The sequence below is a fragment of the Canis lupus genome, chromosome 29 (genome assembly GCF_048164855.1).
Source record: "Canis lupus baileyi chromosome 29, mCanLup2.hap1, whole genome shotgun sequence".
Taxonomy (NCBI): domain Eukaryota; kingdom Metazoa; phylum Chordata; class Mammalia; order Carnivora; family Canidae; genus Canis; species Canis lupus.
The window spans coordinates 40313814-40800204 of record NC_132866.1 but is presented as its reverse complement, the minus strand read 5'-3'; the positions used below and the strand labels follow the sequence as shown (position 1 = coordinate 40800204).

Here is a 486391-nt window from a genome sequence, read left to right as displayed (position 1 = left end):
CTTCCCCAGGGCTCTTGGCTGTGTCTTATAGGCGGCCCAGCACCCCTCTTCACTCCCAGTCCTGAGCCTCAGGCTGGACTCAGGCCACCAGCCATGTGAGGACTATTGGCTTGAGGGACAGATGCAAACACACCCCTGAATGATCGAATTGCCCTCCTTTTCCTTTCAGGCCAGGTAGAGGCCGGGTCAGGCTTGGATGGAGGCTAGTCGGGAGGAGTGGGGAGGATACAGATCTGGAAAATCTCATGTTGACATCAGGGTCATAGGGTGAGGTCTCGTGGCCACTGATGATGTCTTGAGCAATCCTGAAGCCCTGTGAGTAATGCAGCCTGGACTGCGTGCTCCAAGCCTGAGGCAGGGAAATGCCCTAAAGACTTAGTTTGGGTCCACTCACACTTGTTTTGGTTAAGAAACCACCCCCAGGGGCTCTTCCTGTGCAGCTGTTTCCTCCCATGACATGAAGTCGCTGTGCTCACCTTCCTGCTTTTCTTGGGATCAGTGTTAGAATTGGACAAAACCACAGAGGCTCTGGCCTCAAACCCAGAAGTAAAGCTGGTGAACAGGGTAAGAGCTAGTCTAGATTCTGCATCTGAGAATGATGGAGGATGAGGATGAGTAGGGAGACAACATAGCCCTTCCCTTCCCCTGCGCTCAGACTGTGTTCCCAGGACATTTCTGGATGAGGGGATCCATAGGGTCCAGCTGGAAGGGACATTAGTGCCCCTGCCTTCCTGAAGTTTACAAAGAGAAGATATAGGCTTTGAGTTGAAGTAGAGACCGAGAAGCAGCCCTCTCTCCACAGCCCTGCACTTGCCCTCATGGCACTGCCCTTCCTAGCAGCGATCCTGGGTCTCCCCTGGTTCCCTGCCTGGCATCCTTTCAGCATTTTCTGAGTCTGCTGTGGGCCAGATTTGGCTAGGCACTGAAGGGTGAGTAGAGAGGGTTGGGGGTGCAGAACTCTCCAAAGGCGGCCACTGGAATGAGCACCTCTCTCTGTCAGGTGGTCACATCACTGGCCAGCGCCAGGATGGCTTCAGGTCAGTGGTTCTCAACTTTGGCTGCATGTTGGGGAGCTTTGAAAACTAATTTCTTGTGTCCCCTCCACCACTGGGTCCTGTTTAGTCTGGTACTGTGCAGTGGTCATCGGGAGTTATAAAAACTCCTCCAGCAGTCCAGCATGTGGCCAGGGTTGAGAACCACTACCTTGGAAGATAATCACATATCCTAGAGCCTGGGGACACCAGAGGCATCTCTGCCTGCTGTCATCCCAAGGGAGTCTTTTCCTCTGAGAGGGACACGTTTTGCCAATCAATCTCCTAGTCAGAAAGCAGGAAAGGGCCTCTCTCCCAAGTCTCAATGGGAGACTGCTCCGTTCCACACAGAGCCACAGGTACTGGTGTATAGCCCGTTCACTGTACAAAGGTGTCCAGTAGAGGGGGGAGTGGGGCTGGGTTTGGGCGCTGCTGGCAAAGCTGTGTGTTCCAGCACTGCTAGAGGGATCTGCTGCCAGGAAGGCAAGCCTTTCTGTTTTTTTCCAAGATGTCATCTAGATAGCAGAACCCCGTTTTCCTGTTCTAGAAGCTGCAGGGAGGACAGAGTGTGCTGCTCCAGAGGCAGAGGGGAGAGAACACTGCTACCCTGCATCTGACATGCCTGCGCAGCGGTCACCCGACTTCCTGCTTCGAGTTGCTCTCTGTCTGTCCCTGCTGCCAGGAGGCTGAGGCTCCTGCTCTCTAGCGGGTCACTTCTGTCCATCCCAGCGGTGTGCTGAAACGGCTGGCCAGAACAAAAGCCAATGAGAGCTGATTGCTAAGTTTTCAGGAATTTTACAATTTTAACGCAGGCAACATTGGAGATGAGATTTTATAAACTTATGGTGAAATAAATCAGATTAAAAACAGAGGAAATGGGGATCCCTGGGTGGCTCAGCGGTTTAGCTCCTGCCTTTGGCCGAGGGCATAATCCTGGAGTCCAGGGATCGAGTCCCACATCGGGCTCCCTGCATGGAGCCTGCTTCTCCCTTTGCCTGTGTCTCTGCCCTCCCCCCCTCTACATTTTTGCTATCATCTACATTCTTAAGGTTATTTGTACCTGTTATCTGCCTGGTGAAAATACTATTGAGAGGGTTGATTTTGTATGTTATCCAGACTGGGCCATGGAGTGCCTAGACGGACATTTGGTCAAGCATGATTCTCGGGGTGTGTGTGAAGGTGTTTCTGGATGAAGTTGGCATCTGAGTCAGTAGACTGAATAAAGCATGTTGTCCTTCCTGATGCAAGTGGGCCTCGTCCAATCAGTTGAGGGCCTGAATAGAACAAAAAGGCTGACTTTCATGCGCATGGAAGGGAATTCCTCCTGCCTGACTGCCTTGAGCTGAGACATAGGGTTTTTTTCCCTGTCTTTGGCCTAAAGCTGAAAATAAGTTCTTCCTGGGTCTTGAGACTGCTGGTCTTCAAACTAGAACTTACACTGACCCTCTGTAGTGCCCAGATGCCAACTGTTGATCTTGGGACTTTCCAGCCTCGAGGATATACAGTACCTAAGTTTGCATAAATATGTAGATATTCTTATTATACTCTTGAGAGATACCTGGGTCTCTCCTGTTGGTTCTGTTCTCTGGAGAACCCTAATTTGTCTGTATATTGGGCTGCTATAGCACCTCTTGGCAGCTCCTTGTTTGGTGATCATGCTGGTAGTTTGAAACTGATGGTGGTGGGAGTACTTACATCAAGAAAATTAGCAAATGCTATCAATCCAGACTTAAAATGTTTTTCCTTCCAGAAAGCCAGCTGTTAGGTGTTTGCCAGCATGCACCTGGGCATTCCCTAGCCCTTCGAATCTGGTGTGCCTCACCACTGTTGACTCTTTGCTGTGGGCAGAGGCTGCTAGCTCTCCACCAGATCTGTTCTCCTCTGCTCCTCGGCATGCCCACCTGCCCTACATCTCCCAGCCCCTCTGCAGTTCCCTGTGATGGTGTCCTGGCCATTGCTTATGAGCAGATGTGATGTGGCGCCCTCTAGGCCTGGCCCACAGGAGCCCTCCCTTCAACACTCCTCCATGCTGGTCTCCCTTTCCTGGGGCCATCTGGAAGGCCCATGCAAGAGAAGGCAGAGGCGGGAAGTCTGAGCCCCTGAATGAGTGAGTGAGGCCAAGCCCCACTGTCAACCTGGAAACATCTTGGTTAGCGGGGAGAGGAGAGCCATTACCTAGTTGGTTCTCTTCGTGACTCCAGCTGACCTTTCCACCAGATACACCTTCACTTGCCCTTCTTTGCCTACCATACTTTAATGCCTCCTTCTGGATCCTGTTTCAGTGTCCCCTCTCTGCTCAGTGCCCATAGCGAGAGTCCAGCACCTTTACTATCTCCCTCATCATCCATGCCTGAGGCCACAGAAACCTTCTGAAAGCCCTCTTGCCAGTGCTGATGAGGACCTTACTCATAATTTAAATATGTAACATTTAAATTACATATAATTATTACCCATAATCAACCCATAATTTAAAAATTAACCCATAATTTAAATATTATAACCCATAATTTAAATATAAACTATAAACAGAACTTAATAGTATGCTGAATTTAAAACGTTCTTTCTAGATTTTTTAATTGCACGATTGTGTGGGATTCATCAAAGGTGAACTTCTCTGCCACTTTGGTGGCCTTGCCCTGCTGGTACTCCAAGCATATCCTTGGTTTTGCCTGTGGGCAGTTGGGTGCTGCAAGCTGCTCTGTCCCAGAGAGTAGGGCCTCTCTCCATGCCCATTGTCCCACAGTCCTGTTGCCTTATGCTAATGTCTATCTCTGCCGATGGCCCTCCTTCAGATGCCCAGCTTGGTGTCTAATTTCAGTTTTGTCCACACACTGTGGTGTACGATACACCCTTTCATACATCTCCCAGGTTCCCAGAATGGGCCTAGAGCCCTGGACTCCTACTTTTCTGGGTCTTTGGTGTCCTATACTCCTGGCCAGAGGGTCAGAAGGAAAAAGATGCAGAATCTAGGATTGGGCATTGCAAAACCACCCAGACACAGTGGGCCAGAGCAAGGGGGCTGAGACCAGAACATGGAGACTTTGCATGGAAAGCGTCTCAGTTGTGACTTGCAGCCTTGGGCATGGTTTCTAGAGTCCTGCAGCCCTGATGTCAGGGCAGAGGTGGCCTAGGGTACCGAGTGGGCTCAGGCACCACAGCCGTCTGTTCCAATTTCCATTGTTGAGCTTGTCACATATTGCCTTCGACTTTGGACCACCTAATGTCCAGGCAGCTGATGTCCAGGGAGGGGGCTTGCTCTGTGTGATGGATGAGTGAGTGGTGTACCAGTTGGGTTCTCTACGGCAGATGCTGAGATGAGAGTTTTATTGGAAATTAACACTTGTTCAGGAGTGGGGTAGGAGCGGAGAGTCAGAGCACCATGCAAATTAGACAGTGTCTTTGCCAGCACTCTGGGAGCTCCAAAGTAGGGGGCTCACTAGGGGGTCTGACTTTGGGTAGAGGTGGTTAGGCCTGAGTACAGCTGCCTTCCATAGTCATTGGCTGGGAGGCTTCTCAAAGAAGAGCATGAACTTGGCCATTGTTGCCCTGCATAGTCGCTGGCTCGGGGCCTCCCAAGAACAGCATGGAGTTGGCTTGAAAGAAGCTGAGGTTGACCCTAAAAGAGTTAACAGCCTGTGGCTGTCAGCTGATCCCACCCCCTGCAGTTGGGCAGTGAGTCCTTTCTCAAAGGGTGGTCTTCCATTCCATACAGGGGTTCTATGGCACTCAAGGCCTCATTTTTAAGTTTCTATAAATGTTGGGTTCAGACAAATACTACTCACCTAAAAATCTTTACTTGGTCAACTGTCTGAGCTCGCCATTTAATTGTGCAGCTTTCAGATAAAGATTTTATTGAGCTGCAAATTCTCACTGTGGGTTTCTTAGAAGGGAAAGCTTCAATTAGAGAGTGTGTGGAACTGACAGTGGGACAGCCTTGCTGTGAGTATGTGGGGGTCCCTCAGGGCACTGTGGGAGGGGCAGGAAGGACCCCAGCCCAGAGGTTTGGCATGCTGGCCAGGCAGGATCTCCTGCTGAGCTCCTGCTTTTGGAAGGGGCTGAGAGGAAAGAAGGGAATGTGACCTCACATGTGGGTTTCTGAGTCCTGGAAATATGATGTATTGAGGTTCCAAGGAGCTGTCACCCTTCCCCTGAAGTAGGGGTGGGGGACCCAGTGGTGGGACTACTACCCTGCCCAACCTCTAATGGCAAAACCTGTTTTCATTTGAGTCCAGCAAGGAAGCAGGTCTGAAATATTTTCCACTTCCCAAAAGAGTCAGATATTAGAAAGTGATGACTCATCACTTTGGTCAGTTTTGCATTATTGAAAAACAAGTCTTCTCCCTTGTGAAAACACCTGCTTGTTGTGGAAAGGCAGGGTTTGGGACAGATGGAAATTTCCCAGATGCCTTCTCTCTCAATTCATACCTCTGCCCAAGGTCAGGATTCCTCAGCACAGCCAGCCCTGCCCCTTGCTCTGCTCTTTCGGGCAGACTGATCCCTCCCCATGGCACATAACCTCCATCTGCTCTTCTAGACATTTCCCCTCCTTTGGCATCTATAATCCCTCCCTCCCTCACTGGCTGTTTTTTTCCAAGTTGAGAAAATCACTCAAGAATCCCTTGCTTTCGGGATCCCTGGGTGGCTCAGCATTTGGTGCCTGCCTTTGACTCAGGGCGCAATCCTGGAGTCCCGGGATTGAGTCCCTCATTAGGCTCCCTGCAAGGAGCCTGCTTCTTCCTCTGCCTGTGTCTCTGCCTCTCTCTCTATATATATATGTCTATCATAAATAAATAAATAAATCTTTAAGAAAAAAGAAGAGTCCCTTGCTCTCAAAATTATACCTTTCCTTTCCTTCATTTGTTATGGTGGAATGGAACTTATCTGGGGGCTGCACAACATCTAGCCCCTTCTTATTACCATAAGGAACAGATCTGCTATGTCCCTGCAGGCTGTCAGATGTGGCCAAGTGACAGAGTCTCAGCACACCAGATGCTCCTGCCTGGCTTTGAATCTAATCTTGAGTATCAAAAAAAAGGTCTGAGAGATGGTTAGAATGGACTTCCCAGCACTGGCAGCAGTGACAGTGTCCTGCTGTGACAGTGGTGCCTTCCACTATGGGGAAGGTATCTGGTAGGGGTATCTGGACCACGCTGTCCCATGAGAAAATAATCCTTGTGCTTCTTGCTTTTAGGCCCTCTGGAGTCACCATCATTCTTATCCATTTTACAAGCCTCGTTCTTCAGCTCCCAAAAGATTCTATGAATCTCCAATATAGATAAATTGTGATAAATTCCCCTTTCTGGCTTGAGCTAGTTTGGGTTGCCTTCCAGTGACTTCCAGATCACAGATTTCTAGCTGGTTCCTGTATCATGCCTCTCACCCCATGCTTCCATATTCCATTTCTTTCTCACTTCCTGATCCTTCTGACTCAGCACAGATGGTATATCTCCCATGTGTCTGTTCTCTCACAGATGCTATTTCCTTCTTTATTTCCCCAATTATGCCACCGAGCTAATCATTGCACATCTCAGACTGGAAACCTCAGATTCTCCTTCCCAACCATGGCTGCAGTCTTCCTCAGTCTATTGTCATGTTTCCCGGGTGAGGCTCCTGTGGGTTATCACTGGCAGTAATCTCAGCTCACCCAGAGGGTGCAGCTGGATGGGGTCTTCCTAATCTGACAGATACCTCTTTCCTTCCAGACTTTTTTCATCCTCATCTGTTTAAAATCCAGCTATGGTCTGGGTGGGCACCTCTGCCCTTTGTTGAGTATCTGGTACACACACACACACACACTACCCCACTGGCAGTGGGGTGACGAATTTAGCCTTCGGTACTGAAAAAAAAATAGTGTCAACCACGAGTTCAATATCTGATGAAATTATTTTTCCAAAATGAAAAAGTGATTAATACATTCCCAAATAAACAAAACCTGAGACAGCTAATTGCTAGCAGACCTGCCCTACAAGAAATGCTAAAGGGAGTCCTATAGGCTGAAATGAAAGGACACTAGACAGTACCTCAAATCCACATGAAGAAATAAAGAACAGCAGTAAACTATATAGGTAAATATTTAAGACAGGATTAATGCATTTTTCTTTGTAACTTCTCTTTTTTTCTTATCTGATTTAAAAGATAACTGCACAAAACAATCGTGATAAATTTACATTGATGAGTACCTAAAGTATGCACACAGTGTATGAAGGTGTAACACACACCTGAGTATGTGTATGGGGAAAGAGATATCTCAGAAAAGTTTTTGTATAATTGCCACTAATCAATCCAAAATAGATAGTCATAAATGAAGATGTAATCCCCAAGGCAACTGCTAAGAAAATAACCCAAAAAATATATAGTAAAAGAAATAAGAGAATTAAAGGAGCATGTCAGAGAATATCTATTTAACACAGAAGTCAGTAATTAAAGATTTAAGCAACAAAAAAGATATGTAGCACAGAAAGAAGTAGCAAAGTAGCAAAAGCAAATTCTTCCTTGCCAGTATTTACATTGCCATAAATGGGTCAAGATCTACAATTAAAAGGCTGAAGTGGAAGAATGGATTAAAAAGATACCAACAATATGCCATCTAAAGAGACTTATAGTAGCCCCCTTAATCCATGGGGGGATATGCTCCAAGACCCCCAGTGGATGCCTGCAACCACAGATAGTACCAAACCCTATAAATATGATGTTTTTTTCCTATACATGCATGCCTATGATAAAGTTTAACTTATTAATCTTTTTTCAAAGATTTTATTTATTCACACCCAGAGAGACAGAGAAACACACAGAGAAGCAGGGACCCAGGCAGAGGGAAAAGCAGGCTCCCTGCAGGGAGCCTGATGCAGGACACGATCCTGGAACTCCAGGATCACAACTGAGCTGAAGGCAGATGCCCAACCTCTGAGGCAACCAGGCGTCCCAAGGACAATATATATTAATAAAATAGCCAATATATCAAGAAGAAGTAACAGTTATAAACATATATTCACCTAACAATAGAGCACCAAAGTCCATGAAACAAAAACAGACTCAAGAGAGAAATAGAGCAACAGTTAGTAATTGGAAACTTTAATATCCCACTTGCAGTAATGGACAGAACATCAATGGGAAAATGAAGGACTTGAACAACACTGCAAACCACCTCACCCTAACAGACATTTATAGAATACTTTGCCCAAGAACAGCAGCATACGTGTTCTTCTTGAGTGCACATGGTAAACATTCCAGAACAGACCAAATTCTAGACCATATAACAAGTCTCAACAGATTTAAAGGGATACCTGCTTTCACCACTTCTAGTCCACATTGTACTGGAGGTTCTAGCCAAGACAGTTAGGGAAGAAAAGAAATAAAAGTATCCAGATTAGGAAAGAAGTAAAACTATCTCTGTTCACAGATATGATCTTGAACATAGAAAAATTTTAAGGAATCTACTAAAAAACTATTAGAAGTAATAGATGAGATCAGCAAGATTGAAGGATAATAAGGTCAATATGCAAAAATCAATTGTATTTTTACACACTTGCTGTGAACAATCTGAAAATGAACTCAGAAAAGAAAATGATTCCATTTACAACAGCATCAAATAGAAAAAAATATACGGGGATAAATTTAGTAAGACAAGAAAAAACCTATTCTCAGAAAACTAGAAAACACCATTGAAAGGCCTTTAGCTGCAAAGATCTTTTTTTTTTTAAGATTTATTTATTTATTTATTTATTTATTTATTTATTTATTTATTTATTTATTTATGATAGACAGAGAGAGAGAGAGAAGCAGAGACAGAAGAGGAGGGAGAAGCAGGCTCCATGCCGGGAGCCTGACATGGGACTCGATCCCGGGACTCCGGGAGGCGCTAAACTAATCAAAGGCAGGCGCTAAACCGCTGAGCCACCCAGGGATCCCCTAGCTGCAAAGATCTAAATAAATGGAAAAACATTCTATGTTCACTGATGGGAAGATTTAACATTAAGATGTCAATACTCCCCAAAATGATCTACAGATTTAACACAATCCCAGATGACTTCTTTGTAGAGATTGACAAGCTGATTCTAAGATTTATATGGAACTGCAAGCAGTCAGAATAGCCCAAACATATGGCTTGCGCATGCTGCTCTAGTGCAGGGCTGATTTTTGGCCACAGCAACCTTGTCACGGTTGCTGACTTCAATGTGAAAGATGGTCCTAAATGTCTTTGTCTATGGATAAAGGGTGGCTCTCTACTCTGTACCATACCCACTTTGTTCTTTACCTCTGTCAGGGAAGCGACACTCCTTCTCTCCACCCACAGCCTCTGGGCTCATCCATCTTCTCACCCAAGAGGCGGGCCTCATCCTACAGGATGGCTCCCAAGTGGTGCAAGGTGGCTCTTTGGGAGTATTGGAGCCTGAGAATTGAGCAGAAAGATTGGAACGATCTAGGCAAGAGATGATTAAGGTTTAACTAAAGTAAAATGGCGATGATTGCCGTGTCCAGCTGTAAAGAGCTGCCACAGTGGGAAGCCAAGAGGATGAAGGGCAAGAGACCAGAGTCTGACTCTTGGCTCCACCAGACTTGATCTGAGTTACTTTGAGCAAGTCCCTTAATTTTTCTGTGCCTGTTCCTTCACTCATCAAATGGAGATAATAATTTCTGCCCATCTCAAATGGGTAATATTAAGGTAGGCAGGCTGTGTGTGTGGAAGCTCTTTGCAAACTGTTAAACACCATATAAGGACATGTACAAGAGTGTGTATAAGCATACAACTGTGTGGCTTATGATGAGCAAGAACCAGCTGTGCACTGACAACCCAATAAACTCTGCTAAGAACCACTACTGTTCATTCTTTCCCAAGATTTTGGCCCAGAGAGCTGTATTCTCATACCAGTAGGTGATATTCCTGCAATATCCTCAGGAATAGCCACAATGAAATCTAGCTCTTACTAATGAAGATAACACACTTATTTGCACTGCACATTAAAAGAGTTTCCTCACTAACTTGCAGTTTGTTTTGACCTCTTTGGCATGAGAGTTTTATGTTTTGGTCAATAATTTCAAGCTTTTCCAAATGTTGCTTCTCTGTTTATAGCTCTGCGTAACTCAGCAGGCAGTCTCTTGATGTAAATACAACTGGGAGTGGATGGGGGTGGTGACTTCAGAGGAAGTGGGCTGGAGGGTACAATCGCTGTGCCTGCTGCTTACTGTGTGCAACCACTACAGTTTGGCACACACCAAATACCAATGCTGAGGGCTCATAGCCCCTGTCAACACTCTGCAGACCCAATGTTCTGATGAGCTTCTTTCAGATGATTAGCTTTCTTCTTTCTTGGTTTCTATTTGCTGGGTTATGGGAGGCAGTGTGATATCACGGACAGAGGCTGGGCTTTGGAATCAAAATCTGGCCCCACTATACACTGGCTGAGTGAATCGAACAAGCCACTTCTTCTCTCACTAGCTTAGTCACCTCACCTGCAAAATGAGAGCAGCAATTGCCACTTCCCAGGGTGGTGATGGAGATGAAATGAGAGCAGGATTTAAAGCAGGGAGCATATGCTTGGTATATATTTGACCTTCCACAAATTGTAAGTATGTGACTTCCTTTGTGTCAGTTATGAAATAGGTAACTAGAAAGGCAGGGTTGCTGCTTTTAAGAGCCTATAATCTCGTGAGAGGGGAAGGCAGACATATGAAACTACTAACCCTCACACATGGACTCACATGTGCACACACTTGCATGCACACATGTGCATAACTCATATATGTGCATGCACACTCATGTACACCCACCCACCCACGCACTCTCACAGTCTTACATACACACCCTTACACTCACACTCATACATACACATTCTGTCTCAGGCACATGACCATGCTCAGGTTCAGATACAGTCATACACATCCCCTCGAACCACCCACACATGCATGTGTATGTATAGACTGACATATACCCACAGGCTGCTCCTCATATATGTGTGCTCACCATCATGAAGTCACATGTTGTGACAGCTCTGGAAAACACTCTAGCCCTGCTGTCCATGATCTCCACTCCTCTGCCACCATCTGCTGCTGCCCAGCGTGGGGATCTGTGCTGACTTGGGGGTGGGCTCCTCCTCATTAGAATGTGGCACATCTCTCTGCCCTTCCCCATGCTCAATGTTTATTCTCAGAAAATACTGACTGTGGTCAATACCGATCAGCCCCCTTTCTAAGAGCAAAAGCCTCTGGTCCAGAGGTAGCTACTTGTAAAATGTGCTTCTGTGGGCTCCATCAGGGACCACTAGACTGCTGACCCAGCCTGGCCACCTCTGGGGACTTCCTGGTTCTATCTGGTCCTCCTACTATGAGCTCTGCTTTTCCCTCTTGCCTTCAACCAGCCTTTTTTATTTTTAATTTTAAGATTTTTATTTATTTATTCATGGGAGACACAGAGAGAGAGAGAGAGAGACAGACAGACAGACAGACAGAGACACAGGCAAAGGGAGAAGCAGGCTCCATGCAAGAAGCCTGATGTGGGACTCGATCCCAGGTCCCCAGGATCACGCCCTGGGCTGAAGCCTGTGCTAAACTGCTGAGCCACCGGGGCTGCCCTCAACCAGCTTTCAATCAGCCTTCCATGGACCATTCCAGCAGACTCTGTGCTCGGTGGCCTTAGGAGTGCCTGCTGCTCTCTATTGCCCCTAACTGGTCACCCAGTGCTGGCAAAGCAGCCTAGTATACACGTCTGTGTAGCAACATGAAGGAAGGCTGTGTGATAGCAGTTTTGATCTAGCTCTATATGTCTTAATTTTCCTAGGGGCTCTTCCAGAAATCACATCATCCCTTGTACAGCTTTGTGTCTCCAGGGACCTTAATAACTATTCACTGAATGACTGAGCCATCTAGGGCAAATTTGCCACAGTGCCTTGTTTGAAGGTTGTTTGGGATTGGTTGTGGAGAGAAGGTGTATCACTTCTGCCCCTAACACACTAAAATGGCCTGAATGACAGAGAGCCCAGCAGGCCCCTTATTGTCCAGGTCAGGCACACCTCTATCCTTTCAGAACCCTTTGGAGCAAAGAGTGACCTTGTTGCTAAAGAAATTTGGATTCATCACCAAGTTCCTGGTTCAGAGAAGACCAGGTCCAATCTCCAGGGAGCCCCTCCGGGTTGACACAGAAACTACCATAGCAAGAATGTTTTGGGACACATCCCAAAAAGAGGAACCTGGCAAGGAGGATCACTGTGACTCATTTGCTCTTGTATTTCTCAAGAGGAAGTCAAATCTATCACAAAATACCACTTCCTGAAATGATAAGTGGTTAGAGTGTTTTCTTCTCTCTGTGAAATATGATTCCCTAATATTGGGGTAGGCGTGTGTATTTCTCAGTTGCTGTTCTTGAATTAGCCTCTGTAGTCACACTTGACTCCCAATGCCAGGTTGGCTACTGATGAGACGTTGGACCCTGGACAGGTCAGTTAATCTTTCTGTGCCTTTGTTTCTTCTTCTTTAAAATAGGGACAGGGATACCATCTGGCCAACACTGCTGAGAGGATTAAATGAGGACCTATGCACATCTATTTGGACAACTCAGGAAAATAGAGATGTTAAGCACCTGGTCTCCAGACTTTAGAACCTATTCCAAAGTTCTGAGCCTCATCCAGTCAAATCTTTTCCCTCTTGGAAAACACAGGAATTGGACTGGCTGTCTTTTAAAATAAACCAGTAACAGTAAGGGAAGTGTTTCCATGAGTTCTGTGAGCCACCCGAGCAGTTATCAAAACTGAGGAGGGAGTCACATGAATCCTTGAATTTGTAGTCAAGTTGGACAGAAGTGCCTGGGCAACCCATTTGCAACTAGTGTCTGAGGTAGGGGCAGTTTTGTGGGACTGGGCCCTTTAACCTGCAGAGTCTGTGCTAATTCTGTACAGCTAGTGCCAGAATTGAATTGAATTGAATTGTTGGATACCTAGTTGGTGTCAGAGAATCAGAGAGGACAAGACAAATACCCAGGGCTGTCATCTTCCCTTGAGATGTGAACCAAGGCCACATTCCCACCTGGGCAGGGTTTGAGAGATAGCACAGAATGAGGGACTAGCAGGGATTGTGGTCTATCCCAGGGCAGGGCCATGAGGAGCAGCTTGAGCCTGTGTCCATGGCATCTTTCTCTGCTCTCCAAATTTGCAATTTTGAATATCAGTTTCTGCCAATATCCCAAGGGATTCACAAAGTCCCCAAACCTATGATTCTGGGCACACACTGTAGGACCCCTGGGTATTTGTGCCCTGCTGTCTGTGTGCCTAGCTGAAGAGGTGCAGGGGGCTTCATTCAGGCCATGCTCTGCCATCTGAGCCTCAAGCTGGCTCAGCTTGAAAAAAGGGCACCTCTATCATTTGCAGAAAGATACTGCCTAGCATTAGGGCCCTGGCCCTATACTGTGAGTTTCCTGGACAATCAGTCCCAAGGCAACTTGAATACATTATTACTCTGGGATTCAAAGAAAGGGGCAATAGGCAGAAGGGACAGCAGGGAACTGACATCAGGCCTATTTTTCCTGCTTACGGTGGGTTGAATCCAGCCTGACGTCTCCGTTCAGGACAGTGCTGCTTTCCCAGTTGTGCGCTCATGCAGTCTCAGAGCCAGCGGCAACAATAAGGAGCATATTTTGCCCTGGTGGCAGTGCCTCCCCTTAGCTCAGATTATTGTAATCATATGTTAGCAGTTACCATTTGCTGAGCACATACCACGCGCCAAGCCCCGATATCATGATTCACACACACCACCCTCCAAAGATGTCTTGTTAATTCCCATTCTAAGAAGAAAATAAGGCTCAGAGGTGGTAAGTGATGCATGTCACCAGCTAGCAGGGGCTAAGCTGGCATCTCAACTCCAGCCTGCCAGGGTGCCTAACACCAGGTGCCTCTGTCTACTTCTATAGCGATGACTGGGCACAGATGTCTGCCAGATGGTACATGTGTGAGGGAGCTGACTGCTTGTTCTGTTGGCTCCACCCTCTAACCTCTGAGGCCCCCAAACCATGGATAGGCCCAGAAATCTGCTTTCAAGGCATTTGATTCTCCCTGGTGATCCTTGTTAGCAAATTTAAAGGATAAAGACTTTTGAAAGTCATCAAGTGACAGACTCAGTAATATTTGTCAAAGCATATTCATAACAAACCAACAGGATTTCATCATAAAATGGGCCTAAACCCCTCTTCATTCTCCATGCGGCCCTCTGAAATTCCTTTCTTTGGTACAGGTATGATGTGGGGGTAAACAGTCACATGTCTTGCTGGGGAGGGTCAGAGCTTGCCTTTGCCACACATCAACCCAGGGAGTCTGAGTGGAGAGAGGAATGCCACCCTTCACAGGCAGCCACAACCCAGTGACAGGACTTGGGGAGGAACACAGTGTACATTCCTGACCCAGCAGGTTGGCCCCCGGGGGGTGTCTCCTGCAGATACATTATCTTGCAGACAAAAGTGCATTCCCAGCCTTATTTGTAACAGTGAAAATCTAGAGATGACCTGTAGTGGGCTCTGCTGTGTAACCCAGATGCCCTGAGGACTGACATGTCCCCCTCTGCCTCTGCTACCCCTAGGTACACTCCTTTCCCGGGGGGCAGCCACCACCGATGGCTGGTCATTGTGGGGGTATGAAGGCCTGGTCTTCTCACTCCAACTATGATGCAGAGCCCTGAGGGCTCGCCCTAGCTAGCCTCAGCTGAGTGTGCAGTTGACTGAAGCTCTGTTGTGCCCATATCATAGTCCAGCTTCTCCCTCTGCTCAGTCCTGCTTGCTAACTCCCTACAGGTGCTGCTCTTGATTCACCTCCAGCTATTGTGAAACAACTCACAGTATAGTCACAAAGTCCTGAACACTCCTCATACTTATTTTAAATTCTCCACCCTACAATTCCAAACTCTCTGCCATGTCTGAGTCTGGTTCTGATGCTTGGCTAGAGCTGCCTGGAGTTGGGTATTTACTTTCTTTAGGTCATTTAGGCTCTGATTATATCTGTCAGGTTGGGCTCCAATGAGCTAGTTTCCCCTGACGTCAGGCCTTGGTAAGAACAGAGCACTCTCTGGGGCACCAGATGGCTCAATTGGTTAAGTGTCCAACTCTTGATTTCGGCTCAGGTCACGATCTCAGTGTCCTGGGATTGAGCCCCACGTCGGGCTCTGCACTGAGCATGGAGTCTGCTTGAGAGTCTCTCTCTCTCTCTCTCTCCGCCTCGGCCTCCACTCGTGCTCTCTCTCTCTCTCTGTTTCTCAAAATAAATTAATAGAGTCTTTTTTTTTTTTTTAAAGGTTCCTTTTTCTCTCCTCCTGCTGCTGTTTACTGGGGGAACCTGGTCAGGCTCCTGGAGGCAAATCTCACAATACTGTGGGGCTCCCCTATGACTGGGTCCCCCTGGAGTTCTTAATGCTAGGAGTTGTCCACATGGAGCTTCCAGCAATTAATTTATCAGTCTCATTGCAGGTTTGAGTCTCTGCTGTAGTTAAGTTATGACTCCTTGTGTCTCCAACATTGGAGGCAGTGGTTTGCCTTGTGTCCTCCCTTCTCCTATGGATCCTAGAAAAGTGGTTGATTTTTCAATCTGTTCAGCTTGTACCTGTTCGTAGGACAGAGCGGTGACTTCCAAGCTCCTTACGTGGGCTTAATTTCTCTTTATAGTCTGTAGTTCTTTTTTTTTCTTGCTGTTTAGCATGTTTTGTAATATTTGGTTAGAAGCTATACATAATGTATTGGGTAACAGAGACTGAAGTGATAGGTCTTGGTTTGAGGTTTTATGTTAATCTGGCTTGGAGCTGTGCTGATTAATGTTTCTCATATCTGAAAGTGTCAGAAACTTCAGTTTTTGTGGCTTCCTTGTCCCCCCTCCCTGCCTTTTCTATTGTCTTTGGGTTTCCCTAAGAACTTCTCCCTAAAGAGAGCCTGTGCTTGCAGTTCTTTCCATTGCGATTCACTGTTACACTTGAGCCCTGCTGATGCATTGGTAAGGTATGGGGAGGGGAAGCATTTTATTATCTTGTGGTTAATTCTCAGTCTTTTTTTTTTTTTTTTAAGATTTTATTTATTTGTTCATGAGAGACACACAGAGAGAAACAGAAACATAGGCTGAGAGAGAGAAGCAGGCTCCCTGTGGGGAGTCCTATGTGGGACTTGATCCTGACACTCCAAGATCACCACCTGAGCTGAAGGGAGACGCTCAACCCCTGAGCCACCCAGGTGCCCCAATTCTCAGTCTTTCTGTGGGCCTGAGTCCCTGGCCTATGACCTTCAGAAGTATTAAATGGGCCGCCCTTTTTTTTTCCACTTCCCTGAGATTAGAAGGAAGCCTAGATGAAGCCAGAGTTGGCTAACTACCCTTCCACCAGGTCACTACAGCTATGGTAAGTTGTTTTACTTGGAGGGCAGGCCTTTGTGATATAGAACATTTTGGTCATATTTTCAGCAGTTACTTTTTCCTTTCCCCTGCCCAAAATACACAGGGATTTTTGATTCTTCATCTTGAGAATCTGGTAGAGTTCCTGGAGGTAAAACCCACAAAAATGTGCCTCTCCTACTGGCTCATTCTGGGCCCACAGGAGTTTCTCACTCTTAAACTAATCCGCATCCCAACTTCCAGCAGGTAGTCAAATTTAGCATGTCAATGTTCCTACCAGATTATGATCCTGGTGGCTTCTGCTTCAGGTAAACTGATGTTGGCTGTTATTTTCTGAATTTCCCTATGTCTCCAGATTTGAGGTGCTGGTTTGCTCTGTGACCTCAGTTTTCTGATGAGTTAAAGGAAAGTCATGGATTTTAAGTTCATTTACGTTTCTTTGTTGTATAGGTGGCAGTGACAATTTCTACGCCTTTCCATGTCAAATTTTATAGCTGCTGCAAAATGACTATTCTTTTCCCAACAACTCCTACTGCACCTCCCACCTTTCTATCCCTAGAAGATCCTGATTCACCTCCCAGAAGCCCAGGATTTATATGGAAGAATTTGAAGAAAGGCTTCCTTTAGATCCCGCCATTAGGAGCAGGCATTTTTATCACTTTTGTCCCCTGCTGCATCTCATGTGGCTAGAACAGTGCCTGGCATAACAGCTGCATGTGGAATGAATTATCAGCCCTTCATTAGAGAATTCGAGTGAACTTCCCAGGCATGGCCACCTTTGACGGTCCCAGCTAGCTTCCATCTCTATGACACTCTGACTTTCTCTGAGACCCTCCGTTGACTGGCATTGGGTTTGTATTCTCTGAACACTGGAGAGATAAGACAGGGTGCCTGGCTCCAAGTATAGCCCTTGGGCCCCTACACAGAGTCTTCATCAGGCACAAACTGATCATTCTACTTTCTCTTCAAAAAATTGCCAAAGGCAACAGCTCGGGGCCAGAGATTAACAGTAGAATCCAAGGTTTATCTGGACAGGAATTCTTTTTTAAAAATTTTGTAAAGATTTTATTTAAATTCAATTAATTAGGGACGCCTGGGTGGCTCAGTGGTTGAGCATCTGCCTTCAGCTCAGGCTGTGATCCTGGGATCCGGGATCGAGTCCCACATTGGGCTCCTTGCAGGGAGCCTACTTCTCCCTCTGCCTATGTCTCTGCCTCTCTCTCTGTGTCTCTGTGTATTTATGAATAAAGAAAATAAAATCTTAAAAAATAAATAAATTCAATTAATTAACATACACCCTATTATTAGCTTCAGAGGTAGAGTTTAGTGACTCATCAGTTGCATACAACTGCCAGTGCTCATCACATCACATGCCCTCCTTAATGCCCATCACCCAGTTACCCCATCATTTTATCCACCTCCCCTCTAGCAACTCTCAGTTTGTTTCCTAGAGTTAAGTCTCTTATAGTTTGTCTCTTTCTCTGATTTCATCTGATTTTATTTTTATCTCTCTTCCTCTATGATCTTCTATTTCATTTCTTAAATTCCACATAAGTGTGAAATCATGTGATAATTGTCTTTCTCTGACTGATTTATTTCACTTAACGTAATATCCTCTAGTTCCATCCATGTCATTGCAAATGGCAAGATTTCATTTTTTTGATGGGCTGAATAATATTCCATTGTGTGTGTGTGTGTGTGCATCTGTATGCTACATCTTTATCCATTCATCTGGACAGGAATTCTTATTCATTCGGGAATTACCCTGTGCCCTTCCTTGAACTCTCTCTTAATTGGCTATGGAATCCTTAAAAGGTTCTGTGATATGATCCTCTCATGATCTCCCTTTTATAGTGAGGAACCTACATGGAGGGATTATAAAACTTGAAAAAGCTCACAGAGTATATGGTGGACCTAGGATCTATATCCAGGCCTGGCTTTCTCTAAAGTCTAGTCTTATCTTTTCAGAATTGGGAAGGTGATGTCGGCAGCAAGGTGGGAGGGTTGACATTCCCTGTGCACTGGTAAGTTAACAGCAACTGGATAACGACCTGGGACTAAGAGGAGAAGGGAACAGAGGTCTGGGTAGAGGAGGGAGGGCCACTGCTTAACTGAACACTGGGCAGAGCTGGTCTTCAGGACTCCCTGACTCTTAGATGGCATTTAGGGCAGCTATCTGAAGGTCAAGGCCATGGGCATCTATGGTCCCATGTTCATCTTCACTTTCCTCCCGGGTCACTAGGAGGCTGCTTCCTTCTATTCTTGTTTCTGGGGCCACTGGCTGGCACAGCCAGCCATCTAACATATTGAGAGAAGCTGGTTTGTACCACTAACCCCATCATACTGCAAGATCCAGATGGGCACATGAATCTGAATCTGGAAGGGGGATTTAATGGTTGTGGTCAAGGGTGTGGTCTATGTCCCTAAAGGCAGAGGTGCAGTTATGAATGAGGACTAGAAATGGGTTAGGCTCTGCCTCTGCTACTCACTGGCTGGGTGCCCTCAGGAGTCAAAGTACTTCCTGCGTCTCAGCTTCCTTATCTGGCCAACAGGGGGAGAGCTTTGCTTCCCCCCCCCCCCCCCACCTGAAGCTGGGGCAGCATAAAGTGAGACTGCAGGGGACAGGGGACGGGGAGCTGTGGAGTGCAGAAGAGCCGTGAGCCTTCTCTGCGGTTTGCTATTTTGCAATCATCCTCAAGGTCAAATCACTTTTCCCAGATGTGTAGGAACAGAAATCATTGTAAGAAAATGGCTCCCTAAGGAAAGCCTCTGACTCAGCCCCTACTTCATGCAGTAGCTGGAGGTGGGTAAATGTGAGCTTCCGTTTGGCTCCCCCGTGGGCAGTGTGTCTGGCACAATGTCTGTCTAGACATTCGCTAGGGGCTCTGCCCAGCCTCTCCCAGCCTCCTTGTCCCTGGGGCACAGACGCCTTGGGCTGCCAGCTTGGAGCCCAGGCAAACAAGAAGGCTCTTTCCCCTGTAATGAGCTGAACTGTATCCCCCACTAAAATTCATATATTGAAGTCCTAACCCCCAGAACCTCAGAATGTGACTGTTTTTGGAGGTAGGACCTTTAAAGAGGTAATTAAGTTAAAATGAAGCTGTTTGGTCCTAATCCAACATAACTGGTTGGAAGAAGAAATTAGAATACAGACACTCCCAGAGGGAAGACATGTGGAGACATAGAAGAAGATGGCCATCTGCAAGCTAAGGAGAGACGCCTCAGAAAAAACTAACCTTACTGATACTGTGTTCTCAGACTTCTGGCCTACAAGATTATGAGAAAATGAATTTCATTGTTTAAGCCACTCAGCCTGTGGTATTTTGTTATGGCAGCTAGAGCAAACTAACATACCTGCTTTCCTCCTCAATGTGAGTGAGGGTGAGGGGCCACTAGAGACAGGTGCAGGGATGGATTGGTTGCCCAATCAAGGAAATGAGGCAGCTGTCACAGTTATAAATATACACATGCTTGAGAGAGCCTCAAAATACAGGAGGCAAAATCTGATGCCAGACAATTGAATAGTAAGAGTTGGAGATTTCATACCCATCTCAATTACTGATACAACAACTAGACAGAGCATCAGCCGTGACAAAGAAAGCTGGAGCAACATGATCAGCCAATCTGACCTAATTGCTATGTATAGGACATTCCTTATAATGGGTGCAGAATACACATTATTTTCATGTACATATGGAATGTTCTTCAGGATAGGCCTTATGCTAGGCCATAAATCAATAAATCAACTGGTGAGTGCATTAACAAAATACGCATCCATACAGTTGGAGTATCATTCAGCTAAAAAGGAATAAACTCCTGATACACACAAGAACATGAATGAAATTCAAAAACTTTATGCTAAGTGAAGGGATTCTGATGCAAAAGACTACATAATATATGATTCCACTTCCATAAAATGTCTAGAAAAGGCAAATTTATAAAGACAAAAGGCAAATCAATGGTTTATTTGGGCAGGGGTGGGAGTAGGGATTAATTGCTAATGTGCACAAGGGAACTTTTTTGGGTGATAGAAATCCTAAAATTGGATTATGGAAATGGTTGTTCAAATCTACTAAAAATCATGGAATTGTACACTTAGAATGGGTGAATTTTATCATATATTACCTACACCTCAATAAAGCTGTTAGATGCATACACACATGATACACACATGATGCATACACACATGATGCATACACACATGCGCCTGGGTGGCACAGTCAGCTAAGTATCCATCTCTTGGTTTCTGCTCAGGTTGTGATCTCAGGGTTGTGAGATCGAGTTCCATGTCTGGCTCCATGCTCAGCACAGAGTCTGCTTAAGTTTCCTTCTCCCTTTCCCTCTGCCCCTCCCCCCTGTACACACAAGCTCGTTCTCTCTCTAAAAAATAAACAAATATTTTAAGAATAAATAAATCCATACATATATGGGATAATAACAAATGATGTAAAGAAAAATAAAGCAGGGAAGAAAGATAGGAATGTTAGAGTGGAATGCAAATACTGCAGTCATTAGTGGCATTTGCCAAATACTTCCAATCCCCGCTTCTAGGCACATGGTAGGACGACACTTCCTGGACTACTTAGGGGTAGCTGGACAATGAGTTGACAATGAGTGTTATATGTGAGACTTCCAGACTGAGGATTTCATTGCTGACCTGAGACATTTCTAGAGCTCAGTCTTTCCCTTTACCTCCCTGTCCCTCTGGTCTGGCCACCAGCACCACATGACATGATTGTTTCATCAACCTGGGTGTTTGAGTCACTGATGGACTCAGTTACCATGCCTGACCTGTCCTATTGGGACACAGACAGGTAGTCAGTGAAAGCCTCAAGAAAGATGGCATTTGGGTAAAAGTCCTGAGGAGGTCAATTTGCAAGCCATGTGAATGTTGGGGCAGGGAAAGGTACTCTTGGAGAGAGGACAGAGCACATGCAAAGACCTGGCACATCTGCGGAAGAGCAAGGAAGCCAGTGTTGCTGGTGCTCAGCAAGTGGGGGACATGGGGATGATGTGATGGATAATGGTGCGTCTGACGGAGGACTGACACAGGAACCCACGGGGATGTGTTGAGCGAGTTCCACTTCTCACCAGATTTAGGCTTTCAGAGCCTATTCCAGCTGCAATTTTTAAAAAGGATTTTATTTATTTATTCATGAGAGACACAGAGAGAGGCAGAGACATAGGCAGAAGGAGAAGCAGGCTCCATGCAGGGAGCCCGATATGGGTCTCAATCCCAGGACCCCGGGATCACGCCCTGAGCTGAAGGCAGATGCTCAACTGCTGAGCCATGCAGGCATCCCTCCAGCTGCAATATTAAGAGGAAATGGGTGGACTATAGGTAGAATCAGAAAGACCAGTAAGGCGGTCTTTGTAAGAATCTAGGTGAGAGATGACAACACATCCTACTGTCATATCATTCTTCTTATAAACAATTCTTTTTTCCCCTCAGCTTTATTAGGATATAATTGACATGCAGCACTCTACAAACTTAAGGTGTACAGCAAAATAATTTGATTTACATCTATTGTGAAATGATGATCACAATCAATTTAGTTAATATCTCCTATCTCATATAGGTACCAAAAAAAAAAAAAAAAGAGAGAGAGAGAGAAAGAAAAAAAAAAGTTCTCTTCCTTTGTGTGATCTTCACTCTTAGGATCTACTCTCTTCACTGCTAAATATATCATACAAATGTTAAGTACAGTCATCATGTTGTTCATTCCACCCCTCGACTATAATTATTTATCTTATAGCTGGACACTTGTATGTTTTGACCACTTCCCTCCAAATCTCCCTCTCCCCTGCCAGCACCTCAGGTAACCAGAAATCTGATCTAGTTTTCTTTCTTTTTCTTTTTTTTTTTAATTGGAAGTGTAGTTGACATACGATGTTGTAAATTTTAGGTCTCCTATAAATCTGATCCAATCAGTCCTACAGTTACAACTTTCAATAACTCCCTACTTTCTGTGAGAAAGAGTCCTAGTTTCTCAACATGGCATCAAGCTACCTCTCCTGCACTATCCACCACTTCCCTTCCTATGATTTCAGTTCCCCTGTCTCTGAGTCTCCTCTTCTCCCAGTATACACTCTTGCCTCCCCACCTGGGTCTGTGTGGTTTCTTCATGTCCTTGCCATCCACAGCAGGGAGGGGAGGGGAGATGCTCCAGAGAAAGACCAAGTGAGCAAAGCCAGAGTTCGGAGGGCCCTGGGGTGGGATGTGATGGAGGATGTCCAGTCCAAGTTGCCACCTGGCCTTGGTCCTGATGGTTAGCTTGTGGCCAAGGTACTGGGATCCTGAAATGATCACTGGACTCAGAACTGCCTTCTCCTTCTGGACTCTCTGGCTCCATATGGGGTGAAGTTACCATCTTCTGCCCACCATGATTCAGACCTGCAGCAGCTACTCATGGTGGGGAGTACCCAGGACGGGTAGCTAACTGGGAGAAGCCACCAGTCGTTGGGAAAGAACCAGACAGGCCAGTAGGCAGCAGCGTCGGAAGCTGGTGAGCAAAAGGGCTGCAACTGGTCTGAATGGACAGGAGTGTGCCACAGAATAGCTTACAAATGGTGGTGTCCATGGCTGGGTTTAGCCAGGGCTCCCCAAATGAGAGACCAAAGTGATGGCTGGCCTTTGGCTTCCTGCTATGTGGCAGGTGGTTTTTTTTTTTTAATTTTTTTTTAAAGATTTTATTCATTCATTCATGAGAGACACACAGAGAGAGGCAGAGACATAGGTAGAGGGAGAAGCAGGCTCCCTCTGGGGAGCCTGATGTGGGACTCGAGTCCACAACACGGGGACCACACCCTGAGCCAAAGGTAGATATTCAACCGCTGAGCCATCCAGGTGGCCGTACATGCAGGTCCTTGACTCAACAAAACTCTGGGAAAAGTGAAGCATTGAAGTACAGCACCACAATTCAACCCCAAAGAATCTTCCATTTGCCCCAGTTCCCTGGAAATATCAATTAAAAGCAAGCTCAAGTTCCCTAATGACCTTCTCCAGAATTTGTGGTGAGAGAAGGAAGAGAAGAGGGAGAGAGAGAGAGAGACAGAGAGAGACAGAGAGAAGGAGACAGACAGATGGACAGAGCAACAGAGAGACAGAAAGAAAGAAATCAGGAGAGGAAGAGAGACAAAATGGCCAACCCAGAGAGACCACGGATGAGGAGGACAAACTTCTTCCTCTGTGCTGGCCGTCTCCTATTTTCAGAAGTCTTCTGTAGAACAGCATGGCTGGTCCATTTTTATAATGCTGCCAAGCTGTTTGTGGGCAGGCAATGATTTTAAAATTAATTAAGTCTAAAGGAATGAAGTACCGATGCATGCTACCATGTGATCAATCTCAAAAACGTCACTCCAAATCAAAGACGCTAGACACAAAAGGACACATGCTCTGTGATTGCATTTATATGAAATATCCAGAGTAGGTAAGTTCTAGAGACAGGAAGCAGATCAGGGGGTGCCAGGGCTGGGGGAGGTGGGGAGCCACTGCTCAAGGGCATGGGTTTTCTTTCAGGGTGGTGAAAATGCTTTGGGACTGGAGGGAGATGGCAGTTGTGCAACATCATGACTACAAATCACCACTGAATTAATTGCTCACCTTAAAATGGCTAATTGTGTTATGTCAATTTCACTGCCCTTAAAATTTCAATTCAACCAACTTCTTTGAATTCAGGTATCTTGTGCAATATCTCATTTGTCTTTTCCTTCAAGAATTAGCCTCTTTACACTGAAGCTGGGGGGTGGTGGTGGTGGTGGTGGTATCTGCTCTACTGTGAAAATCTGGTGGCCAGAAGCTTCCACAAAAGCAAGTGACTTTTCCTTTCAAATCAGATGATACTATAAACCCAGCTGAGGGGTAAATACCTAGAGATTTTACAGACCCCTAATGCATTAGAACTGAACAGAATTAAAGGCTAATTTCAGCTGCTCCCCACCCCTACTGTAGAAAGTAAGACCCAGGAGATTATACATCATGAGAAGTGTCCTGTAGCATGTGCCCAGCCCAGTGTCAGATCCAGGTGACTTGGCTTTGTGAACACAGAGCTCGACTCCTCATCCCTACAAATACGCACTCAGGCCACAGTGAGGGCTGCTATGTGCCGTCTGAGCCTCCGTCTAGTGGTTCCTGGCCCTGGCTGCATGTGAGGTTCACCTGGGAATTGAAAAATATGCTGATGTCTAGAACCTGATCCTGACCAATCTCCAAGTATTTAAAAATACTTGAGGATTTTTAAAAGCTCCTTCTTGATTCTATTGGAGAGCTAGGTTAAAGAGCTAGGTTAAATGCAGAGCTAGGTCTGCATTTTTTCCTCTGGTATCTGGGATTTCCATCATCCTCTGAAAGTGTCCTGGTCCAGAGAACATGAAACACCATACTGCACAGCACCCAGCCAGCATCTGTGCGGTCCCCCCAACAAGCAGCTGCATGATCACCCCCACAGCACCTGTGTGCGACCCACCCCGAGGGGTGTTCTCCTGTGCCTAAGTTACCTCCTGGCACTTTGTTGGGGGCTACTGAACCATTCTCATTTTTTTCTGAGTTAACTGCCTGGCTGAATTGCTTCCAAGCCAGTTCCAGGACCACTGTTGGATGCACCACCTTCCCTCTGAAGGACCAGCCTCATGCCCCCACAGTCTCTGGGCATGGTGGTCCTTCCAGACTCCGAATGTCATCAGAGCTCTGAGTCACTGGAGTCAAATCCCTCCAACGGTCATGGTCATGTTGAAGGCTCTGTGTTTCAGGCAGACACAGAACAGCTCCTAAGTTCAGGGGTGAGGCCGGCGCCCAGGCCTTGACCACCGAGGCCCCTTGATGCTTCCAGCACACAGGACCAAGACAGCTCCTCGAGTGACCCCATCTCTTGGCCTCAAGTGACCCCCACCCCCCGCCATCTCTCAAGCAAGAGGCCAAGAGCAAAGGTAATCATACTCCACATAGAATAAAGTAAAATTCTTACCGAAATATCTGGCTGCAAATGTTCTTCTTTTGCTGGAAGCTGTCGGCAGCATAATGAAGCTGGCAGACTATGTGCAAATTTCTTGTATATCCTTTTTATAAAGAACCAACCACATCCTCAAGCAGACAAGCTAATTCCTGTTTTCCAGTAATAGGAGATCAGCATCTATAGAAAGGAAATATATTTAGAATGCCCTTTATCTGGTGTTTTCTTGGATTTCAAACAAGAGCCTTGCTGTGACAGATTAGTCCCTTAAATACTATTGTGCCCAGGGATCCTGGGATGGCCTTGGGCAAGTCACGGGACTTCTTGGTATTAGTTCCTCAAGTCTGTAAAATGGGAACAATAATGACAATTGCCCCTCAGGGTGAGCAGAGGATCAACAAGAGGTGGGCTCTAAAAGAGCAAAGCACTACATGGTCAGACGCTCTGCTTTATCTTTTCCATCAGCTGACCTGGATTGAAAAGGAGCTGTGTTTCCCACACTGCTTGGAAAGTGGCTACAAACAGTGACCTCTAAGCATGCAGTGACTGCCAGGGTGCTCTCTGCCAGCGCATGCCACAGTCCTGCCAGTGGGGAGACTGAGGACAGGGTCCCCACACGCAGTTGGAGACAGAGCCCCCAAAGCACCCAGTGGCAGATCCTCAGCCTTGTACTCTGGCTGCAACTAGTGCAGCTTTGTGTTCCATTTCTGGAAATACAGCATCATCGCTGCATCATTTACAAGTGTGGAAAATGGAAAAGAAAATCCCAATTATGAAACAGCCAAGTGACACTGAGGCAGCCATCAGTGCCACTGACATAGTGGTCTTGGCAATCTCAGGGAAAGGCCATTCCCTGGGGCTGGTGCTATCCATTTGAATACACACGGAGTTTACAGAGGTGAGGAGCAACCCCTGGGAGGACAGCTACCAGAATGTTCTTCGGATTTCCCTCCTAGTCTCCTCTGCTCCCCTGTGTCTGCAGTATTGCACTGGTACTGTGTTCGTGATCACAGAACCAATCTCTGCCATACAGATAGAACAAGCATGGCCAGCACTGGTGGGCAGATCCCTTCCACCCGTAGGCTGCGGGAAAGCAGGGATTCAGGCTGTCACACCTATGGGAGGTGGAAGTAGGGCTGTGGGCTGCTGGGCCAGACAGCACTGCCCTAGGCTACGGTGGGGCATGTTCCAGCCTTGACCACCTGTGGACCGTTGCAGCTGCTGGCATCTCTGAGGGGAGCATAGGAACCGTTCAGAGGAATTGCCAAGTGGTGCCTCTGGGGAGTGACCTGGGGCAGCTGCCAGCCAAAGAAGCCACGCTGCTTGAACAGAGCAGCAAGGCCCCAAACCAGAAGCTGGGGTGAGCTCAGCCAAGGGGCTAGAAAAGCAGGGTGGCAAGCAGAGAACTCTGGAGCTGGGGCAGACTCGGAGACCCTTAGGGACCCAGAATGACAGTTGTCTGTATTCTCTAAGCACACAAGACTTAGTAGGGTGCCTGAGGGGAATGAAGAGTGATAGGAAGTAGCCCTTCCTATGACCTGGCATAATAGGGGCTTTAGAAGTGAAAACTCTGTGTCCAGTTTTTTCCTTTTTGTAGTAGTGTGAGTCTGGACATGCTATTGAAATAGGGATACCAGATTTAGCAAATAAAAATACAGAGTGCCCAGTTATGTTTTTAGTATGTGCTCCAAATATTGCATGGCACTTAGTATCTACTAGAAAGGTATTCATTTTCGGTCTGAAGTTCAGAGTTAACAGACTATTCTGTATTTTATCTGGCAACCTTATGTTTATACCTTCTGAGTATCCATTTTATCTTTGGCAAAAAGAAGATAATCAGGTAAGAATCATTCAATTGCTGGAAACAAAGGGACAACTAAAATTGGCTTAAAACATAAGGGGGATTATTGGCTCCTTTAGTGGGAAAGGCCTCATAATATGGACTTCAGGCATGGCTGGATCCAGAACCAAGTCTGGTTCTGTCCCACCCTCAAGTTCCCCTATTTGCTTCCTGGGTGTCTGTTTCATCTACACGTAGATTTCCTAATCATTCAATAATGCTGGGTGCCACCTTTGGGAGCTAATATTTTCTCCTTCATGCCTAACAGGAAAAGAGAACATATCTTTTGGTGTTTCTCTCAGAAATGCTGGGAAGCTTCCCTTCCCTACCTTCCCAAACATTTCTTGCCTATGGCTTTGATTGGGCAACCAAATCCATCCTTGAGTCAGTCCTGATGGCTGGGGAATGAGATGTACGTATTGGCTAAACCAACCTGGTCTCATCCGAGGAGCTGGGTGGACTGGGCTGGTATAGGATAGGTAGATGCTAGAATAGATGCCAGAGCACTGTGACCAATGTGGGGAGCCGGCTCCAAGTACTGAGCCCACTATAGATTGCTGTAAGGATAAGATAGAGGGGACTGACCCCAGGGGTGTGTGTGTGTGTGTGTGTGTGTGTGTGTGTGAAATGTTAGTTCTTCCCCTTGAACAAGCTCACCCTACTTTCTTTCTCAGCTGGCTAGAGGTGTGACCCAATCTCAGCTCTGCTATCACAGAGCTAAGGTTCCCCCTGGGAACCAGTGTGCTGGGCCTCTGTTCTGGCTGCACCATGTGCCCTGGGCAGGTCTCTGTCCCTCATTGGCCTCCATTTACATAATGGGGGAGTGCACATGCGTGTAGGTATGTGAGGAACATGATTGTACCAGGAGGGCTCTGGTTAGAGGAGTGACTTTTGCACACCTCAGCCTGCAATGAGGATGACAAGGTTCTAGGGCATAGAATTTTGCTTTGGGGAAAACATGGGTGAAGGGCAGTTATGGGGCCTTGCTTGATAGCCTCAGGGAGAGGGGAAGAACTCTAGGGGCAGAAGAGACAAGAAGAGTGCTCTCCAAGCACCCCGTCTAGCCCTCACTTTACCTCACCTATCTTTCTGGGCAGCAGTGTTCAAGGGCAAGCCACATCCCAGGTAAGCTCAGCACAGTTGGGGTACATCTGCCTGCCTGCCTAGCAGCAGCCTGCAAGGGGCGCTGGGCCAGGAGCAGCTTGACCAGGGCCACACAACCAGCCCATGGGTCATTGTGGGAGAGGGTGCGGGGAGCACCAGGTCGTCCTGGACTCTGGCCAGTGTGCCCTGCCCCCGGCGTGCGCCCACCATAGGCGTCCGTACTAACGACAAGCAGCACTCGGTAGGCCCCACGATGGGGCAGATGCAGCATCTCCTCTGAACCGGCGGCGCAGAGGTGAATATTCCAATGGACTTGCGAGTCACCCGGTCACAGTGCAGCGCGCCCAGGCCACCCTCTGGGTAGAGAGAGCAAGCCCTCCCCGGTGCATGCGCACCCGCCCCTCTAGGCGGCCCGATGCCCCGCCGCGCTGCACGCGCAGCCCGAGCTCACCCCGCGGCCTCCCGCTCGCCTGCCCCGGCCGGGCCAGTGAGCACCCACCGCCCGCGGGCATCCGGGCACCGCGGGCGGCGTCCAGGAGAGGGGCCGGCGCCTCCGTCCCCGCCGCCCAGGGCCCGCCCGGGACCTGCCTCGGGCACCGGCCGGACGGAGCACTCGGGTCCCTGAGTGGAGGTGGCCCCGGCCCTGACCCCGGTGACGAGTGGGCGGGTGGGAGGCGGCGGCCCGGGAAGAAGCCGCCTGGCGGGACATCGCAGGCGAGGTAGGCTCCCGGCCCTCGCGGGCTGTGGCTCCTCGGGGCCTCTGGGACGGCGCGTGGACGGCCGTGGTGGCCCGTGAGGAGCCCCGTGGAGGAAGCCCGCCTGCAGCGCGCCCCGCGCCCCGCGCCCGCGCCCACGGCCCCGCGCCCACGGCCCCGAGCCCCGCGCCCCGCGCCCCACGGCCCCGCGCCCCGCGCCCACGGCCCCGCGCCCCGCGCCCCACGGCCCCGCGCCCCGCGCCCGCGCCCACGGCCCCGCGGCTCCCGCCTCCGGACGCACCGGTTCTCGCGCTCCCCGCGCGCCGGGCCTCTCTCAGCCTGGGGCCGCGCGTGGCGGATCCCGGGGCATTTCCACGCCGGGCCGCCCTGGACTCTGCACAGCTGGCCAGCCGTGTGCCTGCAGTCTGGGCGGGAAGGCGGCGAGGCCACTAGCGGGGCGGGAGCCTCCGGTTGGGGGTGAGGAGCGGGGATCTGACCCACTTCTCAAGGAACCGGCATCGCTTTAATTTTCCCACTTGGGAAACCGAGGTCAGAAAGTTTCAGTGAATTTCCCAAGGGGATGGATTACAAGTGCTTGTCGCTGAGATTTGAATCCAGGGCCAGTGGATTAAAAATCGTTTGAAAGCCAAGGCCAACGAGAGAAACAGGAAGGTAGCCTTTATTGACTTGGCCTCCTAGTGGCTCTGATGGACCTTCTCTGAGGGTGCTCTGGCCTCCCCCCCCCCCGGACTCAGTTTGGCCCTTTGCTCTTGGCCTCCCTCACCAAACAGGGTGGTTGGCCGTGGACTGGTAACCTTAGAAAGTCCGATTACGCCTCTGGGCAGAGCTGGGGCTGGGATGGAGTCTTGGTAGGTCCAGTGTCAGGGAGATGATGGTGGCAGACGCAGGCCTATCCCCTACCCTAAGCACTACCCTTGGAGGACCCTAGGAGTGGGGGCAGTGGAGAGTAGTTGCTGGCAGAGGCAAGGAGGTACACGTCCTGTTGCAGGGCCAGAGCTCAGGAATTGTGAGAAGCAACTGTCCATATTGTCCTTGGACGCTGCCAGTCCCCACTGCTACCATGGGTGGGTGGGCGTGACTGGAGAGCAGCATGCTAGGTCACCTGTGTGCATGCACTGTGGAGTGCAGTTATCTCTATCCCAGTTTGGGTGCTTGGCAGGAGGGTGCGTGGGAGCTGTAATGGAGGGACTCCTGCCTGGACACCTTTTAGTGGGTAACTGGTAAGTCACACTGCCTCTCCCATCCCCTATCACAGCAGTGTGAATCCAGTGAGGTAAGTCACTCAAAGAACGTGGCTAAGTGCTCTGGACCTGTCCTAGTGGCCACGATGCAGGCATACTTAACAGAGGCCCAAAGAGAGCTTGTTTCCTCCATTCTCAGCCGTGGCATTAGCAAGGACAGGGCTTGGTTCTCAAACTGGGTCTCCTGCATGTTTTTATAAGTCCTGCACTTTGGCTTAAATTATACATTTAAGACTAAGCCATTTTTATAAGGTGGGATGACTACCTTATAAGGAAACATTCCTAGGTGATGTCAGGACCTGAGTTTCCATTTGCGCTTGAAATGGAATTGACAGCAAGTGGCAGAGAATGTGTCTTTTTTTTTTTCTTTCAAGATTTTATTTATTTATTCATGAGACACACCGAGAGAGGCAGAGACAAAGGCAGAGGGAGAAGTAGGCTTCCTGTGGGGAGCCTGATGTGGGACTGGATCCTAGGACCCTGGGATCACGCCCTGGGCCAAAGGCAGATGCTCAACCACCTAGGTGCCCCAAGAATGTGCCTGTTTTTAATATTTATGTTGAGTCCTGGTGCACTGGGTCTCTGGGGGGCATTTTTCTTGGGCCTCTCAGGGACCTGAGTGGGAACCATCAGTTGTAGCCAGGAACCTGTCACCATAACTGGGCTGACTGGCTTCTGTGAAGCTAGGGTCCATAGTAAGGGAAGCCCCCAGAAATCATGGTGGTCATAATGATCCTCTGGAGGCCTCTTATCAGTGAGCTACTGAACACCAGCAGCCATAGATTCAGCCAGAATCACATGAGAGATCACATTGCATTAAGAAATCATAGGAGACTTTTTGTTTGTTTTTACATAGCAAAGTTTTGCTTTTCCTAGTTGTTGTGAGCTATAAACACTGGAAGAATATGTATCATCTTTTGGATATAAATATTTAATTTGATGCTGAAATCAAGGGATTGTCTCCCCCTTGTTCTGAAGAGGGCTTCCTATTATTGAATGGAGGAAGCACTGAACTAATTACGTAGAGCAAGGGGCACCTGGGTGGCTCAGTCAGTAACGCATACAGCTTTTCATTTCAGCTCAGGTCATGATCTCAGGATCATGGAATCCAGCTCCACCTCACTGGACAGGGAGCCTGCTTAAGATTCTCTCTCTCCCTCTCCCCCCATCCTCGTACCCCTGCCTGCCTGTGCACACTTTCTCACGCTGGAAAAAAAAAAAAAAAAAAAAAAGTAGTCACAATTCTGACTGTGATTGGCAACTGTGGCCACACGATGGTGCTCTCAGCACACAATTTATGGTGTGTGTGTGTTTTCCAGCAGCACACTGTCATTTCTGAGGAAGCTTTTCTGAGGAGGGGCTCTGTAGGCCCAAGGGGGCTAAAAGGAGTGACTTGTGCAGCACCTATGGGAAACACATACTTTAGGGGAATTCATGGCTGGGACAAGGATGAGGCAAATGAGGCAAGCCTGGTGTAAATTTGAAGGAGGCAACAAATGCCTCACTTGTCTGCGGGCAGTCCAGGACCTGGCCTACCGGGCTGAGATGAATGGCACAGGCCCTGGAGAGTGGCCCCTAAGGCCTCAGGAGAGAGGAAGATGCTTTGACCATGACCCTGGTCAGGTACAGCCCAGACAGTGTGGCCAAGATAATCAGCTGTACATTCTGGAGAGGATTAAGAGGCATGGGCAAGGTGCTGCTCAGAGGAAGCCCTGCTCTGAGTCAGAGGTGACTGTGAGCATGGTGGCCAGCCACAGAGAGGCCAGTGGGATATGGAAGCTGAAGAAAACATCACCCTGGAGGCTGCTTGTCTGTCTGCAGCACAGACTTCCCTTGCCTTCTGTGTCACCTCCCCATGACAGCTCCCCCTGAGGTAGAAGAGGTCACCATGGAGCAGCCGTACTCCAACAGAGTCCTGGAAGTCCTGGCACCTGCGGCAGGTGGGTCTCTGCCCACGCCTGGGTCCTTGCTATCACTGGTGACACTGAGAGAGTCAATACGGTGTGCAACGTGGCCTCTGGATGCCAATGGAAGAGCTGCCCTGCAAAGAAGGTCTGGGGTGCTGGGTGTGCAGGTGGACGAGGAAGTCAGGAGATGTTGTGGTCAATCCAAGTAATCATTGTCTATAAAAGAAACGAGAGTAATGAATTAAGGCAGGAGTGTGAAGAACAAGGAGGAGCGGATATTGCACATGACAATGACTAATCCTGAATACAGTAACATAGAAGAGAAGAATGTGGGAGAATTGAATTTCTAGACTCCTGGGTCCCTCCTTGGGGCCTGAACTCTAGTTGGACATGTCCTATAGAAATATAATGTGAGCCACACAAGCAATTAAAATTGTTCTAGTAGTCACATTGAAAAAGGGCAGAGAAAATAGTTTAATATTTTTTATTTAATACAACATAGACAAAATATTATATGGTTGACCTTGAACAATGTGGGGGCTTAGGGTGCTGACCCCCACCGCATTCAAAAATCCACTTTTGACTGTGGTGGGGGTCAACTCCCACACAATTTAACTACTAACAGCCTATTGTTGATCAAAAGCCTTACTGATAATAATAGTGAAAGGGAATAGAAGGGAAGGGAGAAGAAATGGGTAGGAAATATCAGAAAGGGAGACAGAACATGAAGAACTCTGGGAAACGAACTAGGGGTGGTGGAAGGGGAGGAGGGCGGGGGGGTGGGGGTGAATGGGTGACGGGCACTGAGGGGAGCACTTGATGGGATGAGCACTGGGTGTTATTCTGTATGTTGGCAAATTGAACACCAATAAAAAATAAATTATTATTTAAAAAAAAGCCTTACTGATAACTGTCAATTAGTACATATTTTCTATGCCATATGTATTATATACTATATTGTCACAATAAAGGAAGCCAGAGAAAGGAAAATTTTATGAAGAAAATCTTAAGGAAGAGAAAATACATTTACAATATTGTACTGTATTTATCAAGAAACCCGTGTCATTCAAAGGTCAGCTGTCATTTCAATGTGAAATCAATATAAATATTAATATTGAAAAGTTTTGTATTCTAAAAAAGAGAAAAGTTTTATATTCTTTTTATGCTAAGCTTTCCCAATCTGGTGTGTATTTTAACATTTATACCATATTTCATTTGGATTCTAAACTTCCATCAGAAATATTTCATCTATATTTAGATTTCACAAAATTTAGAGTTAAAGAAGACAATTCATATATCCAAATTGTTCCAAGCATATGTAAAATCTTTCCAACAACTGGATTGTGTATCGATTTTAAAATTAAATGAAAATTAATTAAAATGAAATATTTAATTGTCTATTGATCCCATTCAAATGTTCAATAGCCGGAGGTGGCTAGTAGCTGGGGTAATGCACAGTGCAGCCCTAGACTTTTAAAAAATTAATTGATTAAATTTAAATTTTGTTAGTTACATATAATACAATATTGGTTTCAGGAATAGAATTCAGTGATTCATCACTTTCATACAACACCTAGTGCTCATCCAAACAAGTGCCCCCCTCTTTTTAAAATTTTTTTATTTATTCATGATAGACAGAGAGAGAGAGAGAGAGGCAGAGACACAGGCAGAGGGAGAAGCAGGCAGAGGGAGAAGCAGGCTCCATGCCAGGAGCCCGACGTGGGACTCGATCCCGGGACTCCAGGATCACATCTTGGGCCAAAGGCAGGCACCAAACCGCTAAGCCACCCAGGGATCCCCAAGTGCCCCCTTTAAATATGCATCACCCACCTAGCCCATCCCCTGCGCACCTCCCTCCAACAACTAGCTCTAGACTTTTTAATTAATTAATTAATTTTTTTAGCTCTAGACTTTTTAAAGTCAAGTATGTGTGTTAAAATTTTAAGAATAACAAGAATAGAAATAGGATGTATAACTTCCAAACCAGTAGAGGGAGATAAATACCAAAACAAAAACCAAACCAAAAACAAACCAAGAAATACTTAATCAATTCAACAGAAAGAAGAAAGGGAAGAAAAATCATGGTAAATAGAAACACAAAAGAAGATAAAAGATCAGCATAAATAAATCAGTAATCATAGTAAATGTGAACATATTAAGCTCATATTAAAAAGTAGAGGTTACTTGGGTTTTAAGAAATCAAATTATAGCTGTTTGCCAAGAGATATACCTAAAACATAAGAACACAGAAATATTGAAAATAAATTAATTGAAATTGGTAAATCCCCAAATAGTAGCTAAAAGAAAAGTGCTGTAGTGCTATTAATAAGCCAAAAGATGTAATGAGAAGTACAGTACAGATTAATTAAAGATTATTGTCATTATAAGACAATAAAAAGAGCAATTCATGGAGATACAAAAGTCTTGAACCTCTAAACACTTAAAAAAGCTTGAAAGGAAGAATACAAGCAAATACAAACCTGTGACCGAATGAGAATCTGACAAGTTTACAACCTAAATAGACATGTTATGACAACACTCTAAGAAACCAATAGAATAAACAGAATAAAGAAAAACTGGTAGAGAAGTAAAGATTTTGGGCAACACAAAAGGCAAGCTCAAAGTAATGGCTATTCACAGAAACCTTTCCCATAGAATGTGAATAGAATGTTAACTACTAACAGCCTCTTCCCTCATTACAAGGGAAGGTGCAACAGATCAGCACTGAAGAATCTGTATTATTCAGTTCTCCAACCTCAACGCAATAAAATCAGGTATCAGTAACAAAAAGGAACTGAGGATTAAGGATGTGCATCGAAACAATAACAAACTTGCTGTTTATGTCTCAAAGCAGATATTGGAATGGAAAGTATTTAGAACTGAGTGCTACACAGACAACTTATTTTAAGACATTGTAGGTAGCTAGTTAACATGATACCCCCAAAGGAAATGTATGGTGTTAAGTGTGTAGGATTAAAAATTCAAAAAAGTTAAAAATTGGGCACAAATTACAAAACACACGAAGCAAAGATAGCATGTAATGATAGGTGTTTTTTTCTTTCTTTCCTTTCTTTCTTCCTTCCTTCCTTCCTTCCTTCCTTCCTTCCTTCCTTCCTTCCTTCCTTTCTTTCTTTCTTTCTTTCTTTCTTTCTTTCTTTCTTTCTTTCTTTCTTTCTTTTTCTTTTTCTTTTTTTTTTTTGGTCTACCCAAGTTTAGCTCTGAAGGAAGTTGGAGAAATGGGTTGTCCATGTGGTATACAATGTTTCTCACTCCAGGGCTTAAGCCTCGGCCCTTTCTCTCCTGCATGCTCTCCCAAGTCATCTTACCCACTTCTACTAAGTTTTAAGATATCATGTGATGAGCCCCTAATTGATATTGACAGATAGTACCCCTAACTTACAGGCTCCCTTTTCTGACTCCCTGGTTGGCATCTCAAACTTATCATGTCCTAACAAACTGGTGCCCCAACCTGTCTGAAGCTTGCTCCCCTTCTCCATGTCAGTAAACGATACTGCCCACACTAACTTTATGCAAAATCCCAGGAGGTCATTCTTGATTTTACCTTCTGACACATTTCATGAGGAAGCCTTACAATTACTTCGATTTCCAATATATATCCCAAATCCATCCCTTTCTCTCTGTCTCCACTATTATCACCCTAGACAGACCACCACCACATATTGTCTGGCCTTATACAGAAACTTCCTCACTGGCTTCCACACATGCCCCATTATCCCCAGGCCATTCTCCACAAGGCAGTAAACAGTAAATTGGAGGATGTCACTTCTCTGCTTAAAACATCTCAATGGCTTCTCATCATGAAAATCTCAAGTCCAAAATCCTCTCCAGATCTTAGAAGGTCCTCCCTGACAGATCCTTGCCTCACCCCTGTCCCGCCCCAATCCTACCCCTTACCAGCATTATGGTCTGGGCAAACTGGTCACTTAACTCCTTTGCTGTCCCAAAGCCTTTGCATCTGCTTCTCTCTCTTGAAATCCTCCTCACCTACTCTGTCAATAAACATTTTAATTTTTTTGAATAAACAAATACATACTTATCTGTTAACACAGGGATTTAAAAAAAATCCTTATTACATAGCCAGGGACCATGAAGCCCAGAGAGATTGAGTGTATTTTTAAAAATATTTTATTTATTTATTCATGCGAGATAGATAGATAGAGAGAGAGAGAGAGAGGGAAAAGCAGGCTCCATGCAGGGAGCCTTACGTGGGACTCGATCCCAGGTCCCCAGGATCATGCCATGGGCTGAAAACGGCGCTAAACTGCTGAGCCACCCGGGCTGCCCAGATTGAGTGTATTTTTTAAGCCATTATTGGTTGTAAGAACATAAACCTAATGGTTCCAGCAAAATGCTTGAGGTGATCTCTGGCTGGACCATTACAGTCCACGTGCATTGTTCCGCATGCATCACTGTGGTCAGAGCAGAGAATATCTCATCTGTGGACTCTGGTCATGGGTCCATCTCACTGCTAAGGGGTGGGATCAACTCCAACCAATCCTCATGGATAGGATAGGTGAAGGGAGGTTCCCTAAAGCAGATGTATTTGTAACAGCCCCAAAGAGAAAGCATTCAAACTGGTTAAACAGGTGAGTAATTAAACTGTGGTACATCCATGCCATGGACTCCTTCAGCAATAAAAAAGGATGAGCTTTTCATACACAAGGCATGGTAGATGATCACAAGGGTATTATGCTGAGAGAAAAAAGCCAGTCTCAAATGGTCATATACTGTATGCTTCTGTTTATATAACATTCTCAAAATGGGTGCCTCGAGATTTATGCAAAGAGCCAGCATGATCTGTGGCCTTGACCTTAAACATCTGTTTATTAGGGACGCCTGAGTGGCTTAGCAGCTGAGCATGTCTTCAGCTCAGGGCGTGATCCCGGGGTCCTGGGATCAAATCCCACATCAGGGTCCCTGCAGGGAGCCTGCTTGTCCCTCTGCCTGTGTCTCTGCCTCTCTCTCTCTCTGTCTCTCATGACTAAATAAATAAAATCTTAAAAAAAAAAATCTGTTAGACTATCTCTGTCCAGAAGCCACATCTTTTGCTTAGATTAGTGGTTGCTAGGGTTAGGAATTGAGGGGGCAGGAGGTGGATGTGATCACAAAGGGGGGAACACCAGGGAGATCTTTGTGGTGATGAAATAATTCTGTGTCTTGACAGTTATAGAAATCTACCCATGTGATAAAATATCATCACATGATACACATTGTACCAATGTCAGTTTCCTGGTTTTGAGATGTAGTAGCCATTGGAGAAAATAGGGTAAAGGGTATGTGAGACCTCTTGTAACATTTTTGCAACTTCCTGTGAATCTATAATCATTTCAAAATACAAAGTTTAAAATCTAAAATATTCACTAACAGCAACTATATACATTCCTAATCTATCACATATATACATAGGTCTTCCTAGGAACTTAAAATTTTGCTGATGTAATCACTTTAAAAGATTTCTCTAAAAGATCAAAAGGCAAAATGTAATGAATATAAATAAGGAATACAAAATTAAAATAAAAATTATTTGAAAAAAACTAAATTTTTATTGTGATTTTAAAAATGCAAGTATAAAAATTAAACTATTAGCGACTCTGGTGTTTGTTGTCCATCCAGTGGCCATTGGGAAGGGTCAGTGTCATACTTTGTGTATGTTATGTCTAGAACCTCATATATATTTAGGAGTAAGTGATTGTTTAATATTATAGAACATTTCCTAAACTGCTATGTAGAACCACAGTGAATATTGCACAGATGTGCTGTGTCTATGGAATATGAATTTGAACTCTAAGAGAACGAGAAAATGGATGCTTGGTACTTTGGGAAATGAGATTTTCTTGTGAAGAATCTACCACTTTCAAGCGCTCTGAGATGAAGGGTTTGGAAAAGTTAATTAGATTTTTTTCTATCATTTGCATATTCAGTAAATCACCATGCACTGAAACAGTGTCCATGCTGGCAATGGCATAAGCTATAAACTTGAACCTACAAACCAAATTCATGACATTAGCTTTTTCTCTTGAGGATGTAGGGCAAGAGATGTGGCTTCTGGACAGGGCTAGTCTAATGAACAGATTTTTTTTTTTTAAGATTTTATTTATTTAGTCATGAGAGACACACAGAGAGAGAGAGAGAGGCAGAGACACAGGCAGAAGGAGAAGTAGGCTCCCTGTGGGGACCCCAATGTGGGATTTGATCCCAGGACCCTGGGATCATGCCCTGAGCCAAAGGCAGATGCTCAGCCACTGAGCCACTCAGGCATGATCCGATGAACAGATGTTTAAGGTCAAGGCCACGGATCATGCTGCGCCCGCAATTTGTATGAATCTTGAGGTGCCCATGTTTTCTTTAACAGATGTATGTTGTGTGAATTTGTTCTGTGTGTTGTGTATGTTTGGGTTACTGTGGTGCCCAAGGCAGGTACTCCTCTCCTGGACCACGTGACACTTTCTGTTAGGGCTCATGTAGGCACATGAGTGCCTGTGTCTCCATGGCAATGTGCTGCCAGGGTCATACCTTCCCCTCCAGCATAGACTGGCTGTCAGAGGACATGGAGGCTGCCCTACTCCCCTTGGTATCCCCCACTGGAGACAGCACACCGGTGCAGGGGGAGCAGGGAATATGGGGATACCAGGCTGGGCAGGCTTCTCTGGGGGCCCAGAGGGTGCTGAGGGCTGTGGTCACTCACGGCCAAGTAGAACATGGACTTCCTGTGGGGAGACCCCCTGGCTGGCTGCTCCTGGGGAGGGGACTGCTGTGGCACTTCTGTCCTAGACTCAATGCTACTCTGAAGAGAAATGGTGAGACTTCATCTAACACTGCTCCAGACCAGCTGTGTTTTCCTCCTTTTTTCTATTCATCAAGTATCAGATGTCCCAAAGAGGTCCTTCTAAATTCCCCCTCCTGATATACACACCCCTTCCCCCATTGAGAGGTGGCTATGATGCTGTGATCCATGGGCACATGGCCCCTAAGAAGCCTGCCAGCATCACTTTCTCTCTCACACAGGGTCAGCTGCCATGTTGTTTGTGGCTGGTGCATCTAGTGAGTGATGAGAGGCCATGTGGGAAAGAGAAGGTACCAGGAGCACCAAGTCACCAGTCATGTGAGTCAGACCCCTTGGATCTTCCAGCCCCTCTAGACCTCAAGTGAATGCAGCTGGTAGCCCTCAGCCTGCATTGCATGGAGCAGAAGAACCACCCAGCTGAGCCCTGTCTGCTTCCAGTCCCACAGAATCATGAGAAGGAACAACTAGCTGTTATTTTAAGCCATTCTGTTTTGTTTTACAGCAGTAGCTATTTAAAACACTCTCCAACAAAACTTGGAAAAATCTGGTGGTTGAATGGGTTGAGCACCTACTATTTGCCAGGTTCTGTGTTTGGGGCTGGGGCCACACAAAGGAACAAGAGAATCCCTGACTCAAGAGCTCACAGACCAGAAAAGCAAGGATACACCTATAACAGTGATGTGGAGAATGGATGAGCAGTAGGGAAAGTGTAGGATGCTCAAGGGGCAAGGGAGGACAGAGAATCCTATTGCAGAAAGGCAGGAGCAAGAACAAGGCATCTTGCCTGGTTGCCCCATGCAGCAGTGACTACCAGGGGGAGTTGGTGATAATCCCTGACTGTATTTTATATGGATAGATTTTGCCATAGATGCAGTAACATTGCTACTTCCACATGATGTCATTGTGCCAGGTGCTATGGATCCTGTCACTGATTTCTTCACAACTGCCTACAAAAAAGGGTATTACTGTGGTCTCATTGTACTGAGGAGAAAGCTGAGGCCTAAGGAGTTGCAGTCAGGCAGCTAATGAGGGACAGGGGCAGGCCCCAACTGAGGCTCTAGGATCCAGAGCAGAGGCTCACAGCCATGATGCTGTTTATTGGCTTTTAACATTTTTAATCAGGCATTTCCTCAAGGCATTAAAAATAATAATTGAAATGGCATAGCAATGACCATATAATGTTATTTTAAAGTCCCCTAAAACAGAACACTTCAGATTATTTCCAACAAGCAGAGAGCACTTTTCTGCATAAAGGTTTACTTTGCCCTTACATTTATTTATGTTCACACATCATTACATTATTTAAAAAAGAATTTGAGGCAGATATATGAAAAGCCTTTTCTGTACATCGGGTTATTTCCTTAGGATAGATTCACAGACAGTAAATAAGATGCTTTAAGTTTAGGGTTTCCTACAAGAAACCTCTGGAAGGAAAAGACAGTTGATCTCCATGAATGATTGTCATATCTACTCGTATTTAGAGTGATCGATCATTCCTATATTTCATAGTTCCCAGGAAACACAGAGTGGTACTTCTGCAGAGGACTTAGCCATTTGACTTATAATGAAACTGCCCGTAAAGTTTCCCTCAAAACTTGAAGTGAATCTGTGGCTGAGGTTTAAGAATTCAAATGTGCTCCCAGGGCAGATACATCGGTGGGTGTGAATAGAAAGCAGAAGTGGCCTCGCCTCCCTGCTTCTCCTTGCATCAGAACCAGGTCAGCTCCTGCAACAGCTCCAGTGCTGGCAACTTCCCAGGGTCTCAAGGCAAGCCCAGCAGCCAGTGGCCAGGTTTGAGCCACAGATCCTGCTGGTACCTGGTGGTAGGGAGGGGGCATCTCTCTTAAGGGGCAAGTATTGCCTCTGGGCCTGTATATTGGCACAACCATGGTATTCATGGAGTCTCCCAGCCTGGGGGGAGGGATTAGCAGCCGCTTTTTAGAAGTGTGGGTGCAGGCACACAGGAGTGAGCTGCCTTATTAGCCCTGCTACTTTTCCAGCACTTCCTTCCCCATCCTTAGTACCAAGTCCTGGTTATACTTGTGGTGGGACCACACTGGCCTTGGAACATGGGAGGAGGAGACCTTTCCATAGTCTCCTAATTTCTTATGTGATATGATGGTTAGATCAGCAATCCTGTGAAACAGCAGTGTGCTGGTAAATCCTTAACAACCAGCTCTCAAAAATATGTCTGTCTGTCTGTCTATCTATCTATCTATCTATCTATCTATCCATCCATGTATTTATCTACCTATTTCAGTGTTTTTAATAAATTTTACTGATATGAAGTATGTGTAGCAGCACACAACTTACAATTAATAATAAAGCACGTAATTCTCGATTGCAAATTCCGTTTAGCCAATTAATTCTTACAGAAGGCTGTTATGAAAAAAAAAAACAAAAAACGCTGTTATGACTTTTCACCAAATTTTTGAATCTGTAGCCAAACCAGAGTGTCAGTTTCACCATGATGTGACAAATGGAGTTGCGCCCTGATCCACAGTGTTTTACCCAGTAATGTATGGTCGTTAAGTCTGATATGTAATTTACTGCTAAACTCTTTCTCGGATGATATTTATTAATTGAAACCATTTTCACCTTTAGCACTGCATATGTCAGAACTTTCCTCAGTTATCAACGGCTTGAGTGACTTTGTCAAAATGGATAATTGTTTTTGAACCCTATAAAACTATTTCCTCAATTTTGTATGCTCTTCACAATGTAATGGCTATAGACATGGACCAATTTAAATTTAACCTGCATTATTAACAATTTTCCCACCCTTTCTTTTTTTTAAAAAAAGATTTATCTATTTATTCATGAGAGACACAGAGAGAGGCAGAAACACAGGCAGGGGGAGAAGCAGGTTCCCCTCAGGGAGCCTGATGTGGACTCAATCCCAGGACCTTGGGATCATGCCCTGAGCGGAAGGCAGCCGCCCAACCGCTGAGCCACCCAGGCATCCCTCCCCACCCCTTTCTTAAGTCTAATCCACAAAACAACAAATCAAGGCCTTGTCTGCAGTATTTTCCAGTTTCTATGGTGTAAATTCCTCTACCATCGTCCATTTTAAGATACCAACATGAGTTGGCAAGTGTGTGGTAGCACATCACTGTGCGGTGTCTTCCCGTCAGCAGACATAATAACCTCAGCAGCAAAAAAGCAAAGTTTAATGAAATGAGTAGATTTTGAGTATATATTATCTTTGCTTTAATATATTTAAGGATGAGTTTTATATATTTTGACTTTAAGGTTTTAATGACTCAAGAGAAAATTACTCTTTTAAGGTTTTAATGACTCAAAAGAAAATTACTCTCTCTGGGTCAGTCATGTTTCTTGATTCTCCAGTGAATATTGTGTGAAACTGCACTACTGTCAATGCTTTTTATTAGTTTTCGAGTTTTTAGGGCCATCCTATTGACAAAGCACGTAAGTAACTGGTAGTTAGCTAACAGAAAGATTTTAAGCCACAATAACATGAAAACAATAATATAAGAAACATAAATAAGGGACTGAGAGAGGAAGAATAACCAGATTAGTATCTTTTCTTTTACAGTATCTTTATCTTTCATTGTATCTATCTTAATTTAGTAATCAAAAAGTGAATGTACTTTTTTTGTATGTATTTTTTTATTGGAGTTCGATTTGCCAACATATAGTATAACACCCAGTGCTCATCCCCTCAAGTGTGCCCTCAGTGCCCTTCACCCAGTCACCCCATCCCCCTGCCCACCTCCCCTTCCACTACCCCTTGTTCCTTTCCCAGAGTTAGGAGTCTCTCATGGGGGCAGCCAGGTGGCTCAGTGGTTTAGCGCACCTTCAGCCCAGGTGTGATCCTGGAGACCCAGGATCGAGTCCCACGTCGGGCCCCCTGCACGGATCCTGCTTCTCCCTCTACCTGTGTCTCTGCATCTCTCTCTCTCTCTCTCTCTGTGTCTCTCATGAAGAAATAAATAAAATCTTAAAAAAAAAAAGGAGTCTCTCATGTTCTGTCACCCTCTCTGATATTTCCCACTCATTTTCTCTCCTTTCCCCTTTAATCCCTTTCACTATTTCTTATATTCCCTGAATGAATGAAACCATATGTTTGTCCTTCTCTGATTGCCTTACTTCACTCAGCATAATACCCTCCAGTTCTATCCATGTTGAAGCAAATGGTGGGTATTTGTCGTTTCTAATGGCTGAGGAATGTATTTTGAGTCATAAAAGCAACTGCCAGGAAGCAATAGGAGAATATGATGAACAAGGTTGGAAAGACAACATGTAGAAGAATAAAATAAAAGTATGAGTACAAGTCAAGAAGGAGTATGAGAGAGGAGGATGAATATAAAGGAAGGTGGCTAATTTTCTTGTTTTTCATTTCTGAAGATCTAAAGGTACTGTATAAAATTAACCCTGAAATAGAAGCATTAAAGTTCTAATGGCAACCATGAGAAGATCTACTAGAAATCACTCTTAATGATTATTTGGGCAAAGGTAAAAATGACCACAGGCAAAAGAGAAGCTAATCTTTATGTTTTTATAAGCTGAATTTTCCTTCCCTGGGCAGGTATAATTTTATAAGTGAACAAAAAACCACATCAGTATTAAAAAAGCAACTTCTGCTTCCTCATTCTGAACGCCGTATATTTTGCAGTAATCTTTTTCATAATATATTTTGCTTTCGACCACATATGCAAATACCCTGAAAGGGCTGCATTTACGTTTCATCCCTATTTCCACTTTCCTTAGCTTCCTCTGTCAGCCAGGGGAATTCTCCTTACATTGGGGAGTGGTCCCATCTTGTGCTTGTCTACACTACAAATATTCACAACTTGTTAAACATCGTACTTTGTCACAGGTACATTCTTATTAATGAAATCCCATTACCCTAAATTTTTGTGTCTGGAAAGGGAGTCTCAGGGGACTTAGACACCCCACTCAGGGTCCTACAGGTTAATGGCTTACGTTGGCACGGTCCTGTTCTTTGCAGCAAAGGATTAAGATAGTTAAACCATTATCAGTGTGGGCCTCCCCCACAAAATGCTCCCAGGCAGGACTTTTGAGAAGATGGGAGTGCCCTGACCTGCTGGTTTACACATTTACTCTATTTAATTCTCATTCAAGCAAAATCGATAAGGAACTGTGCTTTCTTCATTTTCAGATGAGGGAACAGTCTCAGTGCAGTTAAACGAAGTGCCCTAGATCACCTTTCCCTGCCTGCCCCCCACCCCCACCCCCACCCGCCTCAAGCAACACGTGGCCAGGCCCTTCCTCTGAGAGGTCCCCTGGCTGCTGAGAATGGGGCTGTCGAGAAGGAGGGTGTCAGGGTCCTGCAGCCTCCTTCCTCAGCACAGGGGCCCAGGGCCTCGGATGGGACCTGTGGCAGCCCCGCTCCTGGCTGACGCTCAGTGCTCAGAGCTCACGCAGATCTGCTCTGCCTTCTTCCGCGGGGCGTGTCCGCCGTGCCTGAGTGGAGCCCACAGGGGCCGCAGGCCAGCTGGCAAGTGGCTGCTGAAGCGCGGCCAGCACCTGCAGTGCCTCCGCTGCTCCCCTGTCACCAAAGGCCGCTGTCCAGGAGAGCTTGTGCCATAGCACAGGGGCCCCTGGGGTGGCTGTGCAGTCCATGAGCTCTGTACCCTGTAACCAAGGAAGCGGGACCCAAAGAACAGCCTGGGGACATAAAGGTGCTTCCTTCCTTTACTTCACCTCAGTGCATCTTGACAGGAGTTGGGAGGGAGGCCCCTTCAGGGAGGCATCTAACCTGGACGGAGCTCACACCTCCAAGAACGGAAGTGAGGCCACTCTGCTCTCTCTGCTCCACTCTGCCTCTCTGCAGGTCCCAGGGAGTGCTTCTAACTTCATGGTTTTGGACCCCAAAACCCCAGCCTCGCAGGCCTTTGGTTCCCCTCCTCCAGGGTCAAACATGGCAGCACCTCATTCAAAGTGCCTGTGTTCCTTTCTCTCTCCTCCTGTTCAAGTGACCTTTGTCTCCTGCCGCCTTGTGGCAACCTTTGTGGGGCATGGGCATCTGGCCTGAGGCTGTAAGGATGCACGAGGAGACAGCCTTCCCCACACCTCTCCCACCCCCAGCGCCTCATGTGGCTGCAGACAGGTTTGCTCAGGGTGAGCCTCCAGTGATTGTTCTAATTGGGAGACTTGACCCATGGTGGCCCAAAATGACCTGATGACAGTCACTTCCCAGGTCCCACCCAGGCCACATTTGGCTGGTCCCAGTGTTCACTGATCCAAATGAAGATGTGAGGGTTGGGAACATCTCTCTCTGGGAGGCTGACCTCCCATGAGAGAGGATGCTTAGGAGCCACAGATGGCGGTGTCCCATGGTGGATGCTGTGGACCAGGGAAGCAGGTGGAATGATACAGACAGCGAGAAGCAGGTACAAAAGGAACAGCCCCTCCTGGTCACTTCGGCCACTTGCTTTCTGTACCTCCAACCAAAAGCTTACCCAGTGAGGCTTGTGGAAGAGGTACCCAGGCTTCTGCTTGTGGATGCTGAGGACACACCTCCCATCCAGACCCTATTCTAGGCTTCACTAAGGACAATGGAGACACATCTTGCCTCCAGAAACTGTGTCTCCATTCTCTGCCCCAGCCTCCCTCCATGACATCAAAGGCGTTGTGTCCTGACACCACTACCAGGGTATACTTGTCCTCATTCTGTGTTTGTCCAGGGTATTAGCTTTACTTCACAGTCAGGTCCAGCAGGTGCATATCAGGCCCTTCAGTGCCACTTCCGCTCCTTCATCTTCCTCGTGACAGCCTGGGAAAGCTGAGCATAGCTCTGTCCAGACTTCCTGGCCCGGCCTGCCCCGCCTGGCCTAGAACCTGGACTCTGAATGTCTCTGCCTTCCTACCCTCTGCTTCCTTGCCCTCTGCTAGCTGACTCCCACACTTCCATCCTCTCTGTGGTGCAGGCTGTCTTCAAGGAGCCTGAAGCTCCAGGGTAAATTCTTCTCAGGCCCTCCCCTCAGGTGAGTCCTCTGTAGCCAGTAAGGGTTGAATGGGGCCTTTGGAAATGGAAAAGCAGCCCCTCCTGGATTAGGTAGAATTTTGAAAGAACCATCATCTAGAAGTCTAGACCCCTCTGTCTTGTGGCCTTGCCACACCGTCCTTTTGCTGCCAGCTCTGAATCCAAGATTCAGTTGGGGCTTGCCATAGTTGTTCTAGATGCACACCAATGCAGGATGCTCCCCTCCTCCTCTACCGCCTTCCCTTCCTTCCTCCCTACCCCCAATACAGCTGCTACAGCTGTGGTCAACCTGCTGCAATGACCGGAAGGCAGTTCATCCCTTCCATGGCATAACCCCGGGCACTGTTGAAATGAACTGCATGTTTTACTTTGGTTTCTCTTGGTTTCCCCAGGCCTGCAAGCAGCCTCTGTGACCCCTCACCCCACTGCTCAGGGTGTCTGCTCCTGGAACCTTAGATCTTCACGTTGGCCCCTCCTTGGGCTCTCTCTCGAGGTTTGGGTCCCTGGCTTTGAGCCTGCCATCTCCTGGGGCTGCTTCCTGACCTGCTTCCTGGTCACCTCTCCAGAACGATGTCCCCCCAGCACCTACCACATTCTTCTTGAATCCTTTTCATTTTTTCCTTTGGCATTTAATTTTTTTTTTCATGTAAACAATGGATTCATTTGGCTTTTAATGAGTTGCAAGAAATGATCTAATTTTATTTTTTCTTATATTTCTATCTAGTTGTCTTATACCACTTACTAATTGTTTTTACTAATCTTTTCCCACTAATGTGCGAAGTAAATTGACACATGTGGGGGCACCTGGGTGGCTCAGTTGATTAAGCATCTGCCTTCAGCTTGGGTCATGATCTCAGGGTCCTGGGATCAAGCCCCATATCAGGATCCTTGCTCAGTAGGGAGTCTGCTTCTCCCTCTCCCTCTGTCTGCCGTTTCCCCCACTCATGCCTCCTCCTTCCCAAATAAGTAAATGAAATCTTTTTAAAAATTTGCATGTGTGTTTGAGCTCATTTCTGATCTTTGGTTCTATTTTTCCCTCTATTTACCCCTGAGAACACTGTTTCCATGATGGGAGATTTAGAGCATGTTTTGATTTGTGGCATACTTAGAATTCCCTTCTTCCTGTCTTTCTTTCTCTTCTAAAAAATGTTTCATTACAGAAAATACTTTAATATACATAAAGTAAATGTAACTATATATAATGAACCCATGTACCCATGGTTCAACTTCAACCTTGATTAGCATTTTGCCATCTTTGGTTTATTTATATCTTTTCCCCTACTTATTTAATTGTTTTTTAATCTAAAGTTTTATGTATATTGAAAGGCATGATTAAAAAAATCACTCCATTTGTGTATGTAACCCATACCTCTATCAAAACATAAAATATTTCCATCATTTCAGGAAATCCTCTGTGCCTCCTATTCCATACTTCCTTCCAGAGGCAACCACTATTCTGATATATATATATATATATATATATATATATATATATATATTTTTTTTTTTTTTTTTTTACCATAGGTTATTTTTCATATAAATAGAATCACAGAATGCACTTTTTGTGTGTAGCTTCATTCAGTCACTAATGTCTGTGAGATTCATTCATGTTGAAGGGTCTATTGATAGTAGGGTCTTTTTATTGCTAAGTAGTATTCTATTATGTAAAATGTATCATGATTTGCTTATTCATTACCCAGTTAGTGGACATTTGGGTTGTTTCTGGTTTTTAGCTATTATAAATAAAGTTGTTATGAATATTCATTCACAAGTCATCTTTGTGTGGACATGTGTTTTTATTTATTTTGGGTAAATAGGTAGGAATGTATTCCTGAGTCACATAAGTATATGTGTAACTTTATAAAAAACTGCTAAACTATTTAGGAAAGTAGTGGTATCATTATACATTCCTACCAGCAATGCAGGAGCATTCCAGTTGCTCCAAATCCTCACTACTTGATGTTAATAGTCTTTTTTAGTCTTTGTAATGGGTGCACACCCACTACAGCCATCTCACTGTGAGTTTAGTTTCTGTTGCGAATGTGAGAAACCACTGAGGAGCCGACACCGATGCAAGTACTTGAGGGTTTATTTACAAGCTCGAGCTTGGGTCCAAGTATACTCCACACAGCAGAGCAGGGGCTTGGACTCCGAAGTGGATTACAGCTGGGCATTTTATGGGCTGGTCTAGGGGATTTTCAGAAGGGGTGGAGGAATTTTTTTCCCATTCCAATATGGGGGAAAGGGTGGGGGAGTTTCTTTAGATTTCATATGGCATTCTCTGAGCTCTGTTGTCTTTCTGATATGGGATTCCCTGCCGAGGACATTCTGCAGTTTTTCCTGTAAAGTTCAGCTCTTATTCACAGGGGCCTACGATGGCTGTACTTGTGCTAATGCTAAACTTGAGGTGAAATGGCCTTAATTTTCTTGGCCTCAGGTAAGTTTCTACTTACCTGATAAGTAATCATTTCAAGAACTTTTCCATGTACCTTTTGGCGATTTGTGTATATTTGGGTGTGTATATATACTCATGTTCATATATGCATATAGGTATATATCTTATATTTTATTTTTTTTGTATCTAAGTCTTTTGTACATTTTTCTTGGGTTGTAAATCTTTTAATTATTGATTTGAAGGAGTTCTTTATGTGTTCTGGTTACTTCCTTGATCAGATACATGCTTTGCGATTATAATCCCAGCCCGTTTCTTGCCTTTTCATTGTCTAACAATGCCTATCCAAAAGCCTTTTCCTCCTCTCAGGTTCCATAGATATTTTTTAATGCTTTCTCTTAGGAGCATTTATAATGCTCCTTTAACTCTTTCATTTATTTTTTATTTATTTATGATAGTCAGAGAGAGAGAGAGAGAGAGAGAGAGGCAGAGACACAGGCAGAGGGAGAAGCAGGCCCCATGCACCGGGAGCCTGACGTGGGATTCGATCCCAGGTCTCCAGGATCGCGCCCCGGGCCAAAGGCAGGCGCCAAACCGCTGCGCCACCCAGGGATCCCTCCTTTAACTCTTTCAGTCTAAGAAACACCTTATGTTTTATTTGTTTGTTTTGTTTTGGGCTTTTTTTTTCCTTTTTATCTTTCTTTGTTTTTTCTTTTTTGCATATGGTGTGAGATAAGAGTCAAGATTAATTTATTTTTGTCATGGATACCCATGTTGTTCCAGTAGCATTTCTTTATTTTTTAATTTTTATTTTATTTAAATGCAATTAATTAACATATAGTGTATTATTAGTTTCAGGGGCAGGGGTCAGTAGTTCATCAGTTTTATATAACACCCCGTGCTCACTATATTACATACCTTCTTTAGTCACCCAGTAACCCCATCTTTTCACCCTCCTCCCCTCCAGCAACCCTCACTTTGTTTCCTAGAGTTAAGAGTCTGTTATGGTTTGTCTCCTTCTCTGATTTTGTCTTGTTTTATTTTTCTCTCCCTTCCTCTATGCTCCTCTGTTTTATTTCTTAAATTCCACATATGAGTGAGATCATATGGTAATTTTTTTTCTATGATTGATTTATTCACTTAAGATAATACCCTCTAGTTCCATCCACATCATTGGAAATGGCAAGATTTCATTTTTTGATGGCTGAGTAATATTCCATTATATATATCACACCTTCTTTATCCATTCATCTGTCTATGGACATCCGGGCTCTTTACATATTTTGGGTTTTTTTGTTTTGTTTTGTTTTCTTAACATATTTTGGCTATTGTGGACATGGTTGCTATAAACATTAGAGTGCAGGTGCTCCTTTAGATCACTACATTTGTGTCTTTGGGGTAAATACCTAGTACTGCAAGTGCTGAGTCATAGGGTGTGGAAGTTCCTCAAAAAGTTAAAAATAGAGCTACCCTATGACTATCTCCCCTAAAAGTGGAGCCTCTTTAGAGAGGACCTCATTTCCACCAGTGCCACATCAGTGGTGGGAAGGCATAAAGACACTCAGAGTTACACTGAAGCTTTGGCTGTTTATTCCTACTTCCCTAAAATGAAGCCGTTTTGGTATGACAAGTGTGTAGCTGTGCATGGGATGTGTGATTGTCCATGAATTTCCCAAAGACAGACTGGATCTTATCACCCTAGGTGTCAAGCATAGTGGCATGCTTCGACGTGGCATGCTTCGACGGTGGTGTCGAAGAGATGGCGAGGGATAAATGAAATCAAGAGAGGTTTTGTAAATCATCAATGTAATGTAAATCAAGAATTTACAATGAATGTAAATCAAGAGAGGCTTTGTCCGGTGCCTCACTGAAGCTCACATGCTTAGTTATGCCTGTACCTTCTCAATCACCAAAGAGAAATGAGCTTAGCCTAAAGGACCTGTTCTTGGGTTTAACACTTCTCAAGGAAGGCATTCTTCTATCATTTGTGCCTGCAGAACTCAGTTTAAGACCTGGTCCTGGAAAATCATTATGCTGTTTGAAGTAGGTTGAATGGCTTAAGTTTGACTGAATAATAGCTTCTGATTCTTCTTTATCTTCTCAATGAGCTTCTCTTGAGTGTGATGTCAATACAACCAACGTGGCATGGTAAATTCTACCCTCCAGCTATTTTGAAAACTAAAAGAAGTATCTGATCATTTGTAGTCTTATGATGCCCTATCATTCTCCAAGTCTCCTCCTGTCACCATCAGCATCTACCACAACTCCTGCAGGCTCCAGGTGTCTTGCAGAATTATTTCTTACTTGCACCAATATTCTCATCCTCCATCTCCAAGAAGTACAATCTGCTGGTTGGATTCCCTTTCTTTTTCTGGAGTTTATCATAATCCTCACAGGGAACGTGAAAATTCAAGGAAATTGCTTTCTCTTCAGGTTTAAAAAAAAAGTCCCACTGCTATGTAAACAGTCTTCCTTCTCTTGATTTCAAGTTGGTATAAGAAATACATTGTAATAATGAAATGGGAAAGTGTTATAAAGCAGAATTTATGGCATGTTTTTACATTTGTTAAGAAAAAAATGAAGACCAAAGAAATATATTTTGGTAAACACAGAAAAAGATGAGATGTTATTCTCACATGGCTTATTGCTTAGTTGTTTAGGGTATTTAGGATATTAATGATTTTAATTTCATTCTGTATTCTTTATACTTTTTTGCATCATGTGTAAAATTAATATGATTTATTTTAAACATCAGGAAAATATTATCAACTTTTTTGCTTATTTTCCTAAGTGTAGATCTAAGCTCTCTGAAGAGAGTATGATCGAGACTACCAAAATGCATTCAATCCTAATAATAGGATTAAGGCTGGCACATGGCTGAACTGCACTTTCCAGCCTTCCTTGCTTTAGGTATGGCCATGCTATCACAATGGAATGTGAGACAAAGTGATGCGTGCTACTCACAGGCTGGGCTTTTGTGAGCAAAGATGTGTTTTGTCCATTTGCTTTCCTGGTTTGCTGATAGGATGCAGATGACAGCAAGACTTTAAAGGATAAAGTAGCTTGTGGTCCTTAATCAGCATCTGAGGGAGAACTACCTTCCCACTTGAGTAAGTATTGTAGGAAATAACCTTAACAAAGCTTTGTTTCTCCAGAGTCCAGCTCTAATCTGGCACAGAATAGATGCTCAGTGTGTTTACTGATTGGAACTGAATGTAGACTTTCTTGGTATCTTTGTTCACAAAGCTCTAAATAAAATATGATCCTTAATTTATCTTAATTTTATTATGAAGAGTTAATAAAATGCTATTTCCTGTAAAATGTGAGAAGCTTGCAACAGTGTGTTTCCATTTACTCCCTCATCTTCCCTGGGATTGTTGTCATAAATTCCAAAGTACAATGTTGCTTTTTTGTTTGTTTGTTTGTTTTAAACAGTTCTAGTCTTAAAAAAAAAATAAAACAAGAAACAGTAACTAGTTTGATTATATTTGCCATTACAGTGCTCTTCCCTTCTTTCTGTAGATTCACATTTCCATCTGGTATCTTTTCCTTTCAGTTTCAAAATTTAGAATTTCTTGTAGTACAAGTCTTCACGTGATGAATGATTTCAGCTGTCATTAATCTGAAAACAATTCTCATTTTCAAGGATTTCATTGACTAAAGAGTTATACATTAACACTTTATGTTTCTTTCTTTTAACATGCTAGAGAGATTTTTCCATTGTCTTAGGACTTCCATTTTTTTCTGAAAAAACATCTGCTAAAGTTGTGTTTTTGTTCCCCTGTATATAATATTGCCTTTCTCTGTTTTCAAGGTAACATTTGTTTTTCAACATTAGGAGTTTGATGACCTAAGTGTGTTTTTCTTTTGGTTTTGTTGTGCTTGGGGCTTACTAAGCTTATTGTCTCTGCAATTTGCTACTTTTGAACAAACTTTGGAAATTTGAAACATTTTTTTAACTCTCTTCTTTCCTTCTGAGACTTCAATTACACATATATTATGCCATTTAATATTGTCCCAAAGGCAACTGAGTGCATGTTTATTTTTCTTCAATCTTTTCTTCTCAGTCTTTCAGACTGAAAAATTTCTGTTGATTGGTCTTCAGTTTCATTATTATTTTTTCTTTTGTAGTCATCATTCTGCTGTTGGCCATCAGTAAAATTTTCATTTCAAATATACTTTCTGGTTCTAAATTTACATTTTTTATCCTTCTCTTATCTAATTTCATTATTTAACACATACAATGTTATATTAGTTTCGGGTATACAATATAGTGATTCAACACTTCCATACATCTCCCAGTGCTCATCACAAGTGCACTCCTTAATTCCCATTACCTATTCGGTCCAGTGCCCCACCCCTCTCCCCTCTGGTAACTATTGGTTTGTTCTCTATAGTGAAGTCTGTTTCTTGGTTTGCCTCTCTCTCTCCCTTTCTTTTTTCTTTGCTTGTTTGTTTTGTTTCTTAAATTCCACATATGAGTGAAATCATATGGTGAGTTTCTCTGACTGCTTATTTCACTTAGCATTATACTCTCTAGTGCCATCCATGTCATTGCAAATGGCAAGATTTCATTCTTTGTTATGGCTGAGTAACATTCCATTGTGTACATATACCACATCTTCCTTATCTATTCATCTATTGATGAACACTTGGGCTGCTTCCAAAATTTGGTTATTGAAAATAAAGTTGCTATAAACATAAGGGTGCATGTATCCCTTTACATTAGTGTTTTTTGTATTTTGGGGGTAAATACTTAGTAGCATGATTACTGGATCCAGGGTCTGTTTTTAACTTTTTGAGGAACCTCCATACTGTTTTCCACAGTGGCTATACGAGTTTGCATTCCCACCTACAGTGCAAGAGGTTTCCCCTTTTTCCACATCTTCACCAACATCTGTTGTTTCTTGTGTTTTTGACTATTCTGACAGGTGTGAGGTGAGATCTCATTGGAGTTTTGTTATGCATTTCCCTGATGATGAAAGATATTGAGCATCTTTTCATGTGTCTGTTAGCGATCAGGATATCTTCTTTGGAGAAATGTCTGTTTATTTCTTCTGCCCATTTTTAAATTGGATTATTTATTAGGGCATCTGGTGGGCTCAGTAGTTGAGCATCTGCCTTTGGTTCAGGTCATAATCCTGGAGTCTTAGGATTGAGTCCCACATTGGACTCCCTGCAGGGAGCCTGCCTTCCCCTGGCCCATGTCTCTGCCTCTCTCTGTGTCTTTCATGAATAAATAAATAAAATCTTTCAAAAAAATAAATAAATTGGATTGTTTGGTTTTGGGGTGTTGATTTGTATAAGTTCTTAATCTATTTTGAGTAGTAACTCTTTATTGGATATGACATTTGCAAATATCTCCTTTTTTATTTTTTTCCTTATTTTTTTAAAAGTTTTATTTAATTATTCATGAGAGACACAGATTGGGAAAGAGACAGAGGCATAGGCAGAGGGAGAAGCAGACTCCATGCAGGGAGCCTGATGCAGGACTTGATCCCGGGACCCCAGGATCATGCCCTGGGCCGAAGGCAGGCGCCAAACTGCTGAGCCACCCAGGGATCCCCTACAAATATCTCCTTACATTCAGTAGGCTGCCTTCTAGCTTTGTTGATTATTTCTTTGCTGTGTAGAACCTTTTAATTTTTAAGCAGTCCCAATAGTTTATTTATTTCCCTTGCCTCAAGAGACATATCTAGAAAAATGTTGCTATGGCTGGTGTCAGAGACTTTACTGCTTGTGCTCTCTTTGAGGATTTTTATGATTTTAGGTCTCACATTAGGTCTTTAATCTACGTTGAATTTAATTTTGTGTATGGTGTAAGAAAGTGGTTCAGTTTCATTCTTTTACATGTAGCTGGCCAGATTTCCCCAGCACCACTTGTGGAAGAGACTGTCTTTTTCCCATTGGATATTCTACATTCCAATCCTCTTATATATTCCATTTACTTGCTGAAATTTCCTACCTTGCAGTTATTATGACTATCCTTTCTTTTAAGTCCTTGAAGATATTCCTAATAGTTGCTTTAAAGTCCTTGGGTGATACTTCCAACATGAGGTTCATCTTGGGATCTGTTTCTATTGACAGTTATCTTTCTTGTTATAGGTCAACTTTTTCTTTTTCTCCAGATTTCCACTAATTTTAGTTGTATACTGGAGAGTGTAGATGTTACATTGAAGGGATGCTGTGTTATGTTTTCTTTCATGAAGGGATGATGAGTTTTGTTGTGGTTGGCAGTTTAACTACTGGCATCTCCTTTGTTTTCTGCCAGGTTTGCTTTTATTATTTGTTAGGGCTTTTCTTTTTTCTTTTCGTTTATATGTATATATTTTTATTAGAGTTCAATTTGCCAACACCCAGTGCTCATCCTGTCAAGTCCCCTCCTCAGTGCCTGTCACCCAATCACCCCATCCCCCTGCCCACCTCCCCTTCCACTACCCCCTGTTCCTTTCCTAGAGTTAGGAGCTTTTCTATTTCCATTTTGAACTTATTCCTAGTTCATGGGTGCTATTCTAGGGTGCAATTCTTAATCCTCTGTGTGGGCTTTCTGGAGTGTAAGATGAATTCTCAACATGCTTGGTGAGGTCTTTCCAATCTGAATGGGTTGTAACTCTAGGCTTCCTCACACTGCCCAGTGTCTGTTACTTCCATTCAGTTCTCAGCCGTGGGACAGGTGCTCTAGGTCTGTCGGAGTCTTACCCTGTGCATGCACAGGTAACCCCTGGCCAAGGACAGACAGGATGAGTTCCTACAAAACACATTCTTCCCAGGACTCTGCCCTGAACATTCCAGCCCATTCCATCTTACATATTTTTAGTTCCGGGAGGTTATTGCCCCTGGGCCTCCACTTGCCTGCACCTTGTCAGGAAGTAGTCATGAGAAGAAAGCCAGGGCACCACCCATTCATTGTGTTATTCTTATCTCAAGGACTGTAGTCTTCTGCTGCATGCTATTCATTGCAGGGGAACAGTTGTCTTATTTACTTAGAGTTACTTTCAGTGGGAGGATATGTTCTGTAACAGTTACATTGTCATAAATGGAAGCAGAAGTATAATTGCTATTTTTGGACATTAAAAAAAATCACAGAATCTCAGATTTCTCTTCAACAAAAATACATACCTACGTGAGCAGTTCATAGTTCTCTGGCTGCTTCAGTGTCTGAGTACAGGCAAGTTTCTGAATAATAACAGCCAGTACTTGTATAGCTCTTTCTAGTGTTTAAAAATCCACTTGCAAGTATTACTTGATTTGTTCCTTATGGCAAAATGATAGTTCTGGCCCACAAATAAGAAATGATGTAAAGATGTAACTTTCTTAGTACAGGAGTGAAAATATCAACTGAGATTTTCAACCCAGGAGCCCAGCCTCTAATTACCTATCCTCCTCAGTCAAGAAAAGCAGGTCTCCCTGGGAGAAGAGTCTTGTCCCAGCTGCCAAGAAAATTAACATTTCTTTTCCCACAGTGGTGCACACTATATGGTATCCTGGATCTTGGAAATAGTATAACCAGAGATTTTGTTTCTTTAAAAAAATTGGAACTCATTCCGGCCTGACAAGGTGATTCTTGTGCTGTTATATACACTCTTGCATGTCTTAGGGTGACCCTAGGTGCTCTCCTGTGCTTCCAGGCTTCCAGCTTCCAGGGTAGCTTCCTTTGTATCCATGGACAGTGGACGAGAAATGAAAGCTTAAGTAAGAATGCTGGTACTTCTGCCTCCTACTGAGGAATGGGCCTGGGGTCAGGAGCATGTGGCCTAGCTCCTAAGCTGGAGAGTCTCCCATTTTGGCTGCTGTCTACTGGAAAGTTTGCCCTGGCAAGAGTTGAGTTTCATTACAACTGTGTTTTCATTTTTGTACCCATCTCAGAGCCTTTTTGCCTCCCATAATGAAGGATGTTTCTCCTCATTTATAGTTACTTATAAATGATCAGTTGATTGTGAACTAGGAACAGGTGATTAGCTAGCTTTTAAGGATCAGGCATTCACACTAACCACTGCTCTTGCTCGTGTGGCACAGGGAGATATTGTGTTTGCATGGACATGCTGGCTGATGCTACATGGATGACATTATGGATAGGTATAGGAAATTATTCAGCCCAATATACCTGAAGGAAAGAGGATTATGATGTTTCTTCAGAGAACTTTATCTTATTATTTAATCATGACTTCAATGTTACCCACAGCTGGCCATCTAACCTTGGAGGACTCTCTTGGAATAACTTAGGTCTGAGGATGGAGGAGGAAGGAATCCAAGAGAAGCTCTCTTTGGGCCTGAGAGAGAGAGGAGGCTCGTGAACCCATGCAGTGTCCACGGATGGACTTTCAACACATCTCTAACTAAATTCACCTAAACACTGCTGTTATCTGTATTTTACCAGAGGCTCAGAGAAGATAGGTAGGACCTAGGAAAAAGCAGAAGTCCAACTGGATAGCACAGGGCTAAATTCTGTGTCCACTATTCACTAGCTTTTCCTCTTTGTCCTTGGCCCCAGCTAGCACTGCTTGACCACTGAGCATACTGCCCTAAGTGGCCTTTCTTCAGGGCCCAAGTCAATCACCAGAACTCAGGCAGTTCTGTTGATGTCTGGGTAAAAGGCAGAAGCAAGCTGACTCTCCACTTCTGCTTTCTCCAGGAAATGCGCAGAAACACAGCTCAAGTGATTCATAGTGAAACGTTGCTGGAGACTAACAATGCTGGCTGAGTCCTCTTCCCCCAGGCCTGAGGGGCAATGGCTGGGTATGGCGGCACCCATGCCACCTGACGTCTGCAGGCCCTGAACACCACACCACTGGGTATGTCACCTTGTTCTTGGCCAGGCCACACCAGGCCATAGGTGGGCATGGAGGTCCTGTCTGTCAGAGTGGGGCCTACTGGCCACCTCCTGGAAAGCTGAGCATGGGAGCACATGGGACCACCAGTGCCTGATCTGGGTTTGTGGATGTGGGAGAGGAGGTGGGCTGATGAGCAGGAAGTGTGTGCCTGGTGGGAGGTGTAGGTGTTCAAGGCCACTCGAATGCCTGGATCTGCTGAGGTGTCTGTCACCATCGGAGTTTGCCGAGTTGGGCTGGGCTCCAGCTCAATTCCTCATCTCCCTACCTCAGGTCAAGCCCTTTCTCACAGTTCTGCAAAGGAAGGTGACCTGCTTGCTACACCTGGGAGAGGCTAGACGTGAGCCTGTGTGGGCTAATACCCAGGGATGGAGGTGGAGGCCGACTGTGAGCCTCTTTTGCCCAGCCCCACACAGGCCTCTGAAAGGTGCTGAGCAGTGTGTGGACTGCTTCAGCCCGGTCACCAAGAGAGCTAGCTTTGTCCTGGTCTGGGGGTCCCTCCCTGGGGGTCTGAGAAGTAGATACCTCTGGGCCTCCTTTTCCTCATATGAATGACCACATCCCATGTTAGAAATGCCAACATTTTCTGAATAAGCAGGACCACATGGATCACAGAGAATTTGCTTTTCTCTCCTGAAATCCTACCTTAAAGAACACCAAATCAATCCTTAGTCCCAGCTTCTCTGAAGTGGTGAGGAGCTAGTCCAATGATTCGGGATTTTAGGTATTACTCTTTTCAAGGACATTTCGTTGTTGACCTGATTTTCTGCAAAATCGTCCATTTAATTCTTCAAGAAATACATACGGAGAGCCACTTCCTGCCAGGCATCAGGGCCAGTGAAGAGGGCCAGTGGTACCTGGTGCAGTAGGCTGAAGTGGGGTGAAGAACAGGGGGTTAGGAGTAGGGGCTCGGGAGTCTGGGAATGTGTTCGCCTTCTGGGTGAAGAGCTGAAGGAAGGGAGAGTCTGAGCCCCGTGGTTTGTGAGAAGCATTCTCGAGGAGGGAATGGAGAATGTCAAGGCAAAGCGCATGAGGGCTGGTGGAGGCCGAGGGTAGGGGGGCAGAGAGCAGTAAGGGGCAGGCCGGGTGTCCCCTCCAGAGAAGGATGCCACGCCATCAACTGAGAGAGGGCTATCCTGTTCAGTGTGAGGGCCTGGGCTGTACTCCCCCAGACTTAGGGAGTAGGTAGAAAAGAAAATTCAGAAACAGTGTATAAGGTATAAGAAATATCACCTAAGAGTTTTTTTTTCAAATCATCAGCATCTTTGAGGTCCTTCATAGGCTTGGCCTCTCCCTCTCTTGTCAGAGAACATGGCTGTCCAGAATTTGGGACTTATTGTTCCGTGGCTTTTCTTCTAGTTTTACCTCATATCTTTAGATCTCTACCTCATATTTTATCTTTACCTCATATCATATCTAGATTCGAGTTATTAAGTTTTGCATGTTCTTGGACTTTGTAAATAAGAATTAAATATTCTTTAAAGATTTGCTTCATTTGCTCCAAATGATGTTTCTGGAATTCCTTCATACTGTTTGTTTCACATACCTCTCATTCATCCATGTTTACTGCTTGCTGTATAGTATTCTGTGATATATGAATATATCTCAATATAGTTCCCCAAGTTAATACTGATGGGCACTTGGGATTTTTTTGGGGGGTGTTTGTTTTTCTATTATAAACTGTTAGGTGCTCCGGTGCTTGTAAGTACTGCTAGGACTCCCTTTGTGCATGTATCCCGAGGTATGTGTGCAAGAAGTCCCTAAGGTATAAACCTGGACAGTGGAATTGATAGATCAGAGAGTTCACAAATCTTCACCCTTACTGGATGATATCTAATTGCTTTCTCAACCAATTGCAAAATGTTGCCCAGCCATCAGCAATACGTATAAATTTCTGTTGCTCCACGTCTTTCACCATCATTGGACAGTCCTGGGGTTTTAAATTTTTCCAATCTAGTGAAAGTGAAAATCTACCTAGGTTTTTAATTTGCATTTCCTGAATGACTAAGGTTGGGCATTTCTTTATATGCTTATTGGCCATTCTGGATTTCTTTTCTTATTCAAATATTTTGTCCATTTCTCGTTGGGGTCGTCTGTCTTTTTTACCCTGCTAATTTTCTATAATTTAATACATATTTGGATATTAATCCTTTGTCATATATGTATCTTATACTTTTCTCTTGTTTGTTCCTGGTCTCCTTACATTATTTGCAAATTCTGTTAATGATCAAAGTTCTTAATCTCAAATGAGCTCCATTTAACTTTATGTTCTTTTAGGATATATGTGTGTTATCTAAGAAATTCTCCTCCATTATGAAGTCATAAAATTATTCTTTTGCATTATTATTTTCTTTTGCAATTTTGCCTTTCACATTTAAGTATTTTGGTGCATCTAAAAATGATTTCTCTCTGTGGTGTGAGATAAAGGGTAACATTTCATTTAATTTTGTCTTTCCATATGGATCGCCAAGAATCTTAAGTCTATTAATTAAAAAGGCCATTCTTCAGCCACTGATCTACACCAGCTCTGTTTAAGACAAGTTGTCATGTTTCTGGGCTCTTTATTCTGTTCATTTGTTTATCCCTTTGCCAGTACTCTATTATATGATTAATTCTAGGCTTATAACAAATTTTGATCTCTGAAAAGAGTCTCTATTTTTTTTCTTCTTCCATTCTATCTCGACATTCTTGGTACACTCTTCTTTCGTATGGATTTTAGGAACAGTTTTATTAGATTCTACAAAAAAGCTATATTCAAGTTTGATTGAAAATACAATTTGGAGAGATATAATAATATGTTTATGAAAATGACTCCTCTAATTCATGAACATGGTTTGTATCCTCATTTATTTAGATGTTGTTTAAAATATTTACACAAAATTTTATAATTTTCTTTATAAAATAGTTAACATTTTGTCTAGAGTCATTCCTAAGTGGTGTTTATTTTTACATCTTTTTAATTGTCACTGAAAATACCTGTTTTTGACTTGCTGATATATGCCTGCATTTTTTTATTAAAGATTTTATTTATTTACTCATGAGAGACACATAGAGAGAGGCAGGGACACAGGCAGAGGGAGAAGCAGGGTCCCTGCAGGAAGCCCTGATGTGGGACTGGATCCCAGGACTCCAGGATCACACCCTGGGCATGAAAGCAAATGCCCAACCAGTGTGCCACCCAGGCCTCCCTATGTTGCATTTTAAAGAAGAATAATTTCAGCGGTTCTATGGGTAGCAAAGGAAGAAGCAAGACTATCAGTTAAAAGGCTGTTGTACTAATTTAGGTATTAGTGGTTCACCCCAAAGTGATAGCAGAGATAATGAGAAGTGCTTAGGGTGGTTAGATTCTAGGTACTTTCTGAGTGTGAGATTTGATGATGTTTTATGTGTCATGTGTGGGAGATGAAAATTGAAGATGACTCCAGAGCAACAGGGAGAATAGAACTGTCATACTTTGAGCTAGGTCAAGGGCAGAAGGAACATATTGCAAAGTGGTGGTTACTCCAGAATATAGGTTTGAACAGAGAAAGATGGAGATGTATATCAGACAACAAGTGTAGAAATGAAGTCTCTGTACCTCCTGTCCCCACGTGACCTTCATAGTAGAAAAGTAAGGCAGCTTGGTCACCTGGGGGTTTGGGGGTAGATATCTTGTGTGGGAGGGAAAGAAAGAAGATGAGCCACTCAAAGTTCCTGAGCCACACTCTAGAGCTTTTTAAAATGCATTTATTTACATTTATTTATGTATTTACAAGTGGGGATTTGCATTTGTTATTTCCATTTGTTATGCAAACCATCAAAATTCACGTGTGCTTTGCACCTGAAATGATGTTTCCAAGCAACACTCCTAAGCCCTTGGCTGATGGCCCCATTTGAAGCGTCTGCACACCTCTTAGAAGCTTAAGTCTCAAAGTCTAGACCTTTGTTATCCAACAGAGAAGCCTTGAACCACACCTGAAATGTGGCCAGTGTAAATTGAGAGGTGCTATACATGTAAAAATGCGCATCAGGTATCAAAGATGTTACAAACAACAAGAAAAAGAAATATGAAATATCTAATTAATACCTAAAAATATTGATTGTGTATTGAAATGATAATATTTTGGATATACTGGGTTAAATAAAATAGACTTTAAAAATATATTTGAATAAATGGCTTGATTAATTTCGGCTCTTTATATTTACTTTTCAAATGTGGCTACCAAAACAATTTTAAGTTGTGCATGTGGCTTAAATTTGTGGCTGACTTTGTGTTTCTTCTGGGCAGTAACCTTCAGAGGTACTTCCTGTTCCAGGACCAGAGACTTTTGCGAGAAACACAGTTCAAGAAAGATGGGAAGTCAGAAAAGTGAAAAGCCACTTGTCCCAAATAATTCCAGGGAGAAAGAAAGTAGAGAGGGTAAGAAGAATGAATTTAATACGTAAAATAAACCAGACACTGGGCAGGGCCCTGGTATTTGCAATCTTATATAATCCCCACAATGAGATCACTTTCATTATTCCCATTTTATAGATAAGGAAATGGAGGCTGGGAAAAGTAAGGTCCTTCATCCTCATACAGCAAGTGATTCAACCAAGATTTGAACTTAAAATCCATGCACTTTGAATTAGGTGCCACCATCACTGTGAGTTGAGGAAATACTTCTGGAGAGGAATAGTCAACATTTGGAAGAAGTGTGAAAACTGCTCTTCCCCTTTAGCAAATGAGTAATCCTTTTTATGAGAATTTAGTAAGCAAAAAGATTGTGTGGGGATCCTTTTTATCCTAGCATTGTCCGTAACAGCAACAGAGACACCCTAAACATCCCGTAATTAGGGAGTGAGCGAGTCAGTTATAGGCAATAGACCAAGAGCATGCTTCTTGGTCATTAAATCTGATCATTTAAGGGAAAAGGCAATATAGACTATGTTTATGATATGATGATGGATGATTGATAATGAAACTGTTTATACATCAGGTGTAAGTCAAATATGCTTCCACATGGAAAGTAGTAAGTATGCAGGAAAAAAGGAACTATCTGTTAATTTTTATTTTAACAAGATAGTAACAATAAAATCGCCCAAGTAGCACTCCAATACTGTTTTTTAAAGGACAGGCACAAAATAAAAAGAGATATACAGGCACAGGTGAATACAGATGTACGCAGGAAGAAACTGTGTCAGGGAGGTTGGTCTGAGCATATCAGGAGTTAATGAGGGTGAAGAATGCTATGATGAACCCACAGCCTTCCTCCTCCCCCTGTTTGGCTGTGGACCAGATCCATGAGCAAGGGGTGGCTGGTTGGGTGATGGATGATACTAAAGCAGGGTCCAATGATCCTGGAGCTCCTCTGTGTGTCTGCCCAGAGAATGCAGAGCACCCCTTTACCGGAGTGGGGTTGGGGAGGTTGTCCACTTCCTCCACAGGTGCGTGAGGCTCTCACCTTCTGCGGTGTATCCAGCTCATGTGAACAGCTGCAGGGGGTGGGGGTGGGGGGTGCAGTTGTGGAGGTGGGGAGGGACTGCCATGGTCTTAGTACAAAGGGAAGGGTGACTAAAGAACCAGGAGAATCAGGGTGGGCAAAAGTCCAGATATTCAAAAGAGAACAAAAACCAAACAAAGCAGGGGTAATACTCTGCGATCAGAACGCAGTCTTGTAAATTTTAGTTCTTGCTTTCATATACCTGCCTCCAGGAAACATTGAATTATGTAAATTAATGGGAGGGGGGCGGCAGGTACCCCCCATCCCCCCCCCAGGGATTCCACTGCTTCCCGTACTGGAAGGGATCTCTCTCAGAATCTCCCACCTAAAACACCACCTTGATTCCAAGAATTTCTTCTTCCCTCACACAATTTGAAGTGTCTGAATAATATCAATATTGACATGTGCATTTAATGTGATGATCCCCTTCCCCCATATAATTAAATAATTGTGTCATTTTATAATTGATAGAAACTTAGGATTGAGGAAATACAGAAAGAGAAAGATAAGGTGTATTCATGAATAACGATCACACAAGGAAGAAAGTGACAGGTACCACAGTTACTACAGGCAGCAGGTGTGGATAGATTTGGGAATTCCAAAGTGCTCACTTTTATTCTGCTTGACTTCTCACACTGCATCCGGACACAAGGGGCTTTCACAACCAGGCTCCCCCTTTCACTTGCACCTAGAGGTGATCATAACCCTGAACACGTGAGTGTAATTACTCAGTGGGAGCTGATAGTATGCATGGAGGATTGAAGACTGGAAGGTGCTATCATTGAGTAAGGGACAGGTGGGGCTGGGTAGGGAGGGATAGCTAGGGGACTGTGTGACAGGGCTTGCTTAGGGGGCTATGTGATCAGGTTCACCAAAAATCCCAGAAATGCTGAGTCCTAATGAAACCAGAGATAAGAGAACAAACCAGAGCACTCTGCCCTGGACGTCAGAAGTGGGGTCCTTTCTGGCAGTCACGTTGTGCCCACAAAGAATGACCAGACCCAAAAGAAGAAGTAAGTCATTCAAGATGTTATCACCAGTCCTTACTTAATGGTGTTATCAGGGGGTAGAGATGTTAAAAAGATTTAAGTTCCCTGGTCAGTTTTCAACAAAAGACCAACCATAAAAGCCCTTGGTTGGGTCCCCTGTCATTCCTAAGAGCTTCTTCTGTGTCCTTGCTTAATAAAATCTCTTTGCTTTGCTCACTCCCCTTTGTCTGTGAATTCATTCTTTGACTCTGTGAGGTAAGAACCTTGCTCTCCTGCTTCATCAAGTGCTGGTGCTGACTTTCTCATCACGGAATGGCTCAGTGGTGGCTGGAGTTTGGAAGTTTGACTTTCTTGGTTGGAACATGAAGGATCTGTGGCCAAGGAGGCAGCTAGGAGCTGTGTTTGGAAGGTGGCTGGGTTGTGTTATGTGGGGCTGTAGGAGGGGCATCCCAGGGAGAGCATTCTAAATGAAGGCAAAGGATCAGATTATGAGTGAACAGTTCATTGGGCCAGACCCCATTGGGGGTACAGTGGGAAGTTAGGTAAAGAAGAAGGCTGGGCCATATCACTGAGGGCCAAGAGCTTGGGAGTGCTCTTTGAGAACATGGGGAGCCACCAAAGACATTTGAGCAAGGGAATGACATGATGGAGCTATGTTCCATAGCCTGCCACTGTGGGGTCTGTGGGGGCCAGGGGGGAGACTGGAGGAGGAAAGGCCTGCTGGGCAAGGCTGGGGAACAGATGAGGCAGCAGTGGGCTCACCTTGACTCCTTTTGATCCTTCTCAGTGCCATTCTCCCATTTCCTGTAGAAGGATTAGGTCTGGGTAAGAAAATATCTCTGACACATCCAGAAATTCACTAGCCTGTAGGAGACTCATTCCCGTAAAACGCACAACTGGGTGTCAGAAGAGAAATGTGAAGGCTCTGCACATGAAGCTAATTTGAAAAGTAAACCGTCATTGGTAGACATACCCTTAAGGCATCTGGTGTTATAGGTGGGAAGTGAGTCACCTGCACCCCTGAGGGTCAGCTTCCAAGTCCCAGGTGTGGACCAGTGGCAATTTTGCTACTTAAATGTTTGATAATCAGGTGGCCCACCACACAGAGAAAGCTGTACAGAGCCATGGTTCTGGTGGCTTAGCCTGGTGGCCAAGTGTTCCATGCTGGGTGTGCTACTGGTGGCAGCCCAGAAGCGGCTGCCCGGCTAGTACCCACCTCATGCCCGGGCTCATGAATCCTTGGCCTCTGTGGTTCCCAGAGATCAGTGCTTGCCTGTGGGGATGGTGAGATCACAGTGCTCTGTTCTGGGCCAGCTTGCTTGCAGGGTGAGCTGGGGCGACATGGCAGACCCGGCCAGCACAGGACCACCCTTGGCCAGGGATCAGCGCCGCCTTTGCAAGTCCAGCCAGGGAAAGTCCCTGTGGTGCCACTGGCAACAAGTTTCCAGGGGTCCTCAAGAGATATTCTTACTGTTGAGGACTGTGTCAGGCCAACTTGGACTGCTGGAAAGGGGTGAAGGGCTTTGAGGTCAGAAAAGTCTGGCTTTGTCCTTGATTCTGATGCTTGCTAGCACTTTGATTTCAGATAAGTCACCTATGCTCCCTGAATGTCAGTGTCTCTGAGTCTTGCTTTCCCTATCCGTGTCATGGGAATAGTAATATCCACCTCACAAGTTTCCTGAGATGAGAGAACACTGATGACTGCCCATAGCTGCTCATCCAGTACTGGCCCTGAGGCAGCACTTCTGTTCCAGGGGAGTGCAGGCCACAGCTCAGCTCCTACCCTGGAATGGCTGCCAGTGATGGGCGCTGGGCCTCTTGTTACTCGTGCTGCTATCACCAGTCCACGTCTTTGTGCAGTCAGTGACAGCTCAGTTGCGGCTAAGCTTTGAGGGTCTGACCAGGGGGACTACTCCCTGGCTATTTTCAGCAATGTGGAAGCCAGTGCGCATACTGAGGTATAAAACTAGGCACCCTCCTGCAGGAGGACACTGCGAGTTCCTATACTCTTGCTGTTGCAAAAACTGCAGAGGTGTGTGCTAACCAGGGCTGCTTGGACTGGAATCAGAAAAGGAAGTTACGGGGGTCGTGGCAGGTTCAAGCTGCCCAGTTCCTGTTAGAGTCCCCGTCTTAGTCTTTGGGAGGGGGATTCCTCAACTTCTGGAAATAACCGAGTCATCTGGGGCAGGGCGTAGGGCCCCAGTGCTGCTGTTCTCTGCCTGTGGGCACTCTCAGTCCTTGGCTGATGGAGGAGGTGGGGAGGTGGCTGGCTGTTGGTCCTTGCACTGGACCTGGGTGTCAAGGCTCTCAGGGAATCTCCAGCACACTTGTTCCTCTATCCCCTCAGCCATTGTCTGCAGGAATGCTCGCCACAGGAGGGGTCCCCCTGTGCATCCTCTGTACTTGCCCTGGAGCCGGCTCTTGGGGACTCTTGGGAATAGCACTCCTGCTCCTGGTTCCCTCTTTTATCTTCGAGATGGCCAACTCCCACCTCTAGCTTTGTCTCTGTGGCCTCCAGGACATAGGTACAAAGCCTTAATTGAATCCCTTTAGTAATCCTGCTGTCCATTCAAACTAGTGCCTCCTTGTGAGAAAATCTGAGATCAGACACACTTGGCAGACAGGCCAGGAGGGGGCTGCTACAGAAGAGAAGCCAGGTCTAGGGTGAGGGCAGCTTGCCCTGGCAGCAGGGCTGGACCCTAAAAAGTCCGAGGCCCCAAAGCACACCCACGGAGGTTTATCTGGGCTTAGGCTCCTCTGGGAAGTGCAGGCAGATTTTAGGAGCCTCGAGGGAGCAACATACACTATGGGAGCCGAGTATGGTAGGGCACGTGTGGTGGCTGATGTGGTGCCTGTGAGCCACAGGGCAAGAGGGACAGGCCCTCCGTGGACATCTAGATTCTACTGGAAGTACTCTCACATATATTTACTTGCTTAATTCTTTGCACAGCCTTGTGAGAAGATACCGTTCCCATTTTATAGGTGTGGGCTTTGAGGCTCAGAGACCGTAAGTCGCTAAGGCAGAAAGTTAGGGAGAGGTAGAGCTAGGACTTGAATCTGATCTGTCTGATGCTGCTCTGGGTCTGCCCTTGGGGCTGGGTAGGGATCCAGTGAGACAGGTCCCACCCAAAAGTCCAGGTTTAGGGTGGTATGAGTCATCGTACTAGGGAATCAAGCGTGCCATATAGCCCGACTCAGAGGTACCGTTCCCAGACTGAGGCATGGTCCTGTTCCTGTACTTGAGCTGGTCCTGGTTGGTGCAGATCAGGTCAGGATGCTAGTGAAACCTCTTTTGAGCCGCAGCCTCCGTGGAACAGGAAGAGGCAGGGCCTTCCATTTCCCCATGTTACCGACAACCTCTTTCTCTTGGGGTCATTTGTCCATAGGGGCATGTCTGGTCCTTGTCCAGTTGGTTCTAAGCTGCAGAGACAGGTAGAGGGGGTGTATCTTTTACCCACAACCCCAAATCTGGCTCCTCCTTGTTCCTAAGAAGGTACAGCCCCATGCTGTGGGTGCCACGTGGTACCTGCTGATAAATTCAAGGTACATAAGAAGGGTTGTCTGGCAGGGGGTTCTTTTTTTTTTTTTTTAAAGATTTTATTTATTCATGAGAGACACAGAGAGAGAGAGAGAGAGAGAGAGAGAGAGAGAGGCACAGACACAGGCAGAGGGAGAAGCAGGCTCCATGCAGGGAGCCCGATGTGGGACTCGACCCTGGGCTCTCAGGATCAGTACCCTGGGCTGAAGGCGGCACCAAACCGCTGAGCCACCCAGGCTGCCCCTGGCAGGGGGTTCTGTGGGGTGTTATCTAGCACAGCCACGCTTTTGAGCTCTGGGGGAGACCAGAGTTCTCTCTTGAACATCGGCTATTCGGGAGCTTGAAGCAGACCCAGCAGGGAATCTTGGGCCCCAGGGAGCACCTGCTGCTGTTGTAACAAAGCTCTGTCGCTTCTTCCTTTGCTCCTTCATGGACAACTGGTAATCACCCTGATGGTCAGGTGAGGTGTGAGAGGTGGCGATATGAGAAGATGGAAGTGGGAGGTGGAGGGAGCGTCTGTGGATAGGGCTTTCTGAGGGATAGAGGGAAGCCAGTGTAGGTTGGGGTTGTGGCCATCGTGAATGCATAGGCTGTATGGCCCCGGGGCAGGGCAGACAAGGAAGGAGGTCATGTGTTCCATGTTCAGAGGCCTGTGGTTGGTTTGGGGGCCTGCAGCATGGAGCCCCTGGAAACCAGCAGAGGCAGAAGCAAAGGAATGGTAATATCTCTGTCTCCTGCCCATGTCGCACCACACAGGTGCACGTGCCACTGATGTAGTTTCTGTTCCTATAATTTTGCCTTTTCCAGAATGTCATGGGAATGGGATAACATAGTATGTAGCCTTTTGAGACTGGCTACTGTCACTCAGTATAAGACCTTTGGGGTCCATCAGGTTGTTTTGTGGATCAGTAGTGTGTTCTTTTTTACCATGGGGAACATCCCATTGTACGGATATACCTACCTGAGTTGGTTTATCGCTTCACCCTTTGAGGGACATTTAGGTTTTTCCAGGTTTGGACAGCTATGATTAGATCTACTATAAACATTTGCATATAGGTTTTTGTATGAATTTAAGTTTTTAGTACTCTAGGGTAAACTCCCAGGAGCATAATTGCTGGGTAAGTATATGTTTAACTTTCTCAAAAAATCACCATGCTGCTTTCCAAAATGGCTATACTACTTGCATTCCCATCAGTTGGGGTGAGAGCTGTGGTGTCCATGCATCCTTGCCAACACTTAACGGTTTGTGTTTGTTTGTTTGTTTTAAAGACATTCTAATAGATATATCCCGGTACTCTCATTGTGGTCTGAATCTACAGCCCATTAATTATCTGCCTCAGGGCTTCTGATTCACTACAGTAGGCTGTGAGGTGAACAGAGAATCCATATTGCTATAACTTTTCCTACAACAGCTCAACTGACTTTTAAGTTGTAAGCTCTCCTGTTAGCAGGAAATGGTGGAGAAGAGGAAGCGAGGCCCCACCTTGCCCATGTGTTTGGGATAAGAATGGCTTTGTTATTTTTTTTCTGAGAGCTCTAGGTTGAGGCCAGGTCCTTGCTGACACAGAACCATGAGAGTTTGGATCTGCTGATATGTGGCGAGGAACTGATTTTTTTAATGGAAAGGAAAACAGATCACTTATAGCCATGCATGGGAAGTTGCTGTTTTGTTCTGTATTATCTGGTTGAGAGTCTTCCTCAGCTCTAGGGCGTGGGGCCAAATGCCTGTGACATAGATGGTAAACGGGTATGCCTCTGTACAACCCAGATGTGGGAAGAGTCACATATGCTGATGAGAAACAGGGGGAGGACTTCTATCTTGAATCATACTAGAGCAGCTCTTTGTCACCAGGTCTGAGCTTCTCTACAGAAGGCACTGAGTCCCAGGCTCCCCTTAGACCTGCCCTGTTGGACACGACTCCATAAACCTTCCTGCTCCATTTCCCCCAGAGTAGCTTCTTGGCACATTAGCTCCAGGGGCTGCTAAGTCACATCTTATATCCCGAGATTTTACTTGGTAAATCACTCCACAGAGTCAAGGATGAAACAGTCAATAGACGGTTGGTTTAGCAATCCACCGATCAGCAACGCAGCTGATTCTCCAGGCTCCAGATGTAATCCTCCAGTGCACAGCTGCAAGCTGGATGTCTTGGGTGCTCTGCTTCTGACACATCACAAAACAGAGTTCTAGTGATGCTAAGGATTTATGCAGGGTTGGTGGGGTAGGAGTAAGGATAGACAATGATACCCATCTCTGGAGACCCACATAGCCACTCCTGGGGATCCCTCCCTGTACTGTCACTGCAGACTCATTATCTAGTTCCCTGCACATATACACAGACAGGGAACATCTCCTCTGCACCCACCCACCACACACAACCAAAGCTCTTGACCCACTCTGGTACCTTTCTAGCCATTCTGCACTGACTCACTGTCCCACATCTCTTCTGTGGTCAGTGCATAAAGGCTGGAGGGTAGAGCTGAGATCACCAAGGCCATTTCAATGAGGAGAAATTTAGTGTCAGAGGGCAAGTAACTTGATTAAGGCATCAGAGCAGCCCAGCTGGAACTGGGCCCCTGTCCTGTGACTCCTATCCTAGGCCTGATGCTCCTTTCTACTTGGTGGCTGCATGAGTGGGCAGGTTCCTGGATAAGAACGATTGCTTCTTGCCATTTGTCATGTAGCCCTGAGATGTTAGTTACTCCTTGTTACCTTCCTCTTATAAATAAAACTGACGTAAGTCTAGGGTAATGGGCAGGACCAGGAGGGAGGATGGCCACAGCCCGACAATTGAGTTAGACAACTTCTTCATGGGATTTCATGGATCCTCATTTGTTAGAAATTCTTGTTTTGAAAACATCTCTGTTCAGGAGAACATATATATATGCTGCCAAAGTGAGCACTGTGTTCAGGAGAACGTGATTCAAACGTTTCACTTCAGTAAATACGGCTTCTTAATTTCAGAGGAAATCTAAGGTGATTTCTGATGTTCCCCGTAGATCTCCAGCCACTTTCCCCAGGCACTTTTTAATCTCACCTACTTAGTCTGAAAATGTGGCGTGACTTCAGGCCCACAGAAGCATGTTATTGAATATCACATGTTATTTTAAGTGTGGCTACAAAATGACTTTTATGTGCTGGAGGCAACACTTAGCTTGGCTCTAACAGCCATCCTGTACATTGGGATGTCCATGCTGGACCTGGCGCTGGTTCTACTGGTGATGGAGATAGTGGTTTGGTTGGGACATAGGAATTGGCAGAGTCTGGGGGAAACCCAAGTAGAGATCTTGAAGTGAGAGAAAAGAATTTGTTTACAAGAAGAATCTGGACTACAGAGAGAGAGGTTTGAGTGCCATCAGTATATAGGTTCATTCATTCACTCATTCATCCATTTACACAGTAACATTTCATTAAGCATCTATGCAGTACCAACTACTAAAATAGGTACACTGTCTTCCTTCATGGAGCTAACATTCATTCAGCAGATATGTAGCTCTCAGGGGAGTAGCTGAGGTCTCCTACAGGGAGCTCATGAAACGAGAACGCTTGCTGTCTGACCCCAGAAAATCACTGCAGGGATCCCTGAAGGAGACTGAGCAGCAGACAGACACACAGTACAGCAAGGTATGTGGTGATATGCAACAGAAATACCATTGCTTTTTAACCTACCAAGTAAGCAAGAATTAAAAAATGATAAGGAAGTGTGAAGTGTTGTGCATTCTTGGTCAGAAGGCTATACATTGATGCAATATTTAAGGAGAAGAGATTTGGAAATTGTGTTAAGATCCAGCTATTTCCATTGTAGGAATTTAAGAATGTATTACAATCTATTATTTAATAGTAGATATATGCAAAGACTTAGACACAAGACCTATCATTATAGTATTATTTATAGTAGTGAATAATTTGAAACTACTTACATACCTATGTGTGGGGGATTAATTAAATGAACAATCAACATGGCTCTACAGTCACCAGAAGCCATTCAAATTGAAGATGTGACATGAAAAATATTCATGATACTTTTTTGTACAAAAAAGTCATGAATTAATGAGAAAAATGGGTTGAGAGAAGATATTTGTGATTTTTTAGAACCAATGAGGGACAAGTTTCTAGAATATACTCCTTCAAAGCAAAAAGAGAAAGACGGGCAAGGAAAAATAAGCGAAGGTTATGAATAGTGAGTTCGCAGAAAAGGAACAGCAAATAGTTAAGAGTCATCTGTGATGCTCAGTCTCATTAGAGAAATGCAAATTAAAATGACAATGAAAGATCACTTTACTTACATCAGATTGGCAGACGTTAGAGGGTTGGGTAATTGGTGAGCTGGTGGAAGAGCCTGTGGGCAAAATGTCATCTGGTGCCAGCTTTCTGGACACATCTTAGTTGGTGGTACTCAGTCTAAGTAAGCAGGTTTATATATACACTTGACTCATCACTCTTGCTCCCAAGTCCATTGCCAGAGCCAGTCACGTGCAGCCTTGTGAAGGGACCTGCATGGGAATGTCCAGAACAAAACTGAGTGCAGTACAGGAAGTCATGCACAATCTGTCTGTGACTGCAAAGTCAACAAGTCAAATAGGCATGTGTCCACTTTTTTTTTTAAAGATTTTTATTTTTTATTTATTCATAAGAGAGAGAGAGAGGCAGAGACACAGGCAGAGGGAGAAGCAGGCTCCATGCAGGGAGCCCAACATGGGACTCGATCCTGGGTCTCCAGGATTAGGCCCTGGGCTGAAGGCAGCGCTAAACCACTGAGCCACCCGAGCTGCCCATGTGTCCAACTGTTTAACATGGGGCAGAGGTTAGAAGAAATGAAGCTGACAAACACAGAGCCACACTGGTAGATCTGAAGGCCTAAGGCTGAGTGACAAAGTGAGCTGTGGAAAAGATGCAGAAGGTCATTTGGGGAACTCAAAATACCTGTATTCAGAAATCGTGTTACCTGTGCCCCATGTTGTTAGGCAGGTGGTATGGGCAGATCCAGCCCATGGGTCTGGTGGGGAAGAAGGGAAAGAGAGGGGAATGGAGGGTCAAAAGAATAACTGAATAAACCAATAAAGCCAGACAGAAGCCTGGTCCAGGTCAGGGAAGACTGTGCTGGGATGTGAGGCATCCCACTGCCTACCCCTGAGGATCAACCCAATTAAGGAAACAAAAATCCTACCAAGCCCCAGCCAACCAACCATCAAAAACAAAAGTATAAACAAAAAGTTTGCTTTTGGGATCCCTGGGTGGCGCAGCGGTTTGGCGCCTGTCTTTGGCCCAGGGCGCGATCCTGGAGACCCGGGATCGAATCCCACATCGGGCTCCCGGTGCATGGAGCCTGCTTCTCCCTTGCCTGTGTCTCTGCCTCTCTCTCTCTCTCCCTGTGTGACTATCATAAAATAAATTAAAAAAAAAAAGTTTGCTTTAACAATATAAGGAGTATGTTTTTTATTAAATAACATATTCATAGATAAAAGCTGGAATACCAACAGTCATTTTCCTGGGTTTAGGCAAGCTAGTGTCAAAGGCTCAGAAATAGCCAAAGTAAAACCAATGTGTATCACTGAAATAGTAATTAGTGAAAATTGATTGTGCATACACTAAGAAAGACAGTTTGTGAAGTGGGAGCACTCAACCCGAAACATGGAATGAGACTCTGGGGTGTATTGTTATGAAGGAGCTTACAGAGTAAGAAAGCAGTGACTTTATTCTTCACAGTGATTGGTTATAATGTTAGAATTTCCTAAATCACAGGCAGTTGGTCAGCAGTTGCCTTATATCAATCTTGGAAAACAATTTAAGTTTTGCTTCTGATTTTCAGATGTGTAAGCAAGAAACCACTAAGGTCAAGTTAGTTTTGCAAAACTAAGTTAAATTAAGCTTTGCTTATATGGCTAAACTGGCTCTGTCTACTCAGGGAATTTTCAAGGCTGTTTGGTTTTTTTGTTTTAATACTTGATACTTGATACCTAATACTCTGCTCTTTCCTATTTTGACCCTGAACTAACATGGCTTTTGTAATAAGAAAATGAAGTTTGAGTGTAATAAACACGTGTGTTCAAAGAAGTGTTAGGGACTCATGGAGTTGTGTATGTAAAGGGTGAGAATGTTTCAAAGAGGGATGGTCGCTCTGGCCACATGACCCTTAGTTCACTTCCATTCTAGCCTGCAGGGGGTGTGTGCTGGGCTAAAAATAAAGTCTGACATATTCCCTCTGCTGCTGTAGCCCAGAGCAGAACACTGGTGGACACATCTTTGTGGGCCCATCCCACTGTTGCTACCCCATGATTAGTAGTTGTTGGTCACTGGATGGACTCTAGGATGACACTGTGTTTGGAGAGGGCTTCTTGCAGGAAGCCTGGGTATTCTGGCCCGCATGTGGAGTTTCCTGTACTCCTGGCATGCAACAAACAAATCTTTGTTGTGCTGTGAGTTAGTTGCGACTCCACTGAAGACTAGGACAATTGAAAAGTCAAGGACACAAATAAAGGCATCTTCTTGAGGTTACCTATCTGGCAAATTGGTCTTTGGCTGTTTTTATCATATAAGTTCTTGTCTTCATACCTACTGACACAAGATCTGCCCCTTGCACAAATCACACCTGTATATGCTAATAAATGAACTCTTTAAGTTAGCATGGGGTTTAAAGAGTCCTTTTGAAGACAAAGTTCCCTAAAAATATGGAATGTGAACAAAATAATGCTGAGAGTGAAGAACCTTTATCCTTTTAGACTCATGTGGCACAAGGAAGGAAGTTACTGTTGAAGATATAGAATTACATGCCTGTATAAATATTGGTGACAGTTGCCCTGTACAAATATTGGTGACATTTGCACATATCCCTTCTACTTAGTCAGCCTTTTATTTTTTATTTTTTAAAGATTTTATTTATTTATTCATGGGAGACACAGAGAGAGAGAGGCAGAGACACAGGCAGAGGGAGAAGCAGGCTCCTTGCAGGGAACCCAATGCAGAACTCGATCCCAGGACCCCAGGATCATGCTCTGAGCCGAAGGCAGACGCTCAACCACTGAGCCACCCGGGCATCCCTTAGTTGGCCTTTAAAAGGAGGAACAGCAGCAGGTAATAAACAAAACAAAACAAAACAAAACAACAACAAAAAACAAGTTTTGGTGTTAAAGTTTCACACTTTAGCTGGTGCCTAGCTGCCTGTATGCCTTGGCCTCCCCAGTTTCCCTTTCTCATATTTCCCACTCATTTTTTCTCCCCAGTTTCCTTCCTTATATGGAAAGAAAAGAAAAATACCCATTTCTCTCTGTGTCTGTGTAAAGAGCCCAGAAGAGTGCCCAGCACATGTTAGATTGTCACTCTAAGTCACATCTAAGTCAGAATCTCTTTTTAAAAAAAAGTCTTTCGGGGATCCCTGGGTGGCGCAGGGGTTTGGCGCCTGCCTTTGGCCCAGGGCGTGATCCTGGAGACCCGGGATCAAGTCCCACGTCGGGCTCCCGGTGCATGGAGCCTGCTTCTCCCTCTGCCTGTGTCTCTGCCTCTCTCTCTCTCTCTGTGTGACTATCATAAATAAATAAAAATTAAAAAAAAAGAAGTCTTTCTATTTTAGTCAGTTCAGTTTCAGATTCTTAGTGGAACTATCTTCAATAGGAACTGAAATGAGTGAGTATAGTACCTTGTCCCACAACTGGGTTCATCAGGAAGTGCTGTGACAGGACTTTACATTTTTGTCTTTTTGTTCTAAATTCAGATCTGCTTTGCTGAGGCATGGAGGCGGAAGGCGTTTCCAGGGCTGAAGACAGAGCTGAGTATCCAGGTTCCAAAAATGAAGGCCAGCCTGATGTTGCTCAGCCTGACTTCCCACATGGAGAGCAATCTCCTGGTCCCACTGCTCTCTGGGAGATGCTAGAAAGGAAATTTCTGGAATACCAACAGTTGGCTCATGGGAGCCCAGCTGAACATCAGCAGAGCCTGTTGAATCTTCTCCCACTCTTCCTAAAGGTCAGTATTCTTATTTTTGAAACAAACAAACAAAAATGATACAGTGCTCTGGGGACACTTCTGGGATGATTGGACATGGAGTCGGTGGTTTTAATATCATCACAAGTGGTCTCTGGTGGATTTCTTAGCGGGGAATATTGTGCTATTTAATAAGGATGACAAGCAAGCCTCATCTCCAGGATGAGGAAGAGTTGGAAAGGACAGTTGGCTCTTGAGTAATATTGTCTCTTTAGTTAAAAAAATTATATTGTTCAACCGCAATCCCAGTGTGGGAGCCAGAGAAAGACCAGATATTCTGGTGCTAGGGAGAGAATATGTGTCCTGGGTTGCAGGGATGGCAGGTAACCTCAAACAATAACAACAGTGGGGCCTGGGAGAATCCGGCCACAGGCATTAAGAGAAGCCCAGCCTGTTCACTGAGCTATCATTCTGGCCAGGGGCAGCTGATGACAGTTTGGGTACAATAGATTCCCCTTGTTGTCTCAGAACAAAGGTCCTGCTGGTGAGGTTTGCTTTATAGCTGAATATATCAAAGTTTAGTTGGAGAGTTGGAAACACATCTTTTTATGAGGACTTCATTTTTGCTTGATTATTAGTTTGGGATTATTATTTTATTTTATTTATTTATTTTATCAATTGATTTTTTATTGGTGTTCAATTTGCCAACATATAGAATAACACCCAGTGCTCATCCCGTCAAATGCCCACCTCAGTGCCCGTCACCCAGTCACCCCAACCCCCCACCCACCTCCCCTTCCACCACCCCTAGTTCGTTTCCCAGAGTTAGGAGTCTTTCATATTCTGTCTCCCTTTCTCATATTTCCCACTCATTTTTTATCCTTTCCCCTTTATTCCCTTTCACTATTTTTTATATTCTAGTTTGGGGTTATTATTTTAAAAAACTCATTATAGCTACATTAAAAGCACAGAGAATAGGAGATACTTTCCACATTTGAAACTAGACTGAGACAGATGGAGACTTTGGCAAGTTTTCATTGGGAAACTCTCTTGTTGATTTGTTTCACCTAACTTATTAATCATAAATATTTAAGTATTTCCAAAGAAGAATTGGGATCTTTTTGGGATCGTATTTCTAGGATGCATTGAATAATGAAGGCATGTCCTTCTGTAAAAAAATTTGCCAAGTAACTTATTGTCCATTAATTCATTATTTTCTTCCATCTTTTATACTTGTATACCCCATCTATTCCATTTCACAGATTGAATAACTAGGAAATAGGGAATGTACTGAAAGAGAAGAACCAGGTTAGGAGAGACAGCTCAGGTTTCTTATTCCTAGCCCTCCCTGCCTTGACAACCCTAGTATTCTGGAGGGCAGTTTAGTCTCCCCCAGTTCTCAGGTCAATTTTGTATTACAGAAGGAAAAATGTGAGAAACCTCCTGTTCCTCACCAAAATTTGCTTTCCCCTGCATGTGTGGGTCTGGCCATTTTATTGTCTCATTGCCACCCATCTGCACAGCCCTGGTTTTGTGGAAAGGACTCTCATTCAAGAATCGGGGCTTGGTCCTTCTTCATCCCTTTCTAGATTGTTGATTTGAGAATTCATTGAACAAATATTTATTAAGCTCTTATACCCTGTGCTGGGGCCTCGGGCTATGAGAGTTAAGAAGAGAGATAGAGGTTTTGCCATCATGGAGAGTTTAGTTCAGAGTGGAGGATACTAAATAGCACTCAGAATGTGTTTTGTTTGGCTTGTAGGTATTAACCATGACCTTGTGGCCATTTTTTCAAAATGAAACATTTTCACATGGAAAATCAGATTTCTGATTTCTCTTGAAAATTTTGGGAGTTGTAATACTGACAATTAGATAGAGATGGTTAGGGGCACCCCTTTTAGACAGAAGATAGTCTCTGTTTCTCAGTTTACCCCGGACCTCCATTCCCTAATATCTTTCACCCAACACACACTACTCATTTATGTTACCTGGCCTGAAGGCATTTGAGCTTGTGACTCCACATGTAGCCAGCAAGCAGTTCCTATGACTGAACTTCAATATTGGTCCATGTTTCCCAAGCCCTGCTCTTGTAACTAGAGGCTTAATGGCCCTATTGTTGAACACATGGGCTTTTGGGTCAAACAGAGCCAGTGTAAAGTCCCAGCTCCATTGCAAATTAGCTGTGCATCCTTGAAAAAATTATTAAATATTGCTGAACCTCGATTTCTTAATCTGTAGAATGTAATCAATAACACTTTGCTGGGAGTCTGTGAGGGTGAGAGAAGATGATGATTGTAAAGTTTACAGCACATGGAGAGCAGATATGGTCCCCATTACCTTTGCACCAGCCTCCAAGATACTAACTGCATGTGTGTGGTTTGAGATCCCATTTCCACAAGTCCCCAAACTGCTGACACAATCTGATATGGTTTGAATCCCCAGAGTTCACCTCTGATGAGCCCTATAGAAGCAGAATATTATAGGCTTTTTATCATTGCTTAAAATCCGTATTCTTTTATTCAGCTCTACATGTCTATAAACCTATTGCTTCTGTTAAATTCCAGCTAATAAAACCCCACCAGAGTCAGAGCCTTCAGGCTTCTTAACTAAGAGTTGGTAGTGGAAAGGAACATGGGAAGGTCAGAGTTTTTTTGTTTTGTTTTGTTTTGTTTTGCTTTGTTTTGTTTTGTTTTGTTTTGTTTTCTGAGTATAGTGCAGACAAAATCTGAAGTGTAGATGAAGACTGAGAACATCCATTGGAATTCAGGTCCTTGTGTAAGAACTGAAGCTTGAAACCACTCTGTTCTGAATTTTATAATCACAAAACAGTGTCCTTCAGGGTTGTCTATAAAGAGCCCCCTTGGAAATATGAGGATTTAAAAAGTCATGCCAAAGGGGCGCCTGGGTGGCTTAGTTGATTAAGCATCTGACTTGATTTCCGCTCAGGTCATAATCTTAGGGTCATGAGATTGAGCCCTGCATCAGGTTCTATACTCAGCACGGAATCTGCTTGAGAATCTCTCTCTCTCTGCCCCTCCTGTTTGTGCTCTCTCTTTCTCTAAATAAATAATCTTAAAAGAATAAAAAGTTATGCTGAAGCTTTAGTCATGTACTGGTTGTCATGGCAACTGTGCCCCCATTGGGCTCTGAGACAACTGAGTGCTTTAATGGAGTCTTAGATTACTTTGGTGGAGCTCAACTCTCTATACTTGACTCTTTTCACTTTGGGCCCAAGGAATATTAAGATGATCTAGAATATTCTTTGTTGTAAGACAATGCACACAAGGGATTTTGAATTGCCTCTCCTGCTTGGAAAGGGCTGTGTCCCTGGGTTGTGGGATCTTGCCTTTCTGGCCCAGGCCCTGCGTCAGTCAGAGGCACTCTGGAAGGAGCAGCTTATGTATAATCAGGGCTCAGGTGTAGGTTGACAGCAGTGAGTGTCCTGCCTCAAGTGGCTGCCACCTGCCTCGACCTAGTGAGTCCCGAGATTTGACAACAGACACTGTGTTGTGTGGCAGACTGCCTCAGAGCTGCTTCTTTAACATCTTCTTCCCAGAGAACTTTTATTCTCTTTGGATTTCTCTCATATTTGATTTTTCCAAATTCACAGCCGAGGACAATGTTTTTCCTAACTCTACATTAACTGTGAGGCAAGTAGGGATAGGCTTGGTTGGTTCTGTAGCAAATCCCAGCCCCATTGCCTCCTGAATTGAGGAACAACTGCAGGGCTATGAAAAAGTGAACCCATGCATGCAAAATTTTGGTAACTATCTTGGTAGTAAGGAAGAGCCTGATGGAATTTCAGGGCATTGGAACCGCAGTGAGGGACTGCTCTGGAGGAATGAGTCAGAAAAGAAGTTCTCATCTAGAATTACAGGCTCTCCATCCCCACTAGGCTCCATTGATCTTGTCCATAGGTCAAGTAGGGTTCTTAGCCAGGGCAGGTGGACACTTTCACTGATAATATAGCTAATAAATTCACCAAGCTCTAACAACCAAAATCACATGTTTTGTTTAGCATTTCTAAGCCCTCATAATAATCCCATGAAATGGGTGTCACTTTTATCACAGCCTTGCAAATGAGGAAAGAGAGGTTTAGAGATGTTGCATAACTTGGCCAAGGTCACCTAGTAGTCAGTGAAGAGCAGAACTTAACTGGCACATTCTGCCCAGGCCTGTGTCATTAGCCATGGGGCTTCCTCACTTGGGTAGGTCTGGGGTTCATAGAACAGAGCACCTTTGGTTTATTTCCCTATCCTATGACCCATTGGACAGATGGCTTTGCCTGGTTGGTACCAATGTTCCCCTTGGGTACAAAAATAATGCCCTCTACATGTGATATTTGGATAGCTTCATGATGTTGTAGACAAGAACAAGGTTTTATTGGTTTTATTACCTCACACAGGAAGCAGCACAGAACTAATGATTTCTTGTGTGCAGAAAGTTTTTTTAGGATCAGTTGACTTTCATGAACCTTGGGTTTTGGTCCTTCTAGAACCCTTCTTATCATAGGCTGTCATACCAAGAGAAGAAGACCTTCCCCCAGCAAGCATGGGGAGGTCCTGCTGGCCTTTGATTGAGTTTGCTCTGGGGGACAAGGCACTACTCTAGGTCCTTACATTGCACAGAAATATTTGATAATAATGGGCACAGGGAAAGCTAGAGTTATAGATATAGTTGTTGAAGATTGTTCTCAGAATATGTACTTCAAGGAAAAAACAGGCAGTGAGATAGGCAGTGAGTGTAAAACTCCTCACTGTCTGGGACAGACAACCTTGGGTAGGGGGTGGGAGGACCTCTGTGGATGTGTAGATGCAAGATGCTGAGATGCCCACACTGCTCTCTTCGAGACATGGCATCATGTCCGCTCCCCTGGGATCTGAATGGATTTGTGATGACTTATGAGTAGAATAGGGCAGAAGTGATGTTTGCAGGTCCAGGGTTCCAGAGACTGGCAGCTTTTTCTTCTTGTCACTTGCCATTTCCTGCCATGCCGTGAGGAAGCCTAAGCAGCCCTGAGTAAAAGCCTATGTGTAAAAGAACCGAGGGCCCTGACCTCGCTACTGACAGCCAGCACCACCTTGCCAGCCATGTGGACGTGCCACCTTGCAAGTGGATCCCTAGCCCTGTTAGCTGGCCCAGCTGAGTAAAGCAGAGACACGCTGTCCCTGCTGAGCCCTGCTCAGATTGCAGATCTATGAGAAAAATAAGCCACTCAGTTTTGGGGTGGTTTGTTATAGAGTAATCTGTAGCCAGAACAGTGGGTAACATGGGGAAGAGTAATTCATTTCCTAGTGCGAAGGGATTGGAATTAACACTAACTTGATTGTACTTGGCAGTGAGTGTGATTGTGCACGTGTGTGCATGCATATGTGCAGGTACACAGGTAAGTACGGGTATTCTTACACTAACAGCCCGGCCTGTGGTGCAGAGTTTATGCCACTGACTGTGTGTGGCTGGTCATTCTCATATAAACCACATGTGGACTCATGAGAAAGAAGTAACATTAAATATAAGAATATGGATGAGCAATCATTGTTTCCAATCGTAGTGCTCAGAAGGGACAGTGAAGGTAAATACCCTTCTGTTCTTATCCCTGACCTACCCAACCTCAGGGTGGGGCCTGCAACATGGTTTATTCCTATCTCAGAGAAACAACATTTTTGTTGTGTTAGCAAACTCTTGATACATCACTTTTTTAAAAAAAATTTACAACAGAGAGGGTCAGCTGTGCCACTCTAGCAGGGAGAATTCACATAGAGTCTCTGAAATGTTTTGAGCTCACTTAAAGATCAAACCACCAAACTCTGTGGAAATGAAGAAATAGTTAACATTGCAGCCATCCTTGAAAACCAGCAGGGTTCTGTTATTCAAACACTGGGGTTTCCTCCCATACCCTCAAGAGTTTTTGCTATTCTTCATTTTCCTTTGGAGGCCACAGCATCGTTTTCTTCTGCTTTCATGTGAGAGACAGCCACCAGGCACGATGGTGCTGCTTAGATAATGTGAGTAAATAAAATTTAAAAAAAATATTGAGCAATATTCTCCCAGCATGCAAGCCCCAGTTTGGGAAAAAATTAGGTCCTTTTGGAAGCTGCCTTAACTCTTTGGGGGTCTCTATGGTCCCATTCAGTAAATGATTGCCTCTGTGCGTCAGACAGTACCCCAGTGGCCTGAAAGAGTTAACGTGGCCTCTAGAAGTGCCCATTGCGGTCCCAGGAAGGAGTGTGAGCCTTGGGAGAATCTGGCTGAGTGTACAATTACTGTTCAGCACACAGTGGCCCAATTTACTTTATTGTAGAGGGCCTGTAGGAGTCCCACTGCTTTAAGACGATCTAGATGCTTCTGAGTCAACTGCCTGCAAATTGGTCTTTGAGGGGTTTGCCAGCGCAGGGAGGAGGCACAGGAATTTGTTAGGAAAACATCATAACAGAGTTCTTGGTCCTGGGGAGGAAATAATCTTATCAGAAATTCCCAGCTAAAATGACTGATCTTTTCTTTCCCGGGATTCAAGATTCCAGGTGATAGCTTGTTTCCAGTTGGCAGCAGTAAATTTCTTAGATGAGCACATGCTACTTGGGTATGAGTGAGGTAGCTCAGCTCTTCACTCTGTTGCTTACCAGATTCTCCAGGTTTATTCTACTGCCTCAGGCTTAGTTTCTAGAATGTGAGAATAGTCATAACAATACTGGTCTCAAAGGATTGTTGTAAGGATCAATGGAAACAATGCATGTAAATGCTTGGTCCAGCAATTGGCACAAGTCCAGCATGCAATACATGTGGCCATCAGTCTCCGTGTTGTAGATTTCATAATCTGTGTTCACTTATCGAATATTTGTAGAAGGTCTACTATGTGCAATAGCATTTAACATTGACCTAGCATGTCTATAGTTTTTTTTTTTTGTAATATTTTATTTATCTATTTGAGAGAGAGAGTGAGAGAGAGCTCAAGTGAGTAGGGTTCAGGGGAGAGGCAGGCTCTCCATAGAGCAGGGAGAGCGGAGCTCGATCCCGGGACCCCAGGATCATGACCTGAGCTGAAGGCAGACACCCAACTGACTGAGTCACCCAGGTGCCCCTAGATGTCTGTAGTTTAAGCAAAGTTCTGATGAACTGCTTTTTTATTTACAAAGGAAAGTGGCAACTCTGTCCATTCATAGGGCAGATAATAAAAAAAGTATTTCAGGTACAAAGTTTTGTTCAAAACAACATAGATATCCATGTACTCACCACCCATATAGAAGAGATAAAACATTTCAAATAAACTGAAGCCACCTCTGCATGCAAGGTAGCACTCATTCCCCTTTTGCTGTCCTCCTGTACAAATAGATATATATTTGTGTATATATATGTCCTCCTATACATATGTGCATATACATATATACACATATATATAGTTGAGCTATATTTATAGTTGAATATATTACATGGATACAATATGTATTATGCATATCCAAATACATATGTCCAATATACTTCCAAGTTATACAATAATATCAATACATTTTAATAATCTAAGTGATATTATTGTGACATATGTAGGTTTTTCTAGACCAGACTGCAGTATACTTTTGCAACTTACTTTTTGCACTCAACATTCTATTTCTTGGTTTATCCATATTGATACATGTAGCTTTATTTCTTTAGTTCTATATAGTATCTTTACATAAATATGCCACAAATTGGGATCCCTGGGTGGCGCAGTGGTTTAGCGCCTGCCTTTGGCCCAGGGCGCGATCCTGGAGACCCGGGATCGAATCCCACGTCAGGCTCCCGGTGCATGGAGCCTGCTTCTCCCTCTGCCTGTGTCTCTGCCTCTCTCTCTCTCTCTGTGACTATCATAAATAAATAAAAATTAAAAAAAAATATGCCACAAATTATAATTCATTCATTGTACTATTGATGAACATTCAGTTTTTCCAGTGTTACATGATCACAGATAAGATGCATAATATTTCCTGTTCATGTCTCCTTGTGCACACGTGCCAGCATTCCCCTAGGGAATATGCCTAGAAGGAAGTTGCTGGGTCATAGGGTGTCCCCCTATAACTTTAGTGGATTGGGTTAAATACCCTTTGAAGGGATTTTTGCAAGTCCTGCTCCATCACAAGGGTTTCCTGGTCCTTTTCCCACATTTGGTATTGTCAGGCTTTACATTTTTACCAATCTGATAAGTATGACTATCTCATTGTGGGTTTAATTTGCATTTTCCTGATTATAGTCATTTGCATTGCAAATATTTTTTCCCAATCTGTGGCTTGTTTCTTTTGTATGTAGCATCTTTTAATGCAGAGAAAATTTCTTTTTTTTTCTTTTTTTAAAATTCTTCATGCCTGTCCCAATACTTCTTCTTCTTCTTTTTTTTTTTTTTTTTTTTTTTTTTAAGATTTTATTTATTCATGAGAGACACGGAGAGAGAGAGAGGCAGAGACACAGGCAGAGGGAGAAGCAGGCTCCATGCAAGGAGCCTGATGTGGGACTCCACCCCGGGACTCCAGGATCACGCCCTGGGCTGAAGGCAGGTGCTAAACCGCTGAGCCACCCAGGGATCCCTGCAGAGAAAATTTCTAAAAGAATTGTACTCTTTAATGAATATGGTGTCTACAGCAAGGAAACACATTTCCCTCTGGAATTTTGATGAATTTCTCACCTTTTCTAGCTGAAGACCTCAGCTTTAAAAAAAATCAGTCATGTCTTTGGGCAAGAATATATTTAATATGGCTGGTGATTAGGAGCAGTGGATGGCAGTCCAGCAAAAGTACATTTTGTTGAGGCCACTAATTGCTAGGAATGTGATCAGAAGCTTACCTTCCTGGGAAGGTTAGAGACTGACAAGGGGGAGTTGCCAGGAACTCAAGTCCTGTGTCAAGAATAGTCACTCCACTCTGATGCTTGGTCTGGAGAGAGCTCTCCTCATCCTGGGGCTAGTAAACTCTGCCCATGACCACACAGGAGAACAAAGGGGAAGATTCTAATGACAAGCAGACTGGAAGGGGGGTGGATTCTGAAAAGGGCCGAGCATACCATGTGGAATTTTAAAATTAGTGACTATTATGAAATAGCATCCTAAACAATAAAAGAAAAAGTCCAAGGCAAAAAGATGACCAGATAGGATAGAATTAGACAAAGAACAGAGAAGAGAGAATTTTAAAGAATTAAAAAAAAGAGAAGTAGATTAAAAGTGACAGCAACTACTTGGACTCAAAAGAATTTCCTGTGCCTGGAATTAAAGCTAGAAAACAAAGGAAAAGATTGAGAAGTTTCATTTCATGTGAATTTCAGATTTCTGTACAGTAAAACCAAATAATACTAAATTAAAAGAGAAGATGACAGATTTGAAAAAATCAAAATAGTGTTATGGACCAAATATTAACTTTTTTTAATATGTAAAAGAGCTTTTTAAAATAAATAAGAAAATAGTGAAAACCCTAATAGAAATAGGGTAAAGGTAAAAACAGGCAATTCAAGAAGCATGAAAAATGTTCATATATTTTAGTAATCAAAAGACTGCAATGAGATGAGATCTTTTGTCTTCTGTATAAGTTTCCTCATTTAAGGTGAAAAAGCATGACAATGCTCAATGGGTATCGAAAAACTAGTTCTCTCCCAAGGAGCCCTTGCTGAGGCTATTCAGGTAAACTTTTTCTGGGGAATGAGTTAGTACTATGCACCAAAGTACTAAAAAAATAAATAAATAAGAAGCATGCCCTTGTAACTTGCAGTCCCACCCTTTAGAATTTATCAAAGGAAATAATTGTATGACTAAAACTAAGATACCTATGCAAGGTTTGAGAAGCATGAAGCATATAGCAGAGAATCAGTGAGATGTAGCAGTTGATGTGGTAAGGAAGGTGATGGAGAGTGGGACCTAGAGAAATGTCCTTGGGATTTCCACTAGGGCAACTGAGTGCTTGAAAGAGCCATTTTCAGAGGCAGGCTACCACAGATTTGGGAAGAAGGTAGAGGATTGGAGAATGTGTATTTGACATTTCAGGAGTGTGAGTTTTTGGGCAGATGGTCAGGGCCCAGTTGAATGTGGGTTTGGAGCTCAGCAGAAGTTGAACAATTCACAGGCACTAGGATAGGGATACTGCTATTAGGGTAGGTGTTTCGTTGGCCTTTGGGACACACCTGGACAGTGAGGTGGCCCATACATTTGGGCTGGCAGAGAGAATGGCAAGGCAATTCTCATGCCTTGCTTTGTAGCTTTGACATCTTTGATGGTATCCTGTTTATTGCACTTCAGGCCTGGGAAAACTCCGTGGGGATCATCAGCTTTCCCAGTCTCCAAAGGCTGGCACAAGACACTTCTAACCAGCTGGCCCAAGAGATACAGAAGGCACTTGTGGGAAAGCCTGCAGGTAAGAGAACACTCTATGGAGAGGAAACAGCCCTGCATGCTCCTCCCGGGACTCCTGTGAAGCCCCTCTGCTTTCTAGTGGAGCAACAGTGATGCCTTCCAGAGAGCACCACAGGCTCGCTTCCACCACTGAAGCTGTTAGAAATGAAGGGAAAGGTTGGCAGAGGAGGAAAGAGGAACTTGCAGAATTCTGCTGCTCCTGGGAGGGACACACACATGGGCTTAGCACACACACACGCATACACACTGGACCAGCGGCTCTTGGAGGAGGTACACCTGAGTGTCCACTGAATAGCTTGATCCAGAAAAGATACAGAAGCCAAAGCCAAGTATGTTTTCTGCTTTGGGGTCTCGTGATTTGCATTCTTCTGCTCATAGAGCTGGACCTGGAGGTTGGGCAGTTTCACGGTAACTGCGGGGCTGAGGCGTGGGAGGGAATGTTAGGGGGAAGGAATATCTTGAGCATGGTGTAGATGGCAGGAATCTCTGAAATATAAGAGGCTGGAGGATATAGGAAGTGAGGTGAAGGCTCTAGATTGTGAGAAGTCCAATAGCTGAGAGCTTGTTATTATTGGGTAACAGAGAGCCATTGATGGTGGTTGAACAGAGATGGTGACATGATAAAGACTATCCTCCAAGGACATTAATCTGGCAGAGTGTGAAGTGTTTGGTATGGATTCAGACTGCATTGTAGAGAGGAAAGGAGACATAAGTGCCCTCAAGATGCTAAGGCACATGTCATGGGGAAGGGGGCCAAGTGGAGGGAAGGTGGGTAGGCAAGTCATTGCACCACCCTGCTGGTGACACTTTCTTCCCTTCATGTGCTGTCCTCAGAGCAAGCCAGGGAGGCGGCTTGGCAGTTGCTGCGGTGGAAGGGGAATGTGGATCAGGATGGCTACCTGCTCCTGAAGTCAGTATTTGTGCTCACAGGGACAAACTCGGTAAGTTGTAGGCCCCATGGACCCCAGCCTGGGAGCTCCATATCCATGTGCAGCAAAGGGCAGTGGCCACTGCAAGAGTGTCTTTTTCCTTATGATACCTATTTATCATTTGTCCTGCTCTATCTCCCTTCTGACATAGAATATGGACTTGAGCATCTGTTTTTTTATTTTTTTTATTTATGATAGTCACACACACACACACACACACACACACACGCAGAGGCAGAGACACAGGCAGAGGGAGAAGCAGGCTCCATGCACCGGGAGCCCGACGTGGGATCCGATCCCGGGTCTCCAGGATCGCGCCCTGGGCCAAAGGCAGGCGCTAAACCGCTGCGCCACCCAGGGATCCCCTGGACTTGAGCATCTGAAATTCATTTTCAAATCCTGCGTTTTTAGTTGACAAGCTGTGTGTAAACTTGGGCAAATTGTCACTTCTCTGTGCCTCAGTCATGTAGCTAATTTTAGAATTGGGGCTAATGCCTCAATTCTAGGGTTAGTGCAGGCATTAACAATGGCTGATGTGTACAGACAGTTTCCTGTGTCGGGGCAAGGCTGGTGTGTCCCATGTGAATCAATGAAAACCCCCGAGCCCTCTGAGTCAGACAGTGGAGCCCCATTAGTCACCACTCTGTGTACCTGCTGCCTGTCTGACTCCAGAGCCTGTGCTCTGAGCCACTGCTCTGTACTGCCTCCTGCTGAACTCGAGCTGAAAGAGCCCACCTTAGGCACCTGACCCATGGCTGCCCAGAGACACTGCCTCAGGGAAGCCAGCTTCTCTTTCTTCCATTCCCACTGGCTCCCCATCCTGGTTGTAGACACATCCTCCACAATGAAGCTGGGGTCCTGGTGCTTCCCTGCGAGTGGATCGCTGATGGCTGGTGTCCTCTTAGGCAAAAGCAGTCCCTGACAGCTGTGGCTATCAGCAGAAATGGCCACAGGGCCTGGGCAAGGCAGGCCCAGAGACTCATTTGTCTGGTGAGAGTGCCCACTGCCTGCCAGTCTGGTGCTCAGCAATGAGAAGAGCAGGGAACCAAGTGGGGGGTGTGGCCACCCTGAGGCTAAAGGTGGATGCTGCCGTCAGCCGGGCATCTGAAACCGTGTGTGTAGGTATGAGAGCAGCTTGGGAGGCAGTTGTTACCTGCAAGGAGGATCACCTGGACAAACAGCAGCACAGCAGCCTGAAGCAGAGTGCAGGGCCTTTCCTTCCCCCCACCCCTGCCTTATATTCTGGTTCTAGGCCAGATTGTACATTCTTCCTTTCTCTTTTTCTTGTTTTGCCGCCATATCTGTCACATTAGTCAACTGGCTGGGGAGCTAGGTGGACAGTGTACTTTAGATTAATGCCATACGTGCTCACATGTGCACATGGGCACACACACACAGAGGCCGCTGCTGCTGTCACGCCGGGAAGCTGTGGGCAGAGCATGTGGAAGAAGGGCTCCAGGAAGTTCCACACTCAGGCTGGACCCCTCTGGGCCCACTTCTGGTCTTCTCCCCTCTGTCTGGCCTCCCTGGTTATCAGTCCTCATCTATAGGACTGTTGTGGTCTTCGTGAAGTCTCAGGCCTGAGCAAGGGGATGGGAAGGACCTTGATCAGGTCCTTAATTAGATGTTTGCACGTGTTGTGAGCCATGCCCTCCTGAGTGCCCAGTTCCCTAAACGGGAGGCAACCTACCCAAATCAGTAGTGTGATCACTTAGGAAAGCCCTTGTTTTCTGCTCTGCACCTGTGCCTCTCTCCCTCCCTCCCTTCTTTCCTTCCACCCTATTATCTGGCCTATAAAAGATGAAATGTTTATTGAGCACAGAGTGTACACTCTAGATAAGTTTAATCTTCACAGCCACCCTAAATGAGTCCTATGACGTCTCCACTCTTACTTGAGAATGTGCTCCCCAGAGAGAGGATGGGATTCAGCCACGTTCCTGGTGGTTGGGGTTGGAGGGATGCTCTGCTGACTCTGTGGCCATGGGTCACACCTGTTCTTGCCTTGCAGGAGACGCTGGGCAAAGTTGCTGAGTCTGGGCTCCCAGCCCTGCTCCTGCAGTGCCTTTATCTCTTCTTTGTCTTTCCCCTGGAAAAGGATGAGCTCTTTGAGAGTGATGTTCAAATTCAGAGGATGTTTGTGCAGGTGAGTGAGAAGAGGGCTCTACATCCCTGGCCCAGACCTTGCTGTGCTTCTTGGAGATGTATTTATCTTCCTCAGTTGCTTCCTCCAGAAGCAACTCTGTCCTCCTGGAGGGCCAGCTCCCCATCTGTTCCTATGCTCTGCAGAAGCCAGCAATCCTGTGCATTTGGAGGATGCATTTTCTTCTCTCTCCATCTCATTGTCTCCCTGTATCAATAATCCCCTCCTTCTCCCCCAGAAAAGTGTGCTGCTCCTCTTCTTCCTCCCCTTGGCCCCAGCAGCTCTTCTCCCTCCATGCTGTGTTTCCGAGCCCTGCCTGCCTTCCTCAGCATGTGCAGCCTCCTGTCTCTGGCCTCTGCCTCTCTGAGGACAAGCCCGCTAACTGTACTTGTATAAGGGTAGCCAGCATTTTCCAAGTGCTTCCCTGTACCCATCTGTGCCACAGCCTCATCTCTGTCACCTCCTCAAGCCCTTTCTTCCATTCCAGAACATGTGTAGTATTACAATTTCACAGTTGTAATTCCACATCAACTACAACATGATGAGTAAAAGTGGGTCCAGTGTCACTGAAGTTCAGGAGGTTGGGATTGGGACCCTAGCTCCCAAGACCACTTTGTGATGGCTCCGCCTTTCAGAAACTATCTCAGGCTACTAAACATCAAATGCAATTTCTTGGTGTCCTTCCCCATCTTTCCTATCCTCTCTGAATACCAGCAGCCACTTTTAGCATAACTTCTCTCCTCTTTCTCTGTGCCCTTACTGACCATTTCTGTTTTCTCAGTTTCCTGGATGCTGCATTCTCCAGAAAATTTCTCCTGTCTCTCTGGAGGAGACCTTGGTCGGGGGAGGGTCGGGAGGGTCTTGTGCCCAACTCATCTTTCTGCAGCCAGGGCCTGCGGGCACCGTCTTACAGAGCAGGTGCTTAAGAGCTTTTAGGAATTTCCAAATGCATTTGTGCACTGCACATGAGCATTCACATAGCACCCATTTTATTTTATTTATTTATTTTTAAAGATTTTATTTATTTATTCATGAGAGACACACACACACAGAGGCAGAGACACAGGCAGAGGGAGAAGCAGGCTCCACGCAGGGAACCTGATGTGGGACTCGATCCCGGGACTCCAGGATCACGCTCTGGGCCGAAGGCAGGCGTTAAACCGCTGAACCACCCAGGGATCCCCTAGCAACCATTCTAGATTCATTCTCCAGCCAGATTCATCATTATCAGAGGTTATCCCACAAGGTCACGTATGGTAGGTTATCCCTTAAGCTGCATTTGTTGGAACCTTAATCATCATTTATAAATCATATTCTAAGTGGTGGCCGGGATGCAGTCCTGGGCACTTTGGCCAATTTTTTCCATGTGACTTTTATGTGTACTGCAGAGAACAAGTGCAGCGCTGCTTTCACAGTTCTATTCACGAATGGGTAGAATGTGAGCTGCAGTAATAGGCCATGGCTGCGTTCCTCAGGGTTTTCCTTATTTCATTCTGCAAAAATATATGGAGATCCTTCTATGTGGTGCCAGACCGATGGTTCTAGCAGCAAGCATAGTACTCTCTATCTCTCAAAGTGACAGGAAGATGGGGAAGCCAAACGGGGGGAAAAAAATCACATAATTAAAGAGCAGTGTCCCAATTTTTAAAGTGCTCTGGAGGGGAAGTGAAAGGTGCTGCAAAAATAGGACAAGGGACCTGATTTCTAGTCGAGCATAAAGGAAGGCAGTCCAGAAGAAGTGGCATTGAACCAGAGCTGCAAGTTGTGGTGGAGGTGTGAAGGGGGAGGGGAGGAGAAGCAGAAATGGTGTCTAAGCCAAGGGTCAATATCCACCTGTGGGACAGGCCAGCAAGCTGATGGGGTTTGGAGCCCAGCTCTGTGGCTGTCCAGCTTGGACTCTGACACTGTGCTCAGAAGGGGCTAATGGATTCAGATGGAAGGAGCTCTTCATATTTACCGGATTAGGAGATCCAGTTAGACCACCAAGTGCCAAAGGGAGGGCCGCACAAAATCACAGGACAGAGAGAAGAGGTGGGGCTAGTCTGCCCAGAACTCTGTGAGCCAGGATTTACCCCAAGTGGTGGGATGGTATCAGAAGTTTCTCTGGCTGCCACAGGGAGACTGGTTGGGAGGAGGCATGGGGCCCAGAGAGGAGGTTATAGGATAAGGCTCATGATCTTATGAGAAGTAGAGCTTGAGTGCCAACCAGGGATCTGAGAACACATGTCTTTTTTTTTTTTTTTTTTTTTTTAAGATTTTATTTACTTATTTGAGAGAGAGAAAGAGAGAGAGTGCACGAGTGAGGGGAGGGACAGAGGGAGAGGGAGAAGCAGACTCCCTGTTAAGCACAGAGCCCAGTGCTGGTTTGATCCTAGGACCTCGAGATCATGACCTGAGCTGAAGACAGATACATAACCAACTGAGCCACCCAGGCGCCCCAGAACACATCTCTTTTTAAATAGCATTGGGTCCTTTTAATTCAATACTTTAACTTTTGATGGCATTTTTTCTGTGCTTCTCTGTAAAAGGACAAATCTCTAAGTCAAACCCTTCTTTGTTATTCTGAATTGGGAAGGGTAACAACTGCTTACAGAAGAGTAGGAGTGCAGACTTTAACCCAAGTCCTGTCACCCTTTTCTAGGTGGCACTGCTGATTATGCTGTTCTGGGGGCAGAGGGTGACCCATACAACCCATCCTTTGTACTGAGACATATACCTCAGAGCTCTGGAAAAGTAGGAAAGAAATCTGCTACAGGAAGGAGGCTTCCTAACTAGGCATCTTTTTTTGTTTTCTTTCTTTCTTTCTTTCTTTCTTTCTTTCTTTCTTTCTTTCTTTCTTTCCTTTCTTTCTTTCTTTCTTTCTTTCTTCTTCTTCTTTTTTTTTTTTCCAGATGTTGCTGAACATTTGCAATGAGTCTCAGGGTCTGGAGAGACTTCTATCAGGAAATGAACTCCAATCTCTAGTGATTGCCACTACCTGTCTTCGGGAACACAGCTGCTGCTCTTGGAAGGAGCCCACCTTCTGTGTGTTGAGGGCAATCTCCAAAGCCCAGAACCTTGGCATCATCCAGTATCTGCAGGGTATGACCCCAGGAGACCAGAACTGGGATGTGGGCCCACTTTCTAGAATGAGACCCTGGAACCAAAAAAAAAGATGAAAAAATAGCGTCTTCGTGGATGCCCATCTATGCCCAGTAGATGACGCTTTTCTTGGGTTCCTTCACAACAGTGCGTTTATTATTTATTTTGGTGCTCCACTGGAGGAGGAATGGAAAGGGGAACTCATTTACTGCACACATGCTACCACACAGACCCCCGCGCTGGGCCTGTTTGTATATTATCTCATCTATCTCTTTGAGATGGATATTAATGCCATTTTGTAATGGGGAAAACGGTCTGAGGGCAGAGGAACTTGCCAGCTCTCCAGCTCACAAACAGGAGAATCACATTCTAAACCTGGAGATAATGGATCCAGTGCTTTTGGCTCTGCTCTAGGCCGCCTACGTAGGGGTTAAGGCCATAGATTGTGGAACCAGACAGCCGGGCTATGAACTCCAACCCTGTCCTCCTGTTGTCATAGCTGAGTGACCTTGGGTGCTTAAGTGCCTGTGTGCCTCAGTTCTTTTACATGTAAATTTGGGATAGTGAACCCTTGCCCTGGGACCTGTCTTCTTTCTGGGGCCTCCTATAACAGGGGGTGTCAACTGGTGGTAGCTGAGAGAGTTCAACAAGCCCATTGCCCTATTGTAATTGAGCCCAGGACCAAATGTCAGCTCTAGTTTAGGGACTCAAGGCTCCTGGTGAGGCTGGGGCCCAGGGGTAATGGCTCAAAGCTGAGCTGGGCCTGAGATATTCAGCAGCCCAGGTAACCCCTAGAGGCTGGAGTCAGAGACCCCTGAGAAAAAGCTGAGTGCATTGGTGGCAAGGGTCTCTCACTGTGTCCTTATTGTTAGCTTCCAAGATAATAACCAGAAATGAAAATTCATACCTTGGTGGGGAGACTGCCACCTGGAGCACTTGAGCCCAGGACTCCCTTAGGTTTGAAATGGGTAGTTTCTGATGGGCGTATAGGCTGAAGAGAAGGTTTGGAAGAAATGGCTGGCCTGGTGGTTACTCACCACGCCTGCAGCTCTTGGGACTGACCTGCCCGGCATGCAGACTTTGGAGGGCATCTGAAGCCTTGCAGCTGAGGAATAAAGCATGTGCTACTTTGTCGCACTTTTCCTGATCCACTGGCATGGCTTTTCTGGCACTTAGGAGAGACTTCTCCCTAAAAACAGTGATCCATCAAAATGCAAATCCAGTGACACCTCTCTTCTGACTCAGATCTTCCCTTGGCTACTCACAGCTCTGGGTAACCAAGTTTCATGGCCAAAGCCCACATATGAGCTGGCCCTGCCTTCCCCTCCTCCCTTGTGGCCCACACTTCTGGGTGCCAAATCCCTGGGTACTTTAGTGGTAGAAACACACCATCTTCTAGTCTCTCACCTTCCTATATGCTCACATGTCCTTCCCTGAACTTTTTATCAGGCTTATCTCTGTGCATGTCCAGTGTTGCTCTTTTGAGAAGGTTTTTCTTGGTGCTCACCTCGGGCATCGTGTAGCTCACTACGTGATGGACCTGCTCCTCGTGCCCCTGTGCATGCTGGGAATTAGGAGCACCTGGCTAAGACACTTCCTTCCTCCTCCTGTTTCACCTACTCTCCATCTGAGCCTGAGGAATGTGGCTCTTTGGAGGGCACTTCCTGTGGAGAAGTCTTCTTGATTCAAGACCCAGCAGAGAAGTATTTCAAATGAATTCTTATTTTACATCTTGATATACACAGTTTAAAGGAGGGCGGGAGGGGATGACCGTGACAGAAAAGCTACAGTGTCCAAACTCAACAGGGTTTTTTTCCTCCTGCAGTCATGGATTGTATCAAGCTCTCCATTCAGAACCTCTCCAAGCTTGCAGAGAGCCTCCCCACTCCCGAGGTGAGCGAGGCAGTGAACCTCATCTTGGGCTTTGTGAAGGACTCCTACCCTGTCTCCTCGGCTCTGTTCCTAGAGTTTGAAAATGGGGAGGGCTACCCTCTGATCCTCAAAGTGTTACTTAGGTAAGTGGTTGCCCTTGGTGGAGGAGAAACTGCCAAAGTATCATCTGGGGTCCTCAGTATCATCTAGGGGGCTCTGGAGAAAGATATTGAGGCTTCTTTGGATGTCTTCTGAAACACAAATTTCCATAAAGGATGGCCAGAGAGACTTTTATTGCAAAAATAATTCAAGGTGCATCAGAGTTTGGGAGCCACTTCCTTTAGGAATTACCAAGTTCATCTGGTGGTGTATACTGCATGCATGCTCACTGGCTTGCCAGCCACCTATCAGAACCCACATCTCTGTGTTGGAGGGGTCTCTGGGACTGTCGTAATGAGCTCTGTCTATACAGTTAGGGGCTGGAAGTGCTGAGGAGTCAATAACCCCCAGAAGCAGATCTCAAACATAGACTGGCAGGAGTTGACTGATAAATACCCAGCAAAGTTGCCCTTTGAGTGGGATACCTCTACCCTGCCTTCCAGAGTCCCCAGAAACATTGCACTCCAGTTGCCCACAAGGTGCCTACCTGATAATAATAATCAGGTTCTTTCCCCTAGCAGTACTTTCTGGTTTAACTCCCGAATAAACTACCTTCTCTCTCTCAAATCCTTGACTATGAGTAACCCAAATGAAGATACCATTGACCTGGGTCAGGACTAATCTCCACTGTGACTTGCCAAATCATTTTCAGGTCGGGTCCAGGACTAGATAAGAGAAGAGATGGAAGTCAAAGACATTTCTTGATTGTTCTAACTTCTGTATTGCTCTTGGGAAGCTGCTTAAGGGCAGGGTCACATGCACTCCCTTGCTCTCTGCTCTGTGATTATAAAAAGCCATTCTTATCCATGGGTATGGCTTTCTACTGTGCTTCACAGATGTCAATGCAGAGTCAGGTTTCCAGTCTAAAGGGGTCATTTGGATGAGGGGGCTGAAGCCCCAAAAGGATGTGATTAGATGACAATATCTTGAGGGTCTTCCTCCAAGGGGACACTAAGAATGAACGTTCCTGTGGGGTGACTAAGTTTTTCACTGTTGTGGATCATGGCCAACTGGCTACTGCTCCCACAGAGGTCTGCATCATAGCAGTTCCTAAACATTTCTTTGTTAAATGGGTGGTTTGTTTTCTCCAGACATCCTGTGGAAGCCAGGATGGGAAAATGAGCCTGTTTCAGGGAGTGCCCAGGAAGGACTCATCTCAGCACAGTGTTTTTTTGTTTTTTTGTTTTTGTTTTTGTTTTTTCTGCCTTACCTGAAGTCATGCTGCAAGCACTTTTGCTCTTGACAAGGCAGAACTAGGATGATACTTGAGAGAGAGAGAGAGAGACCATCCTCCATAATAAGAGAAAGGTAGTCCACCTACACATAAGCAGCTAACAATGAAAATAATACTCAACCTTGACATAAGCATAAGGAAGTCTCATAAAGCTTGATTACCTCCCTAGATGTTTTGTTTGCCCATTTGAAATATTAAACCTCTCATTTTGGGGCTGCCTCTGCTCTGTTGGTGTATATGTCTTTTGGGAGTGGGTTCAGACATAGAAAGCAGCCTTCCCATGAGCAAAATGCTATAGGTGTTCACAGGTTTCTCCCTATTCTGATTGCATGTCCTTATACCTAAGGCTGACATTTGCAGAGTGACCTTTATCCAGGACATTCCCTTTGTCTTTTGGTGCTGAATTGGTGGAGACCTTTGAGGGCCTGGCTTTGCCTCTGCATCCCTGGGAGGAGCGGCATAGGCAAACATGGCTGCCCCATCCAAGAAGTCCATGGGGCTGACCTGGTCTGTCCCCACAGGTATGATGGGCTGACGCAGAGTGAAGTGGACCCCCACCTGGAGGAGCTCCTCGAGCTGCTGATGTGGCTGACGACCTGTGGCAGGTCAGAGCTGAAGGTGTTTGACAGTGTCATGTACCCTCAGCTGGAAGGCTTCAAGTTCCACCACGAGGCTTCTGGTGGGTCATCTTACGTCTCTACGGGCCGGCACGGCTGGCACTGTGCTCTGACAAATGCTGCACAGGTCTTTCCCTGACTCTTTGTGAAGAAACAAACACTTGGCAACTGTCAGTGATTCTGTCATATCTTTGTGGAGATTACCTATCGCTTTAAACTCTCTCCTTTTAAGGCCTTTTTAGATGCCTTGGTGGGACTTAGAGGCAGAGGTGTTTGCTTAATGAGGGTAAGGGCCCTCTCAGGTAATGGAGGGAGACTCTGACCTCCACCCCTACTTCTGTTGTGATTTACTCTGCAATATGTCCTCATATATTATATGAGGACTAATGGCCCCCAAACACCCCCTGCCCCCAGGCTCAGCCTCGGGGCCTCCTCAGTTCTTTGAGATTGGTTGGTTATTGGATTGATGAACTCTGTGCAGCAGTCATTCTTCCCCCTGGGAGGTACCAGTGTGACCAGGCAGGTATCTGCTCCCTAAAATTTCTCTGTGGAGACTGTCACACTTACACCAAACCATAATCTCATCCAAAACTGGCTGATACATGCATCAGGGACAATGGTGACACCAGGCAGGTGGGGTTGGCTCTGTCTGGGTTATAGTCAGGAAACCCTGCCCAGAAGGCCCCATTCAAGGGGGGTCTTCAAGGCTCAGAGTGAGTGGCCCAGGTAGAAAGGAAGAGGATAAAGTTCAAAGGCAGAAAGGACAGTCTGGGGAAAGAAGTGCTGACCGCAAACATCCAGGTGAGTCTGGGGAAATGGGCACAGAGACGGGAGTGGGCCAGAGTGTGGAGGCTTCAAGGTTGCCAGGTCAGTTTAGAAAGGGTCTTGGCACAGAACTCCAGCAGGTGCACAGGGACATGACTGGATCGGAGGAGAATTTCAGGAACATCTCTGGGAGCTGAGGCAGAGAGGGCTGGAGACAGGGAGTTCTCTGATGGAGTGTCTCCCGGGCAAGAGACAATGAGGCTTCACCTTTGAGGTGGAGAGAAAGGACGGGATGGCTTCGGAAGGTGCCCTGTTTAATTGCTTGGGTAAAAATGAAACTGACTTTGCTTAGTCATCTTTCCCATCATTTGATTTTAATTGATTGAAACCAACTCTCCAACCCAACACTGCCCAAAGGAAATATAATGCGAGACATATCACATAATTTTAAATGGTTTAGTAGCCATATTTTACAAAAATGAGAAGAAACAGGTTATTTTTCATAATATGTTTTATTTAACTGAATATATCCAAAATATTACCATTTCAACATGTGGTCAATAAAAATCATTGTTAATGGCATTTTCGGGCCTTTTTTTCTTTTCACTATGTCTTAGAAATCCCACATCCATTCTTACGCTCAGGGAACTTCCCAGTTCCCAGGGTGGCCACATTTCCAGTGCTCAGTGAGCCACCGCATCTTGGACAATGCACTCACACTCTGGGCAGCTGGCTTTTCTGGACTTCTGATAGACATTTACCCATGGGAGCTAGAAATAGACACTATGAGTGATATTTCCTAATGGTGATGCAAGCATGGGTTTCCAGGCATAGGCTGGAGAAATGACCTGCAGGATTATTCCTTCTTCCATCTTCAGGAGTGACTGTTAAGAATCTCCAGGCCTTCCAAGTCCTACAGAACGTTTTCCACAAAGCCAGCAGCCCTGCCCTCTGCACCAAAGTCCTGTCAGCCATCAGGACCATGTGGTCCTGGAACGCCCGCAACTTCTTCCTGCTGGAGTGGACGCTGCAGCCCATCTCACAGTTCGTGGAGATTGTGCCCCGGAAGCCAGCCCCAGTGCAGAAGTACTTCTTCCAGCTGCTGGAGGCTCTGGTATTCGAGCTGCATTATGTGCCCCACGAGATCCTGCGGAAGGTGCAGTGCCTGATCAAGGAGAGCCCTGAATCACCCTGCACCCTTGTGGCCCTGCAGAGTGTCCTCAGGATAGCCAGCAGGGACCTGCTCTTCACCGACATCTTTCGGGACTCGGGTCTCCTGGGCCTGCTGCTGGCCCAACTGCGGAAGCGGGCCAAGATCCTGAGGAAGTCAGGTGCCTCCCAGGAGCGTCGGGTGGGGTAGGGGGAGCAGACTGAGGTGGGGGGGGGCTCTGCGTGCCACTGTGCTACCCATTAAGGTAACAGAAAGAGCGAGCATGCTCTTGTCACCTGGCACCATGAGGGTTGGAGAAGGTATCTCAGGGAGTGTGGCTTCACAGAGCCAGCAGCCAGCCTCTCTAGTTCTTGTAACTGGACTGACCTTCCCCATGAAGAGGCCAGAGGGATGGGTATGACTTTGAAGGGACTCATGTGGCTACTCAGGCCTGATGAATTCTTAGCTTACAGATATCTCCTGCACTAGGTAGTGTCTGAGTGTGGAGATGGAGATGTCAGGGGAGCCAGGGAGCTCAGAGTCCTGGGGCTCTGGCAGGGCAGAGGGCGAGGGACAAGCGCACATGTGTCTATGTGTGTTTGGGGTTTGGTGGGTAGTGTCAGCTGGTATAGGGCCTCCTGGTGCTCTCAGGCCCCAGGGTCTTCCTCTTGGAGCAGCGACCCCTGCCATCCACTCTGCCCTCCAAATCTTGTCCCACTTTTGTGTGCCCTGCTGGGCTCTGCGCCTGTGGCTCTTTGGCAATGTCCCCTCACTCCCACCTGGGTCCTGAGCTCTCTACCTCAGCGGCCTCTGTTCCCCACCGCAGGGCTTCAGGCTCTCTTCTGTCCAGGGCTCTTTCACTGCCTCACCACACCCTAAACGCATATCCTGCTGGGGCCAGGCTGTGTGGTTTGTCCACAACCCCCACCTCCACCAACCTGCAAATAGGAGCCAGGAACTGTGAAATCTTTCCCAGTTCTTCCTGGCTTTCCTTCCATCTGTCCACACCTGCCTGTCTGGGATTTCAGCCTGGAGAAGACACAGTAGGGCCATGAATTTAGCCACTTATATCTCCCCACCTTTTTGGCCTTTACTTCTGCTGCTGCACTGGCTGGAAGGGGCTAAGGGCTCCCTAGCCATTGGCTGCTTTTGGAATTGAACTTCAGACTCAAGCCAAAGTCAGCAGTCTGTCTGTTCCCTGGGCCTATTTCAGGGGAAGAAGCTGTGGGGAGAGACTGTGGGCCTGGGGGCCAGGCAGCCCTGGATGGGTATCCTGGTTATGTTAGTTATGAGCTGAATGATCCTGAGCAAGTTACTTAACCTCTCTGAGCTGGTTTCCTCCTCTGTTAAATGGGTGCAAGAATGTCTACCACATAAGGATGTGGTCAGCACTAAGTGAGGAAGTACTGAGAGGGTCTCTCTGCTGTGCCTGGAGCATCATAGGTGCTCAAGAAACATTAGCTGTCTCCTCCCCTGTAGCTTCTGTGGTAGCGCGTGGGGAACTGAGACAGACAGACACTTTCGGGAGGCCAGGAAGGACTCACATCTCCTGGGAGTGTTTGCAAACAGAGTCAAGACTGAGGACTCTTTACATATCTGGGCCTGTGAGCTGGGCCTTGGAGAGTAGTTTATCATGTGCTCTTTTCTGATGCCCTTTTCACAGTCTTTTTGTTTAAAGTTTCTGTGTTACCTTTCTGTGTATTGCTTCTCAGCATCCTGATATTGAATTTGCTTTTAAATCCAATCCCCAAACCTATGACCATTCCCAGAAGAACTTGAACTTTCTTGTGAGCTGACGCATCCTGTCCTACTTTGTGATATTGTTATAGTGTGATAATACTATTTGTGTTTCTGTTGTTACAGTGTCTAGTGTCTAGAGTTTCTATTGTTTCTTATTCTTCTTAGATACTTTGTCTCCTGGTTAATAAAGTCTTCATTCATTCATTCATTCCCCAAATGGGTATTGAGCTTCCCTCGTGTCAGGCACTTTTCTGGCACTTGAGATTCAATAGTGAACACATAGGCCTGGCTTGCCCTCATGAATCTAATGGAAACACCCATCCACTCCAGAATCTGTCAGGCCTCTCCACACCTCAGGTGTGAGCTGGCAGTCCTCCCTCCCAGGAATGAATGGCAAAATATAAAACTGTTCAAAGGAAAGTCAAAGACATGGGTTTTGGACATTATTTAGAGTAGTGGTTCTCAAAGAGTGGTCCTCACACCAGGTCCATAAGCATCATCTGAGAACTTTAAAAAATTGCAATTATAGAGTCCCACTTAAGATCTCCTAAGCTAGAAACTCTGAGGGGGAATTCCAGCTGGATTTTAGCAAGACCTCCAGGGGGTTTTGATGTGCTTAAGTTGGAGATCCATGACTATGAGGAGTTGTTGGGTAACTTCTCATGAACTGCGATGAACGTTCCCTTATAATAGAAGCATTATGTTTTCATTCCCTTAAGAGTATAAAAAGCTAATGGAATCAGAGATTTGGGGTCATATCATATGTACTTAAGATTTTATTTGTTGCTTCTTAAACACAGCAGGAAACAAAGAGTCCATGCTTGGTGTTCAGGATACAGAGAGAGAACTGACATGTGTGATGCTGAGAACTGTGGTCATGCTTCTGAGAGGCTCAGTACGGAATGCAGGTAAGGATGGTACCAAACTCATCTTGTCACTGCTTGGCAAAACATTAGCTATCTTCGGTGATTTTTGTCACTGTTCTGAGGTTATACCCAAGGAATAACCTACACTAAAGCTGTGGCTAATATCAATTTGCTGGTTGATGTCCATTGATCATCATTAGATTTGTAGACATCTTGGTTGACAGCTTTTACTTTTAAGGTTACTAAGTGAGGTTTGGATAGAGGTATCCTAAGGAGATATTCTAAATTTATAAGACCACAGAGTACTCCCGCCACCCTAAGTAAAAATCTATTAACATCCTCAGCACTGATGAAAGTGCTTTTAAAAAAATCTGAATTGTAAAGTATAGGTAAAAAAACTAACCATTTTTAAAAAAAGGATTTTATTTATTTGACATACAGAGAGAGAGCGCACAAGCAGGGGGAGCAACAGGCAGAGGGAGAGGGAGAAGCAGGCTTTCTGCTGAGCAGGGAGCCTGATGCAGGGCTTGATCCAGGACCCTGGGATCATGACCTGAGCCAAAGGCAGACGCTTAACTGACTGAGCCATCCAGACACCCCCAAAATGAATTATTTTTCAAAGGCTTCCATTTCAGCCCATGATGAACTTGGGAGCTCCATCCATCCAAAACATCTTTAGCTTCCAAAGATCATGTGATTTCCATGCTTTAAAAAAAATAGGTGCATTAACTATGCATGTGTATATATTTTGTTATGAAGCAGATATATCAACAAAATGATATCAGTGGGTTTGGTGATTTGGAGTGTCTTTATCTGAGCCCCTCATAGATCAATGAAACCTAGTGTGAATGATTATTTCAGATGCAGAGAGTCTCTGATGTTAAACTATAAAAGATTCCCTGGAGGTACTGGTTAAAATGCATATTCCTAGGCTCACTCTCAGAGATTTACTCTCAGAGTAGCAGGTCAAAGTAGACCTCAGGAATCTACTTTTTTCTTTTTTTCTTTTTTTTTTTTAAGTGGACTCCACACCCAGCATTGAGCTCAGTGCAGGGCTTGAACTCAAGTTTATGAGATCAAGAGTTGGATGCTTAACTGGGCCACCCAAGTACCCCAGGAATGTGCTTTACAACAGGCTTCCAAGGTGTAGGGGTGCCTGACCCATAATTGTAGAAGTCCTGTCTCAATTAACCAGCTCACATCCACATTATGCCACTCGAAAGATTCAGCTACTTCCTAGTTCTTATTCTACACATGATCACACCAAATATCAATCCTGAAGAAGACATTCTTAGGATTACTTTTAAACAAAAGCATACCAGTGGTCAAAGTTCTTTAATCCCCCCACTCGAGGAAACTAGCTCAGAATTAAATGTTCGTAACTTCAATTCTGGTTCGTTTTCAGTAAAAATTTTGACAGAGAAGAGAGATAACTGCTATTGACCCTGGATTAGAGTATTAAGTAGCAATAAAAGACAGAGGTATTGTCTAGTTAAAGTTTGTAGTAACTAGGTTTCTAAAAAAAAATTCACTGGAAAAGTTTTTGAAAAAAACTTTCAAAACCAGAATTTTCATTGAATTAAAAAAAAAAGGTTTTTTTCCTTGCTTTTTTTTTTTTTTAATTGCTTCAGCTTCTCTTTTCCCCTTCTCATTTTAGCAGTGGGTATGGATTTTGGGGGAAAAAAGAGTTTCTAATGGGCAGAGGACACATATAAAGGGAGCAAAACAAACCTGGATGTTGTAAGAGAAAGTTTTCTTGTCAATAAAGCTAAGGTGCTGAAGCCCCATTGCTCTAGCCCCACACTGTCTGTCTGGTCCACAGTTGTCCTGAAAGACCATGGCATGGTGCCCTTCATCAAGATCTTCCTGGATGATGGGTGGTACCGGGAAGCCTCACTCAGCATCTTAGAGCAACTCTCACTCATCAATGCGGAGGAGTACATGAGCATCATTGTGGGCGCTCTGTGCTCGTCCACTCAAGGGGAGCTGCAGTTGAAACTGGACCTTCTACAGGTGATATCAGGTCTTCCTTTATGATGGGCTTTCCCATGGACAGGTAATAGATGATCGACATTTGCACAAGTGTTCACTCAGCCACTGCATTGTCCAGAGGGTAGTGCTAGCTGCTGTCACATAGAAATCCCACACCCTTAGTAGCCTGATACATTGGGAGTTTCTTTCCTATGTATTGTCCAATCAGTGATATAGGGAGGGGGTTGCTCTTCAGGGACAGCTGTTACCTGGGCATCTCATCCAGCTAGCAGACAAAGAAAGGAGCATGGAGAATTGCACTAGGTGGTTTGCAGGCCTGGAACTAGCACACGTTAGCTTCTGTCCAGCTTTCTTCGGGCACAACTCATTTGGATACAAAGAGTGCTGGCAAATGTAATTTGGCTGGGCAGCTACTTCACAGCAACACTATAAAGTGTGGACATGGAGTATGAATCAGCAGTGGCAAAGCAGCTGCCTTGTTTACTTGACCAACATTTAGTGAGTGTGTACCCACTAGCATCCTGATGCCGAGTGCCTGGGACACATAGCCATCTGGGAGCTCATAGACTAGAGCTCATAAGAAGTGAGCAATAATCGCAATACAGTGTGGTAATGCCCTGGAAGGTCCTGAGTGCAGGCTGCCTTGGGAGCAGAAGAGTAGGAGAGACCAGTCCTGCTGTGCTTGTTGAGGAAGGCTCTCAGAGGAGGGTGTTTGAGCTAGGAAGAGGATGTAAGGGGCAGGCAGAGACATGGCCACAGAGGACATAGTGGGAGGAGTAAAATCAGGGTGTTACCTTCGGGAAACAAAGATGAGTATAGGTTTTTGTTTTTGTAATATTGTTAATGTAATAATGTTAATGTAATATTGTTAACTGTGTCAAATAATCTTAACATGGTTAAAATGATAACAAATGTCATCACCACCGTCCCTTCTGCCTTACAATTTTGTTGTTCTTGCTTTTCCATTCCTTTTGTCTTTGTGGCCTTACACATTTTTAAAAATTTCCTTTTTTGGGGTCATATTCTGTTTAAGAGAAGAGCATATGTAAATACAAGTATCTCCCAGGGAGCTGACTTGGGGACCTCTCATCTATATGTGCAACACAACCCCACGCAAAGCACACGCTCATGTTTCAGTCATGGTCGTTGGTGAATTTTAAAAAATAGAGTTTGTCTGACTTCCAAAATTAAACCATCAGGCTTACTCAGCCATAACTATTTCTATACAACATCATTTTAACATTTAGAGAATTGTTCTTAGTTTCTTTTACCTACTTATTCTCTGCAAAGCCAGTCACTGTCATGTGATTCTCAGACACTTATGTTCCCATCATCACATGGCCTGAGCTTACATGCTTGGCATGGTTGAGTCATCATGAGAAGCCTATCCAAAAGTGACATGATGACCATAATTACTATGCATTTCACAGATGACAAGACTCAAAACAGTGATTCAGTTATAGAGCCAAAGAAATCAGTTTTACACGAAATAAAACTAGACTTATATGAAACAAAAAGTTAACTGTCTTTTGAAAGATACTAGAGTCTCTTGATTATGTGAGGTAAAGGGACTGAGGGACCATATGGGAGAGAGTAAGGGAGAGAGATATTAAGAATTAAAGGCAATTTACAGCCCAGAAAGACTTTAGCTTCATGTGGTCCTGTCTCAATGTTCCAGCATGGATATGTCCAGAAAGTATCTAATATATCAATTGTGAGTTGAACTTGAATTTAAGAATAATGACTTAAATCTAGGGATCTTCCTCTTTAGCCTGCTTTTTATTACATTTTTTCTCACATGTCTATCTTCAGCCTGATTCACATGAGCCTCATTCTGATAAGCAATAGAGAAGGCATAACCAAAGTAGTCAGGACTTTGGTTTCCTAGTGGATGAGTAATTGGAGTCCCCAGATATTTCTGATATTTTCATATCGAAAGTCAAACAGATCCACAGAGAGGAAAGTTTTGGCTTTACTTTGCTTGGAGAGAACAAGTGTTTCTGTGTCTGCTATAGAGTACTCTGCTTTGCTCATGAAAAGTTCATCTTATTTCCTCTGAAGCCCAGAGGCACCTTATTGGAGTGTCTGCCCTGGGTAATAAGACTGAATTTCTAGAATTAGCAATGTAAAGTCTTCATGGTGTTTTACAGATTCAATATCATTTCAGAACCACACTATCAAGGGATTAACACTGTGTAAACTTATTTAACAAAGTCATACCTTATGTTCAATGTACCATCTTCTCCCTGTGCCAAGTCACTGTTGAGTGGTTAGGGGGTGGCTCCTGGAGCTGCTAGGGCTCTCCTGGGACCAGGTCTATTGACACATTGTTCTTCCAGTGGGTGATGGGGAGACATGGGGTTGTTCTTGACCTGTCCACCACTGAGTCATGGGAGTGACTCTCCAGTGTTTGCTGGAGTCTGATATCTATATCTGCATTTGTTCTAAGTATCTTGGGAATCTGTAGGAACTTTAGAAACAAAGTTGTTAAATTAGCTCTTTCTGGCTGGATCTCCATTATTAGAAGTTGACTGTGGACTCTGCCCAAAGCACTGTGCCTGCAAAGTCAGATATAGGATGAGGGGGAAATGATGGAATGGGGTGACCTCAAAGGTATCCCCCGCCCACCAAAGGTTTGCCATCTCTGACATGCATTTATATCCAGGTGTGACCCTTACTCCCCTTCCCTGAGGCAGTTAGCCAAATGCTTTGGAGGAGAGAATTCCTCCAGAAACACCCAACTTCAGGCAGTTGTTTCTAAAATCCAGTGCTGCTTCCATATCAATGCGCAAACACATGTGACTTCACCACCTAATCCTGGCAAATGATAATTGAGTTAAAGAATAATGTAAGCAAATGAATTTCCTCTCCACTGCCAGTGGGACTGTGATTGGGTTATGCACAAATTCAGATTGATTTGCTAATATACATTTAGCTGTTCACTCTGTGCTTAATCGCATTACCTCACGAGTCTTCCAGCATGACACATGGAAAATTATGAGGAATAACACATAATAGAATGTGAAATAAATCCTGTTAGCCCTAACATAGTTAGCGCTTTGCAGCAGACATCCATTTTATAGATTCAAGCTGGAGGAATACTAACTCAGAGACTATGACATGGTAACTGAGTTAAGGAGGAGAAAATGTGCTTAAAGTTGACCTTTCTTGAAATGTGTCAACCCTAGCCTGATTACTTTGACTTCAGCTGATTAAATTTACTCCCTTCCACAGACTTACAAGCCTTGGTGATGCATTATCATGCAAAGTTGAATGACAGTAATGGAGACCCTCCTCCTCGCCCCCCAGTTCCTGACAAACCATTTCCCGAAGTCGCACAGTATTTATTTTCCTTTATGATAGAAATGTTTCTCGTTAGTTGCTATGAAATTAAGCCTTTGTAATTGGATTTTGGACTCTTTACTTTATGACTCTGCAAATATGAAATTAACCCCATCCCAAGAAATAATAGAGCAGTCTAAGTTCTAATGAGATTACCCCCATTTTAGATAATGATTCTGAATTTAATAAATCAAACAAAGCAACAATTAAGGATAGCCATTTCTTTCTCCTCCCCCCCTCCCAATAGGAGGAAAAAGGAGCCACCTAGGAATTACAGGGGACAGACCCTCTGTGTGACACAGATCTTAAGAAAGACTTTCATTGGTTTGCTCTCTTTTAAAAATATCTGCTTTCAACACTCTTTGAATGACAGTCTTTTGAACCATTTCTGGTGTCAAATTGGATAATTGGAAGGTAGCTTCTTGAATATGAGGGGGGTTTGGTGGTCACCTAGTGTTCAGACAAGTGCCTGTAATTTGATTTGTTTTTTGATCATTCTCCCTTTTTCATATTTGTTTTGTCATATGTCCTTGTGATAAACAGCAGAGCTTCATTCAATCCATTTACCTCAAACAACCACCTAGTGGTTTTAGGAGCTACTTAAAGTACTTATGTAAATTTAAAGGGCTTAACACTAGAGCTTAAGATTTCCTGATGTCTTGGTGATTGATTTATTTTTCATGGCACAAGTCACAAGGTCAGATGCAAACAATGCAATGCATGCTGTACCATATATCAGCGTTCGTCCTTTCACATGGATTATCAGTTGGTGGAAAGAGCCCAGCACCACCACACATACTTCAAGGTTAGAATATGTTTCTAACTTGGAAGAAAATATTCTGTTGGGAGTTGAGTTGCTCACACAAGGCAGGCACAGTTGTAGCAGATCTACGTGTGGCTTGTCTTAGCCCTGGAGTCCCATGGGTGGGGTATAGGGGGAGGCTGCTGCAATGATGCTGTCTACACAGAGAAAGGCCCTGCTTGTCTAGAAGGCTTAGTGTTGCTATACCATGAGACTCACACTCACTGAGCATCACTCTTCTGGAGAACCTGCTTTAACAGTCTACAGCTTCTTTTAAGGACCTGCCTATAAAGTCAACTCGACCTTGCCCAGTTTTTGAGCCAAATTCAGAAGTAGTTGGGCCATATCTTTTCCCTTCCTCCTTCCCTCCCTCCCTCCCTCCCTCCCTCCCTTCCTTCCTTCCTTCCTTCCTTCCTTCCCCCTCCCTCCAAAACATTTGTCAAATACCTAGTGTATGCCACATGCTGTACTCAATGAATGACTCGTTGTAAGTGCTCAATAAATGTTTGAGTTTAGAAGGAAATAAAAGTTTGTCTAGTAATATCACAGTGATCTGGAGAAGGTAAATTCTACTATGTATGCTATGAATAGCTTCAACTCCACACACAGTCTATTCTATATGCTATAGTTATGTTTCCTTCCATTAAATGTTTCCCTTCCCTACTTTAATTCCTTATACCAGCTATTAAGTAGATTCATTTTATTATCTTTCTTCATTTAACAGAGGTACTCATGTTTGCACAGAGAGGGAGATAATGACAAGCTACTTTATCTAGATTTCATTGTGAGTCTTCTTTACAATATAAGAGATGGTTCATCTCACTCATTCAGCAAATATTTATTAAGTGTGTGCTACATTCCATGGCAGTGAGTTGCCTGATTTCACAGAGCTTCCGTCCAGTGGAAGGCTGAGGCATCTCTCAAGTAACTTTATGACAGTGTGAAGAGAGTATGGTTCAACAAATGAGAGGGGTCTGTGTGAGCACTCAGCCTGGGGTGAGTATAAGCCAGTGGTCAAAGAAAGCTTTTTGGAGGGAGAGGCATGGAAGTTAAGATCCAAAGGAGGCAACCAACCCCATAACTTAGCATAGGCTTTGACAGCAGTCATTTGAAAGGAGGCACCGAGGGGCAACCTGAAATTAAAAGGAAGAGGACAACATGGACATCCCAGTGTTTCAGAATTACCCTCAGGTAGCTCACTGTTCCCACAACTTGAATAGGAAAGAGCATGTGCAATCCTTTGACAGGGGTGTGCTGGAGCTTGGTGTTAACAAGCTGCCTCCTGGGTTTTCCTCATTTTTATCCTGTTGGTGTTTCAGTCTCTGCTCAGGATCCTGGAGACCCCCAAAGGCCGCGCTGCTTTCAGAGTGTCCAGTGGTTTCAATGGACTCCTGTCTCTGCTCTCTGACCTGGAGGGGTCTCTTCAGGAGCCCCCGCTGCAGACGTGGGGGATGGTGGCCCCCAGCCAAACCCTGGATCTGGTCCTGCACACCCTCTGTGCCTTGTCTGCGGCCTTGTACCTAGACCCTGTCAACAGTGACTTCTTCAAGAAGAATGGGCTTTTTGAGAAGCTGGCTGAGGACCTCTGTTTGCTGGGCTGTTTTGGAGCCCAGGAGGAAGAAGAAGCCCCTCTACCCTCCAGGGTGGACACAAAGGCCAGGCCATTTGCTGATTTGCTGAGTATGGCCTTTACTTCTGCCAGCCCACTCCCACGCAAGATACAGAGCTGCCTCCAGATCCTCAGCTTCCTGGACAGCATGGTCGATGGCACCCTCCACCTGCGCAGAGACCTGAAGGGGTCCCCAAGGGCTGGGAAGGACCCAGTTGTGAATGCCCAGAAGGAAGATGCTGGCAGTGACCCTCAAGGCAACGTTAAGCGGTGGCCAGACCTGGAGGAGAGGTAGAGCTTTGGGGCCTGTTTTGTAATCGGGTCATCAGTGTATTCCTGTCTCCTGTTTTCTCCCAAATAGTGCATGTGTAGTGGGTAGGAAGCCTAGATCTATAGACTAGATGTCCCATGACTTTCTTTCCTCTTAAATTGAGTTAACTTCGACTCCAATCTTCCCTGCCTTGGGAGCTGGCTGAGAACCAGTCTGAGTCAATATGTGGTTGGAGGATGCTGTTGAGTTACATAAGAACCAGGGGGGTTCCCAGATCTTGGAAACCAAGGGCACAACTGTGCCGATAAGCTTACTTTCTCCTTTGGCATCTTTGCTACGGCTCCTGGGAGACTTGCTGCCTGTGCCCAGCCTCCTTGGTGTGCTGGCAGCCTTTCTTTGCCTTTGGGAGTCTTTTCTTACCCACTGCCCCCACCCTTATTCCTGCACTGCCAGGCGGTGGGATGAGGTCCTTTGACTCACAGTGTCCTTCACCATCCCTGGTTCTTCCTCTTTCTTCTTGCTGCTTCCACTTTTTGTAGCAAAGACAATCATCTCCTCTTACCCATCTCCTCCAAAAGCCCAGACTTTTGTAAACAATGCTTTACCTTCATTCCTGTGAGGCAGACTTTCACTAAAGCAAGAGAGCACAAAGAATACTCCTCCTCCTTTGGAGTGGCAGGGGAAGAAAATAAAAGAACAGAACAGGAATAGTGGGTGATCTTTTTTATTTCCCTAAGGTAGCAGTGAAAAAATACAAGTTAATATTACAATAACCTATCCTGCCTACCATCTCTCCACACCATCTGATATTTTCCACCACAGGACACCCTTCTGAAAGACATTGAACATTTTTATCCAAAGACATTGGATTGGCCAGACTTCAGTGTTGGGGTTGGTGGTGGAGGGGGACAGATGCCAAATCTCCAACTACTAGATAATCGTATCATTGTTCTTGTTTCTCCAGCTAATTCACTAAATTAATTGGTTTTCTAATCTTGCATTTGTGCAGATTAGAAACTTGCTCACAACGTATTTATTGCTGGCTTTGATTTGCTAGTTTTTTAAAAGGACTTTTGCTCGTGAGAAAGTTTGGCCTTTCACTCTCCTTGACTTTTTTTTTTTTTTTTTGAATGTTGCAAAACAAGAATTTGTTCTTGTTCCAAAAGCTATACTTTTCCAAATATATCATGTGGCTCTTGGCTATTTTTACTATCAAGTTTATAGTAGCCGTATAATGCGAGTTGGGCAGTGTTGTCTCTTCTATTCTTTGCTATTTTTTATTTTCTAGTAGTCCCACTTCTTATTTTGATTTTTCTCTTGTCTTCTTACACCAGTTTATGTAAATAAAGGTTACTATTTATATTCCTTAGCTTTCTGATAGAATGTGCCAGTAAAAAAAAACCAAAAAAACAAAAAAAAAAACCTCATAAGATCAATGTTTTCTTGTAAGAAGATTTATTTTTGGGAGAATAAATTTGTATTTCTTCTTGAATCACTCTTAGTAATTTTCCTAGTTCATTTTCCCACTCCAAGTTTCAATTTACTGGCATACAGCTGTTCACAATATCCTTTTAACATTTTGCTCCTATATGATCGTTGTGTCTTTTCTCTCCCCTTGCTCCTTAGCACCCCACCATTCTTGACGGAGTTTTGCTTATCAATATGTCCCATGAGCCAACTTTCAGCTTGCCCTATCTCTCATACAGACATTTCTATTTCTGTTTCCATTCATTTCTTCTTATTATATCCTCTACTTTGGGTTTGTTCTGGTCTTCTTTCAATTTAATTGATTAGGAGACTCGTTTTCACTTTTCTTTTTAAATGCAAATTTCCCTGTCACTTTACTTTAGCTATATCACACAAGTTTCATAGAAAATACAAAATAGCACATTCAATATTATTTTTTTTTGTTTTTTTCATTCAATATTATTTAGTCCTAAATATTTTCATTTCCTTTGTGATTATAGTTTGATTCTTGAATCTTATTTGAATTGTGAATTTCCAAAATTACAGAGTATTTTTGGTGATTTTTTTGTTGCTTTGAGTTCTAATTTTATCACCATGAGAGAAGGTGGGCTGTATGATGGTCATCCTTTGAAATTAGTTAAGCTTGATTCTGTGGCCTCCAATGTGATAAATCTTCATAAGTGTTCTGTGTGTGCTTGAAAAGAATGCATTTCTTCTGATTGTTATACTCAATGTTCTATTTATATCTTTTAGGTTAAGTTTGTCTATTGTCTTCTTTAAATTTTCAGATTATTTAATCTGCTCTTGACACATCAGTTACTAAGATATGTTAGATATTTTTCATTATAAAGATAGATTTGTCAATTTCTGTTCATTTTTCCTTACCTCTATCTGAGGCTATTAGAATCACACATACTTACAATTTTTATATTATCTCATGAAATCAAAATTTGTCATCTTATGTGGTGATCTTCTTTATCTTCAATAATATGTTTTGCCATAAAAATAATTTTATCTAATCAGAAAAAGCTACACCACTTTCTTTGGTTAGTACATGCCTGGAATTTTTTTAAAAATTCTTTTGTTTCCAGCTTTTAATGTCCTAATGTTTTAATTTTTTTTTTTTTTTTTTGTAAACAGTAAAGAGATAGTTTGTTTTGCTTTATTTTGTCATTTAACCCAGTGTGGTATTTGTTGGTTACTGAAGCATGTACTTTGTTTACATTTTTATAATTTTTAATATGTTTGGGATGGTTTCTACTTTACTGTTTTGTATTTTCTACTTGTCCTACTTTTTCTTTTGATTTTTTCCTTGTCTTCTTTTGAATTATTAGAATTTTAATTTTTTAATTTAATTTTTCCTATCGACTAATTTGGATCTTATACTCTCTATTAGTCTTTCAGTGGTTACCCTAAAGTAGTTTAAAGTCATCTTCATAATGTTTACCTGTTTACTGTTTACTATCACTGTTTATCCTCTTTTCAATAGATATATATATGTATACAATATAACTCCTAAATGTATACTTATATTTCTAATGTATATATTACTGTTGTCCAATATTAATTTTGGGCATTCAGCAATCTGATCTAAATCTAATTTTAGTTAATCTTTCCCCTAAGGTATTTATTCACGTATTTTTTCATTGAGGTATAACATTGTATTGCTTTCAGGTATAAAACTTAGTGATTCAATATTTGTATATATTGTAAAATGGTGACCGCTAAAAGCCTAGTTAATAAAACCCATCACCATACTAGTTCCAATTTCTTTTCTTGTAGTAAGAGCTTTTAAGATTTATTCTCTTTGCAACTTTCAGATATGCAGTATAGTATTATTAACTATAGTCACCATGTTGTATCTTATGTTTTCATGGCTTATTTATTTTAAAATTGGAAATTTATACTTCTTTGACTCCCTTCACTTTTTTGGCCAACTACCCTATCCCCTGCTTCTGGCAACCACCAATCTATTCTCTGTATCTATGAGTTCTTTTTTTAGATTCCACATGTAAGTCAGATCATATGGTATTTGTCTTTCTCTGAATTATTTCACTTAGCATAATGCCCTTCAGGTCCATCCATGTTGTCACAAATGGCAAGATTTCCTTCTTTTTATGGCTGAATAATATTCCATTGTGTGTATATACCACATCTTTATCCATCCATTCATTGACGGTCACTTAGGTTTTCTTTTGTATCTTGGCTATTGTAAATAATGCTGCAATAAACATAGGGGTACATGTATCTTTTCAAGTTGGTGTTTTCATTTTCCTCAGATAAATACCCAGAAGTAGAATTACTGGATCATATGGTAGCTCTATTTTTAATTTTTTGGGGGAACCTGCATATTGTTTTCCATAATGGCTGCACCAATTTACATTTCCACCAATAGTGTTCCTCAACAACATTTGTTATTTCTTGTCTTTTTAATGATAGCCATTCTACCAGGTGTTGAGGTGGTATCTCATTGTGGTTTTGGTTTGCATTTTCTTAATGATTAGTGCTATAAAGCACCTGTTCATCACCTACTTTGGAAAGATGTCTCTTCAGATGTTCTGCCCATTTTTGATTGTATTTTTTTGGTTTTGAGTTGTATGAGCTCTTTATTTATTTTGAGTATTATCATAAATGCAATTTACAAATATTTTCTCCCATTCCATAGGTTGCCTTTTCATTTCACTGATGGTTTCCTTTGCTGTAGAAGCTTTTTAATTTGATGTAGTTCTACTGGTTCATTTTTGCTTTTGTTGCTTTTGCTTTTTGCATCAAATCTGTAAAATCATTGCCCAGACCTATGTCAAGGAATTCACCTCCTGTGTTTTCTTCTGGGAGCTTTGTGATTTCAGGTTTTATTTTCACATCAAGTCTTTAATGCATTTTTGGTTAATTTTTGTGTACAGTGTAAGACAGCGGTCCAGTTTCATCTTTTTGCAGGTGATTGTCTAGGTTTTTCTCAGCACCACTAAATAAAAAGACTGTCCTTTCCTTACTGTGTAGTCTTAATTCTTTGTTGTAAATTAATTGATCATATATATGTGGGTTGATCTGATCTCTCTATTCTGTTCCATTGTATCTTTTGCCAATGCCATACTATTTTGATTACTTTCTGCAATATCATCGAAAATCAGGGAGCATGATGCCTCCTACTTTGTTCTTCCTTCTCAAGGTTGTGACATTTCTCACTGCAGTGATTCCACAGTTGCACTTTGCAAGCCAGGCCATGACCAGATTTCAGGCACCTCTCTTCTTGCTTTGTCTTGGGGAGAATTCCTTTTCTGAGGCTCCCTGATCACTCTATTCTGGGGAAAGGTGTCCTTGAGGAGGCCTGTACCCTGGCCACCTGGATAGCATGCAGAACACCTTGGAATCTCAGCATTGATCTTATTTTACCAGCTTGTGGAGGGCAGGGAATATACTTGTCAGTAGCAAAAGATATCAGAAAGTGGTATTGAGTGATGAGAAACAATTGTCATTTTTTTTGGAATGTCTCTGGGAGCTAAGCACTAAATACTTATATTCATTTAATGCTTTCCCAGTCCTAGAACTTTACTACTAAAGAAACCAAGGCTAAGAAAAGATAAGTAACATGGTCAAAGTCACACATTTAGTAAGTAAGCAATAGAACCAGATTCTGATTCCAGGTCTTTTTCCAAAACCTGTGTGTGTGTATGTGTATGTGTGTGTGTGCATGTTGTTCCTGCTTCTCCTGGAAACTCTCACAATAATGGTGATGATTTTCCAAATGTTCTGACACAATAGCTTACAGTTTAAAATTGTTCTTTAACCTATAGACAGCATTAGCCTGAATTCTTTACAGATGAATCCTGTGTCAGATGTCATCTTGGTTTCATGATGAGTAATTTTTAAATGTGTAAGAATCAGATTTCGTAAATAGAGCAATTTTTTCCTCATTAAAAGAAAACATCACCCCTGGCCTTTCCTAATGGTTAGAGAAGTGAAATCCTAGCCTCTCATGGGAGAATCTGAGGGGTAAAGGCAGGATGGTGGCCTGGGCATGGGGGACACAGTGTTCATCCTTGCTCACCAAGAACACCTGGCCTCTTCTTGGACAAGTGACTTGGCTCAGTCCTATTTGTGCAAAGTAGGCTTTGCTCTCCAGGGAGGAGGAGCAGAGGCTGTGGGCCTTGGACTCAGGCTGAATGCTCTATGTCTTAGTGACCATGTTCCTTGGGCTTTATCTCTCTGAGCTTCGATTTCCTGATTTGAAGGCAGTGGTAATGAAAGTATCCACTTTGAGGGCTGTTGTGAGGTGAGGGCTGAGATGATAATGGTGCTAGTCGACATGATCACAGCTGCTGTCCACCAAGTACTAGGATGCCAGTTGGTATGCTCAGCTCTCCACAAGCATGAGTTGGTTTAATTCATGTAACAACTATGTTATTACTTAAAAGTAACATTGTAAAAAAAATAAAAAATAAAAAAATAAAAGTAAAAAAATAAAAGTAACATTGTTCACAGAAGCTATATATATATATATTTGGTCTATTGGCTTCTTTCACTTAGCATAACGTTTTCAAAGTTCATTCCCAATGTATCATATATATGAGTACTTAATTTCTTTGTTATGTGTGAGCAATCATCTCATTGTATGTATACTCCATGATTTGTTTATACATTCATCTGCTGATGGACATTTGGCTTGTTTCCACCTTTCGGCTATTGTAAATAGTGCTTCTGTGAACATGTGTGTAGTATATTTATTTGAATATTTGCAGGTTTTTTTCTGTAAATATGTAGGAGTAGAATTGCTGTATCAGATGATAGTTCTATGTTTAATTTTTTGAGGAACCACCAAACAATCTTCCATGGTAGCTGAACAAATTTTATTTTTACCGGAAATATATGAGAGTTCCAATTTCTCCAGATGCTTACTAATACTTATTTTCCCTTTAAAAAGTTATAGCCATCATAATGAGTGGGAAGTGGAATCTCACTGTGGTTTTGATTTACCTTTCTCTAATGGCTAATGATGTTGAGTATCTTCATGTACTTGTTGGCCATTTAGATATCTTCTTTGAAGAAATATCTATTCAAGTCCTTTGCTCATTTTTAAATTGGATTGTTTCTCTTTTTGTTGCTTAGCTGTATAATTTCTTTGTATGTTATGGATAAAAGACACTTACCAGATATATGATTTGCAAATATTCTCTCCTATTCTGTTAGTTGTTCTTTCACAGTCTTAGTAATTATGCATAAAAGCTTTTCATTTTGATGAAATCTATTTTATCTATTTTTTCTTTTGTTGCTCATGCTTTTGGTGTCATATGTAGAAATCATTGCCAAATCCTAAGTCATGAAGGTTTACCTCTATAAGTTTTATGGTTTTGGCTCTTATGTTTAGGTCATTGATTTATTACATGGTGTGGGGCCAGGTTCAACTTCATTCTTTTGCATGTGGCTATGTACTTCTCTCAGCACCATGTATTGGTGAGTCTATTCTTTCCCTGCTGAGTGGTCTTAGCATCCTCGTTGAGGACTCTCATTCTATTTCATTGGACTATTACCCCTTGATGTGTCTGTCCTCAAGCCAGTACCATACTGTTTTGATTACTGTAGTGTTGTAGTAAGCTTTGAACTCAGGAAGTATAAGTATGAGTAGTCCAATTTTGTTCTTCTTTTTAAATATTATTTTGGTTACTTAGAATGCCTTGCAATTCTGTATGAATTTGAGGACCATATTTTATCACTGAGTATGTTAGCTATGGTCTTTTCGTAAATGTCCTTTGTCATGTTGAGGAAGTTCCTATCAATTCCTAGTTTTCTGAGTATTTCTATCATGAGAGAATATTTCTTTCTGAGTATTGGATATTGTCAGATACTTTTTTCTGCATCAGTTTAGGCAATCCTTTGTTTTTTTTTTCCTTTGTCTGCTAACATGGTGTATTACATTGACTGATTTTCTTATGTTGAATCACTCATACTCTTGTATTCCTGGGATAAACCCCACTTGATCATAATGTAAGATTCTTTAAATATGCTGGATTTGGCTTACTAGTATGTTGTTGAGGACTTTTGTATGTATATTCATTAGGAATATTGTCTGTAGTCTTATTTTTTTCCCTCTTTGTGTAGCTTCAGTATCTAGGCAGTAATATAGGCTTCCTTACTGTTCCCTGAATATGCTGGACATACTCCCACCATAGGGCCTTTTGCACTGACTGTTCCCTTTGCTTGAAATGCTTTTCCCTTGGACATCTACCTCCCTCTTTTAAGTCTACCCAAATGTCACCTTATCAAGGAGGTCAACTGCCATCCAAATTAAAATTGCAAATTCTTTCCTCCTCCACCCTAGCATTCTTTATTCTTTCTCTGCTTTAATTTTTTCTTGCAATGGCACTTACATAATATATAATTTACTTATTCAGGGTAATATTATATTGATATATTATACTATATTATAATAATGTAGTATGTATTATATACAAGTAATGTACATATTTATTATGTTTGTCTTTATTGTCTATACTCCTCTCACATCCTAGATATGGGTTTCAGTTCATTTAAATTGTAGATGTATCAAAAATGCCTGGTAAATAGGTCAGTAAATATTTGTTCAGTTAAGTTGAATAAATCAACATCAATGCTTTTACTCCTGGCATCTTAGCCATCCTTTTAAGGCTGGTGATGCTAAGCACAATCTGACCATGGGTTGTAGGAATAGCACTATGGGCATGATGTTTGAAAATCAGGTGTTTGTAACTTGGGATTAGATTTGTGGGATTTTTGTGTGTTTGTTTTTATTTTTATTATTAATTTTTGAATTTATATGCAGTAAAAGTCCCCCCCCCTTCTTTTTGCTGTAAGGTTCTATGCGTTGTCATTCATTTAATTTAGAGCCATGTGACCACCACCACAATCAAGATACAGAATAGTCCCATCACTTCGTAGTTCCTGAATGTTGCCCCTTGATAGTGAAATCCTTTCTTTACCCCTAAGCTTTGGCAACCACAGATGTACGTTTATAGTTTTGTCTTTTCCAGAATAACACATAAATTCAGGTATACAATATGTAATCTTTTGAGGCTAGTTTTTTCCATTCAGCATAGGCCTTTGAGAGCTAACCAATTTGTTGTATGAGCTGTTCATGCATTTTATTGCTGAGCTGAGTAGTACTCCACTGTCTGGATACAGGGATTTTTTTCCATCTGTAGCTTGTCTTTTCACCTTTAAAGTGATTTTCACAGAATGAAAATCTTTAATTTTGATGCAGTACAATTTATTAATGTTTTCTTTTATTGGGCTTCTGGTATCATGTCTAAGGACTTTGCCTAGCCTAGCTCAGGGTTACAAAGATTTTCTTCTGTGTTTTCTTTAAAAAGTTTTATAGGTCTGTGATTCATTTTGAATTTCTTTTACTGTGGGGTGTGAAGTTTAAGTCAAGATTTATTTATTTATTTTTGCATTTGGATATCTAATTCCTCCTATGCCATTTGTCTTTTGACATAATCCTTTTCCATTGAATTATCTTTTACCTTTGTGAAAAATCAATTGGCTATGTTTGTGTAGGTCTTTTTCTGGACTCTATTCTGTTCCATTGATCTGTGTGTCTAGCCCTTCACTAATTCTGTATGATCCTGTAGCTTTGTAGTAAATCATAAGACGAGCTAATATGAGTCCTCCAAATGTATTCTCCCTTTTCAAAATTGCTTTGATTATTTTAATTCCTTTGTCTCTGGTTGGTCTAGTATATATATATATATATATATATATATATATATATATAGTAAATATAACAATGAGCTTGCCTACATCTACAAAAACTGCTGGGATCTTGATTGGAATTGCATTAAATCTATAGGTGAATTTGGGAGAATTGAGACTATTAGATCTTCTAACCTACAAATATCATATATTTTTTCTTTTATATTAAGTCTTTCCTTTTTTAAAAAAAATCAAATTTTGTGGTCATTAGTGTACAGAACTTGCACATTTAAAAAAATATACCTAAGTGCTTGTTTTTCAAGCATTATTTTAAATGGCATTTTAAAAGTTGTTTTCCAATTTTTTACTTCTAGTATATAAAGATATGATTAATTTTTACATGTAATTGTACATCCTGAGACCTTGCTAAATTCACTTATTAGTTCTAGGAATTTTTTTTTAATGGATTGTTTGGAATTTTCAATGTAGACCTCATGTTGTCTTCGAATAGTGAGGTTTTAGTTTTCCTTTCCAATCTGTTGTTCCAACGTGGTACTGAATAGGAGAGGTAAGAGTAGACATTCTTGCTCTGTTCTTAGTTGTGGGGAGAAAGTCTTCAGTCTTTTGCCATCAAATATTACATCAGCTATGGGGTTTCTTTCCTTTTTTTTTTTTTTTTAGGTTCCTATTATCAGGTTATGGATGATTCCTTCTATTTCTAGTTTACTGATAATTTTTATCAAGAACAAATGTTGAATTTTTCAAATGTTTTTTACTATGTATGATCGATAATGTTTTTTTTTAGTTTATTAGTATGTTGGATTACATTGATGAATTTCTTCTTTTTTTATTTAGATTCAAGTTAGTTAACATATAGTGTATTGTTAGTTTCAGAGGTAGAATTTATTGATCATCAGTTGCATATAACTTCCAGTGCTCATTACATCACATGCCCTCAATGCACATCACCCAGTTACCCCATCCCCCCAACTCTCCCCCTTCCAGCAACTCTCAGTTTGTTTCCTATGGTTAAGTGTCCCTTATGGTTTGTGTCTCTGTTTTCATCTTATTTTATTTTCCTTCCCTTCCCCCATATTCATCTGTTTTGTTTCTTAAATTCCACATAGGAGTGAAATCATATGGTATTTGTCACAATGACTGATTTTTTAAAAATTTTTATTTATTTATGATAGTCACACACAGAGAGAGAGAGAGAGAGAGAGAGAGGCAGACACACAGGCAGAGGGAGAAACAGGCTCCATGCACTGGGAGCCCGACGTGGGATTCGATCCCGGGTGTCCAGGATCGCGCCCCCGGCCAAAGGCAGGCGCTAAACCGCTCTGCCACCCAGGGATCCCCCAATGACTGATTTTTGATAGTGAAATAGCCTTGCATTTATAGGAGAAGTCCAATTGGTCATAGTGCCTTATTTATTTTATATATAGTTAAGTTTGATTTTAAATAGTTCTTTAGGATTTTTGTGCCTACATTTGGAAGAGATGTTGGCAGGTAGTTTTCTGTAGCGGCTTTGTCTTCGTTTGGTACTAGGACAATTTTGGCCTCATGAAATACATTGTGAAGTGTTCTTTTTAATGTTTTTGAAAGAAGTTGTATAGAATTGGTGTTATTTATCTTTTAAATGTAGAATTCACCAATGTAGGGATCCCTGGGTGGCGCAGCGGTTTAACGCCTGTCTTTGGCCCAGGGCGCGATCCTGGAGACCCGGGATCGAATCCCACATCGGGCTCCCGGTGCATGGAGCCTGCTTCTCCCTCTGCCTGTGTCTCTGCCTCTCTCTCTCTCTCTGTGACTATCATAAATTAATTAATTAATTAATTAATTTAAAAAAAAAAGAATTCACCAATGTAAAAGTCAGGGCCTAGAGTTTCTTTGTGGGAAGGCTTTTAATGGCATAATTAGTTTTTTAAATAGCCATAAACTACTCTGATTACTTATTTCTTCTTGCTTGACTTTTGGTAATTTGTGGCTTCAAATGAATTGGTCCATTTCATTTAAGTTGTCAAATTTGTGTGCACAGAGTTATTTGTAGCATTTTCTTATTATTTCTTTAATGTTTGTGGGGTGTGTAAGGATATTCTCTCTTTCATTATTGATATTGATAATTTGTGTCTTTCCCTTTTTTTGTTAGTGTAGCTAGTGGTTTTTAAATTTTTAAAGTATTTTCAAGGAACTACATTTTTACTTTATTTTCTCTGTTGTTTTTCAGTTTTTAATTTCACCATTTTTTTTAATCTTTATTATTTTTTCCTGCTGCTTATTTTGGCCTTATTTATTTGTTTATTTTTAAATAGTTCCATCTCTTCTCAGCCTTTTGGCTAAGATCAAGTGTATAAAATAGTGTCTTACGGTGAAAGCTTACATTTTTAATTGGAGAGCTTTCTTCTTTTGAAATGTAAGCATTTAATCCTACACATTTTCCTCTATGTCCTGCTTTAGGAGCATCACAAATTTTTCTGATATATGTCCCTTTTATTTGAGTTCAAAATACCTTAAAATTTTTCTTTAAACTTTCTCTTTGACCCACAGACTATTTAGAAATGCGTTATTTACAATATGAATGTACTGAATACTACTGATCTAGAAAATGATTAAAATAGTAACTTTTATGTTATTTGTATTTTACCACAATTAATAAGAAATATGATGTTTAATTCCCATATACATAGAGATTTTTCAGTTATCTTTCTATTATTCATTTTTCATTTAATTCTGTTATGATCAGAGAACATACTTTGTGTGATTTTACTTATTTGCTATGTTTTAAGGTTTATTTTATGACCTAGACAGACTATTTTTGACAATGTTTCCAAAGAATGTGAAAAGTGTGTATTCTAAAGTTGTTGAATAGAATGTTCAATCACATCAGCTGGTTGATGGTGTTGTTCAGTTCTATACCTTTGATTATTTTCTTTCTATTTTCCTATCAATTACTGAGAGAAGAGTGTTGAATTCTCCAGCTATAATTATGGGTTTGTCCATTTTTCATTTTACTTCTACTAGTTTTTCTTTATGAATTTTGGTGCTCTCTTGTGAAGCGCCTACACATTTTGGATGCTGTGCCTCCTTTAATGATTTTGCAACATAACTTTTTTTTTTTTTTTTTCATTCCTGGTATTTTCCTTGCTCTGAAGTCTGCTTTCTTTAAGATTAGTAGAGCCATATCAGCTTTCTTTTGATTAGTGTTAGCATGGCTTAAATTCTATCTTTATACTTTTAACTTAGCTATAATATTATATTTAGGTTTTTATTTTTGTCCATTCTGTCAATATGTGTCTATTAATTGGTATATGTAGGCAGTTTTACTTAATGTAATTTTTTATGTGTTTGGGGCTTAGGTATATAATTTCATTATTTGTTTTCTTTTTGTTCCCCCTTTTTTATTCCGTTTCTCTTTCTCTACTTTTTTGTGGATTATTTGAATATATTTTAGTGTTCAGTTTGAATTTATCTACCAAATTTTTTACTATTTCTTTTTGACTAATTTCTTTAGTGCTTGTTCTAAGGATTACAGTATACATACCTAGAATTCTACTTAGAATTAATATTTCTACTTAGAATTAATATTTTGCTGCCTCAAATGGAATACAGAAAGTTTGATTCTTTGCAGATCCCTTTAATCTCTGCTACATTTGTTGTAATTATCATGCATATTACATCTAATAACATTTTGTTTTCTTTTTTTATTATTATTATTTTTTATTGGAGTTCAATTTGCCAACATATAGCATAACACCCAGTGATCATCCCTTCAAGTGCCCCCCTCAGTGCCCATCACCCAGTTATATTTTGTTTTCAATTGTCATACATATTTTAAGAACTTAAGAAAAAATAATTTTCCATTATGTTTGTCCAATTATGTACCATTTCTCTTATTTTTTTTTCATTCCTGAAATACCAGGTTTCTTTCTGCTATTGTTTCCCTCCCAGCAGAAAAACTCCTTTCAGTATTATTTTTAGAGAAAATTATATGATAAGAAATTCTCTTTGTTTTCCTTCATCTGGGAATATATTTATTTTGTCCTTATTTCTGAAAAAATATTTTTGCTGGACATGGAATTGTGTGCATTTCTTTTCAACACTTCAAAATGACTGTTCCTATACCTTCTGATTTCTCATAAGAAAATCCATAGTCATTCAAATTGTTTTTCTCCTGTATGTAACATGTTGTTTTTCTCTGGCTGCTTTCAAGATTTTTTTCATTGTCTTTAGAGTTCAGTAGTTTGACTATGATGTGCCCGGGCTCATATTACTTTGTTGATTTTGTGTGGGTTTTGCTAAGCTTCATGAATCTTTAAGGTTATGTAGTCACCAAATTTAAAGAAATAATGGCTAAAACCTTCCTGGACATTTTTTTTTTACACTATACTCTTTCTCCTTTTCTTCTGGAACTTCTACATTGGGATGTTAGATCTTTTAGTACATGACTTTGAGGATTTCTTACGTTAATTTTGTTGTTGTTGTTGTTTAGATTGAGCAATTTCTATTGATCTATCCTTAAATTCATGAATTCTCTCTCATCTCATTCTTTTATGGTTCTCATTTAGTAAGATTTTAAAATTTATTATTGTGTTTTCAGTTCTTAAATTTCCATTTGGTTCTTTTTCATTGCTTCCACTTTTTTTACTGAGATTTTCTAGTTTTTCATTCATTTCAATAGTGTTCACTCTTCTTGGAGTGTGGTTAATAAGAGCTTATTTAAAGCTTTTGTCTGATTGAAAAAAATAAAGTTTTTGTCTGATACTTCCAATATCTGAGTCATCTCAGGCTTGGCATCTGTTGACTATCTTTTTCTGTGTGAGATATTGAGATTTCCTTGATATGTTCTATGCTAAGTAATATCAGATAGTGTCCTGGCCATTTTGAATGTTATGAACTTTAGCTCTTGTTGACATCTTCTGGAGAGTGTTGATTATTTTGTTTTAGCAGGCAATCGACCAGGTTAGGTTCAACCTGCAAGTTCTTACCCACCTTCTGTGAGTCGTGTTTCCGGTATTAGTTTGGTTTCACAGACTTGGCAGTGATATTTGGTATATTCTATATTTTCCCCATGAAGTAGCCAGTCTTGGGGGATGCTTTACCTTTAAGATCATTTCTTTTTTTTTTTTTTTTAAGATCATTTCTTAAAGCCTTTGAAATGTGGTTTAAGATCAGATTCACACATGCAGCTCAGAACTGAGCCCAGAGATTGATACATGGTCTGACTTTCTTCAGCCTCCTCTCTTCATCATCTTCCCAACACTTCATGGCTTCCAGAGGCTCCCTCCTTCTCTGTCTAGGAAGCTGAGGCTTTAGTTTCCCTGCTTTGACATGTACTTCCTGCCACTGCATCTGTTTCTGGTGCCAAGCAGGGAAAGGAAAAAGGGAAACAAAAGCAATGGAGGTTTCCCCTACACTCTTGGAACCATAGTTCTTCTGGTTAGAGAGAATGATTGTCTTCCCCCAGATATTCAGACATCTGCCTGGCTGCTGCTACTGCTGTGAGGTTGCCCAGAGGCTGGTTTAGAAATAATAAAGGAACCAAACAAAGAAAATCTCAGAGCTTCTCCTCCATGCTCTGTTACATTTAGGAGTCTCATTTCCTGTTCGTTAGACCAGGAACAGAGACCTTTCCTTGGTGCTCTGTCTTTGTCTGCACATGGTGCATACTTGTTTTCAGATTTCCTGTGAGCTCATACCAAGGAATTCTGGAGAGGGACACTCCAGAAAATTCAACGCCAGTTGCATGGTGCTTTGGGTTTGGTTTCCTTCTCTGCTATAATTTACTTTTCAGAGTCATCAGAGAGCTGCTTATGTGTTCTGCATGAGTTTCGAGTTGTATTCAGTGGATAGGACAGAGTAGAGTGTGTGTACACCATCTTGAAGAGATCAAAAAGCCCTTGTGAGTATGTGATTAACATAAAATAAGAGCCTCTCCAACTCCTATGTGTCTGGAGGAAGGGGAGAGGACCAGGCAACTAACTTGCATTGAATACCAACTATGAGCCAGCCCCTGTGTCCCAGGGCACAAAGGTATTATTCTATGTCTCTATGAAAGAAGTATGGCATTGTGAATTCCATCGTGCAGTTGGGGGAAATTAGGCTCAGATTAATTAGTTCAAAGTTACATAGGTAATAATTGGTAGACTGAGGATTATGACTTGTCTTAGAAAGACTCAGAAAGGTTTGTGAAAAGCAGAAGATACTAGAAAACTCAAATCTGATATCTTGCTTCCCCTCTCTCTACAGGGTGGATGAAGGGGATGCTGTGATCATGCATCCTGGAATCCTGTGCATCATGGTGAGACTGCTGCCGTGGTTGTACCATGCAGACCACCCCCAGGTACTTATTGATGGACTCACATATTTGTCTTTTTCACATGACTGATCATTTAAGCTCCTTCTGGTCAGACTTTTTCTTTTTTGTCTTTGCCTTCAGTACCCTGCATTAGCAGAGCCACCCTTGTGAAATACCTTCTGTAAGGGAGAGTCAGTATGTCTGTGACCCATGATTGAGTTTTGCCCACCCTTCCTTCCCAGGCCATTTGAAACAGGTCATTTTTGCTAGTGAAGTGACCTCTTGCAAACAACACCCAAACAAAAACTAGCTAAAATAGTTCAACCTTCACGAGGCAAACCCTGGGTGCTAAGGACAGCACTGGGCATCGGTGGGGCTGGAAGTCCTTTGCCCCCCACCTAGTCATCCATCCTGTGGGTGCTGGCTGTGATCTTGGCTTAGTGCTCTGCATAGGACATGCCAGGCTAGCAAGACGGACATTGTCCATGGATCCTGCATCCATCATGGGGACCAAGGGATAGTGCCTGGGCAGGCAGACTAAATAAATAATCTCACAGATGAATATACAATTACAAATTGTGACAAGTGATAATAAAGGGGGAAAACAGGATTCTGAGAAAGTATAATGGGAATGGAAGTGGGGAAGACCTAATTAAATCTAATTTAGAGGAAGGGATGGAGGTCAGGGCAGCCATCTCCTAGATGGTGACATTTAAGCAGAGCCCTGAAAGATGAGTAGCAATTAACCAGGCAAGAAGGAGTGGCTGGGGTAGGAGCAAAGGGGGAGAGTGGGAAATGTGCCAGATAGGGCAGGCACAGGAAGGCTGGAGCCCTGTTTAAGTATGGAGTTTTATCACAAGGGCAGCAAGAAACCTTTCAAGAGAGTAGGAGATGACTCTATAAGATTTTTGTACCAAAAATATCTCTTTGGTTGTTGCATGGGAACATGGGAAATGGGAATGGCAGTTAGGAAGCCATGTCTTCATTACCACATCAATGGTAGCTCAGATAGGGTGGTATCTGGGCAGATGTGAAGAGAGAGGAGGGACAGAATCACAGGACCCCAAGATGAACAGGTCCAGGGAGTGGGAAGTGGGAGAGTCAAAGGCAACCCTCAAGTTCCTGTCTTGGTAGAACAAAGGGCTCCATTGCAGGGTGAAAGGATTGAGTAACACAGTAAGGCAATTCTTGTTGAGGAAAACCTGGAGAATGCACATGCTGATGAGTGTAGATGAAAGGAAATGAATTGAACTGAGCAACCAGGCCTGGTGCTAGACCCTTTCACAATTTGTCCCTCATAGCAGTTTTCTTGGGAGTATTACTTGTCTCCATTTTAACCAGTGGGGAAACAGAAACTCAGATAATTTAAATGACTTTGAAGAATTTCCAGTTGGTGGACCTGGTATTAAATGTGGTCCTACCTGGTGGCAGATCTCCTGGTCTTTCCTTTGCACAGCAGTGGTTTCTATTGGAAAAGGAGGGCAGGGGTTGCAGGTCCAGATTTGCTTTTTCCAATTTTTCAAAAGGAAGTAATATGTTCTAAGAAAAAATGAAGACCAGTGGTGTTATTAATCACAGCCTGAAAATGACAATGACCTAGTAAAATATTGCAAGCCCTCCAAAATCAGTGAGAGAGGTGAAGTGGGGGAGCAAAGTCCTTGATGTATAGGGAAGGGAACTGTTTTCACTGAGGAAATTCTGTAGTATTTCATACAGGATTGAAGAAATAGACTGACCTGGTTCCACATCTCTTTGTGCCATTGTAACTAGAATCTTTTTTTTTTTTTTTTCTGGTTCCTGTCCCTTTGCTGGAAAGTGACGATGAAGTGATTATCAAGCCAATGAATAGAGACACATCTCATAGTGAAATGGAATACATTTACATTTTTCAACATTTACAGAAAAGCAGGAGGCTGGAATAAAATGGGCTTGATTGTTTCTTTAGTTACCTGTTACTGTGTCAAGTTAACAAACTATATCATTTTTTCTCATGGTTCCTGTGGGTAAAAATTTGGATAGGCACAGCAGGGACAGCTCATCTCTGTACCACACGGTGTTGCATGGGCTGGACCATTTTAGATGTCTTCTTTACTCATACAGCTGGTACCTCATAAGGCTGGCTCCAATGACAGGGGCTCCTCAGCTGGGCAGATGTCTGGGGCCTTGGTTTGAGCGGTTAATAGGATCCTGGGTTCTCTTCCATGTAGCCCTCTCCATCTGGCCTCTACCTGTGTCCCTCCAAGTGAATTCTCCAACAGGTCAAGCTCAGGGATCCCAAAGACACAAAAGTGGAAGCTGCCAGGCTTTCCAAAGGCTTAGGCCTTGAACAACCTGGTTTTGCTTCCATAGCGTTGGTATGTTGGTCAAAGTGAGTCACAAGTTCAGCCTAGACTCAGAGAGAAGGGCCATATGCCACCCCTACTGATGTAAGGGGTATTGCCTGTGAATATAGAACAGAGGGAATTGTTGAGGGTCATCTTTGAAGACCAGCACCTACTTGCCTTAAGCATCAACTGGTATATAAAAATATTTGACCTCTAGATAAAGTGTCCTCTAGTTCTTTATATGTCTTCTAGTCATTTAGTTACCTCAAGTCTGGGACTTTACTTTCTTTACCTTGGTATTCAAGGCAGGACCTTCCTGGAGCATTTTGGAAACTAATCCACATTTCGGGATTATGCCAGGCATGTTGTTTCATCAATATTCATAATAGCTCATCCCAGTACACTAGAATCCTCCCACAAGGCAGGTGTTTGTGGCTCAAGAAAGCTATGTGACTTCCTACAGTCATGGAGCTGGTGAGGGGAGGCCTGGAACTCATTCCCAGGCCCCAGATCAAGGTGTGCTTGACAAATGGTTCTCTCACCTCTGCGGCTTTTGCAGAATGTAAGTAAGGTCATGCATTCTTGGCATTGTACATTTTTCCAGGTGCAATAGCCTTATTGTAAGGATGCCTGACTTCCTTAGCTGTATTTCCAGCCATGTAGTGTACTTGGAATGAGAACAACCAAGCCAGGGGTGTAATAGCCAAACAGTTGGTGATGACTGTGTTGTGCAAAACTTCACTGCAGTGATACAGAGCAGAGTGTGGCCTCTCTCTCCACTGCTAGTGCATGTAAATTGTGCAGCTGAACCTGAGCTTCAGATAAACTCTGTGAGTTGTCACATTAGAGTATGTAGTGGAACTTGACTCCTTTGTGATAATAATCGGACACATTAAGTATGCAAATGAGAATTCCATTTGGTAAGATTCTTTTTCTCTATTCAGGTCACAATAAGTAATTTAGGAAAAGTCTAATTCTCCCTCACTGTCTCTCAAAATGCAAATGAAACGTAGTGATGCATTTTGTCAAATATTTCCTGCAGATGCCAAATCAGCAACTATTAAAAGTTGAACAATTACAGTAATTAATTTCTGAAAGGGAAGGTGGGAAACCTCATAACAATCAATAGAATACTAAATCAAATGAGAAATGAGACCACACAGGAAAATGCTGGAATGAAAAGGACTGTAGGATCGTTCTTTGGAGCAAGAAGTTTCAGTAGATGGCAGTGTTACTAAGAAGATGGAATGTGAGTTCCCCTCATCTCCCTGTAGGTTGGCTTGAGGTTCCCAGCACTATACTCTTAGCCACCTTCCTGCCTGATGGATGCTCTTCCTTCCTCATAGATGGGAACTTGATGACTTTCCAAGGTATAGATGTCATTTCAGGAGTGACAACTTAAATAACTACATACATGGGTTGTCTGATCTATTTCTAATTATGTCCACGTGAAATTTGTTTTGTTCACAACCAAAAAGTGTCTTTTTCCCTCTCCAAAATGTTACACCATGTGCTACTCTTGGAAAGATGATCCAGCTGTATCATCACCAGTATTAAAATTGGACAGTAGGAGTTGAATTGTGAATGTTGCTGTCCTAAGCATGAGGCAAAAACAGAGTCCAACCCAGTTCTCTGGGAGCTGAGTTGGCCTCGAAAAGAAACAACTCATTGGGAAGAAGACATTTTCCCTTTCTAGCATGCTTAGCAGCCACGATCGTCTTACTGTAGGGATGTGACTGTTAGCAGGAATTTTGACCAGTCCTATGAGGGCTAGCTGGTTCCCAGCATCACTCTGCTTTCATTAAGATTGTGGTCTTTATTCAGTTCGTAGCAGAGGAGTATTTGCTTGTGCTCATGACAACTGTAACTCAGAGGGTGGGAAGCTGGATCTAGTTTAGCAAACAAAGGTAGAACTCACTGCAGTGGAGCAACCAATGTGATACATGTGCACCTGTGAATAATTTTACTCAAGCACCTTCTAGATGCCACTGGGGATTCAGAGGCAAATTTCACAGGAAATCACAGTCTGAGTTGAGAGTAGTAGAGAGAGGAGTGTAGAAGACAGTAAAACCATATTTGATGGCAACAAAAGTTTGCCCACAGAGCCTTGTGACAGAGGGGAGGGAAACCCTTAGAGAGTTGGGGACCCTGGAGCCAGACTTTAAAGAAAAGACATGCCCATACCAGATCAGGTAGAGGAGGGAGGAAAGACAAGAAGCTCATCCTCAGAAAGAGGCACACATGAGGATTTTGAGTAGTTTAGCTGGGCTAGGATAGACCATGTGGATAGAAAGGCAATGTGTGGGGCTGCAAAGTCTGGTCAAAGCCACATAATGAAGGGCCTTGAATACCATGCTAAGAGAATTGAACTTTATTGAGATACCATCCATCATCATCATCATCATCATCATCATCATCATGAGCAGTATAATCTTTAGTGAACACTGCTATATGTAGGCAGAGGCCAGGCTCTGATGACAGCAGAATTTCATCATATTTCAGCTCTGCCACAACAGGCACGCAGCCATGGGAAATAGTTTAACCTCTGTGATCCTTTACCTTCCTTGCTGTAGTAGGGGGATAATAATATCTTCCTTGTGGCATTATTGTTAGGATTCAATGAAGCAATGCAGTGAGTGCTCAGCACAGAGAGCAGAAAGTACACTGCAGCATGGGAAACACTTGCTAAATGGTGGAACCACTGCTATTAGTTACCAGAAGCTCTACAAGCATTTTATCATTTAATCCTTATAATAACCTTGCAAGGTGGGTATCAGTATTCCCACTTCGATGATGAAGACTTGAAACTTGTAGAAGTTGAGCTACAGAGTTAACACAGTTGCTAGGTGGTAGATGTCGGTGATGCCAGGCTCCTGGACCTCCTACTTCTGTGCCAAGTGGCTTTTCCTGTATGGACATGGTAGTCATGGGAAGCTACTGGAAAGCAACAACATGATCAGACCTGGGCACTAGAGAGACCATGGTCTACAGTCAGTTGGCACTGTGAGTCACTGTTGGGTGTGTTCCAGATTGTACTACCACAGAACTGTTCTGGATGGTCTGATGGAACAGAGAAAAGATCAGGCTCAGGGCTATGTTTGTTTATCAGCTCATTCATGCCTTAATTTGGAAAAGCGTGCCATTTTCTGGAATTAGCCTGCATTTCAAACACATTGAACTAATCATATGGGTTTCAAATAACTAAAATATTGACAGCATTAATAGCCCTGGGTAGCATTGTATAAGGGCAGGCTATTTGAAAGAGCCATTTCCCCCAACAAGGAAATAGGTTAAGTAGGAGTCTCATTTTGTTAAATTATGACACATTAGAAATTCCAAATATTTGGAATACTTAAATGTTGAATTTTAAAAGGTTTAATTTTAAGTATCCTAGGCTCTTTCATACTGAAACCCCCTCCCCACCCCCATTTCTATTGTTCCTAAGTGGGAAAATCTCAATCCTGGTCAAAATCCAGTTTACTTTTTAGGGTAACCTCTTAAATAGACCAAATAAACATAATCTTACATGATGACTAAGATGATCAAAAACAAAACACAATGGATGTAGAATGATGGAGTAGAAGTTAAAGTTGGATGGGAAGACCTCTGGCTCAGTTATCAGGTGAGCTTGCTTCTAGTCCCTTTTCCTATCATTCTGTGGCTGATGTAGGCTAACTTCTGGTCTCCACACCTCAGTTTCAGCTACTCAGATTTGGCCTAGATCAGAGAGGTTGCAAGCTCAATGTCTTGGGGCCAAGAATATAAAGGAAATGTGTTGGTGGAAATAATAGAGAGTGGCGAGGCCTGTCCTATAGGGAAGAGTACTTGCCCTGTCCAAAGGCACTTTCACTTAAATAAGGGGCAGTAAAATAGAAGGGAAGCCAAACTATGCCCACCAAGTAAAACACTTTTATACATCATCAATTTAGAACCCTTAGGAGATCAGTTCCCTTCTTTATAATGAGTGCATGACACTGTGTTAAAATCATGGGATTTGGAGTAAGACCTGGGTTGAGTACCAGTTTCTGATGCTCATTAGCTATGTGACCTTAGGAAATTGATATATCATCCAGTCTCAGTATCCCCTTATAATATTTTTCCCATTGGGAAAAATAGTGGAGAGTATAATTGAAAAGGACAGCACAGTATTTGGCACACAGTATCTGCTCATCAGACACTGGCTCCATTATACACACTCCCCCCTCCTCTTCTAGCTTTGGCAGTCTGTATTCCTAGGACTCTAGGTCATACTGTATAGAAATTTGGAAACAATTAGTGGAAGATGATACATTTTAGGTATATTTCTGACTGGTGTTTTACTATTATTAAATTAATAACAGAATTGATGTTGAGCTACATGTTACAGTCTACTTGGAATCAAAGGACTATGTCCTCTCTTTTTCCTGTTTTGGATTTGATCCATTACCTCAATGAACTCAAATGGCAGATGGCATAAAGCTGGAAGGAGGAGTTACCCACTGGCTGACAAAATGGGGATGTGAAGCATTCCTGGCAGTCTGAAGAATGGACCAGAATCTTGTTGGGTCAAAATTCAGCAGAGATAATCAGGCCTGTGCTCATGTCTTAATGCACGTATACACAGGGTGGGGAAGACAGAATAGAATATGTGAAAGAGTCCTAGGGGGTTTAGTGCATGGTCAGTAATTGTCTGAAGTTGCGTGAGGACACTGCTATGGGTAATTCTACTTCCTACTATATTTATAGAAGTATAGTGTCCAGCTAAAGGGAGGTGGTAGTTCCATGACCCTCTAGCATGCCACATCTGTGTTTGTCCAGAGGTGAGAAGCCAGGATGGTGAGGGATCTGAAAAATCCTCCTTAGTCATGGAAAGAATAGTGAACAGACCTCAGGGTAAGTAGCTTAGAGAGAAATGATATTGGGGAAATAAGAGCTGGGCAAATACTTGTTAGTTGACTGGTGGTAGAAGAGTACACACAAAGGCCAGTTAGTTAAGCAGCAATGATTTGGGCTCAGTATAAGGACGAACTTGCCCGACTAGATGGGCAGCTGTGGAGGTAGTGAGCTAGTCTGCATTGCGGAGTTACATATATGAGACTCCCACCTGGCCTCTCAAGATTACAGAAATGGTCAAACCCATTTAGGTCTTGTGCATGGCAAATACTGTGTACCAGTTACTAAATTCAGATGATCCCAGTGTGAGCCAAAGTCATGAACACTTAGTTTTTCCTATAAGTTTTGAGATACTGACCTAGGACAGGATGGGTTAGGTATCCACTGCTCAACCCATAGAGTTGCCAGTTTCAATTAGCTTTACCTTAAAAACCCAGGCTGGCCAGTGCTTTGCAAGCTTCAGCACTTGGAGTCCTGGGAGGCAGCGATCTCAGTGATAAAATGCAGCTGACCTTCTGGCTTGAATTCCTGTCCCTCCACTCACTGTGTAACTCAGCAAGCCATAATCTCTCTGGGCCTCAGTTCCCTCATCTATAAAATGAGGTAATAATAGCATCTAGCTCATGGTGTTTGAAGATTAAATGAGCCAGTACACGAAAGTACTTAGAAGAGAGAGCCTTCAAACAGTGAGTGGGCAGTGATGTAGCTCCCATCGCTAGCCATGGGGCACGCGAGCATGGTAGGTGTGTGCTCCTGCTCTTATACTGAGCTTGTCTGATGCACAATGGCCATGCAAACCACACACTCAGTTGGAAGGAATCTTATTGCTATGAGAAGAGAACATCATAACTAAGAAGGGCTAATATCCTGAAAAAAACTTGTATCCAGTAAGAAAAAGCACTTTCATAGAAACTTCCTATGGACTCCCACAAACAACATACCAGGGAGGTTGATATTTTCATTATCCCCATTTTTTTTTTTAAATCATGACAGTCACACACACACAGAGAAAGAGAGAGAGAGAGAGAGAGAGGCAGAGACACAGGCAGAGGGAGAAGCAGGCTCCATGCACCGGGAGCCCGACGCGGGACTCGATCCCGGGTCTCCAGGATCGCGCCCTGGGCCAAAGGCAGGCGCCAAACCGCTGCGCCACCCAGGGATCCCCCATTATCCCCATTTTAAAGCAAAGAACTGAGGCCTTGAGAAAATAAGTAACTAGCCCAAGTTCGTTCATCAGTTAATGTCAAAGCAGCATGAGAACCTAGCTGTGGGTAGATTTTGTTGTCCTCTGCCTGCAAGGAGAAAGAAGGGTGAATATCTACCTGGAAGCTCAGACACAATATGCCAGGGCCTGAGCCACAGTTTGCTTGTGAGTAGATCCCTCATCTCTACAAGAGACTGTGTACTCTATAGTCTTGTTCCAGGAATCTTCTCCAGACAGTTGTGGATATCTATCTGTTAGCAACAACAAAAGATCTGCTTTAAAAATATCTCTTAACGAAAGTTGTATCAACAGTATACTTTGGCTATAGCACCAGAGACACTCAGGGTAAGTTCATACCTCCTTTTCCTGGGGGAAGGAAGACCTCAAGGAAGCCCTGGCCACATGTGGGAAGGGTTCCCGCTGGGGAGTTGTGTTGGGCCTCATGCAACTCTCCACCCAGCTCCACTGCTCACCTGTCTCATGCAGTGAAGGTGTGTGTGTCCAAGGTGATGGAAACTCTCCACAGATATTACAGGTTCCCGGTTGAGCAGGCAGCTTCCTAGATGGATATTTACAGGCTAGCTTCCCCGGTGGTGTTCTCAGGGCTGACTACAGACTCATTGCAGACGAGGGCATTGGGTACTGGGGGGGCTGACAACCACCCATGATCCCCTTTCCTTGAAAGGCTATGCTCACTTTCACCAATTCATCTTTGCATGTGCTGTGCCGACTCCCAGAAAGACCATTTTTCCCTGTTGGCCTGGTTCTCTCTTCATTATCCTCCCACATTTAGTTGATACATCACCTTTTCTGAGTGCCCACAGCCCTCTGAGTTAGGTGTGCCTCCTATGTTCTAGAATCCCTTCTACCCCTGTGCTTGCTCTTAGGAGGCAGCTATTGCATTTGAGGCAGAGAGAGGTGCTAGGGCAACAAGGGTAAAGAGTCATTGTCTCAGGCAGCAGTTCACAGTGTAGTGGGGACAGGGGATGGTGGGAAGAGATCTATCTATCTATCTATCTATCTATTTATCTATCTATCATCTATCTACTTATCTATCTAACAAGAGAGCTGTCAGAGTGTAGTATTTATGATTCAAGTATGGACAGTGGTGTTTGGGAAAATCAGAAAATAGTTCTTAGATGAGAGAACATTTGAATTGTCCTTTGAATAATAGGTAGGAGCTCAACAAAGGGATATAGGGCTGGAAAGGACATTCCCAGCTTCAGGAATCAGTCAAAAAAGGTGTGACACATTTGGCAAAGGGAGAGAATGTTACTAGGTCTGGAGCATGGGTGGACCAAAAGGGAGGATGAAGTAAAGTTGGAAAGAGGCAAATACTTCATAAATACAAGGTCCTAGGCTTCCATTACCAGGTAGCATTAGCCATCATATGCATGTAATTTGTGAAGGAAGCAGGTTTGGAGCGGGCACTCACATGCATCTCGATCTTAGTTGCAAATCTATTCAAGGGCATCAAGGAAGCCATGCCTTCAGGTATGGGTTCTGCTGATTTGATGGGGCTCAGACCTCTTACATAGAAACCAAGATCACAAACTCCTATACCTACAAGGCATGTGGACACCACAAATGAGTCTATCAGGCTGATGGGGACTGTGGCAAAAGAGAAAGTTTACACCCATATATAGAAAGAACTAATTCTAAGTAAGCAAAGATAGGGTAATCCTGGGTGGCTTAGTGGTTGAGCATCTGCCTTCAGCTCTGGTCATGATCCCTGGGCCCTGAGATCGAATCCCACTTCGGGCTCCCTGCACTTCTCCCTCTGCCTTTGTCTCTGCCTCTCTCTGTGTCTCTCATGAATAAATAAACAAAATCTTTAAACGATAAGTAGGCAAAGATAATCATAACAACTTATCAAATGAAACCCATCTGTGGGCCCTATTTAGCTGTGATATTTCTGAAGAGCTGAGATCGTTTGAGTTGTACCATCTCTTTTCCAAAATCATCAAAGAATATTTCAACCAAATTGGAATAAGCAACTAATCCAAATTTGAGTAGCTCAGTAGAACTCCCTGGTTCTTTCTAAGTGTCTGGGGGAAATAGACAGGGTCATCTGATGGTTTTTACATCTATGTCAGGACACATCATAGACTTATGTGTTCAAAGCCCATGCCTCCTTGGAGGGACCCACTCCACCAGGACCCAGCCCTCACTGGACTCTGGGACTATATTAATCTGGACTAGAAAAGAAATTGAGGGAGAGGGAGGGAGCGAGAGAGAGAGAGAGAGAGAGAGAGAGAACACGCGCTAAAGAACAACAAACATCTACATCTACAGCTGGACAAAGATAGACTTGAAGGTTAGACTGTTAAGTGGAGAAAGTAAAAAAAAATTCCTGACGGCTGCCCCGCAAGTCGCTCTGTGCTAATTTGCCTTGTGGGTCCAGCCTGCCGGCCAGCCTGATGACCCCACGTGCTCACCATGGAGTCCTAATTGAACCACCATCCCCTAGCCTGCGCTGGAAGTAATATGCGTTAGGAAAATCAATCCATTTGTAGGGGGAGAAACCAGACTGGTTTCCTGCTACTGCTCATATTTTCACTAAAACCCCATTTTACTGGAACCAACATTGAAAAAACCAGCACATTTTATTCAAAACAAGGCAATATTGGTATTGACAGAGCTGCAGTGATAATGAGGACGATCAATTTTCCCTCCTCCATTATGGGGGTATTGAGCAATTTTGGAGTAAACTTGTGGCATCATTAGACAAGATCAGCATTTCTCCCTTTTGAAAACTTTTGCTTTTTTTTCTTTCTTTCTTTCTTTTTTTTTTTTTTCATATTTAGATTTTAAGTAACTTTTCTCTGGTGGATAAAAAAGAGAAAAAAAAAAAAAGGAAACAACAAAAAAAGAAAGCCAAAAGTCCTCAAAGCAATAAGTGAAGTGCTGATAATAAAACTGGAGATTCTAGACATTTCTTTTTATTTTTTATTTTTTATTTTTTAAGATTGTATTTATTTATTCATGAGAGACACAGAGAGAGGCAGAGACACAGGCAGAGAGAGCAGCAGGCTCCATGCAGGGAGCCTGACGTGGGACTCGATCCAGGGTCTCCAGGATCACACCCTGGACTGAAGGTGGCACTAAACCTCTGAGCCACCGGGGCTGCCCTAGACATTTGTTTTTAATTCTTATTAATAATACATTGTGATGTTATTTTTGCATCTTGCATCATACAGACTGTCTCCCCAACTTTCACCCCAAATTAAAAGACTGCAGTTACCAAAGAATACAGGTTCTGGAAGAGGGAAAATTCAAGGCAAGTGAGCAGAGGCTCTTTTTTTGTTCTGAGAGGAGTAGGTGAGAGGAAAGGCAGAGGTGCAGGCTCTGGGATGCAGGGAGGGATGCTAAGAGCAGCAGAAGAAAGATCTGGGGAAGGGAGTCAAGTAGGTTGGGTAGATTTTCATGTGGAAGAACTCCTCAAAGTAAAAGCGATGGAATTGTTGCAAATGAGTTTTGGCATTTCTGCCTTTTGTCTCTGGTCCCCATTGGGCTCTACATTGCCTTTACCAATTTATACTAGCTGTGCCAATACCGCAGTGACAGGGAAGGGACTGTCTCAGGCCATTCAGGCTGCTATAACAAAATACCATAGACTGGGTTATAAACAATGGAAACTTATTTCTCATAGTTCTGGAGGCTAGAAGTCCAAGAGTATGGTACTGGCAGATTCAGTGTCGGGTCAGGGCCCACTTCTCCACTGACGGCCCTCTTCTTACTGTGTCCTTGTATGGCACAAGGCACGAGAAAGTTAGAAGTGTTACTGAAGATATTGTAAAGATGGAAATTTCACTAAATACTGTAATTTGAGACAGGAGCTCTAGGAGGTGTGCTCCTGGAAGGAGGAAGGGAGGGCGAAAGGTAAGATGTGTAACTCATTCAGTTTTTTTTTTTTAAATCTAAAAACTGATGATAAACAGTGTAAATATATATCCCACTACCTTTTAATCCTTGAAACACATATAGTACTAAGTGGTATTTGCGGCCTGTGGATGAATGCCATCTTATTAATTTCTGTCCCGTAGTGATACAAACATGCCCTTGACCACTGTGTTGGGGTGTTTTCCCAAGTCACAGCACATGTGAGGAGGAGATGGGAAGTGAAGTGATCCTGACCATGGAATCTGGGGTCAAAGCCAGGCTCTGCCTTTGCCATGCCCATTTCTCACTGTGCTGGGATTGTCCCTTCACCTGTAGCCTGTGATTCCCTTGAGAGCAGGGACACTGTCTTGTTATTCTTGAAATGCCTAGAAATTTACCCAGAGCCTGACATTGAAGAGGTGGTTAATAACTCTTTTGAAGGGGAAAGGGAAGAAGGGGAAGCAGTGAAGGACCCCAAGAAAACTTTCATGGGGGTGTGTATATATCATCAGATGGTCTGCAATTAGATGGGACTAGAAGCCAGTCATCATTAGAAAGAGATTATTCAAATTAGTGCTTTTGTGGTTACTCATGGCTTTACACTGGTGGACTAACCAAGATATGGTTTACATTGTCAGAGATCTCTTTCCTTGAACCCAAAAACAAGGGCAAAGATGTGCAACATGAAAAGTATGCTAGGCCTCAGCTCGGGTTCCTGGGAAGTAGAGCCGAAGACAGGGGTACAGGTACATCAGCTCCATCAAGGCTGGGACTCAGGGGAAGGGGAGTGAAGGAAGCAGATGGTGCAGGGGAAGAAGCTGAGTGAGGACGTGCAGTCAGCTGAAGTCCAACCTTAACCTGGGCCCACAGGGCAGGGCTCTCAGGCATGAATTGCACCACAAAGACTGAAGGATGTGATCTCGTTGACTACTGTCTGGTGTGTATGTGTGCATGCGTGTGCATGTGTGCACATGGTACATGGATGTGTGTATGTTTGCATGCATGTGTATATGCACACAAGTATATGTATAGCTGTGTGGGCATGTATATATGCGTGCGTGCCTATGTGTGCACACGTACATGTATGCATGCACATGTGTATATATGTATACACGGGTGCATGTGTGTGCATGCATGGACAGATGGGGGGACATAGCTCCTGGACAGGGCAGCTCCCACTTAGGGGAGGGCAGTTCTCCAGAGAAAGGGGAGCGCTGATGGGTACACCCATATGGAGAAGGATGCTGCATTCATAGCATCCACTGCAGGAAAATTCCATTAAGTTCTAACTGGTATCCCTCTCACTTTTTTAGACAATATCATATACAACAGTAAAAGAGAATATGAGCAGTCCTAAGAGTTTTCATAGAGGAACTTCAACTCCCACCCCGAACACCCTGACTTCTACTCCAAACTGTATTATTTGGAGAGGCCTGGGAGTTCCAGGGGTTTATACTTTTACAAAGAAAAGGAGATTGCAAAAACAATGTATTTGGCTCACATACGAACTGAGCTTACTCTGTGCTCTCTTCTGTGGATTTCAAGGACATAAAGATGCTGAACTGACTGGAAAACTAATAAGGGCAAGATAAGACCACAGTTGTTTCTGTCTGAGAGGTGGACGGAGGGCAGTTGGAAAGTGTGTGTGGGGGGTTGACAGCAGGAGGCTGAAGGCCCTCCGCACAGGAACTGCGTCTGGCATTAGCCTGGGGGATGAGTGCGGTTTGGTGGGGCCACAGCCAGTCTACGTGAACACCGCCTCCAGGCCTGCCTCCTGGGCCACTGTACCTCTTATGTCAGGGGTACGGACTGAAACACAGGACTGCGAGATGCCCAAGAGAGGTGCAGCTAAGGGCCAGCCCAGCTGCCTCTCAGAGACACAGACTGCCATCTGTCTGGCCCAGCCTTCCTACCTTTCGAGAGAGGCCACATGTCTGGACTTTTACATAAAATCTCCAGATCTTTCAATGTTAGCAGTTCATTCAGAAACCACTTAAACATTGCCTGGGGCAGACACCATGTCTCTAGAACAGATGTAGCTTCTCACAGGCCAGTTTGCACCTGTTTTAAGCCTGTACCTCTTTGGCAGCTGACCCCAGTGGCCCCCGTTCCCCTGCACTGGGCAAGAGTACATCTGAGAACCCCTGAATCAGATGGGGTACACTGAGAACAGGCTATGTAGGTAGGTGCAGTCGCCTGACCCCCACAACCTTTTTGAGGCCTGGTTAGGGGTCTTTCCAAGTTGCCCACAAAATATGCTGACCTCAAGGGTTCACTGCTTGCTTTTGCTACCTTTTAGCTTTCGCAGGAGATCCAGTGCTCCATGGCCAGTCACATCCAGTCCCTGGTGAAATCGGAGAAGAACCGTCAGGTCATGTGTGAGGCGGGGATGCTCAGGACCCTTGTAGCCTCCTGCCGCAGAGCCCTGACAGCCAGCCCCAGCCCCTTGAACTTGGGCCTTATCAGGATCTTTGAAAAGCTTGCCTCCCAAGCCATTGAACCAGATGTATTAAGGTACTGTGTGCTGTGTATTAAATGGTGCTGAGCTACTGATAGCTGGGCTCAGGTACAGTGGGCAGGTCACAGGGACAGGGCATGCACAGGGACAGGTCTCCCTGTGCCCTGTCTTGCCTCTCCCTTCTGCTGGGGGTGGCCCTTCCTGGCACGGGACATCCTTGGGTCCACATAGACAGTGGGCAGGCCCACAAAGCAGACTTAAGCCCTCCCATGGAGCTGATGACCTTGAGAAGAAAGGACAGTAGTCAGAGGTTCTGCAGACAACACAGATAGCATCATGGAGGATGGTGAGTGGGCAGCACCAGAGCTACTGGAAAGCCACCGTCAGAAGAGTGCGTGTAAAGGGTCAGGGCTGCAGGGCAGTGAGGGGCTCAGGCCTGAGGCCTGTGCAGGTGTTCATGGGACCAGGAGAGGAGGGAAGAGGGCAGGTGAGGATGCTCTACTGAGAGGGATGGGGGTTGTGAGGACTTGATACCCCGAGAGGCTAGCCTGCAGGGAGCTGGGCCAGTGTGAGTAGGGCCAGGCCTCCTGGCAAGGAGAGGGTCACAGGCAGTGTATCTTCTGGGGGCCTTCCTGTTGGCAGCCCCTTCATGGAGCCACCTGTTGCCTGGAAAGCTGAGTAGGAGGGAGATGCACAGAGCAGAGCTGATGGATCAGACACAGAACAGTGTAGTATAAATTCCTTATCTCTTCAAGGTCTGATTTGAGGCTCCCAGCTAATCACTGGTTAAGTCAAAGGCACCTAAACATGCTAGCTCTGTGGTCTCGGTGCCAGGCCAGGGACACCCTGCTTCTGGATGGTTTGAGGAAAGGTTTCCGGGCAGAGAGACAAAAGCATGGAGGAGGGGCTAGGGAGCACCTGGATTTAGGAAGGTATTCCAGTGAACCGGAGAATGCTTCCACCCATGAAAGGTCTTCACTTCTTTCTCTCGTGTGTTATGATACCTAGACAGTTTCTCGGTCTTGGGATGCCTCCACTTCCGTCGGCTGCAGTGAACATCCTCCATTTATCTTTTGTGAACAGAGGAGACTCTGGAGGCTCAGGTGAGGAAAGAAGAGAGAATACGCATTCTGTTTAAGGGAGCCTTTACAACAGGTGGGAAGCAGATAGACTCAAAAAGTGGTACTGCCTGCTGCTCAATGGAGTAAATGAGGAAAAGCAGGATTGGTGGTCCCAGAGAAAGCCCAGATCTAGAAAGAAAAGGATGACCCCCACCCTCCTATAAGATAGGGGACGGTGAGCGTGTACTTGACCCCTTTGGGTGCAGATCAAAGAAACAGCAATAGGGTTTCCTTCATGACACACTGTGTGTCAAGTACCCAGTGTTGCCCCTGGACAGACATGCCAGTGATGGCTTTTTGCACAGTTCACAGCTCATGGGATGGGTCGGGGATCAAGAGGCCAAAGCATTGGGTGGCTCCCTAGTATCAGGCATGGTCCTCAGGAGGCTGCTGGCTCCAGGAACCAGCTTAAAGAAAAGACAGCTGTGAAGGTACTGAATGTGAGATCACATAAGGACACAAAGGCAAGGAGGCCCAATTGAAGAGCATGGATGGAGAGTCAGCCTGTGCCGGCAGCCAGGTGCAGGGAGCAGAACTTTCACAGAAGTAGGCTGTCATGAGTGGGAACGTCATGGAGCGACCACCAGTGGGGCAAGCCAATGACAGCAGCAGCAGACGGTGTGCTAGAAAGTAGGGTGGGGTGGGTGTGGGGAATGGTGGGCTGAAGGGGGAAGAAGTTTCTAGGAGGAGCATGTTCTCACTGCAGTTTAGTGTGAGTGAGTCAGTAGGGAGCCACCGCACGGTGGTGGTGAGGTTAGCCTTCCTTCTGGGCTGTTGCAGACCCCCTGGGGCTGTTGTCAGAAGAGCTGTGGATATGCTTAAATGGGGATGCCCCTCTACTTTTGCTTGTTGCCTCAGGGTCCCAGGCTATAGCAGCAGGGACTGCTGAGGGTCCCACGGGCACTGTTCTGGATGCCGGCCCATGCTCAGCAGTCACCCAGACCATCAGGCCCTCAGGGACGTCCCAGGGCTCGGCCACTGCCCTGCAGACCTCGATGAGCCTCATCTCCATGACCTCCCCACGCAACCTGCAGCCTCAGAGGGCGGCCCTGGCTCCATCGTTCGTGGAATTTGACATGTCCGTGGAAGGTTATGGGTACGACAGGCTTTCTTATATTTGGAATGCACTTTATTCATTTCCCAGTGCCTCTGATGAATTATAATATTGATCAAAAAACTGTAGTCCTCACCAGCTCTCACCAGCCAGGAGCATAAAATGTCTGGGTCAGGGACACCTTGTCTCCTCTGACTTCTCAGGGCCAGTGTCCTCCGCCATGTAGTGCTATGACCTTCTACTTGCCCTGGAGGGCCTGCTTTCTGGAATTCCCTCCCCTTCAGGATCCAGCATAAATTCCATCTCTTAAGGCCCCCGTATGGGCATCAGCCGCTTTCTGTCCTCGGTGTAAGAGGGAGTGAGGCCCCTGAAGAGGGAGATAGGGGTGATGTCATGGCCAGAAGTTGGTGTGCGGTTCAATAATCTGAGATACTTTTCTGTTTCTAGCTGTTTGTTTATTCCAACTCTGTCTACAGTTATGGGAAGCAGCACAGAGTATCTGGTCTCTGGAGGGATTGGGACAGGTAGGTGATTCTCAGCAGCTTCAGTTTGCTGAGCTATCTTCACCCTGTCTCCAGAATAAGTGCTGAGGGAGCCTTGATTTCAGATTTCCACTTGGCATTAAGGAAAGTGGGAGTCTTCCTTGTTTCTGTGTACCTTTCATCCTTACAGTTTGTCATGCTTGTTTTAGGGCAGGAGGATCCTGTTTATCATGTGTCCCAAGGGCCCAGCCATGACTCTGCATCCAGTGGGGACTCAGTGAACACTTGTGGTCTCAGTTGGTGATTTGATGACTGAGTCTGGGATGGATTCATTTAGTCAGTGATTGACAAATGTCGAAACCAACACCTCACTCCACCCTGGGCTCTTTCTGAAGAAGACTATAAGTTCTATGTGGATGGCCATCTGATCAACCTGGGCCCTGGCAGGCTTTGCGCAGCACTGAGCTCAGCTAAAAACTGGCTAGGCAGGGCAGGGCAAGCACCCAGCGCTGTCTGAGCTAGGCGCCCTAGCTTAGGAGAACCAGGGTCTCACTGGGATGGTGGGTGCTGAGGAGCCATTGCATTCACAGCCTCCACGTGGGGTACCACGTCTGATTCTGCTAATTCATGGAAGATGGTGGGCCTGCTTTGTGTTGCCAACCCTGTTATGGGTCAGGAGGACAAGAGTTTCCCTATGAAAGGTTCAGCTGAGCTAGGCTGATGTCCTCTGCCTCACATTGCACACTCTGCAGCTTTAGGTCAGCCAATGGTGACCAATTACAGAGTTGTGCCCCTCCTCCTCTCCTTTAGCAAAGTGGCATAGAATAATAGATGAGATAGAATTGGAGAGAGGCTTCAGGGATCTATGGGAGTATGGGAATACGACTTACTCCTGTGAGTATATGAGTGTATGTGAGTACATGAGTAAAGGGACAAGCTTCTGTGGCATGGGGTAGACATAAAGTGGAAATGAGTTAGATGAGGCCACAGAGCTGGCACACAGTAGGGCCACACATGGGCTGAATCAGAGCCACGATGAGTCTAGACAAGATTGCAAGGCAGGTGAAAGTCTAAGGGTATGCTTGTGTTCTGACTCCAGGTGCTGCCAGGTCATTCCCTCCACCCCGGGGCCTGACCTTCTCCTGCTGGTTCCTGATTGGCAGGCACAGCACAGTCACTGAGGGCCACCCACTGCGCTTCTTAAGCCTGGTGCGTCACCTGGCCAGGACCGAGCAGCCCTTTGTCTGCTTCTCTGTCAGCCTGTGCCTGGATGACTTCTCCTTGGTTGTGTCTACAGAAGAGAAAGAGTTTCAGCCCCTGGGTAAGGTGTTGGGAGCTGGAGCTGTTTTTGCCCACACTTGGGGGAAACGGAGCTAAGTTAGCAGCTCTCGGCATAAGAACCCGGGAGCCCAATCCTTTAGTAGTTGGTGGCTGGTCCAGGCTCTGTTATTTAGAGCTCCACCTGGGTTTCTAAGTTCATCCCTCTATGTTGGCCAGAAATGGCCTGTTCTTCCTGTGTGCCCTGGGAGTGTCACTGTTTCATAGGGAAATACCCAAAAGGCCCCAGAGGTAACACGACATCATTGTCACAGAGCACAACTGCCTATTTCCTCCTCCTTCTTAGGCCTCCAGGGCAAATGTATGTCACTGCAGAGGAAGTCTCCTGGGGTAGACCCCAAAGCCTGACTCCTGGGTTTGACTCCTGCTGCATGACCCTGGGCAAGTTACATAACCTGTTTGTGCCTCAGGGGGGTAGGTAAATGGGGATTGTTATAGCACTTACCTCACCAGGGGCTGTGAAAAAAGAAATGAAGTGACATTTGTTACCATCCTTAATCCAGTGTTTGGCACAAAGCAAGATCTCAAGCAATGATAGTTGCTGTTGTGGTTATTTTATGAGGAGGTCTAGGGCATGGCTCCTCTGCATGAGGCCCTGTTCTCCTTGGTTGCTGCAGTGTGATGCTGCATACAAGATGTGGTGACTATGTTCTCTTGCAGATGTCATGGAACCCGAGGATGATCCTGAGCCTTCTGCTGGACGCCAGCTTCGGGTCCGATGTGGCCAGCTGCTGGCTTGTGGTCAGTGGCACCACCTGGCTGTGGTTGTCACCAAGGAAATGAAAAGGAATTGCACTGTTTCCACCTATCTGGATGGACAGATCACCGGCTCAGCCAAGGTGAGCTAGTCACCCTGAGTTCCGCTTGTCCCACTGCTGTGCCTTCCAGCTGCAATACCTGGAGTGGTCTCTGTTCTGTTCTTTGCTCTCATTTGGCAGCAGGGCTGGTGTCTAATGAAACTCTCCCTTGCTGTCAGAATACTTGGCTCGACTCAAACATGAGAAAAGCCCCAAAAGCAATAAAATGAAAATCCTTCAGAAAATGGAATGAAAGCCACACAACCAGAGCAGAATGTGAAACATGGAAATAGGAATAGTCGTGAGAGAATATGAAGTCCTAGAGTGAACAAGTCTTTTCACATTTTAAGTTGTGGATTCCCCAGGAAGGTCTGTGCAGGGTCTAAGGTTCTACTTTTCCAAGAAGCTTCCTGATGAATCTAATACAACTGCCTGCACACTACACTGAGGAGTCAGGCACCAGAGCTTGCAAGGATGCCAGCAGCATTTACCAGATTTACAGCAAGAATGAGGAGAGAAAAGTGGTTTCCTGCTTAGAGAAGGCAATGGAATGTGAACACATAGCCGGAGGAGGTGTCTCTTTACTGCCATTTAGAGTCACCTGAAGTCCTGAGGCATGAGAGAGAGGAAGCTGGGAGATGAGGGACATAGCAGGTGTGCTCCAGCATCCACTGTTAGAGATCCTCAGAGAAGCCAGAGAGAGAAGGGCCCAGAAGACACCAGAGAGCAAGTGCAGCCAGAATTTCACCCAGGTTCCATAGAGAACATCTCAATCTAGGCTGCATTCTAGAATCACCTGGAAATTATTTTTAAAGTTCTCTTGTGCAAGCTGCTCCTAAGATCAATCATAACAGAATCTCTGTGTGCAGGGTAATTTGGTAATACTTTCAGAATTTCTCAGGTGATTCTAATATTTAGCCAGAATGGAGAATCTTTGATTAATAGGGTTTCTCATTTCCATAGTTTGACATTTTAGGCTTGATAATTCTTTGTTGTCGGGGGCTATTCTATGTACAGTAGGATAGATACTTAGCAGCATCTGTGGCCTCCCTAGATGCCACAGCATCTCTCTCTCTCTCCAGTTGTGATCGCCAAAAATGTCTCCAGACATTTCCAAATGCCCTCTATGGGGCAAAATTACCCCATTTTGAGAACTATTAGGTTAGAACAACCTAAATTCAATATAACACCTAAAGATGAATTCAATGCTATCTTCTAGTATAGTCATCTTACTAAAAAAGGGCAGTGGTAACTAGAAAGATTCAGCAGGAGCATTACAAAAATAGGTCTTCCAAGACATGAAGTTAACTCTTTTCTCAAGTTATTGACAATACTAGCCTTTCTTTCCTTCTTCCCTCCCTCTTTTCTTCCCTCCCTCCCTCCTTCCTCCCTTCCATCTTTCCTTCCTTCCTTCCTTCCTTCCTTCCTTCCTTCCTTCCTTCCCACATTAAATATTTTGGAGCACACATTCTCTGTTAGGTACTGTTTTAGGTGCTAGGTGTTCATGCTCACCACCCAAATACCTCCAGGAATGTGCATATAGTATAAAACAAAAGTTAGATTTATTAAGCTTCCTGTAGCAAGATGCTCTACTCCATGGGATTACAAGGACTTGGAAGGAGCTTAGATAGGATTAGGGCTTATTTTAGGTGATTTGAGGGAGGATTCAGGAAGTGGAGGTTGGTCTATTCTCAACTGGGTGCTGCCAGAAAGAGAGGGGATTTGATGCCTGTGTATGTTCAGAATTTTTATATAGGAAGTAGGAAGAATGGAGCAGGTTAGAGTTGTCATTGGAGAAAAAGCAGTAGTCACTCACGTTAGCCAGGATGGGAAGGGTGGTTACTTTTGTGGTTGCATCAGTGTCTTTGTTTTTGTCCAGGCGTGATTACAGTGTGGGCTTGTTTTTTTTTTTTTTTTCTTCTTTTGCAAAACATGTTGGCAATCTGTCTTGTTTTATGGAATAGGTGGGTATTCTGTGAAATAGTTCATGTACTTTGAGGCTAAGAAAGAAGTCCTATTGATGTTGGGACCTTGCTTGCACCTAGCACAAGGGATGGTACACAGGAAGCATGCAATAAATATTTGATGAACTGCATTGAATTTACAGCCACAAGGAGGAACATGGACTAGATGATAGTGTAATTGAGTGAATTGGTACATGGATGAACAACTGACCTCATGGCAGCTAAGCCAGAGTCAATTAGCAGGAAGGATGGCAATGGTGTGATGCCATAGGGATATGCCCAAATACGCCATGGGGAATGACCAAGGCTTGAGTCAGACAGAGTGGACTTTCCAAGATGATCTCAACAAGGTGGTTCAGGATCAGCAAGTGAAATTTAATTGGGATAAATGTGAAGGCCTGTGTTTAGATGCAGATATCTGCTAAGCAAAAACAAGATAGGAGACATTAGGTTGGGGATGACCTAGCTTAACGATGGTTCTCTAGTTTAGAGAGAAGGTAAGTTCAATTTAAAAAGTGAGGAGTATTTCAAGAGTCTAAATTGAGCAAAATGATGGGAGAATTTGAGACATCTTATGTTTGTAAGTCAGTGCAGATGGTGCAGTGAGTATATGCTGTAGGAATTTGGGGGAAAAGGCAAGCCAGACTGCAGGGGTGGGGCAGAGCTTCAGTGAGGGAGAGCAAGAAGTCCTTGCCTGTCAGGAGTGGAGAAGGAGAGAGAGCACAGTGGACCCCACTCTAGGCATGCCTGGTGACTGAAACTTGGTTTGTTCTTGTTTGAAAATTTCATTTAATTTGTAGAAAGACTACCTCTGAAATTGTATGACTTCTCATTTGAAAAATATGCACTTCTATACATATTTATGGATATGGTGATTTTATAGTTATTATAAAAATTATATAAATACATTTTGAAATAACTGAAAAATATTGGAAAGAAGAAAGAATGCCTGTGTTCCTTCTATCTTACCATAGTTTGTAGTGTCTTAGTTTTTTTCCCTTTAAAGAAATAGTTACAAATTTACTGCATAGAAAATATTGTATATTGGGTAGCCTGAGTGGCTCAGCCCCAGGGCGTGGATTGAGTCCCGCATCGGGCTCTTGTGAGGAGCCTGCTCACTCCCTCTGATTGTGTCTCTGACTCTCTCTCATTCTGTGTACACACTTTCATGAATAAATAAATAAAATCTTGAAAAGAAGAAAATATTGTATATTACTTAATTTTTAATATTAGTTAATATTTTTATTCACAAAGCTTTGAAATTATCATTTTAAAATTTGTGATACTCGTTAACTAGTTTTGTTTTATTCAAATTTTTATTGAAATAATTGTAGGCTAAAATGTAGTTGTAAGAAATAATAGCAAGAAACCCCATGTACCTTTTACCTAGTTTCCCCTCAGTGGTGCATCTTATAAAACTGCAGAACAATTTCATAACCAAAATATTGATGTTGATACAATCTGCTAATTTATTCAATTTCCAGTTTTATTTGTACTTGTGTGTATGTGTATGTGTTCTACACAATTTTGTCACATGTGTAGGTTCCTGTGTCCACGACTCCTGCCAAGATTCAGAGCGTTTACATCACCACAAAGCTCCTTAGTATTGCCCTTTTATAAAAACTAAAACTACAACCGCTCCCACTCACCCACACCTCCCTCCCTTATTCCTGTCCCTAACCTTGGCAACCAATAATCTATGATGTTGTAATTTCAAGGATATTATATATATTAAACTGTAGAGTATGTGATCTTTTAGGATTGGCTTTTTCAATCAGCATAATTCTCTGGAAATTCATCCAAATAATTGCAGTGTGAAACGGTTAATTCCTTTTTATTGTTGTGTAGTATTCTGTGATACAGATGTGTATGTAACTGTGTATTCACTGACTGAAGATGTGTATTCACTGACTGAAGGACATTTGGGCTGTTTCCAGTTTTTGGATATTACAAATAAAGCTATATGGATATTTTTTCTTGTTTTTTTTTGTCTTCTTTATTTTGCTATGAACATTTGTGTACAGGCTTTTGTGTGAACTTCAGTCCATATTTCTCTAGGATAAATGCCTACGAGTTCAATTGCTGGGTCATATGGTGATTGTGTGTTTAGTTTTATAAGAAATAGCCAAATCATTTTCTCAGAGTGACTGTACCATTTTACATTTCCCAGCAGCAATGGAAGAGTGATCCAGTTTGTCTGCATTCACTGTGGTCGCTACTTTTCATATTAGCTATTCTGAGAGATGTATAATGATCTCATAATGTTTTTAATTTACATTTCTTTAATTGCTAATGAAATTAAAAATCTTCCCAAGTGCTTATTTGCCATCTGTGTATCCTCTTAAGTGATGTCTGTTTATGTCTTGTGGCCTTCTTCTAATTGGATTGTTTGGTTTTTCCTCTTACATTTTAAGGGATTTTCTATATATTCTAGATACTAGTCCTTTGATGTGTTATTTGCCAAAGAATTTCTTCTAGTCAGTAGCTTAAGTTCCATCTTCTTTCTCATAGGAGTTTGTAGAACAAAAGTTTTTATTTTGTTGAAGTATAATTCACCAAATTTTCCTCTTATGACTCCTGCTTTTGGTGTCAAGTCTAAGAACTCTTTGCCTAGCTCTAGATCCTGAAGATTTTCTTCTGTGTTTTTTCCAAAAGTTTTCTAGATTTACATTTAAATTTGTGATCTCTTAGGAGTTAACTTTGGTAGGAGGTGTGAAGTTGAAGTTGAAGTTCATTTCTTTCCTATGATGTCCAGTTGTTCCAGCAACACTGGTTGAAGAGGCTATCCTTCCTTCATTGAATTGATTTTGAGCCTTCATCAAAAATCAGTTTGGCACATTTGTATGGGTTTATTCCCAGATTCTATATTCTAGTTTACTGATCCATGTGCCAATACCACATATCTTAATTATTGTTGGTATGTAATAAGCTATGTAACAATATTGGTTAGATGGTGCCTCACTTAATTCTTCTCTTTCTAAAAAGATAATCAAAATCACTCTCCTTTTTTAAAAAAGGAGACGTAAGCTATTTATTTAGGGCTTGTGTCTTCAAATATAAATTTTAGAATTAGCTTATCTGTATCTACAAAAACCTGACATTTTGATGGGAACTGCATTAAACCTATAGATCATTTTAGGGAGAAATGATATCTTTACTGTGTTGAGTTTTCCTATCCAGGAACATGGTATGTCTCTTGCACTTATATAGGTTTTCTTTGATTTCTTTCATCATCTTTTTTGAACTGTTAGTATATAGATTTCATATATGTTTTATTAAATATTTCATTTTCTTTTGAGCAATTGTAAATGTTGTGTTTTTAATTTGGGTTTCTGCAGGTTCATTGTTAGCCTATAGAATGCAATTGATTTTTGTATGTTGATCATGTATCCTCTGACCTTGCCAAACTCACTCATTAGTGAGTTACACATTTTTTCTTTTTTGTAGATTCCTTGGAATTTTCCACATGGACATGTCATTTGCAAATAGATAATTTTATTTCCCTTTCTAATTGGATACGTTTGTAATTATTTTAGTACATAAAACTTAATGGATGTGCAAATAGTGGACATTTCGGTTCTTAGTTGAATGACTGGAACAAAAAAGATAAATATTTTAGTGGTTCTTAATATTCCTTGTCAAATTTATTTCCAAAGGCATAGTGTCAGTTTTTTACTCCCACTAGCATTTTGCAAACGGTTTTTTTTTTGCATTGTTTCTCAGCTTCAAGAGTATGCTTTTTAATGTTTATAGCTAAAATAAGCTTTTACTTTGAGACAATAAAGTATATCATTTTATACCCATGGTATATTTGTTTAATTCTGAGGTTAAATTTCTCCCTTTCCCTTCCACCCCCATCCTTTTAATTTTAACAGATGTTGTATATTCAGGCCTTACCGGGGCCTTTCCTTTCAATGGATCCATCTTCATTTGTGGATGTTTATGGATATATTGCCACCCCTCGAATTTGGAAACAAAAGTCATCATTAATATGGCGTCTTGGCCCTACATACCTCTTTGAAGAAGCCATCTCAATGGACACTCTGGAAGTTATTAACAAACTTGGCCCAAGATACTGTGGTAACTTCCAAGCTGTGCATGCCCAAGGTAAGGAGTGTTTTGATTTATAATGATCTCACTGATATTATTTTTTAAATGGACATCCAGTTATTTATAGCATATTTACAAAGAATAAACTCAGCATAGGTCAGTCATTAGGGAAGACCTCTGTAATCGGATCATTATAAATTTACAGCCCAACAGAAAATGTCACAGAAAAGGAAATAACAATATCCTTTGGATTTCAATTCCAAAGCCCATAATGGAGGAAAATGGGTAGGTAATACCATCAGCAAAGAAAGAGAGAAGAGAATGCGATAAATAAGTTACATTCCTTTTAATGAAGAAGCTTTTTAACTAAAGTACACTGTTGTCTTCAATTATTAAACAGGCAGACAAATACATCCACATTTCCATTATTGATTGCTGGCTGTTCAAGCAGGGAGTACTGCTCTCTGTGCTCCATCAAGTCAAGGGGGTCAGCTCCCATCTGGGAAGAATGATGAATGAATTTATGTACAGAAGCTGTATGCATAGTGAAGGGCGGCTGAACACTGTAGAGTGTTTCTTCTTCAGGCCCCATGTCTTCTTCAAGCTTCCATTTCCTCTGGCAAATGGCACTGGCCAGAGCCATGCCATGAGGTCAAGTCTAGAGCCAAAATTTTGCTGACTGGCTATTCAGGCCATGCCATTCTAGTAGCATGTGTGCCTCTCCTTGACCTGGGGACCAGGGTGCTCATTCCAAGTGGAATGTTTACCATGGCATGTAGCTCATTGAAAATCTTAGGACTTTCAGCCCAATCTCTCTCTTCCTTTTTTTTTTTTTTTATAAGTCAGCTTTCTTATCACTTAACATTTTGGTTTTGGAGGGTGAGGTTATATCATCTCCTTAGTAGATGTTTCAGGCTGTAGTGGTTTCACAACTTGAATGCCTTTATTTTATATTAGAATTAATCCTGTGAGATTTATCCACAGTTTCCTGTAAGTGTCAGAAAAGCACAGATAGGAGCAAACATGTGACATAAACATACAACATGCAAACATACAATATAGCAACATTTAAGACAGTCTCTCAGTGATAGCTTCGCCATATAGCCATAGATATTTATTTTACTGAGGTTGTACTTTCTTTTCTGTAAAGAGAGTAGAGATGATCAAAGATGTATTGTTTTAGGACTGGACCTTGATGTGGAAGCGATGCCTCTGGTTGCAGAGGAAAGGGTTTCCTTTGGCCTTCACGTAGCCAGCTCCTCCATCACCAGTGTTACAGACATCAGAAACACTTACAGCGAGGTGGACAGCCGCCTGATTGCCAAAGAGGTAGGAATTCTGCCTTCACTGTTGCCCTCTTTTGGAATCATGATCTCATAGTTTGCTTCAGTTTTCAATGCTTAAGTGAACACTAATTCATGTTCATGCATGTGTAGACAGATACACAATGCTGCCCATTTCATTTGTTAAAGTATCATATGCCCCTCCACCCATTAGCATCCCCTGAGACTAAACCCTTTATTTATAATTGCTCAGAGGAGAAAGTAGATGCTCTTTTTTTTTTTTTTAAAGATTTTATTTATTTATTCATGAGACACACACACACACAGAGAGAGAGAGAGAGAGGCAGAGACATAGGCAGAGAGAGAAGCAGGCTCCATGCAGGGATCCCAATGTGGGACTCAATCCCGGGACTCCAGGACCATGCCCTGGGCCAAAGGCAGATGCTTAACCGCTGAGCCATCCAGGGATATCCAGAGAAGATGCTCTTTATTCTTCACTGGAGAACAGGAACAAATGGAATTTGAAAAAACTTTGGTGACACTGAAAATACTATTGAGCTTCTCTTTTCTGGATGCTACTGACCACCCCCCACCCCAACACTGCAAAATGTTCTGGGAGTTGCCATGTTTATTTTAAACAGCAAATGTGCAAGACAACAAGCAGACATGTTTATAGATGAAGATGCCACTAGGTAAAGTCTTTCCTAATTCCTGTAGAGAGTGCTCTTTTGCTTAACATTGATGAATTTGAGCTGATTTATTTACATTCTCTGCACCCTCACAGACAGAGGGCCATCCCCTTTACTGAAGAGGAGAGATCTGGGATGAGGTCCTATTGAGCACCACAGTGGTGCCTTACCCACAGAGGACCCCAGACTCATCCACTTAGCCCTGTGAGAATGGTGAGGCTGGGGCATGCAAAGGCTGGATGACCTAGACTGAGAAGGAGGCAGACTGTTTCACCTCCATATGTCCTTCGGTCTGCCTTGCCCTCATTAGTTCTTCATGGTGACATGCAGGACATCTGCAGCACAACTGTGTAACCAAAGCTGCTCCCGCATGACTAAGCCACAGCCCAGGAGGCAGGACACGAAGCCTGAAATTTGACTTCAGTCTTTCTGACATTGATTCCTTTGTTATTTATTCACTGACTTTCTCTTACTGAGTGCCAGTGCTGGACCAGGCCTTGGGGGTGCCTGCCTTCCAAGACCTCACAAATAAGACCTCTTCCATTCCAGGAAAATTTCTTCAGACTAATTGTTGCTCATTTCTCTAGATGAACATTTCATCCCGTGACAGTACCATGCCTGTGTTCTTGCTAAGAAATTGTGCGGGCCACCTCTCGGGTTCTCTTCGAACTGTTGGAGCTGTAGCTGTGGGCCATTTAGGTAGGTCAGGCCTTGACCTTTTACTGCTATTTGGGAAGATGGGTGTGTGGCTGTCATTGCTTGTGTAGCCTGGACTTCTGAGCAGCTATCCAGTGAGGGTGAGATTTGGAGAGTTAGCCCTGTTGGAAACTTGGCCTTCCACATTGCATAGAAGTCAGTTCACCTTGCTGCATCTGGCAGTTGCTACTGAACTCAGCTACTAATCAGGCTGGCATGTATGCACAATGGAGCTTTCTAGTGGGCACAGTGGGGGCCTTTTGACAGAGGCAATAGTTGCAGTTGTGTGGGTAAAAACAATAGCTAGTGACTGCTGGCTGTCCTGTAGTTGGGCAAGAGCACAGCGGAGAGTTGATGCGAGGTCCGATCTTGCAGGACCTAGAGAGCAGACAAGAGCCTGAGATTGTCAGAGCAACCAGTGGCCTGAGGCTCTGAGAGCATGTGGTTCGCCCAGCACTCTGGGCCACAACAGAGGCAGTGATCTGAAATCCTCTGGGCTGTTTCAGCTCTTTTTGGTGACCCAGGAAGAACTCAGTGTAGGATTGCTCAATGAGCTAAGACTTTCAAAACTCCCACCCTTCCTCCCACTCCTAGCCTGTTCCATGCTCACAGGCCCCTCTACTGTGAGTAGACAGCCCTGGCAGCTCTTTTGTCCTTGAAGTTTCCTGGGGAAAGCCATTGCCCTGAAGCTGCAATGTATTGATGAAATGCCCCTTTGTCTCACCTAGGCATAAGGGTGTTCCACTCCATCCCAGCAGCCAGCAGCCTGGACTTCATTGGCGGGCCTGCTATCCTCCTGGGCCTCATTTCCTTAGCAACAGATGACCATACCATGTATGCGGCCATCAAAGTCCTGCACTCTGTCCTGACCAGCAACGTCATGTGTGATCACCTGATGCAGCACATCCGTGGGTACCAGGTAATCCCACCCTCCCATCTGAGCCTGTAATTCCCCAAGAGGCTGTTATTCCCAAGGAGCAGGGAGGAGCTTCACTGGCCTTAGTGGACTTTCCCTCCATGGCAACTTTTGGAGAAGGGAAACCAAGCAGAAGGGTCTTGAGACCAGTGTCACCACAGCAGAGGGCTGAGTGATAGCCAAACAGAGAGGGACTTTGATCAGAATGGGGGTGCTCACCTATATACTTGTACCTTTTGCTGAATTCAGGAATCATGTGTGATCCACCTACTTTGCACCTAACACGATGGCTAGGAGCCTGGGCAGAGGAACCAGGGTGCTGGGTTTGAATCCTGCCTCTTCTTCAAACTTGATATTTAATCTTAGATGAATTACCTACCCTCTCTGCCTCAGTTTCCTTAATAGTATAATATGGATTATCTCGCTTCCTGTGTCCTGGGGTTGTAGTGAGCACTAGACCATTTAATTCAAGTGGAGGGTTGAGCATTATGCCTGTGCAGAATAAGGGCTCTGTAAGTGGCTGCCATCTCTAGTTCTTAATCTCTCTGTGCCCCAGTTACCTATCTGTAAAATGAAAATAATATTAGCACTTATTTTATAGGGCTGTGATGATTAAGTGAGTTAATATATGCTGAGCATTCAGAAGAGTGTCTGCTTAGAGTAACTGTGATTGTCAGTGCTATTTACTATTTGTGAGGTCACATGAGACATGTTCACTGCCATTTATTTATTTATTTATTTATTTTATTTATTTATTTTCACTGCCCTTTAATACCTTCCTGCATGGCTGGAAGGAAATCATGAAAGACAAGACTAGTGTCAAAGTCTAGACAATGTCACGTTGTGGTTCCTCCTGGGTACAGTGGGGGCTAGGAGAAAGTCTCCTTATCTCTTTGGCCCCCAACTCAGGATCTGAGAAGAATAAAGTTATGTGGTATCACTTCAGGCCTACCTACTCTCTCCTAGACTGCTGCCACAGCTGGACAGTGGCCTGTTCCTTCTGCTATTCCTTTAAATCTCATTGATACCAGTCATAATTCTACATTACAGACTTGATGAGACCTCTTTCCTGTGCAAACCTTTCAAAGGCACCCAGTCACTGATATAATATCTCAAGCTCCTTATACTGGATTCCAGAGGTCTTTGAAAACTGGCCACTAACCTGTCCTTCCAGTCCTATTTAGCCCCATTTTCTGCCCAGCCAATGCACCTTCCTTCCTGAATCCTGCATGGTCATGGGTTGCTAACCACATCATATTACTTTGTGTACCTGTATCCTTGGCTTGGAAGGCCATTTCCCTTTCTTCCCCAGGTACACACCTTCTTATCTTCCCAGGTCAAGTTGAAATGTAAAAGAGGATCTCTCCTCTAAGCCCTGAGTTGAGTGTACGGCCAACTCTTGGCTGCTCTTGGCACTGTGCATGCGCTCTGTCTAACTGCTCCTACCCAGTGCTGTAATTATGACTCTCCTCATTTCTGTGAGGTTGTAATTGTTTAGAGGCTTGGGTGTTTCCTTATTCTTTGCCAATATATTATTGAGACCAAACAGATACTTAGTAAATATTTTGGTAATAAGTGAATGGGCATGACTGGGTTTATATTAAAACTCAAGAATTGGGCAGCCTGGGTGGCTCAGCGATTTAGCGCCACCTTCAGCCCAGGGCCTGATCCTGGAGACCCAGGATCAAGTCCCGCGTTGAGCTTCCTGATTAGAGTCTGCTTCTCCCTCTGCCTGTGTCTCTACCCACCCCCACCCCCCCGTGTGTGTGTGTCCCTCATGGATAAATAAATAAAATCTTTAAGAAAAAACTCAAGAAAAAAAAAAAGAAAAAACTCAAGAATTGGGGCTATTGTTAAATTAAAAGTTTTCTTTGATCATGTTGTTAAAAGCAGCAGTAGTGGGATATGTTCCACTTTAGCAATACAGATCTGCTGTGGCTAGGGATGTTGGCAATTATTGTGAGCATTTCTAAAAAGGTAATAGCAGTTCCTGATCTTGTGGGTTTATGTAGAAGGATAAAATAAGACAAATACCAAGATAATTTTAGTGTAAATTGAATGCAATAAGTGTCTGAGGTTCTCTTCCAGGACTACCATGCTCTCTATGACTTGGGTGTTCTCCAGCCATCTTTCCAGAAACTTCAGGCTCATGGAGACCTGGAACTCTCACTCACGTGCACTGTGGCCTCCCTACAGCTAAGGGGAGGACATGGTGCATTGTGAATTCTAAATGAGTGTTTTCTTTGCCTGAGCAGAGTGCCTTGAAAGAAATAATGTGCCACAGAGCTACAAAAGTGGCCAATACCACATGTGGGACTGTGTTGCTTGAGTTTTTCAGGAAGAAAGATATGGCAGAGACAAGGAAAGGCCCATGGATGGAGTCTATTTACTCAGTTAATATTGACTGAATGTCTCCCAAGAGCTAGGTACAGTGCCAGGCAGCAGGGTGTATGGATGAACAAAATGGGCTTAGTCCCGCCCTCCATGAAACTTATCTGCCTCCATTGGTTTGGGCTGTTATAACAAAAATACCATAGACACAGTGGCTCATAAACAACAGAAATTTATTTCTCACAGTTCTGTAGAGTGGGAGGTTCAAAATCACTGGCCAATTTGGTGTCCGGTGAAAGCCATTTCCTTGTTTATAGATGGCTGCCTTTTCACTGTATTCCCACATGGTGGAAAGGATAAGGGAGCGCTCTGTGGTCTCTTTTCTAAGGGCACCATTTACAAGTCCCATGTACTTCATGACTGAAGAACCTCCCTTGGATCCACCTCTTAATACCATCACACTGGGGATTACAATTCAGCATATGGATTTTTGGAGGGAGGGAGGGGACACAAACATTCACTCTGTAGCAGCGTGGACAGTAAAACATGACTGGGAGACAAAGACTCCCAAATACTTTGTTTGAGTAAAGAACCAATCAGATTAAGAGATATATTGTACCTTTCCAAATGAAGACAGAAGGGGGAAATTTAAAAACTCTTCTTATGTCTTAAAAAGGAAATATTGCAAATATTTATGTCTTCAGGGCAAATCAGAAGCAGGGATTGGACAAAGAGTGGTAAGGCAGGTGGGAAATGACAGGTCTGAAAAAAGAAACAAGGTTACTGTTATTATTATTATATGACTTCTTTGAATTACGCTTTATAAAAGAGAATCCCCATCCTATCTCATCATATACTAGATACCTTTTCTTCCTTTCTATTTCTTCATAACAACTGGCATGATCAGTTGGCATGATCTCTATATACTCTCATGTCTGTGGTCTGTTTCACCCCCTAGATACATGACCCATGAGAACAGGACAGGACCTGCTAGTTCACTGGTGTACCCTAAAAGTACATGTATACAGTAGTTGCTCATCAAGGTTTTATGGAATGAATCAGTGAATGAAAGCAAGGGTCTTCAATTAAATGGGTTGCTCAAAAGTAAATTTAATAATTTTTAGGCTTTTACTCTACTCATTTTCTGATTTGCTGTTTGAACCTGAGCACATATTAGAATATAAACCTCTCTGTTATTTCTATCAAAACTTGTTTATCATCCTCTTCTTAAATTAGGTGACATCCAAGCAAGTTTTATAAGATGGATTTTCATAGCATAGTAAAGAAAGTGGCATTTCAGACTAACATTAAAAACACTTGAAGGATCCATGTGGCAGGGAGGAAGGACATGAAGGCCAGTGCACAATGACCTGTATGGAGAGACAGACAAGGACTAGAACTCTGCTACTCTTAGTGGAATAGATTTTATCTCGGAAGTGATGAGCAATAATAAGAAAGATTGATCTTTAGAATGACCTTTGACTCCACTGAGAAAGATAGGCTGGAGGGGTGAGATTTGAGTAGGAGACTGAGATAGAATCCAACAAGATATGAGAGTATATTCCCGGATAGCCTGGGAAGGCTTGGGATCTTTGTAAGCAGTGTGGGCAGATAGCACCAGGAGGCAACCAGTACTGTGTGCTGCAGACAGGAAGGAAGGAAGATATTTGGGGCATGCTAAGTCTTAAATGTCTGCATGACATCAAAGGTCAAATGCCAAGTGGGACAGATGGCTCTGGAGCGTAGAGATGCAAGCTGGGCTGAAAGTATAAATGTGAGAGTCATCAATATCATCATGATGATATTTCACTCAAGGATATTGAAGAAATGGATGAAGAGAAAGAGTAGAGTTCAGGAGGAAGTAATAAGGAGCTCTCCATGTAGAGGATGGACATATGATCAAAACTCAACAAAGGACATTGAGAAGAAGAGGGAAGAAAAATTGAAGAAAATGTTGTCAAAGAATCCAAAAGAAGATAGTGTTTCAAGAAGGCAGATAGGATCAAACAATGCTAAACGCTGACAAATAACAAAGCAAATAAGGGCAGAGATATCCCTACTGGATTTGGCATCTAGAAGTCACTGGTGACAGGTGGACAGATAGAGACAGCAGCCATCTGGAAGAGGTCGAAGACAGAAGGTGAAGTGAGGACATGGAGCCAAATTGTGCCTATTAGTGCTTTCTAGAAGTTTATTTATGAAGAGGGCTCAAGAAATAGAGGTCAAACCCGAAGGGTTAGGAGTCAAGGGAGGGTTCTTTTTAAGATGAGAAATACTAGATGTTTTTGTCAGTGGGAAGAAGTGATGAGAGGGAGAGACAGAGACAGAGAGGGAGAGAGAGAGAGAGAGAGAGAGAGAGAGAGAGAGAGAGAGAGATGGATGCAGCTAGGAGAGAAGAGCTGAGAATTCCCATGAAGTAATATCCTCAAGAAGGTAAGGGCTGGGTTCCAGGGGCCGTGTGGGTGGAGACCCTGCTTGTAACACGAAGAAGTGCAACACAGATATCAGTGGATCTGGTATGGGAAGATGGGACTGTTCATGTCTGATGGGTTCTGTCTTCTCAGCAGGGTATGAAGTTGGGTGGTAGGGGCAAAGTGAGGTTGGGAAGAGAGAAGAGATGAAATCCTAATCTTTAGAATGAAAAAACCCAGCTTACTAAAAAAACAGAATTGGACCACCAGGCCAAATGAGGACTATTTTGGCACTTGACACTGTTACTGCAAAGTAAAACCAGTCAGCCTGTGTGTGATTTTTCTGAAGCAACTTTCAGCCATCCTAATTATGTCTTAGTGGGGGAGTGGGAAGTGGTCTGATTTCAGATATATCCAAGAAGTGATTGGAGCAGTCTGGAAAGATAGTGAGTATTCATTGATCACAACTGTCTTTGGAGAGATGTCTACCAAGAAGTTGCTGCGATTGAGATCCAAGAAGTTTCTGCCTGTGTTGTCTTTTAGGCTTTTGATGGATTCCTGTCTCATACTTATATCTTTCATCCATTTTGAGTTTATTTTTGTATATGGTGTGAGAAAATGGTCCAATTTCATTCTTTTGCCTGTGGCTGTCTAATATTCCCCAAATCAGTGTTGAAGAGACTTTTTTTTCAGTGGATATTCTTTCCTGTTTAGTTGAAGATTAGTTGACCATAGAGTTGAGGGTATGTTTCTGGGTTATCTATTCTGTTCTATTGATCTATGTGTCTGTTTTTGTGCCAGTAACATACTGTCTTGATTACAGCTTTGATGTACTGTGAACATAATGACAAACACAGTGATTCTAAGGGGCATACCCCCCAATGTTTATAGCAGCAATGTCCATGATAGCCAAAATATGAAAAGAGCTCAGATGTCCATCAACAGATGAATGGATAAAAAAAGATGTGGTCTATCTATCTATATATCATCTATCTTCAAAATGGAATATTACTCAGCCATCATCATCATTCATTTTAAAGAATGAAATCTTGCCATTTGCAATGACATAGATGAAGCTAAAGAGTATTTTGCTAAGCAAAATAAATCAGTCAGAGGAAGACATATAAGATTTCACTCATATGTGGAATTTAAGAAACAAAACAGATGAACATAGGGGAAGGGAAGGAAAATAAAATGATAAAAACAGGGATGGTGGCAAACCATAAGAGACCCTTTACTCTAGGAAACAAACTGAGGGGAGGGGAGGAGTTTGGGGGGAATGGGGTAACTGGGTGATGGGCATTAAGGAGGGCACTTGATGGAATAAGCACTGGGTGTTTATTGATGATTTACTAAACTCTACCTCTAAAACTAAACTAAACTAAACAACTAAACTAAGCTAAACTAAACTACATGTAGGAAGAAACCAACAGACAGTGGCATCCTGGAGACACAGGGGGAGATTATCAGAAAGAAGCAGGGGGTCCACAGTAAGAGGTGAAGTCACATGAGTCCAGAGAAGTGAACACGGGTGGGGAAGCAGCCACAGAAGTTGGTGATGTGTTTTTCCTCTGTGAACATGGGAATGAAGGGAATAGCACCAGGGAGCAGAGGGTTTGCAGTCTGGGCTGAGGATGGGTGCTAGTGGGAAAAGGAGATGAAGGAGAAAGAGTTCTAAGAATGCATTCATGAAGAAATTGCTGTGTTTTAACTTTTTCAGATAATGGCTTTTCTCTTGAGGAAAAAGACTTCTCTCCTAAACCACCGAATTTTTCAGCTCATCCTCTCCATTGCTGGCACTGCAGAATTAGGCTTTGGGTCATCTGCTGTCACCAACGTTGGTGTCTTTCGACACATCCTCTGCAATTTTGAGGTAAACTGGAGACTAGTCATTAGACCTGAAACAGTGGGTGTGTGTCCTGGTAAAGAACATCTGGAGCTTCCTCTAAACTCTGCTGGCCAGCTTCCTCAATAATCATGAGGGAGGTGAAAGAGAAAACTTCAAAGGCTTTGGAGCCCAGAGGCTTGGGTTTATAATTAAGAAGAGACCACCAATGGGCTATGTGGCCTTGGGCAAGTTTCTTGATTTCTCTGAGTTCTAGTCCTCTTGTATGTGAAATGGGAAGCATCACCTCTCCCTCAGAGGCTGGTGTGGGGTCAAACCAGTTTATATCTGGGAAAGGCTTCTAAAACTGTAGGGTACAAAATATATATGGGTTTAAAAAATATATATCCCAGTCCCTTGGGTGGAGCTTTGCTGTTGACAAACATTCTTTTTTTTTTTTTTTTTTTACATTTTTTTAAATTTAAATTCAATTTGTCAACATATAATAGAACACCTAATGCTCATCCATCAAACACTCCTTGAAAGGGCTGACTGAGAGACCCTGAGGGCAGGCCTGCGGCTAAGTGAGGGTACCGCACAGAATTCAAGTGACTTGCTCTGTTCCCAAAGCACCATTTACTGAGTGCCCACTGGGGTCAGGCACCGGCTGTGTCCTGGAGACATGCTGGTACACAGCCGCCGCCTGGGCCCAGGACATGATCGAGGTGATACTACAATATGCTTAGATGCCACAGGGAGACAGTCACAGGGCATCAGGGGAGTAGGGTGAGAGCACAGTCCATTCATATTTCCAGATCAGGGACTCTGGGGCTGAGTCGGGCAGAATACGTTCAGTGGGGGAACATTCCAGGGGGTGTGTACACTATTCACACACAGGAGGGATGAGTACAACCATGGGGATTTGAGAGCAAGTGTCTTGAAGGGTGACTGAAGAACTGTTTGTTGCAGGGAGACATGAGGCTGGATGGGCTGGGAGATGAGACAGGTGGGATATGCTAGGCTGCATGACATGATAGGTACTTTAGCCAATCCCTGCTGCAGTCATGGAAGGATTTTAAAAATGGACTTTCTTAATTTAAAAAATGATATATACTTATTATAGAATATTTAAAATTATAGAAGAGTGAGGGTGGAAGCTTCTACTTCAGATATCCAGATGACCATTTTCAACTTTTTATTTTTATTTTTATTTTTTTTTTAATTTTTATTTATTTATGATAGTCACAGAGAGAGAGAGAGAGAGGCAGAGACATAGGCAGAGGGAGAAGCAGGCTCCATGCACCGGGAGTCTGATGTGGGATTCGATCCCGGGTCTCCAGGATCGCGCCCTGGGCCAAAGGCAGGCGCCAAACCGCTGCGCCACCCAGGGATCCCCATTTTCAACTTTTAAGGCATTGCTTTACTGCACTTTCTATGCATAATATACATATATTTTTATATCATAGTCATAATCACAGTATAGATATATTTTAACTCCTACCTTTTCTCATATAACATAGATATTAAAAATATTTATTATGGACTCTTTTTTTTTTTTGGTTAAAACACTTTTACGAAAAGGAAAAGACACTAATGTCCAGCTTGTCTGCTCCTTCCATTTGACTATATTAGAAGCTCTGGAGCCTACACCTTTGGAGAAGAGATCATCAGTCAAGCCAGTCACTAGTACACTCTTACCCTCTCCTCCTCAGAACTCTGATTCCAAACGATCCTATGTTTGTTTGTTTGTTTTGAAAAAAAATTTTTTTAAAGATTTTATTTATTTATTCATGAGAGACACACACAGAGAGAGAGAGAGAGAGAGAGAGAGAGAGATTGGCAGAGACACAGGCAGAGGAAGAAGCAGGCTCCATGCAGGGAGCCTGACATAGGACTCGGTCCCAGATCTCCAGGGATCAGGCCCTGGGCTGAAGGCAGCGCTAAACCGCTGAGCCACCTGGGCTGCCCCCCAAATGATCCTATGTTAAGAGTAAATACTACATCTCATTACAAAATGGAGAGTCAGGGAGAATGCTATCTAGAGTTCATCTCCCAAAGTCTGGGATTTTAAGAACCAGACAGTGACCCATGGACAGGCAAAATGGGGAGGAAATAGGTCTTGAGAAAGGAAGATGAGAAACATACAAGGAGCCAGGGAATAAAGGAGGGAGTTATCTAAAACTAGAAGCACACAAGTGCTAGGACCTTATGACCTATAGTACATTGCTGCGCACCAAGTCACTAATAGTTCAAAAGAGCATTCATGAGACCTGTCCAATCTTATTCATAAATATAGCTACAAAATCCTAAATAAAATATTAGCTAATTGAACCAGGCCCTCGATTTGGATCTGAAGATGGATGAAAGGGTTATGCAGGAAGCCAGCCAGGTATGGAATATAGGCTCTCCATGTATAAAAGGAAAGGAGATATGCACAAATGACCTAACTACACTGATAAACAAGACAGCATGCACACCTGTACCTTCCAAAATGCTGCGGCAGAGGTCAGGCAGCTTGGCTTCAAAGCATTCCTGCCTGCAGCCTGGCCCAGAAATTACCCATGGAGGAACCCACCACCTTCCCACAGCCTGCTCGCGGAATGACCATGGTCACCACCCCACCACTCCCTGAGTAAACTTTTAGATAAGTTGGTCCTTTTGAAGCTGAAGTTAAGAAAACAAGCAACCCACAAAAACCAGAAACTAAAAGATCAAAGTAAAACAAAAGGAAATGAAATAAATGTAGAGATTAGAAGGACCAAATTTCAAAAAGAAGAAAACCTTTCCAAATGTCTGTCCCCATCAATTAAAATAAAAACAAGGATGTGTAAGTTGTAGATTTTATAATTTGTAGGATGGTGTAAAATTTGGAAGTCACTTGGAAGTCAATTGAAGGTCTTGACAGGCCTAGTGAAAGGTAAGTAATGGAGTCAGAAGTGAGGTGAAGGGAGGAGGATGGAAGTCAAGATAGTTGAGATAGATTCTTATTGGCTTTAGAGTAAGAAAAAAAAGAGAAGAAAATAGAAGGGAGGAAGTTTCAATACTTAAGGGATTTGAGTCTGCTTGTAGGCTTAGGAGAAGGAAGCATCAGAAAACGATGGTTAAATATACTAGTGGGAGAATCACTATTGATGGGGCAGTCCTTAAAGGAGAGGGAAGGTTCAGAGATAAGAGAGTGGGTTACAAGAGTAAAGGTGGATTCCATGTATGATGATTGAGACAGATAGTTGAGAAAGAGTGGGGAGACAGGAAGTTGAGAAGCAGGAAGTTGGGAAGCAGGGAGAGACAGGAAGTAGGGAAATAGGGAAGGGACAGGAGGTTGAGGCTTTGGGTTCCTTGAAGAAGGGACAGGCCAGCTCATTCTGAGAGTGAAGTGGTCTCAGAGATGGGGAGAGGGAAAACTTCGACATATTATCCATTTGATATTCAAAGAAATCGAATCCAGACATCTCAGTGCAATTTGCAGTACAGGGGTTATGTGACACAGGGTAATAACCAAAAGATTCAACTTTCCACGTTTCCCAAAATTCAGATACTTGGTATTATGTAATTTCTAAAGTGCTAGGCAGTCTCCAGTGTGGTGTGGCAGCTTCTTATTGTTCCAGTGCTCTGGAAAGGAAACTAGGATATGCTTCTGTGGGAAAGGTAAGGGCTCAGGGGCACACATGATTGGTAGGTGCAGTCTTACTTTCTCATTTCTCCTGTCACGGAGGCTGATGAAGCATTTGTTCAATGACTACCTTCATGAGTGAACATTCCAAGCGTGCAGGCACTTGGACTCCTACAGACTTCCATATTGGGGTGCCAGGCCTGCCTACCTCTATCCCTACTGGGGCCACAGCCCACACCAGCTCTCCCAAATGGCAGTTGCCCTCCTCTGTGTGTGCCAGGCAGTGCATGTGCAAACAGGAGCTGGAATTCTGTTAGTGTGCTTCTGGTTTAAGAGCAATCCACATATTTTACCTTAACTTACCTTACATTCACTCTTTTAAAACATTTAATGGGTCTTTATTGAGTACTCAATATGTGGTATGTGTGGTATTTGGCCCTAGGGACTAGAGAAGGGTGGTCTCTGCCTTCAAGGGCCTCCTCAGAAACTTGGGTCCTTAGAGGCTCTTTTGCTTTCACTCTTAAGAGGATAGAGCCACGGACACCTACTTGATTCAAGTGAGGTCGGTATTGACCCTTTGGGTCATTGTCTGCAGGAGATGCCTGGGGGGGGTGGGGGGGGGTGGGGAATGTGGTGAGGAGACAGGAGGTTGGGCTTGATGGTCAGACAGACCAGGCTTTGAAGCTGGGCTCTGCCAATTAGAAACCATGGGGCGCCAGGCAAGTTACTTAGTCTCCCTAAGCCTCACTCTTCTTAGCTAGTACATGCAGATAACGATACTATTTTAGGACAAGAACTGTAGGGCACTTCTTGCCTCTAGACAATAGTCTCACTTATAAGTGTGAGATCTTTTACCTTCTCCGTGAATGCACTGTTGCAATCCAGATTAGAATCCTCTTAATTCCGGGCCCTAGGAAATGTCAGTATTAGGAAATAAGAAATAGAGCTCTCTAAAGGGGCAAAGACATGAGACCTGAAGGCAGGCTGTCAACCTGGCTCCAGCAGGATGATTAGCAGCTGCATTTTGTTTACTGTGAGTGAAAACCACCTGAGTGAGGAAGTTCACTCTTGGAATCTGCATGCATTCCCTTTCACATGCAACTCGCAGTGCAGCTGTGTGCAAGGGGACGAGGCTGTGCTGCAGGTTTTATTTTTATTTTTTTAAAGATTTTGTTCATTTATCCATGAGAGACACACACAGAGAGAGAGGCAGAGACACAGGCAGAGGGAGAAGCAGGCTCTATGCAGGGACCCCGACGTGGGACTCGATCCCGGATTTCCAGGATCACGCCCTGGACTGAAGGTGATGCTAAACTGCTGAGGCACCCAGGCTGCCCTGTGCTGCAGGTTTTAAAGAGTAGGACAGTGAAGAGAGTGATGCGTGCACAAGTTGGATGTGTGGTGGAAGTAGCATAAAACTAGACAGGCAAGACTCAGCTTCTAATTTGAATCCTATCACTTGCAGGTGGTAAGTGGGACCTGTCCCTCACCTGGTCTGTCTCAGCCTGTTTCCTCATTTCTAACTTGGGAAGACTGGTATTTGCCTTGCAGGCTTCAGGGAGGATGAGCTGCATTTGGTGTGTGGCTACATGGGCTGTGGGGCTGAGGGCCAGACATAGGTTAGTGCCGGTGTCCTTGGTTCCAGTCAAGACTCACACTGAAGTACCAGACAGCAGCAAACATGGAGAGGAGAGGAGTGGTGTCTGAGCTCTCCCCTGGGGAAGGCACCCTCTAAGTTCTAGATGTTGGGGGAACTGGTCTGATTCCTAAGCTGCTAGATTGTGTTAGTGATTTCAGGCGTCAGGAGACCATGTCCAGCCCGGTACCTGCTCACCCTTTCTGGGATCCCTTCTTTACACACATCTCGGTTTCACTGCATGTTTGTTGTCTCCAGCTCTGGATGAATACCGCAGACAACCTCGAGCTCTCCCTCTTTTCCCACCTTGTGGAAATTCTTCGATCACCAAGGTAGGCTGGTCTTTGGCAGTGTGGGGGCTAGAACTAGTGGCTTCATGCCAAGGAGGAGAATTGAGGGGCCAGGACGGGCAATGGCTCAGCAACCATGGCCTTCTCCCATTTCCGGGGCACTGAATTCCCAGGTGGCAGCACGTCTGTCTCAGTCCACTTGGGCTGCTGTGACAAAATATGATACATGGGGTGGCAGATAAATGGCAGAAATTTAGTTCTCGCTTTTCTAGAGGCTGGAAGTCTAATATCAAGGCGCTGGCAGATTTGCTGTCTGGTGAGAGCAGACATCTCACTATAATGTCACCTGGTGGGAGGGGTGAGGAAGCTCACTGGCATCTCTTACATAAAGGCACTAATCTCATCACAAGGGCTCTACTTTCCTGACACGTTTACCTCCCAAAGATGGCACCTCCAAATACTGTCTCATTGAAGGTTAGGTTTTTACATAGGAATTTGGGGTGACACAAAATTCAATCTGTAGCAGTGTCCTTCCCAGTGGCTCACCTATGTGGGGCAAGCCTGTCCCCTGGTGGATTTTGAACCCAGAAGGGGAATCTCTAGCTCAGCAGCTAGAACCCTCAGGGACTCAGCAAGGGAAAACACATCTCTATGTCCTCTTTGTCTCCCAATCCACTTTCCTTCTAAGTGACTTCGTGTGTATATATATATATATGTATTTGTGTGTATATATACATATATATTTTTATTGGAGTTCGATTTGCCAACATATAGCATAACGCCCAGTGCTCATCCCGTCAAGTGCCCCCCTCAGTGCCCATCACACAGGCACTCCATCCCCCTGCCCACCTCCCTTTCCACTACCCCTTGTACGTTTCCCAGGGCTTTTTTTTTCCCCCAGGGCTCTTTTGGTTGCAAGTGGTAGAAATACAACTCAAACCAACTTAAGGAAGGGAGAGGGGGAAGAAAAAAAGAAAAGGGGGAGGACAAAAAGAAGGTTGGGAAAGGGAGATTTTATTGGCTCATTCACTGGAATGGGGCAGATTTTCCCACGTGGCTGGGTGGCACTACTCCATCTGAGACCACCTTGTCCATGCTTTTTTCCATGCTGGCTTCATTTGGGCAGATGGCAAGATGGCTGCTGGGCAGCTCCTCAGAGCACATCCCCTGCCTGCACAGGCAACACAGAGGGCTTCTTTTTTACTAAGTAATGTCAGCAATAGGATGGGGTCTCACTGGGCCATCTTGGATCACATGGTGAAACTGGAGCCTGGCTTCACCTCTGGAATGGATGGAGGGGAGTTAAAAAGAGACAGGTCCCAAAAGAAAACCAGGGACTGGGATTAGAATAACGGATAAGATAGTCAGGGAAGCCACCATAGCTACCCACCTCCTTCCTCACCTGTCAGGCTGGTCATACCCATGTCCACCTGCCTCCTCATGGAGGTCTGTTTCAGCTTATCATTAGCACCTTTGATGTTTTGAATATATTCATAAACATCTTTTCACTTAGCCACTCGCTGAATACTAATTATGAACCCATTCCCATTTCACACCCAGTTTTTATTGCTGGAAGTTCAAGAAGACAGGACAGTCTTGTGGAAAAGGAATACAGAAAAACACGCTGTTTAGTGCTGTGATAAGAAAGAGCACAAAACATAGCAGGAACTTCTAGGCAGATGAGTGCACATCTTCCTTGTTAGGCTGAGGAATACAAACCACACACAGAACTGGGCTGGTTCTGCCTCTTTGTGTATCAGAGATGTGGAGCTTGGCAGAATTTCTTATATTAGTACTGAAAAGACAGCTCAAGAAGGAGCCATCCACCCAAATTCACCCTCCTTCATCCCTTTAATTTTTCTTTCCCACTTTCTGTACTTGTTGTTTCTGGAAGATCTGGGAGCTCTTTTCTTCAGGGGAGTAGAATTTACTGGAAATTGAATTTGTGATTATCCTAAGAAGGAGGATGCGGGTGCTTGAATTCTGTCTTTTTCCCTTTTGACTCTTAGTGGCGTGTTCATCCATTTTGTGGTTTGAGTCGGGCAGGAAGAGCCTATACCCAGACAGACTCGCTGAGGGCCCCGCGCTCCTGGCTTTTGGGAAGTGCTCCGCGGTCGCATGCGAGTCTGCTCTCTTTGTTCTGAGTTTTCTGAGACCAGCATTAGTTTTCCCTGAGGCTTGGAATTTAAAAGTCGATAACTGGGGGTTGTCTTTGAAGGCAGTTTCCGGGGGTGGAAGGGCATGGGAGGCTCATCCCTGAGCAACTCTGGCACTTGGTAGACACATATTCAATGGGTGTCTGACAGCATTTTGATGAGTTGCCAAGAGAGCATTGGAGTCAGAGGGCCACAGAGCAAGCCCAGCCTGGGAAACCTTTTCGAAGAAACATAGCAAATTTGGTTCATTCCAGTAAAAGCTTTTACTGCCTCTCTCCTGGGCTCATAGGGAAGGACCCCGGAATGCTGAAGTTGCTCACCAGGCACAACTTATACCCAAGCTCATCTTCCTCTTCAACGAGCCGGGCCTCACCTTCTCCAAGATCCCCACCATCATTGCCATCCTGGGCTGTCAGCTGAGGGGCCACTTCAACATCCAAGACTTGCTCAGGTACTGTGCCAGGCTTCCCAGAGGGTGGGCAGAACCTTGGGACCATTTAACAAGGGAATATAGGCCCCAGTTCTCTCCTGACCACACTCGACCCAGTAACATTACCCTTCAATGCAATGGCAGATTCCATTTCCTTGGAATCTTCTAGAGGTCCTGTTCAGGGCTGAGAGTTGAGAAAACGGGTGGGTCTGCTAGACTCCCAGAAGGGCCATGTGCTCACTGCTCCCTGGTGCTCAGACACACTTGCTACACCAAGAGTTCAAGAATATCCATGAGCATAGTCATCCTCATCAGCCATTGACCTAACATGTCTGCTTTTTGCAGACTTCCCAAAGGACAGGCCCAGCTGGCATGATATTTATTTAGCCTTTTTCGTCCTCATTGCTATCTGTTCTGTTGACCTGGCAGAGCTAGAGCTAACTGCTCTGATGAATCCTGACAGATTTTAGAAGTCTCTGGAAACACTGCATTGATCACAGAATAACATGATGCACCTCAAACCCTGCCTTGAGGCTGATTTTGGTGGATCTATGTATAAAACCTTTATATGTGTTGAGCAAACATGGGTTGAGCCCAGCATTGAATGATCTTTCTCTTTCTGCATTAAGAATCGGGCTGTTTGTTGTGTACACTCTCAAGCCTTCTTCGGTGAACGAGAGGGAGATCTGCGTGGATGGGGGCCTGGACTCCTCGGTGCCTGGTGAGAAGACCTTTCTCAGACACCAGCCTGAAGGCTGCAGGCTGAGTCTTATGGCATCCCTGAGAGCCACCTGTATTGGGGCCATTGTGTAGAGGAAAGGGCTGAGGTGAAGGACAGGGAAGGTATCCACAACTGAGCAGTTGTTCCCAATTACTGGCTTGTGAGGTCTTAGTTTTATGAGGAGGACTGCAATCAGATCAAATTGTATATTCTTCCTTCACAACCTTAAATGTCTTCTAAGACATCCAGGATAAAACTCAGTTCCCTATAGGCCAACAGGTGGAATCCTTCAAGATCCAGTTTCTGCCTACTTTCCTGGTTGAATCTTTCCTACCCTTGCTCCTCCAATGAACCCCATATTCAGCGCTGTGAAGCACCTGCACATCCTCATGTGTGATGGTCTGCCCTCCAGCCATGCTTTGCACATGCTGTTCCCTTGGCAGAAATGCCTCCCCTGATTCACCCCACTCCCTACTTTGCCCACTGCACTAACCATTCCCAGTCCCACCAAGCCAGATCAAGTCACCTCCTCTGCTTCTAGAGCCCTTGGGCTTACTCTAATGCATGGATCTGTGATTTGTTTCCTTGAGTTTCTCTCCTCCCAATCAGGTGAAGAACAAAAGCTATGTCATGTTTCTTCTGTTAGGGCAGATATGAAGGGAACAATCACTGGCTACTTTGTTCTGGGCCCTCCAGATCCGTGCTGTCCAAGATGGGAGCCTCTAGCCACATGTGGCCACTAAAATTTAAATTTTAATTGATAGAAATGAAATACAATTAAAAATTCAATTCCTTAGTCACACTAGCAATGTTCTGAGTACTTGATAACCACACGAGGCTAGTGGTTACTATGTTGGACAGAGGAGGTACAAAGCATTCCTTTCATTGCAAAAGATTCTTTTGGACAGTGTTACTTAATCTAGAAAAATCTCTTATCCTTAGGTCAAAAATCTGAATAGTAGGAATTGATATTCCCATTTTGCAGATGAGGAAATGGAAACTCAGAGAGATTAAGACCTTTGGGGTCAGAATCCCAGAGAGAAATCTGACTCTACTTCTCCAAGCTGTCTTATCAGTCCTATTTCTGCAGCATGGTTTGTGTGGCCTAAATTAGTTGTAAAATAACTGGTTAACCAAGGGAATGAATGAATGGATAATGGGACAAAATTTAGTCCCCCTCCTTATAGGGACCTCATTCTGAACTCTACTATCCAAGCTCTGTTTTTAGTGTAATATTGGCATGCCAAAGGCCTAGCCTGGAAGCACATTGAGATTGAGTACTAAAAATCTCTACCACTCTGTTCCCAATACCTCCCATAATGCCCAGGAAATAGTAGGTGGTCAAGAAATGTTGCAGCCTATGATAATGTAAAAAAACATTCTTCTAGTGAAAGATAAATTTGACCTTATTTTTAGGATTGTTTTGGGGGGCGGTAGGAAGCATCAAAAACATTTCCAGGTAAAGGGAACTTTAGAAACATTTCCTGAAATTATTTTTAAGTCTTGCATAGAAGTCTAGACTCCAACGCCAAAATTTCGAGTCCCATCCATGCACAAATTCCTGTGTGAACTAAGCATTTGGTGAATGATTGCTTACTGCAACACATATTATGTCTCTTTACATCCGTTTTCTCTCAAATCTGAATTTCCCTTTTTTGTAGCTGGAAGCCAAACATCTGGAAAGACAATCTGGCTCAGAAACCAGTTGCTGGAGATGCTGTTCAGTGTAATATCTTCCTCCCAACTTCATCTGTCCTCTGAGTAAGTAGTTCTGGGAAGAGTGATTTGGCATGAGGTTGCCTCATACAGGGTGCAGTATTAAAACCTTTTCTTAATGAAAAGTTTAGCGTCTCTGAGTTGGTTTTCTGCAGTGTATTTCCTGCACCAGTCAGAAAGAAAATTATATTCTCTCCACCAAATAAAGCAGACCTTGCCCTAAGATATTCTGATACAAATGTGCAATGGGCATGAGTAACTCCAAACAGATTTGGTAAAATTACAATAGGCTCCTTTTGTCACCATTGCTATAGTATAATTGTTATTGTTTTGGCAGTTGTGACAACTACTGATTTTGACGTCCTGTACTTGGCAGACAATAGAATGGAGAAATGGTTAGCCTAAATAACATCTATCAAGGAAAAGGCTTGCCAAATTCTTCTGCTATTTTATTCTCAATTTTTCAGTTATTTTTCCAAGTTAGAAAAACAAGTATCTGCTTTCAATTAACTTTGAAAACAACGTGTTAACCATAAAATTCCATTAATTCTCTCTCCCTGACTGCTGCTTTATGTCCAACTCCAGCGTCACTCATTCAACAACTGTTTGTTGAGCCCCTACTGTGTGCCAGACATCATTCCTCACTGCAGGAATATAGTGCTGAGGAAGTCAGACCAGATCCTTACTCTTGCTGAGTTGACATTTTCATGTGTATTTGTGTTTGGGAGAGGGAGGAATGGGGTGAGGAGTCACCTCTCAGTAAAACAGCCTTGCAAGTAGTGCTTAAAGTCTGCATTCCTCGAATCAGAGCATGATAGAAATGGAAGATGCCTTGGAGATGAGCTAGTTCAACTCTTTTCTTTTTCATCTTTTTGAATGAGAATATAGTGTTCTGCTTAAGCACTGGGGCTCTGATCTCTAGACCTCCTAGGTTCAAATCCCAGCTCTGCTTCCAGAAAACTTGGGGAGGTTAGTTAAGCCTTCCATACCCTCTTTTGTTCATCTATCTGAGGATAAAATTAGTATCTGCTAAAGATGGAAATTAATATGTGGCTGGCCCTAGGCACAGTGTCTGGAATACTATAAATACTCCATAAGCTAACTGCTATCATTATCATCTCACCATCACTGCCATCATCATCATCATCACAATCACCACCATCAGCATCACTATCATTATCATCATCACTACCATCAAAATGACCAGAGCTCATCAAGAGCCCTGCCAAATTCATCCATTTAGTAAACAGAGGCAGGGATAGAAGAGAGGACCACTTCTTGATCTCCAGTCTGGTGACCACAGCCTCGCTCCCTAGTCTGGCAGCTAGAACTGAGAACACTGCCCAGCAAAGATAGACCCTTTTTTGGCTCCCAGGAGGCAGAGTCCTTTGCTGAGCCATTACCCCTGAGGTTTGGTTACCCACCCCTTCCAGTCCCTTCCAGCAAATTTGTATTCTCCAAACTCATCATTCTATTTTATTTTTTTAAATAATAAATTTATTTTTTATTGGTGTTCAATTTGCCGACATACAGAATAACACCCAGTGCTCATCCCCTCAAGTGCACCCCTCAGTGCCCACCACCCAGTGACCCCCACCCCATGCCCTCATCCCCTTCCACCACCCCTAGTTCGTTTCGTTTCCCAGAGTTAGGAGTCTTTCATGTTCTGTCTCCCTTTCTGATATTTCCCACACATTTCTTCTCCCTTCCCTTATATTCCCTTTCACTATTATTTATATTCCTCAAATGAATGGGACCATATAATGTTTGTCCTTCTCCAATTCACTTATTTCACTCAGCATAATACCCTCCAGTTCCATCCACGTCGAAGCAAATGGTGGGTATTTGTCATTTCTAGGGGCTGAGTAATATTCCATTGTATACATAGACCACATCTTCTTTATCCATTCATCTTTCGATGGACACTGAGGCTCCTTCCACAGTTTGGCTATTGTGGACATTGCTGCTAGAAACATCGGGGTGCAGGTGTCCCGGCGTTTCATTGCATCTGTATCTTTGGGGTAAATCCCCAGCAGTGCAATTCTGAGTCGTAGGGCAGGTCTATTTTTAACTCTTGAGGAACCTCCACACAGTTTTCCAGAGTGGCTGCACCAGTTCACATTCCGTGCGAACAGTGTAAGAGGGTTCCCTTTTCTCCGCATCCTCTCCAACATTTGTGGTTTCCTGCCTTGTTAATTTTCCCCATTCTCACTGGTGTGAGGTGGTATCTCATTGTGGTTTTGATGTGCATTTCCCTGATGGCCAGTGATGCAGAGCATTTTCTCATGTGTGTGTTGGACATTTCTAGGTCTTCCTCTGTGAGATTTCTGTTCATGACTTTTGCCCATTTCATGATTGGATTGTTTGTTTCTTTGCTGTTGAGTTTAATAAGTTCTTTATAGATCTTGGAAACTAGCCCTTTATCTGATATATTTGCAAATATCTTCTCCCATTCTGTAGGTTGTCTTTTAGTTTTGTCGACTGTATCCTTTGCTGTGCAAAAGCTTCTTATCTTGATGAAGTCCCAATAGTTCATTTTTGCTTTTGTTTCTTTTGCCTTCATGGATGTATCTTGCAAGAAGTTACTGTGGCCGAGTTCAAAAAGGGTGTTGCCTGTGTTCTCCTCTAAGATTTTGATGGATTCGTGTCTCACATTTAGATCTTTCATCCATTTTGAGTTTATCTTTGTGTATGATGAAAGAGAGTGGTCTAGTTTCATTCTTCTGCATGTGGATGTCCAGTTTTCCCAGCACCATTTATTGAAGAGACTGTCTTTTTTCCCAGTGGATAGTCTTTCCTCCTTTGTCGAATATTAGTTGATCATAAAGTTGAGGGCCCACTTCTGGATTCTCTATTCTGCTCCATTGATCTATGTGTCTGTTTTTGTGCCAGTACCACACTGTCTTGAGGACCACAGCTTTGTAGGACAACCTGAAATCTGGCATTGTGATGCCCCCAGCTATGGTTTTCTTTTTTAAAATTCCCCTGGCTATTCGGGCTCTTTTTTGATTCCACACAAATCTTAAAATAATTTGTTCTAACTCTCTGAAGAAAGTCCATGGTATTTTGATAGGGATTGCATTAAATGTGTAAATTGCCCTGGGTAACATTGACATTTTCACAATATTAATTCTGCCAATCCATGAGCATGGAATATTTTTCCATCTCTTTGTGTCTTCCTCAATTTCTTTCAGAAGTGTTCTATAGTTTTTAGGGTATAGATCCTTTACCTCTTTGGTTAGGTTTATTGCTAGGTATCTTATGCTTTTGGGTGCAATTGTAAATGGGATTGACTCCTTAATTTCTCTTTCTTCAGTCTCATTGTTAGTGTATAGAAATGCCACTGACTTCTGGGCATTGATTTTGTATCCTGCCACGCTGCCAAATTGCTGTATGAGTTCTAGCAATCTTGGGGTGGAGGCTTTTGGGTTTTCTATGTAGAGTATCATGTCATCAGCGAAGAGGGAGAGTTTGACTTCTTCTTTGCCAATTTGAATGCCTTTAATGTCTTTTTGTTGTCTGACTGCTGAGGCTAGGACTTCCAGTACTATGTTGAATAGCAGTGGTGAGAGTGGACATCCCTGTCTTGTTCCTGATCTTAGGGGAAAGGCTCCCAGTGCTTCCCCATTGAGAATGATATTTGCTGAGGGCTCTTTGTAGATGGCTTTTAAGATGTTGAGGAATGTTCCCTCTATCCCTACACTCTGAAGAGTTTTGATCAGGAATGGATGCTGTATTTTGTCAAATGCTTTCTCTGCATCTAATGAGAGGATCATATAGTTCTTGGTTTTTCTCTTGCTGATATGATGAATCACACGGATTGTTTTACGAGTGTTGAACCAGCCTTGTGTCCCGGGGATAAATCCTACTTGGTCATGGTGAATACTTTTCTTAATGTACTGTTGGATCCTATTGGCTAGTATCTTGTTGAGAATTTTTGCATCCATGTTCATCAGGGATATTGGTCTGTAATTCTCCTTTTTGGTGGGGTCTTTGTCTGGTTTTGGAATTAAGGTTATGCTGGCCTCATAGAACGAATTTGGAAGTGCTCCATCTCTTTCTATCTTTCCAAACAGCTTTAGTAGAATAGGTATGGTCTTCTTTAAATGTTTGATAGAATTCCCCAGGGAAGCCATCTGGCCCTGGACTTTTGTGTCTTGGGAGTTTTTTTTTTTTAATTCAGAATTTTAATTATGTACATAAATAGCAACATGAGAACCAGGAGTTCTAATGCTGGACATTATCTCTAGGTGAAAGGATTTCCGATTAGTCCACTGGTAGTATGGTATCACCCAAGATAACAAAGAAGCCTGGTATAGTGTTTCCTGAAGAAGAAAGCCAATTTACTACATTCAGTACTGACTTCTCTGCCATTTTTCTGTAGAAAATGCATGGAGTTTCCAATGTTTACCTATAACTGATTAAAATGGGCAGAGCATGGAGCATTCTACTTATTTTCAGGTGAATTCTTTACATTTCCTGGCTTTTGAAAGTTCTCCTTCCACAAATCTTCTACAACTATGTATCCTCGTAAACCCCAGTCATATAATTTCTCCCCACTGACCTGGACAAATATGATGGCTTGTTGTGGATAATAAAGAGAGGCAGCTGGTCCCATGAACCCAGGTGGATACACGAGCTTCTTTATTTTTGACCCTCTAGCCAAAAGAAGTCCAACAATGCCAGCAAAACCAATAACACCAAGTCTTGGAAAAAATCCAGGAGGTGCATTTTGGAGATATTCATAGCTGTCTAACCCCCATTGAACCAAGCTCTGCATCTTGGGCTTTGTTTGCGAGTACATTTCCTGACACCAACTTGTATATGGCTCGCAATAATGTCGGAGATGTGAAATGCTTTCTTCAAGCTGGGTCCTTGGCTCCTCCACATATTTAGATTGACCCTTAGGAACCAAGTAGAGTGAAAGCTCAATAACCTTCACAGAAGTTTTGTGAGGTGAGTCCCTTTTAGGTGATGCACAGACTTTAAAGGTGAGCAGACTCAGGCTGGCTGGCCCCACAGACCTCCGAATTACTTTGAACATGTTGCTGGCAGAGGTGGCTCTGGACACTGGGGAGGTTTTTGATGACTGCTTCAATTTCCTCCCTGGTTATTGGCCTGTTCAGGTTTTCTGTTTCTTCCTGTTCCAGTTTTGGTAGTTTGTGGCTTTCCAGGAATGCGTCCATTTCTTCCAGATTGCCCAATTTATTGGCGTATAGCTGTTCATAATATGTTTTTAAAATCGTTTGTATTTCCTTGGTGTTGGTAGTGCTCTCTCCTTTCTCATTTATGATTTTTTTAATTTGAGTCTTCTCTCTCTTCTTTTTAATAAGGCTGGCTAATGGTTTATCTATTTTATTAATTCTTTCAAAGAACCAACTCCTGGTTCTGTTGATCTGTTCCACAGTTCTTCTGGTCTCGATTTTGTTGAGTTCTGCTCGAATCTTTATTAACTCTCTTCTTCTGCTGGGTGTGGGATCTATTTGCTGTTTTGTCTCTAGCTCCTTTAGGTGTGAGGTTAGCTTGTGTATTTGAGTTCTTTCCAGTTTTTGGATGGATGCTTGCATTGCGATGTATTTGCCCCTCAGGACTGCTTTTGCTGTATCCCAAAGATTTTGAACGGTTGTATCTTTATTCTCATTAATTTCCATGAATCTTTTTAATTCTTCCTTAATTTCCTGGTTGACCCTTTCATCTTTTAGCAGGATGGTCCTTAACCTCCACGTGTTTGAGGTCCTTCCAAACTTCTTGTTGTGATTTAGTTCTAATTTCAAGGCATTATGGTCTGAGAATACGCAGGGGACGATCCCAATCTTTTGGTATCGGTTCAGACCCGATTTGTGACCCAATATGTGGTCTATTCTGGAGAAAGTTCCATGTGCGCTTGAGAAGAATGTGTATTCAGTTGAGTCCAAATTCATCATTTTAAAATTCATTTTTGAGGGGATCCCTGGGGGGCTCAGTGGTTTTGCGCCTGCCTTTGGCCCAGGGCGCGATCCTGGGGTCCCGGGATTGAGTCCCGTGTCTGGCTCCCAGCATGGAGCCTGCTTCTCCCTCTGCCTGTGTCTCTGCCCTTCTCTCTCTCTCTCTCTCTCTCTCTCTCTCTCTCTCTCTATGTCTATCATAAATAAATAAAAATAAATCTTTAAAAACAATAAAATTCATTTTTGAAAGTGACAGTTAAACATATACTTTGCCTAAACTTATAAAGAAAGACGCATAAATATTGGACTATTCCACTTAGATTAATTTTGACTTGTGTATTTGAAAAGGGAGTTAACTAACCATTATGTGTTTTATGAGACTGTACTGATGTAATTAGATGGGTGGCTAGTCAGACACCATAACTATAAACACTAGTGGAGTAAGGCTATCAAGGGGCCTGTACACTTGTCTATCTTTTGATAGTTTCTGATTGCTTTGAAAAGCTCTGGCCAACATACAATCAGCCATTAATAAAAATATTTAGCCATTTAACAGCAACTTTGCCAGCATTTTATTTTACCATTCCTTAAAAATATAACATGTACTTCACTAAGTAATATCCTGATTAACCTTAATTTGCTTATCCTAGGTGACGAGTGAAGCTGGACATTCTTTGTATTTTCTGGATTTGTCATTTGCTCATGGACCGGGAGATAATTTATTGATTTATTGATCCCTGCAGGACAAAGGAAGAGATGTTTCTGAACCTGGGGCCTGACTGGTTCCTGCTCCTTGTGCAGGGCCACGTGCATCCCAGCACCACTGTGCTGGGCTTGAAATTGCTGCTGCACTTTTTGTCAAGCCCCTCCCTCCAAGGGCGATTTAAAGATGGTCTGTCTGCGGGATCCTGGGTGGAGCACAGCTCTGAGGGTGTGGACATTGTGATAGGTGAGTGTGCAGCCTTCTCCAGGAAGTGGTGGGCCACCTCCTTCTGGGCTTCGAGTGAGGACCTGCAAAGCTCCTTCCTGCTTGGGGCCTTCATAGCTCTAGCAATAGGGTCACCTTGACCCCTGACCCGGATCAGCCCCAGTCCCCTCCTACTTCCTGGTTAGGATCCCCTTTGTCCTTTGTCCTGCTTTACAGACACTGGGGGCTTCCTTCCATTCCTCAAAAGCTCCTTAGCTCTTTTCCTCTTCCTGAGACGTTCCCCCAACCCACTATACCAGCAAGGCTCTCCTGGCTGGTGTGGGTTCACCCCTCAGTGCTCAGTTCAAATGCCACTTCCTCCAGGAGAGGGGGGTACCACCTGAATTAGGGTGCCTCTGTTAGACTCTCTTTGCCCCTATTACTTTTCTTGTCAGAATTCGCAAGCATATATTTATTTGAGTATTTAATTCCTTAATGTCTCTCCTTCCCCCTACATTCTAGGTACTTGGTGAGGGTCTGGGGCTCCATATATTTTGTTGAAATACTATGTCCCTATTGCTTAGTATAAAGTTGCCCTATTGCATCTAAAGTAGTAGGCACTAAATAAGTATCTGTTTTGAATAAATGAATGGATGAATGAATATGTCAGGAATAAGTAAAGGAACTCTTTATTGAATACTTTCTTATGCTCATGTATGTATGATGTATATTTTTATCCAGTGTTTCTATGGGATGAGTAGGTGGCAGGGAATTTCTTTGTGTGTCCAATCCCCACCTTGACCAGAAGAAATAGCAATTGTTCTCAATTGGATTTTGTGCCCCTGCCACTTGATCAATAGATAACCTGAAGAGCCAGCCCCCCATGCCGGACCAGAGCCCCTGCCTGCTTCCTGGATTCCGTGTCTTGAAGGACTTTCTGAGCCACCATGTGCATATTCCAGAAGTCTACCTCATTGTGTCCACCTTCTTCCTGCAGACGCCTCTTACGGAACTGATGGATGGGCCCAAAGTAGGTGCCCCTGGGATGGAGTGACATACCTGGTTTTCTGATCCCATGTGACCAAGGTGTTCCCTAAGATTCTCCACCCCTACCTCCATCCACTTCTTCTAATTCGTGTCGTTTGCTGACCCACTTGTGGTGCCATCCCCTTAGCTAGCTCTTCAGATTCCCTGAGCTCCTGGGCCACTGCCTTCCATCATCCCTGTCAGCCGGTCTGTGTTTTTACCAGTCCCACTTTAAATCTTTCTCCTTCTGGGCATAGCTAGAGAACTCACATGATGATGGGGGTGTCATGGGGAGGTGAATTGCTGCCACTATACAATTAAAGCCTCAGTTTATACCTTCTGAAAAAGCATGTCTCTTTACCTTAGCCATGGTCCTTGATTCCCCTGTGTTTTAGTGTAAACACATATGCTTTCAAGTCTTCTGCTTCAAAGCTGCCCTTTTCTCAGATGACTTACTCACAGTGGGAGTGAAGGACCCCAGAGGAGGGCATTACCTTGGCACCCCACTCTTCACCACCTATTTATGCCGTGGCCCTCTTCATCTATTGTCGCTGGCAAAGAGTAGCTCTCCAGGCTGATCTGGATTCCTTCCCCTCCTTTCCTGAGTGACCTTACCAGTGATTGGTCCTTCTTTCTCCTATATTTCCAGCATCTCCTATTCTATGGACTTATTCCTCACAGACCATAAGTACAGTGAACTGTGTCCCACCTAAAGCCAGAAGCTGCCCCCTTGACTCACATTCTTGACTAACTGCTGTATTATTTATCATCCTTTCCTTAGCCAAATTTCTCCAAAGAAGGGCCTACACTTACTATGTATAGCTTCTCACCATATACCCAATCCCTCATTCATTTGTACCACATCCAAGGCTTCATGAGCTCCCCTGTGGGATCGGGTTCAGACTCCATAGCTGGCATCAAGACCCTTTGTGATTGGGTGCCTACCTTGTCTCTTCAGTCCAGCTTCCTTGCTTGCTTGCTCTTTGTGCCGTGGATCTCCTGAGTCACCTCTCTAATAACACCGGCTACTTCGTGCTCGCCTCCCCTGTGCCTTTAATGAGCTTTCCTGTCACTTGCCTGGAGATGTGTCCTCTCTCAGTACTCAGCTCAGATTCCACCTCCTGCTTAGATCTCTAGACAGGAGGAATCATTCCCTCCTGTGTGCCTTAGCACACCTCCCTCTTATATGCCATCGTCACAGTTACATAATTTCCTGTCTCCTTAGCTACTGAGGTCCTCAAGAACAGACCCTACTTCTTACTCACCTTCGTTGGTGCCCCAAAAATAGTAGATTCAGAAATTGTTCCTCAGTCTCAGTTGTGTTGAATTAAACTTCACTGAATTGAAATTGGGGGAGTGGCATGGCTCTGTAAATAGAAGGCTAGAAAATCTACCTCTTGCACATCCTTATATTTGATCTATCTAGATCTTTATATATGCTAATAGTATTATAGATCACACTTCAAAATAAAGTTCTTAATATGCTCTGCCAAGGTCACTGAAATCCCGTATTTCTATTTCTCCAAGAATATATTGTAGGGAACAAACATCTGCTGAATGTCAGGACTCATGAGAGATGTTTTACATATTTTATTTTGCTTGATATTTATAACCATCCCATGGGGTGGAGAATGTGATTTTCATTCTACAGAGAAGGAAACTGAGTTGCCAAGAGGCTGAATAACTTGCATAAACCCTGCTTTTAAAGTAGCAAAGTCAGGGATCCCTGGGTGGTTCAGTGATTTAGTGCCTGCCTTTGGCCCAGGGCGTGATCCTGGAGTCCCGGGATTGAGTCCCGCATCAGGCTCCTTGCATGGAGCCCGCTTTTCCTTCTGCCTGTATCTCAGCTTCTCTCTCTGTGTGTGTCTCTCATGAATAAATAAATAAAATCTTAAAAAAAAAATAAAGTGGCAAAGTCAGATCTCCCGACTGGTCAACCCCCATGGTCCCTCTGCTATACTTGGCACTTTCCCCAAAGGCTTTGAATTCCTCATATGGAATCTCATTTACAAAAATTCATTAAAGTTGATTGTGATCTCAAACCAAATGAAAGAGCTAAACTCAATACAAATTGCTGGTGGGTCTGCAGCATCTTCTTGGAGGCATGTATTTCCCCTAGGCACTGCCGAGCGACTGAAGTTCACCACATAGGCCAGCCACCAAGGCTGCTACTGTGCTGTTTTGCCTTTCCAAACACTCAGGCCCCCTGGGAAACACGATGGGCTGGCTGGAAAGCTGGTTCCCTTGGTGTGCTGCTGGACATCTCTCTACATCCCTTGCCCTCTCTTTCAGGATAGGTTGGATGCCATGCTTCGGTGGCTCTTGCAGAAGCATCACAGTGAAGAAGTCCTCCGGGCTGGGCTGTGCACTGAAGGTGCCCTTCTGCTCCTGGAAATGCTGAAAGCCACCATGAACCAGGTGAGATCCATTCCCTGCATCTCATGAGGAGGTTCTAATGGGAAGACAAGTTTGGAAGAGTCACATTGACTTTTTCCAGCAGCTTCCCTCACTGATAATTAGCAAGTGTTATTCAGAACACTTGGTAGAAGAGGCAAGGTGGGTTCCTCATGATCACTTGGCTGCTCAGTGGAAAACCTAGCCTAAACGTCCCCAGTGGAGTTTATGCACTCTTGCCAGAAGATATTTGTTTTTCATTTGTTTAAATATTTGATTTTCTTCACTGGGTGATTTAATGCCTTCCAGTAAAGGGAACATTTCTGTTTTAGGTCAGGAGCTTCAGGGGACTTGTAAAGGGTGGAAAGGGGCCTCTTCCTTCAAGGAACTCACATCCACCAGGACAGGTGGGGCTCCAGTGTGACTGAGCTGTGAGGTAGAAACCTGTTAGAGAAGACAGGTGCTCACCAACTACATACATGACATGGAGAGCCATTAATTCAGGCCTTCAGGGTCCATTAGAGATAGGTTAAAAAGTTATTTTCAGCATGGAGGCAAATGTGAGGCGGGGTAAAGGCCATGTGGCCTGTGAATGGGAGCAATCATGAGCCAGATGAACAAGAACTTGCATGGGAGGCTGAAGACTTCTGACTCTGTTCAGTAGACCCCAAGGGTGACTGGAGGCTTGTCCTGTGTGGGGAAACCTTATTGCTTCTATAAAATGATGCATGTTTACCTTTACAATTTAAACAAAAGAGAAAGATAGAAAGTAAAAATCACCTGAAACACTCCCAGGCAGAGATAACCACCATGAACTTTAGTGAAATGTTCTTCCAGACACCTAAGAATATACCATATTCGCACAGAGGGTTAGGCCACATAAATTCCTCTTGTGTTTTTTTCCCTCAATATGTTGTTGGGAATAATCTATATTTGTACATGGAAATTTAGGTTGTTTTTCAGAATGTTCATTGTTATAAAAAGTCTATAATGAACTTTCTTGAGCAGATATCCTTTCCCTGTAGTTTGATATTCTCATTAGTGTGAATTCTGGGATGTAGGTTGTTAGGTCAAAGTGTCCTTAATATATTTTATTTTGATGCACTTCTCAGGAAGGTTGCATCAAACATTATACATACACGCTCTTCCATCTAATGTACATCCCGCCATCCCATATGTGAGTGCCCATCCCAGTCCTCATAGCCCCAACAACATTGCCCAACTGGTGATTTCATGGTCGAGTTCACTTATATTTATCATTACTGAAATTGATAGCATTTTTCATATGCTTATTAGCCATCCCTATTTATTTTTCTGTGGATTTATTTTTATCTTTTGCCAGTTTTTCTCTGTGCGTATCTGTGTATGAGATTATGCTAAGAAAGTATAGATAATACTTTTTGCTCTTTTTAAAAACAAGAATGTATATAATTTTTAATAATACTCTTTTAGCATGTGATTAGGTGATCATATGCTTTTTTCTTCTAGCCACTTACCTACAACAAATTGCATCAATAGATTTGATTGTTCTTATTCCTTTAGTGCACCTCCTTCTTCTGTTTGTAAATATCTTATTTATGATTTTGAGTGCATATTTATAAATGATAGTGGGCTGCAGTTTTCTTTTTGTTATGTTTGTCAGGTCTTGATATCAGTATTATGCTAACTTCACTGAAAAAAAAAACCTGTTTTTCTTTCTTTTTATTCAAGAAGAGGTTAAATCCATAATTCTTATATTATTTAAATTGTTCCTATGAAACTCTTAGGCCTCAACTTTTTTCATTATTGCTTTGTTTAGGCTCTTAAATGTCTCTTTGACCTTGTTTAGGTAATAGATATTTTAGTCAGTTTGTACAAATGGTCTCTTGATTTATTTAATTTTCTGTATGATTATTTCCCCCTTCTTATTCAGTATTTGTAGACTCATGCTGTATTTATCCCACACCCTCCCATTACCTAAGGAGCTGAGGACTTATAGATTGATTTAATGAACCAACTTTGGATATATTCTCCTAATTTTTTTTCTGTCTAATTCTAAGATCTTGGTATTTGGCATCTTCAATTTTTTTTTTCTAGAGCTAATGTGATGCAGTTTTAAAGACCTCTTGACTCATATATATTTTTTAATGTCCCTATGGTTAAACTTTTTGGTTTTTTTATTGCTATCATTTTCATTTTGTTTTGTCCTAGTCAGAGCATGTGATCTGTATACTCTCCATCTTTGGAATACTTACTCATGTTTCCATTATAGACCTAATGTTCAATTAATTTTTGTGTTGGGTGCCTGCAAAAAAATGCATATTTTCTGTTGCAGCATAAAAAGCTTGTTACCTCTCTAATGGTTAATGTTACTTTTTTCTATTTGATGTTTTTAATGTTATTTTTAAAAGATTTTATTTATTTATTCATGAGAGACAAAAGAGAAGCAGAGACCTAGGCAGAGAGAGAAGCAGGCTCCATGCAGGAAGCCTGATGCAGGATTCGATCCCAGGGCTCTGGGATCACACCCTGAGCTGAAGGCAGATGCTCAACTGCTGAGCCACCCAAGAGTCCCAATGTTATTTTTAAAAGCAAACAAAATGAATAACATGAAAGCATGTAAAATAAACAAAATATATAGTATGCTGAGAGGAGTAAAAAAAAGAAAACCCAAACATTTACATTATAAAGTCAAACATAAAATGGTTATCTGATATATTACAGGCGTGCCTCTTAAACTGGGTGAAAAGCCAAGACCCAATCTTCTGAGATCTAACAAACATGTAACAAAAATCAGAGTGACTCCAAAATTGTTCTGGTTTAATGAACACATCTGTCTAAAAGCATCATTCACCAAATATAGTAGACAAACATTGCAGTGTAGAAGGCAAAGATTGGAAAGATGAGAGAAAAAGGCCAGGGACTGTACTGTAGGAAATAACTCTAACTAATGTTTCTCAGTTTATTTTATTTGTTTTAAGTTTTGCTTTGAACTTTACTTGACATCATTCCCTTACCCAGTGGTAACTGTAAATTGGTTTGCATGTTTTTGAACTTGTTGTGATGTGAACTTGAGTACCTATCATATGTACTCTCTTCATCTGGCTTCTTTTACTCATTGTTATGTTTGTGGGATTTGCCCCTGTTGTTGTGTATGTCAGTAGTTCATGCTTTTTTATTGTTGAGTAGTATTTTTTTGTGACCATCCATCCATTCTGGGTTGTTTCCAATTGGTAATATGTACACTATGTACACATCTTCTGTGGATGCATAGTCATTTCTGTTGGAAATATATCCAGAATGAAAGTGGGCATCATAAGCTGTACATATGACTTGCTTTAGTAGATATTGTCAAACTGTTCTCCAGAGTAGACGTGCCAAGCACATGCACCAGGTCTTCCTCTGCCAGGGTTCTAGTTGCTCCACATCCTGGCCAATGTGTTGCATTGTTAGTCTTTTAGATGTTAGTCACTCTGCTGTGTGCAACTATCCTTTGGAACAGACAGCTTTATATCCACTGTGCAGGTGTAGAAACTGAAGCTTATGGAGGTTAACTCAGTTGCACAAGGTCACAGAGGGAGGGCATGGTGGAGGCATGTGGGTTCAGCATTAGCCTTACAGTGCAGGTTACTAGCATGTCTGAGAACTTACAGGGGTCACTGTTGTTCAGTACATCAAGTCCAAATTCCTCTTTCAAAGTCTGAGTCACTATGAAATAAGCCTGAAGTGCTAAAATGTCTCCTATTCTTACAACAATCTTCTGAAGTGGGTCATGTCGGGATCCTTGTTTTACAAGTGGGCTGAAGCCACACCATCAGTAAGTGGCAGAGACAGCATTCAAACCAGGCAGACTGACTCCAGAAAACGCTCTCTGAACTCTGAACTCTGGTATTCTCCTGTAAATCTAATGTTTGCCCTGACAACCTGTTGGAGAAGCCAGAAGCAAGTGACTTCAGAAACAGTGGCTCTGCTACCTGTTCAGCCCAAACCAAATCCTTACCATATCCTGTGAATGAGATTTGAAACAGCTCTCCAAAGGTCCCACGCACACTACCTTTCCTTCTGCGTTAGGTTTGTTGGTTCCAAGTACTTGATAGCTACTTGGTAAACAGGGACATTGTAACTCCTGCACACAGGGATAAGACTTGAGGTGAGCTGGTGGAGAAATGAGGAAGCCACAGATGGGGAATCCTGGGACTGAGGAACCCAACATCCACCTATAACATCTGTAGGAGTAGGCCGAGGCCCATTCAGTCTAACTGTTGGCATGGCCCTTATTGTTGGATGACCCTGATATTAATTGCCAGGCAGTCCATTCAGGGCATAGCAGGACCTAAGGCAACTGCTGGACGTGTGAAAACTAGAGTCAGTCTCCACTGGCTGGGCATGGCTGCCCAGGGGAGCTGGGCTTCTTTGGGGCACTAGTGTGCAGCCAGGATGGAGACTCAGCCATGTGGCCAAGGCCAGGTTATGGTGTGGGGGCAAACAGGTGCCCAGGTCCCCTCAGGATACTGGATATCAGCTCAGTGTAACATGATCCAATCCAGACCCCTGGCTGGTGGGGCAGGGGCTCCTCAAGATCTGCCGACCCCAGACAAGGTTTGTACAGATATTAACCAGGGAAGAATCCACACCTGGGAGTATTAGCATTGGGCTGGGGAAGGCTGGAGTCTGACTGGTGAGTCCCTTGAGCACAGAGGCTGTGTCTAATCACACAGAGGCAGAATAAGAAGATAGCCAGACTTTGTAGCGAGATGCCTGGGTTCAGTTCCTGGCTTTGTCCATTATCCATTGGGTAACCTTTGGTAAGCTACTCACCCTCTCTGTGCCTCTGTCTTCCCATCTATAAAACAGGGGTAAGGGATCCCTGGGTGGCTCAGCGGTTTGGCGCCTGCCTTTGGCCCAGGGTGCGATCCTGGAGACCCGGGATCGAATCCCACGTCAGGCTCCCGGTGCATGGAGCCTGCTTCTCCCTCTGCCTGTGTCCCTGCCTCTCTCTCTCTCTCTCTCTCTCTCTCTTTGTGTGTGTGACTATCATAAATTAAAAAAAAAAAAAAAAAACAGGGGTAAATGTAGAGAGTTGTGAGAGGAGAAGAGGAATGTGTGTGAAGACCTTGGAACAATGCCTGCACATATTAAACCCTCTCCCAACTGATGACTGGTATCCGGGGCTAATCCACAGACTTAAATGTCTATAATTAGGTGTCTTGTTGACAGTCTCAGAAATCCTTGGATTTCAGATCCTCTGGCTCCTCTGCAGCCCCTAGTCGCGCTCCCATGCACTGCCTTTCATGAAGTGTGCCTTCAGCCCTCAGCAGGCTCTGGAGATGACGCCTGGGAACAGACTTTCCCTGCCAGTGTGCTGCAGTTCCTTGGCCTTGTACACAGCACCTACCCTCAGGACCCTGCATGGCGGGCCCCGGAGTTCCTCCAGATGTTGGCTGCAGTCACCTTCCCTCTGGGAACCCATAAGGTAGGACATGTCACTGCCCTGCCCAGTAAGAGCAGGGATAAGCAGCATCATGCTTCAAGGGCAAAGAGAGAAATTTTTCCCTACCTTCACCCCAAATTAAAATGCATTTTAAGGCAACTTGGCTGAAACGTTAGGTAAAAAAACTGGGGTAATTTTCCATTTTTTGGCTGAGATTCAGCTTGAGGTTGCTTTCAGCTCTGAGATTCAGTAATTTCCTGAGTTGTCCGGAATCTCAGTAATGAGGAACTTGACAGACCAAGTCCAGTTCCATATGGAATACTCACACACTGCTAATGTGAAGCAACAAATTCCATCCCAGGAAGCCAGTGGGCCATGTACCAGATGGGAGACAGGGAACAGGAAGTATCCTGTCTTCTCATCTCAGGCCCCTCATCCTGTTTGCTGGCCTTGACTTGGGACTTTTTGTGGTCTGAGGGTTTGTTGAGGGCCAGCTTAGAGCCAGACAAGCCGAGGCTGGGAGGGCAGAGGACCAACTGGCTCCTGAGGATGCCGCATGTGTGGGCCAAAGGAAGAGTGGCCTGGCAGGCCCAGGGGACTGGAAGTGTTTGGCAGCTGAGAGGAACAAGTGAGGATGGTGTGAAGGGCACGTGCAGGAGAAGCAGGGCAGACATCTCCTCATCACGCCTAACATGGTGCAGTAGGAAACATTCCCCAACAGGGAGGGTATACTAGTGACACCTATTTGCAAATTCATAACTACGGCTACAGGAACATGTTAGAAGGCACGCAGTGTTAAGTGGAACATTTTTTTTTTGTTTTGTTTTGTTTTTTTTAAGTGGAACATTTAGAAGCTGTGCCAAGCACAGTGTTGGCATATAGTATTTGCTCCATAATTATTTGCTAAACAACCAAATGGATAAAACCAGTCTGTTCTTTCAGCTAATCTTTTCTAGAAGTGTGTTCATGTTCACAGCTGCCGCCTGCTGAATACCTACAGCAGTCCTGAGTTTGATGCTCTACCTAACTTTAGTAGCACCCTAAGCAGGTGGTTTCTGTAGGGGAGAAGTGAGATCCAGAGGGGCCAAGAGGGGCTGAGCAGTTTCTGTTGCATGTAGTGGGGGCTGTGTGGCCCATCTTACAAAATGTTTGAGAGAATGAAAGAGGCCACAGTTTACATGAGTCATGAGTGACAGAGTCAGGATTGAAACCTTGCTCTCTGACCCGAAAGCCCACATCCTTTCCATCAGTCAGTTTAAAATAAAATTAAATGGTCAAATAAAATTTGAGTAATTAGTTTCAATGAAAAAAACTAAATATAAAGACTAGAAGATTTACAAAAAGATAAAGTGGTTTGGTGAGTTAATACCAACTAAAGGAAAATATTGGAAAAGTGGGCATTAAAAAAAAAGATATAGTAAAGAGCAAAGGAATTCACTGTGGGCAGTGCTGCTGGAGGGGTGGTGGATGGGACAGAGGCCATCTGCCCCTGGGGCCAGGCAGAGAGGAAGGACTATCCCTCAGGCTGCCCCCCACCACCTCCCAAACTGGGGCCTCTGGAGGGAGCCAGGACCCTGAAGTCTGCGGCCTGACATTCTTCATCCAGATCCCCACCTTAGCTCTGACACCCGCAGGCCAGGCTCACCATCTGCTGAGCTGAGGTTCCAGGCGACTGCCTGCCAGCAGCCCACACTCTGATCCAGAGCTCTTCCTCCTCACACTCAACAGTTCCTGCCTGGGGGCAGGTCAGGCCCAAGGTCACCTCCCCAGTGACCGCAGATGAGCCAGATCCTGTCTTGGGACTCCTGGCTCCAGTTTCAAAGTGCTTATCCCCACACCTCCTAGCCTTGTCCCAGCTCTGAGTCCGCTTCAAAGGCCTTTGTTGCACAGAAAACGTGATAGGCCCTTGTCGTGCCGTGCAGAAGGCTGGTGGCCAAAAGGCTTCGATTTGCTATAAATATATATGGCATCTTTCCAGGCAAAGCCGCATGGAGCTAATTAATACAGTCACCACCTCCCTAGGTGCCCTTAAATTCGTTTTATGGCTTAATTAAGAACAGCTGCATTAATTTTATGAATGAGCAAAGGGAGGTGCCAACAGATGAATACGCATGGAAAGTTCAAGGGCCGGGAGTCAGGAGCCCCTCGCTGAGTGTCCTTGTGTGTGTCATTCAGTCTCCCAGCATCCCCATGTCCTCCTGGATGGATCTGGGCTGACAACTCCAGCTTCATTGATCTAATATTTTAATAAACATAGAAATGGGAAAGTGAAGGCCAAGGGGCTTCAGGGGTTTGAATGCCACAATTTGAGGAAGTCCTACTTGTCCCCCCAGAGGGTCCTGTCTGTCTATAACTGTGGAGCCTGGCAGGCAGTAAAGGTAAGGGCTTCACCAGCAGGTGAGAACAGGCCCTCTTGACCACAGCCCATGGTACCAGGCATTGCCATATGCACTCTTCTCTCATTGTGGCCTCATGTGTCTTTGTGAGGCCTTTTCATGGTTGTCATTTGACCCATGGTGAGCTGTGGCTCCAAGGAGGGACATGGCTTGCCCAGGACACACCCTGGGCTTCATCACTGAGCCCTGCAGTCCTCTCTTGCTGTATGCTCAGCTTCTTTCCATGATTCCTGCCTATCTCATATTCAGAGACCACAGCAGGCTGCCTGATAAGCAATGGAACTCTGGGCAAATTGCCTTCCTCCTCGGAGCCTCGATTTTGTTACACGTTAGTGGGTTTGATAAGAATCCCACCTGTGCATGCCTCACAGGTGGATGCGAATGTACTCTGAGGCAGGGCAGCCCCCTCATGCTTGGGTTCTCTTATCTTTAAGGAGCCCATGACTCAGCCCGCCCAGAATGCCAGCAGTCCTGGGGCTGAGGCTGACCGTGACGGCATTGCAGAGCATTTACAGGCTCCTGCCAAGTCACATCCCACCCGGAAGCAGCTGAGGGAGTTCATGCAGCTACTCTTGAGGGAGTTCTTGCTGGAGGCTTCCAACCCCAAGCAGTGGCTGCCACTGGAAGTGCTTCTGGAGGTGAGTTACAAAGAGTGTTTTGGGGCCGCGTGCTGTGGGAGCAGGCCTGGGGGGACATGGGCACCACAAAGGCAGAGGATGCCCAGAAAGACCTGAGAGCTCATCCTTTTTTGAGAGCTCATCTAGGCCTTCAGATGAGAACATCTCCTGGGACTGCAGGGATGTGGTGGGAACCGAAGACCTTTGCACAGCAGGGAGACCACCAAGCAGCATGGAGATAGATGGCTGAGGGCAGGTCTTGGCCAGGTCCCTAGAAGCAGAGCCTAAAGCAGGGATTTTTGGTAAAGTCATTTGGGGGCTGTGCTCTCAGGGGAAGCAGAGAAAGGATACAGAGGGGGACGGGGGAAGAGCGAGCTAAGAAGGTCTCTGCTGTAGTCTGGTCCCAAGGGGAACACTGGTGTGCTAGTTGCATCCCAGAGTTGGCCCCACCTTGAGTTCTTGCCCAGTAGTCATTGCCTGTGGGTCCTCCACAACTTGCCTCCTCCACCTAGGAAGTGAACATCACCTCTTAGGTGAGGGAATTTCATCAACAGAGGGCGATACCCTGGAGAAGAGGCAGTTGTGAGCTGTGGGCAGCCTACATTTCCAGCAGCTGTGGTATTAGCATATGGGCCGAGCAGGTGGGCACTAAGTGGACATGATGGCTGTGTGGCCTTGTGGCCATGTGGCCACTCTCTTAGTCCTTAGTATGCTTCTAGGCTTTTCCAGACAGTGCCACCAGCCAACAGAAGCGAGATTTCCAGTCTGAGATCCTGCTTTCCACCATGGAGATATTTCACACGATGAGTGGAGGCAACGTGCCCTTGCTCAGAGGTAAGTGGAAGTGACTTTCTCCTCCTTTATGACACAAAGCTTCTGACAGCCTAATGTGAAAGCCAGTGTGCCCACCAGCCCCTGGCCCAGCCCCTGGGTCACAGTGCCACAGGGCCCCTTGAGAGCCATGGGAAGCTGCACTCTACCTGCACATCAGTCCCTCCAGGAATCTGCAAGGAGAGCTCACCACCCCTGCCCAGAAGCCCCAGGGGAGGCACACTTGCCACTTTTCATGACATCGTTGGGCTACTCAGAGCCTCTGAGCTAAAATCAGTTCTCCTCTGGCTTCAGTAGGAGTGGCTTCTTCCCATGAGGGAAGTCAAGATGTCACCTGGAATTTAACATTCTTCTGCTCAGCATCTGCACCCAAGACTGGGCACAGCAAGTATTTCTTAAATGGAAAATGGATGAACCTGGATGACGATGTTGCCACTACCTGTAAGAGGTTCAGATCGAAGCTGCCTTCAGAATGCTTAGTTCTAGGGCAGCTGTACCTTCCCAACAAGATTAAACAAAAGTCCTCCTTGTAGTTTCTGAGCCATAGAATCCTTAATGATGTGGCTGGTCTTCCAGACTCTTCCTTGCCCCAGTGTGGCAATTCTGACTTTGCATCTTTCTTGGCGAATATCTGAAGGGCAGTAAGGAGAGTGGTAAAAAACATATGCTGGTAGTTCCAGTTCTGCCGTTGGCTCTGTCACTAGACAGCAGTGTGACTCAGGGCAGGTCCCTGAAGCTGTGGGTGATGATGGCAACTGTGGTTAAATCAGAGGGTTGTTGACAAGGATTAGCTGAGATCATCACATCTCCATCTGAGCACAGCGCCTGCTGTGGTGGTAAGCACAGACAGATGACATACAGCTTTATCCTCTGCCCCCCATGGCAAGAAGGCCTTGGGTCACTATGACAGCCTTCCCATTTACCTTATGCCTTCAATTCTCCTCCATCCTTCTTCCAAATGCCTACCAGAATAAGTGCTGTCCCTTGCTTGTCTTCTTCCCACTTGGTTTATGCCACTGACTAAATTGTTCAACACCAATTTAGTTTGGAAAAAAAAAGTGTGTTCATTGGGCACCTACTGTGTATAAGACCCCATTTTCCAGCAACAGAGTATACAGAAGGTTACATTGGTTATACAGAGGTGAGTAAGATGTGGTTGGTTACCATAAGGGGCTTGGTGAATGTTGTGGAGAGAAGGCTGTTCAGACTGATGATTTCTCAGACCTTGTCTGTGTCCTCACTACCTCCACCCCAGACAGTAAAGAGCCTCAGCCAAATGCAGAAGCTGCTGCTGCTCCTTCACTCGCAAACATCTCTCACTTCACCCAGAAGCTGGTGGAGAAACTGTGCAGTGGGATGTTCTCAGCAGACCCCAGACACATTCTTCTCTTCATCATAGACCACATCATGGTGGTAAGAATCCTGGGACGGCCACAGTGGGTGGGGGGATCTCCTGCTGACCCATCAAGTGTCTGTATGACACCCTTTTGGCTTCTGTCTAATTGGATCTATTTCCAGGAAGGACCCAGAGTCCTGAGATTGATGGGAGGAAGGAGGAGGACCTTTTTGGTGCAGGTAGCACCTGGTGGATGTTGAATGCCCTACAGGGCTCTTTCCTCCAGCCACCTGAGATCCATCTCAGAGAGTGTGAGCTGCAGCCCCCTGTGTTGGCACTTGAGCTCTGTCCCCTCCTAGATGCTACAACCCCCACTTTGGGCTTTTATTGTGATTGTTGGTTTAATCTTAGTTATTGTTATTTCTCATCAACAAATGGCCAAGAAGTTCCTTATCTCCAAAAGCCGTATTTCATTTCATTTTTATTATGTACCTTCATGGGTCATATGTGGGCCTTCCTGAAGTTGCCACAAGTATTTTTTCCTAGCCTTATTATTCCTGCATGTGCTCTCCTTCTCTCCCCACATCCATCTATATATAAACACCCACACATAGAAATGCAGTTATAGATACACTTTCAGATGTAAGTTAGTTGTGTATACATGTGCACACATTCTTTACTGTACATGTGTACACACACAGAGAATCACACAATCTCAAAATTCTAGAGTTGAACCCTTTACTTTGTCCTTACCTCCCATTCTGGAAACTTTTCCTGACAAGTGGCTATTCAGTCTTTCCTTGAACCCTTCTTGTCTGAGGAGTTCACGATGGCGTGAGGTGGTCCTAGCCAGTGGGGTGCCTGTGATTGCTGGAATACTAAAATCTGTCTCCAGAAACTCTGCCAGTGGTTCTCAGCATGCCTTCTACGGCAGAACCCAGGGGAGCCACTCTCCTTTCTCTTCACACCTCGTAGAGACGGTGACATCAGTGTTCCTAAGATACTTCTGTCTGTGGAGTCAGCCACAGACCCAAGGACTGGGCCTGGATATAGCCCCTAGCGTGATAGTTTGGTTGATGCATAGTTCTGGGCAAGCCTGATAAGAATGTGTTCAGATGCTTCCTCAAGGATAACCCCAAGATGGGAGAAACATGCCTTGTTGGCTCTGAGGGGATTAAAATCAGGGTCTTGGGCAATTGTGCTGAGAATTGAGAATAGCCACTGAGCTCCCATCTTAGTTCAGGCTGCAATGACAGCACTGTAGACTGGATGGCTAAGCAGCAGACATTCTTTCTCACAGTTCTAGAGGCTGGAAGGTCCAACCAAGGTCAAGGTGACCGAAGATCTGGTGTCTGGGGAGGGCTCTCTTCCTGTTTTGCAGATGGCCATCTTCTCATTGCATCCTCATGTAATGGAAAGAGAGTGGAAGCAAGCTCTTTCTCATCCCACCATGAGGGCTCCATGGTCATGACCTACTTACCTCCCAGAGACCCTGTCTCCAAATGTGATCACAGTGGGAAGCTAGGGTTTCAACACATGTGTTTCAGAGGATGCAAACATTGAGTTTATAGCAGCTCCCTACTAGTCAAAGCAAATACTCAGAGCTAACATCAAAAAGTGGGTGCCCACTGGGGCTGATGTGCCTTCAGGGGGTGCCAGGCCAGACTCGACTCCACACATATCTGCCATTCTTCTCCCCTGCTCGTTGCCTGTGACTTTCACAAATCTTAACTTCAGGTTGGCAGATGGGACCCATCTGAGGAGAAGGACAGAATACTGATTTCCAGCAGATTTAAATAAAACTTAAATTTACGTGTAAATGCTTATATTACCTATGCTATTTATGTATGTATGTATGTATGTATGTATTTATTTATTTATTTAAAGAGTTTATTTATTCATGAGAGACACACAGAGAGTGAGAGGCAGAGACATAGGCAGAGGGAGAAGCAGGCTCCATGTAGGGAGCCTGATATGGGACTTGATCCCGGGATCCTAGATTCACACCTTGAGCCAAAGGCAGATAGATGCTCAACCATTGAGCCACCCAGGCATCCCTACCTATGCAATTTTAAGAGAGCAATTTATAACTAACAAATTATCTTTCTAATAGACTGAAACATTTTGCACATAACTTTTAGCTATGGATTCTTTTGTTTTTAAAATTGTTAAATTTGGGATCCCTGGGTGGCGCAGCGGTTTGGCGCCTGCCTTTGGCCCAGGGCGCGATCCTGGAGACCCGGGATCGAATCCCACATCGGGCTCCCGGTGCATGGAGCCTGCTTCTCCCTCTGCCTGTGTCTCTGCCTCTCTCTCTCTCACTGTGTGCCTATCATAAATAAAAAAAAAAAAAAAAAATTTTAAATTGTTAAATTTATTTTTATTGAGATATAATTGACATATAACACTGTATAAGTTTAAGGTATACCACATATTGACATGATACATTTATATATTGCAACATGATTGCCACCATAGTGTTAGTTAACACCTCTATCAAGTCATATAATTATCATTTCTTTTTTTGTGGTAGGAACAATTAAGATCTAGTCTCTCAGCACCTTTAAAGTTTATAAGAGAGTATTATTGTCTATAATCACTATGCTGTGCATTTATCCAGGCATTTTTTTCATATATTAGTTACAATGAAGCGATGAAGCGATGAATAGATGGATGGACCCATCAGTATTAAGTCTATGAATCAGGACTTCAGTTTTCCCCTTTAAGTTTCTCATGTACTAAAAATTACTGGACTCTTATCTCTTTTAGATGATATGGTGGTTAAAAGCACGACTCAAGTGTCTGGTGTGGGTTTGGCCCTTGCTGACCACTTACCCTCTCTGACCCTCAACCTCCTTATCCCTAAATTGGGATAATTTTAGTGCTTGCTTCATGATATTATAATGTCTAAATGAGGCAATACATGTAAATTGTTGCAAAAATGCTTAGTATGGTAACTGGAATATTGTAAATACTTTATGCATAACTACTATTAATAGTACTTTCTTATACACTGAGTGTCAAACCATGTTACCAGCATTCCAGAAATTTCTGGTTCCCATCTATGTTTATAATATGATGGTGGTAAACTTTTAATTTGTTTTCCTTTTTCAACTTTTAATTTTATTTTATTTTATTTTTCAACTTTTAATTTTAATTTTTATTTATTTTTATTATTTTTTTAAGATTTTATTTATTTATTCATGAGGGACATAGAGAGAGAGAGAGAGGCAGAGACACAGGCAGAGGGAGAAGCAGGCTCCATGCAGGGAGCCTGACGTGGGACTCGATCCCGGGGCTCCAGGATCACGCCCTGGGCCAAAGGTAGGCGCTAAACTGCTGAGCCACCCAGGAATTCCCCTAATTTTTATTTTTAAAAAATTTCTTTTCAACACAAATTTTTGAGAAGTTCAGATGTTTGAATTTACTTTAGAGATTGTTCACTTAAATAGAAGCTCAAAGATAGAGGAAGGTAGTCCTATTTGAATTTTAGATCACATCACTTTTTGAAATACAGAAGAGACTAAAATTGTATCATTTTCACAGGTAACTGGGTTAGTATCTAAAACTCACAAAGTGTTCACAAGCACCTGTGTGTGTTTATTTTATGATACAGGTCATTGAGAATGCCTCTTCTCAAAAGGATGCTGTCATCAGTGCTTTATACAGCAGTTTAAATAAAGTCATTCTTTACTGCCTGTCCAAGCCCCAGCAATCCCTCTCCGAGTGCCTTGGTCTTCTCAGCATCTTGGGCTTCCTGCAGGAACACTGGGACATTATCTTTGCCACCTATAACTCCAACATCAGCTTCCTCCTGTGTCTCATGCATTGTTTTTTGCTGCTCAGTGAGAGAAGGTAAGAGCTGCCTACTTGTTTCCTTGCTTGCTAGTGGTCCATACAGAAAAGCAAGCTTTAGAGAGACATTTGATTGGGATCAATATGAATGATATATGTATTTTTGTTTATCCAGTTGTCCAAATTATGTGCAGTGCTTGACAATATGTGTCAAATGTGTCCACGTAACTGAGCCCCTAGAATCATCATGGAATAGTAATTTACCCCATTTCTACAATGCTCAGGTTGTAAGATACCTTATTTTTTTAATAATAAATTTATTTTGTATTGGTGTTCAAATTGCCAACATACAGAATAACACCCAGTGCTCATCCCGTCAAGTGCCCCCCTCAGTGCCCGTCACCCATTCACCCCCACCCCCCGCCCTCCTCCCCTTCCACCACCCCTAGTTCGTTTCCCAGAGTTAGGAGTCTTCATGTTCTGTCTCCCTTTCTGATATTTCCTACCCATTTCTTCTCCCTTCCCTTATATTCCCTTTCACTATTATCTATATTCCCCAAATGAATGAGAACATACACTGTTTGTCCTTCTCCGATTGACTTACTTCACTCAGCATAATACCCTCCAGTTCCATCCACGTTGAAGCAAATGGTGGGTATTTGTCGTTTCTAATGGCTGAGTAATATTCCATTGTATACATAAACCACATCTTCTTTATCCATTCATCTTTCGATGGACACCGAGGCTCCTTCCACAGTTTGGCTATTGTGGACATTGCTGCTAGAAACATCGGGGTGCAGGTGTCCCGGCATTTCATTGCATGTAAGATACCTTATTGATTTCATTTTTGGGACAGGAAACTCCAACACTGAATCTACACATTGATTTCATGATGCAGCCAGATTTCAAAAATATTAACATTTTATAAATGCGATCTTAGAATGGGAAAATATGTAATAGAGTGTATCATGCAAGCCAGGCGTAGTTTTCTACACACACACAATTTAAATTATAAAATGACATCCATAAGCACACTTGTATAAGAAATATTAATAAAAAGAAATAGAATTAAGTGTATATTTTAAAAAGATTTTATTTGTTTGAGAGAGAGAGAGAGAGAGAGAGAGCTTGAGTGTGTGTGTGGGGGGGGGGGAAGGAGCAGAGGGAGAGGGACAAGCAGACTCCGTGCAAAGCATGGAGCCCAACGTGAGGCTTGATCCCATGACCCTGAGATCATGACCTGAGCCGAAGCCAAGAGTTGGATGCTTAACCGACTAAGCTACCCAGAGACCCCCTAAATTAAGTTTATTTAAATTCTTTTCTTGAAGCCCAAAGTTTGAAAATGTGTTAGATATCTCTGTGTATATACACTTTCTTCTTTTTCTCTGGGAATATTCTGTATCACCAGTGCCTTGGCATCATACTGCTCACAAATGTTATCTCTTATTAATAAAGCCATGTAGAGCATAGAGGAAAAGAGGGCTATGTAATATACTTTTCTCTTGTCATTTTGTTGTTACCATTTTACCTCAATACTAATTATGTTTTATTACTTGAAAAAAATTCCAAAAATGTCAAACTGACTACTGAATGTTACAAAACTCAACTTGGTTTTGTCTTAAAATTCTCTGGCAATCATTGGGAAACATTTCTGGCCCAGAGGAAGCACTTGCCATTTTATTTGTTTGAAGTAAAAGAATTAATTTTTGGTGGGTTAAATTGGGAGGTTCTTCTCTTTTGTCTGTATTATAAGAATTAAGCCTATCCATTTTGGAAGCATAGGTAAGAAGAAAGGAATGCCAACTTATGTGTATGCTTGGATTTCCATCTTCCTCAGATCCCTCTGTTTAGCTATATGGCCTCCAAATCCAAAAGGACTTTATTCTAGAAATTTCAAGAATGGGTATTCTCATACGATGCTATATTTTCATTTAATTGTTTGTCATTTTTGGTTTAATCCACAAACATATCCTGTATGTCTGTTCTGCTTGGTTGACTTAAGGGGCCCAGAGAAGAAGGCACATAAACATGAACATGATTAGGAGCCCCAGAGCACATAGTTCATGGGGAATCTAATATGTAAATCACTATGCCTCCACTTAGAACCAACTACATGATGTGCAGGAAAAATGGAAAAGTGAATCCTTGTTAAAAAAACTACTAAGAATTTCAAGACAGTGACAGCAGAACCCAAACATGGGACCTTTCTGAGTGTGGACCCATTATGACTGCACAGGTCACGGGCCCATGAAGCTGCCCTCGTCCCTTCCAGGTGGGACGAGATCAGAGCCAAACAAAGGCAGAGTTCAATACTTTGGGAGTCTACAAAAACAAATGACCAGTTCTGATGGTTGGGAAAGCAGGAGAAGGTTCAGGGGCCTTCTGGGAGCATTGATTAGATTTAATAAGAGAATTTTTTAAAAAGGAGTTTTTCCTATTTTTCCTATTGCTATTGTATAATATCTGTCACAGAAGTTGTCATGAGGTGTTTGCTTTAACTTGAATTTATCTGTTTTTCCAATTGATAACGTACTGAATTTGGAGGATGATTATTTGTAATAAAGAATGATGGAATGATCCCAAAGAAACTGGAGTTTATAGTGAAAAATCTGGTCTCCTAGTTACCCAGAAGGATTTGGATTGGAACCCAAGCCTAGAATGACTCCTTACCATCAAGTCTTTCTTTCTTCAAATGAAGAAGTGAGAGAAAAAGGAGAGGAAGACTTCCCAAGTTTGAATGATGGTATATTTTATTTGCTTATTTTTTGGGAGAGTAGGTGAGTGGTGGTAACTTCTGGGTTGCATTCTTCAGCTCTGTGGAACTTGGTCAGACTAAGAACTTGGCCAAGTTACTATAAAATTCCAGAGGATGTCACTGTAAGTTGATTTTACTTCTCAGGCAATCTCTTGAATTTTCCTTTGGATACTAGATATGGGAACTGGAATGTCGTCTCACCTTTTTCAAGCTGTTACCTCTTTCTCAACTTTCTTCTCTAGAAAATAGGACTAGAGTAAATAAATTCCTTATTTCTATGACATTTTTGGGTTGATGGAGTTTATTTTTGAATTTGCTAATATCAAATCAAGTTAAAAGGACTGGCAATTTAAAAAAAATAGCAGATGGATCTATGTATTTGGAAATTGTTCTTTTTTGATCCAGGAAGCTTCAACAGACTTTCTTCCACCACTTTTGTCTGATGACTGTGCTCCCTTACCTCATGATACCATATAGTAGGCACAAGGGCATGTTTTCTGGTCATGTAGGTGCCCAAAGCCACTGCTTAAAACTCTTGTGAGTTTGAAGTGTACTCTGACACAGTTAATTACAACATGAACATGAATATTTTGGGTTTGGCTAGTAGACTGAACAACATCCATACTTATAGGATGAGAAAAACAGACTTAGAGGCTGGTGCCAGAGGAGTGACTCAGTGGTCCAAGATCCAAGGGGGTTTAGGCATTTAGGGTAACTATGAGGCATAGCAGGTAGAACTGGCCTGATAGATTTGTCCATATCTGGACAAATCCAGGGCACTGAGACTGGTGGATAGTGGGAAGCAAGATTCAGTGGTAGGAAAGAGTATTGGCTTGGGGTCTGTGTCTCTAGGTATAGTTTTGGGTTTGATGTCCATTCCTTTGAGGGGCCAACAAAAAAGTAGGTTAGAAGGAGCTGTTGGAAGTGGTATTTGGTTACCTAGAGTGTACACAGGTATTTTTCTCTTTTGTATCTAATGGAATTGGGAGGTAGAGGAAAGAGATTCCCCGTGTCCATCAATCATATTTCCCAGCTCTGAACATATGAGGCAGACAGGATTTGGTTGTGGGCAGTTAGGGTGGGGGAGAAGCCAGCTCACATGGATATTTGTAGCATTGTCTACATACTGTCTACTTTCTGGCCAGAGCTTGCAAAGCTTAAGTGATGTTCAAGAAGGAGGCAATAAAAGCCACAATGATACACCATCTCCTGGCCTTTGCTGAGAGAGGCCCCAAGGACCCCCTGACTGTGTGATGTGCTCTCTTTCTGTGTTAGTCCAGAACAACATCCAAAAGATGGTGCGGACCCTCTGGCAGCAGCTTGTGGCACAGAGGCGACAGGAGCTGGAGGACACCTTCAAGATTGATCTTTCTGTGAAACCTGGAGAGAGTGAAGTGAAGATTGAAGAGATTACCCCACTCTGGGAGGAGACGATGCTCAAGGCCTGGCAGCATTACTTAGGTCTCTGTCCACTTGGCTTCAGGGAACAGAACTGCTGGGTCTCACAGATGCAAAATTTCGCAAACTTCCTCTGGGACCAGAGCCTTTTCCAACCAGATCTTCTGTGGTGTATGGGATTCACATCACTGAAACTTCACGAATCTTTGCTCACAAAGAATAAATGCCGCTTTGTATCTTGGGTAAAAGGAAGGTCAGAGATGCTAGCAGATTCTAGTAATTTCTTAGAGAGAGTGGATACAATGTCAAAGCTCTAGCTCTAGCCTAGAGTTTAGGGTTCTAGGTCTTGCCCTGATATTCATCTACCAGCTTTGAAACCTTGCACCAAGTCATGCAGTGACCTGGAGCTTCAGGTTCTTCATGTTCCAAGTGAAAGTTTTCACCCTGACAATATTAATGACCCTTGAATTCTTTCGGTGACTCAACATTTTCCCCTCATATTAGTAAATGCAGCAATTGTTGTTTCAATTTTTTTAAGATTTTATTTTTAGGCAATCTCTACCCTCAACGTGGGCTCAAACTTACAACCCTGAGATCAAGAATTAATTGCACCCTCCACCGACTGAGCCAACCAGCCCACCCACCCAGAATTTTGTTTTTAAAATGGTCATTGCTCTCACATTATGGCTCCTGTACTTGTTTTAAGTCTTCCAGCATCACAAAATTCACAGTGATTCAAAAGTTAGTTGTTTCCATGTGTACCATCCCACACTACCTGGTGAAATAGAACTTTTATTTCATTGGCTTTCCAAATTAGCCCTGGAAAATATGTATGTATGTACAAGCCTATGTGCATGCATATGTAATTTGAAGTCAGAATTTTATATTCCATTTCAGGGAAAAGTTTAATAAAGTAAGATATCTATCCCCATACACATATAGTGAAAAAAAATGGTGAGATGGGCCTTAGTGCTTACAAATGGCTCTCTTCTTTGTCATCACTCATGTATTGAAAATTCTCTGTATTTGATGACCTGTGTTTTAAACACATTATTTTATTTACTCTTCATGACACCAGAATGAGGTTAGATGGTATCATCCCCAGTTTATAAGATTGAGGACACAGAAACTTAAACTGCTTGTCCAGCATCTCACTTTGAGTCAGTGGAGCTAGGGATCTAAGACAGGTCTGATGACACCAAAATTCACACTATATTTCTTAGTTAGAAAATAACAGTGTGAGCTTGTAGTCTGGGCTGTGTTCCTTATTGGAGGTGGCATACTGGGATTGTGCCCCTGGCTGGCCCTTTGAAAGCCAAGCTAGTTGTAGAAATAGTATGTGGTCTCCTCTCAACTTCACCTCTGACAGTTTTTGCTTCCCTGTTCCTAGCATCTGAGAAGAAGTCGCTGTCCAATCGCTCGAATGTGGGACACCACAGCAAAGTCTCTTCATGGAGTGGCAGCTTGTCTTCAGCTATGAGGCTGATGCCTGGGCGGCAGGCCAAGGAGCCTGAGTGGAAGACAGAGGTGAGCTCAGACCCCTTTCCTTAAAGAAGCATCAGGCATTCGTTTCAAACCCCATGAGTCATGTCTTCTCTCTCTGTTGTTTTTGGACATATTCTTCTGAGAATTTAAGGTTATGCATGTGACTTATCACTTGAGACTACATCTAGAAGAGCCAGGTCTTAGGCTAGCTTGAAGTGAGTATGGGCTCCTCTGGAACTCCAAAAGCAGGTATTCTTTATGGCATTAAAACCTAAACCAATCCTCGTTCCCACTCTCCTTTTGAGTCAGATGTGCTCAGAGAGCACTAGCTTGCAGCTCAGTAAGAGCTGTATGTGTGGGCTTAGCAAAGTGGGACAGAACTATTGGCACCGTTACCAGGAGATGTAATAGTAGATCCTCTCGACTACTGAAGGGGCTGAGTTTTTGGCTTATTTTTTTTTCCAAATTAATTTCTCTAAACTGCATAAGAAACCATTTTAAAATTCAGTGGCACCAACAATGAGTTTTTGTGATCGTGGATGCTGTTATAAGGAATCTGGAGCAGGAGGTGTCTCTATTCTCTGATGTCTGGGGCCTTGGCTGGGGTCATTGGAAGGCTCATTTACTAACACATATGCTTGTTCCTGCTGATTTTAGTCTGAGACCTTAGCTGAGACTGTTGGCTGGAGCACCTATACCTGGCTTCTCCATGTGTCCTGGGCTTTCTTACAATCTGGTGTCTGGGTTTCAAAGGAGGCTATTTTCCAAAGAAGGGGGAAGGAGAGAGAAAGAGTGAGAGAGAGAGAGAGAGAGAGAGAACAAGAGAGAGAGCCAGCTAGACAGACAAGGAGATACAGAAAAAGACAGAGTCAAGAGGAAGTCACATTGTCTTCCGTGACCTAGCTCCACCTCTGCTGCATTCTTTTGGTTGAGACAGGCACAGAGTTCTGCCTAGGTTCAAGGGGGAGGGAAATAGACTCAATCTTCTGGTGGGGAAGTGGCAAGATTGTGCAAGAACATGTAGGACTAGAAATATTGCTGAGGCTCTTTTGGGAGAACACAGTCTGTCATATTCTAATGCTGGGGTCACTGACTTATTTTCAGAGGTAGCTTGTGGTCATTGAATAGACATGACCTTAGGGTCAGGAGACTTGGGTTATTTACTTAACTTCCCTGAATCTTCACCTCCTTATCTCTACAATGGAACAGATAACTGTAGGAGATTGTGGGAAGGGGCTCCCCAGGGAGGTGAAAAAATTGGTTGATAGACACATGCCACAACAGGAGCTCTCAGCCCGTGTAGCTTTGGAAAGTGAGATTGACTCTAAATCCCACCTGCTCAGAATATGGGCTCCGCTGTCCCCATGGCTCTGTTGTCTACTATGGCCAGTGACTGATGGGAGGGCACTATGGTCAGATGCTGGGGAGAAGAGAGGAGCAAAGGCTGCCTGCAACTGCCTAGGCAGCCTGGGGAAGGAAGGAGACTTTCCTCTTTCCAAGTTACAGAAACAAGAGGATTTAGGACATCTGGGGAAAGAGCCCAAACATAGAAGGGAAGACAGAAAATGAACTTGACTGGGCTGTCTGGCCACCTGGTGTTCAGAACTGAGGGTAGGCTGTGTTCTCAGCCTGTTGCCTTGTGGAAAACACTGCTCAGTCAGCTTATTGATTGGCTGACCAAGTGAGCGAACAACTCACTTAGGTTCATAACAGCTGTGTCACAGCTATTATCAGCCCCCTTGTATAGTTGTGGAAACTGAATATTAAAAAAAAAAAAGAAAAATAAAACCCAAGGGCTTTTTAGCCAGGAAATGGCAGTGTGAAGACAGGATCTCCTGTCTCTATACTGCCAAGCATGACCTTAGGCAACTATGTGACCTCTCACAGCCTCAATTCCTGATCTTACAACTGGGACTGTGCTTTGTTTGCACTAGAATCTGTGGAAGTGCTTGGAAACTGGAAACTGCAAGTGCTTTAGAAATGGAAGGCCATTTTCAAAATTCCATCTTCCTTTATCACTCTCTCTGCCAAAGGGAGGACCATCTCACAGGTGATAAAGCTGTGCTGAGTCCCAGAAGCTGGAGCATCCCCACCTGTGCCCAGGTACTTGCTCCTGACCAATGCCACTTGTGACAAGAGGGGGCCAGACATCTTCCTCTGGCTTTACCCTGGAACTTCTTGGTGAAGTCCCTTGACCAAGTCAGCTTTTTTTTCCAGGAGATCAATTTAGTCAGGCTGTGGAGGCCAAGGAAGGGATGGCTGGGTTGCTAAGCATGGATATTTGTATAGGAACGTTTGCAGACTATTGATGTGCCTCTCACCACTCCCCCTCCCCTTCCTGGGTCATTGTCATTGGACTCAGTTGCCTCTGAGTCCTGGGAAGATTGGTTGAGAAATGAATCATCTGAAAGAAGCTGAAATAGACTGCAATGTTTGAGGCCATGTAGGTCTGTAAATGGCTTATAACAGTTTGCTCCAAGCTCACACTGAAAGATCTGGAGGCAAAAGTATTTTAAATTGGCTCTGTCTTTGGTGAAGGCAGGCTGCTGAAGATACTGTCTTCTACAACAGTTGAGGTCTCCATTCATTTACTCATTCACTCAACAAATATTTAGTAAGTGCTTGCTTTGTACCCTACTGTAAGCACTGAGCTTACAGAAGAGAGGAAATCTGACATATTCTCTGTTTTCATGGAGACTGCATTTTAGGGGATGAAGATAAACAAAAAAACAGATAGATCATTTGTAATTATGGATGGTGCAATTAGCAACGAGGAAAAATTGAGCAGGGTAAGTGGGAGAGGGTGGCTGTTTATTTTTTTTATTTTTATTTTTTAAAAGATTTTATTTATTCATGAGAGAGAGAGAGAGAGAGAGAGAGAAAGAGAGAGGCAGAGACACAGGCAGAGAGAGTCGCAGGCTCCATGCCAGGAGCCCGATGCGGGACCCGATCCTGGTACTCCAGGATCGCGCCCTGGGCCAAAGGCAGGCGCCAACCCCTGAGAGGGTGGCTGTTTAGATAAAGGTGTTAAAAGCCCTCTCTGGAAGGCGGGCATAGGAGCAGAGAAATAAAAAAGAGACTCTGGAAAAGCGGTGGTCAGGCAGAGACGACCATCAGACAAAAAAGCTGAGACCGGCATATGCTGAGGTGTTCAAAGGCAGCGAAGACCAGTGTGGCTGGATTGAAGTGGACAGAGGGAAGCCCCTGGGGACATCCCCTTCAGCTCTCACCATCAGGAAGAACTGTGCTTTTCCAGAGCAACTCATCAACAACAGGACTTTTGTCACTGTTACATTTCTGGGCACTTAGATGTAACCATGGCCCAGCTCTTGTAACTGCATATACCTGGCGCCATAAATTTCTGCAAAACATATGCACATGAATACATGCATACATGCACACACCCCTCTTCTTGTTTCTTTCTTCCTTTTGGAACCACCATGATCTTCAAATAATTTATTCATCCTTTTTTTCAGTTTATATTGTCTAGGAGACTTCTAAAAGACAAATTATTTTTGAAACAAAGTGGACTATGTTTTAATTTTAAAAATTGATGTCTGCTTTGGGGCATACTACACCAGTGACTTGGTCTGGGCTGGGTACAGTGCCTGGTACATAGGAGACTCTTAAAGGATGTGTGTGGCACTGCTTAGAGTGATGGCATAAAATGCTTTCCCTCTTTTTGCTAAGATGAAACTCAGCAGCCTTCAAATCCCACATCCATCACTCATCCTCACAAGATGCCTTTGTTGCTAACAGAAGGCACAACTTCTCAGGTACATATGTAGACTGTGATGTCATAGGAGAAGAGCATCAACTATTTGCCCTGGGGTCTGTTTAATTATTTTTAAAAATTAATTTTGATTATTACAGCTGATTACACCTCAGTGAGCAATGTAATTGATATTTTCTAATGTATCCCAAGGAACATTTTGTACAACATGCTTTTTGTTGTTGAAGGTTAAAGACTCCATTATTGGTTTTTGCCTAAATATGCCTACATCATTAGTCCCTCCAGTGAGAAGGTCGCCATCTGGAAAAAGCAGCATGGAGACATTATTCAGGCACAAGTGCATGAAATTGGTGTTTCTGCATCTTCTGTCTCTCTTCTGGAGAGAAGAGGCTTGTAATTAAAGGAGTTGGTTTTGGAGGAAACATTATTCATTTGGTGTTATTCCTTATCATGTCAGCAGCTGACAGCTCTGTAGCACTGATAAATTGTTCCTCAGAGTGAGACATATGATGCACCATTCCTAATTCCTCTCACCTATCTTTGTTTTCAGTAGAAAATGTCTTCCTCTTGGCAGGTGAGCTGAACTTTGAGGCAAGGCTGAAATGATGGATGTTATTTCTTCCTTTTCTTCTCCTGACACCATCACAGTCCCCTCTGGGTTGGGACTATCAAGTCATGGCCTTTCCTGGGGTGAAAGAAGGCTGCAAAAAAAAAAAAGGAAGAAAAAAAAAAAAAAGAAAGAAAGAAAGAAAGAAAGAAAGAAAAAGAAAAGAAAGAAGAAGGCTGTAAGAGTCAGCCTGTCCCACAGGGGTTGGGACCTTGGGCCCCCTTGAAGCTACGAGAGGCCAACTCTGGTGTCCTGGAAGCTGTTTCATCATGTCCACCTTCAGCCTTGAGCAACCCAGAATGTGTACCCTGGCCAGTCGCTCCTCCTCACAGCCCTATGTGCCACTTGCCAACTCAGTTTTAGACTTTCTTGTTGAAAAATAAGTTGAGAAAACACCAACAACTCATACTGGTTTCTTAGCTTTGACAGATACACCATGACAGTGTATGATGTTGATATTACGGAAAAGTAGGTGAGGAGTTGGCAGGAACCTCTTTGTAACATTTCTGTAAATTTGGAATTATTCCAAAATACATAGTATGGAAGCTCCTTTTTTTTTCTTTTTCTTTTTTGAAGAAAAAGCATTAGCAAACAGAAAATAGGCACATAGGACACAAGAGCAAGGGGCTGGTTGGCAAGGGGCCGTGAGGATGAGTGGAGGCAAGGCCTGTGAGCAGGGGGATGGTCAAAGTCCCTGTAGGCTGCAGGGAGGACACTATAGCTCACGCTAGTTATACCCGAAGTGAGGATTAAAGTAGTGGGGGAGAGGTACATTTCTGTATGTGGGGGTAAGACTGGAGGTTAGAGACCCTGAGGGAGGGAGAGGTGAGGCTGGCGGTTGTGGCTTCATTTAGGTGGGAGATAACGGAGGCTGAAGGGACAGGGTTTGGAGCAGTGGAAATCAAAAAACACCCAAGAGAATTCTGTTTACCTAAGCCTGGGATGAACAAAAGAGTGCTGCCATGGACAGGGCCCTGGCCTTTTACTTTAAAATTTTTTTTTCATTTAAATTCAATTTGGTTACCATATAGTATATCATTAGTTTCAGCAGTAGAATTTAATGATTCATCAGTTGCATACAACACCCAGTGCTCATCATATCAAATGCCTCCTTAGTGCCCATCACCCAGTTACCCCATCCCCCACCCAGCTCCCCTCTGGCAACCCTCAGTTTGTTTCTTAGAGTTAAAAGTCTCTTATTGTTTGCCTCCCTCTCTTTTTAATCAGGCAGTAAGGAGAAAGGATGCTGCTGGAGTGTGGCAGGTGCGGGAGGTATGTGATTCGCATGGTCCTGTTGGATCTGCAGAGAATGGGAAAGAACAAGCCATAGGAAGGGAGTTGAAAGTTCGGGGCCACTTAGCCCGTAAAAGGGTGGGAGTGGAGCCTCTCTACCTGACCTGTGCCTTTTTTACCCCATTTTCCTCCTGGGATCAGCAGTACATGTGTGGACAGCTGTTTCATGCAGGGGCCAGGTGGATCCCACCTGCGGAGGAAGGCGCACACTCCTGCCTCCACGCAAAGTTTAGGGGCTTATTAAGGAGTAAGACCCTCTGGAGCAGGGCCAGGCCCAGGATCCATATGTTTCTATGGCCTTTGGAGATAGCTGAGCAAGCTTCCTGTTGCCATCTTCAAAGTTGAAATGGTTCAGGTAGGGAAGCCAGGGCTGTATGAGAATTAATAAAAGGGATGAGAAAGCACCACAGCCAGAGGGTGATACACCTCAGTTGCTAAAGTATCAAAGACAAGCTCTTCACAGGAGTTCTAGGCCCGCCCTGACAAGGGCACAAAAGCACGACACATTTGCTCCAGCGTCTCTGGTCTCTAACAGCTTTCCTGTGGGTGAGCCCTCTGCCCACCAGGTACAGTAGGGCCTTCTCTAAGACCGTCAGTGCCCATTAGTGGGAACCTTGATCTCAGAGACTGGACACTTGAGTAAGCAAGGTGGCTGCAGAGTCCATAGGCTACCTCTCTGAATGTGTGTCCAGGACCCCCATCCCAGCCCCCTACACACAGTGGTCCTGCCCCTGGTGGAGGAAGAGGGGCTGGCTGAGGCCAGCAACTGGGTGACAGCTGTATGAACCACAGCCCTGGCTGGCGTCCATGGCAAGTGAAATGACATTCTGACCTTCAACTCTGAGCATGGCACCCATTATCTCTTTTAAAAATCGCTGTGGAAAATTTCAAACATATACAGCAGTAGCGAAAATAATAATAACATGAATCCTCATGTGTTTATTCATTACTTCACATCCACAGTGTTCAACTCATGGCCAATCTTGTCTCATCTCTGTCACTACTCACTTTCCTCCTCTGCGCAGAATAATTTTGAAGCAACATCCCAGACATTATATCATCTCATGCATAAGTGTTTCTGTATACTTATTTTTCTCTTTAAAGAAATCATGAAGCCCAAATAAAAATTGCAGAAAAGGAAACAAGTGTGCAGAATGGGAAGGCTTTAGCAGTCTCTGTGGGAGCAATTGAGCAGTTCCCGATGGAACTGGCATGTTCTTTCTGGCATGATTGTATTCCTCTTCTGCTGCTCTGTGATTTTGGTCTTGCTGAGGCTGGAAGTACAAGGAGCCTCAGAGAACTCCATGCCCCTGCTTCCAGAAGGAGGGTAGGGACTGACGAAGACACAATGCTTTTGAGTTTGGTGCTTCAGCACTTCTGAGTTCAGGGAATAAATAGCACTTACCATAGAAGCCTCAGCAGTCACTCACCTGCCCCCACTCACTCATGGGGCAGGAGAACTCCAGGGCCAAGAAGAGATTTTTGAAAATAGAAAGAAATGGGCTCGGACATGAAGGCAAGTAAGTGGTGGAGTAGTGGGTAACAGCCGAGGAAGTTACAATGCAACTGTGAAAACAGAACTCGGAACTTCTAGAATCTCTCTACTGTAAGAGTTTAAGCAAAAAAAAAAAAAAAAAAAAAAAAAAAAAATTGTAAGAGGCTGTAGGGAATTTTAAAAATCTGAAATTTAGAAGGTTGTCACTTGGATTGTTTCTACTTAAACTTGTAAATTCACATGATGTTTGGGGACAAAAGAGAAAGGGGTTTCCCCGATGAATATGCCTTTAAGAGAGATGTGTAGAAGCAGGTGGCCTAAACTGAGGGGGTGGGGGTGGGGGGTACAGGGATTAAGACACATGAGGACTTCTAAAATTAGGTCAGAGGATGTAGAGAGGTGCAATCCTGATAGTGCCTTCTCACCGGCACAGCAGAAGGGCAGGCAGACAGCCTCTGTCAGCAAATCAAGAGAAGAGCTGGAGGGACAAAGCCACTGGAAATCATAGGAAAGGGAAGAGTGATCCAGAAAACCTGAAATTACGCAGTTGGTGAGAAATCACAGTGCTGTGTTGTTGGAAAACCCCATTGTGTTCAGTGGTGGGAAAAGTCTTGTGAACAAGTAATTAAATGGGACTATGTGTTAGAGGAATAAAACCATTCAGAAACAAATGAAAGTATGATTTAAAAAGAGACTTGGAGAAGTGTAAATCCCTCTATGGATGTGAGTACGATTATGGCATTCTGCTAAATGGAATCTCGGCTTTTTATAATTGCTGTGGGCAAGGCTGCCAGTGACTTACTCTCTCTTGATGCTTTTCCAGAGATAACTGACCCTAAAAATAGTGTCCCTCTTGCCAGCTTGGCCTTAGAGCTCTTCATGGTATGTCTGGACTACAAGTATTTCCAGAAACGACTTCCATTATGCTTCATTGTGGAGGTATTAGGGAGCAAGAAAAAGAAAAATGATGAGGTCCACTATCTTTTTTCTTTTTCTTTTTAAAAAGATTTTATTTATTTATTCATGAAAGACACACAGAGAGAGAGAAGCAGAGATGTAGGCAGAGAGAGAAGCAGGCTCCATGCAGGGAGACCGATGTGGGACTCAATCCCAGGACCCCGTGATCATGCCCTGAACCAAAGGCAGACACTCAACTGGAGCCACCCAGGCGTCCCACACTATCTATTTTCTTAAACCATTGAAGTTTCCTTTTTCACTGCAGCTAAAGTTATGTAGCATGAATCATGGCCCTGGTCTTGCAGGAAGTGGTGTTCCAACGCCACAGTCACAATAGACCTTCCCACAGAAGCAAGGTATCCAGGTGATGGAGGTGGGGACACAGCATCGTAGGGTCATGGGAATGCAGCCAGGCTGGGCAATACCTGTGCACACTTGTGCATGTGTGTGTGCAAGCATGTGTGCCTGTGCATGAATTGTCCTTTAGGTTTTTTTCAAGTGGTCTGGCAGCCAACCACGTGCTCTCTCTTGTTCCCACTATTCCCTTGACATACTTGCACATGTGTGCGCACACACATACACACACAGATCATTCTTCAAACAGTTGATGTTAGAACCCACTCATCACATTATCATTGAGAGGTGACCAGGAAGGAGTTAGCTGGAACAAGGAACTCCGTACCAGAAGTGAACGTGGATGATAGGTCCTAACAGCAGAGGATTCAAAAGAGTGGCAGCAGCACCCACACAGCATTATTATCCAGAACAAGGGGGAAGGACAATCACAGGCAGATGAGACAGTGGCTTTTCTTTTTCCATTTAAAGGAAATCTCAAATGTTACTAGTCTGTCAAAAGTCCTTGTTACAGGAGTTTGAAGAATAGAAGTAAATGAACAAAGCAAACACTGATACCTTTAATGATGTTTCTTTACCAAGTGCATCATTTGTGAGACATCCTTATCTTCATAATAGAAGGATAATTAACATCACTAATTATCTAATTAAGTTCATTAAGCATCCACCAACAGTGCACCATGAAGTTGACATTATGTTCTACAGTCAACAAATGCCTTTGATTTCTTAGGAAGTAATTAAAATGTAAATTAGTATGCAATTATATGCACAGGGGAAGTTTTGAATTACATATTCATTTCCAAACTGCTTAGAGCAACATAGTTTTTGGTTTTTTTTTTCTTCAATAAAAGCAGACACTTTGCTATTAGTGGTATATATTAAAGTTGCCATCCTGTTGTTCAGCGTTTGAATCATTGCCAGGTTGTAGTACTTGGATGATACAGAGTGTTTAGTTGATGTGTTTGCTACTGTGCTTTATGCTTTTGTTCTTAATTGATCATTTTATTTAATATGTTGGTTTGTTTGTGACTTCTGTGTTTAAAAATACCACAACTGATTTTTTTTCCTTGAAAACTTTCTGTAACTTAAATCTCTAGCTGATTTTGCCCTTTAAAGGTATTTTAGGTCAAATATTTTTATGTATTCTTTCCATCAGGTTAGGTTCAGGGAATGCAATCAGTGGCTTGCTGAGAGCAGGTCACACACATGCACCTCCATACATAGGAAATGAGGGTAGCTGCACAGATCAAACCTGTGACCCAGCCATCCTTAGTTGCAAGTTCACATTTCTCTGCTTTTGAGGGCAGCCCCTTGGTTTCTGATGAAATAGTATAACTTAATTTATTATAATGGGATATAACTGTTGTGCTAAATACAGCAACCTAATCAGGTTAGGACACAGACATCGGAGTCTCCAGACATTTGCTAGAAAAGAGGGTCCCAAGACAGAAGCCACCATACCCAATTCTCCAAAATTCTCACTTTTTGAACAATCTCAAATGAATCCTGGAAAGCCACCCCCCTTTTTTTTTAAAAGAATCACATTTTTTTATTATTATTATTGGAGTTCAATTTGCCAACTATAGCATAACACCCAGTGCTCATCCCACCAAGTGCCCATGTTTTATCAAAGCTCACAGTTTAGGCAGCCCAGGTGGCTCAGCGGTTTAGTGCCACCTTCAGCCCAGGTTGTGATTCTGAAGACCTGGGATTGAGTCCCACGTCTGGCTCCCTGCATGGAGCCTGCTTCTCCCTCTGCCTGTGTCTGTGCCTCTCTCTTGTGCTCTGTGTCTCTCATAAAATAAATAAATTTCTTTTTAAAAAAACTCACAGTTTATTGTCAGAGCTCAGTGGGTGGGATGTCCACCTTTATCATGTTGTACCATGAAGACACTGGGCAATTTGAGTATTGAGTTGATGTCACCTGTTTAGCGAGGAGGAAAAGTCTCTGCTGATGATGTTGAACATCCCAATCACTTTTTGGATGATTTTTCCAGGGTCGGATTTAGGTGTTGCCAGATTCAGGCCCCTCAGTTTTGTGTGAATGAGATTTCAGGTAAATGCAGAGAGAATACAGTGGCATAAGAGAGACTGCCCCTTGTTCTTTTGAAAGGATCAACATCAGGTTTTGGCCATGAATAGAGCCTGCTGAACCCACAGCTGCTCATCAATGTTAGTGCAGACATCCCCATAGTCCAAGCAGAGAGAGGCTGGTCTCCTGGGTCAGGTGGAGGACAGGTAGCGTGGTACAAGTACATTTGGTGGACATGAGGCTGGCTGAACTATGATAAGCAGTAGCTTCATGCCAGAGGAAACCCACACAGGGCCTTCCATTGAAATAGGCAGTTTTGGGGGGTGGGCCCTGACTTCTGTCCCAGCTTTGCCAGCAAGCTGTGAGCTGTAGTGTGGTCTGTGTCTTTGTTCTCATTTGTCATTCCAGAAGGGATTCCTTTTTTCCCATTCATGTAAAAGATAGTGGCTAGGCTAGGGGAGACCTTGGCTTGACCACAGGATCCCACTGCTAAAATCAGATGATGCTGACCTTCTTCAAATAGGCAGCAAGCACCCACCTCAGTGAACAGAATTTTCCCTGCCAGAATTTTCCTCTCAACTGTTTATTCCTAAAACTTATTTTAAAATGTGGTCTTCTCTAGCATGACTTCCTAATAATGCAAAGTCCACCCGACAATTGAATAATTAATACCAACAGTAACTCACTTCATCCCATGGCTGGCTTAGGGTCCAGCCTCCTGCTAATCACACATTTCCTCACCTGCACCCAGCACGAAGGGAAGACAGTGTCACCGTGCTGCACAAGTGCACCATTAAACCAAAGGCTCTACCACCTGACAACGGCCTAAAGCCACCTCTAAGTGCTTTTCTGATCATTCCGCCTCACAAGAAATGGGCTAAAGTTGCTTTGATTTTGGCAGCCGGATGATAGCTTGAACCTTCTCTAAGAGAGCCGGCACTGAAGCTATGCAAGTTCCACAAATCGATGGAATATGCTCAACATCAGGTCCTGACCATTGCCCGTTAAAAAGTGTGCTGAATCTAAATTATGCTTGAAAAGTCTTTAGGGGCAAATGCTCCATTTCTTCTCCAGAGATGTCTATCCAAATAGCAGCATCTAGTCTGAAAAAGTTAACTAGATCTTCTCACTTCCTTCTGTTATTTTCTGATTTTATTTCTTTCCCTACTGTAGTATTTTTATTACAAAATCAGGCTGTGTATGCCATTTGTGATGGGTGTCATGGAGGACTCTTTCAAAGCAACTCAAAGTCCAAGTCAGCAGTTCAATGCACGATATTTTAATGTACATAAATACTTCTTCCTGTGCAATTCAATATCACATGAATTTATTGAATAGACCTAGCATTCCTCACTAAAAATATAGAGATGAATAACTCACAACCCCATATTTTAAGAATCCTTATGCTGTTTATTGATCTCCCTACTTAGATGGTATCTAAGAAGAATAATAGTAGATGAGCTTCTAAACAAAACATGTATAGGTCAAGATTTTGTAAATTGAAACAGATTTGAAATTAATTTAGGAACTAGGCATTTTAAAGGAATCCTGGGTTGAATCCTTTTGAAAACTGAATATAGTCCTTTGCTTTAAAGGTAACTTATACCCAGGAATCTATTTTGAGTTTCAGATTTTTGTATGTTAGATTTCCTAGCATGAGACATACCTGCATTACAAAAACTGATATGGTGTTTGGGGGAGGGTATTATTATCCTGAGAAATGCTTTCAATTTTGAAAAATTATGACCCAAGAATGGGGGAAGCACATTTTTGTTTACTTCCTAAATTTGAGTTTTTAAAACATAAATATTATTCATCAAAACAAAAAAATGCTTTTGAGTTCACGAGACAGAGTATCCCAAACTATATAATGAGAAACTGGCAGATGGTCGTGGAGTGGAGGAGTGCAGGGCCCTCCCTAGGCGCTGCTGCCATTCACAACCCGCTAGGGCTTGTTCCCAGCTTGGCCGCCAGGTGCCTGCCACGTGAGTTACAGCCGCGTTCTCGCCCTGGGACCCATCTATTATGAGAAGCCATTTTGGTTAATTAAAAAAGTGTTTCAAAGTCTCAGAACAGGAAGCTCTGAAATCTTCTTCTCTTTGCTATTGTCGATGGGGGTTGGTGTAAACTTGGCTCTGTGGCCTGGCATAGGACGGAGAGTGGGGACAACAGAAGGAAGCATGGCAGTCTGGATTCTGGGGGCCTGGGAGAAAGGTTCAGAGGTCCTCAGGTGTTGGCTTGATTTACTGTTATAAGTAAGAGTAACAAAGGGAGCAGCTGAGGTTGTTTAGTAAAACAAAAGTGCAAGTGAATGAGTATGTGTCCAATCAGTAAGAACTGATGGTCTCAGACTCATGGACTTCTCTGTCTAGGAACTGCTGTTGGTTTCAGGAAACAGGCTATAAGTGAAAGGAAATAGATGAGAAAGTATGAGCTAGTGAGACATAATCTGGAGGAAATGGATGATATGCTAGAGACTGCCTCGTGATCACTGTGGGTTGGAAGTGATAAAGTGAGAGGAAAAGAGGAACCATCCAGCATCTGGGGAATGTGAACTCTAGAAACAGATCCAGCCATTGACAACGCTCCCTGGTGGGAATGAGTTTGTATATTTGAAGACAGAGAGAGATCCACATAAATGGAGCATGGAGCCCAAACGGGAGGGACTGGTCCAGAAGGGTGGCAGGAATCAATTGTCAAGTGCCATTCCAGCTTCTCTAGAGGATTGGATAACATGTGGGCGTCTATGACTTCATCTGCATCTATATTTCCACATCTCTCTCTTCTTTAAGCACCCGTTTCTTCTCCAGGCATTCCCTCTTTCAAAGTTCTACACACATTCATTGATTTCCTCTCGTGTATCCCTGGCCCTTGGCTTAAGGCCAGTGGATACTGACTGACCCAGTCCCGGACCTGGGAATCCTGCCTTCTAGGGGGGGTGAAATAATTACATTTTGAAGAGGTTAAGGTTCAGGATGTGCCCATAGGAAAGAAGGCCTCACTTGGGCTTTTTGGAGAAGCTTGAGCTGAGATGAGGAGGAAGAGGAAGGATGCAAGGGAAGATTGGTAGTGAGGAAGGGGCCCCTCCAGGTGCAGGACAGTTGTGACCATCCGCCTTGCGGCTCAGCTGCCAGCCTGGCATTACCAGAATATCCAGTTTGTCTTAATTTCATGTATTTCTTTATATCTTTTTTCATTCCCCAGAGGATTTATGGTAACTTGAGATGAGGATGCATGTAATAAAGAAATGAGATCAGGAAAAATAATAATAAGAGAAGAAAGCAAATTCCTGGGGAATTAAGACCTTAAACACATAGTCTATAAAGAGTTACACTCAAGCATCTACACTGCGCTCTAGCTTTCTGGATGCCATTGTGGAGCAGGGGCTATCTAGTTCATACTTTTATGCCCACCCATCAATAACGCTTCTGCCAAGAGGCGGAAGTGCTTGAGAACAGGGAGAACAAAGCAGATGGCCCTGCCCCGCATCTATTTGCCACCCTAATTGTGAGTTTTAAAAAATCCAATCTGACCATGTCATGTCCCTGATCAAAAACCAGCATGTACTGCCACACTGTCCAGGAGAAGACTCAGACCCACAACCACACTGCAAGAAACCTGACCTCACTATTTTTTTCCCTCGCCCCCATCCCGCATGGTCTGCAAATTAGGTCCATTTCCATATTTTATTATAATGCATCTCCCATCTGTCTTCTCCCATCTGTACCCTTGGGCACATGTGGGCCTATCTTCCCCTAAGAGCCTCCCCCTTCCATAGGACCAACTGCTTCTCCTGGACTTTAAAAATCCTGTCCCTTCTGAAAGCCTGCCGAGCCCCCTCCAGCCTGGTTGTGACCCTGCGTAGCCACAGCTCTCTCTGTCACTCACGATGGCCACTGCTGTGAGGACCCAGCCTAAGGGAGAGGGTTGGGTTGGTGTTGAACACATGCAGCCCATGGCAGATGCCTACTGGCTGGTCCTGGTATAGCCCCTAAGAGAGCCAAGGTGAGCAGATGTGTGCAGCATCAAGGAGGACAGGAGTATGGTCAGGGCTGCCCTCAGGTAACTCCTGCTGTGGGCTTGCATTGCAGCCAGGGACCCCCTGAAAGCTCAGGCCAAGGATTCTGCTCCACAGGCAGACAGTGGCAGGATAGTCCTGGCCAAGGTGGCCTTGTCTCTCTTCTTAAAGTCTAAAGAAGGAATCTTCTGGTAAACTGTGGCTCCCATTTGTTTTCTGTCTCTGAAATATATGTTGCAGTGTGTAGGTTGTCTCTGTGCTAGGCATTATCTGGAGTGAAAGAAGGTGTATGAGCTTGCCCATGCTGCCCTAACAAAGCAGCACAGACTGGAGGCTTCACCAACAGCCATCTCTTCTCTCACACTTCCATTCTGTCTGAGCCTGGTGGAGGCCCTGACACCCAAGAAGGAGGCAAAGAGGAGAGACAGTGGCTCCCTTGAGAAGGCCCAGTACCTAGAATTCCAAAGCTTTTGTCCTTTGTTACATTGGAGTGGTTTTTTTTTTTTTTTAAGTAGTCATGTTCCTTGTACTCATGACAATTGAATTTAATAAAAACGTCACAGTTCATGGGGCAGCCTGGGTGGCTCAGCGGTTTAAGTGCCTGCCTTCGGCATAGGGCGTGGACCTGGAGTCCCGGGATCGAGTCCCACATTGGGCTCCCTGCATGGAGCCTGCTTCTCCCTCTGCCTGTGTCTCTGTCTCTCTCTCTCTCTTTCCCACTCTCTCATGAATAAATAAATAAAATCTTTATTAAAAAACACATCACAGTTCAAAAAAGACAAATTAGAAACCACTATTCATCTTAGAAATTAATATGTGGGTGAATTTAATGAGAGATGACTTGAGCTGTGGTGATCTGGTCCTTCCTCAGCCACTCTCAGTGCCAGTTGTTTGTCATTATTGCTGGAAATATGATTATTACTCTGGTATTGCTTGACATTTATTAAGAATCCAGGGGCTATGGCTCCATAGCAGAGAAAAGTGCAATTATCTGGGCACTTGAAGAGTGTTTCCTAGCCCAACTCATCTAAGTAGATATCCTGCAAAGACCCCTTGACTGTGACCACACCTTGCTCTTACACCCCTTCTTCAAATTGGGCTGTGAACATTTGATGGGGGCACATGGAGATATCATATATGACTTACCACAAATAAGGAATGCATTTAATTGCTTTTGCCAGGCAACCCAAACCAAGTGTGCACCAAGGATTTATATTTAAAAGTAGATGCATCAGCCTTATTCACAGAAGGCATAGCAGAAAAACTTTATTAAATATTTCACAACCAGGAAAATATTGAATTTCAGATGGGTTTAAAGTACAGGGGATGTCAGGGCCAGACTGGAAATTGTTGCCATTGACCCTAATGGGTCTCTTTAATCCTGACCACATGGGAGTATCTCACTCCAGACAGGGAATAACCAGTTGCAGAGAATTTGGCCTGGAGGAGTGACAAGGGTCTATGAGTTTCACTTCAGTATCTCAAACTCTGATAATTAATTGCCTCTGTTTGCTTGGCCCTTGGGGATAGAGATGGGCAATGTCCCCGAAGAGCTTATTCTAATTTGGGAAGGGGCTGGTGGGAAACTGGCCACTGTAATTCAGAGTATTGCTCTCACAGGATTTCTGCTCTATCATGGGAGTCCTGAGGAGGTGTTCTAGGAAAGAGTAGACTATTAATGATGGTTTCATGTTAACTACAAAGTGCATACACAGACACAGGTTCTTCTGCCGCTTGGCGACGAATCTCTCATCCTCTGAGCCCCTGCCAATGGAGAAGAGGGGACCAGTGAGTGACAGTGAGAGTGACCAATGAGATCATGAAACCCATGGGGTTGGAAGTCTCTTTCACATCTGGTTTTACTCTTGTCTTGGTGAAGAGGAGTCTACCCCGAGTTTGACTTGAACCTGTCTCTTTTTTCTTTGGCCAAAGTAAGAGGTTAAAGAAATCTAGATTTGACACTAAAATCAAACAGTATGATTATTGCTTTTTCTTTATGGAATTATTAGTGAATACTTAGAAAATTTAAAAAATTGTAAAGAAGACTGCCCACAGTGAAATCATGTTACATAGGATTAAGTTTAAAAATACATTCATGAAATGAAAATCAAGTTGTCAACAATACTCTTCAAATTCCCTTACATTATTCATCAAGAATGATACCATTTGTGACTTTATGAATTCAGTATCATCCTTCTATATATCCACCAGGCTGCTTTTCCACCATTTGGGGGATTAATTACTATTTCTTTGTTAAGTGTCTGATGCAGTAGTTGGCTCATGCAATTAAGGGGAAGCAAGATTTACCAAAAATTATTTCTTTAAACATGAGAATTACACTCAGTACAATGAGCTGTTTGTTTACACCGAAGGGAAATGTAGGACTGTGTCCAACTGGAAGAGCAGTGACTCACATCTTCTATCTCATTCTCATGATGGGGTTTAGGTGGAAGGTTGTGAGAATTTCATTGTATTTTCTAATACACTCTTTATTTAGGAGTACCTTTCATCTACTTTTCATGTTCATATTCAGTACTGCTGTATACTCCTAACCCAGTTCCCCCTGTTGTTAACATCTTACATGACCATGGTTTGTCAAGGTGAAGAAACTGACATTGGTGCCTTCCCAGTAGGTAGTCTGGTAACTAAACTCCATACCTTATTTTGCTTTCCCTAGCTTTCTCACTAATCCAGGATCCAATCCAGGGCACCAATTTACATTTAGTTATCATATCTCTCTAGGCTCCTTTAATTTGTGGCAATTTCTCAGACTTTTCCTTGTTTTTCATGACCAGTGTTGAGGCACACTGGTCAGGTATTTTGTTAAATGTGCCTTAATTTTGCTTTGTTTAATATTTTCTCATAATTGCTGGGGGTTGTGGAGCATTGGAGAGAAGATCACAGTGTGCTTCTCATCACATTGTGTTGAGTCAGGGCATGTGACATCCTTGTAACATCATCACATGGTCGTGGTGGTGTCTGCCAGATTTCTCCACTGCAGAGTTCCTACTGTTTCCCTTCCATACTTGATGCTTTGAAAGCAAGTACTTAAGTCCAGCCCACCCTTAAGGGTGGCCTCCTGGTGAGGGAAACATCTACCTGCATTATTTGAAATTCTTCCCTAAGGAAGGTTTGTCTCTTCTGCCCCATTATTTATCTATTCAATCTCTTATTTGTATCAGTAGGGACTCATCTGTATTTATTTTATAATTTGGTCTATAATCCATTAAGCCTATTATTTATCTTTTGCTCAGATTGCAACAGCTTTTTGCTGAGAGTATTTAATTGATCCCACACTTGCTTTCACTGTAGCTCTCGATCTTTTTTTCACTGATCACAAAAATGAATCCATATGAATTTTATGTGTTTTAATGCATCCCACTATAATCATTCAAACATATTTAGAATGTGTATTATTCAGGATAAATTAGGTTATGTTGCATTAACAAACACCCCCAAACCTAACAGTCCTTAAATAGCAAAGGCACATTTCTCACTTGTGCTACAAGTACTGTGTGAGTTGGCCAGAAGTCTGCTGTGCCACCTCTGGCACAGAGACAAGTCTGCTTGTCCTCACTCAGACACTGGCTCATGGAGCAGCCATAATCTAGAACATTGAGTGTTGCCTTAGCAATTAAAAAAGAACTTAACACATTGCTTGTGAGCCCTTTGAGCTTCTGCACACTTCTCCATAGTGTCACATAGCTGAAGGATAGCAGGCAAGACAATCATACCATGTACCTACAGGATGAGAGAACTGGAAATATTTGGCAAACAGCACGATTAACTAGCATACTGTATTTTAAGTTTTCTTTCCTATGCACAATCATATAGCATATGATTTTCTAACCTCCTTTTAAGAATATCAATACATCAAAAACCTGGTTCCAAATCATTAAAATCTTTTCTGACACCAGGGCTGCAGTGAATAATTGTATAGATTACCTGCAAAGACATCTGGCAAGAGTGGCAAAAGGGAGCTGAAATCCAGTCTTTGTTCCACTATTCAAGTCATTCATCCAGGCCCGGAACGGTGTCTGCCCAAAGGGGACACAAAGGTGCGATATTGGCTAATGGTGGTCCTTTGGGAGAGCATGATTTGTGGTGACTGCATAATACCCTCTCATAGGGATGAGCCATCCTCCCATGTGTTGATATTTACATTGTTTCACTTTGTGTTACTGCAAATAGGATGGTGGAAAATCTTGTCTGTGAATATTTGTGCACATACCTTACAGTTTCCTTATAAGAAATTGCTAGCAGTGAAAATGGTGAGGATTCAAAAGAGATGTACAGTATGTCAGCACACTGTAGATACAGCCCAGCTGAAGAGTTTAATCCCAGACCCGGCATGTGCAGTGCTTGGCTGGAGAGCCCAGGATCTCTAACTGTAATTTTGGCCCCAAGTTTCTGAGCAGTGTCTGAGGGCCTGCCTTCAGAGGTTGGCCTTCCTTGTGTTTTTGAGGCTACACATCTGTGATTATAGGGCTAATGATGCTTTAAACAAACAAGTGTAACAACTGTCATCAGTGGCCAGCAGGCATGTCCTGTGGGCAGGAGGGTCTCCAGCAGCTGGCCAGCCTCAGGGGGCCTCTGGCAGAGGTGGGTCCCAGGAAGCTGAGGTCAGCTCACTCACAGGTGACCCTCCAGTATGATGTGCCCCATTCCCCATTCCAGGATCTGGTCCGGATCCTGTAATCAAACCCTTCCCTAAGGAGACACTGTGAGAGCACAGCACAGGCTCTAAACCAGATCCACATCCCTCTCAAATCTCCAAACAGCCTTCTGAGGCCCTTTGTTCTACTTCAGAGGTTCTCAAACTCTTTAACACACAGGCAGTTGCTAAGCAAAGGCTATTTAGTTCCAATAAGTGATGCAGAGCTCTGCTCTGAATTTGTCCCTGATGGACATACCACATCCGCTGCTGCCCAGGCAGATGGGCCTCTGCCCTTGACCTCCTGTCTCCACATCCTGAGTGTGACAACTTTCCAGAGCATGAAAAGTCTCAAAGGCCCACAGGAAAGTAATGTTTGCCTAGCACTGTGGAGACTCACAGGGGTAGAAATGCAAATCAGGGAGACACACATGATGACAGCGTCCAAGAAGTCATCTTCTGGTGCTGCACTTCCTTGGAGTGTTGTGTTGGAGTCACTCACCTTCGCTTATCTGTTTCCTCTTCTGTAAAATGGGAACAATCACAACACAGATTTGTCAGGAGACTAAACATTAAATGTGATAATGCAAATGGAAACTTCTTTGCTAGGTCCTTTCCTTCACCTCTGAGCATGAGGAGTCTCTCCCTCCGGGGCTATTCAGATTGACCTCTGTTGGGCTACCAGTCCCATCCTTTCTTGCTTATCTGGTAGAACCTGCACCATCAGGGGCCTTTCCTTTACTTTTTTTAAAGATTTTATTCATTTATTCATGAGAGACACACAGAGAGAGAGAGGCAGAGACACAGGCAGAGGGAGAAGCAGGCTCCATGCAAGGAGCCCAACGTGGGACTCGATCCTGGGTCCCCATGATCACACCCCAGGCTGCAGGTGGCACTGAACCGCTGTGCCACTGGGGCTGCCCTCCTTTACTTTTCAACCTTCTCCCACCCACTGCCAAGCTCCCCTCATCCTAGTAATACACTTGAGTTGTGTTTTTCCTCTTTTATCGTGTGACTCTGCTCCCATGTCTTTTTCTCTTCTTCATGAGTCAGTTTTCTTGAATGCGTTGCTTTATACTCCTTGTCTCCATTGTTTTATCTGCACATTTCTAGCTGACTTGTTGCTATATCATCATTCCTCTGAAATAACTCACAGAAGTTACCAAAGACCAATTTCTGCACACATATCCCATGGACATTTTCAGGCCTCATCTTACAGGACTTCTCTGATGCATCCACTATGGTTACATGGCCCTTGGCTTCCATGACGTCTTTTTCTGATTTTCCTTAAACCTCTCTAACTTTTCTCCTGGCCTGAACTTTGTTAGTGTTCTCTAGGTCTCATACCTTGTCTCCTCGGTCTCCTCTCTGTACTTACTCTCCATGAGGGATCTTATTGTCTCTCAGGGTTTGCCTAGCATCTGGTTGCTCCTGACTCACAAATCTATCAACCTATTGGACATCTCACCTAGCTCTTTTCTAGAGAGGTGCAGCTGTAACTCTGACACTTGAAATTCAGCATGTCCTCACATCAGTTATACTTGCTCTTTCTCTTGTTCTTCTGATCACTCTAAAATTTTCTTCGTTTAATTTATCTAATTTAATTCATTAGGCAACCAGGAAATTTTGAAGAAATTCTTACCATCTCATGCAGTCATGGACTCCTACCAATTTTATGTTTCCCTTCTTGAATTTGACTTTTCCACTTCATTCACTCCACTATGTGATGTCTCACTTGTACTGTCATGTTAGTGTCTTAAGGGGGCTCTCTACTTCGTTAGAAAGTATTGCCTTCATTAAATTCATCTTTCAAATTTTTGTAAGAGTGAGTTATCAAAAATGCTAATGGACCACACTGGACTTCTATTTAAAACCTCTCCTTTAAGATACAGCTAAAGCAACATCTCAACCACAGAGCTTTCTCTGAATATGATTCAGGACAAGGTCCCCTATTCTGTGTGCATGCTGGGTCCTATGTTACTGTATCCTGTGCATAGCTCTGGCTCAACATTAGCCATGGCAGCTGAAAACCATTTGTCTCTGCCATTGGATTCCACAAAACCAGATGTGAGGTTCATCTTTATACTCCAGTACCGGGGAAATAGTAGATGAATAATAAATATTTTCTGAACTTAACAATAGAGAGTAAATTTGAAATTAGAAGTGAAGTATCTGAGCAAGGATGTAAACAACCTTAGGCTATAGCTATTGTAGATATATTTTTTATAAATTTATTTTTTATTGGTGTTCAATTTGCCAACATATAGAATAACACCCAGTGCTCATCCCATCAAGTGCCCCCCTCAGTGCCCGTCACCCAGTCACCCCCACCCCCGCCCACCTCCCCTTCCACCACCCCTAGTTTGTTTCCCAGAGTTAGGAGTCTTTCATGTTCTGTCTCCCTTTCTGATATTTCCTACCCATTTCTTCTCCCTTCCCTTCTATTCCCTTTCATTATTTTTTATATTCCCCAAATGAATGAAACCATATAATGTTTGTCCTTCTCTGATTCACTTATTTCACTCAGCATAATACCCTCCAGTTCCATCCACGTTGAAGCAAATGGTGGGTATTTGTCGTTTCTGATGGCTGAGTAATATTCCATTGTATACATAGACCACATCTTCTTTATCCATTCATCTTTCGATGGACACCGAGACTCCTTCCACAGTTTGGCTATTGTGGACATTGCTGCTAGAAACATCGGGGTGCAGGTGTCCCTGTGTTTCACTGCATCTGTATCTTTGGGGTCAATCACCAGCAGTGCAATTGCTGGGTCGTAGGGCAGGTCTATTTTTAACTCTTTGAGGAACCTCCACACAGTTTTCCAGAGTGGCTGCACCAGTTCACATTCCCACCAACAGTGCAGGAGGGTTCCCCTTTCTCCACATCCTTTCCAACATTTGTGGTTTCCTGCCTTGTTAATTTTCCCCATTCTCACTGGTGTGAGGTGGTATCTCATTGTGGTTTTGATTTGTATTTCCCTGATGGCAAGTGATGCGGAGCATTTTCTCACGTGCTTGTTGGCCATGTCTCTGTCTTCCTCTGTGAGATTTCTGTTCATGTCTTTTGCCCATTTCATGATTGGATTGTTTGTTTCTTTGCTGTTGAGTTTAATAAGTTCTTTATAGATCTTGGATACTAGCCCTTTATCTGCTATTGTAGTTATTTACTTGAAGAGGAAAGATGGCTTTTAACTTAACTTGTACGGCATTATATTTAATTGTGAAGTTTGAAGAAACCACCTGGACCAACTGTTTTCAACTGATCTTATCCACGACCTACCACAAATAGTCTCTTTGGGTGACCCTTTTCAGTTTACAAAGCACTTTCAGTCTACAGTCTCATCCTATCTTCATAACATCTCTTCAGAATAGTCAAGGGGATACTGTGAACCTCATCTTATACATGGTAAACCAGATTTCAAAAACATTATTTGCCCATATACTGTGGCTAGTAAGGGCCAAGAACCAAGGTCCTTGGACTTCTACTCCTTCTGCTTCCCATTCTCTCATTTAACAACACTGAACAACATGGAAGTCTGTATATCTTTTCATATGTCTTGCTGAAGTCTCCCTGCCTAAAATGCCCTGCCCTGATCCCAGTTAATCCCCTGGGGATATCCACACAAGGCCCATCCCTTTTTGGCAAGAAGGCACATGTGCTATTTGATGGGAGCTGCTTTGTGTCCAAGTGTTGCCCAAGAGTTTTGTTCTCCTGCTGCATGTCTCTAAGGCATCGTGTTAAGAAAGAAGTCTGGGCTCTTGCCTTAGATGTAAAATTAGTCAAATTTGTCAGCATTTAGGTCACTTGCAATGCTCTAAGGATTGCTTTACTTATAAATGTGTATAAACGTGTAAACAGCAATATTAAAGAAATTTTTGGAAAAAAATTAAAAGGAAATAAAGAAAAGAGAGAATTCACCCTATTCCCACTACTCCAAAACTGTAACTGTGGTTTTAAAATTATATTGTTTTCATATTTTTGAGTGCTTGCTGATAAACACTTTTTTTATCTTATTGAAATATAACATAACATAGAAAAAAGTGTTCAAATCATGAATATAAAGATTTAAGAATTTTAGCGAGTGAACTTGTGACCAGTACCCAGATAAGAGAATGCAGCATCAATAACAGCCCAGATGCACTCCCAAACCCCATGTCCCATCCCAGTCAATAGTTCCTTGTTTCCCCAGGGTAGTGGCTATCCTGACATCTAATATCACACATTAGGTTTTCACATTTTTACTTTTATGTAAATGAAATAATATAGAATATATGCATTTCTCTGGCTTATTTCATTCCAAGCTGTGTTTGTTCAATTTATCTATGTAACTTCATGAAGTAGTAATTCATTCACTTCCATAGTGTTATAACATTAATTCTCAGGACCTGTTTACCCTCTTAAAAATGATTGAGGATTCCAAAAAGCTTTTGTTTATGTCGACTGTATCTATTGATGTTTACCACATTAAAAAATAAAACAAAATTTAACAAGTAATGCCTTTATTAATTCATTTAAGGATAACAATAATAAACCTATCATTATATTTAAACATAAATAAAGCTTATAATGAATAACTATATTTTTCAAAACAAATTGTTAAAGGAGTAGTATTGTTTTAAATTTTTGCAAGTTTCTTTAAAGATCTATTTGGCTTAGTAAGAAGATAGCTGGATTCTTGTATCTGCTTCTTCACTCAATCAGTTATTCTATATATTTTTTTGGTTGAAATATATGGAGAAAATCTAGCCCCCTGGAGATATACAGTTAAAAAAGAAAGTACCATTTTAATAGCCTTTACAGAAAATTTTAGACATTCTTTGATACTACACCAAAACTCAACAAGTAGTTTCTTAAAGGTTATTTGAAACCTTTATCAGTGAAATTTTTGTCCTCCATTCCACTGAAATGTATTGATCTATTTTGCACTTTGAATGGATATTTTCACTCATACATAATTTTGTAACATGCATCCTAGCATGCTTTGGGAATACTGATTCCCTGAGTTCAATAGATATCCCTAATGTTGACATGTTTCCTTGTGCAATATGGAAAAACCATGTTCATGTCACCACCAATATTATAAGAAAGTTTTTTAGCTACTGGGAAACTTTAAGCTCAAAGAGGCAGATACAAGATTTCCAATATTCTAATATTTAAAATTTGAAAGCTCAATTTATCTTTGGCAGCAAATGGTGTCAGGTTACTTTATTTGTGATGACAGGTTTACTTTATTTATTTTCAAGAAAGTATCTGCCAAACACTCAAGTCATAATAACTGTAATTTTTTCTTTCAATCATTCTTTCAAATAAAAATGATGTTCTGTGACAAAAGCAGCTAGTTTAGCTCATAACTCTAACAATTACATACTGCTTTTTCTTGAAACAGCTATTAAGTTTTTTTGGTATTCAGAAGTGCTCTATGCATGCTCCCATTTTATCACAAAAACTATTAAAAAGAGTATATTCAAAAATTGAGATTTAATAAAATTAATAATTTCTACTGTTTTATCAATGACATTCTTACATGATGATTTTTTTTCCTGCTATAAGTTCCAAGTGGTGAGGAATACACACAACGATTATTGTACAGTTCATGCCAACCCCTTAGTTTGGATTATGACACTAGTTTTATTTACCATTGTTTTGGGGCCATAATTGCAAATATCAACACAATGAAAAAAAAAAGGCAAAGATGTTCCAGTGTTGGGTATGTACCCAGGAATGAAATTTTTGAGTCATTGGGTATGCATATGTTCACTTTTTTAAGGTACTACCAACCAATGTTTCAAAATGGTTGTACCAATATAGCAGTGTAAGAGAATTCATTTGCTTCATATCATAATCAAAATATGTCATTAGCCTATTTGAATTTTGAATATTATCATTGCAGTTTTTTTTTTCAATTCTCATTGCAGTTTTAATTTATGTTCCTCAAGTGACAAACGAGTTGACCACATTCTCATATATCTGTTAGGACATCTCTGAAAATTAAATATCTGTTCAATTTTTTCTTTTTAAAAAATTATATTGAATTTTTCTGTTTTCTTCCCTTATTGATTTATAGCAGTTTTTAAATATATTCTGGGCATGAGTATCTTTTTTACTCATGCCTGGAATATATAATGGTAAAGATAAAACCCTCAAAGACTTCTTTTTAACTAAACTTTTTATCTTAAGAATTGTAGATTTACATGGAGTTATAAGAAATAATTCAAGAGTGCCTGGGTGACTCATTTAGTTAGGTGTCTGAGTCTTGATTTGGGCTTGGGTCATGATCTCAGGGTCATGAGATTGAACTCAGCATCAGGATGCATGCTGAGCTTGGAGCCTGCTTAAGATTCTCTCTCCCTCTCCCTCTGCCCCTCCCTGGCTCTTGCATGCTCTCTCTCTCTCAAAAAAAAGAAAGGAAAGAAAGAATGCAGAAATGTGGAGAGCATGTGTCCTTTACCCAGGAATCCCCAATGGTATCACTTGCAAAAGAATAGTAAATATCACAACCAGAAACATTTTAGTCATCATGAGAATCCCTCATGTTGCCCACTGATGGCCATTCCCATTATCTTCCTCCCATTCCTATAACCTCTCATAACCAGTAATATGTTTTCCATTTCTATAATTGTATCAAATTTCAAACAATTCTTTAAATGGAACCATACAGTATGTAACCTTTTGGGATTATCTTTTCACACTCAGCATTATTCTTCACAGATCCATCCAGGTTGTTGTTGCATGGATCAACAGTCAACAAGTCATCCTTTTTATTGTAAAGTATTCCATGATATGGATGCACCACAATGTGTTTAACCATTAACCTCTTGAAGGACATCTGAGTTGTTTCCATTTTTTATCTATTATGAATAAAGTTGTTATAAACATTTATGTACAGGTTTTTGTGAAAATTTTCATTTCATTGGGATACATCCCCAGGGGTACAACTGCTGGGTTGCATGGTAGTTGCATTGGTTTTTAAAAATGCTACTAACCTGTTTTCCAGAGTGGCTGTACTATACATTCAATATATGAATCTTCTAGTTTTTCTGGATCCTCACCAGCATTTGGTGTACTTACCTTTTTTTTTTTGTACTTACCTTTTAATTTTAGTAGTTCATATAGGTGTATATTGATACCTCACTGTGGTTTTAATTTTCATTTCCCTAATGGATAATGATATAGAACATATTTTCTTTTTTTATATGTATATTTTTTTATTGGAGTTCAATTTGCCGACATATACTGTAACACCCAGTACTCATCCTGTCAGGTCCCCTCCTCAGGGCTGTCACCCAGTCACCCCATCCTCCTGCCCACCTCCCTTTCCACTACCCCCTTTCATTTCCCAGAGTTAGGAGTCTCTCATGTTTTGTCACACTCTCTGATTTTTCCCACTCATTTTCTCTCCTTTCACCTATAATTCCTTTCACTATTTTTTATATATGTCCCATATGAGTGAAACCATATAATGTTTGTCCTTCTCCAATTGCCTTACTTCACTCAACATAATACCCTCTAGTTCCATCCACATCAAAGCAAAGGTGGCTATTCGTCGTTTCTGATGCCTGAGTAATATTCCATTGTATACATAAACCACATCTTCTTTATCCATTCATCTTTCGATGGACACCGAAGCTCCTTCCACAGTTTGGCTACTGTGGACATTGCTGCTAGAAACATCGGGGTGCAGGTGTCCCTGTGTTTCACTGCATCTGTATCTTTGGGGTCAATCCCCAGCAGTGCAATTGCTGGGTCGTAGGGCAGGTCTATTTTTAACTCTTTGAGGAACCTCCACACAGTTTTCCAGAGTGGGTGCACCATTTCACATTCCCACCAACAGTGAAGGAGGGTTCCCCTTTCTTCCCCATCTTCTCCAACATTTGTGGTTTCCTGCCTTGTTAATTTTCCCCATTCTCACTGGTGTGAGGTGGTATCTCATTGTGTTTTTTTTAATGTATTTTTTTAAATTTTTTATTTATTTATGATACTCACAGAGAGAGAGAGAGAGAGGGAGAGACACAGGCAGAGGGAGAAGCAGGCTCCATGCACCGGGAGCCCGACGGGGGATTCGATCCCGGGTCTCCAGGATCACGCCCTGGGCCAAAGGCAGGCGCCAAACCGCTGCGCCACCCTCATTGTGGTTTTGATGTGTATTTCCCTGATGGCAAGTGATGCAGAGCATTTTCTCATGTGCGTGTTGGCCATGTCTATGTCTTCCTCTGTGAGACTTCTGTTCATGGCTTTTGCCCATTTCATGACTGGATTGTTTGTTTCTTTGGTGTTGAGTTTAATAAGTTCTTTATAGATCTTGAAAACTGGCCCTTTATCTGATACGTCATTTGCAAATATCTTCTCCCATTCTGCAGGTTGTCTTTTAGTTTTGTTGACTGTATCCTTGGCTGTGCAAAAGCTTCTTATCTTGATGAAGTCCCAAAAGTTCATTTTTGCTTTTGTTTCTCTTGCCTTTATGGATGTATCTTGCAAGAAGTTACTGTGGCCAAGTTCAAAAAGGGTGTTGCCTGTGTTCTCCTCTAGGATTTTGATGGAATCTTGTCTCACATTTAGATCTTTCATCCATTTAGAGTTTATCTTTGTGTATGGTGCAAGAGAGTGGTCTACTTTCACTCTTCTGCATGTGGATGTCCAATTTTCCCAGCACCATTTATTGAAGAGACTGTCTTTTTTCCAGTGGATCCTCTTTCCTGCTTTGTCGAATATTAGTTGACCATAAAGTTGAGGGTCCACTTCTGGATTCTCTATTCTGTTCCATTGATCTATGTGTCTGTTTTTGTGCCAGTACCACACTGTCTTGATGACCACAGCTTTGTAGTACAACCTGAAATCTGGCATTGTGATGTCCCCAGCTATGGTTTTCTTTTTTAAAATTCCCCTGGCTATTCGGGGTCTTTTTTGATTCCACACAAATCTTAAAATAATTTGTTCTAACTCTCTGAAGAAAGTCCATGGTACTTTGACAGGGATTGCATTAAACGTGTAAATTGCCCTGGGTAACATTGACATTTTCACAATATTAATTCTATAGAAACATGACTAATTTTTGTAAGTTGATTTTGTATCCTACAAGTTTACTGAATTCATTTATTAGTTCTAACAGGTTTTTTTTTTTGCTTGAGTCTGTAGAGTTTTCTACATATATGATTATATCATCTGCAAACAGATATAATTTTACTTTTTCCTTTCTGATTTGGATGCTATTTATTTATTTATTTATTTATTTATTTAATTGCTCTGGTTAGGACTTCTAGTATTATTTGAATAGAAGTGAGAGTGGAAATCTTTGCTTTCTGCTGGATCTTAGAGGGAACATTTTCACTTTTCCTCATTGATTATAATGTTAGTTGTGGGCCATTTTTGTGTTGAGGTAAATTCCTTCTCTAATTCTTTTGTTTAGAGTTTTTTTCATGAAAAAATGTTGAAGTTTGTCAGATACTTTCTCTATCTTTTGAGATGCTCATGTGTTTTTTTTTTTTTTTTCTCTTTCATTCAGTTAGTGTGGTGTACTATCTTGGTTGATTTACAGATGTTAAATCATCCTTACATCCTACGGAAAAATCCCACTTGGTCACAATGTATTTTTCTTGTAATGTGCTGTTGAATTCTGTTTGCTAGTATTTTATTGTGGATTTTTGCATCAATTTTCCTCAGGTATGTTGGCCTATAGTATTCTTTTTTTGTGTGGTATCTACCTGGCTTTGGTATCAGGATGATGCTAACCTCATAAAACGAGTTTGGAATTATTCCATCTTCTATTTTTTTTTTTTTTTGAAAAACAAAGAAGGATTGGTATTAATTTGGGGGTGATACATTATGCTTTTATATATTGCTGATTTCAATTAAAATGTTTTCCTCAACTTTTGTGTCCCATCCTCTTACTACTATTTATGCTCAAGCCTGAAATTTTCTTTGTAGGAAAAGTTTTATTTAGATTTAGTTTCTGTAATAGGCATTGCACAATTCAGATTTTCTATTTCTTTTTGTATTAATTTCTGTAAGTTATATTTTCCTGAGAATGTGTCTAGTTCATCCAAATTTCAAATGTATTAGCATAAAATTATCATGATGATTCTTTAAATGTTTGTAGAATTGAGAATGATGTCTCATTTCCTCATTCCTGTTCCTGCTCCTGGTAATTTTTACCTGTTTCCTTTTTCCTTATTAGACTTTCTGGGAAGATTTTAAATGTATTTTCCTTGGGTTTAAATTTTTTTCAAATTTCTTGATATATATATATATATATATATATATATATATATATATAAAATTTACATGCCTATTTTTTCTAATAATTCCACTGATGATCACATATATTCCCACAAGAAAGTTTTAGCTCTATCACTGATGCTTTATTATGTCATATTTTCATTTTCATTTATGCTGAAATATTTTCTAACTTCCATTTTGATTTCTTTGGCCCATGGGTTACTTAAAATATTATTGCTTAATTTTTAAATATTTGGAGATTTAAAAATATATTTGCTTGTGGCTTAATCCCACTATGTTCAAAAAGTGTATTCTATATAATTTCAGTTATTTGAAATTATTTTACATTTGCTTTATATTCTGCCCTGTGGCAGGTTTCAGTAGTGATTCCATTTGTGCATTCTGTATCATATGATTATCTGCATTTTTTAAACAATTGATCAAATTAGGTTTGCTTCCTATATTCTTTAAATATTCTATGTTTCTATCTTTCTTGTCAGCTTATATCATTAATTATTGAGTTATGAGTTAATATCTACCTGTATGATTGTAGACTTGTTTGTTTTTCCTTTTAGTTGTTATTCTATATGTTATATATTTTGAAGCTATGTTATTAAGTGCTTCACATTTAGAAGTTATACTTTCCTAGTGTATTTGTCCTTTATTGTTTTGAAACATCCATCTTTATGCCTAATGATAATTATTGCTTTAAAGACTACTTCAAGTGCCATTTGTATAGCTTTACCAGACTTTTTTTGGTTAGTGTTTGTCCAATTATTTTTTTTACTATCATTTTACTTTCAACTCCTTGTGTCCTTATTTTCAAGGAGTGTCTCTTGTAAGAGCATTTACCTAGGTTTTACTTTTTGATACACTGTGACTCTGTTTATCTTTTAGTTGAATCATTTAGTCTATTTACATTTAATGCAATTAATGACAACTTTAGTTTAAATCCATCTTGTTTAAAATTGTCTGTTTTTATATCTGTTATTTATTCCTTTCTTTTTCTCTTCCAATGTATTACATAATATTTTAAATTATTATACTTACCTTCTATTAGCTGGAAGTCACATATTCTTTTATTATGTTTTTAGGGGTTACCTTACATCATTCACATTTGCTTTATCAGAGTCTAATGTAAATTAGATCCTTTTTCCAAATTTCTAATTGAAGAAACTTAAAACACTATTTAATTTACCCCACCCATCTTCTGTTATTTTTTCACATATTTTTATTCTTCATTTCTCAAATTCCATAAGTTATTATTATTATTGCTATATTATTCTCCAAAAGCCAATATTCATTTAGATATACTAATATGTTTATCATTTCCATAGTATTTCATTCATTCCAAAGATTCCGGCTTCAATAGGGAATCATTTTCATTCTAAAAAGCTCCTTTATCTTTCACTTGGGGCAGTTCTACTAGTGACACATTCTCTCAGTGTTATTTACCTGAAAATATTTTAGTTTGTCTTTATTTTCAAAAGGTATTTTCACTGGGTAGAGACTTTGAGTTTGTCAGATTTTTTTCCTATGATTTGAAAATGTTGTTTCATTGTTTCAATGCCTCTACCATTCTTACTGTCACTTCTTTAAAGATAATATATTTTTTGTCTTTTCAAATTTTTAAATCTTTTTTTTACAGTTTTATTATGAGGGGCTTATGTGTGGTTTTCTTTGTATTTTTTGTTTGCTTGTTTCAGGTTTATAGAATTTCTCAAATCTGTGGCTCAATGCCTTTCATCTATTTGGAAAGATTCTCATTAAATTTTCAGATATTGCTTCTGATTCATTCTTTATCTCTTCTCCTTTGAGACACCAATCCACATATGTTAAATGTTTTCTCTATATTACATATGTATCTAACTATATTTATCTCTTAGATATTTTCTATACTTTTACCTCATCATAGTTAGCAAGAATATTTCTTCAAGTTCACTCACCCTATGTTCAGATGAATCCACTCCGATGTTAAACTTATCTATGGAGTTTCTAATTTTAATTAATTCATTTCACAGATTTAGGATTTTTATCTAGTTATTTTTCATAGATTCCATATCTCTTGCAAAAGGCTCCATATTGCATTTTGGGACAATATTCTTGCATTATTTTATGGCTCATGTGTGACAACTCTAATATCTGGATACCTGTGGTTATGTTTTGATTATGTTTTTCTGTTGGCCCTTTTTATGGGCACATCTAGTAATTTCTGCTTGACTACTGAACATTTCGTATGAAAATTCTGTTAGAGAGAATCCTCCATTAGAGGCTTCAGATGATGTGATCCTTCTCCAGAAGGGACCTTCTTTGTCTTCTGGCATGTATTTGGAGTGGGGGCAGAATCACCATAATGTACTTAGAGGCTGAGCTCATGGGAAGTTGGGTTTCAGCTTTGTAAGACCTGGTCTATTTCCCATCTGCCTCTATTGCTATGGTGCAGCCCTTCAGAGTCCACTTTAAAGCCCAACACCTTTGGTTTCTACAAATCACACTGCTTATGAATCAGCAGCTGCTTAAAGAGAGAGTATCAGTGCAGAAAGCTGGGCTTACTCCTTTTTAGTGTCGTATTTCTGGACTCTTGATTCCTCATGGCCTAGTTGTCTTGGTGAGCCTGAATTCCAATGTTTGTCTCCTTAGCACCTGAAAACACCAAAAGCTCTGTTAAGCTTCTCTGCTTCTTAGCCATCACTTTCTGCTCAGCTTCTCAACATCTTGTGTTATTTGCAAACTTGCAAATATCTCAGGAGCAAAAAAATAATAGATATTGTGCTTTGGATACATCTTAGTTTTCCTTATCTCCAAGATCTTGACTCCTTAAATTTTGGCTCTCTTGGAGGCTCTCTGCTCTCTTAAAGCAGATTATTCAAATATGGCTTTTCTAGTTATTCTTGGAAGGAAGATTAGCCTGTTGTAAGCTAGCTCATCATAGCTGGAAGTCGAAGCAACCCATCGATGTATGTGTGTGTATGTGTGTGTTTGTGTGGTGTCAACATGGGTGAAGTCTTTATTTATGAGGCTGTGATTCATTTGACCTACAATGCTTGTGACTGTTACTTTCCCTGATAAATGGTCAGAGCACAGAAGTTCTAATCTAAAATCACAACTGTCATTAAGCTGTTATTTTTCTCTCTTTTCCAGGATTTTGTGTCATGTATCGAGAACTACAGAAGAAGAGGGCAGGAACTATATGCATCTTTATACAAAGATCATGTACAGGTAAGAAACCAGTACATGGTTTTCTTTTCTCTGCACAGAAAACTGGAATTTGCCTTGAATCTGAAATAAAGAATCAGAAGGACCTTTGCTTTAAGTTCTAGGTAACTATGTCAATAACTGGTCAGCAGCGATTCAGTTCTACTTAATGGCTTGTGCAGTGGACTTGACCCCACACTGTCAGCAGCTGAAGAGACTGGCAGCATGTTTATCCTCTCATCTACTCACTCATCCACTAGTAAATAGGTGTCAAGAGCCCAGATGCCTCAGACCCTGTGCTATGAGCTAGGAGCACAGTTGTACACAGAGCAGACATGGGCTTCACTCTCTGGTAGCTTCACTCTACCTCTAGAGGGGGATATGTATTAAATAACTTCCCAAATAAGTAGATCATTATTACTTATGATGAGCAAGAGACATGGAAAATACAGGTACAATGAGACTATGATGTGGGGAGAATTTGCTTGGGCAGACAAGAGGCCTCCTCCAAGAAAGTGACCATTAAGTTGAGATCCGTAGGAGGAGGAAAATAGGCTGAAGTATTTTGAGAATGTACTTTGGCTAAGGGAGGACATATGGGAAGGTCCCAATCAGGAAAGAGCTGGATGTTGCCAGTAACTGGAAAAAGTGACTGGGTGACCTGAGCTGGGAATGAACAAGGGTGAAGATAAGGCAGGACTGGAGCACACAGGGCTTGCTACCTCCTTAGGGCTTTTGCATTTTATCCTAAATGCAAGGGGTTGCCACTCATCAAGGCAGACTTAGATACTTAAAACAGTTCTCTAGGTGTGATTTCTGGACAGAGTAAAAAAGCACTGTCTGTCATGCCAGGGATCTCAAGCTGAGTCTCAGATCTGCCCCTTCCCAGGCATGCAGTCTGAACCTCAGGGTTCCCATCTCGAAAGCAAAATCACACTGCCTAACTGTGAAGATTAAAGAACAAGTGTAGAGTGCCTCGAAGTGACTGGCAGGGAATACATGTGGTTATGGAATGGCTAAGAAGTTCATCTTTAGTCAGTGTTGTTGTTAACAAAATGTTGTTAAAAGATGATTGCTAATAATAGTAGAGCACTGGGTGGTTCAGTGGTTGAGCATCTGCCTTTGGTTCAAGTCCTGCATCAGGCTCCCTTTGGGGAGCCTGCTTCTCCCTCTGCCTATGTCTCTGCTTCTCTCTCTCTCGCTCTCGCTTTGTCTCTCATGAATAAATTAAATCTTTTAATAACAATAATAATAATAATAATAAAGCACAACATATAGTATTAAAGCCTTGCTAAATATATTATTTACTTTATGATTTCTCTGCTCCAAAGCCTATGCTAGGCATAGGAAAGGCAGAGATTATAATGCTACTGCTGTGCCTGGAATGTTCTTAAAACTCAGTATAGGTACCAACAGTAAAGAAATAACCACAAGCAGGGTGATGAGGTCAATATTGGGATGTTCTACTATAAAGGGAACAGTAGGGTAAAGGAACCATATGCCTGGGGTGGGTGAAGGACCAAGGAAGGGTGGAGCAGTGGTACCCAAATGTCGAGGAAACAAAATAGGATCTGATCAACTCCAGCCAAGTAACCTGGTCTAACTCCTTCCATGTAAAATCATCTAGGAGCCCACACATGGCCCTGGGACTAGGGATTCATGAGACGTGCAACCTGTACCCCAGAAACACACAGGTTAGCAACACAGCCTCTCTAGCTGTTCTGTAAGGATGGGGGGCAGTTTATGAGACTTGACAGGGATGGAACAGAAGTTTGGGTGTCTATAGGAAATGATACCGTCAAGGCAATCAGGAGGCATTCTGGTTTCTCTGGAAGCACAAGCTGATCTTAAACACTCTTAGTTTAGAGAAGGGCCTCATCAGGGGCATCTACCCCACCCCAACATTGCTGACTTCACTGTACAGCATGATAGGTGTCTAGCTGGCTTATTTTATTATCGGTGCCCCTTGGACAGACCCTTCCACATCAGTGTCCCACCATTTGTATCCACTGACTTCTTTCAGGACTAACAATATGGCTAATAAATTCATTACTATTGAGGGGTAAATAAGAGGAATTAAGATTGCATTCTGTGTTTATGGCATCCTTATCACACTTGCACCATTTCAAGACAGATGATGTTGTTTGTCTAAATGTCCAAATCAGCATCCAGTCAAAAGTGTGAGCATTTCTCTTTTTATGGGTGGAAGAGTCTGGGAAATTTGCTTATGGCTAGGAGAGATGTGGTCTGTGGTACTTTGTAAGTTTCTGCTGGAATTTTCTGAGCCGAGAAGGAGAGTATCCAGCCTTCTAGAATATTGGCCTGGCTCATTTTCAGCAGTGGGCCTGAACGGGTTTCAGAAAATACTTGAGAAAGCTGTGTAGAGTTTTACTGATGTATTTCTGAGAAAATCAGCATTTTGAGGCTAATCCATAAGGACACTTTCCAAGTGTTTAAATATTTAAGACAGATTGTTTCAACATCTAAAGGAATGCAGAGGTAATCACCATCTGCCAGAGATAATGGGGTCTGGAGCAACCACCCTGCTTTTTTAAGGGGCAATACATTTTCACAGTGTCACACTCTTGAGTTCTTTAGGGGCCAACAGACTGTTGTCATTTCTTGCTTAGTTTCTGTATATCCATTAAGTGTCTGTCACAGCTTTTTCAAAATGCAAATATCAGAAACTCAGCTCAAACTGGTGTAGGCAGCAAATGAACTGATATGTGGTACTAAAAAATCTAGGAGTAGCAAACTTCAAGAACCAGTATTCAAGCTCCAAGATCCAAGTATTCAAGCTCTGTCCTAAGCAATCAGTTTGCTCCTTCTCCTTCTCTCTTCTCAATCTTTCTCTTTCACAGACACACACACACAGACACACACACACACACACACACATTCACGGCCCATCCTATAATCATCTTCCACCACTTATATTAGCCAAACTTGAATGCCATTGAGAACTGAAGCCAGGGCTGGGATCAATCCCTCCAAAGCACAAAAGACCAAAAGCAGGGAAGGGCTGGTTGCCCAGAGGAAAAGCTCATTGATGCTACCCAAATGTTTCCATTCAGCTCCAATTACAGTTACCTCTAACATACCAGGAACCCTGCCTCTGAGTCTCTGGTGTGGCATTTGGCCCAGTCATGATTTTTTTTTTTCCCAAAGAAACAAGAGCTTTATTTTTTTTATTTTTATTTTTTTTATAAATTTATTTTTGTATTGGTGTTCAATTCCAATCATGATTCAAGCTTCAAGAAGACCTTACCTGGTACAGAAACATGGGCATCACAGTGCACTTTGCAGGTGTGGGGACTCAGGACTTTGCTGTCTGGTCATCCCATGTCCTCTGTCCCGGGACCACTTGTAGCTTTCTATCATGCACTAAACAATCACTCCTCTCTGAGGAGTCTCACCACTGACACACGTCTGTCTGGCCACAGATATTCAAGACAAATTATTTGCCTTGTGATGAAGACTTGGAGAATGTGAATCCCCGGTGCATAGGCAGATCCTTGGGGGTAAAATTAAAGGACTAATTTTAAGCCCAGGGCGGACAATCTGAAGTTTGGGAATCTTCATCCTCTGTGAAGCTCTATATGTTATTCCAAACCCAGTGACAATCTCCAGGGAGCTGAAATATTTTCTTCAAATGAGTATTCATTTCATATTACCTAATCCCTATAAAAGGCCATGGACAGACATTATTTTTGTGGACTTCCTGATTATCCAATTGGAGTATTATGTAAAACATTGTAATTGTTTTGGATCTATATTTAAGAACTATGGAGAAAAAAATAATCTTGCTTTGAAATAGGATTTGCTTTATTCACAGTAATAATACTGTTTATGCCAAGCAAGTCATCATATAAAACTCTTGAAAATATTGTATTATTTAATCCTTACATAAACTCATGGTTTTATTATTTTTATAGTATTATTAACCACATTTGATGAGGAAGCTGAAGCCCCTTTACACTAGACACTAGGGAATAGCAGAAACATGATGACAACCCAGGTTCATCTGATGCCAAAGACCATGGACTAAGCACTGTATTGGCTGTTATATTTTCTTTCTTTTTGAAATATTTTATTTATTTATTTGAGAGAGAGAGCATGAGTGGAGGGTGGGGGCATCAATCAGGGAGAAGGAGAAGCAGACTCCCTGCTGAGCAGGGAGCCCAACATAGAGCTTGATCCCAGGACTTTGAGCTCAGACCGGAGCCGAAGGTTAGACACTTAACTGACTGAACCACCCAGGCACCCTTCTGTTATATTTTCATGGGAGTCTTCAAATTCCAAAAATGATTTGCCTGTTCCAAATGGCCCGATTTACAGGGCCTGGCTCTAATCTGTCATGCCAATCTTCAAAGTCATAGCATCAGAAATCATGAATTAAAAGAATGACACAAGGCCTTCAGGAAAGGAATCTAGCAAGCAGGCTTAAGTGGAGGCTTTGGAATCAGATGGACTGGGTTTGAATCTCAGTTCCATCACCTGGTGGTCCTTGGAGAAATCACTTCTCCTGTTCCAGATTTGATTTCTTTATGAAGATAATAGAAATTCTTTACAAGTTTCAAGTTTCACTCAAGGTACCACTGGGTAGAAGAAATGAAATACAGCAGGTAAGGGGCTCGGCCCTAATGCATGATAATGATTTTTTTCTCTTTATGTTAAATTGATGAGATAGTATTCTGAAAATTTAAAATCAGAAGTTAGGGCAAATACCATGAAGTATTTAGATAAATGCAAAAGTCTACGCCACAGACAAAGCCAATTCCCCTGTCATAACTGAGAGGTGTCAAAGTTCCCTTATCAGGTGATGTAGAATATTTCAGTGTGTGCCATACAAAAGCCGTTTCGGGGTGTATTTTATAGAAGGTTGAATTACACTCTAGCAGCAGATGTGATAGTCAAGTGCCACATATGCAAACTATGAAGATTTCATAAGTAAGGGATTATTTTCAGTAATATCAAAGGTTTTAGCTTCTATGAACATTCTAGGATTCTTCAGCATTCTAGAGTTCTATTGTATTAGGATTTGAAAGACTCTTAGACAATATCTAGGCCAAACTTCTCATTTAAATTAGAGAATGGAGAATCTGAGGTCCAGAGGTAGGAATAATTTGTTCAGATCTACCAATTATTGGCAGATCTGCTAATCCCCCACACCTCCAGTTCAGACACTGAAAGAAGAATCTTCAGCATCATTTTTGAAGGGTAGGGACTGTGGTAAAATTCCTTGTCCATTTTGAAGGGTAGGGGCTATGGTGAGATTCTGTGTTCCATTTATAAAATAGCTGTCCAATCTACTCTGATGAATAGTGCCAGGACCTTTGGGACTAGCTGTGCTCTGCACAGAACCCAGCAGTCACATGGCTCTGAAGGCCAAAGGGCAGATGTTTTTCTCCTTCTCTAACCTGGATTAAATGGTCTCGAAGCCGAAAAACTGATTTCTTCTCCTAGCCTGTCCTAGCTCCAGAGAGTATACTACCCACACTCAGGGTGCTCAGGACCACCTGTGAGGGGTTATTTTTCTTGAACAATTAAGAGGGTTTGATCTGCTCATACCCAGAAGTCTGGGGCCAAGCCCATGAGGAAATATGTCTGGGAGTGATCCTGTACTTCTGCTTCCCAGAGACGGAGATGTGACAACATCAAGGCAGCCAACGCCTGGGCCAGGATTCAGGAGCAGCTTTTTGGGGAGCTGGGCTTGTGGGGCCAAACGGCGGAAGCCACACTTTGTTCCAGGTGGGAACTAGACTGGAGAGAAGGACCAGCTCGCATGAGGAAACGTGTCAGACGTTTGTCTCCGCTGGAGGCCCTGAGTCCAGAAAGGTTCAAGGTAAGACTTAGATGGAGCAAAACAATGATACTTCCAGGAAGGAAATGTGCAGGGAAGTCTCTCCTTTGCTTTTCCTTTTCATGCTGTTTACAACAGGAGTGCTTTAGGAATGCTTGGGCATGGGCAAGCAGGAGAGATCATGTGCACAGTTAAAGGTAAGAGTGCTGTAATTTATTCTCAATGCCACTTAACAAAAGAAAAGAATCGCTCATTCTCACAGGTACATAGAAAGAGTGCTCTAACTACAGCCTGAGTAAATGAGCACATGAGCGAATGAATGAATAGCAGAGTGGTTCATATCAACACCACTAACCCAGTGCCACATTGACATCCACAAAAGTCCAGTGGGATAATCTGGACATCAGTGGTTTAATTTATTCATTCATGAGACACACAGAGATAAAGACAGGCAGAGACACAGGCAGAGGGAGAAGCAGGCTCCATGCAGGGAGCCCGACATGGGACTCGATTCCGGGTCTCCAGGATCATGCCCTGAGTTGAAAGCAGCGCTAAACCACTGAGCCACCCAGGCTGCCCTGGACATCAGTGTTTTGAAAGAGCCAGTGATGGCCATTATCTGTTTGCACAAATTATTTGTCAGCTATTTCTGAAAGCTTGAGCCCATGACCCATGTAACCCAAACAACACTGAGGCTCTATTGGATTGCCAAGCAACAGAATCTATCGAGGTAGTCCCTGGGAGTTTGCTGTAATGAAGTTTGAACTCTCTGTCATCAAACTGACAGTACTGCCTTTTAAAGAATGAGGAACCAGTTGGATTAGGAGTGGTTATAGAAAAATCTGTTAATAGTTCTTTCACGTCCTCATTGAACAATTCTGATTTAAGATATTCTAGAAGGGGGCTTGCAAATACTGGAATGCAAGACATTTCCTTTCACATTCATCCTGAGATACAATGTTGGGTTTGTTCTCTAGTCTATAACCTCAGGATCTTTTATCCACTTTAAATCCTGTATAAAACTTAATGAAAAAATTATATTTCATTTATCCAGTAGACACTTGAATTTTTAATGTACTGTCAATAAACCTCTGGTTTTATGTAGTATTTTTCCCTTAATACATTTCTTAAGAAGTGAAGTCAGGAAAAATAATTATCCTGCCCTCTGTGCTAATGACAAAGCCAAAGACTGGCTCTGAAACTTGGTCTCTGTCTCCTGGGCTGCCCAGCCCCAGATCCTGTGCCTGGTCCCCTCTCCAGGGTGGCCCATCCCACAGACATCCGGGATGCTATTCAGTGCCATTTTGGTAATTACTGGAAGTCCTACTTAATGGAAAATTGTGGGTTTTTTCTCCTTTGACTCGGGACCATGAATACTTGCATTTTATTGTGGTCCTTTAGGATTTAGCATGCCTCCCTTCTTGCATCTAAGACTGTAGTATATGAATAATTCGAGAGAGTCACATGCATGTGTGCATGTTTGTGGGTCCATGTAATGGAGTGGGAGGCATAGCAATAGTCTTCAGGATTTCATTTCTCTTTTCTCTGGTTTTATTTCAGGAAAACCAATACAGAAATGGCAGTGTTTCCAAAACAAATGTTGAGAAACAAGGTATTCCGTTTATTAGTTTACCTATTTTTCATTAGTAATTAAATTACGTCTTGGTTTTATTTAATATGAATTAGTATTTCAGAGGAGAAAATGCTGCCAATGTAAAGCAGGCAGTGCTAAGACTCTTTTCATTACTGTATGCTCCAGGATGAGGAGGAACCTCTTCCAGACCTTGAATTCTGTTAGGTGAAGAATTTTATGTTAAGGTTGTCACAATAAGAATTTTATCATGTCAGTTTGCTATGTCAGGGAGACATTAAAAGTGTCTCCAAGTAATAAAAATACATGTTCAGTTTGTGACCCAAAACACATAGGAGGAAAATAAGAAAATACTTTAAAGTAAAAATGAGTAAGAGATATTTAGTGCTTTTTACATTGAATTCTAATTATAAAAATGACAGCTACAATTGCCATTAATTCCCAAACTAAAATGAATACTTTGAATCATTTTTGATATTTATACCTACTTTATTTGTATAATTCTCATGGAGGAATTTGGTTGAGCTAGTTTGCGGAAATCCAGATTTATTTTCAAAGGTTATTTGGCATGAATACATCCAAGCACACATACGCGTGTGCGCACATTTGCACGACATGCAGATACACACAGACATACACACTCTGTTTCAGATTTTGTATTTCTACCAGACCCTGCCTTTTGCTTCAAACACTCCATGTCTGGGAGTTTCATTGTCTACTGAGGTGCAGCTAGTGTCATATCCTTAACCAGGTGACAACTTCCTTTTTTTAAAAAAAATTATTTTTTTTGTTGAAGTTCAATTTGCCAACATATAGCATAACACCCAGTGCTCATCCCGCCAAGTGCCCCCCTCAGTGCCCGTCACCCAGTCACCCCAACCCCCCACCCACCTCCCCTACCTCTACCCCTTGTTCATTTCCCAGAGTTAGGTGAGATGACAACTAACGAACACTGATGAAACTTGTCTCATTTAGTGGCTGACTACTGGATTTGCATCGAGCTTGCTGTCTTGCCAGTCTGCAGTAACAGGGTCCAAAAGGGATGGTGCTGGGTCCTGATCCTAGGTTGAATTGGGGGTCTCACTGTGGCATGGGAATTGGGATAATGTTGTAATGCCCATTTGCTTCTCTTCTTTTTACCCCAAGCTCCACAGCTCTGAGATCAGAGGGGGAGTCTGCAGAGATTTTGGTGATGGAAAATGTGCTGATGTGGTCTATGGCCATGGGCTGCTGAGTCCCCTCATCCCAATATGCAGACCCCCACCCCAGTAGGGAGCTCATCCAGCAAAGAAGAAGAAAGGGTTTATGGTTCTCCCATGTGCTCTCCTGGGTGCCAGTATCTATACAGTGCTCTCCCTGCATGGGGAAAAGCTTATGGTGGCTATTGCTGTAAGCAGCAGACTCTTTCATTCATCCAGTTCGGAGACTGTCAGGTGGGGAGGAACTCAAACAGATGAGCTTGAAGAAAATGGCCTGTAACCCCTCAACTTTGCTGTCCTGTGCTGTATGCCTGCTCTAGACAGGTGGACACAGCAGGGGAGCAGGATCCAGAAATCGTGTAGGTCTGTGCTCAGCTGGCACCCAAATGTCGATGTCCAGGAGTACATGCTTGGGAAATAAGTCTAGGTGTACACACGCATGATCATAGCACAGGGCATCCATGGTAGAAATAGAAACCGATGTGCCTCTGAAAGATTGGAGATGGATTAGGTGATTATGAAAGAGTCACACAACAGATATTATACAGCTGTTTTAGGTGAGTTCAAAGAACTTTTAATGGAAATTAAAGTACTCATAATCTCAAAAAAATTCCAGAAGAGAAAAACTATAAATGCAATACAATTCTTATGTCAAAAAATCACGTGTGTGTGTGTGTGTGTATGTGTGTGTGTGCATATACATATACGTCTGGAAAATATACTAGAAGTAAAGAACCCAAGTTGTGAATAAGGAAGACAGACTTGGTTCAGATTTGACCTCTCAATCTTGGTGACCCTATAACCATAAACAAAGTAATTAGCCTATTCCACTTTTCCCCGATTGTGAAGGGAGGTTGAAATAGAATCTACAGCCCAATAGAGTAGATGAAAAAATGTCATCAAAAGCATCCAGCACAGGAAAGTGCTTACTACACCCAATTTGTTGTTATTAAGCGGTATCTCTGGGTGAGTGAGGGATACTTGTTTTACTTCTCAAACATTTTAAATTTATTCTCATAATTTCATGGGTTTTCCAAGTGTTTTTTTTTTAACACTAAGATCATAGTGTTTCCATAATTAGAAAAAAAAACACCTCATTCCTTTAAAAGAATGAATAAAGTGAATTGCTCTACTGATTAATGAGGGTAAATTTTGAATTGTTGCCCTGTGGCCACTCTAGAGCTATAGAGCAGCCAAGTTTTCCAGAGTGGATCAGCCTAATGGTGTGATGACCACACCAGAGGGTTAAATGGGTGGTGTCCACTTTCAGACACAGTGAAGAGAGTGCTGAGATCCACACCACTCACCTCTGCCCTGAAACTTTGCAGTTTCTCTCAGTGACTCAGACCCAGGTTGTGTACCATCCCTCGTGAGGTCAGGTGGCTCATGCCAAAAACGTGTGTTCCCTTTATGCTGCTGTAGATGAGCTGACACCAGAGGAAGCCGAGAGCAGGAGAGATGAGGTGGCAGTGGACTGCACCCAGCTGACCTTCTTCCCTGCCTTACATGAAAGTCTGCACTCTGAAGATTTCTTGGAACTGTGTCAGGAAAGACAAGTTATTTTACAAGAGCTCCTCGATCATGAAAAGGTAATACAGCCCATCACAAGTACTCTTTAACGATTATCAAGTGAGATCAAACTTTCTTCATTCATGTGGGAGATGAGAACTCTCTTCACTGTAAAAAAAATTTCAGTGAGCAAGAACAGGCATGCTTCTAAACTTGTGAGTCCAGTGCAAGGGCACAAATGGAAGCTGGCACACCTTGCCTCAAGATATTTAAAAGATATAACTCAAGCTAACAAGCTGTTATGAAATATGCTCTAACTTCCAACACTGACCTTTGTCTATTTATTTTTAAAGATTTTATATATTTGTTCATGAAAGACGCAGAGAGAGAGAGAGAGAGGCAGAGACATAGGCAGAGGGAGAGGCAGGCTCCTCGAGGGGAGCCCTATGTGAAGCTCAATCCTGGTGTTCTGGGATCATGCCCTGAGCAGAAGGCAGATGCTGAACCACTGAGCCACCCAGAGCCCCACCAACACTGACCTTTATAATCCCTGGAGGACCAGTTTCAGATTAGAATTCTCAATTTTATTGTTTGGTACTTTGGCCCCCTGCCTGCAATCTGACCACTTTGAGGGATCCATCTTGCAGTGAATGTGAATGTGTTTGGACACTCAGCCCCCAAGTCCAAGCTGTGCCTAGACTGCTCACCCTGCCACCAGCCTCTCCTGGGCCATCACTCAGGCCTAGGGGTGTGCACACTTGTGGCACCATCAGCCCTCAGCAGGGTGGACCTGGAGAAAATGAGTGCATGGGCCAAAGAGCAAGGACAATTAGCAGGGGAGTCTGCAGCCTAGGACACCTAGAGTGGGGTTGGAGGACCCCCCCGCCCCCGGTCTGGCTCCTTGGTGTGACTGAACAGGGGCTGGAGGAGTCCCTAACGTATGGACCTAGGGGAGGACCCATCTTAACCAAATCTAAGAAAGGTATGAAAGATGAAGCTTATGCCCTAGAGTAAAACAGACCTGAGCTCAAATCCCAACTTGGCAACACACTAAATTGTGTGTTACCTAACCTCTGTGAGCCTCAATATTTCTTACCTTTAATATGGAGTGTAGAGCAATCATTTCACAAAATTGTTACAGGACTTACATAGGATAGTGGAAGCAGAGAGACTACTAGCTCAGAGCTGTGCACATGTGACGTAGCCCATTAAAGACAAACTCTCTTCCCTTGCTAAAGGTGGGGTGGTTTAAGGCCCTCTGAGTCTCACCCATCAACTCTTCTGTTCACAATGTGAGTGAAGGAGATGTGCCAGCAGAACAGAGGAGTGGGCAGGATGTGGCCAGGGGCCATACAGGGACTACACAGAGATGAATGTGTGAGAGCTGAGGACTAGTCTGGTGGATGAGAGTGCATCTGAACTAGGGGCCACCAAGTAAGCAGACTGGATTTCCAGGAGCAGGTGATGAAATCAGAGGGCCTGTGAGGGGCATTAGCAGGTGCAGAAATAAAGCATGTCCTTTCCAGGGCTAGGTTCCTTGCAGAGACTCCCAGGAGTGTTAAGCTGGGGTTTGCTCCTTGCAGGGGTTGAATAGAAGGAGGCCAGCTTGAAGTGCATTGCCGAATGGTCTACTGAAGCATTTTTATCAAGTTTCTTAGCTGATCTTGGACTGGGGTCACAGTTGAACCAATGAAGTCTTGTAACAACATCATCCTTCCTATACCTGCTTAACTCAAAGCTTCCAGGCAGAGCACATTTTGTAGTCCTTCTCACATCTCATTATCATGACTTTGCTCATCCTGGTTTATCTACCTGTACTGCCTTGGCTGGTGACTCTCTGAAGCCAATCTTATTGCCTCCCACTCTGAGACCCGGAGTACCTGCAATCACCATTGCCCCCTGCATCACCCCCCACCCTTGCTCCTGGCACACAGACTAACCTTGCCCACTTTACCTGTCTTCCTCTCTCACTGCACTGGTGCTCCTTAACAGAGGAACTGCTGGCTACCTAACTTCAGGTGTGCCTGGAGTACACATTCAATAAACACTGAAGAATGAAGATTTGTTAAATTCATGTTCATTTTATTTTGATTACAGAAGTAATGTATGTCTACTCTGTAAGATTTCAAAAAATGGAAATCAAAACATATATAAATGTATACACTCATATGCATGTATATATGCATTTACATTATCCAACTGCTGAAGACTAATAGCTGATAAAGTTTTGATGGATCAATACAGTATTGTGCTCATCTGAGAAATGGCTATTCAGTAAATGTGTAGTCAATTGAAAAACAGCGAGGAGATTAATGCTTTCTTTCTATAAAAACTTTTCTTTGCCTTAATCCCATAAAGGATTATATAAAGCTGTGATTCTCAACAGCCACCAGCTTTTCCCCCAGGAAACATTTGCCAATGTCTGGAGACATTTTCAGTTTCACGGGTTCGTAAGGAAGAGGTACTATTGGGCTCTGGTCAGCAAAGACCAGGAATGCTGCTATCCATCCTACAAAAGTCAGGACAGCCCCCTCCCCCAGAAAATAATTATTCAGTCCAAAATGTCTATAGTGTCAAGGTGGCACACTGTGATAGGAAGGATGCATATTAAGCAGATGTCACATTCCAGCTATCCCCTCCTACTTTCTTGATAGGATAAAGAAATATTGGATTGTATGTCTCCATATTGGTGATTTTCATTACGCTATGGTAAGAACAGATCGGTGGCCATGCTTTGCTTTTGCTTGTTGTACTGATTTTCTGCTCCCGCCATAGCAAACTTCCACAAATTTAGTGACTTAAAACAACACACACTTATTATTTCAAAAGTCCCAGCACAACATGGCTCCACTGGTTCTCTGCTTAGAGTTACACAAGGACGAAAGCAAGGTGTTGGCAAGCCTGCATTTCTCTCAAGATGTTCTGGAAATTAATCCATTTTCCAGCTCATCCAGGTTTTGGCAGAATTTGGTCCAATGCTTCTATAGGACTGAGGTCCCTATTCTTTGCTGCTTGTCAGACAGGGGTCCTTCTCAGCTTCTAGAGGCCACCCATATCCCTTGCCTTGTGGCTTCCCCCTCCCTCCTCAAAACTGGCTACTGAGTCAAGTCCTCTCCCCCTTCACACCTTCCCATCCCCCCTCTGCCTCCTTGTCCCATCACATCTCTCCCACCAGCCAACTCTTCTGCCTTCCTCTTCTGCTGCTAGGGGGTCAGGGGAGTACACTGGACCCACCAGATTATCCAGGACAATTTTGCTGATTTGTACCTTAATTTCTTCTGCAGGTTCTTTCAAGCAGCACCTAGATTAGGGTCTGGTGGGAACATCAGAGATGATGTTCTTGGGAGACATCTTTGGAATACTGCCTGCCATTTAGTATCATTAGGTTCATATCCTACTTAATTCATGTCCTCACCTTCCAAGGGGAGCTTCAGTGGGTGGCCTGGCTCCCATATGCTTCCCAAGCCCAGCCTGGTGGTTCCAGCCCTAACTGGGTTGGACTGAGGGTAAGATCTGGAGTTTACAGTCACAACCAAGAGCTGTACCCCAGTCTATGCAGCTGGTGGATGACCTTGGTAATTGTCCTGATCTCTGAGTCTTGTTTTTGCTGGTTGTCCTACCCAGTGGCAGTTTCCTCAGGGGTCTTGTTGGAGGTGGTAGGGGGCAGGTGCCTGTCAGCCCCTGAGAGGCAGGACAAAACCAGGAAGAGACTGTTCTCCCATCCTCCCCTGCCTTATACTTAAACTTCAGTCTTTCTTGGTCTCATGTCACACAGCAGGAAGCTGTCAGAAGTTCTGACATGGTTTGTTGTGAGAGCAGGGATCTCCAGGCTGTGCCGACAAGAGCACGCAGAACCCAGCAGGGGCTGAGAACAAGAGCATCCCTGTTTCCATTTGGTACATTCCTTGCCTGCCTGGAGGGGACAGGCTGGGGGCAGGGGGCCCCAAGGAATGTTAGCTCCCTGGAACCAAAGAGTGAGCGGCTGCAAGATCAAGGTGATTCCTGACTTTATCTAGACCTCTCCTCTGTTTTTTGCATAAGTTGTTTTGATTCATTTCTTTGGGTTGTGCTTGCTGCCTCGGGTTTCAAAGGTAAATTATGGGAGGGGTTATCTCCCAACTCAGCCTGAGTTTCTCCTGGCTCAGTGGAACCAAACCCCTGGACACACTTGTTCCCTGGAGGAGGTGTGCCAGGAGAGCAGCCAGGGTCACCTAGGGGCAGGCTCCTGATGGTGGGGGTTGCTGGGGGTGCGCAGAAGCTCCAGGCAGACTTTGTACAGACCCCACTGACCCAATCCCATCTCCAACAGTTACAGGCCTCATGATTTTGAGTAAGTAATGGAACCACTTTTTTTTTTTTATTTTTATTTATTTATGATAGTCACACAGAGAGAGAGAGAGAGAGGCAGAGACACAGGCAGAGGGAGAAGCAGGATCCATGCACCGGGAGCCCAACGTGGGATTCGATCCCGGGTCCCCAGGATCGCGCCCTGGGCCAAAGGCAGGCGCCAAACCGCTGCGCCACCCAGGGATCCCTGGAACCACTTTTGAACTCATTTCTTTTATCTTTAAAATGAGGTTATACTCCTTGACTCGCCAGTATGTATCAAAGATCAAAGAGGTACAATGTGTCCCTCCCGGAAACTCTCTTCTCCATGCAAGGGGAGCTGTCAGTGGGTCAATTCTTACCGCTGTAGGCCATTGCTTGTCCTTTAATAGTACCTCGGGATTTGTTCTCACTCCAAGAAGGAAGGGGATGTGGGCTGCAAACCCTGGTACTTAATTCATGGACCTGAGGAATTGGGAAAGGACCTGTTAGTGCAAACAATGAAATGCTTCTATTAAAACCTTGCCCCAGCTGGCCTGACTCCTGGGGTGCTCATGTGAGGCGAGGTGCTGCAGGGGTGAGTGCCTGGGCATGATGTGAGGGGGGTCTGAGTGGGGCTGTTGTCCTGCTGACATTGTGGAGAATAAGGCAGAGAGTCAGAGAGGAACCCATGAGAGACCTGGCCTGCTGGGATGGGGCCCCAGCAGGAGTTCCTGCACCCACCACAAAAGGCAACATTTTGTGAGAAAGAGGGAAGTTACCAGGTTTGAGGCCTGGGTTGGTATATGGTGAAACAGAGAGAGTCCCTGAATTTAAAGCATGAGGCGGGAAGTAACATGAGGAAGCAGGCCACAGGAACCCAAGAACATCCTGGGGCTGAAGAGCAGAGTGGTGTCTAGACTAGGAGCTCTCCATAGGCAGGCCCTAGCTGGCTGTGGGAGCTGGACTTGCCTCCCTCCCCCTCACACCTCCACCAGCCAGGTCCTCACAGACCATCCCCACGCACCCCCCACTGCCTGGAGCCGAGGCCACCTTCTGGGTGAGCCTGTCCTGGTGTCCACTGCACGTCCACAGCACTCTGCTCACGCCGCTGCCAGCACCACTTCAACACATGGCTCTGTTGTTATTTTGAAGTCTTCCTGTGGTTTCGTTATAGGCAGGGACAGGCTTGGGGTTAGCCTTGTTCCTCCCTTTCCTGACATGAAGCATCTATACTCTGGAAAGATCCACTGAGCTGGAGAGTGCAGTTGTGTCAAGAGGTGCCCAGACGACCCGTAGCCATGACCTGGGCCTGCTCCCTCAGGACCTGGCTAGTGGGGGGGCCCCCTTTGGGAACAGGTGGGGCGTGGCTGAGCAGGGGCTGGCTTCCATGTCAAATCCACCACCACCACCAGAGAGGCAGATGCCGGCAGTTTGTGCCCAGGAGGGCAGTTTGGCCGAGGGAACGTGCTCAAACTAGACTCAGAGCCTCCCTTTGCTTTTTGTTTGTGGCTATTATTGGCAAAAATGTCCCTTGCTAGATGTCTGGAGCTATTGCTCTGTGTTCTTTCCCTACAGCACTTCCTCTAGTCTCACGCCTGTGAGAATGGCTTCATCGCTTTCCTTTCCTAGGTGGTGAAAGTTGGGCCTAGTGGGCTTGCTGGCTGAAGTTGCTGGGATTTGATCTCAGATCTGTGTTACTGTAAATTCATGTGGTCTCTTCCCAATTCAGTGTGTTGAGTAAGTTCCACTAAACTCCCCACTGCCCTCTCTTTTGGCCGCCTTTCCATATTGGGGCTCAGAGGTGTTGGCCTCAGGTCCTGTTGTGCTGCTTTTGTAAACTTTCTGGTTAACACTGGCCGGGGTGGACAGGCCTCTAGATCCCTCGCCACTCACAGCATCTCTGCCCAGGACGCAGCATGTGCGCATGTACCAGCCTACCTACCTGCTCAGCCCCTGGTCCACTGTGATCTTAGGGCCCCCCATCCACTGTGTTCATTGTCAAGGACAGGAACTGTACATGTACATGAACATGTGCCAACAAACATAGAGAAGGTCTGCCCATGGCAAATGTGTGTGTGTGCATTTGGAAAGGAGGGGGTGGTGGTATCCTCTGTATTTCTCAGGCTGGTACTTTCTGCTTGTATTGAGACATATTGTAGCCAGCATGTAAGGAAGCTGGGGATTCCCCTAATTCAGCCATCTCCAGTAGACCTTTCAGGTCTGTGCTTTTTTTAAAATTTTGAAGTGAAAGCACACCCACAGCAGGGGTGTGTGGTGGATGTGCATGCATGCTCAGAAAACCTGGGGGCACCTGCCATCAACTAGCCATCACGTAAGCTGGACAACCCACCTGGTGTGGTGGGGTGGATCCCTGGTTCCTCCTCCCCTGCCACCTCAGAACGGCTTTGCCAGAACAGTCTAGGAGACTTTGCGGGTTGTAACCTCTTTCCAGGCTTCTGGGTGGCCTGTCCTTGCCAGAGGTCCCTAGGGAAATCAGAAGCTACAGAATGGCAGCAGCTTAACTCATGTCTTTTTGTGAATGTTGGAGCTCTGATCGCCCCCAGCGATCCTTGGGATGGTAATTACTCTGTGCTACCTTTGCGTCATTGATTAATGATTCCCAGGACTACCAACACATTTCTCCGCAAAGAGCTCCATTTGATGGGAGAAGTGGTATATTTAATGCATGTTAATTGTGGGCTCGAATCAGCCACTGTGCTATTGGGCATGATCCTTTGTGCTCTTAGAGATGAGACTCCACTTGGCAAGATGGGTGTCCAGCATCTAGTTGAGAGTCAGAACTCAAGTGGGAGTTGTTTTTTGCTGTTGCTGTTCTCCTTAATTACATGAGAAACTAAAACTATTTTTTAATACAAATGCAATGTAAAATATTGACTTTAATTTGCTTGCAAGTAATCAGGTCAAAGGGAGTTATTTTTACTCTGGACAGCAGAGAGCAGCATCAAGCTCTTCCCAGGTATTTTAATATCAGGCATTTATAGCAAGGGAAGAAGTGTGTGAAGAAGTGACTTTCTATGTGGTAACTTCCCATATAGGTGAATGCCCATAACTGACTTTCTAAGATGCAGAGCTGTGTGTGTCCATACTTAACACCTTCTGCAACTCTATTTGGCATACGTTGTGCACAAAACCACTTCCAAGCTGGCCCTGTACCTCCCTGGACTTGCCTCCCTCATGCTTAGATGTGCGCGCGTGCACACACACACACACACACACACACACACTCATACCTGACTTTTGATTCTAATTGTACACAACTACTTATGATCTCCAAACATGTTTAGCTGGTTCAAGACTTTGTGTCTTGGAATGCTTCTCCCCTTATTTTATCCTCTTTACTCCTAACCCCAGCCTTGGGGTCACCTCCTTGGGGGCCATTTCTCTGAGGTCAGCTCACCCCCTCTTTCACCCCTATCTGGGCCAACAGCCCCCTCTATTTCCTGAGTGCTTGTATTTCCCCCTCTCCATGTCATACTGGGATAGTTGATATTCTCTCTCCTGTTGGACCATGAGCACCCTCAAGGTGTGCTTTGTCTCCCTCTGTGCCTAACAGTACGTGGGATGCACACCTAAACGTTCAGTGCAGATCTGTTAAATGAATGTGTAAACAAATGAATGAGTTGTGAACAGTATGCTGATATGAGATTAGACCTCATCTTTCATAGCTTTGCTGCTATCTGTGAGTCAGTTTCTCAAAGTATGGTCTTCAGATGACCTGCATCAGAATCATGCAGGCTGCTTATTAAAATGCAGATTCTAGTCCCACTCTGGACCTGCTGAACCAGAACCTCTGGGAATGCAGTTTGGGAATACAAACTTTAACAGGCTGCCCAAGTGGTTCTCACATCTTCTCTTTGAATAAATGCCCGAAACACACAACTCCAGGTTCTATACTATTCAGAGCTGCCCTGGCTAGAAATGTGCTCCCATTTCTGTCAGTTGCCAATGAGCAAATCCTTAATAAATGCAGCTTCCCTAGACTCTGCTTTGAACAGTCCTCAACACGTTTCACATTACGCTGGTGCAATTTCTGTCCTTTCCATCTGATCTCCTCTGAGCCAGCAGTGAAATGCTGGGAGGCTTGGCTGTTCGCCGGCTTGCCTGTGGAAGTGGCACCTGTGGGCAGGCAGGGGGCATCCCTGCTCTTTGTCTCTGCCTGAAAAGATGAGCTGCCATAAAGAGATCCACCCATTATAACTCTTCTCAGATTTTTCAAATTAATATAAAAATAATCTATTTATTGTTTTATGATACATTTTTTGATTCCTAGTATGACCAAATGCTCCATTTAAAATGATCAAGATGCCAGAGTTCATAGGGAGCCAACATAAATAGAATTTATACAGTCTCTCTCCTTATTACTTACCTTTTTTGTGGCAGTCAGTGCTTTCTGGAAAAATCAGAATACTTATTCCATATGCCAGTGTAACAGAATGCATTGATAGCAGAGTCTAAGCGAGCAGATCGCCTAGATCTTCTACAAAGATCGTCTATAAAAAGGGACACGTGATCCATGTGAGCAGGGCTAAAGCTTTCTTTGCAGTAGATCTTGCACACAAATATGAGGAAATGTATACATCTGCTCTGTTCTGGGTACCTCAAACGATGGCTCTGCCTCTCACTTTTTCTGCCCATCAAATTAGGGCATAACACTAGCTTGCAGACTAATCATGCTAGAAAGAACTTCAGAGGGCCTCCAGCCAACCTTCCCCTTTTGCAGATGTGCACACTGAGGTCTGACTCTAGGGGAGAACACGGGCTGCCATGGAATGCCCCGGCAAATTGTTGCTCCTATAACTTCAGCTCTGGGATTTGGGGATTTCCAGTCAACCTGTTCCTTATCATACACAGGACCAGGTGTGGCCACATACTTAGTGATCCACCTGCAGAGAGTGATAATAGATCATCTGGCCAACCTCAAAAAAATTCTACTTCTGAAGTAGAAGTTCCTCTTTTTTTAAAGTGATCGATAGAGTCAAGGCATGAGGGATTTCTTAACCATGAACAAACTTGGGAGGCAGCCCTCCCAGGGCTAATTTAAATGGAAGAGCAGGTAAGAGTTCACTTGGGTTCATTTTTTAGGTTTTAAAATGCCATTCTTTTCTGGCAGAATCAATTTTTAAGCTATTAACTCAGCTCTCACCAGACATTTTTCTTGTGGTTTGGTTTATTCTGGTTGTTACTTAATTCTCCCCAAGGGAAGACACCAGGAGATCATAGGAATGTGCTCTGGCCCCTGCCATTGGCAGCACAGAGATTGGGTGAGGGTGGGCTTTGCAGGGAGTAGGGAGGTTTGGAGATATGCAGGCCAGTACTGGGGCTGGGGTTCTCTAGGTCTCAGTGTGTGAACTTGAAGATGAGGTCTCCTCTGTACAAAAGGATAAGAGGAAAAGTTTAAACAGGCTGGCATAACAGTGTCCCAACAGTGCTGGTGGGGGTGAAAATTGGTGCCATGTCACAGGAAAGCAGTCTGACAACAGAGGAAGATTTAAGATGCCACGCCCTTGATCCACAGTCTGACTTCCAGGAATATATCCTCCCGATGTACCTGTGTGTTCCAAGTGATATATGTACAAGGAGGGTCACTGCAGCATCACTTAGAATATCTAAACATTCAAAAACAGCCTGAATCCATAGGGGATTGGTTGAGTAAGTTCTAGTACCTTCTTGTAAGGAAATACTGTGTACCTATTATTAAGAGTTAGCTCTATAAGAAGCAATTTGGGAGGGTCTCAAGAGGGCCATTAAGGGAAAAAACTAGATGTGGAACAGTGAGCATATGAACATGTTATTTGTATAAAATGAAAAGGAGGGGATCCCTAGGTGGCTCAGTGGTTAAGCGCCTGCCTTCGGCCCAGGGTGTGACCCCGGGTCCCAGGATCAAGTCCCACATCGGGCTCCCTGCATGGAGCCTGCCTCTCCCTCTGCCTATGTCTCTGCCTCTCTCTCTCTCTGTGTCTCTCATGAATAAATAAATAAAATATTAAAAAATAAATAAATAAAATATTTAAAAAAATAAATAAAATGAAAAGGAGATAAAACATCCCATATATTCACAGGATCTCTTTGGGTGGATATACTATAGGAGAGGTGCAACTTTTCCCCTACCCTCTCAGACTCTCCAGCTAGGCCTAAAAATTAAGTTGACAGAAAACAGATCAATAGCATGATACAGATTTTACTTTTATGGATATGTGGGGGTCTTCACAGGAACGTGAAGAACCTCCAAAGTGGTTAAGGCTGAGTGCTTAGGTTGAACAAAGGGCAGCAATTGTGAAAAAGTAACCAAAGTCTAGTGAGGTTAAAGGGAGGTTTGTCCAACTGGTTTTATTTGACAAATTTCTCTAGGTCTAAACTCTCTGTCTAGGGCGCTGAGAATGTTCTTTTCCTCTTAATATAGGAAAGGCATTTTTCACCTGGGCCTTTTGTCTCCTGCTTTCAGGGAAAAACAAACAAACAAACAAACAAATAAACAAACAAAAAGGGTAGGCCAGAGTGCCCCTCTTATATGTGATGTTTTTTAAGCGTCTTTAACTCAAAATAATATGGGAAAGTGGGGTGACACATCTGCTATCCTCCAATACAATAAAGTGATGATGGTGGTTGCCTCTGGGGAAGGCTTTCAGGGAAGCTGAAGAGCTCCACTTAATTGCCTAAATCCCAAAGTAGACATGCATCCTCCATCCTTCTGATTATGATTTTATTATTATTGTTGGCTCTGCAGTTTGGTAGCAGTTCTTGTCGATTCTACCTCTTTTCGCTTAGATTCCTTACTTCTCTTCTTCCTCCTACTAGTCTCTGTTGCTATATCCCAAAAGACCGCCAAAATAGCCACATGACTGATTGCACTCCTTCTGCTCTTGGCTCTTTCTGATCTCCTCTGCACCCAGCAGCCAATGTCCTTGTTCAGAAATGACCCCTCCCACGGCTTCCTGTTGCAATGAGAGTAGAACCCAGTGGCCTTACCAAGACATCCAAGGCTCCTCCCCAACCTGTATCTAAGCACACCTACTTCTTAAATTCATTTCAGCTACTCTGGACTCTCTTTACTCCCTGGATCTGCCCTTCCTGCCTCTAGGCTCTGGACTGGATGTTCTTTTCCCTGAAATGTTCCCTGAGTTTTCCATGGCTGCCCCATTTTTGTACATCAGGTCTCAGAGTTTGTCTAAAATAGTGTCCCCTTCAAGCTTCTCTCTTCCTTATTGTTATCACCCTAGTTTTTCTCTCTTAGCATATGTCACAATTTATGATCATTAATTGGTTGACATGTATGCTTACTATCTGTCTCCCCACTCCTGGTTTTTAAGCCCCATGAGTATAAGTTCTTGTTTATCTTGTCCATCCCTCTATCTCCAAAACCTAGCTCAGGGCTTTGCTTGTAGTAGGTGCTGAATGCAGACTCTCTAATAGATGACTGTCTGGATGAATGAATGAAGTTGGGAATGAGTCCGTGATGAGCTGGGGCTCTGCAGGTGGTTTGAGGGCCAGGTCCTCTGACAAGGTGGATGCGGAAGAGGCCAGGGAAGCCAGCTGCCTATAGGAGGCTTGGATTTTAGGAACAAGGACTCTTAGCTAGTCCTCACTTAAGAAAAATAGTTCAGAGATGACTGGCCCTGGATCACAGTGGATAATGCTCATCTTGGGCCAAAAATCCTTTGGCAAATCTTCACTTTCTGGTCTTGGCCCTGACTTTGGCTGATCCCAATTGATGCATGAGTTGGAGAACTGGTATTCAAAGCCTGCTTCCCAGATTTCATCACTGTGGTCCCAATATTGTTCCCAACATAAAGCAGGGAGCTTAGCTTCAATCCAGCCTCTACCACTAGGTGACTGATGACTGATCTTTGGTGAGACTCTTAATTCTGGGACCTCTTTTTTTTCTCCCCAGTAGTAAAACCTCCTTACACATATTGGTTAATATGTGTAAAATGTTTACAGTGGTTATATGTTAGGTATTCAAGACAAATAAACAAATCAGATCCTCTTTTGTGTAACTGGAATTAGCACGGAATTACCCTGAGAAAATGTTGGCCTTGGTCTTACTCTTGGTCCATTTGGGTTTCTGTAATCTAGAATTCATTTATTCGCTCACTTTTTCAGGGATTTATTCCATGTAAAGACCCACTTAGTCCTTACTTCATGCAAAATTCTGGGTCATACTAAGACTTTGCTCCAGGTCAGGCTCCCCAGGAAGCCAGCTATGGGCCCAGAAGATGTGCATGCCAGATGTTCACTGGGAGTGACAATCACAGGATTGTGCAGAGGAAGAAGTGCAACTATAACATAGTCTCAGCAAAGTCCTCTGTTGATTCCATCAGAGCTGTAGGTTTGGGGTGATTCTTCAGAGTTGGGTAGAATTGAAGCAACAGGTGATTCTTCCTACCCTGCAGTGACCAGTTGTTGGGTATAGACTGCCACTGAGAAGGGCCAGGCACTCTCTTTAGCAGAGATGATTCTGGAAAGTTGCCAGCATTTCCAGCTGCTGAAAGAATGAATGTGAGTCTGAAAGAAGGGATGTAGGTGGAGCACATGCTTCCTCTGCATACACTTGAACTAGTCTTGGCCTTGGAGAGACAGCAGGACCAGTCTTAAACTTGTGGATCTAGGTAGACTTGTTCCAGTCCTGGCCCAACCACTTATCAGCTGGCCCTCCCCACCAAGCTCCAAAACCTCTGTAACTGAGGGATGGCTCATACATGAAAATCTTTCTCATTGCAACTGCAGAATGTTTTGCATGGCTGTTGAGGGGTCTAAAGTGAGAGAACATTGTCAATATGCTCAATACAGCGGTAAATACTAATCCACGTGTCTTGGTCAGGGTGGGAGTGGTCTTTGGTGAATTAAATGACAAAACAGGGGTGTTGGGTATACAGGGGCCACTTAAACTGTGAAGAGAAGTGTGGCTCTCGGGCAATGGCTCTGCCTTTCTTACAAGATGTTACTCTTATTTCCAGACTTTCAGTAGGTGACTGGTCACTGCCCTCCTGCCCTCCATCAGGATGATGGGCATGCTTCACATGCACATGGACTAACTCTGATGCTGTCTCCCTACAGGTGACACAGAAGTACTCCCTGGTGATTGTGCAGGGCCATCTGGTCTCCGAAGGGGTCCTGCTCTTTGGCCACCAGCACTTCTACATCTGTGAGAACTTTACACTCTCTCCTGTGGGTGATGTCTACTGTACCCGCCACTGCTTATCCAAGTGAGTTCCCTACTTCTCCCAGCAGATTATCCCCTGAGCCTTCACTTCCTTCTCAGCCACCCCTATTCCCACCCCTCCCACATTGTTGTTATTGTGGGCTTAGGTTTGAGCCTGAACTTGAGCCATGAGATAAAACAGGAGAACTTTAAGACACAGGTATCTATAGCTGTGGTTTTCCAAAGCTAAAATCTGGACTGAGTAACAATGAGGCAGCTTCTTATGCCTCTTGTGATATGGAATGCACCTCAAGACAAGGGGGAATCTCTCTTTAGGTTATTTGGGTGATGGATCCAGTTGCATCAGCTTACTCATTCAACAGCTTATTGATTGCTCACTCTTGCGTAACATTAGGCACTGCCCCTCATGCTAAGTGAGGCACACAAGTGCAATCAGCAGCACAAATAGGTTCTTTTGGAAAGAGTTTGGGGCACACGGTCTTCATGATACAAAATATTTGTCATGGGAGGACTCTTCTGGGCTCACACTTGATGACATGGGGCTAGTGTGCTAAGGGGGGCCTATTAGAAGAATACATGGGCTGAGATCTGGGTTTTGAAAGATGGACAAGATTTGGATAGAAATGTGAAGAATTCTTGTTCACATCAACTATTACTAGAGGCCTTTGGCAGGAAATTCAGAGGTTCTTCTTTATAATCAAATGTATTTGTTCTGTTCAGGTTCCAGTAGCTCTCATTAATTCCCTTGTATTTACAAAGTACAACCATTCAAGATCAAAATTTTTTTAAGATTTTATTTATTTATTCATGAGAGACACAGAGAGAGAGAGGCAGGGACACAGGCAGAGGGAGAAGCAGGCTCCATGCAGGAGTCCGATGTGGGACTTGATCCCGGGATCACGCCCTGGGCCGAAGGTGGCACTAAACCACTGAGCCACCCAGGGATCCCCATTCAAGATCAAATTGACTGTGTTCATACTTTTGTTGGAAGTTCAGCTGTCAGGTCATATGCTTCCACTTGATCATCATGTTTGAATAGATTTGGATGAAGATATCTTGATTTTTCTGACTAACAAAGGTTCAAATGATGACAAGATAACGTCTTAACTCATTGGCTCTCCAACTAATATCAAGTGACCTTGAGGGCTAGTCAAAACAGACTTCTGGGACCTAGCTTCATCCCAGTTTCTAGTTTGGTAGGTCTGCAGTTGGGCCTGAGATTTTAAAAGTCTTAGCTGACACTGATGCTACTGGCCTGGGACCACACTTTGAGAACCACTGTTTTAGACTATTGACAGAATAATCAGAGTCTTAGCCTGCCAATAACGAAGAATTTTAACGCCCAGTTGCCATATCATTTCCAGCCAATGGCAGGAAGTAAGAGTTTAAGGAGTATGGCAGCCCACCTTCCTTTGATTTAGATTTACTTTAAAATGCTTGGCCTTTTCCTTTCTGCTAATTTCCATCTTTTATTCATACCAAATGTTCACCGATTGCCATGAGTCTTCTGTGCTTTTCCAAGGCAGGAGGAGCAAAATTAATACTTGGCACATGCATCCCATCTTATTGCTCATGTTTTATTGATACTGATCAATATGGACAATGAGTCTGCAGACTTCCCTTTCTGAGAGCTGATGAAAGCTTTCTACTCCACCTCTATGTATGGAATGCCTTTATAATGACTTGTAGAATCCTTTGCTTCACTCTCGACCTCTGGTTTAAATTGAGTTAGTATTAGATAAGATCTTGATCTTGTTGATTAGGTAAATTGTGTTTAAGAAGTGCATCTAATCATGATCAAACTGACTGTATCTGCACTTTTAATAGAAGTCCAGTTGTCAGATTGTATGCACTCATTTGATTTGCAATGATGAAGGAGACTTTCCACGTCTGGAAATGTACTTTTCTAGAATGCAAGTAGGAGGGGAGTGAGAACAGATTACTACCCTGGAATATCATTTGGGAATTTCTTAGGTAATTTTAGTCACCAGACCTCAAAGAAGTATTTGTTAACCAGATAGTGCTTTCTATCTGAGGTTTTGTCTGCTGCTCTAAGAAACTGCTAGCACTCGTGGAGATGCGGTTCTCAGAGACTGGCTATTAGATCATGTCAGATCAATGGGGATTAAGTCTTATTTTGACCATGGAGACTAAGGAAGATACATAAATAAGCCAGTTAAAAATAAAGCTAACGCAACCCTGAAATGTCTCTCTAAAAGACTGCCATCAAATTGAATATAGTTGAGCACTAGACCTTGAAAGAGGCTCTCTGATGCACCATAAAAATATCCCAAATAAAACTCAGGAACACTGCAAATCCTCCAGCATTGATTATACTTGTGTACTTTGGAACTTTCTCAGAAAGTTAAGAACTTTTCCAGAAGGTTTATTTTGCTTTCAGTGAAAGCCTTTATTGCCTGAATAGAATGACTATATTTGTTTCCTAAGGGTGTATAACGAAGTACGAAAACCTGGGTGGCTTAAAAAAAAAAAAATTATTGTCTTCCAGTTCTGGAGGCCAGAAGACCAAAATCAAGAAGTTCAGGGGTAGCTCAGCTTAGCCCCTGATGGAGGGACAAAGAGCCTTAGCCAGCAGATTTGAATTAAAGCACCAAGCAGAAAGAAGCATCCACAAGAAAAGCCACATTTGTATTTGATCAAACCTATAGCTATGTGGCTCAGAGCAGGGACCTGAGAGGCTTATTCTAAGAAGGGGCAGGAAGAGCTGCAAAGGGCTGAGTCTACATCCTGGAAGGCTGGCTGTGCTGGAGGCTGAGCAATGGGCTTAGGCTCTGTCCCCCATGAGCAGCCCGCCCTTCCACCTTCGGGAATCATTCTGCATCATGCACAAATCCAAGTCCTGAGCACTGCAGATGCTGGGCCACCCCCACTCACCGGTGATGAGAGAAGTCCTGCCGCCCTGTGGGACAAACTGATCTCTCTGGTTTCCCCCCGGGGTGTGTGGCGTGGAGGCCCAGGGGCTGTTCTGTAGGCTGGGTGGGGAGGGTCAGCCTCGGTGCTGCGGTGGGGAGGAGGTGGAATGCCGACTTCTCTCCCATTCCTGCCGCCTGTGTGGGTGCAGAATCTTTCAGTACTTGGCTCTTTGGATCTGTGGTTGATAACACAGGCTTCTTGAGGGCTGAGACACCTGGAGGGCCCCTCTAGTTTTCAAGTCCTAAAGGGGCATTTGATCAGAGCTTTTGCAATCATGTACACAATTTAAATTTGCTGTGTAACTCAGAAGTTCAGAAATATGAGTCTATAACTGAAATCACTTTTGTGAAGTCCCTGCTTGTATCAGTGGTGAAAAGCTTCATCTGGTTCCCTAAAGGGGTTTCCATTTACTCCCAGTGCACAAACTGTCCTCTTTGGGGTGAATCGGAGTCAAATTCATGACTCTCCTTTTTTCCCCTCTCCTTCTCTTCCCAAGGGGAGTCATTCTGACCTCTGAGAGGGCTCCTGGCTCTGGGCTTGTGCTCTGGGGGCCCCCGCCGATGCTGTGGCCAGCATCCTCCAGACCTTCTGGAGCTCTCAGCCTGTTGCACATGTCCCTGGGGCTCGGGGGTGCCCGGGTCACCTCAGGCCCCACGTTGCTGAAGCCCCGCCAAACACAGGCTTCTTTATGGAGGCCCTTCATCTTTCTGCCTTTGTCTTTTGGCCTGAAATTTTTCTGTGTGTAATGGGGTCTTTCACTCTTCCCAAGCCCCTTGACCCATGTTTGACCCCTGTACCCAGAGAAGGTTCTTATACCCCCTGCTCACACCCCCGCACCCTGTGACACTGTCTACCCTAGAGGCTGTCCCCTCGCCTGGTGACATTGGTGCCCCACCCTGGAGCAGGAGCTCAGAAAAGACAGAGGCAGGAGCTCAGAAAAGAGTCGGCAGGTCAAGGCACTGGCCTCCTGTCTGGCAGTGATTACAGCACTTCCCCCCATGGTGTCTGCAGAGCCACAGGCACAGGGGAGGTGCAGCAAGGGGAATAAGCCCTTCACTCGCCCTCTCAGTGCATGTCATGTTTCCTTTCCAGCATCAGTGATCCTTTCATCTTCAACATGTGCAGCAAGGACAGGTCCTCCGACCAGTACTCGTGCCAGAGTCACAGCTATGGGCAGCTCAGCGAGCTCCGGCAGGCACGCTTCCTCCTGCAGGTACGCCCTGGGGAGGGGGCAAGAGGGACAAGCAGCAGCTCCCGGTGCAGTGGTCCAGACACTGGCGAGGTCCCCGTTCAGTGTGACGAGCATCCCCTGTCACCTCCCTCACAACTGTGCACCGCCCAGTGCCCTCTGGGACACATCTATGAGCATGACTTTTGTTGGGCCCAGTTTCCTGGTTGGCAGTTCTGAAGTCTGCTTCACTCTCTCCCTAGTCCCTGCTATTGGCTGCTGGAAACTTCTCCCTCTTACTGCATCATTAAGGACCCAGCCTCTTTGCTGTATTTTCCCTCTTAACCTGCCCGTGAGCGGCTTTGGAGAGTCTAGAGTACAGGACAGGGCAGCTCCATTGCCTCATGGCAGAGCTGATGACTAAGGGTCGAGGGTCAGCCTACCCTGTCTGAGGGCATGCATGGCCTCCGCTGACTTCTGCCCTTGCCCCATGACCACACCCATCTCCACATTCTCTGGGCATTTCCTGGGCCAAGTGGTTCAGAGATCTCCTGATTATCCCCTCCAAGCAGGGTCCCAGGGCTTCACCCAGTACCTCCAAAGGCTCACCAGGGGCCAGTGGAGCTAATTCCCTTCAGAGGCAGGGCTCTGACACCAGCCAGACACAACCTGGAGCTTCTCACTTGAGTTGTAAAAGGAGGAGCCTCTGCTGGCCCCAGACACATCTGGCCTCCGCAGCCCAGCCTTACTAGTAACGAAGCTGCTTCTGTGTCCAGAGGCCACCCAGGCAGCAGGCAGAGGACGAGATTCGGGACCACCCTTGTAGGATGGGAGGGGCCCGATCTCTCCTCCACCCTCTCTGTAACGTCTCTGTTCTGCTAAGGCCAACAAGGGAACAATGGTCGGCCCTAATACCCCTGATCATAAGAGCATCTTACTTGTAAATGTCTTTGGGTCTATAATTTGTCATGTGATCCTCCTGCCAAGGGACTAACTTATCATTATCTGACACTGAAGCTCAGGGAGGCCTTTCAGCAGGGCTCATTCTAGAAAGGATCATTATGAATGCTTTCCCTCTGCTCAGGAGCCTAGTGAACCGGACTCTGAGTGCTCACTTCCAGCCACGTTGAAGTGGGACCTGACTATTGTGGGATGCAGCATCCATCTGTGCTTCCATGCCCAGGCCTCACCCCTGCCTACCTCCAGCCCTGGAAATTTTCTCCCTGACCCCATCTCATCCATGAGCCTCATTCTACACATAGACTCTCTGTGGCTGTTCCAAGTCTGTTATTTACACAGCTTGGAATCGGGAAAGAAATAAGAAGAAATTATGTAAAGTTCATTTATCCATTAACAAAGTACCCTTGGTATGTCAGCCTGGCCACATCACATTGGCTCTGCAAAATGAGTTCGGCAAAGCACCCTGTGCCTGCAGGTCTGTAGGTCCTCATACAGTGCTGCCCAGATTGGGAGTTGTACCCACCCAATAGGTTCCCCTAATGTTCTGATAGGGTGACTCTCTGGTTCAGGAAACCAAACTCTGGAAACGAAAGTGTCTGAAGGTAGCCCCTGGGCCCTTTCCTTCCTCTGTCTGTTTCTGGCTCATCCTGGGAGTGGGGCCCTTGCTTCCTGCTTCAGTCAAAGGAAGTCTGAGGCCCCCTGCCTTTCTACCCATTCTGTGGAGACCCCCACTCATCACTATCATCAAGGTCTTCCCACCTCCTGGGGAGATTGGAAGAATCAACCCGGAAGGGTTGCCTGACACCAAGAACCAAATGACCCATGGCTGGTGGCTCTAGGCCCTGGGGTCTCTCCATTCCAGACAACTTCAGTAGCAGTGAAAGGGGTTTCTCTTTACAGGACATCGCTCTGGAGCTCTTTTTCCAAAATGGATATTCCAAGTTTCTTGTCTTTCACAACAATGATCGGAGTAAAGTCTTCAAAAGGTAAGGGTTTGAAAAATCCTTCTCCAGGAGAAAACTGATCATGAACTGAAAACAGAACAGAAATGGCTCTGCTCTGTTCTCGGGTGCACTATTCTCAACCCCGGCAAGCAGGATTTAGACACAAGAGGGACTTCCTGACCTCCAGAGCTGTTAAATCATGGAATGGGGACGCCTTGTGGCTCAGTGGTTGAGCCTCTGCCTTGGACTCAGGGCATGACCCCAGAGTCCCAGGATTGAGTCCCTGTAACATGTTGCCCACAGGGAGCCTGCTCCTCCTCCCTCTGCCTGTGTCTCTGCCTCTCAGTGTCTTTTGTGAATAAATAAATAAAATCTTAGAAAAAATCATGTAATGAGGTGGAGAGAAAGATGCAGAAGTGCCTTCCCACAATCCTGGGAAACAGGCTCTGTTTCATGGACTGAAGACGTTTAGGACAGTAATGACAAGGGGGAAAAACTTGTGTAGACACAACACATTTAAGAAGCCAGCTGTTTAATGGGCCTTCCAGAATCTTCTGGCTTTGTTTTTTTAATTTTCCAAATAATTTTTTTTGGCTTAATCTTTCTTTTTGATCCCACTTGCCAATTTTAGTTGTTCCAATTTCATATTTCACTGGAAAGAATTCCAAACAACTGATTTCCCACCTCTTCATGGAACATCTTTTTTTCTTAAAGAGAGAAGCCTGCTGTTTTAGCTTAACTTGTTTCTCCAAATTGATGAATCAGTCTAAGAAATTTAAGTGAGTGTATACATGATTTGATACTAATGGTTATTTTTTTCATCATCATTAAACTTACAGATATACAGAGTTATGGAGAAATCTAGAAGGGCCAGAAAGGAAAGCAGGTTCTTAGCCAGACAAGCCAGAAGGGGTGGTTAAATTCAGCTCCACTTTGGGCTGGAAGTTTTGAGGTGATATTTGACACCCCTACTTAGATCTCAGAGATTCTAGCGTTGCCTTCCTGACCAGTAACTGGCTCCAGGACCAGCTGCCCGATCCAAAGGCAGGGCCAGCAGGGAGAAGGCGACTCCTGTAGAGAGGCAGTTGCACCAGCTCTGGGCACTTCTCCGCTGCTTGTGGGCCTTCCTCTGAGGTGCCTCCAAGGAGTGCTGTTATATGGCTTCTTCAGGTTTTCCTCAAGCTCCATTTTAGATCAAGCCAAAAGAAGGAGAGAGGCAATGCAGAACCTCACATCCATTTTTCCCTGTGATTCCTGTGTGTTAAGCACAGTTTTTCACAATTAACCTTAGAAGTCTTATACATCCATAGTTCAGGCAGTGAATGTTGGCCAAACCATTCCCAGCCCTGCCTCAAGGAGCCTTAAATAAGATGGCATTTTCAGTGATTGCTGAAGTTGGCAATGAAATTGTCAAGCACCTGGCCCAACCTGCCAACATGCATAGCTTTAATTGTAATTATAGATTATTGTTTATTATCATTTTTATTAAGGCCAGAATGTGTGGTGCCTGCCAGGGACTGCCCCTGAGCATCACAGAGGTACACCTGGGTCTGGTTCTGGTGTTCATGACCTGGGGACAGGATGGGGTGTGAAAGGGACAAGTATCTACCCTCTTGACTGGCACCAAAAATGTCTCTCTGGTGGTGGAAGAGTCTTGGCTCTGCTGCTGAATGATCCTTTCCTTTTTTTTTTTTTTTTTTTAGCTTCTGCTCTTTCCAACCCAGCTTGAAGGGGAAAGGCATCACGGAAGACCCCCTCAATCTAAGGTAATGATGCAGGCAGGAGTCCAGCTATGCTCTCTGGGCATGGTGCTGGCCTTGCTTTGTTTTCAATTGTCTAAACCTACTGTAAAGAAGGTATGCAAAGAGCACATCAATCTACCATCCCCCTCATTTTTCTCTCTCTCATCTTCATCCTCTCATCCTCCTCCTGGAGTTCCTTCTGCCGATTAAACCTCTGCAAAGGGACTTGGAATTCCATGTGCTCTGTGACTTTTTCAGACCAAAATGCAAGAAGTGGTCCTCTGCCCATTGTGAGTGGGGAAGGTCGCTTGGTGTGGTGTCAACCCAGGCCCAGCCTTGGTGTCAGGCCCCCAGGTGGGGGCTATGAGCAATCCCAGCTCTGTCCTTCCTACATGACAGTCTCTGAAAGCTCAGAAGCTCAATTAGCATATGGTAGAATGTGAGTCAGATATTAACTTATGAATCTGTGATATGGAGCATCCTTGCCAGGAAATGAAATGTTTGCAGCCACCTAAAATGGTCTCCTTTTACAAGTACGCAGTTCTCTGGAAGGCTAATTCAAGGATCAGTAAGTGCTTTTATTTCTATGAGGAATGAAATGAGAAGAGGTGGTTGCTGGTTTTTCTCCAGGAGTATGTAGGAATGGGGTGGAGAGGGGTGTCCCCAGGAGTGGCATTCAAAGTAATTATAATAAAAAAAGCCCCAAACAAAAAAAAATATTTATGACTATGGAACAGATACTGCCAAGTCATTCATAACAATTTATTGATAGCTTGTTAAATGTGGTGGTTACTGCTTAGCAGAGTAACGAGCGAAACACACAACATCTCCCCTGTCCTTACTGAATTTACATTTTCTTGAGGGAGGTAGAAAAAAGACAATTTAAATGAGTGAAACAAAAAGCGTATTAGATAATAAGCATAAGTATAAAAGTTAAAGTACTTAGAGGTAGGGTGGTAAGGGAAGCCCTCACCAAAAAAACGATATTTGAATCCAGCCATGAACAAAGTGGGGAATGGAGTGATGCAGGTAACCAAGAAAAGAGTGTTTCAAGGTCCAGGGACGAGCAAAGCAAAAGCCATCAGGGGAGTACAGTGGGCTCAGCTGAGGTCAGGATGTGTGGGGTGCAGGGAAGAGAGGGGAAAGAGCTAGCTGGTTCATGCAAACCTTGGGGGCTCGGTAATGGCGTTGGCTTTTACTCTGAGTAAGAAGTCAGTATTGGAGGAATGATGTGACCTAATTTATATTTTAAAAGAATCACTCTGGTTTCTGTGTCAAAAATAAGCGTAGTAGACCGAAGGCAGAAGTGGGAGTCCAGTCAGGAGGCTGTGGTGGTAATGTAGCTGAGAGATGCTGATGTCTTGGATTGGGGGAGGGGAAGGAGATGATGGCACAAAGATGGTGTGAAGTGCTGTGTTTCTGGACATGTTTTGAAGCCATGTCTGCTGGGATTTGTTGCCAAATCAAGTGTGGTGTGTGTGAGAGAGGACTTAAGGATAACTCCAATGATTTAGGCTTAAGCAACTGGAAAATGGAATGGGAAGAGTGAAGGGAGAACTTTGGGGTGTGGTGGACAGCAGGAACTCAGCTTTGGACATGTTTTGAGATGCCTGCCAGATGTCAAGCTGGGAGTGTCATGTAGGCCAGTGGGTATATAAATTTAGAGTTTAGGGAAAGGTCCAGGTGAGATGGCAATTTGAAATAGTATTTAAAACTATGACTCTAGCCAAGATCATCAAGTGAATGAGTACACATGGGAAGGACTGTACCTTGGAATATGCCAGCCTTTAGAAGTTAAGGACTTGGAGAAATCAAGAAGTTACAGCCAGGAAGATAGGAGGGACTGCAGGTGTGGGAAATGTCCTTTAAGCCAAATATTCGAAGAGGGAGTGGTCAGTGGTGTTTGTGATCAAATGTTATTGGTAGGCCAAGCAAGAGAAGAACTAAGAAATGACCATTGAATTTTGCAACAGGGGGATTATCGATGACCTTCAAAAGAGCAGTTGAAGTAGCTGCCAGCAGAAGCTTCCTGTTGTATCAGACAATAATCCTTTAGTTGGTAGATTTGTGGGGAAGTCCATGGCATGCCAGGGAATGGTCCAGGAGGCCCAGGAGGTGCTGGGTCACTAGAAGAGAGATAACTGTTTACAAACTGGAATGGACGTATTTCAGTAGTTCAATAATGGTACAGTCCTAACTGTGCGTATTAGCTGAATATCAGCCCTTGTGATCTCATATTGTTTCATATGAACTTTACTGTCCACAGTTCAATTTCTCTGTAACATTTTAGTGCAATTATGGAAAGCTGTTTCCATCTAAATGAAGCGAAAAAAGCAGATCCATCACTTCACATACCCGCCATCACCTCACATACCTGAAGACCAATAAAGGTCTGGCTCCTGACATGGCTAGATCTCTGGGTTCAATAAATCCCAGCACACTGTAGGTGTACACCTCATAGTGAGGATTTCCCTTGAGTTGACTCCATTTTTGGTAGGTTGTCCAACCAATAGCTCCAGTCAATAACTTAGGAATTCTACCACGTGAGGAATGCTCTGTTCCAGTAATTTTAGCAAAAATCCCAAAAAATGATTTCCAAAGTTAGGTTAGTGCCCATCCCAGAACTAATCAAGTGCTTTCATAGGACAGATCAGTGCCATGTGCCCACCCACCTTCTGGAAATGGGATCAGTCCCACCTAACAACATAGACCACACAGGGTGGTGGTTCCCCAAGATTATCAGGGCTCTGTTATCAGAAGAAAGGTGAATACTGGGGGGTCAGCTAAAGCAGAAAGCCATCCACTGCTCCATATGGAGAGCCCCCCAGACACCACAGCACTCATGAGCTGTACACTCATTTTCTCTCTCCCTGGAATTTCTCTTTGCATCAACTTTGACATGCCACTTCACTGAACCCAGTTTGCCTCTACAGATCACTCTCTTCCTTACAAATGATGCCTGTGAGATCACTCAGTGGGCACACAGCTGTCCCACAACGGTGAGCCCCACCCTATCCATTTCTATACTGGTGCTCTCAGAGTCTTAGAGATGCTTTGCCCCAACAATGCATACCTATGTCTAAATTTCTGCCCCAGATGGAGGGGGAGCAGACAAAGGAAAAGTAGAAGGAAGAACACAGAAGAGGAGCTAACTTGTGGCTATGGCCACTAAGCTGGGGGGTTTGTACAAAAATGACTGCTAAGTGTCAGGAAAATTCTTGGCCTGAGATGAGTCAAAGGTATGGAAATTTCTCCTCACTCATTCATAGGGATGCACTTGCACTTGTGGGACAACTGGGCATTGTGCTATTTCCATTTAGTTTATTTTTTCTATGATGGCTCTCTGGGCCCATTGGAGCAGGATCTCTCAGGGCCATTCTGTGCCTGCCTGGCACAACCCCAGAACAGCTCCAAGCATGGAGGCCCTTGGGAAACATAAAGTTGGGAAGTCCTGGAGTCAACTGGGGACAATGCATAGTGCCAGAGGAATGCTTATCTAAGCTCATGGAAGGTGTGCTTTCCAAAATGAAGAAACCCCAGTCGGATCATTGATCCTAGGCTCTGGGACCTGGTGAGACTGTGATGCAACAGCCAGCAGTGGGCTTTGAGATCAAACCAATCTCAGTTGTTGCAGTAGATGCTCAATAAATACTTTAATTCCTTCACTTAGTTTTAGCATTCCCTGCTATATGTGTAGGCATGTATCTGGAAGAGTTGATTAAAACAGGGGGCTGGCTGTGCTCTCAGACCTCATGCATCTCTCTTCTCCAGTCCTTTTCCCACCAGCCACACTGGATCTTCAGGGGTTTCAGATAAGAAAGGCAATAATGGCCCTCAGCCTTCGGAGGCCTAGGCTAGCCATTGCCCCATGCCTAGAGCAAACTTGATTATTTTCCATTTGGATTACTAAGGGCAATGCCCAATCCCCACAATGAGTCTCAAAAAATACCCCTCTGTTTTTCGGACATTCTAGTGAACATGAACTTCTCATCTCTGATACAAGTGTGCAATCCATTTTGAGAGTTTTCAACTAGCCCAAGAATCTTGGCTTGTGCTGTAGGTTTTTGTATCTTCAACTCCCAGCGTCTGAGAACTGATTTGGCCCCTCTGCAGGCCATTCCTTACATATAGGAAACCAGAACTTTTGGGTACCAGAATTATGCCTAGAATTCCCATGACAATGGCTGCCTCCATAACTGAATTACAAGAAGTTTCTGTGGGCCTGGATCCTAACTGGGAAATACTTGCAAAGCCTGGATGAACCTGGGATCTGTAATCCATCCATGTCTCCTTATGGTACAAGACTAGAACATTCTGATGACAGCATGTGGCATCATCAGATATTCATGGGGTGCAAGATTCTGCAAGCCTCCAGGTGTTTCTCATAGAAAGCCAGCTAGACACTTAGCTAGCTAAGTATCTGGGAGCCAGAAAGCCCCACAATGTGAGACACAGGCAGGCTCTGCTGAGAACTGAGAAGGACGAGTCAGAAGAATAGAAAGAACAGCTAAAGTGACAGGGAAGGCCAGCTGGTTGAGAATGTCCCTGTGAATAAACAAATTCTTACACTCAGAGTTGTCTGTATCCTCTACAAAGGGTTTCAAACAGCTTCAAAATTAAATGCAGAGTACAATGATCATTTTAAAATGATCCCAAAATTCCTTTAAAGGAGAGATCCCAAAATTCGTTTAAAGGTGTCAATCAGGTGACCTAGTTATCTAATTGTCCTGAAACTAAGAAAAAAAATATACTTGCCCTAGATTACATCATATTCCAGTGACAGAAAAATAAGAATCAGGGATTTTTGTTTCTTTTCTTTTTTCCTGGAAAATACTTTCTCTTGGCGCTGAATATCAAATTTGTCCTTGTCTAAAGGATAGTGGGTATCAAAGAAGGCAGTTCCCTTTTTATAAGATGTGAAAAAAGAGCTCTGCAGAATATAATCTTCTATATTAATGCTCTAAAAAAGTAGGGCCCAAACATTTGGACTTCTTCTATACAGACATTTCTTTGGGATGGCAGCATTGTATTTTTCCCAATGGTTATAGTTCATACTAATCCCAGAGTTTAGAAAACTCAGAGAAATTCAAAGCTTGGATGCCTATCTGGTTCTTCTTTCAAGAATCTCTGTTGTACACAGAAAACGCCTTTATTTTTTTTAATTCTTTATTTAAATTCCATTTACTTAACACAGTGTATTATTAGTTTCAGAGGTAGAGTTTAGTGATTTATCAGTTGCATATAACACTCAGTGCTCGCTATGTCACATACCCTCCTTAATGCTCATCACTCAGTTACCCCAGCCCCTCTCTCCCCACCTCCAGCGACCCTGTTTGTTTTGTAGAGTTGAGTGTATTGTGATTTGCCTCCCTCTCAATTTTCATATTTTTCCTTCCCTTCCCTTATCTTCATCTGTTTTGTTTCTTAAATTCCACATATGAATGAGATCATATGGCATTTGTCTTTCTCTGACTGACTTATTTCACTTAGCATAATCCTCTCTAGTTCCATCTATGTCGTTGCAAATGGCAAGATTTCATTCTTTCTTATGGCTGAGTAATATTCCATCATATATCTGTAGCACATCTTCTTTATCTATTCTTCTGTCAATGGACATCTGGACTCTTTCCATAGTTTTGCTGTTGTGGACATTGCTGCTCTAAACATTGGGGTGCAGGTGCCCCTTAGGATCACTATGTTTGTATCCTTTGGATAAATATCTAGACACACACACACACACACACACACACACACACACACACACCTTTAAATGGGCTAGAGGCATCCTTCCATAGCTATGGTCTCTGACATCATCTGAAATGCTCCCTTGCTGTGCCATCAAGGCAAAGTGTCCCTGGGCTGGCGTAGGCTGTTAGGTATGAGGTAGAGCTTATATTTGGGACCTGATTGTATCTGGGTACTTGTAATTTCTGAAATGTACCCTCGATTGTATAGCTTACTTAAATATAATGTTTAAAATGAAGTGCATTTTTTGGCATAGAGTTCTACAGTTGAGGGTTGTCAGAGTTCCCTTATAGGAACTCTTTGAAAAATAATGAAAGACAAATAGCTCAGAAAACCAGCCATAGAAGCTATAAATTCCCATAAGATGATGATCATTCAGCACAATCAATCACATGGTCAGGAGCCCCACTGCCAGCAGCATGGAGGCTAAATTTCAAGTACCTCTCTCCTCTCCATGACTGCTCCTTCAGTCCTGCTCTACAGAAATCAACACTGTTGACCAGCAGGGGACTAGTAATTTGTCATATAATGATTGCTTTGATAAAGATGACTTCAGCCTCATCACTGAATGCAGAAACATGCCCCTTGTGCTTCTTTGGGAATACACAACCCCAGGGGCGGGGGGCGGGGGGGAGGTGGCAATTGTAGACACTACAATTGAGACACTACTCAGACCCCAAGGTCTAGAGCATAGTTGCTGGAACCAGAGGTGAACTAAACAACCTGGTGGTATAACCAGTACCCCTGGATTTAGGAACTTTTCACATGGTTGGCGCAACAGGCCATTAGCAGCTGAGCCCAGTGACCTGCAGTGAGCCCTACTTAGGTCATGCATAGACCTTGGTTTTTAACCCTGTTTGTGTTACTCTTATCTCTCTTGCTTATCTCCTCTTTGCTATACCCTTAGCCATGGCCTCAGACTTAATTCTAGGCAGAAGCTGAAATTATGCCTGTCTACACCAAGCCTGGCCCCTTTGTCCTTCCAGCTCCACCATGTCATGTTGCTTCCATGGAGCCAGGAGGTTTTGGTGATTAAAAAGCCCAAAAATATGAAGAGAGTGACTTGCTGGTTCAAGTTCCCCCACCCAACTTGCTACTTGTGCCCAGTCACCACCAGAAAACCTGGAACCAGGGTAGAGAAGATGTGCATTTTCTTTTTATTATTATATCATCTTCAAGGACAATTATCAACAATAGATAATTCTAGATTAGTCTGGTGAACTGAGGTTAAGGTACTCTTTCTCCTGAAATGCCTTAGTTCTTCGGGATGGTTGCAGAACTTTAAGCTTGCCATACTCATGAATTAACACTTGGCAGATGTACAAGGATCTGTTTATTGCTGCATCTAGACTGCAAGATTGTTTAAAATTTTTTTTAATTTCAAAATAATAGATTCACAGGAAGTTGCTAAAATAATTCATAGAGTCCCATAGAGCCTTCTCTTAATTTTCCCCAGTGGTTGATACGATAACTATAGTAAGACAATTTCAAAACCGGGAAACTGACATTGATACAATATTTGTGCATATTTCTGTGTCATTTTATCATATGTGTGGATTCTATAACCACCACCACTATAACATGATCAGTTGTTTTTATCACCACAGAGATATGGCTTGTGCTACCATTTTACAGTCCTGCTTACCCTCTACTACAGTGTTAAAGCCTGGCAACCACTAATCTATTTTCCACTGCAATTGTTTTGTGCTTTAGAGAATGGAATCATAAAGTATGTGACCCATAAAGATTGGCCTTTTTTAAAACTCAGAATAACGCTATTGAGATCCACCCACACTGTTGCAAGTATCAATAGTATGTTCCATTTTATTGCTGAATAGTATTCCATGACCTGGATATACCAGAGTTTGTTTAACCATTTCCCTATTGAGAGAAATTGGTTGTTTCTAGTTTGGGGCCATTACAAAGAAAGAAGATTATTTATACTTAGTGTAATTATTGACATGTTAGAATATGTCATTTTATTATTTGTTTCTCTGTTTATTTTTTCCCTGTTGTTCATGTCTCTGTTTTCTTTTCTTTTCTTTTTGCTTACCTGTGCATTACTGACGAACTTGTTAAAATTCTTTGATTTATCCATAGTACTTTTGAGTATATTTATTTTTGTATAAATTTTAGTCACTTGAGGGATTGCATTATGTGTATGTAACTTACCATAGGCAACTGGCATAGAAATTTTACGTTTGAGTGTAAAGACCATAAGTCTTTTAAGTCTTAAAATCTTCTTTAAAACTTTAATTTTCTATAACTTATATTTGTCATTTTCTTGAGCATTACCTTTATCTACATAAAAATAAACCATATATTTCCCAAAGTCATTTTCACACATAGTCTAAAGCAAAGAGAGGCAAAGTGAATTTAAGAAGCAAGTCAGTATCTTGGCCAGCACCAGAGGGTCTGGCTTCCAGAATGTTCCCCTTACCACTCTCTTTCTTCTAAATGCCTAACCGAGGACTTTTCTTCTTCACAGTCGTTTATTCTTGTTGATTAGTCTTCAAGTTTTTGCCATAAGCTACTCTAGAGAGATGTTGAACGGATCCTGGGAATGGAGACACAAGAGACTGAGGCAATTACTCCAAATCATGGAGGCAAAACACAGCAAGGGTAGAGGTCACACAGGGGTCACCCAGGTCATGCCTGGCTTTCAGAGAGGGCAATGACTTGGTTAACCTAAATAGGGTTTTGGTTCTGTTTAAGGAAAGAGAAATCCCATGATTTTCCTATCAGGTGTTTTTGGGTTTAATACAGTTTTCAGGAAAAAAGTGACTATGTATTTTAAATCATCAAGGAATGTCAACATCAAGCCTTTTCCTTGTTGAAAAAAAAAAAAGAAAGAGAATGTGTAAGATGACACCTAACTTATCTCTACCTCCCCTCTTTGCTTCATCATACTGCCAGGGTTTCCTGGCTAGCAAGATGTCTAACATGGATATATCCTATGGCAAGTCAAAGCCCCTTGCCTGTTTATTTAGCAATCCTGGTGAAGGTAAACACTCTTACAACCCTTTCCTATGATATGACTGTGAGAATGAAAGCCTAATGAGGTACTCAAGATGACAAATAAATGTCATCTTGCACCCCAACCACTCAGTTGGCAGTGAATCCAGCATCAGTGCCTAGAGGATGTTGAGGACCAAGTGCAGTGGAGGAAGTATGGTGTGACAGAGCTGGAGAGGGAGTAGGGGGCAAATCCATGGCCCAGACCAAGATCATACTTAGGGGCATGGGGAGACAGTTCTCGATTCCTCTTCTCTGTTGATCCCTTTGAGTGTCTAAGAGAGGAACACTAATTCTAAAGAAAGGGTGTCTCCAGGAGCTAGGAATGGAAATGAGTGGTATCCAAATAGCTGGCCACCACTATCTGTTTGGATCATATTTCCTGTATGGATTCTATACTTCTTAGATGACAGATGAAGTAGCTAAAATAGCAGAATGGCTACCTTAGGGACATGTTCAAGGCCCAATGTACTAGTGGTGGCTCCTGAGTCTAAGGTATGACATTTCATCATGCACTTCACAGATGCGACTGCTTCATTAATCTTGGAGAAGGGCTTCTAATAAATCATTTCAGACATTAAATGAAGGGAAAAATATAAAGGATGATACTCAAAGCTGACCAGGATCAGTAAAACAGATTCTCTAATATGTTACTGGTAAATATATAAATGTATAATCTTGTTGTAAGCTACTTGACAGTATGTATGAAAACTTATTTATAAAAAACATGCTGTTTAGCATATTTGCAATAATGAAGCTACACCAAGAAAATAATGCAACATAGTTTTTAAAGTCTTCATTGTAGGGATGCCTGGGTGGCTCAGCGGTTGAGCATCTGCCTTTGGCTCAGGGTGTGATCCTGGAGTCCCGGGATCGAGTCCCACATCAGGCTCCATGCATGGAGCCTGCTTCTGCCTCTGCCTGTGTCTCTGCCTCTCTCTGTGTCTCTCATGAATAAACAAATAAAATCTTTTTAAAAAAGTCTTCATCGTGTAGGCTTTCCTCACAAAATTCTTTCTGTTAGTGAAAAACTGGCCAACAACTTGAATGCCCAACAGTAACTTACGTGCATTTGTTCAGCTGGCTCACAGATGTTTTAAATTATGGTTATTAAGACCATGTAACAACATGGATTTCAAAGCAGGATAAAAATGAGGTAAACGCTGTAATTTTAACTGCATTTAAAGAAACATAACTAGTAAGTAAATATGTCAATATTATAGCTGGCTCACACTGTAGAATTGTGGATATTTTAAGATGTTATATTTAAAACTATGTTGTGGTTTTGTTATTTTTATAATGGAAAATCTTGAATAAAGGGAATGGCTAAAAAGAGAATTTTGAATCTTCAGAGATGTTAGAGAAAGAATTGTCAAAACTAAGCCTTACAAAGAAAAGCAGTGAGGAGTGAAGAAATGAAGTATGCTGCCTTCTATGGTTTATCATGTGCAAAATAAACAATCTAGTCCCACTGAATTAACAGATCTCCGTGCTTTTCCACTGACCACTACAAAATTTGCCACCAACATAGGAGAGTCTTGATTAGGGAAAAAAAAGGGGCGGGGGTTCCTAAATATATCTTCCTTGATCCTTTGCTTTTAGGCAGTATGAAAGTATGAGTGAGTGTGAATGAATAGTACAAAGAAGATTGTCAGCTACTATAAGAATTGACTCCACAACTGTCATTTCTGCCAGAGATCTAGTGTGACTAGAGACACTGCCCAAAGTAGTATTTCAGCTTTGAGATGCACTGACCTTTAGTTCATACAGACAACTGACTTCTATTGAGTACTTGCTCTGTGTACTATCTGCTTTAGATGCACAACAACCCTTGTAGTTGGGGTTAATATTATTCCCACTTTACAGATGAGGGAACCAAAGCTAAGTAAGATGTCCAGGAAGATGACGAGAAAGAAGCAGAGCTGTCCTGGACCTAGATCTGTCCAGCTCCAGAATCTTTGGTTTTTCTCTATGCCAGGCTAGCCCTGCATACTACTTGGCCCTGATCTCCCAACTTTCTCAGGCAATGACTTTCTGCCCTGTCTTCTTTCAACTGGTCTGCACAGGACAAGGCAAGCTTTACCCCCAGACACAGTCCCTGCATCAGTACAGTGCCTTGTAAGATATTTATTTATTGACTGCACTAACCGATATTTGCACCCATTCTTTCCTTACTTCCCCAAGAGTCTGGAAAAGAATTGGACATAATAAGATGGGAATCCAATCTCATTCATTCACAGCCAGTCAAGAGCTTGTAGATTCAGTCTAGAAAGCTCCTATAACAAACTGTGCATGTGCAGGCAAGAGAAAAAGAGATAATACTGCTTTCAGTGCAAGATATTACCTGCCAACACTTAATGATAATATCTGCCCATCTCTGTGGCCCAGTTTTGTCACCTTTCCAAGACTGAATGTCCATCTGCCATCTTGTCAATCTATGCTCTGAAATTTCAGACCTCCAAAGCCCAGAATCAAAGCATTCCCATAGAATGAGCTCCACATTTGGGAGGTGCTGGTTGGTTCTGAAGTGATGACAGTGTGACTGAGAGTGTGCTGGCAGTATTGGCTGCCCTGGCCATGGGCTGTAGGCAGGAGAATTCTGGGAAGAAGTAGGATGAATGGCCCTTTTCCTTGTGCTTGCACGTGTGGATATGTGCATGCAGAGAAGAGAGAAGAGGCAAAGAACTAAAAACCCTTCAGACAACAAAATGACAAACCAAGGAGGTAGGGAAAGGTATTTTATGAGTTTGGCTGGAAGAGCTATTGCAGGAATAGGAGATCCCAGAATTCCCTGTAGATATAGCCCCCTGCCTTCTTCCCTTCCTCCCTTTTCCCTTCCTGCCTCAGGGTCAGGGTCCCAGGTCACCTCCAATCTTCCTGGGAATCCTTGGCCATGGAGTTGGGAGAGACCAGATTGGAAAAGATGGCCTTTCTTGGAGTTGCTGTGGCCATATTCTTGATTTTGTTCAGCTTGTCCCGGGCCTGTTGGCACTTTTTCAGGCAATTTGAACACAAATCCTTATCCTCTACCAGATATAAGTTGTCCAGCCTCTTGATGGTATCTAGAAATATATCTGACTCCTCTGTCTTGGGAAAAGGGTTTCGCTTTATGTTGAGCTTTTTGAGCTTGGGGAGTTTAGAGATGCTGTTGGGGATGCTGGTCAGCAGGTTGTCATGTAGCCCTACCTCATGAAGCTCCTTCAGAGCACCCAGAGTGGTGGGCACACTGTCCAGATGGTTCAAGCCTAGGTTCAGGGTACGGATATTCTTGAGCTGATTGAGCTCCACAGGCAACCCGTTGGTGGTCAGCCTATTGTTGCTTACATTGAGGTAGAGCAGGGTGGTCATCTGGCCGATGGATTCAGGAAGCTTGTCGATGTAGTTGCTGTGAAGGTCCAGCCACCGCAGGTTCTGGAACTTGGAGATTGATTCAGGGATCTTTCTGATCATATTCCGGCTAAGGTCGAGCTCATCCACATCAGTCAGTCTCAGGATACACTTGGGGAAGTTGGTAATTCCCATCTTGCTCAAGTCAAGGCGTTTTCTCCCATCAAAGGTGATTTTGACACAATTCTTGGCCACATTGAGGGTGATCTTCTTGCCCTTGGGGGCTTTCCCACCCTTGACCATGTTCTTTTAGTAAGGGTGTATGTTTGGAGTGGGTGTTCTGATTGGTTGGTGATCAGTTTGAGGGAAAATCACAAGAAACTGCTAGATATACTCTGACAAGAGAAAATATGTCTCATTAGGAGATGACATGAGGGCACTAGATTCCCCCCACACCCAAATTGTAATGTTTCACTTGCTAATAGTTAAAGGAGAGAAAGAGGACAGTGGACAGAAATTAGGGCTTCAGCAGAAGTAACCTAGTCAAAGATCTTCAGCCAATTCAGGGCTCTCTTCTGGGGTGCAGGGTTGCCTGAAGGATGCTCAGTGCCCCTCTGGCTGTTCCATTCCCTGAGATGAATCTTTTCATTGTCCTAGACTCAAACATACCCACCTCTGCCACCCAGTAGTGTGTGTGTGTGTGTGTGTGTGTGTGTGTGTGTGTGTATTCTTGGCTAGCTCCCTTACAAAATCTAATGTTTCTTTGCAGTTATGCTATGAGTCCCTAGGGTGGGACTACTGAGTTCTCAGAAGCAGCACAGCCTGGATATAAGGGAATAAGATGGTAGTTAAGAATGACTTACATATTCCATCTATCCTCACCTTCCTTCTAGACCCGGAGGTACTAGTCAGGCATTGGCTACTGTCACTGCAGTGCATCAGGGGCAGCACATGAGCATCTTTTGCTCAGCCCACAAGGGGAAGTGAGTGCCTAACACCTTGCTGATGAGTGTGGAGGAGTCAGGATTGAGCTGGGCAGAATTTGAGATAATGCTGTCTTTTCCTACTTCCCATCCCCTACGCTTCCTCTCCCACCATCCTTCATACTGAAAGTCAACTGTAGACACCTCTACACTGATTGGTATGGTATCAGTGAGGACTGCTGCCATATGTAGAAGTAGGACAGACAGAGTCATGGGTAGATTCCGGCCTCAGAGTACTCGGCTTAGAAGTCTAGCTCTGCATTAAATAATTTTCTTAAATTTTCAATGTCATGGTTTTCTCATTTATGAAAACAGCTGTTTTATAGGGCTCTCGGGGAGTGTAAATTAAGCTATAAAATGCTTACAACAGTGCTTGGCACATAGTAAAAGTTTTGATTAATGTTAACTATTAAATATTATTATCAGGAACTTTGCACATATTCCTTTTAATCTTCAACAATCTAGCAAAATCCATAGGATTATCTCCATTGTAAAGAGAAGAAGACTGAGGCTTGAGAGTGAGGAAGGTCTTCATCTAGGAAGAGGATGCAAACTGTCCAGCTCTATTCTAGAGGCTCTTTTCTAAAACTTGGTGCCTCTTGTTTGTTGATTTTCTATTTTGGACCAAGTTCCCACCCTGGACAAAAGTGTGCTCTCGGGAGACAGATGCTTACATTAGCTCCATTTCCCCACAGGGATGAGTGGAAGAGATGCCCTGCAGTTTCTATGCTTCATCATTCAGGCCCTTTATCAGGAACCAACTTTACAAAACACACGAAGCACCAGCAATTGGGCTATGAGTCTCTGTCATCACACGTTTTCCTCATATGCTTTCCTCAGTGTCAAAAGGAAGTAGGTAAAAATTATCTTTCATGTGCTTACTATCAATCCCGCTACTGCCACTCCTAGCTAAGGTCAGAGGGTCCTACCCTATGCAAGTTGTCTTGGATCAGAGCCTCCTGGGATGGAGATCTCCATAGTAAGCCAATGAAAGTATTCTCAGCTCTCAGCAACGCTAATGTTCTTTCAAGAAGGCCTGGAAAGCTGAACCTATTCCTAAGGAACAATGAGCTAACCATATTCAGGCATAATTAGCTGGTAACCAAAGACAGTCCTGTGTTCACCGCTATTAAAGTTTCTATATCATGTAGCTTTGAGGAACCAGAAAAGATAAAGCAGCTTAAAAATGAAAGCTGGGGTCTAGCCACAGCTAAGATGGAATAAGTGCACTCTTCCTTGTCTCATCTATTGAATGCAACTAAGGCCCCAGATAGAACTCCTGGAGTAGCTTTCCAAGGATAAGACGAAGGATAAGGTAAAAAGATATCTGAGGATAAGATGATAAAGAGTATCAGGCAGTTTGGAAAAGTAACTCAAAATGAGACCAATTTTGCAGTAAGTGGTGATGGAAAGATTTCTGAGAAAAGCCCCTTTGTGTCACCAAAATCAAGAAAAGGGGCCTCTTGGAATCAGAGAATGAGGTAGATCCTCTGTTTGTTTTTTCCTTTCTTCACCACCTCAGCCCCAGGCAATCCTATATCACTGGAGTCAGCCAGGCAAGCTGCTAAAACTCTGAGGGAGAAGAACCATTGTCTTCAACCAAACTTCAGTCCCAAGGACTTGAGGTTGCTTTTTTCTCTCTACCCTACTGCCACTTGGCCCTGGAGGCAGAAATAGTAGCAGAAAGTATACAGCAGGTTTAGAAAATAAAAATCCCTAGATTTCTAGCCAGAAAACCAGGGAGGGAGGCCACTCCTAGAGCCACAAAGGGTGATTGTAAAGAGGAAGGGGTTTAATTAAGCTGTATATGAGCTCCTGGACATGCCCTGAGATGTCTATGCATGGATAAAACCCTGAACAGGATCTTTAGTGCCTAATCCCAGACTCTGAACCCAAAAGCGTTGATCATTGAGCTGAGCAGTAGACTACTATATAGGTAGAAGTACTAATTTGAATCACATTGTAAATTCTTTGACAACTGAATGGATATTATAACCATAGTCTACAGAACCTACAGAAGATATGTCAGAACTTATAGCCTGTGATTGCTTCCTAAGATACATATATAAAATACATATATACCAATATCAATATTGATATTGGTCTACTCTAGAAGAAGGAGAGGAAAAAGTTGTGGAGCAGAAAAATATTTGAAGGAAAAATGCATAAAAACCTTTAACTGTTGGTGAAAGATGTAAAAATGACAGATGCAAGAAGCTCAGTGAATTCCAAAGAGGACAAATAAGCTAAAAAAGAAAATCCACACTCAGACACGTAATCAAACTGCTTAAAATTAAAAAGCAAAAAGAAAATTCACCTTTAAAACCTGCTAAAGAAGAATACACATTATCTTCAAGCGCCAGCGATATGGATGGATGCAGTCTTCTCACTGGAAACCATGGAAGCCAGAGGTACTGGAAAAAATATTTTTTCCAAGTGCTGAAAGTAAGAAACTGTCAAACAGACAGTGAATGAAGATATCCCAGATGAATGAAGGAAAAATGAAGACATTCTCAGAAAAATGAAAAATGAAAGTATTTGCCACTTGCTGAGCAAGTACAGGAAATGCTGAGGGAAGTTCTTCAGACGAAAGGGAGATGATATTAGAAAGAAATGTGGAGTTAGGAATAGAGGAAGAGCTAGGGAAATGGTAAACATCTGATAACATAATAGACTATTCTTCTGCTCTTAAGATCTTTAAAATATGTGTAGCAGTTGAAAGCAAAAATTATAACACTGTATGATGGGGTTACCAATGTATGTAGATGAAATACATAGCACAACTATAACATAATGGGGAGAGTTATTGGGACCTATATGGTAGCTAAGGTTTTTACACTGCTTTGGTAAAATATTAATTCTAAGTAGGCCATGGAAAGTTAAATCACTAAAACATGTGTAGACAGAGAAAAAAAGGAAATATATACATTAAAATGAAACTAAAAAAAAAAGAAAAAAAATCAAATAATCTAAACCAAAATCAAATAATCTAAATCAAATAATATAAATGAAAGTAAGTTAAACTAAAAGAGTGGAAAAGGCATACTATGCAAACACTGAAGGAAACCTGGAGTGGCTTTAACATCAGACAGCATATATTTCAGAGCATGAAAATTTACTTGAGATTAAGAAGAATACTACATAATGATAAAAGATACACTTCACCATGAAAAAATGTGACAAAAGTTAACATCCATGATGGCAAGCCAGTAATATAAAGGCTTTTCCTTAACCTGATTAAAGGCTTACACACACACACACACACACACACACACACACACACCATATTTGCTGACAGACTAAATATTTCCCGGTAAGTTTGGCAACAAAGCCAGAAGGTGAACTCTCAGTATGCCTATTCAACATCATCTTGGAAATTCTACCCAATGCAATAATGCAAGAAAAATGCATATAGGTAGGAAAGAATGAAATAAACCTTTCCCTACTTACAAATCACCTGCTTGTCCACCTGGAGAGTTCCACAAAATTTAAAAAACACTTTTGGAAGTAATGAGCTAGCAAGGTTGCAGGATGTAAGTTTAACACCTTAGCTAACACACACAGAGAAACCCTTCTATATTCCAGCAATAAACAAATGGAATTTGAAATTTGAAAAATAATAACACTCCAAAAAAAAATCTGTGTATCTCACATAAGTAATGAAAATGTACAGGATTTCTGTGATGAAAATTACAAAACACTGAGGAAATAAAGCAAAGAATATTTAAACAAATGGAGAAATACAGCATATTCATGAGTTGGAAGATTCAATATCATTAAGAGTCAGTTCTATTCACCACCTCACACCAGTGAGAGTGGTGAAAATTAACAAGACAGGAAACCACAAATGTTGGAGAGGATGTGGAGAAAGGGGAACCCTCTTACACTGTTGGTGGGAATGTGAACTGGTGCAGCCACTCTGTAAAAGTGTGTGGAGGTTCCTCAAAGAGTTAAAAATAGACCTGCCCTACGACCCAGCAATGGCACTGCTGGGGATTTACCCCAAAGATACAGATGCAATGAAACGCCGGGACACCTGCACCCCCATGTTTCTAGCAGCAATGTCCACAATAGCCAAACTGTGGAAGGAGCCTCGGTGTCCATCGAAAGATGAATGGATAAAGATGATGTGGTTTATGTCTACAATGGAATATTACTCAGCCATTAGAAACGACAAATACCCACTGTTGCTTCGACATGGATGAAACTGGAGGGTATTATGCTGAGTGAAGTAAGTCAATTGGAAAAGGACAAACATTATATGGTGTCATTCATTTGGGGAATATAAAAAATAGTGAAAGGGAATAAAGGGGAAAGGAGAGAAAATGAATGGGAAATATCAGTGAGGGTGACAGTACATGAGAGACTCCTAACTCTGGGAAACAAACAAGAGGTAGTGGAAAGGGAGGTTGGCAGGGGGATGGGGTGACTTGGTGATGGGCACTGAGGGGCACTTGATGGGATGTGTACTGGGTGTTATGCTATATGTTGGCAAATCGAACTCCAATTTAAAAATATAAAAAAAAAGAGTCCATTCTATTCAAATTGGTATAAAGATCAATGCAAATTCCAGCGGGATTATTTGTATACATGAATGAACAGATTTTAAAATTTATATTGAAAGGAAAAGAAACTAGAAATCCAAAAAATTCTGAAAAAGAAAAATAAAGTTGAGGGATTCACATTTCCAGTTTTAAAATTTACCATGTAATTGTAGCATGTGATGTTGATGAAGGAACACATGCATAGATCAGTGGAATAGAAAGCAGAGTCCATAAATAGAGCCACATAACTATAGCCAAATGGTTAAATGATTTTTGACAAAAGTTCAAACTAAATTCAATGGATAAATAATGAACTTTCCAACAAATGGTGTTGGAACAATTGGTTACCCACTTTTGTATGGGTAACCATACAAATAAGAAGAAGAATCTCAAGCTATTGAAATTAACTCAAATGGACTCAAAATGAATCACAGATATGAACATAAAGTCTAAAACATGAAACTTCTAAAAGAAAACACACAAGAAAATCTTCATAAGCTGAGTTTGGCAAAAGTACAATCCATATAAGAAAATAAAATATTGAAAATAAAATAAAATTTCCACTCTGTTAAAAAAAATCAGGAATAAAAAGACAAGCTACAGAATGGAAGAAAACATCTGCAAATATATGTCCAACTAAGGACTATTATCTAGAATCTATGAAGAACTCAAGGTCAGCAGTAAGAAGACAAATAACACAATAAAAATAAAATGCCCAAGAGATTTAACAAGACTTTTCACTATAGAAGCTATATGGTGGCAAATAAGCCCACAAAAAGTTGCTCAACATCATTAGTCACTAGAAAAATGGCAATTAAGATCACAAGCAGATATCACTACACAGTTATTAGAATGTCTGAAATTTAAAAAAAAACTTTATAAAAATCTACATAGTACAAAGATTTAGTAAGGATTCAGAGCAACCAGAGCACTCATTGGAATTCAAAGTGTTACCCTGAAAAACAGTTTGGCAATTTCTTATAAAATTAACTATAGACTTACCATAAGACCCAGCATTTCCCCAACTGGTAATTACCCCAGAAAAACAAAAATTTAGCTTCACACAAAAACTTATTCATGTGTGTGTAGCTGCTCTATTCATAACTGCCAAAACCAGAAGATAACAACCCAAAGACCTCTTTCAGTGGGTGGATGGATAAAGAAATTGTGGCATATCCTTATCAGGGAACACTGTTAAACATAAAGAGGACAAATCTACTGATACATGCAACAACTTGGATGAATCTCAAAAGCATTTTGCTGAATTAAAGAAGTCAATCTTAAAAGCCGATATAATGAATGATTCCATTTATATAGCATTCTGGAAAAGCCAAAATGATAGTACAGAAAACAGATGAGTGGTTGCCAGGGACTAGGGGCAGGAAAGGTTTGACTACAAGGGAGCAGCAGGAGGGAGTTTTCTGGGGTGCTGGAACTGCCTGTATCCTGACTGTGGTGCTTACGTGAAGCTGTGCCTCAGTTAGAGCCCAGAGAACAGAATACTAAGAAAGGGAAATTTTACCATAAGTAAATTTACAGTTTTTAAAAAATCTTAAAAATACTCGGGGCTCCACATCTATTTCTGTCCTTGTACTATGGCTGCTTGCTTGGCCCAGTTTAGAAGTTTGTGATTTTTTTATGCCCCAGTTAGCTTTGTCGTGCCCAGTAAAGGCCATCCAAATATGAACCATGTGGCATTTCCCACGGTACATGTGTGTATCACCTGTACCACTGCCAACTATGCACAAGGTGGTGTGTCAGAAAAACAGCCCTACTGCACTTGAGTTGAAATTTTCATTAAGAGAAAAGATGGGCCAAGAGCAAGGGATCCTGTGTTCTGATCTTAATGTTTATCAATGACTTTTCTGTATGAGAAGGTGGCCAGATTTAGCAAATAAAATGACAAATTCCTAGTTGACTGTGAGCTTCAGATAAACAACACATACTTTTTAGTATACATGTGCCCCAAACATTGCATACATCTGTATTTTATTTGGCAATTCTATCCCATGGACCTGAACAAATAGTAAAGTTTCCTTTGCTCATGATCCTAGTCCTTTGGGGCTAATTTAAGCCAAATCGATGTGCTTATTCCTGCATTCCTTCATTTGTTCGCTCACCAAGTAGGTATATTGAGAGCCTATTATGTGCTACACCGGTGAGCAATAAACAAGGCCAGTTCCCAAGCTCAAAGAGCTAAAATCTACATTGTTACTGATTCTCCTGAGCCCCCCAAAGTCTGAACTGTCTTTTGTATTTCTTAAAGATAAAGTTCAGCTCAAACACAATAAGCATGGGCTAGTGGGGCCCTGGATGAGAAGGATGCTTCCAGTAGACTGAAGAACCACCCAGGTGACCCCTGCTGAGTGTGCTCTCCAGAGTCCATCCAACCCCTGATAAGAAGCCCTCCAGCTTTGATGAATGTTGGGAAGGAAGCGGCATGGAGCTGCCAGAGTACTTCTCCATTAAGGAGCTTCTCTCCAGCACCCTTTGGCTCTGAGCCTGCTCATTAATTACCTGCAAGGCAAAGCAGGGGCTAGGATAATGCACTTCACCTCCTCCCAGCACATCTGGGTCCCCAGATAGCCCCAGGCCACATGAAGCATGATCCAGACCCCAGCCCCTTCATACTTCTCACCACCACCTTACCTGACTGGGGACCTTGCTCTTGGTTATGGTGAGAAAGATGTGTTGTACTGCTCAGGATCCATCATGACTCCCTAAGCCACTGAGTACCACTAACAGTGGACCAGTGCCAGAAGGCCCCAAAGACCAGGAATATCCCTTCTTTCATGCAACTCAGAATGGTCAGCATCCTGCCCAGTTCTGCCCACTGAGTAGGAGAATAAGTGTTGGCAAAAGAAATGTAAAACTCATGATCTTTTGATTTAACAAAAACTGGTAAGATGGTCTGATACTATCAATTCACAGAATCCTCAAACATCAGAGTGGGACCAACAACCACACAAAGGAAGCTGGAAATCAAAGAAAGAGATATATTGATAGATGATAGATAGATAGATAGATAGATAGATAGATAGACGGATAGATGGATGGATGGATAGACGATAGATTTCATATCATATGAATAGCTGAGAAGCCCTAATACAAGAAGTTTTTAAATGTACTGGGTCTTTTTGTCTTGAACAATTGGTTTTTATACTTTGGAGAAACTGGACCAGTTGGTTGACTTTAATTTCTAATTAATTTTTCTATTTAGTCATTGTGAATCAAACAGCATGGTAGGACACCCCATGGATATCTAAATTAAAAATGTAATGGCAACCTATATTTTAATGCCATCAAATATTTGCAGGCATTTTTTATTGTAAGATTGTTATCATCACTATGATAATACAGCTTATCTTGTGCCTCACACTCATGTGCCTTTAAGTAAGACTGACTTTGTATATATCTGATATCTTTAACATCTTGCTAATGTGATCTCACAATAATTATTTCACTCGTTTGACTAACGCACTGAGACATAGAATAGACCCATTATAGACCATTCACTAGACCTGTAAGAGGCCAGCCTCACCTCCGCTGTGACTACCTATGTGGCTTCAAATCATTCCCTGTGCCCTCTACCCCTACCTGAAACATGTTATACCTTCTCTAAGCAGCCATATGGCAGGTGGAGATGTGGGTGGTTCACTGTGGAGCCACCTGTGGAGTGCATCTATTTGGAACCTCTGGCCACACCTCTAAAATAGGCACTAATGTTTGACTTGGGCATAGTGTACACTGGGGGAAGGAATTACCATTTGTCCAGTGCCTACTCTGGGCCAGGAACTGTGTGCTCCTCTACTTGCTTTACAGTGTTAGCTGGTTTTTCGAGTATAGGCTCATGGTGAGGGGGGTAAGCATGAAGTGCTTTTATTTTTTCCATTACCACCCCCAGCTGTGTTATGGTGAGCTCCTCTTTCCTGGGGGCATAAGGACAGATTTCTAGGAAGGGAAGAGAGGATAGACTAGAGGCAGAAAGATGTGTGTGGAGCTTACGGCAACAACACCACCAGACCCTTGGCAGTTGATGGAGAGAAGATGTAGACAGCAGGAGTGGAGTCTTACAGGGATGCCATGATCATGGGGGGATTTCTGACATCAGCTTCAGAAGATCCACTCAACATCATTCACTCTGGTGACACGTACCGAAGTAACTATGGCAAACATGTGGCTGGGCCCTTCCTGTGTCTCCACAGCAATGAAGCAAAATGTCATTACTATTTTTAGGATAAGAAAACTGAGCACGAAGAAGTCAAGTGACTTTCCCAAGGTAACACAGACCACACAGCACAGCCAAAACAAACTTAGATATGCCTATACCAAAGCTTATGATCTTTGTTCTTCACTATGCTGCCTTTCTTTTCTCTCTCTGCTATTGTCTTTGCTCTAGCAGTATGAAATGCTTATCTTGGAAGATACATTGCTGACCCCATAACTCCAAAAAGAAGAAGGCATTCTGGAGTTCTAGCATTCCCAGGGTGAAAGACACCTGTAACAGAAATTAGAGCTGCTTTCCCCTCGTGTACCCAAAAAGGTGTGCTGCTGGCTTTGGTCATCTATGGGCTCTCTGATGTAGGAACGAAGCTGTGTCACAGAGTCACACACTCTGGGTGCCTAGATACCCACTTAGGCCCATTCTAATTTGGCACGGGTTAGACGGGAAGTGCAATGGCACTCACCCACAGGGGAATGGAGTGCACTCCTGGGCTGGAGCAGCTAGCCAATCTTTGGCCAAAGTTCCTGTCAGGTCAATAATGCTGATGTCCCACTGACCTTTTGGAGGGACCACATGTAACTTGGGTTCCCTGAAGAAACTGTTCCAGGTCATTGCCTGCTCACTGCATTGCCCAGGGGCCAATGTATAGGGTGTTCGTTCTCATAGATACATATATGGATGTGTACATCTGAATAAAGTGACTTCTAAAGGTATTTTAATAACACAAATGGAGTCATTTAACTGTAAGAACTTGGACATTGACAATGAGAGAGAGAGGGAGAGAGAGTGGGAGAGAGACAAACAGAGAGAAACAGTTTAAAAATTTATTTGACAGAGAGAGACAGAGACAGAGAGAGAGCCAGAGAGCTGGGGCAGAGAGGGGCAGAGGGAGAGAGAGAACATCTTATGCAGGTTCTGTGCTGACCATGGAACTAGATGCCATCTCATGATGCTGAGGTCACAATCTGAGCTGAAACCAAGAGTCAGATGCATAACTGATTGTACCACCCAGGTACCCTCAGAGAGAAACCATTTAAACAGGGTGTACATGTGCCACCACAAGGTCACTTGACAGGCATGTGCTCCTAAGCAGGCAGTGATGGAGACAGAAATCTACTGTCCCTCAGCCACACTAGTCCTCCAGGCTCCCCAGAGTATAAGTTTCTTGCCACATCGAATGTGTCAAGAATGTCAAGATACAGGTGTTTCATCAAGCGCGGCCCAGGAAGGTTAGCCCATGGCATTCCCAGGTACTCACCAGAGATTTGGGGCCCCCTTCTGCCCTGGGGTACTGGTTGTGTAGGGGCCCTGAGAGACTGTATGCAGACCACCAGAAGTTTGATTTTCACTGTGTGGGCTCACTGTAAAATCTAACGCCCGTAAGATGCACGTCCTATCTTCCCAGACGACAGGCCATCTCCGTGTGTCAATCATATGATGCTTTCTACCCCTCCCCCACCCCCCACATGTTCAACTCTTAGAGGCACATCATGCTTCTGCCTCACAAAGCCACCTCCCTCTGCCACTTCATTCAGTTCTCACTACTCTCCTTTGAGGTGGGAATATTCCTCCTACCCCAAGGGAAGGATGCTGTGGGGTGGAGTCGGGCATGAAGTAGTTCATTCAAGCTCATGCAGCTCACCACATTCCAGGACTTCTGGGTGGAGTGCTCCTTCCATGATAACAGAGCTGCAGCAAACAGAGTGTCTGTGTGGAAGCTATCAAGTTCACTTTGTGTGGCAGTTATCTAATCTGATCGGTGCAGCTCTAAGTGTCTTACTGGGCTATTATGCATGTATAGCTTTGTCTACCCTTAATATTATTTACTTCTCCATCCTGAGCATCACTGCAGCTCTGCACATGTGCTGCCTATGATGTCATTATACGTCAAACTGCCCCCTTCCCCTGGCAGATAATAAGAATTCAACTTTTATTTGGAGCAAAAGTTACTAGGGGTCACACAGCCCAATAACAAAAGATTATGATTTCTTATTGGTTTAATAGCATCTATTTTATAATTCTGAATGTACTCTGTTTTAATTGGATTTGTTAAAGGAGCAAAAGGGAATAGGTGCCTTATAATTAAAATAAAATATTAAGATTATTAGTTTAACAGACTAGAAACGCCTTGTTCATCAACTAGTGCATTCTCAACACACAAATCAACCTACACACGCAGGAAAGTGGAAGGACTGGTTAGTCCTGGCACCTGGAAACCTCAAGAGATGAGTGTTAATTCAATTACAACCAACATGGTTTAGATACTGCTACTGCCAGATAGATGTTATTGCATTTTCTCCCCACAGCCTTGGCCTCTCCTACAGATAACTAAAATGGACTCAGAAAAGTGATTCAGAAGGATGAAAATACAGGAGCTTTAGGTCCATGTGGGTTGCCGCCTGCCTCCCCCTTCACCATCTGGGGGACCCTGGACTGTCCCCTGAGCCTCACTGAGCTTTACCTCCCACTTCTGCAATTAAGACAATAAAAGTATCTGCCTCCTAAGGTGGGGTGAGAGAGAGTGATCCTTGGAGGCCCGTTTTGTGCCTTTGTGTGTTGGGGGAGAGAGGAAATAGTGGCATGATCAGGACAGTGTAACAGGTGTACAGAGGAGCTAGGACTCCAGGGTTCCAATTCAGTAGAAACCAGACTCAGTCTCCACAGCCCAGCATCCATACTATGGCCTTTCTGCCTCACCAGGTGCAGACTTTAAATTACTTTATCCTGGAGGACAAGGAGACATCACTCCTTGGGGCACAGAACCCCCAAGATTGCAGAGACAGGGGGCCATTCTCTACAAGTGCCCCACAGTGTATGCATGTCTTCTGTACCCCACCTGGTCCCAGGGAGAACTTGCAGAGGGGTGAACACAGCACAGACCTCCATGAACTGATACCCTGGTGTGGTGCCCCCATCTGCTGTACGAAAGCCCCCAGCTCAGAGGGGGCTGTAAATCTTCCCCTTGTGAAGCTATGAGATATTTTGAAGGAGAGCCCTGAAGATCAACCATAAGGGAACAGTTGAGCTTCCCACAGCCCTTTGGAATTAATTATTCATTAATTAATAATAGGTGCCTGAAAACTGCCATGGTCAGTTTTATACAGAAGCCAAGTGAAGAACGAGAGGGATAAAAGTAAAGAAATGTACGATGCCATGTGGCAATGAGAGCTAGGACGTGAAAGAGTCAGGACAAAAGAAACAGAGATGGTGCTGGGAGGGAAGTGGGGGCATATACTTCTGGAGAGGGTGACCAGGAAGGGCCTCCTTGAGAAAACAATATCTGGGCAGACACTGAAGGAAGCAAGGGTCCAGGGAGATAGGGAGGGGGGTTTTGGATAGAGGAAACATCAGATGGAAAGGCCCTGTGGCAGAGGGGAGGGGGGCATGCGCTGAGGAGAAGGGGGGAGCAAAATTGAAGGAAAGGAAGGAGAGAAGGAAGGGGCATGGAAGGGAGGAAGAGAAGAAAGGCAGGTAGGCAGGCCAGAGGCACAATTGAAAACAAAATCAGCAAAAAGGAACCAGAGCAGACATGACCTGACTTATTTTCCAAGTGATACCCTAGCTGCATGTCAAGCCAAAAGGAGAAAGCCAGTCCCCACACTTCCCCCGAGGTGATCACAGACAAGCCCATGCCCTCTCCTCTCTAATTTCTACCTGAGAAGGTAGGAAACCCAGCCCCCTGGCTGGCAGCAGCCATAGTGCTGTACTGGGCTGGTACCTCACAGTGGAGCGTGTTCCCCCCAGATGAGGTCTTGGGTCCACCAGGAAGCTGCCATATGCAGGACCCCTTACTGAGTGGGGGCACCAGGAGGCAGTGGAAGGAAGACCAGACATGGGAGGGAGTTGAATGGGCTGGTTTAGAACTGTCTGCCATGGGTTCCCTGGGGGCCATGGCCAAGCCACTTGCCTCTTCTCTGCCTACACTCGGTACCTTGATGATCTCATCTGGTCTCATTGCCTTAAATACACTAATGACTCCCCAACTTTTATCTCTTACCTAGAGCTCACCACCTGATCCCAGACTTACGTATCATTCTACCTCCTTAACATTTCTACTTGTACTATGTAAAGGCATCAAAACACATCAGGTCCCAAGCTGAGCTCCCCATCTACCAGCTGCACCCAAAGCCTTCTCCAGCCAGGCTGACAGCAACAGCATCTTGTGTGTCAGATAAATTGTGGCATCACACTCAACACTCCTTTTCCTCTTATGTTCCATGTTTGGTCCATCAGGAAATCCTGTCCCTTCTGTGCTCAAAGTCAATCCAGAATCCTACCATTGGCCACCACATGCCCTGGCAGAGTCACTGCCATTTGCCACTGGGCGTTTGGGGTGACCTCCTATCTTGTTTTATTCACCTGCTTGCCCCATGCAGTCTGTTCTCAACACAGCAGCCAGGGGAATTCTGTTACCGTGGCAAATGGTTACTCCTTGGCTCACAGGTCTCCAGTGACTTCTGTTTCACCCAAGTAAAGGCTGGAGACCTTCCGGTGGCCTCATGGCCTGAGCCACCACCTCTCTGAGGGGCTCCCCACCGCTCACCCCTACACTCACTCTACATCCACCACCCAGCCCTGCCATTCCTCTAACTTGCCCCACAAAGTTCTCTTTATGGCCTTTGCTCCAACTGTTTCATTCTTCTGGAAGGTTCTTCTCTCAGACATTTACTTGACTGACCTACTTGTTCATCTTCTTCAAGGTTTTGGGTAAATTTTACCTTCTCAATTCAGCCTGCCCTGGTCCTCCAATTAATGATGCAAAGTGAACCCTAACATACCCTGATCTTCCTTCCTCTGCTGTACTTTCTTCCATAACATTTATCACCCAAATATATTTTATAATAGACTTACTTGGTGTGCTTATTTTTATTGTCTGTCCCTTGATCTCCTCTCTGGCCAGGCTCTAAACTCCCAGTGCCTGGCAAGCAGGAGGCCCTCCGACAGTATTGGTTGAATGAATGAATTCAAGATGCTTAACAAGGGCATCCCAGTTTCCATGACCTCAGAAAGGGGTCAGCTTCATCCCAGATTCCACAGCTTGTAATAGCTGCTGTGGAATCTCTCTTGACCCATTGTTTTGAAAGGGCCTCTAGAACATTGTGGACTATTTTTCAAGGGAGAGGTCTTTGGGGAAAAGTCATCACTTTCACATCAAATATTTATTTGTCACCGAGTGTGTACCCAGCCCCAGTGGGACACCCTTGAGGAAAGGAAGACTTTCCAAATAGATGCATACAATGCTTTCCTCAGTTTCCTCAGTAAAGTAGGGCAATGTGAGAGTTGCATAGGAGAAAAAGGTTATGATGTGACAGGTGCTTAGTGAAGGGGAGCTTTGGTGATGGGATGGTGGCAACAGTGCCAGTGGTTGGTTGAGAACCCTGATTTGCCTGGCTGCTGTGGCAAATAGAGATACAGGGGCACCCAAGAAGCACCCCACCAACTGCAGATGTGCAAATTAAGCAGAAGGTGGAGAGCCCTGTTTTTGCCCCTATGCTTGGCCATGCTGACAGGGTGGTGGAGTGGTAGAAGAGGAGGGAGGCAGCCATTCTCATTCCCTCCAGAGATGTTCCCTCAGAGCCAGCAAGCCTTCCACTACACTGAAAACCCTGATCAATCACAGATGACTGTGATACACAAGCCACATGGCCTGTTATGTGTTGGTGACCCAAACTACGGTGCCTTGTAAGGGAAGATATTTATTTAAACAGTGGCTAACTTTTCTCCATCCAGAGGGGAAGGCTGCTAGAATGACTATGGTCTAATTTTTAAAATGATGCTAAAGTTCAAGGGTGCAAAAGGGTGGTTTGGAGGCTTGTTGCTTGTATGCAAGGCACCTGTCTTTGGAAAATGCTGTGATTTCTATCTAATCTTATTTTTTTGTAGAAATATTTCCTAAGTTCAGATTTCCCATTCCTCCTTGAGTCTTTATCAGGCCTACTTGAAGTTGTTTACTGAAGCATTTAGCCCCATCAGTAAGAGAGATGTCTTTACTGACTCTAGGCAGCCAGATATAACTTGCTGGAGATGATAGAAATGATGCCAATAAAGACAGCCGACAGCACTTTAGAATGGAGCAGCTTTTCGGCATTTTCCAGATGGGGATAGTGACCATGTATTAGACACTTTGTGTATTCCCTTCCTGTTGTGTATAAAAGTACTTAATAGAAAGCAGGCACTCGGGCAGCAGGGAACACAGGAGCTTTGAGGCAGAACTGGGCTCCACCCCACCTTTACTGCCAGCCTGGTTTTAATCATGAGCTCAGTTTGCTGATCAGCAAAATGGGCCAGGAGATTGTAACTTCTTATGAAGAGTAATTGCGGGGGTGACTGTGCATTGAGTGGCCAGTGTGTAGCGGGTGTTCAGTGAGTAGTAATCTGGCTCCCACAGTCAGTGCCTTTAAGACAATAGATAATGCTGGTAGATCTACTGAAGAGCACGTAGTAATCATTTCCCTCCAATGAGTAGCCCTAGGACACTCCCCACTGGTCATTAACACCAGATGTAAAATTTGTGGAACAATCTTTGTTGATTCCCAAGGACAAAAGTCTGCAACTTTTTAAACCCAAGTTATTAATGATGATATTAATAGTAAAAGAAAACATAGTAGCAATTAGAAGATATGAGTATACATTTGTCCACTGTTAGCTTCTAGAGCTTGCTACAGCCCAAGCTACTCACTTGCTTGTTCATTCATTCAGTCAGTCAGTCATTCAACAACTTGTACTTGAGTCATTCTATATAAGTCAGGGTCAGGTTGGATGATATACAGTGAGCAAGATAGACATTACTGTGTTTCTCACGAAGCTCCTATTTTAGGAGCAGCAAATCAATCAATAAAAACAAACAAAAAGACCCAAGATCATTGCAGTTGGTGCAAATGCTCTGCAAAAAAATCAGACCTAGTGTATGTCAAAGGGAATGTCAAGGATCAGGGAGAGAATATTGGGGTGAGGTGGTCTAATTTAGGCTGAGAAGGTTGGGATGTCATGACATTTGAGCTCACACTAGGATGAAGCTGCATGAGAGAATTTGAGGAAGAACACTTGTAGGGAAGGTGTACACCAGGTGCAAGTCCTACCAGTGAGGAGGAGCTGGTGGTGTTGAAGAGAAAGAAAATGGCATGGGAGCTGGAGCAGGGACTGGATGAAGAGGATAGAAGATGAAGAGGATGAGGAGCTGGGGAGAGCCTGCATGAGGTGGGACACGAAAAGTTTAGAGGCATCACTCAGGCTGCTGGGAAGTCTACAGAGGTAGGGAGGGAAGAATAGATGGAGACAGCCACTTGCAGACAGGAGAAGAAAATGATATATATCAAGGGGTTGAGGAGGAGAAGGATGGCTCATATTTACCATATGTGGTGGGAGCAGAATCTTCTGGGTTGCCTGTATAGGTCAAAGAGAAAACACAGGCTGAAGTTCTAGCAAGCCTGGTGTTTTCTATAGTCTCCTCTTTTGTGCTGAGCACAAATTTTACGTCCAAGTGCATTATGTGTGTTATCTCATTTGATCCATACACCCTACTTTAATGATAAAGCACTAAGCCTCAAGAGCATGTCCCCTGTCAAGGTCACACGCTGCTCAAGCAGAGCCAGTATCTGCTCACTTTTCTTGTCTGTGGGTTGAACTGCCATTTGGCTTTTCCATGAGAGTTTGATTTTATAAGGTCCTGTGATAAATGGGGCCCTCTGGGCTGACAAGGGAGCTCCTGACTCATTGTGTTTTCCAGACACTAGCCTAAACTGAGCTAGATTCTATAGACTTCTCATTCTAGACCAGCTCAAGCCCCATCCTTAATACTCATCCCTCACCACAGGGATAGCATGTGCATGTTATCAGACCCAGCTCAGGGGGCTGAGTTGAGATCTATGATGTGAGACTGGTAGGAACTGGAAGTTGGCAATGAATTGACTCTGCAGTGGATGGAAGGCTGGTGATGGATTATGCAGCAGGGTAACCCATGGTGCCTATTTAGAGGGGGACATGTTTTAGTTCACATTGTGTGCTAGTAATACTAGGGACCAGGAAACATTACTTGGTTTGACTTTCCCATTACTCAGATAATGGCTGGAGGCAGAGAGCATGAAGTCACCTTTATCTCTTCTCAGCAACAGTAGGAGACCCTAGGATCCCCAAGAAGAAATTGGAGCTACCAAGCACTAGACCCTAAAAATCAGTCTCCAGACAAGCGTGGGGCTCAGGTGTTCTGCAGAGTGGGCAGTGACTGTCTCAGTATTTCCCACTTCCCTCCAGGCTAAGGCTCAAGCCCAGAAGGCATGGGAGTCACCCTGGCTTGGAGACCAGTCACAGCTCTGTCTCTCCCTAACTGTGTGACTTTGTACACATTTCCTAACCTTTCTGACTCCCCATTTCATCCCACAGGAACTGGTGTTTAGTACTTGGTTCACGGAATATAACATCACATACGGTTCATAAATGAATTTAAAATCTACTATGTGCCAAACCCTTTGCAAAGCAATGATACTGCATAGTTTTTAACATGTTTGAATTCAGCTCCTGCTTTCAGACTGTGTGTATAGATTACTGACCTCCTACTATAGGCCAGACGTTTTACAGACATTATAAAGAATTCTTATAACCACTTGACGTATTCATTTTTATCTCCACTAGAAAAATATGTGACTAAGGCTCAGAGAGGACAAGAGAGAGGCCAGTAGCTTGTCCAAAGTCATAAAGACTGGAAGTAGGAGCACCTATCTTTTCCCATTATACCTGTCATGGAAATAGAGACATAAGGCATTGTTCTCGTGTGTTCCTTGCAGGGCCCAGCCCAGCCTAGGACTTAACTACTTGTTAATGGGCCCCAGCATTCAGGATAACTTGTGGTAAGGATTTGCCTCCAGACTTCTCAAAAGATGGATTGTGCCCCAAGCACCACCACAGTCAACAGTCATTAGGCTCTAGCCTCCTAAGTGAGGAGTACACACACTGCACTTTCTTTGAGCGGTCAGTCACTGGTGGGGTTAAGAAGCAGTTCAAACACTAGTCTCCCCTTGCTTATGGGACAGCAAAATGCTCCAGGCTCAGATTTTGGAAAGAGACCCAAGTGTGACCCTAAAGCCCCAGAGACTCATACACACAGTCCTTCCCAAGCTGGTCCTTAACCCCTTGGCTGGGTCCCCAGCTCGGGCCCCTGCTAGCTGCCCTTCCTGCCTGAGGCTCAAGGCCCAGCTTCCTCCTCTCCTAAATAATGAATTAGCTCCTGTCTGAGGTTTGTAAATAAAGCACACCAAGAGAACCAGCATTTCCAAAATTGCTTACACAAAGGAGGAGAGCAAAAAGCAGAATTTGTGAAGTGGTGGTTGTTTGGCAAAGTTTAAGTAAATTCGTAAATGCAGGGCCACTACCAGAGAAAAACTTACCCTGTTTCTGCCAGTTCTTCCTTCTCAACTGTGAAACTTTGTCACCAGGCAACAAGAGACTGGAGTTAATTAGCATAATCTTGATGCCAGCCTGCCAGGTGAGAGGACACAATAGCTGAAAAGGTCTCCAGCACACCCTAAACTCCCTGGCAGGCGCAGGTGCAGCTAGCTGCCCACGCGGAGGGACACCCAGGCCTGGGCTCCTCGGGCTTCTTGCAGGGGGCTCTCCTCCCGGCCTCCCTCAGCAGCACAGTGGAGCAATTTGCCACCGGGCCCAGCTGACTGTCCACGGCCACGCTGGGAGTGGGACATTGCTACTGGGAAAGAAAGGCCATGTTTGCCTCCTTTAAGGGACAAATACCTTACTTTTTATATAAAGCATTGAGCAAGTCCCACAAAATATCACTCAACTTCCTTGTTATTTGTCCAAATAGCTTTTTCAGTTCTTTGATTTCTAAGAAAGTGGTCTTTACCTGTTTATTTGAATTTAATTATTTCTGCAGTTTTCTCTTTGTGTCCTTTTTATGCTATTAGAATGACCATAATGCTTGTAAAAGCCTTACAGGTATATAGGCATTTTTTTCTTAATTAATATTATGTCAAATGCTGCTATATAATTTCTAAAATCTATCTTTTGATTGAATGTGCAATACTGAATCTGGTGGACTTTGCTTTCCTTGTTGTTCCCAAATTTAGTGCTATCATGAATAGGGCTGCAATGAATATGTTTGTACATTTGTAATCTTTTTGTTCAGTTTTTTTCTGTAAATTAAATTTCCAGAAATTGAGAAGATCAGCAGAAAGTTATATATGAAAACTATTATGCATAATAAACTAACATTGTAGAAAAATTTGAGAATGCATTCATAGAAATAAAGAAATAAATATACTCTAAATTGCACTACCCAAATGAAGTTGGGAAGTAAATAAAGTAATTAGCAAATAGATAATTTGAAATACAAAATAAATCTAAGCACTGAACATTTTGAAAAGTACAGAAAAGCAAAAGGAAATAGTTTAAATTAAGAAATAGAAATATTGTTAACCACAAAAACTTTAAATACATGGATACCACCGCTGTTTTGTTTAATGAAAAGCTAAAAGAAAACAGATTATTCAATTTAGACAAAAGATGGGTTTAAAATAATTATCAAATTCAGGTAAGTAGAATTTTTTAAAAGATTTGTTTATTTATTCATGAGAGACACACACAGAGAGAGGCAGACACATAGGCAGAGGAAGAAGCAGGCTTCCTGGAGGGAGCCCGATGCAGAACTCGATCCTAGGACCCAGGGATCATGACCTGAGTTAATTAATGGCAGACACTGAACCACTGAGCCACCCAGGTGCCCCGGATAAGTAGAAAATTAAAAATTGCCTGGAGTCCTACTACCCAGTGTATTTCTAATTAGACTCTTTGTAAAAGTACATCATTTCAATTAGAAAATAAATAATATGAAAATCATAAGCAAAAATAAAATCAATATTTTGAGGAAGAAAATACACAAGAAGATAAATACATTTTACATTGCAGGTGTGTAAAACCTCATGAGAATTAAAGCTGCTCAATTTCTGCATCTGGAGGTAACTTCATGTTACATATCCTTCCAGGCTTTTAATACCTCTACAGTTTCATATTTATCTCATGGATATGCAATAATAACTTGGCAACTTTGCTAATGCTTATTCTTTAGCTCCAGATGTGCACAAATTATGAATTTGTCAGGTAACTGCCTTCTAAGTTAGCCAGAACTAAGATTTCTGCTGTTGTTGCTTTTTGTTTACTTTTGTTTTCTTTTCCCTTCATCAGAGAAAAGAACTTGTCTTGCGAGTCAGGGCCCCGGGTCAAGGTTTAGTCTGGACAGGTGCTTTGCACACACTTTGAACACAGTGTCAGGTGTTCACGGGTCCCTGCTCTGTCCCAACTTGCAGTTGTTCCCGCAAGCTACGGTGAACTCCCCTGGGCTGCATGCCACTCCCTCACCCCACACATCCACATCCTCATCTATAAGTGGAAGTAATGCCTGCTTTATTGGATCTCTGTAGAAGTTAGACAATGGGTAAGAAGTCTGCAGTATTTAGTGGTTAGACAATTATTGGTATTATAATTATTATTAAGTCTATGAGTAGAGAAGAGGGGAGATTACAGGCTTCCAGTTACAGAATCGATAAGTCACAAGAATAAAAGGCACAGCATAGGGAGTGCAGTCAGTGATAGTGTACTAGCGTTGTATGGGGACAGACGGTAGCCACACACATGGTGAGCACAGTATACTATATTGAGATGTTGAATCACTATGTTATCAAACTAACGCAACGCTGTGTGTCAACTGTACTCAAATAAAAAAATAAAATTTTTAAAAAGAAAAAGAAATCCATGTAGGAGTATACACATAAATTCTCAAATTAAATGAAAAAAGACATACAACAAACATAAATAAACAAATAAAAAGTCAAAAACTATGACTTACCTTTGGTTAGGTGTCTCAGCACTGCTGGTAATGGCGTCTTTTGCTGATAGTAAGGAAATGATGGATCTTCCTTGGAGCTCATAGCCGATGAAATGAGAAATGGGATGGTGACATGCCTCTATCTTCCATTCTACCTGGTGGCCATGTCACAAAGGACCACTGGTAAAATTCTAGAACCCTTTCTAGAATGGAAAATGACACAGGCTGTATCTCATTTCCTGAACTGAAATGTGTACATTTTGTCCCCTTACTCCTGCTCCCCTGTCAAACTTAACAAAATAAAGTAACAAGACCACCGAGCTTTGCTATCCTGACTTCATATCTCTGTAGCCCCATCTCCTCAGAAAGGCTCAGCACATGTCCTTTCCAGGAGGTTGACCCTCATTGTCTCCAGCCTGGGTCTGCCTGTGTTTGTAGCCTTCAAGGCAGCCTGCCTTCCAGAACGGGGATAGGTGGTGGGCTCACAGACTGAGCAAGAGAACTAAATCTTCGCTTGAGCCTTTGCAACGTAAAGCAATACACTGGACCATGTCTCGCTTTTGTTCATTGTTATTGTTATTAGCCTGAATAAAATGGACCCAGTGGATGATTTCTCTCTTGGAGGTGGCAGCGAAGGGAGAGATGAAGCCCAGCCTGGGAGCTGCATTCTGTCTATAATAAAAACTTACCAAGGAAAGAATTGAATGAAGAGGGATGGGAAGCCTAAGACAGAGTATAGGTTGGCAGTACTATGGTGGGAAAACGAAAGGGCACTGCCCCTGTTAGGGCACTTGGGCAGCCAGGCCGTGTCCAGATGGAGGCCTGAAGGGTCCTCGTGTGCTGCACATGAGGTGAGTGGAACATAAAATGCATGTGGGTTGGCATCTGTGGGCATCTGAATGGGACCAAGGAGGAGGAAGTGGCTGGAAAGGGGAGACGTGATTTGCTTTGGTTTGGTGGAACAGCTTGAACACAGGTCTTGAGAGTAGAACAGAGTCTCAAGGAGACAGCGGGGGAAGAAAACAGAGTTGGAAAAGGAACCATGGGCTACCACAGAGGTCAGGGAACCAGGCTCTATAAATCCGTACTGAACAGAAGGGGCATTTCATGTGGAGAGAACCCCTCCCCATGCCCTTCCCAGCACAGCATCTTGTGGCACTTCTAAACCCTTTCCTACCACATTGATCAAAAATGGTATTTCTTTGGTTTGATTTGTATTTCTTAATTGTATTTGTAGTAACATAAATCAGTACAGCGTTTTAAGAGGATAGTTTGGCAATATGTAGCAAACTTGAAAATGCTCATACTTTTTATCCCAGTAGTACTGCTGCCAGAAATTTCTCTCATGGATACATTCACAGAAGATCCCGAGATTTATGACCTGAAGTGGTCACAGAAAGGTCATTTGTAAGGACAAAACCCACCGTGAGGCAGGCTCGACCAGTCCCAATCCATCTGTACTATGGGGTCCTGCTGCTATAGAGATGAAGGCTATAGAGCAATGCAAGATGACTCCACTGCACTCCACTGTGAAGCCAGTGACAAAGCACAGATAAGATTATCTCATGTATCATCAATTTAAAAAACAACAGCAATGATATAAGCATATAGGCAGGTATACGGGTAAAATGATTCTGGAAACCGTTAACTACTTCTTGATTGGGAGTGGTAGTTTGAAGACTCTTATATTTTGTGGCCTTCCACATTTTTAAAATGTGCATGTAGTATAGTCACATATGTGCAGTATAATATAATCACATATATTACATGTACATGGGTAAAGAAGGCTGAAGCGTGGCTATGGGAGCCCCAGGGAGGCCTCTGAGCCTGCTTCTTCATGGCCCTGGGACTTCCCCACAGGCCACACTTAAGGCAGCAGTAGAACATTCCAGCATCACAGCAGAGCAAAATTAACCACAAGAGCCCAACCTTCAGTAGGGTAGTGTGGGGGCAAGCAGAGCTTGTATAATAATCTTGTAAGCCTGTTGGGAGAGCTGCTATATGCCCTGGGGAGTCTGTGGCTTTCCTGGATGCCCTGGTCCCACAGAGTCCCAGAAGTTCCCATGTCTCCCCTCATTTGTGAATTGAGATATTTGGTCACTGTCATTGTTTTCTGCCCCACAGGAGATACCCGGGCTCCGATAGGACCATGCTGCAGAGGTGGCAGGTATAGTGACCCCCTTAGAGGACTCTAGGTCTGAGAAGACCCTCTGGGAAGGCAAATAATAAAAAAGCTCAGGCCCCAGTGATGGAGAGACAAAGCATGAGGGTGACGCAGGAGGGATCTTATTTTTTTAGTTTACCAAAATATCCCTAATACTTCCCTAAAAAGATCTCAGTGAATGAAAGTAGTACTTGAGGCTTGGAGTCAGAAGTGTGTGTGTGTGTGTGTGTGTGTGTGTGTGTGTGTGTAGACACGTCCCTCCATGTGCATGTGCTCCATGCATGCAGATAGACACCTATTTATAAATGGACACAGTGCAGAGGGGCACAAGCGTTCCCTTCTTGTTCTGGGAAGACCTACATGGCTCTCAGCTTGAATGAACAGACATTTGGCCAGTGATTCTCAGTGAAAGGCAGGGTGCCCAAGAGAGTAGGTCCTAGAGATCACATGGCAACAAGAAATTATCTCTTGGTCATTCTTGTCCAAAATCCTTTCCCCACGAGAGGCCAAGGGAGATCATAGCATTCAGGTCCCATGTAGGAAGTGACAGCTCTACAGGATTGTTCATTCACTCATTGGCCTTGGTAATTTCTCCAAAATAGAGTCCCTGTACAAATCAATACCTTGATTGCACATTCTAAGGCCCTAACAATGAGTGTTGTCCCAATAAGACAGGACAGAAAAGAAAATCCCTAAATTCCCAGAGGAAGACAGTTGTTCAGCCTCTGAAGGCTTCTTTCTCTGTGATTGCAAGGTCCCCTCAGCTGATTTTTTTTAATCATAAAAAGGTCAGCAGTAAGTTCACCCACAGCATCCATGCTCTTATTTTAATCAACTTTTGAGTATCACACCCAACAACTAAACAAAAGAAGGCTTTATCCTTGGCTTTGGACTATTGAGCTATATATATATGTACGCATATGTATATACATACGATTTTTTCCTGGCCGACTTTGCTTCAGTTCACCTTGAAATTCGTATGGCCTCCCTGATTTGGCCCGGCTTGTGAGCAGGCTCACCGGGAACGGTGGAGGTGTGTGCGCCTATTCTCACCTGCATGGGGAGGGCTGCAGAGGGCTGAGAGATAGACCCCCATGGCCCTTAGGAAGATGCCAGCCATGTTTGGTTAACTCCTCATTGTTCCTTCTGGTAGAAAAGGGACATCAGCAATTTCGAATATCTTATGTACCTCAACACCGTGGCTGGAAGGACCTACAATGACTATATGCAGTATCCAGTGTTTCCCTGGGTCCTGGCTGATTACACCTCACAGGTATAGTATTCCCGTGGATACTCTTTAGATGTCCTGAGGCTTTCTGACCCTAAAGACCAGAGCATGCTAGATCAGCACGCAGAGCCTCTATGATGGGGGATTCGGTCTACCTGGGCCTGACGGCTGCTCAGCCCTCACCCCTGAGGAGGCCTTTGCTAGACAGGAACCAGCTGTTTGAGTTCCTGTCTAGCTCCACCTATGGGAAGGGGACCCCCCGCACACACACACCTGTGGGATGACCAGCACAAAGAGGACAGTTGCTCACATGTGCCCCAGGGGGTTTCCTGGCTTTTTCACTACTATCAAGGCAGCTGATACCCATCTGTTGAGACACTGCCATGGACCGATGGTGGTCCTTCCAGTGAAGTAGGCCACGGAGTTTATTTCCTGAATCAACATATATTGGGTGGGTCTGGGGTGGAGGAAAGGAGAGACCCAGAGAGAGACCCAGAGACCCAATGAAAACAAACTACTCCCCTGTAGCCTGTCGTAGAAAACAACTAACAACTACTTCCCATTGAGATGTTGGTATGTGGACGTCACCCAGGATCTGGACCAAGACATGTTGGGACAGGGGGAGCTGATGGCAAGACCAGATCATTCCATCCTTTGGCCTGTGCCCCTGGACCTCAGCAGGCAGGGGACGGAGGAAGAAAGCTGACACAGCTGGGCCACAGTGACACTGCTGGGAATGACCTGGCTGTAGAGCACTGTCCTGACCACCTCGGCTCTGGCCATCAAGAGGTGTGTTGGGCTTAGTGTATAAAGACCAAAGGTGAATAAGTCCTGGTTCAGACCAGCCCTTGCCAGTCCTGCCGAGGGCTGCTTGGAATCCAGGCCCATACCTAGGATTTGGGAGAAGGGGCCTCAGTCTTTTGATGTAAGACATTTAACACAAAACTTTTTTTGCCATCCATATGTTGCCTTTTATTTCCCTAATGATCCATCTGAGGCTGAGGTATTTCAAAAATGAAACATGCAAATCCCAGCTTTAACTCACATGCTGCAAAGTGGTGGTTTACAAGCCCCTTCTGTTTGGCTTGAAATTTTGATTACTTACCCGTATTTAAACATCAGGAGATTTCTCCTTAAAATCTGGCTCTCCAATATCTTTTGGAGAATCAGAAGATCTAGCAGCTCTGAAGCCCCAGTCTGTCCTGGCAAAACCAGCCGTGGCTGAGCATGGCTCTCCAGGTGGGTCATCTGTCACCGGGGTGTGAGAATTGCCTGCTTCCCTCTGCCCCCACGCCTGGTTCTGCAGGTGCAGGATGGGGACACACCCTGCCCGCCCAGGGGATTGCAGTGGTTCACTGCTAGCCAAAAGGAAAGGAAGAATAAAGAAACAGTTTCTATCAGACATGAAAACCCTGGGGAATACACAGCTCCTCTGCTAACACGTAGAACATCTCTGCTAAAAGCAAACAATCCTAGGATACCTGGCCTTAAAACCTTCAGGTCTCCACTGCCTTGTATGATCTTCTCCAGGGCAGGGGAAGGGGTTACATTACATGCTGTCATTGCCCAGAAGGGAGGGGGCTCACATTTCCCCCTGGAACAGAGGACTGCTAACTTCTAGAGAGTCAGCTTGCTCCCTGGCAAGGACCATGAACTACTGAAGCGTACAGTGCTCTCTGTGGGGGCTGGAGCCAAGTGCCTCCGGGACAACAGGGATTCTTTTGAAAGTCTCTTCAGTAAGTGGTGGTGATGTTCTAATTTGGGTCAACTTGGAACAGGTTCAGTGTGAACTCAATCTTCCCCTCCTCTTTATTTTCCTCCTCTCCCTTATTAAGTCTTTGTGGATCTCTGGCTCTGGGGCCGTAAAACCCCAGCACGCCTGCTAATCGCCAGAGGGGGTTCAGACCAAATGACAATAAACCAATAAAGAGAACCATAAAACTAAAGACCGTGGCTCTTGAAGTGTCGCTGGGGTACAAGAGGGTCTGAGGGGAGTTAACTCGAACCACACATCTGCCTTCTAGACATTGAACTTGATGAATCCCAAGACTTTCCGAGATCTCTCAAAGCCCATGGGGGCTCAGACCAAGGAAAGGAAGCTGAAATTCATCCAGAGGTTTAAAGAAGTGGAGAAGACCGAAGGTAGGTAAATCCCAGCTTGACATTTTTCTGCAGTGTTGCTCATCTGAATGCCTTGAAATGGTCGTTGGTAACTGTTTAGGCTCTCACCTAACGTGGAAACAATGACATTTGGACAGGGGACAGCTCTAGTGCCCTGGCCTGCACCCTGGCTACACGGAGGCATCACCCGCGCAGGTTTCCAACACACTCATGTCCAGGGCTCACCTCTAGAAATCCTGACTTAAGTACGGCTGTGGTGAGGTCTGGAGGGACTGAGAACTACTGTGCTAAGAGCTAATACCTCCACCGAAGGGGCCAGCAGAAGCAGAAGCAGAGAGTGTATTCACTCGGCACTTTCTAGGTTCCAGGCACAGGCCAGCCTGCCTTCGTAAACACAGTGGTCCATTTTGAAGAGAAGGAATTAAACTCAGAGAGTTCAGGCAACACATTCAAGATCACAGCAGAGCCAGTATTTGTCTTGCTCTAGAACCTACTTCCCAAACTTTGTTCATCTGCACAATCTTTGCCACATTCACAGGAGACTTGAACTCTTATTGCCTTAATTTTTTTTTCTTTTGATCTATTCACTTCTAAACTTTGATGAGTGTATTTTAAAAAGACATTTATCTATCATGCATTTGATCCTTGCTATATTGGTTTTTTCAAACACTTTGAAATAAACATGTAATTTAAAATAAGGGAGAGCCATCCATGAACCATGAAAATTTCCCTTGGGAACCAGAAGCAGCGTGCTTTGGGAAGGCTTATTGAACCGTTGCTTTAGGTGAGCAGGTTCTCAGCAGGGTAAGGAGGCTCCTGCCGCATCCTGCACAGCCCCGTAGAGGCCTGCCTGGGACCCCTGCACTACATGAGGCTGGCACTCAGACTTGCTCAGGGGAGATGGGAGGATGTGGATGGTTGCGCAAGCCCCTCCTTTCCCTGCTTATTTCCTTCTGAGGCCGAAGTTCAATCATTAGGGCTCCCCCAGGTCCCCCACCCAGGTGCTGTTCCTCTGGTAGCCAGGCGTGGCCAGGCACTTTTCACAGAGGCAGACCAAGGGAGCGTCGGATCTCACTAGCTTTGGCCCTATTCTCTCCCATCTCACCCTGGGTGTGCATTGGAGCTGCCCATTGGGTTTGGGACATTGTACAAGTTCCTCCACCAACCTCCCAAACAACTGACTTGGCACAAGGAAGGGCTTTGGGCTAGGCATGGGGCTGGCAGCAGATGGCTGAGCAGTCACTGCAGGGAGCTGGGTCAGGCCTTTGCCGACTGCGGTGATGGGATGGTAGGCATGTTGGGGCTTGCTACATAGCCCTTAACTTAGAAGACCAAAGCATTTTTTCCCCATAAATCTGGAGTCCAGACTTCCAAGAGCCTGGCTCAGCCCACATTCTTGAGAGTGGGACACTGAGGACCCAGGGTGCAGCTGAAGGTCTTGAATAGGCTTTTCACCACTGGGGGTTACTGGCCAAATTATAATGACATCTGTGAGCAGAACCAAGGCTCCAGTGGCCTGCAGGTGCTCTCTTGAGCAGGGCTTGTTCTCATGCTTGAGGATCATAGAGCCTGTGTGTCTATAGGATTTCCCAGCCCAGGTGGGAAATCCACCCCAGATGTATCCTTTCATTGCAGGAGACATGACTGTCCAGTGCCACTACTACACTCACTACTCCTCGGCCATCATTGTCGCCTCCTACCTGGTCCGGATGCCACCCTATACCCAGGCCTTCTGCTCTCTGCAGGTGAGCTCCCCCCCCCCCCACACACACACACACAACTTTATCTCACAGACTAAGAGCTAGGCTTGGATGAAGCAGGGATCTCCCTGCTAGAAATCCAATCTTCAGCTAGGGATTCCCACTTGATGCTGACTCCAGGGTTCTAGGTGGTCCAGCTGAGGCAGGCTGTCATTGTCAGTGACCTGCGGTGACCTGCGTGTCTGCCCAACAGTGTTGCAAAAAGACTCTAAAAATAAGGAATAAAAGATATGGGGGGGGGGGGAGGGAATACTTAACATAAATAGGTTTTAGTGGAAAAGGAAAAGCAGAAAGCTTGAGGACTTCCTTGAAGATAGGTGGTCGGAAATTGGAAAAATAAACACAGAGAAGGAAGAGTGACAAGAATATCACTTGCGACGTCAGAACAGAGACAGCTACCCTAAGTACAAGGTGAAAGGCTTAAAAGGACAAAATATTTGAATAAGGAATAGCTGAACCAGAGAAAGAAATTAACCAGCTTACCTACCCATAAAGCAATAGACCACTCATCATGCCAGTGTAGGGTTGCCAGATTTCACAAAACACAGGATGCCCAGGTAAATTTGAATCTCAGATAAACAGTGAATTTTTTTATACTAAGAAATTATTTGTTGTTCATCTAAAATTCAAGTATAGCTGGGCCCCGTTGTGTTTTACCTGGCAGCCCTACCCAGTGTGAAGTGAGCAAGTCTGGCTCTGAGTGGGTGGTGCTGTGGAAGGCACGTGGGGTTGCTGGGATAGAGTCCTTTGCAGGCAGGCTAGAAGTTAATTTTCTCTCTTTTCTTTCTGACCTTATCACTGGGCTCCTGCTTCCCAGGTTGTCCCAGGGGCATAGCTTTTGACTGGGGAGAGCCACTGGGCAACCCAGCTGCAACCAGCTGGCTCAGTCAGCCCCAAAGTGAGTGCAGCACACAGCCCAAGAGTAGGGTCTGACCTGCTCCAGGCCTCACAAGTGTCCTGCGGAGAGGAAGGCATAAGCTATGGCGGGCAACAGGCCATGAATATGCACAGACTTACTCTGATAGCGAAGTACATCAAACGGAACATATGAGCGTTCCAGGAGTTGTGGGTTCTGGTCTGACCTCACCAACAAGGCCACACTTGTGGTCAGATGACCTTGCCCCTGAAAGACCAAAGGCCGCATCAGCACTAAATCCAATTCCTGAGCCCTAGGCAGGAATGGGTAGACAAGGTCAAAGTGATTTCTCCAACTAGGAACAAACTCCCTCCTGTCTTCTGTGTCTTGGCATAGTGTTCTCCATCCTTAAAGGCATAGATTGTCTAGACATTGTATAAACTCCTCTCCATGGAAATTCATCACTCAAAAATAATAAGTGTGCTTCCCCTGAGCCTTTCTCAGGCAACAAGCATTTTAAGTAAGTTTGGTTTGGAGAACAAATGGTCCCAGAGCTATAGCCCGTGCCAGGAATCCCATCCAGATGTTGCTCATTAATCCACAAGAAGTGACGATCACAGTGGATGATGATGGTGGTGCATTCCATTCCGTTAAGGCATTCCCTCCAGGCAGTTCTGGATGCTTTAATCGCTCTCTTTTGTCCCTTGGGTCCCGTGCTCTAAAGCCCCATCTCTACCTGTTACTAAAGGTCCTCTCACATGGACAAGAGGCAGAGTGGAATCGAAATGGCACCAGCTATGAGATTTATATGCCAGCTCTGCTACTTCACAGATAACAGAATCTTCTGCAAGTTACATTATCTCTGGAAGTGAGGGTTAATTATACACAACTCTCTGAGCTGTTGAGATTAGATGAGGAAATGTGGGTAAAGCCTGTAGGTCAGGGCTGGGCACTGCATAGGTGATCAATCATTGTTACCTTCCTTCTTCTCCCTGCAATCAGCCAGATCAAATCTGAGTAAGCCTGAACTTCAAGCTGGTCCCCTCTGGGCTAAGCTAATTCAAGACAGTCTGGACTGTATAGAAGCATTCCAGGATGGCATTAGCCAGATGAAACAGGTGTGCCGCAATTCCATGAAGATATTGGGTTAAGGCCACTCTGAAGTTAGTCACAACTAGTTTGAGCTTTTTTTAAGCTAGTTTGATCCACTGGTGACCTCACCAAACTGGTTTGAGATGCTCTAAACCAGTGCAAAATGGCCAGAACCCATTTTATCTGCTTTTGGATGGTATACATGTAGTTACATTAGCTTCAGCCCTTTGGCTCCATATTGAAGTCCAATGTGATTCCTGGTTTCCCTGGCTCAAATCTATCTGTGGCATGTTGGCCCATCTGAGTTGAAATCATTTAGGCTCCCCATGTGTGCTACTTCTAACTGCCTCTTCTAGTGGGCCATAAGAAAAACCCACTATCTTCTGCTTTTTCCTTAGACTAAAAGATGAGTTTGAGCTTCCAAGGGCATGGGCAAAAGGCTGGGGGGAATACACCTGATCTCCTTTGGGAGTCCTGGGGCCTTCACAGACCTCCTGAGGAATGTTCTGCCATCTTCCTCGAGTCAGGCTCTTTCCTCTATTCCACCCTGCCATCTAGGGAGCAGGTTCATTTCTTCTTAAGAGACCTTTGCTTCACCCCTGTGTGGTGACAAGGAAAGGATCCTCACCATATTCTCAACAGACTAGACTTCCATTCCCCAGCATGGACCACGGGATAAGGAAGAGTAAGAAAGGTGGAAAAGGTATAGAATCCAGACATGAGCCCTTCTGATTTTATTCTTTAAAGATTTTATTTACTTATTTTAGAGGGAGAGCACAAGCGGCAGGGGAGGAGTGACAGAGAGGGAGAAGCAGATTCCACCACTGAGCAGGGAGCCGGATGTGGGGCTCCATCCCAGGACCCTGTGGTCATGACCTGAGTCAAAGGCAGATGCTTAACCGACTGGCCACCCAGGCACCCCCTTCTTGTTTTACTTATCTGGAGAGCAGGGAACTGAGAATGTCAGGTGTCTCCAGGCCAGGTGTGCCTGCAAGAGTCAGTGTAGCAAAAGGCATGCTTCCCTGTTTTGCATGAAGTAAACTGCCTCTTGCCTGTTAGTGTGAATAAGCCCGAGGGACTTGCTTGCTCGGTTCAGTGGCTCGCGGCGCCAGTGCCTCTGGTGCGGAGAGCTGGGTCTATGCGGCTCGCAGTGTGGCCCAGTGCGGGGGGAGGGGGAGGGACACAGTGTTGCTGGGCGCTGCGGCCTGTCCCCTGAGCGGGGTGTGGACAGAGGGCACACCTCTCACACACCAGCTGGGATTGCCGTGTGGCCCCTCCCATCCCTGGCCGTGAGGTGTGCTTTATTTCCCCTTCACGTTGCATCTTCTGAACTCTGAGCTGCTCTTGGAATCGGCACGTTCCTCTGAGGTTTCTGTGTTTGATCTTCCGCCTCAAACCCGTCTTACAAGGATAGACCGTCACAACCCAGAAGAGATGGCACGGCCCGGGCGACCGGGGCAGGTGACGTGCCACAGGCAGCGTGATGAGATGCAGGCCGGAGGCCTGAGACCACGGTGCGCCGGAGCGGGGCCCCCAGCCCTCCCCTGGCCAGCGCGCGGGGCCCCCAGCCCTCCCCTGGCCAGCGCGCGGGGCCTCCCGGGCAGGGCCAGGCAGCGGCGCCCCGGAGAGGGCACAGGAGGGCACAGCGGCCGTGCGAGGGACACCTACAGGCCGTGTGGCCGCAGTCACGGCCGGGCGGGGGCGGCTGTCAGCGGCAGTGCGGAGGGTGTTCCCAACCTCCCGGGCCGGCGGCTGGTCGGCGGGGAAGACTAAGACGTGCGCTAACCGCAGAGTGGAGATCGGGGCTCCTGGCGGCTCCCGGGTGCCGGGCTGCAGATCCAGGTCCTGGGCCCGAAGCTGTGCCCAAAACAAAGGCTTAATTAGCATCATGCCGCCTGGAGGAGGAGCATTAGAAAAGAATCCTGTAGTGGAGGCAGGCAGGCCCGGAACGAAGTCCTGGCCTTAGAACCTTCTAATTGCTAGTGTTGAAGAGCCGAGTCTCCGAGTCTCCATTCCTCCTCCTTTAACATAACCCCTGCCTCAGTAGGAGGTAAAGATGAGGTGAGGTGCCCCAGGAAGGCCCTGCGGCTGGTTTCCAAGCACCCTGGTAAGTCTACCATCCTCCCATGCGAGTAGGCAGCAGGCTTTTCAAAATCCCCCTGCGTTTTGTTTGTTGAGGGAAGCGCCACATCCTAAAGGGGGACAGCTAATGGCTTCTTTGGGGTCAGCCCACCCTCCAATGAGAGCAAGACTCACAAGGCAGCCCCGCTGGTACACGGGGCCCCCAAATGCGCTATGGGGCTGACAGCTCAGCTTCCTGATGGGATGTTAAGAGTCTGGCATTTTCTGAGGAAGCCTGCAGACTCCCCCACTGCACACGCTGGCCCCTTCATGTCTTTGGTGGTGGTGGTGTCTCAAAATTGCCCTGAGGATGCACTTGCTCTTTCCCTTCTGCCCCTGTCCCAGGACCCCACCCCTCCTCCCTTCCCCCCATATCTTATCTTCTGCTCCCAATAACTTTTCAGTTCTTTTTCCTTTCCTTCTCTTTCTTTTTTTTTTAAGATTTATTTATTTATGATAGGCATAGAGAGATAGAGAGAGGCAGAGACACAGGAGGAGGAGGGAGAAGCAGGCTCCATGCTGAGAGCCCGACGCGGGACTCGATCCCGGGACTCCAGGATCGCGCCCTGGGCCAAAGGCAGGCGCCAAACCACTGCGCCACCCAGGGATCCCCTCCTTGTCTTCTTATGAGCCCCTGGTTACCTTCCCCACACACACTGAGGTTGGGACCTAAGCCAAGGATTGTTCCTTGATGTCTAGCCTGCAAAGGGCAAGCGGAGTCGGGGTGGGGCTCTTGGGGCACCTCTTCCTGTGTGCACCTGGCACTGCAGGAGGTACCTCACACACAGGTGCACACACATGCACACTCACAGGCTCACACACATTTCTACACCCACAACGGTCACCCCGGAACATAGGTGCACATGGATATCATGGCCCTGCACACAGTGAGTAGTGCCTTTAATACATAGCATCCTTTTAAGACCGATTCCAGTTTTAATAGATGTACTATGATCGTGTACTTTCTTCTAATCTGAACTCCCGTCTGTGTCCAACGGAAGTCCTTATTGGCCATTTCTCTCTATTATTTTTGTTTTCAATTTTGATTCATCTCTTAGCAAAATTCTACACCTCCGTAAAGGATTTTAATTGAGGGAGGATACCTAGGCTCATATTGTTTCTGAGCCCTTAGACATTCAGAATATCTTTCTGGCGTCTTCATGAAGGAGTGATTGTCAATTGGGCATAAAATCCAAAGCCTTACCTCTTGCCTCAGAAACCTCCGGCCTTGGCTGCCTTGTCTTCTAGCTCTTATAATATCACATGGGAAAAGTCTTCTGCTGACAAGAGGTTGTTCCTTCGTGATAATAATAATCTTACTATTATCTTTTCAGCATGTTGGGTATGCATAGGATTCATTGTTCTTGATATTCAAGAATATCTGCAAAATAGATTTAGGAGCAAATCTTGACTTAGTAATTCTCCCTGATTGTTTGGTTTCCATCTGGTCTCTAGACTTAATTTTGTTGCGGTTTTATTTTATTTTGGTTTGGACTTTCCTTATGGTGGTGCTCTGTGGACCCTCCTTGTGTCTCCCTGTCTCACTCCTTCTCTCCCTTCTTTTTCTCTGTCTTCTATTCCTTTTCCCCTTCCTTCCTTTCCTGAGAATCCAGTCCTGGCTGAGACTCACTGCTGGTAGCCCCCAGAGTCTGTGTCCACCCACAGACTTACAGTATAAGCAACAAAGCAGCTCCTCTTTTTCTTCTAGGGAACTTGGCATTTCTTTTGTATTGCAGAGGTGAGAAAACCCATTAATTTTGAAACAAATGTATGCAAATACATTTATTAATATAGGAAATAGGAAAATCGGTTATTGCTTCCTTTATAAATAATACAGGCTTAAGTTTTAAAGATATTACTTTTGCTAAAATGCATTAGACAGCTGTGAAAAAAATAACATTTTTCTTTGTGGTAATATCTTTAACCAGATTTGTAGCACTAACAATATTTCCTATGTATATATTATTTTTATTTAATACAGGTAATCTTTTTATTACCAAATCATATTGTTTCTCAGGAGATTACCATCAGCACTCATAAAAGCTGCAAAAGGAATCCAGGAGGACGAGAAGGCATCAATCTCCTGCAGACGTAAGGCTCCGGCTGCAGATTAAATATGCAAAGCTCTTAATATGTTTCAATGAGCCACTTGTTAGGTGCAGATTTATTTAAAAACACTCTCACCCTATTTTGTTTCCATTTCAATTTAAATCTGATGGTGGGCATCATCCCCTAATTTCAACCCAAGAGCAAAGTGACCTTGGAGAAAAGCCCCATCCTTAAATTGCCAGTGTACTGTGTTCCGTTGCAACCCCAGGGGCAACTGGCTTTCTCAGTGTCCCTGTCCGTGTGCAGAGGACGATCCAGGGACCTCACTGGATCCTCAAATCTGACTCAGAAAACTGACCAACCCACCAAGATGTCCAAATGTGGCTTGCCTCAGGTGTGCATCAGGTTCTGCCTTCACAGAAAGGGCTGAGACCCCCTTGCCCCACATGTAGGAGATCACGTGGTCCCCAGCCCTGGGGATTCCCCCAGTAAGCTGGGGCAAGGGGGTCTCAGCTCTTTCTGTGAAAGACAAAGAAAGCATGCTCTTTGGAGTAGCATCCATGGGATTGACCTGGTTCTGCCATCCACTGCTTTGATAGCCTTGGGAAAACCAATATATTCTGAGGATATTCAGTTTTCTGGTGTGCAGAATGGAAGTACAGTTCCCTCCTGACACATCTGCTGTGAGGATTAAGAGCTGACATCTCTGTGTAAAGTGCCTGACATAGGGTAGACTTGACAAGAGAAGGCTGTGCCCCTTCTTCACCCTTCATCCCCCGCCTCAGGGGCCCCAATGCAGAGGAGGGCATTGTTATTCTGGTATCTACCCACTTGTTCTCGGGCCACAAAAACTCTGCAGAAATTGGCAGAAGGAGGACAAGTTCTGATAGAACAAAGGCCCAGCCCTGATGGGGATAAGTGAACTATCCAATCCTAGGGCGGTGTTTTTGGGGTGTCCCTAAACTTAAGTAGACCCAAAGCCCAGTTTCAGAAACTCATTCTTGAAGTCCTTCTGCCCCCAGCATCCTCATTCTTCCAACCGGACCTTTCTTCCTCCTCTCAACCCACAAGGTCACCTGATAAAGAGTGTGGCATCAACTAAAGAGATTTGATGATTCAGATGAGAGGAGCAGGCAATCCAAGGAAAGAATTTGCTTTAAGTCTTACATGGTCCGATCCAAGCTGCCGAGCTTGGGATACATCAGGCCACCTGTGGAAATGGGCCTTGGAACCAGGGCTGGCTGTGGAGAGTGTGCAGACGTCATGTCTTCATGAACCAGCTTCATGTCTCTGCGTGGCTGGTGTGCCTCCAGATCTTTGTCCTCAAACCTGTTCTGTCTCGTTAGGCTGCTCTGTTAGATATCAGCAGCACCCTGACCTAGCCTGCTTTCTTCCGCTTCTGTTCCTGGCCTTGGCCTTGCCTCTGCTCAGAACACTCTGACTTCTTCTCTGTCACCAGGCTTGCAGACTCATCAGGGGCCCACTTCTCCAGGAAGCTTGCCCTGATTCCACATGGAATGGCTGACCCACCCTCTGTCCTGTAGTGGGCTCTTTGTATCCTGCCTGTGCCTGATTCAGAGTGGCCCCTTCACAAACACGGGGAATTGGTCAGATGAATGGCTGTGCTTTTCCTGTCTGTGATCTGAACCTAGATTTCTGAAATGGAGAATAAACAGTGCCTCTGGGGGAGCCTCAGTGCCAGGGTCCAGAGAATGGTTGAATGAACAGATTCATAAAAAAGCCATGGCACGTGTGTGTGGAGTGGCAAACGAACATGTGTGGGAGTGAATGGAAAGAAAGCTTTAATGGTGGAACCCATGCCTCAGTGGCTATGGATGAGAGGAGACCACACAGGCAGTGCCTGCACATCTTTCTCACCACATGTAAGTGATCACATCAGCCCCCTTTTCTCTCAGGGAGGAAGCTTTGATGTGGCAGACAGAATGTTCCACAGTGTGAAGAACACATGGGAGTCGGCCTCCAGAGACAACATGAGTGATGTCAGGGAGCTGACTCCAGAGTTCTTTTACCTGCCTGAGTTTCTAATCAACTGCAACGGCGTGGAGTTTGGTGAGTGGAGGCCAGGGTGTAGCCAGGGAGGGCTGGGCAGTACATGGGTCACTCCTCTGAAGCTCATTGGTAATGACTAACTTTATCAATAACTTTGCTGGGCAATTAAATGAAAAGGCCCTTCACTAAACCAGCATGGTCATTGTGAGGTCTCCCCTTGATGGCAGCACTCAAGGATGAGGTGGGAGCCAAGGAAAGACACTAGGCCCTGGGCTGCCAGGATGGCTCTGAGCCACAGACCCACCTGACACCCTTCCTGTGAGGGTCTCCAGGGTCTCAGTCTGCAGTGAGAAGCCCTGCTAACAACCAGGTCTGGCCCTGCCTTCCTGAATGACATTGGGTAAGCCCCTACCCTTCTGTGTCCCCATTTTCCTCCATGGCCCGCAAATGGGTTAACCTGGACTCTGGGAGCTGGACCCAGAGAAGCCGGGTCTGCTGGGAGAGTTTGCTAGCTGGAGGGCATCTAAAGGTGGTTGTATGGGGATACTGGCTCCTCCTCGTCTTCAGGCCCCATCCCACGATGAACCATGCCTTCTCATTAGTTTGGAATAGGAACAAACATTTCAGGAAGCCCAGTGAACAGGTCCCCTGGTGACTGTGTGTGTACATTGGGAGCCTCTGCAACAAACATCAGGGTGACTGATGGAAGGGGATGTGTGGTCAGAGCCTGAGGCAGGGTGTGGGCAACTCTCCCCTCAGAGGACAAGAGATAAGATCACTCACCCTGTAGAGGGCGCTTATGAACTGTCACCAGCACACACCTGTGCACCGGAGCTCTCCTCCCTCAGGGCTCTCCTTCCTCCAAAAGACATACAGGGTTATGCACCTTGAGCCAAAGCCAGGTGTGGGTGCAGGGGAGCACAGTTGAGCACAGGTGAGATCTGGCCACCACCCAGGCATTCACCTCTTCTGCTGTGGTTTGCAGCCAGAATACCTGTGGAGCATTTAAAACAGGCCCCGGCCCATGCTCACACTCAGCAAGCTTGATCCATGGAACTTGGTGGCCTGGGCAGTGTTCAGGTTCTTGGATGCCTCACGTGCATCAAGAGACCCCAACCAACATGAAGGGTGTTTCCCACCAGATGCGGTGAGACCCATGAAAGCAGTGAGACTGGGGTGGAAGCCGGCCTGGGCTGAGGGCAGTGCTCTGGGGACAGCACCACTCCTGCCCTGGAAATCGGTGGGGGCTCCTGCAGACAGGGACAGGAACTAAGTTGCAGAGATGACACACATGCCAAGGACCAAGGATCCTCAGTCATCCTGGAACAAGAGGTTATTGAGCACCTGCTGTATGCAGAAACCTTTGTAGGCTTTGGGAATTTAGGTGGACCGCCTGGAACGGATTGTCCTGAAGACATTTACATTCTGTGCAGGGACAGGGACAGAGGGAAGGGATAGAAAATACAAACAGATAAATAAGTGAAAGATTGTCTGATGCTGAGAATTGTTATGAAGAAAGAAGGTAGGAAAATGGTTTAAGAGGGACTCCCAACATCCCTGTGTTATTCTGGTCTCCAGGAAGGAGCATCTGAGTTGGTGACAGGTGAGCTGAGACTAGACGGTAAGAAAAGCCACATCAGACACAAACCTGTAGGCCAGAGGAAGGAGGCGAAGGTTTTACTCTAGTTGTACCATGAAGGCTCTGGAGGGTTTAAGCAAGACTATAACTAATGTTTATTGGGCAACCATCCTATGCCTGGAGTTTTTCTAAGCACATTATGCTTATTTCTCTTTTAATCCTTCCACCATTAATCCATAAGCCAGTAATGAAAGCTGCCAATACAGCAGCCCGGGGGGGGGGGGGTATTACTGCAGCGGTAAGGGGGTGCCAATACTGCAGCTCCTACAGGTAGGAGAAGTGAATCCCTAAGAGATTAAGCAACATGCCCAAGGTTACGTGGCTAATGGGTAGGAGAGAGACTTGGGCTTGGATCCAGACTCCTCTTTCTAATGTCTGCAGAAGCTGCCTCTAAAAACCTTGCTATCCTCACTTTAAAAATGGAGATAAAATGCATAAATTATAGAGTTAAATGAAGATTCAATAAGATGTGTGCCAAACACCTAACATAGTGCCCTGGCATAGAGTTGGATGCTCAAAATACAATAGCTTTTACTGTTAGTGTGATTATCTCCTTACTGCTCTAGCCCTGGGTGGAAAGCCCCCAGATGAAAAGGCATAGAATAGTAGGGAAGAAGAAAGACAACAAACAATGACCACAGTACTGGCGTTTTATAGGACTTGTGAATCAAGTACAAACCTGCCTGGGAAGCAGGGAGGGCCTTGTAGAAGGTCAAAGGCTTATAGACCAAGTAGGAATATTCTAGGCAGATGAGAGGGTGGGAGGCCACCAGACAGAAGATGCAGGAAGCAGTGAGGCCTGTGCAGGACACAGCTCTTAGCCTGATCTGCATGGAATTAGAAGTCTTAGACAGCATGGGGTTATACCCCCACACTCCTAGCCCAGTTTGGGCTCTCATTTACTCAAAGCTCTGCTGTTTCTCCCCTCACTCAGGCTGTATGCAGGATGGGACAGCACTGGGCGACGTGCAACTCCCTCCCTGGGCTGATGGGGACCCACGGAAATTCATCAGCCTGCATAGACAGGTGAGTTGACTAAGGTCATGCCCAAGGCCCTGGCATCCTGAATGGAGACCACAGTATCTTCTCAATCTCCACGGAGGCTTTCTGTGCAAGCAGAGGGCTAGTGGCAAGCACTTCTGAGGCTTTTATGTCTAGAGAGCCCAGAGAAGGTGCTAGGCTTCATGCTCCAGGTTAACAGGAAAAATCTCGGGTTCTGGGCTCTTTCAAGAGTTCCATGCCTTATGTCCTTGTGCCAGTTTGTTGTGGGAATTACTAGAGGGGGCACATTCACATTCTTTTTGAATGCTCTGGAGGACAAGTTAGTGTCTTTAGCTGGTCCTATAGGCAGTTGTGCCCTGGGCCATACTGCTCAGTATAGCTCAGAGAGAAGCTAGAGGCCCTGAGCCACTCCTATGGGCCAAAGGATGTGCCAGGCATAGGGAAGACTTGGCTTACTAACCAGAGAGGGTGATGTGGTAGCGGCCATTTGGATCAAATATATGCATTAGCTCAAACCATGAAAATAGGTGCAATTTCATTTGTCATCAGGGAAACATAAAGAAAAACCACGTGAGATGATGTTACATATTTATAAGAGTGGCTAAAATTTTAAATATTGACAAAACCAAGAGTAAGCAAGAATATGGAGCAGTCAGAATTCATTACACATTGTTGATAGGAAAAACAAAATGGTACAGCCACTTTGGAAAAAAAATTTAGTAATTTCTTATGAAGTTGAAGATGCATTTGCCTTATCACCTGGCAATTCCATTTGTCTATATTGACCCAAGAGAAATGAAGACATGTCCACGGAAAAGCATGCACATAAATATGCATTATTTTTATTCATGCTAATCAAAAACTGAAAACAACCCAAATGTCCAGCTACTGGTAATGGATAAACAAATGATACATCCACATAGTGGAATACTACTTAGCAATAATAAGAAGCAGTTTACTGATACATGTAGTGATAGGAATTAATCTCAAAATCATATCTTAAGCAACAGAAGCCAAACCCAAAGCTCCATACTGTGGGATTCTATTTATGTGACATTCGGGGAAAGGTGAAAGTATGCAGATTGAAGGTAGATCAGTAGTCACTGGAGTAGGGGATGATGGAAAAGTAATACAAGAGAACATTTTGAGTTGATGTAAATGTCATATCTCAGTTATGATGATACTTACATGATCACATGCATCTGTCAGTACACACTGAACTGTACATTTAAAAAGGGTGAAATTTATTGTATGTAAATTGTACCTAAGCAGAAAAAAAATCTAGGGTGGGCCTGAGTAGCAACAAAGCTGTACTTTTTCCTCTGTCCTTATCCCTTGGCAAGGAGAAAATTCTTCCTTGGTTTATCCTTGCCTCTGGAAATTTAGTAATGGTAGTCATCTCTCCCACAATCCAATGGTCTTGAGTAGTTGGACCAGACATGAAATTGACCTCAGGTGGCAGCAACCCTCTGCCAATGTGTTCTCAGAAAAGTTCTTGGCTTGGGGCGAGTGAGAAGATTCACTACACAGGCCTGACTGCAGATGCCAATGGTCTAGTGGGGAGGCAGCTTGATTAAATAACCACACAAATAACAGGGAAATTATAACTGCACAAAATGCCACAAAGGAGAGATATTTATTCAGTGTCATCAGATATAGGTTAGAGGTGTGGCCCAGGGGAACTGGGTGGTGACAATAGTGGGGAGACCTCTTTTGGTAAAGATTAGGTTGGAGTGGGTTAGGATGTTAATGATCAATGTCAGTGAAAATATCAGAGTAGGAACCTCTGGACATACTCTACTCCATAAAAGCAATAAGAATAATGGCAAAGATTGTCATGAAAAACTTTTCAGAACTCTGGAAATTAACTAGAGGCTTGGAAAAATCAAGGGTGTATTCCTTTGAGAAAAATGACTGAATCTCTGAAATAATAGCAAGCTTTGTAGTGTTTTAACTTACACCATTCTCATTTCTCCTCTTTAGTGCCATAGTAGCTTAAAAAACCAACAGCCCACAATAACAGTGAAAACCAACAGCCTACCAGTCATTGGAGGGGGAAGAATGGGGTTGGGGCTCCTTCAAAGTCTCATACCCAGAGAACTGTTATTATTTGACCTGTTAATGGTTCCCTGAAAGGCCCCACCAGCAAGGCTATCTTTATATGATCTCAAAGATGGCAGAGTACAAAAGACTTTTCTTCAGTGATATTTGTGAAAAAATAAACCAGAGACAACTGTTTAACACCGTGGCTGCCAGAGGTAGTGGATATAATTGGCCAAACAATAGACTAACCAAAAAGCCTAAATGGAAAAACTAGGGAATGAGATATTTGTTAGGAGGCTTGAAACGATTTCAAAATATCCCTGGGATCTAGGATACACATATCTGTAGGATTGCTTTCACGTACAAGGCTGTGTTTATGCTCCTAAGGTCCTAAGATTCACTTCTGGCTGACATTGAGGCTCTGTGCAAGCAAGATATGAGGTAAAGGCAGAGTTTTTACCAGGCAGCTGCTACCTGGCTGAACATTGAAGCCATGCACGCAAAGCCCCTCCCTGGGCAAAGACTGGAATACTAACTGGTTCTAGGCATTTAAAGAAATCTTCATCCAATCATAAGAAGACCATTAAGCTAACAAAGCAGAGATTTCAGTGACCACATACAACAAAAAAATACAGACTCTGTAGAACTGGTTCAGTAAAGTAACTAAATAAAAAAACAATAAGCAACAGTAACAACAACAACAAACCCTGGGGTAAGAGAAAAATCTGATTTCCAGAGTTGGCATATCATATTATCTAAAATGTCTGGTTTTCCACAAAAGTTATGAGACATGTAAAGGAAAAAGAGTACAGCTCATACAGAGGGGGGAAAATGCTGTCAATAGAAATATCCCTGTGGAACCCTAAACTTCGGACTTACTAGACAAGACTAAACCAGATATCATAAATAGGTTCAAAGCATTAAATAAAACTATGTGTAAAGGCCTAAAGGAAAGTATGACAATGAGAAAATATAAATAAAGAAATAGAAATTATGCAAAGAAATCAAATAGAAATTGTGGAGCCGAGAAGTACAGTAACTGAGATGAAAAATTCACTAGAAGGGATCAATAGCAGGCAAAGAATCAACAAACTTGGAAGACAAGTCAATTGAGATTACCCAGTCTGGGAAACAGGAAGAAATAAGTGAAGAGAAATGAGCAGAATCTAGGCATCTATAGAACACCATCAAACAGTAACATATACAAATTGGAAGTACCAAAGTTTCCAAAGTAGGAGAGAAAGGGGCAGAAATAATATTTGAAGAAATAATGTTCAAAAACATTCCAATTTTGATGCCAAGCATTAATTTATACATACAAGACATTCAATAAATTCCAAGTAGGGTAAATTCAAAGAGATCTATACTTAGACACATCATAAACTGTCAAAAAGGAAAGTCAAAAGAAGAATCTTAAAAGCAACAAAAGCAACTCATCACTTACAAGGTGTCTTTAATAAGGTTAATGGTTAATATTTCATTAGAAACCACAGAAGTGGGCAGCCCCGGGTGGCTCAGCGGTTTAGCGCCGCCTGCGGCCCAGGGCCTGATCCTGGAGACCCGGGATCGAATCCCATGTCAGGCTCCCTGCATGGAGCCTGCTTCTCCCTCTGCCTGTGTCTCTGCCTCTCTCTCCTCTCTGTATTCTCATGAATAAATAAATAAAATCTTAAAAAATAAATAAATAAATAAATAAATAAATAAATAAATAAATAAATCTTAAAAAAAAGAAGAAACCATAGAGGTAAGAAAGCAGTGGTATGAAATATTCAGAGTGCTGAGAGACTATCAGCCAAGAATTTTATAGCCAGCAAAACTATTCTTCAAAACTAAGGAAATAAAGACATTTCCAGACAAATAAAACTAAAAGAATTTATCATTAGGAGACCTGCCCTTTAAGAAACACAAAGGGAGGGCAGCCCCGGTGGTGCAGCGGTTTAGCGCCGCCTGCAGCCCAGGGTATGATCCTGGGGACCCAGGATAGAGTCCCGGGTCAGGCTTCCAGCACAGAGCCTGCTTCTCCCCCTCTGCCTGTGTCTCTGCCTCTCTTTCTCTCTCTCTGAATAAATAAATAAATAAATATTTAAAAAAAAAAGAAAAGAAACACAAAGGGAGTTCTTCATGCTAAAATAGAAGATAATAACTCAAGTCCACACGAAGAAATAAAGGAGGTAAGTAATAAGAAGGAAACAGAAATGATAAGGATTAGTAACAAAAATCCTGCTTGTGAAGGAGAGAACAAAGACAGAGAGTAGTACCTGGAGGAGATGGAAGGTTAAGGAAATGCTAAGATTTTCTTTTTTTATTTTAATAAGTAAGTTTAAAAAGTAATGGGAAAGAGAGGGTGAATATACAAGGAAAGGAATAATATATTCTTGAGAAAACAAGAGAATTTGGGATCTAAACTACAGGTAGAGGGCTAGCTTTAGATAAAAGGTTGGGCAGATTCTGGCATTAAATAGGAGGAGGAGAGGTCAGGGGATTGCAGATGAAAGTTCGTTTATATATGTTGTCAGAAAGATATGGAAGTTTCCAACTGGTGGCTCTATTTTTCTGTGCAAAGTGGGAGGTGTGGCCAATGGCTGAAAGTAGACAGTCAGAGAGGGTCAGAGGTAAGGAGAGAGAAAGAAATGTGAACTAGTTATCTCCAGTGATAATGTACGACTTGACCAGAGAAACATTCTGAAGTTTTCTGGGAGTGCTCCAGGTCCATTTGAAATTGGTGACTCAGAATTATAGGATAATCAGTGTGGCCCCTTATGTGATGTTTTATGTGAGACATAATATATTTGAGTTGTTTCAGCGCGCTGTGAAAAGACAGTATACACAATTTGATAGCATAAAAAGATGTATTAAGTGGAGTATTATTGAAATGATATACCACAAAGTCTAAGCTGCATCAAGATGTGGCTGAAAATAGGTGAGTGTCGATAGATTGCAAAGAAGTAAAAGGGTGAGGGGCCTAGAAGTTTTGACAAGGTAGAAGAATAGCCTCAGAGAGTAGTTAAATAACCAGCAAGGTGAGGATGTGGCTTTCACCAATGGAGATGTTTGAAGGAGAGATTCTGAAGTTGGAGTACTTATGGATGCTGACATGAGTTAAGGTGTGTCTGCGGGAGTAGGTAGCTTTAGGTGGAGACAGGCAAAATCATTGGAGAAGTAGCACTTAAGGAACTGAGAGGTGAAATATTGCAATCACTGAGGATGATGGCAGATCTTGGAGATGAAAGGAAGTCATGGCCAGGACTCACCATGTTTGATGAATGAGAAAAAAAAGTTGGTAGATGGCAGCATTGTGGATGAGGAGGGGGGCTAGAGTTAAATTCCATGAACTACAGAGGAGCAAAGTATTGTTCTTTTAGCAAGAAGGTAGAGGAACAATGGTCTGGAGGTGGCAGTGAGGACCAAGGAAGATACCAACACCACCTCTAGGCCCTAAGACATGGCATGTAACCCAGCAAGTAGCCACCACTGGGGGCTCAGGAGAGAGCCAGGCTTCATCTAAAGAAAGGAGGTAGAAAAGATACTCTAGAAGAGCTTAAAGATATGGGCTATGTGTTGGTAATAAGAGTAGAAAAAATGCCTGGAGGGAGGGTCAGATGTCCTGGCCTATGGTCTTCCCTGATATATGACCATTCTGCTATTGCAGTCACCAGCAAGTGCTTTAATAAAAACATTAACAGAAGGCTCTTAGCTGTGCTCCAGGCCAGATAGTAGGCTTGGAAAAACCATGCCTTTCATCACAACTCTTGTGGCATTACCCAGGTGTGGCTTCTTGAAGCCACTTTGGCCGTATGCCTCAAAAAAACTAATGTGGCATAGATGACCTGACTTCTATAGGCCCATGTCCTCCCAGAGGATCAGTGAGTGGTGCTTCGACAATCCCAAATGTATGTTTTTGAGTCTCAGAACACAGTCCTGAAGTTGGGCTCTGCTTAGTAGAAACAGGTGCCGTTTCTCAGGTGAACTGGCATATTCCAAACCCTGGCCCACATTTTCTCTTGCTCATGGGTGGCAACTGTTGGGACATTTTGCCAACCTGGGTACCCTAATCTGAGCTGGTGTAATTCAACTGGCCTGTATCCATGAAGGATGGAGCATGCTTGGCTCCTCTGCTACCCTTCTTTCTGTCTCCTGATAGATGTCACCTTTAGTTGGAGGCAGATATTACTTGCTTACAATGGGAGCTGTGTTCCTGAGTGGGGTGAGGTTTAGATGTCACGTGGAAACTTTAAGCTCAGAGTAAGTCTCCATGGCTGAGTCTGGAAATTCTCCTGTCCTCCTTCCTTGGAGACAGCAGCCTGCACGTGGGCAGAATGTTCCTCAAGGTCATCATAGACTTACCCCTTAGGTGTGCAGATGAAATACTCTTGTCCATTGCGTACTCTGGACTGAACATAAGTGCCCCAGTAAAGAAGCTCACATTCCTGGGGACAGTGCTGCACCTCAAAGGTAGATTCTACCCTTTTCCTTTAAGAGATCACTAAGAAAGGGCCTCACAGCCAATATGTCAATAATTTCTAGGTACTTGGGTACAGTGAGATGTGCTTAGTAAGGTTGGATAGCCCCTAAGGGATTCTGAGGCCTGGGAGTTGGGGACTGAGATAGTAGGTTCAAAAACATACCTGAACCTGCCCCAGGAGTGGAGCAATTATATCTATCAGCAGAAGATGGTGTTAATGGGAAGAGATAACACACATAAACCCCAAGCCAGTGCCTGGCACCTAGTAGGTGTGCAGTGTAGTCAGTGTAGCTAACTTTACATGGAGCTCATTGCGCACCAGGCATGAACACAGACCATACCTCACATATCTCCACAAAGAAGGTATAATTATTTTCCCTAACTTGTAGGTAAAGAAGATGAAGGAACTGGGGAACAGAGATGTTAAGGAGCGTCCATGGTAGTGCTGGAGTCCAGCCTGCTCCAGAATGGGTTCTCCTAACTCCTACACTTAGTCTCAACCACCTGAATCTCTGATCAGAATCAGCTCTCCCTTTTTCTTATTTTGATCTCAACAGGACCCCAACACCTTATTTTCAGTCTTCCGTTTAGATATGGAAGACACAAATCTTCTGAACCTCCTGGTTATAGCACAGAGTGAATGAGCTAGGGTGATGGGAGCAGTCAGATCTGTTTTCCCACTAGCTGGAGACAGGAATTAGATGGTCATTAGGTGGCCGATATGTTCTGCTCACTTAGTGCTCATCAAGCTGAGTGCAATATCACATCTTCCCTGTGCAGAGCCAGCATCCTGATACGTGTGCCCCCTCCTGATCTGTGAAGAGGGCTCACAAGTCTAAGAGAGGCCTTCATTTTTCATGATCTTTGGGTTTTGGTTCCAGGCTCTGGAAAGTGACTTTGTCAGTGCCAACCTCCACCACTGGATCGACCTCATTTTTGGGTACAAGCAGCAGGGGTCAGCGGCGGTGGAAGCTGTTAATACCTTCCACCCCTACTTCTACGGTGACAAAATGGACCTCAGCAGCATCAGTGACCCCTTAATCAGGAGCACCATCCTGGGGTTTGTCAGCAACTTTGGACAGGTACCCAAACAGGTACAGCATCCATGTTCTTGGTCTTGCTTTCTCAAAAGAGTGTGTGAACTGTGAGCTTGAGAGTGAGAGTGAGGACATTTTCTCCCGGATAGAAACAAAAGGGAACTGAGGAGGGGTAATAGTCTCCCTACACCCCTCAACATCAGGGCTTACTTACCCTTCTGTTACCATCCGATGTTGATGAGGGTGATGACGTCATTAATGATAATGATGAGGACTACATTCCCCTGTGATACATGTGACAGACACTACAGTAAATCCACAGGATTTAATTCTTTATATGTGTGTCTACTCTGGGGAGTTGTTGTAAAGAGCCAACGCATGGAGACATTAAGTGCTTGGAAGTGTCTGCAGTATGATGGGCACTCCACAAATATCACTTACTAGTATGCCTCCCTCATTGAATCCCCTCATAAGCTCTGGGTATAGGGATTATTTTTTTTTTATAGATCAGGAAGCTGAGGCTCAGAGAGGCTGAATAGGTAACTCGCCTGCAATTGTACTTTAGCAGATGGCAGAGGTAGAGCTCTAGCCCCATCTGGCTGGCCCCAAAGCCTATGTCATATCAGCAGAGGTGGGAGAGGATCTAAGTTCTGCCCCCGGGGCTCCTGGTGAAATTGATGGGGGTCCCACGTGGGCCTTTTGCTCCACTGGCTCCATCCTGCATCAGTATAGTCATGTAGCGATGTGAGTCTAGGTGTTTGTGTATGACATCCTGGTGAATGGTGTGCAAGGAGGAGCACTTATTTGACTGATCTCAGCTGTGTTGACCCTGGAACTTTGGTTCAGTGTGGAGAGGTTTTATTCCTAAGGACAGCCATCTGGGCTACTAGCGTGACCACATGGGCTGGGATCTCAGCCAAAAGCAGTCAGGAGCCATGCTGGGAAATGAATGCGTAAGCCCAGCCAATTTCAGGGCCATCTTGGGCAGCAGTAACCATGAGGCTTGGATGGGCTCATCTTACAATGCAAAACTAGTAACATCTTTTCTACCTGGTCTTATGTGACATGCTCTGGGTTTGCTCAGCTCCCAGGGGAGGAGAATGTGAGAAATGCCTAGGGGTGACTTGGAGAATGGACATCCAAAGTGTGGGTTTGGCCAGGGAAGGCTTTGAAGAAAGGATTGAATTTCAGAAAGGAAGTTTGGGCAGCCTAATAGTTTCATTTCTTTAAGAAATGGAATAATACAGATAAAGCAATTAAATAATTCAAAATAGTAGTTGCCCCCACCCAATTGTGTCCTGGGTGATATACTCACAGTCCATGTCCATGAGCAAAAATATTGTCACATCAGTGTGCTTGCAGAGTGCACACAATTTTAGATTCTGATTTTCTTTGGTGATGTATCATATGAGCTTTTAAAAAAATATTTCTTTTCTTAAAAAAGATTTTATTTATTCACGAGAGACACAGAGAGAGAGGCAGAGACACAGGCAGAGGGAGAAGCAGACTCCATGCAGGGAGCCCGATGTGGGACTCGATTCTGGAATTCTGGGATCACACCCCAAAGGCAGACGTCAACCACTAAGCCACCCAGACATCCCTACAAAAAATATTTCTAAGTAATTATCAGAATGAGAATTCCTCCAGTGATCCCTACCTAGAGGCAGGATTAAAATACTTCAGGACCGTGCATTGTGCTGTCAAGGGGCTGTGTGTGCTGAACCTGTGTCAGGCTCCCAGCCTGTGGTTCTTTAGTCATTCTTCTGTGTGAGGAGGGACATTCTTTATTAAATGCTCATTTAAAAATAACCTTTCTGATTTCTGTTTGCATTGCTCATCCACCCAGCTTTCCTAGTAGTCCAGTGTCTGACTAAGAGCTGTTCATGGAGCCTCGGCTGCTGTGACCCTTCCCCCAGCCCCGCTCCACCAGCTGCCTCACCTCTGCCACTGTGCCCAGCTGGGGCCAGCTCTCACCCCTCCTTTGTGGCACCCAGTGGATGTTTCCATCCAGGAGCGGAGGCATGGGCCTGATGGCTGGAAAAAGCAGCCTAGGTGGGGAGAGGAGAGGATGGAGAGCTGTGGCAGCAGCAAGGTTCTGCCAGCAGCATAGCCTTGCACTTCATGTTTTGCCTGGTTATGCAAAAAGTTTGGCATTAGGGACAGTTTGACAGCAGAGATCTAAGAAAAATGAAAATAAGAAAGGCCACTAATGGGGTTTGTAAGGGAAAGGGGAAAAATAGGAGAAATAGCTCAAGCAAATGGAGGGAGATGTGTGATCTGGAGTGTGAAGAGGGTCATCCTGACCCCATGGTATGAGCTGCAGCTTGGCCAGGGCCCAGGAGCTCCTCAATGAGGTCCCCGGCAGCATGGGGAAGATGACGGTTTGGCAGCCAGGGGGGCTACCTGTGCCAGTCGCCCTCTATGAGCTGGAGAAAGCGGCTGCCCCACTGAGCCCCAAGCCTCTTATCGGCAACAGCTGAGGGTTGCAACTGATTGTTCTGTTGATGCTGAACTCAGGAGCGAGCCCAGCTGGGGCAGCAAATTGGGGCACAGGTGCCGCTGTGACTTACATGAGGGAGACTCCTCCTCTGCCTTCTGTCCTTTTTTTTAAAAAAAAAAAATTATTTATTTATTTATTTATTTATTCATTCATTCATTCATTCATTCATTCATTCGAGACAGAGAGAGAGAGGCAGAGACACAGGCAGAGGGAGAAGCAGGCTCCATGCAAGGAGCCCAACATGGACTCGATCCCAGGTCCCCAGGATAACACCCTGGGCTGCAGGTGGCGCTAAAGCTCTGCCTTCTGTCCTTGACGACTTATGTGGTCTGCATCTGTCCCCTGTTTTTCCAGCTTTTTACGAAACCCCATCCAGCCAGGACCGTTGCAGGCAAGCCTTCACCTGGAAAGGATGCTGTCGTGCCGGCGAGCCTGCCCAGCCACCCGCAGCCCTTTTTCTACAACCTGCAGGCGCTGAAGCCATCCCAGGTCACAGTCAAAGGTGACTACCTGGTCTGCTTTCTTTGGCACCCTGTCAGAGTTGTCCCTTCAGTGACCCTTGTTCTTTGGGAGGTTCATGGGTACAGATCCTTCAGGGTCTTGGGGTCTGATTTTGGATGGCTGTGTCTCTGGTCACAGCAGGAATCTGGGGAGGCCTCTGCCCTGGAAGGATCCAGAACTACCTGTGTTAGATCAAGGCAGACTCACTTGTCTGTCTAAGACACACATTCCTCTCTTTCCTTCACATATGTGTGGACACACACATCTCTCTTTTTCTTTCTTTCTCTTTCTTTATCTGGCACACACACACCCCTGCTCACCTCCAAAGCCAAGTGGGGGAGTCCCAGATTTCCCGAGGGAGGATCACAACCTCTGCTCCTCAGTACCCACAGCCACTGGTGCCCCCGATCACTTAGGCAGACCTACAGTCCCTAGTCAAGAGCATCTGTTCTGGGGCAGACAACCCTGTGGGAGTTCCAGCCCCACTGCTTCCTCAAGAAACTGTGTGTGTGAACTCTGAGGTCTGTGCCACCTGTGGGCTGCACTGCTTTTGAGAAATCCCACTACATGGGGTGACATTCTGGAGTCACATAAAGACATTCCGGGTTTGCTGGGGTTTGGTGGTGGGTCCCTTTTCTCCCTTCGCATCCAAGAACGGTGCCTTTGGCGCACCCAGCCCTGCTAGATAAGGTGCCTGAGAGAGGCAGGAAGGGAAGAGCCCTCCAAGGCTCCTGTGGCTTTGTGCCATCTGCCCAGATAGCCTCAGCCACTCCTCCTCCAGCATCAGCCCGTAGAGACACCGAAGACATGCATGGCTACATGCAAGCTTCATGTGTGTGCTAAAGCAGAGGAGGACCCAAGGGCCAGGGGACCCAGCTAAGGACCAGGGTCTAACATGGCCCCTGGAGTGAGGCCCCAAAGTGAGGTGCCTCGACAAGCAAGCAGCTCCAGCCCAGGCTTGTGCTTTGCCAGTCTGGGTCACCGGGCCATGGCTCTTCTCTGGGCCCAGTGAGTGTTGGGGGTGTTCTCCATTGACTGTAAGTAAGCTCAACTATACTAACTGGGGAGTAGATATGTACCTCTTCTCTCTAGGTTCAGAATCCCCCAAGGGAGCCATTGGCCACATTGTCCCTACCGAGAAGACCATCCTGGCCGTGGAGAAGAACAAGGTGCTGCTGCCTCCTCTCTGGAACAGAACCTTCAGCTGGGGCTTTGATGACTTCAGCTGCTGCCTGGGGAACTATGGCTCTGACAAGGTGGGTGGCTTGGGGCACGGGGACAGGCACGGGATGCAGGGCAGGCAAGGGACCTTGGCCTCCATCTGTTGGGGCAGATACAGCCAGGAGACGGGTGAGTCCAAGGCAGGCACAGCTGCCCACACCCCACTGCCTCCATGTGGCTGTGCCCCCTGCCTGGGAGGGAGAGGGTTTGTGTGGCTAGGCTTAGGGCCCTCATGGGCCAAGCCTCTGATCTGTTCTCTAAGGAGCGGAGCTTGCAGGTTCCCGGGACATGCTGTCACCTCACAGCAATCTCTGCCACTGACAGGTCCCTCAGCTGCATGAAGACCACTCAGATTCTTGCTCAACCTGGGTGGGAAGTCCTAGGGTTCCTCTGGCCCTGGTCCTGCCTCAGAGTCAGAGGACAGTCCCTGAGGATTCAGCCGGTGCCAGAAGCGAGTCATCTGGTCACTTTTTCTCAACCCTTGACTTAGGCCATCCAGTGGCCTCACTTCTTGCTGTGGCCCTGGCAGCCTCTGAGGATCCCTTCCCAGCCCCCCTCCCTTCCCACCCTAATTCCCACCCATCAATCACATGGCATGAACTCCCTGCCCACCAAGCTCTCGCTCCCCACCCCCAGCCTTTCCTACCCCTTCCTGAGGCAGCCAGAGACCAGTCCCAGATGGTACCCCCTCCTGAAAGCTGTCTCTGACCTCCTCAGGCTGAGTCGGCCTCCCAGGGCTCACTGTGTTCACAAGGACTTTTCATAATGTCCCCAAAACTTCCAGCTCACTTGTCTCTCCCCACTCCTTAGAGTGTGAGATCTGTGGGAACGGGCTTGGCCTCCATCTGTTGAGGCAGAGACAGCCAGGAGATTGGCGATTTTGTCACCTGAGCCAGCTCCTAAACAAGTGACATGTCCCCCAGTTCTTGTGGCACACAGGCAGGCCAGCAGTATCCAGACCTGCCTTTGCCTCTCTGTCACCCTGTTCTGGCCCCCAGCCCTGTGCTGGCTAGGGCACCAGTGCTCATCCCACTTGTCTTCTATAGATCATAATGACGTTCGAGAACCTGGCTGCCTGGGGCCGCTGTCTGTGTACTGTGTGCCCAACCCCCACAATGATCATCACCTCTGGAGCCAGCACTGTGGTGTGTGTGTGGGAGCTCAGCATAGCCAAAGGCCGCCCAAGGAGCCTGCACCTCAAGCAGGTATGGTGGCTTAAGTGGAGATGGTACCCAGAGCGGGTGTGTTGCCTGGGGTGGGTACAGTACCCTAGTGTGGTCCGACTGCCTGAGCGTGGAAAGCCCTGCCTCCCTCAGGAGCAGAGGACACAGTGAAGCATTGGTGGCAGCACGTGGCTCTGCACTATTAGAGGACAACGGTTTCATGCCCCTGGTGGATTTGAGAAGCCCACAGGGCAGGTGCCTCCATGGAGACCCACGCCTCCGTGAGAGACACCACTTGTGTGTCTGAGCCAGTGAAACCAGTTTCCTTGCACTGGAGAACATTTTGGAATATGTGCCATGCACACTTCTAGGTTGACAGCCTCATTTTACCTCCTCAACAACCCCATAAAGTGGGTACTGTTTTCATCCATACTTTACTGGGGAAAAAACCAGTTGCAAGAAAGTGACTTGCCCTAGAGCCAGAAATTGAAAGGCTATTTCAGAACAGAAGTGGATGTGCATGAGTAGAACAAAAGCAGAGGGGCGGGGGCTGTATTCTGGCCCTGCCTTAGTTACCACCGCTGCTCTATCTAATACCAAGCAGAGTGTACCCACTGCTTACCTAAGACTCCATACATTCATTTTATTCTTGTAAAGCAGGCACTGTTATTCCCGCTTCCACAGGAGGAAACTGAAGCTTGGAAAGAGCGAGTTTGCATTTTAATCTAGGTCAGTCTAAACCGTGCTCCCTGCCTGTGCACCTTTGAACTTGCCTGAGAATACCACTGCAGTACACTTCCAACGCTAAAACGCAGTTTGTTTTTGCATCTGTATTTTAGTTAGCCATATAGACCCCAGATAACGAAAACCCAAATTAATCATACAAAACTCACCACGGGCCAGATTTCCTAACCTGAACATGTTTCACTAGAACCGATTCTGGATTTCTCTGGATGCTTCCCAAGCCATCCCCAGCACCTGCACAGCGCATGTCGGGCACTCAGTGAATGTGCAGTGAAGGAATCCATCAGTCAATGCTGAGGGAGCTGATTAATGGTGCAGAGCAGTGGCTCCTGCTGGAGGGAGCTGTACAGGCCAAGGGCAGGCTACCTTCACCAGACTCTCCTGGGAGGTCCTTCTAAGCCAGCCTTGGAGTGCCCTGCCTTTTCACATTTTCACATTGTTCTGGGTTTCCTTGCTGCTTTCCACGAACTGCAGTCAGGGGGCTGGGTTCTTACTCTGTACCTAAGTGAAGAGACCGTGCGTTTCTCTCTGGACCCTTCCCCTATCCCAGGCACCACTCTGGGGATGGCCTGAGATCCAGCCTGACTGTGGAGCTGGTCTTGGGGGATGGGGAGGTGGCCTCCCACTGCTACTCCAAGGCTCCTTTTAGAAATGCAGATGTACTGTAAAAGCCCCAGTACTGACAGCATAAAAATGTAATTCATCATCTTCTCTTAGTTATAAATCAAAAGGAAAAGGCATGGGGAATCCCACACGCTTTCATTTCCTAGGCAAAATAAAGCATGTCATCATTACCTATAGGGCTCACATGGCCTTGGGGATCCCCCAGACTACCAGAGAAGGGGTGGTCTCGGTGAAGGGGATCTGTCCCTGACCCGTTGACAAAGTCATCATTAAATAGTTTCATAAACAGTGTTTTTAAGTGTTTTATTTTTTTAAAGATATTACATTAAAGACAAATTTCAAATTCTCTTCAAAGTTGAACAGTTCCCTCTAATCCCTAGAAAAGCTTTCATTGTTGCAGACCGCCATCCCCAGATATACATATTTATACCGTTCTGATACTGTGTAGATATGTTTATTCTATTTTCAGCCAGCCTATCAAATTGTTTCTGCTTCTCCACAGTCTCTATAATTTACATTTCAATTGTTCCATATTATTCCATTTCCATAAAATTACATTTCAATTGTTTTGTTATGTCAGTGCACCACAGTTTAATAAACCATTTCTTTTAAAACTAGACAATTACATTACTTCCAAATTTTGACTATTTTAAATAGTGCTGCAGAAAACAACTTATATAGATTGCTGTTTGCTTCTGATTAATAGTTTCCTTAAAATAAATTTCAAGAAGTAGGATTACCAGGCAGAGACATAATGCTTTCTATAGTGATTCTATAGCTTTCCAGTGCTATCCACAATTAAGAGTGCCCATCTCACAAGTGTCCAGCATGAGCAATTATTTCCAGAGGATTTTATTTCGTTTTATTTTTTTAAGATTTTTTTTATTCATTTATGAAAGACAGAGAGAGAGAGAGAGAGAGAGGCAGAAGCAGGCTCCATGCTGGGAGCCCAACATGGAACTCGATCCCGGGTCCCCAGGATAACGCCCTGGGCCAAAGGCAAGCGCTAAACCACTGAGCCACCCCAGGATCCCCTATTTTGTTTTATTTTTTGCTGCTTTAGTTAGGTATGATGACATCGTGAAGTTATTTTAATTGGCTCTGTAGACAGGTACTTGCAGCAGGCCCCCTCTTATTCTGGTTTCACATCCCGTGGTTTCAGTCACCTGAGGTCAACCGTGGTCAACAGGTGGTCAACAGGTGTTCCCCCTTTTGGCTCATTGTCAGAAGGTTAGTAGTAGTGCAACAGCACGTTACGGTGCCTATGTCATTAACCTCCTGTCATGCCATCAACTCACATCATCACAGAGAGGGTGAGTGCAGTCCAATAAAATATTTTGAGAGAGAGAGGCCACATTTACATGACTTTTATTACAGCATATTATATATTATAACTATGCCATTTTATTATTAGTTACTGCTGTTTATCTGTTACTATGTCTAATTTATAAATTTTATTTGTTCATAAGTATGTGTAGGGAAAAAGACAAAGTAGACATAGGGTTCAGTACCATCCTGTGGTTTCGGGCATCTGCTGAGGATCTTGGTGCATATCTCCCATAGATAAGGGGGACTACTGCATTCTGAGAAAACAAAAGACCCAGTAGAGAACATGTTTAAATCTGCTGTCCTCCTTTGCTGAGTTCCCCAGCCTTTCCAGATAAGGGGGGCTGAGTGCCTCCAGGAGGGAGACAATGAGCCTTACCTCAGTGGGCAGTGCCTGCATTCAGGCTGGTCCCCCTAACTCTCCAGAGCCTCCCCTCAGAACGAAGCATACTTGTCTCTGTTAACAGACAGCACATGTAGGCACTTGGGCTCAGAGCTTCTGTTTCTGAATCCCCAGCCCTTACTCCCAGGTCCTCAGGCTTGCACCCTTTGGAGTCACCATTTCCCCTGTGGTCAGAACTTAGTCATTAGAGCTCTGATCAAAGCCTCTGCTTTTCTCTTTGTTTAGACAGTTTCCAATTTGCTAAGATGACCCAGATAGTCTTCTGTGGGTCACATCCAGAACCTTGCCAGCACCATCTGGTTGGTGCCACATTAGGTTCCATTGAAAACAAACAGGGATCCCTGGCAAAACTTTTAATGGCTGTGACCAGGCAAAGTGACAGCTTTGAAAAATGATGCTCAGCCTCATTGACCCAAATGAGTGAGCAGTCACCGGTCCTGCAGGTGGAGGTTTACTACTAGGTAAGCCAGGGTAATCATGTTCCAGAATGCTACTTCTGCACTTCTCTGCAGAAGGATCTCTGTTCCAGAGGATGGTGGCACATGTGCACACGGCAGCCCTCACACCAGGCTTACCTGGCAGCTCTGGGATAGTTGTGATGGAAACCACACCGTTGCCAGCAGCAGTGATCCTGGGGGTATCAGGCCACCCCGACCCTTCTGGCATGTGTCTTCAGGGAGCAAGGCCTCTGGCCCTATCTGGATACATGGCCATCTATGAATCAGGCCAGACCCCACCCAGATCAACCTGAGAGCCAAGACCAAGGCCCTGAGTCACCTGCTGCCATATGGCCAGATAGGCTATGAACCCAGACCCATTACACTTGAAAACTTACATCTTTTTAAACTGTGACCTGACTTCCCTGCCTTCCTCCCATTTTAGTGGACAGAGGCATGTTTGTTTCCGAGGTTCACTTGGTATAATCTTCAAACTCGCATGAAAATTTCCTGGAGGTCTTGTGAAAACCCGTGTTGGGGCCCCAAACCCAGAGTTTCTGATTCAGTAGGTATTGGAATAGGGCCCAAGAATTTGAATTTCTAACAAGTTTCCAGATAATGCTTATGTACCTGGTCCGAATGCCACACTTGGCAAATCAGTATCCTTACTTATGACTAGATGAAAGTCAGGTGTAGGTGAGCACATAGCAAGAGGGAACTACTGGCCTCTGTTTTACTTATGATAAAAGGACTGATCCTCCCTAGCTGGACCTCAATTCCCAGAAATGGATGGAACTGAGAAGCCAGCAGGGATGCATATGCACACATACACAAAAACATGCACACACATACCACAGACTTTGGAATCATGGAATCACCTTGAATCTGTTTCCTCCTGTGGGGAAGGTCAGGATATTTCACCAGATAGCTGGATTGAGGGTCCCTCTCATAACCTGTGGAACTGCCTCTTGTGTCTAGGCCTTGTATGGACACACACAGGCTGTCACATGCCTGGCAGCATCGGTCATATTCAGCCTCCTGGTGAGTGGTTCCCAAGATTGTACCTGTATCCTGTGGGACCTGGACCACCTCACCCACGTGGCCCGCCTGCCTACCCACCAAGAGGGCATCTCTGCCCTTGCCATCAGTGATGTCTCGGTAAGGCCCTGTTTCTCAATGTCTGGGAGCCTGGCTGGTAGCCTGGTGCCATACCCAGGGGAAGAGACTGACCACCCAAGAATGTTGAGAAACTCCCAGATATATGGAGTATTTTTTACCCAGGCAGAGTGGAGACATCAGCATGTGTAACATATGGGTCTAGATTTTATTTTTTCCTTTTCTGTTTTTCTCCCTCAGGGTGGTGGGGGTGGTGGGGAGTGTCTGTCTTGGCACAGGCATGCAGTTGGCTTTGGTAAGAGATCTGCTGGGCTTGACTGACTAATTCAGCCATTGACTACAAATCAGTGTTAACTCAGCAGGTGCTTTTGGTCTCCACAGCAGGAAGTGTTTCTACTTGTCCCTCCATGCTGGCCACCATGGATGAGCCTGTCAGAACATATGCATGTGAGAGAGACAGAGAGAAGAGAGAAAGAGTTAGAGAAATATCCAAATCTCAGTGTGGAGTTTCTCCCAGGCTGGAATCCCCATCATAGGGCACAGAGTTCCCTGAAGGTTCCAAGCCTCTGCATCTGCTCCAGTAAAACCCTAGGAGTTTAGCGCATGGATAGAATGGTCAAGGAGATAATAGAAGGAAGGGGAGAGGATGAAGAAGGCTCCTGGTGCCAACTTAGTCAAAAGTGGTCTCCAGGTAGGCCTGAATCCAGGATGAATGTTATATGGCAAATAGAGGGTGGATGGATGGATGGATGAATAGATCTGTGGGTGGATGGATATTTGGGTGAATTAGTGGGAGGATAGGTAGATGGGCAGATAGAGAGTGGATGGGTGGATGGATGGTGGGTGGATGGATGAATTGGGGGAATGTAATGGGAAAGGTACCAAGCTCTGATCTGAGAGAGCACAAAACCCATATAGAATAATGTCCTCAGAGAAGATTGATATCAGGACAACAACTTGTTGGCTTCAACTTGTCCTGAAACTAATTGAGTGCCTGCTGGGAGCCCAGTGCTGAGTGCTGGGCAAAGATGTACCATACATGGTCCTTGGCCTCAAGCAGACTCTGTACCAAACAATTCAGGAAGAGACATGGTGGAGCCCAGCCCAGGGGGCTATGGATGGGTTCTGAGTTCCCTACATCCCTTTTGTGGTTAGGGCAAGGCTCAAAGACATGGCTCCAGCTAGTTTTATGAGTCCTCAGTGACAGTGACCACTACACCATTGGCTGTAAGATAGACAAAAACTTGAGAAGGAAATTCTGGACATAAATGTTATAGGAGATTCAATAATGGAGATATTTTTCCTCAGAAATTCCCTTCAGAGGGACATTGTTCAACTTTATGAGTCATATACCATCATTCAAACCTCTGTACTCTGCCCTCCACCAGGTGATATCCAGATCATGTTTATGGTTACAGGGCTGGCTAGCCAGGTACAGGTCCCATGTCCAGAGCCAGGGGCAATCTCCAAGCTGGGTCTTCTATGCCAGTCAGTAAATGGCCAGGGAGAGGGCTGTGGGAGGAGCTCCAATAGTGAGCCAATCAGCCTGTGTCAGAGAAAGCAGTATCCAAACACCTGATTGCAATATGAAAATGGCCAGGAATTTACAGTGCATGAAAATACAGCAGACCTATGAGTCATCCTTGAAGAAGTGAGTGTCAGGTCTTGGATTACCCTGATTAGTCTTCAGAAGATACCAAATTAAGGCTGCTTGACTGCATAAACCCTGGGTGAGCAGGTAATGGGTGGGCAGGCCATGACTAGCATGGAGTGACCTCAGCTCTCACCACTGCAGGGAACAATTGTCTCCTGTGCGGGTGCCCACTTGTCTCTGTGGAATGTCAACGGACAGCCTCTGGCCAGCATCACCACTGCCTGGGGCCCCGAAGGAGCCATAACCTGCTGCTATGTGATGGAGGGGCCAGCATGGGACACAAACCATGTCATCATCACTGGGAGTCAAGACGGCATGGTTCGGGTAGGTGTGTCTTGGGCAGAATGAAGGCATGGTACAGAAAGTGTTTTTCTCTATTCTGCTCACTTCCTCCAAGAGTCTAAATCTATAGGCTGCATTTGAAACCAGGCAGCATACCAGATGAGGTCTCCACAACAAGTGAGGGCAAAGGCAAAGCTCATTCCAGGCAATCAATCAATCAATCAAATTATATATATACTTTTATATACACATACATTCATGTAATGAAATAAACACTTATTATCACAAGATGTGAAAGCTGAATGGTCAAATGCACAAAAACATAGCTCAGTGCTGAAAAATATTTGGGCCATCCATTCACATACTTACCCATCTATCCATCTCTCCATCCATCCATCCATCCATCCATCCATCCATCCATCCACTAATCCATCCAACCATTTCTCTCTATACCTATTCATCCATCTATCCATCCTCCCATCCATCTATCTTTTCATCTACCTATCTGTTCATCCAATAATACATCTACCTACCTACCCAACTGTTTATCTCTCTACCTTCCCTCCTTCCTTCTCTCTCTCTCCCTTTCTCTTTCCCTCCCTCCTTTCCTTCCTTCCTTCCTTCCTTCCTTCCTTCCTTCCTTCCTTCCTTCCTTCCTTCCTTCCTTCCTTCTTCCCTCCTTCTTTCCTCCTTCCCTCTACCTCTCCCTTCTTTCCTTCCTTCATTCCTTTCCTTCTGTCCAATGATCTATCCTTCCACATACTCATCCATTTATCTATAAATCCATCTATCCACCCACATATTTGTTCACCTATCCATCTATCCATCCACCTAACTCTGGCTCTGTGCCAAACTCTTCATACAAGCCATAAGGGACACAGAAATGAATGGTAATAGGCCCTTACCCTCAAGATGCTCATATTCTAGAAGAGAAGACAAACAGAGAATGCATGATCTGACCAGGATAATCAGAGAGTGCCATGGATCCTCTGAGGAAGGCCATGGAGAGGGTAAGCATCAAGAAACTAGGAAGAGAAAGAAATGGAAACACTGAAGTATGAGGATTAGCATAAAATGAACAAGGTAATTTTTCTGAGACTGACAGGAAGGATGAAGGAATGAATAAAGATAAGAAATAATTCAGAGGCTTACTCAAGAAACTGTTAATTGAATTCCACAGTTTATGAAAGGAAACATCAACTGAATTCCACAAGGTATTCAAGAAAATGCCCATTGCATTCTACAAATATTTATGAAAGCTTGAGTGTGCCAACATGGCTACAAATTGGCCTTGCCTGCCAGGTGTCCATGCCCCTAATCTGAGAATAATCATGGAGATAATACTTGTAGAATAAATATATGGTGACAGTCCAAAGGGAGATTGGATTTATCTCTAACAGAGAGACACGGGAGGCAGCGGCAGTATAGCTGAGTCCCGAGGGTGAGGAAAAATCACAGCATACGGAAAGGCTAAGCCAGCTGAGGGGCCAGTGTGTCCAGAGGAGACAAGGCTGAGGAGGGCCCCTTACGATGTCCTCTCTGAGGGCTATGAGGGGCACAGGGTCTCTGCAGAGCGTGGGGCATCCTGGACTAGCCAGAACATGAGGAGACAGCAAGGCTTGGGCTTGGTGGGGTGCGGTCCCCACTGTGGGTCAGAGGAGCCTGGGCTGGCTGAGCAGCAGATGCATTTTTCACAGGCCCCCAAGTCATGGGTGGGAGTCTTTCATACACTCAGCATCATTCATCTAGGATGGTAATTGAGCTCCTGGGATGGCCCAATGCTGTGCTAGGCCTGATGTGGAACTCACAGAAGCATTAAGGGGAGGGTGGTCCTTGTCCTTTGGCTATGGAACATCCAGACTCAGCAACTGAGAAGCCATATGCTGTCAGCCTGAGGACACTCACAGGAGGACTTAGGGCCAGAGCCAGACACAGAGGATAGAGAGGCCTAGCTGCTGAGTGGTGAGGGAGGCCTCTGGGGATGGTGGCAGTGTGATGAGAGGGCATAGCTAAGTAAAATGACAATAAGCTAGCTGCTGAGTCTCACCCCTACAGTTAAGAGGTTGAGGGCTGATGCACCATGGTCACGGGAGTGCCAAGTGAGCCCATCCAAGCTGCAACTATGCTCTGCTGAAGCCTAAGTGATTTTTTCCCAGAGAATACATTAATATTAGAGGTGAAAGGGAACCATGCTCCCACCTCTTCCCTTGGAGTCCCTTGGATGTGAGGAGTGGGATGGGCCCGAAGCTACAAACAGGATCATTTCCCCAGTCATGGCCTTTTCTCTTTTCTGGACAGATTTGGAGGACTGAGGACATGAAGACATCTGTTCCCGGGCTGACAATACCAGAGGAGCCCTCAGCTCAACCTCCAAGCCCTAGAGGTACCTACCCTACTGAGGGTGCAGGGCACCCTTGCCTTGCTCGGTCTTCCTCTGCTCTCCCCTCCTGTAGCTGCACTCAGGGCTACAGAGCCCAGGGAAACCATCGAGTCTCTCTGGATGTTGCCAAGTTGGGGAGACAGAGCACAGTTTATTGCAAGCTGCTGGTGGGATGTGAAGCATCATGGAGAAGTCCTATTGCATCCTGGTCCCATCATGCAGGGACCAGTAAGCTCTGGGATGCTCCTTGGACATGTGAACAGTGGTGGTGGTTGTAGGAGCCCTCAGCTTCTGAATGGCGAGAGGGAAGGACACACTTTGCAGAGCATGGGTTGATGTTCTCCATCTACCTGTGTGACTCCTCAATGCCAAACTTCCCAACCTAGGGCCTGGGTCCAAATACCTACTAGACTGGACAGCCAGGCTGCAGACAGGAGTGAGGAGGGGCCAGGGAGGGGCCTTGCCGTATGCCTGGGGAGAGGAAGTGGTTCCATAGTGCCTAGCCTGCCCTGGTGATCCTGGCTCAACTTCCCCAATTCCCCCTGGCAGGCTGCTCAAAGTTGGTCTGGGGGTCCTCTGCATCAGCACCACCCAGGAGCCTTATTAAAAATGTAGACGTGAGTCCTGTTCCTACCTTATACCCCAGGAAAAGATTGGGTGTTGTTAGAATTTCCATATCCAACAGGTCCCCAGGTAAGTGTGGTGTGCACCAAAGTAAGAGAACGACTGTTCCAGAGCCTCCTTTGGGTTGTGGAAGATGGGACTAAAGTAAGAAAAATCTGTTCTCCCTTCTGCCATCATGGCCACTGGTACTGCCACCACCTTGGCCACCATCACAGAGCTCGGAAGGAGAGGACTTGGCCAGGAGCGGTTTCCATTGTGCCCACTTGCCATACTTCCTCTTATGTGTCACAGCAACACTGTGAGGTATATTTTACCTCACGCATGTGAAGGATAAGGAAATTGAAGCACAGAGAGGCTTAGTAACTTGCCCAGTTACCCAGAAGCACATGACTACTACAGTTCTCACTTTTGTAGTAGTGAGAGCAGACACAACAGACGTCAGACTGCCTTCATGCTGCCAGACTGACCTCCACCACCGCTACCGCCATGCATCACCGTCAACAGCACCTCCCCCTGCTACAGGCACAAAGGTCACCACCAAAGCTATCCCCTCCTTCTCTCCAACCACAGCTGCCCCAGTGGTCCCGCCAACCTCCTCCAATGCAGCAAACCTTCTTTCTCAGCTCCATCTTCATCAAAGATTTTGGCCCAGAACCGAGGCATCTTTCCTGGTGCCCATGATGAAAGGAAACATTGTTACCATGAAGTGTGGATTCTCCTATTATCCTGAGTCCTTCTGGTTTGCTCTGCTTCCTAGGACCCACGATCTTTCATGGAAGAAACTTCTCCAGAGGGCTGAGAGCTGCTTTCTGAAGAGTAGCCATTTTCAGCTAGTTCCTTTCTGGAATGTACTTCACCCCTCCTCGAGCCATTTAGTCATCTGATTCTGGTTCTTTCTTCATACAAGCATACACAGATATCTGATCAGCCCATCTTGAGCCCCAGGCTCTGCACTGAGAATCTCTTCCTTCAAAATAATGCCATCTGGGAACACTTGCCAAATGGGCTGACCCAGAGCAATGACCTCACAGTGACCTCACATTTACTTCATTGTTCCTAGTGTCTCAAGGGTCCTCTGGGACTGCAAGGAATCAGCTCATCTTGGAGTAAAAAGAATTGTGCATTCTAAGAAACTTAAAATACTTCTTTGGAGAGAGAGCCGAGGTCAAACTTCCTCCCTGATTGCCACCCACTTAGAAGAGAGCTAGCCCAGGATCCTGATTCTCCAGCCTGCCTGTGAACCATTCTGTGCAGCACCTGCATGAGAGTGGGCCAGTTCAGGCTGGGGCTCCACTGCCCATTTCTGAAGCTATGGAGGCCCAATGAGGAAAAAGTGGATGAATGGATGCTGACTGTATGGAAAGACAGATGAACAAAGTGACCTCAGAGACGTTCTGCTGGTTCTGGAAGTGCCAGTGTATTTGAGGGTTTCTACTCAGGATCAGCAGTTGTGCTGAAACCGCACTCTTGGGGAGTGGGGTCCGGAGCAATGGGAAGTGAGATAAAAAGCAGATGCCAAAGCTCTAGACTTGGCTCTGTCCCCAACAACTTCTCTGTCCCTCACTTCGCCCTGTGCCAGATGGAGGTACTCCTGTACATCCTAACATGAGGACAGAAATAAAGGACATACACAAGAATCCACTCAGCAAAAGGCTTGCAAAAAGGCAGGTCGTCCTTACAATTTTTGCAGGCTTGTAAAGCCTTCTCCCCTAATATAACAGCTGATGACATTAGGGAGCTTGTAGGACGGTCTCAGGCTGGCAGGAGTCCCCTCAGGCCCAGGTCCATGTCCTTCTCCTGCTGTTTGTCCTGACGGTGCCTGAGGTCACTACTGCCAAACAGAATGGAGTGTTGGGGTTGTGATCACAGTTCAAGGGGGGACTCAGGTGAAATGACACAAGGGCACAGACACATTCATGAAAACCAGACTGGGCCACAGTAAGGAGATAGCAAATCCATGTGCAGGCTTACAAACCTAACCCAGTGGTGGTCTTGTGGTTCTCATAAGATTGCTCAAAACTGTTTTGCTGGAAAGCGACACTATTGGGCATGACACAGGGACATGACACATGTGTCCTGTTGGTGTGTATATTACTGCATCCCTCAGGTGTCTTAAGGGACAAGAAAGGAGATCTTTGAAGATATTAAGGATGCTGCATTTGTGTACGGAGGTAATCTAATTTCTGCCTGGAATTCATTTATTTGTCATTTGAAGCAAGGACCAACCCAGTTGAGCACAATTCATTTTAGGAATCACCCTGTAGGTTTGAACTTAATCTGGTACATGAGAAGTGCTTGGGAGGGCTTATTGCTTGGACTTTTGCACAAACATAGAAGGCACATACATTTCCCAGAGCACAGGCCTGTGTGTGCACACAAGAGGCCATCGTGGCATAGCTGGAACAGCGGCACCGTTCCTGCCCGGCCTCCAAGGGGCCCAGCTGATGTCTCTCCATCTCACCACTCCATGCTGAAGGAATTACTGTCTGCCCCCAAATGCAGTCATTAAAATGAGTGAAGTAACAATCATTGTGTTATATTTTTTTTTGAAAAAACGTTCTCAGCATTTAATTATTGGTTGTGGCGTGAGAGGATTTAGATAAGTTGATAATGCCGACTTCATGTAATTTATTTTTACTAGGCAATTATGGGCTGCATTACATCCTGGCAGCAAGGTATTGTGGGGCATCTTATTAAGCATAAAGCCAGTAAACACTGATGAACAATTTTGCTGAACTAGGCATGCAATTTAGAAAGCAATAATACACAAATCCAATTTGGTACACAATGGATACCGCAGCACGTCAGCACATGTAACTATCACAGCCTACAAATTAAATTGGGTTGGCCCCTTTTGCAACAGCACAGGCCAAGATTAAATATATTTCCCCCCTCAATTTAACAAGTTGCTGACCACAAATATAAATATGTGTGTATGTGTTTGTGACCCTGCATGTGGGTGTACACTTGCACGTGTGCGCGGCCACTCGGCTTTCCTAACTATTCTCTTGCATGATTCCCACAGGTCACAGATGGGAGAAGAATCTTGCCCTGTGTCGAGAGCTGGATGTCAGCCTGGCTTTGACGGGGAAGCCCAGCAAGACCAGCCCTGCCGTGACAGCTCTGGCCGTGTCCAGGTAACCAAGGCTTGTCTTCTTGGGGCCTCCGGCAGGGGGCACAGAGGCCACCCCAGGAAGGTCCCCATGGCTCTAGGCTCAAGTTGCCCAGCCCTGGGAGGTGGCTTCATTACTACAGGGACCTGGGACAGCCCACCATGCACACGAGGCAAATGAGGTGCCCATGGAGGGCCCTAGGAGATTTTTGTGACACACACATGTTCTTACTCTATCTCTTTCAAATATCCATGAACTCATAAAGAAATCTACAAGGTAAACGTATATGGCTTTGTAGTTTCATCCTACAAGGGACTTTTTTCCTGAGACCCAGTACCAATAATAATATTTGGTGTGGTGATGCTACATTACGAAAACAAACAAACGAAAAACTTTTGAGAGCTCTAGACCAAAATAGAAGAGCCAAGTGTCAGGTGCTATGCTTGATAGACATTATTTTATTCTTCAGTTACCTAGTGGCAGTAAGTGGTACCCACTCTTAATAATCCATTTCTCACACTAGGAGGTGTCATCTCAGGAGGCCAATGGGCCTTTGAGAGCTGCTTCCCTTCTTCCTTCACTGCCCTGGAGTGGGTGGCTCAGGGTCCGTGGTGGTAACCACACAGTGTCCTAGAAGCCAGACTGAAGTGAGGTGGGCTAGGGTGGGATATGGTAAAAGGGATGGAGAGTCCAGAGCCCCAACTCTTTGTCGGGAAACTTGCCATTCTTGTGGCTGGGGGATCTGGCTATGTTTTGACAGGACAGCAGGCCCACCTGGAGATGCTAAACAGAAAAGTGAGGGCCTCACCCTGGATTCCTGGAGCCTGGACAACTTGGAGTGTCCCCCCATGCTCATAAGGGAGGCCATAACCTTCATAGTTCAGAAGTGCCCCTTCCCCTGGGTCAGAACATTCTCCGGTTCTCCCGGCTGATCCTCCTGCCTCAGGTGAAGGCCAGGTGCAGGCCCTGCAGGACGGAACCCCCTGTGTCAGTTTCCTGGGAGAAGTAGGACTTACGGGCTTTGCTCTAACACTCCTGTCTATTCCTTTTCTTCCCAAGGAACCAGATCAAGCTCCTGGTCGGCGATGAGAAGGGGAGAATATTCTGCTGGTCTGCAGAAGGGTAGGAAGACTGAGAGGGTGGGCAACCGTGTGTCCTGAGCGGCAGCAGCACCCGGTGAATGCAGGCTGACGCAGTGCCCGGGAAGCAGAGGAGTCTCCCCGGAGGCAGAGGCTGCTGGCCATCAGGGCTGCACACCCTGAGCCACTCCATGGCCAGTGGCACTTTGGCCTTGGGTTGTGCAAGGACACACTCTGTCAAAGGAGAGCCCCTGGGAGCCTGGGAGTGGCGATCTGGAAACTGACTGGCTCACAAGCTGCCCATAAACTCACAGAACTCACCTTCTCAGAGGGCTTACTACATTGGGAAAAAAAATCAGGTCGCTTACTGGGAACTAATGGGAAATATTGGATTGTCTTTATTTTATTAAAGCAACTATTTTCCAAACACAGGTGGGCTCATGAGTATAAAATCACCATGCTTTTCCACTCAGGTGTTTGCATCCTGTACCCGGAAAGGTGAAAAGGCCTCAGGGAAGCCCACCCCACTCTTGGAGTGTTTCTCAAGCCCTCCTATCTTCCTCCGTGGAATCTGGCTCTCCCTCAGGCTTGCCTGCCAGGCAGGGGCTCGTGGGGAGCTAGGGGCACGCTCAGGAAGCCCACTCCTATGGGTGAGCCACAGGATGTGGACCTGGGGTTGCCCATGGCAGGCGTAGGGAAGTCAGCCAGGGAGGCAGCAGAGAGACCCCTGCCCTTTTTTTTTTTTAATAATCAATTTATTTTTTATTGGTATTCAATTTGCCAACATACAGAATAACACCCAGTGCTCATCCTGTCAAGTGCCCACCTCAGTGCCCGTCACCCAGTCACCCTCACCCCCCATCCTCCTCCCCTTCCACACCCCTAGTTCGTTTCCCAGAGTTAGGAGTCTTTATGTTCTGTCTCCCTTTCTGATATTTCCCAAACATTTCTTCTCCCTTCCCTTATATTCCCTTTCACTATTATTTATATTCCCCAAATGAATGAGACCATATAATGTTTGTCCTTCTCCGATTCACGTATTTCGCTCAGCATAATACCCTCCAGTTCCATCCACGTCGAAGCAAATGGTGGGTATTTGTCATTTCTAGTGGCTGAGTAATATTCCATTGTATACATAAACCACATCTTCTTTATCCACTCATCTTTCGATGGACACCGAGGCTCCTTCCACAGTTTGGCTATTGTGGCCATTGCTGCTAGAAACATCGGGGTGCAGGTGTCCCGGCGTTTCATTGCATCTGAATCTTTGGGGTAAATCCCCAGCAGTGCCATTCCTGGGTCGTAGGGCAGGTCTATTTTTAACTCTTTGAGGAACCTCCACACAGTTTTCCAGAGTGGCTGCACCAGGTCACATTTCCACCAACAGTGCAGGAGGGTTCCCCTTTCTCCACATCCTCTCCAACATTTGTGGTTTCCTGCCTTGTTAATGTTCCCCATTCTCACTGGTGTGAGGTGGTATCTCATTGTGGTTTTGATGTGTATTTCCCTGATGGCAAGTGATGCGGAACATTTTCTCATGTGCTTGTTGGCCATGTCTGTGTCTTCATCTGTGAGATTTCTCATCATGTCTTTTGCCCATTTCATGACTGGATTGTTTGTTTCTTTGCTGTTGAGTTTAAGAAGTTCTTTATAGGGGATCCCTGGGTGGCGCAGCGGTTTGGCGCCTGCCTTTGGCCCAGGGCGCGATCCTGGAGACCCGGGATCGAATCCCACGTTGGGCTCCCGGTGCATGGAGCCTGCTTCTCCCTCTGCCTGTGTCTCTGCCTCTCTCTCTCTCTCTCTCTCTCTCTCTCTCTGTGACTATCATAAATAAATAAAAATTTAAAAAAAAGAAGTTCTTTATAGATCTTGGAAACTAGCCCTTTATCTGATACGTCATTTGCAAATATCTTCTCCCATTCTGCAGGTTGTCTTTTAGTTTTGTTGACTGTATCCTTTGCTGTGCAAAAGCTTCTTATCTGGATGAAGTCCCAATAGTTCATTTTTGCTTTTGTTTCTCTTGCCTTCATGGATGTATCTTGCAAGAAGTTAATGTGGCTGAGTTCAAGAAGGGTGTTGCCTGTGTTCTCCTCTAGGATTTTGATGGAATCTTGTCTCACATTTAGATCTTTCATCCATTTTGAGTTTATCTTTGTGTATGGTGAAAGAGAGTGGTCTAGTTTCATTCTTCTGCATGTGGATGTCCAATTTTCCCAGCACCATTTATTGAAGAGACTGTCTTTCTTCCAATGGATAGTCTTTCCTCCTTTATCGAATATTAGTTGACCATAAAATTGAGGGTCCACTTCTGGGTTCTCTATTCTGTTCCACTGATCTATGTGTCTGTTTCTGTACCAGTACCACACTGTCTTGATGACCACAGCTTTGTAGTACAACCTGAAATCTGGCATTGTGATGCCCCCAGATACGGTTTTCTTTTTTAAAATTCCCCTGGCTATTCGGGGTCTTTTCTGATTCCACACAAATCTTAAAATAATTTGTTCTAACTCTCTGAAGAAAGTCCATGGTATTCTGATAGGGATTGCATTAAATGTGTAAACTGCCCTGGGTAACATTGACATTTTCACAATATTAATTCTGCCAATCCATGAGCATGGATTATGTTTCCATCTCTTTGTGTCTTCCTCAATTTCTTTCAGAAGTATTCTGTAGTTTTTAGGGTATAGATCCTTTACCTCTTTGGTTAGGTTTATTCCTAGGTATCTTATGCTTTTGGGTGCAATTGTAAATGGGATTGATCCTTAATTTCTCTTTCTTCAGTCTCATTGTTAGTGTATAGAAATGCCACTGATTTCTGGGCATTGATTTTGTATCCTGTCACACTGCCAAATTGCTGTATGAGTTCTAGCAATCTTGGGGTGGAGGCTTTTGGTTTTTCTATGTAGAGTATCATGAGATCCCCTGCCCTTAATGCCTTCTCTGTCTCTGTACCCCATAGCAGGCTTGGGCTTGGCAGGCTCTTCTCAGGGCCTGACTTTACACAAAGGTCAAAGGCCCCAGAACACAGGCCAGTTTGCAGCTGGAGCTCAATCTGGAAGAACTGGGGCTGGGCTGTTGTGTGACTTCTGCCCTCCAGGAGAGAATATGGGGAGGGGGGGTAGTTAGTGGAAACCCCTCCGAGGAATTTTAGTGACTTCCAGGGCACTAAGGCCCGTCATTGGGCATTGAAGGCATCACCCCATTCCAGTGTCTTCTCTCCACCCCCAGCCTTTCAGAGGTCCTTGAATGGAAATTCATTGCCTCTTCAACGAAGTTAAGTCCAGGTGGATGCACAAGAATTTGGGGTAGCGAAGCTCCTTAGCTACCTCCCCTCCCTCTCCAGGGAACACAATCCATTCCATATTTCTGCAAGCCCCGCAAGGCCCTGATGAGTGTCCTTATTCAACACAGTTCAGGCCTAGAGAGGGCAAGAAAATGGAGTGTCTTCTGGCCTGGATCATCTGGCTTCTGGGAGCAGTGAGCCAATTTAAAGATAAATTTTAACAAGATACAGGGGTATGCAGCTATGCCAAAGAGAGTGAATGAGGTATGGACAGGGAAGAGTGATCTATCTATAAACTTTGAGGGCTTTGCAAAGGGCAAGATGGAGGAGGAGGTGCCTCGGGGCCCACTGCGCCCCTCCTGGGTAGAAGGCCCTGTGTCTGACCCCAGGGCCAAGGATCACACTGCCTCCAGCACTGTCTGCAGGTGCTATTAGCAGACAGCCCATTTGCAATCCCCTTTTCAGTCTGGGCTGCACCGAAGGACCATAAATTGAAGAGCAGAGAGCACCACTCCCCAGGAAGGCCAAGAAGCAGGGTCATAAATATCAAGGCTGGGCCTGCTGTCATGTTTCAAAACACCATTTATAGCATTTCCCAGGGCTGAAAGGTCTGCCGGCCCAAAGGCTATCTTGGGCTAATTCACTTGACAAACATTCCCTGAACACTGGCTTTTGCTTCCGCATATCACTGGGGAGAGGCAGAGGCAGCATCTTGGGGCTCAGATGTCTGTGCAACAAAGGTGACTTGAGGTAGAATGCTCAAGAGAGAACCCTGTGCCCTAGGGTAGGCCCGGGCAATCTTGTGGCTATAGTCATCTGCTTGGGATGCCAAAGTGCCACAGGCTGGGTGGGTTCAAATGATTCTTCACAGTTCTAGAGCCTGGAGACTCAAGATCAAGGTATCAGCAGGGTTGGTTTCCTCCGAAGCATCTCTCTCCCTGGCTCATAGATGACCGTCTCTCCCGGCGTCCTCACATGGACTTCTCTCCATGTCTGTCTGTCTCCTAATCTCCTTTGCTTGTAAAGTACCCAGTCATGTTAGATTAAGGTCCATCCTAATGGGGGCGCCCAGGTGGCTCAGGTGGTTAAGCATCTGTCTTCGGTTCAGGTCATGATCTCAGGATTCTGGGATCTAAGGGTCCAGGGATTGAGCCCCGCAACGGGCTCCCTGTTCAACGGGGAGCCTGCCTCTCTCTCTCCCTCTGCCACTGCCCTGGTTGTGCTCTCTCACTCCCTGTCAAATAAATAAAATCTTTAATCTTTATTTAAAAAAAAAATTGTCCATCTTAATGACCTCTTTCTATCTTACCTTGATTACCTCTTAAGTACCTTAAAGATATTATCTCCAAAAAATATCACATTCTGAGGTACTAGGAATCAGGACTTACACCTACAAATTTTGCTGCAACACAATTCAGCCCAACACACTGGCTGAAGCAGGTGGCTCTAGAGCAAAGCCTGCAAGGGCAGACACCACCACTTAGCCTCCTCCAGACGGAGAGTAGGATGTTGCAGGGAGAGGAGACGGCACTGGCCAAGGTGCAGGGCATGCCAGGCCAGCGCTGGAAAGGGCAGGCGGGCAACGCCAGAAGGCAAAGCAGAGGCTGGGAGGAGGAGAGGCTGCGCCCAGGGCTGCAGGGGCTGCAGGGAGTGCGGCTGGTGGGGGCGCGGGGCCAGCGGCAGTGAGAGGGGCAAAGACGGACCGGCCACCTGGAGATGGGTCCCCAGCGCCCAGCTCACAGAAGATGCGCCACGCGTGTTGCCTAAGCACCTGACGGCACAGGTGGATGCGTGAGCCAGGGGAGCCGCCGGTTCTGGCGCGAGCGACAGCTCTGCGTGGTGGCACCGGGGCAGCAGCCCCGACGCGGCGGGGGCGGGGGGCAGAGCGGCCTGAAGAAGGTGAGAAGAGGCCAAGGAGGCGGGCGAGGCCCACGATGTGCTGGGGTCAGTGCGGGCAGACGGGGAGGCAGCCCCGGGGGAGAGGAGCCGCTACGAGGCGGGGGGCGGGGGGTGCGGAGGGCACGGGGCAGCGGGGAGGCGGCGGAGGAGCGGGGGGGGGGGGTGCGGAGGGCACGGGGCAGCGGGGAGGCGGCGGAGGAGCGGGGGGGGGGTGCGGAGGGCACGGGGCAGCGGGGAGGCGGCAGAGGATCAGGGGTGGGTGCGGAGGGCACGGGGCAGCGGGGAGGCGGCGGAGGAGCAGGGGTGGGTGCGGAGGGCACGGGGCAGCGGGGAGGCGGCGGAGGAGCAGGGGTGGGTGCGGAGGGCACGGGGCAGCGGGGAGGCGGCGGAGGAGCGGGGGGGGGGTGCGGAGGGCACGGGGCAGCGGGGAGGCGGCGGAGGAGTGGGGGGGGGGGGGTGCGGAGGGCACGGGGCAGCGGGGAGGCGGCGGAGGAGCGGGGGGTGGGTGCGGAGGGCACGGGGCAGCGGGGAGGCGGCGGAGGAGCGGGGGGTGGGTGCGGAGGGCACGGGGCAGCGGGGAGGCGGCGGAGGAGCGGGGGGGGGTGGTGCGGAGGGCACGGGGCAGCGGGGAGGCGGCGGCGGCGGCGGAGCGGGGGCCGCGCCTACGGCCGCGTCAGGGTCCCGGGGGGCCGCTAGCAGCCCCTTTCCCGGCGGGGCCTCGGGGGGCGCGTCCAGGCCCAGCTCCGGGGCACGCGGCAGGGCGAGCTGCTGGCACCCAGGTCCGGAGGGGCCGGGCCGACCCGCGGAGCCCGGAGGCGAGCAGAGCCTGTGGCTGCGGCTGCAGAGCTTGCCCTCGCCCCGGGCCCGCCCCCCGCCCCACGCAGGTCTGCGGAGGGGGCCTCGGGCCGACTGGGCGCCCAAGAGAGCAGCGCTCGAGGCCCGGGCATCGGAGCCCCTTCTCCGGCATCCCCACGGCCTGCCAACCTCAGCCTCAGTTTCTCCATCTGTAAAATTGGAGCCCGGGGTCTACCAGGCTTGTCGTGGCTTGTCACGAGGCTAGTCCTGTTTATGCTGTGGAGGGCTGAAGCGGACAGCGGACCGCCTGGCCTCTCTTTCTATAAATCACCGATCCAGTCACTCACCGGTATCTTTTCTTGCTGAGCCAAGCCCAGTGCCAGACTCCTGGGGACAGAGAACCCTTCTGCTCGTTCCCAGAAAAGCTCCTTGCCTGGACTGGGGAGAGGCTCAGAGAAAATATGACAGGAAGCACCCTCCCATGCCCCGAGTTTTCTCAGGCTACAGCAGGGATGTTCACATAGAAAGTCCTTGCTTCAGGAACATTCTGGAATGCAAGTCTACCTCTCAGTTTCCTGGGCCCTCCTAAAGCAGAAGCCAGTCTGCATGTCTAACAGTCTCCCAGGCCATGCTGATGTGGGTTCCAGAGTGCCCACGCGCACACATTCCACTGTAGCAGTGGCAGGACCAGGTAGGGATGGAGGCACTTGCCCTCTGCCGCTCACCCTGAAGTCTCAAGACAGGCCAGGTGAGGGGCTTCTCTGGCCTCTGGGGTCAGGGACCTCCATGTTCCATTCACTTTCCCTGGCTCAGCCAGAGACAGTAGCTGTGCCCAGCCCTTGCCCAGCTGAACTCCTTCCCATGACAAATACGTAATAACTGTGAGACAAGGGGTGCCCGGCTGGCACAGTTGGTTGAGTATCTGATTCTTGGTGTTGGCTCAGGTCACAATGTCAGTGTAGCGAGACGGAGCCCTGCGTCTGGCTCCGAGTTCAGCGGGGAGTCTGCTGCAGATTCTCTCTCCCTCTGCCTCTGCCCCGGCTCACACATGCACACAGGGGCTCTCGCTCGCTCTCTCAAAATAAATAAATAAATCTTTAAAAAAAAATAATAATAAAAAAATAAATAAATAAATAAATAAATCTTTAAAAAAACAAACCTATGAAGGGCACCTGAGTGGCTCAGTCAGTTAAGCAACTGCCTTCAGCCCAGGTCACGATCTCACAGTCGTGCGAGATTGGGGTGTGCATTTGAGTCAACCCTCTGGGAGACAGCTTTACCCACGTGGGTCCCAGCGAGGGTTGAGCCATGCCACCTCTTTATCTAGACAGGCTTGGGCTCACTTGGAATATACTTACACTGAAAACTATTCATTGTTCATCACAAATTCAGATTTAACTGGATGTCTTGTATTTATTTGTATTTTTTAAGTCCCAGTGCCCTGTTCCCTGGACCTCCTAGAGGCAGGGAAGGATGGTGACCTGCCCGAGGACCCAACATGCCCATAGGTATTTAGTAGGTGATGGTGACCTGCTTCTGTGAATTGCTGGGAACCGGTGGAGGGACCACAAAGAACCCTTTGTTTGCAGGGTGCTGAGGGTCCCTCGGCCCTCACTCTTGGTGGGCATATACTGATTTTCTGTATTTGTTCCTTTGTGCTCTGGGCTCCACTTGGGATAGCCACTGCCTCCCCAAGGCTCAGCCAGCAGCCAGGACCCAAGTCTGGGCTGGGAGAGAACTCAGAGATTGGATTTGACCACATTAGCATGCAGCCGAGCAGGGCACATTTGGGGAGGATTCGACTCTTCATATGAAAATCCTGATGAAATTTGTTTAGCATAAAATTAAATCTCTCTAAGCCAAAATCAGTTTTGCTTTGGTAAGTTCTGGGTACATAACATATGTGCAGATCCTGTGTGTGTGTGTGTGTGTGTGTGTGTGTGTGTGTGTGTATTTGCTCACACAAGTGGGTTGTTTCCATTTCATTCGTATGGGCTTTTGCCAGTAGCACCTTCACGGTCTTCATAGTAAATAGGATGCTCCAACTTATCTCCTTCTCCCAAATCCCTGAAATATCAGAACACTGTTGCCCTGGGCTGAGCTCTTGTTCTGCCCCAAAGTGGTTGATAGAGACACCCCTTGCCCAAGACCTGCTATTGCCATTTGCCAGAAATGATCATCTTCTATCCACCACTATGCCATGACTCTGGGTCCCCCGGGCCCAGTGCTGTGCCCTGCACACTGGTCTTCACTCAGGCAGTAGGCACTGATGCAATCTCATGGACAGCAGAGTTACTTTATCCATCGAGGCAATTGCTCATTCGTTCGTTCATTCGTTCATTTGTTCATTCATTCATTCATTCATTCACTCACTAGCATTGCCCAAGGATCCACTGAGTATCTGCTCCAAGCCAGGCTGGGGCCTGATGGAGAGAAGCTGAGTCTGGACATAGATGCCTGAAATTTAACCCCTAAGAGTCTGTAGTCATCAGGGGTCACACAGTCCCTCTAATTGTGCTATTTTACAGGTGCGGAAACCAGGACCCAGAAAAGGGAAGGAATGTAACTAAGGTCAAGTAGCTGCTCAGTGGCAGAACCCAGTCAGGGGTCCAGATGAGAGCACACCCTCTGCAGGACCACACGGCCTCCTCGTGTTCCTTGGTGGGGGTGGATGCAGGCAGATGGAAGTTTAAACAGCCTGCTGCCAGGCCCTAAAGCCTCAGCACAGTACCTTACTCTCCAGGGCCTAGGTTTCTGAGAACAGCTGCCCTGACCAACCTCACAACAAAACACAGAGGATGAAGAGGGGGCACCTATGCTTTTAGAAGAATTAAGAAAAAAAAAAAAAAAAGTTGAACCCTTTGTATCAGAAGAGACCAGCTTGGATACCTCCTGCAACAAGGAATTCACTACCTCAAAAAGCAGCTCTCTGGGACCTGGAAATTCATCCTCCCTACTTGGACCCCAAGTCACAGGAGGTCCCTGCGCTGAGCAGCCCACGTCCCGGAGCCCCTGGAGCAGAGGCTGTGGGATCACACTTTCTGACTCTGCATGGCCTTCGGGCTCTGTGCCCCTCAGTCCCGGTTCTCCTTCCTTCCTGGTGTTCTGTAAACTTAGAGTGACAATTACCCCACAGGTTGCTGGAAGATTCAATGAGATAATGTATGTAAAACTCCCACCACAGAGCAGGGGCTCAAGAATGGCTTATTATTGTCATTGTAATTATTAACATGATTTCTCACACAAGGTCTGATGAGAGAACAATATTTCCTTTCCTTCTCTCTCCTTTCTGGGGCATTATCCAATTCAAACACTTCTAGATTTTTTTCTCATTCCCTTAAAGTTTTCATGATTTCTCTATACCACCTGTATCAACTACAATTATCTCTTTTTTTAAGATTTTATTTATTTATTCATGAGACACAGAGAGAGGCAGAGACACAGGTAGAGGGAGAAGGAGGCTCCCAGTGGGGAAGCCGGCTCCCAGTGGGGAAGCCCGATGTGAGACTTGATCCCAGGACCCTGGGATCATGACCTGAGCAAGGGAAGATGCTCAATGACTGAGCCACCTGGGTACCCCTTGATTTTTTTTCTCAAACGTTTGAAAATGGAAAAACCAAAAAAAAAAAAAGAAAAGAAAATGGAAAAACCACTCTTAGCTTGCAGGCTGTTTCAAAGCAAGGCTGCAGTTTGCCAACCCCACTCTGGGGTAAGTGCCCAGGACTAATTCCATGAGGAACACGGAGAGGCTTTAGGCATAAAACTTCCTCAGGAAGAGTGGAGGCAGCAAAGCCAGGCCCAGGTGGGGAGAGGCATCTCCTCCCCATTTCTGGGTGAAACAGCAGGACTGGGGTCCCAGGAGCTGAGGAGCACAAGCTACGCAGACGGCCTGGAGCAGTGGTGAGAGGTGAGAGAATGTGAGGAAGATGGAGAGCCCTCCAGGGGCTAGAGGTAACACCCACGGGGAACCCCTGAGTCCGCTCCCGAGGGTGCGTGATTCCCCCTGGGCGGCTTCCTGCAATAGCTGAGGAGTCGTCCCATCTGGATGGCCTAGCATTGTGGAGCAGAGGAGGCCCGTGAAGGAGGGCCATTCCCATTCTTCCCTTGAACCCGTGCTGCTGAAGCCTCCTCACCCGCTCTAGGGACTTCAGCTCTTCAGACGCCCCCAGTGACCAGGACTCGGCCAGTTGTGCCCCTGGCCTCCTATTGCTCAGAATAGAGGACAGTGATTACCCCCAGCAGCCTCGAGGAGGGGGCAGCCAACCTCGCAGTCTCTATACTGGTGGTCTCTGGAGCCTTGGAGCCATGGCAGTGTCACAGCCTGGTGGTTTGAGGAACCAGGTGGAGCCGGCAGGTGTCTTCTGCTTGGGCCGTTCGGAGCTAATCATGGTTTGGAGTCTGGACGCCTTGGGGAGGTATGGCTAGCCCACTCTACAGTTTACAGCAGAGCCCGCTGCTTCCTATTGCTTTGGTTTTGCAAGCTGCGTCAGCTTCACGTCATCTGACTGGCCCCCAAATCCATTTTAATTTACAACCACTGGGCCAGCACTTCAGGGTAGACTCAGAGCCTGGGAAACCTGCAGACGCCCCTTTAGTACCACATGCCGGAGCAAAAGAACACACCTCCAGGAACCCCCCTCAACCCAAACCCCTCAGAGTCAATAAACAGCTTGCAAGAATTTCTCAGCAGTTCACGGGGGTAATGCCCTCCTTCAGGGACCTTCTAATCCGTTCCACATTTATTCAGAAGTATACTTTTCCTGTACCGTCTCTTCTCTGTGCCACAGGCCACCTGGGTAGCATGTGGCGTGGGGAGGGGTGGGCACTTTTGTGCTGTTGGCCTCTCTATGGACTGTTCTATCACCGATAGAGGAGATGGTGCCTGCCTCTTCTCTGAGCGCTAGTGCCAAGCCCAGGGTCCCTGCCCAGGACAGGGACGTGCTGCTGCAAAAGGGACCCAGTGTGTGCACCTCGTGGCTCACTCAAGAGTGTCCCGGGTCTGGGTGAGGCAGCACCCTCTGGGTGGTGGTGGGGAAGCATGTGAATCTGGGCCACCTCTTCCCTTGATGCTCCCACCTCCATGGCAGGAGATGGTTTGCAGGGAGAGGAGAGCCTGGACTGAAGCACCGACCAACCCCCAGCTAGACTCTTCCCTGGCCCCCCTTCCTCCTGTGCCTCCACCCCAGCCCACCACTCTGGAGTGAAACTTCCTCTTCCCTGGCCAACCCCCTGAGCCTCTGTAAGGTTCTGAAGATCAGAGATGGTGTCCTGTGTATTTACCTCTTCCTGTACCACCTAGAGGGGCTGGTTCCATGTGGGTACTCCAGAAGGTGTGATGAGTGAATGAATGATGAACTGAAAGGAGCCCTCGAAAATTCTACAAATATATTTTCCCAGTGTCTTGCCAGGTCATAATAAGTGGTTACTGGGAAGAGCAACACTGTGGCTGGGAGGCTGGGGCTGGGCTCCTACAGGAGCACCACCTGTCTGGTTGTGCCACGGCCACCTTGGCCTGGGGACCAGCAGACACTTGGCTTGGGACTGAAACAGTGAGAACCCGAGATGGAACACAGAGGTGCAAAGGGGAGTGAGAGAGAGAAAAAGAACGGTCGGTCGTAATGGCAGCAGGTCGCCTCTGGGGACAGGACCTGGGCCATGGAAGGATACCTGGTAATCAGCTAAACACAAGTGGACCTTCCTGAGATTGGCAATCCCACTGCAGCTGCCAACAGGTGGGAGCACCAGACCCTGGCTACAACGTGGCTTTGAAGTAGTACGGACTGTGGCTAATGTCCCAGTGCTGCACCCGCTCAGCGGAGGAACTTGAGGAACCTAACCTAACCTCTCTGAGCCTTGTTTCCAAAATCTGTGAAATGTTCATCATCATGCCCAATCCTGCTGGAGGGTTAAAATGCATAATGTGCAGGGCATGCATTCCCTTAGCCAGGTTCCTGGCGCAGCTGCTAAGGGGTGAAGCAGGCCTTTCAGAGTCCACTTGTCAACTGGCTGAGCTGTGGGCTGCTGGTCCCCTCCATGGACATTCCAGCCTGTTCCTGGCCTCCCATCCACTCCTTCATGGAACACTGAACACTCTTCACCACATGACCGCTGTGTGGCCAGTGTTGGCCAAGGCCCTGGAGATGGAGCAGTGGCTGAGAAACAAAACCCCAGGCTGCAAGGAGCTTACATTCTGCTCCAGGAGATGATCAATAGATGCATAAGGGAAATAACCAGTAAGTAAGGTGCCACTCTAAGTAGAAAGAAACAAGTGAGAAAGGGGCAAGGACGAGGGAAGGAGAAACATGACAAGGCGACCAGGGATCGCAGCCCAGGCAGGTGACATCTAAAAGCAGAAGCAAGCAAGGGAGTGAGCCAGGAGGGTGTCAGGGGAGTACGTTCTAGCGCAGAGATAAGCAGGTACAAGTCCCTGAAGCAGGAGCATGCTGCTCCGAGAACCAACAGAGAGGGGACTTTAATTTGGGGCAGAGAGGTGGAGAGAAGCAGGGATAGGGGCAGAGTAGAAATGAGGGGACAGTCATAGGGAGCCCATCACACAGGATGCCCAGGGGTCTCTGCACTGCACAGCTGGAAGAGAGAGCACAGCTTCTAAAATAATAGCAACAGGAGGTTCCAGTCTGGCCAAGTCTGCCCAGGTGACCCTGGGATCCCACCACCCATATCCTGGGAAAGTGTTCCCCAGCTTCCCCCGAAGAGGCAGTGCTCACCCCTACTGCCACCAGCTGTCACCAGCCGCTCCTTCCCACGTCCGTGACCCACATGTCACGTCCATGGGAGCTGCCTCTGCACTCTGGGCACAATGCTGTGGGCCCTAACCAAACGGAGAGGCCCACATCGACCTCCCCTCCCCACGTGGCTGAAGCCCGGCCCCTGATCCCCTGCCCAGGACAGGGACCTGCTCACGGCTGCTCCCAGAGCCGCGTATTCCGGGCGGGGCAGCTATCCAGGCACCAGACTCCAGGCAGAGCCCGGGCTGTGCATCAGGATCGTTGTGAAAACTAACACAGATGGTGAGCCTTGCCATTTCCTGTACAACACGTAATTAGGTTAGATAAGAAACTAGCTGTGTCTAAGTGCTATAAATGTCTATATTAAGCTATTTTGAAAGTGCTGAGCACTTTGACATTTCAGAGTTCAGAGTAATTGAGGTATTGAAATAAAATTGCTTCTGTTATTTAAAAGGTCATTATCGTCTTCAGCTAGATATATGAGGACTATTTTCCACTCTAGTGAGCCGTTCTCCCTGGCACAATTAGTGTCGCTTGAGCAGAGGCCTGCTGGGGCCCCCAGCCACAGCCCCCGCCACAGCCCACGGCAGCCGCTAGGACACACGGAGTGGAGGAGAGCCTGTCTGTCACCACGGGCCTCACCCTCTGCACCGGTGCTGGCACAGCCACTCCCCACGCACTTTTGTCCCCTCCTCCTGGGGTCTCCGAGGACACCGTCACTGTCGGGATACTGAACACAGGAGCCGAGGCCATCTGCGGTGACGGAGCGGGGGTTGCCTGCACCAGCCCTGGCCATTGTGTGCTGAGCACACCGCACGCTCCGGGAGTGTGCCGGCCCTTTACTGTCCTGGCTTCTCTGAGCCCTGTCATCATCCCAAGAGGAAACAAGTCCATTCCAAAGATAAGAAAACTGACCTTCAGGGAGGTTGAGAAGCTGGAAATGGCAAGAAAGTGGCCAGAAATGCCATACGACCCAAGGATGGGAAGAGTACCATTCAGTGCCCCACTGTTGCTCAGACGGCTTGGGCCTCTCTCTACCACATGGGGACACTCCCCTAGCCTGTGCTCCTTGTGCCATGAGAGCTCCTTGCAAAGAACAGAGACAACAGTGGCCTCAGCTGGACCACTTGGCCTGACCAACCTAGGCCAGCTGTTCCTGGGAGGGAAGCTCTGCTGACCCAGGGTACCGGCTTGCAGGAGAGCTGGGCACCAGCACACGGGAGGCCTGACGGGGATAGGGCACCCTCGCAAAGCCTCATCAGTCATGTGGAGCTCCTGAGAGCATCCAAATCAGCTGCAGACCTCAAACTACCCTCTGCAAGCATGACTCCTGGAATGTTCCACTGTAGAAACCAAACACTGCAGCTTTTCTCCAATTCTCACCGGAGCTGCTCACCATCACCACCCCTGATTGTTCAATTCAATAAATAGAATGCTCTTAACTACAAATTAGATACCTAATTTAGTACTAAATTATATCCTTGGTTATCACTGAATTAATATATCACAATCTCTAAATGTCCCTCAAAGGGGATCTTGACTTCCAAAGGCATTCATCTCAACAATGTGGGATCCACTCCTCTAGGGAAGGGATAAGTGGCAACAAGTCAGTCCATATCTGTTGCACACTCCATCTGTGTGAGGCCCTGCGCTGGGCAGTGGTGACAAGCTTCAGAAAAAGCACACACCCCCTGAAAGCAGGGGCTCGAACAGATATTCGTACACTCATGTTCACACAGCACTATTCACAGAAGCCAAAGAGTAGAAACAACTCAAGTGCCCATTGATGGATGAATGGATAAGCAAAGCACAATAGATAGATGCTATGGAGTATCATTCAGCCTTACAGAGGCAGGGGAGTGTGGCACGTGCCACTCGACAGATGAACCTTGAAGACATTATGATGAGTAGAATAAACCAGTCACAAAAAAACAAATATTGAATGATTCCACTTACGTGAGGTACCAGGAATGGTCGAATAGAGTCGAATAGAATGGTGGTGGCCGGTGACTCAGGAGAGGGGGCTACTGGGCAACTCTCGTTTACTGGGAACACAGTTTCAGCTGGCGAAGATGAAAGGGCTCTGGAGAGGGTGGCAGAGATGATCGACAGCCATGTGAGTGCACCGATGCCACTGAGCTGCACACAGCAAGCCTCAGAGATGGTCCATGTCCTGTTATGTATATTTTACTACAGTAAAACAAATATGAAGAGTAAAGAAACATGCGTCCTGGTGGAGCCACCGAAACACTGAAACATACGCCCATGGCCCGTGGCAGCATGCTCAAGCGATGGGAGGCAGGGTAATCCATTTTACTTACTTGGGCTCGTCTGTGGTTAAAAGTGCTACTTCTCTCTGCTGCAGGGTATCAGTTTGTGAGCCATAAAGTCACACGGAGTTCCTCAGAGGAGAAGTGAGCCTGGCTGAGCAGCATGAGCAGCGGGGGAGATGGGGCTGGGGTGTCACCAGGGTGTAACAGGGAACAGGAGAGGAGGGGCTGGCTGGGGCACAGGGAGGCAGTGGCTCATACCCCTGCTTTTGCCAAAGAGAGAGGAAGAGCTACAGGGTCTGGAAATTAGACCAGCCCTGACCCTTCCTCAGAGAGAGTACTAGAAAATATGTGTTGAATTTGGAGGAGAAAAACAATATACCTGGAACACCCTTTGTAAAGTGTAAGTAACTTACAGACCTAAGCTACTCTCAGTACCCCGTTCCAGAGTTGGCATTTCATCTAGGGAAATAAAATATTGCCTACACCTCTATACATTAGTCTGACACCATCTAGACATTGAAGCCAGGTGTCCTCCAATGGAGCCGAGGACTAATCCCCCAGGCCTAAGCCCTCAGCTCTGGTCTTCTGACTGCCATGGCTCTAGATGTTTCTGGGGCCATGGAGCCAGCCCCAAGCCAACCTCCTGGCCATGATGGTTCTGGGCTTCCTTGGGAAAATGCACCACCTCCTTCTTGTCCCACAGAAGACAGTAGACACCCCAGAGTTCCCATCAAGCCTCCTACCCTGCCAGGACCAGACCGCAGCCAGAGAGCTACCAGCCACTGCCACCTCGTCACCATCCCCCAACCCGACAAACATGTTATTTCAGGCTGATCTTTGATGGAAACTGGCAGAGGGGGCTGCCAACAGGATAAATATAGCTGTGCCTTTTTGCTGAGTTGTGGAAGCTCTGGGTAATGTGGTTTGGGGCACAGGATTTGGATGCCTTAGGGAGAAATAAAACCTATGGGAAAATAATTTCCTCCATGTGGGTCATCTATTTTAGTTTTCAAAACACCTCAGTGTCTCCTTTTCCACCCTGTGTCTCCCTTCTACATGTTAAGAAATGGTTGGGTACTAGGCTCTATGACTGGCTGCTGAGACAGTGTGGTAACAAAGAAGAGAGGGGCTTGCCTTTAGTGGAACTCACTGTCCCCTGAGGGGAAGAAAGCCATCATCTCATGTCCTGTTCCCCAATGGTGAGCAATCTGAGGAGGAAGATGTGCCAAGGAAGCAGAGCCAGGAGCTGGAGACCAGTTGTCTGCGCCTCATGGAAAGTCCTGGGAGCAAGGAAAGGAGGTGACTCTGCACCCAGGCTTAGTGCACCATGTGTTCATGGGGTAGATGAACACCCAGTAGATGTTTTCATCGTCAGTCTAGGTGAGAACAAGCTGATGGGAGAGCCAGCCTGCGGGCTAGAACTTTGCACCAGCACTCCTGTCCTGGGCCTCGGGACGGCTCCTCCTTGGGGTGCACATGCTCCCGAGCCAGAGAGAATGGCTGGACCCACATGCCTGGGTCCCAGCCAGCTTTCTGCACATGACGAAATAACTGCTTTCCTTGCAAATGGAGGGAAGGCACAAGGAAAGCAGGAAACGAAGATGGTAAAAAAGAACAAGAGTAGGATTTGGTGAAGGCTGGAGTAGGAAGAGCAGGTGTGGCAATGTAGAGGAACAGCAAGGCTTTTACATTCATTTTTATCCGGTCTTTACCTATGTAAGAGAGTGGAAACTTCTCAATAGTAAAGGATCTACATTTGGTGACAATACTATAACCTCCTGTAGGATCTCCTAGGGCCACCTTGGCAAAGCAGATACTGACATTTTCAGTTTTGTAACGATCCTGGATCCTTTGTAGGCACGTGCCTTGAAACCTCCGGAAATGTTAGTTGATTGCTTGCTTGGTTGGTTTGTTTGGCTGGCTGGCTGGCTGTTTGCTTGTTCGTTCATTCGTTCATTGACTTTCAACATATTCCCAGAAAGTCAAACCCTAATTAGAGTCTCTTGACTAATATATGTAGCTTACTGGCTATGTGAAGTCACATGAGAAGCTTTGTCAAACAAATAATAATAAGCCCTCTTAGATTATATTTGGTGTGTGAATTCTGTCGGTGTTCCAAAAACGAAATGAAATTCCTGAAGTTGCAAGATGTCCTGATACAGTGCCATCACTCGACATTCGAATTGTTAAAATGCGGTATGTTACAAAAAATAATCAAATTTTCTTCTCGACTGCATTCCAATGAACTCTCATTGGGTCTTTAACCGCATCCACTGTTGACTTCCCTGTCATTTACAGGTGTTGTTCTGATGCTCTTGCAAAAATATGGTCCAGCTTCCAGAAGATTCAAGAAGGGGACTTTTTCAAATACTGGTTTCTTGTCACCCTGAGATCATCAATCTACAGTATGAGTTGCCAGAACCAATGAAAAAGCTTCATTTAAACAGAACAAAAAGGAACAACTGAATGAGTTGAAGGACAATGCTGACTGTTTTGAACAACTCTTGTTCAAAACATTGTTGATTCCTTCATGTTTGCTTTTTCAGACTGAAGGAAACTCCATCTCTAGAGATATCTAGAACCTACAGAAATTTTATGAAAATGTTGTTTTGTAAACAAATTAAAATATTTAGCTTGTCTCCCCCCCTCGCCCCCCCCCCCCAAAAAAAAGAGCAGTAAAAGGACCCACCTGTGACAGGCAGAGAGGTTGCTGGGAAGGAGGGTGGGATGGGAGCAAAGGAGGGCCACCAGTTCTAAGCTGGGGCCACCGGGAGGCGCTGCCAGTCTTGAGCAGAGGGGCTGCTGTCCAGAGTGGGCCAAAGATGGAGAGGGCTGGGAGAAGCAGCCCAGGAGTGGCAGGGGGAGAATGGCAGCTGCAGAGTCCCCACCAGGTCCTGGGCTGCTAAGTCAGGAAGCCCCACACCCTGGATGGGACTCCCTTCCTACCACTCACGGTTAAGCTGCCCATGAACAGAGGGAGTCTGTGAATTAGCAAAGGTCTCCTCTCTATTCACGAGTCTGCAACAAACATGTGGCCAGTTGTGTGCATAAATTCCACATCTATCAAAATAAGAGAACAAACTAAAGCTAAAAGTGTCCAGGCCACCAAGCTCCCTTCACTGGGGATGGGAGTGGACAGCATTCCAGAACTTTAGAGACCATAAGTAAAGAACTTTTCCCTGCAGTGTCATTTTTGCTGTCTCTGCCATCCAGCAGGTGTACCAAATTATCTTTTTACTGCAGCTTTTCTCCTAACCCAGCTGGCCTCAGTTTCTGCACGATCGCAAAAGGTGACCCCCTGTGCCCAGCATACCTCCCAGCTTGTACATTGCTTGCAATTCCAGGTGAAAGGCCTGTGGCCCAGGCACTTCCCAGACAGCCCTGGCTCCTTGACACTGCAATCCCCAGGTGAGGCAGACAAGGAGCCCCATGCCCCCTGCTCTCTGGACACGCGCCTTCACACCAGGATCTCTGCATGCAGGGGGATCTTTACAGCCCGGGGACCCCCCTGCCCTCTACCTCCTGAAAGATTCTTGCCTCTCCACAGAGTTCTGCTCACATGGACTCTCTTTCCAAAAATCCTGTCTTCTGGTGGCTGGGAGTCCCATGTTGCCAGCTGGAGCCAGAGATAAGATCTGTCCCTCCATGGTGACATGTGACTTGAGTAGCACTCTCCTGGCCCAGAAGCATGCCCAGTCTTTCTTTGGTTGCCCCTCTATTGACATCACAGAAGGCCCAGGGGAGCTCACCTGTGGTTGTCTCCACGGTCAATCCTAGCTAAGCTTATCCTGCCAGTGTAGACAAAACCCTCACACACCTCCCAAAAGCTAGCGGTCTCCCCATTCCACTGCCTTAGATGCAGGCTGCTTCAGAGTTTGCCACCACTGTGCTCCCAAAACCAGCAGCTGTACCTGTGACACCCAGGAAGCATGATGACCCCTACCTGAGCTTCTTGGTCCTGAGGTTCTTGCCCTGGATGCTGTAGAAGAGGGAGCTGTGTGGCTACCCCTGGGGCTTTGGTCAGTGTTCAAAGGTGTGGCCTCAGCTCCCTATGCTCTGAGGAGAGGAACTGGAACTGCCAGGACAGGCTTTCCCCTGGCCAGACCTGCCTCCTCTTGCAGCCCCGACACTCCACTTAGTCTGAGCAACTGGTGAAGGTGTTGGGAGGGTGGGCAGCAGTAGTGAAACCAGCAAGGTGTGTGTGGGGGTGGGGGGCAGGTAGGGAAGGGCCTGGGCCACTCTAGGAGGCTGAGCTTCATCTTGAGTGCCACTGGGACTGGGATTTTAGGCAGGGGCTGACTTGGACACTTTAGAAGCATCCCTCTGGCAGCATTTTGGAGAATGGGAAGAAGGTTAGGTGTGAAGGCGGAGGCCCATTAGGGAGGTACCCAGAGCTGATGGAAGGTAGGAGCCATGTGGATGGAGAGGAGAGGAAAGTGCTGGCAATGTGAGGGTGGCACATAGGAGATAATAGGGTTACAGCTCTATCATCTTGAGCAAGCTAGCTGAGCTCTCCGACCCTCTGCGTCTTCGTCTGCAGATTGGGATGGAACTGCATGGGTTTAATGAGACAGTGCAAAAAATGTACTCAGTACAGTGTGTGGCCCTTGGTATTTTTCTATAAAAGTTTTGCTGCTGCTGCTCATGACCTGCATCTCCAGTGATGGCACCAGGTCTCCTTAGTCACGAGATGAATGGTGGTGTTCTAAAACAGCACAGCTAGGTATTAAGAGGCATGGGATGTTCATGGTGCTGTCAGTGGTGGGCACTGGGTCCTGAGAGACAAGGGCAGTGCTCAGGGGGAAAGGGCTAGTAGGTAACCGTGGAACTCAGGGGAAGGGTCCAGTTGGAGCTCTGGATGTGGAGTCTGCAGGCCGCCACCAGATAGTGGTCAGAGACATCAGTGTGGATGCAAAGACAAAAGGCTAAGGACAGAATCTTGTAAGGAGCCGTCACCAGAGAGCTGAGTGGAAGAGAGACCAGCATGTAGGTCATGCAAGCCCCAAGAAGGACAACTAGGTGAGAGCTCTCATAGACAGCAGGGAATCGGTTTCAAAAAGCACAAGGACACCTGTGCCAAATGGTGCCAAGACTAAGCAGATATTCTCTGCAACTGAACACGTGCTCAGCAGCAATCCTGAAAGCTTGAGAAAGGCTGAGCTCAGCAGAGGAGCTGGCAGCGAGTGGTGGCTTCTGGATGGGGAGGGAGAAGCAAGAGAAGATGGGCTGGGAGCTAGTCTGCCCAGGTTGAGAAATGCTTGCTGCTTCAGAGACTGAGGGAGAAGCTGACCACATGAAGGAGACCCCTGAGAACCAGGAATCAGAGTCCAGATGAAGTGGAAGAATGAGCAGGAATAAGACATTTTAAAGAATGCCGATCGGGGCCACCTGAGTGGTTCAGTCTGTCTTTGGCTCAGGTCATGATCCCGGCCGGTGTCCTGGGATAGAGCCCTGGATCTGGCTCCCTGCTCAGTGGTGAGCTTCCTTCTCCCTCTTTCTTTGCCCATCCCCTCGCTCATGCTCTCTCTTGTTATCTCTCTCAAATAAATAAACAGATCAATAAATGCTGATTGACCATGAGATAGGTTGGATGAAATCAACCTATCACTGAGAGACTCTGAGAACTTTGGGGGTCGCAGTGGGGACAGTAGGCTGCCTGGGGCCAGAGCTGGGTGGTGGAGTTGAGGGATTAGTGTTGGGATATTGAGTGGGGAGAGCAGTCACCAGGCTTGGAGACAAGAAAGCTTGGTTCCAACCTGGCTCTGCTGCCAACCAGTGGGTCCCTTCCCACTCTTTACCTTCCCTAGGTGTAAAATGACAGACTTCATCATGATGCTCTTAGGGGACCCTGCTGATAGGACCCTGACAAAGAGTCTCTAAAGATCCCATCTTAGGTGGAGCGTAGACTCCTTTAAAAAACTGAAGAGGGTATTAGGCCCTCACACATGTAACACAAACTCCTGTATAAAAATACTTGGGTGAAAAAAAAAATTTTTGGGTGTTCATGGATTCTCTAAGATCCTCCCACAGACTCAGAAGTCTGAGGTCCTAATTGGACTCATACATAGAGATAAATCATACCCACCAGGCAGCTAGAAAACTTTAATAAAAGGAAAATGGAATGCTGGTCCTGCCTGCCGCAGCCATGGCCCCCACATACCGGCTGCTAATGAGTTTTTCTCCTGTTTGCTGATGGAGGACACTTGTAATAAAGTTTAATATGGAAGAACAAGGTGCATTTAACCAAAGCTGTAAACATCTCTAATTCTATTTAAAACTATAGGGCCCTGTACATTAACGTTTAACAGTCAGACATTAATTGCTGTGAAGCTAATCGAGCTGTGTTTATTAGAAAGTAGACACCAAGTCATCTTTTATCAATGACAACAGAAGGAGCAGAACACTACAGTGGCCCCCCCTCACACCCCACTGTATGCATTAATTAAGAATCTTCCCCCGAGGCGGGGCAAGATGGCAGAGGACTAGGGTCCCCAAATCACCTGTCCCCACCAACTTACCTAGATGACTTTCAAATCATCCTGAAAACCTATGAATTCGACTTGAGATTTAAAGAGAGAACAGGGGATCCCTGGATGGCGCAGCGGTTTGGCGCCTGCCTTTGGCCCAGGGCGCGATCCTGGAGACCTGGGATCGAGTCCCACATCGGGTTCCCGGTGCATGGAGCCTGCTTCTCCCTCTGCCTGTGTCTCTGCCTCTCTCTCCCTCTCTCTCTGTGTGACTATCAAAAATAAATAAAAATAAAATAAAATAAAATAAAGAGAGAACAGATGGAATGCTACAGAGAGAAGAGTTTGCCCTTCTAACAAAGTAGGAAGATGGAAATACATACATACATACATAAATATAAGTAAGTAAGTGTCCAAGGGGGAGGGGCCCCGCGAGGAGCCGGGCTGAGGCCGGAGAAAAAGGAAAACCCAGGAAAGCCCAGCCCTGGAGAAGCAGGAGCTGCACCAACCTTCCCGGATGGAAAGGCCTCGCAGGGAGCTCGGGGAGAGGCGCCGCACACCGCGGGCCGAGCTCCCTGAAGGGCTGGGGCACCTGCCTGGCGGGCCCGGGAGCAGCTCCCGCGGCGGCTCTGGTGGTGGCTCCCGAGGGCGGGGGAGCTGCGCGGCCCGGAAGTGCCATTCCAGCGGCGCAGGCCCGGAGCCCAGGGCGCCGGGGACACAGCCAAAGATCCGGCGCTCCCCCCGGGGACAGGCGGAGGCCGGGAAGACCCAGGACAGCAAGGACGCTCCTGCCGCGGGCGGCCACGGGCTGTGCAGATCAGCGCCCCCCGCCCCGGGGCATCCAGGCGCCTACGGACTGGGAGCTGCGGTGGTTACTGCAGGAGCTGACTCCAGGGCTGGAGAGCTGGCTGCCGCCACTGTGGTTGTTCCCCTGGTGTCACCCTGTGCCTGGGACTGAGCAGGGGCCTCACAGGATAAACAGCTCCCCCTGAACCGTGCGCCTGGCAGGGGGCGGGGCAGCTCCCCCAGGTGCACACACCTGAGAATCGGCACAGCAGGCCCCTCCCGCAGAAGACCAGCTGGAAGGACAGGGGAAGAGCCAGTTCTTGACCAAGCAAGCTGGAAAGCTCCAGGGGAAGTCAAGGGACTTACAGTATATAGAACCAGAGGATACTCCCCCACCCTTGTTTTTTGTTTTCTGTTTATCCCTCCCTCCTCTCCCCCACTTTTTTTTTTCTTTTTCTCCTTTTTCCAATACAACTGGTTTTCAGTCACTCTGCACTGAGCAAAATGATTAGAACGAAAAACTCACCACAAAAGAAAGAATCAGAAACAGTACTCTCTCCCACAGAGTTACAAAATTTGGATTACATTTGAATGTCAGAAAGCCAATTCAGAAGCACAATTATAAAGCTACTGGTGGCCTAGAAAAAAGCATAAAGAATTCAAGAGACCTCATGACTGCAGAATTTAGATCTAATTAGACTGAAATTAAAAATGAATTAAATGAGATGCAATCCAAACTGGAGGTCCTAACAATGAGGGTTAACAAGGTAGAAGAATGAGTGAGTGACATAGAATACAAGTTGATGGCAAGAAGAGAAACTGAGGAAAAAAGAGAAAAACAAAAGATCATGAGAACAGCTTAAGGGAAATAAATGACAGCCTCAGACGAAAAATCTACATTTAATTGGGGTTCCAGAGGGCACCAAAAGGGATAGAGGACCAGAAAGTGTATTTGAACAAATCATAGCTGAGAACTTTCCTAACTTGGGAAGGGAAACAGGCATTCAGATCCAGGAGATAGACAGATCCCCCCCTAAGATAAAAAACAAACCACTCAACACCTCGACATATAATAGTCAAGCTTGCAAATTCCAAAGATAAAGAGAAGATCCTTAAAGCGGCAAGAGACAAGAAATCCCTAACCTTTATGGGAGAAGCATTAGGATAACAGCAAACCTCTCCACAGAGACCTGGCAGGCCAGAAAGGGCTGGCAGGATATATTCAGGGTCCTAAAAGAGAAGAACATGCAGCCAAGATCCAGCAAGGCTCTCATTCAGAAAAGGAGAGATAAAGAGCTTTCAAGATAGGCAGAAACTGAAAGAATATGTGACCTCCAAACCAGCTCTGCAAGAAATATTAAGGGGGACTCTGTAAAAGAAAGAGGAAGTCCAAGGAAACAATCCACAAAAACAGGGACTGAATAGGTATTCAGGGACTGAATGATGACACTAAATTCATATCTTTCAATAGTAACTCTGAATGTGAATGGGCTTAATGACCCCATCAAAAGGCGCAGGGTTTCAGACTGGATAAAAAAGCAGGACCCATCTATTTGCTGTCTACAAGAGACTCATTTTAGACAGAAGGACACCTACAACCTGAAAAATAAAAGGTTGGAGAACCATTTGCCATTCAAATGGTCCACAAAAGAAAGCAGGGGTAGCCATCCTTATATCAGATAAACTAAAATTTACCCCGAAGACTGTAGTGAGAGATGAAGAGGGACACTATCTCATACTTAAAGGATCTATCCAACAAGAGGACTTAACAATCCTCAATATATATGCCCCGAATGTGGGAGCTGCCAAATATATCAATCAATTAATAACCAAAGTGAAGAAATACTTAGATAATAATACACTTATACTTGGTGACTTCAATCTAGCTCTTTCTACCCTCGATAGGTCTTCTAAGCACAACATCTCCAAAGAAACCAGAGCTTTAAATGATACACTGGACCAGATGGATTTCACAGACATTTATAGAACTTTACATCCAAATGCAACTGAATACACATTCTTCTTTCTCCAGAACTTTCTCCAGAATACACCACATACTGGGTCACAAATTGGGTCTGAACCGATACCAAAAGATTGGGATCGTCTCCTGCATATTTTCATACCATAATGCTTTGAAACTAGAACTAAATCACAAGAAGAATTTTGGAAGGATTTCAAACACGTGGAGGTTAAGGACCATCCTGCTAAAAGATGAAAGGGTCAACCAGGAAATTAGGGAAGAATTAAAAAGATTCATGGAAACTAATGAGAATGAAGATACAACCGTTCAAAATCTTTGGGATGCAGCAAAAGCAGTCCTAAGGGGGAAATACATCTCAATACAAGCATCCATTCAAAAACTGGAAAGAACTCAAATACAAAAGCTAACCTTACACCTAAAGGAGCTAGAGAAAAAAAAGCAGATGGACCCAACGCCCATCAGAAAAAGAGAGTTAATTAAAATTCAAGCAGAACTCAACGAAATCAAGACCAGAAGAACAGTGGAACAGATCAACAGAACCAGGAGTTGGTTCTTTGAAAAAATTAATAAGGGATCCCTGGGTGGCGCAGCGGTTTGGCGCCTGCCTTTGGCCCAGGGCGCGATCCTGGAGATCCGGGATCGAATCCCACATCGGGCTCCCGATGCATGGAGCCTGCTTCTCCCTCTGCCTGTGTCTCTGCGCCTCTCTCTCTCTCTGTGACTATCATAAATAAATAAAAATTAAAAAAAAAAAAAGAAAAAATTAATAAGATAGATAAACCATTAGCCAACCTTATTAAAAAGAAGAGAGAGAAGACTCAAATTGATAAAATCATGAATGAGAAAGGAGAGATCACTACCAACACCAAGGAAATACAAACGATTTTAAAAACATATTATGAACAGCTATACGCCAATAAATTAGGCAATCTAGAAGAAATCGACGCATTCCTGGAAAGCCACAAACTACCAAAACTGGAACAGGAAGAAATAGAAAACCTGAACAGGCCAGTAACCAGGGAGGAAATTGAAGCAGTCATCAAAAACCTCCCAAGACACAAGAGTCCAGGGCCAGATGGCTTCCCAGGGGAATTCTATCAAACATTTAAAGAAGAAACCATACCTATTCTCCTAAAGCTGTTTGGAAAGATAGAAAGAGATGGAGTACTTCCAAATTCGTTCTATGAGGCCAGGATCACCTTAATTCCAAAACTAGACAAAGACCCAACCAAAAAGGAGAATTACAGACCAATATCCCTGATGAACATGGATGCAAAAATTCTCAACAAGATACTGGCCAATAGGATCCAAGAGTACATTAAGAAAATTATTCACCATGACCAAGTAGGATTTATCCCTGGGACACAAGGCTGGTTCAACACCCGTAAAACAATCAATGTGATTCATCATATCAGCAAGAGAAAAACCAAGAACCATATGATCCTCTCAATAGATGCAGAGAAAGCATTTGACAAAATACAGCATCCATTCCTGATCAAAACTCTTCAGAGTGTAGGGATAGAGGGAACATTCCTCAACATCTTAAAAGCCATCTACGAAAAGTCCACAGCAAATATCATTCTCAATGGGGAAGCACTGGGAGCCTTTCCCCTAAGATCAGGAACAAGACAGGGATGTCCACTCTCACCACTGCTATTCAACATAGTACTGGAAGTCCTAGCCTCAGCAATCAGACAACAAAAAGACACTAAAGGCATTCAAATTGGCAAAGAAGAAGTCAAACTCTCCCTCTTTGCCGATGACATAATACTCTACATAGAAAACCCAAAAGTCTCCACCCCAAGATTGCTAGAATTCATACAGCAATTTGGCAGCGTGGCAGGATACAAAATCAATGCCCAGAAATCAGTGGCATTTCTATACACTAACAATGAGACTGAAGAAAGAGAAATTAAGGATCAATCCCATTTACAATTGCACCCAAAAGCATAAGATACCTAGGAATAAACCTAACCAAAGAGGTAAAGGATCTATACCCTAAAAACTATAGAGCTCTTCTGAAAGAAATTGAGGAAGACACAAAGAGATGGAAAAATATTCCATGCTCATGGATTGGAAGAATTAATATTGTGAAAATGCCAATTCTACCCAGGACAATTTATACATTTAATGCAATCCCTATCAAAATGCCATGGACTTTCTTCAGAGAGTTGGAACAAATCATCTTAAGATTTGTGTGGAATCAGAAAAGACCCCGAATAGCCAGGGGAATATTAAAAAAGAAAACCATAGCTGGGGGCCTCACAATGCCAGATTTCAGGTTGTCCTACAAAGCTGTGGTCATCAAGACAGTGTGGTGCTGGCACAGAAACAGACACATAGATCAATGGAACAAAATACAGAATCCAGAAGTGGACCCTCAACTTTATGGTCAACTAATATTCGACATAGCAGGAAAGACTATCCACTGGAAGAAAGACAGTCTCTTCAATAAATGGTGCTGGGAAAATTGGACATCCACATGCAGAAGAATGAAACTAGACCATTCTCTTACATCTTACACAAGATAAACTCAAAATTCATGAAAGATCTAAATGTGAGACAAGATTCCATCAAAATCCTAGAGAACACAGGCAACACCCTTTTTGAACTTGGCCACAGCAACTTCTTGCAAGATACATCCATGAAGGCAAGAGAAACAAAAGCAACAATGATATTGGGACTTCATCAAGATAAAAAGCTTCTGCACAGCTAAAGAAAGAGTCAAAAAACTAAAAGACAACCTACAGAATGGGAGAAGATATTTGCAAATGACCCAAGAAATAAAGGTCTAGTATCCAAGATCTGTAAAGAACTTATTAAACTCAACAGCAAAGAAACAAACAATCCAATCATGAAATGGGCAAAAGACATGAACAGAAATTTCACCAAAGAAGACATAGACATGGCCAATAAGCACATGAGAAAATGCTCTGCATCACTGGCCATCAGGGAAATACAAATCAAAACGACAATGAGATACCACCTCACACCAGCGAGAATGGGGAAAATTAACAAGGCAGGAAACCACAAATGTTGGAGAAGATGTGGAGAAAGGGGAACCCTCCTGCACTGTTGGTGGGAATGTGAACTGGTGCAACCACTCTGGAAAACTGTGTGGAGGTTCCTGAGAGTTAAAAATAGATCTTCCCTACGACCCAGCAACTGCACTACTGGGGATTCACCCCAATGATACAGATGCAGTGAAACGCGAGACACCTGCACCCTGATGTTTCTAGCAGCAATGTCCACAATAGCCAAACTGTGGAAGGAGCCTCGGTGTCCATCGAAAGATGAATGGATAAAGAAGATGTGGTCTATGTATACAATGGAATATTACTCAGCCATTAGAAATGACAAATACCCACCATTTGCTTCCACGTGGATGGAACTGGAGGGTATTACGCTGAGTGAAGTAAGTCAATCGGAGGAGGACAAACATTATATGGTCTCATTCATTTGGGGAATATAAAAATTAGTGAAAGGGAAAGGAGAGAAAATGAATGAAAATATCAGTTCAGGGTGACAAAACATGAGGGACACCTAACTCTGGGAAATGAACAAGGGGTAGTGGAAGGGGAAGTGGGTGGGGGGTTGGGGTGGGGTGATTGGCAATGAGGGGGGCACTTGGCAGGATGAGCACTTGGTGTTATGCTATATGTTGGCCCATTGAACTCTAATAAAAAAATTAAAAAAGAAAGAATCTTCCCCCTATCGCCACCCTATGGAAAGACACTTCTCTGGGGGGGAAATACCAAAGTCTGTTAGCCTTGTGCACTTGGGGAATTGTTTTCCCCAGCAAAAAAAAAAGAAAATCATTTTGAAAAATGCAAAATGTACAATTAATTCAGAATGGGCAAAGGCTCAACCTCTGTTTGACTTCTGTAGGGTGCACACTGCTAACCACTTCCTTCTTTGAGAAACTCACAGACCTGGGTTTCTCCAGCCCCCTCCCACTCCTCTAATCACTTGTTCACCTGCTCCTGGAGCTGCCAGCAGTGTGCTCCCCATCACTGTGGCTGGGGCACCTTCCCTCCTCACTGGGTTGCCTCTCCCTGGGGATTTTGCTATCAGGCTTCAACTATGACCTATACTCTGAGGACAGCCCCCAACCCTCCAGGGCTTCCAGATCCACATTTCCCAACAGTTTACATCGATGCCACTCCAAGTGTGGTCCAGATTCAGAAGCATGGGCACTCCTTGGGAGCTCGTCAGAAACACAGACTCCCGGGCCCCACCTCGACTTCCTGAACCACTATCCATAGCTTAACAAGATCCCGTAGGTGATCTGTTTAAGTTTAGGGAGCACTAGTCTATCTTACCCATTTGGACACTCCACTGTAGCTCACATTCAATCTGTCCATGCTGAAGGCAGGCCCTTCCTCTAGACCATGAATGTCTACTTTGTGTTCTTCCCAGTGCATAGCTTTTGTCCAGTGTTATGTGGAGAGTGGGATGTGATGGAGAGTCAACCTCCCCACCATGTGGCCACCTCACCTTGTAATGGACTAAGAATGACACAGGGCTGGGTCCCACCCTCTCCCCAAGAAATACATAGATACTGAGAGACATCATGTTCTATAAAGAAGCCACCCTAAACTTCACAGCCACACAAAAAGTCTTCCTCCTGTATCCCTATGACATGGCTCATTTGAATTTCCACTCTGGGCCCTTCCCCACCCTGTCCCCAGTGCTGCTTAGTACTACTCTAGGCCTGCTGGTGTCCCTACTCCAGGCCAGTAGACCCTCCATCAGAAGAATAGCAGTCCTGAAGCCTGACAATCCCTCTCCTTCAAGAAGAGTGCTGTTAGGGCACTGAGAAAGCCCACTCAGTGAGAAGGTGCAGAGAGAGCACAGCAGGAGCTCGTGGCTACAAGTACATCATGAGATATAATATAAGCAGATTCCTTGGGTAGTGACACTCAGTTGTCACTCTTTTGCTTCCTGAGCTGGGAAGCAACTTTGATGCATTCCATATTAGTCAGAGTTCTCTCCATTGCAACCTGATGAGCTTGACCCAAACTAGGGTTTAGAAGGTAGGAAAATGGGGCAGTGAATTGATCTGAAGGAAAGAAAAGTCCAGGGGATTCTAGGGCCTGGGAGCTAGGATTCTGTACATCCAGAACATTTTCCTCCCTACTTCTCTCTCAAAGTCTCCTTCCTCCTTCAAGGCTTCTCTACTTGCCAGAGACATGGCTGGAGGCAGATCTGATACGTGGCATCCTAGCTTCGCTGCCCAAGGGAAAGATGGTTTGTTTCTCCCAAGGATTCTGATCAGCCCAGACTAGGTGTCTTGCATGCTTTGGACCATTTTTTTTTTTTTTTGTGGCCTTGGAGCATGAGCCCAATTCTTGGCCCAGCCTAGGTCATAGTCATGCATACCAGAGGCTGAGTGATGAACAAGGGCATGAATAGTCCCTAAAAGCATCAATTCGTTTAGTGTTCTTATCCCAAGTGAGTGTTTTGGGCTTATTGATGTGTGGGGTGACCCAGATGACTATGCACTAAAAAATATCAAGTGCCCTATGTCATTTTCACTCCAGCAAACATTAGGAGGAGTGGGGTTAGGGGGCTAGCTTTTTCTGACTTGCCCTGTGAGCTAACAAAATCATAATGCTTTAACGAAGATGTGATCCCAAAGAAATCCCAACCCTTTTCCCCGGCACCACACCTGCTTTATTTAGTTCAGGGCTTTTTTACTTGCCCTGCTTCCTGTCATGTTCCATGACATGCTGGCCTAGGTCAAAATTCACCAACAAATCTGACAGCATCTATGAACAATGGGCTCTTACCTGTTTTGGCTTCTTTTAAATACGCAAGTCATTGTCCCTTTTGTAAACTGCTTAAGTATAGTCGTTTCAATACAGGCCTGAGAGTAAAAGCAAGTTGAAGAGCTTTTCCTAATTTCCATTTGAATGATAGGTTTTTCCCTTACTTACCTTTAGAAATGTTAAGGCAAGTCATGGTTAGTGATTTTTTTTTTTTTTTTTTGATAGGCCACAAATGAATAGATCCGCCTCTTAGGTTTACTATGACAATAATGTCAAGATTTACCACCCCAAATATAAATAATAGTGAAAGGGAATAGAAGGGAAGGGAGAAGAAATGGGTAGGAAATATCAGAAAGGGAGACAGAACATGGAGACTTCTAACTCTGGGAAACGAACTAGGGGTGGTGGAAGGAGAGGAGGGCAGGGGGTGGGGGTGACTGGGTGGTGGGCACTGAGGGGGGCACTTGATGGGATGAGCACTAGATGTTATTCTGTATGTTGGCAAATTGAACACCAATAAAAAATAAATTTATTATTAAAAAAATAAAATTTAAAAAAAAATTTACCACCCCAAGGAAGCACCAGGGACAGATTATCCATTGCTTCCAGTTATGAGCAGAACTTGGATAGTTTGCTTCTAGAGACAATGGTGGGATGATCTCTGCTTGGATGTCGAAAGTACCTTCCAAGATTCCCTTGGGAAGCATTTTCAGTAGGACGTGATGGTCTGGTAGGCTCCTTATACTCAGTGTTCAGCTGGTCCCTAGGTCACACAGCACAGTGTGGATCTGTGCAGTTATGACCAGAATGTTGGAGGGAAAAGTCTGAGTTGAATCTGAAACAAAGACCTATTAGGCTAACCTGTAGCTACCAGCTCTACAAAGCCTGGGTCTTCTTAGTGGCACGTGTTTATTTCCATATAGGATGGCCCTAAGCTCCCTGAGTTTGAGGGTTATTGAAGCTCAGTTCGGTTCTGCAGAAGCTTGGGGGCTCCCCTACCCTCTTGGCTGCCCCCACAATCTTCTCTTCACATGTCCCACCCTTCACCCCCACCTGGTACCCCAGGGACCCCACTAGCCCATATGGTTCCTTGTGCAAATGAAGAAATCACCCTCCTTTTTCAAAACACCACAGGACCACATTTTGCTAGAATATTGCCATGATAAAATGGGATATGCTGCTTATGATAATTATGATATGAGCCAACAACATATTTTCCTCTCCTGATGGATGCTCTGGGAAGTTCCAGTGAATTCTTCCAAGTGGTACTTCTTCCTCAAAAGCCATGTGGTTTATTCACCGTCTTTGAAACCTGGCAGACAGGAAGGGAATGAGATGCAAGTATAGGCCAGAGAAAATGACCTTCTCTTTGTAAAGCCAAGCTATTTCTGCTTCTAGAAAATCTGCCTGCTCCCAATTTGGACCCTGTCCAATAAACCACAAGAGGTATTGGTAAGTTATCTTTGGGAATGTTACTGTATAGCTAAGTTCTTGGACAAATATTTACTTTTTGAAGCTATCATAATGAGAGCCTTAATTGTAAAGAAATTTCCATTTTGAAGATGTATGCCAGCTGATGCATGAATGTTAACACAGTGTAGTGTAAAGCAATTTATAGGATCCAGAATCTCACAGTATTTGTTGTCCCATTACAAGAATTCTATGAGAGGTTAAGTCACCTTAAGATAAACATGAATCTGAGATAATTAGAGAATAAGAAACTTGACCAAGTTCACATAGCTATACAGAGGGGCACAAGTCACACTCAAGGCTATGTTTAAAACATATGATTTACCATATATACATGATCCATTACAAAGCCAAATAATTTCTGTGGCATGCAGTAAAGAACCACCCAGAGCACACCCACACAAAAGGTGTCTTGAACGAGACAGTTGACAAGATGTTTCTTTTCTAGAATGTCTCCATCTTCAGTGAGATCCTGGATGTTGTATCAGTCCACACAGAGCAACTTCCACACAGATTTATTTGCCTGTATCCCCCTGCCTGACCCCAATCCAAACACATTAGAAATGTGAAGCTGAGTCAGGAGAGGCACTTTACAACAGTAGGGTCTTTAAAACACATTTTCCCAGCTCAGCTTCCACTTCCTACTCTCCTATCCCAGGGGAACCAGGCAAAAACCTTTGCTCACACGAGTGGACATCCAATTAGGCTGGTAACCTTGGCACACTTCCAAAAGTCTTACTTCCTCCAGTGTGTCAATGGATGGCTAACTCCATAAGAATTTTTTGGAGAATATAAATTTCTATGCCAATACAAGTCCACCCTGATGGAGAGGTGGAAGTCCTTTAGAATGGTGTGCTACCTGCTGCTTGTCCTTCAGCCTTGGGTGAACACAGATGGGGAAATGGGCACTGGGGTATTTAGAGACAGTGGAGTGTTAGCTCAGACATCAAAGTTTCCCACAATCTGCCTCTGCCCTTAAATCAGCAGGGTCAGTGCATCTATTTAAAACAAGAGATGCTATCTTGAGTGACCATTTGGAATAAGCAGTTTTCTCTGCTTTAGATGCCCTTAGAAATGTTATCTGAAAACCAATTAGTATCTATCTATCATCTCACACTTTGGCCTATAATGGCATTTCCTCTAGCTATATACTCTGAGCTTGATATCACAAATGCAGGAAGAGTAGAAGATTAAAATAAGATTTTAAAAAGATTAAAACCAGAAAAGAGAAGAAAAATGAAGGGGTTTGGCTCAGCAGAAAAATCTCGTTGGGTGCTCTCAGAATCAGAGTCCACACTGCTCAGGGCTCAGACCCAGAAAAATCTTGTCCTGGGAGATTTGTCCAAGGGCTGCAGCCCCTACTCTTTTACAGAGAGGAGCCTAGTACCTAGTGCCTCATACCTTTCTTTGAAGATACCTGGAACACTGTTGGAAAGGGGCTCTCTGCCACACAGAAGGCACAAAAATAAGGATGTTGTTTCCATAGTATCATAAATAACTAGGATGGCAGGTATAAATAGGACCATGAAAGAGGACCACAGAAGACGACCACGGAAGAGGATGCCATGTTACATCTTGTTCTCCTCAAAGAGGATCTGGGCATAGACGGTGCTGGTGGGGAGGCCTTTGGCAGCCCGGGGGGGTTTGACCAGCTCCAGCTCAGCATAGGTCAGGTTCTCCTCAGCAATCTTTGGCTAGAAGACAAAACACAACACAACACAACTCTAGTTGACCACAGGGAGTTCTACATCATACATTCATCAAGTGTGCATTTTTACTGCATTCTGGGGTTCCAAACACAAACAACGGACAAAATTTCCCCAAGGATATATAAAACCTAAAAGTCATAATTATATACATCTCACTGTCTTATAAAGAATATTATGGGGGCACCTGGGTGGCTCAGTGGTTGAGCATCTGCCTTTGGCTCTCCGGTCGTGATCCCAGGGTCCTGGGATCGAGTCTCTCCTGCAGGGTGCCTGCTTCTCCCTCCACCTGTGTCTGCCTCTTTCTCTGTGTCTCTCATGAATTTAAAAAAAAACAAAAAACAAAACAAAAAAAAACTTAAAAAAAGAACATTATGCCCTGAAAAGAGACATCATGATTTATTCTTAAATTGACATAGAACACTAATAAAAAATGACTAAACATTAAGCTACAAAGTAAACTTTAATTCTGAAAATAATGTTAACAAACAGAGACAGAGTGTGCACAAGAGGAGGATAGAGGGAGAGAATCTTAAGCAGACTCTCCACTGAGTGCAGAGCCCAACATGGGGCTTCATCTCATGACCCTGAGATCATGACCTGAGCAGAAATCAAGAGTCAGATGCTTAACCGACTGAGCCACCCAGGCATCCCACTAACAGTTTCTGATTAAAAGGAAACAAAAAATAAATACATAAAAGAGACAGAAACACAATACTCTAGAAATTAATAACAAAATTAGAATGGTACCATCTAGACATTTTCTTGAATGACTTAACCTTATAAAACTAAAGTTCTGGAATATCTTGATAATGATGAAAAAGAAAATATTACTTGCCAGAACCCAAAGAATGTAGTACTCACAGAAAAATCATAATCTTAAATTTTTATATTAATATTAGGAATTAAATAAATCAAGCATCCAATTAAAGAAGTTAGAAAAGAACAAAATAAATGGGAAAAAATAAAAAGAAATATCAATCAAATTAAAGCAGATACTATCAATCACAAAGCAGAACAACACTAGAATTATAACACGAGGCCAGGCAGCTTTATAGGAAAATTTCTATGAGAAATTCCTTTAAGGAAAAGGTAATTCCAGGTAATAAAACTGATTCAGAACATTAAAAGAAAAACTTCACATGTTTTAAAGCAATCTCATTTATTAATGTAAATTTAAGTCAGATTTACTCAGCATGAGGCAACACATTAAAAGGGCAGATAATACTGTTCCAGGAATGCAAAGATGGTTCAATATTAGAAAAATAAACCAATACAATCCATTAGAGCAATAGATGCAAACAACAATATGGTCATCTCTATAGATGCTGGAAAGGCATTTAATAAAATTAAAAAGAAACATTTTTGTTAAAAATAACTTTTAAATGAAAGAAGCATAGGCATATATTTTCCTGCCATGATTAATAAACATTATTAAAATAAAGAATAACTGGTGGATTACTATGGAGTGACATCAGCATCATGGCAGCAGAAGTCATTCCTTTTATCTCTCCCCTTCGATGTACAACTAATTGGACATCCATAACCAAAAAGAAAAGTACCTCTGTATAGCAGACCAGGACACCTGAGAGATCTGTCCATCTGTGCACCTGAAGGTGGGTGGAATGGACTGCAGAGGAGGCTGCAGAGGGAGGGTGGTGGTGGTAGAGCCAGTGGTGGCATGGACAGTGATGGCAGAGAAGGTGTGGGTGGTCCAGCAACCAGCCTGCACCACCTTTCTGGCAGAGAAGGTGAAGGGTGAAGGCAGTAAGTGCAAGTGGGCCGGCTATGTGCCTTACAGCTGGAAGGAAGACAACAGTGATGGGGGAGAGGGAAAGGGATTGACTAAAGTGTCTCCTGCTGTCTGCCCCAGAAGGCAAAAGGACTATCCCTACCTCAGGATCCCCCTATGAAGCAGTGGGCACACCCAAAGCCCTAAGCACTGAGTGAGCACACACCTTCCTTACTCACCCCTGCTCTGCACTCACCTTTTGCTTTTTTAAATGCATAGCAGCCTGTCAGCTCCCTTAACGGGAGCCAAAAACTTGTGCTATAGCGCCATCTTCTGGAAAACAAAAGGAAGGTCCCGAACTACCTACCAGTGGAGCTGTTAGAATCAAAGTAAACAAAATTTGCCTACATAGAAAAGGTGTTCACTACTTCAAATGCAGTGGTAGGACCACTTCTCATCAAACATCATGAACAATCACAGTAACGTGAAAAAGTGTCACAGTAACCTGGTCTCACAAAGATAAAATGACAATTTTCCGGCAACCAAACCCAAAGATATGGAATATTTTAGTCTATCTGATAATTTAAAATACTTGAGGTAAAGAGTTCAACAAGCCATACGAAAACTCAGGAAGACAGTGCAGTGATACCAGTAATGAAACTAATAGAAGGAATACTTTACCAAGAGACTCAAATTCTAGAACAGAACCAAACAGAAATCCTGGAGATGAAGAACTCAATAAATGAGACAAAGAATGCATTAGAATGTACTGGAAATACAGCACATGATGCAGAAGAGAGAATTGGTGAGCTCAAGGGCAAAAATATAGAAATGACTCTGGTAGAAAAGAAGAGAGAACCGAAATTTGTAAATAGTGTACAAACTATGGGAGTCATTTGACTCCAATAGAAAAGACAACATAAGAATAATGGGTATCCCATAAAGAAGAGAGAGGGGAAGGGAAGAGAGCGTATTTAAAGAAATAAGAGCTGAGAACTTCCTACTCCTGGGGAAGGAACTGAATATACAAGACCACAAAGCCAATAGAACACCTTATTATCTCAATGAGAAAAGATCCTCTCCAAGACACTTTATATTAAAATGGTCAAATTCAACAATAAAGAAAGAATTATAAAGACAGCCAAGAGGGGAAAAAAGACAGTAACCTACAAAAGCACCCCTATTAGGCTATCAGCAGATTTCTCAGCAGAAACTCCACGGGCCAGGAGAGGAATGACATATTCAAAGTACTGAAGGATAAAAACCATCAGCCAAAAATATCTGGTAAAGCTATCTTTCAGAAATTAAGGAGAAATAAAGGTCTTCCCAAACAAAAGCTGAGAGAGTTCATCACCACTAGACCTTCGCTACAAGAAATGGAGCTCCTCAAGCTGAAATGACAAGATGAAAGTACACAAAACTGTGATTTAGGCAATACATAGAATTAGAATACAATAGCTCTTCTTTAAAATAATATATTGACCTCTTAACTACAGCACAAAGATTAAAGGAAAAGAGAATTAAAGATAACTATAGTTATTACAACTTGGTAACAAATCCACAGTATCAAAGAGATCATTTGTGACATCAAAATATAAAAGGGGAAGAGTAAAAGAATGGAACCTTTAGAGGCAAATGAAGATAAACTGCTATCAGCAGGAAAAGGACTATTTTATCTATGAAATGGTTTGTGTATACCTCATGGCAACCACAAAGCAAATATCTAAAGCATAGACACAAAACTAAAAAAAGGGGATGGGGATGGGAGGAGACTATGCCAGTGACATGAAAAACCACCAACTTAACAAAAGTAGATAGAAACAGGAGGAAAAAGAAACAATGGAGAGACAAAGTAACCAGGAGGCAAAATATAAAATAGCAGTAGTAAATATTTGATTATCAATGATCACCCTAAATGTAAATGGACTGAACTCACCAATCAAAAGCACAAGTGCCTGGATAGATAAAAAAATAAGACCCAACTGTATGCTGCCTACAAGAGACTCATTTCAGCTCTAAAGACACACATAGGTTTAAAGTGAAAAAATGTAAGATGGTATTCCAAGCAAGCAGAAATGAAAAATTAGGCATAGCTATACTTGTATCAGACAAAATAGACTTCAAGTCAAAAAGAGTAACCAGAGTCAAAGGTTATAATAATAAAGGGGTTGATACATCAAGCAGATATAACAATAGTAGATATATATGCTCCAACAACTAAGGAATGAATTAAGTATATATTAATTATATTAAGTAATTAGTATTACTTAAGCATATGGGTATATTATATATTAAGTCATTAATAAAAGAAGTTAAGTAATTAATAAAAGATCATAAGGCAGAAATAGACAATACAATAATTGTGGGGGATTTCAATGCCCCACTTTCAGCAATGGATAGATCATTTGAACAGAAAATCAACAAGGAAATGTTGAAATTGCAACTATTTTAGTACAAATGGATTTAACCAACACATATAGAATATCCACCCTGGGCAGCCCTGGTGGCTCAGTGGTTTAGTGTCACCTTCAGTCCAGGTGTGATCCTGGAGTCCCAGGATCGAGTCCCGCATCGGGCTCCTTACATGGAGCCTGCTTCTCCCTCTGCCACATGTGTCTCTGCCTCTCTCTCTCTCTCTCTGTGTCTCTCATGAATAAATAAATAAAATCTTTTAAAAAAAGAATATTCCTCCCAATAGCAGCAGAATGCACATTTTCTCAAGTGTATGGAACATTCTCCAGGATAGATTATGTCAGTCTACAAAACTAATCTTAGGAAAAGTAAGAAGACTGAAATCATAACAAGTATCTTCTTGGACTACATGGTATAAAACTAGGTATCAATAAGAGGAAAGTGAGAAGATCTAAAAATATTTGGAAACTAAACAACACATTTCTAAACAACCATGGGATCAAAGAAGAGTCAAAAGAGAAATGAAAAATTATCTCAAAACAAATGAAAATATAACATCAATTTTTGTGAGATATATCAAAAGCAGTTCTGAGAGGAATGTTTATGACAATAAGTGCATATATTAAGAAATTAGGAAGATCTCAAACAACCTAATTTTACACCATAAGGAACTACAAAAGGAAAACAAACTGAGCCCAAAGTTAACAGAAAGGAGGAAAAGAGTAAGGATCAGAGTGGAAATAAATGAACTAGAAAACAGAAAAATAATAGAAAGGATCAGGGAAACTAAGAGCTGGTTCTTTGAAAAGATAAACAAAATCAACAAATCTCAAGTTAGAAAAATAGAGAAAATTCAAATAAAATTTAGAAATGAAAGGGAAGATCTTAGAACAGATACTACAGAAATACACAGAATCATGAAACTACTATGAAAAATTATATGCCAACAAATTTAATAATTGAGAAGAAGTGTTTAGAAACACATAACCTAAGAAGACTTAATCAGGAGGAAATAGAAAAGCGAAAGAGACATTGTTCTAACTGTAAAGAGATTGAAACAGTAATAAGAAAACTCCCAATACAAGAAACTTCAAGACCAGACAGCTTCATGGGAAAATTCTACCAAACATGTAAAGAACAATTAATATCAGCCCTCTTCAAACCCCTTTAAAGTATCAAGGAGGAGGAAACACTCCCAAACTCATCCTATGAGGCCATCATCACTTTGATACAAAAACCAGGCAGGGGTACCACAAGAAAAGAAAATTATAGACCAATATCCCTGATGAATATAGATGCAAAAATTCTCAAAACGATGTTAGCAAATCGAATTCGTGAACATATTAAAAGGATTACACACCAAGACCAAGTGGGATTTATCCTTGAGATGCAAGGATGGCCCAACATACACAAATCAATAAATGTAATCCACCACATTAATAAAATGAAAGATAAAAAGTTACACGATCATCTCAGTAGATACAGAAAAGGCATCTGGCAAAATACAATATCCTTTCATGAGAAAAACCTTTAAGACTAGTTATAGAAGTAACATACTTCAACATAATAAGCAACACATATGACAAATCACAGCTAACATTATACTTAATGGAGAGAAATTGAAAGTGTTTCCCTCCGAGATCAGGAACAAGGCAAGGATGCCCACTCTCACCGCTCCTATTCAATATAATATTGGAAGTCCTAGATAGAGCAATTAAGCAAGACAAAGAAATGAAAGGCATTCAAATCAGAAAGGAAGAAGCAAAACTGTTACTATTTGCTGATGATATGGTTCCTATATATAGAAAATCCCAAAGAATTAGTAAAAATCTATTCCAGTAACATGGTAGGACACAAAACCAACATATAGAAATTTTTTTTAAAATATTTTATTTATTTGGGGATGCCTGGGTGTCTCAGCGGTTGAGTTCCTGCCTTCCGCCCAGGGTGTGATCCTGGAGTCCCGGGATCGAGTCCCACATCGGGTTCCCTGCATGGAGCCTGCTTCTCCCTCTGCCTGTGTCTCTGCCTCTCTCTATCTCTGTCTCTCATGAATAAATAAATAAAATAAAATAAAATCTTTTTTTTTAAGATTGTATTTATTTATTCATGAGAGACACACACAGAGGCATAGGCAGAGGGAGAAGCAGGCTCCATGCAGGGAACCCAGTGTGGGACTCAATCCTGGGACTCCAGGATCACACCCTGGGCCGAAGGCAGGCACCCAACTGCTGAGACACCCAGGCATCGCCCAACATATAGAAATTAACTGCACTCCTTTACACTAAAGATGAAGCACCTGAAAAACAAAAAGAAAATGAACCCATTCAATACAGCATCAAAAAGATACTTAGGAATAAATTTAACCAATGAAGTGAAAGATTTATACAATGAAAACCACAAAACTTTGCTGAAAGAGACTGAAGAAGACACAAACAAAGAGAAAGATATCCCATGTTCATGGATTGGAATAATTAATATTGCTGAGATGTCCATACTACCCAAAGCCATCTACAGATTCAACATAATCCCCATCAAAATACCAAAGGCATTCCTCACAGAAATAAAAGAGACAATCCCAAAATTCGTGTGGAACCACAAAAGACCCTAAATAGCCAAAGCAATCCTGAGAAAAAAAATAACAAAGCCAGTGGTATTATGCTTCTGGATTTCAAACTATAGTACAAAGCCACAGTACTAAAAACATGAGAGTGCTGGCACAAATACAGACACATTAGACAACTGAAAAACCGTAGCATATACGGTCAATTAATATTTGACAAGGGAGCCACGAACACTCAATAGTAAAAGGATAGTCTCTTCAACAAATGGTGGTGGGAAATTTGGAGAAACACATGCAGAATAATGAAATTGGACCACTATCTCACGTCACTCACAAAAAAATAATTTGAAATGTATCAAAGACTTAAACAAAATATCTGAAACCACAGAAGTCCTAGAAGAAAACATGTGGGAGAAGCTCACTGATATTGGTCTTATAAATAATATTTTTTGGTAATAACATCAAAAGCACAAATAACAAAGAAAAAAAATTAACAAATGGTACTACATAAAACTGAAAAGCTAAAAAGCAAAAGAAACAATTAACAAAATTAAAAGACAGAATTTGAATGGTACTGTCAAAGGGGTACACCTGTCAGTGACACTGATGAGAAAGTCCAGAAATTAACCCAGAATAGTAAAATAAAATACTATTTTTCAATAAATACTGTTAGGACACTTGGGTAGCCACTTGAAAAAGAAAATCATATCCCTACATCATTCTTTACACCAAATTCCAGATAAATTAAAATTTTTAATGTGGAAAATAAATTCATAGTACTAGAATAATGTGTGGGGACACTTGTTTAAAAAACTCTCAGTGGCTCAGTGGTTTAGCGCCGCCTTCAGCCCCGGGCGTGACTCTGGAGACCCAGGATCGAGTCCCACATCGAGTCCCACATCGGGTTCCCTGCATGGGGCCTGCTTCTCCCTCTGCCTGTGTCTCTGCCTCTCTCTCTGTGTGTCTCTCATGAATAAATAAATAAAATCTTTTAAAAAATAAAAAAATAAAAAAATTAAATTAAAAACTCAGGGTAAAAAAAAAAAAACTAAAACATAAAAACCTCACAGTGTAAAAAAAAAAAAACAACTCAGTGTACAGAAGGTACTTTACAGAATAATCCAAGATTGATACAAAATGAATATGTAAATGAATATAAAGATATGTACATCTGCATACCATAGATGGCAAAAATATTCTCTAAATAAAGTCAAAGGACAACGGATAAAAATGAAAAGATTTACAACTCATATCAAAGGGCCTTACAATTCAACAAAGATAATGGCCAATAACCCATTAGAAAATTAAAGTACAACGAATAGGACCAGATAGTTCACAGGAAAGTAAGTTACAAAGGCTCTTACACATACAAATGAGATTCAACCTTCAGTAGTAAGAGAATGACAATTTAAAATCAGATGTCACTTTTTGTCTTTCACATCAACAAACATTAAAAAAGAATGGTTGCCAAAAGAAACACAAGAAACAGGTCTTTTTGTATATTGTTAGTGGAGGTGTTTATTGTTACAAGCAAAAATCTGGAAACACTTCAATGAACATTAGTGGGAGACCGTGTATTCATACCATGGGGTATACTGTGGAGTCTTTAAAAAGAATGATGGACCCATACATCTACTGTATGTTTTACTATCATTTGTGTAAATACATGTGTATATATTCTATATGCTTTGAAAGCCCTTGGAGCCTGCTTGGAAAATCAAGCACCTGGTATCCATGATGTAAACTGGATGGCAGAAGGGAGACCCACAATTTAGTGTGTACATTTGTTGATACCTTTTACATTTTCTAGTAGGCACATGTGTTTAAACATCACATTAATTAATTTTAAGTCATAATCAGAAAAATAAAAGTCAGCCACTGTTTTAGAGTCATTAAAGACACATGACTTTCATTTAGGCAGCATACTTTTCATTTTTGTTTCTTGGCTTTGATTGTGTTGTTTTAATTTTTTTTCTTTTTTGTGCTTCCACTTTGGTTATCTTGTCAAGATTCAGGACAAGTAAATCATTAGTATTCGATTTAAGTTTCTTAAAAAGAATGCTTAAAGCAAAAAGCCTTTTTACTTCTGAAATGGAGCATCAGAATAGAGACAGGGAGCAAGAGACAAAGAGAGGACCTAAACTCCTATAGCCAGTACCTACTGATCAGAGGCTATGGCCAAGCGACCTTCATGAATTAGCCCATTTTAAATTTCAAAGGACATTTAGAGGGATGAGAGCCTCCTGTTTCTCTTTCAACATCAAAAGTCTTTACACTGCTTCTTATTTGTCCATATATTCCAAGCCAACAAAAATCCTGTTTACATCTTGCCTTTCAGTTTAATTGCATTTCACATTATAATGATTCCATTTAGAAATGCCATGTGTCCTCAAATAAGCACACAAAACCCAACTCATGTAAATTTTAAACCAGGATTTATGAAATCATATTGTCCAGGTGTTTTATTACATTACCTTGCAATTGCATTGTTTTCTAGTGTAGATTATCTGTTTATTCTTAACTTATTCCATTATGTTTGGATATGAAAAATAACACTAGCTTTCTCAATACAGGTCACCAGGCTGGCTGGGCTGATGTGTTGTTTTCATACATTTTTATGATGTTCCTATAGTAAACATAATTCAATAAAGCCAAAGCACACTAAATAAATAATTGCATCTAGAAAAGCAATAAAAATAAATAAAATTAGTACTTTCATAAGTGGAAAGGTACTTCAATTACTGCTACAAGCAACAACCCACCATAAAATGTGTAGAATCATTTCCCTTATGCATATTTCTGGGATATAATAATTTGATTGAAGATATGAGGCAGCACACAGGAGGCTCTGAATTGTGAAGTGTATACAGTTTCCAACAGAAGATGCATAATATTGGTCCTTGGCACCTTTAAAGAACCTATTGTTTTTCTGGCATGCACACTTGGCTGTCACCATCAACCATGTGCTTAATTACATTTCCCAGCTTGTTTAACTGGAAATAAATTCCTAATGGCCAACGAAAGGGGGTAAATGCAGACTCCTCACCAGTTCTCACCACGCCGCCTTTTTACAGCACTGATGCTTTAGTGGAAGGTTCGGGTGGGAAGTAGCTTAGAGAAATTGTTTGGAGTAATTAATTATTGGTAAAACTATAGAACTGGTAGTAAAACCAGAAACCAAGAGCAGAATGTAAAGGTTAAAGTGGATGATTTGATAGGGTACAGCCAGGGTGAGGACCCTGCAGCAGGGCCACACCCATATTTCTGGTGATGACTGTGATCTTGACCATTTGAAGGTGTCCTGGGCATAAGCTAAGGAATCACTCCTAGTGTCTTCGGCAGTTCGAAAACTGGAGCACAGTAAGGGAGTCTCTAAGGATGAATTGAGAAGCACTTCTGTCAGTTCCCTGCCAGCTGCTGGCCCTTAAAACGGCGCTCTTCAAGACCCCATTCCTACTCATTCACAAGTGTACTTATGGGCACCCAAGGGTGCAAACTTCAATGATCTCGAACTGGCTGTTCACACTCTTGCAAGTGCTTCAGACTGCACTCAGACATGAAGGAAACTCCTAGAAGCAGGATTTCTAGGCCTCAGACACTTATGTCTGATGTTGCTGTATTCATTGGCGAGCAGGAGCAAGAAGAAACGGAAAGGAGGGAAAGTGGACCAATGGCTGGGAAGGTTTGACAGGGTCCTTTAGCAAAAGCCCTAGAACTTTCCAAACACATGAGCAACAACTTCCCTATTTCTTCTTTCACAGGACTATTTGGTTTCCCTCTCAGCCTACAGAGATTCTTGGTCAGTTCCTCTATTTCTCCAGTAAGGGCCTGGCATTTGTGTTTACCACTGCTTGGGATCTCTTCTGTTCTAAACCTCTTTGTTTTACGTACCTGTAATCTTACTATTGATACATTTCCTCCCAGCCAGGGAGAATCCATTCCTTAGCCTGGAAGGGGATTCGATAAGCAAGAAGGGATGGAAGTTCACATATAGACATACATCGATGGCATCAAAGAGAGACTGGAATGGAATTTTGAAAGACTCTTCTCTCAGTTGGTGGAAATGTTCATTCAGAGGAGGCAAGGAGATTGGCCCTTAGGCCATTATCCCATGGCTGACTGCAGAGCATGAGTATAGGAGTAATTTGGACCTTAGTTCAAACATCAGCTGTATGCTTCCACTGTCCTCAAGGACCTCCTAGATCCTAGACTTTTACTCCACTGCCAGAGTCGGATTAAGTTCCCACAGAGCATAACTTTCCCTCAGAAGGATTCAGAAAGCATTATCACTTCTGGACTCTAGGTGTAACAAGGTCAGTATGCAGTGAAATGCCAAGTCTTCTGTGGCCCATCCTTCTGTTCCGCCAGTGGTGAGACACTCAACAGCAGATGATAACCTCCAGGTTGGACCTCCTGCTTCTCATTTAAGGTCCCCCAGTTCTAGAGTATTCACTATGGAAAATGAGTGTATGGGGAAGGGTATGGAAAGTGAGTGTATGGGGAAGGGTTTACTTGATATGGCTAAGACTAGAGAAGTCAAACCCCAGGAATTCAGAAATTGTGTACCTCTTTGGGCACATACCACACTTCAGGCTCCTAACTGGTAGTTTCTGAGTATTTCATTTGGTAGGTGTGCTTCCAGGATCCAAGCCAAAATGTAACACTCCTACCAGGAGAGAGGGAGAAAGGAAAGACAGAAGGAAAGAGAGGTTGATTTAATATTCTATGCAGACTGCTGCAAAAACCACCTTTTTTTTTTATAGCTATCACAGCTGGAGGTGCGTGCTGAATTAAGTTGCAAGAATAAGAGAAAAATGGAATTGCAGCCACTGCAAGTTCTCCAATGTCATAAGTTCAATTGGGTAATAGCGTTATCTGAGCAAAAGATCAATAACTAGGACATGGGGATGTTTATGCTAACGTCACCTTAGAGTTAAAAATGTGATTGCAGTTCTACCAAGTTGCACTATCAGGAATCTATTTACCCAAGAGAGAATTACATATTATCGAGGGCAGACTTCCTCTTCCCCCTTCAAGATAAGTGCTCATTTTTATTCCACAGAGGAGTACCTAGTAAAACAAATTTTCCCCTCACAATGCCCACACACATATGACTATAGCCACGAAAGAGGTGGAGGCTGTGCAATCAGTGAAGCTCTAGTTGACAGAGGGCCCTCAATGGGTATCCATAGGTCCAAACTCGGGAAAGAAAACTATGTCATGGCTCTTACTGGACCTGTTGGAATCAACATGCCTTGGATATGAACTTGACTTAATTTTGAGTTCCACAGGTCTGCCGACTGGCATACTCTGCTTTGGCCAGGCAAAAGACTTTTTTTTTTTTTTAAAGATTTTATTTATTTATTTATTTATTTATTTGAGAGAAAGAGAGAGTGAGAGTAGTAGGAAGAGCAGAGGGAGAGAGACAAGCAGACTCCACATGAGTGCACAGCCCAATGAGGGGCTCGACCCCACTACCCTGAGATCATGACCTGAGCCAAAATTGAGAGTCAAAGGCTTAACCAACTGAGACACCAGGCCCCCTGGTAACAGACTCTTGATCAGAGATGCCCACTGAACAGGTAGAAATAGGAAGCTAAGTGTGAAAATGCAGAACTGGAAAAGGCCAGGCGAATTTTTAAGGTAAGTGCTGGAGCCACATGCCAGATCTACTCACCATCTCCTTGGAGGTAAAATCACTGGTCCTCTAGGACCTCTGGCTTCAGTAGCAAAACTGATACCAGAATCCTCACTCAGAGGTGAGGGCTAGAATTCAGTTGCACATCCCAAATCCAGCATGCAGCTGTGACTGCTGACAAAGGTGCCTTTTAATACTCTGAGCCAGGGTTTAGAAATCAGGACCCTTGGTCATCACAGAGAGGGGCACAGGTACTTTCTAAGGCACAAAATGCTCACTTCCTCTGTTGCTTCAGACATCTATTGACTGTGGGATTATGTCTACCCAAATTCTTACCCCATGCCTGGCTTTCACATGATTATTCAGTAACCGATGGCCAATGAAACAGTGTTCCCTATGACTTTGGAAGAATTAGAAGGGATCTGGAACTCAGGAGAGAAGTTTTGGATGGAGATTAAGATTTCAAAGTTGTATCCAGGTTTTTGGCACAGTGGGTTGGATGAAGTCACTTGGAATCCTTGAGCAGAGCAAATTCACATCATGCTCTTGACTCTGGAGAATTCAAAAGATGTTTAGCAAAGCGCATTCCCAGAATGAATATGACATGATGGTAAGTCACATGCCCCTGGCTAATTGCTCTGAGGATACACAGAGGTAACCAGCTATAGAACCTGCTAAAGCCATGCACAGAAAAGGCCCAAGGCTTTACAAGTCATCAGACAGATGGAGGTCTCTAGGTTTCACCAATGTATGTTTGGAAGCTAAAATGTGATTATAGATAAAGCCCTTGGGGAGGGTTCTGACACATGAAACTTTTCATAGTGGCACAGTGATAGTGTTGATTAGCTCCATGATCTAATACAGACACGCATTTTCTCTTCCCCATGGACCATAGACATATGTTTTCCCAGCTTCCTTCCAAAAGTACTTTTACTGGCAATATTATTCAAAAGAATATTTATGTTTAGAAAAAGAGAGTATTTGGCTATCTCCTTCTATGTAGGAGCCCACTCTGAGAATCTTCAATTTTGAACACTCAGTCCTCCAATCAGCTGCAATCTTTAACACTCTGACTTATTGGGTGTCTGGGGTTCAAGGGTCTGTCTAGTGGTTTAAATACCACTATATTGTGTCCGTGACACAATGCTAGTGATGGTGGTGCTTAAATGAGCATAGATTCTCAGAGACAGAAAGACCGCCATTTGCCACGTGTGTGACCTTGGGCAAGTTTCTTAGCTTCTCTGTGCATAATTTCCTCATCTGTAAAGTGAGACGCATAATAGTACCTATACCACAGGGATATTTTGAGGACTAAATGCATTAATATATGTAATGCACTTAGAAAATTACCTGGTGGGTAAATAGTAAATGCTACACAAGTGCTCAACTATTATTATTATTATTACTATTACTATAATTTTTTATTATAGAGTACAGACAAGGGTTGTTTTGACAATTGGTCCCTTTGAAATACTGAGAGGCAGAGAGAAGACACTCAGTTCATTTAGAAGACATCACACGGTAGATTCTGATGGATACCACTGGACCTCAGGCCAGTGCCAAATAAGTCCAGTGAGACAGATGTATATCTATATATTTTTTTCACAGTGGTAAAGTTAATCCTTCTAAAATGATGTCAACCCACTCACTGCTCAGCATAAAATTCTCCAATGTTTTCTTATCACACTTAGAATAAAATCTAGAGTCCCTATCAGGATACTGATCCTTCATGATTTTTCCCCAGGACTCCTCTGACCTCTGTTCACACCACACATCCCCCTTCCTGACCAATGCTTCAGCCCCTGGTCTCCTGGTATGTGTTAGACACATCTATACAGTATTCCTTGTTCAGGGTTCACCTCAAGGCTTTAGTTCAGGCTCTGCTCTCTGCCTGGAATGTTCTTCCCCCAAATAGCAGTGTGGCTTGCTCTCTCACTTTATTGGGCCTTTGCTCCAAGGAGGCTCCCTCCCCATCAAACACAGTCTCTCCCTGGCTCTTCTGCTCTGCAGTACTGTTCTGCGGAGCATGTGTCACACCTTGGAATTATAAAGTACTATCCATTTGATTACTTTTGCCTTTAACCACAAGAATGTAATCATAGCACCTAATGCTTGCTTAGTGTACTGACAACTCTACACAGAAAGTCCTCTTACTATCATCCTCATTTTACACATATAGAAACAGAGGCAGAGAAATGGCAAGCTTGAGGTCAACAACTAGTATGTGGTGGAGCTGGTGCTAGAGCTAGCCTCTAACTGCATCACTGATCTCCGTGAAAGCAGCAACTTTGTCAAACATTCACTGCTACATCCAGAGTAGTGTGCTGGGAAATTGTGAGCAATTAGTTCTCCAAGAAAAAAATTCTGGTTTATAGCACTGGCTGACTTACATGTGTAAATTTTATGATGCCAAAGAGATTAGTTCTCTCTAGTGGACAGAAATGGGCTGGATCACACCACTGGCTCTAACTTAGCTTCTAGGAAGGTGCCCAACTCAGGTGCTACCCGGCACACAGAAGAAACTCAGTGTAAATTTTTACATGAATGACTGAATGAGTTTAGGACAAAAATGAAAGAAAACCAGTCTGGCACTGCATTAAAAACCTTCCTTTGAATATCCTGGGCCTCAGGAATACAGGGAGGGGATGCTCTTGGAAATCATGAGCAGAACCATGGGACTTTTTTCTCTTTTGGCCTATCTAGAATTTCCTTTAGGACATTCTACCAAGAAGAAAGATACCCAGGTTCTACTGCTTGGAATCATATAAGTCTGCCTAAGGCTTTCAACTTCATAGATTAAAATATAGACCTATGATGATATCAGATAGATAGATAGATAGATAGATAGATAGATAGATAGATAGACAGATGAAAGAAATGATGATACTGTGACACTTTGCAGTTATTACAAGAATGGAATGGATCTCTATGTAGTGACATAGAAATATGAGCCTGATGAATTGTGAATGAGAAAACAATTTAATTGTAAACATTCTGTTTAAGATCACTATCGAAAAAAAAAGAAAAGAAAAGAAAAAAAAAAGACCACTATCGTTTTGGGGGAAGTTGGCACACAGAAATTATTTGTCATAATTTGTAGGCATGACCTATACTGATTGTGGGTTGACTGTGCATACACTTTGGGAATAGACAGAGATGGATATGAATTTGTACATACACAGAAAACTGTTTAAAGAATATAAGCCAAATAGGGATTTGGCAACTGCAGAGAAATGAGAGTCAATGCAAGGAATTTCACTTTCTATCTTAACAAATGGATATTGTGAACTGCCAGCCCCACTCCTGCACGCCACTTAGAATCACCATTGCAACTTTCATTATACAAATACTCATCCAGTGAGGTCAAGACTTGGTAGACTAGGACTTTGCTGAGTGCTTTCTGTGAGACACAGCGGAGCCCGGGGAGAGCCGGGTGGGGAGGAACAGGGACCTGAGGCCAAGTGCCCAACCAGACCCTGCACTGCCACCACCTGGTGGGGAAGCTTGTGCTGCTACTTACCTCCCTGTGGCTCCCTGCCTCATTTGGGAAACAAGAGACAATAGCAATGCTTAGGTCAGGTTGTCCCAGCATTCCTACTGACCAGCACCAGGATACTGTCTGCATGCGGAGTGCCATGGAAGTGAAGTGTGTGTGTCATCACTGTCATCACCAGCTTCATCACATCACCATCATCACCACCATCACTAGCATTATGTCATGGACACAATATACAGGGCACACACCAAGCATTAAGACCAAACATAAAATAACAGCAGTATGCTGGCACACCTGAATTCATATGTAATGTGAGCAATGGCACACATGATTGTATTCAGAGTTTGCAATCTTCATCTTTCTATGTGTGCTCTAGTCATACATTCATGAGGCTGTCTTCTTGCCTTTTGGACATCACATGTGCTTGTTGGAATTTATAAATTCAGCTTTTGGGAGTCATAATAATAAATTAGAATTAAGCCTGGCTAGGAGCATAAAATCCCTTAAATGTTCCATTAGTTTGTCATGAACTCAGAACTTCACATCAAGATTTTCTTCTGGATATTGTGAATACTTAGCTCGATGTCACAGATACAGTGATGACTTTTTTCTTTTTTTTTTCCTTTTTTTTTCCAAAATGGCACTTCATTTCTAATATTCTCTACTTGAGATTGAAAAAGTCTTTTAATAACAATTCTGAAATGTTCTGCACTCAAAACTGAGGTTTTAAATGAAATTTTTTTATAAAAAAATCGAATGTGAACACAAATGATATTCCATGAGATTACAAAAATAAAATAGAGTGTAAAAGTTAAAAAAAAATTTCCCAGCAGTGCAATGATCCCAACAATGAAGTGCCCAATAAAAGCAGCAAATCAGCTGAGCTGAGCTGGAAAACAAGATACCACTCTAGAGGGACATTCCCTGCAGACAAAGGAGGATGGCCCTTCCCAGAGAGGCCTCTCCAGGGCCCCCAGGGGCAGGACGGGCCTGTGCAACTTGGTAGGGTCACTCATGGGGCTAGACCTGCAGGACCACCAGGCCTGCTCTGGCCTCGGCCAACCTCTGGCCCAGCCTACCTCTCTGCCACCTGTTCACCTCCATCAGGAGATTCTAAGGCTCGTGCTCCTGTCCCCACAGCACCTTGCACCGCCTGCTGGCCCTCCATAAATGTGTGAGGAATGAATAACTAGTGGAAGACTGCAAAGTGATATGAATGAATCAATGACACAGGAAATGGGAACATGGTCCTGTGGTGGTCAATTCCAAAGTCACCTTCCTCTTCAAAGTACAAAGTCACATTATCCTCCTAAAATGGGGTGAGGCAGACTCCTCCCATAGCACTTCTGGAGTAGGATCTCCACTGTCTCCCCATATTGAATTCCTCAAAGGGGGTCCATTAGAGCTTCAGGCATGACCAGTCTTAAAAGACACCTGGAGAGTAAGAGCTTCACTTGGCCCATGGGGAATACAGAACCTCAAGCCAACTCCATGGGCCTGACACAACAGAGAAGCATCCAACCTGGTAGCTGTTTGTGGACGGCACTCGGCAGCCAAGGGCCTCAGCACTGACCTCATGGCACCCCCGGAGGTGCCAGCCCTATGACAGAGTTACCAGTCCCTAACACAAAACTAATACAATCCCACCTCCACTTGGGGCGGGGGTGGCGGTAGGGTCTGCTTGCACCTCCCCAATGCTCGCATCCCACCGCCCGCACTCCCCAGACTGGAGGGAATCCATGAAACCAAATGACTTCTGCTTCCCCTTTTCTCATCCTTTCCAATGCTCAGTATCTATTTTTCCCTCCAGTCAACATACATAACTCCCCGTGACAATAATGGGATGCGCATGTGTACCGAGGGGGGCATAGAATTTTTATCTCTGTAAAAATGGTACTAGCGTGGTACCAGCAAAGTTTTTGTTTTTTTCCCAAGGCTTTTACTTGGGGCAATATATTGTATAAGTGATTGTGGGGTTTTTTTCTTCTTTTTAATTTTAAATCGAGATTATGAACATATTTTATGCAGGTTAATATATCCTTTTGATGTAAAATTTAACTGAAACCAGTTCTAGCACATTAGCGACAACAAGAGAAATTCTCCGGCTAATTATAAACATCCTTCAAGAAACCTGAAATGCATGTCCTCTGGAAATAATTTTGCTGGGATTTGGGTTATTATTAAAATCCTCTCAGAATTCTATCACTGGTGCCTAATGTGCCTCCAAGCCCTGTTCTGCTACAGATCAGAGAGAAACTCTTTCTGGTCTTGGCAGGATATTCTCAATAGTGAAACAAGGCTGGGAAAAGGGGCTTCTTTCTTGAGACCAGGGAAACACCGGACAAAGCCCTTGAGGCATGTGGATCCTGGGCTGACCACTCAATGGAAGGCCCATTCCTAAGACAAGCTCCCTCTCAGCTATGATACAATGAGCCACATACTTTATGTCCATTCGGAGCACCCAGATCTTTCAGAGTTCAGGGGAGGAGGCAAGTGTACTGCAGACTTTCAGCTCGAGGGAATCCCAGGTGGGCAGAGCCACTCCCCACATGTCAGAACTCTCTACTGACAGAGGGCCTAGGAGATCACAGGGAGAAGCTGCCCAAGAAAGGTCCTCAGGAATGAAGGAAAGTCACTGTATGCTTTAGAAGCAGATTCTCATGTTTAATGTTCTCTTTGTTGATAAATAAGAAAACCACCATTCTCCCAAATGGCTGAACTCTTTATTAAAATGTAAAAACATCTTCTCCAGATATGAGGGGCTCTGTCTTGTCATCAATGACCCAGCCAGAGTGGGCTACTGAGTCTGATGAGTTATTCAGAGCCACACTCTCAAGCATTCATGTTCATCAGACTCATCTGGGATCTTGCTGAATTGCAAATTCTCACTCAGTAGATCTAGGGTGGGGCCTGGGCTTCTATTTTTCCAACAAGCTCCCAGGGGATGCCCAGGCTGTTAGTCCATGGACTACACTTTGAGCAGTGAGGACTTAGAGCTCTAGTCCCAGATCTCTGTCCTCAATTGTTCATTCATCCCACAAGCATTCTGCAAGTTCCAGCTCCTCTACTTGGGACACAGTGATGAAGAGGGCAAGTCCTTGATGATTTTAAAACTAATAAAAATTTAAAACTATTATGCATCAAGGACAATCAACAAAGGGCAAAGGCAATCTACAGAATTGGTGAAAATATCTGCAAATTATGTATCTAATAAGAAGTTAATATCCAGAATATATAAAGAGCTTCTACAACTCAACAACAACAAAACAAACAACCTGATTTTAAAAAATAGGAAAAAACTTGAATAGACATTTCTCCAAAGAAGCTATACAAATGGCCAACAAGAACATAAAAAGATGTTCAACATCCTTAATTGTTAGGGAAGTGCAAATTAAAACTACCATGAGATAGCATCTCACATCCATTAAGATGGCTACTATCAAAAAGACAGAAAATAGTGTTGGCAAGGATATAGAGAAATTGAGTCCTTGTGCACTAAAGGTGGGAATGTAAAATGGCACAGTTGTGATGGAAAACAGTATGGTAGTTCCTCAAAAAATTAAAAATAGAACTACCATATGGCTCAGAAAACCCACTTCTAGGTATATACCCAAAAACTGAAATCGAGAACTCAAAAACATATTTGCACATCCACATTCACAACAGTTATCATTCACAATAGCTAATGTGGAAGTCACTCAAACGTCTATGGACAGATGAATGGATAAGCAGAATGTGGTATATACATTCAAGGAAATACTACTCAGCCCTGAAAAAAAGAGAAATTCTGACCCCTATAGCAACATGGATGATCCTTGACAATGTTATGCTAAATGAAATAAGCCAGTCACAGAAAGATAACTACTACGTGATTCCACTTGCACGAGGTTCCTAGAGTAGTGAGATTTATAAAGACAGGAAGTAGAGGGGTGGGTTTCAGAGGCGAGGGAAGCAGGAGTGCTATTTATTGAGTACAGAGTTTTGCAAGATGAAAAGTTCTGGAGATGGTTTACAGAGCAATGTGAAGGTACTTAGCACTACTGAACTGTACACTTCAAAATGGTTAAGATGGTGAATTTTATGTGATGTGCACTTGAGCACAATTTAAAGAAATGGCCCCTACTGTGTCTACCATCTAAGGTGTCTATAACGTAGAGCCTTCATAGTCTAAGGAATGTGAAGTCACTCTGTAAGAAGGAACAGCCTGGTTCTAGCAGAGGAGAAAGTGAAATCGGGCAGCTACACAGGACTTCAGTGTGGTGTGGGAAGTGCTCAAATATAGGTAAGGTGCTGTGAATGCCCCAAGCAAAGTCAGATGGATGGGGAGGTGTTAGGCATATGACAATCTGTGGCAATGAGCAAGGGGACATGGACAAGCTGGGCCACGCCGAGGAGTCATAGTCTCCACTGCATGTGAGGGTGAGGCAGAAGACACCTAGATTCTGAATGGCATAGCCGGTCCCTGAGGCAGGGCTCTCCCACGTGGTGTAGGGGCCAGGAATCCGCACTGTGTGTACACTCTGGTGGAATGGGGTGGTGTGGAGCCTGCAGGGAAATGCTCCATAAAGAGTCAGAAGAATCCGTTTGGAACTGCCTTGACGACCCAAGCAAGGGAATGGAGGGGCTGCATGTGTGGCTGGTGCACCTGTGCCAGGGCTGACTGTGTCCGGCAATCTGACCATGGTGGAGACAGCCAACATCCCGGAGCGGTGGTGGTGCAACCACCTGGAGAGGAGGTGTGCAGCAAAGCCGTGAGCTGGGGTGGCAGCACAGCCCCATGTTCACCCCCAGGAAGGAGGACACTGATGCCGGGAGGGCTCAGAAATAACAGGGCTGTAAAGTGCTGTGAGGGGGTGGTGATGGGGAGCTCCCTGGCGTGCGGAGCATAGCTGATGCCCGCGGGACCCCCCTTGTGGCTCTGTGGGTAGTGGGTGGGCCAGGAGGGGAGCAGCAGCCCTGCGGGAGGATGGGTTGGGCAGCTGCAGCGGGACAGAGCCTGTGGGACCCGGGGCCAGCCCGCACTCACACAGCTCGCAGGAAGCCGGGCTTCACCCTGAAAGCAAAGGGGAGCTTGGGGAGTATATTAAATAGGGAAGGACAAGGTCTGAGCTGTGTCTGAGAACACTCTCTAGGCAGCAGTGTGAGGACGGATCTGAGCAGGACACACAGGAAACAAGAGACCTGCAGGGAAAGTTTAGATAATTAAGCCCATGACGTTCCAGATTTTTCGGTCTTCGGCTCACAAGAGATGATCTTCTTCTCCTTAGAGGAGAGAGGTGGCCTGAGCCTTCCAGTTACTGAATACTACATCTAGGTGCCTTCATTACAGAGCTTCTGGGGTGAGGCACAGAGCAGTCCTCAGTGAGGAGGGTGCTGACGCAGAGGTTAGAGTGTGTGAAAACCCACTGAACCCAAAGGTCCGCATTCTCTTCTTTTTCTGATGCCCCTCCTCTCAAATTCATTATTTCCTCTTGCTCTTTGTTAAGCACTGAGCTCTTGCCTCCACATCACAGAAATGCTGCTTCCTCTTCCTCCACTTGGCCTCCAAATCAATAACTGATCTGGGGCAGTAAAAAGCAATCAAAAGCATTTCTGCCTTTCTCTGTTTCTTCAGAAACTAGGAAGCCATGACAGCTTTTCCTGGAAGTATCTGCGTTCCCTGAGTGTGTACTGGGGACTCTGCTGCAGGGGGAGTGAGTGGGGGTGACCAGAAGGCTTCAGGGGGGTCTTGAGCCAGTGCCAATCCCTCACCCCCAACTGAAAGGGAAACCACATATTTTGAGTGTTGTGAAAGTACTCCCTTGCCCCCAAAAGGAGGAAGAACCACTGATGTAGGAACAATAACCCATTGTCAGTGTTTAAGGTTATTGGAAAAACAGATCACATCGTCCATCAGAGAGACCCTGTGTGATCATGCTCGGCCTCACTCTCTAATGAGGTAACTTTGAAAGCAGGCTGTTGTGTTTGTTTTTGTTAAAAAAAAGAGGGGAGCTCTATTTTGGTATCTTGATTATAAAAGGTCTAAAATGCCTTTCTCAGGGTGCCTGGGTGGCTCAGTTGGTTAAGCATCTGCCTCTGGAACAGGTCATGATCTCAGGATCCTGGAATCTAATCCCACATCAGGCTCCCTGCTCAGCAGGGAGTCTGCTTCTCCCTCTCCTTCTGCCTTTCCTCCCTGCTTGTGTTCCCTCTCTCTCTCTCTCTCTTTCTCTCAAATAAATTAATTAATTAATTAAAAAAAATAAGAAATAAAATGCCTTTCTCATCTCTTTTTTCCTTCTTCAATCCTATCTTTTAAACTTTCCAAACACTATTAGTCTCTGGCGTACATACTTCCTGCAAAATGCCATGTTGTCTTGGAAACCCACAAAAATATTCCCACTTTCATGCTTTAAGGGTGAAAATACAAGGAAATGCATGTGTCATTTTTGCCTGCCAGAGTCCAGAAGGCCCACCAGGAGTTCACACGTGCACTTGAGATGAGTGAGATGGAGCCTGCAAGCAGAGGAGCTGGCACATGTAGGTACTCAATAAATAAATATTTTCCCTCTTGGCAATGAGTCACTGGAGGTGGCAGGCAATTTGGCTTCTTGGGGTGAGAATGTGCTAACGTCACTCTGGAAAGAAGGCTGGGGGTCTCTGGGGCCCATGGCCACTCCAGGAAGTACCTTCTTATGCAAATGGGCGCAAAATAGAATAGCAACAGAGATAAACCACTCAACTGGTACCAGGCACCAAAGTAAAGATGTCTCCAAGCTTTTTCTAAAATACCCACTAAGGCCTAAGTGAGTCAACAAGTAATTATTGACTTTAGTTCCAGCTACCATCAAGACCTATTGATCTGAGAGCTAAATATCGACCCAAACGAGACTGAGGTCAATGCTGCTCTTCTTGGAAAATAAATCTTAATATTAACACAAACCTACACATACTAGGCCCAGTATTTTTGACTTTAAGTCACCGGCCAGAGAGTCCCATTCAAAGTCAGCTCTTTCCTTGATTGTCTATTGTTATGGGTATAAACTGGTTTCCAAATGGTCTCGTTTGGGTATAGAAAATTTTAAGTCTTTTCATCTCATAGATGATCAACAGATGCTTTGGTACTTAAGAAGTACTTAAGAAGTATCTTGGAGATACTTCATAAAACAAAGACCCCTTCTGAAATGCCTCTAACTGCCCCAACCTACTTCCTGTGAAGATAAGAATGTCCTATGTTGAATTGCCATCGAGAGGAGCACACTAGCTTGAATGAACACACAAACCAAACTCTGCAACTAAAACTTGTGATTAAGACCAGTGTTATTTTTGAAAATGCTGCTGACTCTGATCCCTTTACAGGTGGCCCCAAAGTGCTTAATGAAGCCTTCTGTACCCAAAAAGCATACAACTGATTTTTGTTTTTTTTTTTGTTTTTTTGTTTTTTTTTTTTTTGGTTTTTTTTTTTTTTATTTATTTATGATAGTCACAGAGAGAGAGAGAGAGGCAGAGACATAGGCAGAGGGAGAAGCAGGCTCCATGCACCGGGAGCCTGATGTGGGATTCGATCCTGGGTCTCCAGGATCGCGCCCTGGGCCAAAGGCAGGCGCCAAACCACTGCGCCACCCAGGGATCCCTGATTTTTGTTTAATGGATAAATGAGAGGTACCCACCCCCCAGCCATGGATTAGAGAGTCATCCATTTATGACTGATGACACTGCAAAGGGGCAGTCCACTGGGTCAGCAGCATGATCTTCATGGGAAGTGGATTGCTACACCTGTGAGTTGGAGGAACTCACTTTTCTTAAACAGAGTATATGTCCTCACATTCAAAACTGGAGATTGGATGGGGGAGCTCATTGTGAGAATTAACTATAACAACATGCAAAAAGCATGTTTTTTGGTGCTCTCTGGGATATATCCATGGAGTGTCAGTACATAGCTGTTCCTGTTATTAACTGGAGTAAGATTTTGGATTAGAAGCAACAACTCCTGACCAACTCAGGGAGAAAGTAAGGTGGGAAAAATTATAAGAAAAATCCTTTCTCGAGGTAGTTCATAAATATCAGAACAAGGAGAAAAGATCTGAAAAAGGTACACATACACTCACAAAGATGCACAGTGATATGCACAGTTGAGGAAGTGAGGAAAGTTGGTTTAGCCTTTGTGTCCTGCTGAGTTTCCAAAGCCCACCAACAGACTAGAGATCTATTAAAATCAGCAAAGACTGTACAGCTGCATTTGAGGACAAGACAGGGGTAGTCAATAGACCAGACTGGTGAGGAATTTCTGATGATATGAACCAGATAGGATCACACTGAATGGAAAGCCCACTGGAACCCACAATTCACTGCAGGCAGAAGAAGGCTCTCTTTGGAAAAGAGGTGAATCAGCCTCCCCAGAAGAATAGCAGGAGACATGGGTACAAAACGGCATGGGCAGGGGCGAGGCTGAGCCAGGACAGTATGTCTGAACCATGGCCAGAGAGACACCAGACCAAGACTCCACTCTGAGGCAAGAATCCAAATGAGCTGGTTAAAACCTTATGTTTTAGATTCAGAAGGGTCAGATTCAAGTATGCATGACCTTGGGTTCCATCTTGCACCTCCCTGACTTTGCAGCTCAATATGCTCAACTGTAAAAGTAGAATGAGAGAACCTACTCCACAGGGCTGGTGTTCAGGTTCATTAACAAATCTCCATAATGCTGGATAATGCTTTGTGTATGGAGGACATTGCAGCGACCAGAGCAGACAGCCTCCCTGCCTTGATGGGCCATGCATTTTGGTAGAAAGGAGAGGCAATCAACAGATAAATATAAAGTACATCAGGGTGTCTGTCATAAGGAGTGCCATCAGAGGGTGAGAAGTATTTATATAGGATTTCAGGAAGGTTTCTCCATCAAGATGACATGTAAATAGAGACCGTAGGGGATGAGTGACAAGCCACAAGCATAACCTGAAAAGAATGTTCCAGAGTGAACAACTGGTGCAAAGGCCCTTCTAGAACATGCTTGGTATGTTTAAGGACTAGCAATGAGGCCAGTGTGGCCAGAGGGGAACAAAGAAGGGAGACAGCAGGAAAAATAATGTCAAAGAGGTAACAGGGGCTAGATCACATATGGCTGAGCTTTCATGACAGCTACTAGTCAAATGTGGTTTTTAAGCACTTAAAATGTGGCTCTGAAATGAGATGTGCAATAGGCATAAAATACACACTGAATTTTGAAGGTTTTGGAGAACAGAAAGCATGTAAAATATTTCATTAATAATTTTTGCATAGATTATGTGTTCAAGTGATAATCTTTCTGCTATCCTGGGTTAAATAAACCATATTAGTAAAATTGGTTTCACCTATTTCTTTTACTTCTTGAATGTGACTGCTAAAAAATTTAAATGACATATGTGGCTTGCATGATATAGGGTGTTATGGGCCACAGTAACGAATATGGCATTTACATTGAGCAACACGGGAAGTAAATAGAAATGCACATAAAGTGCTCAGCATATTTCCCAGAACAGAGTGAAAAAAGTTTATAAAACTAGAATTCTATCCCCAGACAAACTACTCAAATGTAAAGGCAAATAAAGATATTTGGGGGGAAGGGCAGCCCCTGTGGCGCAGCGGTTTAGTGCCGCCTGCAGCCTGGGGTGTGATCTTGGAGGCCCGGGATCGAGTCCCATGTCGGGCTCCCTGAATGGAGCCTGCTTCTCCCTCTGCCTATGTCTCTGCCTGTCTCTCTCTCTCTCTCTCTCTCTCTGTGTGTGTGTCTCTATGAATAAATAAATAAAAATCTTTAAAAAAAAAAGATATTTGGGGGGAAGACTTTGGATTCAAGAAAGAATAATAATAAAACTAGTAAATGTTTAGTTCAAATAACTGTTTAGAATGTAGGGATGAAGTTTAATGAAATCAGCAAGTAATAACTATTGAAATATGAAACAAAGTAAAATAAAAAAGAATCTGAGGTAAAACTGGATACATTCCCAAATTCCCAATGGATCAAAGAAAAACCGGCAAAAAACAAAAACAAAAACAAAAAAAAAAAACACCTAACAAACAGGTACAGAAAGGGAAAAATAGTTAACTCTGTATGGAGGAAGCCTGGCAAACACCACCCTAACCAAGCTATTGCAATTAATGTCACCATCAATAAGACATATTGCCATCATGCATCCCTGAAAAAATGCAATGAGAAGGAAATATCACCTCTGTGTTCTTCTCCAAAATCCAGAACCTTATCTCTACTCATCAGAAAACCTCAGAGAAAGACTAGGGAATGTCACAGACTGGAGGAGACTAAGGGCACATTGACAATTAAGTGCAATATGATAGCTTGGACTGGATCCTGGAACAGGAAAAGAACATGGGTGGAAAAACTGCTGAAATCTGGTCAAAGTCTGGAGTGTGGTTAATGGCAATGTGCTTATGGTAATCCTACTTTTGACAAAGACACCATGGCTATGTGAGATGCTAACCCTAGGAGAAGCTGGGCAAAGGGCAGACAGGAACTCTCCATATCTTTACAACTCTTTTGTAAATCTAAAGTTCTTTCAAAATAAATAGCTATGATATATTTTCTGTAAGGTTCTTCAGCAGTCTCTTCAGAGTAGTTAACAGGTAAATTTATATAAGCAGGTCCATATTCTATTATACCTTCCAGAGTGTGGCTTTTTCTTCCTTGTTTTTGAAAAATAGTAATTTTTTTAAAGATTTTATTTATTTATTCATGAGAGACACACAGAGAGAGAGGCAGAGACACAGGCAGAGGGAGAAGCAGGCTCTGTGCAGGGAGCCCTATGTGGGACTTGATCCCAGGACTCCAAGATCACGCCCTGGACCAAAGGCAGGCGCTAAACTGCTGAGCCTCCCAGGGATCTCTGAAAAATAGTATTTTTAATGGAACATTGTTCTACTTGAATTTTTAAAAGCCACTCTAGGAACCAGATGTGGAGAAAAGATGGCTTAAAAGCTGACCCAACAAGACAGAATGTCTCTCCTTGGGGACTAAGCACAAAGAACTTTCAGCATGTTTTGAGTCAATGAAGGTACTACTTGGACCTCAAGTGTGTTTAAGGCTTGAAGGAACACCAACAACACAAAATATGATTACTCACCAGGGTGACTTTTCTTTGTGGTTTCAGCAGCTTCGGTTTATGGAATGTGGCAGCCACAGGAGCTGTGGAAGGATGTCAAGGGTTTAGCTTGCAATTCTTCCCAGGGCTCTTAATGCCCACATATCATGAGTATCATAGACACTCTGTGGAGACACACAGATCCCTTCCTGCCCCCATGGAAGAAGTCCGGTTTCTGATCTAGTTATCACTGGGTGCCCCCTGATGGAGAGCAATCCTCCCCTAGTCCTTTTTTTTTGTTTTTTTTGTTTTTTTTTTTTTGTATATTTTTTATTGGAGTTCGACTTGCCAACATATAGCATAACACCCAGTGCTCATCCCCTCAAGTTCCCCCTCAGTGCCCGTCATCCAGTCACCCCAATCCCCCGCCCACCTCCCTTTCCACCATCCCTTGTTTGTTTCCCAGAGTTAGGAGTCTCTCATGTTCCGTCACCCTCACGGATATTTCCCACTCATTTTCTCTCCTTTCCTCTTTATTCCCTTTCACTATTTTTTATATTCCCCAAATGAATGAGACCATGTAATGTTTGTCCTTCTCTGATTGACTTACTTCACTCAGCATAATACCCTCCAGGTTTCTCTTCAAATAGTATAAATCTTTTATCTTTTGCTCCCCTAGTCTTTGTACATGTCATCCTCTCCCATCAGCGAGGTCAATGAAACAACTCTGTGTAAAACAAACACTGTCAACTACAAAGAGGTCAGAGAACCAGGTGAGAACCAGGTGAGAACCAGGTACGTTTGGTAAAGCCTGAAGCTGCGAACTTCCCTGGGACTTCATCCTAACTACACATTAACAGTTGAAGCAGTGACCTTGCCCCTCACAGCAGCCCTGAGAGGTCAGCAGAGGAGAAAACTGAGGCTTTTCTCTCAAGTATCATGTAACAAGTATTTCAATATTTTGGACCTTAAAAACTTGACCTTGAAAGTCGGGAAGACCTCACCTCCATGCCAGGTTCTACCACTTAGCTCTCTGAGGCTCACTTTCACCTTTTGTAAGGTAGGGTACTATCTACTTCTGATTGAATGAGACGTTGTGGCAGGATTCTCTGCCCCCTTCTTTCCCTAGATCTACACATGTCATGCTTCCCAGAATGCCTAGGCCTTCCAACTCCTCTTTCTACCCAACGTGTATTCAGCCTGAGCACCAATGTCTTTCAGCAAAGGAACCCAAAGACTCTTAGGGGACAGTCCTAGGACTTCCAACTACATTTGAAATTCTTTGAGGTATGAACATCTCCAAAACTGGCCACAGTTATTTTAGAAACTATCTGTAAATGATCTTTTTTTTTTTTTTAATTTTTATTTATTTATGATAGTCACAGAGAGAGAGAGAGAGGCAGAGACACAGGCAGAGGGAGAAGCAGGCTCCATGCACCGGGAGCCTGATGTGGGATTCGATCCCGGGTCTCCAGGATCGCGCCCTGGGCCAAAGGCAGGCGCCAAACCGCTGCACCACCCAGGGATCCCCTGTAAATGATCTTATTCTAAGACATGAGCAGTTCTCTTCTAGACAAACACTCTTTTTCTCACCTATGTTACTCTACATTATAACTGGAATCAAAGACTAACCCTCATTGTATCCCCAGTACAAATCCAAAATAAACTCTATACCTGGTTTACATCTTTGGAAATATCAGAGAGGCTTCGTTCCCTTGAATGAACCAAGATTATGTTGATACTCTTTTGTCCCACCCCACCATGTGTGACCATGGTAATAGTTCAAAATGAAATACACTGTGGAATCAATCTGTGCATGTTGAACCCCCATCTGTCCACAAAGCCAGGCTGGGCCAATGCATCACCCTTCGCCCTGCCCCAGTGATGGTGCTCAATTATGATCAAAATCTAAGTGGGGTTCTCCAGGCCATATAATCATGGATGTCATGTCCTCCATCTGTCGTCTACTCCTCCTGTCCCAATCCCATTTCAAACCTCAGACCCATTCTAGATCAGCCATGCTGGTTCCCACGTGGGTAACAGTAGGCTAGCTTCCTACCTTTGGCAGGGACTGCAGGAGGGACATCAGCCTTCTCCTTCTGCCTCTTGCCCTTCTTGGGTTCCAATGGGGCCAAGCTGGTCACACTGGTAACAGTCTCCCCTGAGCTATAGAAGAAAAGACTCCTGGTGAAGGCAAAAACAGGTTTGTTCCAGGGAAAGGGAAAAGAAGCAATAATTTCTGTGTGCTTCCTGACTACTTATGTAAGGTAAAGTCATCTTAGGGCTGGACTGGGATCACTCTGTGATTATCTCCAGGGATGTCTGGAACTCTCATACTGACCTGTGGCTAAGATAAGGATGATGAGATGAGCTAGAGATTTATAATGTGCTGTTTAAAGTTCAAAGATCCCCGGAGAGATCCAGGGCCAGCTTGTCTACAGTTATAGATACAGAGATTGATGGTTTATGCTGGTTGCATCAGTTACACAGTTTGGCTTGGCCACATCACCAGTAGGATTTACAATACTAATAGAAACTTCTGCTTGGACTACCCTAAAACCAAGATGCTTTGCATGTATTTTTGTGGTTCACAGTCCACAAACAGAGCACCTCTTATGCAAGGGAGAAAGGACCCTGGGAGCTACATCCAGAAGTCTCCAGGGTCCCCATGCTTGTTCATACTTTCTTCTCCCACTATACCTTTACCTATAGTAGAGGGTAAGTGGCTTCATCGTGAGGAGGGCTGTAGTATCAGGTTCTTCCTGTTACCCAGAATGATGGTGCTAATAAGCCTTATATTGCAGGTAAGAAAACCAAGACATAAAGAAGCTAAGTGGCAAAAGTTACAAACACAGACCAGCTTGATGTGAAACCTTGATGCTACATGTGGGATGGAGCCCACGCACTTCCTTAAATGGTATCACTCTTATCTCAAGTGCATCATATTAGCTCCAGCAACCCATAGGGAGGTCCCTTTTGAATCTCTTGTCCTCAGGCACATGTTCCAGCCAGGAGGGATGCAGTTACAAGAGACTATCTCCCTAATACATTTCCATAATTTCCAGAAATCCCTATGACTATGACCAACTGCCTAATAATCAAAATGAAAGAAGACAGTAAACAGTCATCACACAAGGGGAAAGGCTCTTATCTATGAAAACACGCTAAAGCTCCTTCACAAAAGGAAGCCAAATTAAAACACACTGCACTTCCTTTCTCCACCTATCAGAATGATAATAATCACTTTGGAAGCAAAGCACTCTTTTGCCAAGGATGCAGGGAATCAGGTACTCCGAAATACGGCTGGTACGAGTATAAACCCTTCCCGAAGGAGAATAACTTGGCAATCAGAATAACTTGGCACTCAGAATAACTTGGCAATCAGAATTATAGAGGCTCATACTCTGACCCAGCAATTTCACTTCCGGGAATTCATTCCGTGGATATCTTTGCACGTGTATGAAATGTACATATCAGATTTGTCCTTATGGTGCTATTGTTGATAGCAACCGATCAGAAAGAACCCAACTGTCCATCAGCAGGGGACTGATTAAGGAAATGATGGTGAGTCCACAAATACACATGTGGGGTTCTCTGCAGCCGCAAAGAGGAATGGGAAGCTATTTATGTGCTGATGAGGAAAGATACATCACTAAGTGGAAAAGCTAGGTGTGAGACAATGTGTTAAATGTGCCCCTTTTAGTATAAAAAACAGGGAAAAATAAAAATACATATTAGCATTTGCATACACATGCTTAAAGAAACTGGAAGTAGTCACAAGAATTCTAAAATAGTGGGGGGCCTGGGTGGCTCAGTCAGTTAAGTGTCCAACTCTTGGTTTTAGTTCAGGGCATGATCTCGGGCTCATGAGATCCACCCTGGTATCGGGCTCTGTGCTCAGCGCAGAGTCTGCTTGGGATTTTCTGCTTCTCCCTCTCCCTCTGCCCCTCCTTCCACTTGCCCATTCTCTCTCTCTGTCTCAAATAATGAATGAATGAATGAGGGTGCTGAGAAACTAAGCAGATAGGAGATCCAGCAGGAAGAATTATCACTATATATATTTTTTTAGTCACTTATTTAACTTTTAAATTTTAATTATTAAGCCACATGATTATACAATCATTAAAAAACATAATCATTGCAAAAGAGTTAAACACAAATAAGTATCTGTATACATTTAATACGAGAAGGTAGGCTATTCTAATAGTCCTAGGATTTTAAAAACGAAGAAAGACTGACTCGCATGTTGTGGGAAAAATTCCAAGAATACGGATCACACTGAGATTCCCCAAAGATGATTTATTTTTACTGGGAACTGAAACTCCAACTGGCCATAGGTTTAGAAGACAGGGTCAACTGTGTAAATTCACAAATAGCCCAAAGGAATGTGCATTTACAAAATGCTGACCATTAAGAAGAAACAAAGGATCAAAACCTCTCAGAATTGCCCAAATACACAACCACCTGTACGGTTTCATCTCATAGCTTTAAACTCTTGAAGTGTTTAATTCTTTCTTTCCATTATAAATTGATGCATGGTCATGTTTTCAAATGGTAATGACAGGCATGGAGGAAAAAAAAGGAAAATAAATAAGTCTATCCTAACTAAAACACAACCTTCTTAAATATTTATTTTCCTCTTTCTTGTTTAATTTTTTTAATGGCCCTCATTTTTTTTTAAAGACAAGTTTTAGGTTCACAGCAAAATGGAGCAAAAGGTACAGAGATTTTTTTCATATGTCCGCTGCCCGCCCCCCCCCCCCCCCCCCCCCCCGCACCACCACCACCACATGCACAGCCTCTGCCATCATCAACCCCCTGCCACGGTGGGATATTTGTTATAATTGATGAACTTACATCAACATGTCATTGGCACCCAAAGTCCGTAATCACCTTGGGTGAGTTCCATGCCTTTGGACCAGCATATAATGTATTCGCTGTTGTAGTGTCATACAGAATAACTGAACTGCCACGAAAACCCACCGTACTCCACCTATCCATTCCAGCTGCCCAGCAACCCCTGGCAACCACTGATCTATTTACTGTCTCCATAGTTTTGCCTTCTTCAGAATGTCATATAGTGCAATCATACACCATGTAGCCTTTTCAGAAAGGCCTCTTTCACTTAGTAATATGCATTTAAGTTTCCTGCATGTCTTTTCATAGCTTGATAGCTCATTTCTTTTTAGTTTTGAATATTTCCACCTGTCTGGATGTACCACAGCTTATCTATGCATTCCCCTACTACAGAATATGTTGGTTGCTTCCAAGAGTGGACCATTATGAATAACACTGTCAATAAACATCCATGTCATGTTTTCGTGTGGACATAAGTTTCAACCCTTCCTTGATTTTTATATACTGCATTTTTTTTTGTTATAATGTATTGTAATTTCCCACCTTTCTGTCTAATCTCTATTTTACATATTGTTACATCCTCATACTTTTCCGGTGAGAAGATATGCCAAGATTTTCTCAGCCATTTCCTGACATCTAAGTAATACTTTATATATGAGTAATATTGCCATAAATATATTTGTGCATCATGGTTTTCCACTCTTATTTTGTTTTAGGTTAGAGTCTTAGGGGTGGAATTACTAGTTCATGGAGTATGACCATTTTAAAGGGTACTGAATTCCCACTGTCAAAATGATCTCCAATAAGTTAGCACTACCTCATAGCCATCCAGTCAATGGACAAGGAAATTTCAGTTTCCAGCCTCTTTAACACCAGGTCTATCAACTTTAAAAAGTTACTCGCTTTATGAATAAAAATGTGATCTCCCTTCTACTTGCATTTCTCTGACTGCCAGTGAGAATGAGCAGTTCCAGCATTTGTCTAATCGTGTTTCCTTTTTTACGAGTGACATATGGACATCTGCTACCATGGATTAGGGTCCTGAGCTTTTCTTATACATTTTCATGCACCTTTTACATCAGTCTGTCATGTCTATTGCAAACATTTCCCCCAATTTCTCTTGAATTTTGGCTTCCTGTTAAATGCACAGTGATTTGTTTCTTTTGCTAAAATCGTTCTGTGTTTTCTTTTTGTCTGTTGCGCCAAGCTTAAATCACCCTCCCCAGCTGTACCCCACACCCCTGCAGAATCAAAGACTTCCCCTTCCTCTTCTCTTTTTTTGGATTTTGTTCTTTAACTCTTTAGCATAAATGAATGTTTTGGAACATCATTTATATAAATGCATGCTATCAGGACCAGAGCTTTCAGTAAGCTAAAAAAGATCTGCTTTGTCATCACTGTTTTCCTTCAAAACAGCAAAACTGCACTAAAACGAAATTTAGCTCTAATTCATACTTCAACAATGAGAATTCATATACAATGAGTCACCCCTATGACATGGCAGATAAATTTGCTCACAGAATATTAAGTCTCCCATTGAGCCAGCAAGACTGGTAGAAATTTTTGACAAAGAAAGTCCACTTTATGATTCACTTACAAGAAAGTTATTCTATATCTTAGATTCGAATGGAACTGTGTTTTGTCTCTGACACAAGGGAGTGAGCATTGCTGGAAGCAGTCAATCCAAAAAAGATAGAAAACAGGCCAGAAACTCTGTCTAAATGAGAGAGCTGTGTGATTGGAAAGCAGTGCTATATGTGGAAAACAGGGCTCTTTCCAGCTCTAACTAGGGCCGCATGGTTGGCACACGTGCGAGGCCTGTGTTGTAACAGGTAGAAGGTTCTGGTCTGGCCACCATCATGGGTGCCTCCCTCTCACAAAAGCTGGGTACCTCCATTCTGTGGCACATGGTGGTCAGATCTATGAATGGACAATGGACAAAGGAAGAAGGCCTGCCCTAAAGCAGGTTCCACTCAGACCCAAGAGGTGACCCTGGGCAAATAACTCACTTCCCGGGCTTCATCCCCCAATCTGTAAAATGGGAGACATACACTTGCCATCTATCACACGGGGTTATTATGAGGGTCAGATGGGCTGGCGGAGCCCAACTTAGATGGGGCATGAAGTAGCTCAGGAACACTGACCAAAATCTCTGGTGTGTGGGGGTAGGGGGGGATGTTTCATGGTGTTACCCACGGAGAACAATGTTGCCACTTGGGTATCTCCTGGCACCATGTCTTGGCCCTGAGGAGAGGGCTACAAGTGACAACTTAAACTTTGATCAGAAAATCTTTCTGCCCAAGATGGTACAGCATGTCCTCCTATTGCTACAGATAGAGTGGTGCTCTAGAAGAACCAGCACAGCATACAGCAGGCAGGGAAAGAGAAGGAAGAGGCCGCACCCCAGAGCAATGCACACCAGATGAGGCAGGCAATCTGGATTTTGCTAGGTATTGAACATACTGTGAGCAAACTATATTTTGCCAAACTTTGGTATGAGCTATGTTTGTCTCTATCCTAGGCAAAACACTATAAAAAGTGTGTGATATCTATAATCTCTGACCCTCCCAGACAGGGAAATGAAGCCTCAAAGAGGTCCAGGCAGGAGACATGGGATCTGATCCAGGGCAGCCTGCCTCCTTGGCCCTGAAGAAAGGACTCTGGGTCCAGCCCAGACAACAGAGAATAAGAAAACTAGGACAAGAAGAGGATAAATCAAGCCAGATGCACAATGGCTGCTCTGGGCTTAAACTGGCACCCTAAAAAGAAGGTACTGAAAGGTCATATTAACATTCCACTGCATTTAAGTTTGTACTAAATCTGGGACTGTTACAGCTGCTGAAGCCCAGCCTGGATGGGAAGAAGAGGGGCCAACCTGACTGCTGGGAGCTTGGGAGGTGGGAGCTGTGGCACCAGCTGTGGCTGGTGTCTAAGACCAAGGGCCACCTGGGCCCAAGACTGGGCAGTGGAGGAGGGGGGCATGTTCTTGTGCCTGGAATGATCTGAAATAAGAGAGGTCAGCTATCAAAATGGAGGTGGGAGGGGGTAGGCTGGACATGTGGAAATTTGGTGCCTCTACTATATAGGTAAGAGTTTGGGGAGTAGAAAAAAAACAATAAAACAGCACAAACGGGGCTGATCCCCTCAAAGAACATAATTATAACTAAGACTCATACATGCAGCCACATATTGCTTTCATAACTAAATGTGAGATCAAAGCACCCTCCTATTGAACCACAGTCCTTGTGGCGTATGAGTCCTCACCTCAGTGACCGTCCTAATTCTCGCCTCTCTCTGGGATAATACCAGAGGTGCAGCTAACCACTCATGCCGAGGAGCTTCAGTACATCCAGCCCTTGTTCCCCAGATGCCAAGTGTTTCCTATGGTCCAGAACAATCTTTGTGCCTCAATATAGGAACTGTGAATCAAAATGCTTCCTTGAGGTCTGTTTAATCTTATTTCCCATTGAATGAACAGTTGTCTTCATCCCTGGGCAAACAGCTGTCTGTCACATCTGCAAAGGATTTTGTTGTGGTTTGAACTGGGATGGCCAGAGATGCCAAGTGTTGTTTGTCAATCAAACAAACCCAGCCCAGAAAGCCCTTCATGAATGGGGCTGAGGAAGACGTGCTGGTTCTGATCCTACCGACATCCCCCCAGCCCTGCTTCTTGGAGCCATCTCTTCCCAAACCCTTCTTACTCTGTACTGTCTTTGAAAATCATTGTGTTAGCTGCCTGTCTTATCTGAAGAAATGTCCATGTGCTTCCTTTCCTCTTTCCCACATATCTCAATTTTGACACTGATGATGCCTGATACGGGTCTCCAGAAGATCATGAGCTCCTTGCCAAACAGCTTTGTGCTCTCCTTCCCAAGATTTCACACAATGCACTGATCACCCCATAACCCTGTACTCTGCAATGTCAAGTCTGGAATCATGAAGGAGGAACACTGGTCTCAACAACCATGGCAGCAACTCACTGTCATTACCAGTTAAGGTCAATTATATCTCAATAAGCTGTAGGGAGAAGTGTGATTACAGCCTCTACCCATAGGCTGGCTGCCACTGAGAAAGGACAATGACTCATGCAAAAGGGCAAACTTCCTGATGTCTCGCTCTAGGCTTCGGAACATGTTCTGTGGACTTCCCCTGCCACTGGACTACTCAAGGTTGATGGATACCACATGCCAGGGGCTGCTTAAAAGTTGTAGAACTCCACTCTCAAAGAGGAGCCAAGGGTGCCACTCACTCACGTGACTCTTGAAATGACTTTTCTCATATATGAGTAATTCATGCCAAGAATATAGAACCGTGTCTGCTATGCAATAAGCATTTAATGGGTCTCACTATTATTTTACCAGTATTATTATCATCATTACTGTGGAATCTCCTCTCAGAGTCCTTGAACAGAGAGCCAGACATGACAGTTTTCCGCAACGTGAGCCAGAACCGGTGCACCTAGAAAAGACCGGCAGACGGTCACGGTTGCATTATTTTCTGCTGCTTCCATCGTATGATGTCTTTGCATGCACATTCCAAGCTGTGTCAGAATAAAGCTGCTCCTCTCTGAGGGAGTTGCCAAGGCATCTCTCTGTCCACAGCCTCCATGACCTTGTATTATACATGGTTTATACAAACCGAGAGGTTCTGCTGGGGCTTCTTTGTTAAAGCTCTTCCTTTGCAGTGCCTGCCAGCTTCGTGAAGTCTGAGCAGAGGCTTTGCAAGGCCACTGGTTTTGTTTGTGAATTTAAAATCTCAGAATACAGACTGGTAAGATGGGGAGGTGCTTCATTAATATTTAGCAGTTCCATGCAGTGTTCTCGTCTTGGATTGTAATAATGGCAGAGAGAAGTCACTGGGGTTACGTGTCCCACATCTATCGCCTGTATCCCTGGGTTGAGGGTTTGTGTTTGGGTGAGACTGACCCCAGCCATCCCCTGATCACCATGCTTGGTTCATGCTGGCCCCTTAACACTAAGGTGCAATAGTGTTTGCTGTCAGAAAGTGAGACAACTCCTTCATTAGGCTAGAAGGGAACGCACCTGCCACCATCTTTCTCTTCCTGAGGAAAGCCAGCCTGGCCTGAGGATATGCCAACCCTTGAAGGCTGAGAATGGAAGCTACCAACATAATGACACTGTGTCTCCTAGACAGAACTTCCCAGGGGCCCATCCACCACAGCACCCCTAGTTAGATGAGCCAGCCATGTCCCTTCCTGGGGAATTACATCTGTGCTAGCTTTCCTGTCACCTGGAATCAAGAGGTTCGTAAATAGTACAGAGGACTAACTATTTATCTAATAGTTGGCAGTTTTATTCCTGCTCCTAGTCTGGGGAGACTAATTTGTGCTTTGCAGGGTTTTATGAGGATTAGAAATAAATCCCATCAAGTGTTCAGAAGTGAAGGTGCAGGGGCACACGGTGAGTAATTACGAGGAATTAGCCCACAGCCACTGACAATCTCACTGAAACCTTACAACGACCCTGAGCGATAGGGACAAAGGCAAATTTGCACCCATTCTGTGGAGGGGAAAAATTTCCAGAGAAGCCAAATGGCCAAAGGCCACCAACCTGTTACGTGCCATGGCTCCAGCTAACACCAACCAGGTGGAATGCTTTTCATATCATACAACGAGTACCAACCAGGCTCTATCTCACAGGCCAGCCCTCCTCGTGCCTGCGTCTGCCTGGGGGCCCCAGCAGGACACTGAGCCTCAGAGCTGAGGTGGGAGAGCCGGAGAGGAGAAGAGGCACAGTAGGGATATCACGGATGCAGGACAGGGGCCAAGAAAACACAGTGCCATGTCTGCTATCCCTGCACTCACCACCTGGCTTGCTTGGGTGACTGTGGCCAGAGGGGAAGGCACTCAGCGTGTATGTGGGCTAAAACCAACCAACCAAAAACAACAATGGTTGGAGCCTTTGCAAATTGATGCCTATGAGCAGAGCACATGGACCTTTCAAAGTCAGGAGGACGGAGGGCAGATGAATGGCTATCCTCTTCTCTCTTTTCCTTCCATTGCCCCAACTTTCTGTAGAGTCTCCTCCTTATTCACCTGCATGAATGCCAAAACTGAAGCAGTGACCAGCAAGTCTGAGTCTCCTAGCATGCCTGGGACATTAGCCTTGGAGCCGGGTGGCCTGGGCTGCCATCCCTCGCTATTCCACCTCTACCCAGCAAAGACCCAACCACCATCCACATTCTTTGTGTATCAGTTTTCATCTGTAGAATGGGACCATCACCACACCCACTCATGGGGTTGTGGTGAGGAATGAAGAAGATGGTGTGTGGCAATGCTTAGCCCTGTGCTCATCTGGCATCTGGCCCTGCCACCTCCTCCTGCCTCTTCTCCCGGGTGCTCTGCTCTGAATTTCCAGACTACCTCATTCTTGTGGACCAAGTGCCTCTAGACCCCCAGCCTCTTACCCGCTGAACCCCTTTCTCCCCACTTCTGTGCACTGCCCTCCCCCAACCCCCTTCTGGAACACTCTTACCCCTTCTTCTATACTTCGCCCAAATTTCATCTCCAGGAAGTTTCCCTACTATTCACCAACCCCAAAGACGGGGTTAGGAGCACCTCTTCTGGGTGCTGGTGTCAGCTTTGTGGGTACCACATGGGTCTACCACAGTTTTGCTTCTCTAGTTCTCCCATTTGACGTGGACCTCAAAGGCATGGGCTGTGTGTTATTTCATCCTTGCCCTAGGGCCTGACAAGAAGTCCTTTATAGAGGAATCACTCATAAATATTTCATAAGTATGATCGAATAATAACAGAACCACTTGCACAGAGCTCACCATTTGCCAGGACAGTTAGAAGCACTTTATACAGACTAATTCAGTCAATCCTCCCAATACCACTATGTGCTAGGGCTATCTTTGCCCCAATTTCATCAGAGAGGTAGAAAACCTAGTCAAAGGTACATAGCAATCAGCGCCAGAGTCCAGATTTGAAACAGCAGCCTGGCCCCAGAATCTTTAAACATCACAGATTACCTTCCACAGAAGAAACAAATTCTGTAATACTACCACTCTGCAATATTATGAAAGTGAAGCAAGTAGTTACATATCTGACTTTAGAGTTGATATGTTTACATTCTCTTTGAAATCATTTCTGCCTTCATGCTAAGATCCTGAATAAATCAATTATTAATTAAATCTCATAAATTATTAATTAATTCTTTGACTGCAGGGGTATGTTTTTAAAAAAAATCTCTGATGGTTCAGAAAAAAATTAAAAAATGCTTTAAACTAAGCTCACAAACCACAGTAATCCTGTGCCTGTAATTTATCCAACATATAGTCTGTGCTCCTGTTTATCCATGAAGAAGCATACACACCAGAAAACATGAAGAAAGCTCAGATTCCTTCTGTCATAACTGCTGTTGGCATGGGGAATACGTTGTCCACTTCAATGTCTCCCATTTACAAATATTTTATTATCTCAAACTCATAAGAAGAGGCCAAGCAACAGGTCAGGAAATCTACTGACTAGGAATTGCTTTTTCAGTGCCCATGTCCATCTTCTAGGCAACTTTCTTGAACTTGACCCACAGGAAAGAAGGCATCTGAATCCATGGAAGAAGTGTCATGATGTAGGGACACACCACATCTCTATGCAGTTGGTGGCATTTCATTTTAAATCTGACTTTCCAGGACCTTTTGGAGCAGTTTCATGCTCACCCATTGAGCAGCTTTCAGGGAGCTGCCTTTCCCTAGGGAAGGCACTTTCAAAAGAGCTTGCAGAACCTTGAAATGCTCCCTATGACCCAGCCTTCTCCTCCGGAAAAGCCCTTAGCCATGGGAAAGGAACAGCCTCCCAACCCCAAAGTCAGCACCACCCCTCCCAAGAGATGGCAACTTCCAACTTCTGGAATGACACACGTTCAAGAGGAGACTCGTTTTCCTTCTGTATGAACTTCTCACAATAAGTCATGGAATCCCCTGGGGTCTCCAGGTTCTGCCCTAGTCATTTGGCAGGCCTTCTCGTGGTGACCACAGCCTCAGCACCAGCATGGCCTCTTCCTGAGGGTCCCTCTCCTGCCTGGGGGTTTCTGTTCCTGGCATCTTGCCCTAGCCCTATGCCCTTCCTCCCTTAGGAGGAAGTGGTCAGAAAACAGAGAAGCACATTTGTGCTGTTAATAGCTTGAGATTCTAACAGCCCAGCCTCCCACTGCCATAGCACAGATGGAGCCAGGACGTGGGAGCCCCCGGCACCACAGGGACAGGAAAAGCCTGGGTTCCAGAAATGGAGCACAGTTCAGGCCAGAACTAGCTGAAAGGCAAGGACTAACCAGTTTATTAGCTAGGCACCGTGGCAGGGGATCTCGGCTGTATTAAGGTCAAATTAGCCTGAGGTTCTAATCAGGAAAATGAATACAAATCAGTAGGGCACCTCTGTATGGCCTGAGGTGTAGTGGAGTAAAGACAAGCCTTCCAGAGGTTGATCTGTGGGCTGTCCCAACAAGAGACAGGCCCATGGAGACAGCTTGACTCCATCACTCAAACAGACTCACTAATAGCACCAGCTGGTAGAGGGGCAGCATCTGAGTTGGACTCTAAGGTCACCCCTGATGTCTGGTTAGGTATCCCATGACTGGGGAAGACCAAACTCTAATGCCCAACAGGCTGGGGTAACCCCCTCACTATACTTGCAGCCTTAGCACTGGCTCAGAATAGGGGCAACCCAAGGGCAAACAAATACTTAGGAGGGGAAGGCAGGATCCCAAACACTGGGCACTGTTGCTAACAATGAAAACCCAGACAGTAGACCACAGCAAGCAAATCGTGAGAAGCACTTGCAGGCTGGCCCCTCACAGCTTCTGAGTTCCCCAGCCATAACGTCCCCCCATAACTGAAATGCCAGTCCTTAGGGCCCTGTAGGGTACCTGCTTTAAAAAAATATATCTTTATTGAGAGATAATTTAGTCACCATAAAACTCATTGATCTTAAGTGTACAATTCAATAATTTTTGGTACATTTATAAAGTGGTGCAACCATCACTACAACACAGTTTGAGAACATTTCTATTACACCCAAAAGTTCCCTCTTGTCCACTTATAGTTAATTCCTGCTTCCACCCTTCCAGCCCTAAGCAACTATTTTCTGTTCCTATGAATTTACCTTTCCTGTACACTCCAAATAAATGACCTCATACCATATGTAGTTTTTTGCATCTGGTTTAGTCCACTTAGCATAATGTTTCTGAGGTTCATCTACGTGCAGCATGTATCAATGGTTTGTTCCTTTTTATTGCCAAATTGTATTTCATGGAGTAGATCACTAAATGTTACTTTTCCATTCATCAGTTGTTGGCTATATTTAGATTGTTTCCAGCTTCTGGTTATGATGAACAAAGCAGGTGGGAACAACTGTATCCATGTCTTTGTGTGGATATATGCTTTTCATTTCTCCTGGGCAGGTCATATGGTAAGTTTATGTTTAATGTTTTAGGAAACTACTAAATCGATTTCCAAAGTGACTATACCATTTTACATTCCCAATGGCAACAGAAAGGGTTCCAGTTTCTCCACATGATCACAAACAGTTGACATTGTAGTGGGTATGTAGTGGCACCACACTATGGTCTTATTTGTACCTCTTAATGGCTGGTGAACATATTTTTATGAACTTGATAGCCATTTGTGTATCTTCTTTTGGGACAGATCCATTCAAATCTTTTTTGTCCTCTTTAAATTGTGTTGTCATCTTATTGAGTTGTAAGAGTTCTTTATATATCCCAGTATTATTTGTTGAAAAGAATGTGCTTTCTCAAATTTTTTTTTAAATAATTTGTGAAGGATTGGTATTTTTTTTTCCCTTTAATTCTTGATAAATTTCACCAGTAAAGCTATATGGGTCTGGGCTTTTCCTGGTTGGAAAGATGTTAGCTAACAATTCAATTTCTTGACTTATTACAGGTTTATTCACATTATAGCTTTTTTAAAAAATCAATTTTGGTGTCTTGTTGTTGCTTTTTGTTGCTGAGGCTCTGTTGTTAGGCCCATATACATTTATAATTGTTGTATCTTCCTGGTGTGTTGATCCTTCATAATTTGTAATTTCCTTCTTGGTCTCTAGTAATATTTCTTGTCTTAAATTATACCTTATGTGAGATTAATTTAGCTACCTCTCTTATTGTTACTATTTGCTGTTACTATTTGCTCTTATTGGTACTGTTCTCTTCCTATGGGTGCTCTCCATTCTCTGCTACTCATGCATGTTGCTTCAGCTAGAGATACACTTGCCCCAACTGTGACCAAAAGCTCAGGATGATAGAGCTATTGGATTCCCTGCTCAATCCCCCTAAGAAGGTCATCTCTGGGGGGAGGGGGAGGCAAAATGGCAGAGGAGTTAGGGTCCCCAAGTCACCTGTCCCCACCAACTTACCTAGATAACTTTCAAATCATCCTGAAAACCTACGAATTCAACCTGAGATTTAAAGAGAGAACAGCTGGAATGCTACAGAGAGAAGAGTTTTCGCTTCTAACAAGGTAGGAAGGCAGAATTTAAAAAAAAGGAATCAAGTGGGGGAGGGACCTTGGGAGGAGCTGGGCTAAGGCCAGGCCTCGAAAGCCTCCGGGACAGGAAAGCCCAGCCCCGGAGAATCAGGAACTTTAAAAATCTGCACTGGAAAAAAGAAAAAAAATCTGCACTGGATTCTTCCCCAACGGAAAGGCACTTAGGGAAATCAGGCAGAACTGCAGGAGGGGCAGTGGAGCCTCCAGTCTCCCGGAGTCACTAGTAGAGGAAGTGCACCCTGGGTAAGAGCACACCACAGACTGTGGGCCGATCTCGGTAAAGGGCTGAACCACGCTCCTGGCAGGGCCTCGAGGAGAAGCTCAGGCAGTGGCTCTGGGCAGAGGGGGCTGCGCCCTGCTGCCTTTGGGAGCCGCCACCCCGGGAGTACAATTCCAGCAGCACAGGCCCCGGATCACAGGGCACCAGGGGATCCTGTGTTCAGGATCCGGGGTTCTTCCTGAGACAGGTAGAGGCGAGGAGAGCACAGGACAGCGAGGACTCTTAGCCCCCAGGGGCCCCCAAGCTGTGAAGATCAGCACCCCTGCCCCCGGAGCATCGAGGCCAGTGTGGACTGGGAGATTGCAGTAGTTACTCTGAGAGCGGACTCTAGGGCTGGAGAGCTGGCTGCCGCCAGTGTGGTTCTTCTCCCTTGTGTCACCCTGTGCCTGGGATGGAGCAGCCCCCAGGGAACAGGGCCCTCACGAGGTAAACAGCTCCCAATGAGCCCTCCAGCTGTCAGGGGGGGGTGGGGCAGCTCCCCCAGGTGCACACACTTGAGAATCAGCACAGCAGGCTCCTCCCCAAGAAGACTAGCTGGAAGGACACAGGAAGAGCAAGTTATTGGCCAAGCAGCACTGGAAAGCTCCAGGGGAGGTCAAAGGATTTACAGTATATAGAACCAGATTATACCCCTCTTTTTTTTCCTTCCTTTCTCCAGTACAACTCATTTTAGCCACTCTGCACTGAGCAAAATGACTAGAGAGGAGAACTCACCACAAAAGAATCAGAAACACTACTCTCTGCCACAAAGTTACAGAATTTGGATTACAATACGATGTTAGAAAGCCAATTCAGAAGCACAATTATAAAGCTACTAGTGGCTCTGGAAAGAGCATAAAGGAATCAAGAGATTTCATGACTACAGAATTGAGATCTTATCAGGCTGAAATTAAATGAGATGAATCCAAACTGAGGTACTAACGACGAGGGTTAATGAGGTAGAAGAAAGAGTAAGTGACATAGAAGACAAGTTGATGGCAAGGAAGGAAGCTGAGGAAAAAACTGAAAAACAATTAAAAGACTATGAGGAAAAAAAAAAAGACTATGAGGAAAGGTTAAGGGAAATAAATGATACCTCAGAAAGAAGAATCTACATATAATTGGGATTCCAGAAAATGCTGAGAGGAAAAGAGGAACAGAAAGCATATCTGAACAAATCATAGCTGGGAACGTCCCTAATTTGGGGAGGGAAATAGACATTCAGATCCAGAAGATAGAGAGGTCCCCCCCAAAATCAATAAAAACCAGTCAACACCTTGACATTTAATAGTGAAATTTGCAAATTCCAAAGATAAATAGAAAATCCTTAAAGCAGCAAGAAACAAGAGATCCCTAACTTATATGGGAAGAACTATTAGATTAACAGCAGACTTCTCCACAGAGACCTGGCAGGCCAGAAAGGGCTGGCAGGATATATTCACGGTCCTAAATGAGAAGAACATGCAGCCAAGAATACTCTATCCAGCAAGGCTCTCATTCAGAAAAGGAAAGATAAAGAGCTGTGAAGATAGGCAGAAACTGAAAGAATATGTGACCACCAAACCAGCTCTGCAAGAAATGTTAAGGGGGACTCTGTAAAAGAAAGAGGAAACCCAAAGAAATAATCCACAAAAACAGGGACTGAATAGGTATTATGATGACATTAAATTCATATCTTTCAATAGTAACTCTGAACGTGAAGGGGCTAAATGATCCCATCAAAAGACACAAGGTTTCGGATTGGATAAAAAAGCAAGACCCATCTATTTGCTGTCTACAAGAGACTAATTTGAGAGCTAAGGACACCTACAGCCTGAAAATGAAAGGTTGGAGAACCATTTACCATTCAAATGGTCCTCAAAAGAAAGCAGGGGTAGCCATCCTTATATCAAATAAATTAAAGTTTATCCCAAAGACTGTAGTAAGAGATGAAAAGGGACACTGTATCATACTTAAAGGATCTATCCAACAAGAGGACCTAGCAATCATGAATATTTATGCCCCTAATGTGGGAACTGCCAAGTATATCAAACAATTAATAACTAAAGTAAATACATACTTAGATAATAATACACTAACACTGGGAGGCTTCAACACGGCAGTTTCTGCAAATGACAGATCTTCTAAGCACAATATCTCCAAAGAAACTAGAGCTTTAAATGATAAACTTGACCAGATGGATTTCACAGACATTTATAGAACTTTACATCCAAATGCAACTGAATACACATTCTTCTCAAGTGCACACGGAACTTTCTCCAGAATAGACCACATACTGGGTCACAAATCAGGTCTCAACAGATACCAAAAGACTGGGATTGTCCCCTGCATATTTTCAGACCATAATGCTTTGAAACTTGAACTCAATCACAGAAGAACTTTGGAAGAAACTCAAACACGTGGAGGTTAAAGACCATCCGGCTAAAAGATGAAAGGGTCAACCAGGAAATTAGAGAAAAATTAGAAAGATTAATGGAAACTAATGAAAAGATACAACCATTCAAAGTCTTTGGGATACAGCAAAAGCAGTCCTAAGAGGGAAATACATCTGAATAAAAGCATCCCTCAAAAAATTGGGAAAAAAAAATCAAATATGCAAGCTAACTTTGCACCTAAAGGAACTGGAAAAGAAAAGCAAATAAAACCTACACCAAGCAGAAGAAGAGAGTTAATAAAGATTTGAGCAGAACTCAATGAAATCGAGACCAGAATAACTGTAGAACAGATAAAAGCAGGAGTTGGTTCTTGGAAAGAATTCATAAGATAGATAAACTATTAACCAGCCTTATTAAAAACAAAACAAAAAAGACTCAAATTAATAAAATCACGAATGAAAAAGGAGAGATCACAACCAACACCAAGGAGATACAAACTATTTTAAAAACATTATGAGCAGCTATATGACAATTAATTAGGCCATGTAGAAAAAAATGGATGTATTTCTGGAAAACCACAAACTACCAAAACTGGAACAGGAAGAAACAGAAAAGCTGAACAGGCCAATAACCAGGGAGGAAATTGAAGCAATCATCAAAAACCTCCCAGGACACAAAAGTCCAGAGCCAGATGGCTTCCCAGGGGAATTCTGTCAAATGTTTAAAGAAGAAACCATACCTATTCTACTAAAACTGTTCAAAAAGATAAAAAGGGATGAAATACTTCCAAACTCGTTCTATGAAGCAAGCATCACCTTAATTCCAAAACCAAGGGATCCCTGGGTGGCTCAGCAGTTTAGCACCTGTGTTTGGTCCAGGGCATGCTACCAGAGTGCCAGGATTGAGTCTCACATTAAGCTCCCTGCATGGAGCCTGCTTCTCCCTCTGTTTGTGTCTCTGCCTCTCTCTCTCTCTCTGTCTCTCTGTCTCTGTCTCTCTCTCACACTCTCTCTGTCTGTCATGAATAAAAAGGAGAATTATAGACCAATATCCATGATGAACACAGATGCAAAAATTCTCAACAAGATACTAGCAAATAGGATCCAACAGTGCATTAAGATTATTCACCATAACCAAGTGGGATTTATCCCCAGGATGCAAGGCTGGTTCAATACTCCTAAAGCAATCAGTGTGATAGATCATATCCACAAGAGAAAAAGCAAGAGCCATATGATCCTCTCAACAGATGCAGAGAAAGCATTTGACAAAATACAGCATCCATTCCTGATCAAAACTCTTCAGAGTAGGGATAAAGGGAACATTCCTCAGCATCTTAGAAGTCATCTACGAAAAGCCTACAGCAAATATCATTCTCAATGGGGAGACACTGAGAGCCTTTCCCCTAAGATCAGGAACAAGACAGGGATGTCCACTCTCACCACTGCTATTCAACATAGTACTAGAAGTCCTAGCCTCAGCAATCAGACAATAAAAAGAAATAAAAGGCATTCAAATTGGCAAAGAAGAAGTCAAACTCTCTGTCTCTGCAGATGACATGATACTCTACATAGAAAACCCAAAAGACTCCACCCCAAGATTGCTAGAACCCATACAGCAATTCCGCAGTGTGGCAGGATACAAAATCAATGCCTGGAAATCAGTGGCATTTCTATACACTAACAATGAAACTGAAGAAAGAGAAATTAAGGTGTCAATCCCATTTACAATTGCACCCAAAAGCATAAGATACCTAGGAATAAATCTAACCAAACAAGTAAAGGATCTATGCCCTAAAAATTACAGGACACTTCTGAAAGAAATTGAGGAAGACACAAAGAGATGGAAAAATATTCCATGCTCATGGGTTGGAAGAATTAATATTGTGAAAATGTCAATGTTACCCAGGACAATTCACACATTTAATGCAATCCCTATCAAAATACCCTGGACTTTCTTCAGAGAGTTGGAACAAATCATCTCAAGATTTGTGTGGAATCAGAAAAGACACCGAATAGCCAGGGGAATATTGAAAAAGAAAACCAGAGCCAGCATCACAATGTCGGATTTCAAGTTGTACTACAAAGCTGTGATCATCAAGACAGTGTGGTACTGGCACAAAAACAGACACATAGATCAATGGAACGGAATAGAGAACCCAGGAGTGGACCCTCAACTCTATGGTCAACTGATATTCAACAAAGCAGGAAAGACTATCCACTGCAAAAAGGACAGTCTCAAAAAAAAAAAAAAAAAAAAAAAAAAAGGACAATCTCTTCAATAAATGGTGCTGGGAAAATTGGACATCCACATACAGAAGAATGAAACTAGACCACTCTCTTACACCAGACACAAAGATAAACTCAAAATGGATGAAAGACCTAAATGTGACACAAGAATACATCAAAATCCAGGAGGAGAACACAGACAATACACTTTTTGGACTTGGCCACAGCAACTTCTTTCAAGATACATCCATGAAGGCAAGAGAGACAAAAGCAAAAATGAATTATTGGGACTTAAGATAAAAAGCTTTTGCACAGCAAAGGATACAGTCAACAAAACTAAAAGACAACCTGCAGAATGGGAGAAGATATTTGCAAATGACACATCAGATAAAGGGCTAGTATCCAAGATCTATAAAGAACTTATTAAACTCAACAGCAAAGAAACAAACAATCCAATCATGAAATGGGCAAAAGACATGAACAGAAATCTCACAGAGGAAGACATAGACATGGCCAACAAGCACGTGAGAAAATGCTCTGCATCACTTGCCATCAGGGAAATACAAATCAAAACCACAATGAGATACCACCTCACACCAGTGAGAATGGGGAAAATTAACAAGGCAGGAAACCACAAATGTTGGAGAGGATGCGGAGAAAAGGGAACCCTCTTACACTGTTGGTGGGAATGTGAACTGGTGCAGCCACTCTGGAAAACTGTGGAGGTTCCTCAGTTAAAAATAGACCTGCCCTACGACCCAGCAACTGCACTACTGGGGATTTACCCCAAAGATACAGATGCAGTGAAAAGCTAAGACACCTGCACCCCAATGTCTATAGCAGCAATGTCCACAACAGCCAAACTGTGGAAGGAGCCTCGGTGTCCATCGAAAGATGAATGGATAAAGAAGATGTGGTCTATGTATTACAATGGAATATTCCTCAGCCATTAGAAACGATGAATAGCCACCATTTGCTTCAATGTGGATGGAACTGGAGGGTATTATGCTGAGTGAAGTAAGTCAATCAGAGAAGGACAAACATTATATGGTTTCACTTATATGGGGAATATAAGAAATAGTGAAAGGATTAAAGGGGAAAGGAGAGAAAATGAGTGGGAAATATCAGAGAGGGTGACAGAACATTAGAGACTACTAACTCTGGGAAACAAACAAGGGGTAGTGGAAAGGGAGGTTGGCAGGAGGATGGGGTGACTGGGTGATGGGCACTGAGGGGGGCACTTGTTGGGAAAACACTGGGTGTTATGTTATATGTTGGCAAATCGAAATCCAGTTAAAGAAATATACAAAAAAATCTTAAAAAAAAAACAAACAGTCACCTCCACTGACATTGCTGCTGAACATGAGCACTCCACACTACTCCAAGTCACATGAGGCCCCTTCTATCACAACAGTGCATCTGGTAGTTCTCATAGCACTCCCTGCTCTGAACGAGTTCACCAACCTGGGAGACATCTCTCCCAGGGACACATGCATTTGCACTCACTGCCTGGTAACTTCCACAAAGCAGGGATTTATGGCTTTTTCCTCATTGTTAATCTACTCTTAGTAGACAGTAAACCCTCATAATATAAATCTGCATTTTGATTTTAATAACAGGGTTTCTCTGGATCCCAAACTCTGCAGCAGTAACACAAAATAGTCAGGTATAGGAACTGTTGGGGCTGTAAACAGAATCCCCCAGAGACATCCAAATTCACATTTAACTTAAGTTTTTATGAAAATAATTGTAGATTCACACACAGTCATAAGATTTTAAGTAGAGATCCTGGGTAGACTCTACCCATTTTCTCCCAGCAATCTCCTAAGAACCAGATATTGATTCATTGATTTTTCTCTATTGTTTTGCTATTTTAAATTTCATCAGTTTCTGCTTTGGTCTTTATCACTTTGTCCCCCTGTGTGCTTTGGGTTTATTTTGTTCTTTTCCTAATTTACTGAGGTGAGACTTCAGATTGTTGACTTGAGGGCTTTCCTAATTTCTAATATAAGCATTTAATGCCATATCTCTCCCCATCAGCACTGCTTTAGATGCATCCCACATGTTTTGTTTATTCTCATTTTTGCTCAATTCTCTATTTTTTTATTGCCTTTGAGACTTCCTCTCTGATCCATGGATTATTTTTAAAGTGTATTGTTTAGTTTCCACATGTTTATATGATTTCCATTGCTTTAAATTTGTTGAGGTTTGTTTTAAAGACCAAGATTTAGTTTAAAATAAACTGTATCTTATGGTGAATGTTCTGCAAGGGGCTGGAAATACAAGTGTTCTTCTGGTGCTGGTCTGTGTCTGATACGTATCAATTTGGTACTGTCAGTTGAGTGTGGTGCTTAGATCTTTAATAGCCTTGATAATTTCCGTCTAGAAGGTCTATCAGTTGCCAAGAGGGGTGCAGGAACTACCAATGATAATGGTAGATTTATCCATTTCTTCTTTCAGCTGTTTCAGGTTTTGCTTTATATACTTCGTGGTTCTGCTATTTGGTGTGTATAATTTAGGATCTTTGTCTTCCTGGTGGATTGATCCTCTAATCATTATCTAATGTATCTCTTTGTTTGTAATAAGTTTCTCTGCTCTGACCTCTGTTTTATCATATTATTGGTATATCCGGATTTGTTTTGGTATAGTTTATGCTGCATAACTTTTTCCATCCTTTTATTTCTTTTTTTTTTTTTTTAGATTTTTTTTTATTTATTTATTTATTTATTCAGAGAGAGAGAGAGAGAGAGAGAGAGAGAGAGGCAGAGACACAGGCAGAGGGAGAAGTAGGCTCCATGAGGGAGCCTGACATGGGACTTGATCCTGGGTCTCCAGGATCAGTTCCTGGGCTAAAGGCAGTGCTAAACTGCTGAGCCACCTGGGCTGTCCACCTTCCTTTTATTTCAACCCACCTAAGTCACTGTGTTTGAAGTGAGTTTCCTGTAAAGAGCATATTGGTGGGTTGTGTTTTTATAAAAGTTGATTCTATCAATTTCTACCATTTGAGTGATTAATATTTAAACTATTTAGATTTAAGATAAACAATATGTTAGCAATTAAGTCTTTCATTTTATTATCTGTTTTCTGTTTATTTCCCATGGTTTTCATTCCTCTGTTCCTTTATGTTACTTGAACATATTTTAGGATTCTATCATTATTTTTCCATACTGTTTTTGAGTTCAATTTTTTCAGTCACTTTAATGGTTAGTTTGAGCATTATAATATACATGTGTGACTTACCAAATTTCTATCTCTTTGAGTGAAGTGTAAAAATCTCACTTCTATTTAGGTAACTTTTCCTCTCCCACTTTTAAATTTCGTAATGCTTTTCTTGAGTATCACATGGTTTTATAATTTTTATTTCAATTATAAAATATTATTTTTAAGACTCATGAGGAAAAGAACAGCTTACTTAGATAACAATATTTCTGCTCTACTGTCCCTTCTCCTTCCTAATGTACCGAGTCTTTTTCTTCTATTTCAAGAATTTATTTTAGCCTTTCTTTAAAGTAGGCCTGATGGTGAGAAATTCTTTAAGTTTCCCTTCCTCTGGGAATGTCTTTATTTTCCCTTTATTCCTAAAGGACAATTTTGCTGGATATAGAGTTTGTACTTGACAGTTTTTTTCTTTCAATATTTGAAATGTGCCACTTCTTGGGGTGTGGGTGGCTCAGTCACTTAAATGTCCAACTCTCAATTTCAGCTCAGGTTACGATTTCAAGGTCACAAGATTAAGCCTTGAGTCAGGCTCCTTGCTTAGCTAGGAGTCTGCTTGAGAGTCTCTCTCTCTCTCTCTCCCTCTCTCTGCCCTTCCCCCTGCTCACACTCTCGAGTGCTCTCTCAATCTCTCTCTCAAATACGTAAAGATAGATAGATAGATAGATAGATAGATAGATAGATAGACAGATGATAGATAGATAGAATTTCTTAAAAAGAAAATGTGCCACTTCTTTCTGCCTTCCATTGATTCAAACGAAAATACACTGTCATTCAAATTTGTGTTCCCCATAGATAATGCATCATTTCTCTCTGGTTGCTTTTAAGTTGTTTTTCTGTCTTTGGATTTCATCATGTTCTTCTTACCACCTTTCTTTGATTGTCTCTGATATTATTTTCAGGGTTTATGGTGTGCTTAGCAGGGAAGAGCAGGGAGAAACTGACCTATGCTATTGTGTCTGGACCAAAGTCTCAAATTTCTAAACACTGAGTTTGCAATATCTACTATAACTGTCATGTTATCTGTGAGGTGTACCACCAGTTAGAAGGCTAACCTCTTAGCACATATATTTCTAATGGCCACATTCTTCAGAGTGGGGCAAAGGGTAAGCAGACACTGGTGGAAGGGAATTAGGAGGCTTTGTGGTCAAAAGGCATCAGAGTGGTTCAGTCCAGCTGCTAGCCTCTTCCTAAACAGGGGAAATAGCCCTCCAGGAGCAGGAGTCAGGCCTCCTCCAGCATGCATTTTGAACCAGCCTGAACCATATTTTCTCTGGATTCTCTGAGGGTGATAACCAGAGCAGGGAATCTAGAAACATGCAAGTGCATGAAGAACACACATTTTTAGGCCAACCTGCAGACTAACATGCAGACCTTTAAGTAAAGATACAACAAATTTAGCCAATTTGTTGGTAATTTCAGTATAAAGTAAAATATCAGAGTTTCATTTAAAAAAAGAAAATATTCTTACCTGTTCTGAGGACATTTCACCAAATAATGTCTCGCTGTGAAAAAAAGGGGGGGCGGGGAGAAGAAAAGAAATAGAAAATGGTAAATAAATGTTACTTTAAATATATATGTTCCAGGAATCACCAGGAAATGTAGGTGCCCAGATGTCACCCAGATGTTGGTACAAGCCACCATTTGGGGTTTTCATACTTCTCTTTGGATTAGTAGAGCAGAGCCATGGCATGGACACCACAGTGACTTGATACTGTTCCACACCTTGATGGAGTCCGGCATGAAATCATACACCCCAGACCTCCTAGTTTGATAACCCAAAATAGTCACTTTTTTTTCCAAGCCAGGTTGAGGTGAGTTCTAACTTGAAAGGTCCTGGAGTAAGAGTCACTCAACTTCAAAGCTCTGCCTCAGTCATGAGAAAGCCTTTTGGGACAACCTGTTTCCACTTAGATGCTCCTCTCCATAAAGTGGGTTTTTTTGTTCTCTGATCAATGCTCTTCCAGGGGAGACCTTGGAAAAACAGTCTTAGAACAAGACATCCTCCACAGTAGGTCTCATTGAGGGGGGGAAAAAAATTCTAGTTGCAAATAAAATCGTTGTTGTTTTAAGCTACTATATTAAGACTGATCTGCCTACAGGTGACCAAGGCAGGTTCCAGACCAGCATGACAGAAGCTCAGCTTTAGAGAGGGCATTTTCAATTTACCCATTACGACTCCTTATTACCACATAAGCTCTTTCTGCATCCTGTGTACTATTCTGTGGTGGATAATTTACAGATGCAGCAATAATAAAAACCATAGCTAGTATTTATGTTTCTGGTCTTACTACACTTATTAAATAAATCAGTGATCATTTGTTTGGGGTTTGCAAACCACTAGGAAGGGCTGTTTTAAGGAAATCAATTTCTAGATCCTCACCTAGCATGCTGTTCTTTCATCAGAATTCATTCTCCAGAACATGCCTGAGCTCTATATTCCTTTCCCTCCCTCCCCATCACATCATAGTTTCTCTTTACAAAATTGAGGCACCCCTGTTGCACATCCTGACTTGTACTATGGAGGTAAAAAACAGTAGGCACCAAACAAGAAATTATTTGAAATGAGAAAGCGAATGACTAATGACTGGACAACTAAACCTTTCACCAGCAGAGAGGAGGTTTCTAATATTTTGCTTTCAACAAGGATAAATAATGACCTAATCCAGTTGCCAGCTGGTAGAGTATTAAAAACCATTTTCAATGATAAATCATATGCCCTTGCATAAATTTGCTTAGTAATAGAATTCAGCATCAATCTAAACTTTAAAAAATAGAAATAGAAATGATGCTGAATTCTATTATTAAGCAAATTCATGCAAGGGTATATGAAGTAAAATAAAAATTTATTTATTTAAATATGTGTTTATTAGGGACACCTGGGTGGCTCAGTAGTTGAGTGTCTGCCTTCGGCTCAGGGTGTGATCCCGGGATCCGGGATTGAGTTCCACATCAGGCTTCCTACAAGGAGCCTGCTTCTCCCTCTGCCTGTGTCTCTGCCTCTCTCTCTGTGTCTCTCATGAATAAATAAATCTTTAAAAAATGTGTTTATTAAAAAAAATAAAAAATAAAAAATAATATGTTTATTAAAGCATAAAAATATGTTTAAAAAACATGTTTATTAAGAGTTAATAAAAATATGTTTCGAAATGTTAAGATTATTATCTAAATTGATAATATCTATGAGGTTTTGATAATTTTATACTCATCTTCCAAATTTATTAATTATGCAATATTGATAATTCTATACATAAAAAATTTAATAAAACTTCTGGAATAAGGAAATTTAAAAATTCTTTTTTTTTTTTTTTTTTATTGGTGTTCAATTTTCTAACATACAGAATAACACCCAGTGCCCGTCACCCGTTCACTCCCACCCCCCGCCCTCCTCCCCTTCTACCACCCCTAGTTCGTTTCCCAGAGTTAGCAGTCTTTATGTTCTGTCTCCCTTTCTGATATTTCCCACACATTTCTTCTCCCTTCCCTTATTTTCCCTTTCACTATTATTTATATTCCCCAAATGAATGAGAACATATAATGTTTGTCCTTCTCCGACTGACTTACTTCACTCAGCATAATACCCTCCAGTTCCATCCACGTTGAAGCAAATGGTGGGTATTTGTCATTTCTAATAGCTGAGTAATATTCCATTGTATACATAAACCACATCTTCTTTATCCATTCATCTTTCGTTGGACACCGAGGCTCCTTCCACAGTTTGGCTATCGTGGCCATTGCTGCTAGAAACATCGGGGTGCAGGTGTCCCAGCGTTTCATTGCATTTGTATCTTTGGGGTAAATCCCCAACAGTGCAATTGCTGGGTCGTAGGGCAGGTATATTTTTAACTGTTTGAGGAACCTCCACACAGTTTTCCACAGTGGCTGCACCAGTTCACATTCCCACCAACAGTGTAAGAGGGTTCCCTTTTCTCCACATCCTCTCCAACATTTGTGGTTTCCTGCCTTGTTAATTTTTCCCATTCTCACTGGTGTGAGGTGGTATCTCATTGTGGTTTTGATTTGTATTTCCCTGATGGCAAGTGATGCAGAGCATTTTCTCATGTGCATGTTGGCCATGTCTATGTCTTCTTCTGTGAGATTTCTGTTCATGTCTTTTGCCCATTTCATGATTGGATTGTTTGTTTCTTTGGTGTTGAGTTTAATAAGTTCTTTATAGATCTTGGAAACTAGCCCTTTATCTGATATGTCATTTGCAAATATCTTCTCCCATTCTGTAGGTTGTCTTTGAGTTTTGTTGACTGTATCCTTTGCTGTGCAAAAGCTTCTTATCTTGATGAAGTCCCAATAGTTCATTTTTGCTTTTGTTTCTTTTGCCTTCGTGGATGTATCTTGCAAGAAGTTACTATGGCCGAGTTCAAAAAGGGTGTTGCCTGTGTTCTTCTCTAGGATTTTGATGGAATCTTGTCTCACATTTAGATCTTTCATCCATTTTGAGTTTATCTTTGTGTATGGTGAAAGAGAGTGGTCTAGTTTCATTCTTCTGCATGTGGATGTCCAATTTTCCCAGCACCATTTATTGAAGAGACTGTCTTTCTTCCAATGGATAGTCTTTCCTCCTTTATCGAATATTAGTTGCCCATAAAGTTCAGGGTCCACTTCTGGATTCTCTATTCTGTTCCACTGATCTATGTGTCTGTTTTTGTGCCAGTACCACACTGTCTTGATGACCACAGCTTTGTAGTACAACCTGAAATCTGGCATTGTGATGTCCCCAGCTATGGTTTTCTTTTTTAAAATTCCCCTGGCTATTCGGGGTCTTTTCTGATTCCACACAAATCTTAAAATAATTTGTTCTAACTCTCTGAAGAAAGTCCATGGTATTTTGATAGGGATTGCATTAAACGTGTATATTGCCCTGGGTAACATTGACATTTTCACAATATTAATTCTGCCAATCCATGAGCATGGAATATTTTTCCATCTCTTTGTGTCTTCCTCAATTTCTTTCAGAAGTGTTCTATAGTTTTGAGGGTATAGATCCTTTACATCTTTGGTGAGGTTTATTCCTAGGTATCTTATGCTTTTGGGTGCAATTGTAAATGGGATTGACTCCTTAATTTCTCTTTCTTCAGTCTCATTGTTAGTGTATAGAAATGCCACTGACTTCTGGGCATTGATTTTGTATCCTGCCACGCTACCGAATTGCTGTATGAGTTCTAGCAATCTTGGGGTGGAGACTTTTGGGTTTTCTATGTAGAGTATCATGTCATCGGCGAAGAGGGAGAGTTTGACTTCTTCTTTGCCAATTTGAATGCCTTTAATGTCTTTTTGTTGTCTGATTGCTGAGGCTAGGACTTCCAGTACTATGTTGAATAGCAGTGGTGAGAGTGGACATCCCTGTCTTGTTCCTGATCTTAGGGGAAAGGCTCCCAGTGCTTCCCCATTGAGAATGATATTTGCTGTGGGCTTTTCATAGATGGCTTTTAAGATGTCGAGGAATGTTCCCTCTATCCCTACACTCTGAAGAGTTTTGATCAGGAATGGATGCTGTATTTTGTCAAATGCTTTCTCTGCATCCAATGAGAGGATCATATGGTTCTTGGTTTTTCTCTTGCTGATATGATGAATCACATTGATTGTTTTACGGGTGTTGAACCAGCCTTGTGTCCCAGGGATAAATCCTACTTGGTCATGGTGAATAATTTTCTTAATGTACTGTTGGATCCTATTGGCCAGTATCTTGTTGAGAATTTTTGCATCCATGTTCATCAGGGATATTGGTCTGTAATTCTCCTTTTTGGCGGGGTCTTTGTCTGGCTTTGGAATTAAGGTGATGCTGGCTTCATAGAACGAATTTGGAAGTACTCCATCTCTTTCTATCTTTCCAAACAGCTTTAGGAGAATAGGTATGATTTCTTCTTTAAACGTTTGATAAAATTCCCCTGGGAAGCCATCTGGCCCTGGACTCTTGTGTCTTGGGAGGTTTTTGATGACTGCTTCAATTTCCTCCCTGGTTATTGGCCTGTTCAGGTTTTCTATTTCTTCCTGTTCCAGTTTTGGTAGTTTGTGGCTTTCCAGGAATGCGTCCATTTCTTCTAGATTGCCTAATTTATTGGCGTATAGCTGTTCATAATATGTTTTTAAAATCGTTTGTATTTCCTTGGTGTTGGTAGTGATCTCTCCTTTCTCATTCATGATTTTATTAATTTGAGTCTTCTCTCTCTTCTTTTTAATAAGGCTGGCTAATGGTTTATCTATCTTATTAATTCTTTCAAAGAACCAACTCCTGGTTCTGTTGATCTGTTCCACAGTTCTTCTGGTCTCGATTTCGTTGAGTTCTGCTCGAATCTTTATTAGCTCCCTTCTTCTCTTGGGTGTAGGATCTATTTGCTGTTTTTTCTCTAGCTCCTTTATGTGTAAGGTTAGCTTTTGTATTTGAGTTCTTTCCAGTTTTTGAATGGATGCTTGTATTGCGATGTATTTCCCCCTTAGGACTGCTTTTGCTGCATCCCAAAGATTTTGAACGGTTGTATCTTCATTCTCATTAGTTTCCATGAATCTTTTTAATTCTTCCTTAATTTCCTGGTTGACCCTTTTATCTTTTAGCAGGATGGTCCTTAACCTCCATGTGTTTGAGGTCCTTCCAAACTTCTTGTTGTGATTTAGTTCTAATTTCAAGGCATTATGGTCCGAGAATATGCAGGGGACAATCCCAATCTTTTGGTATCGGTTCAGACCCGATTTGTGACCCAATATGTGGTCTATTCTGGAGATAGTTCCATGTGCGCTTGAGAAGAATGTGTATTCAGTTGAGTTTGGATGTAAAGTTCTGTAGATATCTGTGAAATCCATCTGGTCCAGTGTATCATTTAAAGCTCTCGTTTCTTTGGAGATGTTTTGCTTAGAAGACCGATCGAGTATAGAAAGAGCTAGATTGAAGTCACCAAGTATAAGTGTATTATTATCTAAGTATTTCTTCACTTTGGTTAATAATTGATTTATATATTTGGCAGCTCCCACATTCGGAGCATATATATTGAGGATTGTTAAGTCCTCTTGTTGAATAGATCCTTTAAGTATGATATAGTGTCCCTCTTCATCTCTCACTACAGTCTTTGGGGTAAATTTTAGTTTATCTGATATAAGGATGGCTACCCCTGCTTTCTTTTGAGGACCATTCGAATGGTAAATGGTTCTCCAACCTTTTATTTTCAGGCTGTAGGTGTCCTTCTGTCTAAAATGAGTCTCTTGTAGACAGCAAATAGATGGGTCCTGCTTTTTTATCCAGTCTGAAACCCTGCGCCTTTTGATGGGGTCATTAAGCCCGTTCACATTCAGAGTTACTATTGAGAGATATGAGTTTAGTGTCATCATGATATCTATTCAGTCTTTGTTTTTGTGGACTGTTCCACTGAACTTCTTCTTAAAGGGGAATTTTAAGAGGCCCCCTTAAAATTTCTTGCAGAGCTGGTTTGGAGGTCACATATTCTTTTAGTTGCTGCCTGTCTTGGAAGCTCTTTATCTCTCCTTCCATTTTGAATGAGAGCCTTGCTGGATAAAGTATTCTTGGTTGCATGTTCTTCTCATTTAGGACCCTGAATATATCCTGCCAGCCCTTTCTGGCCTGCCAGGTCTCTGTGGAGAGGTCTGCTGTTACCCTAATACTCCTCCCCATAAAAGTCAGGGATTTCTTGTCTCTTGCTGCTTTAAGGATCTTCTCCTTATCTTTGGAATTTGCAAGCTTCACAATTAAATGTCGAGGTGTTGAACGGTTTTTATTGATTTTAGGGGGGGATCTCTCTATTTCCTGGATCTGAATGCTTGTTTCCCTTCCCAGATTAGGAAAGTTTTCAGCTAGAATTTGTTCAAATACATATTCTGGCCCTCTGTCCCTTTCGGCGCCCTCGGGAACCCCAATTAAACGTAGGTTTTTCTTCCTCAGGCTGTCGTTTATTTCCCTTAATCTATCTTCATGGTCTTTTAATTGTTTGTCTCTTTTTTCCTCAGTTTCCCTCTTTGCTGTCAACTTGTCTTCTAGGTCACTCACTCGTTCTTCCACCTCGTTAACCCTCGTCGTTAGGACTTCTAGTTTGGATTGCATCTCATTCAATTGGTTTTTAATTTCTGCCTGATTAGCTCTAAATTCTGCAGTCATGAAGTCTCTTGAGTCCTTTATACTTTTTTCTAGAGCCACCAGTAGCTGTATAATAGTGCTTCTGAATTGGCTTTCTGACATTGAATTGTAATCCAGATTTTGTAACTCTGTGGGAGAGAGGACTGTTTCTGATTCTTTCTTTTGAGGTGAGGTTTTCCTTCTAGTCATTTTGCTCAGTGCAGAGTGGCCAAAAGCAAGTTGTATTGGGAAAAAGAGAAAAAGAGAGGAGAGAAAGAAGGAAAGAAAAGAGAAAGAGAAAAAAAAGGGAAGAAAAAGAAAAAAAAAACGAAAAAAAAAAAAAAAGAAGAAAAAGAGAAAGAAAAAGAAAGGAGAAAAAAAGGGGGTGGGGGAAGGAAACAAATCAAAAAGCAAAACAAAACAAAAACAAAAACAAAAACAAAAACAAACAAACAAAAAAAGAACCACCGGGGAGTATCTTCTGATTCTGTGTTCTTTAAGTCCCTTGGCTTCTCCTGGAAGTTGTCAGTCTAGCTGGTGTTCTGGGGGAGGGGCCTGTTGTGCTGATTTTCAGGTGTTAGCAGTTGGGGGAGCTGCTGTGCCCCTGCCTGGTGCAGGGCTCGGTGGGGGTTGTTTACCCCGTGAGGCCGCAGGAGGAACAGCCCCAGTGGCGGGGCAGCTCTGGAACCCTGGATTCAGCTCCGGCAGGAACTCCGTCTGCAGGGCCTGGAGGCTCCGGGGCGGGGCCGCTGCTCTGCTCACCTGGGTCAGGAGCGTCCTTGCTGTCCTGGGCCCTCCCGGCCTCTGCCTGTCCCGGGGGAGGCGGGATCCTGGGCTGTGTCCCGGCGCCCTGTGCTCCGGAGCCTGCGCTGGTGGATTCGCGCTCCCGGGCCGCGCAGCCCCCTCCGCGGAGCCGCCGCCCGAGCCCCTCCGAGCTGCTCCTGGAACCGCGCAGCCCCCTCCGCACGGAGCCTCTTCCTCTGCCCGAGCCCCTCCGAGCTGCTCCCGGGGCCGCGCAGCCCCCTCCGCGGAGCCGCCGCCCGAGCCCCTTCAGCTGCTCCGGGTCCCGCCGGGTCCCGCCGTGCGCGCTGCAGTCCTTAGGGAGCTCGGCGCATTCTCCTGGGCGCGCAGTTGCTGTTACTGTCCCGGGGAGCCCGAGGGCCTCCTCGCCCTCCTGGTCCTGCTCCAACTCCCCACGAGCCCCTTTCCGCCCGGGAAGGTCGGTGCAGCTCCTGCGTCTCCGGGACGGGGCTCTCCTGTCCTGGGGACACTCGCCCCGGCCTCAGCCCGGCTCCTCGCGGGGCCCCTCCCCCTTGGAGGCCTTTGTTTCTTTATTTCTTTTTCCCCGTCTTCCTACCTTGATAGATGCGCGAACTCTTCTCACTGTAGCATTCCAGCTGGTCTCTCTTTGAATCTCAGGCCGAATTCATAGATTTTCAGGATAATTTGAAGGTTTTCTAGGTAGTTTGGTGGAGACAGGTGATTTGGAGACCCTACTCCTCCGCCATCTTGCTCCTCCCCCCCTAAAAATTCTTAATTTAAATTTTTATACACATTTTTACAGAGAAGTATAAACAAAAAAACTATTAAAGTGGGATACTTGTGGGGTAAGTGGATTAAAGATAAAAGTTCAAGGAGAAAAAGGAACAATATATAATTTCTAATAGCTAAAGCATGTTCATGGAGTCTTTTTAAACAAAGGGAGGTAGTTATTAAATTCATGACATTTAGATGTAAAAGAGATTTAACTCTTTCATTTTAAGATGTCAATATTTGTGATGCCCTGGAAATTACCTCCTTTCCAACAATTTACATTTATGATGAAAAAGTTTAAATATCGACAAAAAAATGTTCAAGCATGCATAGTTTTTGAAACACTTTTAGATGCTATGCAATCAAAAATATTTGAAGTCCACAACTTTGCACTTGAATTTGATCTTCACAAAAACCTTGTCATTGCACCTAATTCTACAGTGGAGAGAGCCCTGAGGCATAGAGAGGTTACTGACCTTGCCCAAGGTCATACAGCTGGTGCTATGGACTGAGCTGTGTCCCTCCCATGTTGAAGCCCTAAAATGTAATACTTCAGAAGGTGACTGTATTTGGAGATAAGGATTTTAAGCAGAAGATTAAGTTAAAATAAGATCAGTGGCGTGGGCCTTAATCCAACATGACTAATGTCCTTATAAGAAGAAATTAGGAAACAGACAAGTGCAGAGGAAAGGCCACATGAAGACACAGGGAGAAGAGGGCCACCTCTAACTTTACTACGGCAGCCCAAGCAAACTAACACACCCAGGAAGGGGCAAACTGGGCAGCCTGACTCCAGAGCCCTCTTGTAACTACTAGTACCTCACCATTCTCAGAGAAACTGGGCGACTGGCATTAGAGCTCCTATAGATGAAGAAAGTGAGTCTCAGGAGAAATGGCTGGCCCACTGTGCCACAGCTGGAGCAGGGCAGAGCTGGGACTGGGGCCCTAGGGAACCCATAAGAATGGGTATTTTGGGAAATCCAGTCCGGGGGCGCTGAGGTGAGCAGCCTGGAGTTCAGGAAGTCAGGGAGCAAGAGGGCAGCCCAGGGGGACTCGTAATAGTTGGCTGTAGGGGAGGAGGCTGACTCAGAAAGCGCCAGGCCAAAATACGCACCTCTGGCAGCACTTGCTGACCAATGCTTACAAGGTCCCAGACCAGTAAATGCAGGGCTGAAGTCTCTTTAATGAAGACGACTGCCCAGGGAACCAAAAGTAATCCTGAACACCAAACATAAGACTTATGGGCATCTGAGAAATAGACGTGGCCCAGAGTCACCCTTAAATACACAGAACATAATCAGTGCTGACTACATAGCTAGAGCTGCCCAGGAAACAGAGCCTGTAAGATAAGCGCTTGGGTACGAAGAATCCATGTGGGAAGTGATCCCAGCAAACCCACTAGAGTGGGCAAGTGAGACCAGGAAAAGAAAGAAGCCAATAAAGGGTGATCCTGGAGCCTGTCTCCATCGTGGGCCCTGGCCTCACACCCAGCACACCTGACCCAGAGGCTCTTGGCTCCGCACAAGGCAATCATACTGCACAGAAAAGAAAACTCAGGACACAATTCTTTTTCAATGGTGATCTTGCGATCTTTAGACTTTAAACAGTAAAAGAAAGTACTGTTTTTCTCACCTCGTGGCAGAATGATGTCTGTGAGCACCAGGCCCTGGGCTACCCTTTCTCTGCCTCCTCAGCTGGAGCCACACTGCTCCTAGCCCTCACCTCACGGCCAAACCTCCCACATGACCTGTCCAGGCTGGAGTCTGCATCATCCCCATCTGAGCCTGTCTCTGTTTCACTACCACCTCCAGGCAGGTGATCTGAAGTGGAGGTAGCCATGCTCCTCACTCATGTCAAGCCCTGTAGCAGTAGCCAAGGGGCCTCAAGGTATGGCTGACCATCCCCCTCTTTTCTCCAATTTGCCTGCACCCTTCCAGACCCCCAGGCCTCACAGAGACCCTGAGATAGGACCCATGGATATTTTTGCTCTTTGCTCTGTTCCCCAAGCATCCCCCACACGGTGTGAACACTGTAATAGCCCCTGCAAAAGGTCCTGTACATTTGCAGAAGGAGCCAGAAGGACTGGGCACAGTGCTCTCCCAGCCTCCCTTTACCCCAGCACCGGCAGAGAGCCAGGCAGCCTAGAAAAGACCACCTGCATTTCGCTTGGGGGGAAGACAAGAGCAGGGGTGCCCCATTTCCTGCCAGCCCCTCCCTTTACACAGAACTATGCTCCCATCATGTCATAGCCAAAACCCCAGCCCTCTCCAGGAAGCAGCCTTGCCTTGACAGCGTTTCCAGGCTGGCACAGTTACAAGGACAGGTAAAGTCATTTCTCTCGGTCACCAAGTAGGAAGCTGAAAAAGAGAATGAGGTTTTCTATCGCCAGTTCTCTTGCTATGGAGAACCATTTCATGGCCACATGAAAAGCACTGATGGAAAGCACCAGCACACAAGGTTGTGTGTCTAGAGACTCGTCCTAGATGGTAGACGTGGGCCCTAGGTGGCTATTTGGCACTCAAAAATGAGAGGTGCTAGAAGTATGAAATCATGATGGATTAGTATAAAAAAAGGAATGTAAAATATCTCATTCTGAATCTTTACATTGATACATGTTGAAATGCTATTTTAGATATGTTGAGTTAAACAAAATATGTTTTGTTTGTTTACCTTTTTACCTCGTTAATGTGACTACTAAAAAAATAGTCCAATTACCTACGGGGCTTGTATTATTTCTATTGAGGACAGTGTGCAGAGGGGCTCTGCTTGCCCTCACATGGTTGATCCCAGTCACCATGACTATGATGCAAGGATGTGGTTAGGAAAGTGAGCTGCACCCGGGAGATGGTGCTCCCTGGAACTGCCCACACCAAGGACTGGTGCCCACACCACAATGGGAAAAGCATTCCCCACAGGCTTACAAGTAAGAGAAACTCTTATCCCTTTTTTACAGTGAGGATACTTGGGGACTCAGGACATTTACTCGGGGCCTGAGAAGACCCACTCTGTAGGTAAAGGAGCTTGGCTCTAGGTTCTGTATCCATGCTGTCTGTGCTATGCTCCTGGAGAGGCTTATAAGCACCCACACGGGGAGTATGGGCTCCCTTCCCAAGGCAGCAGGGGCCCATGAGAGCCAGCCAAGCCTTTCCATGTGCTCGGAAGACAAAATCTGCGTCTTGTAAGTGTCTGGAGCGGAGAGCTCATGCTAGAGATTGTCCAAGCATCTGTGAAATCAGGAAGGTGAGCCTTTCAACTTCCCCAAGGCCCTGGGGTCACCCCTCTGCTCCTCATCCACAACCACCCCACTCCATGCTTTGAGCCTCCTCCCGCACTGAGTGTGGCTGTGACAGGGATGCATCACACACCCCCTTCCTTGTACCTCTAGGAGTGAAGATCACAGCTCTTTGGTCCCATCGCCATGGGGAAGCCAGGGAGAACAAGCTTGCTTCAGGGGAACATGGGTGTCTAGCAAGCTCGAGGAAGCCCTGGCTCCAGCGCATGAGTTCTAGCATACTACGTGGACGCGAGACCAAGACATCACAAACACAGACAGTAAAGACAAAGGGGTTAAGCCCCTCTCCTTCCATCTGGTTCTAGAGTGCCTTTAAAACTGCCCTTTTAAGAGCTGAGACAGGGAAGGCTGGGGAGTGCTGGCGCCACCTCAAATCTGTGAGTCTGGACTCTCCTCAACAAGTAAAGGCCACTGGAACAACTAGAGGAGCCACTGGAACAACTCCAGGCTTGGTCCAAGGCCACCAGGACTACTATTTTCTGGGGTGACTCAGAGCCGCAGAGGCCCTGGGACAAAGTTCCAGGCAGCCTGGCACTAACAGCCAGCATGAAGATTCACAGCTTAGGAGGAAAGTGGAGAGCACGTAACACACAGGTGCAATTAACTGCAGCTCACAGGAAGAAGGAACACCCCAGGAAAATGAAGCAGCACAAGGCCACAAGGCCTGGAATACTGAGAGAAGGACACTAGCCCTCTTGCCCCTCAGCTTCTGGGATGGGCTTTGTTTACCTCGGGTGTGCCCTTCAGGGGATCCTACTGGGAGTGGGGACAGCAGCTCTGATGGCCTCTGAAGACAGATCTTGCCAAAAGAGCAGGAGAGCAGGTGCTGGGCTCACCTCTACTTTCCATGTGTATGTGAGCAGCTCTGTGATTCTTACCTAGGCAAGAAAGCTGGGCTTTCCTCCATGTGGCCAGGGTACAGAAGGCCCCCCACACCCACAGTTACACAGAAAACCCAGGAAATGTCCATGTAACATGGGGGTCTGGGCCTGATTTCATTTTTGTGGGTACAGGAAGCATATCTCATCCCTGAGTTTCACTTCAAGACAGCAATGGGATCCTTTCAAAATATTTGTTATAAAAGAGGGGTACAGAGTAGAAGAGATAAGAACAACTGGTTTTAAAACTTTGCTATCAAAGGGTGACCTCAGGCCAGCCCTGGTTGCCCCACCGGTGATCTTGTTAGAAGTACTGGATCAGAATCTTCATTTGAGCAGGGTTCCTGGTCAACAGCCCACTGCTTAGTTTGGGCAGTGCTGCTCTAAGGCTCCAGGGCCAGCCACGCACAGTCCCCTGACCTTCGCCCTGTGATCCTTGGCCCTTGGGTGTGGCTGGGAGGCGCCTGGCTCCTAGGGCCACATGGGGCAGGACTGCCCTGCCAGGGCTACAGAAGGCCAGCCTGCTGGTGTACAGCCAAGCTCCCTAGGGACTGCAGGGGCTCTGATTCCTGTTTGGAAAGGAACTTGGCAGCAACCACCACCGAAGGCTGATGGAAAATTCTTTGGCAAGGTTGGCCCCCAGATGGAGACAGTTTCCCTGAATAGAAATTCCCTCTGAATCTGGCTGGGCTGGGGCTCGGCCACACCCCTGTTTCAGGACTTTATCAAGCTCCTCAGCTGTGTTCTGTCGCAGAGGGGAGCAACAGGGACTGTCACTCCAGACTGGTGGTGAGGATTATGCTAGAACGTGGAGGAGCCAGTGAGCAGTGTGGCCCGCAGGAGGTGCCCAGGCAAAGCTCCTGAAAGCTCAGTAGGGCTTCGTGGCACTGTGTGTAGGTGCATGTGAGGCTATCCGGGGGGTTCTCAGTGGCTCTGTGTGAGGCCTGCAGTGTGTGTCTCCTCCTTGGCTCTGGAGGAGATGGATGTCTCCTCAACTAATTACCCTGCTTTATTTCCCTGATCCTGCCTAAGAACTAACAGAGCCTGCAGCTCAAGGCACACTTCTCTATCATGCCCCTGAACTCAGGCAGAGGAGCAAAACAGGCTTGGAGACTGCCTGTGTGGCTTCCAAACTCCAACAGTTGGGAACAAAGCAGCTGAGAAACAAACACATTTTCCCCCATTTGTTGAGCAGCTGTCATAAGCAAAATTCCAAGGAGGATGGGTCAGATGGCTGGCTTGTGCCTTCTGCACTATTCTCTTGAAGGGAGGCAAATACATCTGGCCACATGAAACACATGCCCCAAGCTCAAAGGCATAGGCAAGGGTTTGGAACAGGAGAAAAGCTTGGGCACTCTTGACAAGGTAAGCGGATGCTAAGGAGGAAAGCTCTCTGGCACAGCACAGAGCCCACACATAGCACAGTGGGAAGGGTACAGGCCAGAGAGGAGAAAGATCTGGCCACAGGCCTTGCTCTGTCTCCAGCACTGGGTGTGGGGGGCATCTCTGTGCCCCTTTCTGAAGCTCTGTCAACCCTTTTCTATCTTGACTAGTCTGGAGGCTGACCTCCATGCCCTGCCCTCTGGCTCCTGGTTGGTGAGAGCAAAGCAAGGCAGCAGCAGGGCATCGAGGAAGGGGGAGAAGGAAGGACTGAGAAATGAATGCTCCTGGCTCCTTCCCCTGCCTCCAGATTTCACTCTGCCTGGGTCCCTCTTCTAAGGCTCCCGTTGGTGACACTTCTCCCATAGTGGCAGCTCCCGAAAGTTTCAGGAGCCTCTCCTGCCCTTGTCTCCTACCTCTGCAATGGCAACAGATGCAGGTTGGTCCCTGAGTGCACCCCCTCCCTCCTTCCTGGGTCCCCCTTAGCCTTGCCTGCATCTTGGTGGAGAGGCCCTCCGGAAGCCCTGCTCTGTTCCCCTGTCTAGTGTTCCCTTGCACCATGACCACCAAATCTAACACTTCTCAGTGTTGTAACCTTAGGCTAAGGCATCACTATAATCACACATCATTACACACACTTACAAGACTCACAATGTGTTAAAGGTTTTATAGTTTGTGTCATTGTTGAACTTTACCCTCGCAATAATCCCATGACACTGGCACACTACTGCTTTCCCATTACTCAGATGGGAAGAGTGAGGCGCAGCAGGTAAGTCATCAGCTGGTAAGTGAAGAGGAGCCATCTGAAGCAGCACCCAGCTGTCACCCACGTCATCTTGGGGAGCTATACCATCCGTACCAGCTTTGGGAATTCGGAAAGGGGTGAAGGGAGAATATTTCAGAGGAAATGCACAGGCTCTGGCTGAAAGGAGACACTGAGGCTTGGTGAGAGGTGGAGGCTGGAGAGGGAATGCTGGCAGCCTGCATAGGGAGGTAAGAGTCAGAGTCACCAGAACTGTAATCATTATGAGAGAAAAAGAAGAGCAAGAAGGGGCTGAGGACAGATCGAGGGCAACAGGGACGCCAATGGGAAAGCAGAGGGAAGTGACTGCTTAAGCTGGGAGGGGCCATCCTAACCACACCTGCCTGCCAGGCATCGCACCAGTACACCCCTGTCCAGCAATTAGGTCAGGACCCTCACAACAGCATGCAACCTGAGGAAGACACGGCCCACCCCATTTCATTTCATGGATGAGGAAACTGAAGCTCGGGGTGGTTAAGAAACATGTCTAAAATCAGTCTTCTGCAGCAGAGCCAGACTCAAATCCAGGTTCATCTGACTCCATAGCCCCTTGGGGCGAATGAGAGAGGTAGGGGCCGCCCCCTCAGAAACCGAGGAAGAAAGGGATTTGAGAAAAAGAATTTAAGTGTCATTGCAGCTGATTGTAGCTGAGTCCAAGGGAGACACATCTCCTCACTCTCTGTACTCACCAGTCACGGGGAAATAATCCCTGACTCATGATGCATTTTTCAAACAAGGTTATACTTTGTCCAGCATCTCCTGCCTGTCTGTGGTTTGGTTGGGTTTCCATTCCAGACATGACCTTATCGGTTCTCTTACCTCTGGATTTCCTCTTGCTAAACACAGACTGCCAAATGATGGTTAGGGTGAAGAGGAGGACACTGAGAATCCCAACACAGCACACGAGCACGGCGTATATGTAGAGATCTGAAGGCAAGGACACAGTGAGGCATTGTCAGGATGAGCCATGTCAGAGGAGAGGCACCAAACAAGATAAACCTTATGCATTACCAAAAATCAACTCAAAATGAACCTCAAGCCTAAACAGAAAAGGTAAACTGGGGAAAAAAATATAGGAGAAAAAACTTTGGGATCTAGGACCTTCTCATTGACCACTCTAAGTGTTTCTAATGCAGCCTTAATAAATGAGTATGATAAGCACTCACAAACTCAAACCTTAATGCCCCTCTCATATTTGGTTTTTAAGATTAAGTTCCTAGAAGTAGAATCACTGAGTTGACAGTAATGCATCTTTGTCAAGCCCTTGGGACATGGAGAAGAAGTTCATTAAGTGTGTAAACTAGGGGCACCTGGGTGCTCAGTGGTTGAGTATTATCTACCTTTGGCTCAGGTGGTGATCCCGGGGTCCTGGGATCGAGTCCCGCATACATCCCAGCTTCCTTCTGACTCCCCCTTCCTTGGCCCACACCCCAGGAGACACAGTGTAGTCTCTAACCCAGAACCCACGAGTTCCTCCTGTGGTCTTAGGCTCAGTCAGCATTTTTGCCTAAGCTAGTCTGAGAAGGTTTCTGTCCATGGAACTTAGGAGCCCGGACTAAAAATAAAAGAAGTGAAAAGCACAGTAAGACCAGGGCTGCAGGTGAAGGGGACACCAGCCCGAATATTTAAGGGAGCAGGAAGGTGGGTAGGGAAAGTTTCCTGTGGAGGAGGCTGGGAGCCAGTCACAGAAGCAGAGGAAGCCTAAAGTGAGAGTTCCAGAAGCCAAGAGAGTAGATGTTGTAAGAAGATTCTTTAATAGAACCAAGTGCCACTGGAAAACATCCACTGGGTTTTCCTGCTAGGAAGCTACTGGAAGTCCTGGGGAAAAACCAAATCAGTGGGACAGTGGGGGCCAAGCCAGATTACAGGGGCCGAGGAGTTCAGTGTATGTGAGAGTTTGAGACAGAAATTGTGGAAACCGGGATCCCTGGGTGGCGCAGCGGTTTGGCGCCTGCCTTTGGCCCAGGGCGTGATCCTGGAGACCCCGGATCGAATCCCACGTCGGGCTCCCGGTGCATGGAGCCTGCTTCTCCCTCTGCCTGTGTCTCTGCCTCTCTCTCTCTCTCTCTCTATGTGACTATCATAAATAAATAAAATTTAAAAAAAAAAAAAAGAAATTGTGGAAACCTGCTCCTGCAACTAAAATCAAAACTACTTTTCTGTCTAGACACCTGTGTCTCAGATGCATGGGCTGTGCAGATTCATTTGGTGAGAACTCCAAGTGGTCAGAGTTAGGGGGTCTCCATTTAAGCAACAAAACTCTAGAGAGCTAGAGCCGAGGTCCCAGACCAGGATTCATGACAGGACATGAGATGGGCCCAAACACAGAGAACATATGGCCAGTCCTGGATCTACCAGGACAGCGTAGCCATTTCTTGCATGAAAGGATGGCAAATAACCCAGTCCCATTGCCAGGCACACAGGCATGGGGCAGGTGGGCACAACACCTGCCTCAAAGGGATTCCAAAGATGCAGGCCCCTGGACTAAAAGGCAAGGGCAATTTGGCTTCAGTCTCACTCTTAGTTGGAGAGGCAAACTGTCTTACTGGAAGCTTCTGCACCACTGGAGCAGAGAGCAGCGTCCTCCACGAGCTCCCTCTCCATCGGAGCCCTTTCCTTGATTTCAAAACTATAGCAATCAAGACAGAACAAGGTCATGGTGAGAACCTCCCACAATCGTCCCCAGAAGCATACTATAGACATCTGTGGACTGCTCTGCCCCAGCAGGAGGCAGGGGCTCCAAGAGGTCCACACTCTGGTTTCAGATCACAGCCTCCACCATGTGGCAAAGAGGGGGCTCTCCACAGGCAGCCCTAGCTGTAGACTCATAAAACATCTGGCCAGTCCGGAAGGCTCAGCTACACTGCCAAGCACACAGGCCCTCTGGGTTGTGGACACTGGCTGGCAGGCTCGGGCACCAGCCACCTGAGTGTGGGTCCCCACAGGCCTAGGAGCAACTGGGCCTGCTCTCTGTTGTGTTCTTAAAGCTACAGGAACCTTAAAAAGTGTCACCTTGCAGGAGGAGAAAAGCTCAAACAGAACATCTGAATTTCCCTGGAAGGGGCAGCAACTAGTACTCCACAGTTCCCATTTTTTCTCTCTGTTCCAGGCATTCCTTTTGCTGCCTAAAGACAATTTCCCTGTTTTATCTACTCAACGCACTGAAACCACTAGTCCCAATTTTCTCTGCAAACAAAGTGTAAAACCCTGAGCCATTTAAGCCAGGGTCACAAACACCTAGATCCTTCACCACCTTGCTGCCAGGCGAGCTAGAGCAGAGCTGTGCCCTGGCCACCAGGGGCAGGCACCAAGATGCTCCAGACAGCCGGCCTCAGCCCTGAAGGACGGCCCATGCTGCCCTGTTTCCAACTCTCCCTTAACTTCCTTGTAAACACGTCTCTAATTATAAATGTTGGCTCAAAGGTTTCAAAACTCAGACCTGGCCAAACGATGCTTGTCTGGAGGCTGAACCCATGCCTTCAGATCTAAATTTAACAAAACATCTGCATTTACCCAAATCTGGGGTTTAGCTTTTAAAGCACCACATATACTTGGACACTCAAAATAATTCTAAAAATCTAGTTCCGTTCCTCGGATTCATTTGCAGTGTTGTCTTCTGCCATCAGACTGCCAAAAACACCAATGTCATTTTTAGGCTCAACTGCAAGCTGCCATGCAGAAAATGTCCCCCGCCCCCTCCCAACCCGTCCCCAGCCCAGGCCTCCCTGAAGCAGATGGTGGGCCAGCAGGCTGGATTGACACTCGGTGGCAAGGAGGCCATCACGAGGCGCACAGTGTGCTTGTGCCAGCTACTCCCTCCCAGAACACCAAGCCACCCCAGGGCAGGCCAGGCAGAGAGCCCCCCCACCACCTGCCCCCTCCCGTGAAAGGCAGGTGGCACCTGTTGCCGGGCAACCCTGAGGCCAGCTGGGATATTCAGCACTGCTTTGAAGCCTGGTGACCCTAGCAGGCCTCAGCACAGTGAGTGTCTCTCCCAGACACTGACTCAAGAAATTCCATGTCAGTCCTCCACTCTTCCAGGGAAAATGCAGATGCCAAGATCTCTGGAATGGGCAGCAAACTGTACTTCTATTTCTTTTTTTTTTTTTTTTCTATTTTTTCTATTTCTTTTTTTTCTTTTTTTTAAATCCAGCTTGTAATATCATCTTGCTCAGGGAGAAATACCTGAGCAATAGCCCTGAGGGATTTTAACTCACTCCAGCATTCCACCAAGAGGCCTGACAATACTGGGTTTGTGCTGCGGGCATGTGGCCAGCTGAGCTAAGCCCCAGGAGGATGAACATCCATCCACAAGCCCTGCTGCAGCTCGCCCAACCAGGAACAAAAGGGCAAAAAGGCCTGGGATCAGGCACCAGGGAGTTTCATCTGTGCCCCTAGCCTCCCTGACACTGTGGCTGGGTTAAAAAAGCAAAACACATCGGCCTGCTGCCGGAATCACAGGGAAAAGAACACTCTGGAAACAGCTGCTCCGAGGCATTATACATAGTGAGAATTCCAAATCTTTTCTGAAAGGACTCAATTCTCTGTATTGAGAAGTAAGCCCATGTTGGGCTACGAATTCTGTGAAAAGAGCTAGATCGAGAGTGTTCCTGATGTTCTATAGATACATGTGAATTATAAAGTACTATTCATTATACAATTGTTTTTTAGACACGCTGATTATGCTGCAAGGCATGTTGGGACCACATGCTGCGACCTTTCCAGATACATGAAGTCTTGTTTTTTTGTACCATACATATTTTCTAAATATGGTCCTCAGACCACTTACACTGGGGAAACACCTGGGGCCCCAATACAAGTTTTTTGCTCCTTCCTAAATGCAATAATCAGATTCTCAGGGGGAAACCTGGAATCCAGAGATCCTTCTGCATCTGATGATTAACAAGGCTCCTGCTGTCACAGCTGCCTTAGGAATGCCCTGGGTATCTCCAGACTTCTCCCTCATCCCATTGTAGGGCCTGCTGGGTCATGGGGGCAGCTCCCAGAAACATGGGGTAAATCAATTGTTTGTTTCCACTGCTTCACTCCAGGAGGAGTCAAGTCACCTTCATCTGGTTGCTAAGGAATAGGCATTCGCTGAATGAAAGGCTGAGGGAGGGGGCTGGGGATTATTTTGGTAGGAGAGGGTCATTAAATAAAAAGACTGCCACAAAGCCTGAATAAGAAAAGGCAGGGAATATAAAGAATTGCTACTGAAGTAAAGTGCAATTTGAGAAAGAAAATATTTGATGGCAAAACAATGATCTTAATGGCCGGTCTGGGTGACACTTTCCAGTTTGCAAATAATGTTCACAATTATGAAAACATTTTTCTGAGAGAGAAATTGCCTCCATCCCCTGCATTTCACTGGCTGTTGGAAGAGGTGGGTTTGGATCCAAGTGCCACCCACCCCTATGGGGCAAGATCTCCTTCCACATACCTGTTAGTTAACTGAAGGTGGGAGGAAGCCCCCAGGGCACACACATGTCCCTAGATCCATCCCTTTGGCAAGGTGATTCACTATCCATAGATGCCATGCCTTCACTAAACACAATCCTTCACGATTTCCTGATCACTTTTTGACATTCATCAGTTTTTCACTGACCAAAGGCTCTGCCTAAGAAGTCACAAAGTAACATTCTTCCATTGTTTATGATCATAATCCTCACCTACTTTGTGATAATAATTCCTTTGAACTTTCCTCTCTGTAAGACAAGATTTCTCAACCTCAGCACTCTTGACATTTTGGGACTGACAATTAATTGCTGGTTGTGGGGAGCTGACCTGTGCATTGTTAGGACATATAGCAGCACCCCTGGCCTCTACCCAGTAGATGCCAGTAGCATCAAAATGCTAGTCAGTCAAAATGCTAGTGGCAACCAAAAAGGTATCCAGACATTGGCAACTATCCTGGAGGGGCAAAACCACCTGCTGCTGAGAATCACTACTCCGAGGCTCAAATCTGAGTGCACCAGAATCCCCCCACCTCCAGAGGTCTTGTGAAAACCCAGACTGTGGGGGCACCGCCCCTCAAGTTTCTGATCCTATGAGTGAGGGGAGGGCCCAACAGTGTGCATTTGTATCAGGCCCCCAGGTAATGCTGCGGCTACCGCTGCTACTACTGATCTGGGCCAGTCACAGGGCTGCTGCAGGATCACCTGGAGGGTTTTTTTGTACCTTTTCCTTTTAAGATTTTATTTATTTATTCATGAGAGACACACAGAGAGAAGCAGAGACACAGGAAGAGAGAGAAGCAGGCACCATGCAGGGAGCCCGATGTGGGACTCGATCCCAGGACCCCGAGGTCACAACCTGAGCCAAAGGTAGACGCTCAATCACTGAGCCACCCAGGTGCCCACTTGGAGGGCTTTTAACAAATTTCAGCTCAATCAGAATGTTCAAAGATGTGGCCCAGCAATCAGTATTTTTAAAGATTCCCAGGGGATTCTGACATGGGTTGAGAATCACTTGCTTAAGTTTCACAAACTACTTCTGAAATCCTAAACTCCATAAGAAACCTGAGATAAAGTCTGTCACAGTAGGCACACATTTCCTCTTTATATGACTTGAAGATCCCTCCCTAAAATCACTTAGGAGTAGGAATTCTAGAGCAAAACAAAAACACCCCAAATTATACAGACTGGAGCTTTTGCTTCTACTCTTTCAAAACCCATGGGCTGATAGTACCAGGGATTCTACTTACTTTTTCTTTTTATAGTTTTTTTTTTTTTTTTGTATTTTTAAAAGGTTTTATTTACTTATTTGAGAGAGAGAGAGGGAGAGAGAGAACACACAAGCAGTGAGGGGCAAGAGGGGAAGGGAGAGGACAAGCAGACTCCCTGCTAAGCACAGAGCCCCACGCAGGGCTCAATCTCATGACCCCGAGATCATGACCTGAGGCAAAATCAAGAGTCAGACACTCAACCAACTGAGCCACCCAGGCACCCCTCCCACCCCACTCTTGAGTAAGTTTAGGATAAGAAAACAAGTTGATGTCATAACACAACTAAGAAGTCAGGGTCCTCTGGTTAGCTAAAATGCAATAGGGAGTTACTCAAATAAGGTGGATGGAAGCTATCAGCAGAAGGGAGGATGGGAAAGGACAAAGGCATGGAAGGAATGTGTTTTGTTTCACAGAACCAACGGTTCCAGCCAAGGAGATGTCCAGCTAAGTGTTCCACCTGAGAGCCCCTTGCTAGGTGTGTCTCTCCTAACAGTCCCATGGGAACTAGGCTGAGCCAGCCTGGAGCTGAGGATCTGTGCAGAAGCCCCCCCTGAGCTGCCCTGAAGTTACCTTTAGCTCATTATACTAACATCACTTCCTATGGGCAGAGTTTTCTGCCTTCTTTTGAACATGTGGTGTATGCACTAGCACACTGACATGCTAGGCATGCGCGGTTGTACCTCTGCAAGCTCCCTAGCACACTGAACAAAAGCTTCCCGTACCAACCCCCTGGGGAGACAGTGCTTTGAGAGCTAGCTCCCTGTCTCCTTACTTTTAACAAATAACAGAAAGTCCTTAGCCTTCACTATTTCCTCAGGTTGTATTCAATGTGGTGTGTCCCAAGTGGTGACCCCTCTGAGTTCTTCACACTTCCTTCCCTTTCTATGCCTTTCCTATTATCTAAAAGCAAAAGTCATCTTAGAAGAAAGAAACTTGCAAAAAGTTTCTACCTTCAAAAAGTGCCCAGGACTCTTTCTTTTTCTCAAAGGATGAATCTTCAGAAGCTTTCAGGGAAATCACTGTAAGACAAAAAAGAAACAGCATATAGCATGAAGTATAGTAGTTTATGGACTCGGCCCACATGTAATCCAAGATCATGCCATATGGTGTATACAGCACTTACATTCATAAAGCAATTTTCCCAATTGGAAACCACATTTCATTATCACAACTCACACATTAGGGAGAGGTACGATGCCTGACATGCAACATTTGAGGCACCAATGAGGGGAAAGCAGGTTGTCTTTGTCTAAAAGGCAATAAATGGCAATGCTGGGATGTGGTACAGTAGAAGTCCCACTTGCCCCACATACTTGCAAAATAAAGAGTTCCCCAGTGGGAATCCCAAGCATCAAAATATTTATTTTACCATTTTAGTGGACATCTTTCTAAGTAGAGTGCACCAGCCTGGGCACCCCTAGATAGAGGAGCCTGAAGTCATCTAATGGATTAGGGCCCGCACTCTGAGCATCCATCCATGCCAGATGGTCACACAGGCAGTAAGCATCTGATAGACTATTTTGTCCACTTTTAATCTGTAGTTGATTAGTGAATTTACTGTGCCTGTTTTCAAAAGTCAGGGAAACAGAACTGAGCTCTACAGTGTAAAACCTTGGACATTACACTAAAGAGGTTGGAACCATGGAAAGGTTCTGTGCATGAGGGTAATTTAACCATGAGTAAAAATATAAAAGTTCAGCTGACCAAAAAAAGCAAAATGTCAGGAACAAGATTACTGTCGAATGGAACTCTCCAGGATGAAGGCAACGTTCTATGTCTGTTCTGTACAGGTAGTAGCCACTGGCCACCTCTGGCTACTTGAGAATGTGAAATGTGGCTAGTCCACGTGGGCCTGAAGAATTGAATTTTTAATTTTATTTAAATTTAAACAGCCACATGTGGTCTGTGACTACCACATTGGGGGGTTCTAAAGAAGAGAATCTCTGACCTTAACAGAAAGACAAAGGAGGTTGGAATGGGGATTGAATCAGTATGCGGGACAAGGCATATGGGAGAGATTGTCTGAAACTTTAACTCTATTTACTGTCCCCCCACCCCAACCCCCACAAAACTTTTGTATTATATTGTCATGAATTTCGGTCTAAATTTTCTGTCTTTTTACTTCTCTAGGCCTTGTAGTGGGTATTTCCTATTGACCCATCTTGCAGATCACCAGTCTTTCCATCTGATAAACCCATCTATTAATTCTTTTTTATTTTTAATTAATTTATTCATGTTTATATATCCCAGCTCCCAGATGAATTTCTCTAGCTTCACCTAATTTTGCACACATATTAATCATATCATTTTAATGCTCGTGCCTGATAACTTTCATATCTGCATCGCCCATAGATTTGTTTCTGTTATCTGTCTTTGCTTTTGATCCTGTTCCGTGCTATGTCTTACTACATTTTTTTAAACTGAATGTCAGACATTGTATATGGAAAACCATGGAGATGGTAGGTAAAATTTTATTTTCCAGGGTGCCTGGCAGGCTCAGGTGGTAGAGCTGGCAACTTTTGATCTGAGGATTGTGAGTTCGAGCCCCACCCTGGGTGTAGAGGATGCTCATCATAATCCAAGGCATTACCATTCCAAATGTGGTCCAGAGACCAGCAGTGCACTGTCACCTGGAGGCTTGTCAGAAATGCAGGGATCCCTGGCTGGCGCAGCGGTTTGGCGCCTGCCTTTGGCCCAGGGCGCGATCCTGGAGATCCAGGATCGAATCCCACGTCGGGCTCCTGGTGCATGGAGCCTTCTTCTCCCTCTGCCTGTGTCTCTGCCTCTCTCTCTCTCTGTGTGACTATCATAAATAAATAAAAATTAAAAAATAAAAAAAGAAATGCAGAACCACAGGGTCCCCAAGCCAGATCTACTGGATCAGACTCTGCATTTAAACCAGATACCCTGGGACGCCTGGGTGGCTCAGTCGTTGAGCGTCTGCCTTCGGCTCAGGGCGTGATCCTGGGCTTCTGGGATCAAGTCCCACATCGGGTTCCCTGCATGGAGCCTGCTTCTCCCTCTGCCTGTGTCTCTGCCTCTCTGTGTCTCTGATGAATAAATAAAATCTTTAAAAATAATAATAAAATAAAATAAATAAACCAGATATCCTGGATCAATCACACAAACTGTAAAGTTTGAGATGCATTGACACACACTGGGTTGAAAAAATAAGTTGCCATTTACTTGTTGTGTAACCTTGGGCAAGTTGCTTGATTTCCTGGTGCGTTAGTTTCACAAATAGGGATGGTAAGTGTCTTCTCTCAAGGGAGGTGTGAGAGTCACGGGTTAAGATATGTGACATGCTTAGAACAGTGCCTGACATTGAGTGAGCCATTTGTATCCATGTTGTTAGCTCCATAAGAAAACTGTCTATTTGAGTCACTGCTCTAATTCCTGCGCTTAATTCCAGCATGGCCCTCCTTTGCTGTCAGCCCTTTGTTTCTCTGTGTGAATCTTCAACCATCCAAATGGTCCACAAGAGTTCCTTGTCCTTGTCGCTAAATGCCTACAGCTCAGACGGGCTGCTACTGTTCTAACAAAGGCAGGTGTCTTTGGATAACTTTTTCTTCATTTTTTCTATTCAGAAATTGCAGGCCCTTGATGTGATCAATAACAATGACTTTGCCTTATTTGAGATACAAGATAACAAGGTCTCCCTAACCAACTTATAGAGACATGCGCTGAAAAAGCCAACAAACTGGGATTTTAAGCTAATAGGGCTCTAAGCAAGGAACTCATGGATGTTCATTATTTACCGCCAGGGCTAAGGTTTTATGGGCAAGTGCAGCAACTTTGTTTGCATAGGATTAGTAATACCTGTTACAACTTTATCTGCTCCATGGATTCTTGCAGAGCTTCAGAAATTTTTCCAAGGTTTTGTCATGACTATCTTGTTGCAGCTGTTAACCTTCTGCTATCTCAAAGTGAATTTGATACATTGTCAAGCCCGGGGTCTAGGGGGTCTGAGTCCACACACCGTAAGGAAACACAGTGTGGGACAGGGCCAGGTGGATAGAAGGGCTTTGTCGTGGACAAGCAAGGGGTTCACCAGCTTTATCAGCGCACCTCCTTCACAGCATGGCTGCACACGGCAGACATAAATCTACAGCAGCCAACTTAGAAATGCTGTGTGGAGAAGGCCACCGCAGGGTAGATATGGAAGAGGATAAAATGCTTCAAGGAAACATTCTGCTTCACCAAGGAAAGAGTAGCAAATTTTCCAACCACAGATCATTCATGTTGATCGAAGACTTTCAGAAATAAAGTGCAAGTTTCTTGATCATAAAGCATTTATAATGGTTTCCGATCAATTTAGCCGTAAGAAGGCTGTGGCCTTTTAAACAAGATTCAATACATCTATCACTTTCAACTGCATTTGCCTCACCTGGGGATCCAGCTGGACTCTCAACTGGGAAGAAAGCAGCAAGCAGCCTTTCATACCCAAAGTGCTGGTTCTTTCTAAGCATCAGCTCAGGAGAGCTGCAAATCCTTACCTTCTAACAGCTATGTATTATTGGGGGAGTTCCCACCATAATCCCTCCAAGATTAAGAATTCACATGCAGGGGATCCCTGGGTGGCGCAGCGGTTTAGCGCCTGCCTTTGGCCCAGGCACGATCCTGGAGACCCGGGATCGAATCCCACATCGGGCTCCCGGTGCATGGAGCCTGCTTCTCCCTCTGCCTGTGTCTCTGCCTCTCTCTCTCTGTGTGTGTGTGTGACTATCATAAATAAATAAAAATTAAAAAAAAAAAAAAAAAAAGAATTCACATGCATTCAGGCAGCCTTTTAACCAATGGGTTGTCTTATACGGTCATGATGGGGGAACCATACTAGTCCTCTGTGCTGGGTTTCCAAGGTTCGGAGGAGGAATAGCACTTCCATCCCTCCCCAGAAGGGAGCATGTTAGTTCAGTAACCCTGCCTTATCCTCCCTCCACCTACCCTCCAACTCCCCGAGGCAAGGTGTTTGGGGAGGAGTCCTGACCCAGGGGAGCTCCTGACACACTACCCCTGTCTGGGTGAGAGGAATGTGGTCAAGCCCCTGTTCAAGGCAGCCTGTGTAGTATGCGCTCTGAGACTGGGCTCTCAGCAGATAGCTAATGAGGGGATGGGCAGCACATGCCCCCTCAGGAAGGTCTCATTACCCCAGCTGCTGGGGTGATGCCAACCCTGCTGCCCGGGGAGCCCTGCCTATAGCCACTCACATGCACTCTCCTCTTCTAACCTACCTGCAAGGGCCACCTCCACCCACAGAGGTATGGGGCCCCAGAACTGCCATGCTGGGCCCCAGGGAAGGGTGCCAGGGAGGGGAGGTAATTAATCAGGAAAGCAAAAGGAAGTCCAATTAGACCTTAGCACCAAACAGCTTTTCTCAATGCAGCTTTATCTGGAATAAAGCAGGTATTTTTATCTCTGTCTGACTCCTATGCCCATTTATCAATCGGTTTGGGATCAGAGTAGGGAAAAAGAGTAAGGAGCCCTCAAGGCTAAGTCATCAACTGACCTACTGACTGCTTTGTAATTTCTTGGGACCCTGGTGCCCAACGGGCAGAGCCTGTGTGACCTGGTGAGCCTGGTGAGGCAGTGGCGCAGATGATGGAGCTGCTGGCCATCTGGGAGCCTCTACCCAAGACAGCAGAATCAGCTGAATCTAAGGAGGGGCAAGTCATGAGATCCACCCTATCTTGGCCCCTCTGGGAAGAACTGGTTGAAAGTGGCTGCAGGATCAAACAGTCTGGAAGAATGCCGCCCAGAGGCACCCAGACAAACTGATCATATCCGCCTGATGTCTGGAAAAAGCAGGTTGGAAAGAAAGAATCTTAGTCAAGTCCCCTGTGATGAGACTCGTGGGGAAACCATCACTCAGAGAAGTGAAAGCTGAGACACTTGATTCCTAACTTGGACAGAATGTCCTGCCAACTCCCTGGGGAGCACATGTTTCACAGTGTGGGGCAGACGGTATCCCCTGAGTTTAACATGGAGACCCTGTGATAATGCCCTCCAGCTGAGGGGTCTCCCATTCCCCTCCTGGTCTCCCTTTCACAGATCATACTGACATTCTTCTCTGGAGTTGCACTGAAGTGCTGACCCCAGTATCCGTAGAACAGGTGGTTGATGATTTTTAGGGGCATTAGAAAGGCTCTCTTTGTTCCAAAGCTCTTTCTCTTCTGCTCCCCTATGTCCCCAGTTCCTTTAACAAAAGATCCTATAATTAAAGGAGCTTTAATTGCAACCATGGGTGACATCCAAAGGAAGGTGCACCACACATTTCTGATATGGAAGACCTTCTGGAATGTAGGTATTGATGGAGAGGAGCGTAGAGGGGGCCCTGGCATAGCCAGAGGACTGAGGAAGCTGTAGGGAAATGGGAAAGGCCAGCCTGAACTCAGGAGACATATCTTCACCTTTCTATTCCCACCACTCATCAGGCTGGGCTAAAGTATTGTCCCAAATTACACAGATTTTAATTACAGAGGGTGTTGCCTTTATTTAGTGCCCAAAGACCAAGATTTCTGAAACTTTCATGTGTGATGGAATTAATTTGGACTCTTGCTAAAATGAACATTCCCAGGCATCTCCCCTGAGCTTCTGATGAGAAATCTGGGGAGGGCCTGGGAATGTGCATCATTCAGGGAAGCCTGAGGCTCAAGGTCCCAAGGACTCCACTTAGAGAAGCCCTGCCTCATACACTCTGCGAGGTGAGCACAGAGGCCAAGGAGATGTGGGAGAGAACATTCAAGTCACAAGAAGCCAGACCCTGGGCCTCAATTTTTCATCCAGTTCAGAACAGAGTCTAGAACTCTAAACTCAAACAATGCCTCTTTCTGCTTATTAATCTGGGGAAAGGAAAAGTAACAGCAAAACCTAAGAAGTAAGCCTGTCACATGAGTGTTGTTTACAAAAAACTCCAAACAGTCCCCTTTAAATAGCACATCTCAGGACAAAAGAACACAATTTTAAGGAAATTGCTTTCGAAAGAGCAGAGCATCTATAACGATTGGCGTGTCTCCCCAAGCAACTGATTCAAACTTGGGAACTGGAGAGAATTTGAGTCAGAGACACCCTCCTCCAATGATTATCTGCTATTTCATGACCTCCCTCTCTCCCTGCCCAATGTGCTACCTTGGAAAGCATCCCTGTACTTCATTCCTTCCTCTTGAGTCCATTATCCACCACCACCAGCAGATGGGAAGGTGACCACTGGGACCACACTTGTCTTCTCCACTTCCCAGAATCTTCCTGGCCTGTTGTGAACCACAGTTACTTTGAACAAACAAATGAATGGAATGGGCATGAGTGTTGGTATTGGTGGGTCAAGACCTCCTAAAAGGAATTTGGTCTGGGACAATGACAGTGTTACATTCTGGAAGGCTGGGAAGAGAGTCCAGGGATAGACTCACCCTACCTAGCCACCTCCCTTCATCAGGAAGCCCTGCCTCCTGAGCAATAGGAATACACCAACACACTAGGCCCTCAAGCCTGACCTCTCTGCAATGTTCTGGCCTAGGAGTTATGTCCTCTGGGTCTGTTGTGATTAATCCAATGGCTTCTGAGTTCTTAGTTCATTACAGAATGGAGACAAGAGGCCCCCAGACCTGAAACAGAAGTCAATTCTTACGTTCACTGGAGTTGAAAGGAGAAGGCAGCCATTGAAAGCCCTGGTCCCTGGAATGGAGGAAATCTTGCCCGTTTGTACCCAGAGGCTGTAGGAATCCAGACAGCAGATACCACCTTACCTCAATTTCCTTAGGCAGCATCTTGCACAAATCAGTAGGAGGGAAAAATCTAAGGAGACCAGAAGAGGTTGGTGATATGAAGTATGCGCACAAGGAAAGATCCTTAAAGAAAATAAAGAGGAGTCAACACTTTGCTCCAAATTCAAAAATGAATATACTCAGTTCACTGTCCCTTCTTATTCAATGATGAGATGGTTTCCCAAGGTGGGAAGAAAACATTATAAAGGTAGCTATGTCGCCACTATTTATTTATAGTGTTTTCAGGGAAGGCAACTGCCCCCCCACCCCCACCCCCCCTGACACACAGAGACTTTCCCTGTCTCTGACCCTCGGAAGTTTTCCTATTGCTTCACTTCCCCCTTGTGTCATCAAGATTCAGTCCAAAGGCAATCTCTCTTGGGGCTCAGACAAAGCCATCCATGTGAGCAAGACCTCCGGGTGACCTACAGGGAGCAGCTGATGAGAAACAGAAAAGCTCCAGTTTTGTCTATTTTAAGCCACCTTTTTCTTTTGCATTCACTGTAAGACAAATTCTAAAAAACAAAGGAAAGCAAAAGAACAAACAAACAAAAAACCCTGTATTAAATAGACTTCCCATTATGAAAGTCACCTTGGGGGATGGAATCCCTACAGAATACAAAGGCCATGCCTATGTCCCCAAAGAGCCATTAGGAAACCCTGAAGGGCAGGGCTCAGGAACTGGCTCTCTGCAGATACAACTCCAGGCCAGGGCTATTTATTTGCTCACTATACCTTCCACTCCTTGTTGCCATTAATTAAAGTAGCATTTTACCAAAGAGCTTGATCACTCGTTCATTCTTCCAAAAAAAAAAAAAAAGATCATCACTGAGCCCTTCTAGGTACCATGCACCGTGTCAAGTGTAAGAGTGCATTTTAGAAGAACCTGGCAGGTCCCTGAAGTCAAGGTCCCTGACCAGGTCCACCGTGCCAACCTTGGTTCTTACCAATGCCCACCTCTGGCTCTCACCAGTCACAAACACGCTGATCCAGCTTTATCCAGTCACCTGCAATTCTTCTTCTCCCTTGTCTTACCTTTGCTCAGCCTGCTTCATCTCTTGACCTGGCACAATCCACAGCTGTCAGAGCCCCCCTCACCCTGTGGCCCAGTGGAATCCCGCATCCTTGAGGTGACCTCATTTCCCCCGAGAATGTATCTTTGTCTCTCCTTTACTCCCATGCCAGGGTCACTGTGGTATATGGCCCATTCAGACTCCCCTCTTATTAGCTATCTCCATAATATCCCTCAGATCTACATTCATATCTACATGTCTCCTCCTCCAGACTGCAAGCCTGGGGCCCTGGAAGGGTGAGGATCAGACCTCCCCACCCCTCCCTCTCTTTAAGGTAGGCACAGTGGTAACAGGCTCCTTAATGGGGCTTAATACATGTTTGTTCAGTTTGATTTCAATCTCTTCAATTCTTCCAAGACCATGGCAGTTGGAGTGAGGGAAGGCACACTGAAGAACTGTTTCAAGTGTAGTTTAAATTACACTCCTGTTGTCAATTTGTTCCCTTTGAGGATCTGGACCTGTTGACACTTTCAACATCATGATGTGCGCTTGCTTAATTAAGCAGTAGCTCTAAATGTTTAGTAAATCTCACTCCTCATTATCTGCTCCATGTCTCCAGAGAAAAAGGAATTATTTAATTTCTTCCCCTGAAACTTGAAATATGCATTCCCTGTGGTAGTACTTTCAGATCCAATTATTAAATTCCTTCTAACATTTTGGGGTTAAGTAGCCAAATAAGAAATTATAATTTCATCTTTGCTCCCAAAGATTGTTAGGGTAACAGAGTTTTTTGTTTGCTTTTTTCATTCCCCACATTTAAAGCTTATTTATATAACCTTAAGTCAAGTAGCCATTTGGCTTATTAAAATATGTTATTTGGGGTCAGACTGAGACACTGATTAAATTGCAGGAGACAGCCTTTGCAAATTGCTTCTATTATTAGCGTTTTCACCGATAATGAAGATGTCTCCATCTGAAAGTATGCAGATTCATTTTGGCACAAGGTATCTGTCCGCCTCTGAGCCTGCGGTGGCAAGACTGGGCTGAGAAGCCATCAAGGATAACTTTTTATGAGATCTGGGGAATTAAAGCTGCCACCCTTTAACAGGGGAAGCCTAAAAGGAATGGCAACATCATTCTTGCAAACCTCGGGGACTCAGGCTTCCTGGTGTGAAGGGCCTATACATAGCACCCCCAGGCTGGTCCCCACAAACTGGCCTGTCTCAAAGCTCAGCGATCTTCAAGAATATGTGGCACCCAGGTTTGCACTGGGACTCACCCTTAAGAGAGGAGCCCCACAGACACAGCTTCAGGCTTTGTCTTAGAAATTACTCCGTGGGGCAGCCCGGGTGGCTCAGAGGTTTAGCGCCACCTTCAGCCCAGGGCGTGACCCTGGAGTCCCGGGATCGAGTCCCATGTCAGGCTCCCGGTGTGGAGCCTGCTTCTCCCTCTGTCTGTGCCTCTGCCTCTCTCTCTCTCTCTCTCTCTCTCTTTCTCTCTCTCCCTGTCTGTCTCTCTGTCTCTCATGAATAAATAAATAAAATATTTTTTAAAAAAAGAAAGAAATTACCCCGTGAACACCTGAAGAAAATTCAAGCTTAGGGGCTAGTCTAGACTCTCATCCCTGCCCAGGGCCATCCTCATGTTTAGAACTCTACAGGGTCTGCATGTCCTGGGAGGGACCATACCGGATCAGTGCACAAAGAGAACAATTTTGGGGGCTGTGGGGACATCAAGCAGGATGGAAGAGTCACAAAGGCAGGGAGACTCCCAATGTTTGGGAAATAGAGGCAGCAAAGGGAGGTCAAAGCTGGGGACTAGACATCACCAGCAAGCGCCTAGACGCAGGGACAGGAGGATACAGGGTAGAGGGGGTGAAAGGTACGTGGAGGAGCTCCAGGAACCCCAATGTCCCAGGAATGAGAAGGAAATGGGCTTAATTTATGAACTGCATGCCTGATATGCAGCAAGTAACCAACCCACACAGAACGTGCAGAACAAACACAGGCTCAGGCACTCCTGTGCCTATAGGGATAGAACACAGTGAACTTCTTCAATAAGTACCATTATTTGCAAAACAATTAATCACAACTAGCCATTCCTTTTCACTGAAAGAGATTTCCATCTCCTAAAATATCAAATTTTCACCTCATTTCAAAAGCGACCTTGGAATTTACCCTAGAAAGAATAGCTTGCCTTGGTCTCTGGGGATATATTATGCTCTCAGTTTTTAGGACAGAAATACTTATATTAAGTTGTTGGAGCCAACTACTTCAAAAGCAAAACTGTTAACTATTTCTTTTGGCCTAAAAGCACTGAGAATCAAAAACACTTGAAAATCTCTGCACTAGTCTATCTACTCCAGAAAATTCTGAAGACCCCAAATATAAATAAGTCACCCTCTTAGACAGAGAGAGAGAGAGAGAGATCTCACCGAGCAGCTTCATCTCCCCATTGGGTAGTGCCACAACCCTCTGCTAACACTCCCTTATTTCCATCCTGACTTCCTTGTTCTGCCATGTGCAACGTTTCTGTATCTCCACAGCACTTGGTATAGGGCACTCAGGCCTCCACCTCCCTGCCAACCTGGGGTTGGGCAGGACCTTACCCTGCTCTTCACCTCATGATGTCTTACCTTCAGTGAGGCCCATACCTGCATCTCATCTGCTCATGATGCATGAGCGAGAAGACGTTACCTAGAGATGACTGCCACTACAGCAGAAGGTGCAAGGCACACTGGGCCTCTGGGGATCATGGTGAATGCAGCTGGTTCCCACCCAGAGCACTGTACTTCTCTGGATCTCCCACAGATGGACTTTCTGAGCTCCAGGCAAAGAGCTGCTGTACTTTCACCCTCCAGGTGAAATGCTAAGAACATTCTGCTTTTTCCAGATAGCCAGTGGGCTGGGCTGGAGGAGCCTGAACCAACACCAACCCAAACTAGCTCCTTCCGATGCCCCAAATATTGCCTCCATCCTTGGCTCCAGCTTTTTTGGCATCTCACCCCACACCCATGGTTTCAGCTGCCCAACTCAGGAATCAGAGCTCATTAGTCAGAAGAGACATCGGTATAGGTGTGGAGGCCGAGAAAATTAAGGCCATTCCACTTTAAGTTCAGCGTTAGCACAAGTACAGCCATCCCAGGCCCCTGTGAATAAGAGCTGAACTTTACCTTACTTCAGTTACAGGAAGAAAACAGCCTACAGCTTAAAGTCTAGAAAGCCCCATATTAGAATAAAAACAGAGCCCAAGCCAGTGGCAGGAAGCCCCTATTAGAATGAGAACAGAGCTCAATGCCCTTGAAGGTCCCATATCAAAATGTAAACAGAACTTGAGGAACTGCTCCAGCCCTTCTGGAGGTCCCCTAGACCAGTCCTTAAAACTAAGCTGAAACGCACCTCGGGGTCCAAGTCCCTGCTCCACTGTGTCGGGTGCACTTGGACCCAAGCTCCAGCTTGTAAATAAACCCTCGTGTGTTTGCATCGGTGTCGGCTCCTTGGTGGTTTCTCGGATTCGCGATCTTGGGCACAACAATAGGGTGGCCTCCAGCCATTTTACTCTCAATCCCAAATGTCCCCTATGGACCAGCTGTGGGCTCCACCCTGCTCATACTACTGACTTAGACGTCTGGATGCCATCTCAAGCTCTCTCTCTTGCCTGTACCCAATCGATTACTAAAGACTTCTCATCTGATCTCTTCAGGTCCCTCCATTGCTACTGCCAAATGCAGTCCTCCATCACTCCTAGCCTGGGCAACTGCAAAAGGATGCCTCCTCATCCTCTAGTCTAGTCTCCCAAATCCATGCCCTTCGCAGCCCACACAGGGATCTGTCAGAAGACTTTAATGCTTCTCAAGTTTTCCAAGGGCTAAAGCAGAGATCCCCAAAACTGCCCATGATCAAATCACCCAACCTTCATGTTACATATTCACATTCCACCCCAGGCCTGGAATCCCCTGGGCAGATGCTTGAGAATCTACATGTTAATAGTGGTCCCAGTGATTCTTATCATTAGGTGACGTCAAGAACAGCCTACAAAATCAAGAGTAAATTCCTTAACATTCAGTACAAGTCCCTCCACCACTGTCATCCCTAGTTATCCATGGCCACCCCTGCCCCAGCTCAGGCTCCAGCCCCAGCTCAGGTTCCTGACCCACTGTGATAGGATGTCCACACCCTGAGATGCCACTTCCTCCCCATTTCCAGCCTTGCAGAAACAGCACTGCCTTCTCTCTCTTCCTTAGGGGCTCTTCTATGTGCCCAGTGTACACCGTGATCATTACAAGTACCCTGCAACCTCCTATCCGTTTGTGTATCTGCCACCCCAATAGACAAATCTACCCATATGTGTCCCTGAGTTCCAACCCAGCAAGAGCCCGATGCAGAGCAGTCCACAGTAAAGTGCCCATCGAATGAAGGGATAAATGAGTCCACCCAGGACTGCTGAACGCTCTAGTCAATGTGTTATTTCCCAATGCAATATGTTCACTGAGTGCTGCAAAGCCTCCTTGGCTGCGCTGATCACATCTCTGGAGGCTGACACTCATTTCCTTATCATGTTTGCCTCTCTTCTCCAGTTTGAGTCAATCTTTCTGGAAATGAGTTTCCCAAAATGGACTTCTGTGTCCCTGGTAGTCTCCCCAGTGTAGTACCCACAACACAACTGCCTTCCTTTGCAGGGACACCAGGCCAATTGGTATGCGAACGGAAATAGCGCGCGGGCTGTGGGCTGTGGGCTACGGTATCACATGGCAGATGCACAACTCCCTCACTGCCACCGTCACCAAGGTCCCTTCACAAAGACAGCCTCCCAGCCTCCCGCGGACCAGCCAACAGTGCCTGAGATGCACTGTCCCCACCTGTATTGCTCTGCCAGTTTCCAAATTGAATCTCATTCTGTTACTTCCTGCCTGTATTTCTTACCTCTCTGGATTCATTTTTATTATGTTTTTACTCCTCACTGACATTAAAAGCATTTCCCAATTTTGTATTTTCTGTAAAGTTCGTTAGGGTGACATGCACTCCTTTTTCAATGTCATTGATTACGCAATTAAATGAAATCAAATCTAACACTGGCCCTCCTGGTTTCCACTGAAAACCTCTCCAGAGGGTTCCAGTGCCATGTGTCACTTAGGACTATTTGATCAATTTCCTTTGCAGGCAAGGCTTCTTGCTCTGGATGATGCTCATGTAGCACAAACAATTGAAGAATCTGCATAATATTCCTTATCTTTCCTTCCACCTCTGTGTAATAAAAATAACACTGAAAAGTTCATCTAATATGACAGCTTCTCTAAAATAAGCTATGACTCCATTGTCACCGAGTCACATATTCTCAATTTTCATTATTTATCATATCCTTTTGTGCCACACAGCACCCACAACCATATAGTGAGGAGCCCTCCCTCCCACAATCTCCACAAATACATGATCTGCAAATAAACCCAGATTTAATAATTCCCTTTTCAGGGGAGTCTTCTTGCACTGTTGGTGGGAATGTGAACTGGTGCAGCCACTCTGGAAAACTGTGTGGAGGTTCCTCAAAGAGTTAAAAATAGAGCTACCCTATGACCTAGCAATTGTACTACTGGAGATTTACCCCAAAGATACAGATGCAATGAAACACCGGGACACCTGCACCCCGATGTTTCTAGCAGCAATGTCCACAATAGCCAAACTGTGGAAGGAGCCTCGGTGTCCATCGAAAGATGAAGGGATAAAGAAGATGTGGTCTATGTATACAATGGAATATTACTCAGCCATTAGAAATGACAAATACCCACCATTTGCTTCAACGTGGATGGAACTGGAGGGTATTATGCTGAGTGAAATAAGTCAGTTGGAAAAGGACAATCATTACATGGTTTCACTCATACAAGGAATATAAAAAATGGTGAAAGGGAATAAAGGGGAAAGGAGAAAAAATGAGTGGGAAATATCAGAAAGGGAGACAGACCATGAGAGACTCCTAACTCTGGGAAACAAACAAGGGGTGGTGGAAAGGGAGGTGGGTGGGGGGTGGGGGTGACTGACTGACGGGCACTGACGCCCTTGAAGGGATGAGAACCGGGTGTTAGGCTATATGTTGGCAAACGGAACTCCAATAAAAAAATACAAAAAATAATAATTCCCTTTTCATCAAAATCCCCACCTCTCCATAATGTTTTACTAACATGCACAGTTAAAACATAAAACGGCTAGTTAGGTTTTGCCTCAAATTAATACCCTTACAGTTCTTAGCCAAACACTTTCAGAGATGTCTTCAGGGAAAAAAGCCATGACCAATCCATACGTTAGTGCAGATTTTTTTTCTAAGAACTTGCTATCTTTTCTACACGCTCAAGGACTCACTCCAAATTTGGGGAAACTCAAAAATATAGAGAGCAAAGTAAAGCAAATAACACTGCAGATATTGGGATGAGTATTTGATTTGGTCTTGGGTTTTTTGTTCTGGTTTTCTTTTATTATTTTGTATGACATTTATAAAGCATTTTAAAAGCACATGGATAACAATCTGGCCTTTGTAAAGAGTCACCATCCTAGGGAAGTAGCATGGACATGACAGGTTGTGGTTTATGCACAATTCCCTGAATACCCCTTGTAACACCATCCCTTTTTCTCCCTTCAACAGATCAAATCAAAGCGTAAGTGATATGGACTGACATATGATCACACCCTTGACTCCACTGTCACATATGTAAACAATTTAAAGATGCTAGACTTTAATCGACTTTCATGAAAATTTAGTTGTGGTGCCACAACAATGTCTACGAGTTTCATTTATTCAACAACCTAGCAAGTGAACTTTTCCAGTAATGACTTTTGCAACTGGTAGGCCCACTAACCACATTTCCATCCCTTTCTTCCTCAGAGGAGAACAACATGTGACCTTTCATAAGTGGTGATCACTCATAGGTCAGAAAGAACTCCAGCAAAGGATGTCAGATGTCCCAAAGAGGAAAGATGCCCAATGCTAGAGGCTTTGAGACAGGGGTTCTGAGGCGCCTGCCTAGAAAAGCATACATTGGGATGAAGTTGTCTTAGGCCCTGATCTCCTTATAATTTCAGTGTTCCAAAATGAAAGTTATTTGAATATCCACCTGCTCGCTCATACTTTTCTTCTCTCCAGGAACCTCAGCCCCCTCCAATAAGCCATTTCTCTAGCCCACTTTGCAGGTGCCACATCGAATCAGGAAGCCAGAAACCACAAGCTTAAAACAAGCTCCAGGTTGCAACTTAGAACCAGTTTGCTTCTGCAAAGACCAGACCAGGCCAGTCAGAGCCATGATGGACCCCAGCCCTGACCTTTTGACTTTTTCCTTCACTTCAATGCTAAAAATCATTCCTGGGGTGGAGACTAAACATCTGTCTACTGTATCTGCACACCTAATACCTTATACTTCCCTACCTTTACGTGGGGCATACATACATGACATCACTCCTTTTCTGCCTCAACCCCTTCAAACACTTTCCCGGGCCATTGTTCAGGGAGCAGCCTGGTATCCCTCTTCCTAAGACTGTCTCCCTCATGCCCAGGCACAAGCTTGCAGGAAACACTCTCCACACCATCTTTGGCCTTGTGTCTGTTTCTTCCTGGGAGGGTCAGAGAATCCTGAGGTCAGTAACACCTTGATAAAAAAAAAAAAATTAATAGGAAAGATTTTAAAACTTTAGGCTATCTCTGACAAGTTTCTAGAATGGATTTTTTACTATTCCTAAGACTTTAATTCTTTTTGGAGCAGTATTAGATTCAGAGCAAAATTAAGGGGAGGGGAAAGAGATCTTCCAGACCCCCAGCCCCTCCACATGCATAGAATCCCCCACTGTTAACACCCCCCACCAGAGGGGTACATTTGTTACAAGAGATGAACCTACAACAATATACCATAACCACCCAGAGTCTATCATTAACTTTAGGATTCACTCTTGGTATGGTACATTCTATGGGTCTGGACAAATAATGGCATGTGTCTATCATTAGAGTATCACACAGAATGTTTTCATTGCTGTAAAATTCCTTTGTGCTCCACCTATTCAACTCTCCCTCCTTGCAACCCCTGGCAACCACTGTTTCCATAGTTTTGTCTTTTCCGGGATGTCATATGGTTAGAATCATACACGATACATCCTCTCAAATTGACTTCATTCACTGCACAATATGCATTTAAGGTTCCTCCATGTCCTCATGGCATGATAGCTCATTTCTTTAGAGTGGATTTTTTAAAGAGTTTTAAGAAATTTTAAAAGGAAAAGGTAAATTACTAAGAGACTTTGTCAGGTCAATCCCACTTGCTTTTCTGATAGGTTTACTAGTGGGGATCATGAAAAAGTCATGGATATCTCAAAGCTGGCTTTTTAATAGAGAACTGACAGTCACTAGCAGGGGCCATGTGGGCTAGATGGAAAAATATGGTCAAGACAAAAGACCAAATGGTAAAATGAAATTTCCCAGAGCCGTCAACAAAAAGTACAGGTAGATAATTAACTACTCATAAAATATTGGCCAATACGATAAGGTGAGCAAAAACAATGAGATATCAATTTGCAGGCATCCTTGAGAAGCAACTGAAAAAAAAGCTGTATTAAAAAAAAATTATTTTGATGGAATTTTGATGGAATATAAAAAATAGTGAAAGGTAATAAAGGGGAAAGGAGAAAAAAATGAGTGGGAAATATCAGAAAGGGAGACAGAACATGAGAGACTCCTAACTCTGGGAAATGAACTAGGGGTGGTGTAAGGGGAGGTGGGATGGGGGGTGGGGGTGACTGGGTGACGGGCACTAAGGGGGGCACTTGATGGGATGAGCACTGGGTGTTATTCTATATGTTGGCAAATTGAACACCAATAAAAAATAAATTTATAAAAAAAAATGATACCTTACTATGTTGCCAAATGCAAGTCAACAAACTTTCTATACATCAGTAATAACCAATTTAAAAAGAGATGTGTGTGTGTGTGTGTGTGCGCGCGCGCGCCTGTAGGGAGATAGGATAGATCCTACTTACAAGTATACGATACCTAGAAATATACATAATAAAAAATGTTCAAGACTCATGTTAAGGTATCTTTTACTGAAAGATTTTTAAAAAATCACTCTGCACGCATGAAGAAACATAGCAGTTCTATGGATAGGAACATTTAAGATCATAAAGACATTGGGTGCCTGGGTGGCTAAGTCAGTTAAACATCCGACTCTTGACTTCAGCTCAGGTCATGATCTCATGGTCTTCAGATCCAGCCCTGCATTAGGCTCCATGCTGAGAGTGGAGCCTGCCTGCCTCTCTCTCTTTCTCTCTCTCTCTCTCTGAAATGAAATGAAATGGAATGGATGGAATGGAATGGAATGGAATGGAATGGAATGGAATGGAATGAAATGAAATAAAAAATTGGGGGGCAGCCCCGGTGGCTCAGCGGTTTAGCACTGCCTTCAGCCAGGGTGTGATCCTGGAGACCCAGGATCAAGTCCCACGTTGGGCTCCCTGCATGGAGCCTGCTTCTTCCTCTGCCTGTGTCTCTGCCCCTCTCTCTCTCTCTCTGGTCTCTCATGAATAAATAAATAAAATCTTTAAAAAAAATTTTTTTAATTTTGCTTATGACAATGTAGCATTTCAAAACAGGAAAATTTTATCTGTTCAATAGATAATGTAGGGACAACAAGATAGCCATTCAGAAACAAAAAGTTAATTATCCCACACCTTGTATAAAAATTGATTCCAAAAGATAAAGGAGTAAAACTTTCTTTTACTTTGAAAATCTTTGAAAATATTTTTAAAAATACAGAAAATACTTTTATAAGCTTGGGTGGGAAATACTTTCCTAGATAATATATGAAATCAAGGTACCATGTGCAATTTATTGAATAAATTACCTCTCAAAAAAATACAACTGAGAAAAGAAATACCATAAATCGGGAAAAAAAAAAAAAACAGCAAATCTGACAACATAAATAACCTGAAAATGTAAAATATCTATTTGGCAAAAAAATAAAAATAAATAAAGTGTAAAGATAAGTAATAAACAGGAAGAAAATTGTGTACCATACATAACAGGTAAAGAATTAATGTTCAGGGATCCCTGGGTGGCGCAGCGGTTTGGCGCCTGCCTTTGGCCCAGGGCGCGATCCTGGAGACCCGGGATCGAATCCCACGTCGGGCTCCCGGTGCATGGAGCCTGCTTCTCCCTCTGCCTGTGTCTCTGCCTCTCTCTCTCTCTCTCTCTCTCTCTCTGACTATCATAAATAAATAAAAATTAAAAAAAAGAATTAATGTTCAGAAAAAAAAAAAATATATATATATTAAAAAGACAGCATCCCATTGAAAAACAGGCAAAGGTTAGGTATAGGCAAATTTTTTTAAAGATTTATTTATTTATTTATTTTTAGAGGAGAGATAGAGCATGCACAAGCAGGAGGGGCAGAAGGAGAGGGAGAGAGAGAATCCCAAGTGGACTCCATACTGAGTGCAGAGTCCAACACAGGGCTGGACCCTACAATCCAGAGACCATGACTTAAGCCAAAACCAAGACTCATATGCTCCATGACTGACCCAGATGCCCTGACAGAAACTGATTTTCTAATCAGTCAATAAATATGACTATATGTTCAATCTCACAAATAATTTTATATAATAATTGAAATTGAATTGTATTGAATAATTGAAATTAACACAACAATGAAATATTATTTTTCCTATCACTGGGATAAATCATGAAAAAGATTAATAATATCCATTGGTAACGAGGCTTCAGGGAAATAGACACTATCATGCAATGATGGCCAGAGTATAAATTCGTAAAATCTTTTTGGAGAGCATACAAGCATTGTCTATTAAAATTTTAAATATACATAGCCTTAAGCCCAGCAATTCTCTTTCCAGGAATCTAACCAACAGAAATACTTGATAATGTGTAGAAATATGTTCACTAAAGCACTTGTGTTAATGAAAAATTGGAAGTTTCATACGACCTCATCACTAGCGGAATGATGGCATGCAATTTGATGTTGCCTGGCTATGTAATATCAGTTACAGAAAAGTATAAATAATATCCCCAATGATACTCATAAGGCATGAAGTGTAGTGTTAGAATATACGTCCCCAAATGCCCACAGAAGAGGGACCTGATGGTTGTAAACCACATCATTGATGATGATTACCTTTCGGGATGGCAGTGCAACTGAGAATGTTAGGATAGATCTCTGAGGACTAGCAAAGAAGTCCTCAGGAAAGAAGGATAGATAAGGGCCTCAAATAAAATGTACAATTGTAATAGGCCAAGGGAAAGAGGGGTGACTTCTCCCAAAGAAGGTGACATTATCCACCAAGTCTCACCTACCTCCAAGTATCAATCAAAGAAATGCTATCAGAGCTTTTCATTCATTCATCAAGTACTTAATGAGAGTCAACCATATACTAGACATTCATAGTCCTCCTCCTCTTTCTCCTCCTCCTCATCATCATCTCCAGAAAGTCTATATTACATAGACCAATCCGTGGAAAAAGGGCATTTTCAATGCTGGTAGGAATATAAAGTCATAAATTCTAAAGGTCACCTCCTCAAACTATCAATCTAAATTATTTCAGTCATTAAATTGAATATATCTTTGGACCCAGCAATCTGAGTTGCAGGACTTTATTCTAAAGGCAGAGACATTTGTGGAGATTTATTGGCAAGAATTTCAAACAACCTAACTGTCCAATAACAGTAACTGAAAAGATAAATTATGATACGTCCACACCATGGAACGCCAGCCTGTCATTAAAATTATGTGATGGAAGCATATTTGACAACATGGGAAGATGTGCACACTCTAGTAACATGAGAAAAGCCAGTCAGAAAATAGTACTTATGGTTATGAGTGGAATTAGGTTTTTAATTTTTATTTGCATACAAGTGATTGGAAGGATCTACTTTAAAACGTTTAGTTATACCTGTGTGGAGATATTACAAGCCATTTTATTTTCTTCTTTAAATCCCTTCCGTATTTCTTCACATAGTCTCTACTCAAACTATTATTTTTGCAATAGAAAACAGCCAACATGGCGAGACCAGGCCAAACTGCTGTGACACTTGCTCTGTGCCAGCAACCACCCCATCAGTATACAGCGCGAGTCAACTTCCTTTTGCAGCAGTGAGATGAGAAGACACCATGTGTCAACCTTTCTTTTTGGGAGTTCACAGTGGAAGACCAGCAATTTCATCTCACATTAAGAACAATGCAAGGAGGGATCCCTGGGTGGCGCAGCGGTTTGGCGCCTGCCTTTGGCCCAGGGCGCGATCCTGGAGACTCGGGATCGAATCCCACGTCGGGCTCCCGGTGCATGGAGCCTGCTTCTCCCTCTGCCTATGTCTCTGCCTCTCTCTCTCTCTCTCTCTCTCTGTGACTATCATGAATAAATAAATAAAAATCTTTAAAAAAAAAAAAAAAAAGAACAATGCAAGGAGAGTGCAAGACCATCCACGGTCAAGGGCAGAGGATGGGCGAAGTGTTAAAAACAATCCCGAGAAAATTTCCCCTCTCCTCTGTTAAGGCTTGAGAAGCCTCCAGGAAGAAGAACAAAGTAAGTACCTTAGAAAAGAAGGGCTCTGGGGCCCAGAGAAGAAAAGGCACTCACTCCAAAATTCTCACTTCTGAGAATTGCTAATCAGTGTTATAACCCAAAAGTATTTGCCCATAGAACTTTCCATTGTGTTTGTTTCTGTTCTGGTTTTCTTTTTTTTTTTTTTTTTAAGTTTTTTTTTTTTTTTAATTATTTTATTTATGATAGTCACAGAGAGAGAGAGAGAGAGAGAGAGGCAGAGACACAGGCAGAGGGAGAAGCAGGCTCCATGCACTGGGAGCCCGATGTGGGATTCGATCCCGGGTCTCCAGGATCACGCCCTGGGCCAAAGGCAGGCGCCAAACCGCTGCGCCACCCAGGGATCCCTCTGGTTTTCCATATAACAATTATGAACATGAAGTGAAGATTTAGGAAAACAAAGCCCCTGGAAATGAGCAAGGGAAAGGGCCTGGGGAAAGGCATCCCAGGAGGCTGGAGCCTCAAGCCTGTTCCCCTCCTTGCCCAGAAGGACAGTGAGCCAAGCTGCTGCATGCTCCACCCCACCCCCCCCACCCCCCCACCCCCCCCACCCCCCCACCCCCCCCACCCCCCCACCCCCCCCACCCCACCCCCCCCACCCCTCCCACCCCCCACCCCCCGCGCAAGCCTGGGGCAGACCTGTTCTAAGCTAAACAAGCCAGTCTGCTTTCAGGGCATTTATTTGGAGTTACCTTTTCTTAACCCTCCTAGTGTAGTCTCCCTTGAAGCCTACATAGAATGTTCTAGAAGGCATGGTCATCACTTCCTAAGGTTTCCAATCATCCCGTCAGAAAACCACAGCCCTGCTCAGAGGCTGAGCCAGTGTGAGGAGCAGGAGGCTCTGAGGCAGAGCAGATGCAGCCAGGGAGGCCCAGATCTGTTGTGAGATTACAACCACTTCCAGAGCATGTATGGAGTGAGCATCAGACAGACAGATAGAGATAGTGGTAAAAGGAAGAAGAAAAGAGTAAGTGAAGGGAAGGGGAGGGTGGAGGGGAAGAATCAGAAACGGGAAAACCAAGCAATGGAAGGAAAAGGAGAGGAAGAAGAGAAAGGAGGTTAAGAGAAGAGAGGGGGAAGAGGAGGCAGGAAGGGAGGTGGGGGGAGGAGAGGGGAGGTCGGGAGAGGAGAGTCCATGGTTCCAGTGAAATCTTATGAACCACTTCAGGTTCCCCAAGGAGCAAGTACCTAAATAAACATTCTAGAAGGAACTCAGCTTCACCCAATGAAAGTAGATTCACATTAAATAGTACACTAGATGACTGCATTTGAATGCAGGGAACCTTTTCATCTGTTCTAATTGGCACAGAGTCCTCACAACCGAGAGATGTAGTGTGCAGTTTCAGAATATACTGTGACATACAAATAAAAAGGACACATACACGATTTTATGTTTCAGAGCCGAGTGATATTCAGAGTGGATTCCCTCCTCAGCCCTTGGTCATTTGATGCATTTTTCTGTTTTCTGGGCCAAAAGATATATTTATACTAATAGTCATTTGTTTTCTTAAATGAATTTGCTCTGGGAGAAAAAGTGCACATTTCAGATAATACATCATTCTGCGCTTAAGAACATTATAACGAGCAAACTCCAAAGGCAAATAAAGTTGCACTGACCACTATCTACATAAATTATCTACTTTAACATATCCTTTACTCATGCAGGATATTAAAAATACCCTTTCTCCTTCCATCAAAAAAAAAAAAAAAAAACCCACCTCTTCACAACTGAGTTTTATCCCTTCAAAAAAAGCTTATCAAAACAACATCACTAATGCCTTTAATACTATATTACATGTATGTAATAAAATTAGATTCTTTTCTCACACGTGGGACCGTTAGCTTTACTTTGTGCTCCTCTTTATCTTCTACCAGACCAAATTCAAGTTCAAAGCAATCAAAAATGTAATAGCACACAATAGCAAGTCTTATCAAAACTGTAGAATATATGTGATAAAAAACAGCAACTCTTGAATGTGGCTCTTGGTAGCTAAGATGTTTCAGAACATGGCCCATGCTTCCTATCTTTCACCAGGAAGGGAGGGTTACCTCTGGTCCTCTGCCTGATTTCAGATGAATTTCTCAAGTGAGATGTTGCCTAAGGCTTGGATCAGTTTCTCTGGGCAACAGATCAGAGCTACTAGCCTGCCCTGCTCTGAGGCCTGGAAACTGTTATCAGGACCTCCCGACGCATGCTTCCTCCCGTGGATGCCCAGCATCCCCCAGCCAAAACCACCACGGCTAAGCACACACACAGCCAGTCCAGTCTTTGAGACATGAAGGTTTCACCCAGGGCCAAGTTGGGCAGGATGGGGCCAGACACTTGCTCCTTCCTCTCTTACTTCTGTATTAGCCCCAGTGTCCAAGATCTAGCCTCATGCTCGCAGCCTGGTTCACATGGCTGTGGCCCACAGAGGCCATGAAGATGCATTCAAGCCCAGCAGAGCCATCTGGAGGCCCCTATGTCACCAATTAGAGGGAGGACCACTCATGTGTCCCCCCTTCTCTCCCCAAATTGCAGAAATGCCCTTACCTCTCATTTCTGTCGCTGATGATCCATTGGACCAGGCAGTCCACTTATTCCTGTACTTGCTGATTTCCTGGACTTTACAGACGTAATGCCCTTGATCTGTTGGCTGGAGGGTCAAAACAGAGAGTGTGTAGAGTGCTCCCTGCCTCTCCTCGAGGAGGCACAGCCTCTGTCGGAAGGCACTGCGGCTGTAATTCCCATAATACTGCACCACCCGGAGCTTGGTCATCTTAACCATCAAGGCCTCCTGGGAGTTGGGGCTTGCGAAGAACCAGCGCACAGCCAGCAAGCTGTCCTTCCGTCTCTTCTGGGAGACATGGCAAAGAAGAGTGGCATTCTCCCCCTCCAGGTAGTCAACCACAGGCCCTGGGGACACGGTGACATTGAGGGCCCCACACACCTCTGCAGAGGGAAAAGGAAGGAAGCAAATGAGCTGCCTTTCCCCAGCAGGACACACAGTGCGTCTTTTCTCCAGGAGCCATCTATATTGCCACCTGATACCCTCCACGCTCACTCTGTGCCTTTGTGGTGAACAGGAGGACTCCTTCTGGAGCATGGCAGAGATAGGGGGTTTCCGTGGGCTCCGATGTCCTCAGCCATGAGACAGTCTCATTGACATGAGATGCCACTGACCACCTGGCCCAGACATCATTAAAAAAATTTTTTGATTAGTTGCTGACTCTTAAAATTCAGACAATTTCACATAAAGGTTTGGATTTGGGATACCTCTTAAAAATCTCCAACCCACATCCCATCCACCAGCTGCCTCTCAGGATACACTCCGATCACTTTCATCACCTGCCTGAGTCAGCAATGCTGTGGGTCCGGGAGTTGCTCTTCCAAGCCCCTCGCCCTGTCTCAGCTATTTCAGCTGGCACAGTATCAATGCTGGTCAGACAGGCACTGAACTAGTTAGTACCAAGTTGCTGGAACAACAGAGGTTTCTCAGTTCCTTGCTCTAAGTCTTTTGTGGGCTCCCGATCCATGGTCTCAGAGCTACAGTGCAGGGATAAAGAATGAAGGAACCCAGGAACAGGGTTCCTCCCCCCGCCACCACCACCCATAACCCAAAAGATGCTCCAAAATCCCAGACCTGGTCTACTACTTCCTGTACTTTGTTTTCTTAGTTAGATCCACCCCATCAGCTGCCCCTCCTGAACTGCCATTGTATCTCCAAGCTGACCTTGGAGGGAGCCACCCCAACATCCACCTGGACCAGCCAGACCAGTAGACCTCACACAGAGCCCTTCCTCCGTGGAGACCCAATAAATACATGGTGACTCCAGCGACTGAGCAGTGTGGCCATCCTGCCCCAGAGTCCACCGGTGGAGTCACCAGCTGGCAGGCAGAGCCCAGAAAGGATGTTTCACACAGGACACCCGGAACCTGACAGCAGGGCTATCTTCACACCAGGTCCCACGTCCTCACCCTGCCCTGCCAACTGCCCAGCAGCAAGCACCGTCCCCTGCCTGCCCTGCACAGGCAGGGGTCCCTGGGGTCATCTCAAGCCAGTTTTCAACCCCAAATGTCACCTCTGGTCACATGATGAAGGGGCTTGGGTCCTGATGTGAGGGTCACCAAAAGCTCTGAACTCTGGCCAGTGTTGCAGGTAGGCAAGGAGGAAGGATGAAAAAGAGATCAAGAAAGATTTGAACCCTCCACTGTGAAGAGACAGCAAGCCAACAAGGTGAGGCGCTGTGTCTGTTGGGGTGGGAAACACTCTTCACTGTAAAAATCCAGGCAAGAAGTTCATCCTCTCATATGGCTTCCACTTTTGAGTTAATAAACTAAATAATTTCAGAGATATGACTTACAGGTCACTTTCCTCTAATTTACTTTCTCATCTTTCAGAGGCCAGACCCACCTGAATACTCCAGGACACTCCAAGATCCTTTACCCAACTTAATCACATCCATAGAGGACCTTCTGCCACACAAGGGATCATTCACAGGTTCCAGGAATTAGGACACAGACATTTTGGGGGGGCCACCTCACTTTTACCACATCATGAGAATCTTTTGTTACCTTAAAAAACAGATGGGTGTAAATTCACAAGAAAGAGGTTGGTGCTGGGGCTGGACTCTCCTCATGGAAAAGAATAAGATCGTCTATGCCTGCAGCCACAGAGGACAAACCCATTCTAGGGAGATACTCGGGGGAGGAAGAGCATTAGCAGCCAAGGGAAAGTGCACAATCTCTGGGAATAATCTCACTGTGACAGAAATGGCTCATGTAGGACAGAAGAGGAAGACCCGCCCCCACCCCCCACTGTCTCCCATCTTGCCCATCTGCCCTACACCTTACCCGTTCACCATATTCAATTAGTCCAAGTCCACCCCCCACTGCTAAGGCCCTGTCTGCAGCCCCCATGGGCCACACACACAGGGCACCAGGCTGACCCACTTCAACAGCTGCCCGGGCACTGACAGGCAGAGAGCAGCAGAGAGCGGCAGCTGGCATCCAGAGTTGAAGCCCAGCTCTCCCTGCCCCCAAGGATCCCCCAGTGGAGTCGAGGGGAGAACCGGGAAAGGCAGGAAATTGAAACAATATGGGTGGGATGAGAGAGCCCAGACCCCACACTCCAGTCTCCTCCTATTAACGTCGTGTGAAGGAGGGATTATTTATAGTGTCTAAAACCAGGAGAATGTGCCAAGTGCTCAGTCTCCATGGGAGGCCAGATTCCATCCTGGAGGCAAACTAGTAACCCTTCTACTTCTGCAGTTCAGACCAGGAGTTGGCAGCCCCTGTGAAAGCCAATGGACTGAGCCATCTGCCTAAAATGACCCCTCCTTTTCTCTTTACTGGTGCGCCTCTCTGCCTTCATTTAGCCCTATATTCTCTTACAGAGGGTCGGCGCATGCTTCTCCCACCAAAGTGCAAAGACCCTTGTTATGGGCTGAATTGTCCCCCTGAATTCCTGTGTTGGAAGCCCGAGTCCCCACTCCTCAGAATCTGACTGTATTTCGAGATAGGACCTTTACAGAGGTGATTAAGTTCAAAGGAAGCTATTAGAGAGCACCTTGATCCAACACGTCTGGAGTCCTGATAAGAGGAACATGGGGCACAGACATGTGCCCTCAAGGAGGGAAGCCCATGTGAGGACACAGGGGGAAGGTGGCCATCTGCCAGCCAAACGGGGTCCCTCAGAAGAAAACAATCCTCCCAACACCTTGATCCCAACACCTCCAGGACTGTGAGAAAGAAATGTTTGTGGTATAAGCCCCCAGTCTATGGAAATTTGTGATGACAATCCTAGCAAGTCAATACAACCTTGAAGGCTTGTAGGTTCACAGGAAGGCTTGTTTGGGCACTCCACCTGTCTAGATATTTTTTTTTTTAATTTTATTTATTTATTTATTTATGACAGTCACACAGAGAGAGAGAGAGAGGCAGAGACACAGGCAGAGGGAGAGGGAGAAGCAGGCTCCATGCACCGGGAGCCCGACGCGGGACTCGATCCCGGGTCTCCAGGATCGCGCCCTGGGCCAAAGGCAGGCACCAAACCGCTGTGCCACCCAGGGATTCCTGTCTAGATATTTACACCCACTTTCAACTCAAAGATACTGGTGGAGGATGACTGAAACTCATGGCCAAAGGCCCCTTGGGGTCTAAAGCTTTGCCAGAGAACACAGGCCCTCAGGGGTCCCCAGGCCTGCAATGAGACTTCCCTGAAAGTCAGATGTTCCCAGCAGCACCCTTTCCTTGACCCTGGAGATGGTGAGTTTAAACCCAGCAAGCATAGTTCCCATTCATGCATGGGGAGGGAGGCGAAAGGATGCAGGCAGAGGTTCCCATGCCTACTAGATGTCAGCTGAGCTGGATATTTAGATAAGTACTAGAAAAGAAAAATCATGCAGCATCTGCCTCCCCACAGTTAGCAGGCCCCCGATGGCTCAGCAGAGATAAGAGCAGTGGGAATCAGGATGGGGGAAGTAAGGACAACACCAATGTATGGAGTCAGGTTGACCAGAAGGCAGTGCCCGGAGGAGTCCAGACCTTTCCCTCCGGGTCTGTCTAAATGACAGAGTATGTACCCACCCTGAAGCACAAAGGGGAAGCCAAGCAAACACGAGCCAAGCCAGCTAAAGACAGGGGAGGATGGGTGTCACCCTCCAGACAGGGCAGTCTCCCCTCTCCTGGCCTAGGAGGGAGAATTGTCAAAGAGTCATTCATGCCCAGAGAAGAACTGAACTTCTTGCTTTGTGACCCAGCTCTGCAGGGAATGGAGGTGGGAGGTAGACTCCCCAGCCCCCCAGCCCAGGCCCCCCTGCACTCAGAGTTCCTATGTCCTCCAGCTTACATCCCAGCCTATGCTTTGTCCACTCAATCACTCAACAAATGCTTGCTGAGGAATAGCTAAGTGCCAGGCACTACACGAAGAAGACAGCATTCCTAACTTCATGGAGCTGAGAGGCCAGTGGGCCAGGTGGCCAGTCATGGTGGGGGATAAGGACACAGGAGTGACAACCATCAGTGTCACATGCAGCAGAAAAAAGGTGCAAGGCTTTTAAAAAATTCCGGGCAAAATCCTGATCTAGCCTGTGGGATCAGGGAAGAAGGAAACTCTGGGGAAGTGACCATAAGCTAAAGGCTGAGTTGAAGTTAAAATTCAGGAGAGTGGCAAAGAATGTCCTCCCTGAGAGAGAGAGGGGTGCCACCTGCGCAAAGAGCCTGAGGCACGAGGAAGCTGGTACGGGCTGGACAGAGAACGTACAACGTCCTCTGGTGAGGTGTACCACTCAGTGGTCCAGAAAGCCACCAGGCCTACCAGCAGGAGGGGACTTTCCACCCCAACAAGGACTCCCCCAAGGCTAACTCTTAAAAGAGGAATATGACAACATAGGCAGGGAAGACACTGAACCAAATAGAGTAAACGGGATTCAGGCAGCAAGGAATCCTATTCTTTCAACAAGCACATGGCCCCCTATGGTCCAGGCCTTCCCAGTGGCTTGGTGGGGCTGGGCAGAGGGCCAGGGGGATGGTGTTCAATAGAGCAGGGCTAGAAACCTGGTGCTATTAAGTGTGAGGTTCTGAGAGCCTCAGTTTCCTCATCTAAAAAGTTGGAAGATGATGCCTGGCAAGGTGAGCGTAGGCTCCAAGGAGGAAACAGCTTTCAAATGCTGACGCTTGTGTGTAAGGTCTGAAAGCTGGGCAGGGGAGGAGGCCAACAGAAAGTGACACATATGCTGACCCGTGAGCAGGGTGGGCTTCTTGGGTGTATGATCCGCAGTCATCCAGGGCCCTACACGTACTTGGAGGAGCCTGCCACTTGGCTCAATCTCTGCTGTCACTCTCTTGAAATTTTTGAATCAAGGAGCTCCCTTTTTTATTTTGTACCAGATCCCACAAATTATGTGGCTGTTCTGCCTATAGGTGAACATTAAATTCTCATGGCTAGGACTTATGGGGTCTAACCCTCTTGCTCCCATTTGGATACTGTCATGAGAAGGACTAACACAGCTCTGAATACAGCTTCAAAGAAAATCCCTGTTACCCAAGAGTGTACAACCTACTCATCTAGTACGGAGCCTCTGCCTCTCTCTAGCACTCACCCTGAAATGGGGGAGGGCACTTTCCAGTTGCAGGGGAGTGTGGGACTTCTAACAACAAGGTGTCCACCTTGCCTGGGACGCAGAGGTGCATATGGCTGCCACCAGTGTGCTAGTGGTTCTGTGCCCCATGCTCCTTCTCTGTCCTGAAGAAACTGCTCCCACTCAGATCAATCCTCGTTGCTGTCCTGAATTTTATGTCATTAACTCCAATTCAGCCTCTGCTCCTGGTCACTTCCCTAGGGTCTCTTTCCTCCTGGGTGCCACCCAGCCAGAAGTTTCTGCGTTTATAAAGAATTCAGGGATCCAAGGGTGGCGCAGCGGTTTAGCGCCTGCCTTTGGCCCAGGGCGCGATCCTGGAGACCCGGGATCGAATCCCACATCGGGCTCTCGGTGCATGGAGCCTGCTTCTCCCTCTGCCTATGTCTCTGCCTCTCTCTCTGTGACTATCGTAAATAAATAAAAATTAAAAAAAAAAAAAAGAATTCAAATTGTGGGTGCCAATCAGCAGCAAAATCATTCATATCAAAAAGATAGTCTGAATTCCTGACATATATCTCTGAACAAAATGCAATTGTGTTATTTATACACCTGTGGCACTAGGAGCCCATATTTATCAAGCACCACACAGAGGAGCTACCAGACCCAGCCTCTGGGGTGCTGCATTCATGTTAAAAGCCTGTCACCTGAAGTAGCTCTCAGCCAGGACAAACACAGGACCCTGACCAATGATAAAGGCTAGCACTGGCTGGGGGTGGACTCTATGCCAAGCATTATTCTAAGTACCTTAGGTTTATTTTCCCAACTGACCCTCATACTATGTTTATCCTCATTTTACAGAGAAGAGGGCTGCCACACAGAGAGGCTGAGCCCACAGCTCAAGCTTACACAGAACATGGCAGAGCTGGAATCTGAACACAAGCCTTCTGGCTTCAAAAGCAACTCTCAATCACCACGCTGGACCATGGTTTAGCTTTTAGTAAATATTTTGTCCCTCGGTTTCCTTTCCTGTAAAGTGAGGGGCTGGACCAGGTAACCGCTAAGGTCCCACACTGCCCCCAAATCAAGAAGTAGGAAAGTGCAGCAGACCTACATTAAAAAGCAGCTAGGCAAAAAAAAAAAAAAAAAAAAAAAAAAAAAAAAAAAAAAAAAAAGCAGCTAGGCTAGGCCTGCCCTGGGGGACTGTGGTGAGGCGTCATGGGTGAAGCACTCAGCAGACAGTGGCACAGGGTGAGTGCCACACAAGCAGGGCTGTCAGGATTATCCACAGCATGGCCTTGGGCACAGCCAGGGTAGACTGTAAAGGAGCCTGAATTGCAGCTGTCAAGCCTCCAGGAGTCTCCTGAAAATATAAGAATTCCTTGACACCCCCCTCTCCCCCCCCCAAAGTCACTCTCTGCGGGTGCCCTCATTGATAGCAGCTGTGATTAGGAGGTGGTCTGGGAGCCTGGGAGGGGATGAGGACCCCTGTGCCCCTTTGCATCCTGTTGGCGGCTGGCTACTCCACGCAAGCCACCAGAGCTGTCCTGTCCAAACCTCCAGTCACTGGCAGCCAAGACATTGAAAGGTATGACAAAAGCATTTCTCACAGCACCGATTTCAGATTCACCAGAAACCCTGCTGCACTGGTAGCCGGGGGACAGAGGGTGAACTTCTTCCTGCTTTGTGATCCAAGTTCCTCCTCCTCGGCCTCTGATCTACACTGGTTCAGATGGCAGCTCCACCACTTGGTAGCTGGGTCACCCCTGGCAAATCACTTCGCTGTGAGCATCAGCTTCCTTATTTACAAGACGCAACTTAGATGGGAGAAGCACAATCTGGAGCCAGGCTCTCTGGGTTCAAATCCCTCCTCCACAACGTACAAGCCTTGTGATTTAAGGCAAGTCGATTCCAGGGCCTGAGCCCCAGTTTTCTCATTTCTAAAATGGGATACTCACAACACGGCGTCCAGAGGGTACCGGCGAGTTAATGTTTGCAAGGCACCCGGACGCACACATTTTGCTCTTGTCGCGAGCGCAGCCTTGTTGTGATTAGGGGAGATCATGTGCAGCACCGTGCGAGGCACCCGAGGAGTAGAAGAGCCACTGAGGTAGTCGGTATCGACTATTACTAGGAGCAGGGGCTTCTCAGCTCTGGGCGGGCGGGCGGGGCTCCCGGGGGCCGAGGGAGACGCGGCTCGGGAGCAGAGAGCCGGCGGTCCAGGCGGACGCGGTCCCAAGGCTCGGCCGCAGGCCAGACCCGGCCCCTCCCGCCCGGCCGGCGACCCGCGAGGACAGGAGAGGACGGGAGAGGACGGGAGAGGACGGGAGAGGACGGCGGGCGAGGGGAGAAGCCGGCCCGGCCACCCGCAAGGACACGAAGCAGCCACAAGGCCGGCGCAGCCCGCTTCCACCCCGCCCCAAGGCCCGGCCCCGGGGCGCCGCCGCTGTGCCGAGGGTCCGCGGAGTCCCCCGGCCCCGGCCCCGGCCCCCAGGCGCGGCCTCCCCGGCGCGGGCTGCCCCTGCCCCACCCGCGCGCCCGGCCTCGCCGCGCTTACCCGGGGCCGGAGCCCGCGCCAGCAGCACGGCCGCCGCCAGCGCCACGAGCCGCATCTCCCCGCCGCCGCCCCGCGCTGTGACGCCCGCACTCGCCCGGCCCCCGCCCCCGCCCGGCCCCGGCCCCGGCCCCGGCCCCCGCCTCGCGCCGCCCCGGCCCGGCCCCGGCCCCGGCCCCCGCCCCGCCCCCGCCCCGCCCCCGCCCCGCCCGCGCTGGCCCGGGGCTGCCTGGTGCCGCGCGCGTGCCCGGGGGCGGGGGGGGGCGGGCCGCGAGGTGCCCTCCCGGCCGCCTGCGGGCGGCTCCTTGTCAACGTCCCCGTTTCACAGGCGGGAAGACTGAGGTTCTGAGACCGGTTCGCGGGCCCCGGGGAATGCACAGCCGCAGTGGGCTTCGCGGTCGCTCTGCGCCCGAGGTCACTGCCCAGGGGAAGGCTGCTTGGAGTTTGGGCCTTGGGGCCGGTGGGCACCAAACCCAGTGGCTGCGGGGCCTGGGGCTAACCTGCTGCCCAGCGGCCCCCGCCAGCCCTCCACGGCGACCTTTGTGAGCCAAGGAGCAGCCAGAGGAGAAAAAGCCCCGCTCTGCTGCCCTGAACCGGGTGTGGAGGGATGTCAGGGATGAGCTGGAAAAGCTTGGAAAACTGAGAGGGCTCACACAGGCGAGCTCGGAGCGCGTGGACACTAGGGTCCCCTTAGCCACAGCCTGGGAGAAGTACTTTGCTCCGTGTTACTGAGTCCCGGCGCTGTAAGACTCTGGGACAGTTCCTTAACTTCCATGTGCTTCCGTTTCCTCCATCTGTACAATGGGGGGAAAGAAACATCCATTGTGGGGTGTTTAAGACCAAATGAGACAGCTCCAGGTAGGGCACAGCCCCTGGCCCCTGGCCCATGAATGGCAGCCTTCATTAGGATCATGGTTTACAGGTAAGGAAGCCTACACAGAGGGCGGGAGGAGTGACCAAGCCACTCAACGCACGTCACTGTGAGCCGAATACCAGTCTCTTTGCCATGGTTCTTAACTTGGAGACTGAGTCTCACTAATGTGTTGGTCCGGGGTCTCTAGCTCGAGAACAGTATATATTAGCTATATTCTCTGTGTCTGTCGGGGGAAAAGGGGAGTCCTGCTTGGGAGTGGGTCCCTGCAGAAGCAAGAGAACAGGGTCCCCATCTCTTCCCCTCTAAGAGCAGAGGAGGCTTGGGGAAGGCATGGAGAGAGAGGTGGTGGTGCCCCCTGGTGCTGAGCCACCGGGCCTGTCCCAGAGGGACCATCCATCCCTGCAGCCCAGACCAGTGGGTGCAAGCTTTTGTGGAGTCTCCAAATCCCAGGTACTTCCTGGGGTCCCTGGTCCCTATAGGGCTCTTCTCACTGGGAGACCATGCCGTAGGGTGGGCCCCTGCCATGACTTGGCGGACCATCAAGGTAGCCAGGCTGGAGGGAGCAGCCAGGCTGCTAAGAGGACCTGAGGAGTCTGTAGTGAGCTGGCTGCAAGGTCTCTAGGTCTGAAGACAAGGACAAGAACCCGTGTCAGTCTGGATCCTACAACACAAACATTCCTAGAAGACTTCCAGACCAGAGCTTGGAAATCACTTTGCATGTGTAACCAGCTAAGCCTCATACCCCATCTCTGTGAGGTCCCAGGCTCCATTTCTCAGATTAGTGAGCTCAGGCTCAAAGAGGACCACAGTCCCACCCAGGGTTCTGTGGGCTCCTGAGTGTCTGACATGGGACGTTGGATTTGTGCAGAAGAAGAGCATTGGTTCTTAAAGCCAACCAGCACCTGATCCTAGATAACAGTGTGGGTCCTTGGGCAATGTAACCTCTCTGAACTTCATTTTCCAGATGAGAGTGATGTATATAAAATAGCCTGTCAGCAGGACTGTCCAGCATGTGGACAAGGAGCTCAGGAGGTGGCAGGCCTGTTTGGTGTCTGCGTGATCTCACCTCACACTCTGTGCTTGCAGTTTGCTCTTCTGGTTGGTGGAAAGCAGAAGGGACACCTTAACATATGGTGGCCACACTTGAAGGAACCAACTCCTGCTGTGATCATTGTATCCTTTCTAAGTATCCAGTCTCTCCCTACAGGACTGAGTGGACATTCAGCCCAGGATTAGACCTAAGTGCCCACCCTCTGCTCAGCTTTCCCTGGTGCTTGCTGGAGATTCAGGGCTGAAAAGTGTTTTTCTTGTGCTTCTAATGATATATGACGCTGTTTTGTTTTCAACTGTGTGCTCTCTCAGTACTTTTCAGTTTCCCAAATAATCTACTAGACCATCTTGGTAAGACCTTTGCTGCATGGCACAGGAATGGGAAAATACAGCCACTCCCCAAGGGAGAAACAGCCGGTGACCCAGAGGAGACTCTATTTCAGCTTGCTCTGGATTGCAGTAGCAAAGACCTTCACCCTGCCATCTACCCACTTGTTCACAAGCTTAAGATCATTTGAAAATCCTCTATTGACTTATTTGCCCATCCCTTGGCTCTATCAGGTCTGTGTTCTGAATTAGAAAAATAATAAAGTCAATTATTAGTTTTTTAGTTACCTCTTGTAAAAATCCCTGTCTGGAGTTTCTGGATGAGGGTTCAGACTATTCTAAAGTTGATCCAGGTCCCTGTGGACAATGGGTGACATAGAAGCCCTACTCAACTAATCTGGACTCCATCAGGCACCACCCAAAGAATCTTAGAAATCTGAACTCCTTCAAAATAACTGTGTTCTGCTATGACATAGTGGGCTGGTGAGTGGAGGTCTTCTTTCTTCTTTCAATATGCAGTTGTCTGCTAAAATCTGGGTCTGACATGAGAGTATGGCATGGTTCAGGACTCAGCTTGATTTTGTGTACAGCAAATATAACCCTAAACTAAAAGCACCAAGGAAAAGTAAACACCCTCTTCTAAGGTGTTCGGCAGATTTCTGGGTTGTTCCTTCTGTCTGGATTTATACGACATTTATACGTCATTTTTGAGATCTCTTCCATACTGCTCACAAGCACTTTACCACAGAATCCAATCAGTTACACACTTGAATTATCACGGAGAGAGGGTGAACAAAGAGTGGACTCTGGATAAAAAAGGGCTTCAGCTCTGACTCATGGGGTTGGGGGGAGGGTATGAAAGAAGGGATCATAGTTACAGAGGATATGTCCATCTAAGCAGAAGGAAAAGCCATGAGCTAGCCGATGGTGGAACTGCCATGAGACCTGCACAGCTGGGAAAGAGATGTGAGGTGCACTGGGTGTTCCCTAAAGGGAGGGAATGTGAAGCTGTAAGCCTGACAGTAGATCTAGATAGAAATAGCTTCTCCAAACCAACCTCACTGGTGACCATGATAAACTGGGATCATTCCATGATCTTAGGAGTGACTGTGAGCTTTATGCTAGGGACTCTGGAGGAAAGGAGGAATAAAGAAATAAATGTGTTGTCTATATCACTGACCACAATGGAGGCCATGTCCACTTCCTCTTCCTAGTCATACTGGAAACATTCACATAAAGGTAGCCAGCCCTTGAACTGAACCTGAAAGGACACTGGGAGAGTGCTGAAAGAAGACAGTGAGTGGCTTATTTCAGTCAAGGGAACGATGTGTGTCAAAGCAGAGAGGCTAAAGGACACAGGACTTTCAAGTTTCATGGGTAGCTTTGGGGGACCTAGAAGACCAGCTGCGTCTGGGAAGTGAGATGTGGCTAGAGAGACAGACAGACACAAAGCTCTTAGAGGTCCCCTCATTTCAGACCCAAGTGTTTGTACTTCATCTCAAAAGTGGCAAGTAACACTGAAGGAAGGGAGAAATCATGGGGGTCTCCTAAGAATCACAGAGCAAGGGACCACTAGAAGAAGAGCAGGCTTGGAGGAAGGGGCTATATGGAGCCTAGTATGTCCAATACCATGGACAGAAGATCTACAAGAAATGTTGAATGCTGAAAGGGTCTGTAACTGAGGGTAGAGCCAGAGAAAGACAACTGATTCATCTTCAAGCCTACGTGGGATGCCTTGGGAATAAATACCACTGCCCAGGGTAAATTCTCTCAGATGAGGTGAGGGCTGAGTACTGAGCCCTTGGACATCCAATCCTACACAGTGCACAACACATGGTATGTCATTGATCATTATTCTGTGGGTGCATCTGTGGATTAGCAAAGAGAAAGAAAGGAAGGGTGCATGAGCTTGCTTGAGCCACCATAACAAGATACCACAGAGTGGGTAGCATTAGATAACAGACATTTTATTCTTTACAGTTCTGAAGGCTAGAAGTTGGAGATCAAGGTGTGGATGTCATTGGTTTCTTCTGAGGTCTCTCTCTCCCTGCCTTGTACATGGCCATCTTCTCCCAGTGTCTCTCCATGGTCTCCCCTCTGTGTGTGTGTGTCTGTGTCCAACTTCCTCTCCTTATAAGGACACCAGTCATATTGGACTGGACTCATCCTAATTACCTTATTTGAACTTAATTACCTCTTAAAGACCCTATCTTCAAATATAGTCACTTTCCAAGGTACTAGGGTTTAGGACTTCAACGTATGAATTTTAGGAAGACACAATTTAGCCCATAACAGAAAGAAAGGGGAGAGGGAAAGGGGGAGCACAGGGAAGGCAGATTATTCTTTGAGAGAGCAGCCAAAGAGGGAGCTGATGAGGGAGGCTGGCAAACCAGAGATGGGGATGGGAAGCCAGCAGACTGCTGTTCTGTCCCCCTAGAGGCCTGATCTCTGAGGTTATCAGAGAGGCAACTATCCCAAAACAAAAGGCAAAGGAGTACCAAGAAAAATCCCTAATCTTCTTCTGCTGACCTGGAAATGAAAAAACAGTAATCTGGGAAGATATACCTCTGTGGCACATCCTAGTGTTTCTAAATAAGAGACTTTACCAGGCCAGGAGGGGATCTGGAGCTGGGAGCAGCTTTCTTGCAGAACCCTGTCAAGAGGTGCAACTACAGTTGGCACTGGGGGGCTGGGCTGTGATCTGCTGCCCTACAATGCAAGGGACAGTCCTGTGCTGGGGGTAACAGTCCACACAAAATGCTGGTCATGCCCCCACCAGGAAACTGAGAGACAGGATGAACAGAAGTCAATGAAGCAGTACTCTGGGGCAACCGATGCCTTCTGGGCTTTTGTAAGAAGAATGGTTTACAAGGTTTAGAGTCATGTCCAAGTACAAAATGGCTATTGATTGTCTTACCCCAACTCCAGGTCAGCATGCTGCTTGTCACCTATCCTACATGCTGTTCTCAGATTAGGCATCTGCAAGCCGAGGCTCCCACTGCCAGCCTGGCTTTCCCCTCATACCTACTCTTCTTCTGCAGAAGGGTGCTCTTTCCTTCTAGAATCAGTGGGGCCAGCTGAGCTCTGCTCTTAGCTACCCTCAGTCTCGATGGACAGCAAACAGGAAAATCAGATTCAGACTGCTTAGATTCCTCCCAAACACTGGCTCAAACAGAGTGTCAGGGCTGGCCAAGGGGGAGGCCAGGCTGACAGCTCCAGGAGCCCAGGCAGCTGCTGGGCAAAAGCTCTGGTCTCCATCTCAGGCAGGCCAGGTTGCTCCTCTCAGCCTTCCTGGCTGGAAGAGGGCATGATGCAAGGAGCTAGTCCTTTGTGCAGCAACTACAGTCGGAGGCAGAGAAAGCTGAGGCTACCCACTAAGCGAGAAGACATCCCATGTTATCTACACTTTGACTCCCCTACATGCACACACACACACACACACACACACACATACCAGCCCACACATGGATGGACGAGGAATGAGACGTCTCCAGAGTACATTTCCCTCCTGCTGGCACTAAGCCCTCATCAGGTAAGTGCTAACATATGCCTCCACTTCTCTTTCACAGCCCCACCCACACCCCATTTCCACCCCCTCAGGGACTTTCTCTGACCCTGTAGCAAACTGATGGATTAATTCACCCTGATACTGTCTTACTCTATGAGCTTTGCAAGGATATTATTTTTGCAGTACAGAAGGAAAAATGTTAAGTCAACGAATGGCTCTCTGATGATGAAATTGCTGAA

At 44.4% G+C, this 486391-nt stretch overlaps 3 protein-coding genes, 3 long non-coding RNA genes and 1 pseudogene across 33 annotated transcripts; 2 read left to right on the top strand and 5 right to left on the bottom strand.

Moving 5' to 3' along the window:
- The first annotated feature begins 56886 nt into the window (after positions 1 to 56886).
- Positions 56887 to 342663, top strand: WDFY4 (WDFY family member 4). 9 transcript variants are annotated; one of them, XM_072806363.1, is made up of 62 exons: positions 56918 to 57090; positions 74825 to 75075; positions 85280 to 85394; positions 86228 to 86334; positions 88331 to 88465; positions 91354 to 91543; positions 93369 to 93558; positions 95330 to 95487; positions 97069 to 97521; positions 99881 to 99988; positions 101769 to 101959; positions 107402 to 107982; positions 123341 to 123434; positions 137971 to 138185; positions 139138 to 139232; positions 140109 to 140346; positions 140752 to 140828; positions 141886 to 142107; positions 142785 to 142963; positions 148761 to 148992; positions 150119 to 150264; positions 151495 to 151606; positions 152332 to 152522; positions 158982 to 159134; positions 164591 to 164664; positions 167068 to 167229; positions 167838 to 167929; positions 169591 to 169690; positions 176313 to 176518; positions 177337 to 177506; positions 179795 to 179920; positions 185184 to 185348; positions 188137 to 188340; positions 189039 to 189153; positions 190406 to 190563; positions 194103 to 194341; positions 196903 to 197024; positions 198312 to 198497; positions 199825 to 199961; positions 232422 to 232499; positions 238114 to 238320; positions 239839 to 239890; positions 242491 to 242657; positions 255961 to 256109; positions 260093 to 260213; positions 262029 to 262114; positions 263776 to 263838; positions 299608 to 299650; positions 300801 to 300920; positions 302900 to 303017; positions 304632 to 304741; positions 312791 to 312944; positions 315458 to 315549; positions 322912 to 323124; positions 325922 to 326069; positions 327161 to 327324; positions 328336 to 328494; positions 332965 to 333144; positions 334898 to 335080; positions 337337 to 337421; positions 341068 to 341179; positions 342215 to 342663. In XM_072806363.1, exons 2-62 carry the CDS (start codon positions 74842 to 74844, stop codon positions 342279 to 342281), a joined length of 9543 nt encoding a protein of 3180 aa, XP_072662464.1. In that variant the 5' UTR covers positions 56918 to 57090; positions 74825 to 74841; the 3' UTR covers positions 342282 to 342663. The 9 variants fall into 9 exon arrangements, 6 of the variants coding, with proteins under 6 accessions (XP_072662466.1, XP_072662464.1, XP_072662463.1 ...); XM_072806362.1 differs by having other exon boundaries at positions 56919 to 57090; positions 99884 to 99988; positions 327140 to 327324; XM_072806360.1 differs by having other exon boundaries at positions 56920 to 57090; positions 327140 to 327324.
- LOC140621239 (uncharacterized) lies at positions 62230 to 83972 on the bottom strand. 3 transcript variants are annotated; one of them, XR_012020972.1, is made up of 4 exons: positions 83842 to 83972; positions 71403 to 71609; positions 64340 to 64381; positions 62230 to 64040 (listed from the first exon to the last, which is right to left on the bottom strand). It is a non-coding gene; the product is annotated as an uncharacterized lncRNA (long non-coding RNA). The 3 variants fall into 3 exon arrangements; XR_012020974.1 differs by lacking the exons at positions 62230 to 64040; positions 64340 to 64381 and adding an exon at positions 66566 to 66997; XR_012020973.1 differs by lacking the exons at positions 62230 to 64040; positions 64340 to 64381 and adding an exon at positions 67153 to 69279.
- On the bottom strand, positions 174093 to 174689 carry LOC140620620 (MICOS complex subunit MIC26 pseudogene; annotated as a pseudogene).
- Positions 275300 to 297646, bottom strand: LRRC18 (leucine rich repeat containing 18). Of its 4 annotated transcripts, XM_072806368.1 has the most exons (4): positions 297505 to 297646; positions 295034 to 295124; positions 293004 to 293036; positions 275300 to 276296 (listed from the first exon to the last, which is right to left on the bottom strand). In XM_072806368.1, the coding sequence occupies exon 4, from the start codon at positions 276202 to 276204 to the stop codon at positions 275437 to 275439; it is 768 nt and encodes a 255-aa protein (XP_072662469.1). In that variant the 5' UTR covers positions 276205 to 276296; positions 293004 to 293036; positions 295034 to 295124; positions 297505 to 297646; the 3' UTR covers positions 275300 to 275436. The 4 variants fall into 4 exon arrangements, with proteins under 4 accessions (XP_072662469.1, XP_072662468.1, XP_072662471.1 ...); XM_072806367.1 differs by lacking the exon at positions 293004 to 293036; XM_072806370.1 differs by lacking the exon at positions 295034 to 295124 and having other exon boundaries at positions 297505 to 297642.
- LOC140621240 (uncharacterized) lies at positions 330107 to 364147 on the bottom strand. 2 transcript variants are annotated; one of them, XR_012020976.1, is made up of 4 exons: positions 357279 to 364147; positions 356914 to 357147; positions 338053 to 346751; positions 330107 to 337709 (listed from the first exon to the last, which is right to left on the bottom strand). It is a non-coding gene; the product is annotated as an uncharacterized lncRNA (long non-coding RNA). The 2 variants fall into 2 exon arrangements; XR_012020975.1 differs by having other exon boundaries at positions 330107 to 346751.
- LOC140621241 (uncharacterized) lies at positions 347258 to 353332 on the top strand. Its single transcript, XR_012020977.1, has 2 exons — positions 347258 to 347461; positions 350740 to 353332. It is a non-coding gene; the product is annotated as an uncharacterized lncRNA (long non-coding RNA).
- A 9229-nt stretch (positions 364148 to 373376) lies between the features above and the next one.
- On the bottom strand, positions 373377 to 480486 carry VSTM4 (V-set and transmembrane domain containing 4). Of its 14 annotated transcripts, none has more exons than XR_012020968.1 (9): positions 480397 to 480485; positions 472315 to 472713; positions 449387 to 449455; positions 442532 to 442639; positions 427225 to 427258; positions 411519 to 411618; positions 404363 to 404469; positions 402346 to 402407; positions 373377 to 373547 (listed from the first exon to the last, which is right to left on the bottom strand). XR_012020968.1 is itself a non-coding variant. In XM_072806357.1 (9 exons), exons 1-8 carry the CDS (start codon positions 480449 to 480451, stop codon positions 386707 to 386709), a joined length of 912 nt encoding a protein of 303 aa, XP_072662458.1. In that variant the 5' UTR covers positions 480452 to 480486; the 3' UTR covers positions 373834 to 375399; positions 386685 to 386706. The 14 variants fall into 14 exon arrangements, 11 of the variants coding, with proteins under 11 accessions (XP_072662460.1, XP_072662459.1, XP_072662458.1 ...); XR_012020966.1 differs by lacking the exon at positions 373377 to 373547 and adding an exon at positions 373834 to 375399; XM_072806357.1 differs by lacking the exons at positions 373377 to 373547; positions 411519 to 411618 and adding exons at positions 373834 to 375399; positions 386685 to 386784 and having other exon boundaries at positions 480397 to 480486.
- Between the last annotated feature and the right edge of the window lie 5905 nt (positions 480487 to 486391).

What these genes read in the sequence shown, in the direction of transcription:
- WDFY4 (XM_072806360.1), top strand. Translation starts at nt 74,842, where the DNA reads ATGGAGGCGGAAGGCGTTTCCAGGGCTGAAGACAGAGCTGAGTATCCA. An exon ending in CAACTTCATCTGTCCTCTGA is followed by an intron (nt 169,691 to 176,312) that starts GTAAGTAGTTCT and finishes TGATCCCTGCAG; the next exon opens with GACAAAGGAAGAGATGTTTC. An exon ending in ATCCCAGGTCACAGTCAAAG is followed by an intron (nt 326,070 to 327,139) that starts GTGACTACCTGG and finishes ACTGGGGAGTAG; the next exon opens with ATATGTACCTCTTCTCTCTA.
- LRRC18 (XM_072806368.1), bottom strand. Translation starts at nt 276,204, where the DNA reads ATGGTCAAGGGTGGGAAAGCCCCCAAGGGCAAGAAGATCACCCTCAAT.
- VSTM4 (XM_072806348.1), bottom strand. Translation starts at nt 480,451, where the DNA reads ATGCGGCTCGTGGCGCTGGCGGCGGCCGTGCTGCTGGCGCGGGCTCCG. An exon ending in TCCTGCAGTCCCTGCCAAAG is followed by an intron (nt 402,408 to 404,362) that starts GTAGGAAGCTAG and finishes ATCCTTCCACAG; the next exon opens with CTCCTGTGGCTGCCACATTC. An exon ending in CACAAAGAAAAGTCACCCTG is followed by an intron (nt 396,434 to 402,345) that starts GTGAGTAATCAT and finishes CTTTCCCTGCAG; the next exon opens with GTCTCTTGTTTCCTGTGTGT.